Source organism: Eubalaena glacialis, chromosome 19, assembly GCF_028564815.1.
Source record: "Eubalaena glacialis isolate mEubGla1 chromosome 19, mEubGla1.1.hap2.+ XY, whole genome shotgun sequence".
Taxonomy (NCBI): domain Eukaryota; kingdom Metazoa; phylum Chordata; class Mammalia; order Artiodactyla; family Balaenidae; genus Eubalaena; species Eubalaena glacialis.
The window spans coordinates 2,524,128-2,984,233 of record NC_083734.1 but is presented as its reverse complement, the minus strand read 5'-3'; the positions used below and the strand labels follow the sequence as shown (position 1 = coordinate 2,984,233).

The 460,106-nt window shown below is 50.2% G+C and overlaps 12 protein-coding genes, 1 long non-coding RNA gene, 2 other non-coding genes and 3 pseudogenes across 35 annotated transcripts; 9 read left to right on the top strand and 9 right to left on the bottom strand.

Moving 5' to 3' along the window:
- Positions 1-5,648: 5,648 nt before the first annotated feature.
- Positions 5,649-6,290, top strand: LOC133080426 (pre-rRNA-processing protein TSR2 homolog; annotated as a pseudogene).
- Positions 6,291-13,595: 7,305 nt separating this feature from the next.
- ULK2 (unc-51 like autophagy activating kinase 2) lies at positions 13,596-79,327 on the top strand. Of its 4 annotated transcripts, XM_061174799.1 has the most exons (28): positions 13,596-13,784; positions 14,681-14,773; positions 15,923-15,964; positions 24,986-25,018; positions 25,311-25,347; positions 30,017-30,190; positions 31,048-31,121; positions 32,901-33,002; positions 34,309-34,367; positions 35,579-35,661; positions 37,191-37,238; positions 37,581-37,669; positions 43,286-43,457; positions 52,357-52,417; positions 57,598-57,735; positions 60,622-60,767; positions 62,463-62,543; positions 64,411-64,697; positions 65,580-65,767; positions 66,181-66,284; positions 69,428-69,577; positions 70,986-71,194; positions 72,745-72,923; positions 73,334-73,452; positions 73,790-73,947; positions 76,140-76,275; positions 77,118-77,206; positions 79,102-79,327. In XM_061174799.1, the coding sequence occupies exons 1-27, from the start codon at positions 13,695-13,697 to the stop codon at positions 77,174-77,176; spliced, it is 3,111 nt and encodes a 1,036-aa protein (XP_061030782.1). In that variant the 5' UTR covers positions 13,596-13,694; the 3' UTR covers positions 77,177-77,206; positions 79,102-79,327. The 4 variants fall into 4 exon arrangements, with proteins under 4 accessions (XP_061030782.1, XP_061030781.1, XP_061030783.1 ...); XM_061174798.1 differs by lacking the exon at positions 79,102-79,327 and having other exon boundaries at positions 77,118-78,503; XM_061174800.1 differs by lacking the exons at positions 62,463-62,543; positions 79,102-79,327 and having other exon boundaries at positions 77,118-78,503.
- A 1,160-nt stretch (positions 79,328-80,487) lies between these two features.
- Positions 80,488-109,457, top strand: ALDH3A1 (aldehyde dehydrogenase 3 family member A1). Of its 5 annotated transcripts, XM_061175591.1 has the most exons (22): positions 80,488-80,577; positions 80,692-80,815; positions 81,086-81,141; positions 81,752-81,919; positions 82,627-82,760; positions 82,866-83,110; positions 83,885-84,000; positions 86,994-87,128; positions 90,364-90,574; positions 90,841-90,989; positions 101,034-101,182; positions 103,214-103,325; positions 103,688-103,854; positions 105,138-105,369; positions 105,662-105,747; positions 105,990-106,198; positions 106,720-106,837; positions 107,345-107,486; positions 108,119-108,285; positions 108,698-108,797; positions 109,124-109,254; positions 109,331-109,457. In XM_061175591.1, the coding sequence occupies exons 13-22, from the start codon at positions 103,693-103,695 to the stop codon at positions 109,343-109,345; spliced, it is 1,362 nt and encodes a 453-aa protein (XP_061031574.1). In that variant the 5' UTR covers positions 80,488-80,577; positions 80,692-80,815; positions 81,086-81,141; positions 81,752-81,919; positions 82,627-82,760; positions 82,866-83,110; positions 83,885-84,000; positions 86,994-87,128; positions 90,364-90,574; positions 90,841-90,989; positions 101,034-101,182; positions 103,214-103,325; positions 103,688-103,692; the 3' UTR covers positions 109,346-109,457. The 5 variants fall into 5 exon arrangements, with proteins under 5 accessions (XP_061031574.1, XP_061031573.1, XP_061031575.1 ...); XM_061175590.1 differs by having other exon boundaries at positions 80,488-80,815; positions 101,034-101,230; XM_061175592.1 differs by lacking the exons at positions 80,488-80,577; positions 80,692-80,815; positions 81,086-81,141; positions 81,752-81,919 and having other exon boundaries at positions 82,743-82,760; positions 82,891-83,110.
- A 10,570-nt stretch (positions 109,458-120,027) lies between these two features.
- On the bottom strand, positions 120,028-123,473 carry LOC133080425 (uncharacterized). The gene is made up of 3 exons (XM_061176316.1): positions 123,223-123,473; positions 122,487-122,776; positions 120,028-122,042 (listed from the first exon to the last, which is right to left on the bottom strand). Exons 1-3 carry the CDS (start codon positions 123,471-123,473, stop codon positions 121,687-121,689), a joined length of 897 nt encoding a protein of 298 aa, XP_061032299.1. The 3' UTR covers positions 120,028-121,686.
- Positions 123,474-123,485: 12 nt separating this feature from the next.
- SLC47A2 (solute carrier family 47 member 2) lies at positions 123,486-147,507 on the top strand. 8 transcript variants are annotated; one of them, XM_061174601.1, is made up of 18 exons: positions 123,605-123,673; positions 124,014-124,149; positions 124,514-124,615; positions 124,838-124,906; positions 125,569-125,717; positions 126,387-126,429; positions 129,214-129,241; positions 129,414-129,511; positions 129,841-129,961; positions 130,828-130,941; positions 131,567-131,634; positions 132,503-132,611; positions 133,236-133,311; positions 133,598-133,667; positions 142,669-142,801; positions 142,872-142,966; positions 143,989-144,079; positions 144,893-147,507. In XM_061174601.1, the coding sequence occupies exons 3-18, from the start codon at positions 124,526-124,528 to the stop codon at positions 145,111-145,113; spliced, it is 1,575 nt and encodes a 524-aa protein (XP_061030584.1). In that variant the 5' UTR covers positions 123,605-123,673; positions 124,014-124,149; positions 124,514-124,525; the 3' UTR covers positions 145,114-147,507. The 8 variants fall into 8 exon arrangements, with proteins under 8 accessions (XP_061030579.1, XP_061030580.1, XP_061030582.1 ...); XM_061174596.1 differs by lacking the exon at positions 124,014-124,149 and having other exon boundaries at positions 123,486-123,673; XM_061174597.1 differs by lacking the exon at positions 124,014-124,149 and having other exon boundaries at positions 123,486-123,673; positions 129,197-129,241; positions 129,864-129,961.
- TRNAE-UUC (transfer RNA glutamic acid (anticodon UUC)) lies at positions 136,352-136,423 on the top strand. The gene has a single exon. It is a non-coding gene; the product is annotated as a tRNA-Glu (tRNA).
- A 1,327-nt stretch (positions 147,508-148,834) lies between the features above and the next one.
- On the bottom strand, positions 148,835-164,601 carry ALDH3A2 (aldehyde dehydrogenase 3 family member A2). 3 transcript variants are annotated; one of them, XM_061174606.1, is made up of 11 exons: positions 164,578-164,601; positions 163,787-163,947; positions 162,283-162,514; positions 161,421-161,506; positions 159,492-159,700; positions 158,301-158,418; positions 156,495-156,636; positions 154,381-154,547; positions 152,976-153,075; positions 151,754-151,989; positions 148,835-149,065 (listed from the first exon to the last, which is right to left on the bottom strand). In XM_061174606.1, exons 2-11 carry the CDS (start codon positions 163,937-163,939, stop codon positions 149,051-149,053), a joined length of 1,458 nt encoding a protein of 485 aa, XP_061030589.1. In that variant the 5' UTR covers positions 163,940-163,947; positions 164,578-164,601; the 3' UTR covers positions 148,835-149,050. The 3 variants fall into 3 exon arrangements, with proteins under 3 accessions (XP_061030589.1, XP_061030588.1, XP_061030587.1); XM_061174605.1 differs by having other exon boundaries at positions 164,552-164,582; XM_061174604.1 differs by lacking the exon at positions 164,578-164,601 and adding an exon at positions 164,066-164,141.
- A 5,467-nt stretch (positions 164,602-170,068) lies between these two features.
- LOC133080424 (multidrug and toxin extrusion protein 2-like) lies at positions 170,069-255,328 on the bottom strand. The gene is made up of 19 exons (XM_061176315.1): positions 255,319-255,328; positions 253,906-254,267; positions 253,539-253,751; positions 252,961-253,062; positions 247,969-248,037; positions 238,800-238,948; positions 238,002-238,044; positions 236,913-236,957; positions 233,999-234,096; positions 232,118-232,215; positions 225,337-225,450; positions 224,380-224,447; positions 217,925-218,033; positions 217,273-217,348; positions 209,111-209,180; positions 207,782-207,914; positions 197,696-197,790; positions 196,547-196,601; positions 170,069-170,288 (listed from the first exon to the last, which is right to left on the bottom strand). Exons 1-19 carry the CDS (start codon positions 255,326-255,328, stop codon positions 170,182-170,184), a joined length of 2,016 nt encoding a protein of 671 aa, XP_061032298.1. The 3' UTR covers positions 170,069-170,181.
- Positions 255,329-255,612: 284 nt separating this feature from the next.
- On the bottom strand, positions 255,613-260,327 carry LOC133080423 (multidrug and toxin extrusion protein 1-like; annotated as a pseudogene).
- An 8,773-nt stretch (positions 260,328-269,100) lies between these two features.
- On the top strand, positions 269,101-269,676 carry LOC133080421 (receptor-binding cancer antigen expressed on SiSo cells-like; annotated as a pseudogene).
- A 2,555-nt stretch (positions 269,677-272,231) lies between these two features.
- TRNAW-CCA (transfer RNA tryptophan (anticodon CCA)) lies at positions 272,232-272,303 on the bottom strand. Its single transcript has one exon. It is a non-coding gene; the product is annotated as a tRNA-Trp (tRNA).
- Positions 272,304-308,374: 36,071 nt separating this feature from the next.
- Positions 308,375-313,683, bottom strand: RNF112 (ring finger protein 112). The gene is made up of 14 exons (XM_061175520.1): positions 313,630-313,683; positions 313,441-313,481; positions 312,657-312,942; positions 312,328-312,534; positions 312,089-312,217; positions 311,828-311,932; positions 311,355-311,405; positions 311,032-311,088; positions 310,879-310,953; positions 310,655-310,772; positions 310,305-310,471; positions 310,176-310,229; positions 309,981-310,055; positions 308,375-309,850 (listed from the first exon to the last, which is right to left on the bottom strand). The coding sequence occupies exons 1-14, from the start codon at positions 313,681-313,683 to the stop codon at positions 309,380-309,382; spliced, it is 1,890 nt and encodes a 629-aa protein (XP_061031503.1). The 3' UTR covers positions 308,375-309,379.
- A 15,833-nt stretch (positions 313,684-329,516) lies between these two features.
- Positions 329,517-332,466, top strand: MFAP4 (microfibril associated protein 4). Of its 2 annotated transcripts, none has more exons than XM_061174726.1 (6): positions 329,517-329,621; positions 329,860-329,938; positions 330,154-330,308; positions 330,758-330,854; positions 330,932-331,114; positions 331,283-332,466. In XM_061174726.1, the coding sequence occupies exons 1-6, from the start codon at positions 329,616-329,618 to the stop codon at positions 331,489-331,491; spliced, it is 729 nt and encodes a 242-aa protein (XP_061030709.1). In that variant the 5' UTR covers positions 329,517-329,615; the 3' UTR covers positions 331,492-332,466. The 2 variants fall into 2 exon arrangements, with proteins under 2 accessions (XP_061030709.1, XP_061030708.1); XM_061174725.1 differs by having other exon boundaries at positions 331,261-332,466.
- Positions 332,467-332,561: 95 nt separating this feature from the next.
- Positions 332,562-337,274, bottom strand: MAPK7 (mitogen-activated protein kinase 7). Its single transcript, XM_061174724.1, has 6 exons — positions 336,628-337,274; positions 335,818-335,983; positions 334,100-335,178; positions 333,423-334,003; positions 332,927-333,060; positions 332,562-332,831 (listed from the first exon to the last, which is right to left on the bottom strand). Exons 1-6 carry the CDS (start codon positions 336,857-336,859, stop codon positions 332,678-332,680), a joined length of 2,346 nt encoding a protein of 781 aa, XP_061030707.1. The 5' UTR covers positions 336,860-337,274; the 3' UTR covers positions 332,562-332,677.
- An 18,150-nt stretch (positions 337,275-355,424) lies between these two features.
- Positions 355,425-365,525, top strand: B9D1 (B9 domain containing 1). Its single transcript, XM_061176453.1, has 7 exons — positions 355,425-355,565; positions 357,038-357,106; positions 358,535-358,646; positions 362,220-362,316; positions 363,129-363,191; positions 365,007-365,074; positions 365,287-365,525. The coding sequence occupies exons 1-7, from the start codon at positions 355,503-355,505 to the stop codon at positions 365,427-365,429; spliced, it is 615 nt and encodes a 204-aa protein (XP_061032436.1). The 5' UTR covers positions 355,425-355,502; the 3' UTR covers positions 365,430-365,525.
- A 989-nt stretch (positions 365,526-366,514) lies between these two features.
- On the bottom strand, positions 366,515-434,770 carry EPN2 (epsin 2). Of its 3 annotated transcripts, none has more exons than XM_061176450.1 (9): positions 434,684-434,770; positions 400,966-401,729; positions 385,818-385,930; positions 384,319-384,477; positions 383,335-383,509; positions 373,534-373,707; positions 373,178-373,264; positions 371,032-371,244; positions 366,515-369,179 (listed from the first exon to the last, which is right to left on the bottom strand). In XM_061176450.1, the coding sequence occupies exons 2-9, from the start codon at positions 401,558-401,560 to the stop codon at positions 368,881-368,883; spliced, it is 1,815 nt and encodes a 604-aa protein (XP_061032433.1). In that variant the 5' UTR covers positions 401,561-401,729; positions 434,684-434,770; the 3' UTR covers positions 366,515-368,880. The 3 variants fall into 3 exon arrangements, with proteins under 3 accessions (XP_061032433.1, XP_061032434.1, XP_061032435.1); XM_061176451.1 differs by having other exon boundaries at positions 384,319-384,411; XM_061176452.1 differs by lacking the exon at positions 373,178-373,264.
- LOC133080418 (peroxiredoxin-1-like) lies at positions 403,783-407,396 on the top strand. Its single transcript, XM_061176314.1, has 4 exons — positions 403,783-404,031; positions 404,165-404,359; positions 405,022-405,146; positions 406,781-407,396. Exons 1-4 carry the CDS (start codon positions 403,783-403,785, stop codon positions 407,394-407,396), a joined length of 1,185 nt encoding a protein of 394 aa, XP_061032297.1.
- Positions 434,771-445,746: 10,976 nt separating the features above from the next.
- On the bottom strand, positions 445,747-449,387 carry LOC133080089 (uncharacterized). 2 transcript variants are annotated; one of them, XR_009698395.1, is made up of 4 exons: positions 449,230-449,387; positions 447,414-447,512; positions 446,418-446,508; positions 445,747-446,086 (listed from the first exon to the last, which is right to left on the bottom strand). It is a non-coding gene; the product is annotated as an uncharacterized LOC133080089 (long non-coding RNA). The 2 variants fall into 2 exon arrangements; XR_009698393.1 differs by lacking the exon at positions 445,747-446,086 and having other exon boundaries at positions 446,345-446,508.
- Between the last annotated feature and the right edge of the window lie 10,719 nt (positions 449,388-460,106).

Sequence of the window (460,106 nt, the reverse complement as noted above, 5' to 3'; positions counted from 1 at the left end):
TTAAAAGAGACAAATCACAAAAGAACAAATCCAAATGGCCTACAGATATATGAAAAAAATGTGCATACTCCTTAGTTTCCAGGGAAAAACATATTAAAGAAAAATAAAACATCATTTTATTGCCCATAGACTGGGAAAATTAAAGAGGTAGAAATGGAACTGTGGCAGCACTTTAGGAAAGCAATCTGGAAAAATTCATTACATTTAAAAATCCATATACTTAGACCAAGCAATCCCACTCCTGGGAATCGATTCCAAGAAATAAAAGCACCAATACATAAAGGATTAATGTAATATAGCAGTGTTCATAGTGGCCAACACACACACACAAGGGAGCAGTGAATGTTCAACAACAGAGAATGAGTGACTATATTCTGGTGCATCCACACCATGGAATGTTATGTAACCATTAAAAAGGGTTAACCAGCTTTGCTCCAGTTAACTTAAAGGAATTCCATCAGTCAATACCTGAGAATAGCAAAATTCAGGAAAGTGTATCATAGGATCCCACGTTTGTCAAACTGCCATACAGGAGGGATGTTTTCCACATACATGTTTGTAAGCAGAGGTCTATATATATTTGTATATGACCGTCATTGCACGGGGAAAATCTGTAATAGGTTGCTGACATGGGTCTCATGGCAGGAGAGGAAGGGAGAGGTGAACGCAAATAAAAGGGAAATGAACAAGATAGGGAAGGAAAGCGGGGGGGTCCCAATAGCATAGCACCATTTATACTTTTCTGAAATCTAATACGTGAACACACAACTAAACTTTAACATAGTTAAAGTAGACACTCTACCAATATCCCTCTCACTCTCTAAAATTGTAAACAGCAAGAGAGCAAGAGACTATGAGTATCTCTGCCAAGACCGGATGTCCCTTGTATTTTCAAATTTGTCTACACTAATATGCTGTAGCTTTTGTTACAAGTAAAGATAATATTAGAGGGGGCGTCCCTGGTGGCACAGTGGTTAAGAATCCGCCTGCCAATGCAGGGGACACAGGTTCGAGCCCTGGTCTGGGAAGATCCCACATGCCATAGAGCAGCGAAGCCCATGCACCACAACTACTGAGCCCTCATGCCACAACTATTGAAGCCCACGCGCCTAGAGCCCGTGCTCCACAACAAAGAGAAGCCCCCCACTCGCCGCAACTAGAGAAAGCCCATGCGCAGCAACAAAGACCCAACGCAGCTAAAAATAAATAAATAAATGTATTTTTTTAAAAAAGGAAGTTTAAAGATAATATTAGAAACAAGAAAATCAGGGGAGGTTCCCTAATACCCACCAACTCCGTATCACGGCCTGTGTAGCTGTACCAAGTCCACCCTCCTCTCCCGTCTTGTCTCAGCCCTTCTCCCTGCTTTTTACCTCCCGCGTGTTCCCCGACAGCTCCCAAACCTCCCCCCCCCACCCCCCCGTCCAGGTGCTAAACAAACGCTTGTTGAATCAAGACCTGCTGTGTGCCCCCTTCACTCTCCCGGCTCCGCCTCCTTCATCTCCTGCCCACTGCCTGTACCAGCCGCCCCAGCTTAGTCACCGTAGCTGGACCTGCACGCTGGGAACCCTTCCTTCCTCACGTGCACCCGACTCACTTTCCTGATTCACCTGAAACACCGCAGCCTCACCTGACTGCAGATTCAAGGAGCTGCTTCTCGTGCAATCTAGTTCTGCTCTCAACAGATCGCCCGGCTTGTGGGAAGCCCCGGCCGGCGCAGGACAGCTAAATCGAGAGACAAGATGTATTCATTCAACAAATTGAGGCTTTACTGTGTGTCAGGCCCTTTTCTAGGCCTGGAGGCTAGAGTAATAAATCTTTACTTCCCAGTGGGGAACACAAATGGGGAACACAGGCGAGAAGGAGGTGAGGGGCCACACAGACGGAAGAGGGCTCCCGGCCGAGGGAACAGCAGAGGCAAAGGCCTTGATGGGAGACATGGGAGACATCCAGGAGGGACTGGAGAACCCCGGAGAGCCTTCCTGGAGGGGGCGTCTGAGCTGGGCCTTTGAGAGAGAACAGAGTCATGCCAGGCAGGATTAGGACAGCAGTGTGAAGGGGCGGGTGGGCTTGGGAAATGACTGGTCCATGGCACATCTGGAGCTGGTTTGTGGTGGGTAATGATGAGAAATAGGGACCTCCCTGGGGGTCCAGTGGTTAAGACTGCACAATCCCAATGCAGAGGGCATGGGTTTGATCCCTGGTCAGGGAACTAAGATCCCGCATGCCCCACGGCGCAGCCAATAAAATAAAACAGAATAGAATAAAATAAAATATAAAATAAACAAAGCAAGAATGGGTCAGGATCCAGGTTACCTAACTCAGGGTCTGGGGCTGCCACAGCCTCTGAGGGAACCCAGAGAACAAAACCACTACCCACGTCCCCAAATTAACGTCCACCGATCTTCAAATCACCATCTGTCCAACCGATTGCCAGGAAGCTGTGGTCCCTGAGGGCTGCTCCTCGTGGCTTCAGAGGTGAGGCAACTGGTCCTCCACCAGTGACACCAGCCCCAGAGGATGTCCCTGGGCTGTAGAATGCAGCTTATGACCTGCCAGGAGGAGGCTAAGACCATCCTATTACACTCACCAAATGGATAAAAAGACTGACACCACCAAGTACTGGTGAGAATGCAAAGCAACAAACTCATACTCAGCTGGTGAGTGCGAGTTGTCCAACCACCCTGGAGTCCACTTTATTACTGTCAGTGCTGAGATGTGCCCTGCGGCCCAGCGACTCCACTGCTGGGTGTGAACCAAACAGAAACGTACGCACATGGTCACCAGAGTCCACATACACCGGACACGGCCTGGGTGCTTATCAAGAGCAGAACGGAGAGGTAACTCGAGGCTTCTTCACATTGTGGGACCTTGAGTAGCAGCCAGAAGGAGCGGATGACTGCAGACGACAAATGGAATGATTCTCATGTCCGTAATGCCGAGGAAGGAAGCCAGACACAAACAGAACTCAATACACAACTGAGATAGTATTACTCTCTTGGGGTCAGTGACTAGGTGGGGCACGAGAGGGTCTCTAAGTGAATCCAGCCCACCCCAGCTGGTCAAGCCATGACCTGGGAGAGGCACCAGACATTCATTCCAGTTGGGCTGTGCTGGATAATCCAGGCCCACCTGAGCCTTTCCTGATGCGCCCCACCAGAACTCCTGACCCACAGAAGCCTCAACAATTGAAAAAAGCAAGCAAACGAAAAAAGGTCCTTGTTTGAAGTCACTACGTTTTTCAAGACAGCAGTTGATTATCGAAACAATTTTCATCCTTGAGGGGCTGCTGAGGACAGGGACCAAATCTTTGTTGTATTCAAAGTGATGTTAAGAACATTTAACAATATTTAATACAAACAATACTGTATGTTATTTTACAAATAAATAATTTTAATCATTCTTTTTTATTCTCTGAGTAAACTAAACAACGTATACCATTAAAGCCTCTTACCAACGCATGTAAGATGCAGCATGCATTACTTATTTCATTACTTTGATAATTCCTGAATAATTTAATATTTTGAAATTGTTGGGTGATTATTTCTCTGATGTGGCTGTCACTAGTTAGATGAGGGCTCGGTCTGAAACATGATTTAACAGGAGGGAACTACGGCAAGCTCTTCTTGAGACTTCCCCATGAAATTTGAAGTCATCAGGTGTTTCAGCATTCTTAATTTCAGAATAATTTCAGTATTCTTAATAAGTAGTGAATGTCTCTTGATATTAACTATGCTGTTCTTGGCTCCGAATCCTTCTTAATCCTTGTAATCATCTCAGAGATTTTAAAATATAGTCAACATCTTTATCATCAAGTATATATAAAATAAGTCATTAGTGTGTCTAATTAGTTGGCATAATTTTGTTAATTTTTGTTCATCTTCAATCCACGAGGCTAAAACATCATGTGGATGAGTTCCCATTTAATAAATGGAAAGATTTAAAAGTTTACTCTAATTTTCACTTTTGTCATTAGATAATAAGTTCATTATCATAGAATTAAACAATCTAAAATTCTCTCTTGGAATTGATACTTTGTTTTATTTCTGATAGTATGCCATATCTCTTTATTTCTCTTTCTTCCACTCACTTTTCAGAGTTTCCCTTACTTAGTTTTTTTTAAATAAATTTATTTATTTAATTTATTTATTTTTGGCTGCGTTGGGTCTTTGTTGCTGCGCGCGGGCTTTCTCTAGCTGCGGCGAGCGGGGGCTACTCTTTGTTGCGGTGCGCGGGCTTCTCACTGTGGTGGCTTCTCTTGTTGTGAAGCACGGGCTCTAGGCACGCGGGCTTCAGTAGTTGTGTCTTGCGGGCTCTAGAGTGCAGGCTCAGTAGCTGTGGTGCATGGGCTTAGTTGCTCCGCGGCATGTGGGATCTTCCTGGACCAGGGCTCGAACCCGTGTCCCCTGCATTGGCAGGCGGATTCTTAACCACTGCACCACCAGGGAAGCCCCCCTTACTTAGTTTTATGTGTTCAGTCACTTTTTATCATTGGCTCAATTAATCCAGCAGTTCTCAAACTTTTGTCTCAAGAGACGAGACCCCTGACATGTTTACTGTATTAAAAATTAAAACTAAGAAGTTAAAAATATGTTTATTGTTAGTTTATTTAAAAACACAATAATAAGCCCATTATAAATGAACACAAATAACATATTATTATGAAAAATAACTATATTTTCAAAAACAAATTTAGTGAGAAAATGATTCTGCATCATCAGTGCCAATATTGACACAATAAAAAAGACAATTCATATCTCTGTATTTTTATGAAAAGAGTTGTGAACTCACCGGAACCTCTGAAAGTGTCTCAAAAGATTTCAGGATACCACACTTTGAGGACCAGTGAAATGATCTACAAGCTTCAACAATATCTTGTAAAGATATTGCCTTTTCTATTATAACACATAATAGATAATGTATAATATCATTTATTAAATCCAAACTCTTAAAAATTTTCATTTATTTATTATTTATCTAGCCACTCCCATTTTACAATTTTTATTAAACTCTATAGAGCAGGATTGATAGAATTTTTAAACTGCTTTGTCATCCTAGGATAACAGGCTGCCTATCAAGTTTTAAGTCTTCATCCAAGTTCCATTATTTCAATCCCAGCTTTCAGATATTTTATTTCATTCTCCCTACTGTTTATTTGACATGTGCTAGTAAATATAAAATCTATGAAGGAAAGACTTAAAGCAAGTTAATTGATTTGGAAATTTGTTGCATCTTCCAGAGATGCAACAAATTTGCAAATTTGTTTCTATATTTGGCTGAAATGCTAGACGTTCTCTGTAGCATAACGCTGGGCACCGTCTGTACAAGATCCATTAAAATTTCCACATAAATATTTATGATTGAAACCATTTTTCTTGAGCACTGACCATCAATTTAATGTATGATTTTCGATGTTGTTCTACTAGCTCCACATAACCCGCAAGGCCCACTAAACGATCTTCCAAGTCTTCAGTTTTGCAGTTTAAGTACAGTACAGTCAGCCCTCTATATCCGCGAAAGCGCAGTTGGTTGAATCCGAGAATGCGGAATCCGCGGATGTGGAATCCGCGGATACGGAGTGCCCACTGAACTACCCATTTTATGTAATGACTTGAGCATCTGGGGATGGGTCCTGGAACCAATCCGCCATGGACACGGAGGGACAACTGTATTACTTGTTTGTGGGGCCTACAGCCAGATGGGGAAAATTCGTGAGCACTCTGGGAGCTAGTGACTGCACGGCGCTGGAAGCCTGGCGGGCCTTGCAGATCAGGGTGGAGAATGCCTTGGGGGCCCGCAGAGCCAGGGGAAGGCCACGTGGTGGGGGTGTGCAGTGGAGGAGTGCTTCTTCCGCAGTGAGCACGTCGGCGAATAAAAGGCTCACTGTTTGGACCTTTACGCACCAAAGTCGTGGACCCGGCAACTGACTTGGAGCTAGATGAGACAGAAAACTCCCTCGGGAGCTCACGACCCAAGGAGTGTGGTGTGGTTGTGGAGGATGGTGAGCCAGCCTCTGCAGACCAGTCCCACCACCTGCAGAGGGTGATGGGGCTGCTTGGAGGGAAGTGGGCTCCCCGTCTCCCAAAGGAAGTGCAGGGTCAGAGCCTCGGTGCATAGGCCCGCCAGAGAGACTGACCAGGATGAGGGTGATGTGGACCCCCAGCGGAGATGGAGTCACAGCTACAGGTGGGGTCTGCCCCCAGCCTGAACCCTCGGGTCCACACTCCCAGATTATTAAGGAAGAGGAGACGATGGAGGATGGCCGGCTCATTGTCCGGAGAGAAAAATGATGGGGCTGGAAATGGTTGGGGCCCTTGTTTGCTGGCTGTCTGAGACTCCTTCGTTGGAGTTTTCTGGAGGATTGTGGGCCTCTGGACTGGTTACCCCCCGGCACCCTTTCCCCATCCCCTGTCCAGCCTCCTCCAGGGGAGGAAGGGCCTGGTCTTGGGGTGGTGGGACCCCACTCACATCACCCCTTGGGCCTTAAGTTACTGAGTGATGAGGCCTGGTTTCCCAGCGCAGCCCTCTTGGGCGCAGTCAGTGTGATGGGGGAGGCATGGGGTGTGGGCGGGCCGGAGGGGGAGCTAACCCTGGCTGACGACAGTGGGCAGGTGGATTGTGAGGGGAGGGGACCAGCAGAGGACCAGTTCTCAGCGCCAGGGAACCAAACTCGGGCTGGGTTGGGCATGGTGACATGAGCATGCAAACAGAAGAGAGACGCAGTAGGTCCCCTACATTCGAAGGGGTTCTGTTCCGAGAGCACGTCTGTAAGTCCAATTTGTTCGTAAGTCCAACAAAGTTAGCCTAGGTACCTGACTAACACAATTGGCTATATGGTACTGTACTGTAATAGGTTTATAATACTTTTCACACAAGTATATTATGTCTGCTGAAATAAATATAGGTACTAGGGATCCAAAGAAATCATAAAGACCACACATAATATTGATCTCAGTTTTAACAAATGTGGTCACAGTGAAGTAATTGGATTAAAAAGATATCTGATTTTTATCTATCAATCCAATATCTATAATATCTAAAGTACATTCCTATTCAAAATTCTTCAGAGTGAAAATGGTTCTGATGAACCCAGAGGCAGGACAGGAATAAAGACGCAGATGTAGAGAATGGACTTGAGGACACAGGGAGGGGGAAGGGTAAGCTGGAACGAAGTGAGAGAGTAACATGGACGTATATACACTACCAAATGTAAAATAGATAGCTAGTGGGAAGCAGCTGCATAGCACAGGGAGATCAGCTCGGTGCTTTGTGATCACCTAGAGGGGTGGGATAGGGAGGGTGGGCGGGAGATGCAAGAGGGAGGGGACATGGGGATATAAGTATACATATAGCTGATTCACTTTGTTATACATCAGAAACTAACACAACAATGTAAAGCAATTATACTCCAATAAAGATGTTAAAAAAAAATTCTTCAGAGTGAAATTATTTTATGGGCTTTAAATATAATTTTTAAAGAAATATTTTATTCTAAGGTTGCATATTTTATTCTAAGTTCTGCACTAGTACCAAAGAAATGAACACTTCTATTTTTTACTAGTACTGTACTCTATACAGTACTGCACAGTAAAGTACACGAAAGCACAACCACTTGTAGAGGATGCATGCACGTGAAAATGTACACCAGACGTGAACTAACTTAATGTGATTGGACACACGAACACACGTTCGCATCTTTGAAAGTTGCAACTTTGAAAGTTCGTATGTAGGGGACTTACTGTAGTTGAAGATGCGAACCAAAGTAGCAGTGGAGCCCACCCACCTTCCAGCCCTGCTCCCATAAACACACACACACAGGGCAGCTCTCACCCCGCCCAGAACTCGGAACTTCCCAGGAACACACCCTTCCCGCAGCTTGGCCTCCAGCCCTGGATTCCCTCAGGAAGTCTAAAACCTTGGCTACGTGGTGAGCTTGCTGGACCTGGGTTTGTTTTCTGTCTCCTCCAACCTCCCTCCAAATCTTCATCCCATCCAAGTTCAGGGATGAGGCTTAAAACCTTAATAAATAGTATCTTATTGTTTAATCTGTGGCTGGACCTGTGAGCAGCCCTGGAATCAGCCTTCTGGGAGTTCAGCCGGGGGCCTGTTCCTGGGCCCATGCCAGCAGCCTGAGACGTGTGGTCAGACAGACAGACAGACAAACAGAGCACAGCGGTGCTCTGAACATTTCCAAGATAAACTGTATTTCTCTTTAAAAACAAAAAAACAAAACAAAGCAAAAATACTTGTCTGTGAAACAATAGACTTGTCGTTGATAATGATAGAAACTTTGCAGCCTGACTCATAAGTTTTCCAAAGCTGTAGTCTGTGGTTGCCTGGGAGATGTGCCACCCAGACTCCCCTGGGAGGAAGGACGTGCTGTCCAGCTGGGGAAGGACTGTCAGTCAGTCCCCAGTTGTCAGCTCCTCCAGGGCCTCAGCCCGAGAGCAGCCTGGCCACCCGGGGTCACGCCCTCCAGGGCAGCCCCAGCAGGTGATGGGTGAGCTGGGCTCTTTTGGCTCAACTCCAGAGCTTTCTGCTGGGGTGGCCCCGGCGTGGTCAAGCCTGCGTCAGGGTTCTCCCCATGCCAGTCACTGGTGTCCTTCCTGTCCCTCCTGTCACTGGTGTCAACCCCTAATGAGCATCTCCATGCCAACGCCAGCTCAGCATGTTTCCGCAGAGCCCAGCTGGGACAGCTGTTTTCTCATTTCAGTAGGTATGTGATTTACAAGAGGAAGCAAAGACCTAGGCTGCAATTACACATCGATGTTGATCTCATTCTTGTCTAAAGTTGTAGTAAATCCATCATGGTTGAAGACGTGTTATTCTTTTTAAACCACGAAGTAGATTCTGTTTAAGAAGTTTTTGAGGGAATTCCCTGGTGGTCCAGTGGTTAGGACTCCGTACTTTCACTGCCGAGGGCCTGGGTTTGATTCTTGGTTGGGGAACTAAGATCCTGCAAGCCACATGTCATGGCCAAAATAAAAGTTTGTGAATAAAATTGTTTCAAAGTTAAAATTTTTTCATTTCCTTTATTGTCACATCAATCAAGTATTTCCTTTAGGAGTTTTAATATTTCAGATGCTTTATTTGGACAACGGACTCATGATGTTTTCTGAAATTTATCCTTGTGATGTTTGAAAATATTCTTTATTCCAGCCATTAGCGTTAACAGAACATTATAGCCATTCCTGTGAAATATATGCTTAGCGTTTTAACTTTTAATAATTCAAGTTTTGAGCACTGTTTGGGTCTAACAGTTATAGCAATAGCAAATATAAGCTGCTCAAATTTTTGGTTGAAATAATCAAATTGTTTTTCATTTTAGAAATGAAAATTTTATATTGATTCTTGCACAATATAGAAAGATGCTCCTGGGAATTCCCTGGCAGTCCAGTGGTTAGGACTCCATACTTTCACTGCCTGGGGCCCGGGTTTGATCCCTGGTCAGGGAACCAAGATCCCACAAGCTATGTGGTGAGGCCAAAAAAAAAAAAAAAGAAAAGAAAAGAAGGATGCTCCTTGCTGTTGCCATGTTATCACAGTATCAGAAAATTCGTGGCTGGGACTTCCCTGGTGGTGCAGTGGTTACGAATCTGCCTGCCAGTGCAGAGGACACTGGTTCGAGCCCTGGTCTGGGAATATCCCACATGCCACGGAGCAACTGAGCCCGCGCGCCACAACTACTGAGCCTGCACTCTAGAGCCCGCGAGCCACAACTACTGAAGCCTGCGTGCCACAACTACTGAAGCCCACGCACCTAGAGCCCGTGCTCCGCAGCAAGAGAAGCCACCGCCATGAGAAGGCCGCGCACCGCAACGAAGAGTAGCCCCCGCTCGCCGCAACTAGAGAAAGCCCACACGCAGCAATGAAGACCCAATGCAGCCAAAAATAAATAAATTTATTTAAAAAAAAAGAAAATTCCTGGCTGAAGTCTATTTTTTATATCATTCCAGAAGATTTGTGTTTATGATTCAGAAGATTTGTGGTTATCTTTTCTAAAAGCTTTAAGAAATATATCCAAACTTTGTTGTCTCTTCACTTTATGTGCTTATTTCCATATTCTACTATAAAATCGTACACATATAAGCATCAAAGCTCTGCACACTAACAGTCCCAAGAATTTCAAAGCATCAGCAGTATGATCAAAGTAGAGACAATAGAACCAAAATAGAAGCAAACAGCAATGATGCGATTTGAAGAGAATAATTAACTGGTGATTCTCCTGATCTCAGAATGCCTGCCTGCCTGGGAGATGGGGCCATGAACACTTGTCACATTTACTTGTCACAGGAGGTCCTTTTACCATCACAGCATCCCGTGGCATTTGGCTGATCAACTAAGTTTATGTTAGAATTTTTATTAGTAAGTGATTTCACCTCTCACTGCGGTTACTATTACACAATTTACTAACTGAAACATTTCAATAGTTTGTCAACAGGCAGGTTTACACACACACACACACACATACACACACAGTTACTAGAACAAAGAACAATGAAAGTGAATCAGATTGGCAACTTTGCATGCTTTCAGAAGTAAAGTAAAAATCCCCCTTGCTTGCATTCCTGATTAAAGCCTAAATTTGACCCCCGGTCACCCTTCCTGAGTTACCCACCCAGCCCCTGCTTCTCCACCCTCCCTGCAGCACCCACAGCCTTGGACGGCTCGACCTGCCCCCCTCAACTCCAGTCCCTGGCTTGAGATGATTGCTCAGTGCACCTCTCCTAAGCAGGGCTGATCAGAATCGCTTCCTGAAGAATATGGGGTTGAGACTGCTGGCTGCTGGCTCTCTGCCCTTCTGCCCTGTCCACGGAGCTCTCAGGGGAAGGAACAAGGAAGCAGACGTCTCCTCTAGTCCCAGGCTCTGCTGGGAACCCGAGAGCCACACCTGTATCCTTATCTACATTCCTCTTTTATTTCTTTGCTTTATCACATTTGACGTTGGTTATGTGCTTATCGACATAGTCCTAACTAAACACTAACTAAACATCTCCTTAGCAAAGCTCTCCCACCCCACATGCCCCCCCCACTTCTCCTCGGTAGTGAGCCCTGAGGTCAGAAAGCCTTCTGTGCATGCTGCATACTTTATTTTTTAAAGCAATGGTGTGTTCCTGGGGCCCCTGTTTAGCCTGTGCATACGGGATGGGATGCAGGTCTGAATTAAGGGCTTCTAGCGGCTTCTTTAAAACATCTCCATAAGGTCCTACTGTGGGGATGTAATTTTAATGATATAAAATATAAACAGCTCAAAATTGTATATTGATTATTAGCTTCAATTAACTTCAATTCCTAGTGGATGCAACCTTGTGAACAGGGCTGAGTTATGAATGATGTCTCATGCACCGGCTCAGCTGACAGAGGATACATCTGTCCTCACCTGAACGGTGAGGTGACCAGCAGGAAAGTCGAAGCACTGCTCCCGGAGGGTGCTGAGGCCACACGAGGCACCTCAGCGACAGATCCTGAAACCAGCAGCTTCGGCACCTCAGGACGGCCTGGTCAGCTCGCCCTCTTCTCCCTGGGATGTTGGCTGTTGTCAGGTACTGCATGGGAAAGGCTGCCAGCCTTAGTCCAGGTGTGTTAGCCCTCCCCATTGCTTCCCTGCTGTCCAAAAATTTTATACCCATTGATTCTTCACAGAAAGTTTATAGGAAGTGAATTCTCCAGGCGACAGTTAGATAAACAGCTCTTACACAGGTGTAATGGTCCATCCCTAGAACTGCAAAGCTTGCATTCTGTTCACCTAAGCACCACCTGGGGACTGGACAGAGGAGGGAAGGGGGAGACCCCAGCACTGGGCCGGGGTCGGGGAAGGGTTGCCTATGGCCAGCTTTGATCTCACTTTACTTACCCAACACACACTGAAATAGTGCTTTGTAGAGCCAGGCAATCTTCCAAGCTCTTTCCACATTTCAGTCCTTCAATCCTCTTAACAACCCAATGCAGGCATATGTTGATGTTATATCTGCATTTTACAGATGAGGAAACCTAGGCAGGGGAGATGAAGTGGCTGGTCCAGGGTCCTACAGTCCGTAAGATATTTATCCCAGAGAACTACTTTTCAGTGAATTTTGGCACATTGAATCCTATATCCTATTTAAATACTCATGTTTAAAGAGAAAGGAAGATAGAGAATCTTTCAAAGAGGTAAGGAATCATCTCCACATGAATTTTTGTGTGTATGTGCAAACTTGCTTCATTTCCTCTTAATTTTTGAAAGCTGCAGACTTTCACAGGGTCTAACACGCACCTGGGCCCGATTTTGAAGTAGGGAGGGAATTAGGTAGGTGTGCAGAGTTGGGAGCATAAACCCAAGACCCCATATTTTAAGGGTTTCAGGAAGGGGCCAGTTCCTCTCCGGAGATTTCCTCCGCTGACTGCCTCAAGGTTGGAGGTTCTCAGGGTCCCTGTCTGGCCTTCAGAGGTCATTGTGCAGGGATGGGCCTGGGGTGGGAAATGTAGCTCTGGAGGTGAGGGATAACCTGAGGGCAAATACGTTAAACAAGTGAACATACAGTGCATGATAGGACCTGAGATTTCTGACATTCTCAAGCACGTGGTTTATAAAATGATTTCGTAAGACACCTCTTTGAGGGAAAGGTGACAAATAAGTTCCTTGTCGCTTGAACGTTAATAATCGGGTGGAAAAGAAAACTCCCTTATGTGATTTAAGGTAAGTCTGAGGTCACACCGGCAGGACACCGGAGGCGGGAAGCAAGCGTTCTCACTAGAGCCTTGAAAGAATGCAAAACTGAGTCTGCGAGCATTGGCAATTCTCGGGGAGGACGGTCCTGAGCTGTCATCAGCTTCTCACAGAAGCCAAGTGACCCCAAGAAGTGCAGGATCCCTGCCCTACACGACGTCGTGAGGGACCCTGAGCAGTAAACGCAGAAGGGTTGGGACTTGGCAACGTGACCCCTGGCTTTGGAGAGCGCGGGAAAGGGCGGGCTCTGGGAGATGCTTCTTTGCCCTCACCGCAGGCCCGGGGTCCACTCTGCACAGGGATGCCCCTGTCCCTCCCGCAGCCGGTGTTGGCGACCCGCTTCCCCGAAGCCCGCCTCCTAGCGGGTCCGGCCCACGGCGCGCAGGCTCGCGCGCTCCCTCCCGCCTCCATCAGCAGCTGGGCACTCATTTTCCCGGCGGAGGGAGCGCGCCTGCCGCGCCGAGCGCTGCGGCTAAGAAGATGCGCTGACGTCGCGGAGGGCCGGCAGTCGGCGCGGAGCGGCCGACGCGTGCGTGCGGGGCTGCTGCGGGGCAGGGCGGTAGGGTACTGGGCCGGGCCGGCGAAGGGCGGCGGCCGGCGCTGAGCAGTGCCCGCGGGGAGACCGAGGCGCCGACGGGCGGGGATGAGGGGCGCCGGGGCCCGCACCTTTCCCGGGGGCGCGCGCGGCCCCGGGGGCGCCCAGTGACGGAGGCGGCGGCGCCCCTGCCCGGCAGCGCCGAGCCCGCTTCGCCAGGGAGCCCGCGGCCGGCGGCGGCCGGCATGAGGAGCGGCCGGGGCCGGGCCAGGCCTCGCTGACCCCGGCCCCGCGCGGCGCCTCCCCGTTTCCGCCCGGCCTCTCGGCATGAGCGCCCGCTCGGGCCCGGGGCCTCGGCTGCCCCAGCTCGGCAGGCGGCGGGCGCGCTCGGGGCCGGCGGGCCCGCGGTGCTGATCGCTGCCCGCCCGCCCGCGCCGACCCCGGGGCGCGGCCATGGAGGTGGTGGGCGACTTCGAGTACAGCAAGCGGGACCTCGTGGGACACGGGGCCTTCGCCGTGGTCTTCCGGGGGCGGCACCGCCAGGTGAGCCCCGCCGGCCGGGCCGGGCGGGCGGCGGCGCCTGAGGCGCGGCCGCGGCGGGTGCGAGGGGGCGGCGGCGGCGGCGGCGGGGCCGGGCCGGCAGCGCACGGACCCTCCCCGGTGGCCGATAATTGCAGACCCAGCGGAAAACCGGCCGGCGGCCCGCAAGCCCGGGGCTTCCCCGACTCGGTGTCGCCTTTCCCCGCGCGGGGCCCCGACGGCCCCACCGGCCTCAGTCCTCGGGGCTGGGCGGGGCGCGGGGAGACCCGAATCGACCCGAAAGCGGGCTTAGCTTTTTTTTTTTTTTTTTTTTTAAAGCTTTTGCTGTTTCGCAAACAGGCTCCCAGCAGGTTTTAGGATCTAAAGAATTTGGAAAGGCACCTCGGGCGTGGAAATAATCCTAGAAGGCTTGGGCCAAGGGGCAGGTCCAAAGGGATGGCCTGGTTGCTTAGCCGATAGAGTAATAACTACTACTGACTTTATCATGAGAGTAACTTAAAACTCAAGGGGAAAAAAATAGCGAAAACACGTGTAATCCTACCTAGCTGTCAAATCCTGTTTTCAGTTAACTATACCACCTCCCAGGTTATCCTCCGTAACTTTTAAATAGTTGTAAATAAACTGTGTCCTTTTTTCACTTAATGCTTGTTACTACGTGGTCTTCATATTTATTTATTTTTACTGGCTATCTTGTAGGACATTAGCGTGCTACACCTTTAATTTATAAAATCATTTTCCTGTTAGAGATTCGGGTTCTTTTCTATTTTTCTTCTCAGTGCTGTTACATGAATTTGCTAAAAACATCTTTATGCTTATATATATATATATTTTTTTTTTTTTTGCTGTTGAATTGTTTCTGTGGAATAATTTCCAGGAGTAACAGTGTTTTTCCTTTCCAGAAAACTGATTGGGAGGTAGCTATTAAAAGTATTAATAAAAAGAACTTGTCAAAATCACAAATACTGCTTGGGAAGGAAATTAAAATTCTAAAGGTATGTTTCTTTATGTGGTATTTCATACTAGATTAAAACTTAAATGGATACAGGATGACATCCTTTGCAATTTTGGTAGTTGGCCCCAAGTTTGAAAATGTTCACCCGTTGCTCTCGTTTTTTGCACGCTCAGTTTTTTGAAACATTGAGTACTGGGAAGCTATTTTTAAGAATAGATGTTTGTGGTTCTTGGCCAGTGCTTAGAGGGATTAGATGAAAACTGCTTTTAGCTTCTCATCATTTCTTTCCCTTAGTTATTGCCTTATTGTTTGAGAAGAGGCAGGTCCCTCTTACACGTTATTTATCTCTTCTGCTGATTCCTTTCATGTTACAGTTAATTTTTTTTTCCTGGAGAAATGGGGGCAGTTGGAATCTTTCTTCCTTATAAATTGAACAAAGTTACTTTCCTTGGAAGTGGTCTTTTTATTTATTTATTTATTTAAAGTGGTCTTTTTAGATCACTCACAAGCACTGTTATCCAAGTGGGATGCTTTGAGGGAAAAAAAGAGTCTGTGGTCAAATAAGTGTGGAAAATGCTGTTTACTAAATACTTATTGGAGAGTGACAAAGCACTTGACTCATTAAAGAAAGTCGAAAAAAATGATACAATGAAGAGACCAATTTAGGTGTGTTTAACCCAGTGTTTCCCAAAGTAATATAAACATGGAACCTTCATCTAACATTCATCAGAACTACTATTCTCTGGACAGCTCTTTGGTAAGAATTATAGCTTGTTGAATTGTACTTCGTTTTCATTTAGGCAAATCGTGCCTTTTAAAAGCACTTTGGAATTTTATGCCTTTCTTGTTAGAAATTGTATATTAAATCTGAAAGACTAGCAGAAAGTATGTGGTCATACTAACTCTGACCTTTATTTTGTAAATGAGAGTACTCACCTTGTTAAGAGTCTAAAAAATTAGGACAGTAAAAAAAATATTTAGGCCCCAAGTAAAGTTCGATCAGGCACATTTGTTTTTATTCTTCAGTAGACTGAATTGTTCTAATCTAGTAACAGAAGTATGGTATACTAGAAGTAGTATAAATGGATGTATATGTGTGTGTATACTTAAATTAATTTTATTCGTGTGTTGAAATATTATAATTATTAGAATAAATACAAATATTTTGAATTCTCGATTTTCTTAACAGGAACTTCAGCATGAAAACATTGTAGCGCTCTATGATGTTCAGGTACCTTATTTTGGATTTTTAAAGAAATATTTGTATGTTAATAAAGAACTTAAATTTTTTTTCTGTTTCATACAAATGTAAGTGAATCTTAACAGAAATAGAAAATTGCCTTATTCTTGTTGAAAAGATATATAGCTTGAGCTGTGTGTTTATTAAGAATTTGTTTACAGTAACATAGGGCAGAAGGATAAAATAAATAATGGGCTGCATGACTAAACTTACTGACAGGTGATAATATACTATAGGAGTAGTGTTGTCTTAGGTCAAGTCCAGATCTAGCATCTCTGTGATAAATGTAGAAAGGACTATATTGAGCTATTAAAAAAATCAGGTAGAGCTTTTTTCTTATTGCAAAAGCAACATTTGCTAATGGTGGAGATATTAGGCAATATGTGGAATAAAAACAAGGAAACTCTGCATATTCATCTAGGTTTGTCTGGGATTATCGCCATGGCATACAGTAGAGTTGCATTATATGTGGAGGTGGGAAGGCTGGGTTCTGAAGTTACTTTCTTTTTTTTTTTCCTTTTAATAAATTTATTTATTTTATTTATTTTTATTTGTGGCTGTGTTGTGTCTCCGTTGCTGTGCTCGTGTTTTCTCTAGTTGCGGCGAGCAGGGGCTACTCTTCATCGTGGTGCGCGGGCTTCTCATTGTGGTGGCTTCTCTTGTTGTGGAGCACGGACTCTAGGTGTGTGGGCTTCAGTAGTTGTGGCATGTGGGCTCAGTTGCTCTACGGCATGTGGGATCTTCCCGGACCAGGGCTCGAACCCGTGTCCCCTGCACTGGCAGGTGGATTCCTAACCACTGCGCCACCAGGGAAGTCCTCAGAAGTTACCTTCTAAGGCAACATTTCTACATAGTCAAAATTACCCTTGGAAATCCTTTTAAAAAGGCCAACTTTGGAGAAAATTCCTGATTTTTGGGTGGAGCACCAGAGCAAGTAGTTGCCTTATATTTAGGGGCCATATTGTGTTTTATAAATCCCTGAATACTGGAATCACACGTGGCCAGTGGTATTCACCCGGTGGGAGCCCCAGGGGTCTGATACTGAGGAGCAGCGGACTGAGCTTTTCCCTCCCCTGTGATTCCGAAGCAGACCAGGGTACGTGATGGGTGTTATCTTGTTCTTTTGTTTTGCTTAGTCTGGACAGTGGAATTCCAGAAAGTCAATGAACGTGTTATGTGATGCTGCTGTGTATATTTCTAGCTGAAACCTATTCTGTCTACACTCGCGTTACTCAAATTCATTCGTCGCGTGAGGTTTGAGGGGCTACGGTGGCCAGGCGTTTGTAAGTGCAGGGAACAAAGGAGCAAAGCTGTGAGTAGAATGACGTCCTTGCTCTTAGTGTGGTTAGTTTTAGTGGACTGCTCTCTCTCTATGTCCTTTTAAAAATATATATAGTCGTTTTTCATGTAGTCATATCATACCACAGAGTATTTATTTAACTAAACCCACGTTATAAGATGTTAAGGTTTCTCCCATTGTAAAAAAAATGCTACGAGGAGAATACATACCTTCTGAAGATACCCAATTATTTCTTGTAAGTTGAATTTCTAGAATTGGAATTACTAGGACAAATAGCATGAACAGTTTTAAAGTTTTTGATGGCAGTGTGTGATTGTTCTCCAAAAATATTGCAGTTTAAACTCCACGCACAGAATATGTGCGTGCTGTGGGTATATTTTATTACCTATTTAAATGGGTGTAATTTATTCCTTCATTTGAGAAATTTCAAAGCAGCCTAGGAAGAAAGGGAGAAAAAGTTTAAAGTAAGAGGGATCTGATGTCACAATCCCTATTGAAATGTCAGTTCTCCTCAGAGCTGTTTGTGTAGTTGTCTTCGTCTCCGTAGATAGAGGGCACCAAGCGGTGCAAGTCAGCGCCTCGTACAAAAATTGTTGAATAATATTAACTCTTAATTTCCCATCTTTTGAGAAGTGCAGAAAACCCTGTCAATTTCAGAGTAGGTCTTGCTTTCAGGGTAGAGAGTGTAGTTGGATTTTTTCTCTCAGAATGAGAAATGTTTAAAGTACTGGTTTTGGCTGCAGAATGAGATAGATAGCATTAGGGAGAACGTGTACTCAGAAACCAGAATTATGGAACAATTGGGAGTGTCCAGGTGACTGCATGAAAATGTTTACTGTTTTGTGCATTGTGTACTCCTGGAACTAGTTTGTAAAAATAAACTTAAGAACTATTAGTCAAATGAATCTAGTCTTGAGCATTTGGCTGTCCAGTAAACAGAGTTTGGATTTGCTTCCTGGATTCCGACTGTTCATCAAGGGGTACAGGGTGTTTGCACCATTCTCACTGGCCATTGCTTGTGGAGGTCCACCTCAAGTTTGTGTGCACTTTGATGAATTGAGAGCTTTTGACATTGTTTGTAGTGATCAGGTTTCAGCTTGGATGACACTTAAAAAGAAACACATTTTCCCTAATTACAAAAGTAATATATGCCCACAGTTAAAATATTCCAACATTGTCAACACAATTAAATTGGAAAAGACATGGCACTTCCCAGAGATAACCACTGTTTGTTATATTTATTTTAGAGTTTTCTAAATAGTTATATGAATCTATAATCAAGTGGGAGGAGGCCGGGCTCCAGTGGGGGTGGGGAGAACAGGTCAGCTTCCCATGCAGATGCGGCCTCTGTGAGGAGCCGACAGGAGAGGGACGGGTGTGAGGACCTGGAAGAAGGGATGTGGTGGGAGTGCAGGCGGGAGGGAGGAGTAGCGCTGAGTGATGCAGGAGAGGGTGGAGGGGCCACATGGGGTGGATCTCTAGTCTGAGGACAGTGCAGAGCCATTTGGAGGGTGCTATCATGTCTGTTTTTCAGAAGATACATATCTTTGAGCATTCTGGGCATGAGATAAATATTGTCAGTTGGGAGTACTTCCCTGCATGAATGTCAGTGACCTGGATAAACATCCACCTCTTGGTAATTTTTAGTATAGTGAGAAAAGATGCATTTCATAGACGGTGCTGGCAAACTGAGACATCTGAGACAAAATAAAGTTGGATGTCTATTTTCATCATTTTCCAAAATAACTTTTAGATGAATTAAAGGCTTAAATATGTAATCTAAGAGCTAGAAAGGTATTTTAAATCAAGATAAACTCAGAAGCCATAAAAGTGGTAGGGACATACAAAAATTTTTAAAAATTATTTCATAGCAAATAATACTGTGAACAAGTTGACAGCCATAAAAAGGAACAAACTTGATACATGCCATAACATATGAATCTCAAACATTACGTTGAGAAAAAGAAGCCAGCTATATACAGCTACTGTGTGATTCTGTTTTTGTGAGTTTCAAGAGGAGAGGGGACTCAGGTAGGGTGATAGAAATCAGGGAAAGCAGATCAGAGGTTGCTACTTGGTATCAGGGATGGACAGAAAAGGGGCATGTGGGAACTTTCTGGTCTGATGGAAATGTTCTGTATTTTGACTGGAAGGGTAGTTACATGGGTGTATACATGTGTCACAAGTCTTTGACTGTACACTTACATCTATACCACAATAAAATGCAAAAACATGCAGTTGACGAATGGTAGTTTGAGAAAATATGTACAACCCAAAAGGTGACGGGCTGACACCTAAAACGCATAAAGCTTCTCACAAATTAAGGAAAAGACAACCCAAAGAGGAAGTGAGCAAAGGATACAAATTGCTGGTTCTCATAAGAGAAATTAAAATGGCTAAGAGGGGCTTCCCTGGTGGCGCAGTGGTTAAGAATCTGCCTGCCAATGCAAGACACATGGGTTCGAGCCCTGGCCCGGGAAGATCCCACATGCCGCAGAGCAACTAAGCCTGTGCGCCACAACTACTGAGCCTGAGCTCTAGAGCCTGCAAGCCACAACTACTGAGCCCACGTGCCACAACTACTGAAGCCTGCACGCCTAGAGCCCGTGCTCCGCAACAAGAGGAGCCACCGCAATGAGAAGCCTGTGCACCACAACAAAGAGTAGCCCCCACTCGCCGCAACTAGAGGAAGCCTGCACACAGCACCAAAGACCCAACACAGCCATAAATAAATAAATAAATAAATTTATTAAAAAAAAAAAAAAAGGCTAAGAAATGGATGATATTCATGAACAAGTAGGGAAATGTAAATTAAGGTAACAGATGTCACTTCTCAGCCTTCCTGTGGGCAAAATTAAAAAGTGCAGTAATTCTTACTGGTGGGATTGGGGGGAGGTGTAAGCTATTCTCCTGTGTCACTGGCACAGATGTGAACCGCTAGAATGTTTTGGGGATGCTGTCTGGCGACACCTTGCCCCCATGCCCTGAAGAAGAGTCCCGACACTGCGGTCAGAGCCCTCCCCCCCGTGGTGCAGGTAGGGCGTGTCCCTCCTCTGTGCGGACCCCATTCCTGTGAGTGAAAGCCCAACCCCGTTGCCCCTGGCTCTGGCTCCCCTGCTCTGTGCTTCGCTGCTGGTGTTCCGTCCACTCGGGCTTCCTTGTGGTTCCTGGAGCGCCGTGTCCCCTACAGGGAGACTGTATGCACAGGACGGTCTCCGTGTCTGCAGCCTGCACAGGCACGCCCCAGCCTCCTTTAGGTCCTGCGTCAAGCGCTGTGCTTTCAGGGACGCTTTCTTTAGCCACCTAAATAAAAGTGCAGTCCCTGTCCGGCGCGGTCTCCCCTCCTCCCAGGCACCTGTCACCTCTAATGCGCTCTGCGCTCTGCACGCGTGTTCCTTCCCTTTGTTGTCTTGCTCCTGACCCTCCTTGCTTAGAACTGAAGACTGGGGAGAACAGGGCGTTTAACTCTGTTGGCTTTCTGCTGTATCCTCAGGACCTGGAATAGTGTCTTGTATATAATAGGTAGTTAAAAAATCTTTCAGTGAGGAGAAATATCTGTCATCGTTAGAAATACACACCCTTTTACTAAGCAACCCAGATTCCTGGGCATCTCTCCCAGAGCCATAAAAGCTTGAGAATTAGGATATATGTCCAAGAACCAATATAGCTTTGCTTATAATGGCCCAAACTAGAAACAAGTGATGTCCCTTAGCAAGGGAATAGCTTAATAAATGGTGATATAGTCACACTATGACATATAACACACTTATGAAAAAGAGTTGTCTATATGTAGTTGACCTGGAGGGATTTCTTTGGTGTATTATTGAGTGAGGAAAGCAAGGTTCAGACATCTGTATATGATATCCCATTTTTTCAAAGTAAAGTATGTGTATGTTTAACGTATGATTGTATGAGTAGGAGAAAGATATGGAAGGATACATACCAGATGTAAATATTGGCTACTTAGAGAGGTGAAGATAATTAAGCAAAAAGGTGGAAATGAATTATATTAAAATTTTAAAAACCTAGCACGTACATGCTTCCTTTGGGTGTGAATATGTGTACAAGTATTATAGATGCATGAAAGCAAGACCACTAAGATATTAATAGCGCTTCTTTCAGATGGTGAGATTAAGGTGATTTTTTTAACTTTCTTCCTTCAGATTTTATGTATCTTAAGTTTTTGCAATAAGCACATACTTTTTTTTTATTATTTATGGTTGTGTTGGGTCTTCGTTTCTGTGTAGGGCTTTCTCTAGTTGCAGCAAGCAGGGGCCACTCTTCATCGCGGTGCGCAGGCCTCTCACTATCGCGGCCTCTCTTGTTGCGGAGCACGGGCTCCAGACGCGCAGGCTCAGCAATTGTGGCTCACGGGCCTAGTCGCTCCGCGGCATGTGGGATCTTCCCAGACCAGGGCTCGAACCCATGTCCCCTGCATTGGCAGGCAGATTCTCAACCACTGTGCCACCAGGGAAGCCCCCAGCACATACTTTTTTTAAAAATCAAGAAAAAAAGCAATTTTCTTCTTTTGGGGAAAGGGGAAAACCTACTTTTGCTTTCTTTCTTTCTGTAATCCTTGGGCAATCTTCTGATTATGAATTAGCATTCCAGGTATTTTTATGCCAGTTAGGGAGTATATATAGAGAGAGTATTAGACCTAATCATTATGGTTAGAGAAAGACATATTCTCCATTATAAATTAATAGGCATACGAGTTTCTTAAAGTATGTAAAACACTGGCTACTCTGTGGAGAGTGGGCACAGGCGGATATGGGGCCACCATGCTGCAGGTGTTTGGGTGGGTGAAGGCGCCAGTGGAAACGGGGAGGCCTGGACAGATTGATAGAATGTCTAGGAGGCCGGGTTGATAGGACTTGGGTACTGTAGGAGGTGAAGAAGAGGGAATCAGAGTTGGCAGCTCTTTGTCGTTTGTGTTGAAGTGGTTTTCCCAGCCCTCTGGTCTGCTCCCTGCCCCTTCCTTGGGTTCCATTAATTTGCTAGAGTGGCTCACAAATCTCAGAGAAAACTTACCAGATTACTGGTTTATTATAAAAGGATGTAACACAGGAACAGCCAGATGGAAGAGATGCTTAGGGCAAGGTATCCACCCTGAGTGGGCCACTCTCAGCAGATTTCATCATGTTCACCATCCTGGAAGCTCTTGGAAGCCGGTCCTTTTGGGTTTTTACAGAGGCTTCATTATAGAAGAGGAATTTCTGGATCATAGGCTATGCATAGGCCTAGCTTGTACTGCCAGCGTATTGGCTTACACTCCCACCACATTTTGACAGTTCGTCACGCCACATCCTTGCCAGCACTCAGCAGTGTTAGCCATTCAGGTGATGAGATGTCTTATTATGATTGTGATTAGCGTTTTCCTGATGATTCCTGATTTGAGTACCTTTTGTAAGTTTATTAATCATTTAAATATCTTTTTGAAATTCCTATAGAAGCTTGTTTTTCTATTGGGTTGTCTTTTTGTTATTAATTTGTTAGAGTTCTTTATATATTGTGGATATGAGTCGTTTGACAGATATGGGTGTTGTGAATGACTTACCCACTCTAACTTGCCTTTTTGCTATCTTAATCGTTTGTTTTGGTGAGTAGAAATTCTTAATTTTAATGTAGTCCAGTGTATTGTTTCTTCCTTTTGTATTTAGTGCTTTTGTGTCATATTTAAGAAAACTTTGCCTACCCTAGGGTCATGAGGATGTTCTTTGTTTTTCCCCAGAGTCTTTATTGTTTTATCTGGCACATTTAGCTCTATAATCTACCTGGAAATGATTTTGTATGTGGCGTGAGGTAGGGGTCACAATTAATTTACTTTTACAAAGGGGAGCCAGTTGATCTGTTGCTGAACCGACATCCTTCCCTTCTGTTCTGTCATCTCTGCATTGCGAGCTCACATGTGGGGGCCTGTTTCTAGACTCTTTTCTGTCCCCTTAGCCTTTACCTCACTGTCTTTTTCAGTATAGTTTTATGATATCTAGTATCATACTTGATATCTAGTAGTATAAATCCTCCGACTTTTATTTTTCTTTTTCTACATGATATTTAATTACTCTTGGCCTTTTGCATTTCCACATACATTTTGGAATCAACTTGTCAATTTCCACACATGCACAAAACCTCCTTCGATTTTGATTGGGACTGTACTGAAACTTAAGGAGAATTTCTGTGTGGAAAGGTTTTAAATTATAATTCAGTTTCTTTAACAGATACATACCTTTTCAAATTTTCTACTTCTTGTCAGTTTTAGTAAGTTGCGTTTTTCCTCAAATTGTTTTTCAGTGTATTCATTTCAGGCAAATTTTGGCATACTGGCATTGAGTTGTTCATAATGATATCCTTTTTTTCCCCTTCTTTTTAGAGAATGGGTTTTTTTTTTATCAAGTTAATAAGGACTTTGAGTAGGGAAATGATAAAATGAAATTCATTATGTTTAGTTTTGTTGGTGGAAGTTCTGGGGAGTAGTTGAGGAAGTGGATGTCTTAATATTAGAAGGGAGGATAAATATATATTCAGCTTTGGAAAACCCTTGGTGTGGTCTGGCTCACAGGTATGTTGGCCTCACTTCTCAGCCCTTCTGACCCTACAAGCATTTCTTAGTTCTTCCCTGGGCTCCAGTACCGTTTCAGTTTTGATTTGTCTATAGATGGCTTGATTGGTTTGGCTACAAAATGAACGTTTTCTTCTGCCTCCGTCGCTGACTCTTCCTGGCGCTTGCGGCTCCTCCTGCTCCAGGTTGCTCGGGTGCTTCACGTAAAGGACGGGCCTTTACGCAAGGGGGGTGTGGGAGAGAATGATTGAATCTATGGAGCTTTTCGTTGCTTCAAAGGGGGGCAAAAGAAGGTCTGCCCGAGAAGTCAAAGATGTTAAAGTATTTCTGTCTTATTTATTATTTATTGAATGAGTGAGTGAATGCTTTGGGAAACTAAGTGGTTATGTGTACCCCCAAAATTGTGAAAACCAAGACGGGAATGGGTCTTTGTCATATTGAGGGAACAGAAGTTCTTTGTGTCTCCTTAGCCTCCCCTTAGGAGTTCCTCGCTCTCTTTCCTCTGCAGTAGCTAGGGCATGGTGCTCTTACATGATTAAACACTGGTTTGAGATAAGATTTTTGTATTTTATACTTGAGAAGAAGAAAATTTTGTTGAAAGTTATGTTTAATGATTTCTCATGTGATAAAATGTCTTCCCTTTGCCAGCAATTCCCAAGTAATGTGATTGCCTTCAAATATACAGAAAAACCAGAAAAACAAAGAACTAAGCATCCTGGATCATGTATTCCAGAACTCAGATTGTGCATTTAGTGTTGCTAGGGAGGATTTATCAAGTCATTGCTCCAAATCGTAAACTTTTCAAAGTGGAAGTGCTTCCTTGAGGACCAGAGAATCCTTCCTTTTTTCCACAAGCGGTAAATTTACCATAACCATAACCAAAAGATGAATCTTTCTTCCAAAAGATGAATATTTCTTTAGTTCTTTCCGTGAATAGAATTGAACTTTTTGATGACTACATTAGCGTCATTGAAGCTGAGGTGCTATGTCATTGTTTTGGGGATTTTAAATTTCACTTACGAATGGATTTTGTGATTTCATTTTACTTGTTTAAAATGGACACATGTACTATTTTTATTAACTGTCATTATTTTTAAAATTTGTGCTTAATTTTTTCTCTAATCTAAACCATATTTAATATGTTTTCTTTCAGGAATTACCCAACTCTGTCTTTCTGGTGATGGAGGTAGGTAGTATACAGGTTTCTGTTTAATTTATTTCACATTTCTTTTGATTAATATGTACTTTAAAATTGATGGTAGGTTATTTGAAAATTTGGATTAATAAAGTTGATTCAGTGATTTAGATTCTATTTTATAAGGAATATAAAATTTTAAAATGTTGATTCTATAATTCTTATAATTTGTGTGAGACTAGATTTATATTATATACCAATGTAATTTTAATTAAAGTTAACTGATAATGAATTAAGCTTGAATCAGTGTCTTATTTTAATTACTTTTTCTTTTATATATCAGTATTGCAATGGTGGAGACCTGGCAGATTATTTGCAAGGTAACTTTTTTACTTTGTCAGTGTTCAGTGTAGTAATGTAGTCTGTTTAGTCTTCATTTACTTCTGAAATATGCTACCCCTGTTTTCTGTACTTGTATAGAAACATTCAGTAAATATTTGTGTATGTGTAATTGTGGTCACTTTGCTGACTGACTGTCGTTTGTTGTGGTTTTACTCCTAAACTTCGCTTGTGTATAAGTACTTGTTTATGTGTGCCTCTCTCGGACAGTTTGAGAGGTAGGGCGTCTCCCCAAGAGAGAAAAACCAACAGAATTTCTCTTCAAAAGACGCTAGTGGGCTGCTGTCAGTGAACCTTTAGTCCATTTCATTTACTTCACAGAAACAAAACAAAACAAACCATAATGGAAGAATGTATCCAAGAATGTGTTTATTAATGTGAATGTTGCTCGTAAATTTTAAAAAATGTTATAAGGGATTAAGTGTAACCTTGAAATTATTATGTGGCCCAGAGGTAAGATAGTTTGTGGCCCAGAGGTAAGATTTTAGTACTAGATGTTGCTAGTATCTAAAGTGTATTCATGTAGGACAATAAGTGCTCAAATCAAATTGTGTGCCTCAAAAGTGCTTTTTAAAACAACGTTAGATGAGGCCAGCACCTACTTGCTTGCCCCTTAAAGATACACGGGGAGTAGGCAAAAAGACAGGGAGAGGTTCGTCACTCAGCCTAGAAACAGGCCATGGCAGTTGATGGTAAAAAGACTAAGACATCAGTAAGTACACCCACAAAGGGTATGGACAGTTTACAGAAGAGAATCAACATATTTTAAATGTTCGAGTAAACGAGGAGTGCAATTAAAAATAAGATTTTAAAAATCTTTAAAATATAAAATATTGCTGAGATTTGGAAAGCCATGTAGAAATAATGGAAAGAACACAAGGATTACTCCTTCTAAATACAGCTGAAGCTCCTGTAGGCCCTTCTGTGATCCTACTCCGGTCCCTCCCGCTTAGAGACAGCCATTATCCTGAACTCAGGAGTTTAGTCCATGTGTGTTTTTGTTTTTGTATTTCCCTGAGGTTCTTTTTAAAGAAATTCTCAGTTTGATAAAAAGATTTTTCAAAATGTCATTTCCTAGTGGATACAGTGCAGAGACAGGCACTTTCTTCACTGCGGGGGGAGAGGAGTTGGAGCTAGAAGACACCTTGCCTTACCTTCTGGTCCGCCTCCGAATCTTGAACTCCTTGACTGCTTAGTGATGCTGATGAAAGCACCTTTCCCTGGGGTCAGGTTGAGGGGCACCTTAGCCGTTTAGAGCCCTCATTGGAGTATCAGTTTCCTTCTTTCACAGAAGTCCTGTTGGCTGACATAGGCGCTGTTGCTGCTGTAGCAGATTTGTTAGCTTCGACAGCACTTTTTTGTCTGCAGCACTCTGCATTGGATATTCCCGAGCAATGGTGTTAGAACAGGAGACCCAAGAGTAAAGAGCTTACCTGAATGCTGCAGTCAGGCAGGCAGGCTGGTTTGCAGTAATTCTGTTGTTCATATAACTTAATCACTATGCGATTTTGGTCATTATTTAACCTCTCCCTGGTCTCCAGCTGCCAATTGAAGAGACATGTAAACTAAATTTAGTCCTTAAGGAATTGTCTAGAGCTGTACTCTTCAATATGGTACCATGGACCACATGGGACTGTTGAGCTCTTGAAATGTGGCTAGTCTGAATTGAGAGATGTGCTGTGATGTAAAACACACGTTGGATTTTGAACACTTCATAGGAAAAAAGAATGATTATATCTTAAGTTTTTTATATTGATTATAGGTTGAAATGATAATATTTTGGAAGTATTAGATTAAATATATGTTATTCCACCAGTTTCTTTTCATGTTTGAAAATGTGGCTACTAGAAAATTTGAAGGTACGTATGTGACTCACATTATATTTCTGTTGGAGAGCACTGGTCTGGAAGATCTGGCGGTCAAAGGTCTGGCTGGTCTAATGCCACCAAATCACAAGACAGCTATTTAGTCCTTTTATTTGCTTTGATAAATAAAGTCCTTTTTCTATCAAAAGATAGAAAACAAATTCTATCAATTGCAAGTTTTAAATAAGACAAATTGTAGAGTAGTTGGTAAGTTGTACTTTAATTCTAGCAGATATCTTCAGTGTGGCAGCCACAGCTGAGCCTGCCCTGCTAGGGCGAACTGCTCAAGAGTTCATTCATCTGAGAGTTTTCATATTAGCTGTGCCTTTAAAATGTTAAGCTTTTAACGTGAGAATTTCAATTTATGGGATTGTGTTGAGAGTAGGCATCCTGTGTTCATAGAAATATGTGAATTTTTACTGTAGTTTGTGCCCAGAAGCAGCCTAAACTAGATTATTAATTTTTCCCCACAGGAACAGTGTTAGAATTTGGACTCTGAATCAAATAAACCCTGAGTCTATTCAGTAGTATGTCATGGGGCAATGATACAAGTTCTAAGCAGCCGTAGTCATTTAAAGTAGCAAAATTTTTCTAAGCCCTAGAATGAAAATGTAAATGAATGAAATGGAAGAAACTGTACCATCCATTTTATTTTTTATTTTATTTATTTATTTATAATACATTTTATTTATTTATTTTTGACTGCGTTGGGTCTTCGTTGCTGTGCGTGGGCTTTCTCTAGTTGCGGCGAGCGGGGGCTACTCTTCGTTGTGGTGCGCGGGCTTCTCATTGCGGTAGCTTCTCTTTTTGGGAGCATGGGCTCTAGGCGCGCGGGCTTCTGTAGTTGTGGCTCACGGGCTCTACCGGGCAGGCTCAGTAGTTGCGGCGCACGGGCTTAGTTGCTCCGCGGCATGTGAGATCTTCCCAGATCAGGGCTTGAACCTGTGTCCCCTGCATTGGCAGATGGATTCTTAACCACTGCGCCACCAGGGAAGCCCTACCGTCCATTTTAATTGTTTCAGTGTAATTTAAGTAAGACATTACAAAAATAAAGCTCTAGTTGATTTGATACTCCCACAGTCATTTATGTGTTGCCACCTGCAAAAAAGTAGATCTGGAAGAATATACTCCAGAGGTAAACAGTGTTCATTCATCTCCAGGATGGGACTAGCGAAGATTTCACTTTTTATATGTTTTAGTGTATTTGGATTTTTATTTTTTAATAGCATCAGGAAAAGAACTCCAAAGAATTTTAAAAAAGGGATAGGTTAAGAACTGCCCTCACAGAAAAAAAGTATTTGATAATTTTTTTAAAAAATAAATTTATTTATTTATTTTTGGCTGTGTTGAGTCTTTGTTGCTGCGCGGGCTTTCTCTAGTTGCGGCGAGCGGGGGCTACTCTTTGTTGCGGTGCACGGGCTTCTCATTGCTGTGGCTTCTCTTGTTGGGAGCACGGGCTCTAGGTGTGCGGGCTCAGTAGTTGTGGCTCACGGGCTCTAGAGCACAGGCTCAGTAGTTGTGGCGCACGGGCTTAGTTGCTCCATGGCATGTGGGATCTTTCCGGACCAGGGCTCGAACCCGTGTCCCCTGCATTGGCAGGCGGATTCTTAACCGCTGTGCCACCAGGGAAGCCCAATTTGATAATTTTTAAACTGTGGGGATTTAGTTTATTTGAAGATGTTAAGGACATAAACTGTCACTTAATGTGTCATTAAAATGATTTTTAAAGTAATATTTCACTTGTTCTGAGTGTTAATGTTATTTCTTTCTTAATCTTAAGTGCATATGGAAAGGTTATAAAGAACATATTCTAGAGTTGTATGGGCAGAAGTATGTTCACAAAGGCTTTAAAATGGGGCCATGGATATTAAATCCCTAATGTAGATTCAAGGAATGACTTTCAGACCCATTTTCATGAAGTATATATTTGTGTACTGCCCACATTTGAGTACTTATGTGCCAGGCCTTTTTCTAAAGTCTCTATTATTAAATATGCTGTCTTGCTTGATTGTTACAACAGCCTCGTGTGGTTAGTCTATTTTCAGCTGTTTATAGATGAGGATGGGCACAGAGGCGTCGTCTTCCAGGGTCACGCAGTAAGTGGAGGAGCTGGGATTTGAGCAAAGGCAGCCCGACTCCAAACCAAGCTCTGTTCCGTTACATGCTCCCGTGTGCACGTAGAAACACTGCCGTTTGCTGAAGAGTGACTACCCTCAGATCATTCCTACCCCCTCTTCATAGTACTGAAGACGTGGCTCCTTACGGGGGTCTTTAGTTAGGAGAGATGCTGCCGTGAGGCGGTGTGTTGACAGCAGGGAGATGAGAGGAGACAGGTGTAGGGCCGCAGACCCCGGCAGGCCCACGTGGAGGTGATGCCCAAGTCTCGCCAGCCAAGCAGTTCACCTGTTTTTAATTCGTGCTCAGGTAATGGTTGGAATTAAATATGGACATTTATCCCAGGTATTTGATATGAAGGGGACTTATTTTTGGCTTGTGGAGGAGACTGACATTGTTGAGCACCTCTTGTTATGCTCAGTCTTCCCAGTAAAAATGGGAAAGGAAAGCCAAAAAGGAACACCAGTGAAAATGAAAGATGCAAGTGTAAATCAGTTCTCTTTACAACAGATTGATTAAAAATTTTGAGATATCCGCTCTCTCTTCACAGACTTAAACTGTTAAGGTAAAAACAATGAGAAAATGCGAATTCCGGTTCCGTACTCCCTCAGTGTTCTCCTCAGAGTACGCAGGTGATACTTGAATGTTGATGGAGCGCCTTTTCTCCCAGCTAAAGGCACTCTCAGTGAAGACACCATCAGAGTCTTTCTGCATCAGATTGCAGCCGCCATGCGGGTCCTGCACAGCAAGGGGATCATCCACAGGGATCTCAAGCCCCAGAACATCCTGCTGTCCTATGCCAATCGTAGGAAGTCCACTGTCAGTGGTATTCGCATCAAAATAGGTACTTGGCTATGTATTGTCTCACGCAAAGAACATTTTTGGGACTTGGTATTTTTAGATAATTTTAGTTCAGCTTTGTTAGAATGATGGATTTTGTTGAGACACTTTAAAAATTTTTATTGAGTTCAGTGAGGTACATTTGGATATGGGAACCCTTTACATTATGGCAGCAGGTGCTAGACGGGGCCAAAGACCCCATGCTAGGAACTCTGAGTGCGACTCCCAGCAAGACATCCTGCTTCTCCTTATCACAGGGAAGCTAATGTATCATGGTTGCTGGCAGCAAATTAATAGCCCTGATTCTTTACAGCTTGTTGGATTTTAACGTAAGGGATCTGAGAGATCATTTAGTTCAGGCTTCTTACCTGGAAGGTTTTTTAGCACTCTCAAGATTATTTGAAGCAGTTTATAATGCTAGATTTTTTTTAAAGCTTTTCTCTTCGTTGGTGGAAAAATAATTATTTAGCAGTATTTTAAGAAATCTCTGATATTTTATGAGTTACATCTGGTATCTGGAGGAGGACAGAAACAGCTCCAATTCTATACCTGCTATTGATATTGGATGAGAGCTGTATTAATGAATCATGTATTATAATTAGCATTTTCTCTTGCAAAGTGTGGCACTTCCTTCTTGGTTACAAAACTGGCAGAGCAGTGACTTGTGCAGTTGGTGATGACTACTTCTTCTTAACTTGTTGAAAGTGAGGTAGCTCTTTTTTCTTTGTGGACAGTCTTATTCAATAAGCTTTAATTTCTCACAGTTCTTTTGTACCCTCTTGTATCTTTAAAGAATCATATGATCTGTGTTAACTGAGCAAAGGTATCATTTGATTTTCTCCTTTTTATTTTGTGAAATAGCGGATTTTGGTTTTGCTCGTTACCTACATAGTAACATGATGGCTGCAACGCTGTGTGGGTCTCCAATGTACATGGTGAGTGAGTGTTTGCATCCTTGTGTGTTTGCAGCACAGCAGCATAAGCATTGGAATTTAAGTATAATGCTTGTTTTCAAGTAAGATGTGATTTTATATATAGTCTGAGTTTTTATTATATTACAAATGTTAATTCTATTACTGATAATGATATAATGCAGACGTCTTTCACTTTAGTATAGCGGACTGTGAAAGTCTGTCATCTTTGCCCATTGGCATTTATTTTTTAACATGATTAGTTAGTTATTATGGTAGAAATCTCCTGTTAGATTAAATTGAAAACAAAAGTTGATGAAATGTGGTCATGCTATACATAATGTATAATTTTAGGAATACTTAAAAAAAACCTTTTGGGGTACCTCTTCAGCTGTAGGATGTAGTCATCTTTTGCATGTTGTCTCTTTAGACAGGATCCCTATATTGTAGAAGTGTTTTCCATCAGTGTCACACCTAACAGCTGAAAAAAATCTTAGTTTTCCTCTTTATCCTCTCCTGTGATTACTGTCAGGTCTAACAGGGTGAAGCTGTGAAACTTCTGAACTAATGTGAGGTGTTAAGCCTGGAAATACCTTAATTCTGGAACTTCAGAATCCTGTGAAGTAAATAAATGTACCTATTTCAGTTATAATTTAAAATGCGTTTATGTTCAATTAGGGTTTCTTCTAATGTAAAATCACTCTGAGCTAAGGGAACTAGTAATCAAAGTTCAAAAAAAATTTTTTGTATTAGACTTACTTTTTCTTGATCATAAGCTTACTGCTTATATAGTAAATGTTATAATTTAATATAATTAAATACTATTTTGCACTTCTTGAGTGTGAAACTAGTTCAGCCTTGAACTAATAGCCTTGAGGATAGACAGAGTGCTTGGGCTGATTATTAAAGGGAGGTGGCTCCATAAGAAATTTACTAGGGACAATAAATAAAAATGTTATGCCTGGAAAATAAAATTTCACTATCTTTTAAGTGTATTTGGCATTCCTATTTAATGCTATGCTTGCCTTGATTGATGGTATTTTTAAAAAGCAACATCTAATGAGAGGGTGGGAAAATAGCTGTGACAAAGCAGCAGAGAAAAAAAATTTTTATTTTTTTGGCTGCTCTGAGCGGCATGTGAGATCTTAGTTCCCTGACCAGGGATTGAACTCACGCCCCCTGCATTGGAAGTGCGGAGTGTTAACCACTGGACTGCCAGGGAAGCCCCAAGATAGTTTTCATTATTGTATTTTGCATAACAGATTTTCCATTATTTTAAAAGTTTTCAAATGACAGGAATAATATAGCAAACACTTGTGTACCTACCATCTGTATTTAACAAAGTTAACATTTTGTCATGTTTGCCTTGATCTTTTTTTAGAAAGAAATAAAGTATTTCAGAAACAGTTCTTGTGCCCTCCGTAGCCCTCCTTTTCCCATTTCCCACTCTCCTACTCTCCTACCCCAGAAGTAACCTCTATCCTGTAATTGGGGTATATTTTTCTTTGTTATTATTTTAATACTCTTTCTGTATTTTATGTGTCCATAATATTACATAGAAATGTTTGTTTCTGCAACTTGCTTCTTTTCATGCACCATTGTTTCTGAGATTTAGCAGTAAGCCTCAATGTAAGAATGTGGTTCTATATTCGTTGCAGTATCATTTGATTAGGGCAATATCACAATGTGTTGTTTTTATTTTTGTAGTTTTGTTAGGAGTGTGACCTTTTCCAGCTAATTAATCCATACATATTAATTATGTAAATGACCTCATGCATGTCTCTTGAATTGTTTTATCCCCAGGCTCCTGAGGTTATTATGTCTCAACATTATGATGCCAAGGCCGACCTGTGGAGCATAGGGACAGTGATATATCAGTGCCTCGTTGGAAAACCACCTTTTCAGGTACCTTGACTTTTTTTGGATGTGCTCAGTTTGGGGATCTTCTCATTTTGCAGTTGCCTTTGACTTATAAAATGGGGGATACAGTTGACCCTTGAACGATGTAGGGGTTAGGGGTGCTGACCCCTCGCAGTGGAAAATGTGCTATAACTTTACAGTCGGCCCCTTGTACTTGCCGTTCTGCATCCGTGGGTTCAACCAAATGCAGATCGTGTAGTACTGTAGTATGTATCGAAAAAAAGTCCCTGCACAGTTCAAACCCATGGTGTTCAAGGGTCACCTGTACTTTGAAAGCAGTATTTCTGGTTCCTCTGTGACTTATTTTGATTTTGTTAACAGGTGAAACTGCTGTAGTGAGCCAGAACATCTTTCGCTTTTTCCTTTTTTATCTGCCTTCCCTTGTAGTTGGACTGGGCCCGGGGCCGGTTAGGTTCTCCAGGCTCATAAAAGCTTGTGCGGCTTAGCGTAACAACCTGGTAGGAAATAGGTGTGAACAGTGATGTCAGCGCTTCCTGCTTAGCCTGGCTTTGGGGTCCTGGAATCCACGTGAGGGCTAGGGCAGGTCTGGGAAGATCACTGGAAACTGTCCCCAGCTCTCTATTCCTGTCACTGCTGGGTGAGAGGTAATTATTTAGGCTTTATGGAAGTTACTTTGAGTAGGTCTTCCTCTCCCTTAACATCCTGTCAAAAAGAGGCCTCCTAGGATATAATCACAATGATTCCTCTTGAGTCCATACTGCCCAGTTACAAAGAGGAGTTTTGAATCTGAAAACTGGAACAGAGGGAAATTATTTGCCCAACATGGTTTTAAAAGTCGGTGACACAGCCAGGTTGAACGCTTAATTTCCCAACCTAGTTTGGACGTAGAGACAGCGTCACTGATTCAGCAGCACTTACTATGAGGGTGCTGCGCGTTGCTGTGGCAGAAGAGTAGCAGTCATCTGAGGTCTCTTCCTTGAATCCCTCGAAGGTAAACTACACCCTGAACTTACACAGTAAAAATACACCTGTTGGGTAGGCCATGTAACCTCCAGAGTAGCGATTCTTTTCTAAGTTTCAGGCCTCTCTGAGAATCTGACCTCAGAAAAGGTACATTATTATGCCCAGATGTGCAGAATTCACATAAAATTTCAGAAGTTTTTTAAGTTCCTAGTGCCCGTCTATGGCTCCTTCAGCATTCCATGGCTTTCAAGTTCAGAGTCTCTCTTCTACAGCAGAATGTGAGCTTCGATCATATGATTTGGAATTTTTGCCCTTAGTTGTTTAGGAAATTAAACCGTTTTCTTCCCTTTTTTTTTTTTTTAAACAGGCTAATAGTCCTCAAGACCTAAGGATGCTTTATGAGAAAAACAGAAACTTAATGCCTAGGTATGTGTTTTGATTACACTGGGTTTTACCATTTGTCAGTACAGTGTTATCTATTTGAATTCTGTGTGTTTTATGTTTTTCCGTTATTGAATCTTTTTTCAATTAGCAGTAAGGAGAGCTTTCATTTTAACAGGAAATTAGAAAATTACTAGTGTATCATAGGTGCCTGTGTGCTGTACCATTTTCTTTCTTTTTAAAAATGTTAAGTTTATTTAAAAGAAAAACCTACAGAAGTTATATGTGTTCTTTGAGGGAAGGGAGATGCAAATAGATGGGCATAAAGTAGAAAATAGCTAGGCTTTCCCCTAGAAAATAGCTAGCTCTAAAATAGCTAGAGAGTCCCCTAGTTAGATGTAACGTATTTTGTTTAATCAGATCCCTGTTTTCATTTTTTTGGATACTACAAACAGGCTTTAGTGAGGAGAGATTGTGTGTGTGTGTGCGTGCGTGCATGTGTACACACATTTGTGCATTTCTTTAGGATGGACTCCTAGAAATGGAATTGTTGGGCTTAGAGACACTCTGTCCAGCTCGGCTGGCCCTGTTTGCACTGCTGAACAAGCAGTGCGCTCCTTTCCTGCGTTCTGCCAGCAGGGGTTGTTACCAGTCTGATGCCTCCCAAGCAGGGCCAATTAGCTCTTCATTTAACTTGCATTATTCTCTTTACTAGTGAGGTTGGCTTGCTATTTGTTTAACATCCTTTTGTAGTTTTTATTCTGTGAATTACATATTCCTATTACTCACTTTTTTTTTATTGCCTTGTCCTTTTTTTTTGGATTTCAGGAAGCTGTGTTATTTCTCACTTGTATTTATTTAAGCTCTGCCCTTTTGCAGACAGAATTGGAGGTGGCTGTTTGTCTAACAGAGAACTCTGTAGCAACTGTTAGTGCTAGGTCGACATTGTGTTAAAACTCAAGAGGGTCTGTGCTTGTGAAGTGCTTTGTTCTCGCAGATATTCCAACAACAGCAATAAGAAGCACAATGCAAGAATCTTCCCAAATTGATGCTGCTTTTCAAAGGCAGTTGCTTAGCGTTTGTTTGTTTGTTTGTTTTTTCCTTTAAGGGGTGAGGGTCTACCATGGTCCTCTTGGTATAAAATGTAGTGTTTGTGAAACTGCATATACATTTTCATTTACCGTAATGAAGGCGAAAGTCGTGTAGTTAATATATAAACTCACCACTTAGGTGGTTTTTTTTTCCTTTCCCTCAAGCATTCCCAGAGAAACATCACCTTATTTGGCTAATCTCCTTTTGGGTTTGCTTCAGAGAAACCAAAAAGATAGAATGGACTTTGGTAAGTAATATTTTCAAATTTTGTATGTATGCTAGTTTCTAATTTTATTTTTGTGTATTCCAAAAAGTTTTTTTTTAATTTATTTTTTATTGAACTATGGTTGATTTACAATGTTGTGTTAGTTTCTGGTGTACAGCAAAGTGATTCAGTTACACGTGTGTATACATTCTTTTCATATTCTTTTCCATTATGGTTTATCACAGGATGTTGAATATAGTTCCCTGTGCTATACAGTAGGACCTTGTTGTTCATCCATCCTCTATATACTAGCTTGCATCTGCTAATCCCAAACTCCCACTCCATCCCTACGCCCCTACCCCCCTTGGCAACCACATGAAAAGATTTTTTTAAAAGATGCTATAGATGTTTCAGAAGAAAATGAAAATCAGTTTTACTTTTCTTTCTATCTCTTTGTCTTTTTTCTTTCACGTATTTTGTAAATGTATGGAAGGTATATAAATAGTTAACATAATCGATAATTTAGAAACTATGATCCTATTTGTCGTTTCACTATTGGCTGACATTTCTCATGGTTACAGAGCAATCTCAGTTTAATTTCTCCGTCTGAAAGATAAAAGTATTTACCAAACTACATGACTAAAGTTTAATTCCAATTTTCACCAAACTTTAAGAAAAGATATAGTTAGACTATTTCATCTTTCCCCCCGTACAGAAACTGTTAGAGCTACTGTCTACTGAGAACATTTACTGGGACAGTGAACTGAGTGCTTCTGAGTGTGAGGTAGTTTAGACTAAACCTGACTTAAGCTCATTTCTGATTTTGTATTACCTGGTGAACCTCCGTGCTGGGCTGTGCCATTCTCCTTGTCTGCTCTGTGCTACGTAGTAACGTACAATTTGGAGACTTAATGATAAATGAGGTGGTCTTCGTGAGGTTTTAAAGAAATAACGAAATAAATTATACAAACAGGAAAAGAGTAAATTAATGAACTGCCATGTACTCACCTACTTATTTATCTTTATCTAATTAGCAGGCTTACTGTGTAGGTTTTATCCTTGGTGAATAGCTGAAGAAACTAAAAATCAAATTGATAGCTTTTTTAAAAATGTGAAACCAGCTGTAGGAATATTTCTTCTGGGATAGAAGAGTAGAGTTTATTATACAAATCAGCTGTCTCAGATTTCCCGCTAGGACAGTTAAGTTCACAGGGTGATCAGCGAGGGCCTGGTCACAGTTCTCCGTGCCCTGTCTGTTCGAGGACGGCACACGCTAGAGGACGCGTCTACTTCAGTCACCTCGGGGGCGCTGTGCTGCTAATGGCCACTCTGAGAATTAACACCATTATTTTAAAATTTTCATTCATTAAGAATTACTTATAATTTGATGGGTTTTATGGATGGTTTATAAAATAATGTGCTTTTACATTTAAAAGAAATGGAGTCTATGTAAAGAAGTTAATAATAATTATGTGTGATCTCAAGGATATTATGTTGACTACATTGACGAGGTTAACCTATCTGCAAAAATCAACATCAGTTTAATGGTTGCATTCTCATTTTCATTATAGAAGCATTTTTTAGCCATCCTTTTCTTGAGCAAGTTCCAGTAAAAAAATGTGAGTACCCACTTTTTACATTTCTACTTAAAGAGTGAATGCAAGCTTAAGGAAAAATTAGTATTTGGTATTACAAAATTAATTTTTTATGTGCTTCTCAAGATTTCATTGAGCTTTTCTTAAATATTTGTAGTTGTGTTTATTTAATTACAATTCTGTTTTTCCTTCCAAGTCCAAATTGAAAGAGTTTAGTAATTACTGCATTTTTGGTTTCACCCATGGGAGCTGTAATAAGTAGGTGAATGTAAATTTTTGGCCAACACAAAGCTGTAGTAGTTGTGACAGGTTTGCTAGTGGACAGCTCATGTAATCGCACTCCCTTCGTCGGTGTTTCTCCCCCAGCCTGCCCGGTCCCGGTGCCCGTGTACGCCGGCTCCGCCTCTGAAGGTCCCTGTAGCAGCTCTCCATCCTGTCGCTTCGCCTCTCCACCTGTAAGTCCTGGTTGTATGAAAGGTAACGTTAGAGCCTGTGTTACTGCATCTGCTCACAGAGCCTGCAGATACGTGTGGGTATTCTCTTTATGTGCGGAGTTTCCTAGCGCAGCTGAGGCCTGGGCAAAGAGCGCTGTTGTTGAGGCCCTCGGTCTGGACTCTGCCTTATCTGGCTGTGCACACTTCAGCAAGATGTGTCCCCTCTGACTGGTGGACACAGTACCCTCAGCCTTTCGTGACCAGTGAGGTGGGGAAGGATGTCACTGTGACACGTAGATAGGTAATTTGCATTTGTTTCATGAATGTCATAAACATCGGTCTGGACAGTTATCGTACATAGAACTTCCAGTGGTGGACGAGTGCCCTCTGAGCGGACTTCACTGCCTTAGACCCCGTAGTCATGGTGATGGGCCCTGTGAGCCGGCTCCACTGCAGCCTCTTCCCTCCCCAGGGCTGCCCGAGCCGTGTACCCCATGGCCATCTTCCCTGCGGTCTCAGTGCTTCTTCCTGACCCTGAGAACTTACGGCCACTTCTGGTCATTCCTTCCATCTGCTCTGCTCTCCCAGGTCTTGCCCGTCCGACTTCTGTGCTTTTCTAGACTTTCCCCCACGTCTCTCTTGCTGCCTGAGAGGGCTGTGACCTTGAGACTTTTCACAAGCCAAGGCCCAGGGGCCGTTGTGTCAGCCACTGCAGGTATTTTCCAGACTGGCCTGGCAGACATGCATTTCTTGAATTCTGCTGGCAGAAGGGTCGGGGAATCGCAGAGGGAGCTGGTTGGGTGATGAGCAGCTTGAGGCTTAAGAGTCTGGGGCTTGGGAGCTTCCACATCCCTGACTTGCCATATTACCTATGACAGGTGACTCAATCTCTCTGAGCCTGTTTGTCATAAGTAAAGTGAGTATAATTTACCCACTTCATGGATAAATGAGCAAAAGCACCTACTCCAGTGCCCGCACACAGTAATACTCAGGAAGTGGCAAGTGCTGTTAGTCTTATTTTCCAGGGAAACCCAGTACCCCACAGAGAAAGCAGATGCTGCAGCAGCCTGTTGCAAACGGATGAGTCCTAGGACTGGCAAAAAACCTTTCTGCACAGCCCTGCAGACTCAAACCAAACAGAAAAAGCAGATGGACTAATAAGACTTACATTACATTCCCATGAATTTAAAAAAACTAAGAGGGGAAAAAAGTGTTGTCTATTTCCAGTTTCAGTCTGGAATATAGGAAAACACTGGATTTGGAGCGACAGGGGAGAAATGCAGAGGAACTGCAGGGAAAGACCGAAGGCTCTGTTTGGAGCCGGGCAGGACGGGCCTCAGCGCTGGCCAGCCTGCTGCTTGCTCACTGTATCCTACAGGGCAGGTCAGTTCCCAGGCTGAGCTGAGCTTCCTTGTCTGTAACGTAGGTTACAGAGGCCTGGTTAACCTCTGGTTGAAGGGGGGTGGGTGGTAGTATGTAGTGAGTACTTGATAACTGTAGCTACCATGATGGAGCACGTATGTGATACAAGATGACACGTGGTGTGAAAAGCAGAGATGGTGCTGGAGAAGGACAGCAGGGGAGAACCTGAGTGTGGGGAAGCCTGGGGGGATGGTAGGACCCCAAGGGAGGAGAAAGAGAGGGGCCGCCAGGAGGGGTGCAGCTGGGAAGTGCTTTGACTGGACAGAGTGTGCTGGGCTTTTGTTGGATGAGGATGCTTTGAAAGGGAGCGCAAGACAGCAGCGCGTCTTGGGCTGCTGGGAAGAGCGGAACACGTGCTTGCAGGAGAAGGGGCGGGGGAGGGGAGACATACTTAGATGCTCAGAACTTTGGTGGAAAAACCTTTTTTAGAAGGCCTTTATGAGAAGCTAATGCTTGAAGTGAAAATAAGGAAATCTGGAAATAAGAGGAGAGCAGGAATAATATAATATAATGTAATGTAATGTAATTTCCAGTTAGTGAGATTAGAAAATGGGATGGTTTGATAGGCCTTGCTTTCAACATAGTCTGCAAAAGTGAGAGGACTTCCTGTAGGCACTGCCTTCCTTCCTAGGGCTGCAGCAGGCTCCTGTGCTGAGGGTGGATGCATGCAGGCATGCCCACGTAACATTCTCTTTTTTACCTTCTCACACAAATGTCCAGCCGCTACTTCCTTCCAGAGGAATCGTTGAAAGGTGAAAAAGAAAAACTCTGTAACAAAAAACTCAAATCACTCTTTTAGTTATGATATTGGCTATAGGCTAAATGCTATTTAGATAATATCTCTTGAATATCTATTGCTTTAATCACCTTTATTAAATGCCTACTTTATGTGAAGTTTTGGTTGATACCAGTGGAAGATATGACCAGGTCCCTTCATTGAGGAGCTTTTAGTTTAATTGTGTGGAGAAGAGTCAGGTAAAGCATCACTATAGAAGCATATGTATACACGCCTTTACTGCCTGTGGGAGTGTGGATGAGGGGCATGAAATCAGACTAAGAAGCCAGCAAAGATGCTCAGGAGAGGCACTGAGCTGAGTTTTTTGTTTTTGTTTTTGTTTATTTATTTATTTATTTTTGGCTGCGTTGGGTCTTCGTTGCTGCGCGCGGGCTTTCTCTAGTTGCGGCGAGCGGGGGCTACTCTTCGTTGTGTTGCGCAGGCGTCTCATTGCGGTGACTTCTCTTGTTGTGGAGCATGGGCTCTAGGCGGGCAGGCTTCAGTAGTTGTGGCTCGCGGGCTCTAGAGTGCGGGCTCAGTAGTTCTGGCGCACGGGCTTAGTTGCTCCGCGGCATGTGGGATCTTCCCGGACCAGGGCTTGAACCCGTGTCCCTTGCACTGGCAGGCGGATTCTCAACCACTGCGCCACCAAGGAAGCCCTTGAGCTGAGTTTTGAAGGAAGAGTAAGCACGGTGAATTTGTAGAAGAGTGGTGTTGTAAGCAGAGGAATCCCTGTGGAATGGTGATCCGCTGAAGGAATCTGTAGCCATCCTTGGCCACAACGTTTATTAGAATTAAGTGAAATGTAAGTTCAATTCCTTAGTCTCCCTGGCCACATTTCAAGTGCTCATAGCCACATGTAGCTGGTGGCCGCCACGCTGGATAGAACAGAACTTTCCCATCGTTGCAGGAAGCTCTGTTGGACAGGCTTCTCTGACGATTCAGTCTGTAGGGTGCAGAGAGCATTGGTGATGTGCTGAGGGGAAAGCAGAGCCAGAAGGGTAGGGAGAGGCTGTGTCTTGGCAGAATTTGGGCACCGAGCAGCGGAGGCCAGACTTTTTGTGGTGAGCCATTTGAGAGATTTTAAGTGGAGGCGTCATCTGATCCGCTGTGCTTTAGCGAATAAATTCCTCTGTACGCACGTGGAGGATTGGATCGGGGACACGGAGAGAAGACTCTCCACCAGATCAGAGAACAGCCTGTGACCATTGCAGACTTTTTGGTTTGGGTTTGGGTTTGCTTTGTTTTTATTGAGGATGAGGGCCTGAAGTAAGTCAGCAGTTGGAAAGGGGAAGACGAGGGGCCAGGAGGAGCAAGGTGAAGCGTTCGTGACGCTTGGAGATCGCTTGAACTGGGGACCTAAGGAAGAGGGTGATCTTGACGGGACCCAAGTGGGTGGACTTTGATGGAGCCACTCAGCGAGGGAGCACAGAGGCGAGGCGATGCGCTGGTGGTGTGCAGACGCGGGGGCAGGCGCGGAGGCAGCCTGGGAGAGGCAGGGCTGCAGTTGTCACTCTGGCAGTGGTAGCTGAGGCAGGAAGGTGAGAGTGACCCCCGGTGAGGCTACGAAGTGTGTGTGCGGAGTGGAGGCCCAGGGCGGCCCTGGGGAATCCCGCAAGCCACTCCTCTCCGTCAAGGGGCAAAGGAGACTAAGAAGTAGCGGGGAAAGCAAGAGAGTAGGGTCACTGAATGGAGGGGGTGGGTCAGGAGAAGAGCGGCCCACAGTGTCGGAGTCGCAGTGTCAGGTAACTTAAGGCATAGAGGAGCCTCCGGAGAATGCGGCCACAGGGGTCCCCGGTGGGCTTCATAAAGGCGGTTTTGGTGGAGGGTTGAAAGCAGGAAGTGGATTATGGTGGGTTAGGCGACACACAGGGGGTGAGGAATTGGGGTCAGTGAAGACTGAAGTTTGAAGAAACATTGTTAAGTGAAGAAGGGAGAGAAGATGGTAATTGAGAGGGTTGCATTGATTTGAGATGTGGAAAAATTAAACATGTTTGTGTGCAGAGGGGAAAAAAGCCAAAATAAAGGGAGAGGGTGAAAGTGTCAGGAGCAGAGGGGAGTGATCTGGGTCCTTGAGGAGGTGGGGAGAATTAGTGGAGAGATTAGCTTTGAACGCAAGAAGCATCTCTTCCACCCAAGTGGTTGTGGATGAAGGTGATTTTATAAATAGCAAAGGAAGAAATTGAGAGAGTTCCTGCCTGGAAAGAAATCGTGGAGTTAGATACTTGGGATCCAGCCCAGCTCAACTGCTCTTCAGTTGGCAGATTTCCTCATCTTCTGAGTTGTGTTTATTTATATATGAAATGGATTTCAGAACAGGGCCGAAGTTAGATCATACACGGAAAGCTCTTAGCAGTGCCCAGCCCGTGGTAGGTGCTCTGTAATGTTAGTCCCTCCATCTTCCTCTCTCTTATAACCTTGAAGCATAAGTGCTCTTCAAAAAGTGATAAGGAGAATTTATGTGTATGTCAAACACACACACACACACAAAGAAGTGATAAGGAGATTTGAGACTGATTTCATTGCTCCGTGACCTGCAAAGGAGCACCAGCAGTTTAAGACTGGGGTTTAAAGAGCATTTTGTAGTATTTTTCTTTTTCTTAAATAGAAACAAAGGTTAAACATGGTAATGGGGACCTAACACAATAAATTATGAAGTTCATTGTTTTAGGAAACTATTGTATGATGAAGACATTCAATTAGAGTTGTCACTAGTGTCCTTGAAGTGGGCAAGTGTCAAGAGATCTATAGCTACTTACGCCCACGTATCTTTAAATATCTTTATATGCTTTTCTTCCCTTCCTGTCCTGTCTCCCACAAATCAACTCCTTCCCCTGACAAAAAAGAACACAAAAGGAACACACCCACGCCTGTAAGGTTTTCTAAATCTCTCCTTCTGGAAGTGTAAATAATCTCTGTGCTTACATGCCCTTATCCTTACTGTTAACATGGTCTCTTGCTTTCCCTTTTATAATGTTTTCTTCATTGGAGATTTAAAACTGTGTGTGCAGGATGTCATTAATTTAAAGTCCCTGGACGTTTTGTTTTAGTCATTAAGTAAACAGGTATTGAGTATCTGCTTTGCTAGGCCATGCGCTGAAACGGGGATGTGGAGATGATAAAAACTCACCTCAACCATTTCAGGAGAGGCAGCGTGTACATGTGATAACTGGTATGATGGTTTTTTTGTTGTTGCTGGTTTTTTTTTGGTATGATGTATTTTTAAGTATCATTTTTGGAAAACATTTTAGAAGTCATTATGCAAAGACACTTTAAACTGTGCTTTTCTAAGGGAAAGATTTTCCAAAGAGATTTTTTAAAATCTTAAATGGAATTGAACTCTGTGCCACTTTCATGAAAAAAATATTCCTTAGTCTGATGGCTATTCTGACTTGCATTTTATTATGAGGCCACTTTTAATTTTATGTTGTTAATTTTAGTCCCTTCCAGATATGCAGCATATTCAGGAAGAAAACTTATCCTCCCCACCATTGGGTCCTCCCAACTATCTCCAGGTGTCCAAAGATTCTGCCAGTACTAGTAGCAAGAACTCTTCTTGTGACACGGATGACTTTGTTTTGGTTCCACACAGCACCTCGTCAGACCACTCATGTGAGAATCTTTTCTGCTTGTACACATTATATTTCTGAATTTACTAGACTAGCATTTTTTAACCTTCATATCACGCTCTCTCGTGTAGGACACCTTTTCAAATGGACATTTTATTTAGTTGATGGAATTCCCAGAACTATCTACCTACCTTCCTGTAATCTGCTCAGTCATCTTCTATAAGACAATAACCTTGGATTCTGAAGGTAGATGAAAACTTTGTAGGAAATGATCTCAAATTCTGTTTGTATCCAAACAGAAAGGAATAGAGAAGCCAATATAATGAGAGAAATTAAATTTAAGGAAAGGAATTAAAGGAAGACCTCTTTTGGAAAAAACCTGAGAGTCAAAGGGTCTTAAAAACAGTCTGCATGGTGCTTCAGGAGCTACTGGCCTGAGTTCAGGAATTAGCCTCATAAATTTACAGGAAGAATTTTTTATAAAGGAAGCAGAATCCAAGCTGACTAAATACAGTCAGGGTTCTGTGGAACAGTGAAGGGCACCAGAAAACCTACAAAAAGAGAAGTTAGACAAAACCATGAAAAAGGACGGAAACATGGTTTGGAAATTTGATTACTTTCAACAAGTGAATAGTACCCAGTTGACTGTGTGCACATGTAGAAAGTTGGAGACGTTTGTATCAAGAGGTCTCTAGTTGTTTGTCAAATACGTGTTTAGTAGCTGCTTACGTTCACCCCTGCGCTGGCTGTTGTGAAGGCTGTGGCCCTAGACCAAACATGCTTCGGGGCTGATTGGCTGGGGCAGGGGAAACACACGGCACATAAGGCAAGCGGCGGGCCCTGATCCGCGTGCTGAGAGCTGGGAGCTGCCTTTAAAACTCATCCTGTGTGGTGGTTTTTTTTCACTAAAAAGTTAATTAAAACTTTTAAAATTGTGAAATATTTCAAACAAAATAATACGGCAGATACTCAAATCATCCACCGCGCTAATTTTATTTATGTCAACATTTTGCCATATATGTTTTAGATGTCTTTTTAAAGGTATAAAATGCTGTAGGTACAGCCAGAGTACCTTGCATCATTCTTCTCTTGCCAGAGATAATTCTTCCTCTTGATTTGTAATTCTAATATGCCCCTGTATCCATAAAGAACATATAGTATTTTTATGATTTTAGTTTCAAGTAAATGTTATATAGAATATTGTTTTCTATAGTTTGCTTTTTTATTCATATTTTTGCTGTGTATCTAGATCTATATCTAGGTGTGTATCTAGTTCATTTTAATATATGATATTTATAGTGCAACTAAACCATAGTTTATCCATTTCCCTACTGATTATGACTTGGAACATTTCTTTTTACTGTTCAAAATGTGTTATAACAGATGTCCTTGTGCCAGAATTTCTTCCAGGTGGATGCTCTAGATATGTATAACTTCAACTCTATAAAATATTGGTATAAGCAAGTTGTAGCCACTAACACCTCCGCCATGCTGCCCCAACGTTATCATGGTGCCTTCTAAAGATTTTCATGGTTTTTTTTCATATTTAACTTTACCTGGAATTAATTTGTGTAGATGGAATAAGGGCTCTGTCAATTACCCTAGCATTATTTATTGAATATTCTGTCCTTTCTACACTGATATGCAATTCCAGACTTGTCATGTCAGGCTTATATAAAGGATTTGTTTCATTGTGTGTGCGTAAGATGGGGTGGAAGGTGATGGTGGGGAGCATCCTAGAATTCTGTGGAGTCACCCGGGCTATTCTTGGCCCCTTTCCCCCCCGCCATATAGTTCAATTTCAACTTGAAAATCCTACAAAAAACCATTTGGGGATTTTGACCAGCCTTGTGCTGGTCCTCTAAGGCCTGTTCAGGGCCTACAAAAAACCATTTGGGGATTTTGACCAGCCTTGTGCTGGTCCTCTAAGGCCTGTGCAGGGCCTACAAAAAATCATTTGGGGATTTTGACCAGCCTTGTGCTGGTCCTCTAAGGCCTGTGCAGGGCCTACAAAAAACCATTTGGGGATTTTGGTCAGCCTTGTGCTGGTCCTCTAAGGCCTGTGCAGGGCCTACAAAAAACCATTTGGGGATTTTGACTAGCCTTGTGCTGGTCCTCTAAGGCCTGTGCAGGGCCTACAAAAAACCATTTGGGGATTTTGACCAGCCTTGTGCTGGTCCTCTAAGGCCTGTGCAGGGCCTACAAAAAACCATTTGGGGATTTTGACCAGCCTTGTGCTGGTCCTCTAAGGCCTGTGCAGGGCCTACAAAAAACCATTTGGGGATTTTGACCAGCCTTGTGCTGGTCCTCTAAGGCCTGTGCGGGGCCTACAAAAAACCATTTGGGGATTTTGACCAGCCTTGTGCTGGTCCTCTAAGGCCTGTGCAGGGACGTGTGTGTGTTTGTTTCTCCACTTCCTTAGATTTCTTTAGTGTGTTTTGATGCATGTTTATACTTTTCTACATAAAGGACATTCACACCTTTTGTTTTATTCAAGTTACCTTTGGTTTTTTTTGTATTGTATAAATGTTGTCTTAAAAACATTTCTTTTTTTCCCAAACTGCTCCTGTCGAGGTCTTTTTATGCTGCCAAATCCCAGGGGTCATTTCTCAGTCCTCATCTTTTTGATGTGTCCACAGCATTTGTTACGGTTGACCACACCCTGCCATGTAATTAGTAAAAATTTGTTATTGTGAAGTATATCATACGTATAAGATAGTTTTTTAAAAGATTTAATTTTTCCTTTTTGGCCACGGCACGCGGCTTGCGGGATCTCATTTCCCCAACCAGGGACTGAACCTGGGCCACGGTAGTGAAAGCTTGGAATTCTAACCACTAGTCCCTCAGGGAGCTCGCCAAGATTTAATTTTTTAGGGCAGTTTTAGGTTATACAACAAAATTGAGAGAAAGGTACAGAGATTTCCCATATACCCTTATGTACCCCTTATTGCATAGCTTCCCCCATTGTCATCATCAGTCACCAGAGTGGTACATTTGTCACCAATGATGAACCGACATTGACACATCATAATCACCTAATGTCCACAGTTTACTTCAGAGTTCACTCTTGGTGGTGTACATTCTGTGGTTTGGACAAATGTATAATGACATGTTTCCACCATTGTTATTATACAGAGCATTTTCACTGCCTTAAGAATCCTCTGTGGTCTACCTACTTATTTCTCCCCACCTGACCCCTGGAAACCACTGATTTGTTTTTTTTTTTTTTGAAGGGGACTGCAGCTCCTGCATTGTGGGTGGGACTTGTGGCTCCTCTGTACAGCTCTCCCTCCCCCTTTCCTACTTTTTTTTAAATTGAAGTATAGTTAATTTACAATGTTGTGTTATTTTCAAGTGTACAGCAAAGTGATTCAGTTATACATATATGTATATATGTATTCTCTTTCAGATTATTTTCCATTATAGGTTATTACAAGATATTGAATAGAGTTCTCTGTGTTATACAGTATAGGTCCTTGTTGGTTATCTGCTTTATATACAGTAGTGTGTATATGTTAATCCCAAACTCCTAATTTATCCCTCCTTATCCCCTTTGCTAACCATAAGTTTGTTTTCTATGTCTGTGAGTCTATTTCTGTTTTGTACATAAGTTCATTTGTGTCATTTTTTTACATTCCACATATAAGTGATATATGGTATTTGTCTTTCTCTGTCTGACTTACTTCACTTAGTATGATAATCTCTAGATCCAGCCATGAAGCTGTAAATGTCATTTTTCATTCTTCTTTATGAGTAATTTCCATTGTGTATATGTACAACATCTTCTTTATCCATTCATCTGTTGATGGACCTTTAGGTTGTTTCCATGTCTTGGCCATTGTGAATAGTGCTGCTATGAACATACGGGTGCATGTTATCTTTTTGAATTAGAGTTTTCTCCAGATATATCCCCAGGAGTAGGATTGCTGGATCATATGACATCTCTATTTTTAGTTTTTTGAGGAACCTCCATACTATTCTCCATAGTGGCTGCACCAATTTACATTCCCACCAACAGTGTAGGAGGGTTCCCTTTTCTCCACCCCCTCTCCAGCATTTATTATTTGTAGACTTTTTGATGGTAGCCATTCAGACTGGTGTGAGGTGGTGTACCTCATTGTGGTTTTGATTTGCGTTTCTTTAATAATAAGCGATGTTGAGCATCTTTTCATATGCCTGTTGGCCATCTGTGTATCTTCTTTGAAATTTGTGTCTTTTAATTGTGCATTTAGACCACTGATGTTAAAAGTGATTATTGCTGTACCTGGATTAGTATCTACCATATTCATTACTGTTTTCTGTTGTTGTCCTTGATCTTTGTTCTTGTATTTGTCTTCCACTCTTTTTCTACCTTTTGTGGTTTTAATTGAGCATTTATTATGGTTCTATTTTCTTTCCTTTCTTAGCGTATCAATTATACCTCTTTTTTATTTTTTTTAGTGGTTGCCCTAGATTTGCAATATACATGTGTAACTAATCCAAGTCCACTTTCAAATATGCTATACCATTCATAAATAGTGTGGGTATCTTATAATATCAATAACAAAATAATCCTAATTCCTTCCTCCCATCCCTTGTATCACTGCTGTCATTAATTTCACTTATATATAAGCTACATAAGTATGTATGTGTATATACACATAAGATATGTAGGGAAGCATACATAACTGAGTACATTGTTGCTGTTGTTATTTTGAACATTGTTACCTGTAAACAGCTCATGGAGCTCAATATCAAAAAAACAAACAACCCAATTAAAATACGGGCGGAAGACCTAAACAGACATTTCACCAAAGAAGACATACAGGTGGCCAAGAGGCACGTGAAAAGATGCTCAACATCACTAATTATTAGAGAAACGCAAATCAAAACTACAATGAAGTATCACCTCACACCAGTCAGAATGGCCATCATCAAAAAAATCTATAAACAATAAATGCTGGAGAGGGTGTGGAGAAAAGGGAACCCTTTTGCACTGCTGGTGGGAATGTAAATTGATACAGCCACTATGGAGAACAGTATGGAGGTTCCTTAAAAAACTAAAAGTAGAACTACCATATGACCCAGCAACCCCACTACTGGGCATGTACCCTGATAAAACCATAATTCAAAAGGACACATGTACCCCAGTGTTCATTGTAGCACTATTTACAGTAGCCAGGACATGGAAACAACCTAAATGTCCAATGATAGGTGAATGGATAAAGAAGATGTGGTATGGTATATACAGTGGAATATTACTCAGCCATAAAAAGGAATGAAATTGGGTTATTTGTACAGATGTGGATGGACCTAGAGTCTGTCATACAGAGTGAAGTAAGCCAGAAAGAGAAAAACAAATATCGTATATTAACGCATATATGTGGAATCTAGAAAACTGGTACAGATGAACCTAGTTCCAGGGCAGGAATAGAGACGTAGACATAGAGGGTGGACATGTGGACACAGTGGGGAAGGGGAAGCTAGGACGAATTGGGAGCTTAGGTTTGACATAAATACACTATCATGTGTAAAATAGATAGCTAGTGAGAACCTGCTGTAAAGCACAGGGAGATCAGCTCGGTGCTCTGTGACGACCTAGATGGGTGGGATGTGGGGGGGTGGGAGGGAGGTCCAAGAGGGAGGGGATATGTCTACATATAGCTGACTCATTTCATTGTACAGCAGAAACTTAACAACATTGTAAAGCAATTTTACTCCAATTAAAAAATAATAATAAAAATAAAAGTTTTTATTTTACCTTCACTTATTCTTTCTTCAGTGTTCTTCCTTTCTTTATGTAGCTTCGGTTTTCTGATCCATATTATTTTCCTTCTCTCTAAAGAACTTCTTGCAAGGCAGATCTACTGGCAACAAATCCCCTCAATTTTTATTTGTCTGAGAGTCTTTATTTCTCCTTCATTTTGGAGGATAATTTTGCAGGGTACAGAATTCTAAGTTGGTGGTTTATTTCTCTCAACACCTTAAATATTTCCCTCCACTCTCTTTCTGCTTGCATGGTTTCTAAGGAGAAGTCTATGTAATTCTTATCGTTGTTCCTCTGTAGGTATGGTGTTCCTTTCCTCTGGCTTCTTTCAGGATATTTTCTTTATGTTTGATTTTCTGTAATTTGAAAATGACATGCTGAAGTGTAGTTGTTTGGGGCATTTACCCTGCTGGGTGTTTTCTGAGCTTCCTGGATCTGTGGCTTGGTGTCTGACATTAATTTGGGGAAATTCTCAGTCATTGTTTCAAATATTTCCTTCTGTTGCTCCTCTTTCTTCTCCTTCTGGAATCACCATTATGCATATGTTATACCTTTTATAGTTGTCCCACAGACTGTGGATATTCTGTTCTGTTTTTTGGGTGTTTTTTTTTTTAAGTCTTTGTTCTCTTTGTTTTTGGGTTTTCAAGGATTCTCTTGAAATAATACTCTTGCTCAGAGATTCTGTCCTCAGACATGTCCAGTCTACTAATAAGCACACCAAAGACATTCTTCATTAATGTTACAGTGTTTATCGCCAGCATTTCTTTTTGGATCTTTCTTAGGATTTCCATCTCTGCTTACCTTGCCCATCTGTTCTTGCATGCTGTCTGCTTTCCCCATTAGAGCCCTGAGCATATTAATCATACTTGTTTTAAATTCCCTGTCTGATAATTCCAACATCCCCACCATGTCTGGTTCTGATGCTTGCTCTGTCTCTTCAAAGTGTGTTTTTTTTTGCCTTTTGATATGCCTTGTAATTCTTTCTTTCTTTTTTTTTTAAAGAAATAAGATTCTTTTTTTTTTTAAGAAATTTATTTATTTTATTTGTTTTTATTTTTGGTGGCGTTGGGTCTCCGTTGCTGCGCACGGGCTTTCTCTAGTTACAGTGAGCGGGGGCTACTCTTCGTTGCGGTGCGTGGGCTTCTCATTGCGGTGGCTTCTCTTGCTGTGGAGCACGGGCTCTAGGCGTGGGGGCTTCAGTAGTTGCAGCACTTGGGCTCAGTAGTTGTGGCTCGCGAGCTCTAGAGCACGGACTCAGTAGTTGTGGCGCACAGGCTTAGTTGCTCCGTGGCATGTGGGATCTTCCCGGACCAGGGCTCGAACCCGTGTCCCCTGCATTGGCAGGCGGATTCTTAACCACTGCGCCACCAGGGAAGCCCTGTAATTCTTTCTTGATAGGCGCACATGATGTACCGGGTGAAAGGACCTGCTGTCAGTAGGCCTTTAGTGATGTGGTGGTGAGGAGTGGACAAGTCCTGTGATTGGGGCTCTGCCTTGAGTTGAGCCTGTGCCTCTGGGCAGTGAACTTCACAGGTGTTTCAGATTCTTCCTCTCTGCTCAGGTGGAACAGGAGGACTACAGGGGCCTGGAGTTGGGTGTTTCCCACCCACCCCCCCCAATTAAATTACTGAGTTTAAAGTCACTTGAAAGCATCCCCAGACTTCCCTGGTGGCGCAGTGGTTAAGAGCCCACCTGCCAGTGCAGGGGACATGGGTTCGATCCCTGGTCAAGGAAGATCCCACATGCCGTGGAGCAACTAAGCCTGTGCGCCACAACTACTGAAGCCCACGCACCTAGAGCCCATGCTCCACAACAGGAGAAGCCACCCCAATGAGAAGCCTGTGCACCGGCACGAAGAGTAGCCCCCGCTCGCCACAACTAGAGAAAGCCCACGCACAGCAACGGAGACCCAACCCAAACAAAATCAAAACCAAAAAATCCTCAATAAAGAACTTAAAAAAAAAAAAAAAAAAGAAAGCATTCATTCCCCTCTGGTGGTTATGCTACCAAGTTGATATATGATTAGGTTCCATCGCTTCATTTTATTTTTGATTTCTAGAGCTTGTTCTTTTCTTTTGACTTAATTTTGTTTCATAATGATGTATGATTCCAAACTCAAAGCTACAAAATGAAGAGGTGAACTCTTAGTGAACTCCAGCTTCCAACCCTGTCCCCTCTGCCCCGTTTCCTCCGTAGGAAACTATTGTCTTTAAAATCGACTCCTTCCTTGCCCCTCTCTTTATCCCCTTACCCTGATTCATTTTCCTTTTATCCATCTTATCACTGCCTGGTATTATTACCTTCTTTCACTACTAAAATGTAAGCTTCATGAGAGTAGCGACCAAAGTAAATGTATTTCTCAGTTCCATGTATGGCCATTCAAAAGGATATTTATGATTATTTTTTTCCTTTTTGAGTATTTTGAGGTTACCACAGTTTATTTTATTTTTAAAAATTTATATTATTTGGTCAACACTGCTATTTCACATCAACACACATGAATTATACCTTTGCAGCCATGTAAAGGTCACACAGGGCAGTATGATCTAGTGGGTATAGAGGTGACAGGCCCCTGTGTTCTGAGCTGTGCTCTATTCCCTTAGATGGATGATGTCTGAGCATGAAGATGGCCTGTGGCATCTGTGTCCAAGAGGCCCCAGTTTCATGACATCTTGTTCAGCTACCCGTGCAAGACACAGGAGAGTGTCACGCAGGAGTGTGGGTGCTCCAGCGTTAGAGTGAATTAGACTTCAGATACAGGCAGCTGTACTAGAATGTGACACACGTGTTCCTAAAAGTCACCACACCCTGCAAAGTAGTTCAGTAAAAACCACAGAGTTTATGGGCAAATTGGGATTAGGAGCACAACACTCAAAACCTTTGTCCGTGGCACATGAAAAGGAACATGATAAAAACAGCACAGATTTTGCACATGTTAAAAGGTGAAGAAATATGTATACACTGCAATAAGTATGACACTTTACCCTGAAAAGACCTGATGTTGGCAGCCTGTGAATTCAGCTGGGTGCAGTGTTCCATGCTCACCTGTTGTTACTCGTGGGCAGAATCACAACATAAGCAAATGGTAAATTTGTACTGTGATCAGATTGTTTCCTAATAGTCATGTTGGAACAATATACATTTTTTAAACAGGTGGTATAGCAGAACTCACTGTATTTTTCTCTTTTTCCTTTAGATGATATGCCGATGGGCACTGCTGGCAGACGTGCTTCTAATGAGTTCTTGGTGTGTGGAGGGTATGTTTGCATATATTTCACTAAACATTTTTTCATATTTTTTGTGTGTGTGAGTAAAGTTATAGAACTCTGTGTTCTTGATGTAAAATTTATTTTGTTTCACAATCTATTCTTTAAAAACTTTTTAAATTGTGTTAAAAAACATAAAATCTGCCATCTTAACCATTTTTCAGTTTGAGTTCAATAATAGCATTAAGTATATCCACAATGTTGTGGAACAGGTCTCCATATACTTATTATTTTTTTTAATATACATTTATTTATGTATTTATTTTTGGCTGTGTTGGGTCTTCATTGCTGCGCGCTGGCTTTCTTTAGTTGTGTCGAGCGGGGGCTTCTCATTGCGGTGGCTTCTCTTGTTCCAGAGCACAGTCTCTAGGTGCACGGGCTTCAGTAGTTGTGGCACGCGGGCTCAGTAGTTGCGGCTCGCAGGCTTTAGAGCACAGGCTCAGTAGTTGTGGTGCACGGGCTTAGTTGCTCCACAGCATGTGGGGTCTTCCCAAACCAGGGCTTGAACCCGTGTCCCCTGCATTTGCGGGCGGATTCTTAACCACTGCGCCACCAGGGAAGTCCCTCCATATACTTTTATATGGTTGTATATTATATTGTTATATTTAGCTCTTTAATCTATTTTTAGTTGATTTTTGTATACGGCATAAGATAAGGGTCCAGTTTCATTTTTTGCATGTGGATGTCTAGTTTTCCCAGCACCATTTGCTGAAGAGACTGTCCTTTCTCCATTGAGTGGTGCTGGCACCCTTGTCATAGATCATTTGTCCATGTATGCAAGTGTTTGTTTCTGGGCTCTCTATTCTGCTCTACTGGTCTATAGATCTGTCTTTATGCCAGTGCCACACTGTTTTGATTACTGTAGCTTTGTAATATGTTTTTTTTATTTTTGGCTGCATTGGGTCTTCCTTGCTGCACGTGGGCTTCCTCTAGTTGTGGCGAGCAGGGGCTACTCTTCGTTGCGGTGCACGGGCTTCTCATTGTGGTAGCCTCTCTTGTTGTGGAGCACGGGCTCTAGAGTGCAGGCTCAGTAGCTGTGGTGCATGGGCTTAGTTGCTCTGCAGCATGTGGGATCTTCCCGGACCAGGGCTTGAACCCGTGTCCCCTGCATTGGCAGGCGGATTCTTAACAACTGTGCCACCAGAGAAGTCCTGAAATATGTTTTTAAATAAAAAAGTATGAGACCTCCAGGAATTCCCTGGCGGTCCAATGGTTAGGTCTCAGTGCTTTCACTGCTGTGGGCCTGGGTTCAATCCCCAGTTGGGGAACTAAGATCCCACAAGCCGTGTGGTGCAGAAAAAAAAATAAATAAATAAAAAGAAGAAGTATGAGACTTCTAATGTTATTCTTCTTTTCCAAGATTATTTTGACTATTCAGGGTCCTTGCAGATTCCATATGAATTCTAGGATAGATTTTTAAATTTTTCTATTTATGCAAAAATTGCCATTGGGATTTTGATAGGGATTGCACTGATCCATATAAAACACTTTGGGTAGTACTATTGACATCTTAAATACTAAGTCATCCAATCTATGAATATGAGATGTCTTCTTTAATTTCTTTTAGCAGTGTTTTGTAGTTTTCAGCATACAAGTGTTTCGTCTCCTTGGTTAGACTTACTCCTCAGTATTTTATTCTTTTTGATACTATTGTCAGTGAGATTGTTTTCTTAATTTCCTTTTGGGATTGTTCATTTTTAGTAAATGGAAATACAGCTGATTTGTGGGTGTTGATTTTGTATCCTGCACCTTTGCTGAGTTTGCTAGCTCTAATGTGTTTTGGGGTTTTTTTGCATGTGAAATCTTTAGAGTTTTCTACATTTAAGGTCATGTTATCTGTGAACAGAGATCATTTTACTTCTTCCTTTCCAGTTTGAAAGTCTTTAATTTCTTTTTCTTGCCTAATTGCTCTGGCTGGGAATTCTACGTTGAATAGAAGTGTTGAGAGTGGCCATTCTTGTCTCATTACTGATCATAGAAGAAAGGCTTTCTGTCTTTCACCATTGAGTATGCTGTTAGCTGTGGGCTTTTCATATATGACCTTTATTGTATTGAGGTAATTTCCTTCTATTCCTATTTTATTTAGTGGTTTTATCATGAAAGGGTGTTGGATTTTGACAAATGCTCTTTCTGCATCAATTGCAATGATCATGTGGTTTTTGTCCGTGTTCTGTTAATGGTGGTATACTGTAAATCCCATTTGGTCATGGTGTTTGATCCTTTTAAGGTGCTGTTGAATTTGGTTTGCTAGTATCTTGTTGAGGATTTTCACATCAAATTTCATCAGGGATATTCTGTAGTTTTCTTGTAGTGTCTGTGTCTGGCTTTGGTACTAGGGTAATGCTGAACTCATGGAATGAGTTTGGGAGTGTTCCCTCCTCTTCAAATTTTTGGAAGAGTTTGGGTGTTTGTGTTAAGTCTTTAACTGTTCAATAGAATTCACCAGTGAAGCCATCTGGTCCTAGACTTTTCTTTGTTGGGAGGTTTTCAATTACTGATTCAGTCTCATTACTAGTAATGGGTCTGTTCACATTTTCTTTCTTCATGATCCAGTCTTGGTAGTTTGTGTATTTGTAGGATTTTTTCTGTATCTTCTAGGTTATCAGTTTGTTGGTAAGCAATTGTTCATAGTATTCTTTTAAAATCCTTTTTATTTCTGTGGCATTAGTTATGTCCCTTCTTTTCTTTCTGATTTTGAGTCTTTTCTCTTTTATCCTTAGCTAATCTTGCTAAGGGTTTGTCAATTTTGTTGATTTTATTTAAAAAAAATAAACCAACTCTTAGTTTCCTTGATTTTTTTCTATTGTTTTTCCATTTTCTCAATTTTCTTTACCTCTCCTCTAATCTTTATTATTTCCTTCCCTCAAGTGGAAGGCAACCAGAATCTTAGAAAAAGAGTTCTGAATAAATCAAGATGCACAATCTGTATATGTTCTGACATCTACCTGTTATTTCCTTCCTTCTGCTAGCTTTGAGTTTAGTTGTCTTCTTTTTCTAGTTCCTTGAGGGATAGAGTTAGATTGTTGATTTGAGACCTTTTCGAATGTGAGATACAAACTTCATCTTAGCACTACTTTCACTGTATCCCATAAGTTTTGGTACATTGTGTTTTCATTTTTCTTTTTCTCAGGTTATTTGCTGATTTTTTCCGAGATTTCTTCTTTGACCCATAGGTTGTTTAAGAGTTGTGTTGCTTAGTTTCTATGTATTTGTGGATTTTCTAGTTTTCCTTCTGCTGTTGATTTCTAGTTTCTATCCTTTGTGATTGATTGGAAAAGATACTTTGTATGATTTAAATTTGTTAAGATTTGTTTTGTGGCCTACCATGTGGTATGTCCTGGAGAATGTTTCCAGTGCATCAGAGAAAAATGTGTTCTGTCAGTGGGGGGAGTGTTCTGCAGCGTCTGTTAGGTCCTGTTGTCTGTGGTGTTGTTCAGGCGGTTGTTTCTTTATTGGTCTTCCATCTGGTTGTTCTATCCATGATTGAGGGTGTGGGTTCAGCCTGCGATTATTTTTGTAGAATTGTCTTTTCTCCCTTCAAGTCTGTTATGTATGTGCCTCATATATGTGGTAGTGCTGACGTTTGGTGCATGAATATTTATAATTGTTATGTCTTCATGGTTAATTGACCCTTTTATCATTAAATAATGTCCTTTTTTTGTTTCTTATAACAGCATCTGACTGAAAGTCTATTTTGTCTGATGTTAATGTAGCCACCCCTGCTCCCCTTTGGGAACCATTTGCATGGAATATCTCTTTCCATCCTTGCACTTCCAGCCTAATAGGGAAAGATTTATTACTGCCATTTTGTTACTTTTCTGTATGTCTTGTGGCTCTTTTGTCCCTCATTTCCTTTCTTACTACCTTTGTATTTTGTTGTTTTTTTCAGTACTGATATGCTTTGATTCTCTTCTCATTTCCTATTGTGTATATTCTGTAGGTATATTCTTTGAGGTTACCATTGAGATTATATAAAATAATTTAAAGTTATAGCAATCTATTTGAAACTGATAACAACTTCAATCACATATAAAAACTCTACTCCTATAGAGTATAAGAGTATACTGCCCCCCACCTTTATGTTACTGATGTCCCAGATTACATCTTTATTTAGTGTTTACCCACTAATATCTAGATTTATAATTTGGGGGTACTTTTGTCTCTTAGATTCTTTTTTTTTTTTTAATATTTATTTATTTATTCATTCATTCATGCATGCATGCTGCGCTGGGTCTTAGTTGAGACATGGGGGATCTAGTTCCCTGACCACGGATCCAGCCCAGGCCCCCTGCATTGGGAGCACAGAGTCTTAACAGCTGGACCACCCAGGAAGTCCTTAGATTTTCTTTTTATTTAAATATGAAATAATGGTTCCAAAAGTTCTAAAGTGACACTTTAGAAGATAATCATATTGTTTGTTTAGGTAACTAAATATATAATCTCTTTATCTCTGTAAGGTTGTAATTGGGCAAAAATGGGAGAGTTTGTGGCTTTTTTAGAATTACAGAAGGGCAAAAGAAGGAAATAACTCATCTTTCTTAAGGCCCAGTACTGTCCCTGATGTTTTAAGGTATGTTGTAAATTGAACTGAAAGTCATCTAAGGACGTGCTGTTTCTGAATTTACGAAAAGCAAGGAAAGAAACCAGCTACACTACAAAATGTGGACCTCAGATGGGTTATGTGCAGGGAGAGTCGCATAGTGTATTTTCAGTCTTCATCAAAGTCCAAGTTCCTTGGGAACGCTTACTGCACTCATAACTTTTGTAAACATTCCAGTCATCTCTACTCTTGAACTTCCTGTTCTTTTACCCAGCATATTTTCCTAGAAGTATTTTTCCTCTTGCATGAGGAGTGCATAGCAGCGTGTGAGCAGATGCAGCTGTGTGTTGCGGCCTGTGGCTCTTTCCTGTTGCTGCAGAGGGGCGTCTGTCCCCTTCTTCTTGCAGGTCTTCCTCCTCAGTATGCATGTGCAGCCCAGTAGACTTCTGTAAAGGACAAGTGTGGTTTTTTTGGCTTTATGTATATTTTCAAGATGATCATTTCTTATTCACATTCAGAAGTGATCATTTGGCTTCTTACAGAATTTCCTCTAAATACCACCAATGCGTCAGATGAAAGGAAAGCGGTCTCACTTGCATTTCTTTCCTTTTTCAATGAATGATGTCTGCAGGCAGTGTCAGCCCACTGTGTCCCCTCACAGCGCAGCCACCCCCATTCCCGTCCCAACTCAGATAAGGAACTACCAGCGCATAGAGCAGAACCTCTCCTCCACTGCCAGCTCTGGCACAAATCTGCATGGCTCTCCAAGGTAAGCTAGCAGTTGCTTCCTTTCCCAATTCTTCCTTTCTTTTAAAATTGTTGTTGTTGTGATTGAAAGATCTGTTAATTTCCATGGTTGACTTAGACTCTTACCTATGTGTATAATGGAGATGTACAAAATTGAATAATAATAAATTTCTTTGTAATGGGTCTATTTAAATGATATTTAAGCTTGGCTGGGTAATTAATATAGTATGAGATATATATATATATATATATATTTGTCCACAAGTATAATTATTTTTAAGAATTGAGGAAGAACTTGTTAAAAAATGAAATCTCACCAGTTTTAGCAGACTATGTATATATTATTTATTTCTCCCACATCCTAAAACCCCACTCAAGTAGAAAAGGAATGACAAAGGTATAAGTCCACAAAGACAAGTAAAACGAGAATAAGTATTGAGTGGGTGAGCTGCTTCCGACACATTTCTGGAAGTGAGAAAGAGAACAGCGGAGGGGTGCCTGCTGTCGCCACCGGGCAGGGTAAGTGTGTGAGCAGGTGGGGCTCAGGCAAAACAGGGCAGCCGGAGTCTTAGCTCTGGCGGGGTGGCCAGATGGAGGCGGACGGCTGAGAGCAGGAAAGCTGCATCTGGAGGAAAGCGCGTGAGTGCAAAGAGAGGAAAACTTACGTGAAGAACTAGTACCTTAGAGCTAGGTTAGAGACTGCGTCTGTAAGTAAGAACGAAATGCTACTGAAAACAAGCGAAGTAAAAGAGACCTCTTGGACATTACAAAATAGAATAACTGAACTAAACAAAAATAAATGTTGGAAGACAGAGTTGAGGAAATATTTGAAATAGATAATCAAATCAAGAAGATGGAAAGTGTGAATTAATAATACTCTTCAAGGATTAATTAGTTTAGGCATTCTAGAAAGAAAACTATAATAGCGAGGAAGAAAATTTCCAGGAAATAATTAAGAAAGTTTTTTCCAAAATTGGAGGAGACAAGATTTTAGATTAAAAGGACCCACCAAAGGAATAGCTCAGTGAATGGAAAAGGATCCTCACCGTCTTGTACGATGTAAATTAAGAAAACTTCTAGGAAGGGTATTTGGCAGTATCTGTGAAAATCAGTAATGCATATATCCTTTGACCCATCAGTCAGCTTCTGGTAACTTATTCTAAGATACATATTCCTTGCCTGTGTATAAAATCGTATGTATACAAAGTGGTTAATTGTTATAATAGCAAAGGATGAGCAATAAGCCCAGTGCCCACCAGTAAGGGACAGATTTATTCTGATCCATCTGTGACAGTGGAACACCTTCCAGAGAGAGTCAGGAAGCTCTCTGTGTGGTGAGGTAGGGCGGTTTCCAAGGTACATTATAAAATGAAAACAGCAAAGTGAATAACAGCGCACTAGCAGTGGTTCTCAAAGTGTGGTCTGCAGCTCCCTTTCAGAGGGTCCATGAGGTGGAGACTGTTTCCATGGTAATTCCAGGATACTGTTTGCTTTCTTCACTGCGCTGACACGTGCACTGTTGGTGTGAACACAGTGATGGGAAAGCTGCTGGTGCCTCAGGACACGTTACGGGAGTGGCTCCCGTTCTGCCGTTAGCCCTGGTCTCTTTACCTCCACACACTTGTAGTACCGAGGAGTGTCTTTAGTGAAACAGTGAAAGGTATTATCTCTCTTTGAAAATCTCGACCTTGAGTGGAAAGTAGGCATAAAGCACCTTTGCTGCACATCGGAGTAGCGGTCCTAAGGAAAAGCCCTTGTATGGTTGTTTTCATTGTGAGCTGAACTTTAGCCACTTTTTCATGGAACACCTGGTGCTTGAGAGGACAGCTGTGGCTGTGGTGTTGACAGCCATTTTGTCAAAAGTGAACTAAGTTGGTGGTGATATTTTGATATGAATGTGACTTTTTGATATTATATAATGCGTCAGCGTTTGGAATATCTGCATAACTCTGTCAACCAGTATTTTCCAAATGACCAAATTTTTTAAAAAGCATACACAGATATAAGATCCATTCCAAGTCCAAGATACTTTTGCCAGAGAATGGAGTTTAATGGAACAGAGTACAAATTTTACCGATGTGGTTTCAGATTCCACATTGCAGCTGATCTTAGAAATGACCACTTGCTGAGTTTGGGGTAGCATCAAAGAGGAGTGTCACAGTATCTGAAAGGCTACCAAAGTGCTTCTCCTATTTCCAGTTACAAATTTATAAGGCAGTATTTTCTTCATGTACTTCTCCCAAAATAACACGTATAACAGACTGAAAGTAGAAACAGTTATGAATACCCAACTGCCATCTCTTGAGCCAGACATTAGAGATTTGCAAAATGTAAAATAATGTCATGCTTCTCAATAATTTGTTTTGGAAAATATTTTTCATAATCTTGTGTCATAAGTTTATTATTTTTAATGAATTAATAATTACAAAAATTTCTCAGTTTTAACTTCTAGTACCATAAAAATCAATAGATATAATAAGTTGCATAAATAAAAACTCTCTGGTATCTTCAGTAACTTTAAGAATATAAAGGGGATCTAAGACCAAAAAAGTTGAAAATGATTGGTATGGAATCTATTACCTTTGTTAAAACAAGATGAAAATAAGATTATATATTCAGTTTGCTTGTATTTGAATTAAGGAACTCTGGAAGGATACATTAGAAACTAAAAATAATGGTAACCTTTTGAGCAGGATTGAGGAAGTGTTGGGAATTAGGTAGACGGATACAAGGATGGGAGGGAGACCTCACTCTGTATAATTTTATAGGTTTTATGTTTGTTGCATATGACTATGTTCCATATGTTTAAAAAATCGACTCCACAGCATATTAGGAAGTTTTAGGAAAAAAGAGAGAAATAAAGTCCTAGAACCTGCCGGTGAGGGAGTAATATTATTTTTCTCTTTAGATCTGCGGTGGTACGAAGGTCGAACACCAGCCCCATGGGCTTCCCCCGGCTGGGATCCTGCTCCCCGGCGCCGGCAGACGCAGTACAGGCGGTCGGACGAAGACTCTCCACGGGGTCTTCCAGGCCTTACTCACCTTCCCCTTCGGGTAAGGAGAATTTATAGCAGTTGTTTCCAACCTTTTTTCATTATGACCAATGCGACATGACACTCTCTTTAGGAACACTGGCTCACGATGGCAGTGAGTCCCAGCTGACTGGGAGCCATATCCCGCCCCTCCAACCCTACCCTGCTCTGATTCCCTCTTGAGAATCTCTGTATAAAGCCATTCAGACCGCTGTCGGAAACTGGGTAATATAAATGGATCTTGCGGATAAAAAGCATCTCCACTGGGTTTGGGCTCTAAACACAAACTCAGAAACCCTAGGTGAAAGTACATAAAATGCCTACCCTACTTGGCACTAGGAGTTAGGAGGATTAAAAGGCAGTAGAGTACGTGACAGCGCTGGGTTACGTCCACCAGAGGCCTTCCCGCTGCGGGGGGACCGGGGGGCAGCGCCACTGCGGATCGTCCCACCTCTCCTGGACACCGCGGGCAGCAACACGGGGAGCTCGAAAATAGCCGCCCGAGGCACGCAGGGAGGCCACAGAACAGCCAGTCCCAACCCAACAGGAAGACCTCGAACCACATTTTCAGGGGCTTAACTAAGAGAAAACGCTCCAGCTTCAGAACACACGCGAGAGAGGCCAGGGCAACGGAGATCCAGAGTCCATGAGCAGCGGCCCCCTAGCGGCGACGTGGCGGAGAACGGGAGCAGGGAGGGCCAGCGCGCACGCGCACGCGCGCACCCGAAGGGGGAGGCCCCACCCTCCGTCTCCGCCCCGGAGTAGGACTGGGAGGGAGGGAGGGGCGCGTCTCGGAAGCAGGCGGAGCGAGCGGGACCGAAGCCTCGCCCAGGAGCCGGGGTTCACAAAGCGAAAACCACAGTGATCATGTTTTTTAAAAGTTTATGTCACCACTTCCCCTGTGGCAGTGGTGTGGACACTACTTTTAGCTGAAAAATCTTCACGCAAAGTCTTGGCCCCTCCTCGCCCCCTCAGAGGCCCCCGGGCCCCCGGAGTTTGCGGACGAGGCCCCAACCCTTGCTCTCAGGGAGGCGGCCCTCCCTCGGGGTCGAGTCTCTGCCTGCTGCTCCGCCGCTGCTGGAGACACACGTCTCTCGTCTGCTTGAGCTTCCGGAAGCCTTTCCCGCCTCCTCCTCTTGTTAATTCGGGTTCGCAGTGGTAGATGCAAAGAAGGGGGCTGCAGAAATGTGCACGGAGCGCCTGGGCAGCCGCTGTGAGGGAGAGCGGGGAGGAAGCAGGGGCCGCAGGGCGCCCCTTCTGACCACCTTGTAGACCTGACGCCCGGAAGGAGAGGGCAGGAAAGGGGTGGGCAGGCGTCTCGACAGCCGGTGAGTTCTGAAGAGCGTCCCCAGGCACAAGCCACCCAGAATCCCCGTGACCCACGCAGTCGGGCTGGGCCAGCCCGGGGGCAACCTCGGCGGGAGGGGAGTGCGGCGGGTGGAGGGGCAGCAGCTGGGCCCCGGCAGCCCCACGCCCGAGACCCACGGCAAAGGTTTGCCTGGCTCTTGCCCAGTCTCTGCCCTCCGGGCGGGTCCTACGGTGCTTTGATCTATCTCAGGGTGCCCAGTACGCCGTCGCTTAGTACGTGTGAGCTGAACTACATCTTCGCTAGTTGAATGGTGTCAACTGTAATGTGCGATCTGTGCATGTGTCACCTTTTCCATGCTGTATTAGTTGTGAGCCATTTCTCCGTGCTTTACCCTTCCCTTCTTCACAGTTGGCACCATTCCTGAGCAGTTTAGTCAGTGCTGCTGTGGGCATCCTCAGGGCCAGGAATCCAGGAGCAGGAACTGGTCAGGTAGGAGATGGACTCGCAATGTTAATAGTTTAAATCCCGTCGTAAGTGAATTTGAGATATGTTTTTCCAGTCTTAACAAACCAACAGAATTTATGTGAAGTATTTTCTCTGCTCTCCTGTCTTTTATGCTAACGTGCTCTAGTGTATTATTGCCAGTTGGTTATCGCCTAGGTATAGGATTCTTTTATGAGACTAAGTCCTAGGAATTACACAACTTGGCTAAACTCCGGTTGTTGTCCCACAGATAATGAAAATCAATCTAGAAAATGAAATTTCATTACTTTGATTAATACTGGTTTTGATAAGAGCTACCAGCTAGCATCAGATAAAAAAGAACTATGGATGTTTATTTGCTTTATTATATAAAATATATATGCCTGAAAAGATCTGCGCAAATCACACTTTGATAAATCAGATTTTATTGTATGTGCATTTGAGGAGTTGGGCAGTTAAAGGAATGCTGTGTTACTTAGAAAAGCACTCTTGGGACGTCTCTGGTGGCGCAGTGGTTAAGAATCTGCCTGCCAATGCAGGGGACACGGGTTTGATCCCTGGTCCGGGGAAGATCCCACATGCCGCGGAGCAACTAAGCCCGTGCGCCGCAACTACTGAAGCCTGCACGACCAGAGCCCATGCTCCGCAACAAGAGAAGCCTGCACACCGCAACGAAGAGTAGCCCCCCATCTCCGCAGCTAGAGAAAGCTTGCGCGCAGCAACAAAGACCCAACGCAGCTGCAAAAAAAAAAAAAAGTTAATTAGAGGTTTTTTAAAGAAAAGAAAAGCACTCTTTTCTAGGTTTAGTGTTTCATATTTTGTGTTTCTTTAAAAATAAAGCTTGATTAACTTTCTCCGGATCATAACATTTTGTCACTGTTTATTCGTGTATGTGTACGTATATACACACATGTATGGCAGAACCCAGTTCTGAAAAACGAAATAGTAGATTTAGGATGAGATTAAGCTGTTAGTGGTCAGCAGCAGGAGCTCCTGTTTATTGCTATCTGTTTTGGGAAAGATGATGGTTATCAGCCACTAAGAAGGTTTGTGTGTCTTTAACGTTATTGGTGGTAGTTTGGCTTGCAAGAAGCTCCAAGGAATTTGTAACCGGAGCCACAGACTTAGTGAATGTTAAGTCAGCAACAGCAGGGTTTGTGAGGGGGGGAATTCCCTTGTTATAGCCAGCTGTTCATCATATCAAGACCCCATCACCCAGTGTCCCCTTAAGAGGCAAGAATATCTGTGGACAAGTGTTTTCTTTGTAGAGAAGATGGATACTTTAGGTTTTAAATGAATTTCGTGAAACTGACAAAAATAAATATGCACATGCTTGTTATTTTTAGACAAAATAAAATCCAGGAAAAGTATATTATCTTTCTAATTTTCTTTCCAACATTCTTTTTTGAATAAAGAGCTATTCTAGGTTAGCTTGAAAAGTTTCTTTTAGTTGCTATGTGAGAAAAGAGAATAATTACATTGATAATACACACATACGTATCAATATGAAGAGTGGAAATCATCTCGTTCCATGTAGATTTTTGTTTTCGTTGGCTTTACGCACTCTTTAGCTTTCTGTGGTGCTGACTAGACGTTACGTTAATTGAGTTGTGTGCCCGCTGTTGGTAAAACAGCCGACAGACCCGTGGTCACTAACCCCTGTCTCCTGGGAGTGCCAACGGCAGTGTGCCTGTCACTGTTTGTAAAGGATGCCAAAAAATGTCTCTTGCCAGGTAAACAACTTTTAGAATATCTCACGGGAAACAAGACATTCATTGGAACTCTCCTTGAAGAGGTGTCTTCTTAACTCGCCAGTTCCTGCCCTGCACTTCTTCTTCCCTTTGGGTTAACGCTGTCTCTGTGTCCTCGGCAGGCTCCCCCGTGCCGCAGCCTCCGTCGCCGCAGCCACTCTTGTTGGGTGCTAGACTGCAGAGCGCCTCCACCCTCACCGACATCTACCAGAACAAGCAGAAGCTCAGAAAGCAGCACTCGGACCCCGTGTGCCCGTCCCACGCCGGGGCTGGTTGCAGCTGCTCCCCCCAGCCCAGTCGGCCCAGCAGCCTCGGCACCTCTCCCACCAAGCACGCGGGGTCCTCCCCACGGAGTTCCGACTGGTTCTTCAAAACTCCATTACCAACAATCATTGGCTCTCCTACTAAGGTGTGTTTATTAAGCCCTTTTGTAGATGTTGTGACTTGGCTAAATTAACATTTGTTAACTGGGGCATTTTGTTTCGGATGGTCAGCTGAGGTCCAGCAACAGACCACAGGAGAAATTGAAATAGAGAAGTTGATTACTCACCAGTCCTGGAAGAAGCACCCAGATGCCACACGGGGAAGTCAAGTCAAAGTGCAGAGAGAGACAGGACCTGGGCACGTGCCTTTATTAGGGTCTGTGGGTGGAGTGCTCTGGGGTTCCCGGGCTAAGGCTGGATGGGTCAATCCAAACCAAAAGAGCAGGGTTCTGATAAGTTCCACGGGGGTCTTGTCTAAGGGGCACACAGCGGGAAGGCCCTGGGAGACGGGGGGAGATCACCAGGCCTGTCAGGGAAGTCGTATCCGGAACGTACATTTATTTGCGATTCTGTGGGCTGCTGTCTAGGGCGTGTGCTTGTACAAGGGGCTGGTGTCAATTTAAGGTCCCTGCAGGCCGCATAGCCAAGCACAGTGGATGTGGAAGCAGCAATATCATGGAGTAGCTTAACTCTCAGTAGTAGGTCATGAACTAGTATCATAAGTACTTTATAGACAGCATTCAGGAAGAGGATAGCTGCAATTTAATCAGCACCTGCCGTGTACCAGGCAAAGTGTAAGTCCTTTACTTGCTGAATGCTTTATATACACGTTCCCATTTAATGCTGAAAAAAGGAAACAGGCCTAGCGTGAATGAACTGTCAAGGTCACAGAGACTGGAAGCAGGAGAGCCGGGATTTGAATCCAAGACTGACAGAGTCTGGAGTCTCTGCTCCGGCCACTGTGCCACGAGCCTGACGGTTCTGAACATTCCTGCGTCATAGCAACCAGTTTACGTGTGTTCCCTTAGACCACGGCTCCTTTCAAAATCCCGAAAACGCAAGCGTCTTCCAACCTGCTAGCCTTGGCCACTCGCCGCGGGCCTTCTGAGGGGCAGTCGAAAGATGGGAGTGACCCACGGGGCTGCTCTCACTGTCTCTCAGTACAAGGAGGGGAGAGGCAGACGTCCGAGCAGCAGGTCAGGGCAGCGTTCGGCAGGTAAGAGACGCCGTTTTCTTCCAGCCCTGAACATGGGAACTGTAACAGTGCCTCCATTCCTGTCGTAAAGCAGCCAGACCCGATGAGGAGCTGGTTTATGCCGGTGGCTCGTGACACTGTACACGTGTAAGGCACTGCATACACTTAGAATCTCTGAAAGCCACAGCTGTTGCCTATACCTGTGGGAGTCCGGAGCTCCTCCTGAGCTTCCTGAGTAGTCTGTTTCTGCCTTTTTGTTTATTTTGGGTATTGAAGTTTATCTCTACCTTGAATTGTTCGGTCTCTATTTTTTGTCTCCTTGTTCTCTGACTTTCCTTTAACCCTTTTATGGCTTGGTTTAAATCACCCTTATTACTGATATGTCTGGATTTTTTAAAAGTATACATTTACATTATTATCATTCTTCTTTTTAGATCTGTCAGTACTGGGAAATTATCAGATCAACCGGTAAAAACACCTTTAGGTGGACATCAGGGCAGCACGGACAGTTTAAGTACAGAACGACCAATGGATATAGGTAAGAGAAGTCTGGTTTCTTTTCAGGCAGGTAATCTGTTTGTTAACTTTCCTATTGCTGCTGTAACAAATTACCACAAGCTTGGTAGCTTAAAAACAACACAGATGTATTATTTTACAGTTCCGGAGGGCAGAAGTCCACAATGGGTCTCACTAGGCTAAAATCGAGGTGTAGGCAGGGCTGGTTCCTTCTGCAGGCTCTCGGGGAGAGTGCACTTCCTGGCCTTTTGCAGCTTCTGGGGGCTGCCCTCATCCCTTGGCTTGTGGCCCCTTCGACCATGAAAGCCAGCAATGGCCAGTCTAGACTCAGACCTTCTGCCCCCTTAGTCTACACTTAAAGGACCCTTGTGATTACATTGGACCCACTGGATGATCTGGGTAATCTCTTTAAGTTCAGCTGATTAGCAGCCCTGGTTCCATCTGCAGCTTTAGTTCCCCTTTGCCATGTAACATAGCCTATTTACAAGTTTCAGGGGTCAGGACGTGGGCATCTTTGGCTTGGGCGTGGGGGTAATTACTCTGCCCATCTACTTCTGTTGACTGTTCACGAACCTGTTGACCAGATTTCTTCATCCAGTCCCTGTCATCTCATCTAATTTCTTAGGAGCCTGTCAAGACAGGGACTTGTTCAGTGTCTTGATGATCAGCAGCCCATGAGTTAGAAGTTAGATGCCGACCAAGATTGCTTTTTATCAGTAGGATAACAGTGGCCAAAGTTTCCTTACACATCTGTACTCTTGAGCATTTCTTATACAGCAAGCCCAACCTATAAAGAACCATAGGTCGCTGAGATCCCTGGCTTTTTCATAGTCGTTCCAGGGAACTTTATGTCCATGGACCCACATCTAGATTACTTTAGACTGCTTATCAAAAAATGAAAACAAAGGGCTGGCTCCAGACCCTAACCCAGACTTGTTTAATCAAGTTTTCTGGGAAAGGATTTTAGGAATCTGTGTCTTTAACAAGTTCCCCACGTGATTATTATGTCCACTTAAATTTGAGAGTCAGTATTGGAGCCTCTTTGTTCTTGTTTTCTCTGTAATTCTTTTACCGTCTCTCCCATGAGCCTCCAAAGGAGGGAATATCTAGACCAGCAAACACCCGAGTATGGTTTCTGTGCTGTAAGGCTTGATATTTCACTCCACCATCATCTTGCTGGCATGGTTTCTGAAGAGAAGTCTGGTGTAATTCTTACCCTCGTTCCTCTTATAAATGAGGTGCTTTTTTTCTTTGGCTTCTTTCAGGATTTTTTCTTTGATTCTCTGCTGTTTGAAGATGAAATGCACAGGTATAGATTTTTTGGCATTCTAACTGCTTGGTGTTCTTTAAGCTTCCTGGACTTGGAAGGTTTGGTTCTGCATTTATTTTGGAAATTTCTTGGTCATTACTACTTCACATATTTCTTCTGTTTCTTTCTCTTTCTCCTTTTGATATTCCTGTTGCACATATATTATATCTTTGTAGTTGTCCCACAGTTCTTGGATATTCTGGGATTTTTGTTGTTGTTGTTGTTGTTTTAATTCTTCTTTCTCTTTGCTTTTCAGTTTTGGAAGTTCCTATTGACATATCTTCAAGCTAACTGATTTTCTTCTCAACCATGTCCTGTCTGTTGATGAGCTCATCAAATACATTCTTCATTTCTGTGTCAGTGATTCTGACTTACAGCATTTCCTTTGAGTCTTTCTTAGAGTTGCCATCTCTTTTGCTCATTACATGTTGTTTATTTTTTCCATTAGAGTTCTTAGCATTGATCAAAGTTATTATAATTTCTGGTGTGATAAGTCCAATATGTATGCTATATCTGAGTCTGGTTCAGTGCTTGCTCTGTCTCTTCAGGCTGTTTTTACCTTTTAGCTTGCCTTTTAATTTTTTGTTGAAAGCCAGAAATGATATTACTGGACATAGAATTGAGTTAAATAGCGTGAGGGTTTTTTTTGTTTATCTGGCTAAGAGTTAGGCTGTGTTTAGTGTTTGCTGTAGCCATAGGTATCACGGTAAACTTTTCTCTGGTGTCTTTGTTTTTGTCTCCCCTGTTGTCTTTGAGTTTCCCTAGATACCCCTTCTTAAATGCCTAACACTATATTTTCTTCTAAGAAAATATAAGCTATAAAACAGCTTAGGGACTTCCCTGGTGGCGCAGTGGTTAAGAATCCGCCTGCCAATGCAGGGGACATGTGTTCGAGCCCTGGTTCTGGAAGATCCAACTTGCTGCGGAGCAACTAAGCCCGTGCGCCACAACTATTGAGCCTGCGCTCTAGAGCCCACAAGCCACAACTACTGAAGCCCGTGCACCTAGAGCCTGTGCTCCGCAACAAAGAGAAGCCACTGCAGTGAGAAGCCGGTACACCAGCCCCCGCTCGCCACAACTAGAGAAAGCCCGTGTGCAGCAGCGAAGACCCAGCACAGCCAAAAATAAATAAATAAATTTATAAGAAAAACGAAAACAAAAAAACAGCTTAGCTCTTAGTTTCTCCACATTCTCACCAACGTTTATTTGTGGTCTTTTCGATGATAACCATTCTGACAGGTGTGAGATGATGTCTCATTGGGGTTTTTATTTGCATTTGCCTGATGATTAGCGATGTTGAGCATCTTTTCATGTGCCTGTTGGCCATATGTATTTTTTGGAAAAATAACTATTCAGGTCTTCTGCCCATTTTTTAAAGCAGGTTGTTTCCCCACATTTTTATTCCCAGTTCTTGGTTTCCACCTTTTCACATTATCCTCAGGTGTGACGGCAATTCACGTAGAAGTAACTGAATTGTCGGCTTTGGCGAAAAGAAGATTCACAGCTGTGAAGAGATTACCATAAAATATTTTTAATGGAGATCTATATTGAATTTTCTGTTTTTAAGAGTAATAAATGTGGGGACTCCCCTGGTGGTACAGTGGTTAAGGATCCGCTTTCCATTGCAGGGGGCATGGGTTTGATCCCTGGTCGGGGAACTAAGATCCCACATGCTGCGTGGTGCGGCCAAAAATTAAAAATAAATAAATAAATAAAATATAGTAAATAGCAATTAAAAAAAAAAGAGTAATAAATGCTTATTGTAAAAAAAGAAAACAAAACTAATATAAAAGTAAAGGTGTCCCTATAAACCCACCCTCCGGTATGTGACACATTTGGTGAACTTTTTATTGCAGCCCCTGCAGGAGCCTGTGGTGTTGCACGGGCTCCTTCTGTGGGAACAGCAGCGAGTCCCAGGGCTGTGCTGTTCACGGTAGGGTCTCCTCCACACAGGGCCGCGACCCCCGCTTGTACCCATATAGTCCTTCGGACAAGAACCACCTCAGGTGAGGATTGTCTTAGTTCCGCCTTGGGCTCGTGTTTGGTGTGCGGATTCTGATAATGGCTTAATGGTGTGATGTAGTTTCTTTACCAATGACGTGGAGGTAACGATTTACTTTACCTTAAAGGGTTATGAAGAGTAGATGAGGGAACTTCCCTGGCAGTCCCGTGGTTAAGGCTCTGCGTTTTCACGGCAGGGGGCATGGGTTCGATACCTGGTCGGGGAACTAAGATCCCGCATGCCACTCTGTGCGGCCAAAAAAAAAAAAAGAGTAAATGAGACAATACTTGTGGGGAAAAAAAAACTTTGCAAAATAAAAGGTACTATGTTATATATTTGTAATAATATTTATATAATTTTATAAAATTATTACATAAATGTGACTTCTCCACAGTGAAGCAGCTATGCATATTGGTGCTTCCTAGCTTATATTGAAGGCTTATTTTAGTACATCCAGTAAATTTTTTGAAAATGATAGATTGTTGTTTATTTTTGTTTTTGTGGGTATTTTTAGAAACCTAGGTTTCACCTTTTTTTTGGTACTTTGAGTCCCAATCTTTGCACTTAATCCTATATCCTACTTTTAGATAGGCTGATAGATTGGTTTTATCAGCCATAGTCTATAAATAGGTAATTGGTACCAAAAATTAAGAAAGTATTTAGATTGGACTTGCGTTATCATTTGACATCATATATTATACCTTGTGTCCCTTAAGTTCTCTTATGCTAAATCAGTTACTAATCAAGATACCAGTAGATTAATAAGCAAAGGATATAAATAGATAATGAGAGTGGAAAAAGAGCTAATAATCTTGATTTTAGGATTATTAAGAGTATTAAATAATAAGAAAATACCACTTTAGAAAATAACTTTTTATACCTGTTAACTAAGCCAACATTTAAAAAATGTAATGTCCAATGTTGTTGAGGCTTAGTGAGATCTCTGCGCTCACTCACGGCTGCTTTAGAAAATAGCGTGGCAAGTCTTACAAAGAGCTATAAAAATATTTATAGTAATATTTGATCTGTGGTAATCCCATTCTATTTATAAGGCCACTTACAACAAAGTGGTCTTATAAAGTATTTATTACAAATAACTCAAAAGAAGGAAGGATTTCATTACAATGTTATTGGTGGCATTAAAAAAAATCAGAAATCGTATAAGTGCCTCCACATAAGCATTGGGGTATAATTTTAGTGAAGCGCACGCATCCGCTGAGCTTTATCACCATGAGGACTGTGGAGCAGCAGGGAGAAATGTGTATGCTAGAAATTTGTTTAAAACAGAATTTAAAAGTAGCTGTGCTGATTCTGTAAGGAATGAAGGTGAGCCTGGGAAGATAAAGCCTGTTCATGTGCTCAGGGAGGGGTCGGGGGCCTTCCTTTTAACGCTTCCTCGCCCGTCTCCGCAGGGGGTTCCAGCGGCTCCGGAGGCTCCCTGGGCTCCGCCGGGGGCCGCGTGTCTGGGGGCTCCCCGCCTGGGCCGTGCTCGGGGTCTCCCCCTCCGGGAGCAGAGGCAGCTCCCAGCCTGAGACACGCGCCGTGTGGTGCTTCACCCCCCAGCCTGGAGGGGCTCGTCGCCTTCGAAGCCCCTGAACTGCCCGAGGAGACGCTGATGGAGGTGGGAAGAGACCCTGTGACATGTCCCTTAAGGGTGCTCCGAGGAGAGTGTCGGTGATGGGAGGACAAAATCCCCCTTACCTTTCCTGTTTGGAACATTGCTCATATATTTTCAGAATAATGTTGACAGTGACACTCATTCATAACAAGCTTTGGTTGACAGGAAGTGACGCATACAGATTTTGTATTCTTAATTTCTCTATCTGAAGTTTATTTACTACTTATAGGACTTTTAAAACATAATCTTTTTCCTAAAACCATAACTTTATTCTCAAAGCTTGCTTTTCTTCATAAGATAAAAATGATACACTTAAACTTAGGTTTAAAAAAATAAATTAAGATGCCAAATCAGTCAGTAACGCTGAGGAGTAAAGCTGCCCGGCAGACTGGACAGCCGCGTGTGTGCACCAGTACCTTCCCTCCGCGGAGCCAGGTCTCCAGGGAGAAGCGCATCAGAACGGGAAGTGTGCTGAGCGCAAATGCGGAACAGGGGTGAAGATTACGATTCCAGCGCCTCTGCCAGCTAACTGCTCAGTGTCCACTCTAGGACGGCGTTCCACAGACTGCGTCTCCTCCAGGTCAACTAAAGAACAAATTCTCCTCCCGTATTTCTATTGTGTGTGAAGGAGAATTAAGTATTTCACATAGAAGTTATAAAGTACTGCATGCAGAATTTTAGTAGTGATTCTGTAGTAAGTTGTAATTTTGAAAATATGTATAATCTAAGATTGGAAAAGCAATCTTCAGAGCTTTTTCAATCTCCATCAAATTAGGCATAAATTATGTTCCAATATGTATTGGAACATATAGTCTGATATGCCGTCATAGAGCAGAGAGACTTTCAAAAGTTGATTGGTTTATTCTTCTATCCCTAGTACACTGATTCTCATCCCTTTTTAACCATAAAAGGAGAGTGAGAAACTTAGTCTTATTTGAGATTTCAGAATACACTTGTAGCTAAAAACAAATCTCAAAACAACATTAATTTTAGAGTACCCATTTTTAATGCGCTATTATGTCTATCTATACTCCACTCTTTAACTAACTGAAAAGATCACAAAATTTAGAGCCTTGATATTAGGAATCACTGTTAACTGAAGAGCCACCAGAAATTAAAATAAAGTGTCTCTGAAATTGTAAGTCAGTAGAATTCATTAAACTATCAAGAAGTGTGGTTTACTGCACAGAATATCCTTACATTCTTACATCTTGGTATCTATTTTGTCATGTTTCTGTCTCATGTATATTGATTTAATTGTTCTGTGTTTCATTTTTTTCCTGGTGCAAGTACAATGACCTCATATCTTTGAGGCTGGATTTTGTGGGTGCTCTCATACATCCATACACACAAACACACGACACACTCTTGTTTGGTTTCATTTGTGTTTATTTTTCTCACAGTTTTCTGGAATTTAAAACTTTCATTCTCCTTTGATCATTCTGACATTCATAAGTGTAGAAAACACTAGCAGTGGCCATAGTTTATGTGCAGAAATGAGTGTGCGCCTCTCCTTAACCTGCAAGTTTCTAAGACGATTGGCTTTGCCGCAGCGAGAGCACACAGACACCTTCCGCCACCTGAACGCAATGCTGTTGTTCACGGAGTGTGTGCTGGACCTGACGGCCGTGCGCGGGGGAGACCCGGGGCTCTGCGCGTCCGCGGTCTCCTTGTACCAGATCCAGGAGAGCGCGGTGGTGGACCAGATCAGCCAGCTGAGCAAAGACTGGGGGTAGGTGCCCCCTTGCCGTCCATCTCCAGAGGCTTCCTGCCCTCTGTAAACTGGTGTCCATGCTGGGGGCCGTGTCATCCACTGAAGGTCATGGGCGTCCCTTGAGTTATCTCCTTGTGCTCGATTTCACTGGGTGAGCCAAGACTTGGAGGTTCTGCAGCCTTGGTGTTTCCTTTCCTGTAAATCATGCTGTTAAGGTATTTGATGATAAAGAGATTGTATTTTTATCTGAGTGTGCCCATTGTATTCAAAGTACACACGTCTTTCTCCATGCCGGCCCTTCTCCCTTCAGGAGGTGTTCGTGCCCTAGAAGTGTCCAGGGGAATGATGTTCCCTTAGAGAGACTGTTGTGATGGGGCCCTGGCCTGTCGGTTCGCAGGCTGACGCTCTGCTTGCTGTCTCTGGTGCAGGCGGGTGGAGCAGCTGGTGTTATACATGAAGGCCGCACAGCTGCTGGCAGCCTCTCTGCATCTCGCCAAAGAGCAGATCAAGTCCGGGAAGCTGAGCCCGTCCACGGGTGTGAAACAAGGTACAAGTAGAGCGTGACGGGGCTGCTTTTCCCCTTACACTGGGAAGGGAAGTTTTTGGTGAGGGGTCACCGTGGTATTAAGCATTCTTAAATGGGAAAAGATGCTGGCTTTTCTGTTTTTGGGTTTTGCCATTTAACGGATACAGAGAGCAGTCAGAATTACTTTGTTCTCAGTCTTCTCTTCACTGAGAGAGAGAACATGTGGAAGAATGATTTCCAGTCACTTTTTTCAGTGATCATTTAGTGTCGCTTTCCATAAATCAGCAGGAAAGTTGCATGTCACCATGACTCTGTTTCTGGAGGAAAATTAAAATTCTCATTTCAATTTTTTTTCCAGTTGTCAAAAATCTGAATGAACGATATAAATTCTGCATCAGCATGTGCAAGAAACTTACAGAAAAGCTGAATCGCTTCTTCTCTGACAAACAGAGATTTATTGATGAAATCAACAGCGTAACAGCAGAGAAACTCATCTATAATTGTGCTGTAGAAATGGTAACCCTTTTTAAGGTGTAATATTGCATAGTAATACTACTTGTCTTTAAGAGCATCGTTTGTTTTTTGTTTTTTGTTTTTCTTGGCTGCGTTGGGTCTCCGTTGCTGCGCGCGGGCTTTCTCTAGTTGCAGCGAGCAGGGGACTGCTCTTCCTTGCGGTGCGCGGGCTTCTCATTGCGGTGGCTTCTCTTTGTTGCGGAGCACAGGCTCTAGAGCGCAGGCTCAGTAGTTGTGGCGCAGGGACTTAGGTGCTCCGCGGCACGTGGGATCTTCCTGGACCAGGGCTCGAACCCGTGTCCCCTGCATTGGCAGGCAGATTCTTAACCACTGCACCACCAGGGAAGTCCCCTAAGAGCATCTTTTGAAGTGCACACCTACTTGACATCATCCTTTTAAAAAGAGTTTATGCCCCACCACTCCCAAGTCTCAGGTACTGTGGTACCTCTTTCTGAAGGAGTGATTACACTTAATTAACATGCAACAAACATAAGTTATGTTGGTTACCTACCACATTTGGTAAAAGTTTACCATACCTCTTAAAAATTGCTAACATTAGGCATGATCTAATCTTCTTATAGTTTGCATCTAAAAGCTTTGACTGGATCTGTTTCTTCTATTTTCTACTATTTAAGAAATTTGGCTGATAAAACATTAGAAAAAATACTGCTCTTATTCCCCAATCTGCAGAAATTCACGTGCTCAGATTCCACAACTGACCTTACTTAAGTGTAGACACACAAAGTATAATCTACTTTTCCAACTGTCTGGTTATATTAGTGGAAATAATTTGTTTTTTGTATCTTGGGGGAAAAATTGCTCTGAAGGAAACATGAAATTAGGGACTGTCAAAGAAGTAATTAAGTGGGGAAAAATTTAATTACTGACCAACCTTATAGTTTTTACCATATTAACATAGTTGAGCTTCCTTCTCCCTCTCAAATTTGCGTACTTCGAATTGTACTGTTATATTACCCCCTTGGTCTTATTTTGAAAGCCATCATAATAAAAAGGCATATGAAAATAGTTTTGGAATATAAACTGTTGATGAGAATAATATACATTATATTGCCCTAAACTGTTGACATGAATAATATGCATTGTATCGTTTTGTACCGAATTAAGACTTCATAGGACAGATTTTCTTGTAGAAATTTGTGCCAGGAAAGACGTCCTCTCGTACGGAGTTACGGTGCTTCTGTCTCTTCTGATGATAGAGCCACGTGCCTCCAACAAGTCTCTCCTTGTGACCTGGCTGCTGAGCAAGCTTGGAGACACTCAACTTATATTTAGTTATTTCTCTCTCCTTCCTTTTCAGGGCTTGGATTGTCTGTATCCATTTTATTTATCGTATTGTATGTGGCTTTACTCTTTGAAAGAGACAGAGCATACTGACAAGTAAATTAGGATACTGGATTACTGACAGTCTGGGCAGTGAATGATTAAAGAGAAAATCAGGATGCTGTTGGGGAAACAAATGCTTATAACCCCGTGAATGACACTGTGCCCGTCTTTCTGGGGAGCCCTACCCACCTCTCCCCCTGCCCAGCTCGCTCCTGCTTCCTTATGGCTCTTCCTCAGCATCACTTCCTGGAGGCTCTCCCTAACCACCTCTTCCTCCCTAGTCGGGTTAGATGCCTCTCGCGTGTGTTCCGTACCGTCCGGGGCTTCCTCCTGTGATGCCATGTACCCCTTGGAGTTCACAGCCCACGCCTCCCTCTGGACTGGGAGCTCACCTTCATCGTATGCTCTGGGCCGACCCTCAGCAGGTGCCCAGTAAATACCTCTGAGTGAATGAATCCCACACACCAGAAAATTCTGTGACTAAAAGGAAAAGCTGATAAGTGGCTTTTAACATCATTTAATTATTTCATTGTAACAAGATCTACTTTAGTGAAATGCCAGGTTACTAGTGTGGAAGTGTATGTTTAAACTTTTTAGTGAAGTCATAGAAGAGCCAGTTTAGAAGTATAAATATTGTGAGTTATGAATCTCTGAGTTCAAGAAGGTTATGTTTGAATGCAGAGTAACTCTTTTGTCAAGAAGCTCTTTTATGTTGCTTACCCGATAGATTATATCATTTTGTCAAAACGTATTAATTTTAGACAGATTCCATTTAAAGCTGCATTGCCTGAATGGATTCGTATTTTCATGGGAAAGCTGAGAACCTTCTTGTTTTTGCTGACTGGTTCCAGGTTCAGGCTGCAGCCCTGGATGAGATGTTCCAGCAGACTGAAGATATTGTTTATCGCTATCATAAGGCGGCCCTTCTTTTGGAAGGCTTAACTAAGATTCTCCAGGACCCAGCAGATATTGAAAATGTACACAAATGTGAGTTGACTTAGAAAGTAGTGTGCGTGTTGGTTGCACTTGCATTGTCTCCTCCTGGTGCAGTAGACAGAGCATGGAGTTTGGAACCGTGCAGCTTGGGGGTTGCATCTTGGCTTCCCAACCTTGGGCAAGTCACTCACCCTTTCTGTGGTCTCTGTCTCTTCTTCTACAAGATGAGGAACAATGCCTGCCTTGCCGAGCTGTTGTGAGGATTAGAGAGGTTGCTTGTACAGAGCTGTTGGCTTTTGTCATTAGTCTTTAGATTTCTACACTGCATGACTGTATAGGTGGGTGTGTTTGTGTATGCAGGGAACTTTGCTTTTATCATTAAACAATAAGAAAGGCAACTGTTTCAATCCTCGTTGGCTTAGTGACCGAAGAGCCCTGTGAAAACCCTGTGTACTGCAGATTTGGTGTACAGAACGGAGTGGAGACCGGTAGGGTACCAGGATGGTGTTTCCACTTGTCAGATAAAAGACCAGTGATGTTTTTTGAGGAGGAGGAGGTGGACCTCTTGGAGGCGGAGGTGTGGTCATGCCACATTTTGAAGAGCCACGAGGGGCTGGCAGTTCTAAAATTGTTTGCAGTTGTGAGCGAACTAGCTGTTAAAACCTAAATGTTCTTCATTTGACGTCTAATCTAGCTTTTACCACTGTGCAGCACTAAGCTAAACAATTACCAGGCAGAAAGAAGAAAAAGTACTCAGAACTGTTAACTCTGGGGCAAAGATAGAACAGAGGTGAGGGTGTAGGTGGAGAGTGAGAGATTTTTTTCCATTGGTTCTTCTTTCCTTGCTTTTGAAAATATAAATGATTTTTATTATGAATTTATTTTATTTCTAGATAAATCTAGTATTGAAAGGAGATTGTCGGCCCTCTGCTACAGCACCTCGACCTCGTGAGCCGCAGCAGGCCTGCCGCCAGGACCAGTGGTGGGTGTGAGGCGATGCGTTGGGGAGCACAGCTTGGACCCTGTCGCCCCGCCCCCAGGAAACTGTAGGTTCCTGCACGGCGACCACCAAAGAGCAAGCAGTGGTTTCAGAAAGGAAAAACAACCCCAAAACTACCTGCCTTATCAGAGAAGTCACCCCTTCCCTTTTTCTTTGTAGACGCGGAAGCAAGAGTATTCCACTTGGCTTTCAGTTTGAACTTGGTAAATAAATGTACCTTAGAGCTGGAGTTGTCAGTACAGTTATTCTTAAGGATAATTAGGAATGAAACGATGAGTGGCTCTTCACGCCACTCACCAGAGCAAAGTGTGGGGTTCCACACGTTCACTGAGGCGAAAAAGTAAAAAGCCACGTCTCATCCAGGCAGTTTGATACTCGGGGTAAGTTTATCTGAGTCTGAGCACGCGTCCATAAACAGCTCAGGAAGAAATAGCTTAAGAAGGAATGAAAGACGTCTCTTGGAAGAAATTGTGAAATCTTCAATTTGATCTAATATGGACACATATTAATAATCTTCTAAAATCTTTCATATTGCACTAATTTATTAAAACAACTGTGTATTGGATTTTGCAATTTAAAACTAACTGAGGCACAATGGACTTGTTTAAAATATTTTACTTGATTATATACACGTACCCTTTCCAGAATTCACAGGCAATCTCTCGTGGACTTTTAAGTGGTAAAAACTTGTGTTGTGTGAACCTTTGCATTTTCTTAACCTATTCGTCTACACCTACAGGTTTTCTCAGTGACATTTTTAAGTTGCTGGTTGTCTGCTTCTGTTTGCATCTTTTGCTGTGCATGCAGAATGTGCATTCATGCCTATGACCTAGGTTTACTAAAGGCTAGGTTTATTGGGGCAGTATTAGAACAAGTGTCAATCCAGAGATACTCTCAAGAATTGTAATAGGGCCAAAACAAAGTTGGTGACTTAAAGGCTTACTAGTGATGTGGAATTTTACATGAAGTTAGTGAAAAATGAGGTTTGTTTTCTCTTAGGAAAATGGGCAGCTCTTTCCAGCCTGTGTGCATTTCCGTGTTAACCCTGACAGTTCACCAGATAGCTAGTCATGGAGAATGTGGGCCCTTAACATCCCTCTAGAAATGGTGCCTACGTTGTACATTATTTCGTTTCTCTTACTTACCTGCTTGAATACTTGAATAAACCATTCTCCAGTTTTAATCCTTTTAGATAATATAATCTGAACTCTGACAAATTGCACAGACGCTCTTTGGCATTAATCTAATTTAGTGTATTGATAAAAACAGAAACATGGTTTCTCTTTACTTTGACGAAGTAATGTAATTTTTACTTTATTTATCTATATGAAATTCCAGCAGTTAATTTGAACATTTATTTATATGATGTTTATATTTTTAGGTCTTTAATACAGTGTTTCTACCTCTTATTTGTAACTGCATGCATTATTCATGAAACTAGGTAAAACTCACTGAATTGTTGTGTAATAGCCTTTTTATTATTGCCTGTACAGATGTATATTAAGGTAAATAAAACTGACCAGGTGTTTCTAGGGTAAGGCTGGGTCCCTGTGATGTGGCTTGTCAGGCCAGGTCCTTCCTCAGTGAGTTTGGAGGCTTGGTGGTTAACACCCGTTGCCCTGCCCCAGGATTTCAGATGCTCGGTGACTGTCCTGCAGGCTGCCAGGAGCATGGGCTGCGTGGTGGGTTCCTGCCCTCCCTGCAGGGGTGGTAAGCACTGTCACTGGCGATACCCCATTTTGTATGATTTTTTCGAGTGTAAAGGGCGGTTTCTTGTATGTTCTCTCAGTTACCACCCGTGTCATCTCACTGATCCTCCGAGGGGGTGGGTACATTCCGGCCCCTCCTCCCCTCTCCCGTTTGTTTTTTAAACACAGGATGAAACAGGTTCACAGCGAGGAAGTGCTTGGTCTGCAGTCAGTACCTAGGGAAGTGGCCGGGCTGTGCTTTGTGACCTCCAAGTGCATTCTTCTTCTTCTTGTACGACCGAGGTCAGGTGGTAGGTGGTATGTGTGAGACCGTGAAGTCTGAACAGCAGAGAAGAACAAACTGTAAACTCGTGATTAATGGTTCTGATTATATTTCCATCATCAAGGCCAATCGTTTTAAGAGATTTTGCCTTGATTATAGCAATAATAAACAAATGCTTTATGTTTCCATGTGTATCTTTTGATTTTGTATCATCTCTTTTATAAAAAAGAAAGAAACCAGCCCACACATTCACGGGTTGACAGCGGTGCTCAGGCGAGCCGGAAGGTCGTGGGCGCACAGATGCGCGCGGGGCTGATCCGTGAGCGCGCCGAGTGGCCGTTCCTGCTGTGAGGACTCGCCTTAATGGCGCCTGCGCTGGGCCCGGGGGATGCTTCCCACACGCCCGTCTCCTCAAGGCGGGCGTCCTTCTGCCCCTCCTGGGGTCCAGCAGGGGAGCCCGGAGAGGGGGTTCCTGTTGGGGCCCGGTCGCCTTGGTCCCCACAGGGAATGGCAGGGGACTCGAGCTGGGCACCGTGGGTGTGAAGTCACTGACTTGGCTTCCTCCTGAGGTGACGGAGGAAGACTTGCCGCTCGCACCGAGCGCCTCCGGTCGCTTCTGTGGGCAGTGCCCGCTCCTGCGGGGGCAGAGCGCGGCTCTGTTGTTCCAGGGAGACCGCTGCCGCTCAGAGGGCTTGGTGTCTTCCCGCCGCTGACGGGCGCAGCCTAGGAGCGCCCGTGTCCACCGCTGCACCCGGGAGACAACGGACACTGGGTCCTGGGCCCTGCCCGAGGCGCCGCCTCGCCTGTCACAGCCCTGGCCGGAATGCTGTCTTTGGGAGAGGGGTCAAGGTGGCATCGTCCTCACCGGAATCAGAGGAAGTCCCATCAGAAGCGACCCGCCTGGGAAAGCACCGCACGGCGGGAAACGACAGTCGGTCCCTGAAGTCTCAGCTTCGGTGGACGAGGCGGAGCCAAACAGGTGAAGGGTCACAGCGGTCAGTGCCCGGACTGTTGTGGAGGAGGGAGCCGAGGCTGGGAGCCTGCCGACAGCTCGGGCCCACGCAGAGCAGGGCGCCTGGCAGAGCCCCCGGCTCCCCTTGCACAGAGGGCCTCGCTCGGCCGGTTGTGAACGTGCCGTCCTTTCTGAACAGCCTCCTGGCGTGGGTCTGAGCGGAGGCTGCTGCGGCGGTGGCCGAGCCCTGGGGCTTCCCCTCGCCCTCCTGCTCCCAGGCTGTCCCGTCTCAGGGTTTGCTCGCTGCAGGCTGTTCTCCGCTTCCTTGGGTGCAGCTGTCTTGGTCTCGGACTCCTGTGCAGAGCGGCGCGTCCTTGGGCGCTTTCCATCCCTAACCTCTCCACACCTGTCCGCGTCCGGCACGGAGCTGGTCAGTGGTGGTGAGAACGAAACGAGTTACTGGGCGTGAGGTGGTTTGAAGAGCCCCAGCCGTGGGCGGTGGGCAGCCTGCAGCTCCTCACTGTTAGGCTTGGTTTGGGGCGAGGCCCGGTTTCAGGCTCTGTATGGACACCTTCTGAAAGGACCAGCCCCACTGCCGCGGCCGAGCCCTGGGCACCTGCTTGCAGACGTCCTTTCCCTGTGGATTGATCTGACCCTTGTAGTTCAAGGTTTGTGGCAATCTAATATTTATTACTTCATTTGATCTTCGTACCAACCCTCATTGGCCTCGTTTCACAGATGGAGAAGGCAGACCTGGCAAGTAATTTCCAAAGAGAAAAAAGCCAGGGCTGGGGTTTGGCCAGCCAGGCTGCTGGGCGGGGCCTGGGCCCACGAGCTCCTCATCCCACACACGTGCCTGGAGCCCCGGCCCCTGCTCACCCCTCGGCCTTCCAGCCCCTCCTTTCTGCTGGTGCACTTTTATGCTTCCTGGTGCGCAGGTGTCTCCGGCTGGACTCCCCCTGCCAAGCGGCAGGCAGCAAGTTTTGAGAAGCAGGTGAGGTTAGCAGATCTGCCATCCCCTTGGGGGCTGGAGCAGGAGCCCAAGAGCAGAAGCTTTGAAACCACCCTCAGAACCCCCAGGGGAAGGGCTTCAGGGACACATGGACAAATGGGCACTTTGCAGGTTCCCTGCTTGTTTATTTGTACATGAGCCGCTGAGATAGGCCAGCAGGGATTCGGCCAGTCCTGGGTGGGAGGGGCCTCAACCCCAGGTTTGCCAAGGGGACCCTTGCAGGCCCTGGCGTCCTAAGACCAGCTCTTTCGCTGACGGCGGCATGTAGAGACCGTCTCCTAGGGACGTCTCGCCAGCGCCCTCCCCTCGGTCCCTCAACAGGAGGTGGCACGTGGAGCCCTGTCTTCGTCTAGAAGCACTGAGGCCCACCCAGCTGCCCCTTCCCCCACCTTCTGCCTTTGGGCCCCACCCCTGCTGCAGGGCGAGGTCGGGGGTGGGGTGGGGTGGGGGTGGGGAGATGGTGGGCCAGGCAGGGGCAGGTCACGGGCCTTTGCCCAGAGTCCCGTCTGGGCGACAACAGGACTTCTGCCTGGCACACTGAGCTGTGGCCAGAGGCTCTGATGGGGGCCCGACGGGCCTGCCTCTGTTCCAGCTGGAGGGTTCCTGTGAAGATGGTGGGTGAGCGGGCTGTGCGCTGAGAATGAACCACAGGGCGGGCGGCTGATCTGGGGATCCTCGCGAGGGCAAGGTGCCTGCCACGGAGGGGAGGGTCTGTGAGGTGATGAAGACGCATGTCGCCGCTGGTCCAGCGGGATAACAGGTTTTCCTTCCCTGTCGGGAGTGTCTGTCGTGGGGGGTGGTGATGCTGATGTTGTTTCACTGTGAGCTTGTTAATTTTGTAATTCTTTAACAAGGTGTTTTCGGTACAGGAAGAACTCTAAAGCTCAGGTCATCAACTAGGGAAGGTATTGGCAGTCAACACAACAGATGAGGGGAGTTAAGGTGGGGGAAATGCTAGGAGAAAGTAAGGAAATTCCCTCCCCCCCCCCGAGAGCCCTCCCCCCGCTCCCCTCCCCCCCTTCAGACTGAAGCCTTCTTGGAGGAGCAGAATAAAAAGCCCCTGGCACAGACGGGCCGAGGGTCCTCGTCTCTGGGCTCAGAATAGGGGGGGCGGATCTAAGCCCCGGGAGGTGGGTGCGGGGTGGTGAGCGAGGCTGAGGCGGGGGGCCCTTCTCCAGTCACAGGCCGGCTCCTTGTCACATCAGGATTTTGGAGACGCGAATCCTCCCACTGAGAATGTGCTAAAATAACAATTCTTAGACAAGTTGGTGCAGAGCACACATCGACATTTATTCAGTCGCCGTCAGAGGAGCCAGCATGTGACAAAAGCGTGTCAGTTCAGGAAGGATGTGAAACCTGGGGGGGATTCTCGGGAAACAGATGCCTGTTACGTAAGCAGCTTGTTTACTCGTGAGGATCCCAGCTTCCTTCCACACGGTCACGAACACATCATCTGTTCGTCTGTAGCGTCGTGTCAGAGGAAATCGGACAGGACATCCAGGGCACCACGCGGTGCCCACTTTCTCCGTTCAGGACCCTACGGCAGCGCCTTTGACAGCTGCTCGGCTCTGCTGTCGTGCCACAGAAAGTAGCCGGGGCCGGTACGATGCATCTGAAATTTGAGTTTCTTGTAGCTTTCACGTGTCACAAAATAGCCTTTTTTTTCCCAATCCACTTAAAATGTAAGAACCATTCTTAATCTCTAGGCTGTGGACCGGACCTGGCCTGCAGGCCATCGCGTGTGGCCCCGGCGCACAGATGAACCGCGGAAGAGCCAGGCATCGAGGCGCACGCGGCGGCGGACCCAGGCCACCAGGGACGCGTGCTCCTCGCCCTCCTGGGGTCAGCTAGCCCGGATGTGGACGGTGTCCCCGGGTCAACAGCGCCTCCCCAGCGACGGTTCTGCTCTTAGACATTTCATCAAACGGCTAGTAAACACACGGAATGTAAGGTCTGTACAATTCTTAGTTTTGGAACATTTTGGGGAGCATGTGTTTTTTCTGCTTCTTTGACAAACGAGGTACTTCTCACTCTTGCTGTGTGGCCCTGGGCAGGTCCCCTCGCCCTCCTGGGCCTCCAGTTTCCATCCATTGAAGATCAGAGTAGTACCTTCTCACACAATTCTTGTGGGGAAAATGCCCTTTGCACAGTGACGGGCACTTGAGGGCCTGAGGAAAACCTAAGCGCAGGAGCTCACAGGGTCCCCGGGTGCCCACTTGACCCTGACCCCCAGAAGCCCAGCTCCCTTCTGATGGGAGCAGGGAGATGAGTCCTACACCCACTTCCTCCAGGAAAACTGCCCCGAGGAGCCCCCCAGGCTCCTCCTGGGGCTGGTGAGACCAGCCTTTCCCTTGAGAGTGGGTGGGGCATCGGGCCCCAAAGGAGAGACAGAGGGACCCTGGGGGAAAGGCTGCCCTTGGTCTCCCTCTGACTTCTGGCCCCAGGGGCCTTAACGCTCTTGTGTTGAGGGTGGCCCTGGAGGGTCTTTCGTGGGCGAGAAGAGCCAGGCCTCCAGCCAACCAGGGTAGAGAAGGAAAAATCCCAAGTTTCTCTATGATTGGATTCAGGGTGAACACCTGGAACGCACGCAGGGAAGAGGGGTTTGGTGTGAGGCAGGGTCTAGGGAAGGCGTCTCCTCCTCTGTGAGATGTTTCCTAGGCCAGAAGCTGACGGATAAATTTCAAGAAACTGTAATGTTTGACTTCAGATTTGGTCTTTTCTCCAGCTTTGTTTGTTATTCAAAACTGTTAAGCACCTGCTGTGCTGGGGGTACAGCAGCGAGAGAGAGGCTTGGCTGCCCTCACGGGGTGTACACTTCAGACAAGACTGATGAACACACAGGTATGATGAATGCCGCAAAAGAGAGGTGGACGATGTTATTGCTTGTGGGGGGGGCTTGTGGCGGGGGTGACGGGACCAAAGTCGGGAAAAAATGAGTGGCCGCTGACCAGGGTAATGAAGGAGGGGAGGATGCTCTAAGAGCGGGACTAGCATGTGCAAAGGCCCTGTGGCCGGGGGAGCGTGCAACGACAGAGGCACCGAAGACACGGCAGTCATTCTCTGTCCCAGCACTGTTGGCTTTTTGCAGCGCAGTAACCAGTTTCTGAAATTACCCTGTTTATATTTTTACTTGTCACTCTACTCACCTCACTAAAATGTCAGCTCTCTCAAGCCAGGAATCTGTCTTGTTAATAGTGTCCCTAGCTCCTAGGACAGTGCCTGGCAAAGAGCAGGTGCTCAACAAATATTTGTGGAAAATGACAGTGACATTGATGATGGTGGTGGTGGTGATGATGGTGGTGGTCATGGTGATGGTGACAATGATGGTGGTGGTGGTCGTGGTGGTGATGGTGATGGCGGTGGTGATGGTGGTGGTGACAGTGATGATGGTGGTTACGTCCGCATTCCAGGCAGACACTGTGTGCAGTCCTGTGCCATTGCACTTCCAAGAATCTCACGTGTGTGAACTTGTGTGAACCTCGCAGCCACCTGTGAGAGACGGAAGTAACTTGCTGAATCTCACAGTGGTCACTGCCCGCGTCAGGCTTCATCTCAGGCAGGCTCTCCCGAGCCCATGCCCTGACGCACCGCCGCAAGATGCAGGTATAGCAAGGAATCTGCTTGCGCGCAGAGACTGTTTTACGCATGTCTGTGCATGTGTGAGCGCGTCCATCCCGTGATGGACACAGGCTCTCGGCACCAGCCCTGCCTGACCAAAGGTCGGCGTGTGGGGACAAAGTGAGCGGCGAGGAAGGCTGGGGGAGGCCCTCTAGCAGCCGTAAGAAGGTTCGAAGCAGAGGGGGTGGCCTGATTGAACTGGCGGGTTGGAGAAAAGATGGGAGGCGGCATAAATGGCTGCAGGGACACCCATTGAAACATAGAGGAGAAAATGCCTGCTTCCAAGAGGTAGGGAGGAGCGAAAACCCACATGACTTGGAGAGGAATAGGATGTAGGTGGATCAGGTAGGGTTCTCCGTTGCTAGACATCGTGTATGAGCTCACGTTTGCTGTGTAACAAAACCACTCCAAAGACAGTGGCTTAACACAGTGAACACGTATTATTTCTCATAATTCTGTGGTCCATTTGGGTGGCTCTGCTCTGGCTCAGCATGGCTGGTGCTCAGTGGCCTGAGGTGGCCTCACCCGTGCTTGTGGGTTTGCTTGACTTTCTGCCGTCGACTGCCGGCCCAGCCCTGTTCAGAGGACAAGCCCCAGGCGCTCAGCCCTCAGCCCTGTTCAGAGGACAAGCCCCAGGCGCTCAGCCCTCAGCCCTGTTCAGAGGACAAGCCCCAGGCGCTCAGCCCTCAGCCCTGTGGCGTCAGCTCTGCCAGTGTCCCGTGGACTGAGTCCAGGTTCAAGGTGGGGAAGCACGGCAACGACCTACCACGAAACCCTGTGCTCACAACTGGGGGGGGGGCCGGGGGGAGGAATCCCTGTGGCCATTTTTGCAGCCTGCCACGAATGGAAAGGACTCTGGCTGATTTAAGCAGAACGGAATTGGTGAAAAAATTACTATTTGTAAAAAGAATTTTGCGGTGGCCTGGGAACAAAATCAGAAATCAGGGCACAGGGCGTGCAGGATGGGTGTCGCTGCACTGCTGTGACCCTTGTGTCCGTGCTGCTCTGGGGATTTGATCCTGCAGAAACCCTGCCTGGTGTCAGAGAGGAGACCACACACACACACACACACACACACACACACACACACACACACACACACACACACACCCCGGATCACCTCGCTCCTCCTGGGTCACACGCAAGACCCCGTTTGCAAGACGGGCAGAGCTTGTGCACAGTCATTGCCTTTGCGTGGAGGGCAGAGGTCCAGGGTAAGGGTCTACGCAGACATGTGGGTGGTGGTGAAGGCTGTGCCGGGGTGCCGGGGCTGAGAAGGGAGACCGGGATATCAGACGTGCAGAGGTCTGGGGATGGCCCGAGCGGATGACCTCGAGAGTGGGGGCGCAGCGTTGCGTTTCATGCCAGTGGCCACCAGGGGGAGCGCCGAGCAAACCAGGTCGTGGAAGACTTGTCCAGTGGTGGACCAGCCTCTGTCCAGAGACCCCAGTGCTTGTGCCACGAGCCACAGCCAGCGGCCCTGGTGCCTGCCCTGCAGCAGCCCAGCCTCCAGGCTGGCCCCCACGTGGTCCGCAGCAGCCCGCATCCGGGGTGGCGTGGTCACCAGCGCAGCACCCGTCCTCCTGTGGGCTCCCCTTCCCCGTCTCATGTCCCCTGGGCTCGCACTCCCAGCGAGGTCCTGCCCAGGAGCCTTTATCTCGGCCCTGCCTTTTCGGGGCCCGAGGCCAAGACTGTGCTTCAGGCCCCTCCCCACCCCTACGCCGCAGATGGAGGGCCAAGGGCTGCTGGCACCAAGGAGCCTAGGGAGACTTTTATGTGTATCTTCTGACCGGGGGCCCTCGTGGATGGTGTCTGACACCTGAGAACCCAGGTGGCTAAGAGGTCGCACCTAACCAGCGGCTCTCAAACACTTTGCAGTGTTCGCAGAGGATGTGAGGGGGGGTGTCGAGGGGAGAGATGTGGGCTGGGGTCTTGGCCAGGCTGGTGTAAGGGGACCTTGGCAGAAAGCTGGAGACACCGTCAGAGGCTAAGGGCAAGGGGAGTGCACAGCCGTCTGCCTGAGGGGTGGAGTCTCCTACGTCCCGGGGGTGGAGGGGTCGGGGGCTCCCCCAAATCCACCCCTCGAGGGAAGGAGAGAACTCTGGACCCTGCTGTGTCGGAGGAACCCTCGCTCAGACCCGCAGGCAGGGAGGCTTCCCTACGCCTCGCCTGCCTCGCACTGAGAAGGGCCGACAACGTGCCGGTCTGTCTCCCAGGCCTGGCCCAGTGGAGCCCAGATGCTGGCTGCCCCGGACGGAGCACGGCTTCCCTGCCATGGGACCCACTCCTCTCTCAGCGTCCCGGGAAATGACAGGACCCGCTCCCAGTGGAAGGCCCTTCTTTTCATATTCGTAAGTACTTTGTGTTCATAGCAGAAACCTTTACAAAGGCAGATAAATAAAAAGAACAAACCTTGCATCATCCCAGAGATTATATTAACATTTTAATTCATCTGCCCACATGATTTCCCTGTGCAAACAAAATCTTTTATAAAAATCGAATTATAAGGACTTTCCTGGCAGTCCAGTGGTTAAGGCTCCGTGCTTCCACTGCTGGGGGCCTGGGTTTGATCCCTGGTCGGGGAACTAAGATCCCACATGCATGCTGCAACTAAGAGTTCATGTGCCGCGACTAAGAGTTCGCATGCCACAACGAAGGAACCCGCATGCCACAACTAAGGAGCCAGTGAGCTGCAACTAAGGAGCCCACATGCTACAACTAAGACCCGGCGCAACCAAATAAATAAATTAAAAAAAAAAAAGTGCTTCCTACACCTACTCAGGGTGATACTTTAAAAAAAAAAAAAGAATTATACAAAATATACTATTTTAAAACTTGTGTTCCTTATGTATGAATATATTATGAACATCTGCCCTTTTTACAGATCTGAAGCTATTTCTCGAATGGCTGCGCCTTCATTTGTTTAACCGGTCCTGACCTGTCAGGCCTGCGGGCTGCTCCAATCCTGTGCTATTCACCAGTGACGCCCCAGTGAGGCTGCTAGTACCTAATGGTTCCCTCACTTCTTTGGTTTCATAGATAAATTGCTCTGCTGAAGCTGTGCCTGAATCCATTGCCTCTCTCCCCCTCTGTTCGAGCCCGTGGCTTCCAGGATTCAATCCTGTTTTCCCTTCTTTGGCTCTCAGTTTCACCCCGCAGGGTAGCCCGTGTCTACGATGGGGCTCTGACCCAGCAACACTCCCATGACCACCGGACACTTAGCTTGGACGTCACACAGACACCTCGAAAGCTACATTTTTCTTCTTTTGGGCAGAGAAAATACTCTGTGCAATATGATAATGATAGATACAGCTCATGATACATCTGTCCAAACCCACAGAATATACAAGAGCAGGGGTGAGCCTCATGTAAACTCTGGGCTCTGGGTGGTGATGACGTGTCCACGCAGCTTCATCAGTGGTAACAGATGTACCGTCTGGTGGGGTGTTGATGGTGGGGAAGCTGTGCATGCGGGGGGGCAGGGCGTGCACAGGAACTCCCTGTGTCTTCCCCCCCAGTTTTGCTGTGCCTAAAACTGCTCTAAAAAATAGTCTTAACTTTAAACAATGAAATATATTAGGCATACAAAAATATACGAAAATACTTAACACCTGTGTTCCCTCCACCCAGCTTTAGAAATCACATACCTAGAAAGCCCCTGGTGCATTCTCCGCCCCCCCCATCTATTCCTCTCCCCGCCCCCAGAGGTCTCCCCCCCCATCTATTCCTCTCCCTGCCCCCAGAGGTCTCCCCCCCATCTATTCCTCTCCCCGCCCCCAGAGGTCTCCCCCCCCATCTATTCCTCTCCCTGCCCCCAGAGGTCTCCCCCCCATCTATTCCTCTCCCCGCCCCCAGAGGTCTCCCCCCCCATCTATTCCTGTCCCCACCCCCAGAGGTTACTGCTGTCCTGATGCTGCTTTATCATCCTCCTCCCATGTCTCTCAGCAAGTCCAGCCTTGCTCACTTAAAGCCGGAGCTGGTTCACACCTGGACAAGTGCTGGGGCCACTTCCCCTGACCCACCGCACAGGGCCTCCACCCAGCTCCCCGAGAGCCTCTGCCGTCCCTGTCCCTGCGGGGTGGGGTCTCTGTGAGGGCGAGGGTCGCCTCTGCCCTTTGTCCACCGTGGCTCCCACCCCAGTATCCGGGGCAGGGGGCTCAGTAGAGGGTGTCCATGCATTTGCTACATTACTGGGTCCATGTGGATGGGATTTTTTTTTTCAGTATTTATATTTTCTGATTAAAATAGAAAAAAAAGGGGGCGGAGGGTAAGGGCAACAGAAATTACACTGTGCTGATACAGAGACTTTAAATTCTAGTCAGAGTTAAGGTCCATATGAAAGGTCAACTGATGGTTCCAAGGAAATAACCACACGGAATCTGGTTGAGACATACATGAGTTGAGTCTCACTATTAGCCGCAATAACGTAGGAAAACGACTCTCAGCGAAACTGGAGTCCACACGTGTCAGGCACGGGTAGGGAAGAGTCTGGAGAAATGGGTTCTCTCCATGCCCCCGTGACAAAGAAGGCCCCTGGTTTGATGGGAAGAGTAGCTCTGGTTCCCAGATGGTGTCCACAGCTCAGAGCCGAGTTTAGCAGTGGAATTGAGTGGAGAACTTAGGCGCCCACACAACGTAAAATGTACCATCTTCATCATTTTTAAGTGTACACTTCAGTGTCATTAAGCACATTCACGTCGTTGTGCATCCGTCCCCACCATCATCTCCAGAACTTTCTCACCTTCCCAAACTGAAACTCTGTCCCCACTGAACCCTCACTCTCCACCCCTCCCCCAGCCCCTGGCACACCGCCCCCCCCATCCCACCTTCTGTCTCTGTGGATTGGATGACTCCAGGGACCTCATACAAGTGGAGTCATACAGTACTCGTCCTTCTGTGACTGGCTATTTCACTCAGCACAATGCCCTCCGTGTTCATCCTGTTGGAGCAGGTGTCAGGATTTCCTCCCCCACCTTATTTTTTAAAATTTATTTGTTTATTTATTTTTGGCCGCATTGGGTCTTTGTTGCTGCACGCGGGCTTTCTCTAGTTGCAGCAAGCGGGGGCTACTCGTTGCGGAGCACGGGCTCTAGGCGCGTGGGCTTCAGTAGTTGCAGCACTTGGGCTCAGTAGTTGTGGCACATGGGCTTAGTGGCTCCGCAGCATGTGGGATCTTCCCGGACCAGGGCTCGAACACGTGTCCCCTGCATTGGCAGGCGGATTCTTAACCACTGCGCCACCAGGGAAGTACGCCCCTTTTTTTTTTTTTTAACATTTTTTAAAAATTTATTTATTTGGTTGCACCGGCTTGCAGAAGGCGGGCTCCTTAGTTGCAGCTCTCAGGCTCCTTAGTTGCAGCTCACGGGCTCCTTAGTTGTGGCATGAGGACTTTTAGTTGAGGCATGCATGCAGGATCTAGTTCCCTGACCAGGGATCGAACCTCGGGCCCCCTGCATTGGGAGCGCTGAGTCTTATCCAATAGAACACCAGGGCAGTACCCAGGATTTCTTCCCTTTTTCAAGGCTGGATGATGCTTCGCTGTAGTTAGTTGTGCAGATGGTTTTGACCGGGCCGTGTTCCCTGTAGTGGCTCCACGATCCCAAGAGCGGCTGCCGACCCCTCCCCAGCATCACCAGGATGGACTCAGGGGAGACCGGCATGTGTGCCAGTGTGGGAATGGCCAGCTCTCCAGCCACCCGCCAGGGGCCCCAGGGCCTGAAACGCCCCCTCCCCTTGGGCTTCGTCTGTCCTTCCTTTGTGCGCTCTGGCCCTTCGCCCCGTGGAGACCTCGCTCCAGGTGAGGGAGAGAACTGCTTCCAGCATCTCTCTGCCATGGAGACAGGGAACTAGAAAGTGCAGCAATTGTAAGAGGCAAGGTCGTGCACCTGAGGGGGGCCTGTGGCCTTTTCCCTTCCCCCCCGACACTCCCCCAAAGGTGGAGTCCCCACCTCTCCAAGCCAACCGAGGGGAGCTCCAAGAGTCACCGAGAGAGACCGGGATGCCTGGGGAAGGGACATCTCCTCACCCAGGGGGCTTGCTGAGCTACCCTCTGTTTCATCCGAGATGATGGAGCTGGAAAAGAGAGAGAGAGACAGCCGGGCAGAGGGGGCCCCATTTGCACACAAGGATGTGTGAGTTTCCTCCAGCTGACTGCACTCCGAGGAAGCAGGCCTGTGGACCATCTCGCTGATATCAGGGGAGCTGCCAGCCAGGTGAGGGGACCCGAGGAAGGTGCCCTGGAGGGTGGGGCTGGAACTGAGGGTGCGGGGAAATCTCTCCTTTCCCGGGACCTCTGTGGTGGGCAGGAGCTGTGGGACCCCTGGGAGTCCCCAGAGGCCGTGTAAGCAGAAGGACGCTGCTCTGGTCCCTTCTCCTCCTGTCAGCCCCCGCGCCAGGGGGACGGAGCCTCGGGGGACGTGGCGGGATGAGACCTGTCCCCTTCCTGGGGCCACAGACTGGAGCTGAGCTGGCAGAGGCTCTGCACTGGGATCGAAGTGCTAACTTAGTCTGGACGGAGCTTTGGGCACCGGAAATTGACCAGGAAGTGATGGAGCCGCTCGGAATGTTTGAAAGATTTGAGGAGGCGCAGCTGGAAGCAGGAATTGAAAACACATTAAAAAGCCATTTCGGGGACTTCCCTGGCGGCAGAGCTTTCAGATGAGCAGGGAAAGGGAGGAACCGTGACTATCAGAGAGGAGAGAGCGACATGAAGAGTGGACACAAAGGTAATGGGAAGAATACGATGGAAGGTCTCAGTCCTAGTAAAATAGAGAGACTGTCAGAAGGGCGTCTAAGACAAACCCTCCCTCTGTCATTTACGAGAAATGCATGTAAAGCCGCAGGCTCAAGAAGGGCTGGAGGGAATTAGGTGTTCAGACGGGTGCAAACAAAAATAAGGCAGGACCACCCAAATTAACATCAGATAAGGTGGCCTTTAAGATCAAAACAGAGGAAGAAGAAAAGCAAAAATTATAAAGAGGATCAAACAGTCATAAACTTGTATGAACAAAGCAAAATGTGGTTAAACACACAAAGCGGAAGTATCAGAATTGTAAGGACAGCTGGATAATATACCCAGGAAAAATCAGTACATTTGATTCAATAGGGTGGAGATTCTTACATCTATGAACAGAAATAATACATCTCATTCATATGTCCCTGGAACGGCTACAGAAATTATCTATTTGACCACAAAGAAGGCCTGAACCAATAGAGAAAAGCAGAGAAGAAGGCCATATTTTTATCATAATCTGAGAAAACTGGCAGTAAATAATAAAGGTGTGACGAATATAATGTTAACTACTCTGATATTAGGAAACACACTTATAAAAAACACTTAAAGAGGCCATCAAGAGGGAAATTAAAAATTATTGGAAAGGGGTGAAAATAAGAATGTTACCTTCTCAAAACTCCAGGACACGGCAAAACCGTATTCAGTGGAAAATAAAGACAAAGGCCATCAGTATTAAAATAGGAAAACAAAAGTCAGAGGACCTACTTACCCAGTTTAAGTACAAAAAGAAAGTAGGAAGATGGAATTGATGAAGAAGAACAGAAATGAATCAGAAACCTATATTCACGCTTCTCTTAGAAGGTAAGTGCGGCCTGTTCTTTACAAACACCGATGAGCGGAAGAACCCGAGCTAACCCTGACTTGCACTTTCTTTGTGAAAGAAAAACGAGACACAGAAACACACAAGATTAAGGTTCAGAAAGGAGACAAAATGACAGGAGATTAAAGCGTTTTAAGGAAACTATTCAACACTACAGCAAAAATTCGAAAACCTGGAGGAAATGGGAAAGCCCAAGGGTGTGAGCCTTCGAAGGGGGATCAAGGAATCGATGCCAGGTGAGGCCTGGCTCTGTCACTTACCAGCTGTGTGACCTTAGGCCAATTACTTAGCCTCTCTGTGCTTCCATTTCCTATCTATAAAATGGACATAACAATAGTTCCTACCTCTTCGCAGTTGTGAGGATTAAATGAGCTCATATAGGGGACGTCCGCATTATTGATAAAATAGTCTCTTGATGGGCTCAGAGTAAATAATTAAATAATACAAATCTTACAAGAATGTCCCGAGAATTAGATGAACCATGTAGGACGGGAGAGAGAACTCTCCTCGTTCAGACTAAAACAGAAGAGTTCTCGCTGGCTATACTAAAACTCGTGTGTAGCAAAAGGTGCCATAAATCCAGTCCACGGACAAGTGACAGATCAACGACAGTACTAGTGACTCAGCAGCTGTAACAGCAAGAGCTCTTAAACGTTGACAAGGAAAACACAGAACAGAAGAGAAGTGGGGCGAAGGCCTGTGGCCGGCGCGGGTGTGACAACGCACCAGGCCGCCCGCCAGGGTCAGGGAATAGCCGAGAAGCGGCAAGAACGCAGGGCACTGGCTGCCTGACTGGACCAGGGCCCGGACAGCCTGCTGGCCTCCAGGGACCGCCTTGCGGAAAGCCATCGGGCAACACGCACGAAATCAAAAATGCCAACATTCTTGGGATTCTGTTACAAAGAAATAAAAACAGCCGTAAGTTCAAGGAGGCTTATGGAGCATCAGTCAAAAGCTGGAAGCCAGGTGGCTTCCCCTCCACAGGGAGCATTCTGGCCCTGTGCACATCAAACGTTGTTGATATTAATACTCAACAGCTGCGAGAGGGGACAGAGTGGATCCCGCGGTCCCCCTGCCTGGGGGACTTGTGCCCACCGCTGAGGCAGCGGGGGCATCAGAACCCGTGTCTGAGGAGACCCTGTTTTAAAAGCAGCGACAGCCCCCAGTGTGTCATGTACATCTAACTTTATCGGATGTTATATAAGCATCGGGAAAAACACAGGGGGTGCACACTGGAATTTTACGGGGTGCTGACAGAGGGAGAGGCAAGCCAGTTAAGTGTGAAAGGAAAGGGCGGCTCTCAGAACTAGTCATCACATTGCGCAGGTTCACGGAATTATATGTGTGATCACCGTGCAGAAATAAAATGGAGAGATGCTCGCCCTCTTTAGAGTAAATATCAGACTTGGTGTGCGATGGGGTGCACTCGTGTTTGTCAGGAATCTGGGTGCGGCTTCCCACGCTTGGAGGAGCAGGAGTGCCCGGCGGCCCGGGCCTGGCCCACAGCGGGTGGGGGCTCCGGGCAGGGTCAGGCCAGGCGCCCAGCTCACCGTGACTTGCACTTTGCCGGGCTGCGCAGCCCTGCCCCCTCCAGCCTCGGGCTGCCCTTTGTTCCAGCTCAGCCCTGGCTTCCTGGGTGCTTCCTGGGAGCCTGCACAGGGGAAGGTCAGGGTCGGGTGACAGTAGGGGACCTTTGCAGCATCCCTGGGGGAGCTTCCCTCTTGCTCCCCCTGACTTCCTGGGATGCACACCTGCAGCTTCTCCGACCCAAGTCTCTGCCCTCAGGGCGGATAGAGGGGAAGGGACCCCGGGGATCCTTCCTGCGTTTTCCCAGACATGCAGCCGGTCCACTCTCCTTGCTGCTCTCTGGGGAGAAGCTCTCTAAACAGTAGTTGAAATCCCAGTGTCCTCCAGTGGCTCAGCGCTGCAGCCAGGAACCCAGGATGGCGGCGGGGGGGACCCCGAGGTCAGAACTGCTGGGCGAAGCCGAGTCCAGCCTGCCCCACCCACGCGGTCCCCTCGCTCCAGCCAGGCCCCAGCAGCCAGCCCTCTAGGTCAGTGAGCCCCAGCCCTGTGCCTCATCCGGAAGTTTATACGGGGAGTTTAACATGGCGGGATCTCAGTGGGGAGGTGACACCCATGGTGCCAGGAGGGGGGCATCCACCAGGCGACAGCAGGGGAGCCGGTGCCGGATTGGGAAAGCAGTGGGGACGATGGGAGGAGGAAGGGCAGCCCGCCTGGAGGCTGAAGGGTTCCCGAGGCAAAGACCTAGTGACAGTATTACATTAGGAAAACGAGGTTAGCTTGGGTCAGTGATGCAGCTCACTGAAGCTTACCTCTTTCCGTGGATGATTTTGGAAGGAATTTCACTTTCCAAAGTCCTTTCACGCGTGTCGCCTCAGGGTCCCACACAACTGCTCGCGATTCTGGCACCAGTATTTTAACTGATGGGGAAATGGGGCCCCAGGAGGGTAAGCGTCTTTCCCGGGCCTCACAGCTGGGGACCCCTGAGCTAGCACTCGTTCACCCTGCGTGCTGCCTCCAGATGAGATTTTAAAATAAAAATCTTACTTTTGAATTGTTTTGGATTTACAGAAAAATTGCCAAGACAGTGCGGAGAGTTCCTGGGTCATCTGCACGTGGATCCCCTATTGCTGATATCTTGTTTGTTGTAGCTAGTGAACCGATGCTGGTGTGTTATTAACCGAAGCCCATGCTCTCTCCGGGTTTCTTTGGTTTGTGCCGAATGCCCCTTTTCTGTCCCTGGATCCCATCCAGAGACCACCTTCCATTTACTGTCCCGTCTCCTCAGGCTCCTCTGGGCTCAGACTTCCCTTGTTTTGGTGACCTTGATGGTTTTGAGGAGGGCTGGTCAGGTATTTTGTTGAATTTCCCTCCGTTTGGGCATGTCTGATGTTTATCTCATGGTTAGACTGGGGGTTTGGGTTTGGGGAAGCAGACCACAGAGTGGAAGCGCCGGGTTTTATCACGTGGTATCCAGGGGACATGGGGTCGCCATGACCTTGACCTTGAACACCCGCTGAGGTCGTGTTCATCCGCTTCTTCCGTGTAGATTTACTCCCCTGACCAGTCCACTCTGGCCTCTTTGGAAAGAAGTCACTACACGCATCCCGCACGTAAGAAAAGAGGGTTAGGCCCCACCTCCTCCTGGGGGCGTTATCTACGTAAATGATTTTCAGTTCTCTGTAGGGGAGATTCCACATTTTCCTAATGCATTTTCCTATTTTTTCAGAGTGAGGATACTGAATATAACATACATATTTTAATAGCTTCATTGAGATATCATTCAACACCATGTTATTCATTTTGGTGTACAACTCAATGATTTTCAGTTTTTTGTGCAAACATCCCCACAACCTAATCATGAACATGTTTGTCCCCCTAAAACAACCCTGTACCCGTTAGCAGTCAATCCTCGCCCTCTGCCCCCACCCCCTTTCTCAGCCCCAGGCAGCCCCTAACCTACTTTCTGTCTCTATAAATTTGCCTTTACTGGACGTTTCATATGAATGGAATCAATCGTACACTGCGTAGTCCTATGTGTCTGGAGCGTAATGTCCACGAGACTCATCCATGGTGAGGCATGTATCCAAACTTCATTTCTTTTTACGGCGTAATAATGTTCCATTGTACGGATACACCACGTTTTGTTTATCCATTCATCAGTTAATGGACATTTAGGTTGTTTCCACTTTTTGGCTCCTATGAATCATGCTGCTGTGAACATTCATGTACAAGTGTTTGTGTGGACACAGGTCTTCCTTTCTCTTGGGTGTAGACCCAGGAGTGGAATTGCTGGGTCATATGGTATCTCTATGTTTAACTCTTTGAGGAACTGCCTGTTTTCCAAAGTGGCTGCACCATTTTACATCCCCACCAGCAGCGTAGGAAGGTTCCAATTTCTCCACCTCCTCGCCAACACTTCTTATTGTCTGCCTTTTTTTTTTTTTTTTTTAATAGCCACGCTAGTGGCTGGGAAGTGGTTATCTCATTGTGGTTTCCTCTTTCATTTCTCTAATAACAAATGATGCCAAGCATCTTTTCATGTGTTTGTTGGCTGTTTGTATATCTTCTTTGGAAAAATGTCTGTTTGAATCCTTCACCCATTTTTAAATTGGGTTATTTGTCTAATATTGACAAACAATAAAAGTTGAGTTGTAACAGTTCTTTATATACTGTAAGTCCCTTATCAGATACATGATTTGCCAGTCTTTTCTCCCAGTCTGTGGGTTTTCTTTTCACTTTCTTTCTTTTTTTTTTTTTAACAATGGTTTCATGAGCAGTGATGGGGGACCTCTGTGTTTTTTTTTTTTTTTAATTTATTTATTTTTATTTATTTATGGCTGTGTTGGGTCTTCGTTTCTGTGCGAGGGCTTTCTCTAGTTGTGGCAAGCGGGGGCCACTCTTCATCGCGGTGTGCGGGCCTCTCACTATCGCGGCCTCTCTTGTTGCGGAGCACAGGCTCCAGACGCGCAGGCTCAGTAATTGTGGCTCACGGGCCCAGTTGCTCCGCGGCATGTGGGATCTTCCCAGACCAGGGCTCGAACCCGTGTCCCCTGCATTAGCAGGCAGATTCTCAACCACTGCGTCACCAGGGAAGCCCTCTCTTCACTTTCTTGCTGGTATAATTTGTAGCACAAACGCTTTGACATTTTTTTTTTAATTAATTAATTTATTTATTTTTGGCTCTGTTGGGTCTTTGTTGCTACACGTGGGCTTTCTCTAGTTGTGGCGAGCAGGGGCTACTCTTTGTTGCAGGTCGAGGGCTTCTCATTGCGGTGGCTTCTCTTATTGAGGAGCATGGGCTCTATGTGCTCGGGCTTCGGTAGTTGTGGCTCGCGGGCTGTAGAGCGCAGGCTCAGTAGTTGTGGCTCACGGGCTTAGTTGCTCCGCGGCATGTGGGATCTTCCCAGACCAGGGCTCGAACCCGTGTCCCCTGCATTGGCAGGCGGATTCTTAACCACTGTGCCACCAGGGAAGCCCACGCTTTGACTTTGATGTAGTCCAATTAGCTATTTTTTTCTTTTGTCACTTGTGCTTTTGGTCTTGTTATCTAAGAAACCATTGCCTGACCCAAGGATATGAAGATTTACTCCTATGTTTTCTTGTAGAAGTTTTATAGTTTTAGCGCTTACATTTAGGTCGATGATCCATTTTGAGTTAATTTTTGCGTATGGTGTGAGGTAACGGGCCACGTTCATCTTTTTGCATGTGGATATTCCATCATCCCAGTGCCTTTTGTTGGAAAGACTGTTCTTTTTCCTCACTGAATTGTCTTGGCAGCCTTGTCAAAAGTCAATTGGCCACATGTGTAAGGGTTTGTTTCTGGACTCTGAGCTCTATTCCATTGACCTGCTTGTCTGTTTTATGCCAGTGTCTTGATCTCTGCAGCGTTGTTATAGTTTTGAAATTGAATCCTCCAGCTTTGTTCTTCTTTTTCAAGATTGTTTTGGCTCTTCTTGGTCCCTTGCAGTTACATACGAATTTTAAGATCAGCTTTTCTACTCCTGAGGAAAAAAAAAAAAAAAAAAAAAAAAAAGCCAGCTGGGATTTTAACAGGAATTGCATTGAATCTGTAAATCAATTTGGAGAGTGCTGTCACCTTAACAGTATTATGTCTTTCAATCCACAAACTTGTGATTTCTTTCCATTTATTTAGATCTTTAAGTTTTCTCGACGACGTGTTGCAATTTTCAGTGTATAAGTCTTACACTTGTTTTGTTAGATTTACTTCTTCTTTCTGATGCTGCTGTAAATGGAATTGATCCTTTCAGTCGGCATCTTCCTCGCTGTTCTTCACAGCTGTTCCTCCCCATCATCCTTCCTCTTTCCATCTATTCCCTTAGCCTGAGGAACCAGATCCCCAGGTTGGTTGGAACCGTCTGTGTAATGATAATCAGAACGTTCAGAGGGAGGGCAGGAGGGCACCCCCGTGAGGAACGGGCATGGACTACGTCACTTCCTGTTGGGGTTGCTTTGGCTGCATCGCCCCCCGTGAGGAACGGGCATGGACTACGTCACTTCCTGTTGGGGTTGCTTTGGCTGCATCTCCCCCCGTGAGGAACGGGCATGGACTACGTCACTTCCTGTTGGGGTTGCTTTGGCTGCATCTCACTTCCGGGGAGACGGCTTGCATTCGGTGAGTGAGCCTGGGCTTTGGTGGGTTCAAGGGCTTCTTCTGCCACCTGTGAGCAGTGAGAGCCTGGACCAACGTTCTTACGAGTCTCTGGTCCCCCTTATATAAAATGGGGAGGATAACACCCTCCCTGTGGAATTGTCACCAAAGGCCCCATGCGTTCGGTTACGGCACAAGTGACTGCTGCCTGAGTGCTGGCTGTGATGACCACAGGCAGCCCCAGATCTGTGATGCGCCCCTGCAATAATGCCTCACGTCACACCTGCTGTCATCTGATGACTTCACGTTTGCCACTACGAACTTTTTATTCGTTCCTTAGAACAATTTCTCATAAGGTTTTATGCCATCACCCTAGCTCCTTGGCCACTTGAAACATGTAAACTGAATTCTGTGCCACAGGCCAATATAAAATCTCTCTCATATTCACATCATTACCAACAATCTTCCCAGCTTTATATAGTTACAAAATATAATTTTATAAATCCATATATATGTCTGTAACATGTAGCAGATATTAAACAATAAATAATATGATTTTCTTATAGCAATTTCTTAAAGGAATAAAAACACAGATCAAAGGGAACTCCTCCCAGTAAACTGTTATCAGTAACTGGTGAGTCACTGGTTCTCCAACTTCACCTGGAGGCATCAGAATCACCTGGAGGACTTGTTACACCACCAATGGCTGGGCCTCATCCCTGAGTTTCCGATTTTGTCCAGCAGGTGGAGGCTGGGAATATGCATCTCCAACAGGTTCAATTACATTTTTATTTTTTCTTTTATTTTTTTAACTTTTTATTTTATATCGGAGTATAGTTGATTAACAATGTTGGGACTTCCCTGGTGGTCCAGTGGTTAAGACTCCGCGTTTCCAATGCAGGGGGAGCGGGTTCCATCCCTGGTTGGGGAAGTGGGTTCCATCCCTGGTTGGGGAAGTAAGATCCCACGTGCCGCGCAGCACGGCCAAAAAATAATAATAATAAAATAAAATCACAACGGAAAAGAATTGTTCATTAAAATAAAGTTTCCAAATATTAAAAAACAAACAAAAAAACCCAATGTTGTGATAGTTTCAGGTGTATAGCAATGAGATTCAGTCATATATATACATGTACCTATTCTTTTTCAAATTCTTTTCCCATTAATTACGTTTTTAATAGCACCTTAATAACTGCGAAGACACGCGACTTTGTCTCCTGCCTCTGTGCCTTTGCTTTTGCTGTTCCAAGCCTAAATACCTTCCATTCAGCTCAGACTCCATTTCCCTCCCTCGGGACTCTCATCTGAGGCCCTGTAGCATCTTGTGCGTATTCCAGCCACTATAGGGTTCATATTATTTTGAAACTTTCTGTTTATTCCGTCATTCATTTATTGAGCACCTACTATGTGCCAGACAGTGTTCTGGGTGCTGAGGATACAGCAGTGAACAAAGCAAATTCTAGTGGGAGGGTGGCAGGTGACAAACAAAATAAGTAGACAAATAGCATCTCAGAGGGTGATACATGGTCTGGAGAAAAATGACGTGGAGGAAGAGGAGGAAGCGTGATGATGAGGGAGGTGAGCAGAGCCACGTGGGTGGTGGGTGGCTGTACGGGAGGGGCATTCCAGGGGGAGGGAGGGGGGAGGGAAGAGCACCTCTTCAGGGGCCTGTAGGGAAGCAAGGCTGGTGGGTGAGGGTGGCAGGAAGTGCCCGGTGGGAGGAAGCCCAGAGTCCAGGTAGCAGGGGCGGTGTGAGAAGTGGCCAGATGTGTCTTCCACACCGGCCTCCATCCCCACTGAGCAGACGCCCAGCAAACATCTGTTATCCCAGAGTCCTCTCTGCCCAAGCATCTCTGGCTCCGTGGGTGACCGACCACACCGGGGAGGTTCCTGGCAGTCGGTACTGGTCCGTGGCCCCCTTCTCTGCTGTTCAACAAGTGGGCAGACCCACGTATTGCTGGGGCCTCGTGTAGAAAGCCCCGGCCTGCGATTCCCCAGGCTTAGAGATCTCACCTTGATGGGGCGTCTTCGGGGAGCTGCGTGCACGCTCACTGTGACCGTACCTCCCCCGCCCTTATGTAATCAGGGAGGTCGGGAGGACAGCAGCTGGCAATTGCACTTGGAAAATCTGGAAGCAGTCAGGTCAGGTTGAATCAATCAGCAGCCCCACGCCCCAGGCAAACACAGGGGCTCCTTTGGAAGATTGGATCCGGCCCTGCCCAAGCCTCCACAGACACATTCTTGCATTTCTGATCAGAACAAAAGCAGACAACCCCAGGCCTAATCCCCCAAACTGGGAGCAGAGGGCCGGATTACTACACCCCACGTTTGAAAACTGTTTTGTTCTTGTTATGCAAACTTCCTGGGCAGGGACTCCAAGGGCCCAGGGGGCGGGGAGAAGGGTCCTTAAATGCATCCTCTCTAGGCTGATGCCCATTCCTGGAGCTCCAGCCCCAGGAGAGCCTGTGTCGAAGGTAACTCTCTTCCCCGTTCTCTTCTCCTCCTAGAAATCTCGAGCTGCAGCCTGGCCAGGAGCGGGTCCACCTCTGTGGCTGGTCCTCCCCACACCCAGGAGCATCTTCTGAGAATCCGCGGCTGGCTGCCCCAAGGGCCCGAAGCTCACGTCTGGCAGCTCTACCACCCCTGCCACAGGGAGGTAGAGGCCCCGGGGACCCTTGGAGCAGGGGGACCCAGGGGACGGTGGGTGAGAAGCCTTGATTCAGTCACCCAGAGGCAGCAGAGCCCTGTAGTTAAAGGCACGAGCGGCATGAGATAGAGACAGAAGCGGGTTCAAATCCTGACTTTGCTACTTGCTAAGTGGGAGACCAAAGACAGAGCATTTATTGCACGTCTATTGGCCTCACTTTCCTATCTGTAAAATGGACTCGTAACGGCTCCTTCTTGGTGGGCACTCCTACAGAGCGAGGATTTTTGTGAGGATCAAAGTGGATGATGACACCTGGGAACAAAGTGGCACAGGTGCAGCAGGCGGGATGCAGGGGTGTGGGAAGAAGGATGGGCCCTGGGGGACTAATTCCAGCTGCTCCCACTGGGGCGTCAAGCGCAACGTTAGCTACTTTCCGGCGCCATTAATCTTTGTAATGACTGTGAAGCGACGCTGCTACTAACACTGCCCACAAAGGAAGCTCCTTCCCAGAGACCACGTGGTTCTGAGTGCTGAGCTGGGGGCCAGCCCTCCCGGTCTCCCTCCCACCAGCTCTTCTGCCCTGAGCCGCCAGGCCTTGGTGGCCGATGGCCAGAGGCTGCTGCCCTGGTTTGCCCACGCAAGGCTGGGGAGGGAAGCAGGACCTTCCTGCCGGGCTGTGTGGCTGGGGTCACGGTCAGCAGGGTGGCCTGGCCCATGGCAGGCTGGGCCGAGGGATCCCAGAGGGCTCCCTCCGATTTCCCGTCGGACCTAGGGAGGGGGCCGTGGCATCCCAGGCTTGGGGCACCCTGGATGCCAGCAGGGCCCTCCTCTCCGTGCCGAAAGCCAGGGTGGGGGTCAGTGCTGCGGAGAGGGGAGGTGATGGGAGGAATCAGAAGCCACTTGCTGGAATTCAAGCAGGATTTCATATATATACATATACACACATACATACATATACATCTATAAATGGCTTTCCATTTTGCAAAAAATTTATATATACCATGTATGATAATATATACACATATACCATATGTATTATATATACCATATCTACATATATGTATATCTACAAATATGTAGATATGGTATTTTATTTTTTTGCCAAATGGAAATAGCCTTATTGTGGGTTTTTTCTGATGTCAGAGGTTACACCGTGTCTGAAAGTGGGTGGAAACCTCTTGGAGGACAGGAAGAATTGCTGGGGGAGAAGGGAGGAGGAACACTTACTTTTCTCTGTGTCCCTTTTGTATCTTTTACATTTTCTACCATGAGCGTGTGTTACCTGTTCAAAAAGTGAACAAACATTTTTTAAAAATGCAAGTTCACTGCAAAAAAGTGAAGCCCTCCAGAAGATGAAAATGAAGATTACCTCTAATCCACCCCCAACCCCCATCCCCCCCCGCAGTCACCACGCCGGGGCTGGGGGGGGGGCGCCCCTCTGGGCTCTCACGTGAACAGGCACGCACACGCCTGGGGTATCTGTTGTTCTGGAACCTGTTTTGTTTCTTATCCCTCATGCCCGGGACACATCTGGTACAGAGAGCGCCCTTATAAAGGTGCTGGAACACTTGTCCATCTCTGTCCTAATTACTGCACGATCACCTGGCACATGGGTGCAGCAGACGTCTTTGAAATTGCCTCCTGCTGATGGACATTTAGGATGTTTCCAGTATCTCTCTGTTATGTATAAACCTGATGAACTTTCTTGTTCATGAATGTTTAGGAATGCTCTCATTTCTATGAGCTCCTGAATGTGGACCTACTACGTCACAGAGAAATAGATTTTAAAGGTTTTTGCTGGGCGTAGCCAAATGCCTCTCAGCAGAGCCATCCCACTTCGCCAGCATGGTCTCCTGTACGGGTAGCTTTTTTGTGGAAATCTGAAGCTCTGTGAGTCGGTCTGTCTCACAGGTGTTACAGGCACACACGGGTTTAAACACCAAGCCTGGTTCTGTCTGGGAAGCCGCCAGTGCTTTTGAGAATGACGGCTCAGCCAGAAAGGTGGTGCGGGAATCCTGATGCTAGGTTTTCTTTAATTAGCGTGGGTGTGGAAGCACGACCCGTGTCCTTTAATCTGATCTGGAGAGTGCCCTGGTTGGGTGTGCAGAGCACTTGGAGTGATTGCCTGGAGAGTCACCAGCTCTGCACGAAGGTAGAGATGGGCATGGGGCCTGAGAGATGCCAGGAAGGGCCTGCCCCCAGCACCCTGCCAAGAACCCACCATCAGCAGCTGTAGACACCCTTAGGACCGCAGGTCACTGCTGCCTGGTCCTCACCGTGGGGGTCTGTCATCTGCTCAGGGAGGGAGAGTACGCTGATGGCCAGAAGAGTCCAAGACAACAGGGTTAGGGAGCTGAGAAGGCAAAAGGAGGCCATTTCCCGGTGCTCCCAGGGAGATCTTCTTCCTATAAAATTATCAGTGCGGGTGGGTGCTGCCCTGGGGACCCCGGGTCCCAGTGGGCGGCCGGGGAGCGCGCGCCCTCCTCCCCGCTCCAAGGAGCTCTCTGTCCTCAGGAACCATGAGCACAGTCAGCGAGGTGGTGGAGCGGGCCAGAGCCGCCTTCAACGCGGGCAAGACGCGCCCGCTCCAGTGCCGCGTCCAGCAGCTGGAGGGGCTGCGGCGCCTGATCCGCGAGCGCGAGAAGGACCTTGTGGGCGCGCTGGCCGCTGACCTCCGCAAGGTGCGCCCCGACCGGCCGCGGGCCAGGCTCTGCGCCCGGCTCTTTACACTTAGCCCCCAAAACACTCCGGGCGCCTCAGGACCCTTTTACGGAGGGGAAAGCTCAGCCGCTGAGATGGGGCGCGCCGGCTTCTCCTTGCGTCCTGAGGCGTCCCAGGTCCCATGCGCCCGGTCCGCCATCCCCCCTCCTGGCTTCACGCCCTTCTCCACCCAGCCCAGCACACGAGGCCACCCCTTTCCGGCCTCCTCTTTCCTTCAGCTCTCAGCCCCGTGCCGACCGGGTTCCCCACACCAGGGAACAGCCCAGCCTGGCTGCGCGGAGGGCAGCCTGCTCTGCTGGGCGTCCTCCCTCCCTCCCCATCCTCTCCTCCCCCTGGGCAAAATCAGACCCCCCCGAATTCTCAGCCCCTCCCCCTCGCTGCCCCCAAGTCACTTGGGCCTGCTTCCACCCTTCCGTCCGCCTGGCCTTGGAGCCCATCCCCCTACCGTTTCCTGGCTTTTTGCCGCTGTATTTTTTTTTTTTTTAATCTCTCAAGATTTCTCATTTTACAGCAAAAAACAAAGGCAAGAACACCCAGTGCTGACCTCACGACTTCTGTCTTGCTCTGCACAGCCAAAGTTCACAGAAGGCTGTGTATCCGACTTTGCACCCCTCTCTCGGGAGCCCCCCACACTGGCTTCCTCCGCTGGCTGAGGGTCTCCTGGATTTTCTCCTGACTCTCTTTGGTGGCCTCTTTCCTGAAGCCACTTCATCAGGGTGGTGTTCTTAGGGCTCCGTCCTGGCTTCAAGTCTCGTTTTCATTTTTAAGCCTTCCCGGACACCCCTCGGTTCAGTTCCCCTCGACTCACTAGTGACCCTCAAATCACTACTCAGGTCTGAGGTGCCCTCGGACACCTCATACTTGATGTGTCCAACCTGTCTGGGCCCCCTGAACTGGCAGATAGGGGCCCTCACAGACCCACCACCCAAAGGCTAATCCTCAGCTCCGCCCCCTTGTGCCTTCTTGCTTGGCCCGCTGGGCTGGGGAGCCCACGGTGAATGGCCCACTTCACGTGGGCAGCAGAACAAGCCAGGCTGTGTGCAATGGGCCCACCTGGAGCATGAGGTCCAGTCATGTTCCCATTTTGCAGATTGGGAGACTGGGGTCAGGAAGGTCATTCAGGGTCACAAAGCTGGGAAGCAGCGAGCCAGGACCACCGCCAGCCCTGGGGCCTCTGCTCGGAGCCCCGCTGCGTGGCCCTCACCCTGGGGCCGGCGAGCCTCACGGAGCCCTCTCGCTGTAGAATGAATGGACCGCCTACTACGAGGAGATCGTGTACGTCCTGGAGGAGATCGACTACACGATCAAGAAACTCCCTGAGTGGGCTGCGGACGAGCCCGTGGAGAAGACCCCCCAGACCCAGCAGGATGAGTCCTACATCCACTCAGAGCCCCTGGGTGTGGTCCTCATCATCGGCACCTGGAACTACCCCTTCAGCCTCACCATCCAGCCCATGGTGGGCGCCATTGCTGCAGGTACCGTGGGCCCCGTTCTGGGTCGGGGAGCCAGGAGGGATCCCTCTTCTCCACTGCAGAGGAGGGCCTGGGGTGGGGGGCTCAGGCCTGTGCGAAGAGGTGGCCTGGGGTCAGGGAGCCATTGGAGGGTCCGGCTCTCACAGGAGGCTGCGGGGACCAGGCTTCCCGGTGCCCAGGCCCAGCCAGGCTCAGATGTCCACACAGCCTCACCGCCCACCATGCGCCCTTGGTCCCTGGGAGGGCAGAGCAGGGGGGTGGCCCCAGCGTGGCCCTGATTCCGTGTGCTCTGCAGGGAACGCGGTGGTCCTCAAGCCGTCGGAGTTGAGTGAGAACACAGCGAGCCTGCTGGCCACCATCCTCCCCCAGTACCTGGACAAGGTGACAGACTCTCCAGGGCACACGGAGAACTGGGGCGGGGCCGTGTCTTTAGGGGTTGAGAAATAGTGAATTCTTGCAGCCAGGGCCCAAGCCACGGGTGGGGTGAGGACAGCTGGCCACTCCCATTGGGGTGACTGGAGCCCCTGAGCCGGGAGAGGGGGTCCACTTGGTGGTGACTGCCCGGCCACGTGGGGAGGGGGCTGTGGTCCTTTCTGAGCTTCGCTTCTGTCCTCTCTCGGAAGGATCTGTACCCGGTGATCAGTGGGGGTGTCCCCGAAACCACGGAGGTGCTCAAGGAGAGATTCGACCACATCCTGTACACCGGGAGCACCGGGGTGGGCAAGATCGTCATGACGGCCGCGGCCAAGCACCTGACCCCCGTCACGCTGGGGCTGGGGGGCAAAAACCCCTGCTACGTGGACAAGGGCTGCGACCTGGACGTCGCCTGCAGGTGGGGGGGGGGCTCGGCTTAGCTGCCCCCCAGGCAGGCGGCCGGCAGTTCACTCTGAGTGACGCTGACGCGGTCCCTGCCCTCAGGGCGCCTGCGGTCCTGGCCGGAGCTGGGGGTGGAGGTACCACGCTCGCAGAAGAGGTGCGGGAAGAGCTTCCCGCAGAGGAGGGGTCCAGCCAGAGCCCTGCCCACCCTCGTGTCCCGCACACGTAGCCTTCTGGGGTGTGGGACCCTGAGCACAGTGACATCTGGCCGTGCAGGGCTCAAGGCTGTGAAAAGAAGGCGATAAAGGCCGCCCACCCCAGACACCCCCCGCCAGTCAGTGATGAGGTCACTGCAGGCCCTGTGAGCACGTCCAGGGTCATGGGATCTAGAAGCCAGTGGGGTGCTAAGGGGCCCCCCTGGCGGACAGCTCACAGCTCAGCCCCGCGTGCCCTGACCCTGGGCTAACTGAGCCAGAGGCCTGTTCCCGGGGAGCCCCCCGGGCTGGCGATACGTCATCTAACCTGGGGTTTTCACAGACGCATTGCCTGGGGGAAGTTCATGAACAGCGGCCAGGTCTGCGTGGCCCCCGATTACATCCTGTGTGACCCCTCCATCCAGAACCAAATCGTGGAGAAGCTCACAAAGTCCCTGAAAGTGAGTGTTGGCCCCGTGGGTGGGTGACAGGCTGCCAGGTGGTGAGATGGACGTGGACTTGAGAAAAGACTGGATTATTTTTTTCTGATCATGAAAATAATCCACACTCACTGTCGATAATTTGGAAAAGATTAAAAAGCATAAAGAAGGGGAAAAAGCTCCACCCAGAATCCCACCACCTAAAGCCAGTCGCTGCTGACTTGGTGTGTTCCCTCCATTCTCCTTGCTGTAGACGCACGCGTTTGGTCCCAGTGTGATGTCCAGACGCTGTGCGTGTATCTCTTTCAAACAACAGAGCTGTCTTGCAGCACTTCATGTGCCAGGGAAGTCATGGGGCCCCCAGGGTGTGGCAGCTCCGTGGTTCTCGGTGTCGCTGTGCCATCGACTGTCGCTGTGCCATCCACCAGGCGGTGCCCACGTGTGCTCCCAGGTTGGGGTCACCAGTGACCTCACAGCCTGTGGCCGCGATGAGGTTCCACATCCTCACCTGGAGGCTCTCCTCCACAGGAGTTCTACGGGGAGGATGCCAAGAAGTCCCGCGACTACGGGAGAATCATCAACTCCCTGCACTTCCAGAGGGTGATGGGCCTGATGGAGGGCCAGAAGGTCGCCTACGGGGGCACCGGGGACGCGGCCACCCGGTACATAGGTGCGTGCGCTGCCGTTCAGGAGAGCACCGCCTGCCCGCCTGTGCTGCCAGGGGCCCCGCGAGCGGGCGGCGGGTGGGCACACACCCCTGAAGAGCAGACGCAGCCCCATGGTGTGTGTCTGTCACTTTCACCAGTGGCCCCGGGTTGGCTCTGGGCCTCTCGGTGGGCAGGGGCTGGGCACAGCCCCTGGGAGGCCCCTCTCCAGCCCAGAAGCCCCTCCCCTCAAGGCCTAGAGGAGGCTTCACCTCCTCTGCATCCCGGCAGCTTCAGCAGAGGCCACAGGAGCCCCAGGTGTGCCGAGCGGGAGGGGCCCGCCGTGCCTGGGCTGGAGGGTCAGCAGATGGGACTCCACTTGGTCCCCAAGTTGCCAGGAGGCTGAAGAGCTCCAGCAGGGCTCACGGGGCCAGCGGGGCACAGGGCCCGCCCCCTAAAGTGTGGAGCCCGGGCTCCCCCCATATAGGTGAATCCAGGGTTCTCTCCGTGGTCCGCCGGGATGGAGCCTGGCAGGAGGAGGCCCCATGCCTGCCCCCCACTAAGCCTTGCTGGCCTTGTCGGTAAAGGGCTGGGGAGAAACCAGACGCCTGGGCTGGGGTCTCTGTGCTGGCTGATGCCGGCCTCTTCCCTGCTCCAGCCCCCACCATCCTCGTGGATGTGGACCCCCAGTCCCCGGTGATGCAGGAGGAGGTCTTCGGGCCCATAATGCCCATCGTATGCGTGCACAGCCTGGAGGAAGCCATCCAGTTTATCAGCCAGCGCGAGAAGCCCCTGGCCCTCTACGTGTTCTCCCTAAATGACAAGGTGAGCCGGGGGGCCCTCCTCCAGGGTCCTGGGGCCCCGGGCGCGCCGCTCCTGCAAACGGGATCCAGGGGTTCACAGACCTGGGAGCAAATCCCAGCCTCACCGCTCACCGCAAGCCGCTTAACCTTCCTGAGCCCCTTTCTTCTCAGCTCTGAAATCAGGACAGAGTGTTGAATGAGAAGATGAGCCCCTCGGTGCGGCGCACGCCGCCCTGGGAACTGCTGCTCTTACCATCTCCCCACAAAACTATGTGGGGGGAGTGGGGAACCCAGACTGGGGCTCGGGGCGGGGAGCGGCCCGGGCCAGGGCTCTGCCTTCACCAGCTGCGCGTCCTGGCGGCTCCAGGACGCCCCAGGCAGCAGGGAGGGGCTGGGTGTCCCGGGCGGCAGGCTGAGCCCCGGGACTATTGCAGGTGATTAAGAAGATGATCGCGGAGACTTCTAGTGGCGGGGTGACGGCCAACGACGTCATCGTCCACGTCACCGTGCCCTCGCTGCCCTACGGGGGCGTGGGTGAGTCTGGGGCCGAGCTCACGGCCCGCTGCCCCCTGCGGGTGTCCCCCCCACCCTTGGGCTGGGCCTCAGACTCCCACTGACCTCTCCCTCTGCTGGCATATCCATCAGCCACATTCATCCTTGAGACCCCAGAGGGTCCCAGAGGTCACCTGGGGCCTGAGAGAGGCCGCACGGGCCAGAGGTCACAGAGCCACCTAGTGGCGGGGCTGGGATGAGACTCTTCCTGGCCACACCCCGGGGATCGGGGCCCCCGGCGGCTTGGAGAAGGGGCGCAGGGGGGGTGTCGGGGCCTCGGGGCCACGCTGAGCCGGCTCCTCCCGCAGGGGGCAGCGGCATGGGGTCCTACCATGGCAGGAAGAGCTTCGAGACCTTCTCCCACCGCCGCTCTTGCCTGGTGAGACCTCTGCTGAACGAGGAGGCCTTCAGAGCCAGATACCCACCGAGCCCGGCCAAGGTGAGAGGTGGGGCGGCAGTGCGGGGAGCCGCTGGGCCCTGGGCAAGGGCCTCACCACTCCTCGTGTCCCCCACAGATGCCCCGTCACTGAAGCGCCGCCCTGGCCTCGCTGTGCTGCGCCCTTGGACGGCTGCTCCTGGCACCCCTCTTGCTCCGAGGGCATCCTCGCCTCCCTCGCTAGAGTAGAGACCAATAAAGTTTCCCAGCAGCCCAGGAACGTGTGTGCGTGCGTGTCTCTGCAGCCCTGCTCCCCACCCTCTCTGGTTCCCCCCATTCCCCTCCACTCCCCGGAGCCTCACTTTAGCCCCAGGGCCCCTGGGCTTGGGGACGTCAGCTCCATTTCAGGTGTGTCCAGCGGAGGGGTGACCATGGAGGCCAAGGCGGGGGTCCCTGGTGAGACCCGTGGTGGGTGGTCAACACGACCCGCTGGGTGACTCCAGAGTGATGGTCCTGGGGCCAGAGGATGGGGAGCCAGGGGCAGCCCCAGGAGCCTCAGTGCCGGCAGCATCTGGGCCCCGGGGTCTGGCCTGAGGGGCCTGAGGAGCCAGGACAGGGTCCAGCGAGGACCACGGGAAGCAGGGCGCGGGTCAGAGCAGGAGCCAAGAATCAGGCCAGCGGGTGGGCGGGGCAGCTGGGGAAGACTGGCCGGGGCTGGCCGCTGGCTGTTACCTTAAGCTGTTACCTGTGCCTCATCCCCTCCAGGAGAAGGGAAGGGGGACCGGGCAGAGGGTGAAAGGTTCTGTGTCACTGGATGTCTACTGTGCATGCATACCTGCTCCTTATTTTGCAAACATCAAATAACTGAATAGTAACAAAACCAAAATCTTCTCCAGACCTGCTGCCCCTGCAGTTACTACCTCATTTCCCTGCCCTCCTTCCTCCTGCCCACCCGTCTGGCCGAGCCCGTCCGTCACCTGCTCTCTGCCGAAACCACTCCCGTCCATCCGGGCCCACCGTCGTGGCCGCAGCCTCCCCAGGCCCTGCCCGGCCACCCCTCTTTCCAACACCCTCCCCCTCAACTCTGGGGTCCTGGGACCCCACACTTCTGTTCTCCCACCTCCCCGGATTCTCCTCCCGCATTAAAGTCTCTGGCCCTGGCCCTGAGCTCCTGACGGTTTAAGCTGTATTAACAGCAAAGACCACATCCTGCTCAAAGGTGTGCCCTGGGCTGGGTTGGGGGAGGGAGTCTCGCCGGACCGCCCCCTCCCCTCCACCCCTACCCACCAGCAGCCCTGCGCGCCGTCGTCGGCAGATGAGGAAACCAGGCTAGGGAAGCAGTGTCGCCTGGGCTCGCTGCGCCACTCACCGGGGCCGCGTCTCTGGAGCATCTGCTCCTTCCTGACACCACGGAAGTGTCACCTGCAGTGGCGTTTGAGGGTCTCCTCAAAACCCTTGCTTGAGGAGGTGTCGAGAGAGCTGGAAACGCTCAGCCTGGGGAGAAGACGGCTCAGGGTTTCCAAACACCTGATCTGCCTTGTTCCAGAGGGAAGATTAGCACCTTCAGGAAAAATCACTATCATCTCTCTTTTTCTTTCCTCCTCCTTTTCTTCCCACTTACTATCTTTATAACAAGACAGAACGATCTAAGCCGTTTTATTGTGATGTCCCAGACCTGACCCGTTCTGGACTAATCCTATTTCCAAACTAGATTTAACTCAAAAGAAAACAATGGAAAAACCCCTTGATCTTGCCTCCACCTGGTGAGCCCATCTACTGTTTTCTCTTTCTACTGTTTTTTCCTGGACTAAGGAATGGGCTGAAAAAATATTTGCACAACTGATTCATTCTTTCCAAACAACTGCCATTGTCCAAAACGTAAATGACCGAGAACCATCCCAACTCGCGGCTCACCAGCGAGAGCAGGTGACATTCCGGGTGGCTCCTCACAACCCCCGTCACGCTGGACGGAGGGCACAGAGGGCACCCGTGACTTCCCGATGTGACTTCCCGATTCTCAGCCGGATAGCCACAACCTTAGCAAAGCATCCTTTGTTTCCATTGTGTGGTGCTTCTAGTGTTTAGATTCTCAGACATAAAACACGCAAACCGTCTGTCGTGGTCACAGTCTCTTCTTCTGTTGTTGTTACAGAACAGAAGGGAAGATTTCCCCCACTCGTTTGTTCGTTCAGCAAATATTTTTTGAGTGGACTGTCCCGGGTGCTGTGACAGGGTGATAGGGTCTGTGCTTTCGAGGAGCCACGTTCAATTGGGGTGACTTAGGAAAGGCTGGGTGCTGCTGCAGCAATGGGCTGACCCCAGGACAGCTGTGGGTAACCCGACAGGAGATTGGCCGGGCTCTGCTCCTCGAAGCCCCCTGCTAATGGAGGACCCCCCGGCTCAGGGCAGGCCTTGGGGGTTCAATGAGGCAGGGGAGGGGGAGGCGGAGGGTCGCCCACGGGTCGCCGCGCTCACATCCCGTCTTGTACCCCACCCCTGCCAGCTGAAAGGGTGCTGGGAACCGCAGAGGACCGTCGCCATCGGGCAGCAATACGGACACAGACGCTAAACACGGGAATAAACAGACGGAAAAAGTACCGGGCAGGAGGGCAGTGCCGCTCTGATGATGGAGGATCTGCCCGCAGTGAGAGAGGCCCACTCGAGGAACTGACTGAGGGAAGGTAGGCCACGCTCCCCTTGTCACGGCCCCCGAGAGCTACCCCAACCCGCAGTGACTCCTGTCCCCCCCCATCCCAGCCTCCCCGCTCCCTGCACCCCACCGCCCGGACTCCACCCGCAGCCTCTGGCCAAGGTTGAACAGCGGAGAAATGTACCATCTCCCACTCCGGAGGGAGGGCGGGTGCCAGGGGAGGACCGGGCCTGGCTCTGCTCCTGACGTTCTCTTGGCCCTGCCTCTCCCGTGGGCCAGCATCACCCTCGGGCAACAGCAGGATGGCCCTTCTGTGACTCTCCTCCTTTCCCCGAATGTCTCCGGAGTCACCCTGATGGCTTGGAGTGACTGCGCTGTGGACCTTGGTGAGGGTAGCAGGTGCCTCGTGGTCTGTGCCAACTCCATCCCCTCCCCCCTCCATAACAGTATCCCCATTTCGTTCAGATACTCGCCTCTAAGAAAGGTCACTTTGTCCCCAGCTCAGAGAGAAATCTCAAATAGTCTAAACCAATCGTTCCTCAACCCTGGTGGCATGCTGGAATATTATAATAATTTTAGGAACTTCTAAAAAGATACTAATGCCTAGGATCCTGAGCTTTAAAAACAAGTTTTATATAGACTTTATTTTTTAGAGCAGTTTTAGGTTCACAGCAAAACTGAACAGAAAGTACAGAGATTCCTCCCATATGCCCCCTGCTCCCACCCACGCACGGCCCCGCCCACCAGCAGCGACCCGCACCAGAGTGGCGGGCTTGTTACAGTCGATGGGCCTACATTGACATGTCGTTAGCAAGGGTCCTGAGTTAGTCTACGTTCCGGGGTGGAAACTGAGCATTAATATATACATTATATATATATATGTTTTTTAAGTTCTCTAAGTGATTCTAATATTCTGCCAGGGTTGAGCACCCCTGGCAGAAGCCAGTACTGAAGTGTGCTTTCCCAGCCAGTGACTAGGTGAGGATGGGCACGCCCCCCAGTTGTGAGCGGTAGGGTATGAGGGGAGGTCTGCTGGGGGTGGATTCGGGGAGAGGTTCCTCCCTGATGAAAACAGAAGCAGCAGAAGGGATGAGTCCTCTTCTTAGAAGTTGGTGTGTCTGGATGTGACACCTGGAATAGTGCAGCCATCTGTGACCATGAGGACAGCCTCCTTGAGGCTGAGTAGACCTGCTAAGAATGGGGGCGCAGAAAGATGGAAGCAACTTGACCCTGCCCTGTCTTTGGAGTCTTTGTTATACGTGATGATAAGATGTCCTTTAAAAAAAAAACATTTGAAGTGTGTTTTCAGTTATTTACATTTGAAAGCATCTTATCGGATGCAAGGAATCAACCACTCTGTCTGGGACAGACTCTCCCCTCCTCCCCTCCCCTGGCTGGAGTCCATCTCTCCTCCTCTTCCTCTTGGTCTCTCCTTGTCCCGGCGTCTTCCCAGCAGGGCTGCTTGTTCTCCTACCTGAGACTCCTGCTCGTGCTTTCTGGCAAGTCCTTCCTCCTGGGCTCCCCTCCCTGGCCCTGAAGCAACTGCCAGCCGGGCCTCCTGATTCTGAAGCCCCAAGCACACCGGCTCCTCCCTCCGGCCACTGCTGACCCCGTGTCCTGTGCTCCGAACCAACAGGAGAGACAGGACTTGCCCCATATCTGCTCTGGGACTGTGTCAGCCAGGTTGAGAACAGGACACGGACTCCACTGCAGGTGTTTTCAACAGAGAGAGATTAAATAAAGGGAATCAGGGGGAACTCCCTGGCGGTCCAGTGGTTAGGGCTCAGTGCTTTCACTGCCGAGGGTGTGGGGGTTCAATCCCTGGTCGGGGAAATAAGATCTCACAAGCGGCGTGGCACGGCCAGATAGATGATAGATAAAGGGAATTAGGTCTCTACAAAAACACAGGAAGGGCTGGAGGAGCAGCCGCTGGGCAAGGCCTCCAGGAACGGCTCCCAGGACGCACGGGAAGGACACTCCTGCAGAGTTACTCCTCCACCTGGGGAATGAGACCCACCTCTGAACTCACTGCCATGGGCTGGGAGGTGGCACTGCCACCATAACCGCTCTTGACCCCAACCACGGTGGTGATGGGACACATGACGGCTGCAGCAGAAACCCCCAGGCGTCCATGCCCTTGCTTACCAAGCCAAGTTGCCAACCTTGTATGTAAGGACAGAACTGAATTCCCACTGAGAGCCCTGGCTGCAAGACAGTCTGGGAAAGGTGGTTTTCAGCAACACAGAAAGCTGCCGGCAGGAAGGGTAATGGATGCTGAGGGCCAGCTGACCTACGCCTTCCTGATCGCCAAGTGGTTCTAATTTCAATGCTTACGTCCTGGGGTTAGTGTGAGGATGCAATGAGGTAACGCAGGGGAAGCACTTGGCACGGAGCTGTACCAGGGCCTGGTTAATGCCCGTCACCGCTGCTGAGGCCTCCTCCTGCTGCCTCTGTGGTCCTCCACGCCTCGCTCTGAAATGGACTCGGAGGTCACTCCTCAGTGGAGAGTTTTCGCTTTAGGAAGTTTAGAGCAAATGGTCTTGAGAGGGTGGCCCAGCAATGGCCAGGGCTGACCAAGGCCCTCCTCAGCACCAGCCTCCCCGGACGTGCTGCCCCCGGGGCTCCCACCGGCCCCTCGGCCACGCCAGCAACCGTTGACTTTCCAGCCAGGAGTGTTATACAAGCTGCATATTTATTTTGTTTCTAAGAAATTTTGAAAATACCAAGCAGGTGTGGCCTAAGCGGCTTAATTCCTAAAGGCAACAGAGATGGTTCGTGCAGGCGAGGTGGCCACAGGCAAAGCCGCTGCCCAGGCTCAGAGCCAGGCCCGGCAGGACAGGCAGCTCTGGTGGCCACCCAGTCAGCCCGCTCCTTCCCGGGAGACCCAGGATGGGAGCACCTCGGGAAAGCCGCGTGCCCTCGGGGGCAGGTCCAACGACTCTCACCGCGGGGCCGAGCCCGCGGCCTCGGTGCCCCGCCTGGGACTGAAGTTCTCTGCTGGGAGGGCAGCCTCCACCTGCCAGGTACTCACTCCAGGCTGCTGTCAACTCCGACGACTGGCTGCAGCGTTTTAGCAAAGCAGGAGGGTAGAGGGCTGGGTGGGGAGGGAGGACGGGGGTCGGTGAGAAGTTGTTCTCACCTCTCTGGTTTGACCCAAGCTTTTACGTCGAAAGATGGGGAGAAAACTCATGCCTTCTGTTCCCTCACATGACAACGAGACCCTGCAGGTGCCAAGCTTTCCCAACGACTGCCTTGCCGCCCGGGGAATGCTGCCCGGGCCTGGTGCCAGGGCGCCGCATTCACAGAACATCTTTCCTTTGAGCCAGAGCCAGACGTGAGCTCACGAGTACTCGTGTGACCTTCCGGGAAATAAATGTTCATGCTGGCAGCTGTTTTGCTGGAGAAAGACGACAGCTTTCTGTTCCCCGAAGCCTGTCTGCCTGGTAGGTGTTTACAGGGTCAGGGGCTGGTAGAAACTGGAATGACCCGTCCTCTCTCTCGGGAAGGCAGAGGGAGAGAGGAGAGAAGACCAAGCCCGACTAGATACCCTGGCGGGAGGAGCATTTCAACGCCGAATTCTTCTTCAGAGAACAGGCCAACAGTTCCTAGACAGACAGAGAAAAGTTTTCTTCCTCTTTCTGCTCCAAACCTGTGCTCAGTGTGATACAGCCTGGAGAGGCAGTTGCATAGCACCCATACCATGTCTCCTCTACCCAACGCCCATGGCAGACATTGCGAGTTGATCCCAGAACTCGTCTACTGAACTGTCTTGAGTTTCACAGCACAGCAGTGCAAGGTAACATCCACGCAGAGCTGGCAGGCTGGAGGAAAACTCTTGCCATCCCAGATGGAGCAGAAAGAAAGTGTACTTTGAGATGACACAGACCCAGCCTCATATTCTGGCCCCGCCACTTTATTTGGGCAAGCTCTGTATTTCCCTGAGCTTTGGTTCTCTCATTTGTAAATTGGAGATAAGCATATCTACCTGAAAAGGTTGGGACAAGATCAAATGTGATGATGTGTCTAATGCTGCTGGTCCAATTAGCACATAATCGAGAGACACCTCTACACACCCTCCTAAACTCAACACACATTCTGCAGGAAATCTCTACAGATGAAAATGCCGTGAGCCAAGCTCATTTTTCTCTTGAATCCTTTTCTCCTCCTCCTCCTTCTCTTTCTCCTCCTTCTTCAAAAAGATTTGTTATGCAACAAAATCTGTTATGCAGATTATTTAACCTACTTAAGAAAAGAATCTCAAGGATTTGTGCAGTGTTCATTGACCTAAAGGTAAGTTCTGGGCCTCTAATAAGTTAGTCTCATCTGGTCCATACCTTTAGAACATCAGGAATCAAGGACCAGAGTTTAAGGAAGAAAGAAAGAAAAAAGACTCTAACGTCTATTAAATGCCTACGATGTTCCAGGCACTTCCATATATGTTAGCTCATTTACTTCTTGTGTCAGTACTTTCTGTGAGGTTTAAAAAAAATTTTTTTTTAAATTTTGAATTGTGGTAGGGACTTCCCTGGTGGTCCAGTGGTAGAGAATCCACCTCACAATGCAGGGGACGTGGGTTAGATCCCTCGTCAGGGAACTAAGACCCCACATAGTGTGGGCAACTAAGTCCACGCGCCACAACTACTGAGCTCACACGCCTCAACTAGAGCCCACGTGCCACAAACTACAGAGCTCATGCACTGTGGAGCCCGCGCGCCACAACTAGAGAGAGAAGCCCGTGGGCCGCGACGAGGATCCCGCATGCCGCAGCTAAGACCCGATGCAGCCAAAAATAAATAAAATAATAAAAAATAATAAATCTTAAAAAAATTTTTTTCAATTGTGGTAAAATACACATAACCTAAAATTAAACATCTTAAACATTTCAGAGTGTATATAGCTCAGTGGTGTTAAGTATATTCACACAGTCATGCAACCAATCCCCAGAACTCTTTTCATCTTGCAAAACTGAAACTCTATACTCATTAAACAATAACCTCCTCTCCCCCAGCCCTTGGCAACCGCCATTCTACTTTCTGTCTCTATGAATTTGGCGACTCCAGGGACCTCATATGATACCTCATCAGTGTGTGTCTTTTGGTGACTGGCTGATTTCACTTAGAATGATGTCCTCAATGTTCATACTGTTGATGTGTTGTGTGGCATCTGTCAGGATTTCCTTCCTTTTTAAGGATGAATAATAGTCCACTGAATGAATAGATCACATTTTGTTTATCCCTCAATGGACACTCGGATTGCCTTCACTTTCTGGTTGGCTGTTTGTGATTGGTTGTCCTTAGGCTGTGACCTCCTGGCGTTGAGGCATTTACAGGCTTAGGTGCTGGTTTGCTTACATAGGCCTCCTTGTTTATTTAACTTAACGCTCCCCTGAGCAAACAGTTGGGTTCAACAAACCGCCTCATGAAAGGGGTGCAGGTGTGACAGAAGGTGGGGGAGGGGTGTCCTCTTGCCTCCCAGGCTGGCTAGGATCTGATGGGTCAGGGAGGGGCTTGCTCGGTGGTCTGGGAGCATCCTTGACCCTTCATGCTAGGAGGTCTGTCTCCCTAGCAAGACCACGTGAAGGACAGTAAGTAAGGCAGGGGTTTGCTCAGTGGGGTCACTATGAAGACAGGAAGCTGGGGTGGGGAGAGAGCGGCAGGTGCAGGGGTCAGGAGGTTGCAAGGAACCGACCTCCACTCACATCATCTCCAGTAAAACGTGAGGCTGGAACGATGGGGCATCATCTCGTAGGAAAAGGAACAGCCAGGCCACAAAGGGACCGGACATGGAAAAGACATTGAAAAAACCAAATGAGTGAATGAATGAATGAATGAATGAACGAAACGGTGGCCCCCTCCCCAGCGGGGCACAGGGTCTCCCATCTCTGCCCCTCACTGGGGCTGCCCTTCTCGTCTCCTCCCACATGTATGCCTCCACTGCTCCAGGCCCCCAGCACCCCGTTCAGTGCAGTATTCCCTCCAGCCTTGCCGGAGCCTGGCCGAGTCTGCGCAGAGCTGCGCCTCCAGCCCCTCCTTCTCTCGGACCCAGCTCCACGCCCACCCCCGAAGTCCGGGGAGAGAATCTGATTGGCCCAGCCTTGCCTTAGCCGCCAATAAACTGTGGCGGAGAGGTGGTCACGTGGCACGTGGACCCGCCCCTGCCGGGCATGGTGGGCGGGGTCCACAGGGCCTGGTGCGCCGCGTGCACCACGTGCTAGCTTGCCTGCCGCGTGACCGGCTTCGCCCCTCGGGGCGCCCGGGCCTCGGTAATCCGCGCCGGCTGCGCGCAAGGCTGGTCTGAATTAAGGCTCATTTTAGATCGAGGCGGTTGTTCCCACGTGAGCCGCCTAAAGCTCGGGCTCGGCTTCCTGTTTGCGCTCCGGCGTGGATCCCGTGCTGGCCCTCGAGGCGGTGCGCGGGCTCGGCCTGCCTTGACCTCAGTAAAGCCCTTCGTTTGAGGCCAGCTGCTCCGTGCCTGCTGACAACAGTGGCCTGGGCTCGGGGTTCGTGCTGGGGAGGGCTCCCTGCGGCTGGGCGCCCAAGCCCTCACCGTGGCTCCCTGGATGGCATCTGCGGGAGCCGGACAGATGACGGCTGTCAAGGCTGAGGCGTCCCCGAGGGCTCCCCCGGCAGGTAAGCAGCTGCCCCCTGACTGTGCGCTCCCCCAGCATAAGCCTTCCTGGGCGCTGGGCTCTCCCAGCCCACCAGGTGCTTTCCAAACCCTCCAGTTCGGGATGGGGGTTGGCCAGGGTTTGGGGGGCGGGCGAGCCGTAGCAGGTCACTGAGCCCTGACAGCCCCGGCAGTTTCTGGAAGGGTCATCTCAGGGACAACTAGGGCCAGTGGGGAGAAGCAACAGTAGGCCGGGTTCAGGAGGCCCCTGCCACATGGGACAGGCCTAGGAAAGGTGGCCTCGGGACTTGCATCTATTGATTTAAGAAGTAATGGTGAGCTTGACGCCTCCCAAGGCCTTCATCTTTGCCAAGGAATTAGTTGGGGGTGGGCTAGGGCAGCAATGTGCTGGGAAGGTGGGCAGAGGTGTCAGGCCAGTGGTTCTCAGCCCAGGCTGCACTCGGGGAAGTTACCTGGGTGGGTCTAAGAATGCCCGGCAGAGGAATTCCCTGGTGCTAAAAATCAAGAGCATGATTATCCTCGGTGGGAATAGTGACTGAACACGACGCCAGGGGCCTTAGAGGAGGCTAGTGAAGTAAAAATCTGTTTCTTGAGCTGGCTGCTGGTTACTCAGGTGCATTTAATTTATGAAAACTCGTGGAGCTGTTCACTTATTATATGTGTGCTGTTCTGTATGAATGTTATACTTCAATAAGAAGTTAAAGAAAAAAGGAAAAGAAATTGCTGCCTGGGCCTTAATTAATTTAGAACATCTGTGGTGGGACCCGGGTAGTGATATTTTTTTAAAAAGCTTCCAAGGTGATTTTTTTTTTTTTTTTTTTGGCCATGCCACGCAGCATGTGAGACCTTAGTTCGAACCCGTGACCTCTGCATTGGAAGCACAGAGTCTTAACCGCTGGACCAGCAGGAAAGCCCCTAGGTGATTCTAAAATTCAGTCAAGGGTTAGAACTGCTGGTTTAACCCCGAATTTGGTATTCCCATCCCCTGGAGATGAGCTTAAGCATGGGTGTGTGTGATACTAGAGGAAGTTAGTTGGGGAACTTCTGGGAAAGTTATCTTGCTCCCAAAAGTGGCCTGAGACAGAGATTTGAATATGGATGTTGTCACAGGTGGGGGTGAGGGGAAGGGAATGAGATGCTCGGGGCTGCTGCAGCCATTTTGTAGTCATGAAGGAGAGCCAGGGGAGCACAGCTGAGCCGAGTGATCCGTAAACACTATGGATCTGATTTCCTGTACCAGTACAATACACAAAGCCTACATTTTCTAATTTGTTCCATCACCTGGATCTTGATCCTGCCCCTACCTACGATGCTTTTTTTTTTGGAGGGCGTACCTCCCACAGTGCTACACACTGCGGTCCCTCTTCCAACTCCTGCCCAGCACTCCCCTCGTGAGGGTGTCTTTGGATGGATGGGCTGAGAACACAACCTAGGCTGCCTCATAGCAGCACCCCTGGGGCAGGAAGGCTGCCCAGACCTCTGGTTGTCACAGGCTTTGGGTATCTGAGTAATGAAGGTTTCCCTCCCCTTTTTCTAGACTGTTTTAGAATGTAGGTTTTATTATTATTCAGGGATGGCAGGGCCAATAGATCAGGAGACGACTACTCACAGTTCCCAAGAGGTGGGGCATGACATACAGGCCACTGGGGGAAGCACCAGGATCAGTCAGGAGGGGAAACGTGCGCAAGAGCCTTTCTCGTACTTTCTGGGGAGTAAACGGCTGAGGCAGGGCAAACAGGCTTCAGATCGGCTCGTTTGAATAACCTCAGCCGGCTCTGAGGCCTACGACTGTGCCGAGGTGTCTGGTACCTGCTCTGGGGTGGTTAAGGCAGCTGGATGGTGGCCCAGAACCCTGAGGGACATGGTGGCTGGTTTGCTGTGAAAGGTGCAGAGTTGTTTGCTCTTGTTTGCAGGCAGAGTTGTTCGTATCTCTAGGAATGAGCTGGCCCTGGAGGGGTAGTCCCTTCAGGGTCAGCAAGGCCCTCCATGTCTTTTCATGGCTTGATAGCCCGTTTCTTTTTAGAGCTGAATAGTATTCATTTTCATTCTTGTAAACTTCTCCCCGGCTGGAAATGCCCCCGTATCTTTTGGGCTTTGGGAGCCCTTGAACTTGGCAGATCCCCCATGAGGACCTCCAGTCACTGTTGAGGCTTGGCCATCCCCAACCCTTGCCCACCTTGACGTCCCACCAGGACCTGAGCCCAGGCGTTTCTGTGGGGAAGGTGCCTAGTGAAGTCTGGCTGGAGGAGGGAGGGGTGAGGGATGGAGGAAACAGGTGTTGGGCGGAGGTAGAGAGGGAAGCGGTTGCCAGATCTGGGGGGGTTGGGGGCTCAGGGGTGGCCTTGGGCGTTTTGCAGATGTTGGTCCTGCCCAGCTGTCCTTTCCCCTGATGATGTATGGGGAGCTGAGGGACCAGGCCAGAGTCTCTCACTCCGCAGTGGAGAGCTGGGTGTTTGGCAGTCACAGGGCAGGGAGGAGGGGTCAGAGAGGAACATTGGCCCCCTGGGCTGGGGGTGCAGGGCTCAGGGCAGCCAAAGGGCAGATGCAACGCCTTTGGGCCTGGTGAAGTGTAACCAAGTGAGGAAGGTTTGCAGGCGCCCGACCCCAGCTGTGCCTGGCAGGTCCCTGGACCGTCAGTTACCTGAGGGCAGGGCCCACAGGCCAGGCCTACCCCCAGGGGGACTCGACCTCTTGGTGCTGCAGGAGTTGCAGCCGGAGACGGCGTCCTCCTTGGATGGCTCTGTGCTGGCATTTGCTGCAGCGGGTCTGTGGCAACAGGGGAGCCCGAGGTCCGCCCCACACCCCCGAGGTTGCTAGGCCACCCAATTTGTCCAGGCCAGTGGCTTCTGTTCCGGTTCCACACGTGCTTCCTTACTGAGTCACTGAGCCCTTCGGGGCACGCTCCAGTGCCTCGTGGCACAATGAGGCTGCCGGGCACCGGAACCAGCTCCAGGGGAGGCTCCCTCTCCTTGGTTGGAAGCCTCCCCGACCCCAGTGTGTGTTGGGGGCTTGCAGTGACTCTCCACCCCCACCATTCCCAGGACCTGGTAGCTTTGGGCCCTTCTTCCCTGCGAGGGTCCTGGGCAGGCCTGAGCCCCTCACCACTCTGCCCTCGTTCAGGGTCGGGGCGTGGGGAGGGGGACGGGAGGGGAGAGGTTGGAGATGGGACAGAGGAGGGGGGCGGGTCCCAGAAGCTGCAGGGTCTCCAGCTCCTCCCGTCAGGAGGTGGACGCCGCTTCCTCTTGTGAGCGTGGGCCAGCCCCGCGGTTAGCGATGGCCAACAGGCAGAGGTGACCTGTGAAACTTCCCAGCTGGGTGTTGACATGGATGTGGCTTCCTCTTGCACTCCTGGAATGTTCCCTCGTCGGGCCAGCTCCACGCCATGAGATGCCAGGCCGCCCAGAGAGGTCCCGTGAAGGAAGACGGGGCCCCAGCGGAGTGCCCGCTGACCACAGGCATCCACGGTGGACCGTTCCACCCAGGCGAGCCTCGGGGCAGCAGCGGACACATAGACACAGGTGCAGTGAAAGCACTACCCAGCGGATCCCAGCAGCCCACGTGATACAAGTGGTGGCTGATTTAAGACACTTAAGTTGTGGGTATACAGGTGATACCATTTTTTTATCTGTTCAGCATCCCATCCTTTGGGGGAGCCAACCTGGCCCCCTCCAGGTGGTCCCCAGCCCCCCTCCTTCCCACCCTTTCCCCTCTGTTGCCATCACAGGTTGGCTCTGCCCCAGTCTTCCAGAATCTGCCTCTGGGGCTGAAGGTGTTTGGAGCTTAATCATCTCATGGGCTTGCCCTTAAAAACCCAGATTTTCTCATTCTAGCTCAGCTTCCTTCTAGATCACATGCCAACACTGGCCCCTCTCCCCCCTCCTCCCCCCTCCCTCCACACCATCTCAAGTTAGTTTCTCCTGTTTCCACTAAGGAACCACGAATGACACAAACGTTGGCAGGAGGGAGGAGATGGGAGGCCGCTGTGCCCTGGGCCAGGGGCTTGGGGACAAGTTCTCACCTGAGAAAGGAGAGGTCCCTGAGGTCCCAGGGTCCGTGGCCCTGTCGCCGAGAGCTGAACTGCTGATCATGTCCAGTGGGGGGTCTGCACGGCTGCCCCTGACAGCGGTGGGCCGTGGAGAGGGGCTCGCTGACCCCGCAGTTCTCACCCGGCTGCGGGGTGATGCGCGGGGCTGGTTGGCTGCTCTGCTCTGAGACTCTGTGCCGGCGCCCCTGGGCTGCAATCCTGGAAAACTGATCTGGGGGCAGAGGCCGCAGGCGCTGCACGAGACACTGGTGAACTTGCAGTCACTGCAACGAGAGGGGGGCGTTCGCTGGAAAAGGCTGGAAGCGGTGGTTTGAAAGTCGACACCTGGGGGGCCTGGGAAGCCCCCAACCCAGAGGGAGCAGTTCCGCCGCTGGTGGAAGGTCGGGAATTCCCACGGCCCTGCCTTGCTCCCAGTAGACTCCGGGCAGCCATCCCGAGAGCAGCCTGGGGACAAAGAGCTTCCGCAGAGGGAAATGGAAGAAGTCGTGGGTTTCCGTCGTCATTTGTGAGACAAGGACCTGCCCTCCAGACGATGAGCTGACACTGACCTGCTTAGTACCCCCCGGGGGGCACCCGGCAAACCCTGACCTCACCTGGTGCCCTGCAGGCCGGTCCACTGAATGCCCTCCGTCTGGGGGACAGAGAGCAGTTGGCCCCTCGTTAGAACTGGCCCTGGGCGCCCCCTCCACCTCACCCCCCCTGCCGGAACCTGGCTCTGCCGCCCGGGAGTGCGAGTCTGCCTCTCTTCCTCTGGGCCTGGGAGTCCTCAGGGCCCCCCAGGCCTGCCCATGCCTGTTCCTCCTGGGCCTTGCTGCTGACCCCCGGGGAGGGGTCAGCCCGGTGACTCTGGGGACCCAGGGCTCGGTCCTGTCTGGGGCCAGTGGGCCAGGCAGCACGTGGGCCGGGGGGCAGGGCCGGTCCCTTGGGTGGCGACGGCCCCTCCTCCCAGCCCTTACTCATTAGCCAGGTTGCACGGTGCCCCGGCCGGCCGGGCGAGGCTGGCTGCGCGGGTGCTCCAGCCTGCAGCGGGGCTCGGAATGGACGGCCCCCAGGACATGGTGCCCCCGGGCCGAGGGAGCCGCTGCCCTGCCCTCCGCAGGCTGGTCCCCGTCGGCTTTGGGGCCGAGGCGAGGACGCTCTTTGTCCTTTCTGGACCCCTGGTAAGGAGGCGGCGGTGGGGTGGAGGGCCGCCATCCAGGCATGACGCGAGGGCCGGCAGGGGCTGCTCACGACCTTGCCCAGAAACTGCCCCTGATGACTGTGTCCAGGTGGCCCCAGGGGCTGCTGCCCAGAGCCTGGCAGGGCCTGACCCCCTCAGCAGTGGGCAGCCCCCCTCCTCCCGCCCCCGTCAGAAGAGGCAGGCGTGTCCTCCTTCGGGAACCCACGGGAAGGCTGGGCCGAAAGCTGAGAGGGCGGTGAGGTCCCCTGCTGCGGGAAGCTGGGGGTCCCCTCTGGGCGTTTGCAGGAGAAGAGCTGCCTCTGCCTGTTTTATTTCCAAAGGGAAGATGGCTTAGATGCATTTTTTCCTGACCGTAAAGACTAATAAATATGTGCTCGCTGTAAGAGTTTCAGACAACACGAAAAGTGAGAAGAAACTTCTTTCTAATCGCAGCCCCTGGACAGAGCCGTTCCTAAGGTTTTGGTGTCTTTAACCCCGCTCCTCTGTTTGTGCGTGGCCTGACGAGCTGGTGACAGTAGCATCGCCAGCGGTACCCTCTCCAGCCCCTGTGCGGGGTGCTGCTTGGCGGGGAGACCAGGGCTCAGGGGTTAACGCAGTTGCGCAGCGGGGGACCCGGGCCTCCCGTCACCCAGTCTGGCTGCTGCAGCAGCCTCGCCCCATGCTCGCTCCCCCGCTCTGGGTGACTTGCCCTGTGGCCTCGAGGGGCTTTTGCGGGTCTTTGCTCGGCCTCGCAGGGCCTGGAGAGCCTCTCGCGTGGGGCTGGGCTGTGAGGGGCCAGCAGGACTGAGGGGGGCCCTTGACCGTGGCCGCCGTCCTCCAGTTCCTCTTCCAGATGCTGAACTTCATGACCTACGTCGTGAGCACGGTGTTCTGCGGGCACCTGGGCAAGGTGGAGCTGGCGGCAGTGACCCTCTCGGTGGCTGTGAGTACAGCCAGCGCCGCAGGGACCTTCTCCCCGGGGCTCCGGGGCGCAGAGACAGCCTCAGGGCACAGCTGGACCTCAGGGCCTCGCCCAAGGCACACCACACTGCGCAGGCAGGGCCCGGCCAGGATGGGTCACCGGCTGCTGGGCAACCCCCCAGGCGCAGGGTCCCCCCTCGGGCTCCGCCTGACAGGCTGCGCTCTCTCCTGTGTGTGCCTCCAGTTTGTCAATGTCTGCGGAGTTTCCATTGGATTCGGCTTGTCCTCGGCCTGTGACACCTTAATGTCCCAGGTAGGTGGGCCTCCGAGAGCCGGGCAGGGGCAGAGCCAGTCCCTCAGCTGCTGCAGAAACGGTGGGGCTGGGGGCCCACCTGAGGCCCCTTAATGTCCCCTGGATCTGGGAGCTCGTCAGGCCCTGGGCGGGGGCAGCTGTCCCTGGCACACCCACCCCCAAGGGCCACGTGCTGCAGGGACCAGACCCTCCCCTTGAAAAGAGCCCGGGCAGCCGGGCGAGAGAGCCCTGGAGGGAAAGACAGTCCCCTGACCTCGAGTGCGAGGGCCCACGGACGGGGCCTCCTGCTCTCGGGGGCCCACAGCCCAGCGGGGCTCAGCTCCGGGGGTCCCGGGCTCACGGTGGGCCTGGCTGCCACTCACCCCCAGGGAGAGTGGGCAGGTGCTCTCGCGCGGGGGGGCGGGGGGCGATGCCTCCCCCATCGGGAGCTGTTGGCGAGCCGGGCACCATGGGCGGGCGGAGGCTGGAGCTCAGCAAACAGCTCCTGCTGTCCCTCTGTGAGCAGGCCGAGCCCCCGCCGGGGCCGCCCCGGGCGCGATGGAGGGCTGCCCCGCCCCGCCCTGCCAGGCGCCTGCGGTGCCAGCCCGCCGCCCAGCCCTGGCAGGGCCCCCGGGGCAGAGGGCAGGTGCGCGGGGCGTGGGCGCTGACCCGCTGTGTTTCAGAGCTTCGGCAGCCGCGACAGGAAGCACGTGGGAGTCATCCTGCAGCGGGGCGCGCTGGCGCTGCTGCTGTGTTGCCTTCCCTGCTGGGCGCTCTTCCTCAACACCCAGCCCATCCTGCTGCTCTGCAGGCAGGACCCGGCCGTGTCCAGGTACCCCGGGCGGGGGGGCCCCTGGCGAAGCCCACCCCCGGGCCCCGCGCTTCTCTGGGTCCCGAGGCGTCGCGAGCGCGGCCCCCGTGGGGACGTTGCGAGGTTGGTTTGGAGCTTCTCCCGCGCAGCGTGCTGCTCCAGCCGTGGCCAGCAGGGGGCAGACCAACGGCCAGTTTTAACTGAGGAGGAAAAGATAGGATTTGCGTGGCGTTTGCGTTTGTGTCCCAGTGTGTGGTTGGAGCCTCAGAGATGCTTTTGAAGAAGTGAAGGGTGCACCACCCTAAATTCCAAACAGTGGAAACAGGACTGAGCCCAATTTCTGATGAATTACACGCTCTGTTATTAATTTTAGATTTGCTCCCTCATGGGAACACCTTGCTCGTTTAATATTATGCGCGCTTAATTTGGTTATTTCTTGATGTGACAGAACCTTTTTTCCCCCTTACAAACCACACGTCACCCCGAATTCAAGTTCCCCAGCCCTGAGACCCTGTGGTTGGGTCCTTGGGCCCCTCCTCCTGCGCCTTCCTAGCATGTGGTGGCAGCCTCCCCCGACCGCTGAGGTCCCGCTTGACTTGGGAGTCTTGTCTCTGGGGTAAAGCCTGCTGAAGCCTCTCCTCACACCCGGGGGCGCAGGCTGCTCAGCTCAGAGCCCTGGTTCTCCCGCAGGCTGGCCCAGGAGTACGTGCATGCTTACATCCCAGCGCTCCCGGTAAGTCCTCTGCTGAACTTGGGAGGCTGGGCCCATGCTCCCCGAGATTCTGGCTTTCTGCCTGTCTCCCCGTCAGCTGGGGAGGCCATCGGCCCTCACGCTGGCGGCCGAAGGGGCCAGAGAAAAGTTTTCATTTTGGTTGGTGCAGATTGAACTTTTAAAAAGTAGAATGGGGTCTTCCCTGGCAGTCCAGGGGTTAAGACCCCGAACTTCCGTTGCAGGGGGCACAGGTTCAATCCCTGGTCGGGCACTGCAATCCCACATGCCGCGCAGCGCGGTCAAAAGAAAAGTTATTACAATATTATTTTTTTTAAAAAGTAGCACAACATGTTTTTCTGATTAGAAAACCGTTTATGGGAGAAATTCTGGAAAGCCTGGGGAAGAAAAATTTCAAATCTGTAATCCCACCACTCAGAGAGAACACAGGTTAATCCTTCTCTCCAGGATTATTTCTCTTCGTGGGCATGTGTGTTCAAACATACAGACCCATGCGCAGTGTGAAACGGGGCCAATGTGTGTATGTTGTATTATAACCTGTTTTTTCTCTTTCAAATAAATATGTCATTAGTCTCTTGATAGGATTAAATAGCCTTCCACCATATCCATTTCAAAGGCGATGTAGTATCCTCTAGTGCCGTAATTTATTAACCAGTTCCTACATGTTAGGTATTTAGGTTGTTTGCAATAGTCACTACTATAAATTAGATTGTGATAAACATTCTTATAGAAAAATCTTCGTGAACATCTGGAATGATTTCCTTAAGATGCGTTATTGGAATTAGAGTTGCTCTGTCAATGGCTTTTGATGCCGGTTTGTACCAGTTCTACCCCCAAGAGCAATATTCTCATCAGCACAGAGTATTATTAAAATTTTTTTTCCAATTAGAAATAAGTTATTTTAACACGCATTTTATTGCTAACGAAGGTGAGCGTTTTTTCATGTATTTGTTGATCATTTGTTTTCCTTCTGTGAATTGTCCGTATCCTGTGCTTATTTTAGTGGGTTCATCTTTTTTTAATTATTTTAACTCTTGTTAAATAATTTCTTAACCCTTTGACATGTCACAAACATTTTTCAGTTTTTCACTTGCCTTCTAATTTTTGATACTTTTGACTTAGAGTTTTTAATGCATATGTAACAGTCCCATAAATCCCATCCTTTATGACGTCTGTCTTTGGGCTTAAAAACAATGAACCCATTGCAAGATTATAGAAGCATTTGCCTGTATTTCCTCTGAACCCTTTCATGGTTTCTGTCATTACATTTAAGACTGTAATCTAACAAACTTTTTCTAAGACTCATTGAATATTCTCTCTTTTCTCTGTTAATTTATTAAATACTAAATAAGCAGTCCATCCACTCCGATCAGTTTCTGAGATTGAGCCCCGCCCAGTGGTCTGTGTGTCCACCCCCAACCCATTGCTACACTGTTTGATTTGCTGTGGTTCAGTGCACGCGGTACCAGGTGGCAGTGCTGTTTCGGGGGAGTCCATCTTCCCATCTCCGGCCCCCCCTATCCTCCTCGGCACACCAGCACTGGGGACAGAGCTCTTAAGGAGGGGGCTGGGAAGGGGGCGGGTCGGGGTGAATGCATGCGGGGTGCCCATAGGGGACGCCAGGCCTGGCAGGGAGCCCCAGCCTCACCCTCCTCCCGTCTGGAAGGCCAGTGCCATGACCTCTTTGGGGCCTGGCCAGCTCCACATTTCTTCTGTATCGTGGAAACCACCTGAAAAGTCTGGTTTTTCTCCTCCAAGCCTTTGGCTCTTCAGACCAAGTGAAGGTATCTTGTCAAACAGGGCCATTGGGGCTGTGTCAGGGGGAAACATCACGTTATCACTGTGGCAGCAACTTTATCAAATAAACAAAGTCCCTCCTGTACAATGGTGCTGCAGAGTTTAACTACCAATAAAATAAGAATCATAATGACTCTTAATGTTTACATGATGCTTACCTAACTCTTGGAGCACTTAAATGTGCCAAATACTGTTTTGTAAACACTTTGCAACATTAACTTTGTATATGAATGTATGTATAAATATTAAGGATTCACACGCATGTTATTGTCCCCTTTATAGGTGAGGAAACTGAGGCACAGAGAGGTTAAGTAACTTGCCCAAGGCCACACAGCTCACAAGAGGCAGAGCCAGTGTCTGAACCCAGCTCCTCGCTCTTGCTGACTGTGCAGTGCTGAAGAGAGGCGGAGGGCTGAGGAGAGGGTGCGCAGGGGGTGCAGGCCCCGGGCCAGGCCTTGACAGAGGACAGAAAGGACAGGGCGGTGCCCCCGACACACACACTGACGCACAGGCCCTCTCTGTCCTCGGCAGACAGGGAAAGGCCCACCACCCCTGTGGGGTCTCTAACCTGCTCTGCAGAGGCTGCTGGTGCCACACCCCTGGGTGCCCCCGCCCCCTCAGTCCAAGGCCCCCCCCCTCCAGATCCTTGTCTCTGGCGGCTCGAGCCAGGCCCAGGGTGTCCCGACCTGTGGGTTTGGGCTCTGGTGGCCCTTCTGTGAGCAGGCCTGGGTCTCCTTCCTCAGCGGGTGGAAGGCCTGGCCGGCAGCCAGGAGCCCTGCGGCTCTCAGGCCACCTCCCTGCTGGTCCCAGGCCGGGGGCTGGAGCGCAGGTCAGCACACAGCCCATCTCTGGGGTCCCAGAGGTACCGTGGTGAAGCAGTTGCCCCAACTCATCTAAGAAGTGTCTGTTAGTGTTCGTCTGGTGGTGTTTTGGTAGTTGTTGCTTACTTCGTGTGTGTGTTTATTTTATACAGGCAAATTTTCTTTACAGCCTGCTGGCCAAATATCTGCAAAATCAGGTACGGGTCCCTGGCTGGAGCTGCCCCCAGCCCCACCCTGTTCCAGTGGGCAGGGGTGCCCGGGGTCCCCTCTGTGCTTTGCCCCGTCCTGATCGCCACACGGGGGCCCTCGAGGAGCTGCGTGTCCCCAGCCTCCGTCCACTCCCCTCAGTCCCACCCTTACCTACTTCAGGGCATCATGTGGCCCCAAGTCCTCAGCGGCGTCGTGGGCAACTGCGTCAACGGGCTGGCCAACTACATCCTGGTTTCCGTGCTGGGCCTGGGGGTCAGGTGAGTGCAGGGGCCTGGTCGGGAGCCCTGCCCATGGAGTGCCACCCCTGACCGGGCAGGCCAGTCCCCGTCACGGGAGGGACTGCGGAGGCTGCCCGTGCATTCCAGCATCCAGGGGTCGTGGGGAACTGGGGGCTGCTGTTCCCTCGGGTTCTGGGGACCCGCCGCCAAGGAGACGGGGCGAGGAGCTGCTGCCCACCCCTGCCTGGCCTGCCCGAAGAGGCCCAGAGTGGGTCCCTCCCGGGTGGGGCCCATCCTGGGATGGGGGTGCCGGCAGAGCCAGGCCCGTGGCCCTCCCCGCCCAGGGCCGGACTTAGCCGTGGCCCCAGCCCTGCCCTCCCTGCTCTGTCAGGGGCTCGGCCTGTGCCAACACGGTCTCCCAGTTCACGCAGGCCGTCTTCCTGCTGCTCTGCATCGTGAAGAAGAAGCTGCACCTGGACACGTGGGCAGGTGTGAGGGCCGCCCTTCCTGGGGGCTGAGCGGGCAGGTGGCAGGCGGGGTCCCAGCTGCAGCCCGTTGCAGGAGGCCTGGCCCGGGCCCGCCCGCACGTCCCTCAGGGCCCCCTCCCCGCCGCCCCCAGAGGTCCGGGCTTCCCCATCCAGTGTGTCATGGGGCAGGGCCCTGCTGCGGACAGGCCCAGGGAGCTTTCTGCCGGCTCCCTGGTCTCGGGCTGGAGACTGGAGGAGCAGCACGGGTGGCCGGCAGCGGCGGTGCCCACGTTGCTCGGTGAAGCTTCACGACACCTCGTTAGCCCCGTTTATTTACGTGGAGGAAGCTGGTGCAGAGAGGGCTTGTCATTTGCCCCAAAGGCCAGAGGTGGTACGTGGTGGAGCCTGGACCGAACCCGTTCCCAGGCCTCAGGTTCTGAGCTCTTAGCCCCTGAGACCCAGCCACGCGGCCAGTGAGCTCCTCTCCCAGCTGCTTCAGGAGCAGCTCTCGGGCCTAGTCCCTCGTGGCTGCACAGCCCCGTCTGCCTCGAGAAACCGTTTGGCACCCTGGTGTCGTGCAGTCCTCCCAGCAACACTTCCGGGGAGGAGGAGATAAGGACTAAAATTTTCATAGGAGGGAACAGGGTCCAGAAAGGGCGGGGCGGTTACCCGGGGCCCTCTGGTGTCACAGGCTCGCAGCCCGAAGCGCCAGGGGCGTGGCCGGGCATCCTCCTCCCCCTCCAGCCCCCTCCAGCCCCCTCCAGCCCCCTCCGGCGCTGGGGCCGCTGGCCAGCCCCCCGCAAGACGCCAGGTGCCCGGGCCGAAGGCAGTGGGCGGGGCGGGGCCGCAGGGTGGACCGCGGCTCAGCTGGCGGGCCTCTGCTCCTAGGCTGGTCCAGCCAGTGCCTGCAGGGCTGGGGCCCCTTCTTCCGCCTGGCCGTGCCCAGCATGCTCATGACTTGCATTGAGTGGTGGGCCTACGAGATCGGGAGCTTCCTCATGGGTATGTGGACAGCAGGGTGTGGGGAGCCGTGTGGGCCGCCCCCCAGCTCAGGACCCCCTCCCCCGGATGGGCGGTCCCCCAGCCCGGCCGGTCTCCCCACCGGGCTGTGAGCTCCCGGCGCTGCCCAGCGTAGGCCTGGCACTGAGTGGATGCCCGGGCGTGGTGGTCAGTCAGCGAGGGAGTGAGGTTGAACTGGTGTGTGAGTAGTTGTGGGCAGCACCTGGCACGTCGTTGCTCACCAGCAGACTCAGTCCAAACAGCCAGGGCTGGGGTGGCCCCGAGAGGCCTTCCAGGCCACCCCTGACCCAATTACAGACGAGAACACTGACCCCGAGAGTTAGATGGTCCAGAGTCACCCGGCAGGGCTGAGAACCGAACTCTGGCTTCCTGCCCCTGGTCCAGTTTTTCCCTTCCTCATCACACCTCGTACACAGAGGAGAGACCTTGACCCTGTAACACCTGGGCAGGGGTCTCCTGGAGGGCTGGAGCCCAAGCGGGAGCGTTCTTTGCTGTATCTGCCCTTGGAAACCACTGGCCCCTTGGCCCCCGAGCGAGGGGCTTGCTGTCAGCCCAGGGCTGTGGGCTGGCCGGCCGGGCACTCACCGTGTCCCCCGCCACCCCCCAGGCCTGCTCAGCGTGCTCGACCTCTCTGCCCAGGCCATCATCTACGAGGTGGCCACTGTCGTCTACATGGTGAGGCTCGATGGGGGCGCCTTTGCCATGCCCTGCCCCCGGCCCAGCCCCCTGATGGCCTGGGGGTGTCAGAGGAGGGGGGGCTGTCCCCTCAAAGGCTGTCTCTGTCTCCCGAGGGACCCTCTGGATCTCCTGCACCCACCAGGCCCCAGGCCCTGCCAGACACACGTGGCCCACGGCTGCTCCGCTGAATTCACGATGTGGCAATTGTTTTGAATTAATTAGCACCATTTAAAATTGGGAGATTTCACATCACAATCTAGATATTTGCGTTTTCTTGAAAAATGGGACATGCCGTTTAGCAGTGAGCCCACGTTCCTGCACACCCCAGCTGGTGGGCGCTGGGGGACAGTGGCCCTCGTGAGGGCATTTCCTCGCGTCCACCGTGGTCCCTGCAGCTCCTTCCTCTCCCCCGGACACGTGGGTTGTCCCGTGTCACTCGTGTAGCATCTGCCAGCCTCCTGGGGCATGCAGTCTGTGACCCTAGCTTTAATCAAGGGAGTTGCAAAAATCTACATGCACTAAACTAATTTATAAGGTGATTCTTGTTGTTATGGATGGCTTCCGCTGAATCTTTTCTTCTTACAGGGAACTTTTCTAACATAGTTAAGACCACATCCACCTCTTTAACACGCGTTTACTCGTGAGTTTCCGGCAGCGCGTTGATTTTGGTTGCCTGTGATGTCTGATGGCGCGGCCCGGTGGGTTTGGCTGGTCCTGGGTAGCCCACCCCACCTCCCAGGTCTCGGCCTGTCGCCAGCAGCCTCGCGGGCCCCGCCCCCCTGGGACACATCCTGCCTTCCTTCCTCTCGGCCCTCAGGGCAGGAGGGGGGCTCTAACCACCACACCTTCTTTTCTCTGATCCCAGATTCCCATGGGGCTCAGCATTGCAGTCTGTTTCCGAGTGGGGACGGCCCTGGGAGCCGCAGACACCGTGCAAGCCAAGCGATCTGCCGTCTCAGGCACCCTCTGCACGGGTGGGTGGGGTCGGGGCCTAGGCCGGGGAGGGCCTGGGAGCCAACAGTTCACCTTCCAAACCTGTCATACCTGCCACGTGGCCTAGAGCAGCCCCTCTGACGAGCAGCAAGCCTGCTGTGCCCCTTCCGCTCCTTCCCTGCCGCTGGGGTTCTGGGCTGTCAGTTTCCATCACTTAGTGGGACTCTGGGAAAGCCGGTCCTCCTTCGAGCCTGCCCTGCTGCGTTTCCAGGAGCTTGGGACCTGCCCATCCCAGCCCTCAGCGTGGCCCCGTCTGTATCCATCCTGCCTTTGTTTTCTGCAGCCACCAGGCTCAGATCAGCTCCTTGTGGAGAGCAGTGGCTCTCAGGCTTCAGCCCTGGGGGTGGGTAGGGGTGTGTGTGTGAAAACACAGAACCCCACCTGCCAGAGTTTCTGACTCCGTAGGTCAGAGGTGAGGGTCTGAGAATATGCATTCTCTAACCAGCTACCAGTGATGCTGCTGCGGCCGGTGCAGGGACCCCACTTTGAGAACCACAGGAGGAAGGGCATTTCACATGTGGTGCCCTCCTTACCAGACCACAAACGAGGGTCTTAGTCCCAATGAACGTGGGTGGAAGCTGGGCTGTGCCTTTGGTCTCTTACAGTTGGCACCTCGCTGGTCGTGGGCACCGTGTTGAGCCTCCTGAGGAATAAGCTGGGCCACATCTTTAGCAATGACGAGTAGGTAATCAGTTCTCTCACTCACTTCTGGGGATGCCAGGTGCTCCCCAGCTGGTGCCCAGAGACGCCCCCTCTACCGCTCACCTGTCGGTAGACCGGGCACCAACCGAAGGGCAGGGCAAAGTTTGGGGGCTCCTCGGGGGGTTAAAACGTGTGTCCCCCAGACACAGGGAAACTCAGAGACAGGAGCATCAGTTACGTTGGCATGGGGCAGGGGCGGAATAGAAGGGACACGAAGGGCACCCCAAGGATGCGCTCGTGACTTACCGCTCCCGTTCTCCTGCAGGGAAGTGGTCGCCCTGGTCAGCAAGGTCCTGCCGCTTTACATCGTCTTCCACCTGTTTGAGGCAGTCTGTGTGAGTCCTGCTCTGAACCCCCCCACGTTCACGCACCCTCCCCGAGGCCGGTCAGGGCCGATTCGCTGAGAGGGCTGACCGGAGAAGAAGTGCCCGAAGTGTCTGCTCGTGTTGGTTCTGTCATTCAAAATAACGAGCCCCCTTCTGCTGTGCAATTCCAACACGCCAGAGATGCACGCAGATGAGCAAAATACTGAACACTGGCCCCAGTGTAAACTCACTAATCCGTTCCTTCCTCATTCCCCAGAGCGGGGGCCAGGAGCAGTCGCGCCAGTGGCCAGAGCAAAGGGACACTTCTGAGGAGTGGGTCAGCCCAGAGTACAGCGGGCCTGACTTTCTGCTCCTTTGATCGCTAAAGGGCAGGTCCCATTTAGTGCAGGTTTGAATTATGTGAACTTTCAAAAGCATGGCATAAAGAAAGAAAGCACTAAAGTCTCATTTGATAAGCAGAATTTGAAATTCTGGGTCTTCTACTTCACATCTCGGGTCACGTGAATCTTCCAGGAAGGCATCCCGAGCGTAAAATCCACATCTCTTCATGGAGCGAGTGCTTAGCTAGCGGCACAGAACACTGGGGCAAACACCTGCACGAGAATTATTATCAACTCTTATGGAAAATAAATAACCTTGGGAGAAACTATTCGTGGAGGAATTTTCCAGAAGCCCCAGTGCTCTCTGCCCAGTTCCCTGTATGTTCCAGGACTGGCCTTTGAATTTAACTGGGCAGATACCTGGAGCACATTTCTGACCTCAGCAGGACCGCTTGCTCTGGGCTGGTTTTCGTCATCAAATCCATAGCTTTTACCGCAGAACATTAAGAGAAACCATCTTATGGATTCTGTTATTGCTTTTGTCATGGGCTAGTGTTAAGGACACTGTTATTACTTTTTCTCTAGCTCCAAGGTGAGGCCACAGCTGAGAGATTCCTCCTGCAGTGTAAGGTCGGGGAGAGCTCTGGCTTCTAAATGTTCTGAAGGCAGCACCTCTCCGTTCAGTTTGCCCACCAGGGAACCTGAGGCAGATGTACAGTTAGCAATTGCAAGGGACCTTAGAGCTTGTGTATCTGCATCTATCATCTTTCCCCCTGGCTAGATCTATATCATTCTGTTTTTTTTTTTTTAATTAATTAATTTATTTTTATTTTTGGCTGCGTTGGGTCTTCGTTGCTGTGCGTGGGCTTTCTCTAGTTGTGGCGAGCGGGGGCTACTCTTTGTTGCGGTGCGTGGGCTTCTCATGGCGGTGGCTTCTCTTGTTGCGGAGCACGGGCTCTAGGTGCATGGGCTTCAGTAGTTGTGGCACGTAGGCTCAGTAGGTGTGGCACGTGGGCTCAGTAGTTGTGGCGCACGGGCATAGTTGCTCCGTGGCATGTGGGATCTTCCCGGACCAGGGCTTGAACCTGTGTACCCTGCATTGGCAGGTGGATTCCTAACCACTGCGCCACCAGGGAAGACCCAATCTATACCATTCTTAATTTATGTGTTCCATGGACCTAATCTTTATTTTATATTTTTTATAACTTTCTTGAGTTATAATTTACATACCATAAATTCATGCATTTTAAGTACATAAGTCAATCCTTTAAAATAAATTTATACTTGTGCAGCCAACACTGCAGTCCAGTTTTAGAATATTTTTATCACCCCCAGAAAATTCCTGGGGCCTGTTTTGAAGTCACTCCCTGCTCCCATGGCCAGCCCTAGGCAATCCACTGACTTGCTTTCTGTCTGTGTGAACTTGCCTTTTCTGAATATTTCATAGACATGGAATCATACAGTATGTAGTCTTTCGTGTCTGGTTTCATTCACTTAGTGAAATGTTTTTGAGGTTTGTCCATGTTGTAGCATTTTTCAGGACTTCATTTCTTTTCTGTGGCCGAATGATGGTCCATTGTGTGGCTGTAACATGTTTTGTCTACCCATTCATCAGGTGAACATTTAGGTTGTTTTCAGTGTTGGCTGTTGTGACTAAGGCTGCTGGGAACGTTCACATACAAGTCATCATGTAGACGTATGTTTTTGCTCCTCTTGGTAGAGTCCTAGGATTTGAATTGTTAGGTTGAAGCGTAAGTTTATTTTTAACTTTCTAAGAAACAATTAAGCTGTTTTCCAAAGCAGCTGTACCATTTTACATTCCCCCCAGCAATATATGAGGATTCCAGTTCCTCCCCCTTCCTTGCCAATTCTTGGTATTGTTTGTCTTAAAACTTTAAAAACAGATTTTATTTTTAAGACCAGTTTTGGGTTTACAGAAAAATTGAGAAAATACAGCGAGTTCCCATAAACCCCTCTCTCTCCTCCTTTCCCCTTTTATTTACATCCGGTATTAGTGCAGGACATTTATTTAGTTGATGAAAGAATATTGATACATTATAATTAATTAAGTCCATAGTTCTCCATAGGGTTCATTGCTGGCATTGTACTTTCTATGGATTTTGACAAAGGTATAATGACATGGACCGACCATTATAGAATCATACGAGATACAAACTACTGTATATAAAATAGATAAACAACCAGGTTCTACTGTATAGCACAGGGAACTGTATTCAATATCCTGTAATAAACCATAGTGGAAAAGAATATATATATATATATATATAAATGAATCACTTTGCTGTACAGCAGAAACTAACACAACATTGTAAATCAACTATACCTCAATTAAAAAAAAAGAATCATGGGAGTTCCCTGGTGGTCTAGTGGTTAGGATTCGGCACTTTCACTGCCGTGGCCCGGGTTCAATCCCTGGCCAGGGAACTGAGATCCCACAAGCAGTGTGGTAGGGCCAAAAAAAAAGGAATCATATGCATAATTTCACTGCCATAAAACCCCTTTCTGCTCCCCCTGTTCATTCCTCCCCTTCTCCCGCTGTCCCCCTCCCTCACCCGCTGGCCATCACTGATCTTTTTACTGTCTCTAGTTTTGCCTTCTCCAGTGTCTTATAGCTGGAGTTAAACAACACGTAGCCTTTTCAGATTGGCTTCTTTCATTTAGTCATGTGCACGTAAGGTGCCTCCACTGGGTCTTTTCATGGCCTGACAGCTCGTTTCTTTTTAGCACTGATGCTTCACTGCCTGGACGGACCACATTAAAGGGCATTGTGGTTGCTTCCAAGTTTGGCCAATTATGAATAAAGCTGTGAACATTATTGTGCAGGTTTTTGTGTGGACATAGTTTTCAACTCTTTCTGCAAATACCTGGCTGCATGATGGCTAAATAGCATGGTAATATTATGTTTAGCTTTGTAAGAAATTGCCCAACTGCCTTCCAGAGTGGCTGCACCATTTTGCATTCCCATCAGCAGTCAACGAGAATTCCTGTTGCTCTGCATCCTCGCCAGGATTTGGTGTCGTCAGTGTTTTGATTCTAGTCATTCTAACAGGTGTGTAGCGGTGTCTCATTGCTGCTTTAATTTGTAACTTCCGACTGACACGTAATGTGGAGCATCTTTTCATACGCTTATTTGCCACCAGTATGTCTTCTTTGGTGAGGTGTCTGTTCAGAGCCCATTTTAAAATTGGCTTGTTTTCTTATTGTTGTGTTTTAAGAGCTTTTGTATAGTTTGTTTTTAATTTTAATTTTTATTGGAGTATAGTCGATTTACAATGTTGTGTTAGTTTCAGGTGTACAGCAAAGTGATTCAGTTATACACATATACATTTTAAAATGTATTCTTTTCCATGATGGTTTATCTCAGGATATTGAATATAGGGCCCTGTGCTCTACAGTAGGACCTTGTTGTTTATCCATCCTACATATAATAGTTTGCATCTACCAACCCCAAACTCCCAGTCCATCCCTCCCACACCCCCCTCCCTCAATAATTCTTTATATGTTCTACACATAAGTCCTTTATCAGGTATATGATTTGCAAGCCCAGTCTGTGGCCTGACTTTCATTTTCTTATTTATTTATTTATTTATTTTTAAAAAATAACTTTTATTTTTATTTTTGGCTGCATTGGGTCTTCGTTGCTGAGCGCGGGCTTTCTCTAGTTGCGGCGAGCGGGGGCTACTCTTCATTGTGGTGCGTGGGCTTCTCATTGTGGTGGCTTCTCTTGTGGAGCACGGGCTCTAGGTGCGTGGGCTTCAGTAGTTGTGGCACGTGGGCTCAGTAGTTGTGGCGCACGGGCTTAGTTGCTCCGCGGCATGTGGGATCCTCCCAGACCAGGGCTCAAACCCGTGTCCCCTGCATTGGCAGCTAGACTTTTAACCACTGCGCCACCAGGGAAGCCCTGCACTTTTAATGTAGTCCAGTTTTTCGTTTTCTTTTCTTTGATGGTTCACGCTTTTGCTGTCATGTATAAGAAATCTTTGCCTAACCCAAGGTCACAAAGATTTTCTCTTATGAATTCTTCTAGACATTTTATAGTTTTAGGTCCTACACTTACGTTTATGATTCATTTTGAGCCCATTTTTGTGTTTGGTACGAGGTAAGGGTCTAAGTTTATTTTTTTGTGTGTGGATATTCAACAGTCCCAACACCATTCTTGGTGTGTGAAAGAAAGGCTATTCCCTCCCCAGTGAATTATCTTGGCACTTTGGTCAAAAATCAATTGATTGTAAATGTAGCGATTTATTTATAGATTCATAATTCTGTTTCATTAATTTATATGCCCATCCTGTGCCAATACTACACTGTCTTAATTACTGTAGCTTTATAGTGAGCTTTGAAATAAGTTAGTATAAATCTTCTAACCTTGTTCTCTCTTTTTAATTGCTTTTGTTCTTCTAGATCCTTTGCATTTCCATATGTATTTTAGAACCAGCTTGTTAATTTCTACTAAAAAGCCTGCTGGGATTTTGAAAGGAATTGTGTTGACTCTACAGAGCAATTTTGGGAGAATTGTCATCTTAATAGTATTGTTAAAACGAACATGGAATGTCTCTCCGACTAGTTAGATTTTCTTTAATTTACCTCAGCAATGTGCTGTAGTCTTCAGTGGTCAAATCTTGCACTACTTTTGTTAAATTTATTCCCCAATATTTTGTTCTTTTTGATGGTATTATGAATGGAACTCTTTTCTTAATTTCATTTTTAGGTTGTTCATTGCTAGTTTATAGAAAGATAATTCATCTTTGTTTATTGATCTTTTATCCTGTGACCTTGTTAAACTCATTCTAGTAGTTTTTGGTGTGTGGAGTCCTTAAGATTTTCTACATATAGGATCATGTCATCTGTGAATAAAGAGTTTTACTTCTCCTTTTCCATCTGGCTAGAACCTCCAGTACGATGTTGAGTGGAAGTGGCAATAGGATACACCTGTGCCTTGTTCTCGGTGTTAAAGGGAAAGTATTCAGCCTTTCAGCATGAAATATGTTATCTGTAAAATTTTTATAAATGCCCCTTATTGAGGCTGAGGAAGAGCTGTTCTCCTGCTTTGAAACACTTTCTCATGAATGCGTGCTGGATTTTGTAGAATGCTTTTTATGTATCTACTGAGATAATCATCTGGTTTTGTCCTTTATTAATATGGTGTAATTACATTAACTGATTTTCAGATGTTTTACCTTGCATTCCTGGGATAAAACCCTCCCGATCGTGGCGTATATCTTTTCTAATATATGTCACTGAATTTGGTTTCCTAGTATTTTGTTAAAGATTTTGTGTCTACATTCATGAGAGATATTGGTCTGTGATTTTTATCTTTTCCTTGTGATATCTTGATCTGGCTTTGGTATCAGCATATCATTGGCCTCCTGGAATGATTTTGAAAGTGTTCTCTCCTCATATCTATACATTTTGAGTTTGTGAAGGATTGGCATTACTTCTTCTTTAAACAGGTGATAGAATTCACCAGTGAAGCCATCTGGGCTTTTGTCTGGCTTTTGTCAGAAGATTTTTAACTAATTTAATTTATTTACTTGTTATAGGTCTATTTACTTTCTATTTCTTTTTTTAAAAAACTTATTTATTTTATTAATTTATTTTTGGCTGCGTTGGGTCTTCGTTGCTGCGCGTGGGCTTTCTCTAGTTGCGGTGAGCGGGGGCTACTCTTCGTTGCGGTGCCTGGGCTTCTCACTGCAGTGGCTTCTCTTGCCGTGGAGCACGGGCTCTAGGCGCGCGGGCTTCAGAAGTTGTGGCACGTGGGCTCAGTAGTTGTGGCTTGCAGGCTGTAGAGCGCAGGCTCAGTAGTTGTGGTGCACGGGCTTAGTTGCTCCGCGGCATGTGGGATCTTCCCGGACCGGGGCTCGAACCCATATCCCCTGCATCGGCAGGTGGATTCTTAACCACTGTGCCACCAGGGAAGTCCCTCACTTTCTATTTCTTGTTAAGTTTGTTTTAATAATGTGTGTCTTTCTAGGAATTTATTCACTTCAACTAAATTGTCTAAATCTTTGGCATGAAGTTGCTCATAATATTCCCTTACAATCCTTTTCTTTAGGGAAAGTAGTAATGTTTCTCCTTTCATTCCTAATTTTGGTAATTTGTGTCTTCACTTTCCTGTTTTCTTGGTCTTATTTTACCAAGATCAAATCCTTAGTAAGTGTTCATCAGTTTTGTGAATCCTATCAAAGAACCAGAATTTTGGTTTCATTGATTTTTCTCTGCTGTTTTCTGTTGACTATTTCAGTGAATTCCACTTTAATTCGTATTATGCTCATCCTTCTGCTTTATTCAGGCATAGTTTGCTTTTCTTTACTGGTCTCCTAGGGTGGAATATTAGGCTACTGATTTGAGACCTTTCTTTTCTAATATGGCCGTTTAAAGCTATACATTTCCCTCTAAGTATTGCTTTAACTGCATTTCATAAATTTTGATATATTGTATTTTTTTCATTCAAAATATTTTAAAATTTCTCTTGTGATTTATTTTTTGACCCATGGGTTGAGAAGTGTATTGTTTAATTTCCAAATATTTGGGGGTATTTCCAGAATTCTTTCCAGTAGACATCTCTAATTTAATTCTGTTGTGGTCAAAGAACATCTTTTGTATTAATCCAGTTTTTCTAAACATACTGCGAGTGCCAAGTCATAACCACTAGACCACCAGGGATCTAGATGTACTGAGGCCTGCTTGGTGATGTACCATGGGTCCATCCCAGAGAGCAGCCTTTCCCCAAGGACTGCTGTTCTGTTTAGTCTTGCCTGTGATCCTGTCTCCTCCCCAAACTGCAGCTGCTGTCTCTGCTCAGTTTTGTATTTTGTTTTTCTCGTTTTTATTGTTAAGCTTAGCTTCCTAGGGGTCACCCCTCTGTCTGCATAGCTCAGTGTTCAGCCAGTTACTGTTTGGAGGGGATGCTGAGGCACGTCTGACCGCTGGTAGGGCTTCCGTTCTCTGCTGAAGGAGCCGAGTATGGGCCGGGGCCCACGCAGAGTTCAGGCTGTTTTCAAGTCTGCCCCAGCTTTTGCTTTCTTCTGGGTCCTCTCGTGTCTCTTCTGTGCATGTGCACAGGCTCCGCTGTCCAGGGTGTGTGGGAGGCTTGGGCCTGCTACAGCCTCTGCTACATGCATGCTCAGCCTCTGGCCCACTTGGGACAGAGAACTTACCAAGCATCCCCTGCCCCAGCTGTTTCGTCTCATTGGAGCTCCCTGTAAAATCGCTTGTCCACCGGTCCACTGCTTCTCCCTAACAGGCCCACAGCCTCAGGCTAGCGGGCCCACTGAAACTGTCTCTGTAATTCACAGTGCTCTAAAGGGCTTCTCAGCCTTGGCACTGACATTCTAGGACAGATAATTCTTTGTTGTAGGGGGGCTGCCCTGGGCATCGTAGGATGTTTAGCAGCATCCTGTCCTCAGCCCGCTAGATGCCAGTGCACCCCCCACCCCGAGTTGTGACAACCAAAACCAGCTCCAGACATTGCCACATGGCCCCTGGAGGGCAAAACCACCCCCCAGACTGAGAAATACTGGTCCAGAGCACATCAATCGTAATTTGGCAGAAGTCTTTTTTTAACAAAAAGGATCATCTTTTATGTCATGATACATATTGAGAAACATGTGTGCCATATTTTAAAGTTGAAGAGGCACACGTCTCCTACCCCCAACGCATTTACCTCTTTGCTCAAATGTGGGAAAGCAAACCACACAATACTCCCCATCCCTCATCTTAACAAAATAAAAGTAACCGAACATCTGTTGATCAATAGTGCTGACAGGGCATGCGCGGAGCCTGTAGTTCTTTAGCTCATTAGGTCTGGGATTGAGCTGGGAGGATGAGACAAGTGAAGAGGTTGTGCTTTCTATAGACAGGTCTCACGAGAGCGTCATCATGGGGCAGCAGCGGGAAAGGCTGCCTCTTCCATATGGAACAAGACACCTTCACCTGCTGGTGCAGAAGGCAGGATAATGCCCCAAAGGCATCCACATCCTGATCCCCGGACCTGTGGGCGTCACGTGGCAAAAGGGATCTTTGCAGATGTGATTAAGCCGAGGGTCTTGAGGTGGGGAGACTGTCCTGGATTATCCAGGTGGCCCAGTGTTTTCAGAGGTCCTTAGAAGTGAGAGAGGGAGAAGCAGAGGTCAGAGCGATGCCTTTGCTGTCTGGGGCCTGCGGGCAGGAATGCAGGTGCCTCTAGAAGCTGGAAAAGGCAATGAAGCAGATTCTCCCCGGGGCCTCGAGAAGGAACCAGCTCCACCTTTAGCACAATGGGACCATTTCGGCCTTCTAATCTCAGGAACTGTAAAATAATCCACGTGTCTTGTTTTAAGCCACTGTTTGTGGTAACTTGGTGCAGCAGCAACAAGAGACCTACACACAGTCCGGATGAGGCGAGCTCAGTTTCCCAAGCCGGTGGGTAGTCCGTCACCAACTTCGCCTTCCCTCTCCAGGGAGGCAGTCAAGGTGTCGACCCGGGCTCTGGAGTTGTGTCGAAATGCAGCGGCTTCTGCATGACCCCGCGCAGGTCCCCGCTGGGAAGGAAGGGGGACAAGGGCCCATCCAGGTCCCGTGCTGTGGACTTAGACGAGGCCAGGCCCCGTAGATTCCTGCGGAAGCTCCCGCTGCTGAGACCCCCGTCAGCCTCCGCGTCACCAACCCCGGCCCCCTCTGCCTCCCCGCAGTGTCTCTACGGTGGGGTCCTGAGAGGGACCGGCAGGCAGGCCTTCGGGGCGGTCGTGAACGCCGTCGCCTACTACGTCGTCGGCCTCCCGCTGGGCGCCGTGCTGACCTTCGTGGTCGGGCTGGGGATCACGGGTACGTGGAGTGGGGGGAGGCGGGGGCCCCGGGCGGCCATCAGACGCTCCCACTGCCCCGTGTCCTGCAGGCCTCTGGCTGGGCATGCTGGCCTGTGTCTTCCTGGCCGCCGCGGCCTTCGTCACCTCCACCGCCTGGATGGATTGGAAGCGGGCCGCGGAGGAGGTGAGTGCTGCTCCCCCGAAACGCCAGGGGGCGCCCTGTGCTAGGACTGCGGGCGTCATAGAGACGGTGCGGCGCCAGCGGCGCCCCATGCAGGTACCGCAGGAAACCACACCAGACGCACAAAGGAAACCTCAGCCGCCCGACTGCCGAAGGCCAAACTAAAGCAAACGGCTCAGTCAGACTCGTCTGAACGTGGGTGAGCCCCGAGGGCGCTGTGACCTTGGAGGAGGTGACGACAGCGCCGTGTCACCATCCTCTCGGAAGAACTGAAACCGGGGGGACCGTCACTTGCTCGTCAGAGGCGTTAAAGCCACAGCTTAGGCTGCGGGCTGAGCATGGAGGGGGTGTTCTCAGACCGAATCCCCGCGGAGTGTGGGTTTGCCTTCGTGTGTGGATCCAGTGCTCCTGACGTCTGAGACGACGGATTAACACAGCCCTAACACACCACCGCTGTAAAGTCCCCCAGAAGGGTGAACACGGGCAGACCTCGCTGTGCCGCGCTTTGTAGATGCTGTGGTTTCTACAGGTTGAAGGTCTGGAGCGAGCCCACATTGAGCAAGTCTATCGGCGCCATTTGCCCAACAGCATTTCTCACTTCATGTCTCCCTCACATTTTGCTAATTCTCATCATATGTCAAACCTCCTCATTATCTCCCTCATGGGGAGGTGTGGTCACTGATCTCTGATGTCACTATTGCAAAAAGCTGATGGCCTGCTGAAGGCTCAGGTGATGGTTAGTATTTTTTAGCAAAGAGGCACTCTTTAGCTGCGGCAGGGACAAGGCTTTTTTAGACATGATGGTATTGTGTGCTCAACAGACTCCAGTATCGTGCAAACATCGCTTTTATATGCACCGGGAAACCAGAAAACCCCGTGAGTGGCTTTGTTGTGACATCCGCTTTATTGCAGTGGTCTGGAGCCTCCGAGGTGTGCCTGTGTGTGACCATGTCCTGCTCGGCCTGCAGGGCACAGCTGAGGCCGGGGTGGACAGCAGGCCAACCGGACGACTCCGTCTCCTTCAGGTGCAGAAACGCGTGGGGCTGCCGCCCCAGGCCGCTGAGAGCACAGCCCCCAGCCTCAGACCCGGGCCCGAGAGAGCGGTCATATCTTCAGGTAACGCTGCCCCGCGTGCTCGGGTGACCGGGAACTACGCGAGCCCCAGCTGCCTTTCTTCCTCAGCGTGACAGTGACGTCCGTCCTAACGACAGGAGAGTGACACTAACATCCACTACCTAAGAGGCCCCGGGAAGCAGGCCCCGTCCCTCCCCAGCCTGGGGGGCAGTGAGCCTCGGTTCCATGCAGATGAGGGAGCGGGTTGAGCGCTTAGGTCTCTGCCCCGTCATCCTGCAACTGCAAAGGCAGGGGATGAGGTCGGAGCACGGACCGTTGGACCCTAGAGCGTGTTGTCAGCACTCACCTCAAACGCAGGGTGGGAGGCCTGCAGGCGTGGGTTGGGCAGGTCAGCCTGGCTCGACTCAGCAGCGTGCGGGCACTTCCCGCCGACCCCCCGAACCCCACGAGGTGGCCGCTCTGCTGCCCCGGGGCGGGCGCTGGTTATCACGGCCCAAAGCCCCAGCTATCCCAGTGCTCGTGCCTCGTCCTGCGGTGGGGAACCAGCTGCAGACTCTATGGGCTTCACTTGTCACCAGGGAACGTGCAAAGGCAGCTCGACTAAGCGTTTCATACGTGCCCTGAGGTCACTGGTGAAGGTTAGGCATCACACAGGCTCAGACCGGCACACACGTCTGATCTCATCTCATCTTAGCGACAGCCTTTCCTGCGCATCCCACGTAGTTCCCTTCTCTGGTCGTGCCGTAGAGAAAAGGCGGGCGTCTCCTGCTGTGAGGCACAGGCGTCGATCGTGCACCTCCAGGCACCCCCCCGCCGCCCCCCTCATGCTAAACTGGCCCCTGTTTGCCTCTGCAGTGGCTACGGGCAGCTACCCTGGCGTGACCCTGACAATGTACTCAAGGCCCGAGGCCCATCTGGACCTCTTCGGGACTCCGGAAGCAGCCCAACCCCTGCCAGCTCCCCTTGGCAGGCTGTCGGCCAAACAGCTGGCCATCCGCCGAGGGGCTGCTCTGGGGGCAGCGATGGGCACGCTGGTAGTGGGGCTTGTCATCAGGTTCCTGACTGCCAGGCCCTAGCAAGAAAGGAAGCAGAGAGTGGCTGCCCCACCCCACATCCTCAAAAATAGACCTTCAGCCGGTGCCTCGTGTGACGTAACGGGTCTGAATTGCGGTTAACTGCTCTTTAGAAGACCTCAGCTGACCGGAAGACGAGGCTCCAGGGGTTGCTACCATTATTCAATAACGTAAATGGCTTCAAATTGGAGATTTCAAATCAAAACAAAATGGCAAATGCCACTGTTACATTAAGAAGTGCATATTTCTAGGCTGAGTCTGCTGCCCAAGTCTGTACACAAAGCCTTTGTGAAGCTCTGGAAAGGGGGCTAGCGGGCCCCGTGCAGCAGCCCACCTCGCGGAGACCCCCATCTGCGTCCTGCCCACGCACCCTCCGCAGATCCAGTCGCCGTGAGGCCCCGACCAGGGCCAGGCTGGTCACCTTTCCTTCGGTCCTCTTGTGGCATCAGCATTTTCACGTATCACAGACCTTGAGAAACACCTTTCATACAGTAGCGATAAGATATAAACAAGGGCAGCGAGGCCCAGATCGTTGGGCCACGTAGCCTCAGGGTGGAATCTGATGCTGATCTGAATTCTAGGATGCTTTTGAGGCCTGGGACTGGTGACCATTTCTGGGCTCCAGGCCACACACCGCCACCCAGTGGGGGCAGCCTGGCCTCTGTCATCATCAGTCCCTTCAGCATCAGTAGCTATAAACACACCCACAGACAAATGGATTTATTGATCAAGGTCAATAGCAAAAAAGGATGCAGAGTGCAAGCCCTGGTTCTGAAGAGTCAGCACGCCGTGGATCCTGCTCCAGGCCCTCTGCCCACAGAAGGCAGAAGCCTGCACCCCCATCTGTGACATGAAGACAGCTTCTGCACCCAAACACAACGACCAGGTACAGAACACAGAAAAGTCACGTCACGTGTCCTAAGGTTGAGAGGTATTGAGGAAAAAGGACTCCATGCTCAAGTAAGTTTGGGAAACAACACACACCGGCACTTCAAAGGTTCCGTAGGCCTGGGATCTTTAAGATGCTTGTGTGCTTTACAAACCCCTTCTAGGCAGGATCGGCAGTGGGACCAGTTTTTGTGTAAAATCTTATGGGATTGGTGTCTCGTGAATGTGCTTACAGAAATACTTGTTTTGGGTCAGCAGATGGGGAAGGAGGATAGAGTTGGAAAAAAAACCCTATTTACTCTATAGATTATTTTAAAAAACAACCCACAAATGACAAAGTAAAACTTGAGAAAAATCTTCTTGGCTGAGAATTTAAAATGAGAAATAATCAGTTAAAGAAAGCTGACCAACACCTCCTTTGATAGATAAAGGCAAAAAAAATGGATTTATAGTTGGAGAAAACTTGTGGTCAAAGAATTGTCTCCGACAGGGGATATCTGGAAACTAAGAACATTATTACAATTCATGCCAATTTTACCAAATATAATGTATTTATTCTAAAGCAGAATATACTAGTAGACAAGCCAATACTTTTGCTTAATTAGAATGTTTAATATTTGCAAACAAATCAACGGATAAAGGATTAATCTCCAAAATATATAAACAGCTCATGCAACTCAATCTTAAAAAAAAACAAACAACCCAATCAAAAAATGGGCAGAAGACCTAAATAGACATTTCTCCAAAGAAGACATACAGATGGCCAAGAGGCTCAACATCACTAATTATTAGAAAAATGCAAATCAAAACTATAATTAGGTATCACCTCACACCGGTCAGAATGGCCATCATCAAAAAAAATCTACAAACAATAAATGCTGGAGAGAGAGTGGAGAAAAGGGAACCCTCTTGCACTGTTGGTGGGAATGTAAATTGATACAGCCACTATGGAGAACAGTATGGAGGTTCCTTAAAAAACTAAAAATAGAACTACCATATGACCCAGAAATCCCACTCCTGGGCATATACCCAGAGAAAAAACCACAATTCAAAAAGACACATGCACTCCAGTGTTCATTGCAGCACTATTTACTATAGCCAGGTCACGGAAGCAACCTAAATGCCCATCAACAGATCAATGGATAAAGAAGACGTGGTATATATATATACGATGGAATATTAGCCATAAAAAGGAACAAGATTGGGTCATTTGTAGAGACGTGGATGGACTTAGAGACTGTCATTCAGAGTGAAGTAAGTGAGAAAGAGAAAAACAAATGTCGTATATTAACGCATGTATGTGGAATCTAGAAAAATGGTACAGATGAACCGGTTTGCAGGGCAGAAATAGAGACACAGATGTAGGGAACAAACGTATGGACAGCAAGGGGGCAAAGTGGCAGGGGGTGGTGGTGGTGGTGGGATGAACTGGGAGATTGGGATTGACATGTACACACTGATGTGTATAAAATGGATGACTAATAAGAACCTGCTGTATATTAAAAAAGTGTAAGGTACGATATACCAAATGAAAATTCCGTACTGAAATTCTGTCTGAGCTATTTTATGATTGATTATTCTGATAGTGGCTTAAGCAGCTGTTTCCTAGACTAGCCTAGTGATTGACTCTCGCCACCTCATCCTGTGATGTAGATGTAACGTACTACAGAGAGCCTAACGGAGCAATTCACTCAGTGGTGGATCACACGTTCCTAGGGTGAGTTACACTCCCTCACTGGCCACCCCCCATCCCCCCCCCGCCCCAAGGGCTCTCCTTCAGACTTCCCATCTGGCTGAAGTGCCCCAGGTGGGGTCCTGGCCGCGCTCGGGGTGGGGGAGGGTCTTCCGTCCCCTTTGGCGGGGCAGCTGCTGTGGCTCAGGGTCCTCCTCCAGACGCCCCCCCTCCACCAGCCCCCGAGGCTCTCAGGGCTGCAGAGCCGTGAATGCCCAAGGCCTCCTGTCCAGGACAGGAAATGTTCCCCACGTTAAGTTCTGTGGACCCAATCTATTCAGAAAGGCATCTCTCTCACGTTCAAAAAAGGGAAATTTACTTGCCTTGTGCTACAGAAATAAGAAACTTAGATTTGTCCCTGAAGAGCCACTAACTTGCAACTTGAAGGTCCTATTATGCGAGGATAAGTATCGTTATGAGTACTTTCAGGACAGCAGTAAAAAATGCCAGGTGGGTTTTGTAAGACGCAGAGCTCTACAACTCCTGCACCCTACGAATGACAGCTGATACTTGCATGAAAGTGGCGACTGTCTTCCGGGAAGCCCTAGGATTTACAAGATGCTCTGAGTCAGTGACATCAGTCACAAAACCATGTGTGGACGGCCCCACAGACCCACAAACCAAGCACGAGACAGGACAGAGAAGAGAAAGGAGGGCCGACTCCCAGAGGTCAGGCTTTCAAGTCCCAACAGACGAGGGACAGGGACACCCCCACCCCAGTTCTAGTGCCTCGAACCCCAAGGGGGCTGCGAGACCTCGCCTCAGCTCTCTGGACTGAGACCTGGAAACCTGGGTGGGGCTGGGCTCTGGAAGGCCACAGGGTGATGCCCCAGGTGGTAGGGGCGGGGTGTCCCATGTCCCGTGAGCAGCAGAGTCACTGAGCAGGTTCTGGGAACTCAGGTTCACCCAGCACGCTCTCCCCTCCCCCAGCACGCTCTCCCCTCCCCCAGCACGCTCTCCCCCCCCAGCACGCTCTCCCCCCCAGCACGCTCTCCCCTCCCCCAGCACGCTCTCCCCTCCCCAGCATGCTCTCCCCCCCAGCACGCTCTCCCCCCCCCAGCACGCTCTCCCCTCCCCCAGCCCAGAGCTCTAGGGATGGGGGTTCTCTGAGTGTCTCACTACTGGGCGAGAGAGCGCTGGGCTTTGGCTGAAACAGCGAGTTTTATTAATGGTGAGTGGCAATGACTTTTAGGTTCGGTGATGGTGCATTTGCATATTGTCTTACAATTTTTGGTAGGATTTAAAAATTATTGGTTCATTAACTATTTGGTAGAAGAATAAATTCAGGAGAGCGGATGAGGAGGCGGCACGGATCACTCTTCAGCAGTATCCAGCCTGGGGGAGGAGAGAGGAATCCGGGTTACCCGCTGGTTTACAATGCCCCCACCAGCCCTGGAACATGGGCCCGGGATCGGGACCCTGACACGTGCCGTCTGTCCTAAGAACCATGTCAACAAGGCCCACAGATCCCTAAGGAGTCTAAGTGTGGCTGGGCTGAGGATGACAGGTCATGCCCTCCCCCCAAAACGACAACAACAAGACAGGCGGTGTTGGAGGTGGTACTCTGTCCAATGTCAAGTAGACGAGGGCAGAGACAGGAGGTGAAAGCACTCATTTCCCGTCCTGGCTAAGGAGGGCGCTGACTGTCCACATGAACTCTCAAAACTGGTGAACAATTTTGCTTCTCCAATTCCAGAGCAGTAGTGAATTTCGTCAGTACCCACGGAGGCTTAAAGAAGCACGGCCACAGCCTCAGAGTTCAAACGTTGGATTTAATTTTCAAAGGCCCGATGACATCGTTCAATTTTAACCTTTTATTTTCCTCAACTTTTACAAACCCCTCAATGCTTTCCATAGCTTATGTTAAGCTTTATTGGAACTTTACTTTGTGTAAAATGCACAGAGAAAATTCCCCCACTCTGAGGTTCTGACATGTTCCCTTTAGACTGACAGTTTTGCAGCTTTCAGTTTCCCATTATAAAATGTTCCAAATCCATTCTAATTCTAGTAAAGTGAATTACTAAAATCATATCCAAGCACGTAACAAAATAACTACTAAGTGCAAAAAGCAATTTCAGAAAAATGTTTGCAATTACCACCAGTAGATTCCTCAAGTAAATGGACAATTTAGGCTCAAAGTCATTTGTTTAAAAGGTGATTTGATAAGAAGCGGGTAAAAGCACAGAGAGAAGAGTAGAGAAGCAGCAAAGAGGGAAAAAACCCCAAATCTTTACCCAATCTCACGCGGAATCCAAAACAACGGGGACAACGAACGCATCGGCTCCCAGTAAGGAGAGCAGAGAGGTGGGGCTGGAAGCGGCCTGGACCTCCGGGTGCCCATGCCCTCGCTCTGTGGGCTCAGAAGAGGCCTCGGCCGAAGCCATAATTAAGTCGATCCCAGAGCCCGGGATCAAAGCCATATTTTCTTGTTCCCAGCTGAATAAACGTTTTTATACACTGCTGCTTCTCTAGACCCTACCAGAGAAAGGCTTGTCTGCCAAACCCTTTTGGGAACTCTGGGCGGGCCACCTGGCCTGCCCTAGCCTGTGGGGCACGGGGCATTGCACCTGGGGGAGCCCTCCTGGGAATACGGGGCACAGTCAGCCTGCACCTCCAAATTTTTCATGAGGCTAAGAAACTCCATCCCGACCAAGAAGATGCCTGTCAGGCTGGGGACCCACGTCTCGGGAAAAAAGATAGGCAGATAGTGACCAGAGACCCAAGCGCACCTCCGACCTCAGGAAGAAGCAGAAGAAAAAAACCAGAAAGTTCTACACCCCACAATATGTTTTGATTCACTAAGTCTGCTACATGAATTCTCAAGTCGAACTTTAAAAAAAAAAACGAAACAACTCAAAACCAAAATAAATAGTGACTTGGAGCTTTTTATAAGATTATTCTCAAATTCTGAAACAAAGGATGGTGACCATGAGTGGGTCAGCGGGCACGTCCTCTGGGACAGCCGAGTGCGTGAGACCATCCTTTTCTGGAAGTAATGACTGCTTCACCCAGACCCAGCTAAGCCACGACCTCTAATCTGGAGAGTCCAGCAAGCCGACCTCACCCTTGAAAACCTGTGGCCAAGTTAAGTTTTCACCCTCTGACGCTTTAGGCCAAGGTCCAGAATGTCTGGAGACATTCTTTTTCTGATAACGCCTAAGCCTCCAAGTGTAGAAAAACAAAACGACTGGAAGAGAACACTCCCCATGCTGGCCCACTTCACAGAAAGGAAAGAAACAGCCCAAACTCCTCTCAACAGACAGGGCTGGGTTCTGGCGTTCCTGGCTCACAGGACGGCACAATCTGTGAACTGCCAGAAAAATCAACAGGGCCTTTCTCCTCAGCACAGCCTGGTATTTCCGAGGAAACCCAAGCGATCTCAGACGTGACCGGTATCTCCAGTTCCACCAAAGCTGTGACGCCATAAGGTGAGCCGACCCCCTTTCAACATTTAAACAAAAATACAGATAGGAACACAGCTGTTTCCATTAAATGCTTGAATCTGGCTTCGCCCCAAGGATACGGACCGTCCTTGGACGCTGGCTGTCATGAGGGTCTCTTAGCAAGTCCACGCCCGGAACGGCCAGTCGCCAGAGAGAAACACTACAGGCCAGCTCCCCCAGCACAGCTGCTTCCCCACCAGCCCCGTCCCCGGCACGCTCTCCTCCACCTCCACACACGCCGGGTTCCTGCACAGCCAGGAACCAAACTGACGCTGAGGCACCAACAGCAAGAAGATCAGAGGGCTAGGCGGCTCGACGGGGCTTTAAACTCAGGCCAGAGGCCGCCACGCGCCCCCTGTAGGGACTGAGGCCTGTGGGCTGGACGGTCCCTGCCGCCGGAGCACAGAGGCAGCCAGGGAGGCCCAGAAAAGCAGGGGGGCCCGGCAGCCGGAAGCTCCCTGACCTTAGAGTCCTAGCCTCTGGAAGTGAATAGGAGAGAGCTGATTTAAAGATCGGAGGTGCTCCCGAGACGCAAGAGGTGCGCCTGGAGCCGTCGGGCGCCCGAGTGCCGGGGACTCACCTTCATGAGCGCCGCCACCACGACGCCCAGCAGGGTCAGCAGCAGGAGCCCGAGTTTCCCTTTGTTGAGCCGTTTCAGGAGGAACAGTTTCGCCCAGTCTACCTTCGACTGGCTGTTGGGAGGATACCGGAGTTTGTTTGCACCTTCTCGCTTCAGGCTTTTTAACAAACAGGGACGTTGATGCGAAAAAGTATCGAAACTGTGTTTTCCGTGATACGCTCCCATCCCACTGGACCCTGAAATAAAGGAACAGACGAGATGGGCTCCGCTGTGGGTGACGGCGCTCCTTCCGTGCACACGGCGCCCCGGCTGCACCCCTCCACCAGCGCACGTGGCTCGTTCCAGGACGTCCTCCCGGCGCCCCCTGCACGGCGGAGCCCTGGCACAGGACACTCTCCAAGAGCAGGGCAGAGACCGGCAGCTCCCGGGGTGCTGGCTGTCACTATGCCAGGGACCAAGCTCATTGTCACCGGACCCCACCTCCGGAGAGGGAGAGGGGGCTGGGCAGGGCCCGAGCGGGACTCCAAGCGGCCCGCTCCGAGAGCCGTGTGTGCCCGTTCCCACCGTCGCACGTGGCTGAGCCACTGCTCCCTCAGGCTCCTGGAAGGTGACCAAGGCCAGGACAGCGGGGTCACGCGGCTGGGCGGTAACAGGCCTCTCAGACCTGTGCTCCGGGACCGCGCTCCCGTCTCTGCTAGGTCACGTGAGCCGGGCAGACACGCGTGTGGCACAAGGCACCCGGCACGCAGCTTACTGGGGCCGGGCCGCTGGGGCATCACTTAGGCGACAGCTGAAGCTGCAGGGAGACTCTGTGATGTGTATCAAGAGACATGCATTTTAAGGAAAAAAATCTAAACGACAAGCCAAAATATTAACAGTGTTTATGCCTCAGAGGTTACTACATTTTCCCTTGTAACTTTCTATAGTGTTTTGTTTGGTTTTGCCTCTTTATCCCAAAAAAGCAAAGGGACGTTCAAGCACTTGGCTGCTGTCTGCTCCTGGCGCTGTGAGCCTGTCATGTGCTACCTCGTTCGATAAAGGACAGAGGGCATTTATCAGTTCAACTGAGACCTGATTTTTGGCCCAAGAAATGCCCTGAATCTGGGAGAAGATCCATAAACCAGTGAAGCAACGCAAGGAACAGTCATTACAGACTGGGGATGGAGAGGCGGACCCCAGGCAGCGGCTTGCGGGGGCATTGACCGGGGTGGGGGGGCCTCACCCACGCCTCCGAAGGGCAGGGAGCTGAGCATGAAGTGCATGATGACGTCGTTGCCCGTGACGCCCCCGCTGGACGTCCTGTCGATCATCCGCTTGATGAGCTGAGGGCGAGAAGGAACAGAGGCGCCGGGTCAGCCGCCCCTCGAGGCTGGGGGCAGTGAGCGAGACCCGGACGGCCTGAAGACTTGGGCCCCCACGCCCGGGCACACCCCAGTGCTGGACCCCCGGGACCACGGCCAGGGCCTTCCTTACCAGGGATGGTTCAGGCTATATTCCAGGTTTTAAAAATTGTTAATATTTCTCTACCTTTGCTTTAAAGGATAGCATGTGATTAACAGGTATCATTCCGTTTCTATGAAATGTAAAAAACATTTAAGATTTCAGAGGTAGCATCCTGTTTTTGAAGGAAATCGCTGGTTGGCCCAGGACCTGAATGGGCACGATGACACTTGACTGGTAAATGTCGCCTCCCCTGGCTGCTGGCCCACCAAGTCCTCTGTAGCAAAGGTCACTGCTGACCGTGGGACCGAGCCTGACCCGCCGCCCTGCGCCTGGGCCGCAGACCGCGGCTTCCACCCCGTCCACCACTGCCTGTGGTCATTTCAACCGTCAGACCGCTGTGTGCCACTAACCCGTTCCTAGCCGAGCCCCGCACGTCCGGTCTCCCTGGACGGTCTGTAGAGATCGGTACCGCGCCAGCACCGCCAGCACCGCCAGCTCTAGAAGCTGCCTCGAGACTCCCTGCGTGGCCCCGGCAGAGGCTCTGCAGAAAACACCTGCTGTGGGAGCTCCTCGACCTCAGCTGGCTGCACCCTCCCTTCCGAGTTTTCCCCTTTTTTCAGAGGCTCCTGGCCTACTGGCCCACCTTGAGGCCACTGTCCCTTAGCAGCGGCTGGTCACCTCGAGGCGCATACGGATGGGCTGCGTGCAGGGCGGCAGCGGGGCTGCTGGGCCTGGGGTGGCGTGTGATCTGCCGGCCCGGCTGGGACGGCAACACCACTCCAACCACAAAGCCACGTGGCTGGAGAAAGCCAAGTCCGAGGCTTCCCAAACACCTCCCTCAGCAGCGCCAGAGACACTGCCCTGCGGGCCGCGGACGCCGTGTGGGTGAGAGCCGGGGCTCTACCACAGGACGCCCTACGGGTCAGCAGCAGACGCGCTTCTGATGCTGGCGCTCAGACGTCTCCCAGTGACGTGGCAGGTGTCTGTGAGTCACCAGGCTTGTGACACTCGCCCCGAAGACTCAGCTCTGACCCCGGGGAGTAAGGGAAGGGTCACAGTGATAACCGCAGGGCCTCATTACCCAGGACTGGGGGACTCTGGCATCACAAGAAATAATCAGCATTTGCTTTACAGCAGAGAAGGAGCATGGCTCCTGAGAGCGAGCTGCATGCTGGGAAGTTTACCTTAGTGTTACGAGAAAACACGTAGAAAGCCAGGGGCTTTTCGCGTTCATTTATGAATTGTATGGCTTCATCGGCATTCTTCACAGGCACTATTGGAAGAATTGGTCCAAAAATTTCTTCTTGCATCACCTTGGTTTCAGGATCCACATCAGTGAGTATCGTTGGGGCTGAAAAATGAAAACGCTCAAGCAGAAGACAGAAATGCCAAACTCTCACCTCACGTCTGGCTCACTGGGTCACCCACCCATCCCTTCCCCACTCCCGCCCAGGTGTCATCTACTGAGACAAGTCCCAAGTACGTGGGTGAACCGTGCAAATATTACATCTCCACGCGTGTGCATCAGGGATCCTTGTGCAAACCCAGGGGGAGATACAGGCTTAAGTAAACCCTATGCATGTTTAACCCTGTTCAGCACCACATTCCTACGTCTTTCTGTGGACAGGCCTTCCTGGGAGCACAGAGGGCCCCTCGCTGGATCAAACCAGTACAGCTTCTTAATTGAAGTGCGTTCCTGCCTGTGATCTCTTTGATCTTGATTACAACTGCGTCAGGTTCAGAAAACGTAATGAAATGGTGGGATTCCCTAAGCCTTAGCTCAGCGTTCCATCCACTCTGGGGAAAGACACAGACAGGAGGACGACACGGATCTTGAAGAGCTTTGTGGGGTGTCCAGTGTCCACACCAAGAAGTCCCCAAGCCGCAGTGCTCGGGGAGACCCTGCGGACGGGCTGGAGGGTCGACTACAGGAGAAGACACCTGACGGAACAAGCGTGGTCTCTCCTCCACCCACGGTTACGACCAGGTTGTCCTGGAGGCATGGCACAGGACAGCTCTCTCCAGCACGCCCGGGGGTACAGAAGCCACTGCCTCAGATCCGCCGCCTGCGGCTTCCCTGGGCCAGAGAGGTGTCCATCCCCCTCTGCAGAGCCACGCGCTTAGGTGAGGTGACCCTGACCAGGTCGGGGGAAGCTCCTAACCAGTCTGAGCTAATCACGGCCGACCTTCCCTCTCACCACTGATGGGCGTAGAGGCAGGCAGTCAACGTGCTGGGCCGGCAGGACCCAAAGACGAACCCCCGGGGCTCTGGGGGTGTTACTGAGCCACTGAACTAACAGGCCGAGAGCATACTTTCCTCCGTACTGTTTAAGTCCTTTAAGTTCTGCTTTTGAAAAGCTGGGGTTTTTGGTGATGATGAGAGGAGACAGGTAAAAAGATTTGCGGAGCAGCTTTTTCGCCAACTTCATGTGTGTTTTTTTTTTTTTTAATAAGTTTATTTATTTATTTATTTTTGGCTGCGTTGGGTCTTCGTTGCTGTGCGCGGGCTTTCTCTAGTTGCGGCGAGCGGGGGCTACTCTTCGTTGCGGTGCGCGGGCTTCTCATGGCGGTGGCTTCTCTTGTTGCAGAGCACGGACTCTAGGCGCGCAGGCTTCAGTAGTTGTGGTGCGCAGGATTCAGTAGTTGTGGCTCGCGGGCTCTAGAGCGCAGGCTCAGTAGTTGTGGCGCATGGGCTTAGTTGCTCCGCGGCATGTGGGATCTTCCCGGAACAGGGCTCGAACCCGCGTCCCCTGCCTTGGCAGGATTCTTAACCACTGCGCCACCAGGGAAGTCCCCATGCGTGATTCTTCTCTCATCTTAGGTGTTATTTTAGATAAGTGTGTTTAAAATTCAAAAGTGATATATACTCGTGGCAAAAAACAAAGAACACAACAAGAAAGTAAATAACGAGGTCAAGCATGATAGGTGAAAACATTCTTTCTGGAACAGTACTGCTGTCGGCTAGCTGTGCAATTGTGGCTGAGCTATTTCCTTCTCTGGGCTGTTCTCCCAGCCATAAGCTGGAAATAATTAGAGTCTGGTTCTGCTTCTCAAGGTTGCCAGGAAGAAAAAATTAGATAAAATACGTGTGTAAATACAAACAACGAAATAGAGTTACTCAACGTATACATATATAAAATCATTTTTAACTCGCTTGTAACAAAGCAGTATACCAGAAAGCAGTATTTAATAGCTTATTAAACACTCTATACCTAATAGTTTATTCAGTGTCGGTAAAGAGTGTCAATAAAAACTGTTAAGTTGCCCCTCCCTACAGGACGAGATGAGTCTCCATTACCTATGTAGCGTGTGGCCTCATCGGTCTCCCCACCAAAAGCTATCTTTTGTCCTTCAAGCAAACTTCGTATCCTCTTAAAATGACGAAGATTGATGATCCTTTCATAGTCGGGGGATTCTTTTATATTTTCTCCATAAAATTCCTGTTTAAAACAGTAGTATCTAGTTGTCACCAAAGACCCATATTTTAATTTCTTTAATAATTATAAAATTCACCATGGCCCCAAATCTGGTTTTGAATCCTCACAGAATCCAACCCCCCAGCCCCCAAGTCCTTTAACAGTAGTTAAGACTAAGCTCTTTGGCAGGTCAAGGACAGAAGTTAAAGCACGCACACAAGTCTCCCATTTTCCACGGTTTCGGGGGTTGGCATGGGTCCCTTCTGGGGGTGGACACAGAGGGGGGGTCTCGCCCCGTGTCAGGGCCACACGTGCGCTTGCCTATCAGCTCTGGCTGCTTGTCCTGCGAGGAGCCGGGTGGTGGTGGCAGAGGCCCTGTGACCTGCAAAGCCTGAAACAGTGATCGCGTGTGTTTTTCCCCTTTTGCAGAAAGGGTTTGCTGAGCTTTGCGCTATTTCCTCGTGTTAGGTCTTCTCTGGACTGGAACTTCCACCAGTCACAGACAGCCGTGAAACCACTCGAAAGATCAGAACACAGTTCTGGCAAATCAACCAGAGCAAGAGAGCCTCAGAAGCCGAGCAGTCAGCCCCGCGGGAGCCCTCCATCTACTCTCCAGCGGGAATGAGCACGGGCCAGCCCCCGCACCCGCCTCGAACCCGGGCGGTAGGACGCTCCCGGGCGGCTTGTTGCAATGCATGTTCTCGGGCCCCAACGCCGGAGCCACAAGAGTGGTTTTCAGTGCTGGCCACACCTCAGAATCACCTGGAGACCCAGCCCAGCTGAACCACAGTCTTCGCAGGGGGAGGAATGGAAGCTTTCCTTAAACGGCTCCTGGTGAACCTCAGTGGAGAGCCACGGTGACGAGAGAATACACGCCTCCTGGAATCCCAGTTCCTCACCACACTCACCCGAGCACGTCCCCTGCAACCCCAGTGTCTTCCCAGCGTCGGGCCAAGCTCCCCTTTCACGCTCTCCTTGTCCGGCCCCATCGCGGTCCCGCCACTAACGTCCAACTTCCACGTCACCTTGCTGCTCACCTACGTCACTCCTGGGTGTTCCGGAGCCTTCCTTTCGGGGCTCGGTCAGCACCCGGCGAGTGAACAACGGTTGTTTCAATAATTTCTCCACCCAGGGGGCTCCCACCGCCGAACTGTCACAGCTTCACCCCTTCCTTTCTTCCCGTCCTACGTTCCTTCTGGCTCAGCTCAGGACACCACCGTGTAGCCTTCCTTGGTCCCCTCGCTAGAGATCGCCATTGGAAACGCCCTCAAAGACTGATGGCCGCGTCAAGAGTGCACGCTCCTCGAAACTGCTGGCCTCTAAACCGCCGGCACAGCCGAGAACCGAGAACCTTGACCGCCACAGCCGCGGCGAGAGGGCCTTGGCCACACCGGGCCTCGCAACGTTCTCCCCAAACCACACTAGAGCTACTGAGCTTTTTTCTTTAAGGCCCGTTCTACACCTAACCAGTTGTGCCATCAACAGATCGACTAGACAGTGTCAGCGTGTGTAGCACCAATCTCACCCTGCTACCACGTTCTACGAGAGCACTTTTCATTAGCCAGGAAATTAGTTCAGTCACGTGCTCCTGGAATGCTCCTGGGCTGGGGGGCGATGCCCCCTGCAAACAGCTGATTTCACTCCGTATCCCAATGAGACCTGTGGACCCAGAGGTGGGAAACACGAACCTTCACAGCCTCCTTCACCTTCTGCACGATCAGGTCCTGGAGGGACGGCTCGCAGAGCACGTAGTCGGGGGCGATGCAGGTCTGGCCGCAGTTCATGTACTTGCCCCAGGTGATGCGTCTGGGAAAAGCACCAGCAGCCAGAGTTCAGTCCCCACGCACCTCTCACACACTTCGGCGCTGTCTGAATGTTTTTCAGCTAGCTGTCAAGATTACTAGTACATAAACGTATTTGGTAATCTTGATTTAAAAAAAAAGTTTTGAAAACTCATCTCTAAATCAGTTGGTTGGAACTGAGAACGCATTTTCAATTGGCGTAGAATATTCTACAAAGCAGGGAAAGCCTCATGCCAATTCATGAGAAACAGTACTTTATACGCAGGGAAGCCACTGCCTGCGGCAGGAAAGGAGAAAAACAGCCTCCTGACACCCTCCTCCTCCTCCCACCCCGGCCAAGAGGACATCTGGGAGGACAGGGGTTCCACAGACACCACGGCTCCTGCTGTGGCTTCGTCCTGCTGCACGATGCCAGGTACCAGCAGGACCAGAAGCCCTCCCTGATCTGGGACGCTGCGCCCGGGCTGGGACGGAAACCCACGAACCGGGGTCCCCTGTTCCAGCAAGTAGACGTCTACTTACAGAGTCAACCTGGAGCCCGGCCAACGCCCCCCGCTCCCCTCGTCTGAAGGGAGGGAGAGCCACGCCATGCCAGCACAGTCAGCTGTGGGTTTGGGCACTTCCTGTTAGCTGAACTGATTTAGCGGAGACAACCCGAAACCTTGCATCTTCTAGTTCTCAGATGCAAGATGCTATTATTCTCAGTTACAAGATGAGAATTATTGGTTTTATCAATAAAGGAACTCAGTTAAGAGATCAGCATAATGCCCTTTCTTTGGAAATTTAAAGATTTTATTAGGCACACAGGATCCTTGGCATTATCTACTTCCTGGATCAGCTATCAGAACAGTAAAACTTCTCGCCAGGTCTATTATCTAGAGAACAGAAATAGCTTTTCCTCATCCTGAGGGCCACCGTGTGATGTCACAACCTCGTGTTCATCTCCTCCGGTTGTGGCACCAAGGCGTGGTTTGTGAAAGAGTCCTGGTCCCTGTGAGGACATGGACCAGCAATGCCCAGCGAGGAGGCACAGAGGGCGTGCCAGCCTGCCGGGGGAGTCCAGATAACCAGTCTCACCTGCAGGCGACGTCCAGGTCACAGTCTTTGTCAACGTAACACGGACTCTTCCCTCCCAGTTCAAGGGTCACCGGGGTCAGATGCTTGGCGGCGGCTTCCATGACAACTTTTCCAACAGTGGTGTTTCCCGTATAGAGAATATGGTCAAATCGCTGCTTCAGAAGCTCCGTGGTTTCCTCAATGCCGCCATTAACAACCGCGTACAGGTCCTTCAAGAAGGAAAAACACTTGCATCACCGAAGGAATCCTATCGTCTGATGTAAACACATAACATTCAGTGAAACCAGGAAAAGGTGGAGACTGGCCCCGGGAAACCACAAGACGGGGGCTGGGCGAGGGGAGGGCTGTGGGAACGTGGCCGCTGTCGGTGACCACAGGGCAGGCCCCAGGTGCGTCCACCCGGACGTCCTCTCTGCACTCGGCTCAGCGTGGGGCTCAGGCCGTGGGGGAAACCGAGTGACTGCTGCCCGAATGTGTGCAATGGCCGGCAGGGGAGCGTTTCCAGGGGCAGGTCCGGGTGCCCCTGTGCCCCATCATCCACTAGCTCGTGTGCCCGCTGGCGGCCGCCCGATGCCTCCGAGCCTCAGCCTCCTCTTGTGATGGGGGGACGTCACGGGGCTTTGCACTGAAGCCTCGTGTGCACCGGGCGACCGTCTGCAGCTGTCGCACGAGAGAGGGTAGTAACGGTGTGAAGAGCAGCGGTGGGACACCAAGCACGAGCCGGCTGGTGGACCTCGCGTTGCCCCTCCATCTCTACTCACAGCTCAACGGCCCGACAGGTGTTGCAAGCTTTAGCTTGCCTCCTCCTGAATCCACAGAGCCTGTGTGGTTGGTCCCCAACAAGCCGAGTGAGGCAGGGCCGGAATGACGACCCCCGTCCGGGCAGAGGGAGACAGTGAAGCGTCTGCCCCACCACCCTGCCTTCACCGCCCTTCTGCACTGGGTACCCCAGGCCCTGGGACAACACTGCTCCGTGGCCGCCGTGGCCGCCGTGGCAGGGAATGAGCCAACACGGGGAGCACGGCTCCTCCAAGGGCCGGAGTTGGCCTGTAGGCTGCTGTCAGAAAACGCGGCCGACTCCACGTGTGATGCTGCAGAGCTGCGTCTCCCGGGCGCGCACGGAGGACTCCTCCACGCAGAGCTAACGGCCCCAGTTCACGTGGCGTCACAGTCTCCTCCACGGGGGCACCAGACCTCTGCTTCAGAGATCGTCTTTTCTCCACAGCTTCCCATACTCTTCTTTTTAAAGATTTTTTTTTTTGATGTGGACCATTTACAAAGTCTGTGTTGAATTTGTTATAATATTGCTTCTGTTTTTTGTTTTGGTTTTTTGACCGCGAGGCACGCGGGATCCCAGCTCCCCGACCAGGGATCGGACCCGAACCTCCGCCCCTGCATTGGAAGGCGAAGAGCCTTAACCACTGGACCGCCAGGGAAGTCCCAGCTTCCGATACTCTTAAATGCCAGTACTGTAACCTGAGTGAGGGTCCACACTCTGGGTCAGGAGGCCTTTTTCTTCCTGTAGTTTTCAGGCCACAAACATGCCCGTTTAAATGTAGACGTGTGCTCACGTAACCAGCCCGGTACCAGTCCCTCATTAAATAACTCACTAAATGGATACACCTGAAATCATGTCAGATCAAAGGTTAATTCGAAATGCCAAATGGCAGCAGTGGCTTTGTTAATAGCAGGGGTGCCGATAAAGCCACGGGCCTGACCAAACTGTGTAACTACAATAGCTGAACTATTCCACAGTGTTTTGGAACTTAACTTCTCTTGTTAAGCCAGACGTGGGAGGCTGAGGGAAAATGAGTGTGGAGGCCTGACCACCCATGACGCAAGCCAGCACGAGGAGCAGAGTGGGTTCCCCACGACAGACAGATGTGCCAGACAGACAGACATGCCAGAGAGGGGGCAAGGCCCTCTTACCTGGTCTAAGTACTGAGGGAGGAGCTTAGCCAAGACCTTGGCTGTATTTTCACTTATTTCAGAAGGCTTGATAATCACAGCATTTCCTAAACAAAGCAAAAAGCAGGACAGCGTTGTCTAGTACTTGAGTGACTCTAACATCCACGAGACGGGGCTCCTGTGGGGAGCACAGGCTAAGGGTTCATTCCTCTGGTTATTTCTGGCTCTGCGTTCTGCCTTCCTAACCACAAGCGTGAGTGTTTGTCCCACTGCCTCTTTCCCAAAGGCTAACTCCTCAGTGCTCACCACGTAGGTCCTTGACGAGAGGCCCCAGCCAGGCTCCCCCAGGCCTCCGGCCTTCTCTCACTGTTCTCACTCCCACCCTTGCATTTTCCTTTTGCCCTGGGATTATTGCACAAACAAGCTTTGCCAACATAAAGCTGTTGGTCTGCATCCTGGTTAACTGGGAAATGAATCCCCTGGCATTTGCTGTAGACCCAAGCGAGCATTACTCCCAGAGCCCTTATTTGAATGAAGAAAGGAGTCAGACAGAATCAACTGGTTCATCCAAAGCCAGAGGTGGCGACTGAAACCACACGACGATATGGACGTCTGACTCCAAACCCGGGCCTGTGGACTCGCGCATGCCTCTGCACCCTCACAGGTTCATTCTCCGGGGCTCCAAAAAGCAGTCACCCCACAAATCTCTGGAGCCCACCGAACAAGTAATAATAACGTTTATGAATTCTCAATGCACTGCTGGTATAAACCAAGACAAGCCACCACAGCAAATGCATTTCACTAACCACTACCCTTAATGTACAACCAGTTTCAGAGAACACGCCTCTCAAAGACAGCATAAAGACGGAAGCTGACACCAGACCTGCAGCGATGGCTCCTATCAGAGGCTGGATGGTGAGGACAAAGGGGTAGTTCCAAGCTCCGATAATCAGCACGACTCCCAGGGGCTCTGGCTGGACGTAGGCCTCGTCCAGCATGGTGAGCAGGTTCTTCTGAGCTGGTTTAGCAGCAGCCCATTCAGGAAGCTTCTCCAGCACGAGATCAATTTCCCCAAGCACGGTGATGACTTCTTGACTGTATGCGTTGAATTCACTCTGTTACAAGAGGGTCACAGTTAACCTTTGTGGGTAGGACACACTTGGCCCTGAATGTCAGAAGCATCGGGCCAGGGAATTCCCTGACAGTCCAGTAGTTAGGGCTCTGTGCTTCCACTGCAGGGGACACGGGTTTGATCCCTGGTCAGGGAACTAAGCCGTACGGGCAAGGCAAAAAAAAAAAAAAAGCATCAGGACAGGCACACCTGTCAGACTAGCTGGTTTGCCATGCAGATTCCTGTGTGTCCTCCAAGCCCACAGTAAGGACTTGCTAATTCCCTTCTTAATATATTCAATCCCTTTAAATCCTTCTTTACTGATCCAAGCCATTTAAAGTCAGGCTTAAACGTTAACTCTTTCACGAAGACTTCCCTAATTAATAATGGTGTGCCTTGATCACACTTTATAAACCATAGTCATTATGCTTTCCCCTATATCAACATTTCAGCTTTAATACGCTGGCTTAAAACTATAGTCCCACTTTATCTCTGCCTGCTTTGTTTCCCAAAGAAACTTAAAGCCCTCAAGGGCAAGGAATTTATTGTACTTCTTTAGTAATCCTATGTACACCCTCAGAAATGCTTGTAGAGTGAACGAATCAGACTTTTTTGGTACCTTACTTAAATCCACCTTGACTATTTGTCATCAGCTCCTCTCCACCAGAAGTGCTACACAGGAAGTTTTAGAGTTCCTGTTGTTACTACTGATGTAACAATGTAACTGATGTACTACCCCTCAAAATAATCTTCCAGGGGGAGGGGCCGAAGGAGCCCGGCAAAGCCAGAGCAAGGCCTTGTTACCCCTAAAATGAAGAGAAAAATTAAAAACAAAATGGTAACAACAGTGTTATAAAACGTAGGGGACTATTTTTAAACCCGAAACACTCCCCCAAGACCTTGCTACTCAAAGCGTGGTTCCAAAACAGGGCAGCTTGGTACATCACCTGGGAGCTTCTTACAAAAACTCGGGCTCTCAGACCCCCTCCCTCCAGACCCAGTGAAGCATCGTTTGCATCGTAACAAGGTCCCCGGGTGACTCGCGGGTGCACAGATCTGACACCTAACATCATCGAGGGAAATCTGAGCGCAACGACGACAAGCAAAACCCTGTGTCTGCATAAGAAACCGCAAAGTTAAGACAAGAACCCGACTCGGAGGAAGAGGCCTGCAATACACGAAGCGGACGAAATGACCCAAATCCAGGGGAAGGGAAAGGGCCACAGCTGCCCGCGGAAAAGGGGCAGGCCGTGCAGCGCAGGTCCCGGGGGCGCACCTTGCTCAGGTCGGCGGCGATGGCCGCCAGGATGTCCCTCTCGCGCTCCTGCACCATCGCGCGCAGGGCCTCGAGCTGCCGCCGCCGGAACGTCAGGGGGCGCGAGCGGCCGGACCCGAACGCCGCGCGAACCCGCTGGACCTCGCGCTCCATGGCCAATCCTGCGGGGACAGAGGAGATCGGGCGCCGTGGGGGGTGAGCGGGCCGGACGCGGGGCCGCCGGGCGGTGCCTCTCCATCCCCGCCCCCCCGTCCCCGGGCCCAGCGACCCCGGCCGCACCTCCGTCCCGCCAGCGCGCTCGCTCAGCTGCCGCTAACTGCCCGGCCACCGCCCTGCGAGCCCGGGTCGACCCCGAGCCGCGCGCCGATTGGCCGGCGTGGCCCACGTGACCTCCGCAGGCCGGACGCCGCGCGGGCCCCGCCCCCAGGAGTCGGCAGGCGAGTGGGTGAGGACGGCGGGGCGGGAGGCTGGGCTGGACCGGGCTGGGGTCGGGGCCCGCGGTCACGACCCCGCCGACCGGGCCCCGCGCCCAGCGGCTCAGGAGGCGTCGCCCTTCCGCCGCGGCGCCCCTCGGCCCGCCCGGCCCGCTCCCTTCCAGGTCGGAGCCGCGGGGACTCGGCGCCCAGGTGCGTGCCCCTCAGCAGCCCCGCCCCCACGCCCTCCTTTACCCTTTACCAGCCGCTCTCCGGGACCCCCCCCAGGTCCCTGCCCCCTCCCTCCCTAGAGGGGCAGCTAGCTCGGACCCCCCTCCTGCGCCCATGTTACAATGCCCGCGGCAGCTGGGTTCTCGCCTCGCTCTCCTCTGCACCTGCGGAGATTGCAGGAAGTCCTTCTGGCTTGTACCTGATTTGACTTGGGCTTTATCAGCTTGTCACGTGGTTGTTTATCTCGTGCATCTGCTTTCACCACTCAGGGAAAGAATGCGTTATCCAGAAGTGAAGGACTCCGCTTTGAAGGTGGGGACGTCTGTCCCCTTCCTGGGACGCCGATGCTGACGCTCCCTCGAAGGTGAGCTTCCCTCCCAGACGCCAGGGTCGTGCTGGCTCGCTCTCTCTTTTGAAACCTTGAAGGAATGTATCGTGTCGTCCTGTTTGATGTGTGTTCTTTGTCCTGATAAGATATAAAACTGTGTTGAAAACCATGCTTCGCCAGAGCGCTTTTCTCCTTGGTGGAGACTGCACTCCTGGGCTACAGTCCTCAGTTTGGCCAGAAAAAAAAAACCCTTTTAGTCTTATGGTAAGTTGTTTATTGATTACTTGGCCTCCACACTCAGCAGTCATTGCCATCTTCTGGAGAGACAGTGTGTTTGCTTGTTCGCCATCACCCTGTATTCTTCTGGTTTTCCTTTTCCCTCTCTGACCAAGTCCTCTGGGTTTTTCCTTGCTGGACCTTTCTCCCCTTCCAGGCCTCCTGACGTGTTCAGGTGCCCGAGGGCTCAGTCCTTGGACCTCTTCTCTTTCCACAGTGACAACCTCGTCTAATCCCGTGCATGGTGGTCAGAGAAGATTTTAAATCCCATCTGGTCCCACCCTTTCCTCTGAACTCCAGCCGGTATGTTCAACTCTATCCGCCTCATACTGAGATCCATAATAGGCATCTTAAAGGTAGCTGTATGTAGAACTGTTGGTTTCTCTTCATCCACGAGACAAATACAATGCACGCCTCCACCGGTGTTCTCAGTCTCAGTAAGTGGTACCATCCTTCATCCCATGTACTCAGGCCAAAGTCCTTAGGATCATTCTGACTCTTCTCTTTGGTCCTAGTTTCAAAACATAATAAAAATACCAGTGGTTTTCCAGTTGAAGGACAACTGGTCGTGTATGTATTTGTCAATTAAAAGAAATAATAGTATGTCATTTTAACAGGATGGTTACAAACTCTCAGAAAGTTTTGGAGACTATTTTTACAACACTGGTCATAGAAGGAGAAATATGTCATAGTTGCTGAGGTTGTTTGAGTTTTCTCTATTATATTTGTTATGGACGTGGAAAAAAATCTATGAAAATTATCGTATCAGAGTAACTCACATTGGAACATAGTTTCTTTCTTTATAGAATAAAATACATACTATTAATTAAAAAAAATACCAGTGGTTGAAGAAAAAAAATACCATAAAAGAAATACCAGTGGTTGAATTCAACCACCTTTGCCCTAGTTCAAGCCATAATCATTTTCACCAGCACTTTATGTAGCATCCTACTGGGTGTCCTGCTTCTACTGTGCACTCGGTGAAGGTTATTTATCTGTCGTTTCTCAGTCCTCCACTTGCCCTCTGGGTGTTCAGACACCCAGAGTGTGTGAACGATTTTCCCGGGTTCTCCTGCCGGCTGGCTTCCAGTGAGTTCCACTAGCAGGAGGCGTGAGCAGGAATCAGAAGGTGGAGGAGGAGAGCAGCTTTCTGCTTCTGGGCTCAGCACTGTGGCAGCTGCTGGGTGTTTCTGTAGTGGAAGAGGAGCTGGGATGATTCCTTCCTTGGTCAAGGTGGCCCCTCTCTAGGAGATACAGGGTGACAGTGACAGCATCTCCAGGCGGCACCGGCACCGGTGCTGGTGCAGCTCCCCTGGGTTCCTTCCAGCCAGGGGAGTTTTCAGCAGCTTCTCATCTGTGGTGTCACCGCATGCGTCCTTCTGGCCTCTCTTAACTCTTCAGATCCCCTCCGCCTGCAGTAACTGGGGTGGGTTCTCTTTTCACGGCTGGATCCTGACTGATACGCTTTGCTGCGGCCGTTCTCCACCCAGCTGTCAGTGATCCTTTCACAAGACCCTTGACCCTGTTACTTCCCTGCTCGAAGCTTTCCAGTGGCTTCCTGTGACATGTAGAACAAAATCCAAAATGCCCGACTAGCCGTACGTGTCCTGGCCTGCAGCCTCCTCTCCAGCCTCAGTCTGTATGATTCTCCCATTTAGCGGAGTGCTTGTCTTGCTGTCCACAGAACGGGAAGCACACGTCCACTTCGGGGCTTTTGCACTCTGCGCTTTCCTCGGCCTGGAGTGCTCAGCTGAGTTAATTCCATCTCTGCTTAAATGTAACCTCCTTAAAGAAGCCTTCACTGACCACCATGTCTGAAATACCAGGCTCTGCCACTCTGTCCCTTACCCATTTGTTTGTGTCTGTCTTTCGTGTGCAACGTAGTGTCAGTACCAAGCAAAGAATCTGGTCGGTTTTAGGTACTCTGTAAATATTTATTGAACAAAGGAATGGTACAGTCTCAAGTACTCCAGCCTCCCTGTCTTGCACTGTCCACGTTTGTGGCTTTCTCAATAGCCAAAATAGTTTGAGAGTTATTTAAAGAGATTCTTGGTGAAGGAAGGAAGGTGGCATGACCATCAAACTCTCCTTCACCTTCTTCCTTGCCTTCTTTTGGCCAAAAAAATGAAGTCCACATGGAGATACCATGGTGATCCTGCTGGTAAAGGGGAGGTTGCTGGTGAGCAGGCCTTTTACTTTACCGGGAAAAGCTGTAGCTTCCAGCGCATCCCGGTGTCTAAGCCAACTTCATACCCGAGCGGTGCCTGTGCACAGTAGGCCCACGGTCTAAGGTCAGTGCAGGATTCTCCCGCTGTCCCAGAGGAGAGCATTCCCATGAACCCATCCCTAAGCCAAATGGAGTGAAGCCAAGTAAATTACAGACGCTGTATGCTATTTTCACTCGTCACCTCCTTCTCTCCTAAAAGTGAAAATCCCCTTTGGATTTCTTTCTATTAGCAAACACAGGTGCTAATGTAGGTCTTTAGTAAAAGCACAGTGGTGTAAAGCAGACTTGCAAAAAGTGGGGGAAACCTGTTTCTGGAACCGTGTGGCAAAGTTTAAACTGGCCCACAGTTCACTGAGTAACCATTTTCAACACTGAGCTAATACATGTTATGTACGGGACTAGGTAAACTGACATATGACTCAGGCCACAATTTTTTAAAATGTAAATAATGAACAGAATTCCAACGTGAAAATAGGCAATCTAAGGCATGATATCAAAATATCATCTAAGGCAAGTTAATCTCTGAGCAGCAAAGGGCTGTTTCTCCTGCTGAGGATTAGACAGGAGGACCTTAAGAAGAATCTGTCGTGGTTCTAATGGCAGCATCACCAGGAGTTTGACTCTTGGCCAACTCTTGAACATTTTTTTTTATTAACTGGAGAAATCAATTGATGGCATTTTTTGGGGCATATTTTAAAACCACATCCAAATTGTTTTTTTGTGTGTGTGATTTTTTAAATTGAAGTAGAGTTGATTTACAGTGTTGTGTTAATTTTTGTTGTACAGCAAAGTGATTAAGTTATACATATATATATACTTTTTTTTTTTTTTGCCGCACGGCTTGTGGGATCTTAGTTCCCCAACCAGGGATTGAACCTGGGCCCTCAGCAGTGAAAGCACAGAGTCCTAACCACTGGACTGCCAGGGAATTCTCTATATACATTCTTCTTTTTTTTTTTTTTTAATTCTTTTCCATTATGGTTTATCATAGAATACTGAATATAGTTCCCTGTGCTGTACAGTAGGACCTTGTTGTTTATCCATCCTATAGATAATAGTTTGCATCTGCTAATCCCAGACTCCCACTCCATCCCTCCCCCAGCCCCCTCCCCCTTGGCAACCACCAGTGTGTTCTCTATGTCTGTGAGTCCGTTTCTGTTTCGTAGATAAGTTCATTTGTGTCATATTTTAGATTCCACATATAAGTGATATCATATAATATTTGTCTTTCTCTCTGACTTACTTCACTTAATATGATAACCTCTAGTTGCATCCGTGTTGCTGCAAATGGCATTATTTCATTCTTTCTTATGGCTGAGTAGTATTCCATTGTGTATATATATACTACATCTTCTTTATCCATTCATCTGCTGATGGACATTTACATTGTTTCTGTGTCTCAGCTATCGTGAATAGTGCTGCTATGAACATAGCCGTGCATGTATCTTTCTGAATTAGAGTTTTGTCTGGGTATATGCCCAGGAGTGGGATTGCTGGATCATATGGTAGTATATTTTCTGAGGAACCGCCATACTGTTTCATATGTTTATGACTATTTGCATATATTTCCATGGCAGGAAAAAACAGATTTTATGAAAGATGTTAAGACAGTAAACTGAATTGGAGCCTCAGGCTGCCTTGGATACCTGCCCTAAACCACCATGCTCTTCTTTAGCAAATACTTGCCCGCTAGAGCTGTTTGTGTCCACAGATGAGTATTAGTCAGAAAAGAACAAACCCAGTGCCCATGCATAGATGCTACACACATGTGTACACACATACACCTCTAAGGAAGAGGAGATAAAACCTTATATGAAATAATGAACATCCAGATGGATAATTCTCGCAATTTCTTGAGAGACCGAAACATAATCTTTGAAGGAAAAGAAAAAGCCCAAAGAAATGCTTTAAAAGATTAAAGAATAGATGAGAAAACAATAAGGAGAGGACAAACAAGTAATTAAAACTTAGGAAAGAAATGGAAAAGAAAAAGAACACTTGAACAGAAATGAAGACCACTTTAGAAACAACCAAAGGTAGAATAAAGCAGAGATACAAAAGGGGAAGTTTGACAAAATCACGTAAAATGAACTGGAGACAAATATCGCGTGATTCCACTTATGCAAGGTACCCAGCCACATGCATAGAGACAGAAACAGAATGGTGGTTACTAACGTCTGGAGGGTAGTGGGCTCATGGGTGCACAGTTTCCATTTGGAATGATGATAAATTTCTGTCCATGGATAGTGGTGAATGCATGTAATGCCACTGAATTATACATTTTAAAATGCTTAAAAGGGTAAATTTATGTTATGTACATTTTACCACATTAAAAAAAAATGAAATGGGAGAGAAAAATATGTAAAAGTGATTCACAAAAGATGAAAGATTGTCCAGCATGATGAAGGCCATACATAAAGAACTGACGGCTAATGTAACACTCAGTGCTGAGACAGAAGGTTTTCCCCCGGACCAAGAATAAGACGAGGATGTCTGCTTTCGCTCTTTCTATCCAATATGGTATTGGAAGTTGGAGACAGAGTAGTTAGGCAAGAAAAAGAATTAAAAAGGGTCCATTTCGGAAAGGAAGAAATAAAATTCTCTTTATTATCTCGGTCCAAGACTTGGAGGCCATCTGTGTTTTCATAAAATAGGTGCTTTCCTGGCAGTCTCAGCTTCTATGTTCAAATATCTGATGAACATTTGAGAAATGCTAGCTCCTGCTCAGGCATGCTTTTGTCATTTTCCTTGTAAAGAGTATCCCTTGACATTGTATCCTTTTGTTGCCATTGGATGCCTTCTCTTTCATTGCATAATCTAAAAGTTGGTTGTATGTAGGGAGCTGTTAATGATTGTGAATTTTCTATCTTGTTACAATTCTGAGTTCCTCTTGCTGTTTGCAGTAGTTTTCAGATGATTCTCATGGATTTTCCAAGGATACAATCATATTGTCTACAAATAATCTTATAATTTTATATTCTCCATTCCAGATGTTATTCCACTGATTTCTTTTTCTGGCCTGAACACCTGTAGTAGAACAATAAATTGTCATGGTATTAGTGGAAATGCTTGTCTTGTTTAGGACCTCAGAGATAGTGCTTCTAACGTTTCTCTACCAAACAGCATGTTGGATTTGGGGCTGACATACGCACTGTTGACGCCAATAATCAATAAACAATCTGTATTAAAGAACAGAAGAGAGTTTTATTTGAGGCAAGATGAGGACTATAGACTGGGAGACACAGATTCAAGAAGCTGTTCTTGTTTTCTGCCAGACTACAAAACGGGGGAGGCTTATAAAGGCAAAAACCACAAAGCTGCGTAAGCTGTTTGTCAAGAGTTAGTATTGGAGCTGGCAAGAAGTAAGGGTGCTTGTTGAGCAGGGATTGGCTGGGGTTGAAATGGTGGCATAGTTACAAGGGGAGACCTTGATATCATAAGGTTGCAAGTGCTGGCAGAGATTATTTTGAGAACGGCTGTTGGTGTCCTTGAGTCTGATACAGTGCAGAAAATTCAAGTTCTCGATGATGCAGGAACGTGTCTGAAACCACATCCACAAAGGCCACCCAGCTCCATGCCTGAACCACAGTTACTCCGTCTTGATTTTTAAATGGTCTTAAATACATCATCAAAGCATACACAAAGACACACATAAATAAGTTTATGTGTGCATCTTTTTTAAAACAATGTTCAGGAGGTATCCATGGAGTCTGCTTTATTGAATGTTTCCAACAAGCATGGTTGAGGATTTTGTCAGATGGCCTTTTAGTGCCTATAGAGATGATTCTATCATTGTTCTCCTGAGATCGATTATGATGATAAGTGATACCACTTGGTTTCCTCATATAGAACAGTCCTGATTGTTTTGTGCTATTGTTATTCCAGTGAGCTGCTGGACTCTGCTAATATTTTATTCAAGAATTTTGCAATGATAGTTATGAGGAAGATTGGTCTGTAGCTTTATCGTGTATGTAATCTTTCCAAGGGTTGATATTAATAGCATTAATGTTACATTCATAACATAAAGAGAATTGAAATTATTTCCTGTTTGGATGCCCTGAAACAATCTACATAGTATAGGAATGATCTGTATAATGAAGGTTTGGCTAAATTCTATGAAACTGTCATGCTGGGTGTTTTGGAGGACTTTGTTACAGCTTTTACAACTTCTCCTCTGAAATCAGTTTGTTTAGACTTTATATCTTTTGCGGGGGGGGGGTCAACTATGGCAAATTATACATATTTTCAGAAATCTATCCATTTTATCAAGATTCTAAATGTATAGAATTGTGCAAAACAGTCTGTCATGTGCTTTTGGGGTAAGTTGTTGTATGTGTGTTCTGCATCTATATCCACATCTGCAGTTTCTCTGGATTTCCACAGTAACGATGAGTTGTATTTTCTGCAGAAAATAGTCTGATTCGAGGACTGACCGAATGCTGTAGTATGTATTCAAGTAGCTCCTTTTGTTCTGTGTCAACCAGTACATTTTTACCGTGTAAACAATTTTGAATCTGTCCCCATTGCTCTGTGAAATTTTAATCCTGCAGCTGTCGTGACAGCCTTCTGTGTCCACACAAACAGAGGTGCTTAGTTTCTTATCCTGACTTTTTGGAAATGTTGTCATGTGATGGCTTAATGAGTAACTGTCCTCAGTGTCATGTCTCTTTTGATGACCAGTTCAGGCTGGGAGCCTGTGGGGTATTTGATCAGGGTCAAGCAGGATTTCGTCCTTCTCTGTTTGGGACACAGAGCTGCCAAGTATTTATTACGGTCTCATCCCTGCCAAGCACCGTCGTCGACACCACGGAAATACCGTTTAACCAAATAGCCAGAGCCTCTGCCTTATGAGCTGCTGGGGTTTCACAATTCAGCTTTACTTTAAAAAAGCAAAAAACATAAACACCTCTACTCTAGTAGACGCTAAGCTCTTTAGAATAAGAACACGTCCGATTTCCCTCTTTGTCCATAAAAGTGCTTCTCGCTATTGGACTGATTTAGCAGGTGCTCAGATTTGTTAAATAACACTTTTAAACTATTAATTATACATTAACAACATGGAAATCTTGTGAAAATACATAAAAAATATAATGATGAAAATTAAAATTACCTCTAGTTCACTCCTCAAATATAAAACCTGAGGTATTTCAATGTATTTTATTCCAGCCTTTTAAAATTATTTTTCTCCCAGTATTTTTTCTGTTATTCACAAAAGTGGGGTTATACTGAATATGTAATTTCCCCCGGTCCCATGTTAAAGACATGGTTTTTAGTAATTCTCTAGTATTTCCTTGTATCGTTTATTTAATGCTTCCCTAATAGTGGACATTTAAATTGCTCCCCTTTTATTTTTTAATTGAAGTATTGCTGATTTACAATGTGTTAATTTCTGCTGTAGAGCAAAGTGACTCAGTTTTATATATATATACATTCTTTTTTATGTTCTTTTCCATTATGGTTTATTCTAGGATATTGAATACAGTTCCCTGTGCTATACAGTAGGACCTTGTTGTTTATCCATTCTATGTGTAATAGCTTGCATCTACTAACCCCAAACTCCCAGTCCGTGCCTCCCCCCCCCCCCGCCCCCTCAGCCCCGGCAACCACAAGTCTGTTCTCTGTGTCTATGAGTCTGTTTCTATTTCGTAGATAAGTTCATTTGTGTCATATTTTAGATTCCACATATAAGTGATGTCATATGGTATTTGTCTTTCTCTTTCTGACTGACTTCACTTAGTATGATAATCTCTAGGTCCATCTATGTAGCTGCAAATGGCATTATTTCATTCTTTCTTATGGCTGAGTAGTATTCCATTGTGTATAGGTACCACATCTTTATCCATTCCTCTGTTGATGGACATTTAGGTTGTTTCCATGTCTTGGCTGTTGTGAACAGTGGTGCTGTGAACATTGGGGTGCCTGTATCTTTTTGAATTATAGTTTTGTCTGGGTATATGCCCAGGAGTGGGATTGCTGGATCATGTAGCAACTCTATTTTTAGTTTTTTGAGGAATCTCCTTACTGTTTTCCATAGTAGCTGCACCAACTTACGTTCCCACAAACAGCGTAGGAGGGTTCCCTTTTCTCCACACCTTCTCCAGCATTTGTTATTTGTAGACGTTTTAATGATGGCCATTCTGACCAGTGTGAGGTGGTACCTCACTGTAGTTTTGATTTGCATTTCTCTAATAATTAGCGATGTTGTAAGTTGTTCCTCTTTTAAATAACTTTGTGACGAGCATCCCAGGTATATGAATTATTGACATTCCTGAGTGTCTCCTTAGGATGGATTCCTAGGAATGGAATCAGTCCATCAAAGGGTGTAAACTGTCCATCCACATGCTTCTCAACTCGAGAGGTTATTCCAGTGAAATGGCCAGGAGTCCACAGGAGGCCCAGCCTCAGTGACCCCTTGCCAACGTGGGGCCCCAGACATGTGAACAGGTTAGCAGACTAATTCCCAGTTTATACTGGGTTCCAACTCAAGCCTAGACAGCTGGCTTTGTAGTGTAGTTATTCATATGTGAATGGGTATTTTATATCCACTTTGTTATGCAATGATATTTAAGTGGTTTAAATAGTTTCTTCTCATAAGGAGATAGGCATTGTTTATAATGTTTCTCAGTCATCTCTTGTACACAGCAATTGGAGAGATGGTTCTCAAAGTGGGCTTCTAGAAACATCAGGCCTCACAGGTACATGCACACACCCATCTAAAGCCTTCCAGTGGGTTCCCACTAGAGTTGGAATCAAACCTGGTCAGTGGTAAGTTTGAGTCTGATCCTGGTCCATAATTATCTAAAATTTTAGCGTAAGCTGCAGTTTACGCTGTGGATACGGTAGTTATGGGAGAATGTTAATGATGCCGGGAGGGGGCATTGCAGAAAATCTGAATGGGATACTTGTTTCCCACCCACAGGTCTCTGGTCCGGATTGATGGTCTGTGTCTTCTTTCAAACCCTCTTCTACTTGGTGTACACCTGGAGGATAAACTGGAACAGAGTGGCAGAGCAGGTAACAGATGGCGGGTCCTCTTAGAGATGGGGCCCTGTTGATCCCAGGGCAGGTTAGGAATCTTGCAGGGTGAAAATGGTAAGAAATCCATTGGCAGCATGACGCACTTTGATTAGTGAAATGCATCCAACGTGAGAGCTGGGGGCAAAAGGAAATCCTGTGTCAGCACGTTTTCCTCTTAATGTGGAGTTAATTTAGTAGCTACTGAGCAGGGCTCAGCCAGAAAAAAAGAGAATTCGCTTAGAAACTATTTTGCTGTTTTGGTGCGGTAGTCTTAGAAAAGCAGTAGTGTTTCCTGTTTTTCCTGATCTGTTGTCTAGTTTTAGGCGTCTTAAAAAGGATCTTTTGGTCCATGGTTTCCTAAGAAACGCAAAATGCTAAGTGCCTGTGATCAGGGAAGTTCTTGGGGGCAGAACCTGTCCTGCGGGTTGAGGACCAGGATCCTGACCCTCTGGGCATCTCTGTGTTGAAGTGTGAGCCCTGCTGACTGTGTCAGGGTTTGAGAGGAGATGGGTGGGAGGCCGGCTGAGGGAAGGTGTCCTGGACAAAGAGCCGTGAGGAGGAGCTGAGGTGTGCAGACCGCCACCAGCATCTGGACCACCCTCGAGGGTTCGCAGCCCTTCTGCCTTTCCTTACGGTGACGTATCATGTCCTTCCTCCCTTCAGTGTGATTGCTGGAGGGAATGAAGTGTACAGGATGTTCAGTTGGACCATAAACTATCCCTTGGGTGATTGTACCATTTATCTTTAGACTTTATTCCTTTTATCGGGATTTAGGAGCAGTAAAGGGCACAGTGCAAAAAATATGTCAAGTTTGCAACTATAGCAGCAAGTAGTTTTCCATTATGGAATATCATTAGCTGTTGCTGTACTTCTAACGTAAATTTTAATAAGAGTTTTCAAATACCATAACTAAAACAGAAGAATTGTCACCAGGCTACAAACTGGAAATGATAATTTTATACCATTTATGAAGCGTGTTAACTAACCTTGTCATGGTTTTCTGTCAATTGTGTGTGGATAAATATTAGTGATGTTTTCTAAGTTATTTGGAAGATCTGCAGTATCTTATTGGAGATCAGAAAAGGAGCTACAATTTTATGTAAACATTTCTCCCGGATGTTAACTCCATCATGGGTTTTCAATGTATGAATCTGATTATCCCTTTTGTAGGTTTCTTACTCTTTCTCATATGGAATATTTCTTCTTCCATGGAAGCAGGTCACTTTCCTATAAAATATTAATTGCTGATCTAGTTTTGTTTGTATTTCCCTCTCAATGGATTTAATCCTGTCAATGAGTTTATAGTAAGGGCCTTTTCAAGCTCTACCACTGGTAATGTCGCATCAGCTTTTTCTTTTTCTCAATTTTTATTGTGGTAAAATACAACATAAAATTGACTATCTTAACCATTTTTAGTGTACAGTTCAGTGTACTGAATATGTTCATAATGTTGTACCATCATCCCACCATCCATCCCCATAATGTTTTCATCTTGTAAATCTGAAACTCTCTGCCCACCAAACAATAGCTGTCCATTTCCCCTCCTCCCAAGCCCTGGAGATCACAATTCTACTTTCTCTCCTTATGAGTTTTACTGCGCCAAGTACCTCACATAAGTGGAGTCATATAGTATTTGTGTTTTTGTGACATTATTTTACTTAGCATAATATCCTCAAGGTTCATCCACGTTGTAGCATGTGCCAGAACTTCTTTCCTTTTTAAGGCTCAATAATATTCCACCATATGTATGTACCACATCTTGCTTATCTGTTCATCTGTTGCTAGAAACTTGGGTTGCTTTCACATTTTAGCTGTTGTGAATAATGCTGCTGCGAACATGAGTGTACTACAGAGATCTGAGTCTGTGCTTCCACTTCTTTTCACTATACGCCCAGAAGTGGAATTGGTGGGTCATCTGGTAATCTATTTTTAAATTTTTGAGGAACCGCTATACTGTTTCCCATAGTGGGTGCACCATTTTACATTCCAACCAACATTGCACAGGAGACCAATTTTCCACATCCTCGTCCACACTTGTTATTTTCTGGTTTTTGTCCTGTTTTGTTTAATAATAGCCATGCTAATTAATGGGCGTGAGGTAGTATCTCATTGTAGTTTTGATCTCCATTTCCTTAATGATCTGTTATGTTTAGCATATTTTCATGTACTTTTTGGCCATTTAAATGTATTCCTTGGAGACATATCTATTCAAGTTTTTTTTTTTAATTAATTAATTTATTTGTTTTTATTTTTGGCTGTGTTGGGTCTTCGTTGCTGTGCACGGGCTTTCTCTAGTTGTGGTGCGCGGGGACTACTCTTTGTTGCAGTGCGCGGACTTCTCATTGTCATGGCTTCTCTTGTTGCAGAGCACAGGCTCTAGGCGCATGGGCTTCAGTAGTTGTGGCATGCTGACTCAGTAGTTGTGGCTCGCGGGCTCTAGAGCGCAGGCTCAGTAGTTGTGGCACATGGGCTTAGTTGCTCTGCGGCATGTGGGATCTTCCCGGGCCAGGGCTCGAACCCGTGTCCCCTGCATTGGCAGGAGGATTCTTAACCACTGTGCCACCAGGGAAGCCCTCATTCAAGTTTTTTTGCACATTTTTTAATCAGGTTGGTTTTGTTTTTGTTGTTGTTGTTGAGTTTTTGGAGTTCTTTATATATTCTGGACATTAGTACCTTATCAGATAAATGATTTATAAATATTTTCTCCCATTCTGTGAGTTGCCTTTTTACTCTTTGATATTGTCTTTTAATTTTTTTAATATATATTTATTTATTTATTTTTGGCTGCGTTGGGTCTTCGTTGCTGCACGCAGGCTTTCTCTAGTTGTGGCGAGCGGGGGCTACTCTTCCTTGCAGTGTGCGGGCTTCTCATTGTGGTGGCTTCTCTTGTTGTGGAGCACGGGCTCCAGGCGCATGGGCTTCAGTGGTTGTGGCACACGGGCTCAGTTGTTGTGGTGCACGGGCTTAGTTGCTCCGCAGCATGTGAGATCTTCCCGGACCAGGATCCGAACCTGTGTCCCTGCACTGGCAGGCGGATTCTTAACCACTGCGCCACCAGGGAAGCCCTGATATTGTCTTTTGATAAACAAGTTTTTAATTTTCATGGTCTAATTTGTCTATTTCTTCTTTTATTGCGTGTACCTTTGGTGTCATATCCAAGCAATCATTCCCAACTCCAGTGCTGTGGAGATTTTGCCTTATGTTTTCTTCCGAGAGTTTTATAGTTTTAGGTCTTACATTTAAGCTTAATCCACTTTGAGTTAGTTTTTTTTTTTTTTTTTTTTTTTAAATATTTATTTATTTATTTGGTTGCACCGGGTCTTAGTTGTGGCAAGCGGGCTCCTTAGTTGCAGCTTACAGGCTCCTTAGTTGCAGCAGGTGGGCTTCTTAGTTGCAGCTCCAGGGCTCCTTAGTTGTGGCATGCAAACTCTTAGTTGCGGCATGCATGTGGGATCTAGTTTCCTGACCAGGGATCGAACCCAGGCCCCCAGCATTGGGAGCGCAGAGTCTTAGCCACTGCGCCACCAGGGGAGTCCCTGAGCTAATTTTTGTATGTGGTGTTAGGTAAGGATCCGATTTCATTCTTTTGCATGTGGATATCCAGTTTTCCCAGAAACATTTGTTAAAAAGACTGTCCTTTCCCCACTGAATGATCTTAGCATCCTTATCAAAAATCATTTGACCATATATGCAAGGGTTTATTTATTCAAGGGCCCTCTGTTCTATTCCATTGGTCTATATGTCTGTCTTTATGCCAGTATCACACCATTTTGATTACTGTAGCTTTGCAGTAAGTTTTAAGCCCAGAAAGTGTGGTTCTCCAGCTTTTTTCTTCTTTCTCAAGATTTTTTTGGCTATTCCAGGTCCCTTGAGATTCCATGTGAATTGTAAGATGGATTTTTCTATTTCTGCAAATAATGTCATTAAGATTTTTATAGGGATTGGCATTGAATCTGTGGACTGGTTTAGGTAGTATTGCCATCTTAACAATGAAAAGGCATCCAATCCTTGAACATGAGGTGTAATTCCATTTATTTATGTCTTTAATTTCTTTCTGCAATATTTTGAAATTTCCATTGTACTAGTTTTTTACCTCCTTGGTTAAGTTAATTTTTAAGTTATTTTATTCCTTTTGATGCTATTGTAAATGGGATTGTTTCATAATTTCCTTTTCAGATTGTTCATTGTTAGTGTATAGAACAGAAATCAAACTGTGTCTTGTCTGTGTTGACATTGTATTCTGTGACAGTACTGAATTCATTTATTAGCTCTAACAGTTTCTTTGTGGAATTGTTAGGGTTTTCTATACATAAGATCATATTATCTTTGAACAGAGATAATTCTTCCTTTCCAATTTGTATACCTTTCATTCCTTTTTCTTCCCTAATTGCTCTGGCTAGAATTTCCAGTACTTATGTTGAATAGAAGTGGCAAAAGTGGGCATCCGTGCCTTGTTCCTGAACTTAGAGGAAAAGCTTTCAGTCTTTCACTGTTGAGTATTATGTTCGCTGTGGGTTTTTCATATATGGCTTTCATTACATTGAGGTACTTTCCTTCTATTCCTATTTTGTTAAGTGTTTTTATCATGAAAGGGTGTTGCGTTTTTGTCAAATGCTTTTTTTGCATCAATTGAGATGATCCTGAGGTTTTTTCCCTTCATTTTATATTTATATTAATCCATTAATCCATTTTCCTATGTTGAATCATCCAGCAATAAATCCCACTTGGTCATGGTATATAAGCCTTTTATATGCTGCTGAATTTGATTTGCTAGTATATTGGAGATTTTGTCATCAGTGTTCACAGGGGATATTGGTCTGTAGTTTTCTTCTCTATAGTGTCTTTGTCTGGCTTTGGTATCAGGGTAATGCTGGTTTCATAGAATGAATTGGGAAGTCTTCCTTCCTCACTTTTTGGGAAAAGTCTGTAAATATTGGTTCCTCTTTAAATGTTTGGTAGAATTCACCAGTGAAGCCATTAAGTTCAGGACTGTTTTTGTCAGGAGATTTTTTATTACAGATTCAGTCTTCTTACTAGTTACAGATCTATTCAGAATTTCTGTTTCTTCATGATTTAGTCTTGATAGGTTTTGTGTTTCTAGGAATTTGTCCATTTCTAATAGGTTATAGACTTTATTACCATAGTTGTTCATAGTATTCTCTTATAATGTTTTAGTTCTGTAAAATTGGTAGTAATGCCCCCATTTTCATTTCTGCTTTCAGTTATGTGAGTCTCTGTTTTTTCTTAGTCCATCTGACTAAAAATTTGTCAATTTTGTGGCTCTTTGCAAAGAACCAATTTTGGTTTTATTAATTTTCTCTATTTTATTTTATTATATTTTTACTTATTTAATTCTTTTAGTTTATTTAATTCATTGTTTTACTATATTTTATTATAGCCATTCTAGTGGGTGTGAAATGTGGTTTTAATTTGTACCTTTACTTCATGCAAATTAATCTTGAGCATATTTTCATAAGTTTGTTGGCTATCTATATACCTTTTTTTGTCTGTTCAAGTCCTTTATTTTGTAATTGAGTCGTTTCTCTTTTTGCTGTTGAGTTGTGAAAGCTTTTAATATATTCTGGACTCTTATTAGATGTATGGTTTGCAAATATTTTCTTCCATCCTGTAGATTGTCTTTTCACTTTTTGATAGTGCCCTCTGTTGCACAAACTTCTAAAAAAATTTAGATAAAACTGACATATAAAATTATATTAGTTTCAGGTGTACAACATGATGATTCGATGTTTGTATATGTTGTGAAATGATCACCACAATGTCTAGTAACATACATCACCATACATAGTTACAAGAATTTTTTTCTTGTGATGAAAACTTTTAAGATTTTCTCTCTTAGCACGTTTCCAATAGACGGCACAGTGTTATTAACTCTAGTTTCCATGCTGTGCATCACATCCCTGTGACTTGTTTATTTCTTTGGTATTGAGTTGTTGCACAAAAGTTTTTAATTTTGATGAAATCCACCTTATCTATTTTTGTTGTTGCTGTTGTGCTTTTGGTCCATTTCCAAACTGTCAAAAAAATTAAGTGGTGTTGGAATATAGAAATATTATGGAAGAAATAAAAAACTAAGTAGAAGACTTTGAGTTTTCAGTCTGACATGTAAGTAGCCCAGAAATCATCATACATGTAGGGGAGGCAAAATTTTACCTTTCCCCTCTTAGGGTTTTTCAGCTGGACCTGAGAATTAAACTGACATTAAGACAGATTCCCAGGAGAAAAGCATACACATTTATGTAAGTTTTATGTGACACAGGAGCCCTCGTAAGGAAGTGAAGACACAAAAATGTGGCAGAATCTACATGCTTTTATAGTGGCCTGTAGCATGTAAAGAGTGGCAGCTGTGGGAGAGTAACTGAGCCATGTGTAGAGGCTAAAGGAAGGTAAGAATTATTTTAACAAGGTCTGTTTGTGTAGAATTCTCTCAGCTCTGACTCCCCAGCAAAGAAGTTTCTCTTCTCCTGGTACAGGGATGATGGCATCTTTCACATGGGAGTTTTTATGTCCTCTTTTCAAAAAGAGAGCAGAGATTAAAATGCTCTTCTAACCGCCTTTCTAACAACAACAACAAAAATCTGCCATTTTTTCAAGTGCCTTTAGTTCAAAATAATTCTTATGCTAAAGTGGCACATTTGGGGGTGGCATATTCTGCCACCCTTCATTCCTCTCCACTCCCACTTTGAAACTTCCACAAGAAGTCTCACAGCCCAGAAGCTAAAGTACCTTGTTTCATAGCTCACCGAACTAGTGTCTTAGTCTTGAGAATAAGTCAGTGCAGTTAAACTCTTCTGTCTGTTTCGAGAGGCAGTGGTGCAGGGGGGTGTCCATGTCCATCTAAGTTAGGTCTCTATGTGGTGTGAGCAGTCAGGCATTTATGAGAGGAGTTTCTGAGGAAACAAAAGAAAAACAAAGATTCATAGTTGGAAACCTAGTTTCTGAGTCCGGCAGTTGTAATTTGGTGAATTTCCTGGTTTGCAGTTTGAATGTCTCTGTTTATGGAATTGAGTGTTCCCATGAATTTTCTTAGTGGCCTGCAGAACAGCAGGCATGAAGGTTGTCCATATGTGATCTGTTTTGGTGGTTTCTCTGAAGTTTATATCATGTCATCCAGCTTTAGCTTATAGTGTTTCAGGAAAAGGATAGTTTTAATTCTTAGTGATTCCAAGTTAGAATGGTGGGACAAAACTTGCTATTGTTAGTTTGAGCAGTTGTAACTAGATACTGGAGGAAACTAGAATAATTCAGGATCCAGTCCAGTTTACAGGTAGATAACAAAACCTCAAAGAAAATGAATAGGGCCATATCTAATAACCACAGGGGTGTCTGATAGTTTTCCATTGAAACATAATTTTCTCTTTATAGTTACCCTATTTTTCTCAAATGCCATTATAGTAAGACTATTTGTTTGTAAAATAAGTTTAGTCTTATCCTGGCCTGATTATTTGTATAAACACAGCAACAATAGTGGTTTATCATATAGGTCCTTTTCAAGTCACCTTTGTTGGAACTTTTAATAAGGAATTCTAGAGTGGACCTTTAAAAGTCTTTCAAGTCTAGGAAGCCAAGCCAAGAATTTGCCATCAGACTTCCCCTGCAGTACCTATAGATTTGGGTGAATTCCACTCTTCTTGAGGTCCCCAAGTGTATCTTAAGGTTCCTGGGCCAGCTGGAAAATGACCATCCTTACTCAAGTGTAAGTAAGGTACCAGGCCAGTGTTTCAAGGCCCTTCATAAGCATTGGCTCCATAAAGTCAACATCAGTTCCTTAAATCTGTCTGATCACATCTGATTCTATGTACATGTAGGTCAAATAGGATGATCCAGACAAAGCCTCAGTAATAAACCAGTGTTTCCAATTTTGTGCTGTTATAGGGAGAACAGATTCTTATCGAACCTATGCAAATAAGTATTTTGCCATGAAAATGAGAAACTAAGAGTATCTGAATTCTGCAAGGATCAGGTAGAGAGAAAAGATACATGTTTTAATTTTTATTTTAAAAAGTATAATCTATTAAATTGTGGTAAATTATAGATAGCTTAAGAGAAAGAGAAAAGGTTTCCTTAAATCTGGAAAACAAAACATTAAAGAACCAAGAATGCTTCAAACAAAAAGTGCAAAAATTATAATCATCTGCATCAGTTCATTTCAGTCACATGTAATTAAGTCTTGTCTTGCTATATCTTGGGTTAGCAGTTTTATGAATCAATTTCTTCATTAGAGTTCTAAAAATTCTTACCCAGTTCAGTAGTATGATCTTAAAGTTGTCAAAAACCTGTATTCTGGAGTACTTGTCAGGGCCCTTTCCATGAATCTCCTTGAAGATGAAGCATTTTTTTCCCTGTAATTGATTGTAAATGCTTTCAGAGAAGAATCAAAGGTAAAACAATAAAACTGTGAAAGACAAAAGACGTAAAAATAGCCATGGTGAAAGATTTGGTGAGATTTGACGATTAAAAAAAAAGATGCAGTTGACAAGGAAATTTGATTATTTCTGTGACATAGAGAATTTTAAAATAATAATTGGAATTATGACTGATTATATAGACAGTAAGGACATTGTCAAATTGATAGTTGAACTTCATTAAAGTTTTAAATTTCTGCTCTGCAAAAAACACTGTTAATAGAATGAAAAGATAAGATAGGGACTAGGAAAAAATCTCTAAAAAACATATCTGAAAAAGGACTGGTATCCAAAATGTACAATAAAAAGAACACTTTATTTTTTTTTCCTGTATTAAATCTTTTTTTTTTTAAATAGATCTTCATTGGAGTATAATTACTTCACAGTACTGTGTTAGTTTCTGTTGCACAACAAAGCGAATCAGCCATATGCATACACATGTCCCCATGTCCCCTCCCTCTTGAGCCTCCCTCCCATCCTCCTTATCCCACCCTTCCAGGTCATAGCAAAGCACAGAGCTGATCTCCCTGTGCTGTGCTGCTGCTTCCCACCAGCTGTTTTACATTCGGTAGCGTATGTATATCGATGCTACTCTCACTTTGCCCCAGCTTCACCCTCCCACCCCATGACCTCAAGTCTATTTTCTATGTCTGTCTCTTTATTCCTGCCCTGCTACTAGGTCCATCAGTACCATTTTTTTTTTCTTAGATTCCATATATATGTGTTAGCATTTGTTTTTCTCTTTCTGACTTACTTCACTCTGTATGACATACTCTAGGTCCATCCACCTCACTACAAATAACTCAATTTCGTTTCTTTTTGTGGCTGAGTAATATTCCATTCTGTATATGTGCCACGTCTTCTTTATCCATTCATCTGTCGATGGACATTTAGGTTGGTTCCATGTCCTAGCTATTGTAAATAGTGCTGCAATGAACATTGTGGTACATGACTCTTTTTGAATTACGGTTTTCTCAGGGTATATGCCCAGTAGTGGGATTGCTGGGTCATATGGTAGTTCTATTTTTAGTTTTTTAAGGAATCTCCATACTGTTTTCCATAGTGGTTTTATCAATTTACATTCCCACCAACAGTGCAGGAGGGTTCCCTTTTCACCACACCCTAGAATTCCAGCTCTTATTGTTTCTATATTTTTTGATAATGGCCATTCTGACTGGCGTGAGGTGATACCTCATTGTAGTTTTGATTTGCATTTCTCTAATAATTAGTGATGTTGAGCATCTTTTCATGTGCCTCTTGGCCATCTGTATGTCTTCCTTGGTGAAATGTCTATTTAGGTCTTCCGCCCATTTTTTAACTGGATTGTTTGGTTTTTTTGATATTGAGCTCCATGAGCTGTTTGTATATTTTAGAGATTAATCCTTTGTTATTTCATTTGCAAATATTTTCACCCATTCTGAGGGTTGTCTTTTTGTATTGTTTATGGTTTCCTTTGCTGTGCAAAAGCTTTGAAGTTTAATTAAGTCCCATTTGTTTATTTTTGTTTTTATTTCTGTTACTCTAGGAGGTGGGTCAAAAAAGATCTTGCTGTGGTTTATGTCAGAGAGTATTTTTCCTATGTTTTCCTCTAAGAGTTTTATAGTGTCTGGTCTTACATTTAAGTCTTTAATCCATTTGGAGTTTATTTTTGTGTATGGTGTTAGGGAGTGTTCTAATTTTATTCTTTTACATGTAGCTGTCCAGTTTTCCCAGCACCACTTATTGAAGAGGCTGTCTTTTCTCCATTGTATGTTCTTGCCTCCTTTGTCATAAATTAGGTGCCCATATGTGTGTGGGTTTATCTCTGGGCACTGTATCTTGTACCATTGATCTATATTTCTGATTTTTTGCCAGTACCATACTGTCTTGATTACTGTAGCTTTGTGGTATAGTTTGAAGTCGGGGAGCCTGTTTCCTCCAACTCCGTTTTTCTTTCTCAAGATTGCCTTGGCTATTCGGGGTGTTTTGTGTTTCCATACGAATTGTAAAATTTTTTGTTCTAAATCTCTGAAGAATGACATCGGTAGTTTGATAGGGATTGCGTTGAATCTGTAGATTGCTTTGGGTAGTATAGTAATTTTCACAATATTGATTCTTCCAATCCAAGAACATGGTATATTTCTCCATCTGTTTATGTCATCTTTTATTTCTATCATCAGTGTTTTATAGTTTTCTGAGTACAAGTCTTTCACCTCCTTAGGCAGGTTTATTCCTAGGTATTTTATTCTTTTTGTTGCAGTGGTAAATGGGAGTGTTTCCTTAATTTCTCTTTCTGATTTTTCATTGTTGGTGTATAGGAATGCCAGAGATTTCTGTGCATTAATTTTGTATCCTGCAACCTTACCAAGTTCATTGATTAGTTCTAGTAGTTTTCTGGTGGCATCTTTAGGATTTTCTATATGTAGTATCATGTCATCAGCAAACAGTGACAGTTTTACTTCTTCTTTTCCGATTTGTATTCCTTTTATTTCTTTTTCTTCTCTGATTGCCGTGGCTAGGACTTCCAAAACTATGTTGAATAAGAGTGGCAAGAGTGGACATCCTTGTCTTGTTCCTGATCTTAGTGGAAATGCTTTCAGTTTTTCACCACTGAGTGTGATCCTTGCTGTGGGTTTGTCATATACGGCCTTTATTATGTTGAGGTAGGTTCCTTCCATGCCCATTTTCTAGAGAGTTTTTATCATAAATGGGTGTTGAATTTTGTCAGAAGCTTTTTCTGCATCTATTGAGATGATCATATGGTTTTTATTCCTTAATTTGTTAATGTGTATCACATTGATTGATTTGCATATACTGAAGATTCCTTGCATCCCTGGGATAAATCCCACTTGATCATGGTGTATGATCCTTTTAATGTGCTGTTGGATTCTGTTTGCTAGTATTTTGTTCAGGATTTTTGCATCTATGTTCATCAGTGATATTGGTCTATAATTTTCTTTTTTTGTGATATGTTTTTCTGGTTTTGGTATCAGGGTGATGGTGGCTTCATAGAATGAGTTTGGGGTTTCTCCCTCTGCAATGTTTTGGAAGAGTTTGAGAAGGATAGGTGTTAGCTCTTCTCTAAATGTTTGCTAGAATTCGCCTGTGAAGCCATCTGGTTCTGGACTTTTGGTTGTTGGAAGATTTTAAATTACGGTTTCAATTTCATTATTTGTGATAGGTCTGTTTATATTTTCTAGTTCTTCCTGGTTCAGTCTTGGAAAATTGTACCTTTCTAAGAATTTGTCCATTTCTTCATGGTTGTCCATTTTATTGGCATATAGTTGTTTGTAGTAGTCTCTTATAATCCTTTGTATTTCTGCAGTGTCAGTTGTGATTTCTCCTTTTGCATTTCTAATTTTATTGATTTGCATCCTCTCCCTTTTTTTCTTGATGAGTCTGGCTAAGGGTTTATCAATTTTGTTTATCTTCTCAAAGAACCAGCTTTTAGTTTTATTGATCTTTGCTATTGTTTTCTTAGTTTCTACTTCATTTATTTCTGTTCTGATCTTTATGATTTCTTTCCTTCTACTGACTTTGGGTTTTCTTTGTTCTTGTTTCTTTAGTTGTTTTAAGTGTAGGGTTAGATTGTTTATTTGAGATTGTTCTTGTTTCTTGACGTGAGATTGTATTGCTATAAACTTCCCTCTTAGAACTGTTTTTGCTGCATCCCATAGGTTTTGGGTTGTCGTGTTTTCATTGTTTCTATGTATTTTTTTATTTCTTCTTTGATTTCTTCAGTGATCTCTTGGTTATTTAGTAGCGCATTGTTTAACCTCCATGTATTTGTGTTTTTTACAGTTTTTTTTTCCGGTAATTGATTTCCAATCTCATGGCATCGTGGTCAGAAAAGATACTTGATACGATTTCAATTTTCTTAAATTTTCCGAGGCTTGATTTGTGACTCAAAATGTGATCTACCCTGGAGAATGTTCCATGTGCACTTGAGAAGAAAGTGTATTCTGCCACTTTTGGGTGGAATGTTCTATAAATATCAATTAGGTCTATCTGGTCTATTGTGTCATTTAAAGCTTGTGTTTCCTTATTTATTTTCTGTTTGGATGATCTGTCCATTGGTGTAAGCGGGGTGTTAAAGTCCCCTACTTTTATTGTGTTACTGTCAATTTCTCCTTTCATGGTTGTTAGCACTTGTCTTACGTATTAAGGTGCTCCTATGTTGGGTGCATAAACATTTGTAACTGTTATATCTTCTTCTTGGATTGATCATTCTGTAGTGTCCCTCCTTATCTTTTGTAACAGTCTTTATTTTAAAGTCTATTTTTTCTGATACGAGTATTGCTACTTCAGCTTTCTTTTGATTTCCATTTGCATGGAATATCTTTTTCTATCCCTTCACTTTCAGTCTGTATGTGTCCCTAGGTCTGAAGTGAGTCTTTTGTAGACAGCATATATATGGGTCTTGTTTTTGTATCCATTCAGCCAGTCTGTGTCTTTTGGTTGGGGCATTTAATCCATTTACATTCAAAGTTATTAATGATATGTATGTTCCTATTACCATTTTCTTAATTGTTTTGGGTTTGTTTTTGTGGGTCTTTTTCTTCTCTTGTGTTTCCTGCTTAGAGAAGTTTCTTTAGCATTTGTTGTAAAGCTGGTTTGGTGGTGCTGAATTCTCTTAGCCTTTGCTTGTCTGAAAAGCTTTTGACTTCTCCATCAAATATGAATGAGATCCTTGCAGGGTAGAGTAATCTTGGTTGTAGGTTTTTCTCTTTCATCACTTTAAGTATGTCCTGCCATTCCCTTCTGGCCTGCAGAGTTTCCACTGAAAAATCAGCTGATAACCTTATGGGGATTCCTTTGTATGTTATTTTTTGGTTTTCCCTTGCTGCTTTTAATATTTTTTCTTTGAATTTCATTTTTGTTAGTTTGATTAATATGTGTCTTGGTGTGTTTTTCCTAGGGTTTATCCTGTATGGGACTCTCTGTGCTTCCTGGAGTTGAGTGACTATTTCCTTTCCCACGTTAGGGAAGTTTTCAACTATAATCTCTTCAAATATTTTCTCAGACCCTTTCTTTTTCTCTTCTTCTTCTGAGACCCCTATACTTCAAATGTTGGTGCATTTATTGTTGTCCCAGAGGTCTCTGAGATTGTCTTCCTTTCATTCTTTTTTCTTTATTCTGTTCCTCGGCAGGTATTTCCACCATTGTGTCTTCAGCTCACTTATTCGTTCTTCTGCCTCATTCTGTTATTGATTCTTTCTAGTGTATTTTTCATTTCAGTTATTATGTTGTTCATCTCTGTTTGTTTGTTCTTTAGTTCTTCTAGATCTTTGTTAAACATTTCTTGTATTTTCTCAATCCATGCCTCCATTCTATTTCTGAGATATTGGATCATCTTTACTATCATTACTCTGAATTCTTTTTCAGGGAGATTGCCTATTTCCTCTTCATTTATTTGGTTTTGTAGGTTTTTACCTTGCTCCTTCATCTGTGACATACTTTTTTGCCATCTCATTTTTTTTTTTTTTTATGAGTGGAATTGTTTTCCTCTTACTGATTGTTTGGCCTGAGGTTTCCAACTCTGGGGTTTGTAGTCTAGTGGGTAGAGCTGGGTCTTGGTGCTGAGATGAGGAACTCCATGAGACCTCACTCCAAAAAATATTCCCGGGGGTCTGAGGTTCTCTGTTAGTCCAGTGGTTCGGACTCGGAGCTTTGGCCCGACCCCAGGCTCGTGAACCAAAATCCTGCAAGCTGCCTGGGGTGGCAAAAAAAAAAAAAAAACAATAACAAAGTAAAAAATAAAATTAGACTAGGAAACTAATAGATATGTTAGGGAGAATATAAAAGTAAAAATATAGATGAGTCAACAACCAGGAGGTACAACAGTACCACAATAGTAAAAAAAGAGGAGCAGGGAAAAAAAGAGGGGGGGAAAGGCCTTGGCTATGGAGAGCAGGGCCTAAGCAAGGGCGTGGTTTGGGCAGTGGGCGGGGCCAATGCTCAGGACCCACGGGGCTGGAAAAGGCCCTGGGGGCTGTGGGGAGTGGGGCTTAGGCTCAAGGAACAGAAGAGGCCCAGGCGTGCCCTGCACCCCTGGTCTCAGAGGTCAGGGGACCTCACCTGGGAGCCCAGCAGGCTTCCTGGGCTTGAGTGGGCGGGGCAGATGCCCTTCTTTCCTCTCCTGCTCCTCCGGTCTGGGAGGGCCCCTCCTGACTGCCTCTCCTGATCTCCCCGGCCTCAGGGGCTCCGATCCTGTCTGGCCTCCGCTTCTCCTCCCCCCTCAGTCCCGCTACGTCCTACCAGTTCGCCTTGGGGTTCCTCTGTCTCCTTGGGGGTCAGAGTCCCCCACCAGCAGCTGGCAGGTGCTCTAGATGTGGGGAGACGCCAACTCTGCATCTTCCCACACCGCCATCTTGACTCCGCCCAGAAAGAACACTTTAAATTCAATAATATGAAAACAACGCAATTAAAACATGGGCAAAAGATCTGAATAGTCACCTTATCAAAGAGTATAGATGGCAAATAAGCATATGAAAAGATGCTCAACACCGTAAGTCATCAGGGAATTGCAGATTAAAACAACGAGATACCACTCTATACCTATTAGAATCTAATCTACCTATTAGATTTTACCTATGGCCAAAATCTGGAACGCTGACAACACCCAATGCTTGCAGAGATGTGGAACAACAGGAACGCTCATACATTGTTGGTAGGAGCCCAAAATGGTACAGCCACTTCGGGAGAGTTTGACAGTTTCTTACAAAGGTAAGCATAGGCTTACAATATTGTCCAGTGTTCATGGTGCACTTATTTACCCAAATGAGTTGAAAACTTACATTTACACGTAAACCTTGGACACAAATGTTAATAGCAGCTTATTTCTTTTTTTTTTTTTTTAATTTATTTTTGGCTGTGCTCAGTCCCAGTTGCGGCACACGGGATCTTAGTTGCAGCATGTGGACTTCTTGGTTGTGGCATGCAGACTTCCTAGTTGCAGCACGCGAACTCTTAGTTGTGGCATGCATGCGGGATCTAGTTCCCTGACCAGGGATTGAACCTGGGCCCCCTGCATTGGGAGTGTGGAGTCTTACCCACTGGACCACCAGGGAAGTCCCTAGCAACTTTATTCTTTTTTTAAAAAATTTATTTTATTTATTTTTGGCTGCATTGGGTTTTCGTTGCTGCGCACGGGCTTTCTCTAGCTGCAGCGAGTGGGGGCTACTCTTCTTTGCGGTGCGCGGGCTTCTCATTGAGGTGGCTTCTCTTGTTGCAGAGCATGGGCTCTAGGTGTGCGGGCTTCAGTAGTTGTGGCATGCGGGCTCAGTAGTTGTGTCTCGTGAGCTCTAGAGTGCAGGCTCAGTAGTTGTGGTGCACGGGCTTAGTTGCTCCGAGGCACGTGGGATCTTCCCGGACCAGGGCTCGAACCCATGTCCCCTGCATTGGCAGGCAGATTCTTAACCACTGTGCCACCAGGGAAGCCCTAAAAAAATTTTTTTTTAATTTTTTAAAAACCAGAGTGGTTCTACAAGTTAACAGTCTCGCTAGTAGTGTATACGAGTCCCTGTTATTTCACATCCTTGATGACACTTGATATGGCTTTTTTTTTTTAGTATAGTTGATTTACAATGTTGTGTTAGTTTCAGATGTATAGCGAAGTGATTCAGTTTTATATATATATATGTACATTATAACTGATAATTTTCATTATAGGTCATTACAATATATTGAGTATAGTTCCCTGTGCTATAGTAGGTCCTTGTTGATTATCTACTTTATATATAGTAGTGTGTATCTGTTAATCCCAAATTCGTAATTTATCCCTGTCCCCCTTTCCCCTTTGGTAACCGTTTGTTTTCTATGTCTGTGAGTCTATTTGTTTTGTAAATAAGTTCATTTATCATTTTTTTTAGATTCCACATATGAGTGATATCACATGGTATTTGTCTTTCTCTAACTTCACTTAGTATGATAATCTCTAGGTCCATCCATGTTGCTGCCAATGGCATTATTTCATTCTTTTTTATGGCTGATATTCCATTGTATATATGTACCACATTCTCTTTATCCATTCATCTGTCGATGGACATTTAGGTTGCTTCCATGTCTTGGCTATTGTGAATAGTGCCATTATGAACATTGGGGTGCACGTGTCTTTTCAAATTAGAGTTTTCGTCTTTTCCGGATATATGCCCAGGAGTGGGATTGCTGGGTCATAAGGAACTCTTGATATTGCTTTAATTTTTAATGTTTGGGAATCTGGTGGCTGCCTAATTGTTTGCTTTTCCTGATTGTAAAAGTAATGCATAATTTTTTTCCAGTAAAAAAATTATCAGAGAACTATAGACAAGTAAAAACTATGTGTAATCCCATCACTCTGAAGTATCCTCTGCTAATATGCTGTATACTTTCAGACTTTTTTCTTATATGTACTCATGGTTTGGTTCCCAAACTCTGGGCCAAGGTGCTATGGGGATAGCAGTGAATCCACAGGCACATTTCAGAGTATTTTAAAATTTCAAGGGAAACAGAATGAGGCTTAATGCCTGTTATACACCATGCAAGCTATCAGCTGAAGGCATTTTACAGCTCTAACATTAGAACGCATCATGTATTTTTTTAATGATGTCGTTGTATCTTTGCAAAACTTATCTCAGCAGTTGCTGTGATAAAACGTTGTGTGAAAGTCAGCGTGAAAAAGGCAATGAGGGTAGCAGCGTCCAACCTGACCTCAGGGCCTGAGAAGTTGTTCAGTGCCCAGCAGGTGCAGGCGTCCACTTAAGAATGAGACAAAAAAAGACTATTATTTTTTTCCATTTATGTGTATTATTTTTTAAATAGCTACTAAATTGTTAGGCTATGAGTAATTATCAACTTAACTAATTAATGAATAGGTATTTCTTTTGGCCACAGGGTGCCATGAAAAACATATTGCTAAGGCACTAACAAACGGTGCCATTAACAAGGAAAGTTTGGGAACCTCTCTGTCATACACGCTTTTAAAAAGAGTCTGAGATCACACTGTGACAGTCTGGCTTTCAGAGTGTCCAGGGACCTTCTCCAGGCTGTGGGCCCCTGCTGGGGGTCAGCGGAGGTAGAGGTGTCTGGTGGGGTCCTTGTCTCTGCTGCCCTGAAAAGTTCTTGAATACTTCATGGCCTTAGTGCGTGAAGGGGCCAGTTCTTTGTAAAGAAATAACTTACTGTTGTTTTGTAAAAATGACGTTAGTCATTAGTTTTAAAAATTTAAGTAATACAGAATTATACAAAGCAAAGAGGAATAAAATAATTCCAGATTCCTCCTCTCAGAAATAACACTGCTTACTGGGGACATTTGGTGGATGTCATTCCAGATCTCTCTCATACTTACACGTGAGGATAGAAAGTAAATAAGCTGATAACAATGGGATTATCTATAGTACTATTTTTTAATGCAATTAAATTTACTCTTAAATTCAATGAAAGACTAAAATGAAACTGAATTGCTGAATTTCAAGTGAGGTTTACTAATGAGACAGTATTTAATTAAAATAGCTCTTAGTGTAAAAAAGAGTTATTTAAAAAAAGTTGAAGCTTGTTTAGACCCCAGCTTTCAACCTTCCATAGGATTTACTGATATGAAAACATAAAAATTAGGGAATTTATGCTTTATCCCACCTCTGCATTCCCTGCCTCCTGATTTTTTAAAAAACATTATTTTTACATTTACATTCTGTTCTATGATCACAACTCACGTTCTTAAGCCTTACTTCCTTATTTCCATATTGCCGGTCCTTCTACCAAAGAGTCCAATTCCTGAATTATTTTGATTGCAAGCAGTTTTTTGTTTTTTTTTAATAGCCAGGGGTGCTATATCTGCTGAGTTGTTACATGCTTGAGGATATTTATGTGTTTGTTGGCTTTATTCAGCATCTGAGGGACAGATGGTCCTGGGTCACATTTTTCTTGCTTCTAGCGGACATTGCTGTAGTGTCCGCTAGAAATTAATGCAGCTATATAGAAGAAATTGTGAAACCACCTGATTTTTTTTTCTGCTTTGTAGGTGATTTGCTCTTTCTTCCTAAAGATCTAGACATTACTTGTCATCAGAGAACAGAATTGTCATCAGGCTCTATCTTAGTATTAATTTTTGTTTGTTTTTTAGGTACAGAGTACCCATTAAAGTGTCAGACTTACTTGTTTGAATACTTCTTCTGTTCTGTTCCTTTTTCCAAGAACAGCAGTACATATTGATATATTAGCATTAATTTTTCTGCCTTTCATCCTTTCTATTGTACTACAATATATATAGCATAAAAGTTGTCATTTTCGTAATTTTTAAGTGTAGATTTCATTGGCATTAAGTACATTCAAAATGTTGTTGTCACCACTGTCCATTTCCAGATCTTTTTCATCATCCCAAACAGAAACCCTGTACCCATTAAATAATAACTCCCCATTTCCCCCTCCCCCAATCCCTGGTAACTCTTATTCTGTCTCTGTGAATTTCCCTACTCTAGGTACCTCATGTAAGTGGAATCCTACTATTTTTGTCCTCTTGTATCTGGCTTATTTCACTTAGCATAATGTTCTCAAGATTCATCCATGTTGTAACATGTGTCAGAATTTCATTCTTTTCATAGCTGAATAATATTCCTTTGTATACATATAAATCCATTCATTTGTGATGGACACGGGTTGTTTCCATCACCTATCGTGAGTAATGCTGTGGTGAACACTGGTGTACAAGTATCTGTTCGAGTCCCTGCTTTTAATTCTTTTGGGTATAACCTAGTAGTGGAACTGCTGGATAATATGGTATTTCTACGTTTAAGTTTCTGAGGAACCGCCAAACTGTTTTTCACAGTAGCTTGCATCACTTTACATTCTTACCAGCAATGCACAAGAGTTCCATATTTCTCCACATCCTTACCAACACTTATTTAAAAATATTTTACTTTGTGATTATAGGCATCATAATAGGTGTGAGGTGCTATCTCATTGTGGTTTTAATGTGCATTTCCTAAATGGCTAATGATGTTGGGCATATTTTCTTGTGCTTATTGGCTATTTGTGGCTGGCCTGGGGACCCCACTTGTGGCTGGCATCTGAAGGGCAGTCTTTTTGGAGATGTGGTTCTTTAACTTGTGGGATCTGATGTTGACTCCAGTTAGTGTCAGACTTGAGCTGAGCTGTAAACACCCAGTTGGTGTCAGATCAGTCCTTCCTTCAAATTCCCCGGCTTTCTTCTGCCTGCTCCAATCTGCCGCAGAACCCCTGCAGTGACATTTTCATTTCAGGTTTCGTATTATTCAGCTCCAGGATTTCTGTTTGGTTCCTGTACTTTCTTTGTTGGCATTCTCTCTTTGTTGAGAGATCACGCTCCTAGTTCCCTTTACTTCTTTGTCTCTTGTCTGGGCATATTTATTTGGGGATAGTCTCTATTAATCTTTTCTTCCTGGTAAATGGCCATACATTCTTGATTCTTTGCATGCATAGTAATTTTGTATTGAAAACTGGGCATTTTGAATATTATAATTTCATTAAACAGTTTTTGGCTGTCTTGAATAATGCTGCTAGGAACATTCATGTAGAAGTTTCTCTGTGGACATGTTTTCAGTTCTTTGGGTATATACCCAGGAGTACAGTTGCTGAGTCACATGGTAACTCTATGTTTCACTTTTTGCGGAACTGTGAAATTGTTTTCCATAGTGGCGGCACCATCTTACATTCCTACCAGCAATGTATGAGGGTTCCAGTTTCTCCCCATCTACGCCAGTGCTGTATCTGTGTTTATTACAGCCACTTAGTGCACGTGTAGTGGTATCTCCTTGGGGTTTTCTTTTGCATTTGTCTAATGGCTAAGATGTTAAGCATCTTTTCATGTGTTTGTTTATTGGCAATTTGTACATCATCTTTAGAGAAATGTCAATGCAGATCATGTGCCCATTTTAAGAACAGACTGTTTTGTAGAGAAGTTTCAGGTTTAGGGTTTAATGCTAATAACGTGACTCATGGGGGGCGCCTATGTAGCTTCAGGAGGGCAGCTGGTCATCAGAAAGACCACCTGAGCACCATCACCTCTGTACTTTACCCTGTGCATCTCTTCCATGTGGCTCTTCCTGAGTTGTATCCTTTATAACAAACCAGTAATCCTATGTGAAGTGTTTTCCTGAGTCCCTGTAAGCAGTTATTTAGTTTTAAATTTCTTCTATTTTCATATTCCAACAGTACTTAATTTTTTTTCTGACAATGAATGTGGCAGTGGATTTTTAGATATGACAACAAAAATGAAAGCAACAGAAAAAATAGATAAATTGGGCTTCATCAAAATTAATAACTTTTTGTTCAAAGAGCAGACACTATTGAGAAAGTGAAAATATGGGCTACAGAATTGGGGGTGGAGAATACTGCAAACCACACCCATCTGATAAGGACCCAGCATCCAGAGTGTATTAAAAACTCTTACAACTCAGCAACAAACAACTCAATGTAAACATGGGCACATTTCTCCAGAAAAGATAGATACACAGATGGCCAGTAAACCTATGCAATGATGATTGACGTCATTAGTAATGTGCATTAGAACTGCAAACTAAAATGACAGTGAGACACTTCACACCAAGATGGTATAATAGTTTTTTAAAAAATTAAATTATTAATTTAATAGTGTTCCAGGGGAACACTGCTCTCCAGGTCATCGGGTGGGCTTTGTGTTGGGGAAGCTCCAATGTCTGTCAGTCATTTTTTTTAGGATTTCCTATTTGGATTGGTCAAATTCCCTTGAAAAGGCTCTAAAAATCTCCATCGAGAGGTGCATCCATACCTGCTGGCATCTGGGAGCTGAGCAGCAGGAGAGAACACAGGTTTATTTTTTAATTAATACAAAAGTTTAACAAAAACTTCTTAAAAGGCAATAAGCTACAAGTTATGATTTAGGTAGAAATAGTCCGAGCACACATTTTAAAGTGTTTATTTTATAAAAGCTCACACGGCACTACCTGGGACCGGACTAGACAGCACTTCGTACAAACTCACCGACAAGACTGAACACGTAACAGAGAAGCACAAAGACAGCGTGACCAGCAGTTAATGTTAGAGGACCTGCTTTCCTGGAAGACGAAAGATATTGAATATACGACGGCATAAAGAACACTTACAGCCGGGAAAACCAGATTTGCAGATTTAAAAACCATGACAGAGTTAACGTTTGGGAGAAAAGTTCACTTAAAATTATAACTCTTTTCTTCATCTTCAGTAAGCAGTAAGATCGTGCAAACCTCTCAGAATAACTAAGCACACATCTCAACTAAGTGGTATCCTTTCCACATTTAGTTGAGAGTGTAACCACTGTCCCAGTGACCAGGTCACTTCCCACGCTTCCCGTGTGGCATGTCGTTGTCACTGCTAGTTTGTGGGCTGGGGTGATTCAGTTTCAGCCACAGTCAGTGAAAACTTATTACAATTCCTGCTACCAGGACAGCGAAAGCTAAAACTACAGCCGCCCCGCGATACAAAATCAGCTGGGTCCCCGTCAAGACCTCCCCAATGGTGGCCACCCCACACGAACTGTTCTCCTCTACCAGCTGCATGGCCTGGCTCTCAGGTCGGATGACATCAGGTAGAATCACCCCATTGGCTACCTCTTTCTCTAGGACGGACAGATCTGTTTGCAGAGAACAGTGAGATATTTCCTTACGTGCTAGTCTGAGTAAAGGGCATTCCTGAAGGTGACACGAGCCTACGTTGTAAATGGTTTGTTACATGTGGGGTTATTAAGCACGTTCCAGAGGGGAACCCAGAGTTGGCCTCCCAGTGAGAAGGCAGAGACGAGCTACACTGCACAAGGGAGCAGGAGCTCATGCACCGAGTTCCAGGCGTGAGAACCAGAAATAAAGGACATTGGAGAACGTCCCCCGTAAACTCACTTACCTGTTGCAGTGGGCACAGCCTCTTTCGTCCCTCTCAGCCCGGCTCGAACCTGTGCCTAAACAAAGCGTCACAGAGGTAAAGCAAGTGCAGTCAAGCGAGGCCAGTTCACTGCTGTTAAACTGTGGTTAAGCTCCCTCGGAAACTACGCTAGAAGTGACAGCATCGAGCGGCGGTCTTCCTTGGTCCTGCAAATGCCAGTGACAGTAGAACATGACACTAGAAACCACTATTCTTCGCCCCCATATCAGCTCACAAAAATGAGCTGATAAGTGCAACTTATTAATATTGGGAGCTGATAAGTGCAACTGTTTGGACCTGTTGCCATAGTTGCAAACATAACATATTTTTTGCACTGTGGCCTTGACTGCTCCTAAATCCCGATAAAAGGAATAAAGTCTAAAGATAAATGGTACAATCACCTAAGGGATAGTTTATGGTCCAACTGAACATCCTGTACACTTCATTCCCTCCAGCAATCACACTGAAGGGAGGAAGGACATGATACGTCACCGTAAGGAAAGGCAGAAGGGCTGCAAACCCTCAAGGGTGGTCCAGACGCAGACGGTGGCGGTCTGCACACCTCAGCTCCTCCTCACGGCTCTTTGTCCAGGACACCTTCCCTCAGCCGGCCTCCCACCCATCTCCTCTCAAACCCTGACGCAGTCAGCAGGGCTCACACTTCAACACAGAGATGCCCAGAGGGTCAGGATCCCGTCCTCAACCCACAGGACAGGTTCTGCCCCCAAGAACTTCCCTGATCACAGGCACTTAGCATTTTGCATTTCTTAGGAAACCATGGACCAAAAGATCCTTTTTAAGATGCCTAAAACTAGACAACAGATCAGGAAAAACAGGAAACACTACTGCTTTTCTAAGACTACCGCACCAAAACAGCAAAATAGTTTCTAAGCGAATTCTCTTTTTTTCTGGCTGAGCCCTGCTCAGTAGCTACTAAATTAACTCCACATTAAGAGGAAACCGTGCTGACACAGGATTTCCTTTTGCCCCCAGCTCTCATGTTGGATGCATTTCACTAATCAAAGTGCGTCATGCTGCCAATGGATTTCTTACCATTTTCACCCTGCAAGATTCCTTACCTGCCCTGGGATCAACAGGGCCCCATCTCTTAGAGGACCCGCCATCTGTTACCTGCTCTGCCACTCTGTTCCAGTTTATCCTCCAGATGTACACCAAGTAGAAGAGGGTTTGAAAGAAGACACAGACCATCAATCCGGACCAGAGACCTGTGGGTGGGAAACAAGTATCCCATTCGGATTTTCTGCAATGCCCCCTCCCGGCATCATTAACATTCTCCCGTAACTACCGTATCCACAGCGTAAGCTGCAGCTTACACTAAAATTTTAGATAATTATGGACCAGGATCAGACTCACCACTGACCAGGTTTGACTCCAACTCTAGTGGGAACCCACTGGAAGGCTTTAGGTGGGTGTGTGCATGTACCTGTGAGGCCTGATGTTTCTAGAAGCCCACTTTGAGAACCATCTCTCCAATTGCTGTGTACAAGAGATGACTGAGAAACATTATAAACAATGCCTATCTCCTTATGAGAAGAAACTATTTAAACCACTTAAATATCATTGCATAACAAAGTAGATATAAAATACCCATTCACATATGAATAACTGCACTACAAAGCCAGCTGTCTAGGCTTGAGTTGGAACCCAGTATAAACTGCGAATTAGTCTGCTAACCTGTTCACATGTCTGGGGCCCCACGTTGGCAAGGGGTCACTGAGGCTGGGCCTCCCGTGGACTCCTGCCATTTCACTGGAATAACCTCTCGAGTTGAGAAGCATGTGGATGGACAGTTTATACCCTTTGATGGACTGATTCCATTCCTAGGAATCCATCCTAAGGAGACACTCAGGAATGTCAATAATTCATATACCTGGGATGCTCGTCACAAAGTTATTTAAAAGAGGAACAACTTACAACATCGCTAATTATTAGAGGAATGCAAATCAAAACTACAGTGAGGTACCACCTCACACTGGTCAGAATGGCCATGATTAAAACGTCTACAAATAACAAATGCTGGAGAAGGTGTGGAGAAAAGGGAACCCTCCTACGCTGTTTGTGGGAACGTAAGTTGGTGCAGCTACTATGGAAAACAGTAAGGAGATTCCTTAAAAAACTAAAAATAGAGTTGCTACATGATCCAGCAATCCCACTCCTGGGCATATACCCAGACAAAACTATAATTCAAGAAGATACATACACCCCAATGTTCATAGCACCACTGTTCACAACAGCCAAGACATGGAAACAACCTAAATGTCCATCAACAGAGGAATGGATAAAGATGTGGTACCTATACACAATGGAATACTACTCAGCCATAAGAAAGAATGAAATAATGCCATTTGCAGCTACATAGATGGACCTAGAGATTATCATACTAAGTAAAGTCAGTCAGAAAGAGAAAGACAGATACTATATGATATCACTTATATGTGGAATCTAAATATGACACAAATGAACTCATCTATGAAATAGAAACAGACTCATAGACACAGAGAACAGACTTGTGGTTGCCGGGGCTGGGGGGGCGTGGAGGGGGGGAGGCACGGACTGGGAGTTTGGGGTTAGTAGATGCAAACTATTACACATAGAATGGATAAACAACAAGGTCCTACTGTATAGCACAGGGAACTGTATTCAATATCCTAGAATAAACCATAATGGAAAAGAACATAAAAAAGAATGTATATATATGTATAAAACTGAGACACTTTGCTCTACAGCAGAAATTAACACAACATTGTAAATCAGCAATACTTCAATTTAAAAAATAAAAGGGGAGCAATTCAAATGTCCACTATTAGGGAAGCATTAAATAAACGATACAAGGAAATACTAGAGAATTAATAAAAACCATGTCTTTAACATGGGACCGGGGGAAATTACATATTCAGTACAACCCCACTTTTGTGAATAACAGAAAAAATACTGGGAGAAAAATAATTTTAAAAGGCTGGAATAAAATACATTGAAATACCTCAGGTTTTATATTTGAGGAGTGAACTAGAGGTAATTTTAATTTTCATCATATTTTTTATGTATTTTCACAAGATTTCCATGTTGTTAATGTATAATTAATAGTTTAAAAGTGTTATTTAACAAATCTGAGCACCTGCTAAATCAGTCCAATAGCGAGAAGCACTTTTATGGACAAAGAGGGAAATCGGACGTGTTCTTATTCTAAAGAGCTTAGCGTCTACTAGAGTAGAGGTGTTTATGTTTTTTGCTTTTTTAAAGTAAAGCTGAATTGTGAAACCCCAGCAGCTCATAAGGCAGAGGCTCTGGCTATTTGGTTAAACGGTATTTCCGTGGTGTCGACGACGGTGCTTGCTAGGGATGAGACCGTAATAAATACTTGGCAGTTCTGTGTCCCAAACAGAAGGATGAAATCCTTCTTGACCCTGATCAAATACCCCACAGGCTCCCAGCCTGAACTAGTCATCAAAAGAGACATGACATTGAGGACAGTTACTCATTAAGCCATCACATGACAACATTTCCAAAAAGTCAGGATAAGAAACTAAGCACCTCTGTTTGTGTGGACACAGAAGGCTCTCACGACAGCTGCAGGATTAAAATTTCACAGAGCAATGGGGACAGATTCAAAATTGTTTACACGGTAAAAATGTACTGGTTGACACAGAACAAAAGGAGCTACTTGAATACATACTACAGCATTCGGTCAGTCCTCGAATCAGACTATTTTCTGCAGAAAATACAACTCATCGTTACTGAGGAAATCCAGAGAAATTGCAGATGTGGATATAGATGCAGAACACACATACAACAACTTACCCCAAAAGCACATGACAGATTGTTTTGCACAATTCTATACATTTAGAATCTTGATAAAATGGATAGATTTCTGAAAATATGTATAATTTGCCAACGTTGACCCCCCCTCCAAAAAGATATAAAGTCTAAACAAACTGATTTTCAGAGAAGAAATTGTGAAAGCTGCAATAAACTCCTCCAAAATGCCCGGCATGACAGTTTCATAGAATTTAGCCAAACCTTTATAATAATAATATTCCTATACTATGTAAATTGTTCCAGGGAATACAAAAAGGGAGCATTTTTAATTTTCCTTATATAGTAAGTGTATATTAATACTGTTAATGTCATAACTTTACAAAGATTACACAAAGAAATGAAACTACTGACCAATCTTACAACTATCATTGCAAAATTCTTAAATACAATATTAGTAGACTCCAGCAGCTCACTAAAAGAGTAGCACATAATAATCAGGATTGTTCAATATGAAGAAAGCAAATAATATGATTTATCATCATAAGAGATCTAAGGATAAAATTTATAGGATCATCTCCCCAGGCACTAAAAACTTAATTTTTAATTAAAAGTATTAATGGGATTGTTTCTATATACTAACAGCTGTATTGCACTTCTGTATACTAACAACGAACTATCAGCAAGAGAAATTAAGGCAACAATCCCATTTACCATTGCATCAAAGAGAAATACCTAGGAATAAACCTACAGGTAAAAGACCTATACTCAGCAAACTATAAGACACTGATGAAAGAAACTGAAGACAACACAAATAGATGGAAAGATATACTGTGTTCTTGGACTGGAATAATTAATATTGTTAAATGACCATCTTACCCAACACAATATATAGATTCAATGCAATCCCTGTCAAAATACCAATGGTATTTTTCACAGAACTAGAACAAATAACTTTAAAATATGTATGGAAACACAAAAGAATAGCCAAAACAATCTTGAGAAAGAAGAACAGAGCTGGAGGAATCACATTCCCTGACTTCAAACTACACTGCAAAGCTACAGTAATCAAAACAGTACCATACTGGCACAAAAACAGACACATAGCTCAATGGAAGAGAACAGAGAGCCCAGAAGTAAACCCACACACTTACTGTCAATTAATCTATGACAAAGAGGCAAGAATATACAATGGAGAAGAGACAGTCTCTTCAATAAATGGTGCTGGGAGAACTGGACAGCTACATGTAAAAGAATGAAATTAGAACATTCTCTAACATCATATACAAAAATAAACTCAAAATGGATTAAAGACCTAAATGTAAGACCAGATATCATGAAACTCCTAGAGGAAAACATAGGCAGAACACTGTTTGACATAAATCGTAGCAATTTTTTTTGATCCATCTCCTAAAACAAAGGAAATAAAAGCAAAAATAAACAAATGGTGCCTGATAAAACTTAAAATCTTTTGCACAGCAAAGGAAAATCTTTTGCACATCAACAAAAAGTAAAGAAAACCTACTGAATGGGAGAAAATATTTGTATATGATCAATACAGGGTTAACATCCAACATATATAAATAGCTCATACAACTCAACATCAAAAAAACCACCTGATTAAAAAATGGGCAGAACTGAATAGAAACTTTTCCAAAGAGGACATGCAGATGGCCAACAGGCACATGAAAATATGCTCAATGTCACTAATCATCAGTGAAATAGAAATCAAAACCACAACGAGGTATCATCTCACACCTGTCAGAATGGCCATCACCAAAAAGAAGACAAATAACAAGTGTTGGCGAGGATGTGGAGAAAAGGGAACCCTCGTGCACTGTTGGTGGGAATGTAAATCGGTGCAGCCACTATGGAGAACAGTATGGAGGTTCCTCAGAAAACTAAAAATAGAACTATCATATGATCCAGCGATTCCACTCCTGGGTATATATTCGAAAAAACCAAAAACATTATTTCAATAAGATACATGCACCCCAATGTTCATAGCAGCATTATTTACAATTGCCAAGATATGGAAGCACCTAAGTGTTTATCAACAGATGAATAGATAAAGAAGATTATGGTAGATTAAGTATTCCATCAGAGATCAGCCATAAAAAAGAATGAAATTTTTCCATCTGCAGCAACATGGATAGACTTGGAGGGCATTATGCTAAGTGAAATAAGTCAGAGAAAGACAAATACTGTATGATCTCACTTATATGTTGAATCTAAAAAAAATACAACTAACTAGTGAATTTAACAAAACAGAAGCAGACTCACAGATACAGAGAACAAACTAGTGGTTACCAGTGGGGAGAGAGAAGCAGGGAGGGGCAAGATAGAGGTAGCCGATTAAGAGGTACAAACTATTATGTATAAATTAAGCCACAAGGATATATTGTACAACACAGGCAATATAGCAAATATTTTATAATAACTATAAATGCAGTATAATCTTTAAAAATTGTGACTCACTATACTGTACACCTGTAACATATAATATTATACATCAACTATACCTCAGGTAAAAAAAATTTAAATTAAGAAATAAAAATTTAGGACTTCCCTGGTGGCACAGTGGTTAAGAATCCACCTGCTAATGCAGGGGACACGGGTTCAAGCCCTGGTCCAGGAAGATCCCACATGCCACAGAGCAACTAAGCCCGTGCACCACAACTACTGAGCCTGCGCTCTAGAGCCTGCGAGCCACAACTACTGAGCCCATGTGCTGCAGCTACTGAAGCCCGTGCGGCCTAGAGCCCGTGCTCTGCAACAAGAGAAGCCACTGCACTGCAACCAAGAATAGCCCCCACTCTCCACAACTAGAGAAAGCCCGCGTGCAGCAACGAAGAGCCAACACAGCCAAAAATTTAAAAATAAGTAAGTTTAAAAAAAAAAGAAAAATTTAAAAAGTACTAGAGGAGAATAAAGAAAAAATGTTAAAATCCTATTGTAGCAGTTCTTGCCAGAACAACAAGAAAAAGGCAAAAACACTAGAAAGGAAGGAGTAAAACTTTCTATTTACATGACATGCAATTACATTTGACAAAACGCTCAACCATTTTTGTTGGGAACTTTCAGTAAAGCAGACTCCATGGATACTTCCTGAACGTGATTTAAGAAGAAATGCACAGGGGCTTCCCTGGTGGCGCAGTGGTTAAGAATTCGCCTGCCAATGCAGAGGACATGAGTTTGAGCCCTGGTCCGGGAAGAGCCCACATGCCGTGGAGCAACTAAGCCCATGCGCCACAACTACTGAGCCTGCGCTCTAGAGCCCGTGTCCCATAACTACTGAGCCTGCGTGCCACAACTACTGAAGCCCATGCACCTAGAGCCCATGCTCTGCAACGAGAAGCCACCAAAATGAGAAGCCCGCGCACCACAATGAGTAGTCCCCGCTCGCCACAACTAGAGAAAGCCTGCACACAGCAACAAAGACCCAACGCAGCCAAAAATAAATTAATTAATTTTAAAAAAAGACATGCACACACGTTTGTTAATGTATGTGTGTTTACATTGTGTGTATATGTGTATGTCAGCCCCAAATCCAGCATGCTATTTAGTACAGAAACATCAGAAGCACAATCTCTGAAGTCCTGAACAAGACAAGCGTTTCCACTATTACCACAATTTATTATTCTATTAGAGGCTTTAGGCAGGAAAAAGAAATCAGTGGTGTAACATCTGATAAGGAGAATATAAAACTATTTGTACACGATATGATTGTATGCCTGGAAATCCTGTGAGAATCAACTGAATACTACTCAAATAAGAGGCATTCAGAATTTTAACAAGCTACAAAATTCACAGACAGTAATTAACAGCCCTCAAATATACAAGCAACAACCACTTAGATTACAGGATGGAAGGGAAGGCCTCGTCTACAATGGCCACAAAAGGATAAAATGGGGATAACCTTAACAAGAAATGGGCAAAAGCTTTACAAGGGGGGCTTCCCTGGTGGCACCGTGGTTGAGAATCTGCCTGCCAATGCAGGGGACACGGGTTCGTGCCCCTGTCGGGGATGATCCCACATGCCACGGAGCAGCTAGGCCCGTGAGCCACAACTACTGAGCCTGCGCGTCTGGAGCCTGTGCTCCGCAACGGGCGAGGCTGCGACAGTGAGAGGCCCACGCACCGCAATGAAGAGTGGCCCCCACTCGCCGCAACTGGAGAAAGCCCTTGCACAGAAATGAAGACCCAACACAACCAAAAATAAATAACTAAATTAATTAATTAATTATTTAAAAAAAAGCTTTACAAGGAAAATGATAAAAACTATACTGAGCAGAGGCTAACATTTCCAAAATGTTCGTCCAGTATTGGAAAATAAAAGCTGAGGGTGGGACTTCCCTGGTGGTCCAGGGGTTAAGACTCCACACTCCCAATGTAGGGGGCCTGGGTTCGATCCCTGGTCAGGGAACTAGATCCCACATGCTGCAACTAAAGAGCCCGCATGCCGCCAAGAAGACACAGTGCAACCAAATAAATAATAAATATATATTTTTTAAAAAGCTGAGGGTGTCAGAGGAGCACCCATTTTATAAGAACACAGATGGCCTCCAGGCCGTAGACCACCGGGCAGGTGGATTTCAGAGTTGGCTCCCGAGTCTTTTGGCAACAGTGCGTTTATTCTCTGCAGACAGAGGTCTACTGGTCCTATCTTGAGATGCAACCCAGGAGGGAAGAATTTCCCTGAGGAAGAAACAAGGTGTCTGGAAAACAGAATCTGCCTCAAATACGTCCCCTCACTGCCCCCCAGCAACAGGAAACTGGATGCTGAGCGGGACCCCCTTAATGAGCGTAACAGAGAGCACCTGAGTGGGTGCAGAGTTTGCTGGAGATGATGAACGCTCAGATAAACGCCACAGCCATCACACACTCTCAACTCCTCTCCCCTGAAAGTGCGATAAACCCCACTTTCTACAAGACGAGAGAGGTTACAGAGGCGGAGCTGGTGAGACTTGGTAGCGTGACTGGGGCCGGGCTCTGGGGCCGGGCCCACAGACCAGGGGACTGAACCAGGAAGGGGCCAGGAACCAGAGGTAATGGTGTGACCGCCCAGGAACACCTGGGCAGCCAGGAGCTCAGGCTCCAAGTCAGGCCCTGAGATGACAGCTGAGAGCCCTGGGCCTTCCAGGGAGGAGAGTGGGGACAGGTCAGCAAGAGGACCCTCGGGCAAGGCCTACATCCCAAGAGCGTAAGATGGAAAGGGTGCCAAGGGACAGAGAGGAATAAAACCCCGGAGCCTGGGGTGAGCTCACAACCAACAGGGATCTGGCCTGTTGATCTTTACATCCCCAGATTCCAGCACCACCCAGGGCCAGCACATACAGGTGCTCAGTGAAATCTTTGGGATGAATGAGGGAATCATAAACCTCAGAGAGAGAGGCATCGCAGTAAAAGAGAGGCTCTGGGGGCATCTGGGTTCAAATCCTGTCTCGTCACCTACTGTCTGTGGGACACATTACTTCACCTGTTCAGGCTTTAGCTTCTCCAAGTGTAAAACGGAGCTAACAGGAGATCACATCTGATGTCCTCATAAATTTGAGCGACATAATTTACATAAACGGTTAGCATATTTCTGCAAAAGCCCTTCATGGAAATTCTCTCACATCCTGTAAACTATAGCTTTACATTGTTTTTTAATTAAAAATAAAACTACTGCTCTGTAATGACCTATATGGGAATAGTGGATATATGTATATGTATAACTGATTCACTTTGCTGTACACCTGAAACCAACACAACATTGTAAATCAAATATACTCCAATAAAAACTAATTTAAAAAAATAAATAAAAGTACTGCAGGAGAATACAGAAAAATGTTAAAACCCTATTGTAGAACAATAAGGCAAGAAAAAGAACTAAAAGGCACTGAAATTGGAAAAGGAGTAAAACTATTTCTATTTATATATGACGTGACCCTGTATATAGAAAATTCTAAAGAATTCATACACACAAAAATACTAGTGCTAATCAATGAATTCAGCAAACTTATAAGATCAACACACAAAAATCAGCTGTGTTTTAATACACCAGCAAAGAACAATCTGAAAAGGAAATGAAGAAAATAATTCCATTTACAGTAGCATCCAAGAGAATCAAATATCTAGGAATAAATTTAACCAAGGAAGTCAAAGACTTGTACGAAAACTACAAAACACTGATGCAAGAAATTAAAGACCCAAATAAATGGAAAGACGTTCTGTGTTCATGGATTGGAAGACTTAATATTTTTAAGATGGCAGTATTCTCTCCAAAGCAGTCTAACAGATTCAATGCCGTCCTGATAAAAAATTCCAACAGCCTTTTTTACAAAAATGGAAAAGCTGATCCTCATAGTCATATGGAACTGGAAAGGGCCCTAAATGGGCAAAACGAAAAAACTGGAAAAGAACAAACTTGGAACACTTCACTTTCTAATTTCAGAACTTACTGCACAGGAATCTAAAATACACAAAGGAACAAAATGAACATCATCTACGAAACAGAAACAGACTCGCAGACATAGAGAACAGACTTGTGGTTCCCGGGGTGTGGGGGGGAGGGGGAATTGGGAGTTTGCGGTTAGCAGATGTAAGCTTTTATATATAGGATGGATAAAAAAGGCCCTACTGTATAGCACAGGGAACTGTATTCAGTATCCTGTGATAAACCATAATGGAAAAGAATATGAAAAAGAATGTCTATATGTGTATAACTGAGTCACTGCTGTGCAGCAGGAATTAACACAACATTGTAAATCAACTATACTTCAATAAAAATTTTTAAAAACTTGTATAAAATAGATAACTAATAAGAACCTGCTGTATAAAAAAATAAATTAAATTAAATTAAAAAAACAAACAAACAAAAACTTACTGCACAGCTACAGTAATCCAAACAGTGCGGTACTGGTGTGAGCTGGACATAGAGACCAATGAAGCAGAACAGAGTCCAGAAATAAACCCACACGTCTCTGGTCCACTGATTTTCGACAAGGGTGCCAAGACCATTCAACAGAGAAAAAATCGTTTTTCAACAAATTGTGGTCACCTCGTCTAGGTGATTCTAGTCATGTCTCAGGACTAAACTAATGCATTACGACCTCAGGGAACTGTTCCAAGCCATCATAGGGGATCACAGCTTTCACAGTACCTAACCCAAATGGAATAATTGTGTAATTACTTAATCTTGGTCTCATCCTGAGGGCAGGGTCATGTTTATTTCCTTCAAGTCAACATTTCCAGTGTTTTTGTATACTGAATACACAAATTGTTTTCATATACCAAATATACAAATTGTATTTTCTATATACAAAATAACTCTGTAGGGAGAAAATCATTTTTCCTATTCCACAGGGGTCACTTTCCAGAGAACTGCTTTGTATCTCAAGCAGTTTATCTTAACAGGACAAGTGAGATTTGAGGTAAGTCACCAAGGAATCAGACACATACCTATTATCCCATGATTAGCAGCAAACATCAGAGATGCTCCAAGGGGAAAACCAAAAACATAATAACCAATGGCATTCAGGAAAGCACCCATATTTTGTTTTCCTGCACCTCTCAGGACTCCACCAGAGGTGCCCTGAAGAGAGGAAAACCAAAACCAGTGTTGCAGTCATTCAGGTGTCATCATCACATCAGGTCAGAACACAACCTGGTATTTCACAGCTCTGAATACAGTCACATACCCTATCTCGAGACAGGGACCACACCTTATGTAAGAGGTAAAGGAGAACATTTGCTTCTAAAGTTATGTTAAGGGACTTCCCTGGTGGCGCAGTGGATACGACTCTGCGCTCCCAATGCAGGGGACCTGGGTTCGATCCCTGGTCATGGAACTAGATCCCACATGCATGCCGCAACTAAGAGTTCTTATTCCGCAACTAAGGAGCCCACATGCCGCAACTAAGGAGCCCACATGCTGCAACTAAGGAGCCCGCAGGCCACAACTAAGGAGCCTTCAAGCTGCAACTAAGACCCCACACAACCAAATAAATAATTTTTTTTTAAAGTTACGTTAACAACAACTACAGCAGCTTTCATCCAGAAACCCACCAAGTAACAGCATTTAAATCTCTATTTAAAAATAGTTCATAAAAGCATAGTTTTAAATAATGTAGAGGTTTCATTGATGGAAGTCTCAGCAGAAACTAGTCTGATATCATGGCTGAAAAATATTAATCCAGTTAGGCTTCAAAAATGCCCAGAGCCAGAGGGGTGATGACCGTCTTGCTCTCTGTCACATTCTTGCCACGGCCAGTGTCCAGTCATGGGCACCACATCTTCAGAGTGAGTGTGACACAGTAGAAGGAATCCCGTGGGAAGAAAAGCAAGATGGCAAATGGACCCAGAAATCATGTCATGAGGACTAATTGCTGAAACCAGGAAGAAGCCTCAAGGGATGATTCCAGGGTTTAGCAGAAGGGTCTTCAAGTACCTGTAAACCTAGAGAAGGTCAGCCGGGAGAAGGACCTTCTAGAGGTCAGAATGGACTCCAAGGTAGCACGGCCCGCCTTGGAGGTGTCGCCACGTGGCCAGCAGTCACACAGAGCATCCAGCCCCAGATGAGGTAGGGGAGGCTGGCTAACTCAGGCCTCTCCCACCTGAGATGCTACACTCTCAATTAACCTGTCTGTCCCGCAAGTGGCTGCGACTGCTCGAAGCAAGAGCTCCCTCTTTTCAGAAATGTAACCATGGGCATTCAACTCAAAACTAGACACACAAAACAAAATCGTGCTGCATATGGTACACAGAGGTAAGATCACTGCAAATACTCACCGCAAGTGCATCAAACAGATGAAAGGGAGCAGAAATGGGCATCACTTGGCTCACAAGGGACATGACGTCTCTGTTGGAGGAAAAGAAAGAGTCAGTGACCCAAAACTCACAGTTAAGTGTAGCACTAATCACCTGCTGGCCGGACAAACCTGCCAGAGTGACCAACCAGTCAACTCAGTCCACATACTACTTTCCTATTTGATAAAATGAGGACACGATAAAACCTCACTAACTTCAATGTCACCAGTTAGAATTTAGGTCGAAAGGGACGTGGGCTAGGCTGCCACGACAGAGCATAATTCTTAAAGTTTTGTTGATGAGTATAAAAATGTGAGGGTTGGTTACAGATGAATTGGTTTACAGGGCAGAAATAGACACAGATGTAGAGAACAAACGTATGGACACCAAGGGCGGAAAGTGGCGGGGTGGGGGGTGGTGTGATGAACTGGGAGTTTGGGATAGACATGTATACACTGATATGTATAAAACAGATAACTAATAAGAACCTGCTGTGTAAACAAATAAAATTCAAAAATTCAACAACAACAACAAAAAGGGTTGGGAAGAAAAAGCAGCAGGTTTCAGCCTGTGAAGGGTAATCTTCCCCTGTGGCTGGGAGTCTTCCTCAAAAATGCAGCTGGAGGCCAGTGTTCAAGGCAGAGAAAACATCTGCCTCCTCGGGGATGCCCTGAGCTCTGGCAGCTGTGCTGGAAGGTCTGTCTGGCGAGGGCCTCGCGTGGGGCTCGGGGGCCTCGCGTGGGGCTCGGGGGCCCTGGAGAACAACTCAGCAGAGTGGCGGTGACCGCAGGCCTACACCATGGAGCCAGTGTGGATGCAAAACACACAACAGACGGCGGTGCTCCCCCCCAGAGCTCCGGCCTCCCTCCCCTCAGCCTGTGGGGAAGACCGTTAGCCAGCAGGTGCCACCAACTCAGGCAGAGCCCGCAGGCAACCCGCTCACCAGAGCAGCGACCTCCTCCACGGAGCAGACCCAGGACGGCAGCGTCGGCTAACCCTGCACCGTCTCTACTGGTCAAAGTGACAACGTAGTCCTTCCTTCACAAGTATAAACATTAAACCAACATGCACCAAACACTGAAGAAAATCAACAGCACAAAAAAAAAGACCAAAATGAGCAGGCAGAAGAGCTGACGCAAAAGGAAACAAAAAGAATGCAAAGAGCAAGAGAGAAACTTTTAAAAATTATAATTCCTATTCTTAGAAATATTCATAAACAGTAGGCATTTAAGGAAAAAGAGCAACTGGGAAAAGTAACTGGAAATGAAAAATATGAACGCTAAAATACAGCATTCCACTTAAAGACTGGATGATGAAATGGACATGGCTAGAAACTAATGGTAAATCTGAGGAAATACCCGAAAACACAGATAACCACAGAAAAGACACATGTCAAATTAATCCATAAATTCTATCATTTATCTAAATTTCCTAGAGCTAAAGAAAAATCCACTGCTTGAGACTGAAAGCCTACAAAGTGCCAGGCAGAATAAAAGATTCACCTGCACCTAAGCACAGCCAAGGACAGAAAGAATATCTGAAAGGGACTTCCCTGGTGGCACAGCAGTTGAGAGTCCACCTGCCAATGCAGGGGACACGGGTTCGAGCCCTGGTCCAGGAAGACCCCACATGCTGCAGAGCAACTGGGCCCATGTGCCACAACTACTGAGCCTGCAACCACAACTACTGAGCCCACGTGCCACAACTACTGAAGCCCGCGTGCCTAGAGCCCATGCTCCGCAACAAGAGAAGCCACCGCAATGAGAAGCCCGCGCACCGCAACGAAGAGTAGCCCCCACTCGCCACAGCCAGAGAAAGCCCACGCGCAGCAACGAAGACCCAACGTAGCCAAAAATAAATTTATAGAAAAAAAAAAGAATATCTGAAAGATTTCCAGAAAAATAAAATTTCTGGGACTGACGGAAAGGCAGGCCCATTGTCTTAACCCCTCTGGGCTGAAGTGCCTTCCCAGGCAGTGCCTGCTGAGTAATTTAAGGAGACATAAACTTTTAAGAAACTCTTCTTTGGGAATTCCCCGGGGGTCCAGTCGTTAGGACTTGGTGCTTTCACTGCTGTGGCCCGGATTCAATCGCTGGTTGGGGAACTAAGATCTGCAAGCTGTGTGGCCAAAAAAAAAAAAAAAATGAAGAAAGGAAAAAAAAAAAACTCTGTTGGGCCATTGGCTGACTGTGGAGATAGCAGACACCACACATGACAAGGAACACAGTCTCTGTAAAAACTGGTTTAGAAAAGTCACCAAACGAATGGGAGAACTGCAGACCAGCAATGACAAAAAGCAAAAACAGCACTGCCTGGGGAGGGAGGAGAGCCTGGTTTCCAGAGTTATCACAGTACAATATTAAAGACGTCCAGTTCTTAACAAAAATTTACAAAGCATACAGAGAAACAGGAAAATAGGGAAAAGGAGATTGTCACAACTGGCAAATATTGTCAGAGTTGACTTTTTCAGAACTATGGAAATTAACCAAAGGCTTGCAGTTACTTGGGGAGCCCATATTCAAGAAAAGTGGCTGAATCTTGGTAATGATAGCTCTGCGGTGTCATCCCTGCTCCCAGCTCAGCAGTAACCTTAAAGTAACAGCCCACACATACTTCCAAGGCTGGAGGAGGAAGGGTGGGTCGAACTCTTTTTAAGTTTCATTCCCAAATTATAGTTACTAATTCACAAAAGGCCAACTGTCTGGTGGCTCCTTAGAAGACCCCCCAAAAGGCTGTCTTTATTTCATCTGGCTCCAACTGCCCAGTGCTAAAGTTGACCTTTAGGAGATTGTTTGTCAAAAATATTTACAGGCGGGACTTCCCTGGTGGTGCAGTGGTTAAGAATCCGCCTGCCAATGCAGGGGACACGGGTTCGAGCCCCGGTCTGGGAAGATCCCACATGCCGCGGAGCAGCCAAGCCCGTGCGCCACAACTACTGAGCCTGCATGCCACAACTACTGAAGCCTGCATGCCTAGAGCCCGTGCTCCACAACAAGAGAAGCCACCGCAATGAGAAGCCCACATACCACAACAAAGACCCAACGCAGCCAAAAATAAATAAATAAATAAATAAATTTATTAAAAAAAAAAATTTACAGGCAAATGTTCTAGTTGCTGCTTCCTGAGGCAGTGAAAACAGGGTAAACAACAGCTTGGCAGGAAAGGCTGGGGATGAGGGGTGTATCAGGGCTCACTCTGGAAGCTCTGACATGTTACTGGGGATCTAGAAGGCCACACACCTGCCCAGGGCTGCACAGAGGCTCAAGAAAGACCAGGAAGGGCCTAAGCTCTCACCTGGGGCTGAACTTGAGACTCTGCATGAACAGGAAGTGAAAGTTAAGGCCAAGCTGTAAACTGCCTGGCTGGGTGTTGAAGGTGAACCTGACGCAGGTAGAGAGCCCGTCAGCAAAGACTGGGAGATGTTTGGGATGCAGACTGTCCAATCATTAGCTGACCTCTAAGCTAATGCAGCAGAGACTTCAGTGGCCACACTCAACAAAGAATACAGACCTTTACCGAAATAGTTCATAGAAGTCACTAAGCAAACAAGAGCATCGACAACAAGAACCCAGGGGAGGGGGTGAATATGATTTCCAGAATTGCCACATTATAATATTTTAAAATGTCTAGTTTTCACATAGAGAACAGACATGTGGTGGCCGTGGGGGAGGGGTGGAGTGGGAGTGTGGGTTTCGCAGAGGCAAACTAGTATATATAGGATGGATAAAAAACGAGGTCCTACTGTAGAGCACAGGGACCTATAGTCAAATTTTGTAATAACCTATAAGGGAAAAGAATCTGAAAAAGAATATATATATATATATATATATATATATATATATATAACTGAATCATTTTGCTGTACAGCAGAAATTAACACAACATTGTAAATCAACTAGACTTCCATTAAAAAAAAAACCCCAAAATATCAAAAAATGTCTAGTTTTCAACAAAAAATTGAGTCATGTAAAGAAACAAAGTATGGTCCATATACAGGGTGAAAAAATGAATAAATAAAAATTGTCTCTGAGGAAGCACAGACTTTGGACTCGCTAAAATAGACTTTTAAATCATCTATTTCAAATATATTCAAAGAGTTAAGGAAAACCATGTCTAAAGAACTAAAGGAAAGTATGAGAATGATGCCTCACCAAATAGATACTATCAATAAAGAGACAGAAATTATAAAAAATAAAAACCGCGGAGTTGAAAAATCCAAAAAATAAAATGAGAAATTCACTAGAGGGCCTCAACAGCAGACTTGAGCTGGCAGAAGGAAGAATCAGTGAACCCTAAGGTAAGCAAGTTGAGATTATTTAGACTAAGGAACAGAAAGAAAAAGGAATGAAGAAAAATGAAGACCTGTTGGAACACCATCAAATATACCAACACACACATAATGGGAGTGCCAGAGGTGAGAGAGAAAGACAGAAAACATATTTGAAGAAAGAATGGCTGAAAACTTCCCAAATTTGATAAAAGACATGAATCCAAGAGACTCAACAAACTCCAAACAGGATAAACTCAAGGGGGAGGCAAGTCATTTGCTGAGAGTGATGGCTGAGGGTGGTACAGAGGGGTCAGTGGTTTGAGGAGAGTGGAGAAGGTCTAGTATGGATTGCAGTGATGGACAGTGAGATGGCCAAAGAAAAACAAGATGGACAATGCTGAGGGTCGAACTGTGGTCATAAGTTTCTAGTGGAACCAACATGCCCTCTTCCGTGACTTTTCCAAAAGTGATGTGCTACTGACACAGACAGTGTGCACCTGGGTTCCTCCAGGCTGGGGTTCTGCCACACAGGAGGGCCAAAGGGATTCAGGAGTTCCTCAAACAATGAGCCATGGCACCTGTGCTACATAAGGGAAGGCGTAAAGGCAGGAATGTCATGATGGATTGAGAAAGAGTACAGGACCAGAGGAGTCCACAGACTGGAGAGCCCAAGCAGCTGAAGAATCCTCTTAAGTAGACATGGCTGTTGGAAGCGTTGGGAGTTGTGGCCAACTGAGGACCGGAGCTGGAACGGTTGCGTAATGACAAAGCCCCAAGCATGACCACGGGAGAGTGTGCCTGTGGAGAGCAGAGGTTACCGGGGTGAGGACTGGGGCACTGGACAGCTCATCCACGTGGATACTGAGTTCAGCCGGGATGCTGCTAGGGTCTGGAGGGCGAGAACACTATAATGAAGATGCCAGAGTTTTAGGCAAAAGAGGAGGAAATGGAGATATACAAGCATGTATCACATGTACAGATGCCGGAAGCTGAAAAGGGTAGGAAATACTGTCACTGACAGAATTAGGAACCCAAAATGTCAAGATGAGTCAAAAAATAAGAAGACGAATGGGTACAAAAGCAGGATCTGCATTTGGGTTCAAGACGATAACCAGAGGAGGGCAGAATGTGGGTGCTAGGGCTGGTCAGGGGCACGCTGGCAGTCAGCTCCACAGACAGAGTGTGGTTCAGCCACCAAAAACCTAATGCTTCACCAGAAGGCCATCAGGTAGAATGAGGTACGATGGACATAGTTCTGCTCTAAGTGGAGCTAAGAGCACTGCCTTCAGGTTTGTATGAATTCAGGACAGTGGAGGCTCAAAATCACATTCCATGGGAAATGTGTGAAGGAATCTCAGACGGTTACCATGGAGAAGAGAGCATGAGAGATGCCTTCAAATATCTGCAGGCTGTAACTCAGAAATGGATTTAGATTCCTACAAGCACAAGAACCAGAATAAGTGGGTGAAAATTATGGGTACATTTCAGCTCAAAATAAGGAAGGTGTCCTGGGACTTCCCTGGTGGCCCAGTGGTTAAGAAACCACCTGCCAATGCAGGGGACGGGTTCAAGCCCTGGTCCGGGAAGATCCCACATGCTGTGGAGCAACTAAGCCCATGTGCCACAACTACTGAGCCCACACTCTAGAGCCCACGAGCCGCAACTACTGAGCCCGCGAGCCACAACTACTGAAGCCTGCGCACCTAGAGCCCGTGCTCTGCAACAAGAGAAGCCACTGCAATGAGAAGCCCACGCACTGCAACAAAGAGTAGCCCCCACTCACCGCAACTAGAAAACGCCCGCGCACAGTAACAAAGACCCAACACAGCCAAAAATAAATTAATTAATTAATTTTTTTTTTTTTTTTTTTAAAAAGGAAGGTGTCCTGAGAATCAAAGCTGCCTTCAGAGGTAGCAAGATCCTCACCACTGAGGTTATGAAAGTGTAAGTTGGACAACCTGGCAAGGATGTTTTGGAGGAATCCTGATGTAAGATGAGTGATTACATCAAATAGCCTTTTAGATCTCTCTAATTCTAAGATCTTATCAAATTTAGAAAGATTTGCCATTATTTCTTCAAGTCTTTTTCCTGTCCCCTCTCCTCTGTTTTGAGAACTCTAGTTACAGCCATTTTAGGCCAATCACAGCTCACTGATGTTCATATTTTTCCAGTCTTTTTTCTCACTGTGTTTCATTTAGGATATGTACTATTGCTCTATCTTCAAGTTCACTGATCTTTTCTTCTACACTATCTAATCTGCTGTTACTCTCATCCAATATATTTTCATTTCAGACATTTTCTTTTAGCTCTATAAGTTCAATTTGTTGTTTTTTAAAAAAAATCTTTGATGTCTTACCTTAGCATGCTCATGTTTTCCTCTATCTTCTTGAAAATACAAAACAGTTATTAAAATTTTTAATATCCCTGTGTACTAATTCTATCATATGTTTCATTTCTGGGTTGGTTTCAACTGATTGATGTTTCTATGGATTTTAATTTCTTGCTCCTTTGTATGCCTGGTAATTTTTAATTAGATGCAGACATTGTGAATTTTAGTTTGTTGAATACTGAATGTTCTTGTAATAATTTAAGTACTCTTGAGCTGTAATACAGTTAAATTTCTTGGAAACAATTTGATCCTTTCAAAGTCTGCTTTTAAGCTTTGTTAGGTGGGACCAGAGCAGCCTTCATTCTAGGGCTAATTTTCCTTCTACTGAGGCAAGGTCCTTCTGAGAACTCCACCAGCCATCCATGCATTACGAGGTTTTGTTCATTCCGCGTGGTGGGAACACAAACTCTTCCTGACCCTTTATGAACTTCAAGAATTGTTCTGCCTGCTCCTTTCAGGTGTTCCTTCCTGCCCCTCACCCCACTCCCCTGGCCTCAGGTAGGACCCTTACACGCACAATCGGCTCAGCAGTCGGCTGAAGACTTGAGGGAGAGCTTCCATAGATCTCCAAAGCGCTCTCTGGGCGCTCTCCCTGCTCTGGGACTCTGCCTGGGAACTCGCCACACAGCCTCCCCGCTCCCAACTCCATTTCCCCAACCCAAGGAGATGGGGGGCTTTGCCAGGGCCCCCATCTGCACTTTGTCCTGGAAACTCCCTCACAGTAAGCTGGGGCAATCACGGGGTTCTCCTCAGGGATTTATCTGGGCTGCCTGTGGTCCAATGTCTGAAAGCCATTTTTTAAAATACAGATTTTGTCTGGTTTTTTAGTTGTTTAAGGCAGGAGGGTAAATCTAGTTCCTGTGCCTCCATCTGACCACCTCCTTAGCCCTAAGATTTTACAAGAATATATTTAAGCACTGGTCTAAAAGCAGTAGGGTTGGGTGAAACTAGAAGAGCACACTTAAAAGTAATAAAACCGAATTTCTCCATAAGCATAATCTGAGGCAACTGGTGCAAATTACTGAAGCTTTTTCATAAGGATTTGGTTTATTCAAGACACTTTATTGCATCTAAATAATTATGCAAACACATCATTACAGAAAATGCAGTAAAATTCAACCTAAGATTGGGTCAGTGGTTTATGCAAACACTGCCCAGATGATTCAGGCATGCTTGCTGCCAGCGTGCCCTGGAGGTGCCTTTCTGGGGATGAGGTTTTTCCATGTGCTTTTTCTGTGTTATCTCTGAGCAAAAACACACTGAGCCCAAGAGAAAGCCCACTTGCGTTTGATAAGTGAACTGGGTATTGGAGGGGTGGAGGGGGTTTCCATGGGCTTCCTTCATTCAAACCTGTTCAAATTCACTCCCAGCTGCACTACAGATTTTCCTATGGAGTAAAACACTACTCACCTCTCAGAGTCAGAAAACTATAGTGAAGAAAGAAAGCATAAAACTAAAAATGTTCTCCTAGAAGATGGTACATACTTGTCACTGGTAAATGCATAGGCAACCACGTCCTTTAAAGCGGCAAGTAAGATACCCGTTACAAGTGCACAAACACCTGGAAAATACAGAAGAAACAACAGGAAATGAAAATCCTCCCGAGTGTGATAAATCCTCGTACTGACTTCTCATGAGATATCTGTGTCAATGATTTAAGAAATGTAATAATTTAAAGTGTTTCTTCTTACTGTCTAGGAAAAGAGCACCTAAGGTCAGATGATTCTAACTTCGTCTTCTAAGGGAGACTGATAGAAAAGATGTTCAATAAGATGACAACACAATCAGAATCTTCTCTAACTGCTCAGATTCCAGAACATTCAAACTGCCCAAGGGTCAGTGATCCAAGGAACCTGGAGAGCTGGGCACACAGATTCTGGTCAGAAATAAGCCTGCACATGATAACAACTGCCTTTGAAATGATTCTTGTTAGTACCAAGTGGAACAGTATTCAGTTGGTACCTAATAACAGAAAATCATATTTAGGAGCTTTATTTAACTGAGTAAACAGGAGTCAGCATAAAGAAGAAAGATTTCAGTTGAGTTTACACATGTAAGTCAATTCCTAGAGAAATTATGATATATATTCCTAAACTTAGATACAGCTGCGGCCAGCAAGCAGCAGTGCCACACTCACCTGCACACAGGAGGACGGTGGCACAGGAGTGTCGTGCCTGCTGGGCATCCCCTGCCCCCAGGGCACCGCCCACCCAGACGCTGGCTGCCACGCCAAGGCCTAGAGGCACCTAGAAATGAATGATCACAAAATCACAAGGAGGAGTCAGAGGGTCTGAAAATCAGAGTATCAGTGCACTAGAGTCTACCTGCACGGAAACCCGGGACAGAGTCAGAGCTCTGGGTTCTAGACCCAGTTCCAGTACGTCCTTGCCGTGTGACTGGAAACAAGTGGCTTGGCCTCGCCCACTGTTACAGATGTGTAACAGCTGCCCTGACTGCTGCCCCCATCAGAGGCATCAGAGTAGAACCTCTTAAAGATGCTGGATTTGAGGGCAAAGCACCTCCCTTATTAGCTAAACATACACTATCAAGAGTCTATTCAACTTTGCTACATTCTACAAGATTAATGAACTATAAATATATAAATCATTTGTAAAAATGAAATGAATCATGTGAAAAAAGCACTTAGAACAAAGCCTGGCACACTGTAGGAATTCCACAAAAGCTGATGAAATCTGACTCCACCATACGTTATGTGTCCAACATTCCTATGTCTAATTACCCATTAAATCGAACAATGGCCCTTCATAGTAGATGCCCAAACTTTATTTTAATTACTGGTTATGGAAATCTGAAGCTATAAGCTTGCTTGCTTCTTAAATAGACCATTATTCAACCTGCAGGGTCAAGTCGGTTGCTCTCCTGTGATGACAGTGCTGCCCTCAGGGGCTGTTTGTGAAACACGGGTTGTGTAGTAACCTGATTTTAGTTCTCAGGTCTGCTTTTAGTAATTTATATGTCAGCTTTAACTTCTTATTCCTACTTGAAGCAGCATCCTCCTGAAAGCCGTCTAATTTGTTGCTGTTTGAGAACCAGCCTAAGTGAAGTTGATAAAAAATATGTATTAAAAATTGTTAAGATTAAGAACTTGAAAAACAATGGACCTGACTATATAAAAATTTACAAGACTTGTGGGCTCAAAGTATACATATTGGCTTCAGCTCAAGATGAATGGCCAGGTCACATGCTTAACACCCCCCCCTTCCTTCCCCACATGCCACTAAAATGTCAGTAAAGATGCTTAACAGAGAAGAAACTCATTAACAACTCTGAGACTAAGCGAGCTGATGAGCTTCTGGAAGAGGGAAAGGACAACAGGAAGCCAAAGTCCAGATGAGAAAGAGGAAAAGGCTACATCCCACTCGCTCCTCCCACGGGGGCCCCAGGAGGCAATGATGAGCAGTCCTGGGGACTCACGACAGGGTCACAGACAGCACGGCCAGACCCCACTGCCGACGGGCCCTCCCTCTCAGACTCACTGCACAGCAACTGGTGGCATGAGTGCCTCAGAGCCAAGCCCTTCTCGTCTTGGGGGATGGGAGGTGGGGTGGGACAGTGGGGGAGGTCAGGACTGTGCTCCCTGCTCCCCACCCATAAGCCCTTAAGTGAGGATGTCATGTGACAGATCCCGCCTCTGTACTGAACCACCTGTTGATCCTTCCCACGCAGGGGAAAGGTCTGCTGGAGAAAAATCCACAAACAACAGGACACAAAAGCCATGTCAGCCATTTAGTTTATAAATCAGTGCATTTTCCTTTTCTTGCCTAATTGCACAGGCTCGAATCGCCAATAAAATGTTCATTATAATTGTTGAATATTCAGATTCGTGTCTTACTTCAGTTATCTAATGGTCTCTGTCTCTCATCAAAGGTCTCTGAATACGGCATCCCCGCCAGTCTCTATCCTCTCCCTGTGGAATTCCTACTAGATATAAGATATATAATGGGTCTACATCTTTCACATGTTCCAGTTCTACTTTTTCTCACTTGTATTTACTGTGGCAAAATACACGCAATGTGAAATTTACCGTGTTAGCCATTTCTTCCCTTCTTATTCCAGTAATTACTATGTGGTGTATTTTTTTAACCGTTATAACCATTTTAAAGTACGCACTTCAGTGGTATTAAATATGTTCATAATGCTATGCAACCATCACCACCATCATCTCCAGAACTCTTTTCATCTCCTAAAGCTGAAACCCTGGGCCCATTAAACAATAAATCCTCATTCCCCCCTCCCCCAGACCCTGGCAACCACCCTTCTACTCTGTCTCTATTATTTTGGCTAGCCTAAGTACCACATATGAGTGGACTTGTACCGTATTTGTCTTTTTATGTATGGCTTATTTAGCATAATGTCCTCAAGGTTCATCCACACTGTTCCATGTGTCAGAATCTCCTTCCTTTTTTTAAAATAATGATAACCCCATTGTATGTATATATCACATTTTGTTTAACCGTTCATCTGTGGAAGGACATTCGGGTTGCTTCCACCTTTTGGCTCTTGTGAATAAGGCTGCTGTGAACATGAGTGTGAAAATATCTCTTTGAGATCCTCCTTTCAACTCTTTTGGGTATACATCCAAAAGTGGAATTGCCGGGTCATATGGTGATTCTATTTTTAATTTTTTAGGAACTACCATTTTTCTGTTTTCCCATGGCAGCTGCATCATTTTACATTCCAACCAACACTGCATAAGGGTTCCAATATTTCCACACCCTCGCCAACACTTATTTTCTGTTTCTTTTCTTTTTTCTATTTTATTTTTCTCGAGAGTAGCCATTCTAATGGGTGTGAGGAGGTATCTCAATGTAGTTTTGATTTGCATTTCCTAATGATCAGTGATACTGAGCATCTTCTTCATGTGCTTATTGGCCATTTGTATATCTTCCTTGGAGATAATATCTATTCAAGTCCTTTGCTCATTTTAACATCAGGATGTTTTGGTTTTTGTTATTGAGTTTTAAGAGTTGTCTATATATTCTGATTAGTAATCTTTATCACATAGGTGATTTGCAAGTATTTTCTCCCATTCCATGGGTTGCCTTTTTACTCTGTTGATACTGTCTTTTGATGCACAAAATTATAAAATTTTTATAAAGTCCAATTGTCTATTTTTTCTTTTGTTGCCTATGCCTTTGCTGTCATATCCAAGAAATCATTGCCAAATCCAATGTTGTGAAGCTTTTCCCTTATGTATACACTTCTAAGAGTTTTATTGTTTTAAGTCTTAGATCCACTTTGAGTTGATTTTTGCACATGGTGTTAGGTAAGGTCCAACTTCATTCTTTTGCATGTGGATATCCAGTTTTCCCAGGAACATTTGTTTTTGTCAAAAATCACTTGACAAGGGCTTCCCTGGTGGCGCAGTGGTTGAGAATCCGCCTGCCAATGCAGGGGACAGGGGTTCGAGCCCTGGTCTGGGAAGATCCCACATGCCACGGAGCAACTGAGCCCGTGAGCCACAACTACTGAGCCTGCGCGTCTGGAGCCTGTGCTCCGCAACAAGAGAGGCCGCGATAGTGAGAGGCCCGCGCACCGCAATGAAGAGTGGCCCCCGCTTGCCACAACTAGAGAAAGCCCTCGCACAGAAACGAAGACCCAACACAGCCATAAATAAATAAATAAAAATTAAACTTTAAAAAAAAAGAGAGCAGCTACTTTAAAAAAAAAAAAAAAAAATCACTTGACAATATATGTGAGGGTTTACTTCTGGGCTCTCTATTCTATTTCATTGGTCTGCATATCTAATTCCATCTATTTACATGCCTTTGTTTTATTATGGGAATTTCCACAGATCTATCTTCAAGTTCATTATTTGATTTTTCAGTTTTAACTAATCTGTGAAGTATTAAATTTCTGTGGCTATATTTTCAATTTTTTTAAATCCTACTGGGTTCTTTTCCAAATATCATTCTTCAGGTTTCAATTTCTTCTTTTATGTTGAATGATTTTGAACATACGACTTTTCTATTCTCTGATTATTATACCATCATCTCAAATTCCAAACTCTAACTTTCCTGTTTACTGTATCTGTTAACTCTTGCTCTCGGTGGATTATTTCTCTGTATTTTATCATTTTTATTTTAAGTTCACCACTAAGGGGACTTGTTTTTTTTCCATAAAAATAATGAACACTTATTGCTTCACAGGCTCTAACAGAGGGAAGCCTGGGACAAGAAACATAAACTAGAATGGTGGTTGCCAGAGGCTGAGGGCAGGAGGAACGGGAATTATTCAATGGGCAGAGTTTCAGTTTTGCAGGAGGAAAAAGTTCTGGAGATTGGTTGTACAACAATCAAAATATGCTTAACGCTACTGAATTGGGCAGTTAAAATGGTAGTTAAGATGGTAGACTTTACATTATGTGTATTTTACCACAATTAAAAATAAAAATTAATAAAAAAATGAAGCCTGTGATAGAACAGGTAGAAAAACAGAAGATCTGAAGATAAGGTAGAATTGGCAGATAGCTTCGGTTTACTGCACACCTATAAACAAGCTCCACGGGACTTCCCTGGTGGCCCAGTGGTTAAGAATCCGCCTTCCGATGCAGGGGAGTTGGGTTTGATCCCTCGTTGGGAACTAAGATCCCAAATGGTGTGGGGCAAGTAAGCCCACTTGCTGTAACTACAGAGCCCACGTACTCTGGAGCCCACATGCCACAACTAGAGAGCTCGCGTGCTGCAACTACTGAGCCCATGCGCTCTAGAGCCTGCACACCACAACTAGAGAGAAGCCCGTGTGCAGCAATGAAGAGCCCGCATGCTGCAATTAAGACCCAACACAGCCAAATAAATAAATAAATAAAAATATTAAAAACAAACTCCAGGGCCACCATTTAAAAACAGAAGCAAGGACTTCCCTAGTGGCACAGTGGTTAAGAATCTGCCTGCCAATGCAGGGACACGGGTTCGAGCCCTGGTCCGGGAAGATCCCACATGCCACCGAGCAACTAAGCCCATGCGCCACAACCACTGAAGCCGGCACGCCTAGAGCTCATGCTCCGCAACAAGAGAAGCCACCACAATGAGAAGCCCGCACACCAAAACGAAGACCCAATGCAGCCAAAGATAAATTAATTAATTTTAAAAAATAAAAAAATAAAAAATAAATAAAAACAGAAGCAAAACCAAACCGTGCCTTGATGGAATCTTTCCCCCATCAACAGCCAATCCTCTAGACAGAACTAACTCCCAGCAGCCTCTGCTTCTTCACCCCCGAGAAGGTCAGTGCCCACATCTGGCTCCTGCTCTTCATCACTCCAAAACGTCTCCGATGACCCTACATCCAAGGGACCCTTCCCACCCTCTACCCGGCTTCTTCCACGACCTGTTCTCGGGGTCGCCCCCCTTCCACACCTGCCCGGGCCTGGCTCTTGGTGGGGGGTCTCCTTCTGCTGCTGACTTCTGTGTCTTGGGGTTTGCCCTTAGACACCCTCCCTGCTCACTCCTACACAACCACATCAATCCCCACTAAGTCCTTCTTTCACTTTTAAGACTAAAAAAAATATGTAAACAGAAACAACAATGGCCCCTCATCCTACTGCCCAGATGGCATCTGTTTTTCAAAAACAAGGAACAAAGGGCCTATATGTGCAGAACCGGAATATTCAGAAAGCCTCAGAAGGTAAAAGGCATGACCCCACGCAGTTGTTCAAGCCCGAAACCCTGGAGGCATTTGTGATTCTTCCCATGCGTTGCCGAGCCTCCCACATCCAAACCCTGGTCCTGTCACTTGCGCTCTGCCCGACGGCATCACTAACTCAGCCTCTCTGCCCCTCCTCCACCACCAGCCGCCGTCCACTTGCTCCCCTCAACGATTCCAACAGCCTCCTTCCCGCCTCCCATCCCACACCTGTCCTCCAAGCCAGCTTCCACACAGCGGCAAGAAGCTTCTCTCCTTGCGAACCCCTCAACCGGGCTCGTGTCAGGTCCCTGAACATGCAAGGGCTCTCCTGCATCCCTGCATCTCAGGGCCTGTGTGGTCAGCCCTGACCGTGGGCTTCCCGGGCTGGCACCTTCTCACCCTTCAAGTCTCCGCTTACACAGCCACTCAGGAGGACCGTTCCTAACCACCTATCTAAAAAGGTGTCTGTCTCTGTTTTCATACATCCTAGACTTTTTTTTGTTGTTTGCTTCTTTTATGGTGCATATTATATGTCTATATGATGCTCTTATTCATCTGTTTGCTTGCTTATCTCCACGCCAGCCCACCAGCCACGAGACGGGGACCGTCTGCACCTTATGCCCCACCGTATCCCAGCACCAGGTTATTTGCAGTAAACTCCGTTATCTCCAATAGACATGCCAGGCACTGTGCTAAGTATTTTATATAAGCTTTGTCTTAATTTTCACCTGCCAAGTAGGTATTATTTTTTCCCACTGTGTATATGAGGAAAGTAAAGCTCAGAAAGGTTACGTAATAAGCCCAGCATCACACAGCTGGGAAGCAGCACGGCCAGGACCCACACCCAGCGGTGTGTCTGGCTCCAAAATCCACGCTTGCTTCTCCAGCTGCGCTCCCCCCTCGTACTGTCTAACTCTCCAAGTGGACAGCACGGCATCGCCTTACCATGTAGGCCGCAGAAGCCAGTACGTAAATGACGGCCTGGGCTCCAAGCTCTGTCACGCTCATCAATCCTGAAATGTTCAAAAAGTGGAGTAAAGTGAACATTTTCCTTATGAAGCTAGAACCTAATGTAATTTAAGAGAAGCCAAGATTGCCCCCAGAAGCATAATCCAATGGCAGAATTCACTATCTGTGCCAAGGAGAACCCCATTCAGGAAGCATCCAAGAACTTCAGCAGCTAAGATGGGATACAGGCTCATTCCAGAAGCCCCCATTTCACCAGGGAACAAAACACGGGGCTTACGTAGAAAACCATGCGGTGCGCCGGGGTGCAGGTCATCCTTCAGGGAGACGGGGGGCCACAGTGTGGAGGGAAAGACAGAGGGCAGTGGAACTCCATGAGAAGGGATGGGACTATTAACGCATTCCAGTGTCCACAGAAACTTTCAGATCAAGTATTATTACCCTCTGTCTTTGCTGTTTTCTCTATTCCTTCACTAGCAGTGGATGGCTAAGGTGAATGCCCGTGACCAAAACTGTTCTAGGTCAGAAAGAAACCCAGAGCGAGGCTAAAACAGAGCAAAATCAGTCACTCTGTAAATGCCCTAGGATCTTGGCACAATGCCTAGCAAAAGTCGGCTGAGCCACAGGATGGCCAAAGAGTCCTGAGACCTAGACTCGGGCTTTGTTCTCCTGCTCCGTGACCTTGGCAGGTCGCTCCATGACCTTAGCAAACGTCCCTTTCAGAGCTACAAAATGAAAGGCAGTGGGGGAGCACAAAGCCTCACCCAGCTTGAATAGTGTGCTTATGGTTGGATGAGGAGTGAAACCTGTACTGAAATCTTCCATAAGGGCCTGATGAAAGCAAGAGGAAGGAGAAGCAAACCTGGGTCTCCTGAAAAGCTCTGTAGACATGACTAACCAGGCTGTTGACAGGCTTCCACTGAACTGCTGACCAACCTGCAAGGCAGGTTCCGACTTCAAAGGTCCAGCACTCAATGCACACCGTGAACGTGCTGGGGATGGCCAGCTGGGTGAAGGAGCCCCACTCCTGGAAACAGGCCCTGGTCCAACCTGGAGGACAGGGAAGAACACAGCATTTACTTTTCCACAGTCTGATACCAACAATCCTATCTCACACGCGTGCCTCCACCAAAAGCTCAGAGACTGGGAGGAACCAGTGTTCACCGGAAAAATAATATATTTTAAAGAGGTCAACAAGCCCAGAGTTTGAGATGGTGGGAACAGAGCTGACAAAATGTAGTGAAACTGAAGTCTGTATATGCCCTATGACCCACACGTTTCACTCCCATTATACACAGCAGAGAAACTTGTGCAGAGTCCCATAAGAAACCACATAGGTATCCCTGTGGCCAGTGCGCTTGTGGGATGATGGGGGCATCAAGGATACAATCACTAGGGAGCTAGAAAAGTAAAATATGATGGATGGATATTACAGAGAAAAGCGGAACACTGGGCGTACACATGGCAGTATGATTAGATCTGAACTCCACTGTGCTCACAAGCAACTAAAGTAAAACTAGATAAACTGAACTACATCAAAATTGAAAATTTCTGGGCATTAAAGGACACAATCAACAGAGTGAAAGGGCAACACACAGAACAGGAGAAAATACTAGTAAATATTCTATCTGAAAAGGATATCTGGATATCATAATATCCAGAATATAGAAAGAATTCCTACAGTTCAACAGCAACAACAATTTAAAAATGGGCAAAGCCTGGTGGCACAGTGGTTAAGAATCCGCCTGCCAATGCAGGGGACATGGTTCGAGCCCTGGTCTGGGAAGTTCCCACATGCCGCAGAGCAACTAAGCCTGTGTACCACAACTACTGAGCCTGCGCTCTAGAGCCCACGAGCCACAACTACTGAGCCCGCGTGCCACAACTACTGAGCCTGTGCACTTACAGCCCACACTCCACAACGAGAGAAACCACCATAATGAGAAGCCCCCGCACCACAACGAAGAGTAGCCCCCGCTCTCCGCAACTAGACAGCCCACGCACAGCAACGAAGACCCAACACAGCCAAAAAATAAATTAAAAAACAAACAAACGAACAAAAAAATATGGGCAAAGGACTTGAGCAGACATTTCTCCAAAGAGGATACACAAATAGCCAACTGGCACATTTTTTTAAAATGCTCAACATCACTAATCATTAGGAAAATGCAAATCAAAAAAAACACAATAAGATATCATCTCACACCCATCAGTTGGCTGCTTTAAAACAACAAACAAATAGAAAATAACAAGTGTTGGTGAGGATGTGGATAAACTGGAAGCCTTGTGCACTGCTGGTGGGAATGTAAAATGATGCAGCCACTATGGGAAAACAGTATGGTGGTTCCTCAAAAAATTAAAAATAGAACTACCGTATGGTCCAGCAAAATCATTTCTGGATATATATATGTATAAAAGAATTGAAAGCAGGATCTCAAAGAGATATTTGTATACCCACGTTCATAGCAGTATTATTCACAATAGCCAAAAGGTAGAAGCAACCCAAATGTCCATTCACAGATGAATAAATAAGCAAAATGTGGTCTATACATACAATGGAATATTATCCAAACTTAAAAAAGGAAGGAAATTCTAACACATGCTACAAAATGGATGAACCTTGAGGTCATTATGCTAACACATAAGACAAAAAGGCACAAAAGACAAATACTGTATAATTTTACATATGTGAGATATCAAGAGTAGTCAAACTCACAGAATCAGAAAGGAAGACAGTGGTTGCCAGGGGCTGGGGGAAAGGAGCATGGAGAATTGTTAAATGGATACTGACATATAGGGAGAAACTGACAACAATACAGTAGTAGTAGTAACACCCCTACTGACATTTTCTGTCAATGGACAGAAAATCAATGTGGTCTTAAATGACACAATACACCAGTTGGACTTAACAGATATCTACAGGACGTTACAACCAAAAACAGCAGAATACACATTCTTTTCAAGTGCACATGGGACATTCTGCAGGACAGATCACATGCTGAGCCACAAAATAAGTCTCAACAAATGTAAGAGGACAGAAATTATATCAAGCATTTTTTCCAACAACAACAGTATGAAACTGGAAAACAACTTAGAAAGAAAAATGGGAAAAGAACAAACACATGGAGACTGAAAAACATGCTACTAAGAAACCAATGGGTCAATTAAGAAATCAAAGAGGAAATCAGAAAATAACTTGATACAAATGAAAATGGAAACACAACACTGCAAAAATCTATGGTATACAGCACAAGCAGAGGGAAGTTTATAGCCATACAGGCCTTCCTCAAGAAACAAGAAAAATCTCGAATAAACAACCTAACCTCCCACCTAAAAGAATTAGAAAAAGAAAAACAAAGCCCAAAGTCAGCAGAAGAAAGGAAATAAAGATCAGAGAGGAAATAAATGAAAGAGAGATTAAAAAAAAAAACACAATAGAAAAGATCAGTGAAACCCAGAGCTGGTTTTTTGAAAAGATAAACAAAACTGATAAACCTTTAGCCAGGCTCACCAAGAAGAAAAGAGAGAGGACCCAAATAAAAAAAATAAGATATTTGCAAACCATATATATGATAAGGGATTAATATCCAATATATACAAAGAACTCATACAACTCAACATCAAAAAACAAACAATCCTGGACTAATTTTCTTGTCAACTGCATTATTATGAACTTTCATCAAATCTTTAACCGTGGTCATTTTTAAGTCTTTTGTCATTTATAGACAGTTCTGGGTGTACTCTGATGCTTTTGTAAATATGTTCCTATAAAAGGGTTTCATCTTCAGGAAATTCATGGAAAAGACTCTGACAAGTACAGGTTTCTGGTACCTGACTGTACTGCTGAACTGAATGAATAAGCATTTTCAGAACTCTAATGAAAAACTGATGAGCTCATAAAAGTGCTAACAAAAGATCAAGATGAAAAATAAATTAATTACATGGGACTGAGTGAACTGATGAGGATGAGTATAATTTTTGTGACTTTCTGTTCGAATTTAAAAAAAGAAAAAATCCCACAAGGACTCAGAGGCAAAGAATATACAAATCAATTTTCACTGCAAAGTAAAGGAGCTGTTACAGTGGAGGATTACTGGACTCAATGTCAATATTATGACATAGTATGAGTGTGTTTCATGTTTGGTAATTGCAATCATTGTTGCTTTTGTTGTGGTCATCCATGTACAATGCTTGGTGTCAGTCTATTTATCTCTTGTAAAAATAAAATACAGTGTGTGTGGGGGGAAAAAAAAAAAAAAAAAAAAAGAGGTAATGTGGAAAAGCCAAAGCAAGCAGAGGGATTTAAAACCAGCTGGAATACAGCCGGGAAAGAAGTTAACACCCCTAGGCTTTCCATGAACTTTTCTACCATGAATCCTAAGCCAAAGGAACTTTCATGATCAGAAATTATTTGGAAACCTGGTTTCAAACTCACTGGAAAGATGATACAAGAAATGCCTAACAGGGAAGGTTTTACTTAGATTAATTGATTAATTAATGACCACATAACAACTCAAGCTTACTTTGTGCATGTAAAGGTATGAGTAATACCCAAAACCACAAACTCAGGAGTAATAAAAGACCTTAGGTTGAAAGCTCTAAAAAAAAAAAAAAAAAAAAAAGAATCCGCCTGCCAACGCAGGGGACACGGGTTCGAGCCCTGGTCCAGGAAGATCCCACATGCCGCGGAGCAACTAAGCCCGTGCGCCACAACTACTGAGCCTGTGCTCTGGAGCCCGCAAGCCACAACTACTGAGCCCGCGTGCCTAGAGCCCGTGCTCCGCAACAAGCGAAGCCACTGCAATGAGAAGCCCATGCACCACAACGAAGAGTAGCCCCCGCTCACCACAAATAGAGAAAGCCCGTGTGCAGCAATGAAGACCCAACGCAGCCAAAAATAAATAATAATTTTTTTTAATTAAAAAAAAATCCGATTAAAAAATAGGCAGAAGACTTGAATAGACATTTTCCCAAAGACATACAGATGGCCAACAGGCACATGAAAAGATGCTCAACATCACTAATCATCAAGAGAAATGCAGATTAAAACTGCAATGAGATATCACTTCACACAGGTCAGAATGGCCATCATCAAAAAAGACCACAGATAACAAATGCTGGCAAGGATGTGGAGAAAAGGGAACCCTCTTGCACTGTTGGTGAAAATGTAAATTGGTGCAGCCACTATGGAGAACAGTATGGAGGTTCCTCAAAATACTGAAACTAGAACTACCATATGATCCAGCAATCCCACTCCTGGGTATATATCCAAAAAATAAGGAAAAGACTAATTCAAAAAGATATATGCACCCCAATGTTCAAAGCAGCACTATTCACAATAGCCAAGACATGGAAACAACCTAAATGTCCATTGGCAGAGGAATGGATAAAGAAGATGTGGTACGTATGTACAATGGAATATTACTTGGCCATAAAAAAATGAAATAATGCCATTTGCAGCAACATGGATGGACCTGGAGGGTATTATGCTTAATGAAATAAGTGAGACAGAGAAAGACAAATACTGTATGGTATCACTTATATGTCTAAAAAATAAACTAGTGAATATAATGAAACAGAAATAGACTCACAGATACAGAGAACAAACTAGGGGTTATCAGTAGGGAGAGGGAAGGGGAAGGGGCAAAATAAAGGTAGGGGATTAAGGGTACAAACTATTGTGTATAAAATAAATAAGCAGGGCTTCCCTGGTGGCACAGTGGTTGAGAATCTGCCTGCCAATGCAGGGGACATGGGTTCGAGCCCTTGTCTGGGAGGATCCCACGTGCCACGGAGCAGCTGGGCCCGTGAGCCACAACTACGGAGCCTGCGCGTCTGGAGCCTGTGCTCCGCAGCAGGAGAGGCCGCGATGGTGGGGGGCCCGCGCACCGCAACTAGAGAAAGCCCTCGCACAGAAACGAAGACCTAACACAGCCAAAAATAAATATAAAAATGAATTAATTAATTTAAAAAAAAATAAAAATAAAAATAAAATAAATAAATAAGCTACCAGGATATATTGTACAGCACAGGGAATATAGCCAATATTTTATAATAACTATAAATGGAGTATAATCTATAAAATTTTTCTATCACTATATTGTACACCTGAAACTAATGTAATATCAAAAATTCACTATACCTAAATTTTAAAGAGTAATGAAAAGAATTTTACTTGTTGCTTTCCATCAAGACTGGAAAGGAGGGGCTTCCCTGGTGGCGCAGTGGTTAAGAATCTGCCTGCCAATGCAGGGGACACGGGTTCGAGCCCTGGTCCGGGAAGATCCCACATGCCACGGAGCAACTAAGCCCATGCGCCACAACTACTGAGCCTGTGCTCTAGAGCCCGTGAGCCACAACTGCCAAGCCCGCGTGCTGCAACTACTGAAGCCTGCGTGCCTACAGCCCATGCTCCACAACAAGAGAAGCCACCGCAAGGAGAAGCCCACGCACTGCAACAAAGAGTAGCCCCCACTCGCCGCAACTAGAGAAAGCCCGCGCGCAGCAACAAAAACCCAACGCAGCCAAAAATAAAATAAAATAAATAAATTTTTAAAAAACCACACACAAAAAAGAATTCTTTAAAAAAAAAAAAAAAGACTGGAAAGGAACAAGTAAAATTCTCTCTTCACACATGACACCATCCTATACCTACCCAAAAAATCCACAAGAAAGCTCCTAGAAAGAACAGATCACTTCAGCAAAGTGTCAGGTACAAGATCAACAGAAAGGGACAGAAAGTAGATTAGAGGTTACCCAGGGCTGGGCAGAGGGAAAATGGGAAGTTACTGCTTAATGGGTAGAGTTTCTATTTGGAGAGATAAAAATGTTTTAGAAATGGATGGTGGTGATGCTTGCATAACACTGTGAATGTACGTAAGGGCACTAAATTGTACATTTAAAAATGGTTAAGGGCTTCCCTGGTGGTGCAGTGGTTGAGAGTCTGCCTGCTAATGCAGGGGACACGGGTTTGAGCCCTGGTCTGGGAAGATCCCACATGCCGTGGAGCAACTAGGCCCGTGAGCCACAACTACTGAGCCTGCGCGTCTGGAGCCTGTGCTCCGCAACAAGAGAGGCCACGATAGTGAGAGGCCCGCGCACCGCGATGAAGAGTGGCCCCCGCTCACCGCAACTAGAGAAAAGCCCTCGGACAGAAACGAAGACCCAACACAGCCAAAAATAAATAAATAAAAGGGGAAAAAAAGGTTAAAATGTCAAATTTTACATTACATATACTTTACAATTCAAAAAATAGAAAACAAAAACAGATTTTACTAAATTTACAAATGGATGTTAAGATGCTTAAGGGAATTTAGCTAAGTTGACAGTGGTGCTGATTGTTTAAGAGTTCCATCTGTTCACGTGATTTGATAAGACATTAATCAAACTTCACTTTAACAGAGCAGAGTGATTTGCAAGAAACAGCTAGGATTTTGTATTTGCAATTTTAACTCATTTAATATTAATTCTTACAAACCAGTAGGCTTCTATGAACAAAAGCTGCCTCACGTTGAATTTGAATTTCACGTTGAATTTCACGTTGAAATTCTCACGTTGAACCTGTAACTTTTATATTTTCAGTAACTTAAATATTTTATAAAATTTTTAAATTTCCCAAAAGATAAAAACAAAAAAACTCTGAGGAAAAAAAAATTCAGAGACCAGAATCACATCTTTCTGAACAATAAATAACATAAGAAATCAATGTCCTCATTACCTCCCCAGGTGTTGACGTGGAATTTTTTCCACCACACGTACAGGAAGAGAAGAGCAGACAGGCAGAACTGGGAAGTGGTGTCCGCCCAGGCAGATCCTCTGAAGGAGAAAAAGCTATCATCACCTGGAGTACATTCCTCCCAAATATAAGCTTTTGCTCTCACAGTTATTAGATGAGCCCAGAGCTCCTGGACTACCTTCTTTTTAAACACTGAATCCACTTATAATAGACTTGTTTTCTTTTCATCAAGACTGAATTTTTGCGGAAGAACCCAATGTTACTAGAAAAGCAAAAGGACATAAAGACTTATCACCCTTCCTTGTTCTGATAGCCTTAAATAAACCATCAAATAAATTCTTAAACATACTTAGTTCAAAGGCTATGGCAGGGACTTCCCTGGTGGTCCAGTGGGTAAGACTACGTGCTCCCAATGCAGGGGGCCTGGATTCGATCCCTGGTCGGGGAACTAGATCCCACATGCATGCCGCAACTAAGACCCGGCGCAGCAAAGATTAAAAAAAAAAAAAGGCTATGGCAAACAGCTACTGTGTTCAACAACTGGTCTAAGGTCATAGTAGTTTTATTTCCCAGGATTATAATAAATTTGTTTTGTCTTGGGAAATAACCTGAGAGCATCGTCAATGGATGACATTTTATCCCCACAGATAGAATGTGCCCTGTTCTGGCACAGACACCTAGGAACTCTGCATTCTCTTCTATTTTTTCATTTCACTCTCCTGACCAGTTCTCACATTTTATCATTTCTTAATCCATTCCTGTGTTTTTCTCCTCTTACCCACCTATTCCCAAACTGCCCTCTGTATATCTGTTTAAAAAAACCTTCTAAAAGACAGTCTCTGAGGTTCATCTTCAGAGAAGCCTGCTGAGATGCTTATGTGGGTCAATGTCACCGCTTCTCAAACTTGGCCCCTGACTCTTCATTCCCCCACGGCCAAAGCCTCTTTCGGTTTTCTGGAAGGTGTTACAAATGTTTTTTCATTGATTGGTCTGTGTTCCAACTCTGCACAATCCTTCAATTAACGGCTTTTGTATATATTTTTTACTGCAACCGACAGTAAGAATTAAATTTCCGTCACTATCCAGTACCCACATGCCATAGAAGCAAACGTCTCATGAAAAACACCCCCAGGCCACCTTCTATTTTCTATTCTATTTCATCTTATTTCATTCATAATATATTTAACTTTTCAAAGTGCTGGTCATGACCCACGAAACCAGTTTTCATTTATAAAGAAACACACTGCCCTAGGGAATTCCCTGGCGGTCCAGTGGTTAGGACTGTGCACTTTCACTGCAGCGGCCCAGGTTCAGTCCCTGGTGGGGGAACTAAGATCCCGCAAACTGTGCAGCACAGCCGAAAAAAAGAAAGAACACACTGCCCTAAACCACCTCAAAACTGCCGGGGCCCGGTCCACGAGTGCTGGTGAGATCACGCCAGCCACACGGAGGAAGCAGGCTCTGGGGGCCTCAAGCGAGGGGGGGACCAGCACATGGCACCCGCCCAGGGAGGTCTTACTCTGTGTGACCCCTGCCTGCTCGAGCTTCTTTGAGACGGAATCTGGCTCCATTCCTTACAATCCAGGGACAACGGGAAAATCCCTACAGGCCTCTGCCCACCTCCTGCCTTTGCTGGGGTCACCCCTCCCTGTCTGCCCAGGCTCGGGGTCACCCTCTTCCGGGCGGGTGTCAGCTCCCCGCTCTCCCCAGACTAAGCCCCACTGTTCCTCCCTCCCGGGTTCCAGGGCACCTACCGCCTATGAACACAGCTTGGCATTCCCCACCGGGCTGCCCCCTCCCCTGCATCCCAGCCGGCACACAGCAGGCACTCAGTACATGGGGGATGGAGGGGTCACTGCTCACATGACTCCGAAGTGCAGGGCGTACAGCAGGAGAGCATTCGTGCCCACGTTGAGGTCGTTCGCTGCAATGCCGGTAACCACTTGAGGCATGATGATGCCCTAAGAGCCCCAAGCAAACAGGGAACGTGAGCACTTCCAACAGCCAGTCAGTTGGGTGGTGAGAGAGAGCAGGAGACATATACATTGGTCTCTGTTCCCTCGGTTCCCAGCACAGAGCTCCTAAAACCCTTGCCGTTCCCTCAGTGCTGAGCGCACCAGGAGCATCTCTTACTCTAATATTTGGTCTTTGACCCCGCCTCTGACACAGAGCTCCTGAACGCCTTATGAATTCCTTAGTTACAAGAGCACCAGGAGTATCTTTGGTTCTAATGAGGCGACCCAGGATGGGCTCCTGATGGGGGCCGGTCACCATGATTTTCAGGCTCCCCACCCCCACTCTCCAGAGAGGGGGGACCGGCTGGAAATGGAGCTAATGAATGATCGTGCCCTTGTGAGGACACCTCCGTAAAGTCCCAACAGCGCGGGCTTCGGGGAGCTTCCAGGCGGGTGAACACGGGCACAAGCCCCTCCCCATACCCTGCCCCACGCACCTCTTCCACCCGGATGTCCACCTGGATCCTTTATCATGCCGTTTTATAATAAACCGGTGAACAGTAAGAGACAGTGTTCCCGAGTTCTGTGAGGAGTTCTAGCAAATTAATCGAACCCAAGAGGAGGTCGTGGGAACCTCTGATTTATAGCCAACTGGTCAGCACAGGTGACAACCTGGACTTGCAGTGAGCCTCTGGGGGGGTCAGGGGAGCAGGCACGTGGGACTGAGCCCTTAACCCCTGGGATCTGACGCCATCTCCAGGTACACAGTGTCAGGGTGAAATTGTACGACACCCAGCTGGTGCCCTGGATTGCTTGGTGTGGGGAAAAAAACCCCACGTCTGATGTCACTTCTGAGCGTGGTAGTCGTGTGAGAGTGAAGGGCAAACGCAGGAGGAAGACTGAAGTTTTCCTGAACAGGTGATGAAATGAACATTCAGAGTTAAACAGGCGACAATTTTAAATGACAGCAAAGTAACCCAAGACCAACAACGGCAGGAGTCGGGACCACGGGGCGTCTCCCCCTCTGGTGCCGCCTGAGCCAGACCCACCCGGTGGGTAACTGCCTCTGCGTGACGACAGCATCACAGAGAGAAAAGAGAGGGGACAACCACGCCAAGAGCCAGCCAGTCCCAGCGTGAGGTCTATAAGGAAAGACCACCTGCGAGGCGCCAGGATTGAGGCTGGGGGGCACACGAGGTCACCTCATCCAGGGTACCCAGCGATGCCCGTGGCGGAGCAGGGCTGCGGCGAACACTCATCCCTTTGTTCTTACTTTACTCACTTCGTTTGTATCTGCTGCCCACACGACACTGGTACTTTCTTTAAGTAAGACTTCTGCATTTTCCCCCTGCATTTAAACGGCTGACCACTGTCAAAGTGCAATGGCTTCGTGGACAAACGGTGACACGCAGGCATTGGGGGCTGAGTTCGGTGGGCTGGGGTGCCTCTCCACTCTGCCCGCACCCACCCTGCCCTGTGCTGCACGAGACCCCGGGGGGCCCTGCACACGGCTGCGATGGTGGCCGTGGGACACTGGGTCCTCCTCCCCTAAAACAGGCGCCAGAGTCAGTCTGAGGCCGGTGCAAAGGCAGAAACCAGGTGGCCTAGAGGATGTGACGGGGCCGGGCATCTCTCTAGGGCGGGGCACATCCATCCACAAGACTCCACCCAGCCAGAGCTCGGGGTAGAACCTCAGGGAAAAAACTGTCCATTACTTTTATGGAAAATTCCCTAAGATATTTTTACCGGGGGCTCGGGGTGGGTGGGCGGCGGCCCAGTTGGCAGCGTGGCACTCTGGCCGGTCCCGCAGGGCCAGAAAGCGGGCTGTGGACATGCAGGTGGTGACAGTGCTCAGCCTGGAGCTTGGACCAAAGCCCGCTCCCCTGGGGACCTCAGTGCAACAAGGCCTCTGCTGGAGCCTCAGTGCATCTCTGTCTAAGCACAGTCAGGGTCGGGGCACAGAGCAAGGAAGGGGGGTGGTTTAAGGATGGGCGAGATGGACGCACGACGGGCTGCAGGTGCGGCCCGGATGGAGAGGGTGCAGCCCGGTGGGGGACGGGTCCCAGGTGGCCCCCACAACGAGGAGCCACACGTTTGATTCGGTCTGGCTCCCGAGTCTCACTGAGCCTGGGGAAAGGGGCGGTGTGAGCTGGGACGGCCCAGAGCCTCGGACCTCCAGCCCACTCCACCTTGCAGCCCGCCTTCCACCGTAACCCTCAGGCCTAGCCCAGCACTGGGCTGTCATGTTAGAAAGAGAAATACTCGAAGCAGATCCTTAAGGCAGAATAGTTTGCAGAAAAAAATCTAGCTCTGAATCCCAACTCAGAACCTACCCTCTTCTTCAGCCCTAACTCTCCTCTTCTGTAAAGCTGGGTAAAATAATTACTTTCTTGCAAGATTGCGAGAAATGACTCTCAGCACGCTGTTGGGTGTGTCTGCCTAAAACCCAAACTGGGGAAAGCTAGGGAAAAGCCCGCCCCAGAAATACAGACTTTTAAATATCGAAAACTTTAGATCAGACTTTGGAGCCAGACTGAGTTCAAATCCCAGCTCCTTGGCTTACAATCTGTATGACCTCGGGCAAGTCACATCATCTATGTACCTTAGTTTTCTTATCTAAAAATGGAAAAGATAGAGCCTACTCACATTGTTATTAGAATTAAGTTAATATATTTATAAGGCATTTAGAACAGTATCTGGCACAGAGTAAACAGACAAATTATTGTTAATAAACAGAATAGAAATACCACGTTGAATTAGGGAAAAAAATATTTACTACACATTCCCAGTATTATGGAGTAAAAATATTAAAAAATCTGTACCTGACTTTGTAAATATTTTGCCTGCAGCTGGAACAGGAATGTGGCCTGTAAGATAAAATAGAAAAACAGCTCTCGTTGATTAAAAAAAAAGTCTCATTCCCACAGTTTACGTCGGTTCTGGTTTTTAGTAAGATATTTAATCTTGTTATGTGACCTCAAATTCAGAGACTCAGACCCACACTAACCAAATGCTAGGATAATCAAATGCTAACTATTTGGATCTTCCCAGAGCGGACTGCGTGAGGACAAAAGTGAATTCTAACCAGCTCAAGAGAAGCCACTCGCTGCCCTGACATCTGAATGGCTCCAAGGGTGACAGCTGGCGAGGGTGACAGCTGGCGGTCCTTCCCCAAATCCAGGCGGAACCCAGGAAGCATCCTGATTAATTTGGAATCAAAAGTAACCCTAACCTAGAGACCATCATACAGAGTGAAGTCAGTCAGAAAGAGAAAAACAAATACCGTATATTAATGCATATATGTGGAATCTAGAAAAATGGTACAGGTGATCTTATTTGCAAAACAGAAATAGAGACACAGACGTAGAGAACAAACATATGGACACCAAGAGGGGAAAGTGGAGGAGGGGGTGGGATGACTTGGGAAGTTGGGATTGTCATATATACACTGTTGATATAAAATAGTGTATGAAATAGATAACTATTGAGAACCTACTGTATAGCTCAGGGAACTCGACTCAGTGCTTTTTGGTGACCTAAACGGGAAGGAAATCCAAAAAAAAGGGGACATATGTATACATATGGCTGATTCGCTTTGCTGTACAATAGAAACTAACACAACATTGTAAAGCAACTATACTCCAATAAAAATTAATTTAAAAAAAAGTAACCCTAGAATAAAGAAGGAAATGTCTTCCCCTTATCAGCGTTTATATTTAATTTAAGCTCTTGGACATCAAAGTGGCACAAGCTCTGAGGATCAGTGGGGTGGGGGCGACAGGTCCAAGAAATTTTCAACTTTTGCATGAATAGCACTTTGATAAAATAAACAAACAAAAGGAGAGGAGGCCCGCGTCCACGTCCACGAGCTGCTTCGTGTACGGAAACACAAGTATGTTGTTGACACTCACCGGAAGAGAAGGGATTAAAATCATCACATAGATCTGGGCTCTCCTGAAACAGACAACAAAAAGAGCCTCCAGTTAATATTAAAACAATTGCTGGTCATGCTGTCTTCAAGCTGAATCCACAGAGTATTTTCTAAAAATTACAACTAAAAATAATTTATATGGGAGAAAGTTAATAACACTTGTAAGTAACTGTTTCCTTGCAACGTAAGTCGACATCACATCAGGCCTGCTAAATGTCTGCTTACTCAGGGGAGCTGGACTTGACATTTTTCAGGTCATCCCAGGCAGAAAAGCTGGAAGGAACACAGCCAAATGAACTGAAAGTTGGGCAAAATTCGGAAGCCTCTTGGAAGAGCCAGGACTGCAGCTGTACCTCACAAGGAAGCACGACCAACAGTCTCCAGAAAGCACAGCCCCCCTGCATCCGGCATCCCCAACATCACTGGGGAGCCTGCTAGAACTGAGGGTTAACAATCCCGACTCTAAAAACAAGCGGGAGGCGACCGCGTTGCCCTCTCTGCTACCGCATCGGGGAAAGACACTCTGTGCGTGTGCAAAACGCCAAATGGAGAAACTCCGCGAAGAGCAGGCGGGGCCATGTCTCCCGGAGGGCAGGGTCCCCCTGCATCCGCATCAGGGGGGTCCCCACCAGCCCAGGGTCCCGCAGGCCAGAGTCACAGCTTCCACCTTCCACAGGGTTCAATTCCAGGTGACTGACTGAAAATGTCAGCACAGGCAAGATAACCAGCCAGCCACTGACCGTGACCCTGGGGTTGTGACGCTAGAGATACGGCTGACCTGGAGACCTCGGGGTCTTGCTTCAGCAGCAGGAGGAGGCGCTTGGTGTTGAGGAAGAGGGCCCAGCGCGGGAAGCAGCACAGCATCGGGATGAGGATGCTTCTCTGAAGGACGATCCCCACACGTTCTAGGTTCTTGGCTCCAAAGGACTCGGGAACACAAATACAGTGATGGAGAACGCAGCGCCTGGGCCGCCTGCCCCGCGAACAGACCCCCACCGGAAGCGCCCTGCCCGCCACCAGCAGCCCTGCCGGGTGCTTCCTGCCATATGCTCCCACCCCAGCCGCTGAGCTGGTTGCCCGGGACGACTGGTCCCCTGCTCCAGGGAACCGGGCAGGAAAGAGCTGAGCTTAAAAGGTGTGAGAAGAACTGGGCACATGTTAGAGCCTTCCGGATTCATTCAGCAGATACTTCTAGAACACCTACTATGGGCCAGACAGCCGTGAGGCCTGGGAACTAACTCAGCAGGGAGCAAAGTCCCTGCTCTCATAGAAAAAAATCAATCCGGGAAGGGGAAGAGGATGGAGTGTTGGGGGCAGCGGTGAGCACGGCTCTTGACCTGGTGATGGGGGGGCCTCACCCGGGGGCTGATGGCAAGAGAATGAGCGGGAGCGGCCTGGGGGTGCTGCAGGGCTGGAACAGAGTGGGGGAGGGGAGGGAGAAGGAGGGAGGGGGGAGGGGAGGGGAGAGGGGAGGGGAGGGGGAGGGGGTCACTGGACAGCTCCAAGCAGAGGAACCCCACGAGCGGCAGAGGGACAGGTGGGAGGCCGGGGCACAGAGAGCGGGCAGGTGGACAGGCCACTCCCCAGTGCCCCAGCCCAGGCCTCCTCTCTTCTGCAAGTAACGGAATGACTGTCTCTTTCTTCAACCAAAAGCGTCCGACCTCAACACACATTAAAAGAGACAATGGGACTAAATTAAACACTCAATAACAGAAGAATGGAAATACCAGTGACATATTACAGAATATTATGCAAATACTAAATGGGAAAGTATACACCGACTTCACTGAAACAGAACATTCTCCAAACACTGTTGAAGGGGAGGGATAAAAAAAAAACCATATGCAAATTCTAGAATTGTGTGGGTGTATAAATGTACACAGATTGACATATTTGTAGGATATTCACCAAAAAGTTAATAGAGGTAACTGGGGGATGGGCGGGGGTAAATCTTAGTGATTTTTTTCCACTTTTTAAAATACTTTTCTAGATAACCTAAAATTTATATATGTGTTTGGCCTTTATAATCTTTTTAAAAAGCTATTTAAAATTTGGGATTAACCAAGATGGCGAAGTAGAAGGACGTGCTCTCACTCCGTCTTGCGAGAGCACCAGAATCACAACTAACTGCTGGACAATCATCGACAGGAAGACACTGGAACTTACCAAAAAAGATACCCCACATCCAAAGACAAAGGAGAAGCCACAATGAGACGGCAGGAGGGGTGCAATCAGAGTAAAATCAAATCCCATAACTGCTGGGTGGGTGACTCACAGACTGGCGAGCACTTATACCACAGAAGTCCACCCACTGGAGTGAAGGTTCTGAGCCCCGTCAGGCTTCCCAACCTGGGGGTCCGGCAATGGGAGGAGGAATTCATAGAGAATCAGACTTTGAAGCCTAGTGGGAATTGACTGCAGGACTTCGACAGGACTGGGGGAAACAGAGACCCCACTCTTGGAGGGCGTACACACAAAATAGTGTGCGCATCAGGACCCAGGGGAAGGAGCAGTGACCCCATGGGAGACTGAACCAGACCTACCTGCTAGTGTTGGAAGGTCTCCTGCAGAGGTGGGGGGTGGCTCTGTTTCACTGTGGGGACAAGGACACTGGCAGCAGAAGTTCTGGGAAGTACTCCTTGGCATGAGCCCTCCCAGAGTCTGTCATTAGCCCCACCAAAGAGCCCAGGTAGGCTCCAGGGTTGGGTTGCCTCAGGCAAAACAACCAACAGGGAGGGAACCCAGCCCCACCCATCAACAGTCAAGTGGATTAAAGTTTTACTGAGCTCTGACCACCACAGCAACAGTCAGCTCTACCCATCACCAGAGCCTCCCATCAAGCCTCTTAGATAGCCTCAAACACCAGAGGGCAGACAGCAGAAGCAAGAAAAACTACAATCCTGCAGCCTGTGGAACAAAAACCACATTCACAGAAAGATAGGCAAGATGAAAAGGCAGACGGCTACATACCAGATGAAGGAACAAGATAAAACCCCAGAAAAACAACTAAATGAAGTGGAGATAGGCAACCTTCCAGAAAAAGAATTCAGAATAATGATAGTGAAGATGATCCAGGACCTCGGAATAAGAATGGAGGCAAAGAACAAGAAGATGCAAGAAATGTTTAACAAAGACCTAGAAGAATTAAAGAACAAACAAACAGAGATGAACAATACAATAACTGAAATGAAAACTACACTAGAAGGAATCAATAGCAGAATAACTGAGGCAGAAGAACGGATAAGTGACCTGGAAGACAGAATGGTGGAATTCACTGCTGCGGAACAGAATAAAGAAAAAAGAATGAAAAGAAACGAAGACAGCCTAAGAGACCTCTGGGACAACATTAAACACAACAACATTCGCATTATAGGGGTCCCAGAAGGAAAAGACAGAGAGAAAGGACCCGAGAAAATATTTGAAGAGATTATAGTCGAAAACTTCCCTAACATGGGAAAGGAAATAGCCACCCAAGTCCAGGAAGCACAGAGAGTCCCATACAAGATAAACCCAAGGAGAAACACACTGAGACACCTAGTAATCAAATTGGCAAAAATTAAAGACAAAGAAAAATTATTGAAAGCAGCAAGGGAAAAACGACAAATAACATACAAGGGAATTCCCATAAAGTTAACAGCTGATTTCTCAGCAGAAACTCTACAAGCCAGAAGGGAGTGGCATGATATACTTAAAGTGATGTAAGGGAAGAACCTACAACCAAGATTACTCTACCCAGCAAGGATCTCATTTAGATTTGAAGGAGAAATCAAAAGCTTTACAGACAAGCAAAAGCTAAGAGAATTCAGCTCCACCAAACCAGCTCTACAACAAATGCTAAAGGAACTTCTCTAAGTGGGAAACACAAGAGAAGAAAAGGACCTACAAAAACAAACCCAAAACAATTAAGAAAATGGTCATAGGAACATACATATCGATAATTACCTTAAATTACCTTAAATAATTACCTTAAACATGAATGGATTAAATGCTCCAACCAAAAGACACAGGCTTGCTGAATGGATACAAAAACAAGACCCATATATATGCTGTCTACAAGAGACCCACTTCAGACCTAGGGACACATACAGACTGCAAGTGAGGGGATGGAAAAAGATATTCCATACAAATGGAAATCAAAAGAAAGCTGGAGTAGCTATACTCATATCAGATAAAATAGACTTTAAAATAAAGAATGTTACAAGAGACAAGGAGGGACACTACATAATGATCAAAGGATCAATCCAAGAAGATATAACAATTATAAATATATATGCACCCAACATAGGAGCACCTCAATACATAAGGCAACTGCTAACAGCTATAAAAGAGGAAATCGACAGTAACACAATAATAGTGGGGGACTTTAACACCTCACTTACACCAATGGACAGATCATCCAAAATGAAAATAAATAAGGAAACGGAAGCTTTAAATGACACAACAGACCAGATAGATTTAATTGATATTTATAGGACATTCCATCCAAAAACAGCAGATTACACTTTCTTCTCAAGTGCTCACGGAACATTCTCCAGGACAGATCACATCTTGGATCACAAATCAAGCCTCAGTAAATTTAAGAAAATTGAAATCATATCAAGCATCTTTTCTGACCACAACGCTATGAGATTAGAAATCAATTACAGGGAAAAAAACGTAAAAAACACAAACACATGGAGGCTAAACAATACGTTACTAAATAACCAAGAGATCACTGAAGAAATCAAAGAGGAAATCAAAAAATACCTAGAGACAAATTACAATGAAAACACGACTATCCAAAACCTATGGGATGCAGCAAAAGCAGTTCTAAGAGGGAAGTTTATAGCTATACAAGCCTACCTCAAGAAACAAGAAACATCTCAAGTAAACAATCTAACCTTACACCTAAAGGAACTAGAGAAAGAAGAACAAACAAAACCCAAAGTTAGCAGAAGGAAAGAAATCATAAAGATCAGAGCAGAAATAAGTGAAATAGAAACAAAGAAAACAATAGCAAAAAACAATAAAACTAAAAGCTGGTTCTTTGAGAAGATAAACAAAATTGATAAGCCATTAGCCAGACTCATCAAGAAAAAGAGGGAGAGGACTCAAATCAATAAAATTAGAAATGAAAAAGGAGAAGTTATGACAGGCACCACAGAAATACAAAGCATCCTAAGAGACTACTACAAGCAACTCTATGCCAATAAAATGGACAACCTGGAAGAAATGGACAAATTCTTAGAAAGGTATAACCTTCCAAGACTGAACCAGGAAGAAATAGAAAATATGAACAGACCAATCACAAGTAATGAAATTGAAACTGTGATTAAAAATCTTCCAACAAACAAAAGTCCAGGACCAGATGGCTTCACAGGTGAATTCTATCAAACATTTAGAGAAGAGCTGACACCCATCCTTCTCAAACTCTTCCAAAAAATTGCAGAGGAAGGAACACTCCCAAACTCATTCTATGAGGCCACCATCACCCTGATACCAAAACCAGACAAAGATACTACAAAAAAAGAAAATTACAGACCAATATCACTGATGAATATAGATGCAAAAATCCTCAACAAAATACTAGCAAACAGAATCCAACAACACATTAAAAGGATCATACACCACGATCAAGTGAGATTCATCCCAGGGATGCAAGGATTCTTCAATATATGCAAATCAATCAATGTGATACACCATATTAACAAATTGAAGAATAAAAACCATATGATCATCTCAATAGATGCAGAAAAAGCTTTTGACAAAATTCAACACCCATTTATGATAAAAACTCTCCAGAAAGTGGGCATAGAGGGAACCTACCTCAACATAATAAAGGCCATATACAACAAACCCACAGCAAACATCATTCTCAATGGTGAAAAACTAAAAGCATTTCCTCTAAGATCAGGAACAAGACAAGGATGTCCACTCTCACCACTATTATTCAACATAGTTTTGGAAGTCCTAGCCATGGTAATCAGAGAAGAAAAAGAAATAAAAGGAATACAAATTAGAAAAGAAGAAGTAAAACTGTCACTGTTTGCAGATGACATGATACTATACATAGAGAATCCTAAAAATGCCACCAGAATACTAGAGCTAATCAATGAATTCCGTAAAGTTGCAGGATACAAAATTAATGCACAGAAATCTCTTGCATTCCTATACACTAATGATGAAAAATCTGAAAGAGAAATTATGGAAACACTCCCATTTACCATTGCAACAAAAAGAATAAAATACCTAGGAATAAACCTACCTAGGGAAACAAAAGACCTGTATGCAGAAAACTATAAGACACTGATGGAAGAAATCAAAGATGACACAAAGAGATGGAGAGATATACCATGTTCTTGGATTGGAAGAATCAATATTGTGAAAATGACTATACTACCCAAAGCAATCTACAGATTCAATGCAATCCCTATCAAATTACCAATGGCATTTTTTACGGAACTAGAACAAATCATCTTAAAATTTGTATGGAGACACAAAAGACCCCGAATAGACAAAGCAGTCTTGAGGGAAAAAAACGGAGCTGGAGGAATCAGACTCCCTGACTTCAGACTATACTACAAAGCTACAGTAATCAAGACAATATGGTATTGGCACAAAAACAGAAACATAGATCAATGGAACAAGATAGAAAGCCCAGAGATAAACCCACGCACCTATGGTCAACTAATCTATGACAAAGAAGGCAAAGATATACAATGGAGAAAAGACAGTCTCTTCAATAAGTGGTGCTGGGAAAACTGGACAGCTACATGTAAAAGAACGAAATTAGAACACTCCCTAACACCATACACAAAAATAAACTCAAAATGGATTCGAGACCTAAATGTAAGACTGGACACTATAAAACTCTTAGAGGAAAACATAGGAAGAAAACTCTTTGACATAAATCACAGCAACATCTTTTTTGATCCACCTCCTAGAGTAATGGAAATAAAAACAAAAATAAACAAATGGGACCTAATGAAACTTCAAAGCTTTTGCACAGCTAAGGAAACCATAAACAAGACGAAAAGACAACCCTCAGAATGGGAGAAAATATTTGCAAACGAATCAATGGACAAAGGATTAATCTCCAAAATATATAAACAGCTCATGAAGCTCAATATTAAAGAAACAAACAACCCAATCCAAAAATGGGCAGAAGACCTAAATAGACATTTCTCCAAAGAAGACATACAGATGGCCAAGAAGCACATGAAAAGATGCTCAACATCACTAATTATTAGAGAAATGCAAATCAAAACTACAATGAGGTATCACCTCACACCAGTTAGAATAGGCATCATCAGAAAATCTACAAACAACAAATGCTGGAGAGGGTGTGGAGAAAAGGGAACCCTCTTGCACTGTTGGTGGGAATGTAAATTGATACAGCTACTATGGAGAACAATATGGAGGTTCCTTAAAAAACGAAAAATAGATTTACCATATGATCCAGCAATCCCACTACTGGGCATATATCCAGAGAAAACCATAATTCAAAAAGACACATGCACCCCAATGTTCATTGCAGCACTATTTACAATAGCCAGGTCATGGAAGCAACCTAAATGCCCATCGACAGATGAATGGATAAAGAAGTTGTGGTACATATATACAATGGAATATTACTCAGCCATAAAAAGGAACGAAATTGAGTCATTTGTTGAGACGTGGATGGATCTAGAGACTGTCATACAGAGTGAAGTAAGTCAGAAAGAGAAAAACAAATATCGTATATTAACACATGTATGTGGAACCTAGAAAAATGGTACAGATGAGCCGGTTTGCAGGGCACAAGTTGAGACACAGACGTAGAGAACAGACATATGGACACCAAGGGGGGAAAACTGTGGTGGGGTGGGGATGGTGGTGTGCTGAATTGGGCGATTGGGATTGACATGTATACACTGATGTGTATAAAACTGATGACTAATAAGAACCTGCAGTATAAAAAAACAAACAAAACAACTAATACTAAAGTTTCTTTGGGTTATTTGTACGGAAATATGTTAATATAAATGTTTCAGACATTACATGAAATTTCTAAAAATCTTATATGTTCTGGTATAATGTTATAAGTCATAATTCTAGTTTTTACTTTAAAATGTATACCTCAGAAATAAAAATAAATAAATAAATAAAATAAAATTTGGGAAACAATGTGCCACTAATGGAAGTACATTTAATAATAGAGAAAGATGTCCATTATATATTGATAAGTGGGGAAATAAATTAAGATACAGCCTTTTTGTTAAAAAATATATATATATGAATAAAAATGACTGAAATGTTGAAATGGTGCAAAAAAAAAAAAAAAGGGACCCAAAAAACTCTTTTGAAATAAAATTTCATATCCTATATCACGCCAATCCAGAGTTAGCTTTGGCCTAAATTACATTAAGTCCTTCAGAGTCATGTTCAGCTTAGCCTGGAAAAATGATCTCAGGAAACCCTCATGCATTACCTGATGGGAGCCGAGGGCAACAGCTCAGGAGATACTACATTCGCTCAGCACTGCTCCTTCCTTGGCATGTAACCCTGTCCTCACTCTCCCAGGCTTTGGGTTTAAAGGTAGGACTCATCCATCATATACCACCCCGCTCCAGCCATTCATTCATCCATCCGACCATCCACCCACCCACCCACCCACTCATTCATCCACTCATGCATCATATACCCACCCACCCATTCATCCATCCATCCATCATCCATCCACCCTCCTATCCACACTCCATCCATCCATCCATCAATCATACATCCAACCCATTCATTCATCTACACACTCATTCGTCATACAGCCACTCATCCATCCATCCATCCATCCACCCATCTCTGCCTCCTTCTCTCTCTCCTTCTCACCCATTCAACAAATTTCCAAGGTACCACTATATAGCAAGCACAATGCTGAACCATAGGGCTTCAGAGACTGAAAGGGACACAGCCTTTCTCCCTAAGGAGCTCAGAGTCTAGAAGGAAAACCACTATGGTTATAGATCAGGTGGGTGAGATAAGAGACAGAGCCAGGAGTAAAAGGCCTTGACTGGCATCTGTCTCTGCGCTGGTGATGCCTGCACACCAGCCCAGAGCTCCCAATCCCGAGACAAGCAGTAAGGATGGAGAGAAACGAGCAGAGTCAAGAAACACTACGAGTCAAAGTCAATAGCAATCAACAGTTCTGCTAACGTGTGGAGATGGGGGAGGAAGCAGACAGCTTCTGGCTTGAGTAGCGGGTGGTGTATTCCTGAGAGAGGGAACTCTACAGGGGAACACTGGTGAGCTTAATCCTGGATGAGCTGGGTCTGAGGACAGAATGGAGCCTGGCCCTCCGGGAAGAGATGTGGGCAGGAGATGGCGATGTGAGTCTTCACCACCGCTGGCGGCGGGGGAGACAGCAGCCGGGGGAGGATGTACCACAGTGGGAGGCAGGTGAGGGCAGGGGGCTCCAAGGGGCAGGAAGAAGAAGAACAGACACCACAGACTGAGAAGGAGCCACCAGAGAGGTGGCTGGACCACCGGCAGGATCTGCAACCATGGCAACCAGGGAGTGGTGGAGAGCGGCGGTGGCTGAGCGGGTTGAGGACCAGGATGGGGGGTGGGGGGATGCACAGGAACGGAATCAGTGATGGGTGCTGAGTCCAGGGCGGTGTCCAGACAGGGACCACAAGGGACACCTTCAAGCAGCTTGGTTTGAAGGAGAGGAGAGACAGAGGGGCAGTGGATGAAGGAGGATGGTTTTAGGGTGGGAGGGATCAGCCAGGACAGAAAAAGGAAAACAGCCCTAAGCAGATGGATGCAGAGGACAGGATTAGCGAAGCCAGCTCCACTTCATTCACAGCCATCAGCAGCGGGGTATCTGACAAACAACAGGCCGCAAAACCACAGCCTGTCCTCAGTCCCCTAGATTGGTTCTAAAACGAAAGATAATTGACAAAGAAAGGTCTGTGGGGCAGGGTGGTCCTCACCTGAGACATGAGAGCGTCACAAGCGGAGGCAAAGCCAGTTCCAACGGAAATCCCAGCGACAGTCACAACCTGCAAGGAACAGCAGACCAGGTGTGGCAAGCATCCGGGGACCAGGCGGGAGCAGCTGGTGATCTGTGTCTCAGATCACATGGTGTCCACATCTGTCCTTGTCGACTGTCACACAGGACGTACAGTCTAACTAAAGGATCACAGTCACCTGCGTCAACCAGGGGCGCCAACAACCTAGTTTTTCCTAAACCCACGGTGCATTACAACTTCTGTATTTAATAAAAGCAATGTTGTGGTTAACACCTGACGGTGATACCCCTGATCTACGGTGTGCATTTAATGATAATAACAGCAAACCTGGACTGAGCACGTGCTACGTGCAGGGTCGTCCCAAGCCCTTCACACACACAGTGCTACGATCACTACTCCCATTTTATGGGTCATCTGAGTCACAGCAAGTTTACATCGCTCAGATGGTGACCCGAGGCTGGGCAGCCTGGCCCCAGGCTCTGGTCCTCCAGTGAGAAATGGCACTACTTTTGTGTCAGCCTCTCACCCAGACCCCACCCAGTGCCCCCGACAACCAAGGGCACAAGCAGTAACCTGTAGGTAAGGGTCAGAGCCCAGCAGAGTTGGGTGGGGGGAGCTGAAGACCCTCGTTTCCATCCTGGGCTCACGTTTAGCAGTGACGGCAGCCCCAGGATGACCTTGGCTGAGCAAGACCACCGACTCCAGCCCCCAGGAGGCGGTGACAGGCCACCCTCAGAGCAGGAGGGGCACCCACCCCAAGACGCCCTCTGCTCTGCAGACGCCACCCAGGACAGCGTCAGGGCAAAAGCCCCAGAACACCTCGGCGTTCCAGGAAGAGAGAAAGATGAAGCATGCCAATTTCTCAAGAGTTTTGTATTGAAAAACAACGTCACACGTGAGCCTTTTTTCGGTAAACGGATGCACTTTGGTGTCATTCTTCCTCTACAACTTCAAGTCCATCTGGGTCAAGTTACTATTCAGAGACGGCTTTGGTTAAAGTCAACGAGCTTTTACCAACCCAGCCCTGATGTCACACTTCCCCTCGCAGCAGCCAGTGTGACAAAAGATGCACAGGAACTGCTACTGTATCTCTCAGAGCACGTTATCCGGGACACGGGCTTCCACATCTTGGTGTCCACCTTATGAAACTACAAGAGAAACTCCCTATGACTTAGCATCAAGAAAAGCTGCTCTTCCCTGAGAGATGGCTCAGGAACACTTGGGGGAACCACATGGGTGGGGAGTTCAGAGCAGATCTGCAGCCCCTCAGATGCCAGTCACCACCACCCCACCTTGCGTCTTCTTCCATCCGCGTGTCTTGGACCCGACTCTATCTGCCTTGAAAGTATTTTTATAAACCAACTCAAATGCTTTGTGGAACAAGGTGGGTATATAGAAATGTTCTTTTCTTTTAAAACCAAACACTTTTGTAAACCCTCTCATACTATATCCAGAGTTTTTTCACAAGGTAAAAAAATTTCTAACTGGGCCTGGCTTTCATAAATAGAGTTTTCTTGAAATGAGTCTATTGTCTCCCTAGCAATTTGTTACAATTTAACAGCTGATTAAAAGCAAAAGTCTGGCCACCCACTGCCCGGGAAGACAGGCACAGACCCCCTTATCTAAGACCTTATCCACACAAACACCTGACTGGAACATACCCACCTTCCCACATGCCCTTTTCAAGCCTGTCTGTATAATTTTTGGTTTGTATTTACTGTATTATTATATTTTTTCTTGTTAGTCACACACCAAATCTGTTTGTTTTTATTGAAATATAGTTGATTTACAATGTTGTGTTGGTTTCAGGTGTACAGCAAGTGATTCCGTTTTATATATGTGTATATGTATCTATTCTTTTTAGATTCTGTTCCATGATGGTTTATCACAGGATATTGAGTATAGTCCCCGGGTGTATTCCTATTTTATTTTTACTTCAAAAACTAGGAACTCTTTCATTACCCTCTTATCATTGAGTGCTTTAGGGGAAAAACAGAAAGAGGAAAGAATCACCAAAAAACACATATAAAATCTTAATTCCCCTCCCAAGATAGGTTTCAAAATAGTTTTGGTGAAATAAATGAAAAAACAGGCACCGTGGGATTCTACATGCATACACAATCATCATGCTTTAAACCCTCACCATGTTACAGATGGGAAAACATAAAGGCATAGAGCTGAGAAGAAAAACATACATTCAGGGGACGCCTGGGTGAGAGCCGGCTCGCTCGGGTCTCCGAAGTTACGCATTTCTGAGACGTCTGCTGGGGCCGCATCTCTGCTGGTACCAGGCTCAGCAAAAGTTAACAGGAGCTGGCCGATCACAAGAAAGCAGGCAGAGACAGACCAGCACAGCGCGGAGGAGGGGGCTCTGGGCTGCCCGGGAGTCCTCAGGGACAGTTTTGTGCAGGTGACGCTGCCCTGTCTAGGCAGACACAGCCGGACCTCACACGCAGGTAACAGAAAGCAGTGGACACCACAAGCAGGGGGCTGAGATGCCCGGAGGTCAGAAGCCGGGAGGGGCGCGACTCTGGCTGCAGAATGGGGGAGGGCAGGATGCAGTCAGGGCGGGAGGAGGGGAGGCCGTGCGGCTGGCAGGAGGGATGAAGGCCGAGCTGGGAGAGTGTAGCAGCAAACAGAAAAAAAGTGATTTTAAGAAATGTGGGAAATTCAGGCAGCAGGGCTTGCTGACTGATGCAGATGGGGGGCCGTGTACGGTGCTCCCAGGGCAGGATGGTCACCAACAAACAGAGGAGGAGGGGGAAGAGGAGAAGCACCAACTCCCGGAAGGGGAACCAGGAGGACGGACAGGTGCGAGGAGTTCCCAGGAGGGAGGTGGGGGGAGGCGGCCAGGTGAGGGCGAGTCTCTGGAGATTGGGGGCGGGGCGGGGGGGGGTCACTGGCTACTTTCGGAAGAGTAGGTTAAATGGAACAGTGGGGAAATAGAGGCCAGTTTGCAATGGGGAGAAAAGGAAAATGAAGACGCAGTGTAGACGTTCTGGCAAAGAGCGTAAGTGGATAGAGGCCAGAGAGGGGGCTACACAAGGAGAGACTTGGATACTTTATCGTAATTCAGTAGCACTAGTGAAAGGGAAGGGGCTGGAGGAGAAAGGATGGTTCTGAGCCCAGGTAGAAGGCTGGTCTCAAAGAAAAGAGTGATGAGAGACTTCCCTGGTGGCACAGTGGTTAAGAATCCGCCTGCCAATGCAGGGGACATGGGTTCGAGCCCTGGTCCAGGAAGATCCCACAGGCCGCGGAGCAGCTAAGCCCATGAGCCACAACTACTGAGCCCGTGTGCCACAACTACTGAACCCGTTCGCCTAGAGCCCATGCTCCGCAACAAGCCACCGCAATGAGAAGCCCGCGCACTGCAACGAAGAGTAGCCCCCACTCGCCGCAACTAGAGAAGGCCTGCGCGCAGCAACGAAGACCCAATCCATGCAGCCAAAAATAAATAAATAAATTTATTTATTTTTTAAAAAAAAGAGAGAGAAGAGTGATGGGGATCCAGGTGGCAGGGCTGAAGGAAGCGGGGGCGGTGGGGCGGGTCAGGCACTGACTGGCCCTGGATTCTGGGAGGGGACCAAGCGGGGGCTGCAGAGCAAGCGAGGATGGAGGGATCCCAGCATGGGAAACCCCCTTGAGGGCAGAGGCCAGGCAGCACAGGTGTGAGGCCTTGACAGGGCTCCAGGGATAAAGGGTGGTGAGCGGAAGTGTAAAGTTTAAAGCTTCTGCTGTGGGTGCACGCGGAGGGCTGGAAATGTGCAGGGCATGGGGCCCGATGTGCATTTGGGGATCCTGGAAGCCAGCGAGATGGAGGGAGGTGGACCCACACACCCAAAGAGACAAGCACTCAGGTTGTCAGTGAACACAGGAGAGGCCACCTACAGATCAACAAGGAAAAGTACAGGATGGTGTACCAGATAGGTTGTCCAAAACTGGGCGCTGAGAAAGGAGAGTCTGCATGCAAAAGAATGAAACTGGACCCCTATCTCACACCATACACAAAATCAACTCAAAATGGGTGAAAGACTTGAACATAAGACCTGAAACCATAAAACTCCTGAAAGAAAACTTAGGCGGTAAGCTCCTTTAACAAGTCTTGGGCATGATTTTTTGGATCTGACACCAAAATTAAAGGCAAGAAAAGCAAAAATAAATGGGACTACATGAAACTAAAAAGCTTCTGCACAGCAAAGGAAATCATCAACAAAATGAAAAGGCAACCTACCAAACGGGTTCACCCAATAATAGACCTGTAAATAAAATGTCTGATTCCACATACCAAGGTAGTCTCAACCATAAGGAAAACTTCTGTGGCCCCGCCATGATCTTAGGGCTCTACCCACCTGGGTGGGAACAGGAGGGGCATTTTCTGAGACTGGGAAAGACCATCTGCCATTACCAGCAGAAGCTTTTCACCTTCTTTGAAAGCATGGATGAAACGCAGGAGAGAGGCAGCTTTCCACTACATCACCAACAAAAATGCAGGGACTTCAAAGCGGGTGTAATTTCAATCCATGGTGGAAGGGAGACACTTTATTACAAGGCTGAAATAGCTCCACCTTAATGAACTGTGTCATTCAAACTAACAGCAGTCAACCTAGTTCTAGATACGTTATCTGGTTTAACTTCATAATAGAAAAAAAAAATTTTAAAAAGCAGTTCTTTTAGTTCTACCAGCAGAATTTGCCTCATTGCTACGAATTCTTTGCAGTACCTGGTCCCCAGACCAATTAGAGGTCGGTCACCATGGGATGGTTTGAGTACACAGAACACCTTTTCTAAGTAGTTGACACAATCTCCTTCCAAATCTAACGATAGGGTAATGGAACCCCCGGGTCAAGCTCGGACCCTGTGAAGGTGCAGGTGTCAGGCATCACACAATTCAAATTCCAGGCTTTTCCAAGTCGTCAGCCCCCTCCAAAAAAAGAAAGGAATGTAAAAACCTACCGAGACAGCAAGCGTAACCGCATCCAGCTCGACCTTGCCCAGGTGTCCGCAGAATACGGAGCTGACGAGGCTGATGAGAAAGGTCAGCAGCTGCGCGAGGAACTGCGGGGGGGGGGGGAGGAAAGCGGAGGACAGCGCGTTACACCGACCCTCCCGCCCGGACCGCGGGGGACGGGGGGGACCGCGGGGAGAGGGTCCACGGGATGAGGGACCGCGGGGGACGGGGGGTGACCGCGGGGAGAGGGACCACGGGATGAGGGACCGCGGGGGACGGGGGGTGACCGCGGGGAGAGGGACCACGGGATGAGGGACCGCGGGGGACGGGGGGTGACCGCGGGGAGAGGGACCACGGGATGAGGGACCGCGGGGGACGGGGGGTGACCGCGGGGAGAGGGACCACGGGATGAGGGACCGCGGGGGACGGGGGGGACCGCGGGGAGAGGGACCACGGGATGAGGGACCGCGGGGGACGGGGGGGACCGCGGGGAGAGGGTCCACGAGATGAGGGACCGCGGGGGACGGGGGGTGACCGCGGGGAGAGGGACCGCGGGGTGGGCGGCGCGGGGCCGCGCACTCACCACTGGGCCCGCGAGCGCCTCCAGCTCCGCCGTCTCGCGCCCCACGTCGGGCGGCAGCGCGCCCCGCAGAGGCCGCAGGCATTCGCGCCAGCCGAGGGTCCCGGGCCGCTGGGCGCCGTCGCGGGCGGACGAGGGGCTCTCGGCGGCGGGCGGCGCAGGGGCTGCGGGGGTCTCCACGGCGTCGCGGGAGGAGCTCGGCGGCAGGCGCGCCAGCTGCGGGAGCGCGCGCGAGGCGGCGGGGGGCGGTGGGCCAGATAGCGTGGGGGTGGGTAGGCGGGGCGGCGGGCGGTGGCGGGATTGGGGGTGGGGAGGCCCCGCCCCGCCCCGCCCCGCCCCGCCCGCCCCGCCCGCCCTGCCCGCCCCCTACCGCCGCCGCCCGCCCCCTACCGCCGCCGCCTTCCGTGGCCCGCGGGACTCGGGGGAGGGGCGGGCTTGGTTGGGGGCGCGGAAGGGTCAGGTGGGAACAGGGCAGGGGGGGCCGAGTTAGCCTTCGCTGGTTTCCGGGTGATGTCTCCCCCCCCCCCCAGGCTGGGTCAAAGAATTTACTCCCCGGGGGGTTGCGCTCCCTGCCGCCCGAAATTTGCAGCGGGTACGACGAGCCCCCGTGCCCGGTGGGGAGGTGACGAAGAACTCGGGGTGCCCGGTGGGGAGGGAACGAAAAGCCGGGACGGGGGCTTTGCTGGGGCCCCACCGCGAGGGCCACCTTGGGTGCAGCCTTCGTCTTGGTCCCTGGAAGGTGACCCTCCACTTAACTGACCCAAGAGGAATGAAGCGCTGAGGGTGGAGATGCCTTAAGGGAGTACCTCCACCTCTCCCCGCCGAAATCTGCCCTGGGGTGTTTTTCACTCAAAGGAGCTACCTTTTCTCATTTTGTCCATTATCTGTTCGCCACGCCTAGCTGTTTGTATCCACCCCAGAACGCAGCGTACTTAGTAGGTAGTGAGGCTTGCTAAGCGTGGAGCTAGCCCGGCAAGGCGGCATCCAAGAATGACCCCTTAATCCAAGGCCGCTGTTGACTCGCCCTCCCACCCGCTAAGAGGAGTTAGCAGTGATTGGATTTTCACAGCTCCAAAGACTTTCCCAGTGATTGCCAAGGCCAAGGAGAAGGGCGCATTCATTCAAACCTCATCTTTTTGAGATGGGGCCGCACAAAACCTTCCGGATATACCGCGTCTCTGCCACTAAAAGCCTGCGCCTTTTTTAAGACGAGGACAGGCCCAAACAAGACGAATAGGGCCTGCCCAGGACCCCATCCTCCCCTCTCCTAGAACACTCTTTTCATTTTTGCTGCCTTCCAACTTTATCAACTCTTCCTTCTATCAGAATAGGAAAGGGTCTGATTTTTCCCTCCAGTTTGCCTGGATTAGCTCTTCGAAGCCTGTATTTCTCTCTGTGGGATGCCCACCACTCAAAAACAAAGTGCTGGTCCTTCATCCCTCCCTGCGCCTGCCAACATGTCAATCCAAACCCATGTTAAGACAGGCCCTTGACAGGAAGCATGCTAATTGATGCCACCTGACTCCTTTCTTCTTCGTAATCTGTCTTCTCCCCTTTTAGTTTCTTAAGCATGTCTACCACCCTTGGTACCAAATGAATATTAACAAGTGTCGTTTCCCGCTGAATAATAATCTAAGGGAAGATACACTGTAAATACATGAGGGAAGATACATTGTCAAATGTATTTTAAATAATTCACATAGTAAGAATCCTTAAGTCCTTGGTATATGGGTTTGTGTCTAAAAAAAAAAACAGTAAGCAGAAGAAATATACAAAGCCATACCTCGATGCATCCGGTACACAGTGGTCTTCGATTGAAATGGTGGTGGATGTAATCTTCCAGACGTTGTTTTGGACTAGCACATACTTTTTACCTTCCTTCCTTTTCTTCATCAGAAAATATATCTTGGAACTCTCAGTTCTTGACCTCCATGGGCACAGCTGAATAACGTTAACTGAAAACGAACTGCCACCTTTAGGCCAATGAATTTTTGTTGGTAAGGTCAGAAGCATCCCTTGGCTTACTCTCTCTCTCCCTCTCTCCCTCTCTCCCTCTCTCTCTCTCTGTCTCACCACATCACTGAATTCGGACATAGACTCTCACTAAAATCCCCACCAGCAAGATGACAATGACCCCGAAGAGCAGAAGCCCTCACCGCAGCGCCAGCTGTCTCCCAGACAATTTCCACGCGGCCCTTGGATGAACCTCAAGACGCTCTTACTGGCATGTCTGCTGATCCGACTGAATCTCCTCTTTTTTTTCAACATCTCTTATCCACATTCCTCCATGGTTTTCAGGGCCTGCTGGAGATGAAAAGGAACTCAGTGCCTTAAAAGGGTGTTTTTCTTCTATATAAAAGGAGATGAGGGCTTCCCTGGTGGCGCAGTGGTTGAGAATCTGCCTGCCAATGCAGGGGACACGGGTTCGAGCCCTGGTCTGGGAAGATCCCACATGCCGCGGAGCAACTAGACCCGTGAGCCACAACTACTGAGCCTGCACGTCTGGAGCCTGTGCTCCGCAACAAGAGAGGCCGCGACAGTGAGAGGCCCGCGCACCGCGATGAAGAATGGCCCCCGCTTGCCGCAACTGGAGAAAGCCCTCGCACAGAAACGAAGACCCAACACAGCTAAAAATAAATAAATAAATAAAATTAAAAAAAAAAAAAGGAGATGCATGTATGCACTACTAGCTGGGAGAATGGTAATTCAAGAAGCAGTTGCTACCATGGAGAATAAAGGAAATCCTATGTCAGGTGCTGTCCACTCACCCACAGACACGGACTGGATCCAGCTGCGGTCAGCTGGGGTCCTCAGGGGCTCTGCCCCACCAAGTAACGCAACAAATAAGGTAGCTCTTTAGGTTAAGAGGCTTCGGGGAAATGTTCAAGGGGCCAGCACTCATCGAATTAGCATCTCAGAAAGAGAATAAGGCCAGTGGAGGAGAAAGATGACCTAAGAGATGATTTAAGGCCGATCACAGCACTGGGGAGAGATGCGAGTCTTCCCATCAGAGGGCCTGCTAAGTACCAGGCAGAATAGTGACCCAGACCTAGATTTAGTCTCAGGATGCCTCAGAAGAGTAACAATAAGGAAAATACTCTAAATGCTTGCATCAGTACTGAATTGATCACCTGCAGCTTTTAATGATCTGTAGCAGTGTGTCCATGTCTGCAATTAAAGCAAACAAATTTCGGGGGCTTCCCTGGTGGCGCAGTGGTTGGGAATCCGCCTGCCAGTGCAGGGGACACGGGTTCGAGCCCTGGCCCAGGAAGATCCCACATGCGGCAGAGCAACTAAGCCCGTGCGCCACAACTACTGAGCCTGGGCTCTAGAGCTCATGTGCCACAACTACTGAGCCCGCATGCCACACTACTGAAGCCCATGCGCCTAGAGCCCGTGCTCCACAACAAGAGGAGCCACCGCAATGAGAAGCCCGCGCACCGCAACGAAGAGTAGCCCCCGCTCGCCGCAACTAGAGAAAGCCTGCGTGCAGCAACAAAGACCCAACGCAGCCAAAAATAAAAACTAAAAAAAAAAAGCAAACAGACTTCAACTGTTTACCTGAAATTGGGTGTTCCTTATCATTTGTTTCTGAGACATTATTGCCCTATTTAAGTGGGAGCTCAGCGCAGCAAATCTCGTTGTGAACACCTAGACAGGCCCGTCCCAAGAGCGGGGGCAGCTGTGTCATACCTGGGCAAAGTGGGTCCTGGGAGAGAGCCGCAGTCCTGTCCTGGGCCACATTTCGTTTCAAACTGGCAGGTACCTGAGCCTAGAAAACGAGACAAAGTCAATCCACAGGCTTCACCACAGTACTAATCAAACACTTGCTTAATTCCCCAGTGAAGCCATTTTCTTTAACTGACGTGTAACATGGGAGCCTCTCTAGTGGGGTCAGTGGGTGGGGAAGGTTGGATGGAAAAAAGATGAGGGCAAGTCGGGGACCGGGATCCTGTAGAATTCTCCCTTCCTCGTCCTTCACTTCTTTTCTCCATCCCCTATTTAACACCCTACACTGACCCTAGGAAGTTTACAGACAAAGATGCCCACAGGTATCTTAATGAAACACTGGGAGATCATAAAAACAGGATAAATATCAGGATAAATTTGATGACATTCCACCTTTCTCTCCAGTTCTAAAGCTTGTCCTGAAATTGGCTTTTCAAGAACAGAGGCGGAAGTTTAGCATAGGACCCAGGGAAGAAGAGAGCCCCTGTTTTTCTATCTGATGAATAAACAAAGGGGAACAGATAAAGCCAGGGTCACCGACCCTTCACATCTGAATTAAGTCCAGTTAAAACAATGACACATAGTCAATATTTTGTATAAGGGAAAAGAATCTGAAAAAGAATATACACACACACACACACCATATATATATATATATGGGTGTGTGTGTGTGTGTGTATATATATATATATATGTATAACTAAATCACTGTGCTCTACACCTGAAACTAACACAGCATTGTAAATCAACTCTAATAAAATAAAATAAAACAACAATGACAAAAAATAGCATTTATAATAAAAGAGAAAAGAACCTTCCAAAATAAGGGAGAGAGAGGTAAAACTGGTTGTGTGTGTTTTCCAGGAGAGGAGAGCAACGAGTATAGTTACCTGCTGACAGGCTTTTCTCCAATTTAGCCGGGCAATAAAGCCTAGAAAACACACAGCCTGAGAGACAGCACAGATGATGATCCCTAACCACAGACCTGGACGTGGAAATATTTAATAGAGGTTAATTCAGTGGAACACCAGCCGCCCTGGGGTGTATGTTTCTCCTAAGTACTGCTGAGAATCTGCTTTCATGGCTGAGGTGGAGCCCATGGTGAGCCAGAAACCTCCACCCTGCTCTCCCTGTTAGTTTCCAGAAGGTTCCAGGAAGCCCAGAAACCCCTAAGGCCACCTTCCAGGTTTCTGGATCTCAGAACAAACATTCAGAGGCTATTTTTGGCCATAACATTTGGCTTTAAGAAAACTGCCCATTATAAGGAAATACTCAAGGACAAACTACTGATACTTGCTAACAGTACTTCCAAACTACTATGCCCCGTTCTCCTCACCAAAGGGGACTGCAGATGTTGGGAGTCCCCTGGTGGTCCAGGGGACTCGGCAGTCTTTCACTGCCGAGGGCCTGGGTTCAAACCCTGGTCGGGGAACTAAGGTCCCACGAGCCGCATGGCACGTCCCCCCACCCCGCAAAAATGCACGTGTCGCCAGCCCTGTAAAGGACTGATGCTCCCTGCCTCGGAGCTTCGTGCAAGACCTGACTTGCTCTGACTTCAGTAGCTCCCAGGGCAGGATTATCCCCAGAGAGGCGACTACACAGAAAGAGTGGCTGAGTGGGAGTGGAGGATGGGAGAAGCCTCGCTGGTCTCAAAATACCATACAGACTCTGCCCCATTAACCCACACAGGACCCAGAGGGAGACCCCAGGTGGCGAGAGTTCTTTTGGCCAAGAGTGAACCCACAGCAGAATCTGAAACTCCAAGCTGGGAGAGCCTGAACATGCACGTGGACCGTGGCCACGGTGCTCAGACTATGTACAAAAATAGAACTCTGACCCTCAATCTAAAGCAACCTGCCCAGAAAGCCAACCCCTTATCTGTAATAAACAGCCCAGAAGCCAGCCTATGTCAGACTCGGGAGAGGCCAGATCCCTATCTCTAGGGATAATCCAAGAAGATAAATAATAACTTCTGCAATAACTGACCCCAAAATGTCCAAGCCTCCATCAGTAACTGACAGCTTCCCTAATTTCTGTCCCTGTTTCCAACTCAGGACCAGCCAGAGAAAGGCAGACATGGTCCCTGACCAAGCACACAGGACGCCCCACTTCCGGTCAGCCGGCCTCCAGCCCCCCCAGGCCAGCAGCCTCCAGCAGGGCAGCGCTGAGCCTCACCTCTGTCCCACCGTGAATCCTTCCTTCTCCTCAACCCGCCTTGGTGTCCCTGCCAGATTCAAGTGCTGGTGGCTGACACCCACCCCCCCCACACACACATACAGCTGGGCATGAAGAGCCTTTGCTGGTCCCCTTTGGTTGGTCTGCATTTACGTTCACACCTTCTAGTTCCTTCCTCCACACCAGCCAAACTCAGTTGGAAGCCAAAGGGCAAGGGTCACAGTGACCGGTGCACAGAGGCATCACATGGGAGGGTCATACATTGGGTCAGGCACAGAAGGGGCTGTAAACATCGACGTCACAAATGGGCGACCCAGGAGAGATGTCACGTTAGGACAGGGTCAGGGACAACGGGTCACACCTGTGACATATGGAAGTGACCCACAGGGTCATGCAGGGGCCTCTAGAGGAGCCCTCATCTACTCCACCTGTCCCCACACAAGCCACCGCCAGGGGCCTCCCATCCCAGAGCCTAGACAGGGATGTCAGAGGTTTTGTTCTAGAAACGTCTTCTCTGCCTGTGCCCCTCAGGTGCCCGGGACCCTCAGTCCCTGAGGCTTTTTACTGTCTGCACTTCCCGCCTGCCCAACACCCTGTCATTAAAAACTGTCCACGCCCAAATGTCCTTGGGAAGGTCTTCCTGTGTCCTACAGCATCCACCCGTGTGAATAACTTTTTTTGGTTGAGATAATATATTCACTTTGTGGCAAAAAATCAAAACATCATAAAAATGCATGTGAAGCATTTGGTTCCCACCTTTGCCCTCTCTGACCTTATTCCTTCTAACTAGTTGTTGGTGTCTTTTATAAAAACTATCAGTTTCTGTACATTACTTTCGTATTTCACCATCTCACTGATGTTTTTTGCTTTCAGTAATTTTTCAGCCATTTTAGGTCCTTCAGTTATGCAATCACATCTTCTGTAAATAATGACAGTAGTTTTATCTGCTCCTTCGCAATGTTTATACTTTGTTTTTTAAATTGTCTAAGTGTACGCTTTTGTCTTTCACCTAGGAAGTAACTTAGAACTGTTTTCTTTTTTCTTTTTTTTTTTTTTCTGGCTGAGCCACGCTGCTTGTGGAATCTTAGTTCCCCGAACCAGGGGCCACTGGCAGTGACAGTACCGAGTCCTAACTACTGGACCACCAGGGAACTCCCAGAAGTGTTTTCAAATATCCTAATTTTGATAAGCTTTTTCTGACTGATTTCTAGCTTAATCGTAATTTGCTCAGAGAAAGCGACCTGAGTAATACATATGGTTTGAAATTTGTTGAGATTTAGTTTATATTCTAGAAGGTGATCACGTTTTTATAAAATGTTCCATGTGGGGATTCCCTGGTGGCGCAGTGGTTGAGAATCTGCCTGCCAATGCAGGGGACACGGGTTCGAGCCCTGGTCTGGGAAGATCCCACATGCTGCGGAGCGACTGGGCCCGTGAGCCACAACTACTGAGCCTGCACGTCTGGAGCCTGTGCTCCGCAACAAGAGAGGCAGCGACAGTGAGAGGCCCGTGCACCGCGATGAAGAGTGGCCCCCACTTGCTGCAACTAGAGAAAGCCCTCGCACAGAAACGAAGACCCAACACAGCCATAAATAAATAAATAAAAAATTTAAAAAAAAAAGTTCCATGCGACTCAAGAACGCTGCTCTCTAATTATTGTACGCAGTTTTCTCTGTGTCCATTTGATCAACATTGTTAATTTTATTATTCAAATCTTTATACCTTTTGAATTTTTGAATTTTATTTTATTTTTTTATACAGCAGGTTCTTATTAGTTATCTATTTTATACATATTAGTGTATACATGTCAATCCCAATCTCCCAATTCATCCCACCACCACACCACCCCCCTGCCACTTTCCCCGCTTGGTGTCCATACGTTTGTTCTCTACACCTGTGTCTATATTTCTGCCCTGCAAACAGGTTCATCTGTACCATTTTTCTAGGTTCCACATTTATGCATTAATGTATGATATTTGTTTTTCTCTTTCTGACTTTCTTCACTCTGTATGACAGTCTCTAGATCCATCCACGTCTCTACAAATGACCCAATTTCATTCACTTTTATGGCTGAGTAATATTCCATCGTATATATGTACCATATCTTCTTTATCCATTCGTCTGTTGATGGGCATTTAGGTTGCTTCCATGACCTGGCTATTGCAAATAGAGCTGCAATGAACATTGGGGTGCGTGTGTCTTTTTGAATTATGGTTTTCTTTGGGTATATGCCCAGTAGTGGGATTGCTGGGTCATATGGTAGTTTTATTTTTAGTTTTTTAAGGAACCTCCATACTGTTCTCCATAGTGGCTGTATCAATTTACATTCCCACCAACAGTGCAAGAGGGTTCCCTTTTCTCCACACCCTCTCCAGCATTTGTTGTTTGTAGACTTTCTGATAATGCCCATTCTAACTGGTGTGAGGTGATACCTCACTGTAGTTTTGATTTGCATTTCTCTAATAACTAGTGATGTTGAGCAGATTTTCATGTCCTTCTTGGCCATCTGTATGTCTTCTTTGGAGAAATGTCTATTTAGGTCTTCTGCCCATTTTTTGATTGGGTTGTTTGTTTTTTTAATATTGAGCTTCATGAGCTGTTTATATATTTTGGAGATTAATCCTTTGCCCGTTGATTTGTTTGCAAATATTTTCTCCCATTCTGAGGGTTGACTTTTCGTCTTGATTGTAGTTTTCTTTGCTTTGAAAAAGCTTTTAAGTTTCATTAGGTCCCATTTGTTTATTTTTGTTTTTATTTCCATTACTTTAGGAGGTGGATCAAAAAAGATCTTGCTGTGATTTATGTCAAAGAGTGTTCTTCCTTTGTTTTCCTCTAAGAATTTTATAGTGTCTGGTCTTACATTTAAGTCTTTAATCCATTTTGAGTTTATTTTTGTGTATAATGTTAGGGAGTGTTCTAATTTCATTCTTTTACATGTAGCTGTCCAGTATTCCCAGCACCACTTACTGAAGAGACTGTCTTTTCTCCATTGTATATTCTTGCCTCCTCTGTCATAGATTAGTTGACCATAGGTGCATGGGTTTACCTCTGGGCTTTCTATCCTGTTCCACTGATCTATATTTCTGTTTTTGTGCCAGTACCATACTGTCTTGATTACTGTAGCTTTGTAGGATAGTCTGAAGTCAGGGAGTCTGATTCCTCCAGCTCCGTTTTTTTCCCTCAAGACTGCCTTGGCTATTCGGGGTCTTCTGTGTCTCCATACAAATTTTAAGATTTTTTGTTCTAGGTCTGTAAAAAATGCCACTGGTAATTTGATAGGGATTGCATTGAATCTGTAGATTGCTTTGGGTAGTATAGTCATTTTCACAATATTGATTCTTCCAATCCAAGAACATGGTATATCTCTCCATCTGTTTGTGTCATCTTTGATTTCTTTCATCAGGGTCTTATAGTTTTCTGAGTACAGGTCTTTTACCTCCTTAGGTAGGTTTATTCCTAGGTATTTTATTCTTTTTGTTGCAATGGTGAATGGGATTGTTTCCTTAATTTCTCTTTCTGATCTTTCATTGTTAGTGTATAGGAATGCAAGAGATTTCTGTGCATTAATTTTCTATCCTGCAACCTTACCAAATTAATTGATTAGCTCTAGTAGTTTTCTGGTGGCATCTTAAGGATTCTCTATGTATAGTATCATGTCATCTGCAAACAGTGACAGTTTTACTTCTTCTTTTCCAATTTGTATTCCTTTTATTTCTTTTTCTTCTCTGATTACCATGGCTAGGACTTCCAAAACTATGTTGAATAATAGTGGTGAGAGTGGACATCCTTGTCTTGTTCCTGATCTTAGAGGAAATGCTTTCAGTTTTTCACCATTGAGAATGATGTTTGCTGTGGGTTTGTCATACATGGCCTTTATTATGTTGAGGTAAGTTCCCTCTATGCCCACTTTCTGGGGAGTTTTTATCATAAATCGGTGTTGAATTTTGTCAAAAGCTTTTTCTGCATCTATTGAGATGATCATATGGTTTTTATTCTTCAATTTGTTAATATGTTGTATCACATTGATTGATTTGAATATATTGAAGAATCCTTGCATCCCTGGGATGAATCTCACTTGATCATGGTGTATGATCCTTTTAACGTGTTGTTGGATTCTGTTTGCTAGTATTTTGTTGAGGATTTTTGCATCTATCTTCATCCGGGATATTGGTCTGTAATTTTCTTTTTTGGTAGTATATTTGTCTGTTTTGGTATCAAGGTGATGGTGGCCTCATGGAATGAGTTTGGGAGTGTTCCTTCCTCTGCAATTTTTTGGAAGAGCTTGAGGAGGATGGGTGTTAGCTCTTTGCTAAATGTTTGATAGAATTCACCTGTGAAGCCATCTGGTCCTGGACTTTTGTTTGGTGGAAGATTTTTAATCACAGTTTCAATTTCATTACTTGTGATTGGTCTGTTCATATTTTCTATTTCTTCCTGGTTCAGTCTTGGAAGGTTACACCTTTCTAAGAATTTGTCCATTTCTTCCAGGTTGTCCATTTTATTGGCATAGAGTTGCTTGTAGTAGTCTCTTATGATGCTTTGTATTTCTGCGGTATCCGTTGTAACTTCTCCTTTTTCATCTCTAATTTTATTGATTTGAATCCTCTCCCTCTTTTTCTTGATGAGACTGGCTAAAGGTTTATCAACTTTGTTTATCTTCTCAAAGAACCAGCTTTTAGTTTTACTGATCTTTGCTACTGTTTTCTTTGTTTCTATTTCATTTATTTCTGCTCTGATCTTTATGATTTCTTTCCTTCTGCTAACTTTGGGTTTTGTTTGTTCTTCTTTCTCTAGTTCCTTTAGGTGTAAGGTTAGATTGTTTACTTGAGATGTTTCTTGTTTCTTGAGGTAGGCTTGTATTGCTATAAACTTCCCTCTTAGAACTGTATCCCATAGGTTTTGGATAGTCGTGTTTTCATTGTAATTTGTCTCTAGGTATTTTTTGATTTCCTCTTTGATTTCTTCAGTGATCTCCTGGTTATTTAGTAATGAATTGTTTAGCCTCCATGTGTTTGTGTTTTTTACGTTTTTTTCCCTGTAATTGATTTCTAATCTCATAGCATTGTGATCGGAAAAAATGCTTGATATGATTTCAATTTTCTTAAATTTACCGAGGCTTGATTTGTGACTCAAGATGTGATCTATCCCGGAGAATGTTCCATGTGCACTGGAGAAGAAAGTGTAATCTGCTGGTTTTGGATGGAACGTTCTATAAATATCAATTATATCTATCTGGTCTATGGTGTCATTTAAAGCTTGTGTCTCATTAATTTTCTGTCTGATGATCTGTCCATTGGTGTAAGTGAGGTGTTTATGTCTCACACTATTATTGTGTTACTGTCGATTTCCTCATTTATAGCTGTTAGCTGTTGCCTTATGTATTGAGGTGCTCCTACGTTGGGTGCATATATATTTATAATTGTTATATCTTCTTGGATTGATCCCTTGATCATTAGGTAGTGTCCTTCCTTGTCTCTTGTAACATTCTTTATTTTAAAGTCTATTTTATCTGATATGAGTATTGCTACTCCAGCTTTCTTTTGATTTCCATTTGCATGCAATATCTTTTTCCATCCTCTCACTTTGTCTGTATGTGTCCTAGGTCTGAAGTGGGTCTCTTGCAGACAGCATATATATGGGTCTTGTTTTTGTATCCATTCAGCGAGCCTGTGTCTTTTGGTTGGAGCATTTAATCCATTCACGTTTAAGGTAATTATCGATATGTATGTTCCTATGACCATTTTCTTAATTGTTTTGGGTTTGTTTTTGTAGGTCCTTTTCTTCTCTTGTGTTTCCCACTTAGAGAAGTTCCTTTAGCATTTGTTGTAGAGCTGGTTTGGTGGAGCTGAATTCTCTTAGCTTTAGCTTGTCTGTAAAGCTTTTGATTTCTGCATCAAATCTGAATGAGATCCTTGTCAGGTAGAGTAATCTTGGTTGTAGGTTCTTCCCTTTCATCACTTTAAATATATCATGCCACTCCCTTCTGGCTTGTAGAGTTTCTTCTGAGAAATCAGCTGTTAACCTTATGGGAGTTCCCTTGTATGTTATTTGTTGTTTTTCCCTTGTTGCTTTCAATAATTTTTCTTTGTCTTTAATTTTTATCAGTTTGATTACTATGCGTTTCGGCATGTTTCTCCTTGGGTTTATCCTGCCTGGAACTCTCTGCACTTCCTGGACTTGGGTCGCTATTTCCTTTCCCATATTAGGGAAGTTTTCAACTATAATCTCTTCAGATATTTTCTCGGGTCCTTTCTCTCTCTCTTCTCCTTCTGGACCCCTATAATGTGAATGTTGTTGGGTTTAATGTTGTCCCAGAGGTCTCTTAGGCTGTCTTCATTTCTTTTCATTCTTTTTTCTTTATTCTGTTCCGCAGCAGTGAATTCCATCATTCTGTCTTCCAGGTCACTTATCCGTTCTTCTGCCTCAGTTATTCTGCTATTGATTCCTTCTAGTGTATTTTTCATTTCAGTTATTGTATTGTTCATCTCTGTTTTTTAATTCTTCTAGGTGTTTGTTCTTTAATTCTTCTAGGTCTTTGTTAAACTTTTCTTGCATCTTCTTGATCTTTGCCTCCATTCTTTTTCCGAGGTCCTGGATCATCTTCACTATCATTGTTCTGAATTCTTTTTCTGCAAGGTTGCCTATCTCCACTTCATTTAGTTGTTTTACTGGGGTTTTATCTTGTTCCTTCATCTGGTACAAAGTCTTCTGCCTTTTCATTTTGTCTATCTGTGAATGTTGTTTTCCTTTCACAGGCTGCAGAATTGTAGTTCTTCTTACTTCTGCTGTCTGCCCTCTGGTGGATGAGGCTATCTAAGAGGCTTCTGCAAGCTTCCTGATGGGAGGCGGTGGTGGTGGGTAGAGCTGGGTGTTGCTCTGGTGGGCAGAGCTCAGTAAAACTTTAATCTGCTTGTCTGCTGATTCGTGGGGCTGGGTTCCCTCCCTGTTGGTTGTTTGGCCTGAGGCAACCCAGCACTGGAGTCTACCCGGCTCTTTGGTGGGGCTAATGGCGGACTCTGGGAGGGCTCACGCCAAGGAGTACTTCCCAGAACTTCTGCTGCCAGTGTCCTTGTCCCCACGGTGAGCCACAGCCACCCCCGCCTCTGCAGGAGACCCCCCACACCAGCAGGTAGGTCTGGTTCAGTCTCCCCTGTGGTCACTGCTCCTTCCCCTGAGTACTGATGCGCACACTACTTTGTGTGTGTCCTCCAAGATTGGAGTCTCTGTTTCCCCCAGTCCTGTCAAAGTCCTGCAGTCAAATCCCACTAGCCTTCAAAGTCTGATTCTCTAGGAATTCCTCCTCTCCTGTTGCCGGACCCCCAGGTTGGGAAGCCTGACGTGGGGCTCAGAACCTTCACTCCAGTGGGTGGACTTCTGTGGTATAATTGTTCTCCAGTTTGTGGTCACCCACCCAGCGGTTATGGGATTTGATTTTATTGTGACTGTTCCCCTCCTACCGTCTCATTGTGGCTTCTCCTTTGTCTTTGGATGTGGGGTATCTTTTTTGGTGAGTTCCAATGTCTTCCTGTCAATGATTGTCCAGCAGTTCGTTGTGATTCTGGTGCTCTCGCAAGACGGAGTGAGGGCACGTCCTTCTACTCCGCCATCTTGAACCAATCTCCCCAAATCTTTATATCTTTAACCAACATTTTGTCTGCGCCACCAGGGAAGCCCCGCTATTGTTTCTTTATGGTCTCAGTTTTTAGCTCTACCCAGTGTTTTTCATTTTCTTTGCTCCTAGTCCTTGCCTCCCAGACCTTTGTCTTGGGTCATTTTCCTTCTTCCTGAAGTACATCCTTCACATAGTCCTTCAGGGAGGGATGCTGGTGGTTTCATTTACTTGAAAATATCTCTGTTCTTGAAAGATAATTTCCCAAGTATATAATTGTAGGTTGGCAGTTACTTTCTTTCAGTAGTTTGGAATTATTAGTGCACTTTTCCTGGCTTCCATTGTCACTGCTGAGAACTCTGCTTCAGTCTAAGTGTTAGTTATTTTTTTTAAAATAATCTTTTTTTCCCCCTCTGGTCGTTTTTAAAATCCTTACTTTCTCTATTGTGCATTTCTTTATGTGGTATATAGGTATTCTCTCTTAATTTATTTTCTTTTAAAATATATTATGAGGGCTTCCCTGGTGGCGCAGTGGTTAAGAATTGGCCTGCCAACGCAGGGGACACGGGTTCGAGCCCTGGGAAGATCCCACATGCTGCGGAGCAACTAAGCCCACGCACCACAACTACTGAGCCTGCGCTCTAGAGCCCACGAGCCACAACTACTGAAGCCCGCGCACCTAGAGCCCGTGCTCCGCAACAAGAGAAGCCACCGCAATGAGAAGCCCGTGCACCACAACGAAGAGTAGCCCCCATTCGCCGCAACTAGAGAAAAGCCTGTGCGCAGCAATGAAGACCCAACGCAGCCAAAAAATAAATAAATAAAATAATAATTAAAAAAAAAGAAAGCAAGCCTAGGTTTGAAAAAATAAAATAAAAAATATTATGAGCGCATTTTGCCTGGGACTTTATATGCTAAAACTAGGTGGACCGTTTTTTTTGTTTTTTAAATTGGAGTATAGTTTCTGTACAATGTTGTGTTAGTTTCTACTGTAGAGCATAGTGAATCAGCTAGACGGATACATATATTCCCTCTTTTTTGGATTTCCTTCCCATTTAGGTCACCACAGAGCACTGAGTAGAGTTCCCTGCACTATACAGTAGTTTCTCATTAGTTATCTATTTTATACATAGTATCAATAGTGTAATATGTTGGGACTTCCCTGGTGGCGCACTGGTTAAGAATCCATCTGCAAATGCAGGGGACAAGGGTTCAAGCCCTGGTCCGGGAAGATCCCACATGCCGTGGAGGAACTGGGCCCGTGAGCCACAACTACTGAACCCACATGCCTAGAGCCCGCTCACCACAACTGGAGAAAGCCCGCATGAAGCAACGAAGACAAAACCCAGTCAAAAATAAAGAAATTAAATTAAATTAATTGAAAAACAATAGTGTATATATGTCAATCCCCATCTCCCAATTCGTCCCCCGCCCCCCAGAAGGCCTGTTTTGAGGATGTATTTTTTTCAGAGAGAATTTACTTCTGCCAGCATGCTGGGGGTCCTACTGACTGGGGAATTATCCATTAACTTCTTGACTTGGAGATTTTGGACTATGCCTGTAGAGTGAACGCCGAGCTGAAACTTATGTTTCATAAAGTTAGATCTCGTGAACTTCTAACCAGATTTAATAAATATTAATGTCTTGGCTACTTTCATTAAAAAAATTTTTTAAAGTAGAATCTGCTTCCGTCCCCTCTTCCTCCTCATTCCCTGGATGGGAACCATCCTCCCAGATCTGGTGTGTATAATTCCGATCCACAGTCCGACATGGATACATATTAAGCATGTAACCATTAACATGTATAGTATGTGTTTACATTCTTTGTGTGTTTAAAGTTTTTGTGCAGAGGGGGAGGGGCAGGCCTTGCTCCTTCCCAGGCAGATTTTTCCAAAATCCAAATCCCAGCCCACTAGGCACCCACTTGGAGCAATTGAGAGCGTTTCACCAAACACCGTGCATATGGCATCAGACTGTGTAACCTGAAAAACGCTCCTGTGATTTTTCGCATCTGTACAGTGGGTATGATTTTTTTTTCTCATCAGTCAATTTCAGGTTTTGATTCCCACCATGGCTATCACACGGTTTCGGTTATTTAAAGTTTGTACCTGCCTAGCAACAGTATTCTCATTCCTAAAGAGATTAATATGCAGATCTGGCAGAGGACAGAAATTAAGTGGAGACCAAATAACTTTCCCAGCTACAGTTGATTATTCATCAGTTGCTAAACAGACAGCCGTCAAAGAGTGGACTTCTTGAGATGCAGATGAACCCACAAGTGTAAAGATTAAAGGAGGGAATAGGAATGTGGCAACACAACAAAATGCTTTAGAAAAACTGGAACCTATTTTAAGGACATGACACCAACTATAAGGAGAAATCAGAAAATCATGATTAAGAAGAGAGAACCATTAAATTTTGGCATCCCAGATGGTAGCACAGGTTTCTCTAATACACTAGCAGCTACACAAGATATGCCTTTTATTCACCAATCTCCTGAATTAGGTGACATGGATACCTGGCAGGAAAATACCAATGCACAGGAAGAAGACGATGCGGCAAGCCCAAGAAGTTCTGAGGCAGCAGAACAACAAAGGAAGAAAACGGAAAAGGAAGCACAGCGGCTAATGAAGAAGGAACAAAACGAAACTGGTGTGAAACTTTCATAACAAATGTTCTTCAGATGTCATGGTGCCAGTGGGAAAAATATGAGCTCCATAACCCAAGCAACATTTGCATGGAGCTAAGAGTATTTTCAGAATACAGATAACACTGCTTGACTTTAATGCATTCATCAGGCCATCCAGGACACCAGGAATCTCTCAAAGTCCCTTGAACTCTTAGTGACTGAGATTCAAAGAACAAAAAAGACTTATGAGACAATATTTCCTTCAACATGTTCCAACTGTAAGACAATTGTTTGCTGTAGAGAAATTATTACAAATGGCATATATCAGTACCTTTTCAAGCTGGTGTTTCTACCTTAATAAATGGGTGTAAATAATTTTATGGTGGGAAACAACTCTCCTGGCTATAATGCTTTCCTTCAATGTGCATAATGATAAAATGAATTCTTTTAAATATTCTTTTGTTTCCATGGTTACCTGACCTAAATCCGACAAACCTGCAGGGCTTTAACTTCTCATTTTTGTTGTCAGAAGCTGGTGTTGGCATACATTTCCTCTAACTTGAACTGGCATTGTTCATGTTTGATACAACATTAAGGAATTTGGTAATTTTGGTTTTCAAGAAAATGACATTAAATGCAATAATTTTATTTATCACAAAAAAATAAAGTTTTTGTGTAACTTGCTTTTTTTCAGAGAAAAAAAATTTTATTTTATTTAGTAATTCGTTTTCTGCTGTTGTTTTTAATTTATGAGAATTTTAAAAGAAAATAAATACAATAGTGCTGCATACATTTGATATTCTATTAAAATTTTAAAAATCATGTTAATTTTTTGTTTCATGCACAGCTCATGTACTCAAACCTGACGGTAATAACATACAGAAATTTCACTGACAATACGCAATAAAAATTATTCAAAGTGGCATAGCAAATCATTTTTGAGAATCCCCTTCACCGTATTTTCTAGCAACCTCTGTAAGATTAGCTCCTGTAACCAGATCATTCTGTGTCTGTCTTTCCGTGTTCCTTTCTCCTCTGAAGGCAAGGGGAATTGAACAACTGTGGGGGAAGAGTGGATCCTGGGGGTTTTACTCTTTTTGCAGGAACCCAGAAGAGTCTTTTTACATCGTTATTCACAAAACTAGCGGCTGCTGCCTTTGGACCTAATCCCTCAATTCTTCCAACCAGATGTATGTGCTCACCCAGGACTCCCATGCTCCCTGCACACTCACCGTCTCCTTCAAGGAACCCCTTGACATGTTTTTCCTTTCCACGTGTGACTTCCCTGAATGCACAGGTGTGCTCATGGCCTGTGCTTGCCCAGCTTCAAGACGGAAGAGCGAGCCCGGAGTCAGCAACAGAGACATCCATGGTTCAGTGGATAGGGGAGCTTACACGTCTGAAGCAAAGCCCTGGAGCGACACCCCACGGTGGGCTGCAAACTGCAGGCAGGACACGGTGGTAGCCTTCGCTCCCAAGGGGAAGGGGAGCGGGCCCTTTACAGGGGGAATTACATCAGGTTGCCTCATTAGTTACCAGGGAAACCAGTGGATGGGCAGGCCCCTCACCGCCCCTATGGTAAGCTGTCACCAGCTGGGTCCTGCGCATAGCGGTAGGTGAAACAGGCCCTGGCCGGGCAGGGGAACGTGCAGACGGCAAGAGAACAGCCATCTTGCGTGGCCTGGCCATACAGCTCCCGAGACCCCTGATTTTCTGCAGGCCCCCTCAGCAGATCCGCTCCTAGTTTGCAGCCACAGATACTAACACCGGAGGCTTAAGGGTTTCCTGTTATTTAAGATTCCAAACGCTTTCTTCTTCTTGGCTGGCTCTTCTGCCCACGTAGGAACAGGGCCGGTCCTGGTCTCCGGGGACAGCCGCGCAAGACCGCGCAGGAGCGGGCTCGCCGCCCGAGTGGGTGCGACCACCGTCAGGGGCGAGGACGTGGAGCGCCTGCGGGGAAGCCCGGCTCTCCCCTCCCAGGGCATCTCGGGGCCGCGGGGCTGCGCAGAGCTCGGCCGTCGCTCCGAGGCCCCCGGAGGCTGCTGTCCCCGCGGCGGGTGTGGACGCCCCCCGCGTGTGCGAGGCCGCGCCCAGGGCCCGGGGGAGCACAAGCAGCCCCCGCCGCCGTCCACCCCCCCCGTGCGGGTTCCACCTGCGGCCAGACCTGCAGACGCGAACGTGCAGCCGCGTCCACGTGCGGCCGAGCCCGCGGGGCGGTCAGATGAGGGCCACCTGCGGGGTCACGTGCAGAAGGCGCGGCGCCTCCCGGGGCGGGGGCTCCACCTCCCGCAGGGACACCCTCCGGGGACGAAGTCACCCGGGGCTGCGGGGTGGGGTAGGGGAGACGGGCGGGGCGGGCGGGGTCGCTCCGAGGCCCGACGCACCGCCCCTGCCGGTCCCGTGAGGAGCTGCCCTATGTTCCCGCTGGGAAGAAAAAGAGTGGGTTTTCCGAGCACCTGGGAGGATAATTCACCTCCGTGAGACCAAATCCCTCGCGTGGGGCCGCCACTCCGCTCCTCACGCGCCCCTGCACTTGGGAGGAAAAAAGCTGACTTGACCCCGACGTGACTTGAACACGCAACCTTCTGATCTGGAGTCAGACGCGCTACCATTGCGCCACGAGGTCACAATAAGCGTGAGCGTCCGCGTCATTAAAGGCCTCGCTGAGGCGGCGCCGTCGCGCGGCCCCGGAGACGCAGGCGCTTTCCCCGCGCCGCCCGCCCCCCCTCGGAGGAGGAGCCGGCCGCCACGCGCCTGCGCGACCGGGGGAGGGGCGCCGCGAGCGAGTGCGGGGCGTGGCCGAGGCCGGGGCCCGGCTCCTTCCAGAGACCCCCAAAAAAGAAAGAGGGGTGGGCATCTCCCATCGCCGGGAAACTAAGGACTTAATAAACGAGCTTGATAAACGCAAGGACTTTACTATTTTTTTTCACTTTGCAAATCAGCTCATTGCATTTGTCAATTTTTAAAAACTGAAGTATAGTTGATTTACAATTATTATATTTAAACTATAAAAATAAACATTGTCTTTGAGGAAAGCCAGAACAGCGCCTGGAAGAAAATTAGAATCTTTGACCATCCACCATCCAGACATAATCACTGCTAATACTTCCATGTGCGGTATTTCTTTTTGCAGATTTTTACCGGCTACATCCACATCCCAAATATGTTACTGGACTTTCAGCTGACAGCACACATCCGGAAAAGAAGCCATGAATTTTCACAAAGTGCCAATACTTGTGTATCCGGCGCCCAAATCGAGAAAGACATTAGCACCCGCCCCTTCCAGTCGCTTCAAATCCAATTCTGAGATGAGATAATATTGTACCTAACATTTTGTTAATATTATCACTTGTCACTGTATTGTCCACATATTTTAGTTGATATGTTTTCTAGCATAATGTTAAAGGGCTCACTGTCTACCTCATGGGAGTCCTAAGACCCTGCTTTTGGACAGTACTTTTTCCTTTTTATTAAATAAGAAAGATAAAACTATTAAATAAGGGAGTAAATATGCTTTTAAGTAAAAAAGCTACTAAGTAAGAAAGAGCGCTATCCTGATCTGCTTAAGAACGAGAAGCCATCAATTAATTCAATAAATACAACACCCTCAGGGCCTGGTGTTCTTTAGAGGAGGATAGATGGAGCCGCCCCGCCTTTGCCGGAGGAAGGGAAACCGTCTGATGCTCGCCGTGAACTTGGGGTTGGGGGCAGCTGAGACCGCCAGAGCATCTACTGTCTAATAGGAAAGGAGGCGCGTCTGTTCGTGTTTGTGGCCACGTGTGACACTAGAGGCATTTGGGATTGACCCCAGGGCTGTTAGAGAAGCAGAGGCCAGGAGGCTCTATCCCTGTGCTCCTAAGGGAAGAGCCAGCCAGCTCACAGCATGACTGCTGATGCCGTGTCCGGATTCCACGTAGCCAGAGACCAGAGTCACCTCCTTATTGCTTTTGGTGGCCCAGGGGTGACGTGGACCCTGACGGGGGGAGGAATGGGGGGACCAAGGGAGTGGAGGCAGTGAATGAGGTGGAGTCCCCAGCTTTGGATTCACCTTCAGGCTGATCACACACTCCTTTCCCTTCTCCCCCCCAAGCCCTCCAGCCTTGGCCGCACAGCAAAGTCACTGTGAGGGAGAGCCAGTGCCCTTCCCACGGAGGCCAAGGGCCCAGAATCTACTGGAAGGAATGCCTCACCCACAAGGAAAGACCAGAGACGCTCTTGAAATCCTGCTCAGAATTTTGGATACACACGTCCCGGCCCCTCTTCTCCTGGGATGTAGAAGCAAAACCTATGTTGAATCGTGCTGTGGCTGCACCCCTACAGGACAGTGTGGTGACGCAAATGGACAAAGGGATTAAAGAGGTTGGTGCAGGTAGTGTACAGGGACCCCTCTGAAAAGTGAGAGCCCTGCCTGCCAGGACAGACCAGAGTGCAGCAGTGCAGTGGTCATGCAGTTGTGCAGGGTCACGTCGTCTTTTTTTTTTTTGCTTTTTGGTTTCTTTTTTGGCCGCGCAGCATCGAACCCGTGCCCCGGGCGTTGGGGGCATGGAGTCTTTACCACTGGCCCGCCAGGGAAGCCCCAATTTTTGTTTTTCAAAATACTGCATTTTAAAAATTTATCCTAACTGCTGAGGTTTTTGGTGTCCCTACCCGCCGGAGAATGCCTTACTCGCCTCACCCCAGTTCCGGCCTTGCTGCTCACCAAAATTCTGCTGATGCCCAGAAATCGCAAAGAACTGCTTCCTTATTTTAGGACTAAACTCTATTACACCAAAAAACAAAAACAAAACAACCCCCCCCCAAAAAAAACCCCACAAACAAAAAAAACACCTTCTGTAAAATATGGAAATTTTTTTAAAATAAATTTATTTATTTTACTTATTTATTTTTGGCTGCGTTGGGTCTTCGTTGCTGCGCGCGGGCTTTCTCTAGTTGTGGCGAGCGGGGGCTACTCTTCATTGCGGTGCGCGGGCTTCTCATTGTGGTGGCTTTTCTTGCTGTGGAGCACGGGCTCTAGGCACGTGGGCTTCTGTAGTTGTGGCGCGTGGGCTTCAATAGTTGTGGCTCGCGGGCTGTAGAGCGCAGGCTCAGTAGTTGTGGCGCACGGGCTCAGTTGCTCCGCGGCATGTGGGATCTTCCCGGACCAGGGCTCGAACCTGTGTCCCCTGCATTGGCAGGCAGATTCTTAACCACTACGCCACCAGGGGAGTCCCATAAATCACTTTTATGACAAAACAGTCAATGTCCAGTTAATACAAAAAAAGGATGAGTGCCAACACTGGCAAAGAGTGTGGGGAAACAGATATTCTCACTCAGGACTGGAAAAGAATATAAACTGGAACTAGCTGTTTGGATCGTAATGCGGCAAATGTTTTAAAAATGCTTCTGTCCAAGCATTTCCTCTTCTAGAGAATAGGTACTAAAACAGTTAGGGCTAGAGGCAAAGATGTACCTTCAAGACCGTTCGCATCAAAGCTGTGCTTGTAACAGTGAAGCCCAGGAGCCAACTGGACTGTTCCATTTTACAAGCTCAGTCTGGATTTCCAAGTGAGGGAACAGGGGAGCTGGCCTTGGCAAGTGCTTGCATTGATGAGCTACCCGAATAAAGGGATGTCGTCCTCAGACTCTAGGAGTAATTGCTGTGGAGCAAGGATGCAGGGATGCAACATTTAAATTTTTCATTACAAATACTGGAAGCCAACGTTGCGTAACCCGGAGCCCCAGGCCGAGGACAGGACTCCTCCAAGCTGTGGCCTCCTGATTAATTGACAAGAAAGGCCAGTCACAGCCTGTGACGGGAGATGGAAGCCCCTGGCCGCCGCACAGAGGGAAAAAACTGCGGATTTGGGGAGAATGGAAGAAGTTTTCACATATTGAGGTGGGGGGGAAGTCATTCTGGTTATACACGAGCTAACTCGAATTATATGCTAACCAAACAGCCTGTGTGTGCTGTCCAACATATAGTGCACATCTGCTGTAAAGAAAAGGGTGCACTGACCAGAAGTAAAGAATGTCCATGTTAAAAATAAAGATGAAATGCCTCCCTTTCTGGGACGCCAGTGCTGGTTTCTCCTTTGATGGTAAGACTCCCTTCACAGGTGCCAAGGCCACCCTGAACCCGCTTTGTATTTGCTGGTCCGTTTTTTTTGAAACCTTGAAGGAATGTGTCCCTGACTTGTTTGATGTTGTTCGTTCTGACAAGATATAAAACTGCGCTGAAAACCATGCTTCTCTGTAGCAGATCCTCAGAGCTACCGAGAGCCTGTCTCCCGGGCTACAGTCCTCAGTTTGGCTCAAATAAAACTCTTCTCCATTCCCATTATAGTTTGGTTATTGATTATTTGTGTTGACAGGGAGTCCGTGAACTTCAGGCATTTAGATTTTCGGGTTTTTTGGGTTTTTAAAATATTTTTTTATTTATTTGGCTGCACTGGGTCTTAGCTGCGGCATGTGGGATCTAGCTCCCTGACCAGGGATCAAACCTGGGCCCCCTGCGTTGGGAGCGCGGAGTCTTAGCCACTGGACCACCAGGGAAGTCCCGATGATTTTGTTTTATGCCAGGTTTTCCTCCTTTGCTATCTGCCTCGGAAACCTTGATTAGGAAAGAAACCCTCCCTTAAGATGGGAAAATCCAAGAGGATTACAGTTGGAAAGTCTGCACCTCCCTGCCTGTCCTTCCCCTTTTAAAGTTTCTGTGACCCTATTAGGTTTTGGTTTTGCTGAGGACATAGTTCAGTATAAACCCGAGTAAGTTTGGCTGGGCTCGAATGTCTTCAATGATCTAATGAAAAGGTTGCCACACTTGTTCGTGGTCAGAAGAGACTGGGGCAGCGTGGATGCCCTTTACCTTGGAGAAATGGAGAGCCAGAAGCAGCAAGTTCTGTCTGCAGGGTATCGGCTGTGGGTGTAGCTAGCGAGAGACAAGGGTCCTGTCTAGCTAGTCCCCATGTGACAATAAATGTGACTTTCTCAACTTTGCCCCATGTGACAATGTTGGCTGAACTCATCTCTGGAGATGTTTTTCAGCCTAGAGATCTTGACTCGGCATTTTACTAAACCCAAAAGCCCTGCTTACTGTCACCCGCCAGATGCCACTGATGGCAACTGGGGGCTACGCACAGAGAGGCCTTGATGGCAGACAGGACCCTGTAATTCCATCAACAGTCAGAGGAAGACGATGCCATCTTTTGGGGACTAAAACAGCTGCCTTCCAACATGGAAGAACTAAAAAAGGGAGAGCCTTGTCCCTATTCATCAGAATTTAAATATGGGCTTAAACTGCCTTAGACAAGAAAGGATTACTGTGGAAGAGTCCCTCTACCAAGCAGGTGGCAAGCATACCAGCTCCGTCCTCGCCGCCTACTAACTCTGTGCCACTGGACAGGTCACCTGACGTTTCTTTGCCCTAGAGTCCTCAATTCTGTGATATAACCGATCTCAAAGGGCTGTTGGGAAGGATAAGCCAGGGAATGCTCTGGAAATGGGTTCCAGAGAACACAATGTTTCATTTCCTAATTCTTAGCATGTCTACTAGGCTTCCGTGGACATGTCAGAATTTAGGACTTCGGAGTTCTCAGGGCTGCCCGGGACTGTGGGGCAAGATGTGATTTAACCTAATTCTAGGCTCTCTCTAAGCGCGAGTAGTAACTAAGCCTGCTGTCAATACTTACAGCGGAGTCACATAAGCCAGAAGATGGCTATGGCACAACTCCCTTTTCCACTTTACCTTCTTCTGTTGTTTCCCCCTCTCCTCTCTCTCGAATATGTACTGTTCTTCTCTGATTAGGCTTTAATGGAGTCCAACCAAATCACCCTAATTGCATCCCTAGAATAGCCAGTGTGATCTTGTACTATCTGATGGATGTGTAAATTGGGGAATCATCACCACAAAATGACTCATAAACCTACAAGTGGCCTGGAAACTCAGATCTTTGCAATTTTATCACTTTTATGAGGACCTACTATGCCCCTGGCACCGTGGCAGGTATTTTATGTGTTACTTCATTTAATCTTCACAACCAATACGCTCTTGAATTCTTCATTGAACTTTGCCTTCTTTGATGGTTGAATGGTCAGGCCCCATAAATGGCTGCTCTCTTGCTCTCTGTACGTCCCCTGCCCGACCCGGCCCTGCCTCACCCCTACCTTATGCGCGTGATTGCCTCCCCATCTTAATCTGAAAGTTTAATCAGTAACTATCTGCGTGATCAGCCTGACCCCCAGCTAATGATTGTTCTAGCCCTCGGACTGGAGCGGCTCCAGTGTGTTCAGTCGTCACCAGGAAACATCGACCCTCACGATGGTTGCTAACCCAGAGCTGTGCGGGACCTGTTCCTTCAAGCAGCTCCCCCATTGACCAAGGGGTGCTTCTGACCTCATGCTCCCTAAAACCGAGAGCTCTCCCTCCCCACAGTGAAGATTGCTGCCATGTCCTGCCTGCCCTGTGCTGTACACAGTGGGGCGTCACTCCAGGACCTTTGCCTCTGCCGTGTAAGATTCCCCGTCCAACAAACGGATGCCTCTGTGGCTGTCTCCTGGCTCTTTCTTCCGTCTCGCCGCTGGGCAGTTACAAGGACTGCAGGACTGAGGTGTGCAGCCCAACAATGGTCTTTATTCATTTTTCTCCATTCTTTCTCACGTGAAAGAACTCCCTCGGAAGAGCCTTGTGCTATTTTTTAACTTTCCCAAAGAGATATTTCTGCTTCGGGCTTCCATTCATATTTTGATAGTATAAGGACTCTGCCATTTTTACAGAGATATTTTCGAATGTTTAATCTGTTGTTCAGTCTGTTGATATCTTCTCTTCCTGAAGGGAAGTGTTCCTAAGAATAAATAGGAATTACTATAGGCTCCCAAACTCTTCTAGAAAGTCTGGCCGAGGACTGAGGTCCCCATCTCCCTCAGGACAACCACCAGCCAACCAATCCTGGGGTTCCTCGGGAAAGAACTGCACTCTCCACGCCTTTGAGAGCTGGGGGCTAAGCCCTACTTTGAGCTTCTGACATTTCTTATCCAGGAGGACATCCTGTCTGCACCTGTCAAAACTTTTAGACACTCCCAAGACCTAGTTCCTGGTTCTCTTCTTCAGTTTTCCTCTACAGGGCGGGACCCTTCTTTTAATTCCTACACTCTCAACTCAAGTTTCTTTTATGGATGTTTCCAGAGGTTCAGTGAGGTCCAGACTAAATCTGTTCCAAGGCTCCAGAGCTGTCCCGCTGTTCCGTTTGTGCCTACGCCTCCCGTCCTTCCCAGGGCAGTTCTGCTCCGGGCCGCGCCCCCCGCCTGGCTCCCCGGACCCGCAAGGACGGGGCCGGGAGGGAGGCAAGAGCAGGTGCGAAGGCAAGGGTGGGCCTGAGAGACTCGACTGCCGGAGGCAGCGGCCCGGGCCTGGACGGGCGGTGGGCGAGGGCTGGCCTCAGCTCTGGGACCCGGGACACCTGGGCGCAGGTAGGACGCACCTGCGTGACTAGCACAGCCTCAGGTGCACGAGCTCGGCTTTTAGCCCCGCCCCGCGCCCGGCCGACCAATCCCGCTGCGGCTCCACGTGCGTCACAATGGGGCGTCAGTGACGTCGAGCAGCACCACGTGACTCATCCCGGAAGTCCTCCCAGCCTGCCTTTCGCCCTCCTTTCTGCATCCCGAGGACTCTCTGTCTCTGTCCCGTCCGGTGATGTCACCAGTTTATTGTTAAACTTATCGTTGAGTGTATCGAGGCCTATTGCCCCTGAGGCCGCAGATGAGCTGACTTAGGAGGAAAGCTGCGAGGGGAATCTGAGAGCGCAAGAAATGCGGTGCTGTGCCTCAAGGTCCACTCTTACTTGCTGAGCATGGATTTTGTGAGCTCTTGAACGTGGCTCATGTTGGCCCCTAGTGGGGAGTGAACACTGTCCCCGCCGAGTGAGCAATGAAGGCCGGATGAGAGTCGCAAATGTTGCCCCCAAGGCCCTAATCCTCTCCGTGTTCCCAAAGCGAAGTCCAGGAAGGGGTCTGTGTGAGGTGGGCAACAGGTGCAAGTGGTCACGGAAACGTTTCCTGACGCCCCCTGACTGACCCGCCGCTCCTTCCCGCCACAATCCATCTAAAGGCACTGAGCTGGAGGACTTCCTGCCCACATCCGGAAAGCGTGATCGAGGGGCTTTGGAGCTGGGCTGCCTGGGCTGGAGTCCCCACCTGTCACTGGCTCTCGTGGGTCGAGGGTGTGTCTTACTAAACTCCCTCGCTCTCACCGTCTACGTATAAAGAGGAGCCTCACTCAGGGCTACTGGGAGGTTAGCGTAAGAACCAATAAAGCACTCCGAACATACCTGTGCTCTGTCAGCTTTTTTATGATCTACTGCAATATTTCAAACAGCCCTGGGTTCACGACTTTGTGCCAAATGACAGCCCTTCTCCCTTGATTCATCTTGTCAACGTCTTCATTCAGAGGTGCCATTGGCGGGACTCGTTCACGTTTGCCCATCTTCCTCTTTTTAGAGGTGACAGGGCAGATGTACTCACTCGAACAGCTGCTGCTGAGAGCGGTGGGCTCAGACTGAGGACTTCCTGTGGGAAGCAGGCAAATGAGAACAGATCTGGGAACTTGAAGATGAATGACAAAAACGTGCAGTTAGAGCGGAGGTCACAGGAGTGTGAGGGCCAGTAACGCATGGTGGACGATTCAGAACCACCACTGCAGGCCTCCCTCGGTCCGTGTCCATCCACTCCTGGGTTTGGACCATGAACTCTAAGGCACCAAGATCATCTGTTGGCGTCCCCCTTTTACTGGGCCTCTCTCAATGAAGACAAAGTAAAATGCCTCTCTCCAAGTCTGTGATTTTCAAATGGTTTCCATTTAGAGGTCTTTCATGGGTTTGGGAAAGTGAGGGACTGGATCAACCGCTCAGGCTGGCCCCATTTTCTTAGATCCTCCATCGTTTCTGTTTGTTTGTTCTTCTGCCACGCTTCACGGCTTGTGCGATTTTTTAAAAATAAATTTATTTATTTTATTTATGGCTGCGTTGGGTCTTCGTTGCTGCGCGCGGGCTTTTCTCTAGTTGCGGCGAGCAGGGGCTACTCTTCATTGCGGTGCGCGGGCTTCTCATTGCGGTGGCTTCTCTTGTTGCAGAGCATGGGCTCTAGGTGCCCGGGCTTCGGTAGTTGTGGCGCACGGGCTTAGTTGCTCTGCGGCATGTGGGATCTTCCATGACCAGGAATCAAACCCATGTCCCCTGCATTGGCAGGCGGATTCTTAACCACTGCACCACCAGGGAAGCCCAGCTTGTGGGATCTTAATTCCCCAAACATGACCACGAGGGAAGTCTCAGTTTCCCTGTGGTTTTATATCTGCAGCCTAGGGGTGGGGGAGTTGAAGAAAGCCCTTTAAAGGAGAGAAACTGGAGGCTATATCACAAGCTCCAACTTTACAGGAAGGGGCTTGCAGCGTCATAATTTCTGCATTTGACTGAAGGGCTTGGTTCTGGTGGTTATGAAGACTTAGAAGCCCCAAGGCCTGCAGTCAGCAAGCTGGAGACCCAGGACAAACAGTGGCATAGATCCAGTCTGAGTCCAAAGGCCTGAAACCCACGAGAGCAATGGTGTAACTCCAGTCCGAGTTCCAGTCTGAGTGCTGGAGAAGACCAACGTCCCATCTCAAAGGCAGTCAGCGAGAGCATGTTCTCCCTCATTCCACCTTTGTGTTCTATTCAGGCCTCTAACAGATTGGGTGAGACCCACCCACAGTGGGGAGGGCAAGCTGCTTTACTCACTTACCAATTCAAATTATAATCTCATCCAAAAACGCTCATGCAGACACACCCCAAATAGTATTTGACTAAGTATCTGGGTACCCCGTGGCCCAGGCAAATTGATACGTAAAATTAAGCATCATAGGACTTCCCTGGTGGCGCAGTGGTTAAGAATCCACCTGCCAATGGAGGGGACACGGGTTCGAGCCCTGGTCCAGGAAGATCCCACATGCCGCGGAGCAACTAAGCCCGTGCCCACGAGCCACAACTACTGAGCCCACGCACCTAGAGCCCATGCTCCGCAACAAGAGAAGCCACCGCAATGAGAAGCCCGCGCACCGCAACGAAGAGTAGCCCCTGCTTGCCGCAACTAGAGAAAGCCAGCACACAGCAACGAAGACCCAATGCAGCCAAAAAATAAATAAATAAAATAAATAAATTTATTTAAAAAAAAAAAAAGTTACACCTCTGAGAGGGAAGCTAGATCTTATATTAGATTCCTATGGCTGCTGTAACAAAGAGCCACAAACTGGGTATCTCAAAGCACCAGAAATTTATTCTCTCCCAGTCCTGGAGGCCAGCAGTCCAAAGTCAAGGTGGCAGCAGGGTTGGTCCTCTCTGGAGGCGCTGATGGAGCATCTGTTCCATGCCTCTTTCCCGGCTTCCGGGGTTGCTAGCAATCCTTGCCTTGTAGCCACATCCCTCCCATCTCTGCCTCCATCTTCATGAGACATCCTCAGTTCTGCATCTCTTTCTCGAATCTCCCCCTCCTTTCTCTTATGAGGACATCAGTCAATGAATGCAATTACGACCTACCTTAAATCCAGGATGATCTCATTTGAGATCGTTAACTGGATTATGTCTGCAAAGATCCTATTATTTCCAAATAAGGTGACAACTGAGGTTCATGGTGGGCATGTCTTTTTGGGTGACACTATTCAACCCCTTACAGACCCATCTCTTGCTTGCAGATGGCCTGGGTCTCTGACTGCCATCCTGCTACAGACTAAGACTTCGACTTTGGGCATATTCCGTAGCCTTCCTGATCTTTAGTTTCCTCACTAGTTGAAGGAGGTATGGTCTTTGTCTGGTCTGCCTCACTCATTCAGCCTTTCATTCAATGCATTTGTGTTGAGCACCTTTTAGACTCTGGCCTCTATACGTCTTGACACCTCATGTGATCTTTTGGGTAAAGAACAGAGTAATCAAGGTGATGCCAGCAAGATAGCAGGATAGGAAGTCTCAGCCCTCATCCCCAACAGATACATCAAAGTAACACTAGAAATACCAAAAGATCTTTAGGAGAACTCCAGAAACCAGCTAAGAAGTTGCAGTACCCCAGGCAAATACAAAGCCAAGAACAGCCACATTGAAAAGTGTAAGAAGAGCCATTTCACTTTATCTGTGATTGCCACCCCCACCACACACACCAGGCCAGCACAGCTTGTACCTGGGGTGTGGGGTGGGGTGTGGGAAGAGAACATGAGATGTGCGTCATCATTCCAGCTTTCAGAGGGCTGCCCAAGGCACTGGTTTCTGTCTCTCCTGACTTGAGGGCTAACAGAACCAATGCAGTTTTGATGTCTGGAGGCTGCCAAAAGCAAGGAGGAGTGAGGGCAGCTTTCGGCAGCACCAGAGGGCCTGTGGTACTGCAGACAGAGGCCAGGGCAGCTTGGTGTGATCAGAAGATGCCCAACTTCGTAGCTTCTCCCCCAGGAGGGAGAGAGAAGGGCAGAGCATGAGTACAGCATTCTGGCTTTTTGGAGGTGTGCCTGAGGACTGGTATCTATCTCGCCTGCTTTGGGGAGCTGACAGGCAGCTGGCATGCTTCAGATGCCTGGGGGCTGCTGAGAACAGAGGAGAGCCGGGGAACATGCAGTACCTTAGACAGGCACCAGAGGGATCAAGGGACTTCATGCTCCTTAAAAAGAACCAGGCAAACCTAATTGGGAAGTTATGTGCACAAGCCCAGAGAACTTGCACCTACCCCGCTCCCATCAAAAGATTTCAGAGGCCCGAGAATATCTAGCTGGGCTAATTGGTGAGGGTATCCCTCTGTATAAAGCCTGGGAGAGGTGACCTTTTTCAAAGCATAAAACTCAGCAAATAATCACAAGGCACGTGAACAAACAAGGAAAGATGTCCCAATCAAAGGAACAAAATTAATGTCCAGAAACCAAACCAAAAAAAAAAAAAAAAGGAGATCTCTGAATTACCTGTCAAATAAGTCAAAATAATTGTGTTAAAGAAGCTCAATGATCTACAAGAGAACACAGATAGACAACTAAACAAAATCAGGAAAATGATGCATGAACAAAATGAGAATATCAACAAAGATAGAAACTATTAAAAAAGAACCAAATTGAACTGAAGAATACAATAACTGAATTTAAAAATTCAGTAGAGGGGTTCAATAGCCAACTCGATCAAGCGAAGGAAAGAATCAGAAAACTCAGAGACAAGTCATTTGAAGTTACAAAACAAAGAAAGAATGAAGAAAAGTGAAGAAAGACTAAGGAACTTATAGGATACCTTCAAGGTGACAACATAGACATTATGAGAGTTCCAGAAGGAGAAGACAGATAGAGAGAAAGGAACAGAAAGCTTACTTGAGGATACAATGGTCCAACTCTGAGGAAGGAAATGAACATCCAAATTTAAGATGTTCAAAGAACTCCAAACAAGATAAATGCAAAGAAGCCTACACTGAGACACATTTTAATCAAACTGTCAAAAGTAAAAGAGAGAATCTTGAAAGCAGCAAGAGAAAAGTGACCTGGCATATTCAAGGGAGCTCCCATTAGATTATCAGCAGATTTCTCAGCAGAAATATTACAGGCCAGAAGGGAGTGGATTGACATATTCACAGTAATGAGAGAAAAAAACCCCTGCCAACCAAGAATACTATAACTGACACAACTATCTCTCAAAAATGAAGGAGAGGGACTTCCCCGGTGGTCCAGTGGTAAAGAATCCACCTTCCAATGCAGGGGACGTGGGTTTGATCCCTGGTCAGGGAACTAAGATCCCACATGCCATGGGGCAACTAAGCCCGCATGCCACAACTACTGAGCTAGTGCGCCTCAACTAGAGAGAGAAAACCCGCACGCCACAACTACAGAGCCCATGTGCCCTGGAACTAGAGAGAGAAAACCAGCACACCACAACTAGAGAGAAGCCCGTGTGCCACAACGAAGAGCCCACACCACAACAAGAAATATCCCACATGCCTCAATGAAGATCCCACATGCTGCCACTAAGACCCAACACAGCCAAAAAATAAAGTTTTTTAAAAATGAAGGAGAAATAAGGACCTTCCCAGGTAAACAAAAGCTGAGGTTGTTCATCACCCCTAGACCTACTGTATAAGAATTGCTAAAGGGAGTCCCTCAAGTTGAAATGAATGATGCTAGAGAGGAACATGAAAGCATATGAAAATATGAAGCTCTCTGGTAAAGGCAAATACATAGACAAATAAGGAATCCTGCAATACTGTAATGGTGATACATAAATCACTTTTTTTTTTAGATAAATAAATTTATTTATTTATTTATTTATTTATTTATTTTTGGCTGCATTGGGTCTTCGTTGCTGTGCACGGGCTTTCTCTAGTTGTGGCGAGTGGGGGCTACTCTTCATTGCTGTGCACGAGCTTCTTGTTGTGGTGGCTTCTCTTGTTGCAGAGCACAGGCTCTAGGCGTGCGGGCTTCAGTAGTTGTGGCACGCAGGCTCACTAGTTGTGGCTTGCGGGCTCCAGAGCACAGGCTCAGTAGTTGTGGTGCACAGGCTTTGTTGCTCTGCAGCAGGTGGCATCTTCCCAGACCAGGGCTTGAACCCGTGTCCCCTGCATTGGCAGGCGGATTCTTAACCACTGCGCCACCAGGGAAGTCCCATAAATCACTTTAAATGCTGGTATAGGATTTTAAAAAGTATACAGATTATCAAGATTATGGTGATATTAGTAGGTCAAAAGGTAAGGAGGATGTAAGGCTAGGTACCTTCTTTTTTAGTTTGTTATTTAACTTTTTATTTTATTCTAGCCATCTTAGACCTGTTTTATGGCCCAGCATATGGTCTACCCTGGGGAATGTTCCATGGGCATTTGAGAAGAATGTGTATTCTGCTGTTGTTTGGTGGAGTGTTCCATAGCTGTCTGTTGGGTCTAACTGGTTTATGGTGATGTTCATTTTAATCTCCAGTGATTAATATTGAATTGTCTGTTTCTCCCCTCATTTCTGTCAAAATTTGCAACACATTTTGATGCTGTTATTAAGTACAAGAATGTTTAAAATTGTTATGGCTTCTGATGGATTGACCCTTTTGTCATTATAAAATGTCCCTTCATATCTCAAGTAACATTGTTTATTTTAAAGTTTATTTGGTCTGATATTATAATAGCCATTCAAGCCTATTTGTGGGTACTGTTTGCATGATACATCTTTTTCCACCTTTCTACTTTCAATCTGTTTGTATCTTTAAAGTGTATCTCCTGTAGACAGCATAGAGTTGGATCTTTTTTTTTTAAATCCAGTGCAACAATCTTTGCCTAATTTTTGGATTGTTTAATCCATTTATATTTTATATTACTATTAATATACTTGGATTTTCCTCTGACATTTGCTTTTTGTTTGTATCTATGTGTCTCATGTCTTTTGTGTTCCTCTATTTCTCCTTAATTGCTTTCTTTTGCATTACGTGGATATTTTCTAATATAGTATTTTAATTTATTTAATGATTTTTTTCACTATATATTTTTTAGTTATTTCCTTAGTGGTTACCATGTACATCCTTTTTCTTAAAAAAAATTTATTCATTCATTCATTCATTCATTTATTCATTCATTTATTTTGGCTGCACTGGGTCTTAGTTGCGGCATGCAGACTTCTTAGTTGTGGCATGTAGACTCTTAGTTGTGGCTGCTTTCAAAACTGTTTCCCTGTCTTTGGCTTTCAACATTTTTACTACTATGTATCTGTACGTAGTACAATCTCTATGGACCTTATCCTTAACTTCACAAATTCTTTCTTCTGCCAATTAAAATCCACTGCCAAGCTCCCCTAATTTTTTATTTCAGCTATTGTCCCTTCAATTCCAGAATATCCATTTGATTCTTTTTTAAAGTCAATTCTATCTCTTTGTTTTTAATCTCTGTTGAATGCATCATTGTCATCATGCCTTCCTTTATTCCTTGATGGTATTTATAATGGCTGCTTTGAAGGCTTTGTCTGTTAAAAGCAACATCTGGTCTCATTCGCTGTCAGTTTCCGTGCCTGCTTTCCTTTTTTGTTTTTTTTCCTGGTGAATGGGTGATACTTTCCAGTTTATTTGCATGTCTCATAATTCTTCTAGTGGACCCTGAACATTTTGGATGATACATGATAGCAACTCTGGGTACTGGTCCTCCTCCTGGGCTTGTTATTGTTATTAGCTCTTTTTGTTTCTTGACTGGCTGGATTATTTTAGTGGAGTCTATTTCCATCTCTGCGGTGTTGAGCCTGTAAGGTTTCTGGGGCACAGCCTTGGATGTGCATGCTGTCGCCTTGGAATGACACTGGTTTTGTCAGGGCTCTCTTTGACTGTCTCTTTCCCTGAGTACACCCAGCTGTTAAACCCCACTAATTGCGTGCTGATTCCTCTACTGTTTTCAAAAATACCCAGGGGGCATAACTTGCTCCATAGCCTGAACCCATCAAGCCCCCACTCCTTTGAATGGATATTTGCAGAGGTCAGTGTTTGAGATCTGTTCTCATCCCAGGTGGTCTCCTCCCAGCTGTCTCCCTTCCTGGTTTGGGGGTAAACCAGCCAGCCTACAGTTAGCTTATGTGTCCAGTAATCCCACCAGTCTCCTTCCAACTGCCTTTCACCACATCCTCCACTGCTGAGAGCCCTCTTAGGATTGAACTTCTCCACACTCTACTGCAGATGAAGTCAGTTCCTCTGGGAAGAGATGAGGGTTTATCTGCTTGATGGCCTGACTCTCCCCGCAGGCAAAATCTCTGAGCCAGGGTCTGGAGCTGAGGGTGAGGACAATGGCCCACTTTTTCTGAGTGATATCACCCCAGGAGGAGCTGGGCACTCAGTAGAGGGGAAGGGCAGTTGACTCAGGTCTTCTTGGCTTGTCTCTCCAAAGGTGGAAGTACCGCCTTCCCGACTCAGACAAGGGCAATCAGGGCCTCGGTGCTCTTGGTGGCACTGATCCCAAGGTAGGGCTCCTGTCCCACCAGTGGAACCTGGGGAAGAAGGGACCCCCCACCTCTTGGCCACATTTGTGCAGAATGTAGCTTCCACAGCAGGTAGCTGAGGACAGGACGGAGAAATGCTGAAGCCCTTTCCTTGCTGGGAAGATAGACCTTCCGGTGGGAGCTGGGGTGGGAGGGAGCCCTGAGCTGAGAGCAGGGAGGAAGTGTATTCTGTTTCAAACACCACCAACTTCGGGACTTCCCTGGTGGCACAGTGGTTAAGACTCCGCACTCCCAGTGCGGGGGGGGCCCGTGTTTGATCCCTGGTCAGGGAACTAGATCCCACATGCCACAACTAAGTAGCCTGTGTGCCGCAATTAAGGAGCCCGCCTGCCACAACTAAGACCCAGTGCAACCAAATAAATAAATAAATAAATATTTTTAAAAACCCCAAAAACCCACTACCAACTCCTGGCATGCTTGTTGAGCTCTAATAGATTTTCTTGAATATTTCTTAGTTTTCTCTATGCCCCTAAACTATTGTGGAGACTTTATTATTATTATTATTATTATTACTACTACTACTACTACTATTGGCTGCACCACATGGCTTGCAGGATCTTAGTTCCCTGACCAGGGATTGAACCCAGGCCACAGCAGTGAAAGCGCCGAGTCCTAACCACTGGACCACCAGGGAATTCCCATCTAGAGACTTTAAATGGTTGTGCTTTTATAATTTTCACCAGTTTCACTGGCAAGTGGGTCCACATTGTCCCTCACACTGTCATATCTTTCACCTCACTCTTCTCGTACATTTTCTCCTTTTGGTGGGGAGGGAGGAAGGGATGATATTTTATACTGTGTACCTCTTGCTCTCATAACCCTGCACAAGTATCACTCCTGGGTATTTGTGACAGTTACCCACACACTGGCAGTAGGGACAATCTGAGCACTGTGATCCTGGAAAACAGGGATCTGTATAAATTTTAGGGTCAGATTTTCCATTTTTGCGCAACAATGCTGATGGGGTTTTGAGAGAGACTGTCTTGAATCAATAAGTCACCAGGGAAGAATGTCATCTTAACAATATTAAGCCTTCTGGTCCATGAACACAGGATGTCTTTCCATTTATTTAGATCTTTAATTGCTCTCAGCGATGTTTGTACTTTTTAAAGTATGACTATTACACTTCCTTGGTTAAATTTACTCCCAAGCATTTCATTCTTTTGGTTGCTATTTTAAGTACAATTGTCCTCTTAATTTCCCTTTTGGGTTACTCACTGTTATCGTATAGCAATATAACTAATTTTTGTGTGTTGATCTTGTACTGTGCACTTTGTTGTATGTTTTTAGTGTAGTGATATTGTTGAAACACCAATAAAAATAGAACTAGGTGCACTGTTACTGTGGTTATGCTATAGCTGTGAGATGCTGGGATGTGCAGGTAGTACTTTTTTTTTTTAAATAAATTTATTTATTTTATTTATTTTTGGCTGTGTTAGGTCTTCACTGCTGCATGTGGGCTTTCTCTAGTTGCAGCAAGCAGGGGCTACTCTTTGTTGAGGTGTGTGGGCTTCTCATGGTGGTGGCTTCTCTTGTTGCTCTAGGCGCGTGGGCTTCAGTAGCTGTGGAGCGCAGGCTCAGTAGTTGTGGCACACGGGCTTCGTTGCTCCATGGCATGTGGGGTCTTCCCAGACCAGGGATCAAGCCTGTGTCCCCTGCATTGGCAGGTGGATTCTTAACCACTGCGCCACCAGGGAAGTCCCGCAGGCAATACTTTGATTAGTGACCTTTGTAGAAAACTCTTTGACAGTGTGAGGGGCATGAAAGGCTCAGTAGGGTGATCTTTTGAAACCCTTTATCCGTGTACAGTGCACATACTGCTTTCCTTCCTGATGTATGTCGTTAGGATATCTCTGAAGCGCTGTGGTCAGCAGGGCACAGTACATGTACTATTCACTTAGTGTCAGATGTTGAAGCTTGTGTTTAACAGAGACATGAGTGTGAATGACTCTGCATGGTGGTATCTCTGAGAATTCCGTATTTATCAGCTGGTGGTGCAGTTACTCCTTCAGTGCAAGATGTGTCTGTGACACCCTGTGATTAGCAACATGTGCTGTGTGTACTGCTTTCCTTAGTGACGTGTGTTGAGACTCGTGTTTAACTGAACTGGGTGCGTGACTGATCCTGTAGAGCTGTCTCTGTCTATCACTGAGTCAGTCACTCTGTGGTGCAAACACTCTTTTCTGTAGTGACGTGAGCTGAGACTGTGTCACCGAGTATGTGGTTCAGGTAGCTTGTTATTCTGTGATCCACGTTTGAACACTGTGTTTAACAAGCTGGTTGGTAAGTATATGACGATACTGGAGTAGAAGTGTGTGGTTCAAGTGCTTCATTCTTACGGGATACACGTTTGAACTATGATTGAATTGAGACAAGTGGATAAGTGAAGAAGTACGATGCTATGTGTGGAATGCTGTGTCACGGGTGTGGCTCACATGTTCCATTCTTCAGCGATATAAATTTAATCACTGTTTAACAGAATGAAGCATGTGAATGAATGAATATAGTGTTATGTCTTCGAAAATTTGTGTTTAGAAGTGTGTGGTTCACATATTTCATTTGATACATGCCTAGATTCCTTGTTAGCTGAACTAGGTGCCTTTGTAAATGAGCACAGCATTATCCCTGTGAAACATTGTGGGAAAGGGTGTAGTTCATTACTCTTAAGTGATACACATTAAAACACTGTTTTAAAGGCTTACATGTGTGAGCAAAATGGCAGATTAGGAAGCTGCTAGCCCTAGCAATATTCAGTGTGATTATCAGTCATTTCTCAGCAGTGTTCTTGGAGGCCAGAAGGCAGTGAGATGACAAATTCCAAGTACTGGGGGAAAAAGCTGTCATCTGAGAATTCTATACCCAGCAAAACTGTCCTTCAAAGATGTGGGAGATTGCTTAACACTATTGAGCTGTATGCTTAGAATGGTTAAGATGGTAAATTTTACCACAACTGAAATTTTTAAAAATTAAAATTAAAAAAGTGAGGGAGAAATTAAAACATTCCCAGATAAACGAAAGCTGAAGCACTTCATTAGAACTAGACCTGCCCTACAAGAAATGGGAAAGGAAGCCCTTCAAGTTGAAGTGAAAGGACACTCACAATAACTTGAAGCTGTACAAAAATATAAAGACCTGATTGCTCTATTGTTTTCCACAATGCTCTGAGGCATAAACTGTTCTACAAACAAATCCAATCAAACTTTGGGTCCATTGAAGGAATCATTTCTGATGTCAGTGTTTGACCCATATGCCAGGAAAAAGCAGGCAAGAAAAACTGCTTGTTAGAGTGACAAGATGTTAGATTTAACTGAAAAAGGCTTTAAAGTAGTCATTATAAATAAGTTCACAGAATAGAGGAAACCATAATTAAAGAAGTAAAGGAATGTATGATGAAAATGTTGCACCAAATAGAAAATATCAATAAAGAGATAGAAATTACTTTAAAACAACTAAATGGGAGATTCTACAATAACTGAAAAAAAATTCGCTAGAGGAGCTCAACAATATATTCAAACTGGGATAAGAAAGAATTAGTGACTTCAAAGAGAAGAGAAATTATGCAAGCCAAAAAACAGAGAGAAAAAATAATGAAGAAAACTGAACAAAACCTCAAAGAATTTCAAAATAATATTAAATGTAATGGTAGTACCAGAAGGAGAGTTGAGAGAGAAAGGAGCAGACAAAAATATTTGAAGAAATAGTGGTTGAAAACTTCCAAAATTTATTGAAAAACAATAAACTTTATATCCAGGAAGCTCAAAGAAGTAAAGGAAGATATGAAGACAGTGTCTCATAAAATAGAGAATAATAATAAAGACATAGAAAATATATATGGAAATTTAAAAAGTACAATGAAAAAAATAAAAATTTTGTTAAAGGGGCTTAACAGTAGATATGGACTGTCATAAGAAAGAATCAGCAAATTTGAAGATAGATCAATAGAGTTCATGCAACTGAAGAACAGAGAGAAAAGAGAGTGGATAAAAATGAACAGAGTTCCTGAAAAATATGGGATACACTTAAGTGTACCAACATACATGTAGTAGAAGTGCCAGAGGAGAGGAGAAAGAGAAAGAAACAGAAAAAATAATGACTGAAAACTTCCCTAATTTGCTGAAAAACATTAATCTACACATCCAGTAAGCTGAAAGAACTCCAAACAGGATAAATACAATGAGATCCACACCCAGACATATCATAGTAAAAATACTGAAAGACCAAGAGAAAATCTTGAAAACAGCCAGAGAAAAATGACTCATCACATACAAGGGAACCCTAATATGACATTTCATCAGACACAGTGGAGGCCAGAGGCAGTGAGATGACAGTTTCAAAGTGTTGAAAGGAAAAAAAATATTGTCAACCAAGAATCTTATTATCTAGCAAAAGTATCTTTCAAGAAGGAAGATAAAATAAAGATATTCTCAGAAGAGTTAAAAATGAATCATTGCTAATAGACCCACCTTTAAAACACACCTTAAAGACACACTGGTTTTCAGGCTGAAAGCAACGAAACCCAGATAGAAATTCATACACACACACACACACACACACACACAGAGGACACATACACATATAAACAGAAAGGAAGAGAGAGAAAATGTGTACAGATAGTTTGTAATTATAAAAATTGATATAAATGCATATTTCATCTTCTTTCTTAACTGATTTACAAAGTAATTTTAAAATCAATGACCTAAATATAAGAGCCAAAATCATAAAACTCTTAGAAGAAAACACAGGGTAAATCTTCATGACATTGGATTTGGCAATGGGTTTTTATATATAACACCAAAAGCACAAACAACAAAAGAAAAATAGACAAATTGGACTCCATAAGAATTCAAAACTTCTGTGCATCAAAGGACATCATTAAGAAAGTAAAAGGACAACCTACAGATGAGAGAATATATTTGCAAATCATATATCTGATAAAGGTCTAGTATCCAGAGTATATTAAGAACTCTGACAACTCAACAACAAAAATACAAATAATCCAATTTAAAAAGGGGAGAGGGTTAAATCAACATTTCTCTGAAGAAGATATACAAATGGCCAATAAGCCCATGAAAAGATGCTCAAGATCATTAGTCATTAGGGAAATGCAAACCAAAACCACAATGAAATACCACTTCACACCCATTAGGATGGCTATTATTAACAAACAAACCAGAAAATAACAAGTGTTGGTAAGGATGTGGAAAAACTGAAAACCTTATGCACTGACAGTGGGAATATAGAATACTGCAGCCACTGTGATGTTTCTTCAAAATAGTAAATATAAAATTAACATATGTCCCAGAAATTCCATTTTTGAGTATATACTCAAAAGAATTGAAAGCAGACACTCAAACAGGTATCTGTATACATACGTTCACAGCAGCATTATTCACAATAGTCAAAAGGTGGAAATAATCCATGTCATCAACAGACGAACGGACAAATAAAACATGGTATGTACACAAAATGGAATATTATTTGGCCATAAAAAGGAATTAAATTCTGATACTTTACAACCTGGGTGAACCTTGAATACCCTAGGTCAAGAAATAAGCCAGTCCAAAAGGACAAATACCATATGATTCCACCTACATGGGGTATCTCGAGTCACTGAAGTTGTAGAGACAGAAAGTAGAATGGTGGCTGCCAGAGCCTGGGGAGAGGGGGACGGGGAATTAGTGTTTCATGGGGACAGAGTTTCAGTTTGGGAAGATCAAAAAGTTCTGGAGATGATGATGGTGGTGATGGTTGCACAACAATATAAATGTACTTAATGCCACAGAACTGTACACTGAAAAACAGTTAAAATGGTAAACTTTATGCTACGTATATCTTATCACAATAACTAATAAATTAATTTGTTTAACTGAAATAAAATTGTAAATGGTGTGGGATGAATTAAAACTTGCAGTCCATCACCGGATCATGGGTGAAGGTTATGGGGTTCTCCCCTCTCTTCTGCAAAGGGGAGAATGGGCTAGAGACAGGGTTCAGTCCCAAGAATAAGGTGGGGTCTGACCACCTGTTCCTTTACAAACAATTGTGCCCTTGTGGAATTAGGAAATCATCTGTAGCTCCCAGAAGGGGCTGATCCTATAGACATTAAAGCTCATGGTAATCCTTTCATCCAGGGGAGGCTGGCCGATTTCCCCAGTGAGGGAGAGCCGGGGGCTAGCCTGCGGGCCCCGTGCCACACCTGGCGGGAGAGCCTGCCCTGAGCTAACGTGGCCCACCTGGGTGGCCCGGAGAGCCGCAGTGGTGGCTGTGGACTTGGGGGCCTGCCCGGAGTGGAGCTGTGTGTGAGCCGTCCAGGGCTGTGGCCAGCACGGCCTGCCCTTCCCCACTGCCTGGCCCACGTTGCCAGCTGCCCAGCTCTGCTCAGTCCACACCGGGGGAGAGGTATGTGGACCACGGGCGCCGGGCCGGCTGAGTGCGGACAGTAGCCTTCCTGGCCCGCCATGGTCCTCTTACGGGGCCTGAATTAGTTTGGTGTCCTGGGAAGACTGGCAAGTCTTGAGCTGTGGTTGGAATAATTTAGGACAGGGACAGGTAAGGGCCGTAACAGTCACCAGCTATTATCTTTTGTTATTTTGGGGCCTCTTCTCGTTATTGCTCAACAAGCCCCCTTTGAGATAGAACTTTCCTGTGTTTTGCATACGGGGAAACCAAGGCACAGAGAATGGCAGTGAATGGACAGGGGAGCATAGCAGGTAAGTGGCAGAGGGGAACCCTGGCCGCACCTGCTCCACAGGCCTGGCACTTGTGGGCACATCCACAGCCCGCTGCCCTTCAGCCAGTGCGCCAGGAACATACGTGTAAGTGACCACGTTGGCATTTCACTGGCTGGAGGGAAGGAAGATGCAGACAGTGGGCAGCAGGGGAGGGCTGGTGGGAGGGTGGGAGGAAGAACCTGTTACAGGACTGGGCATCAGGCAGGTGGTTTGGTGCAGCATCTAAGGAAGCCTGGCTTTGCTCTGGCTGGAGTGCTCCCAGGAAGCAGGGACAGTTCTACGATTGGGTGCTTTGTGGGTGACCTCATTTATGTCTTTTCTTAGACAAAACTATGAAGCAGGCTTGTCTTGTTTCATTTCATCCTGGTCTCTGAGTAACCACAGTAACCTCTGAGGTTGATTGTCTGTGAGGGCTTTTATGTCCTGCAGAACAAAACGGCCTGGCTGTGAGCCTCAGACAGCTTGTGATCATACTGAGATCTAGCTATAAGTGTCAGATCAGTTCCAGATGTCAGGGGCTGCTTTTTTTCTCTCTCGGTTCCTCTTTTGGCCAGACGGGTGACATCAGGCAGCAGGACATTAATTCATGATGTCCAGATTTTTACCCTTGTCAAGATTCTGCTGATTAAGATCAGAAGCATGTGTATTACACATACTCTCTGGTTGATTTAAGGTTAATCTCTTTTTTCTTTCTGTTGTAGGATGCATTGTTGAAACATCTAATGTGACAATGGCTGTGCAGTAGCATTTAAAACTCTGGACACACATGTATCACAGCAAAGGAAAGCACTGACAAAACGAAAAGACAACCTACTGAATGGGAGAAAATATTTGCAAATGATGCGACAGACCAGGGGTTAATCTCCAAAATTTACAAACAGCTCACACAACTCAATATTGAAAAAACAAACAACCCAATTAAAAAAATGGACAGAAGACCTAAATACACATCTCTCCAAAGAAGATACACAGGTGGCCAACAGGCACATGAAAAGATGCTCAACATCACTAATTATTAGAGAAATGCAAATCAAAACTACAATGAGGTGTCACCTCACACCGGTCAGAATGGCCATCATTAAAAAGTCTACAAATAACGAATGCTGGAGGGGGTATGGAGAAAAGGGAACCCTCTTGCACTGTTGGTGGGAATGTAAATTGTGCAGCCACTATGGAGAACAGTATGGAGGTTCCTTAAAAAACTAAAAATAGAGCTACCATATGATCCAGCAATCCCATCCCTGAGTATACAACTGGAAGAGACAAAAACTCTAATCTGAAAAGATACATGCACCCCCAATGTTCATAGCAGCACTATTTACAATAGCCAATACATGGAAACAACCCAAGTGCCCATTAACAGATGACTGGCTTAAGAAGATGTGGTATGTATGTGTGTGTATATATATATATATATATACACACACACACACACAATGGAATACTAGTCATAAAAAAGAATGAAATATTTCCATTTGCAGCAACATGGATGGACCTAGAGAATACTATACTTAGTGAAGTCAGAGAAAGACAAAAGCTATTTGATATCACTTATATGTGGAATCTAAAAAATAATACAAATGAATCTATATACAAAACAGAAACTGACTCACAGACATAGAAAACAAACTTATGATTACCAAAGGTGGGGGGAGGGATAAATTAGGATTATGAGAATAACAAACTACTATACATAAAATCAATAAGCAACAAGGATTTACTGTATAGCACAGGGAACTCTATTTAGTATCTTGTAATAACCTATAATTGAAAATAATCTGAAAAATATATATATATAACTGAATCACTTTGCTATAAACCTGAAACTAACACAATATTGTAAATCAACTATATTCCAGTTGGAAAAAAAATCTCTGGACAGGACATGTAAACCAACAGTAAAATAGGCAATTAACACAAACAAAATGACTTTTAATGCTTCCTATAGGTCTCAAAGCCAATAGGGCCCAGAATTTAGTTGGGTTTGCTTTAGACAGTCAGGTCCATTTCCTTCCAGGTTCGTCACACACTGTTCTGTCTGCCCTGTTGTACTTATGTACGCATCACAAGCGGCATTTGCTACAGCAGGCTAAGGGCAAATCAAAGGCTATCCCATCGTCCGCGACTGCTTTAGCGAATGCATTTAGATTAGTCTGTTGGTTCTTCAGAACACATGTGGCATCATTTATGACTTTCGTGAAGGTTAGAGAAAAGTCTGAACCACTTTTTCTAGTTGTTTTATTCCCTTCGTGGGAATTGTATTCTGTGGAGTATGCATGAAAGGGGAATCAATTATCCCTTCTGGAAGTTTTTTTTAAATGACTTGTATAAATTTTGTTTTAGAAGCTTCCAGATATTCGTTTTAGGACATATGATTGACTGGAGGGGTGGTGGTTTTAAGTGTCTGGATACCTCTAACAATTACTCAGAATACACAGGATAAGTTAGAATATCCACATGAGATATAACATCCCAGCAGAGCCTGGATTATATTGGGAGTATAAACAGCATTTATTATAATAGGAGTGAGTCCATTGGACTTGTGTGTTTTTAGATTTATGGTTTTCAGGCTTCACTGATACCAATATGGTATTTCAAATTGATCTTTGGCTTAGTGCCTCTGAGATTTTTCACCCAGCAATCTGATCTGGAACTTGTAGACTGAACAATTATTGGCACTCACTCAGGGTGAGAAGAATTCCAGCACGGAAAAACCTTGTAATATATGAGGCTGAATACTGTCTTCCCTGAAAGACTGTTGCATTTTTTCTGGAACACAGTTAAGCTACTAGGGATCAGTTTGATCCTTTTAAGCTATTTGTTCACAGAAAACTCCACACTCTTTAAAGGAATTAAACAACATCTTGGACCCAAAGACATAAAAGTTACAGTGTCAAGCATCCAACTAAAAATCAATAGGCATGACTAAAAAAGGAAGGGAATTCGGAAATGGGCTACAACATGGATGAACCTTGAAAACATTATGCCCCATGAAATAAGCCAGTTACAAAAGGACAAATACTGGGCTTCCCTGGTGGCGCAGTGGTTAAGAATCCACCTGCCAATGCAGGGGACACGGGTTCGAGCCCTGGTCCGGGAAGATCCCACATGCCACGGAGCAACTAAGCCTGTGTGCCACAACTACTGAGCCTGTGCTCTAGAGCCCGCGAGCCGCAACTACTGAGCCCATGTGCTGCAACTGCTGGGCCCGCGTGCCTAGAGCCCGTGCTCCGCAACAATAGAAGCCACCGCAATGAGAAGCCCGCGCACCGCAACAAAGAGTAGCCCCTGCTCGCTGCAACTAGAGAAAGCCTGCGCACAGCAACGAAGACTCAACACAGCCAAAAAATAAATGAATAAAATTTAAAAATAAAAAATAAAAATTGTCCCAGTTGCGGCCCACAGGCTCTAGAGCGCAGGCTCAGTAGTTGTGGCACACGGGCTTAGTTGCTCCGCAGCATGTGGGGTCTTCCTGGACCAGGGCTCGAACCCGTGTCCCCTGCATTGGCAGGCGGACTCTTACACACTGTGCCACCAGGGAAGTCCCAAGGGACAATTTTTAAAAGGATCCTCATGCTGTCACACTCCCACACTTCCATAGTCAGCAGGGGAGGTAAAATTTGAGAGTGAGGTTTGGCCACCGTGGAGATTTGCACCAGGCCTTAGCGAGGCAAGTGAATTCGCTATTCTGCTCACCCCTGTTGCCCATCCCTAACTCTGCAATATTTATTTATTTATTTATTTATTCATTCATTCATTCATGCACGCATGTGTACACACATGCATGCTGGGTCTTAGTTGCGGCACGCGGGATCGAGTTCCCCAACAAGGGATCGAACCCGGGCCCCCTGCATTGGGAGCACAGAGTCTTAACCGCTGGACCACCAGGGAAGTCCCTCTGCAACTTTTCTGACTTGATTCTGTCGTCTGCAAACTTTTTCTTTGCTGCAGTGGACCTGTGTGTTTCTTTTTTCTTTTTTTCCTGTCCCTCTGAGTCCAAATTTTCATTTGCTTTTACCTGAGAAGGAGTCCAGTGTTTATAGCAAAACACTGGACTCAGGAGTTTTTCAGGACTCCTACTATTTTGTCTCACCTTTCACAACAAATCTTAGGGAAATCTGTCCTGCCGGAGGGACCTAAAACTATTCAAGTGTAGATGATTTGCTGGCAGCCTCAGAAACTAAAGAGTAATGCAAAGACTTCAGTTTGCTACGTTCCCTCCCCGGGCAGAGAGAGAAGGATTCTCAGACTGAGATCAGATACTCAGGGCAGTCAGGGCAGTCACCGTGGAAGGCCACAGAGGGTTAGCATCTAGGAGTTGGTCAACTTTGCAGATGAAATGACCTATGACAGAAAACGCAACTTAGATAATTTGGGGACTAGTAGGATGTTTTCCATGGCGGATTCCAGCGTTTACAAGAACAGGCGAAACGCTCTGATGGAGCAACTGACTGATAATAGTCTAGACCCTCTGATTCCATTCCTAGAATCTGAAGAAGCTTCTGAACGACTGAAGTTGGCTGGAGGCTCTCCCCAGCTGTGAGGATTCCCAATTTTTTTTTTCTTAATTAATTAATTAATTTATTTATTTATGGCTGTGTTGGGTCACCGTTTCTGCGCGAGGGCTCTCTCCAGTTGCGGCAAGCGGGGGCCACTCTTCATCGCGGTGCGCGGGCCTCTCACTATCGCGGCCTCTCTTGTCGCGGAGCACAGGCTCCAGACACGCAGGCTCAGTAGTTGTGGCTCACGGGCCCAGCTGCTCCGCGGCATGTGGGATCTTCCCAGACCAGGGCTCGAACCCGTGTCCCCCGCATTGGCAGGCAGACTCCCAACCACTGCGCCACCAGGGAAGCCCCAGGATTCCCAGTTTTGAACAAACATTCTGCGTGATCTGCCATGAAGACAAAGGCGGCGCTACCAGCAGAATTTAAGTCCGAAATCGGCATCAGACTCCAGGCCCACAGCCTGCTTCCCGGTGCTTCGGGGTTTGTCCTCAGAGCTGTGGTGGCAGTAGACACATGGGTTGAAAGGGCTCAAGCCCTCTTTGGGTCATTGGACTTATCTGCATGTCCCACGTGCCCCGACAGCCCTCTTTCAAGTGCATGACACCCAGCACTGCAGGCGTGCCGTCCACTAGCTGTGGAAGAGCATTATTATCCAGCCCCGATGCTCTCTAACCAGACCCTGGTCAGCAGCCAGGCAGGCGACACAATGGCAACCGAGGAAGATGATAGGCCTCGTCTGACTCACCTGACGATGCTGTTCCAAGTTCAGAGTTGATCACGTCCCCAGCTGGGTCAGGTGTCGGGATGCAAATGGCTGAGTTAAGACTTCTGTGACGTGGTGGGTGGCCAGCAACTCTCAGAAGCTTAGGTTTTGCCTGGAATTAAATCAGCACAAGCCGAGTTAACTACTAGCAGTCACTGGGGCCACCATTCTCAATTCAAGACTTAAAGCAGGGGAGCTTCCCTGGTGGCGCAGTGGGTAAGACTCTGCGCTCCCAATGCAGGGGGCCCGGGTTCGATCCCTGGTCAGGGAACTAGATCCCACATGCATGCCGCAACTAAGAGTTCGCATGCCACAGCTAATGAGCCCTGGAGCCGCAACTAAGGAGGCTACGTGCTGCAACTAAGGAGCCGGCGAGCCATAACTAAGGAGCCCGCCTGCCGCAACTAAGACCCAGTGCAACCAAATAAATAATAATAAAAATAAATATTAAAAAAAAGACTTAAAGCAAATCTACAGACAGTAAATATCTGTAAACATCTGCTTAGGGCCTGTTTTGCAACAGGGAAAATCTGGGAAAACAGGGCATTCTCGACCGTGGTGGGAACTAAAATATCTCACAGGAAATTAAGCACTGAGTTGTTCGGGGCTTCACAGCTCATGTATCAGCAGATGTGGCAGCATCCACGTGAGGCTGACGACGGTTTCTAGGGGAAGCTGTTTGGCTGACGCAGTTGCAGAAGCCCCTGCTGAATCGTGGACGTTCCCCCTTGTAATTCAAGAGGTAACTGCTGTTCATTTTCAAAAATACGCTTCATGAAAGGAAATGGACGAATGCGTTGAGAAAGGGGCCAAAATAAAAGTGACCAAACTCTGGTTATCAGCCAACAAAACAACTGCTGTGCCACACCTCCCATCTGCCTGGTGAGATGTGTCATCACAGGATCACGTGAGTCCGTCGTCCGAGAGGGACTTGACAGGCCCCACGCTCTTACCAAACAGATGACAGCGTCCGCCACATACCAGAGACGTGCTGCTTGTCAGGCTGCTGCCAGGAAAGCACAGGACGTTTCCTGGACCGGCTTCGTCAGGCAGTGGATTCCGTAGAATCAAGGCCTGTGGAAGGTGAGAGGTTTCGTCGCGTGGTTTGCAGGATGTCCAGCTGGCCTGACGTCCACCGTCGTTCATGAATCGTGCTGCGTACGCCCTGTCCCCTTGACCCTCCAAGGTGGAGCAGATGAGCCCAACTCTGGAAGCTTCGTCCTGCCTTCTCCCGGGTGGGACCGGCCTGGAGCGTCCTTCCCAGCAGCACCACTGCCCCCTCTGAACTTACAAACTGGAGTTTGGCGGGCCTGTGACCTTGGATCTGAGACCATATCCCGTGGGCACGGGCTCTTGTGCCGGCTCCTCTCATAACCAGGTCCAACGCCAAAAAGAGCTGCTTTCCCTGAAAACCCTGAGACCTCAGGTCGCAGGACCTGGAGGGACCGGCCAGAGGAAGTTTCACATGCACTCGGGCGCTGTCACCCCGGGAGGGACCCTTTCACGTGCCCTGACCTGGCTCCCCACAGGAGAGAAAAACCCAGCTGGATCCATGCTTCCGAGGTGAAGGAGGTTCCCACAAGGAGTGGACTCAAGTTTCCTTGAATGACCGACATTGTTCTGAACTCAACAGAGAAGAGCTTTTCCAGGGGAGTTATCACGGCAGGGAGCCCCACCGTCCTGTTCACAGCAGCGATGCCTCAGCTGCTCCAAGACTCTCAATTCACCGGCCACAAACGTGTTGCCACACTGCCGTTTCTCTCTGTTGCAGTGATGGTCTCCTCGGTTTTCCCAAATATATAGACATGGTCTGGGCGCAGAAGTCCAACAATCCAATTATCCGCAAAGCAAAGTTGGGACCCTCTTTGTGAGTAATTTGTGATAATACTAAAGTGAAAGTAACTAACATGCATCTTGCTACTCTTGAAGAAAAACACACTCATGGCCCTTGGTAAAGAACCACAAGGCCGACTGTCCTCCAGGGGACATCGAGGTAGGGGTAGGAGTCTTGCAGCGGAGGTGAGATTGGGCTCAACTCCAAACACAGCAAGGAAAAGTGGGAGCAGGGTGGAGGCGGTCAGTGGACAGAAAATTATTAAGAGGAAACACCAGGGAACAGGGGGGATCCTGGCTGAACCAAGCTCACTGGATTCTTGCTGAAGGCTGGCCGGGGTGATGGGACATCGCCTGGGGGGTGCGGGGAGGAACCTGATCAGATATCCGGGGTGATCAGATACCAAGAGAGGGGATTCCGGCTAAACTGACTTATGCTAAAACTGGACGACGCAGAGAGGAACACGGAAGCCGAAAAGTCAGGGCCTGGTTGAGAAGAGTTCAGAGGATCCTGGGTTTGGTCAAGGAGAGGATCCTTGTCAACACTCAGACCCCAAATGTGATGCCCAGTGTCTGAGGCTAAGAGCCTTTATAAGTGGAATTGTGTCCCTCCTGGGCCTGCCCTCTATGGAATCTGTTTATTAAGGGGTCTGTTTGGGGCCATCCAAGGACAAAAAGAGACCTGTTAGAGCCAATCCTTGGAGGAATAGGACAGGCAAGTTCTAGCTGATGCTTTTTATTTTTTTTTTTGGCTGCACCATGCGGCTTGCAGGATATTAATTCCCTGACCAGGGATTGAACCTGTACCCTCGGCAGTGAGAGCACCAGGTCCTAACCACTGGACCGCCAGGCAAGTCCCTAGCTGATGCTTTTTTGATGTTAATACTTTGACTAGTAAACTTAGTGCTTGGAGGCAATTACGAAAACATATAAACACAATTGAAATGGAAATGGGGGAAATGTGGAATTGGACTGTTGGGAATAATTTAAGGCTGGAACAAAAACACCCCACAAGGTCTCAGAGGCCTCTCAGCAATAAGGTAGCTGAGCTTTAGTACCACGCAGCTCCGAGACACCATCGCTAGCTCAGCTGACACACCCACTGCAATCATACAACTATTGATCTCCACGGATGTGGAAAATGGCCTCTAGGGGGGTTTGTCCTCGACACTTAGAGCCTCCAGAGCCATGAAAGCTGAATCTGAACCTCCCAAGGGCACCTCACAAGGTGCTTTTTTTAATATATAATTTTAAAAAATTAATTAATTTTTGGCTACGTTGGGTCTTTGTTGCTGCGCGCGGGCTTTCTTTATTTGCGGTGAGCGGGGGCTACTCTTCATTGCAGTGCGCGGGCTTCTCATTTTGGTGGCTTCCCTTGTTGCAGAAAACGGGCTCTAGGCACACGGGCTTCAGTAGGTGTGGCGTGTGGGCTCAGTAGTTGTGGCTCGCGGGCTCTAGAGCACAGCCTCAGTAGTTGTGGCGCACGGGCTTAGTTGCTCTGCAGCATGTGGGATCTTCCTGGACCAGGGCTCGAACCCATGTTCCCTGCATTGGCAGGCAGATTCTTAACCACTGCGCCACCAGGGAAGCCCTCACAAGGTGCTTTGATACTAGATAACAGCCATGGGTGCCTTTGCCTTTTGTGTCTGGGAAATATTATTTAGGATGGTAGAACAACTACTGAAGGGCCTAAGTTATCAGGTAAGTGTGAGGCTACTTGTGTGATTGGAGGGAACTCAGGACAAATGCGTTGGGTCTTACAAGAAAAACTCTTAGAACGTTTGATTATTGGGCCCTGAGGGATATTCTATCCCTCAGGCTAAGACTGGCTGAGTCTTTGTGAGCAACAAAATGATACTCCAATAGTTCATCATGTGAAAGTGCAAGCAACAAAGTGAACACAGTTTGTAAAATTAATGTATGGCAGAAGGGGAATTTTTGCACGTTGCTTGTCAGTGGGGTTTGGGACACACTGCCCCAAAATTTGATGCCTTGGCATGCTGATTTTTTTTTTTTTTTTTTTTTTTTTGGCTGTGCCATGTGGCTTATGGGATCTTAGTTCCCCAACAAAGGATTGAACCTGCGCCCCCTGAAGTGGCAGCTCGGAGTCCTAACCACTGGACCGCCAGGGAAGTCCCTGAATATTTTAAGCTGAAGGAATTTGAGAAATGGGAGGTTCAGGAAGAACTTTCTGACCTTCCCCTGAAACCAGTCATAAAACTGTCATGTGAGAGGTGACCCCCTCCCATACCCGGAGGAAAGAAGCATCTCTATCTCCAAGGATGGAGGGAAGAGGGAAGAAAACTGCACGGACAGGCCTTGCCAAGTTCCCCCGTTCACTCCACGTAGCTCATACCCTTCCTGTTCTAGAACATTTCCACACGACTTCCCACTTGTCATCAAGCCCAGCATGAAAACGTGCAGGTGAAACCACCTCTTCAGGCCTTCATTTCCTTACCAAGGCTCCCATGTCACAGACAACTTACATTAAATAAATCTGTGTGCTTTTCTCTTGTTAATCTGGCTTTTGTTACATGGGCCCCAGCTGAGAATTTAGAAGAGCATGTTAAAAAACAAAATTCAGCTGAGTACATTTCAAAGATCTTACTGGCTCTGTTCAATGATTCATGAATCCGGCAGCATCCCACCTAGCACACAGAGAGGCGCTCCAAGGAGCTGTACAAAGTGAAAGGCTTTTACAGGCAGAAGGAGTGGGAACAGGAAGTTATACTCCGCAAAAAAAGGGGGTTGGTTACTGCAAGGTCACTTCCCTTTAGGGGATGCCTGGGTCCACCAGGCAAGGTGACCTCACTGGTGCTGATCAGGGGATTCCTGATTCCCTGGTTTAAGATCCTATTTCTGGGAGAGGCTGAAACTGTAATTAAGTGAAGTCTGGTGACGTGGGGCTCAGCATCAGTGACTCCATTTTGGGGACCGTTGTCTTTGACATTGGTATGCATTTAAAGATTTCTCCCCACATCACGATTGTACTGAATTTTCTAATTCATCCCATTGTATTCTGATAATTCTTTACTATAGAATCACTGAATATTTCAATGGCTGCAAAATACTAAGAGAAAGGTAGAAACAGCAATGGAGATCATTAGAAATTGTAGTGTTACTGTTACCGACCCAGGTCCTTGGACTCTTTTTAATCAGTAGGCTAATTTTTTAAAGTCCTACTAAGTATCCCAAGGCTGGAGTCTCAGGCAACATGGACTGTGTGTGTATTTCAAGGCTTAAGTGCTTGACCTGTGCCCGGCAGAGATTCACAGACGCGGCTGGACAGACAAAACCACGTAAAACATAGATCCTTTAAAATTCACTTTAAAATTCAACATGTACCAACGACAGAAACTTAAAGACTCAGACAAGAAACAAAGCAATGGTGTCACCACGAGGTGGCCTCCTGCCAGCTGGAGTTGGGAACAGAGAACAGAAAAGTACCGGGGGGAGGGGGGGAGCTGTGAAAAAGGTGACCTAACAGGAAGTCTCCAAGATGAAACGGACGGAGTGTAGGTGTGAGGACCAAGGGCGAGGGAAAGAGGAGGGACAGAAAACACTGAAAAAGAGAAAGAGAGACAGAGGTTGCCGTTTCAACCCGCCCCTGCGGGTGTCTATTCAGGCACCAGTCAACCTGCAGCCAGAAACGGCCAAGCACCCCGTCCACTGCCCCCGGGGGTGCTCGAGCCCAGAAACCAGCCGGTTGTACATCTCCCACCTGTTTGTCACCTGTCAAGGTGACTGCTGCCAGCCAGCGGGAGCAGGTCTCACAGCTGAGAGGAGGGATGCTGTAGCTGCCCAACATCCGCTCCCTCGGAAGGAGAGGACAGAAGGAGGAGAGGGCAGAGAGAAGTAGAGAGATCAGGAGAGGGAAAGGACCAAGGGGAGGCGGAAGCGATGCCTGAGTAAGGGTGCTGAGACCCTCGGGGTGACGAAGGCAGACTTACCAAACGCGGAGAAGCTGAAGCAAGAGGTCTAGGCCGCTGCTCATCACCCGCAGGGAAGCTGCGTTTGGTGGTCCCGGAGGGGCCTACATCCTCTCCTGGGGGGGCTGTAAAAGGCCCCAAGGACTTCCCGCCAGAGTCATCACAAAGTATAATACTGACCCGGGTCCTTGGACTCTTAAATCAATAGAAATTGATAAGCGGCCAGACGAGGAACTCAGACAAGGCTTTACTGGCGTTTCTGCTGCAGCAGGAGGGAGCTAGAACAAGTAACAGGTGCTGCTCCCTAGGTGGGCGGGCTGGTCCCTTAAATGGGGTGGGGTGGGGGCGGGCTGGTGGGAGGGGCCGGAGGGGCAGCTCAGGTGGGCTGCCCACCCCCTTGCTGGTGCCGTGTGCAGGGTGCATGCGCAGTTCCCTGCTTTTGCTCCCGGCACCTCAGCACTGGCAGTTGGTTTGTGGCCTTTTTGTATCTTATTGCTCAGAATTGCCCCCAGCTGAGCATGCACACAGTTATTTTTAGTCCGGTGTAGATTCTCTGTATCCGCTGCTCGAGGAGACCTTTATCCAGGTGCAAGCTCTCCAGTAGAGTCCCAGGTCCCAGCCTATCACACTACTATAAAATAGCAACAAGGGCTTCCTTGGTGGTGCAGTGGTCAGGAATCTGCCTGCCAATGCAGGGGACACGGGTTCAAGCCCTGGTCCGGGGAGATCCCACGTGCCACGGAGCAACTAAGCCCGTGCGTCACAACTACTGAGCCTGCGCTCTAGAGCCCGTGAGCCACAACTACTGAAGCCCATGCGCCTAGAGCCCGTGCTCTGCAACAAGAGAAGCCACCACAATGAGAGGCCCGCGCACCGCAATGAAGAGTAGCCCCTGCTCGACGCAACTAGAGAAAGCCCACACACAGCGAAAAAGACCCAACGCAGCCAAAAACAAACAAACAAACAAATAAATAAATAAATAAATTTATAAAATAAAATAGCAACAAAAGGGAAAATCGTGAGGGTAAGTAAAAATAAGATTGAATTTTCCCTTGTTATTAAAAGGAAAGAGATTTTTCTCCCCCCTCCTTTTTCCTAGGACTTTTCCTAGAGAAAACTATTTGTAAATTCTCCCTCTGTCAGGGGCTGCTGTAACAAAATCCACAGATGGGGCAGCTTGTAAACAACAACATTTATTTCTCATGGTTCAGAAGGTTGGAAGTCCAAGATTATGGGGCCAGCAGACGCACTGTAGTGGCTGGTGAGGGCCCACTTTCTGGTGCATAGCCGGCTGGGTCCTCACACGTGGAAGAGGGTAGTGGGCTCTGTGGGGTCTCTAATCTCTAACAAGGGCACTAATCCCATACACAAGGGCTGCACCCTCAAGACCTAATTACCTCCCAAAGGTCCCACCCCCTAGTCCCATCACATTGGGCACTAGGATTTTGACATATGAACTGGGGCATGGGGTGGGGGGGGAAGGGGGCAGGGGTGATACACTTCAGCCCATGGCGGGGCTAAGGATGCAGCTTCCCTTGCGTCGTGTCACTGACATTTTCAGTGCCACGGAGGCCTCAGAAGCAGGAACCGCAGGCTAAGTCACCAGATCTCTAACCCGGACCTTGGAGTCGGTGACCTTCGCCAGAGAGGAGAGCCACCAGCCGGGCTGCAAGGCCTCGGCACAGTCACCTGGGCTCTCGTGAACTACAGAACCAGTGTCGGAAGCATCAGGTTTGGGACCCAGAGGCCTGTTCTCGGGATCTGGGAGGCTGTGGGGTGACGGCTCACCTGAGCAAGGAATTTGGCATCAGAGACCGTGTGTTCAAGTCCCGGCTCACCCCTGACTAGTTTTTTTCAATGGAGACACATCATTTCTCTGAGCTTCTGTTAAAAACGGGTACTCGATGTGCTGCACGGGGTGGTTTCCAGGCTTTAGGGAGATGCTGTTTGGGAAGATGCTTTGAGAGCTATAAGGCACAAGACAAATACTACTTAATATGGCTCCTCTGGCCTCTGCAGAGCACTCGCCCGCCGGGCCAGTCTCCCCTTCTGTCCAAAGAGCAGGGGAAGCAGCGCACTGCAGTCCCTTCCAGCGCTGGCAGTGGGGGTGGGGTGCGGGCTCTAGCTAGACAGCACCCTCCCTCCCTGACTCCTCTGAGGCTCCGCCACATTCCTGAGCCTGCCAGCCCCAAAGTCTGGGAGCTTCTATAGCTCATGTGTCCGCCAGATGGCAACGGAACAACCCAGAGAGATGCTTCCAGAAAACGTTTCTTGACAAACACACAAAGTCTGGGCCCTGTCCCCACCTCTAACCCCAACCCCAGAAGTTCAACAGTCACCCTCAGTCCTCCGTCTCCACCCCACCCATCCCCAGCCTGGCTTTGGGATTTCTCTGCATCGTTATTTTGTCCCCAGCTTGCGGGCTGCAGCTTCTACTGCTGACCCGTGTGTCCCAGACCACGTCCTTCTGCCTCTGTCTCCTGACACTGCTTCCCAGAGCTGGACCTGGAGGGGAGCGTCTCAATTTCAGCACAACTGACCCTGCGGGGGACACCATCTGGGGGATCAGGAGTTCGAGGCTCCCCTTCTGCCATCAGCCAGCTGGGGAGCATCAGCTGAGACTTCCCCTCCCTGGGTTTGCATCTGTAATGCTGAGATGGCGACCTGGGGTCGGGGCAGAGCCGCAGGTGCTTGCCCGGCGGCTAGCCCGTGGGAGTGGTCCGGGCCCCTCCTGCTTCCGGCTCCCCAGCCACCCCCCATCAACCTCCACCCTCTCCTTCTGCTGGGACAGATGCCAGGTGGCAACCTCTCACGGGGTCAGCTAAGGCAGGAGAGACCAGGGGAGCAGGACCCCAAGTCCTCGTGGACAAGCCTGTGCAGATGGCCGTGCCCTCAGCCTCTGGCCTGAGCCCTCCTGCGCTTGGATCCCACATCTCTGGAATTTCGGTCCCTCTTCCTGTCCACAGGTCCCTGTCACGGAGCGCCTTGGCTCACCGCCCGTCCCCAAAGCCCTGGGTAGGCTGATTCAGGAGATGTTTCAATAATTGACTGGGAAGCTGACACTCACGCACACACATTTTATTTTTCGTATGATGCGCCTATTAATCGTTTGCAGTTTAACAGCCTAGAAGCCTTCCTTGGGGGGCTTTCCTATCCTCCTGGGGGCTGCATCCAGGTCTCCTGCTAACGTGGATGGAGGTGTCTCCCCTAGGCTGAGGGGGGCGAGAATGTCCCACGGATGTGTCCCCCCGGGACTTTCATAGAATCTGCTATGAGGGCTGTCGATGTAGCTCAGAATGCAGCTACAGGTGTTTTTCTTTGGCTTTTGACCCGTTGCTGGGATGGCATTCCACAAAGAACGTGGGCACTGACCAGGCTGGACAAAGGGCACAACCACGAGGGACACGTAAGGGAACCCCATTCACGGTGCACATGTGGGCTCCCCGGGGCTGCGGGAGAAGGGGGTGGCCCCCGTCCTGCTGGGGTAGCTTTGGAAAGAGGCTCCACTCGGGGGGTTAGGCCACCGTGCACCACCCGGACTCTTTGGCTTTGCCCGGTGGCCCCTCCTGTTCCTTCCCCAGCCTCTTATCAGGGCTCCCAATCTTGAACACCTAGGTCACCCGTCCTGGGGCTGCTCCCGTCTCTGAAGGGGGGACTTCCAGAATGGCGCCCGCTCAGCCCCCCTACCGTCCCGGGAAATAAGCCAGGGCGGGGAGGGTAGGCCCCGATCTTGGCGGGAGACCCTGGGGCCCAGTTTATCTGGGAGGAGAGGCAGGTTAGCAGTCGTCTGCAACAGAAACGCCCCGGACCGTTCAGGCTCACACTCTGCTGCCGGCCCTGAGGCCTCCTCGATTCTCGGTCACCACCCGGATGGGGCGTTCAACCAGGGTGGTGTGGCACACAGGGGCCCTTGGAACAGCGGCCCCCATCCCTCCCCTCCCCCCGGCAGCTCTCCTTCCCTGGAGCATCTGGCGGGCGGTCACTCCTCCTGCAGCAGGGGCTCCCGGTCCCCCTCCTGCACTCCCTCGTCCTCCTCCTTCTCCATGCAGCCCACCGTGGCCGCCAACCCGGCACCCACGCCTCCCCCGACCACGGCCGCCCCTGTGGCCCCCACCGCAGCTCCTGCGGCCACCATCCCAGCTTCTGCGGCCAGCGCCGCGGCGGCCATGCCGGCGCCCACCACGCCCCCCGCCAGGCCCATGAGCCCCGCGCCCACGGCGCCGCCCACAGCGGCCAGGTGGCCGCAGAAGCGCACGGTGTAGGAGTCCATGAAGGCCTTGGCCTCGGCCTGCAGCTCGGCCTCCAGGGCCTCTAAGGTCTGCTCCCTCCCCGTGCATAGCAAGGCCGCCCCGTGCCGAGCCAGGAGCGCGTCCTTTTGGGCCGACAGGAGGTTCCGCATGGTGTCTGGCAGCACCCGGAGCGCAGAGAATATGCGCTTGGTGGCCACGTCCTGTGATGGACGAGAAAGAAGGGGCCCTGACCTGGAGCCCAGGTGCCTCCCACCGGACGCTGGCCGCCCCCTGCCCAAAGACCGGCCCCTCTTCTGCAGGACGCCTGGCCTGCTGGGGCCCGAGGCTCACCTGCTGCCGCAAGTACTCCTCAAACTCCTTCTTGGCAGCTTCCACCGTCCGAAGGTCGTGCAGCTGGGCAGCCATCTGTCCACAGCAAAACCCGGCTGCCTCCCTCCTTTCCCCCGCTGGGCGCCGCCGGGTCCCCCGCTCCATCTCGGGGCGCCCGGCTCGCCTCCCACCCGCGTCCTCCCCGTAGCCCCATACCTCATCCGGAGAGGCGCACCCAGGCCCCGTCCTGCCCATCCAGCCCGAGAGGTTCTGCGGAGACAGCATCGGGGGGTCAGGGGGCGCGGGGGCCAGCGGGTCTCCTGGGGCTCCGGGGAGCTTTCACACCTTGATTTCCTGAGCCAGCTGCTGCCCCGTGAGCAGGCGTCTGTCCCACCGGGCTGCGGGGCGCCCCTCGCTCCAGTAGCCCTGGCAGCGGCTCTTGGCGTGCAGGGGGGCCGCGCTCAGCACATCGGCCACGTAGGCGCGGAGGTGGCCAGCATCATCATCTGTGTCTGAGGAAGAGAGTCCTCATGCAGAGGTGCCTGGTAAGCAGGACCGGCTTCAGGAGGAGAAAGGGGTGTCGGGAGAGAAGGAGGAGAGGAGGAGGAGGAGGAAGAGGGGGAGGAGAAGGAGGAGGAGAGGAAGAGGGGGAGGAGGAGGGCAGGCTGGGGAGGCTTTGCTCCTGGGACACTCACCTCCCGGGCTTCCGTGGCCTTTGCTCGCCCACCGCCTCCTGGGAGCTGGCAGGAGGCAGCAGCGGGCTCGCCTTCCTTGGAGCAGCCCCTGAACCTTGGGGTATTTGCCAGACGACTTCTAGAGAGGAGTGGGGATGCGCTCTGAGCGGGCTCGCTGACAGGACCCCTCCCCGGCTAACTGACCTTCTGCCCCGTCTACACCCCCGCCCCATCCCCTCCCTCACCTTGATGATGTCGCCTACATGCCCCTGCCCCGCCTTGCTGGGGTGGGATGAGTCACGAACTAAGAGATCCAGGTGCTGGAAGAGAAGGGGTGCTGATAGCAGCAGCCGGGGTGTCGGAGTCTGGGGTGACGAGTCCAGAAACGGGCATCTCACCTGGATTGGCACCATCCCGTAATGCCTGCCCATCACCTCGGCCACGTGGACAAACATCTGGGGACGGGGCACAGGGGTCATGGCTGGGCCACTCCAAGGGCTGTGCCTCCCCTCCCCCTGGGCCACTGGAGGACACCCTCCCGGCTCCTGGCCCCAGGACCCTCCTACCTCTCCCCGACCAGGCATGTCCTGGTTTACCCTCTGCCCCCAGCCCCCCAGTCCTGCTCCAGGTCACAAAATCCTGGGCCAGAGCTGAAAGGCACCGCTGGCCTCACGGTCAGGGCAGGGACAGGGTGCAGCCCCAAGAGCAGCTGTCTCCTCACCTCCAGATATTCCAGGTCTGTATCCTTCAGCTCCTGGAAGGCCGTGAGGATCTGGAACCAAGGAGAACAAGGTGGAAGAGGGTCTGTGAAGGCAAAGAGACACTGGGAAGACCCCGGTGAGGAAGGAGCCCCAGGCAGACCGTGGGGCTCAGGTGCGAGCGACCAGCCCGGGGGTCCCCCCGCAGCCTGCAGGGCAGGGCTGGCCTGGCCGCGAGGGGTGGAGGGCAGGCAGGGGAACGGTCCACAGACCTTCAGCTGCCCCAGGGATCTCCGACCCACCTTTAGGACCTTCACACTGACTGGGGGCACCCCCTTGCAGGGACACCCCCAGAACCTGCGGGGACCCCAGACACAGGAGCCTCCGGGATAAAGGGGACGGTCCCCGGGGCTTGGAGGGCCAGACCGGGCTGGGATGGCCCTGGTGTGGGTGGCGAGAGAGGAGCAGGGCAGGCAGAGGGGCTGGGGGGCCTCACCTGGTAGGAGCTCAGCATGGAGGTAAGGGCGCAAAGCCGGGTCCTCGTTTCCCTGCTCAGTTCAGGGCTCATGGCGTCCCCCGTGTCCACCAGGAACACGGCCACCTGTGTGGAGGCAGGGGTGCACACTGAGGGGTCAGCCTGCTGCGCCCCCCAGGTGTCTCTGCCCACCCCATCTTCTCGTCCCGGCCCCCAGAGCTTTCCTGCCCGATTCCCTTCTCCGTGAGCCGGTCTGGACTCCTCTGCCCCTTCCCCCCTCACCTTCCTCCCCTCCTTCCCCAGCAGGAAGGGATGGCTCCACATCCAGAGGCCCCTGGTGAGGCTGTTGGCTCCCCACCGGAAGCCCTGCCCGGAGCCCCCTCCCCTCGGCCAGCCGCCCTCGCCGGGCTCCTGTGGGGCAGAGAAGCAGAGCATCCATTGGCCCATCTGGCCCCCTCCCCTCCCCAAGCCAGGCTGGGTCCCTGCCCCTGGCCCAGCCCCTGGCCCAGCCCCGCCCTCACCAGGCCGGGCAGGCCCTGAAGCAGGTGGTTTAGGAGGAAGGTCTTCCCTGAGTACCGCTCTCCCAGGACAGCAAGGAGGCAGACGGGGGTGTCCCTGGCCAGCGGGTGCTTCAGGCAGCGGTTGATGGCCCCCATCCTCAGGATGAGGCCCCCGGAGGCGTTGACACGCACCAGCAGCAGCGGCTCGGCCCTCACCGCGCAGGTCTCCTGGGCCCGGAGACAGGGCTCCCTGAGCACCCAGGCTGGGGAGCATCCACCCCGAGCTCCGCCTCCCTCCCGGACACCCCAGTGTGAGGTCAAAGCCCCCGGTGGGGACGAGGCCTGCGCACCTGCAGCGCGGTGGGCAGCGGCCTCCGCGGCAGGAGCCTCATCCTCTCCCCCAGGCCCCGGAGGCCCTTCTTCTGCTTGCAGGTCTTGCGGCACTCGGGGCAGCAGGGCGGCCCGCAGCCGGGGACACGGTGGGTGCTGAAGCACCGCGGGCAGAAGTCGTGGCCGCAGTCCAGAGAGATGGGCTCGCGCGGCCTCTCCAGGCAGATGGAGCAGGCGGGCGGCTCCCGGGGCGCCACAGGCCGGGACCCCAGCCCCAGCTCCAACTTGGGGAACGGTGCGTGGGACCTGGGGGCGGTGTGCGGGGCGCGGGGACCCCAGAGCAGCAGTCAGAGGGAGCCTGAGACGGGGAAGCCTGGATGGAGCCGTCGTGGGCAAGTTCCCGCCCGGGTCTGCCCCGTTTCTAACGGTCCAGGAGGGAAGGATGGGGTGAACAGACAAGATGGTGCACCCTGCCCGGAGCCTGGCACAGACGCCCACGGAAATCCTCCCCCATGGCCTCCTGCTGCGAGGGGAGGGGTCCCTCCAGGGGCCACTGACCTTTCCAGACCCCAAGGGGATCCCTTCTACTACCTCCCTCGGGCAGCGGGGACCATAAGGAGAGGCCTCCCGTGGGGCTGCAGGTGGCTCTTGGAAGATTCCAGCTCTGAGCTGGCATCTGCCTCGCTGCAGCACCCACCTGATTTTCCCGTCCCTCCCTCCACAGCCTGGCAGCCCCAACCTCGCGCTGCCTCCCCTGGGGCAGGCCTCCAGGCCCCAGTCCCGCCGCCAGGCCCTGCCACTTACCAACTGTTCCTGCTGTTGCCCATGAAGCTCTGTTTTCTCTCCTTGGGGAGAAATTGGGGAGAAAAAAAATCCCAAAAATGTTATTTAGAAGGGAATCCAGACTTCTATCTTCATCCTGGATTCCAGGTGCCCCCATCCTCCCTCTGCAGACCCAGTCCCCACCCCCAGGTCTCAGGACCAAAGACTCACCTGTTTGCCAAGCCGGTGACAAAAGGAAATGACTGACAAGGCAGACCTCGGCATGGGAGGCTGGCGTGGGGAGAGGGTCCGGGAGAGGGTCCGGGAGCAGGGAGGACACCCAGGAGACCTTTGGCGGCGCTGAGGATGGCTTCCCTCCTGGAAGGGCTGGCGGAGCTGTGGCCAGTGGAGGCTGGGGGGGGGTCTCCCCAGAGGACACAAGTCGGCAGGGCTGGAAAATGGATGTGACAGTCGGCAGAGAGGAGGCTGCCTCTGGACTCACCCCAGGGGGAGGAGACAGGACTGCGGGAACCAGGGCTCCGGAGGGAGGGACGGAGCCGGGCCCAGAATCCCTGGCAGAGGCTGGGATGCAGGCAAGCCGGGGTGGTGAGTCGCCATGGAGACGGGAGGGAAAGATAAGGACAGGGAGGGGGAGGGTGGATGGGGAGGAAGCCACATGGGTGCGCGGTAGACACGGGACTAGGCTGGCACTGCCCCTGCTGGCCCAGCGGGGTTCTTCCGGGGCCACTGGGCAGGGGGTGCAGAAGGCAGGGCTGTGGGAACGGGGAGAGAGCATGACCTGTGCTGACCTAGAGCCACGATGGCCTCCTTCCTCCCATGGATGGTCTCTGTACTGGGCACCTGCCAAGTGCGGGGCCCGTGATGCCACCCCATTGCCTGTGGCCTGCACGTCCCTCCCTCAGGTTGTCCCAGCTGCAGCTTTCCTCAGCACCCTGGGCTGTTCTGACGTCGGCTGCGTGTCCCCTGGTGTCTTCCTCCTCCAGTGACTTTCACCCTCCTTCAAGCTTGTGACAGTTACCCCTGGCCCTTCTAACTGCCTCTCACCCGGGCTCCTCCCATCCACCCCCCAGTTCGCTGCCAGCCCAGACCCCTGGGCACAGCCGACCCCTTGCTGCTCAAACACCTGCCATGGCTCCCTACTCCCATCGGATCGAAAGCCGAAGTTCCTGGTCCGCATCCGAGGGCCTGAACCTTCCTCGGCAGCCCTCCCTCCCCCACCTCCACACCTTTGCCCAGTGCCTGCAGTGGGGCCCTCATCCCTCCTGAGACCCTCGCAGGCCCAGCTCAGGGGCCGCCCCTCCCGCCTGGACGTGATCTCACCCTCAGGTGGCCTGTGGCTTGTGGACCTGACCTGTGACGGGCTCTGGAGCCGGGCTGATCCGGCTCAACTCCCAGCTGACCCCTGCGAGCCAGGGCCCCAGGTGCTGCCTTTCACTTCTCTGAGCTCTGAGGGGTCACGAATACATATGGAAAGCCACTTGCCGGGGGTTAAGAGTTATTCTTAAACCAGGATGCAGGGGGGTGGGGTGGGACTCCTACCCTGGAGGCGGTCAGGCGAGACCACCCTCAGCAGGCGGGGATGCCCCTGCAGCCCAGGCTGGGCCTTGCTTCCCGGGGACCGGAGGGCCTCTTAATCAAAGCAGAGACTCGAGCCCTCGAGGGGTTGAGAGCAAAGCCTCACTGGGCGGGGTTCAGGGCCGTGTCCACTGCTCTCCTTCGAGGCCAAGTGGGTTTCCTCGGTCACGCGGCCCCACATCCCTGGCAGACAGATGCGGGGAGAGAGCCTGGGCGCCTGACTCACGTGCACTCCGACCCCTGCCCTGTCCCAGCGTGAGACCCGGGAAGGGACCGTCCTCTGGGAGCCTCCGTTTTCTCATCGCCAGGCAGAGATGTGGTAAAGCAGACGGGCACCCAGCCTTCCCACAGCAACACTCCCTGGGCACCTGGCCCTCAGGGCACGTGTCCCACTGTGGGACAGGCCCCTGGTGGCCTGGCTCCAGCCCCTGACCTCCTGACCTCTGTTCCAGCTTCTGGGCTGGGAGGAGGGGGCTGCGGTGGAGCCAAAAATCCAGTCTCCAGACGGGGACCCTGTTTGGGGTGACTCTGGGTCCCCGGATGCAGGCAGGAGCTGCTTCACCGACCCCGGTGCACACGCACGCACACATATACATGCACACACACATACACATGCACGCACACCGTCACACGTGCCCTTCACGTCAATTCACACACACGCACACGGTCGGCACGCTCCCCCTCACCTGCACCGCGCACACGTGCCTTCACTGCCCTCCCTCGCCTGTGGACCCCAAACAATCATGCACACACGTGGACACGCCACACTTAGACTCACAACTGCACGCGAACCTCCGCACACATGCATATGCTCACTCATGAATGCTTACACAAACACATTCGCGTGTGCACCAAGGCCTTCACGCTCGTGCACACTTACACTCGAGCTCACAGGGACACACACACCCTCTTACCCACAGGCACACGAACTCACCCTCAACCTCACAACCTATGAGGAGGTACCGTTTCACTCTCATTTTACAGATGACGAAACTGAGGCCAGAGAGGTTAAGTCTCTTTCCAAGGTCATACAGCTGTGAGTGACGGTGCTGGAATCCCGACCCAGGCCATCAGTCCCCCCACCCAGCCACCCAGCCACCCCTGTACCCATCCGTCTTCTCATCCATCAGCCTCCAGCGTGTCTGCCCATCCAGTCACCCGTCCTTACGCTTCTCCATCCAGAGGACAGGTATTTACTGAGCACGTTACACCCGGCAGGACGCTGGCCCTGAGTACAGGCTGGTGAACACCTGGGGTGCCTCCAGTCGAGCAGGGGAGGAAGAAGGGTCTCTAGACGACTCCTGAGTGATAACGCTCTCTGCCGAGGGCTGTGGAGAGAGGCGGCTGTGAGCACAGAGCCAAGGCAGGGCACTTGGATCTGGACACGTGGGGAGGCTGGGCCTGAAGGATGAACAGGAGTGGCAGGCAAAGGTGTGGCGGGTGGGAGGACAACGTTTCTGGCAGGGGGACCGGAGAGGTGAAGGAGGGGAGGCCAGGGGGGCGGGGCACGTGGGCCCCCCGCCTGCAGTCTCAACCCCCAGTCCCTGCCCCACAGCGCTCTCTCACTGGGCCCAGGAGGCCACCGTCCTGTCGAGCCACAGGCCTCTGGGTGCTGTCAGGTGTGCTGAGCCCCAGACTTAGCTGCCTTCATGCCCAGGACCCTCCACCCCTGCTCTCACCCAGGCCTCACCAAGGCGCGCCTGTGCCAGGCCACCTCGTGTGAGCATCAGAGACCCAGTCGGGCCGCTGTCGGGGGAAGGAGGAGCGGGTCCCGGAGCCGTGGGATGACAGAGCTGGAGGGAGGTACCCTGTTTGGCTGCCATCTTCTAGCTTCGAATAAAGACCAAGTTGAAGCCAAGCATGGTGTGGAATTCCTGCTTTTGTGGAGAGAAAACAAGGTTCCTAGTTTCTGGATGGTCCCTCCCAGGGCCACCAGTCCCCTCCCATCAAGGTGGCCCCCGCCCTGCCCTGAGACAGCCGCTGGGATTGAAAGGCCCCCTCCACACCCCACCTCCCACCGCTGGCCATGGTTACACGTGGTGTGTAGTTTCCACCTCTGTGTTCAGAGCCGGTGGGGGGCAGTCAGCAGAGCGGCGCCCAGGCCAGCCCTGAACCCTAGGCTGGGCAGGACACAGTCCAGGCGCTGGCAAGGCCAGGCCCACTGTGGCTGCCCAGGACCCTGACCCTGACCCTGGCTCCACTCCCTCTCCTGCCAGCTGCCAGGGACTTCCCATCGCAGCAGGAAAGTCCCGAGTCCCTAGCCTCCCGTTCGGAGCCCCCAGCATCAGTTCATCCCCGGCTTCCTGAAATAATTTTCATAATAGAACAACCATCCGACACCTGCTTAGCAATTTAGGGTCACGATGTCTTGCCAAGAGCTGCCTTCACTGATTCCCACAGCACAGAGACAGCCCTGGCATCTTGAGCTGGGAAACAGGCTTGGGCGCGGGGCGACCGTCCAACTGGGTGAGGCCCCAAGTCTGGGCCTCACCCAGACTTGGGGCCACTGAGGCTCAGTCTTGCAGGATGGGTGGGAGTTAACCCCCTTCGTGAAAGGTGCTGGGTGAGGGTGGGTGTTCCAGGCACGGGGAGCAGCCTGTGCAGAGGCCGGGCTGGGGTCAGTGCTGGGGGGTAGGGCAGGGTCCTGGGACCGAGGTGGCGGTCAGCAGAGCACAGACATAGGAGGGACATGGGGCAGATTTCAGACTTTCCTTGCATGACAATGGGAACTGTAAACGATTCTAAGCAGGAGGTGTGTGAGCAGATTTGTGTTCCAGAACCATCGCTTTGCCCACACAGACAGACTGGAGGAGACGTGGTTGCTCGGGGCGGCACTTAACTAGGCCTGCAACCCGTCCCCGAGGGACAGCCGTCCAGAGCATCGCTGAGTTTTGCTGTAACAGACAGCAGTCAGAGTCACACGGCCTCCTCACACAGAAGCGTCCACGGCCTGGGGCGGCCCAATGACATGTGCTGAAGGTCAGGAAAGGAGTAGAGAAGCCAAAATTCCAACACGGGGGACAGGAAGGCGGGCTGCAGGGGCAGGACACACAAGACGGGGGCACTCATTGATGTGGTGACAGCAGGTGACAGCGGTGAAGCTGGAAGCCCCCCCAGCGCCTTTCTGAGGTTCGCACCAGTGGGTGGGCAGTCCTTGGTGGCTGGCGGCCAACCAGCCCTCACGCACCATCTCCCCCCAAACCCGAGCCCAGACCTGGCTCCTGGCCCTGCCCCCCGTGCCACCCCGTTCAGACTCCCAGCCGCCCACCAGGTCTGGAGCATCCAGGCAATGGGCCAGGACGCTGAGGGACAAGGCCACCTGGCCCCTGAGGAGCAGATGCCCCACCAGACTCCGCCCAGCTGGAGCCGGCCCCCCAGACCCCGCCAAGGTGAGAGGCAGCACCTCGCAGCTGCACAGCCAGCCAGACTGAATGGGGCCGGGGCCCCTGCGGTCCAGGCCTCTGTATCCAGACCTCTACTGGCCAGGTGGCCTAGACCAAGGCCACCCCCCAGATGGGCCGGACCAGCTGGAGGGCCCTGGACAGCACCCAGGCCTCGGCTCAAACACCAACCCTGCCCAGCTCGCCGGGCCCGGTCACCCCCCTCACTCAAGCTCAGTGTCCCGTGCGGGGTTATTGCGGAGAGCCCGGCATGCAGCTGGTGCTCAATAAATGCCAGCTGCTGATGAGCCGTGGAGGCGAGCCTGGGCTCACCTCACTGTGCCTGCGTCTCCCCAGGCGCCTGCCCCCTGCCTGGGCTCTCAGGCCTCCCTCCTGGGGCCTGACCCCTCCTCTGTGAACTAAAAAGCCGAGAGATTCCTGCAGAAGCAGAACCTTCCGGGGTACGTAGGTCATGAGGACGATGCCCCACAGATAAAGTACTGTTTCAGCAGTTTATCGCTGATAAGAATGATCGCACATATTTACTGGGCCCCTAAAATATGCTGAGTCCTTTAAACAACAGACTCTCCAGTTCTCCCCGATTTCCTCTAAAGGTGGAGACATTGCTCCACTTTACAGATGAGGAAACTGAGGCTACCCAGGTGCTCATAGCCACGCCCGCCTTCTGCTGGCCTCCCTCCCTGACTCTCTTTCTCTCTCACACACGCAACGTTCCTCCTTCCTCTCTCAACCCCTCCCTGGGCAGAAGCAGCAGCCAGGAGCTCAGCAATCCACCACGTAGCCTGTTTGCTGACAAAATGAGTGTGGAGTGAGATTAGGTAACAGGGAACGACCAGCTGACCCTGAGGTCAGGAAGGAGGGTGTCCAAAGGCTGGAGTTTGCTTCTGCTTTCTGACAATGACTCTGGCAGCAGAAAGAGCAGGAGTCCCCACCCAGATCGGAGCAGCTAGTCCAGGCTGCTCGGTCCCAGTGGCCATCCTGCTGCCAGAGGCGCGGAGGTGGTCAGCTGAGAGGCCTGAGCAGGCTTGGGAGCCGCCCATGGAGCTCGGGCCAGCCCTGCCCATCCACAGAGGCCACCAGGGACAGACCAGGGCCTGAGAGCCTCAGCCACCCCTCCCTCCCCCACCTCTCACATACCCACCCTCCACCCCCAGCCAGGCCGGTTTTGGGGTTTTTTTAATCTATCTATCTATCTATTTATTTATTTTTGGCTGCGTCGGGTCTTCGTTGCTGCGCGTGGGCTTTAGCTGGGGGGAACATAAAACGCTGTAGCCACTCTGGAGAACAGTCTGGCAGTTTCTTAAAAAACTAAACATGCAACTACCTTATGACCCAGCCATTGCACTCCTGGGCGTTTTCCCCAGAGAAATGCTCCCACAAAATGTTCACACAAAAACCTGTACATGAATGTTTATAACAGCTTTATAAACAAAGTTTATGGCAAAACACTGGAAACCACCCAGCTGTCCTTCAACAGGTACATGATTAAACAAAGCAGCAGGTCCAAATGGAGAGCACAGCTCGGCAATAAAGGGGAAGGAACTACTGACACACACAGTGACCTGGATGAATCTCCAGAGAATCATGTTTGATGAAAAAAGCCAAGCCCGAAAGGTTAGATGTTGTATGATTCCATTTATATGACAGTCCTGAAGTGACAAAATTACAGAAATGGAGACCAACTGGTGGTTGCTGGGAGGGTTAAGGAGGGGGTAGGGGTGGAGGGAAGTGAGTGTGGCCATCATGGGGCCACAGGATGGACCCTGCTGTCCTGGAAACGTCCTGCATCTGACTGCATCCATGTCGTTATCCGGGTTGTGATACTGAAGGACAATTTTACAAGATGTTCCCATTGGGGGAAACTGGGTACAAGATACCTGGGCTCTCTCTGTATCAGTTTGTACAACTGTATGTGAATCTACCATTATCTCAGGATTAAAAGTCTAAGTTAAAAATAAAAGTAAATAACTATCTAAATGAAGGGTGTCCCTTCCTGCTTAAAATTGGACACCGGCTTTCTGTTGCCCGTAGGGTAGTCTAATGCTCCCTCCCCACATGGCCTGCTCACCACCTCGAGTTCCCCTCCCCCAGCCCTCCCCTCCTCCAGCCCCTCGCTCACTCCTCCCAAGCTCGGGGCCACCTTGCCCGAATCTCAACCACGGCAAGCGGCCCAGAGAGGCCCCTCAGCTGACCACGCTCCCTCCGCCGTCCAGCCGCCCCTTCTCATCCTCAGGGCTCTGCTTAGACCCCCGGCCCCCTGCGTGGCCCTCCCGGGGGAGCGGTCCCCTTGCTTGCCCAGCACGCGGCCCCTCAGGGGCCACACGCTGGGCCTGCACGGAAGGCTGCCGCTGCATGTGTTGGTGGCACCCCAGGACGGTCCCACGAAAGAGCCCCTGTCTGCCGAGGCGCCCTGACTCAGTGTGGTCACCAAGCCCAGAGGGCCACCAGCCCAGCCCCCAGGCAACACAAACCTAGGGGGAGTGGGGCTTTGTCCACGAACGTCCACAATGGGCCAGGCTGGAAACGACCCAAATGCCCACCACGGGACAGTGGGTAAGCCAAGGCGGGGGGGTGGGGGGAGGCCCGCACGCAGTGAGACCCCAGGGAGCACAGCTCAGACGTGAGGGTCCCCGTGGTCTCCAAGGAGCACACAGAGCTTCATCTCTGCGGTCACATCCACGGTCACGTCCACTGACTCTGACCAGGTTAGAAAGGAAAACTGACATCCAAAAATGTGTATTTGGGACTTCCCTGGCGGCGCAGTGGTTAAGACTCCGCGCTCCCAACACAAGAGGCCCGGGTTCGATCCCTGGTCCGAGAACTAGATCCCACATGCATGCCACAACTAAGGAGCCCGCCTGCCGCAACTAAGATCCGACACAACCAAATAAAATAAATAAATAAATAAATAAATAAATAAAATAAAATAGTATCCTTACTACAAGACAAAATTTTTAAAAAAAACACAAAAACATGTATTCATCAATTCGCTTAAAATAACAATAACAAATCATCATGTGCTTACATAAATAACATATTTCCATAAAAATAACCATATTTCCCAACACAGAAAAACAGTGAGAAGGACGGTGCCAGCTCGCCTGTCTGCGAGTCTCTGCACCCTGGCTGCACTGGAGCGGCCGGGCTCTCGCGTCTTGTTCTTCGTTCAGTCTTGAGAAGTCTCATGTCGCAGGCTCTGCAAACTCTATCCCACTCCCCGGAAAACCAGGGCAGAGAGTGCAGATAACACACTAGCATTTTTACTGCAAAAATCCTTCCGATCTCTCAGACACCCTGAAGGGGCCTGGGAGACCCTCAGGGACCCGAGATGACACTCTCGAGAACCACTACATAGAACTAGAAAACAACAACAACAAGCTATTGTGTTGAGCGAAAAACCAGACGCCGAAGAATCTGTGCTGAATTATGACATTCATAGGAGGTTTGGGAACAAGCAAAACCACTGCAAGATGAGAGCAGTCAGAATAGTGTCTCCCTCGGGCTGGGGAGGGGGACGCACAAACGGGACCTTCTGGGGGCTGGAAACCTTCTGTCTCCGGACCTGGGGGCGGTGACACAGCGGTTCACCCAGGTTAAGACTTGGTCGAGCTGCACCCCTGCCCACATGATCGCTAAGCTCAATAAAAAGAAAAACTGTAACAGCGGGCTGATACGCCTTGGACTCGGCTTCAGTTTCATTAGAAATGCCAGGACGTGCCCACCCTTCAGTTTGTAAGGATCAGAGACCACCTGTGGGGGTCCCAGTCCCCAAGGGCATGCCCACTACCCATTAGAGCCAAGATCACCCTGGTGCAGCCAGGGCAGACCTGGGAGGTCATGGGACACCCACTGGCAAGGCCACCGCTGGACCAGGGAGACCGGGGGCCCGGGTGACACAGCCCTTCCCCACCCCTCCTGGCCCCACTCTGCTGGGTGCTGGGCAGGGCACCTGCCCTGCGCTCTCACCGGGTCTGGATCGGGCAGGGGCATGACAACCAGCTGGGGATTTTCTTCCCCCAGTGAGTCTGTCTTTTGACTCAAGACCAGCTCTCTTTGTAGGAAAAAAGAAGAACGGGCTCTTATTTCTGCCTCAGGCAGGAAGCAGACTTGGTGTAACCACGGAAAGACAATTAGGAACTGGGCCTTGGAATTCTCCAGGGCCCTCCCTTCCCACTGTTTACTATTACACAAGCCAAAGTCCGTCCTGCATCCACACTCCTCTGACCCTCTCCTGCGTCCCCACTTGTCCTCTCTGCCTGGCCGGCCAGCTGGCGCCCGTCCGGCCAGCTGGCGCCCGTCCCTCAAATGCAGCTGCACACTCCCACCCCAGGGCCTTTGCACGTGCTGCCTCTTTCACTCAGACTGCTCTTCACTCGAATATCCTCACCGTTCCCTCCCTCTGCCCCACCCCCACCCCGCGGTCGGCGCTCCAATTGGCCCCTCTCCCCAGCATCTGTCAGTGAGTCTCTATCGGGGCCCACCCATCTCGTGTCTATAGATAGCCTCGGGGGCAGAGCTGAAGACTCGTGTCTGAGCCCACATGGCTCCAGAAGCCTGAAATGTTTCGTGTCTGGTCGTTTACAGAACAAAGCTGCCGACCCAGCCTTAGTCCCTCCTGGCCTCTCACTGAGCCCTCCCGGCCCCAACTTCCCTGCCTTCAATCACCTTCAATCACCAGTTCAAGTGCGTCTTGTTTTCCCTCATTACGTTCGTCCCCACCCAGCAGGCTGCCAGGCGACCCCTGCGTCCTGCTTGTCGTCTTGTGCGTCCCCTCCCCGACGTGGGCAGGTGGTCCACCGGGTCTGCTCCTGGGTGCATCCCGGTCACCCCGGGGTGGAAGTGCGCCAGGCACTGGAGACGGATGCCGAGAGCGCGGGTGTCCATTTCCGTCCCCCTAAACTTCCCGCATCGTGAGCGCCGGGAAGGGGCACACTTCCGCGTGGTGACTGGCGTGGAGCAGGCGCCCCGGAAACACTGAGGGATGTGTGTGTGTGTGTGTGTCTGTGCTTGTTCAGAACTGACAGTGGTGACGAGGACCCTTGCTAGACAGAATTCTGTGCCCATCGGTCCTTCCCGTCGGGAGGAATGACACATGGGACAAGAGTCCGGGATTCCAACCCCACGCTCCTCCACTCTGCAGTTTTTACTAAATCATCTCCAGGAAGGAGTGTGAAGTGCAGGGTGCTTCCAGAAAGCAACACCACCCTTGTTCCAGCCTGCCGGCCTCCCCATGCTATGTGCAGACCCCCTGCACCTGCCCTGCCTCTGCCCCCGCCATCGCCCCCCAGCGGCACCCCCTCCAGGGTGCTGGGTCCCAGAACCCAGGATTCTTCCCTCCAGCGGGGGCCAGCACCTGGGCAGACAGCTGCTCCCGCCCCAGCATCAGCACCTCAAGGTGGCTGCCTGGCTGCTGGGGGGGGGGGGTGGGGGCGGGGGATGAATCAGTGGAGCGCGGAGGACCTCTAGGGCAGGAAAACTATTCTAGACGATGCTTCGATGGTGGATACGCGTCATTATACGTTCATCTAAGCCCACAGAGTGTACAGCACCAGGAGTGAACCCTCACGTCAACTATGGACTCTGGGTGAGGATGACGAGGTGTGGGTGCAGGTCCCGTCTGGTGGGGTCGTTGCTGGGGGGCCGTGTGCGTGTCAGGGCGGGGGTACGCAGGAAACCCCTGTGCCTTCCTCTTGGTTTTGCTGTGACCCTAAAAGTACTCTAAAAAACAAAGTCTGGTATTTTTAAAGGAGCAATTGTTGAACTGTGTGCTTACAGCGCATGGATTTTACGACCTGTAAATTATACCCCTGCAACCGAGCAGGAAGGACCCTATGGGGCCTTCGCAGGAAAGACCGTCCCAGACCATGACCTCTGCCTGCCTCTTGTTTGCAGAAAAACTTTAGCCTCCTGGGCTTTCCCTGAATTCCGAAGAATAAATTTAATCAGAGAAGTGAGAAAATGCAGAAACAAAGGAAAAAAGTCAAGCAAGACGAAATAATAATAGTTTAGCCATAAAACAAAGTCAAGGACCTTTAGTTCCTCCTCAAGGGCAATAGATAACATCCTGAGCCATATCCTTGAGCTGTTCTGCAGATACTGAAACCCCCCACCAGGTGGAAGAAGTTAACTGCATGCTGACCACCAACACGTAGACCCCAGACAGGTTGGAACCTGGAGGTTGACTGAGATTCCGGAAACATCACCCTGTTATCTCACCACCAACCAATCAGAAGAATGTCCAAGAGCTGATCACACACCCCTCGACCCCCTCCCTCACTCTGTCTTTATAAACCCTCCCTGAAAGCCCAGAGGGAGTTCGGGTTCTCCTTGTGGCCCTGAAGTTAACGCTGCACTTTCCTTCACCACAACCTCATGTCAGCAGGTCGGCTTTAACACTCGTGGGCGAGCACGCCTGAGTTTGGTTCAGTACCACCCCCATAAATCATTTTTAGAATTAAAAACGCAGATGGAAAATGTCAGAGAAAAGATAAGAACAAGTAAGGATCCATTCAGGAGGCCCAGTATCAACTAATAAAATAATCGGGAAGAGAACAGAGAAGACGGAGGGGAAGGAAATAGGAATGAAGAGGTGACAGAGAAAAACTTTCCCAGGAGGAGGACACAAGCCTCCCCACGTGGAAGGGCCACCAAGTGGCCACACGGCAAAACAGGAGGAACCACCGGACTCCTCCGACATCAGGGTGGGCACTGCTGCTCTCCAAAAAGAGCCTTCAAGCACCCTTTTCCCCCGAAGATGTGCACCCATTCATTCGATTACGTCAAAACCAAAACCCCAAAACCTCCATCTGTGTTTCCTTCCCAGCACGCAGCGTCCACACAATTCACACATTGAAATGAAGCCACGCTCCTAAGTTACGTGAGCCCCAGACACCCCAACCCCAAGGGCCTCCGGGTCCACCTCGAAGGTCTGAGCCCAGCACCAATCCGCCCCCCCGCCCCCCATGCGGCTTCTCTCGGCCACATTCTGAGCTCCGTCCACTGAACTTGCCCCAAACCAGAACAAGGTGGGGGGGGGGACGACACCAAATCCCTCCTAATTTCCCCCCTTTCAAGAAGGAAAACACGAGAGGGAAGGAGCCCACACCCCGGATGGCCCCCATCAGTCAGGACCCATGCTGGCGACACCTCTCCCGCGTGGCCCCCTCCCCGCCCCCCTGCCCACCACACACCTGTCATCACGGCACCTTCTCAAGTTCTCCCCTCTGGCTCCAGGACGGCTGAGGTTGTGTGTCTGTTCACCGCTGCCTGCACGGGGGTATGGGCTGGCCTGTGTCCCCCCGAAAGTCACCTGCTGAAGCCGACCCCAGGGCGGGCCTGATGCAGTCTGACCTGACGCCCCAAGGGACACCACACCCTCGTCCTGCGGTAACCACCAGGGCCCTGCCCCTTCCCGCGGCCTCTGGGGAGGGGCCCGGGGCCGGCAGCTCAGCCAGACCCCTCCTTCCTTCCGACAGGCAGCCCCGGCTCCCTCGGGGCGGCTCCTTCTGCCTGGGTTGGAGGACATACCCTCTGCTGCGGGAGACGCGGGCGTCTCGTTCTCAGCTGTGGTCTGAGACACTCCACAGGCTGCTGGGCTTTCAGGACAAAACCAAAGACCTTGTGTCAACCAAGGTCCTGGCTGGAAACAAAGGCAGACTCAGCTGTTTCGCAGAGCATTTCATGAAGGGACGGTCACCTGGATGTGGGCCTTAAGGAAACCAGCATGGGGGGCGTTGAGGCGCCCGGGGCCCTCCTGGGCTGCAGGGATAAGGGGAGGAGATGGGTTGTCAGGCCCAGTGAGGCGGTTACGGGGGGAGCTGTCCCTGGGGGTGCGGAGGGAGCACAGCAACGAGCAGACTGCGGTCCTGGGCAGGACAGGGCCTGGGGGGGACACCCGAACCCCTCTCCCCCCACGTCCTGCCAGGGCCTCCCACTGGCCGAATCCTGCTGGAAGCTGGGGCCACAGGAACAGTGGTGCCCTGGGGACAGAGCAGGATGGAGAAAGGTGGAGCAGAGAGGCGAACGCCAAGGGGGTGGGCAAGAGACCCATGCAAGGCCCATGGGATGGGAGCCCTCACCTCCTGGAACCAGCTCTGCAGCAGACGGGCCTGTCCAGCGGGCAGCAGCGTCCTGACAGACCGTCCCCTCCGTGCCCACCACTCCGCAGCCTCGGAGCCCCCTCACTGCCACCCACCCCCGCTCAGGCAGCCGCCTCCCCCGACAACGCCGGTCAGAGAAGCCCCTCACCTACCGCAGGGGCGTCTTCCTCAGACACCTAACAATGGGCAGAGCAAACCAGGCGCCAGGAGGGCCGAGACCCAAGCTCAGGGCTTGCGGCCCAAGCGGAGCCAATATGACTCAGCACCTCACCTGCAAAGTCACGGCCAACCAGCCTGGGACCCGGGACCAGACGCCTCCGGGTGACCCGCACCCCAAGAACGGAGTCCCCCTGCCCCTGCTCGAGTTAGCCCCTCCCAAAGTGGAGCCCAGGGCCGTGCATTAGATCAGCTAAACCAACCAACTGCACCCTCATTCCAGGCAGGGGGACCCCCAGACATGGGAAGAAATTTCCATGCTGGGCAGCCAATAAACGTGCCCACTGATACGGGCCCCTTTCAGTGCGTCCAAGGGTTTCCCTCAGACACTGTCTTCAGAGGGAGGACTGACTCACGGTACCTGTGGCCAAATTTCTTTCCCTGAAGAGTTAAACCAAGCCTCAACCACACCCAGCAAGCACAGTGCCTGCTTTGCACACCCACATACATTAAGTTTTTAAGAAAAAACTAATAGGCAAAATATGACTGATACTACATCGTTGCTTAATTCTTTCTCTTTCCTTTTTTGTTTTTGGTTTGTGTTCTTTCGGTTTTGGCGGGGGAGGGGTTCCTATGTTTATTAGTTGTACTCAGCAGAAGTCTTTGATACTTGACTTAGGACATGTTTTATTATTTGTTTTGATGACTGATTTTTCATTATTTTCCTTTCTGTAGCCTGTGCTAAAATTAGCTGGCATTTGCTGAAAAGAGAGATGTTTTAGGATTAGATTCAGCTGTGTGTAACAGGAAAGAACCAAAGAGGCCTAAACTAGATAGAAGTTTCTTTCTCTGCCACATAAAAGAGGGCTAGAGAAGGGCAGTCCAGAGCTGGCTTTGGACCTGCTCCACGAATCCTCCCTGATCACCTCCCACCACCTCCTGAAGGGGCCTCCTCCTCACTGTCCAAGGTGGCAGCTGGAGCACCAGCCATCATGCCCAGGAACAGGACAGAGGGCTGGAAGAAGAGGGAATAGCTGCTGCCTTTGCACCACATCTGTTTGCATCTTCTTGGCCAAAATTCAGACATGTGGCCTCACCAAGGGAAGCTGGACAATCAGGCCAGCTAAGAATCAGGACCTCACTACTCAGGACTAAGGGTAGAATGGCTATCGAGAGGAAGGCTACCATCTCTTCCACAGACAAGGATAAAAATCACACTTAAGGCAATCCGTTCATGGAAGAACAATCACTACATTTATGATGATGACAGCACATATTTACTGAACAGTTACCAACTGTGGGCCCTGTGCTAGGCACCTGATGCCCAATCCTCACACAGGCCTCTGAAGGACAGACCATGACCACACTTGTTCTACAGAGGGGCAAACCGAGGCACAGAGAGGCTAGGTGACTTGTCCGAGGTCACCCAGCTAACAGGTGGCACAACTTGGATCTGAATGCAGGCAGCTGGCTCCAGATCCCCCAGGACACGCACCTACGAAGAGACAACTCTCACCAGCACTTACAGAACCGGGGCCAGCGGGGCACACCCAAGGGGCCGCGGACTCAGGAGTGAGGCGGGGGCCCGGGGCCAGAGCTGCTCTCTCACTCTGAGCCTCTGCACATCTCATCCACTCTACAAACGCTCGTCCCCAACACGCGTGACGTGTGCGATGAACTGTCTGGTGCCTGTGTTTGCGGCTCCGTGGGCAGCCAGCACGCGGCAGCTGCTCCGAAGACACCTGACCTGTGAGCGGACGCAGGCTCCACACGGGGTCGAGACGCAGCCCCTGCCCTCCGGCGCTCAAGGCCAAGTAAGGAGATGGCAGGCGGCCCCGCGGGGAACAGAGCCGGCTCAGGCGGGGCCTCCATGCGACAAGCGGCTCAGGCGGGGCCTCCATGCGACAAGCCTGGTGTGGCCCGGCTGTACTTTGTGAGTCACGAGCAGTGAGGGGTAAGGCCCTCGAGGTAGGCCTCAGCCACACTTCACATTCCTCTCAATTCCAAGGTGAGAAGTGTAGGCTCAGCCCTGAGGCCACAGGGAGGCTCGAAGCAGGGGGTGGCAGAGCGGCCCCCAGGGGAGACTGTCCTGGCAGCCTATGCTGAGGACTCTGCCAGACTGGGGCAGGGAAAGGGTGGCTGGAGGCTGAGGGGGCCGGACAGGAGGAGGTGGTCTTTCAGGGCTGAGGAAACTGGCTGAGAGGGGCCGAGGGGAGACTGAGGTGGGATGGGAGCCGAGTGAAGGCATTTGGAAGAAGGGGCTGTGGCACGGGGAAGAAAAACAAAGGAGGCCTCTGGGGGAGGGGGAAGGAGGGGGCCTGAGGGGTGCTGGACGGGGCCCTGGCTCAGGCTGGCGGAGAGCACTTGGATGCCTGCAGGCTGTGCTCACGGCTCAGCAATGTCCCGGGCCTGCCAGGAGAGTCTGGCCGCTGCCCCTGCCCCCCAGCCCCAGCCCCGGGTCCCACATCAGGAGCTCTGGAGCTGCCCCCCACCCCACCTTCCGCTCCCCCAGAATGGGCCTCCTCTCCCCAGAACCCAGACATACCCCCCCAACCTCAGCCTTTCCCCAGCGACGACGGCTAATGAAACCCAGGCCAGGGAAAGAGAGGGAGAAAATAAACAGACGTGGGCAGGGGGGCCGTCGGGAGGCGGGGCAGGGGCTGGGGGTGCCGGGCGGGGGGAGTCCTGGGCCGGTCTGAGCCCTGGGGCGTGGACTTCCGCCCGCTTTGCCCCGCAGGCCTAATGAGGCCCAGGTGGTCCCTTGGCCGGGGCCCACCTCCCGGCGCCACTGACAGTGTAAGTGGATGCTGGTTCCGTGCCGGGGGAGGGGGAGAGGGGGCTCTGCAGCCACAGGGGCGGGGCCGGAGCGGCTGGCCGGGGGCCCAGCACATAACTCTGGGCCGGCGCAGTCTGGGGCGCAGTCTGGGGCAGCAGACACCCAGCCGCTCGGAGCCCAGCTGGCAGCATGAAGGTACCGGGCCGGGGCGGGGGCCTCAGGGCCACAGGGGACTGAGCCCACCCTGCAGACAGGGCCCTCGCCAGGCGGGGGGCTGTGAAGGGACGGGGCGCCCACGAGCCTGCCCCAGGGGAGGTGTGGAGGCAGAGGCGCAGACCAGGGGCTCCTGGCAGGGCTGGTTCGTCTGAGGGGCAAATGCAGAGGGGGCGGGGGCTCTGGGGCTGGGCGGGTGACCCTGTTCTCCTGTCGCCAGGCCCTTCTGGCTCTGCCGCTACTGCTGCTTCTCTGCACTGGCCCCTGCGTCTCCCAGGTCTTGGGGATCCGGGGAGATGGTAAGCTGCCGCACTCCCACGGCCCACAGGCTGGGCGAGGGGGCTGTCCCGAGCATCGCAGGTGGGAGTCGGGCCCCAGGGCTGAGCCTGTAAGAGGGGGCAGGTGGGCCAGACGGTACGCGCCCCCAGCTCGGGGAGGGAGGTGAAGGGGGGGCCGGGGGGGGGGCGGAGGTGGCTGGTGTGCCTCAGGCCCCTTCTCCTCACCCCGCCCCCAGCTCTGGAGAGGTCGTGCCTACAGCAGCCCCTGGACTGCGACGACATCTACACCCAGGGCTACCAGGAGGACGGCGTGTACCTCATCTACCCCTCGGGCCCCAGCGTGCCTGTGCCCGTCTTCTGTGACATGACCACCGAGGGTGGAAAGTGGACGGTGAGTGGAGGGGGGGGGCGCGGAGGCCAAGCCGCACGGCTGTGAGCCTGTGACTTCGTCTCTAAAGCAGGGACGATACCGCACAGTTTGTGAGCCTCTGCCACCACAGACTCCTAGATGCTTAAGGTAGGTTAGTGCCTGCAATCCTCACAGCAATCCTGGGAGCAGGGTTAGAAATGAGGAACCAAAACCCAGAGAGGTGCAGTAACTTGCCCAAGGTCACACAGCCGGCGCCGGACTCAAGCCCAGGCGCCTCAATTCTAGAACGCCCCCTTCACCTCATCCTGCTCTCGGCAGCTGCTCCCCGAGGGGCCCAGTGCCGGCACGCGCCTCATCTCGGCCCCCGGCTCGGTCCTCTCACGAGCCGCCTCAGCCTCACAGGGTCCGTGCCCGGGTGAGGCCCCAGCCCCCGGCCCCTCGAGCGTCCAGGCCCATCCTCTCTGCTCCAGGTTTTCCAGAAGAGATTCAACGGCTCAGTGAGCTTCTTCCGGGGCTGGAACGACTACAAGCTGGGCTTTGGCCGCGCCGATGGGGAGTACTGGCTGGGTAAGGTGGGGCCCGGCAGGCTGGGCGCCCCCAGAGCCAGGTCCCCGCTGACTGGCACGCCCCCCGCCCCCTCCCAGGGCTGCAGAACCTGCACCTCCTGACACTGAAGCAGAAGTATGAGCTGCGGGTGGACCTGGAGGACTTCGAGAACAACACGGCCTTCGCCAAGTACGCCGACTTCTCCATCTCGCCCCACGCAGTCAGCGCCGAGGAGGACGGCTACAGCCTCCACGTGGCGGGCTTCGAGGACGGCGGGGCAGGTACCCGCTCCCGCCAGCCGCGGAGGGGCCGGGGGGAGGCCGGGCTGCCCCCGCGCCCAGGCGGCCCCGCGAGCTGCGGACGCACAGCTACCCCGCGTCTGGCTCGGGAGAGGCCCCGTCCCCAGGCTGCCCCTCCCCTCCGCCAGGCGACTCCCTGTCCTACCACAGCGGCCAGAAGTTCTCCACCTTCGACCGGGACCAGGACCTCTTCGTGCAGAACTGCGCGGCCCTCTCGTCGGGCGCCTTCTGGTTCCGCAGCTGCCACTTCGCCAACCTCAACGGCTTCTACCTCGGCGGCTCCCACCTCTCCTACGCCAACGGCATCAACTGGGCCCAGTGGAAGGGCTTCTACTACTCCCTCAAGCGCACCGAGATGAAGATCCGCCGGGCCTGAGGCGCAGGCCCGCCTCGCGGCCCCGCCCCCCGCTCTGCCGCCCCGCGGCCCCGCCCCCTCGCGGCCCCGCCCCCCGCTCTGCCGCCCCGCCCCCCTCAGCGCCCGCCTCTCCCGGGGGCCCTGTGGCTCCAGCCCTGTGGCTCCAGCCCAACCTCACACCCTCGACGCCCACCTCTCGGCCGGGCCTCCGCTCCCCTCCACCGGCTACACGCCGGCGGCCTCCCAGACCTCCGGAAGGCACCGCCACCCGGCCTGGACTCGGACCCCGTCCGGAAGGCTGCGGGCCGGTGTCCCACCTTAGCCGGCTTCCCGACTGCGGCCTCCGCCAGGGCCCCGCGCCGGGAGGCCGGCGGCGCAGTCAGACCCACTCACGGCACACGCCAGGCCACCCGCGTGTGGCCGCCACCGCCACGCCCTAGCAGTCCCGCCAGCCAGCAGAGAAGCTCCCATCCTTCACCTCCCTCCCAGCGGCGAGCACCACGGGCCCCAGCCCCGTCTCACTCTCACGCTCAGCTTCCCCCGCCTGCCCGTCCCAGGCACCCGAAGCTCGACACCCAAACCGTATCTCACCCCGGCTACCGCAAGCCACACTAGAACAGCCGCAGCCAAGGTAGGCACAGATTGTGAGGTCCCCCCACCCGCCCCGGGGGTGCGTCTGACCATGCGAGGTGGCAGAGGGCAACCTCTGTGGGGCTGGGAGCAAGTGGGGAGTGGAGGTCTTAATAAACCTCAGGACCTGAATGAACTGGCCTTGGCTGTTGTGCACGCAGATGCGTTAGCTTGGCCCCCAAGCGCTGGTTCCCCGACTGATGGCACCCTGCCCTCAACTCCAGAAACACGCCCTGGAGACAGGCACTAAAGGGAACCTTATATTTCACAGGCTTCGTTTCGATGGCAAAAAAAATTGTGTAATAATAATAATGTAATAATAATAATAATAAAAATACAATACTGAAAAGTATCGCTCGGGGGGGTAGGGGTTGCCCCTCCTGCCGTGGCTCGTGCTGGCTCAGGTGGCCGCTTAAGGCCGCAGGGTGGGTCTGAGATGAACCTGCAGAATAATCCGAGCTGAGCTTCCCCTGTCAGGCCCGGGGCTCCAGCCCTCGGGCACGGTCCTGCGGATCTTGGAGCTGGGTCTGCCCCTGGCAGCAAGGCACAGACTGCGGGCCTCAGGGCTCCTGGAGGTCAGGCAGGTCAGCCAGCAGCATGGGGGAGTCCATCTGGATCTCACGCTGCAGGGACTCGATGTCGGCAGGGTTTATGCCATGGCCCTCGAGCCAGTCGGCGAGCAGGGAGGCTGAGAGCGAGGCTGAGTCGGCCTGGCTGAGGGTGGCAAGGGAGAGAGTGGGGTGAGGGGCTCCTCCTGTGCTGGGAGCCCCTAGCCACAGCCCATTCCGGAGTCCCGGCCCAGCTCTTACCCGTCCTGTGGCCCGTCAGCCACGCCCATGTCGAAAGACTGGTTTAGGAATTCCTCCAGGTCAAAGCCAACGCCATAGCCCGCTCCACTGCCCTTTGGGGTGCCGGAGAACACGGGGGGCAAGGGGTCCTCCACCTGCAGGGGATGATGGCAGCTTACAACGCGGGAACCACCCAGAGCCAACTGAGGTCTGCAGGGCACCCCACCCTGACACTGCCCTCACGTGGGCCTGGACACCTGTGGTGACACGGCCCTCGCGTGGGCCTGGACACCAGCCTCAACAAACACTGAGTGCGGGCGGGGGTCTCCAACGACCGGCTCGTCAGCGCTACGCTCCTGCGAGCGAGCAGGCAGGCTAGGAGAGCTCGAGCCCCGTCTGCCGCTCCGCTCCATGGGACCAGAACACACCACAGCCTCTCCTGCCCCCAACGACCTCCCAGGCCCACCTCCCCTGGGCTCAGATCCAGGCATCCCCACAGCCGGGCCTCTCCCCTCACCTGCGACTTGGACAGCTGCTGGGTCACCAGGGTGACGTCGGGTGATTCGGAGGTGGAGGGCTGAGGGGCCCCCCCGGGGTCTGGAGGGGGTGGGCCAGAGGGGAAGTAAGGCAGAACGCTCAGGGCACTGGGGCCAGGCAGCCCAGGGGGTGGCCCCAGCGACTGGGGGGCCAGGAGGCCGGAGGAAGCAGCAGTCTGGGGTGCAGCAGGCGCAGGCCCAGCAGGCGGGCAGGCAGGCTGCGGCGGGGGGCCCGCGGGCTGGGCTGCAGGGCCCGCCGGCGGGCTGCGGGGCCGGGCTGCGGGGGGCGTGGGCGCGGGGGCCGGGGGCCGGGCCATGCGAGTCCAGCGCTCCAGCAGGCTGCGGTCGTTGTCGCTGAGCACCAGCCCGGCCAGGGGGTCGGCAGAGGGGCCCCCGGAGGCCCCGGCCCCCCGCTCCTTGCGCTCCCGCTCCTGCCGCCGCTTCTCCCGCTCCTTGGCTCGCTCCTGCCGTCGCCGCCGCTTCTCCTCCCGCTCCCGCTGGCGCTCCTGGGCTGTCACCGGCTTCCGAGGCTCGGGAGCTTCCAGGGGGGCGCTGGGGCCATCTGCGGAGAAGACGGGAGGGTGAAGGTAAGAGCCTGTCCAGGCCTGGGGCCCCTCTGCCTCTTGCTCCCCAGCCAGCCGCGGCCTCTGCCAGGCACCTCGGAGCCGGCTCCGCAAGGACTTGAGCAGGGCGGCCTTGAGGGCAGCCTTGGTGTTGTCTGAGATGGCTCCCTCCCTCTTTGGAGGGGCTGGTTCACTGGCCGGCGGGGGCGGCTGCAGGGTCAGATCGATGGTGTCGGGCGCAGGGCCGGGGCATGGCAGTGGGGCCGGCGGAGGGGACTCCATGGCACAGTCCCCGCTGGGAGCCCAGGGACTGGGCATCTCAACATCGGGGCAGCTGGGCTCACTGGCCACAGGCTGTAGGGAAGGCTGGAAGCGGATCTGCTGGCGGATGCCCTCGCGCCGTGCGTGGAAGTCTTCGATCTCGGCCACGATGGCCTCCTTAATGCGTTCCCGTGTGAGGGCTTCACGGTCAAAGGCAAAGTCAAAGGGCGGGGCGCAGTCAGGCTCATCATCGGGGTCGTGGTACTTGGCCAGGAAGGGGTGGCGAAGGGCGGCAGCTGCTGAGATGCGGGCACTGGGCTCAAAACGCAGCATGCGCCCCAGCAGGGAGAGGGCCTGGCGGTCGGCACCCGGGTACACCGTCTCCCAGGGCACAGGCTGGCGTGGCGGCAGGCTCTGGATGTAGGCCCGCACCCTCTCAGCCCCCACGGCCTGAATCACGGCCGGCGACGGGGTACCCAGCACCATCATGATCAGCTGCAGCTGGTGCACATAGTTTTTGCCTGGGAAGAGCTGGCGGCGGGCCAGCATCTCCCCAAAGATGCAGCCCACGGACCACAGGTCGATAGCCTGCGTGTACTCGTGCAGCGAGAGCATGAGTTCGGGGGCACGGTACCAGCGCGTGGCCACGTACTCGGTCATGAAGTACTGGTGCTCGGCGGGCGAGGTGCACAAGCCTCGGGCCATGCCAAAGTCCCCGATCTTGAGCTCGCAGTTCTCATTCACCAGCAGGTTGGAGGGCTTGAGGTCGCGGTGGATGACCTGAGCCGAGTGCATGTACTTGAGGCCCCGCAGCAGCTGGTACAGGAAGTAGCGCACGTGCTCCAGCGTCAACGGCTGCGAGGAGTGGATGATCTGGTGCAGGTCACTCTCCATCAGGTCCAGAACCACATAGCTGAGGGGCAGGGGAGACAGGCAAGGGCTGTCTTGCCCACCCTCCAGCCCCATCCTCACCACGCCCTCCCGCTCCAGACAGGTCATGGCCTCTCAGACTCTGTACAGGCCACCCACAGGGTATGAAAATTCTAGATTCTCTACAACTTGTCCATTAACTTAAGTGAAGTGAAATCGCTTTTCTCTCCAGATCTAGTTTCACCATCAGAGCAAAGGTCGGGTTGGACTAAACCAGGCTGGCCAACATGTTTAGTTCGGGAGCCCTCTCCATCGTTTGGTAGTGGCTGCTTGAAAGACTATGATGAAAACTGTAAAGGCTTCTCCATTTTCTGTAGGACAGTGTTCTGTGATTGACTAGTGATGTCTGCTATGGGAATAGAAAGGTACAGATATAGAATGAACGTCCTACGTTTGCCAAGCTACATACTGAGGTCCTATAAAATTGTTACTTCTACACTTTTCTTGAGGAATCACATGTATCCCTGGCAAAGCCCTAAGGGAGCACTGATCCTGGAATCGCAGGAATTTTCCCAGCCTGCCCTCCATTAGATTCAGCTACCCTTCTAGAACTTCAGCAATATGGCCCCAGCCTTCAGAAAAGGTCCCTGCTCTGCCTCCCTCTTCCATCCCTGCTCCTTACACAGATTTGAACTCGCCATAGGGCACAGTGGGCCTCAGGATGTCCTTGATGGCAATGATGTTGTCGTGCTTGAAGTGTTTGAGGATCTTCAGCTCCCTGAGGGTCCGCTTGGCATTGGTCACCACGTCAAAAGCGTTAGGGATCTTCTTAATGGCCACCTGCTGGCCTGGGGAACAGGGGAAAAGCAGATAGCCACAAGGTACCTTGGTTAGCTGCAGAGTAGCAAAAGGCCCCTTTCAATACCTCCCTTTGCGGATGCAAGTGACAACAGCTACCACTTACAGAGCACCTACTTTGTGCCAGGCTCTGTGCTAAGCATAGTACATACGTTATCAGATTTCCCCGTCACCTCCTTCCTGAGGCAGGTACTCATAGCTCAAAGTTAGAGATGTGGAGGCCTGGGCTCAGCAGCTTGCTGGGCGTTGCACAGCTAGTTAGTGGTAGACTCTAGGCTCTCACACCTGTGCTCACTCTACCTCCCTACACTCTGCATCTCAGACCTCATCCATCCCACCACCAACCCCGAGCGCCAGTCTCTGGCTCCAGAACACACTCTGGAGAACCTCCATTCGGGTCTAACCCGGACTGTCACCTAAGGAAGAAGTAGGCTGATGCGCTGGCAAAGCCACCAGAATTTCAGAGACCCGAGCCCAATACAGAGGCCGGCCCCCAGAGGCACCCAACCCATGCTTGCTGACTTGACCCAGAATTCACATCCCAGCGGCCCCGCTGGCTGCTTGGGACGGGGCGGGTCTCAGCCCCCGGGAACCGGTTTCCACATGTGCGAGCAAGGCCGGGCGGGTCGCTCACCGGTGAGGCGGCGGCGCGCGGAGGACACCACCCCGTAGGCCCCGTTGCCGATGGTCTCGATGATCTCGTACTCGTCCCCCACGTCAAAGGTCACGTCGAAGGAGCGCGCCTTCAGCAGGGCCAGGTTCTTGGCCGCCACGGAGGCGGCGGGGCCGGTGGGTTCCGCCTTCCCCGGCCCGGGGGGCTCTCCGGAACCGTCCTCGCCGTCGTCCTTCTTCAGGGGCTCAGCCATGGCGTCTGCGTGGGGACGCGGGCGAGGAGGGGCCCGGCCCCGGACTCAGGGGGCCCCCCGGAGCCTCCAGGCCCGCAGGCCGAGCGGCGCACGCAGCCCGCGTCCCGCACCCGCGGGAGCCCGGAGCTCAGGCCCGCGCGGGACGCGGGGTCGGCGGTGGGGGAGGTGCAGCGAGGCGCGGTCCAGGAAGAAAGCGAGGGGCGGGGCGCCCGCTCTCCTCGGTCCGCACTCAGCGGATGGCGCCTCACCCCGACGCCGTCCGGGACCTCGAAGGTCCCGGCTCCCCGGCGTCGCCGGCTTTCAGTCCCCGGGTCGGGGTTGGGGGTGGGACCCGAAGACCCGCTCGCTCACTGGGTCGGGCGGCCGCCACCACCACCACCTCAGCAGCGCGCTGTCTCCCGCCCCGCCCCCCAAGACCACGCCTCCGCAGGCTCTGGCCAACCCCTGGACGGTCTCCGCGGAGGTGCCCACCCCTTCCACTTGCTGCATCCAATCCGCGTCCACCGGCCAAGGAAGCCGCGCCTCCACCCGCGCCCGCGCCGCTGACCAGTCTCCCGGCGGGAGCCGCCCAACCAGCGCTCGGCTTTCGCAGGGGCTCTGCGGCCTGGTGCCCTCCTCGGACGCATGCGCGCTGGCAGCCCCGGGCGCCGCGAGACAGGAAAGCACCGCCCCTGCGCGCGCGCATCCACTCCGATCCGCCAGGTCTCCACCGGTCTGTTGCTACTGGTCCGGGGAGATTGGAGGGTTGAGGTGACTAGATGTTACCTTGGCGGCCGCATCACGCAGTCCCCCTCCTTCAGCCCCCTCTTCCCTTATCAGCCCCTATCGCCCCGGGGATTGCGCCCCCCATTTTCCCGATGGGCCCCGGGAGCCCGGCGCTGGGAAAGCGTCATCCCAGGTAGACGGTGATCCGTCACATCCAACCACAGAGATCCCGGTCCTCCGGGTTATAGAGCGTCGGCCCGAAGCCAGCCTCCACTGACTTCCGTTGGCTGGTCCTCTGCTTTCAGCTTCCGGCGTCGCCGGGCCTCGGCTCGCGGTTTCCCGGTCTCGGGCGCGACGCCTCCGTGGGGCGGCTCCGTCCAGCGACTCCCGCGCCTTGCCTGCGGGGCAGCGGGCGGGGCCGCGGGGTCAGCTACGCCCGCTCGCTGGAGGCCGCGTGTCCACCAGTGTCGGGGGAGGAAGGGTCCGGGGTCGGGGAGGCCAGGAGTTAGGCCTGAGCGCCTCGGCGAGGGTGCATCCCTTCCGTCCCAACTGGTGGCGGAAGAGTAGATCCAGACCAGAAAGGAATTTTGTTTACATTCCCCACTGTTGTGGTTGTTCATTTTTTACTAAAACATACATAAAGTTCCACATAAGTGTATCAATCAGTTTTCACAAACCTAACACCTCAGTGTATAGAATTCAAATGGAGAAAACCAGAAAAACAGAACGTTGCCAGCCCTTCAGAAGCCCCTTCTGTTTTCTTGTGGTGACAGTTTCTTTCTGTTAACTCTTCCATACTTTGTGGGGTTTTTTGCACTGAATTTTAAGAGGTTCACTAGGATCCATACATTAAGATGGAAAAGTAGAGACTGCGTTCTTAAAAACACGACATAAGGAAAAACGTCTAGGAGTATAAGGTCAGCCCCAGAACAAATAGATACCTCGTATTTAGACATGGAAAAATCACATGGGCCTCCTGAGTTAGTTGAACTATACATTTGTTTCTGATTTTCCTGACAGCACAGCAAAAAGCCAAATTCTCTCTTACGTGATTAGCCTTGAACATTAATAAACTACATTCATGGGAAGTGGACCTTTTCTGCCCTGAGTTCTGAAAATATTTCCGCGATGGCCTTTCCTTAGGTGACAGTATACAGCCTTCCCTAACTCTGAAATGTGTGCAGGATAAGTTCTGCGGTGCCCGTCAGTGAAGAGAGGGCGTAAAACAGCAAGGACCCATAAATGCATCTTCTCAGGGAACCTGATGGCCAGCTCTTTGATGGTCCCATCTGCTGTGGGAATAAAGCATAAAATAGCAGAAGAGACCCATAAATTGCAAATCCTTTAAATACTTCTCTATAAATATTCCAGCTAGGATCGGTATACAAGTTACAGACATTTCAACTTCCTTGGCAAAAACTCCCTGATTCTCAATTACTTTTGAATACACCATGAGCTGCTTTACTCCTGCCCCTACCAGGCCCTGACTCCGTCCTGGAATAGTCATCAATTATCTAACATTCTTCAGCCTTGCCTTATGACCTTGCTGCATTTGACACAACTGACTACTTCAAGAAAAAGTTGTTTCACATGGCTCAAAACTCAAATCTTAATTAAAAAGTTCAAGTGAAAAATCTTGGTCTCATGCCAGGTGGCGGATTTTATAGTTTCCTACTGGAAGTAAGAAAAAACAATATAAATTCAACACAAGCAAATACTAATACACACTATTACCCACCTCCCCTTTACTCTACAAAAAGGTAACAAATTCTTTACAATTTTCCTGCAGATCATGCAGTATCAAAAACCAGAGGGACCTCTCATTCTTTTTTTGTTATAACAGCGTTTTTGAGATATAATTTACATACTATAAAACATTTACAGTGTACAATTCAGTACATGAATTCAGTTCGTTCACAGAGTTGTGCAACCATCACCACTGCCTAATTTTAGAACATTTTCATCACCCCAAAAAGAAAGCCATTAGTCACTCCTCATTTCCCCTCACCAGCCCCTGGCAACCACTAATCTGTATGGATTTGCCTATTCTGGACGTTTCCGATCAATGGAATCATACACTGTGTGACCTTTTGTGCCTGACTTCCTTCTCTCAGAATAATGTTTTCCGGGTTCATCCTTGTGGCATGTGTCAGAACTTCATTCTTTCTTAAGGCTGAATATATTACACTGTATAGATAGACCACATTTTGTTTATCCCATCATCAGTTGATGGACATTTGGGTTGTTTCCACTTTTTGGCTATTGTGAATAATGGTGCTCTGGACATTCACTCACGGACGAGGTTTGTGTGGACCTAGGCTTTCCGGTCTCTTGGGTACAGACCTAAGGGTGGGATTGCTGGGTCATATGGTAAACTTTTTAAACTTTTTGAGGAGCTGCCAAACTGTTTACTTCAGTGGCTGCACCACTTTACAATCTCACCAGTATATTTTTTTTTTTAGTTTTTTAAAAAATTTTTATTATTTTTAAAAATTTATTTATTTTTGGCTGTGTTGGGTCTTCGTTCCTTCACACGGGCTTTCTCTTGTTGCGTGAGAGGGGGCTACTCTTGGTTGTGGTGCGCGAGCTTCTCCTTGCAGTGGCCTCTCTTGTTGCGGAGCACGGGCTCCAGGTGCGCGGGCTTCAGTAGTTGTGGCACAAGGGCTTCAGTAGTTGTGGCTCGCGGGCTCTAGAGTGCAGGCTCAGTAGTTGTGGCGCACGGGCTTAGTTGCTCCGCCGCACGTGGGATCTTCCCAGACCAGGGCTCGAACCCGTGTTCCCGGCATTGGCAGGCAGATTCTTTTTTTTTTTTTTTTTTTTTAAACATCTTTATTGAAGTATAATTGCTTTACAATGGTGTGCTAGCTTCTGCTTTACAACAAAGTGAATCAGTTACACATATACATATGTTGCCATATCTCTTCCCTCTTGCATCTCCCTCCCTCCCACCCTCCCTATCCCACCCCTCTAGGTGGTCACAAAGCACCGAGCTGATCTCCCTGTGCTATGCGGCTGCTTCCCACTAGTTATCTATTTTACATTTGGTAGTGTATATATGTCCATGCCACTCTCTCACCCTGTCACATCTCACCCCTCCCCCTCCCCATATCCTCAAGTCCATTCTCTAGTAGGTCTGTGTCTTTATTCCCATCTTGCCACTAGGTTCTTCATGACCTCTTTTTTTTTTTTTTTTTTTTTTTTCCCTTAGATTCCATATATATGTGTTAGCATACTGTATTTGTTTTTCTCTTTCTGACTTACTTCACTCTGTATGACAGACTCTAACTCCATCCACCTCATTACAAACACCTCCATTTCATTTCTTTTTATGGCTGAGTAATATTCCATTGTATATATGTGGGCAGGCGGATTCTTAACCACTGTGCCACCAGGGAAGCTCTCACCAGTATATTTGAGGGTTCCAATTGCTCCACATCCTCACCAACACTTGTTATTTTCCTTTTTTTTTTTCTTTTTTAAATTGTAGTCATCCTGGTGGGTGTGAAGTGGTATGTCGTTGTGGCTTTGATCTGCATTACTCTCATGACTAATGATGTTGAACATCTTTTCATGTGCTTATTGGCCATTTTTCTTCTTTGGGGAAATGTCTGTTCAGTGTCTATTCAGTTCCTTTTCTGTTTTGAATTGTGTGATTTTCCTTTTTATTGTTGAGTTGCAGAGTTCTTTATATAGTCTGGATATAAGTTCCTTATTAGACGTATGATTTACATATTTATTCCCATTCTGTGGGTTGTCTTATCAGTTTCTTGGTGGTATCATTCGAGGCACAAAAGTTTTTAATTGCAATTAACTCTGATTTATCTATTTTGCCTTTTGTCACTTGTGCTTTTGATGTCATGCCTAAGAAACCATCTCATTTTTTTTTTTTTTAAGTTTTTCATTTTTTATTTTTACTCATTTATTTTTTTGGTGGTCACATCGCGCAGCTTGCGGTATCTTAGTTCTTGGACCAGGTACCAAACCCAGGCCCTCAGCAGTGAAAGCACGGAGACCTAACCACTGGACCGCTAGGAAATTCCCATCTCATTCTTTTTTACAGCTGCATAGTACCACTTTACAGATATAATCTATTTAACCAAGACCCTATAGGTGGACACTTTTTGCTATTGCAAACGATGTAGCGCTAAAGTATCTTGAACACATCGTTTCGTGCGCTGTGAGTCTAAGCCACCCAGAAGCGGGCGTGTGCCAAGTTGAAGAGCGCTGCACTCGTGACTCTAACAGGGTGTCAAATCCCTGTCCTTACAGATTGTATCACTTTAGGCTCCCACCAGCAGTGTGAGAGGAGGAGTCACACGGTGCCATTCATCACGTGCTTGTACCAGCGTAGAAACACCTTAGTAAAAGCAGGGAAATGAAAGAGGCCCAGGGGACATGTCTCCAAAAGAAGGGGGAGGGGAGGGCAGGGGAGAAGGGGGAGGGGAGGGGAAGGAGGGGGAGGGGAGGGAGCAGGGAGGAGGAGGAGAAGCAGCAACTAAGCTGTGGGAATGAAGAGGGTCTCGTGACACAGACCACCGCTCAGCCCTCCTGGCCGTGCCTCCTGCCTGGCCACATGCGCATCCAAGTTCACCATTCCTGGTTTAGGCCACTGGGAGCCTCCGAAGAGGTTTGAGTAGAACGCCCTTCAGAATTGCCTTCCTGAGAAATATTTCTGGCGAACTGCGTGGAAGGCATACTTGAGAAGAGGCTGGAGAAAAGGAGATTATTATGCCGTCCAGGTGACAGCCCTGACGGGGCTCTGGACCAAGCAGTGGCAGTGGATCCCTGAAGACGGATGTGGAGGGAGGTGAGAGCAGGAAGCGTGGGTTGTGTCAGAGCTTCTGGGGAGACAATGGGGGTGTCACCAAGATCCAGACCCCTGAGCTGCATGGTGGATGCGGGTGAGGCCGTTCAGCTACGTCCAAGCACCTGGTGAGCCCCGTCTCTGATCCCAGCCCCGGAGGCCCTCCTGGGCTGCAGAGCCTTAACCCTCGTCATGTTGGGGGTATCAGGGAGCCCCGGATGGTGGACTCCTTCCAACAACCTCCAGGGACCCCCCCCCCTTTGTCGATAGTCCCAGCAAAGGTTCGGGGTGGCCTCTCATTGGACAGGCTAGTGGGGGGCGTGGGAGGAAGCATGCTGATTGGCCAGACCTGAGTCACCTGTCCACCTCTGGAAGGGGGAGCGGCCGAGGGCCATTTTCCCAAAGGAAACCTGGGCTTTAAGGAAGGACGGATGGATGCCAGTAGGAATGAGATGTGCCCCACTCATCTGCACCCCTCTGCCGCCAGATGAAGTGCAGGGGAAGTTTGAGGAGCAGAGAGCGGGGTCTCCGTCCAGGAAGCTGCTATCCCGACATGACTACCTCCCCTCCAACCCCAAAGCCCCTTAGTTTTCAGAAGACACACTTTGGAATCAGGAACACCTGAGTTTGAATCCTACTCTGCCACATCGCAGCCAAGGCATTCTTTACTGTGTATTTCTGTGTCACAACCAGGGACATGTGGTCCCGGCCCCTCTCTCACCAGGGAGACCAACCCTCACCCGGCAGTGGCTGCCCCTGTGGTCGGCGCTGAGGAGGGGATGCTCAGGCACCGGGGGTGAGGAGAGGACCCTTGCTCAGGTGGGGAAGTCACAGAGGGACATCCAGGTTGGGACCAGCCCGGTGAAAGGACCAGGAGGAGGGAGGAGGGGAGGGTTAAGCAGAGGCAGCAGCAGGTGTGAGTGAGCTCGGCACACATCTAGGGACAGAGAGACCCGCGTGGAGGTGGCAGGGGGAGGGGCACACAGAGACGGGCCGGAGAGGTGGGCAGAGGACCACTGTGCGGGATCCCTGGGGCCCTGACCTCAGTGTCCCTGTCTGCAAAGTGGGGATGTTCAGACCTCCCTGGTTGGGTTGTTTTCTGGGTTTGAGAAATGACAGCCCAGCCAGGAGAGCCCCAGGCATGGGCCTGGCCCTCTGGAGGTGCTGGACCAGCCGTGGTCACTCAGGCGGACACCCCCAGGCCCAGGGGCATTCGAGCCGCGTCTTGGGTGTGTAAACAGTTCTACCCTCACCTTCTTCCAGAGGGAGCCACTGTCCCTGTTAACAGCTGAGAAATGGGCTCAGCAGGGGAGGGGGTGAGTGACCTAGGGCCACGTGCAGGGTGGGGGTGAGTGACCTAGGGCCACGTGCAGGGTGGGGGTGAGTGACCTAGGGCCACGTGCAGGGTGGGGGTGTGCAGGGAGGGGACTGCCTCCACCTCTGGGACTCCCGGTACCCAGCTCCACTCTCCCCGCACAGACACGCCTCTGTGGCTAAGGCTGCCAGCCTTGAGTCACCCGGTGAGCGGCTGGGGCCCCCGGGGAGGAAGCCCGCGAAGCTCACACCCCTGTCTGCAGAGGCCAAGGCAGCTGCGCCAGGACCCACTGGTCAGCCTGCGGCCCCTTCCCCCTTCTCCTTCCCCACTTCCCTCAGCTGGCCCTCCTGCTCCTGCTCCTAGCAGAGGGGGTGGCCTGCGGGCCCTGTGGACAGAACACCCTTCCTAAGAAGAGTGCCAGCTTAATGGATGAACCTGCAAAGGACGCTGCCTGCTCTCCATGGGGCCCTCAGCACCAGTGGGAACGGTTGGTGAGGGGAGTTTGGGGGCCAGAACTCCTTCCGTGAGCCCTCAGGACCCACCACAGAGGTAATGACTGAGTTAAGACCCCCTCGGCTGGTGACTTCAGAAAGCCTCAGTCTCCCCTTCTGCGTAGTGAGGGTCGTGATTAAAAGAACATGAAGAGCTGGTCTAAATCACAACTGGTTCCCGGCCTGCTGTTAACCATGTAAACGGCAGAGGCTGGGGGCAGGCAGGACTCTGGGCAGGCTGGAGGGAGGGCCCCCAGTCGGGGGACAGGGCAAGCCAGGGCAGCTGGTTCTCCCAGCCTTCAATCTGAGACGATCAGTTAAGATTGCATCAGGCTGCAAATAACAGGAAACGACCAACCATGGCCTAAACACATGAAGATTTGTTTTTCTTTCATCACAAGAAATCCAAAGGACTTTGTTGACCTCAGTTTAGTGGCTCAATAATGCCTCAGAGACTGAGGCTCCACCCTTCCGATTGGCTGTCATCCTCATGACATTTTGCCTCTCTTAACTCATGGCTGCAAAATGGCTGCTGCACTCCAGCCATCACATTCATGCTCCAGGCAGGATAAAGGATGAAGGGAGAAGGATATGGCACTACATCTGTCCCCTGTCATCACAAGAGCAAACACCTTCCTGGTAGCCCTCAGCAGATGTGCACTTACATCTCCTTAGACACAACTGCGTCACATGGCCACCCCTACCTGCAAGGGAGGCTCAGAAATCAAGTGCTTAGATAGGCACATTGCTGCCCCCCAAATCAGGGCTTGTTAGAAGTGGAGAACAGATATTGAGTAGGTAGCTCACAGGTGGAAGGGGCAAAGCCACATCTACTGATCAAGAGGGCAGGTGGGAGGTGCCCTAGTGCCCAAGACCAAGATAGGACTCTTCTCGGGGACACTGGAGGCTGGGAGGCTGGATTCCCTCACTCAGGGTCCACGGTCTCCCAGTACAGACCACCCTCATCTCTCCCGGCCCTGGGGGCTCCACGCTCCTGCCCAAAGGTGGCGGGTGCCAAGGCCCCCCTTGGCCCAGAGCCTGTATTGCAGTTGATGAGCAGTGCGGCAGGGGTGGGGGTGAGGCAGGTGCTGGGCGGCAGCTTCAGCTGCCCCTCCCATCTCCACCAGTGCTGCCGAGCCCTCCGGGCCACACAGTCACACTGTGACACGCACACGCTGGCACAGTCACGGCACAGTGCTCATGTGTACACGCGGTCCACTTAGGTTGCCGGATCACAGACACACTCATGCCCACCCAGGACGCACAGAATACGGGGCACCACTGTGCACACACATTCACACACAGGGATGCACACGCAACAGCGTTCACGTACGCACAGATCTGCACACGCGGGCATGCATGGACACACCCAGATACACGGCCCACTGGGACGTACGCTCTGGGCACACGCACACTCGCTCCTCCCTCCCTCCCTCCGTGCGCATGCCGGGCCTGTTCTGCCTCAGCGCCCAGAGCAGCCAGGCCAGCTCTGTCCCCACAGGTTGTAGGGGAAAGAGGAGGGAACGTTTCTGCCTGAACGTGCCCGCCCCTTGGGAGAGCTGAGCCTGGGGGGCTGCCGTGAGGGGAGCCAGGACGGGCAGGGAGGGGGCTGCTGCGGGGGCCCGGCGGCAAGGCCGGTGGCCGGAGGGCAGGGCAGACCTGCCCACAGGACGCGGAGCCGGGCAGGGGTCGGTGCCGTGGCTCAGTCCCCCGAGGCGGGGGACACTCCCCAAGGCCAGCCTGTGGGTGCGTGGAGGGGACAGCAGGAAGCCTGCATGCGTGGGCCGACCTCAGGGCCCGGTGGCTCTGCCTTGGGCCGTTTGCGGCTCCTCAGCACCCTCTCCTCAGCCCTGCTTCCACCACCTGCACACCCAGGCTGACCAGGACCCTGGGGGCGGGTCCACGCTCTGTCCCAGCACCTGTGGCTGCGCCGTCAGGGTGCCGTCCTCGTGGTCCCGAGGGCCCAGTGGCTGGGCAAACGCTGGACGGCCTTGCCCCTCCCCGAGCATTCCCGAGGCCTGCGCTGGGCCTGCCTGGGTGGGAGGGTGGAGCCAGGTCTGTTCTCTGTCCTCCGTGAGCGGGGATGACTGTCACCAGGATGCCACCCTCACCGCACACGCCTCTCCTGGCCCCTCCTTCTGGTGGCTTGGCCCAGGGCCCTCTCCTCAACCAGAACTCCTCCCCAAGCTCTGCACCGAGCACTGTCAACCCTGCCCCAGCCTGGCCCTCCCTCCCTCTCCTGAGCACCCATCCAACACCTGGTGCTCCCCAAACATCTCCAGGGGATGCCCCACAAGCCCCCAAGACCTGTGACCACTACCACGTTCACCAATGCCCCACCCAGGCCCCCCATCCCACCCTCACGCTGATCGACCACTTGCACAGCAGCCCAGAGTCCAAAACCTGTCACTCACCCCACCTCACTGAGCACCTACTCTGTGCCAGACAGTATCCTGGGTGCTGGGGAGTTGGCAGTGAACACGACAGGTGCGAATCTCCCCCCCTGAGGAATGTGGATTTGGGCTGGGAGAGAGCAACAAAGCCACTCAATTACACAGTGTCTCAGGTGACAGGCCCCAGGCATGGACTTGGGAAGTGCTGACGGTGGGAGGAGGTGGTGATTTTACATGGATGGTCAGGGAAGGCCAGTGGAGATGGTGACATTGGAGCAAGGACTTGAAGGGGGAGAGGGAACGAGCCCTGTGGAGATCGGGCAGCGGGAACAGCATTCTGGGCAGAAGGAACAGCAAGTGCAAAGGCCCTGAGGCAGGGTGTGCCTGGCCTGTTTGAGAATCAGCGAGGAAGCTGCAGCTGGAGCAGCCTGAGTAGGGGCGACAGGGTAGGAGAAGCACCGTTTTCCCTGCTAACTGCCTGGTCCCCGCCGCCATCATTTCTCGCCAGGAGCCTTGCTGTCATCTCCGAGTCACTCTCCCCTTGGTCTCCTCTCGCTCCTGTAACCGATTCCCTGCACAGCAGCCACGGTGATCTTTTGAGAAACACAGATAGGTTGTGTCCCAACGTCCCCGTCTCGTGGGATAAGGCCCTGCTCATGGAGAGTGCGGGGCAGATGGAGGAGGTGGCCGTCTAGAAGGGACCAGCTGCCCTGAGGCCGAGTGCAGGGCGTGGCGGCAGCCCCAGCTGTCTGGTTCCTGTGAGGTCATCCCCTGCATTCATCTGCCTGATTTCCTCTCTCAGATCTGCTGGAAAAGCCCCGCGGAAACAGCTGACAGTTGTGTGCAGGCCCAGGGACGGCTGGGGTGTGGGCTGGTGGGGAGGGAGTGGTCAGGATCACCGCAGGAGGAAGGAATGGTCCTCGGCGAACCTCTCAGAAGCAGCTGTGGCCCTCCACCTCCTCCGGCCTGGCACCTATGGGTGGGCTGCACATGAAACACAGGATGCCCAGCTGTGTTTGAATTTCAGATACACGAATGGTTCTTTAGTTGTGGATGTCCAGTATTTTCATTTGCTAAATCTGGCAGCACCGGCCTCCCAGCTTCCCTGGTCCCAAGTCTCAGCCCCACATGGTGGCCTGAGAGCCCAGTTAAAACCCCAGTCGCTTCACATCCCCCCTCGGCTCGAAACCCTCCAGGACTCTGAGGCCCTGAGTGATCTGGGCCCAGGGCACTCTCAACCCATCTCCTACCCCAGCGCTGTGCTGGGAAAGTGCTCCCTGAAAAAAAAAATGTCAATAAAACGTAAAGCACTGAAAGCCCTAATTTTAGCATTTGCCAATTTCTGTGGCTGATTTCAAGCCCCCAGCACATCGCTGGGGGCAGAGTTGCACAGGTGTCTCTGGTGTGTCAGCACGAGGCTGTGCAAGCAGGTGGCAGTCCACCTCTCTGTTCCTCAAGCACATTCTGCCCAGGGCCTGTGCATTTACTGTGCTCTCACCATGCTGTGGAAATGCCTACCCCACATCCGTGCATGCTTCTTTCAGGACTTTGCTCAGAGATGCTTCCTTGTGCATCTACCATCTACCATAACCCTCCCCCATCACTCTCCAGCCCTTTTCTCTGCTTTATTTTTTTCTTCATAGCACTTACCACTGTCCCAAATTATCACAAACACGCTTACTTGTGTCCCCACCAGAAAGTCAAGTGCACTAGGGCAAGGGCTGTGCCTGTCTTGTCTTCCACTTTACTCCAAGCACCTAGCCCAGGGCCTGGTACACAGTAGGTGCTCAATAAATACCTGTTGAGCGAGCGATAACTCTTGGCTCAGCGAGCTTGGTTCCCATGACCTTGGTGCTCATTTTGATGCTTGGTTGGAGCAATTCAATCCGCCCCCAGCGTCCCATCGGAGGTGTTCCTTCCTTCTGCCCCGACCCCCTCATGGCCACAACCCCCCACAGGAGGCGGCTGGACGCAGACAGATTCCAGCCCAGCTCCACTCCCGATCTTAAGCCTCCCTCAGCCTTGGTGAGGCTCTCTCCATCTCTGAGCCTCGTGGTTTTGTCCCCTGTGAGGGAGCATTTAACTTCCACCTCCTGAGCTACTGTGGGGACCATAGTGGCTGAATGGATGGGAAAGCACTTCGCAACCTACAGCCCCTAAAATTCAGGAACCCCCATCCACCCCACTATTTCTCAGAGGGGAAGAAATTTTGTAGTTATTAGAAACATCCCAGAACTATCACAAGTCCTTACAATCAGCTACACATGATGTAAAAGCATAACTCACTCAGCAACAGCATTTTTAAAAATCACCCATTTTCATCAAGTAGAAAACTGAGGAAGTGACTTTAACAATGCCATCTCCTCTTCTCGACCGCCACGTGGAGACACTTACGTGGCTCTGTCTCATCTGGGACACTTTTTAAAAAAATCATCCTTCCATTGTCCCTTTCCCACCCTTGGGGACTTCAATCCATTTAAAAATGATGTCATTCTAAATGCTCCTAGCTCTCAGCTGTTACTCTTCCTAGGGAGCCTCTTTTACCATCCCCTGGACCCCCTTCTCCCTTCCCTCAACCACCTGTCTCTCTCCTGGGCGCATGGGAAGGAGTGATGTCCCAGAGGAAAGAACCATCTGTCCAGGACCACAGAGAGTGGCCGGCACGTGCCACCCCGTCCCTTGAGCCCGTCAGGCCACGCCTCTGCCCCCGTGAGACCCAAAGATGAGGGATCAGATACCAACGCCACAAATGGGCTTTCTTTGCCCTACATGACGTCATCTAAAAATTCACCCAACATGACAAAATTAGGAGATCTCGAGAAAACAGAGATTTCCCAGCTGTGGACCCCAACGCCTACAACAAGGGCTGGCACCTGCTGGTGGGTGTGGCTTCCGGCCCATCAGCAGGCATCTGTGAGCAGGGCTGGGCATATGTTTTGATCAACTGGGCATCTGATCAGATTGGTGGAGGCCTGTGCCATGTGAGTTATTCAGTATTGTGAATGCCACCTCACCCTCACCAACTGCCTGGGACTAAGTGCGCCTCATTATCCCCTGGATTATCTCCATGCCTGAACTCTTTCAGCACAGGAGGAAAACAAAAGCTAGATGTGGAGATGCGCTTGTTGAGATCAACAGAAGCAGGCATGGTTCTTCGTGGGAGTGAAGAACGGGCAGCTCAGCGCCTATTCTAACTGCGTCTCCCCTTCCTACCTTACCTGAGCTCAAGCTCCCAGACTCCCTTGCGGCTAGAAGAGGCCCTGAGACCCAGTTCTCGCTCCTGGGGTGTGTAGGAGGTCCCGTCCTACGCCAAGTCTTGCTGGGGATCCACGGCTTCTCCCCCTGCTCCACCTAGAACATAGCCCTGTACCTGGAGCTGAATCAGCGGTCTTGTTGTGAGGACAAAATCCACATGCTAGGCAGGTGGGGCAGGAAGATGGGGAGAACCCGGGTCCCTGGTGATGCGGCCAAGCCAGCGTCAGTTCTGGGCTGTCTTGATGTTTGAGACAAATGAGCCTTATGTATTTAAGCCCTAATTGGCTTTTCCCCGTCACACGCAGCCTGTCATGCCACGTGCCCAACATGTAAACTCCTGGCAAGCTTCACTTATCTGCCTGGCTTTGGCTGACATTGAGTTTATATCCAATGGATTGAAAATGAACGGTTTTTAAAGACCTACAGTACTTTCCAGAATTTGGCCAACGATTCAACTTGCCTGTCTCCAAGCAAGCTGGACTCCGACCGCATTACTGCCTTCACCGTGGAGACCATTGCTCCCATTTGCTGAGCCCTGTGAGGTCGAGGTCTTATGATCCCCAGTTTCCTGTAAGCTGAGACCCAGAGAAGTTGAGCCATCAGCCCAAAGTCACACAGCTAGCGGGGGGCAGAGCTTAGATTGGAACCCAGCTCCCCCTGCTGGTTAACCCTTGGAATAAGCTGCCCCGGGCACTTCCCCCTTGAACTTCAGGGTAAAGGGAGCAAGCCGGCTCCTGGGGCTGATTTGGAGAGGCCAGGGATTCCCCCAGCCCTTCAAGTGACTCAGTGGGAAAAGGACAGTCCAGGCCATGCCCTCATCTTCCTAGTGAGACACTGGGGCCCGGAGAGAGGCAATGACCTGCCTGGGACCACACTGCAAGTCGGGGACAGGCTGGAGACAGAGACACCCTGCCTTGGGCAGCTGCCCCGACCCAGACCGGGTGATTCTGTTGTGCTGCTAGAAGCTGGGGTCCCCTCCTGCCCGACTCTAGAGCCTCCCTCTGGCTGGAACCTGAGGGCTCAGCCCTGGCCCACAAGGTCCCAGCACCAACACCCCCCAGAGTCCTCTGCTCACTTGTTCACTCACTCACACAGTCATTCGACAAGCACTTACTGAGTGGGCGCTCGGGGAGTTGAGTGTGGTCCAGGAGACCCGGTCAGGCCACAGCCCCTCCATGGTGGAGAATGCCCCTGCCCAACGAGGGCTTGTCTGGAGGACAGGATGGTCATCTGGAGCTCGAAGCTCAACAGGAAGGTCAGGCAGAAAGGGTGGAAGGAACAGCACGTGCAAAGACGCCGTGATACACTGAATTATGCCCTTAAAAGGGGTTGGTTTGAAGTTCTGTGAATTCTACCTCAATACAAAGGAGGCACTCATAACTTTAAAGAAGCTGGGACTTACCTTGTGGTGCAGTGGTTAAGAATCCGCCTGCTAATGCAGGGAACACGGGTTCGAGCCCTGGTCCGGGAAGACCCCACATGCCGCGAAGCAACTAAGCCCGTGCACCACAACTACTGAGCCTGCACTCTAGAGCCTGCGAACCACAACTACTGAGCCTGCGCTCTAGAGCCCACGAGCCACAACTACTGAGCCCACGTGCCGCAACTACTGAAGCCCGCGCGCCTAGAGCCCATGCTCCGCAACAAGAGAAGCCACCACAATGAGAAGCCCGCGCACCGCAACCAAGAGTAGCCCCCACTCGCTGCAACTAGAGAAAGCCTGTGCGCAGCAACGCAGACCCAACGCAGCCACAAATAAATAAATTTATAGAAAAATAAATAAATAAAGAAGGTGGTGTATGTGTGCGGGCATCCAGTACCGCAAGGCTGAGGGGTGTGGGAGGCAGGCAGCGGCGGGGGGGCCAGAGGGACCCGACAGCCCACAGAGGACCTGGACTTTGTCCCCAGTGACATTCAGCTGTGGGCCTGGCCTGTGCCCCCTTCTGCACAGAGCTGACAGGCGCCCTCCACTGAGAGCTGTGAGGTGGGCTGGGAAGGAAGACCTACGAGGGCTGTGAGAGGAAGGGACCCCGGTTCAGATCGCAGCCCTGCCGCTACTCCCCGCGATCCTGGGAAGCCCGGCCTCCCCCCTGGAGGAGAAGCGGCGCTGCTCTCCCCGAGTCGCTATGACGTGGGTGCTGCAGAGCTTCGTGGGGTGTTCGGTGGGGGAGGGGGAGGATGACCGTGGGTGCCGGCGGCGGCGCCGCTGGCCTCTGCTTCTCACCTGAGACGGGGGCAGGGCGGGGCTAGGGGTTCCCCGGGGCCACAGGGGCCAAGGGCTGTCAGCAGCGCACCCTGGGGCAGGCCCTGCCGCGCTTCCTCTTCCCCAGGCCAGCTCCCCTTTGCCCCGACGTGGGCCTCAGGGCGGTGGTGGGGAGGGGCTGCTGCAGAGGTTAAATGTCCTGGGCTGACAGGGAGCTGCGGGCAGGGCGGGAGCTGTTGCAGGGGGGACACCCACCCCTCAAGGGCCGAGAGTCCAGACTTGGGTTCAAGTAACGGGAAGCTGTGCAGGACAGAGATGGTGACAGGTGGCAGGGGGGCCTGCGCGAGGGTGGAACCAAGCTAACAGAGCAGGGTGCTAGGAGCCCAGCTGCCTTAGTCAGTAGCCAGCTAACTCTGTCTTTAGAGAAATGCAAACAGAGCTGGGTACACACCTATAGTGAGTTTCTGGGCAGGGCAAGGGAGGAAACCTCCCCCCAGGCAGATTGTGATCAAGGGATCAAGGGATGGGGAGAGGAGATCACGATCAGTGGGGCACAGAGAGCAGACGTCAGCGCTCTGGGACCCAGAGCTCAGCTGTGACGCCTCATTCCCAGGGTGCAGGGCCCAGGCTGGCAAACGCCACAACAGGGAGGGCCCAGCCAGGTGGCCTTGGCAGGCCGGCATCTTTCTGAACAGCTGGTACCTCTGCGAGGGGGCCCTCATCTCCCAAGAGTGGGCACTCACAGGTGCCAACTGCTTTGGCGGGTGGGTGCAGCGGCCAGGGAGGGTGATGGAGAGGGGCCCCAGGAGGGGGCGCCCAGCCTCTTCACCCCCCGCTTTCCACAGCTGCCCCAGTCCCACTTCAGCATGACCCTGGGCCCAGACTGACTGGCGCTGGACACTTGTGAGAGCAAGTCCAGTGTGGAGGAGATGCTGCTGTCCCCAGGAGGGCCCAGGGCCTCCAGGTCTGGGGGCCTGGTTCTGGCCCAGCTGGCAAGCCCACCATCTCTCAGCAGTGCTGTTCAGCCCGTCCCTCTGGCTACCCGGTCCTGGTGTTTTTTCCAGTGGCAGCCCTGTTGGGCGCAGGGGTTTGAGCCTGTCTTCGGTAAGGACGGGAGCGGACGCCTGAGATGGTTGAGGGTGGGCTGGGCAGACAGCTGGGATGGAGCTGGGGCCCTGCAGAGGCGGAAATCCCCAGAGCCCCTGAGCCCCGAGCACAGCCCAGCTCTGGCCTGCTGCTGGCTGCCACGTGGACACGGGCCTCGGGACAGAGGGTGGCACTGGCGCCTGTTACGCCCGGGTCAGCTTCCAGACCCACCCAGCGTGGAGGGCAGCCCTGGGCACTCTCCTCGCCCCCTCCCTTGGGCCGCAGTGTGTCCCCAGTTTCAGTGGGCGTGGCCCTGAGGAGACTGTGAGAGTCCAACGGATGACGGAGCTGCACTGAGGGGGACCTGGGGGTCCACTAAGAGAGGACGGGGAGGACTGGACGCCCAGGAGGGCGGTAAGTTTTGTGGCCGGACTGGTGCCAACCTGCTGAGGGCCCCCTCCCGCCCCACCTCGCAGACCCCTACATCCTGCCCCCAGAGCTGTGCAGCACCCCGCTGAGGCTGCTGCATGCCAGCACCTGCCGAGACACCTTCCGCCTCCAGTCTGACTGTCCTGACCCAAAGGCCAGCCTGCCCAAGGGCGCCCAGTGGGCCAGACCCCACGCCAGCCCACCCCACCTGGTGGTGCGGGTTCCAGCCTGGCCCTGCACAGGCCCCGAGAGGTGCCCCACCCGTCCCCACGGTCCCTCCTAAGGCCACTAGGCCTGGTCACCTCCCACACTCCCGGGGGACCACTGATCTGTACCCCGATGGCCATCCCAGAGACCCCTCCCCCTGGGGAGACTCCCCCTTTAGGTTCTGTGCGGACGTGGGGCAGCCTTGGACATGGCCAGGTTTGCGGTTATAGGGGGCCCCTGGTTATTTGATAATAGAAAGCATTTTGTTGAAAACTGTCTTTTGTGTAATACTGAGCCACAAGGAGGAAAGAGCTGGGCGAGAGTGGTATCATCTGTGAAGACGCATTGTAAGTGGGAGGGTGTGAGGAGTGGGGGAAGCGATATGGCCAAGGCCTGGTGGAGGCCAACTCCCACCTGAGCCGGCCTCCCGAGCCTCAGCCTCTCTTGCCAGAGGTGTGAACACTGGCTGCCCAAGCCCCCTCCCCTGTCAAGTATCTTTGCTCACCTGAGGGGGGTGGGGGGACGGTCGGTGGGCCCAGGCTGGCTGTGACCCCTCCTTCCCTCTCCCGCACAGGTGTCCCGTGGGACCACCCTGGTCTGCTCCCAGGCTGGCAGCTGGCTGCTGCAGGGTGTGATGACCTGGGGGCCCTGCTGGGTGCTCAGCCGCCCTGAAGTCTTCACACCTGTCCATCCCTTCATTTTCTGGATCCGGGATAAGGTCTCCAACGCCACCTTTGACACCCCGGCCAAGAGGCACCCTTGGCGCTGGGCCAGGACCAGGCAAGGAAGCAGTGAGGGTCGCGAGCCCGCGGAGTCCTGGGTTTGAATCCCGGCTCAGCTCCTTACCAGCTGCTGTGACTGTGTCCCAGTCACCTCGCCTCTGAATCTGCTTCCTCTTTTGTGCACCGGAGACGTACTCAATTATTCCTCCACTCCACAGGCTGCCACCAGTGCTCATTTGTACCAGGCAAGCGGGACACGGGGTGGGCGCGGCCCCTGTGCTCATGGCGTCTGGGGGTCGGGAGAGGCGAGCATTGGCCGGAGCTGTGACAGTAATAAATGTGCAAATGCGAACCGTGCTGAGAGCTGAGAGCAGGCGGACGACCCGCTCCGGTGGCCAGGCAGTGACGTCCTGAGGCCAGTGTCCTGGCGGGGCCGCGCTCGGGCTCGCCCCTCCGCGACTGGGGGTGCTCGGGCGGCCGGGGGCGGCCCCTCCGCAGCCTGTTTCCCGCCTCACGCGGAGGAGCGCCGGCGCGGGTTTAAGGATTCTCCAGGTCCCTCCCAGGTTTGTCTAATAAACTTTTGGGAGGCGAGGGTCTCAGAAGGCCCGAGGGAGCATCCGTTGACCCCACGCAGGCAGCTGCTGGCCCCACGCGGACTCTCGGAACCGGGGCCGGACCCCGATTGTCGGGGGCCTCGCTCTTGAGCCCCACGCGCGGTGGTCGTCGCCTCCGGCTCAGGACCTCCCACGGGCCTGGCGGGGCCGGGTCTGAGTGGACACACACTTCCCGCGGGGTAACCGGATCCAGGGATGTGCTGGGTCCCACACCACCAGACACACTCTAGCCGCGGATTTCGCCCAGACGGTCCCCGCGAAGCCCCGCCTCCCGCCGCGCCGCCCCGCCTACGCCTGCGTGCCGCCGCACGCATGCGCTCGCTTTCCCGAAGATCCCGCTTCCCAGAAACTTGTCCCGCGCGCCACGCCGTCCGTCTCCAGGGCAACCCGGCTCCTCCTAGCAACCGCGCAGCCCTGCTATGGCGGCCGCGGGTCCCAGTGTCTTCCTGCTCATGGTCAACGGGCAGGTGGAGAGCGCCCAGGTGAGCGGCCGTGGACCCCGCGGGGCCGCACCCGTCCCCCCAGGGCCGAGCCTCGCGGGAGGGAGCCAGCGTGTGAGAGGCTTGGCGCGAGGTCGCGCGAACCCTACGCCCCATGTGCGGTGTGGAAACAAGCCTGGAGGGTTGAGCGAGGCCGAGGCCACAGTCGGCCGAGCCCGCGTGGAGTCACGGGCAGGGGCCTCCACCCCACGCGACCCGCGCGGGTCCGTGCGCAGCGAGGCACCGCGCCCGCGACTCTCAGGCCCTCGGGCGCGGGTTGGAAGGGAGGTGATCTGCTTGATCTGATGCAGCGATGGTGGCGGCTGCCCCGGCCGGGGGGGCGAGGGCGGTGTCTGTTGGACGGAAGGGGACGCTACCCTCCAGTCCCCAGCACATCCTAAGAACCGTTTGTTATTTCTGTGTATAAGGCATAGTATATGCCAGATGCCAGACTCCATGCCCAGCCCCGCTCAGTCAATCCTCACAACAACCTGTGAAGTAGGTATTACTGGCACCCTCATTTTACAGATGGGAAAACTTGCCAAAAAGCAGTGGCAGAACTGGAATTTGAAACCTGGTCTGATGTCAGAGCTTTGCTAGACTTTCCCTTCCAGGCTGTTTTTAAAAGATTATGAGTATATTGTGAGGACTAACTGAGATGGTTTAGGTAAAGCTCTGCCGGGGCCTGACTCTTAGTGGGCATCTCCCGCCTTCCTGTTTCATCAGGAACGCTGCCCCAGTCTCCCACTCTGTCCACCTCCCCCTTGACCTAGTGCCCAAGACCCGCGTCCCCTCCTCTGCTCTATCCCATCAGGGGCCTCAGCTGGGCCGGGTCGCATGTGTCTGTGCTCTCAGCAGCCATCTCATCCCCTCTTCTTCCCCCTCTGCTCGGGGCCCCTCCTCTCGCAGGCCAAGCATATGCTGCTCTGTGTCCTAATAGCACCCTGCCTTCTCAGACCTTTCACTTCAGCACCATTTCCTTAGAGCTGCTCCTGTGCCTGCCCCTGTGCCGGGTGCTGGGGACACAGAAAGCTCGCACACCTGTCCCTTGCTCACAGTCTAATGGGGTTGAGAGAAATAAACAGTCAGTGCTGTGATGGAGGGAAGCACCAGGGGCTGCGGGAGCTAGGAAGTGGCCCCAAGATGGCCCGGAAGTTAGGGCAGGCTCCCTGAAGGATCAGTTTTGAAGGGTGAGCAGGAAAAGTCCAGGTGAAGGAATGGGAAGGGTATGTCATACAGAAGGCAGAGCCTGAGCAAAGGCCCGGGGGCAGTAGCGGCCCTGGACTCGCCCACATCTTGGGCCCCAGACCCTCCGCTGAACTCCACGTCCACACCCCCTGCTGTCTCTTAGCCCCCGCCCCCCCCCCCACCAGGTGCCTCATGTGTGGAGTTACTGGTGGCCGCACCTGCCTGGCCAGCAGTCAGTCTCAGCGTGAGCCCCTGTGGGCAGAAGCTGTGTGTGCTTATTTCCACAGTTTCCTGAGTATGACGATCTCTACTGCAAGTACTGTTTCGTGTACGGCCAGGACTGGGCCCCCACGGCGGTAAGCTGGGCCCTTTGGCCTCCCAGACTCACAGCCTTCGTGACTGGGGGGGTCTCTGAAGGCTCCATCACACCCTTTCCCCTCCCAGTTCAGAACCAGCTGAGAGGTGGACACTGAGTTCAGGGGGGACCCGCATGCGAGTTTGTTCCCGGTGAAGCCGGGGCAGAGAATGCAGCGCCGCAGTGCTCCCTGACCCTCCCCCGAGGCCGTGCTCGCTCGCGCGCCCTGTCCTGGGAGCTGGCGCGTGGCAGCAAGTAGGGATGTTTGGGCAGCGCGGGTGGGCAGACCCCAGAGAGCCGGCCTGGAGGTGGCCGAGCTGCAGACACCCTGGGCTGGCCCCTTCACTGCTCTGCTGGTCTCCTCGGCCTGTGGGGACTCTGGAACCCTCCTTCCAAGACTCCCCGAGGAATGGTCTGTCTCCAGGAGAGGGACGATGACGTCCCTTCAGCCCGCACCACGTTACCGCCTGCGGGGCGCTGGGGTGACCCTCACGGCCGCTCTGAGCCTGGTCCCTCCTCTGTGCAGCTGAGACCATAGTGCTGTCCTCCAGGCGCCCGCTAAGCGATAACTGCCGAGTCTCCTGGTGATGGGGATGCAGTGGTGAATGAAGCCAGTCAAGCCCCGGTCTTGCTGGGTGCACGTTCTTTAGGGGGAGACAGACACGGGGTAGTAAACACTCCAGGCTGTTGGCTGGTGACACGCTGGGGGAAAGCAGAGGCAAGAAGGGGAGGGATGAGAGGCCAGAAAAGGCCTCATGGAGACGGTAGCTGAGCACAGAGCTGAAGGAGGCGAGGGGACAAGCCGCGTGGAAGGCTGTGGAAAGAACTAGGCAGGCAGAAGGTGGGGAGCGTGCAAAGGCCCTGAGGCGGGGGGTGTGCCTGGCATGTTTGACCTGGGAGGCGGGGGGCCAGTGAAATGGGGACAGAGAAGGGACCACATCACAGCCAGCCGAGCCACTGGTGACTTGACAGGAACACTTTGGTAGAGTGGGGGCCAGAGGTCAGATTGGGGTGGGTTCAGGGATGCAAAGTGAGAAGGAATTGGAGCTGGTGAGTGTCGACATGTCTTTTAAGAAGCTTGGCTGGGAACAAAGGGTGGGGGGGGCGTAGGGCCAAGGAGCGTTGCTTTGTGACCAAGAAAGTGACACACACACGCGTGCTGATGGTGACAGGGGAGAGGGCAACACCGTCCCCTCAGTGAGGCTGAGGCGCAGGTGGAACTCGGGCACCGGGGGAGGGCTGGGGCCTCGAGGTTTCAGGCCCTCATGGATGAAAACCCTCAAAGACCTGGGAGCCCCTCCATTACGTCTCAGGTCCCTTCGTTTGGCAGCAGATGGTGAAGGAAACAGCTCTCCCAGCTGCTGCCCAGAGAGGGGAGGGGCGTGGTAGCCTGGAACTGGGACACTGGCCATCACTGTTGTCCTCGCAGGGGCTGGAGGAAGGCATCTCACAGATCACATCCAAGAGCCAGGATGCGCGGCGTGCGCTGGTGTGGAACTTCCCCATCGACGTCACCTTTAAGAGCACCAACCCCTACGGCTGTGAGTCCACAGGCCTCGTCCTGCCCCCATGTCCACACATGGACCTTCCCTGCCCGTCCCCTGGGCCCTCGACCAGCCTTGTCATGTGCTCTCAGCCACCTGGCTGTTTCCCCCTCCTCCCCGCCCCCTTCCTGCTCATCTGTGTGCACTTGACCTTTCTGAGGTTCTGACGGAGCCGGTGAGGCCCGGCCTAAAGCCTTGGGTAGCGCCTGCCTGCGAAGGCCAGAGCCTGGCTCAGCAGTCTGGCCAGGAGGCCTGCCCTGACAGCTCTCCCCTGTCCATCACAGCTGTGCTTCGGCCAGACCCGAGCGCCCTGCTCCTCCTCCAAGTCCCTGCCCTTCTCTCTGCCCGGGGTACCTGGCCCTCATCCTACCTCTGGCCTTCCCAAAGCCCTCCTTGCCTGCAGTGTTTGCATTGTTTGCTTTCTACCTTACCTGGCAGTTATCAGTCACTCTCACTTAGTAAGCGCCAACTGTGTGCAAAGCCTGGGGTTCGCTCCACAGGGGCCGTGAATACTGTCCCTAGGTGGGCTTGGCCAGGCTTTGTAACCCTATCTGGTAGGTAGATTCTTCTCCACTTCTAGAAAACTGAGACTCAAAAAAGTGACATCATTTGCCTTCAGCTTTACACTGAGTAGCTGAGCATGGATTTTATTTCAGGTCCGTCTGATTTCACGGTCCAGGCCTTACGCTGCGTGTGGCGGGGGCTCAGGCTCACCGGGCGCAGCGGGTCTGGAGCAGAGGCTTCCTGGCTGTCCCCTTGGGTGGGGACTGCACTCCTGTTGTCATCGTCCATGAGAAACTTCCACAGGCTTCCTGGAACAGGGCACTAGGTAAAGGACTGATCTCCTCCTGCTGAGGACAGCTAGGAAAGGTGAATAAAGTATTAAAAAGCAAAACCAGAAAAACTACTTGAAGGCATCAGACAGGTAGCAAAGTAGTGGCGCTTTAGCAGGCCAAGACCCACGAAAAAAGCAGAGCTCCAGAGACACCCCCAGCCACAGCTCCCCTGGGAGTATTTGCTGATTCCAGCAGAGGTGATCGAGATGCTGATCGAGACTTCTGTCAGCCGCTCTGGGCTGGGGACCCAGGAGCCAGGAAGATCCTGCCACCTCAGAGCTCTGAGAGAACAGCCCGCCCTGGCCTGCGGCCCGGCTGCCCTCATCCCCGCCCTGGACGTGGTGCCAAACATCCACAAACTGCATCTAACAGGACACCAGAAGGGTGATCTATCGTGAGCAAGGAGGGTTTAATCCAGAAATAAGAAGTTCGTGCAACATCTAAAATCAACCAGTGAGACTCACTACGTTAAAAAGAAAGTTGCCATCATACCCATCGATGAAGAAGATGTGATAAAATTCAACAGGCATTCATGACAAACCTGTAGCAAACCAGGAGTAGAGGAAAACTTCCTTAATCTGATAAAGGCTATCCACAAAAACTTACAGCAGACATCACTTATTTTAGTGAGATGTTGAAAGATTTCTCTCTCAGATCAGGATGCTTGTTATGACCACCAACATTGTACAATTCAAAGGTATAAGAATTAGAATCATGTCACCTGTCATTATTCACAGGTGACATGATTATGTAGCATTTCCAAAATAACCTACAGTAAATTATTAATAAGGGGGCATGACTGCCAAATATAAGATCAGTATACAAAAATCAGTTGCAGGCTTCCCTGGTGGCGCAGTGGTTAAGAATCTGCCTGCCAATGCGGGGGACACAGGTTCAATCCCCGGTCCGAGAAGATCCCACATGCCGCAGAGCAGCTAAGCCCGTGCACCATAACTACTGAGCCTGCGCTCTAGAGCCTGCGAACACAACGACTGAGCCCGCCTGCTGCAACTACTGAAGCCCGCACACCTAGAGCCCGTGCTCCGCAACAAGAGAAGCCCGCGTGCAACAACGAAGACCCAATGCAGCCAAAAATAAATAAATAAGTAAATAAATTTATTTAAAAAATCAGTTGCTTTCTGTATAAAAATAATGTGTTTTCTATTCTGTATAAAAAGTAGAAATCGATATTTTAAAAATAAATTCTTTACAGTATTATCAAATATAACCTGTTCTACCAGGTATCAAGCTGTTATTATAAGGCACAATCACAAGAGCAGTTTTGGCACCAGGACAGACAGATCTGTAGGGAGCCCAGGGCAGAACTGAACATGTGCAGTTGATTTATGACAAAGGAGCAGAGCAGGAGGGGAAGGGAGTCTTGAGAAGTGGTCCTGGGGCAGTTGGATACAAGCAGGAAGAAAAGTGCAGCCTGATCCCTGCTTTGTATCAGGCACACAAAGTCCATCCCAGATGGATACACGCACGGAAATGTGAACAGCAGGATGATACAGCTTCAGGAAGATTCCACGGAGGCGGGAACCGCGGCATCAGGGTGAGGACTCCTCACAGGAGCAGATCCGCGGGTTCCACTGTTAAAATTTAGGGCTTTTATTCATCCAAAGACATCATTAAGGGTGAAAAACCAAGCCATGGAATCCACACACACACTACAAATCAGTGAGGAAAAGACCATCCAGTTGAAAACTGGGCAAGAGGCTTGAGCAAGGCACCGCACAAAAGAGGACGTCCGAGTGACCAAGAAACAGTACGAGGTCTCAACTTTATTTTAGGAAGAACAATTACAATTAGGAAAATGCAAATCAAAGCTAAAGTGAGCGGCCATGATTCAGGACCAGAACAGCCCAGTTAGGAAGCTTGAGGACGCCAGGCTCTGGTGCGGTGCCGAGCATCAGCTAGGGACGGGAATGAGGTGGGCGTGTGGGTGCGGTGCCCCCAGGGAAGCAGCTCGAGGGAATGCGCGGCCCTGGGCAGACACGGGAGCGCGTGTGACGAGAGGTCGCGCCGTCCCAAGAAGGAGACACAGCCCGGGCGTCCATGGGCTCCAGACAGGACCGAGTTCTCCTGCCCTGGAGACGTGACTCGGTTTGGATGCGTCTCATAAAGACTGAATCCACGAAGCTGGATGCAGGAATCTACGTACCATACGATTCCACTCATACAAAGTTCACAACATGGGCAGAACCAAAGGACCACGTGTGGGATGCATTCTTTGGCAGTGAAACCTTACGGAAAAGGAGTGATGACCTTTGAGACGGTGACGGGGAGGGAACAGACGTCCCCCAGCACCGGGGAGCACTTCCTCTGCGTCAGGCCCGAGCCCGGGCGTCTGGAGGACGAGGAAACTGAGGCCTGTCCGGTGGCTGCGGGTCCGAGCAGGGCAGGCCGGCTCTGGGCCTCCCCGCCTCCCGAGGATGTATCCCAGTGGAGCTGCCAACAGGGGGCAGTGGGAACTGGCAGCACTCGAGAGGAAGGGAGTGCGGGGCCTCCCTGAGCCACACGCAGACACCCCCGGTCACAGCCGGGTCCCTGTGCACTCCCTGGGCCTGTCCAGTGGCAGGATCAGGGCAGCACGGGGCCCAGCCAGCAGGCTCCGCTCCCCCACCTCCCTGCAGGCCCACACCTGGGGGCTCCCGGGCCCATTTCCCTGCTCTCCACCCTGCACCTCCCCTGGGCTTGCCTGCGGGCTGACCCCTGCCTTGTCCTTCACAAGGGCCGCAGATCGTGCTTAGCGTATATGGGCCGGACGTGTTCGGGAACGACGTGGTCCGAGGCTACGGGGCGGTGCACGTGCCCTTCTCACCCGGACGGTAGGTCCTCCCTCCGACCTGGTCCCTCGCCGGGCCACGCTGGCTCGGGACCCGGGCACTCTCCGCGAGGCTCTCCCCGGGGTCCCCGGGGCGGGGGCGTGGCCCACACCTGGGAGGGGGTGTCCTGGGGCATCGAGAGGGGCGGGTCCAGCCAGAGGTCCCGAGCAGCTGGGGTCGGAGTTCAGACACTCATTCCCTCGCTGCTGGCCTGAGGACACAGATGTGTCAGACACGTGTGACCACGGGACCCTGCCCTCGGCAGCCCCCCGAGTAGTGGGCACAGATGGAGAGACGCAGCTCTCTCTCGTCAAGCATGGTGACAGGGTATAGACACGGTGTTCCAGGAACGGGGTGCGTGGCCAGGGTCAGCCGACCCTAAGCGGCGAGGACTCCATCAGAGCAGGTGGAGGGAGGAGGCCCAGCGGGCGAACCTCTGAGGGGTGTTGAGACGGGAAGTGCAAGGCGCGAGGGGAGGGCGGAGGGGGGACGGGTGACCACAGCCGGGTGCGGTCCAGGGGACTGTCAGGGGCTTCCTGGAGGATGCCAGCGCGTTCGGGTATTTGGAGAAGGACAAGGGCCCTGTGAGGGGCACAGCTGAGCCAGGGTTGGTGTTTGTAGCCCTCGGCATCCTCCCGACCCTTCAAAGGAAACAAGGCTCTCAGAGGACTCAGCCCTGGGCACGGGGCTCCGGCTCTGACTTGGCACTGCCTGACCTCTGGGCACTCCTGCTTGCCGCCCCTCGCTGGAGGCTCAGAAGGCACCGCCACTTTTCCGTGACTCAGCACAGCTGTCTGTGAAAACATTTGTTTCAGGCACAAAAAGACCATCCCCATGTTTGTCCCAGAATCTGTGTCTAAACTGCAAAAGTTTACCAGGTGAGTCTCTTGCACATCCATCCCCCCAGCCACTCCTGGCCTCAGTGGTCGGGTGGAGGGCTGTCATGTCCCTCGCTGCCATGTCGTGCTGGATGCCTTCACACGAGGGCCCTCTGCCAGGAGGTGACAGCTGAGCAGGGACTAGAGCGGAGGGCGGGGCCGGTGGGGCTCGGGGCGCAGGGAGCAACACGGTCTCGAGGAGGTGGTGACCTTGGTGGGGCAGCCGGCGGGGCCCGGACACGGGCCTGCAGGGAGACCAAGCCCGAGGCTTCTGGCCCCTTCCCTCATCCGAGTAGGAGCTGGAGGGCTGGCTGGGCCTGGCTGACCGACTCGGGTTGGGTCAGCTCAGCTCCCGGGTGGTGGGCCAGGCCGAGGGGAACGTGTAGCACCGCCTGGGCCCCCTGGCCGGCACCCTGCTCGGGGGAGGACGCTTCCTGGGCTCTGAGGCGCCTGCCTGCTGCCCTTGGGAGCCCTCCAGAAGCCACCGTGATGGGAAGGGCCAGCGTCGGCTGGAGGTGACACCACCACCCCGGTGTCCACGCTGCTCCACGCCCCACAGGGGGAGGCCTGCGGGCCCCCGTGTGAGGTCTCCCTGGGGAAGGGGGTCCTTGCTGGGAAAGCCGTCTCCCGCCCTTCAGAGGGGCTCTCGCCTGGGCCAGGCCGTGTGTGCTTGGGTTACGGAGATGGGGTAAGGCAGCTGGATGGACAGTCGTCCCAGTTGAGGGGTCCATGTTCCAGCAGCCTCTCCTCTCGTCCCCTCTGCTGGGCCTCCGCCTCCGGAGTCCTTCCTCGGCCTGCTGGCTGCCCGCTCCCCTGCGGCCACTTCCTCTGGCCGCTGCAACCAGTTACCACGGACTTGGTGGCTTAAAACCACAGCAATTAACTTTCTCACAGTGGGACCTAGTCTCTTTGGGGCCATCACGCAGAGCCTCCAATCCACTCTTCACACGGCAGAAGGGTTCCCTGAGACACGGCTGCACAAGCGCCTCGGGCACATCTCCGCCTCAAGGCGCCTGCAGGGCCCCTGCGGCAGCGTCCAGGCTGGCGGGGTGGAGCCGGCCCTTGGGGGCTGCTTCCCGGGCTGGTCCTCAGCGCAGCCTGGGGGCAGGTGCCGCGTAGCCCTGCTCCTCCGATGGGGAAACCGAGGTGCAGGGAGGTGGCAAGGCTCCCCCCGCTGCCCCCCTCCCGCCCCCCTGCCCTCCCCGCCCCCCTGTGCCCCCTCCCACCCCCCTCCCTGCCCCCTGAGCCCCTCGCTGGCTCACTGCGTGTCCGTGGCCTGCTCTGAGGCGCGGAGAACCCTCTGCCTGGGTGGGAAGCTCAGACGTCAAGAGGTTAATGCTTTATGGCCTGGAGCCCCATGGGGTAGGGGCCATTATCACGTCCCCATTAAGGTGAGAACACCAGCGCTCAGAAAAAGAAGTGACATCCTGGGTCCTGCTCTGTTAAGAGGACAGTGGAGAGCCCAGATCTGGCCCCTCTGCCCACCCCAAGGCTGGTTGTTGGGCTCTGGGATGGGGCCCTCCTTCCCCAGGAGGATGGGAGGATCACACTGTCCCAGGGCCCCCCATTCCCCACCTCGGCTGCTGTCACCTTTCTGGGATTTCTGTCTGGGTTCAGGCTGTGCACCCTCCCAGCCCCAGATCTCCCTCCGCTTTCATCTGCAGTGAATCCCAGCTGTGGAGGACTCGATGGGAAAGCCTGGCGTCCGGCCTAGGAGGAGGGTGGTGTGGGGAAGGGCTGGAGGGGACAGCCCACGCCTAGTTCCCGCGGGACCCCAGGCGGGCCCTTGCTCAGCCGGGTCTCCTATCTTCCCAGCTGGTTCATGGGACGGCGGCCCGAGTACACAGACCCCAAGGTGGTGGCTCAGGGGGAAGGCCGGGAAGGTAAAGCTTGACCCCCTATCCCCGGGGCAGGTGGGACCAGGTGGGCCCCCCGCAGTCAGATGGCTGGATGCCAGGGACCCGCCAGCACACAGATGTGGGGGCAGGGCCCAGCCTGGAGGGGTGGCCACGTCCATCCGTCCCCTTGTCCCCACCGCAGCCCCTTCTCCCGGTGAGGGGCGCGGGCCCAGCTAACGCTGCCCTTCTGTCCTCAGTGACCCGCGTCCGCTCCCAGGGCTTCGTCACTCTCCTCTTCAACGTGGTGACCAAGGACATGAGGAAGCTGGGCTATGACACCGGGCCTCCGGACACACAGGGGGTCTCGGGGCCCAGCACGCCCCAGGGCCTCCCCCGGTGAAGGCATCGGCCCCCTGGGACGGCCCAGCGACCCACCTGCCTGACCTGCCTCGGGGGTGGCGGGTGTTTGTGTAATAAAGTGTCACCTTTTCACAGAGCCCAGGCTGGGGCAGCTCCTCTCCCCGCAGCAACTCCCCTGGGAGCGGGCCCCGGGGCCGGCGCGGGCCTTGGTGGCACCGCCCGGGGTGGAAGCTGCACCAGGACAGAAGCCAGCAGCTGAGCTTTGGCTCAGCCTGACCCCGGCTCACGGCTGGCGGCCCTCACACCCCGACACGCTCGGCTCTAAAACCAGCGTGTTGTTCACCAAACAGGCGAGCCAGGCAGAACCTCCCTTGGATGGAGAGGCCCGCGGCAGCCCAGACGACGGGCTGCAAGCCTCCCCGAGGTGGGCAGCGTCACGGCGGGAGAGCCCCGCCTGCCCTCGGCCCCGCTGGGCCACCTGACCCCCACCGGCAGCTTCGGGGAGCCCTCTGGCCAGAACACAGGGCTCGCTCAGCGTCCTCCCCTCAGCAGGATGTGAGGGGAGCCCCGCAGCCTGAAGAGCCCACCTTAGCCACCACCCACTGCCCGGCTGTCACGGGGACCTGCCTTTGTCCCAGTTCCCCCATAAACTCAGGGCCCCCAGCTCACCGCGCGCTCTGGAACCGTCCGCCAACCCCCAGTATCCTGACCCTCTTTACGTGGAACCTTCCCTCCCCCTCTGGCCCCTCTGCTCCGCAGGAGCATCTCCCGCGTCCCCGTCCCAGCTCCCTCGACGCCCCGGCCGTCAGACCACACCGCCTGTCTTTTTGTCCAGCGGCCCCGGCACGTCACCCACCACACGGACAGCCCTCCCCGAGACGTGGTCTCTTCCTCAGCCCCCTCCCTCTCCCTTGTAATGATCTTGGCCTGTGCCCCCGGCAGCCCCCAGCCCCCTCCTTCCCCTACGCTCAGGCTCACACAGGCACCGAGACCGGGTCGGTGGCATTGTGAACCGCAGGCCAAGCTGGACTCCAGGCAGGAACCGGCTCCCAAGCGCGCCTCTCCCGATGCCTCGGGATTGATAAGGGTGGGGGCGGGGGAAGGACACAGCCAGAAACCGCATCGTGATACAAATGATAAATTATATTTATACAGTAAATAAGTATCAACAGTCAACACAAGTTCCAAACCAGCCACCCGCCCCTGGGACTGAGAAAACGGCTGGGCAACACCCCTACCACGGTGCCCGGCAGGAGGGAGCTTGATGGCACGTGTCCCACACGCGTGGCAGCACCAGTGGCTTCATGATCAGTGCAACGGGCAACATGGATGAGGTGCCTGGGGGTGGGCCTGAGCTGGGAGCTGGCGTGGGAGTCTGCCTGGGCCTGGGTGGCCCACTGGCTGTAACATCGGGGCCTTAAAGTCCCATCGGCAAGGGCTCCTCACTCACGAGAAATCACTGACCCCAGTAGCGTGGTCCTGTGCCCCGTGAGGGGGTCGGCCCCTACCTCCCCGGGGGAGCACCTTGCCCCGAGCCCCGCCCTGCCCCACCCTCCTCCAGGCTGCTGAGAGAGGCCGGACGGGCCTTCGTGGGTGACTCTGGAGCCCATGGTCCAGCCCCAGGTCTCAGGGGCTGGGCAGGAGCTCTGGGCCGGAGGTAGCCCCAGGGAGGAGCACGGGTGAGCTCTTCTACGTGGCAACAGGAGTGGCCTGAGCAGGCAGTTCTGAGTCAGCCTCCCGTGCCCAGCGCTAAGGGTCAGAGCTCCCGGAACCAGAGAGGGGTGGAGGGGCCCCATCCTCCCAGGAGAGACCCCCAGCTGTCAGCTGCCCTTGGTGCTAGAGGTGAGACGTCCGCCACGTAGAGTGAGACTGAGGTGCCCGCCAGGCCGGCTGACCAGACAGACACAGGACTCGGGGGAAACGGCCCTTCCCTGGGGAGAAGCAAGTCTCTTCTGGTCTTTAATTTGTGACTTACCTAATACTTTTTTATAGTGGTGGGTGGGACGAGGAAAGCAGGGGAGAGGGAGGTAAGATTAGTGCACGTTCGCTAAAAATCTCTTCTGGGTGAGAATGATTTTTCTTCCTCTGCCAAGTAAGAGATGATTACTTCTACATTGCAACGGGTGTCTGGAGGGCAGGTGCGTAGGTCGGGGCCAGCCCTGGGCCCTCACTCACCCTGTCAGCCTGGGCTGCCCCCGACATGCGCCCCCCCCCCCACTGTCCCCACCTCTACCCTGAGTGTGGAGTAAGATAGAGGGGGTCACAGACACAGGGTTCCAGAAGTCTCCTCCATCCCACGTTCCCACTGTAAACGAAGTCTTGTTAACTGTGCATGCCTTCAGTCACAAAAAGGAGTTAGCTGATAAAACCTGGTGAGTCACATTCATATGTTAGATTTTTGTCTTTAACTTTCTTCACGTTGGTTCATCAGTAAGAAAAATAGCCTCTCTCTTAGGATCTAGCCAAAAAGGCTGAAAGTCAATCAGTTTGGTAATCCACCAAAAAAAGGAGTTAAAGGAAAAGGCAACTGGAGGCTACGATTTTTTGTTACTGTTGTAGTTTCTTTTTTTTTTCTTTTAAATAAACATCATCTTTTATGCATAATCAAATTCCCGTATGTTTTCCTATAAAGAATTTGCTTTAGTTTTTCCATAAGGCATTTTTTTTTCTCTTCCTAGTTAAATTTTCTTACAGAGTTAAAACCATAAATAAGAGGATTTACACCACTAACATGACACTGCCAGTATCTTAATTCAGCCAGACCTGGTAAATTCTATCAAAACTAGACAGTTAAATAAGAACGACGTTATAAAAATATTAGCCAAAAAAGACTATTCGATAATTCTGCAAACTCAAATATGAAACTGTACTAAACAAAATCTGTGCAAACGTGTACAAGCATGGAGCACGTGGCAGGGTTACGCTCAGGTTAGTTTAAAGCTTGCTCTAGTGGATTTAATTCAAGAGTTGTTCCACGGTGGTGGCGTTTACTTTGAACTCACACACGAGTCAAAGAAAAGTAAAATATGCACAACCGCGTCCCCCAAAGGTCAGTGTCTGAGGGAGCCAGCACTCCATCCCATCCACGCCTGGGGGGTCGCCAGGGCTGGGGGTGGGCGCCAGGTCCCGGGCAGGGGGACTCCCAGAGGCCCGGGGCTGAGGCTGGGCCAGGACGGAGCACTGCCGCCTCCCCATCCAAGGCCCCCGAGGGCCGGCGGATCTCCACGGTGGCTGGGCCCGCACTGCGAGGAGGTGGGGGGGGCGGCGGCCAGGCTGGGTCAGGGGCCTTCCCTCCCGACACAGGCTCGGGGACCCACGTGCCGCGTGACGACGCCTCAGTAAGCCCGCCACCTCTCGACCCTCAGGCTGAGGCCAGGACCGCAAAGACACCCTCTGCACACCCACCCCGCTCTCAGACCCCATTCCACAGGCGAGAGCCCCTGCCCGGCGTCCTCGGCATGGATGCTCTGCGGCGGGTCCCGGCGCGGGCACTAGAGGAGGAACGGGTTGGTTGTGCCGGTGGCCTGAGCTGCCGACGGGGGGATGCCCAGGCTGCCCACCATGTTCATCGCGGCGGGGCCCAGCGGCGGCAGGGAGGAGCCACCAGCCCCCAGAGCTGGGTGGGAGGCTGCGGACGTCATGGAGGCCACAGCCACGGGCTCCACAGCCGGGCCGGGCCCGAAGGACGCGCTGCTCCCCAGAACCGGGCTCCCCCGCAGCTGGTTCAGCGTCAGCGGCTGCGGCTGGTTCACCTGGAAGGGGTTGACCGGGGCTGAGGCCGCGGCAGCACCTGGGGAGAGAGCGGGCGGGGCGGCCGCGGTCAGAGCAGCAGCGTCCCCGGGCCTGGACGACCACAGCACAGCAGCCACTGGGGCAGCCCGCCCGCCCCTCTGGGCCCAGTGCTGGGACGAGGAGACTCAGCCGTGAGGAGCCCAGCGAGGGGCCAGGCTCGTGGGGCCCAGCTCCTCCTCCTGGCTGGCACCCCGGGCGCCCTCCCTCGTTCTCTCAGCCAGCCAGCCAGCCGAGCTCTGCGACCACAGGTGCGGGGAGAGAGGGGAGCCATGGGAGAGGCGGGAAGCGCAGGGCGGCCCGCACCTGGGGTCCCTGGCATAATAAAGGCTCTGAGAAGTCCTGCAGTCTAGAAGCAGATGCAGCTCCATCCTGCCCAGTGTTTCCCAAATTTCTCTCATACCAGAAAGCCTTTCCCCGCGTTCAGCAGAAACATCTACTGATACCCTGGTCAAAAACCACGGGCACTGCTGGCACTGAGTCTCCAACTTGGCCCAGCCCCTGCTCACAAAGGCTGCCAGGAGGGCACCCCCAGGCCACCAGAGGAGATGCCGCCTGTTCCCCATGAGGGCACCCCAGCGCTCTTGCATCGGTCGCTCCTCGTAGCCTAGGAAGGGGGCTGTGCAGATCAGAGCACCCCGGCTAGAGATGAGCAGACCAGACTACAGAGCAGGGCCAGGAAGGGGCAGAGCCAGGAGGATGGCCCTGGAGGGCCGGGGGGCTGCCGGAACCTCCTGCGTCTTGGCTGCAGCCCCCAGGCCCTGACCGGCCCCCCACGGCCTGGCAGTGGAGCTCCTGCGGGGGCCCTCAGGGCAGACCCCCGGCTGTCGGCCAGCTCTGCCCTGGAGCCACCCCCGCTGGGGCAACCCCATTCCTCACCCACCTCAGGAGCGCACGGCTGGGCAGGACCCAGGCACAGCACACACCCCGCTTCTGCCAGAGGGTCCCGACCTCGGCCTGCCAAGTCCTCAGGCCTGAGGCCAAACACCTTGAACGTGACCTGTTCCTGCCCTTGGGGAGCCCAAGGCCTTTCTGGGAAAACTCTGGGGAAGGGCGGGGGCTTCCTCAAGGAAGAGGGTTGCCTGGACTGAGAACCGAAGGGTGGGTCCGCATCCCCACCCCCGGAGGAGAGGAGGGAGGTGTCCCGGCAGAGGGAACAGGACGTGTAGCGGGGGACAGCGTGAGCCGCGCACGCAGCTGAGGGTCTGAGCACACGGGGCGCCGGGGTGGGCGGGGGCACGGGGCACGGGGGCCCTGGCCACTCACTCGAGGGCCGGGGCTTGTCCTGCAGCCCACGTGGAGCTCCCGAGGGTGGAGAGCCCACCAGCAGGGAGGAGGGGCTTGGGGGCAAGGGTGAGTTCCAGCCCCAGATAAGGCAGAATCCAGCAGCAGGGGCGAAGTGAGGGTTCTTGGGGTCCCTGGAGCACGGCCCAGCAGAGGGCCCAGTTACCCTCAACCCGAAAAGGGGGCTGCTGGGCAGCAAACCCAGGCTCCTCCTCCTCAGCCCCAGCACTATCCGCCTCCAGCTGACCTAAAACTGGCGCTCGCTAGAGGGTCTCCCTGGCTGGGGTACCAAGTCAGGGGCAGCTTCTGCTCAGCGGTCTCAACTCAGAGGACAGGGTCCGTTTTCCAGCCCCCCACGAGTCCCGGAGAGGCGCAAGTGCTGGTTCAGGACGCCGGGCGCTCCGCTACTGCTCAGCCGGGGCCAGCACGCCCGAGCCTGGTCCCCGCCTGTGGTCCCCGAGGGAAGAGTCCCCCGCAGAGGTGGAGGGGAGGTCAGCGCCCACAGGCCTGCCCCAGAGCCGCTCTCAGGAAGGGCAGACGGCCAGAGGAAGGCCGGGAAGCAAGCATACCTGGTGCCAGGAAGGGGTTGAGGGACTGTGCCGGCGGGGCTGGCCTGGTCACCAGCGAGTCCAGGTTCACCAGGGCCGCGTTGGGGCCCAGGAAGGACTCGGGGGTTTTCCGGGTGCCGCTGGGCTTGCTTGAGGCCACGGTCGGGGGCTGGGACTCAAAGGGGTCGGGGCTGGTAGTTCCACTGTTCTGGGCCGGCGGAGAGGCCGCCTTGGCTGCAAGACAAGGACACACACGGGCTGGTGAGCCTGGAGGGCTCATCCAACCCCGAAGCATCCAGAGCAAACCCCGATGTCCCCGGACGCCGACTCGCCGGGGACGCGCGCGGCTGCCCAAGGAATGGGGCGTTCGTTGCAGTGCTGTTTCCAACAGCCCCAACCTGGAGCCACGGTCAGCCACAGGGCAGGGCACGTACAACCAGACCTGAGTCCAGGGACAGAAGGCACGATGAGGGAGGAGCAGGGACAGAACAGTGCAGCACAATCTCCACAAATATGAAGATGGCATTTTGGGTTGGTGGCTACACGTGAGTAGTTCACATTTTTTTAAATGTTTTCATTTTCTAAATTTTCTACAGTGAACATGAATTGCTTGACAGTAAGAAGAAAACAAATGACTTTTAAAAATTCAGCCAACAGAGGGTGTGCTGAGGCAGGCCGGCGGGAATGTGGTTGCTCTGCTAGGGTGTGAGATGGTGATGGGGACACGGGTCCCGAAGAACCGGCGATTCTGCACTCAGCAGCCCCACGCCCAGGAACCCAGCCTCAGGAAATAATGCAAAGTGTGAGCAGGGGTTTAAGCGCAGAGATGTTCACGACAGCATTATTTACTTTAGCACAACTTGAAATCAACCTAAAATGCCCTCCCCAAAATTAACGATTAAATATTGGGTTGGCCAAAAAGTTCAGGTTTTTCTGTAACATCTTACGGAACCCAGTAACTTGTTGCTGAGCCCTACAAAGAGATACTACAAAGCTATTTCTAAAGAATTTGTAATGTTGCAAGAAGATGTTCTCAATCCACTTTTCCACAAAAGTGGTGGGGGCAGGATTCGACTCTCTCCGGCAAGTACGAGCTCAACAACAAAGGCTGTCCGTAAGAGCTCAGAAAAAGTGCTGGGAGGGAGCACACTGGCCACGTGTAGATGGAAGAAATACAGATGATTTTCATTGTCTTCCATAAACTTTCCCACACTTTCTACAATGGGAACACCTCCAGAATTGGGGTAAATACTTCACAGGCCCAGGGAAGGGTACTTAGGCTTCTCCCTGAGGGATGGGGAGCAGGCAAGGACAGTTAGGCTGTACTTTGGCCTGTGGAAGAGACACACGGAATCTTGTTGCTTTTTAATGTGGCAAAAGAAACCCCGGGAAGCAGCAGCTCTAAGTTGCTTCTGGGCCCCTGGAGCTGAGAGGGCCCCGGGGGGGTGGTGAGGGGTGCCAGGCTGCTCCTACCTTAGGCCAGCCCAGCCTGGCCTGCTGGGGGAGGCGGCAGTGGGAAACTGGGAGCAGGGAAGCCGGGAGAGGAGAGAGAAAGGAGAAAAGCTGCTCAGTGTGGCTGGGAGGGGTGGCCCCGAGGAAGGCAGGCGCCACCTGGCTCTGTCCCCTGCCCCACAGGTCTGTGTGAAGAGGGCATCCAGCCCCCTCCCTCTGCCCCCCGGGGCCCAGTCTCTCTCCCCCCACCCGATCCTGACCCCTCCCAGCCCAGGGGCACTCGGGGAGGAGCAGGGTCTTCTGCAGAGCGTGTGCGTGCGTGCGTGCGTCGGAGATGCCTGCCCACACAGAGAGCCGGGTGGTCTGGAAAAGGGGGCGCCTTTGGGGAGCCGGGAAGGGGAAGGCGGGTGGAGACGGGGCAGGGCCGCGCTGGGCCGGCCGGGGAGCCAGGGCAGTGGGCTTCCGCCAGCGGCCACAGGGCCCAGGGCGTGAGGAGGAACAGAGGTGGCTGGAGGAGAGGAGAGGGTGACAGAAAGCTCGAGGGCATTCCTGCCGCCGCCGCCCCGTGAACCCCTGAGTCAGACCCCCGGCTCCCAGGTAAGACACGTGCACATGCGTGGAGACGCCAGGTCCCTGACTATGACGCCCGCAGCGACAGGGCTGGTCAGGGGCACAGGACGGCACAGAAACCACCGCCACCACCGCCGCTACGTACCTGTTCTTTCTGAAGTTCGGAGGTTGTCAAATTCAGAAAAGTCATCTTTAATTGTACCATTCAAATTACTGAAGAGATCAAAAGCCCCTGGGGAGAGAGTGGCAGTGACTGTGCGGTGTCTCCACTTCTCTGCCTTGTGCTTCCCCATCGGGGGGACCAGAGGTGGGCTGGCGTCCGTAGCCCTCACGGGGGAGAACTCGGAGAGTCGGGGGGCAGTGGGGGTGTGGGGTCCCTGGGTGGGCAAGGAGGGCACCGGGAGGGGCCTCCCCACGCAGAGCAGGGCGCTCGGCTGCCCCTGCCCCGCCTCCCCCTCCCCAAACCAAAGCCGAGGGGCCGGGGGTGGGGGGGGTGCTCACCAGAGGGGGACGCGGGCTTGTCGGCGGACGCTGTGGCCCAGGGGTCAGCGGCTTTCTCGGCACTGGGGGCTGGCTGCTGCGGGGCGGCCCAGGGGTCGGAGCCCTTGGGGACGGAGTGTGTGCCGGCTCCGGTGGGCACCCCCCATGGGTCGACAGAGGTGGCTGGCTTGGCACCTGTGGGAAGGCGGGGTCGGCTCAGAGATGCTCCCAGAAAGGGCTGGGCAGCCGGGGTGAGAGGGAGAGGACCTGCGGCCACAGGAGCACCCTGGGGGGAGCGCCCGGGGAAGGGAGCGCGGAGCCCCCGCGGCCTCCGCCTCGGCAGAGCTTGCCCGGCAGCGTCCTCCCTGCCTGCACGCAGCAGACACGCGGTGCGTAATGAAGAGGCAGCAAACAAACACCTGTGCGCTAACACATCCACCCCTAAAGGATGGGACAGACTCCAATGCCCGGGCCTGTGCCGGGTGGGGAGTGGGTCGTGCATGCACCCCTGCATCCGTCCGTGTGCACAGAGCACCCACCCACCCGCTCCCCCTGCGGAGCACCTCAGACGAGCACTACGTGGCCCCCGCGCCCCACCCCAATCGTCCACACCTCCCTCCACGAGCTCCCGTTTCGCCACGGAGGGGGCGAGGGGGCGAGCGATGCCGGGCCCCTGAGCCATGTGCTACCAGACGCACCGTCGGCGTGCTCTCGGGGGCGGCTGTGTTCACGCAGAGGTTTATCCAGGAGACTGAGCTGCGTTGGTGTGCAGCTGAGACGTGCTGTTTACTGCTACTACTTCATCCTGTGACAGAAGGCACGGCTGGTGTAGCTGTCGCTGTGCTGCACACGCGGCCCTTCACCGCAGACACGGGCATCCGCTCGCTCCTTCCCAGGCCCCTCACGCCTCCTCTCCCACCAGGGGCCTGGTCCCGTCTCTACCCGCCTCCCTTGGGTTTTTGTTTTCATTGATTTGACGGGTTCCTTCCACGTCTGGGTGCTGATTCCCTTCCTTGAGTTACAAACACCTTCTCCTAACTTGTGGCCTTTCCCTTCACTCTCCTCATGGAATCTTTTGATGAACAGAGAAGTTCTCGCTTGGATGGAGTAGAACGCAGCAGGATTTTCCTCTAATTTGTGCTTTTCGGGACATGCGGGAGCTCCCCCTCCACACGCCCTCGCATGTGGCCTGGATAATACTTTTCACTTTATCCTTTATTTCCATAAGGGATTTATACAACTTTAGGGACCGGCATATTTTTAAAACTTCAGTTTCTAGTTACTTATTACCAAGCAGAGAAACAATTTAATTTCGTATACTAATTTTTGTATTCAGCAATCTTGCTAAACTCTTAATTCTAATCATTGAAATTCATCCTATTTATTCTTTTTTAACATCTTTATTGGAGTATAATTGCTTTACATTGTTGTGTTAGTTGCATCCTATTTATTCTTACAGTAATTCTAATAACTCTTAATTCCAATCACCTCATTTGCAGAAACTCTTTGGGAGTCTATGTACACAGTCACATCCCTTGAAAACGATGACAGCTTAGTTCTTCCAAGTCCCTCATTTTCCCGTCTCGCTGTGTTGGCCGGGACCACCCGTCCCAACGCAGAGCAGGGGAACGGACTGCGTCCACATCTTGCTCTTAAACATTTACCATTAAATGGCACCATTTACCATAATAGGCTTTTTTCCTTTCAGAAGCTCTTTATCAGGTTCTGGAAGTTCCCCCTTATTCCAAGTTTGCTAAGACTTCTGCAATAAAGAGCTGGTGAATTTTGTCAACCTGTTTCTGCCTCTACTAGGATGATCACATGATTTTTCTCTTTGGGCCTGTTAATATGGTACATTAATACATTTCCTAGTGATTTGGTCCTTGCAAACAATGTTTTTCATGATGTACTGTATCATTTTTATATTTTTCTCGTTCTGGTTTTGCAGTTGCTTCTTTGCTTAGGGTTTTTGCACCTATATTCCTAAGTGGGCCTGGCCCGACATGTTTGTTCTCAAACTGTGCATCTTCTGTCTGGTTTTGGTGTTAAGGTTATGCTAGCCCATAAAATGAGTAATAATACTCCCTTTTCCCACCCCCTGAAGGAGTTTGTATAAAGTGGAGTTGTTTCTTTCTTTTTTGTTTTTAATACTTATTTACTTATTTTGGCTGCGCCGGGTCTTAGTTACGGCACGTGGGATCTTCGTTGCAGCACGCCGGATCTTTTAGTTGCGGCATGCGGGATCTAGTCCCCTGACCAGGGATCAAAGCCGGGCCCCCTGCATTGGGAGTGCAGAGTCTTAACCGCTGGACCACCAGGGAAGTCCCCGGAGTTGTTTCTTGAATGGTGTGAGAACTTCCAGCAAAGCCCTCTGGGTGATTTAGGAGGTGAGAGGGAGGTGAGCGACTTACTCGGTTCCTTTAATGATTATAGGACTACCCCTATTTACAGGTGTCCTACTGTTCTTCCTCCAGCTTTGCTGAGTCCTCTTTTTTAGTTTATCCATTTTATCTAAGTTCTCAGCTCTGTCAGCACAGAGTTGATCAAACACCTCTTACTCTATGTGGAATCTCGGCAGGACCTGCACCTACACTGTTTGGCCTTTTCTCTTTATTGTTCAGAACTACTCTTGCCAGAGATTTCTCTGTTTTATTACTCTTTTCAATGACCAACCTCTGTGTTTGTGGATATTATTCTGTCTGTGTTCTAACTTGCCAGCTTCTGTCCTCCTCACTGTTCCGTCCCTTCCACTTGACTTGGGGGTGACACCATCCGAGCCTCAGCACCTCAACAATCTTGCCCCTTTCTTCTGGACTAATGCAAACATTTAAAGCTCTAAATTTTCCTCTTACTATCACTTCCATTGTCCTATGTATTCTGATATGAAAATATCTACATTATTATTTGGTTCTATATATTTCTGTCACTGTAATTTCTTATTTGACTCAAGAATGTAGAAGTGTTTTTAAAATGTCAGGTGTATGGAGTTTTCTACTTATCTTTTTGCTACCGACTTTAAACTTGAGTGTACTGTGGTCAGAAGGTGCGTTCTATGTGATCCAATTTTCTGACGCGGCAGAGGCTTTTTGCCTAGCACGCAATCGATGCTTTGCATCTCGCGTGTGACTGGAAAGAACACGTGTTCTCCAGTTGCTGAGACAACACCTTCACAGGCTTATGAATCACGCTGCTCCAGGTTTCTTATGTTCTTATTACTTTAAACATCTTGTCCCGCCTGGTTTTGTATTCCTGATATTCTCCATTCCTTCCTGAGATCTGAGTTTCCGTCCGGTTGTCTCCCCTGTCAGCTGGAAGAGCTTCCCTTGGCAGTTTTTGTGGGGCTGGAAATGGGACCCTTTCACCTTCATTCCTGAAGGATACCTTTACCGGATGCAGGATTCCGGTGGGTGAGGGTTTCGGTGGTTTCTCTGTCTCACCGTCGTTCTCAGGAGAAGGATGTCCTCCCGGTGGGCCCTGAGGACGTCATCCCACCGCCCCGACGTTCTCGTCACTGCTGGGACTCGGCCGCCGGCCTGACTGCCGTTCTTCTCTGCTCCCGGGGCGTCATCTCTGATGTCCTCTCCCTTTGCTGTTCCCAGTCTCCTGACTGCACGTCTGGGTGTGGGTTTCTCTGATTACCCTGTGTAGGGCTCACTGGGCTCCCCAGCTCTGAGAGGAAGCCCCTTGCCACAATTCTTGAAAGCCCTCCGTCACCATCTTTTCAAACATTACTTTCCCGGAACTGCAAAAAGCTGTGTCCGCATTCTGCCTGCGCGCGCCCGCAACTTCTCCGGAGCACTCTCCAGAAAGCTCCGTGGCTACTCGTTTACCAGGAGTCTCCCTGAACAGCGAGCTCCTGGGGGCACCAGGCGGGGTGAGACGACCGGGCACTGCTCCCTGACCCCCGTGGACTCAGCGCCCGGGGCCCGGCCGTGAAAGGGGCTCCTTGGCTTTGAAGAAGACGCAGCGCCGCCGGCCGGCCCCCCCAGGCTTGCCACGGCGACCACGACGGACGAGCCGGGACAGCCTCCCACCTGCAAGCTTCATTCCCGCCAGCCCCTGGAGACTCATGCCCGTCACCCACTGGCGGCCGGCCAGCTCTGGTGAGGACCTGGGGCTTCTCCAGCCGCTGCCCCCAAGCCCACAACCCTCGTGAGGCTTCCAGAAGCTCCTCCGACCTTTCACTCCCGTCCGCCCAGCGTCTCACGCAGAACCACCTCCCCCGGGACTGACCCCACTCTCCCGGGCCCACTTCGGCCAGCGGGACACCTGGTCCCGGCTGGAGTCACACAGCCGGGGTGCGCCCTTGCTCTGCCCCCAGCACAGCACCTCGGGGGCCTTGGTTTCCCGTCTCAACTGGAGGGAGCTGCCAGGGTGGACGCTGCATCAGGGAGGGCGCCGGACTGCAGGTTAGAAGAGCTGGGACGCGTCTGCAGAGCTGCCGAGACGCAACGGAGAGGACGCAGGATGGGGAGGTCGCAGAGGACCCGGACCCGGTGCCAGGCTGCTTCCGGCTCCCATGGGACCTCGACTTCGCCCGCTCAGCAGCGCCCACGAGGACTGAGGGCTCACGGTTCACGCCCCGGCGCGCCCGTGCCCAGGGGCTCGGACTGGCAGCCCTGCACTCCTCCCCCGCGCCTGGCCGCTGGGCAGACGAGCAGCCGTGTCCTCTCCCGCTCGCCCCCATCAGGAGACGCTCCCCGGTCACCTTCCAGCACCCGCCTCCTCTTCTCTGGAGGGATCCCCTTACCTTCCTCGGGAGAACTGTCCCCTCACCACTCCCTAGTCCCGGTCTGAGTGGGCGGACCCTGCGCTGGAACAGGGGAGGGTCTTCACCAGCCCACCCCCCAGTCCCAGCTCCCCACTCCTGCATCCCAGAGAGGTCCATGAGGTCCAGGGAGATCCTCTCCATCCCCGGGCTGTGAGCACCCAGACCCGCCAGCCAGGCCTTGAGCTTCTGAGGCCAAAGGGAGAGGGGAGGGGCCCACTGGGTGGGGGCAGAGCAGGGGGCCTGGGTCTTGGTGACGCCGGCTCAGCCACTGGGTCGAGCTGGCCTGAGGGCAGAGCTACCCGTCTCCACTGGGTACAACATGGCGTCCTGCCCATCAGACGGCCTCCGTGGCCCGCTCGGGGGCACGGTCCCCACCCTGCAGCCCCCTCACCCTCTCTTCACGCAGCCCAGAGCCCCGCACAGGCACCTGCTCACAGGGGCTGCGCTCACGCCGCTCTCCCGGGCCTCAGAGAGGACCTGACACACGAAGGTGCTGGCAACTGATGGGGCCTGAAGGACCCACAGAGTCCTAGGGCTGCGGGGGCCCTGCGGTCACCCCGACTCCCGCCATGGGCACCGACACTGGAGAGCACTCTGGAAGGTTCCGGGTAAATGTCTGATTCAGGTGTAGAAACACACAGCTAGAGCCGCCCCGACTCTGCGCAGCCCACGCAGAGAGTCTGCAAACGCCTTTGATTCAGAGGGATTCACTCACCATGCAGCTCAGGGGGCACCAGGCCAGCGGTTCTCAGCTGTGGCCCTTGGGAATCCCCTGGGGGTGTGAGTAGACTACTGACCCCCACACACACAGATGCCAGGGAGGGCCTGGGCATTCGCATTTTTAAAGGCTCCCCGAGCGGCTAGGATGGGCAGCAGGTGCGGGAGAACCACCCAGCTCCTGGGCCGCTCGGATCACAGGCTGGATGGACAGAAGGACGTCTGGTAGGGCCGGACCCTGCCACAGACAGGCGGTCCTCGGCACCACCTCGCTCCTCTGAGCATCATTTGGCCCGCACGGCCCAGGCCCAGGCCCTGCCCTGCAAGAGAAACACGGCCCCGGCGACTGTACCTAGCATGCGGGTCACGGGCAGCCAGCGACCACAGGGAAGGAGGGGTCCTGAGGACAGGGTGACCCCGTCTCCCCGAGCAGGACACCCGAGCCGTGTTTTCAAGCACAGCCAGGCGTTCACTAACCAAACAGCAGGACACAGCATCACGTGAGGAGCCGGCATTTAAGGGGGTCCAGGCTGCCCTGCCAGGCAGAGGCCGTCTTGGAACTCCTTGGCCTCCCACCGCCCCGGGCCTCGGGCACTGCCCTCCTGACCGCACGTGGGACACGATGGACCCCGCTGTGCTCCGCCCACCACAGCCCCGGCAGGCCCGGCCGGGCCACACACCCGACAAATAGGCGCTTGTTGAGTGACGAGAGGAGGGGAGGCTAGGACCGAGGGCCCATTCACAGGGAGCGTGCCCGGCTCCCCCCGTCTGGCTCCCCCCGAGCAGTCTCCATGGGACAGGGAAGCAGTCACATGGCGGGTCATGGAGTGAACCGGGGCGGGGGCTGAGCCGGCCAAGGCCGTCGGAATCACAGGCCGTGAGCCCTGCTGTCCCAGGTGGCTGCTTTGTGTCTGGCAGGTGCAGGAAGTGCCCTGCTGACCTGGCAGGCGCCACTCTCCCTCCTCCCAGCCCCCAGCATTTCCTCCCGAGGCCCCTTGGCACAAGCTGGTAAAGGCAGGGCTCGCTACCAAGGGCGGCTTTCACAACAGCGCCTCTTTCATCCAGAGGGCGCATCCAACAGTGCTGGGGAAGAGACTCTGATCTTTCTAGCTGTTTCGGGGTGGTGGGGTGGTCCCCAAACACGCACTGGCAGATTCTACCACAGACTAAGCAGTAAACCCGACACCGTGCCTCACTCCGGAGCGGCGTCTCGGAAGAAGGAAGCAAGTTCACGGCCACCACGGTCCAGTGAACTTGGGAGCGGGGCTGAGGTCGCGTCCTGCAGCGCTGCTGAGGGCAGAGCGCTAGCACTGCCCACGGGAGCCGACGTCTAGAGCTTCGACTGACGCCTGGAAAGGCTCCCCGTGTACAGAAGAAACAAATGCCTACACGTACCCAAGATGTGACCCCAACCACGTGAAAACACACGGGCCCAGGGGACGCAGGAAGCAGACAAGCTAACATTTTAACACCAGTTCTCGCTCCCTGTTGCAGTCTGAGGGGACTTTTCCTGGACATGAGTGGCCACAGAAGGCCTTAGCGGCAGTCCAGGATGGCGTGACGACTCCAGGACTGGGGGCCGTGAGCACTGAGCCTGCCCCTCGCTTGCTGTGTGACCTCAGAGGAACGAACAGCCTCTCTGGGCTTTGATGCTCTGTTTTCCCCAAATCACTGGTAAAAATGCCAAGTGCACCAGAACCAAGGAGACGGCCCTGGGTTGGGCAAGTAGCAAAAGATGGCAAAGTGGCAGTCCATGAACGAACCACACGTGGCCACTGCAGGTGCATTTTGATTAGCTCCAACCATGTTCTTAATTTTTAAAATTCATCGTCAACATTTAAAAATTTGATTTCAAAATTTCAGGTTTCAACCTTCTCTTACTGCTCAATGGTTATACAAAATGTGTTATGTCTATAAAATGGAATATTATTCAGCCATTAAAAAGGAATGAAGTAGGGACGTGTGCTATCACGTGGACGAACTCTGAAAACATGTTAATTGGGAGTCACACGGGCCACGTGTCGTATGATCCCGTGACATAGGAAACGCCGGGACAGGCAACTCCAGAGACAGGAAGCAGACTGTTGGTGGGGGAGGGGCAACAGGGAGTGACTGCCTAATGGGAAGGGGTTTCCTTCTGGGGTGATGGAAAGTCCTGGGATCAGTACTGATAACCGCACGCTATCGTGAAGGGCTAAGAACCACTGAACTGTCCACTTGAAAATGGGTAAGATGGTGAATTTTATGTCACGTAAGTTTTATCTTGATTAAAAAAAATTTAGAAGAGCAGAACCACGTGGGCAGAATTCCCACGTGATGTTCAGCTGCCTCTGGGCACCAGCCGCCTCTCCCCAGCTGTTGGCTTCCGCTGCCTGCAGGTGTGAGAACCCCAACCACTGGAGGCGGTCCTGCCCCACCCGCAGGAGACCCCCCAGCTCCCCGCGACGGTCAGGTGCCTGGTCAGTCAGGAAACCCAGCTCCAGGGCCCAGCCCTGTCCACCAGCCAATGGGAGGGCTGGGCAAACGTGCTGGTTGAAAAAATATGTATTCCCTCCCTCCTGACCAGGTAATACCCCTGGTAAATAAGTCAAACAGTTAAAGAAAAAAAAAGGTAGAGAGGGAAAAGTCTGTCTCTCTCCCACCACTGCGATCCCCAAACCCCTCCCAAAAGCAGCCACCGACTGGACTCAGTGCTCCTCAAGCTCGCTGGCCTCACCCAGCTCCTGGAGGGACCACGCTCTCCCCCTGGCACTGAGGAGGCCGCCCGTCTGCTTACTGACCCCATATGACTTAGAAAGGGATGGAGAGTCTCTCCTGAAGAACACCCCACCCGTAACTTTACACAAGAACTGTTTTCAGATTTAAAGAAAAGTCCGAGCCGCTGCCTGGAAGGGCCTGTGTCCCCATGGGCAGAGCCGAGGGGCGTTTCCAGCAGACCTGCCTCGTGTGGCCACGCGTGCTCCCGGGGGGGCACGGCACACAGGCGGGGCTGCTGTGGCCTCCAGTGAGCGACAGCTCTGGGGCACTGGCCTGGGTCTGCCCCAAGGCACAGAGGGCTCCCACCAAAGCGGGTGTGGGGCTCTGCCCAGCCCTGAGGCCAACAGCATCCCCCAAGGACAAGTCCAGGGACGCCCGCCTGGCCCTCCCCTTCCCCACCCCCACCCCTGCTGCCTGTTTCACACCGGCAGGGCCCGAGCCCTGGACCCACTACAGCACCGCACGGCCTCACGCCTGTCACGAGCCGAGCCTTCTGCGGGAACACCCAGGTCTCCTCGGGGCCCGGCCACTCCTGCTCCTCCTTGAAGCCTCCTCCAAGACGCACGCCTCACGCCCGCTGGACTCCTGCCCCAGGATGGACGCAAAGACGGCCCCCGGGGACCTGCCCACATAGCACTGCTACTAGGCTGGCGGCCTGACTCGCCCACACCTGCCAGGGCCTGGAGGGCAGGGCCATTACCTGCTCCTGTCTGGGTCCCCGCAAGGCAGGACAGAGCCTGGCATTCGGTGCACTTTGGCAAACGTCCAGGGAACCGAGCCGAATACAAAAGATGGTTCTGGTTTGGGGAAACAGAGGCCCCAAGAGACACGAGCAAACTGGCACAAAATATACATTCGAGGTTGCAAGACAGAAAGCCCACGGATCAGCCATGGGCAGCAGGGTTGATGGAGCACCCGGGGGGCCTCCCAGAGCGGCAGGCTGGGTGGGAAACCATCCCAAAGCCTGCAGGCCAAGCCCTGTGCCCAGCGATCCGGAAGCCCATGTGCCCAAGATCTCAGCCCAAATTAAACAGAGGGCGCCACACTCCTGTCTGAATCACCTATCACAAGTTCACCTTACATTTGGCATTAAACAACTTTAAAATATCCATTTAGCCTCGTAAACCGATTTGCTATTGCTTAAATGACAGGTAAGAAGTATTACAGTAAACGTGTCCCCTTTTCATTAGCGATCATTTAAGCACGCTGTAATTTCTGGCTAATTACAGCACGGTGATTTAGATGTTTCATGCTGTGTATTACAGTTTCTTAACCTGGGGTGCAATTCTGAGGCTGAGAGAGTTGACGCGTGTCCCAGAGGAGGGACAAGCCCTCTCCGAGGCGTGTGGGCAGCGGAGAAGAAATCTCCCAAAGCAGAAAACCACTCACAACAGGACGAAGCGGAGCCCTGAACCGCAGTCCTCGGGGGGCGCTGCGGGGGGCTGCGGAGGTCTGGACACCCACCCCCACCACCCAGACCCACTCCCACCGCTGCCAGGTGAGAGGGAGCCGCACGCCCTGCAGCCGCTCCCCCGTCCAGCAGGCGGGCAGGGGAGACGTATGAGGGAGGTCTTTACCGAACGACGGCCAGGGGTCCGAAGTCCTGCCGGGGGCTGCCGGAGCACCCCAGGGGTTGGTCTGGCTGGCTGAAGCGGAAGGGCCCCAGGGCTCCGCCTTCGGGGCAGCAGGGCCCGCACTGGGCAGGGCGTCCATCAGGTCCAACAGCGTGGTCTGCTGCGGGTGGGAGCCATGCTGTTGAGACGAGGACCGAAGAAAGAGGACAGGTTTACCCTGCTGCCCTTGTGGCCAATGTCCGCCCGTGCCCCTCCCAGTGCAGAGGGCTTCTGGGGGGCCCAGAACACCCGGGAATGCGCCGCCCCACATCACCGCTTCCCAGTAAGGACCAGGCTCCACCCACACCGGCTATTTGCCGCGTGCCAAGTGCCCGCCGTCTGTCGACAGGTCCTCGGGGCTTCCCAGGAGAACAGGGGTTTTGTCTCCCTCCGAGATGCGGTCCCCCGGCCCGCCCGGCCCCCCAGCTGCCCGCATCATCCAGGGCTCTCTCCCAAGGGCCGCCTCACCCTCCTGCTCCCACAGCCAGCCCGGCTGCCCTCAGGGACCCCGCAGCACTGGAGCAGGGAGGCCACTGGAGCCCGAGCCCTGGCCCTGCGGGAGGGTCTGTCTCCCGACGGGATGACGAGGTTGTCAGGGGCAGAGCCACATCCAGTTCACCTTTAGGTCCCGGGTAGGAAGCCCGGCACAGAGTAAGGAGGACGCCGGCTTACCCTGGGCCAGGAAACTGTCCCAAAGCACTTGATGCTTAGCAGCTTACAGAGCAGCGGCCGGAGCTGCACGGGGTGGGGGTCGGGGGGACGTCACCGTGCTCAGCTGCCGGGGGACGGAACTGAGGCGGGGTCAGGGGAGGGCCCAGCCCCTCGGGCGGATGTGTGTGTCACCCGCCCTCTCCTCACTGCCGCTGGCTGTGACAGCCGCTGGGGGTTGGGCTCAGGAGGGTCTCACACACTGACTTGCCCCCGACGCCCGGCCCGTGAAGCACTCACCTCTTTTTTTTTTGGAACTTTAACTGTGTCTCTGCGGCTTTCTTCCAAGGCCATCTGCAACCTGAGGTCATCTCCCCGCCTGAGGCGCTCTTCCTGTAGAGGACAATGGACCCTGAAGCTGGTGGTCACGGCAACAGCATCGCCACGAGCCAGGTCCTCCTGGCCAGAGCCGGAAACCAAAGCCATATCGCACGTCACTTCAAAGGAGGGTCCGGGGACGAGGTGCACATCGAGCCTCTCCCACCCCAAGGTGCGCCCGGGGGGGGGGGCCCCCACCCGGCTGGGGGAAGGGAAATACTTGTAAAATACTTTTTCGCAAAATAAAAATGACTTCAAAATTCTTTCTAATTATAGAAGCAATATGTCTCCTTATAAAACACAAACAACCCAGAAAGGGATTAGAAAGAAGACAGAAATCACAGGTCATTCCACCCTGCCCCCACTGTGTGTGCTTCCAGAAAATGAGTGCGTGTTTATATTTTATGATTTCTAACAGAAATGATTCGTTATACTTAATTTATATTTATTCAAGGCACAGTCAGCATATATAAAAAGACTGGGCCGACCTAGCCTTTTTATACAATATAATGATTAAATATAAGTAAACACACTCACTGCGCCTTCTTTACCATAAGACAGGACCGAGGAACTACAAGGGGCTGGCCCATCCATCTGCCCCATTTTCCCCGTGAGTGCCCTGCACCTCCCGTCGATGGCAGGCCGCACGTCCTGAGTGGACAGAGGGGCCCTGCCAGGAGCTGGCCGCTACATGGACCTCTGGGATATTCCAGTCACCGCGGGACCCACACCCGCCTCTTCCATCCGACCCCCCACTGTCCCTCAACAGCATTGCCAAGCGGGAGGGGCCACGGGCCTCGCTGCACTCCTTCGCCTTTTTTAACCAAAGGGCAGCAAGTCCGGCCTGAAAGCGGCAGCCAAGGGCCGACCCCTTTGAAGGCTGCTCCTTTCCCTTCTTCTCCATCTTTTTTGTAAAAACCTGTTTTTTTTTAAATTTTATTATTTATTTATTCATTCATTCATTTATTCGGATGCTCTGCGCAGCATGCATGTGGGATCTACTTCCCTGACCAGGGATCAAACCCGGGCCCCCTGCACGGGGAGCGCAGAGTCCTAACCACTGGACCATCAGGGAAGACCCTCTCCTTCTCCATCTTAACGTAGCGTGTGCTTATAAAAGAAAAACTGCACACATGCCCATCTCTGAATGTCAGACTCTCATCTCCTGGGCATTTCCTCCCAGCCTCTGTCTCATCCTTTTCTGGGTCCAGATGCTCTCGACCCACCGTGCAGACCGTGGTCCGCACTCGGCGCTGAGGGGCTGTGGACACTTGGCTTGAAGCCTGGCCAAGCGCGCGGGAGCGCTTCCGGGAAGCACCTCTGACCGACGCGTAGCCAGGACCAACTAGCGAGAGCCCTTCCTCCGTGTGAGTGTGCCCGGGCCCCTCCCCACGGGGGCGCGCATCCCTGCTGGCACCCACCTGCTCGGCCACCTCTCTGCTCATGGCCAGCGCCAGCTGCAGCTGCAGCTCCTCTTCCCCGCTCGTTTGCGGCCGCGCCTGCTCCAGCTCTGAGGACACCCGTGGGGAGGTGGCTGCGGGGGAGGCAAAGTCAGCGTGAAGGACCAGCACTCCCTGGCCAGCCGCCCGCTCCCATCTCGCACCCACAGGGCCACCCTGGCCGGGAGAGGGGGCTCTGCGAATACGCTGCGGGCACAGCCAAGGAACCTCACAACTACGCCAGCCACGCAGCGCTCGCCAGGACAAACACCCTGGGCGGCCAGTTCGGGCCTCTCGGGGGTCAGAGCCTGTCTCCACTGCACGGCTTCAAAGAGGGGGGCTGAGTTTTTACAACATCGAGAGCACAGTTCTTGAAAAGCTGGGTCAAAGATCATTCAAAGAAGTACAAGGCCTGCGTGGACTAAGGGCTCCTCTCAAGAACCGCCCCCGCATGTGTAAGAATCTCACTGTATCTCCCAGTCCTAAGGACATGGAAAATGAAGACCAAACATTTCTGCAGTAACCGTGAAAATTTTTGTTTTTTAAGTAAAACTGCACGTTGACTTGAAAAAAAAAAACATACCTAGCCATTGTTCGCTTAAGTACTCAGCTAGTTTAAACATTTGAAGCAGCACCTGCTTTGATGAAGCAGTTCTGATGAAGGGATGAGATGTGAATTCCCAGCTGATTCCCAAAGAAAGGGGTCTTCGCACAACCCCACTGTGGGCAGACTGGGCCCCCCACGCGGAAAACGCCGGGCTTTCGCACCATCACGCTTCCTGCGTCGGGGAGCCTGGGTGCCTGCAGAAACCAGACGTGAAGCTTCGGGAACAGCAGCCCAAGAGCGCGCCACCCCTGCCCGCCGCCCCCCAGGAGAGGAATTCTCAGCGCGAGGCCTGCCACCCGGAGAGGTGTGGAGCCACCGCCTTGGATGCCTCTGCCCTGTCCTCCCTCTGGGCCTCTGTGCGAGCCGCTCCTCCCCAGTTCTCCAGCTCGGCTTCCCTGGCCGGTCCTCTGGGGCCGGCCTCCCGCCAGGGCTGGGTCAGCACTCCCGCTCTCCCAGCACCCCTATTCTGTAGTTTGGTGGGTCACGTCAGAAGGTGCTCCTAGGGACGGGCCCAGGCTCGTCTTCCCACCATCACGCCCACCCGCCAAGTCTGACCAAGCAGCTGGCAAACACCCACCGCGTGGATAAATGGACAGATGGATGGACAGGCAGATGGAGGGTCCCACTGCACGGCCGAGGGGTAGTTGTTAAAGATGCTCTGACTGTATAGTCGTCTGCCCCCTTCTTCCATTACATCCCTTCCAGCAAACCCAGCCCCTAGCACTCACGCAAATGCTGCCTCTGCCTACGTCTCCAACCTAAGCTTGCCTCTTAGGATCTGCCTCTTTGGGAGAAAGTAAATGGTGGGGAATGATGTCTGATACTGAGGTTTCTAGATGGCTGGGCTCTGGCTACAGTGAGTAAAACGGGAGAAGAGGCGAGATGCAGTTAGGGTCCTGGAAAAACCCACAGAAGAACGGGCGAGGCTGCAGGGGCAGTGCAGGGTCGGGGCTGTAACTGGCATCACTCTGTCCTACAGTTTAGGAAAGACACGTAAAACACACGGCAGTGAGACTTCATCTGGCACAATCATGTGGCCTGAAGCACGGTGTGCTCACTGTGATTTACTGTCAACCAAGAGAAACATTAAAAAAAAAAAAAAAAAAAGCCAGCAACCAATTGCCTCATGTCTACTCTAAGCTAGTGAACAGGTCGAACAGCAAAATGCTGCAGTTATCCAAAAAACACAAACATATTTTTCTAAATAAAATCAAGTCAAATCCCAGCCTAGTGCATCGCCCCAATTATATTTTCCAAAGCATTTCTTTAGAAATAAAGCTACATGGTAACCGAATGTCCTCAAATCTACCTTAATAATTTGATTTCTTAACAATATACCAAAAAAACAAAAGCGCATTTTTGGTTGGTTTGTTTCCAAACTTCACCTCTGCCCGTCACAGGCGGCAGCTCTGGCCTCCTCGTGCTCTAGAAGCAACATCACCACCCAGACTGGTGGGAACAAAGGAAGCTGGCCAGTCGTGGCGGACAGTGTGGGCGGACTCCTGTGACGCACATGGCTCTTCCGTCCAGGTCACAGCCACTCAGGCCACCCGTTCCCAGCCTCCTTCCTGGTAAGAGTCTCTGAGGCTGCTTCACAAAACCCTCAGCTTAGAGCAAGCACAGCACATCCGACACCCTTCATTTACTCCCAAATGGAAACCAGGAGTGAAGAAAGGGGAAGACCTCAGACCCCATCCCACACCCCAAAAAGCCCCCTGAACAGAGAGCCCCATCTTGGCAGGGAAAGCTGAACCTGGCCTAACCTGGCGGGACCGGGAGGAATGGGCCGGGCTCTGCGCAGGGCCTGCCGGAGACCTGAGGCCTTCCTGTCCTCCGAGCCTCTCAGCACAGCTGCGAGGCCAGCCCAGCTTCAAATGCAAACGTGCACGTCTGCACCCCACAACTGACGCTGCTGGAATAACGTGTGGCCGGCACACACGGAAATAGCTCACCACATCAGTATGGAAATTAGACAAAGGGTATTCCCCTAAACGCTGTGGTTTTCATAAGAGGAGGCACGGCTCTCGGTCACGCAGATGGAAGAATTCACAGCCACCAGCCCAGAGCATCTCAGCTGAGCTGCACACGGCGGTCTCAGCTGCGAGGGAGGCGTCCGGCGGAGACGTTCCTGCCTTAGTGACAGCATCTCGTCCCCACAAAGGGCCTCTTGTGCCCGAGGACAGAGGTGGTGGTGAGATGGGCCTGAATGGGCCCTTCTGACCCCCGGAGCCTGGCCCTCGCCCCACTCTGACGATCTGAGGGTCTGAGGGTCCACAACTCACGGGGTCAGTGGAAGAAGCGGGGGTTCAAGGGGCCGGCCGCTCTCGGGTCTCAGGCTGCTTTCTGACCCAGCACCCTCTCGAGGGAAGACCGGCACTGTGCGCACAAGCAAAACCACTCACAAGCAAGCGTGTCACCACCCTTCTCCTGCAGCTGAGACGGGCCCGCGGCGAGGAGCACAAAGCCTTCACCTGTCGGGGGCCCCCCGTTCACCCTGTCCAGTCCGCTACCCTGGCTGAGAAAGCTCGGGGCAGGGGAGGCTGAACAGGGAGCCTACACACGCCCAACAGTTCCCGCAAAATACAGGCTAAGAGGAGAACCAGAAACACGGCTGGCGTCTCCTGCAGGGCCTCCCGACCTCAACTTCCTCGCCTGCTCCAGGGACCAGCCGACCCACACCGGTCCCCAAACGCGCCCCTAAAGCAAAGGCGCTTCAGATGGGCACGGTCGGGGAATTTCGAAAGAAGAAAGCAAAGCAGTCAAGGTAATAAAAAAACAGGAAATTGCTTCTTCTCACTGGCTACGTTTTGCAGTGTTCCTAGAAAGCACGTAAGCGGTGTCCGCGGTCACGGACGCCGAGTGAAGGGCACAGACTCTGCAGACCCAGCTGGCCCAGGGGCGGCTCTGCACGGGGACTTCTCGTAAAGCCCTAGCACGCAGGCTGTCTCCGGGTACACGAGGCACGTCTGACAACTTGGCAAGAATGCAAGGTCGCCAGGCAGCGGGGCTCCAAGAACACCCCATCTGGGTCCAAACACTGCCGCCACCCTAACAACCCCGTGCCCGCCAGCTGACGGGGATGCCAGGGCTCCCGTCCCACCCCACCCTATAGCAGCAGGGGGACCGCACACGAATGGCCACCTCTCTGGGCTTCTGCTTCCACGTCTATGAAGTGTGTGGGGGGGGAGGGAGGGGTCAGGAGGACCCGAGGCACAGCGGCCCCCCAACCTGGGGGCCAGGCCTTGTCCAGGTCACTGCTCTCCACTCTGCCCACGGCCACCAGACGCCCCCCTCCATCTCCCACGGCAGAAACCAGGGACTGGTACCCGCTCTGGCCCCGGGCCTCCATGGGCAGAGGACTGCGGCTCTGGCGGCCGGGGCCTCCGCCCTCCTCTTTCTGCCGGTCTCTGAAGGAGGGGCTGGGGAGCCGGCACTGAGCCCAGGGCCAGCTTCTGCCCCCCAGTGACCAGCTCCCCGGTCCAGCTAAGTTCCTTCCTCGTTACTGAACTGCAGCGAAGTGCTTACTGGGTCTTCCTCAATGTGGCGACAACTCCCTGTGTTCCACCAGCCGTTTCCTGAGTCACCGATGACCCTCGGCCACGAAGGACACTCCCAGGCAGAGCCGAGCCTTTTAAGCCCGTTCCCCAGGGAGACCCTCCAGGGCCCTCCCTCTCCCAGCTCACAGGCAGTAGAGGAAAGACTGCTTCTGGTCAAGCAAGGCAAATTAGGAGAAAATAAGCTCAGATCACCCCAGGTAACACTGAAAGAGAAAAAACCATAAATACATTGTGGAAAAGCAAAAGAGCTGCAAGATGTGAAGAGCCGAAAGTACCACCACAGCCAGGTGACCTTCAGGACGAGAGGGGGGTGTGACTTCATAACGGAGGGTGGGCCGTGGCCCAGCCCTGCCCGTCGCCACCACCTGGCGGCCCCAGCGAAACCCCCAACTTGACTGCAGTGCAGACCCCCCATCTGATTTCAGTTCACAGAGGTACCGGGCGAGGACTGAGGCAGCAGGTGGGCGAACCCAGACCTCGGGCCGCTCTCTCTGCAAGACGGCCGGCCCAGCGTCTCAGCACAGGGTCGCGAGCACAGCAAGACTGCAGGGACGGGACCTCCGAGCGACCGTGCTGCTGGTGGTCTCGGTGTAGACAGTCGGCTCTAAGTCGCTGTCAGGACAGTGGGCAGACAGGCACGCGGGCTGGGGCGAGACGGGCCCGACGGCTGCTGTGCACTCTGCCAGGTACGATGACAGCCTGTCCTCACCGCCACGTTGATGGGGGAAGGGGAGATGCCAGAGCCTGTTTTAAATACTTCAGCGTAAAAGGAAGTGAGGGCCACCCCTCTTTTCCTGCCCCCACTCCTCTCCCAGAGGAAACAGCTGTTGACATTTTCTTGCGATTTCACCCAGAAAACATAAACACGTGCTCTTTCCTGGCACGCACCCACGGGGCCCGTCTACTCACTGCTGTGCATGGGCCCCACCCAGGCTGGTGTTTCGGCCCCGGGAGAGGGGGCGTCTGCGAGCATGGGCCCAGATCCAGGCCCTGCGGCTACTCAACCCTCCACCTCGGCCTCGGCAAGACATCCTCCACACCCGGGCTTCCTCACCTGCAGGACGGAGACAGAGTCCCCACCGCCTCGGGCTGTCGTGAGGATCAGACCAGTTCCTGTGGGAGCGCCTGGCACGTGACAGGTGTACCACACCTGGCGCCTCGCCGGACCCTCAGTCCAGGCAGGGTCCCGCCCCCCAACGTCCCGAAGGCCAGGGCTGAGGCCCGGAAGTGAGGTGGCTCGCCAAGGTGCCCCAGCCACAAGGGACGAAGGCTGACCTAAGGCCTTGCCCTGCATCATCAGTCCCTCCCACAGAGGAGGGAACCGGGGCCCAGAGAGGTCACAGGGCCACTCACAGCAGGAGAACTCAGAGCCAGTCTCAGAGCCCATGCCATGCCCTCCCAGAGCCCTGAGGTGCTCTGAGCGCTCAGTCCTTGACACTCGCACATGCCACGCCTGGCGCTTCTCCAGGCCCGAGGCCAGTCCCTGCTCTCCTGCAGCTTGTGTCCCAGTGAGGGGGACAAGACACACACACACGCACACACACAGGGGAGGTGGGCTGGGGTGGGGAGAGCCTGCCCTGTGCTCAGGTCTGACAGAGACACTGCAGAGGGGCCTGGGCGGCAGCAAGGACACCAGGCAGAAAGCAGGTAGGGGCTTCGCCTGGGTGCAGGGGGTGAGGCTGGCATAGGCAGAGCGCCCAGAGGGCCATGACGGAAGGGCCCTGGCGGTTCCGGGGGCTCTCGGAGGGCCTTCAGGAGGGTGCAAGCCAAGCAGCGATGCCACCTGACCGGTCCAGGGAGGATGGTGGGAGCTTGGGCCAGGATGGCGGCTGTGAAGAAGGTGAGAAGCGGCTGGTTTCTGGATGGGCTTAACTGAGATGCTATTACACCTGGCAACGTTCCTGGACCATCCGGCCCGAGGTCACAAGAGAACATCTGGGGCCCGGCCTGGCCTGGACGATGCCGACCCTCGGCAGCCCAACCTCACCCTCCCAGCACGAGTGGCCTGTGCTGCTGCCCAAGCGGAGATTCAGCCCACGGAGAGCGTTCCCCTGACCGGGGGCTGGGGCACAGCTGGGCCCCAAAGCTGTGAAGCCCTGACCCCCGGGTTCGGAACGAGAGCTTATTTGGAAACAGGCCTGCTGCAGATTCATTTGTTAACGGTTAAGCTGAGGTCACACTGGAGCCGGTGGGCCCGACATCCAACGTGACAGGTGTCCTTACAAGCAGAGAAGAGACACAGGGGTGGACACAAGGTGGGGGGGCAGCAGCCGAGGCCATGGGACACCAAGGAGGGCCACCACCAGCAGAAGCAGAGAAGCCACAAGGCAGGACGCTCCCCTGCGGGTTTCAGAGGGAACAGCCCTGCGGACACCCTGATTTGGGGCTTCCGGCCCCCAAAGCTGACACGACCCACTTCTAGCGCTGAAGCCCCGGTGGGCGGCTCCCAGGTCAGGGCCTCTCCCAGCGTCAAGTCTCAGGCCCCGCCTCCCTGCACACACGACTCCACTCCCCAGGGCGGCTCACCAGCCCCTCCCCCGCACCTGGCACCTGCTCCGCTGGTCGCAGAGGGCCCTAGAGTCCTCCAGGTCCTTCCTGCCTTCAGACCACACTCCCCCTCCCACCGCCCCCGCCCCACCCTCAGGGAGGAAAGAGAGCCTGGGTCTCCCCGTGAAGGGGCCCCAGCTCGCCCTCCCCAGCGGGACGCTCTGTGGGCAGGGGTTCTTCTTGGACACCTAGACCAGGGCAGGTGCTCTGGGGCCCCCGAGGCCTGCGTCCACAGCCCACAGAATGGGGACCTATGCCTTCTACACCCCAGACCCGCCTGTGGCCAGGAACCTCCCCACCCTGGCTTGTTCCAGGTTCATTTTCTAGTTTAGTTTCCAGCGAGCACAAAGCTGCGACTCCCAAGGGCACAGCTCACACACGCGTCACCACCACCCTGAGATACGGGTGCTGCCACCGCAGCCCACGGACGCGGAAGCCGAAGCCCAGGGAGGAAGGAGCCAGCGTGGGAGACAGTGGGGACGGACGGGGCGGACGGAGCAGAGACAAAAGCTGCCCTGTCATCTGCTGGCAGGACTCAAGGCCCATCCTCTGCCTGAGAGAAAAGAGCGAGTCTGTGCTGCTCTCTCTGGGCTGCAGGTGAAACCCTCTCCGTTACGAGATCACCAGCTGGCGAGGTGGGGAAGGGAGGGCTTGTCCAAAACAGGAAGGGATTGTTTCTCCTCGCCCTTTTCCCGGGGGTCCCCATGGTTCCTGGTGCTCTGTCTACACCCATGGGAAAGTTGACCTTCGGGGGAGCACTGGGGCGAGGGCTGCACCCACAACTCCCCAGGCAGGCGCTCGGGACGGAGGAGAGGGCCTAGGACACCAGAACTTCAACAAAGACGTAATTTCTCTCTTTCTTAATTCAATCATAAATAAACTGAGGTTAAATGCCTACATCAGTTTCTTAGGGTAATACAGACAGGAAACTCACTTTTAAAATGAGTGTTTTGACGGAAATTTCCATCTATTAAACTAGAAATGATCTTTCAAAAAATTTCAGTACCCATTTTGGGCTCAGGGGCTATCAACTGAGCACGGTCAGCCCCCCGGCTGGCGGCACTGCACCTGGGCCTGGTCCGATGGGGAAACATTTGCCAATTTCAAGAGACAGAATGATGTCCATACATTTTTCCCACTACTCTCACTTCTGGGAACTCTACATTGAAGACAATGAAGAATCCTCAGAAAAACAGGCTTTCTGCCCAAAGACGCTTACCACGTGGTTATTTACGCTGTGAGAACCTGGAAACAACTGTGACTGGGGTGGGAATGGTGAGCGACTCCTTTGAGGAGCGGCTCCCTCAGGCACAGCAGCGTGTGCAGTGCCCACATTAGCACAGGGGACACCCAAGAGCCCAGAAAGAGCACTGCCCCGTCCCCACCGTGTGGACGTCTAACCTACCCAAACTTTAACCTTTAAAGCCACACGGAAAATGCACGCAGGAAGTGAGGCGAGAAAAATCAGGGACTGCAGTATTTCTCCTGGGAATCTGGTGGTAAGGAGTCGGCTAAGGGGTGACCTCTGGGCCACGCACCCCGTCCCACTGCACGCAGGGTTAGAACAGCCCCGGACCTGCCTGCCCGGCCCCCTCGGAGCACTACACGTGTCGCACCGTGAAGGCGTCCGCCTCTCCCGAACCGGAAGCCCGCGGAGCGCCCGGCCTCAGCTGCCGACGGTGAGCCCCCTCCGCCCAGCGCCGGCCCTGGCGCCCTCGGGCTTATGAAGTGAGCGAATGAATGCACTCACCTTCTGAGAAATGTGCTTTGAAAAGGTCACGTGGGTATGAACGACACGTGTGTAACACTTTTCTACTGTCTGCACAGTATGAAACATGAGATTCCTCCTGCTCTCATGGAACACACTTCAGACCTGTGATCCAGATCTGTCCACACAGCTGCCTCCGGGGATGTGGGTCTTGATCTGGCCTTCGCTTCCTCTTCAGAGTAAGAAGCCCCTGGCTTTGCCCGCAGACAGACGGCCGTGACAAAGCCGAACCACCCCCCATTCCCACAGGCCAGCAGCTGGGGGGTGACGGCATCATGATACAGAAAGCAGGGACGCAAAGTTGCATTTACAACACATCTGCAGCCCTAGAAAAGAAAATGCTTAGAAAAAATGTCCAGAAGGACATACACCCACATGGGAACAACAGCTGTCTGTGTGACAAGATTACGGAGTGTGTCCGTCTTCTTTTTGCATTTTCTACACCATCGGGAATGGACAGGCATTACCTTTATAATGAAGAATCTAGCAGTTTCTTATTTGCCGCCCAAGCTGCGCTTACAAGTTAGACCTGGAGAAGTGGGCCACGGGGGCACTGGCCCGACGGGCTGGTCACCACACCGCCAGCTGGACCACGCTCCCCACCAGCAGGCCACGGGAGGAGGCTCATCCCACTGCAACAGCCATTTCGAGCTGCTGAAAGTCGGCGAGTCGCCTGCTGACCGTGACTCTCTGAAAGGGCGTGGCCGCCGGTGGTCAGCAGAAGGGACGGGAGGAAGGGCTCGCACTGACCAGGGCCGGAGCCCCCTGGGAGCTTCGGCGCCACGCTGCCCGTGCCCGCCCCGAGGCTCTGACCTGTCAGATGTGTGCCGGGGCTCTGGGACACCTCGGGAGATTTAAAAGCTCCCGAGCAGTCAGCTGGAGCCAGTGGCTTAGGGAACAGAGAAAGGGCAGCTGGCAAAATCGGGAACAGCATTTTATTACCAAACAAAATCTAACAACTAGGAATTACACTGCTCTAAACTCAAAGTCTCAAGATACAGTACAACATTTCCACATTTCTGGAAAAGCCCACAAAGTGTATTCGCAAAAGGCTAACAGGGGCAGACACCAATGGAGATAAGCACGTCACATCAAAACACCACCAAGAAAAAGAGAATTCAGGTCGATTTAGCATTCGTTCGTTCACTGCTTACTGAGCACCTCGTGGGTCAGGCACTCGGCACTGAGCACAGGCTCCTGCTCCGTCAGCGCAAGGAGACAGAAGATAAAAGAGAAAACTACTCTGAAGACAAACACAGAATACGTGATATACAGAGATTATCCATAAATTACGTGGTCTACTTTCCAACACAAAGAAAAATTATTCTTAGACCTTCCCTCATTTTTATTTATACTATAATTTTAAATGCCCCCTTCCTTCAAGCTGGCCATTGGAATCTGGCCACCAAGCAGCCATGAATCAGACATGGCCCTGCTGTGTAACTCTTACTGAGCCTGACTCAACCCCCCCTTTGCTTTTTTCACATCCACTACTGACAGTCTATAAAACGACAGTTTGTGTACCTACACTTTTACAAAGGATGCTTTAAAGACAAAGGGACAGCTGTAGCTATTGCAGCCACACATTCCGTCTCCCCTGGCACATGGCAACATCAATCGCCTAACTGACAACCCGCATCAGCAGCTCTGACAGCTGTTTCAACCTCACCCTCTCTGACAACCAGAGGGCCCCGTGGAGTAACCAGTGTTACACGAGGTGGACCACACAATCGTAAAACTGCCAGGGCTCTGGGTTCAGATCCTGGCCTGACTGCTACGACCGAGTGGATCTGGGGGAGCGAGTCCACCTCAGTGTCCTCGCCAACGACCCCCGCCCCGCCGCCTCCTACAGGAAGTGAACGGGGACCGCCAGCCTCCGGCTGTTGCAGGCACTGCAGCCCCGAGCAGCCCAGCCACGCGGAGGCCTCGCCACGGCACATTCAGGCCCCGCTGGGGGCCCAAGCCCAAGAGGCAAGAACGAACACCTTTGACATTTGCCGCCTGGACAGACGTGTCACTAAAACTGCCACCTCCCAGGGTCTGCTGGCACTACCAACCAGCCTCTTGATTCGATTTCCCACCTGAAGACGTGACAGTCAGCGCCGGCCTGTGCCGGACACTCGCTGCCACCGAAGATCAGGGCTCCCGCGACGTGCAGAACACACCGGCTCCGGCGAGACGGGCTCCCGAGTGAGTCCCGTCTCCCGCCAAATTCCTCGCCCAACCCCTTTGGGAGCAATCAGCCGACATGGGGCCCAAAGCCAGGTGGAAGGCCCCGGAGGTCTGGGCACACTCCCCGCCAGCTGGCTGGCCCTGCCTTCCCGATACCGGGGACCACTGGCTGGCAGCCACCACCTCTCAGCCCTGGGCGCACCCACCCCGTTGCTTTAAAGTGTGCCCAGGCCTCCTCAGCCCCATCAGGTCCAGCACCGTCATCTCTCACCTGGGGAAAGGCAGGGGTCTCCCACCAGCCTCCCTGGGCCCGCCTGGCCCCCCACACAGCCAGAGGGTCCTTGTGAGCCTTCTCACCCTTCAGCAGGATCCAATCCCTCCTCGGTTCCAAACCCTCCCCTGCTCCCAGCTAACTGAGTAAAAGCCAAAGGGCTTTCGATGACCCGGAGGCCCTCCATCCATCTACCAACGTGTGGCCGCTCCCCGTCCCTCGGGCCCAGCCTTGCCCACTGCTCCAGCCCTCCGCCCTCCACCTGCCTGGGATGCCCTTCCAGACCTTCCACAGCCCAGCCCTCCTCCTTCAGTCCAGGCTTGTTGTGGCCTTCCCAGCACTCGGACCACCCTCCCCACTCCTCACACGCTGAGCTGTGTTGGGTTTGGGGTTTCCAGAGCATTCATGGTGCAGCGTGCAGTACAATGCCGACCATTTACTGTCTCTCTCCCTGTTAGTGGGATGGGGGCACACGACAGAGGCACACGGTGGGAGCTCAAAACGCCCCTTGCTGAGGGAACGAGGGACTGGGGGTGCCCAAGGCCGGCAGCAGCACGGCTAACCCGGCAGGGGGACCTGTCTGTGCGTCCAGGGCTCTGCGCCGGACCCTGCGGGGACCCCTGGGACGGACGGGCGCTCTCCGCGAGCCGGGATCAGGGCGTCATTTCTAAGAGGGGGGTGGGTAACAGCAAGGAAAGCAATCTGAAAGCGGGCACTGAACTGCAGCCATGCGCTGCAGAGGAAGGAAAGAACTCTGCAGCTGTGTGCGGGAGACCGGAAGGAGTGAGGAGACCCGGAGAGGAGCCGACGGGCGCAGCTCACGACAGGAAGCCCTCCTCAAACACGATCACGGTGGGCAGAGCAGCAGCCAAGAGTCGGCACCGCGCCCACCAGGCCTCCCCTGCAGGGCCTGGGGTCCGACTTGGGCCCCTCACGAAAGTCTGCCCTGAATCACAGCCTGCACTTCACGAGACCAGTTTCCGACAGCCAGGTCAGTGGGACTCCTCGTGCTGGATTCCAAGCCAGTGTGTTCAAAGCAGACCCACCGTGTGCCCACGTCAAGCTCACTCCTTATGCGTGGCACTCAGGTGAGGGCTCAGCAAGGAGTCACGGGACAGCCCCGGCAGCCCCGCAATGGGGAGGGTGTGAGATACGGAGAGGAAAGCACTCAAAAGGGTGACACCGCGTAGCACGTGTTTGTCTAAAACTCATCCAGGGTTTGAGAAACTGTCTAAAAACAAACTCGCTCACCCATTTTACCCTTAGTTTCTCCAGAGCTGAAGGAAAAGAGAACTCCATGTGGGCTGCGGGCGGAGCAACTTGCCAGAAGTGCGTATGCGAGGGCGCCGAGTGGGGGGACCCACGGGCCCAGGCGCGGGGCGGCCCGGGCCTGGGCTTCACGTGCAAGCGTCCCAGGAGAGCTGGGGGCCAGGGGGACACAAACAGACCCCCCCAGTTACTCAACGGGTAGGCCCCGGGGGCACTGGGAACCTGCAGGCGCACCAGCGGGCCTTCCGGGGGGAGCCTGTGAAACACGTCTCCCGACACTGCAAAGCTGGTCCTCCCTGCGGAGTCCAGTACAGACGGTGAGGGGAGCACAGGCGCGAAGGAAACATCCCAGAGCTCAACAAGGCGATCACACGGGCACCTGGGGGGGGGGCCGGCGATGTGTGTGAGGCACGATGAGCGGAACCGTTTCCAGGTCGTCGGGAAGCGGCACAGAGGCGCTTCGCTGGCGCTCCTTCCAGTAAGAGCAGAAGGGAAGGGAAGACGTTCTTCTCTGGGGCGGGGCCCCTGGGGACTGAAGGCAGATCAGACTGAGAGCACTTCCTCGTGGGCAACCCTGAGAACTGTTTTCAGTTTAGCCTGCCCCAGCTGGAGGCTGTCCAGGACACACCATTCATCAATCCAAAGAGAAGCCTCATTTTCGTTACCCATTGAGTTAGGGACCTTCACACACCGTGACCTAGAATCGCAGCACAGCTAACTCTGTTCCCCACGGTCACGGGGATCTCAGGAAGGACGGCAGTTCGCCGAGAAGCAAAAGCCATCCCATTTTGTCCTCCACCCGGCACGTGTCCCTGCACTGCAGAGATGGCTCCCGGCCACCGGTGCCGAGGCCCGGGTGTGCCTGGCGGGGCGAGGCTGGAACCACACACCGCGGCCAGGCGGCCCGGTCTTCCCCACGCCCGGGTCTGCGGCCAGCATGACCCCCCTCCAGTTCCTCAGGGAGCGGGATGCAGGGAGCGCCCAGCGGTCCCCCAGGCCTTAGGTGCACAGCGGCCCCCGAGGCCCTGGCAGGAGTGCGGGGCCGGGCTCTGGGGAGAGGGGAGGACACGGGGCCTCGAGAGGCGGGGAGCGACGGCGAGCGCACACAGCCGCAGGCCAGGCCACCGGGCCCAAGCCGGGCAGGGCTGGGCCCGGGCGCCAGCGCAGCAGGAGGGCAGCCCCGGGACGGGCGGGCAGGGCAGGAAGGGCGGGCGCTGGCTCAGCAGCAGCGGCTCCTTGCTCTGACCCAGCGGGGCCCCTGTGCGGTGCTGGGGACACAGCAAGGCCTCCGGTGCTGTGGGGCAGGGACACACACACACAGTGAGTGACAGGCTGTTAGAGGGACAGGCAGCGGCAGAGGCCGGGCCCCGCGAATGGACCCTGAACGTGCAGCTCGAGCTCAGGGTCTCAGGGGATGAGCCGGGACCACAGCAGCGCCGGGCAGGGTGGGTGAGGCCAAGGCCGGCAGGACCGGACCCGAGGCCCCACCCACTCCTCCCTGCCCCGGAACACCCTCGGACCGATGGACGGGCCGCCGCCTCACCTAGACGACAATGACCGCAAAAGGCAGGCCAGAGGAGCAGCCCCCAGCGCCCAGACGTGGCCACTCCCCCAAGAGGAGGCCAGGGGCCCGGGACTCAGCCCACCTGCAGGGGCCTTTCTCGGGTGGAGAAGGGCTCCCTGAGGGAAACACACAACTTCGCTTCTTAAGGGCAATCTTCCTTTTATGGTGCAACCTAGCGCAGGGGCAGCCCCTAGAGCCCCTGGGGTGCAGGTTCCATTTCTTTCAAGGGGTTTCACGAAGGTCACAGACTTTGCCTAAGCAGAGCCGTTCAGCTAAGTGGGAAAACGACAGAACCTGCAAGTGGGACAAGAAACGCGGATCTCTCTGAGCTCGACAATCCCTGAGAATTCTCAGAGGCGGGCAGTCTGACCTTACTATGCAAATCTCCTATTTGCCACTTCTCAAAATGCTACTGAAACCTGCTGCACTAAGCAAGGTCGACAGCGGTTTGTCAAACTGCAAACAACTGCCTTAGAAAATAAAAAAGTTTTATGCTGACAGTGTCACTTATTCCAAAAACAAAGGGTACGGTGACCTGCACTTCTGTTTTCACAGCTGGAAGAGACAGTTTCTGCATCCCCCAGCCCGCAGGCCGCCAGGACCCCCGCCTCGCCACCAAACTGCGAAAGCAGAGAGGCGCCATTCCAGGGACCACGTCGGCGAATGACAAGGATGCCAACGTGGCTCCCGGACCAGCTTCCGTCAGGCCCTGAACCCCACTTCTATTTTCTGAAGTCTCTTCCAAACGCTGGGCAAAGACCCAGAGTCATCGACATGCAAAACGAGAAAACAGAGCAGCCCCAGCCAGCACGGACCCAGCCGTGCGACCGAACCACTCTGGACCACAGGTGGGGAAGGCCTCGCCCATGCTGGCTACGGCAGAGGTTTCTGCCCTCTCCCTCCACAAGTGAGGCAGACACACGCCATCTCACCCCAAGATGCTCAAGCAGAACAGACACTGAGCCAGTCAGGAGACCCACAGCCCAGTCATTAGAAAGACACTGCATATGAGATTCTGCAAAGAAAGCAGATTATCCAGAACAGCGAACCCCCATTGCCAGGCAGCAGGAGCAGGCCAGGCCCTTCGCTGCAGACCTGCCCCAGGAGGAAGCAGGCGACTCGGCCTCCACACCCGCCTTCCCCCGCCCCGGGCCAGCCCTGCCCACGCATCCAGAGTCAGACCCCAGAGCAGCAGAGGGTCTCAGGACCCCCGAGCCAGAGCGGCCCGGGGGCCAAAAGCGCCTCCATAAAGGGACCATAACTACAGGCGGACTGAGGGCGCTGCCGTCGGCTGCCGGCAGCGAGAACGCAGCGAGCACGGAGGGGCCGCGAGCTCTGGCTCAGCCCCGGTGCCCAGCGCTCGGCCACTACTCACAGCCGTGGTAGGAGGCCGGCGACCCCCCGGCCTTGCCGTGCTCCTGCTCCGAATAGCTGGTGGAGAGGTTGGGCTGGCTGGAGCCCCGGCCGAAGGTGAGCTGGCTGCTGCCCATGCCGGTGGCCACCTGGGCCATGCGCTCCTTGGTCTTGAGCGCCTGGGCCCGCTCGGCCTTCAGTCGCTCCTCGTCCTTCAGCAGGGCCACCAGCTGCTTGGCCTTCTCGCGCACGTTGACGCCCTGGTCCTTGCCGTCGCGGTCGACGTACTGGAAGTCCTTCAGGGTCTGGATGGCGAAGATGTTCTCGCGGCACTGCTGGGCCACGCGCTCCGAGCCCGTCTTGATGAGGTAGTCGAGCAGCGTCAGCGCCTTGTACACGTGCCGCCAGTTCTTGCCGTGGTCGTTGAGCCGCCTCCACACCATGCTCATGATCTCCGAGAAGGCCACCACGTTGTAGGTCAGGTCCGCGACCTCCGTCATCAGGGAGCTGGACGGGCCCCACGGGTCGTTGGAGGTGGCTTCCCGGACTTTTATTTCGGCTTCCGAGTAATTGTTCACGATGTTTTTCATCTGCCGTCTGATAGAAGAAGTCGTCATCTTTACTTTCTCTGTGACAAATGTAAAGCCCTTCAAAGAGAGAAGCTTCCCTGTCCCAGGCAGGTTCGCACCCCGTGAAGGTTCAGTCTCCGTAATGGGTCTGGAGCAGGGTCCCTGATGGTCATTTCCTCTGTTGGAGCCTCAGGTCCGAGAAGCCGGAAGCCATGACCTAGAGAAAGAAGACAAACGTTACTGTGCACGAGCCCCCCACCCCCGGGACGGCAAGCATTTTGCAAACAGCAGGCACTGGTCAGCCGGGGCAGTGAGTGGACGTCCTCCAGCCCCCAAGGACAAAAGAGATGCTATCTTCCCTTCAAAACTAAAATAAGATCAACATTACAAGTTAAAAACGAATAAAGTTTGGGACTTCCCTGGTGGCGCAGTGGTTAAGAATCCACCTGCCAATGCAGGGGACACGGCTTTGAGCCCTGGTCCGGGAAGATCCCACATGCTGCGGAGCAACTGAGCCCGTGAGCCACAACTACTGAGCCTGCGCTCTAGAGCCCACGAGCCACAACTACTGAGCCCGTGAGCCACAACTACTGAAGCCTGCACACCTCAATGAAGAGTAGCCCCTGCTCGCCGCAACTAGAGAAAGCCCACATGCAACGAAGACCCAACGCAGCAAAAATAAATAAATTTACAAAATGGTTAACTTTAAAAAAAAAAAAAAAAGGAATAAAGTTTAAACTCAAGTTTAAGCCTCTGGAAGGAAAGCAGTAACACTGTAACTACTGTTCTATTTTCAAAACACTTCCACTGGATCGGCTCTGCTGCGATTGTGTTTTTTTAATAAATTTATTTATTTATTTTATTTTACTTATTTTTGGCTGCGTTGGGTCTTCGTTGCCGCGTGGGCTTTCTCTAGTTGTGGAGAGGGCGGGCTACTCTTCGTTGCAGTGCGTGGGCTTCTCATTGCGGTGGCTTCTCAGGAAAGTCCCCGATTGTATTTTGATTGTATTTTTCTTTCACCGCCGGGCAAAAGCCAGCTAGAACAATCTAACGCTTGTCTACACCGGCTTGGGCACCACGCTTCTAACTGCGGGGGATTCTCCATGACCACTTCTTCTGACTTCTTATAAAGGCTCCCAACTCCCCTTCTAGAGCAGGGCTCGGGCCCTCCACTGGGCTTTCAAAAGCCTCCGGCATCTGGCCCGAGCTGTGCAGTACAACCTTACAAATAATCTGGTTCTACCCCAATTTCCTCACTTCACAGAGGAGAAAACTGAGGGTTACACATGAACAGGTCCACCCAGCCCTTCGCCACAAACACATCTCTCCAGGGAAGAAACTTCTGCAGAGCTGGAGTGAGGGCCACGCCTCTGACCACGGGCTCTGGTCCAGAGTGTGGGGATCCCACCTGGCTTGGTCACCAGTGAGCACCCAGCACTGTACCTGACGTGGATAATAAACACTGCTGATAGATTTATGAAACAGATTAGAAACAGTGTCCCTTCCCTCAGGAAGGCGCAGTCTGGCAGGGGACAGAGGATGCAAATCCAGAACAACTCAGCTGGCTGCTGGGGGCCACAAAGGCAGGCACGGAAAGCACTTTCTGCAGAAATAACCTTCAGGGAGGTCTTCAAAGGGGGAGACTTCTGGGAGGCGGAAGGGGAGTGGCTGCTAGGTGATTCCTCTCCTGGAGAAGGAGGAGACAGCCCAGAGCCCACAGGGGCCGCCAAGGACAGAACAGTGCAGCCGGGCCCGGGGACAAAGCCAGCAGCTGCCCCACACTCCACCCCACCCCAGCCGCCTCTGGGCCTCTGGCCTGGGAAGGAGTCGGGTGGCCTCGGGCCCAGCTGTCCACAAAAAGCCTTCCAGGTAAGGATCATTCCGGCCCTGGTGCAGACGGGGAGCCCGGGCCCCCAGGGAGGACCCGCCGCCTCGCCGCGGCCCCTACGCTGGGCTGCTCCTGCCAGAGGGACGACGGACGGCCCCCACCGGCCCCATCCACAGCCTCAGAAGTGAGGGAACAGAGTGTCAGGAGGGGAAGCCGCAGGAAACGCCCACTCCGCACAGGGGGCCAGCAGACGGGAGAGCACAGAAACCCACCCTAGTGACAGTCGCACACGTGCCCCTCAGCAGGCCAGGAAGGCTACTTCCTTCTGAAGCCACAGAGCACACGGGCTTCCGCGTGGGTGGGCACAGCCTGCCCCCTCACTGACCGACCGGCTCTCACAAGCCCTCTACCGTGTGTCCCAGGACCAGGGCCAGGCGCTCTGATGGGGACCTGCGTGCGTGATGTGACCAGGCTGGCCGTCCACGCCGGCGAGAGAGGACGGGCCTCCAAGGGGAAGGGCTCCGACGTCCCAGGGCCAACGCTCGCCAGCGTCACCAGTCACACCCGAGGTCCCCAGGGCCCGCGCCCACCCGGCACTTTGTCTATCACCCACTGGGGGCTCGGCAGGCACGAGCGCCCTGCTCCTCGGAGAAGCAGGTGGGCTGGAGGGACCCCGGCCACCTTCCTCCAGGTCAGGAGGCACTCCGAGGAAGCACGAGAGCAACGGTCCTGGGAAACAGGCCTCAAATGGTTAAAGATGTAATGAAAAGAAACCACTTCCTGGGGGAGAGATGCTGCGTCGGGCTCTGCCGCCCGTCCTCTAGGCCGGTGCCCTCCCGGGGGAGGCCGCGAGGCCCGGCCAGGGCACCCCCCGAGCCTCCCAGGCCTTTGGTGGCAGAGAAAAGGCAGCCATTCTCGCGAGCGAGGGCGGGGTGCCTCCGCCCTCCCGGACCCAGGCTGGGAAAGGAACCCGGACAGCTGAGAAAGAAGGGCTACGGCCCAACTTGCAAGGACACCTGGTAGCAGTCTCTCTGAAATACTTCGGCTTTGAGAGGGGAAAAGCTAATGAAATACTTGTTACCGTCAGAGAAAGCACAGGAATGTACCGCGAGCACGTGCTGTTTTCCTAAAGCTACAGAAAGGGCGAGATGGGGGTAAGCAACTCCTGAAGGGGAAGAGGCCCCAAAGGTGCCTCCGAGGAACCACCCTCAGGGCCCACCTGCTCTGCGCCTGCCTCACCTGAGACTGCAGGTGAGTCTCTGGCGCTGTGAGGGGCCTCCTGGGCCCTCAACGGAGGAGGCGGGCACTGTGGGTCCATCCCACTCGCCCCGCAGACCTCAGACCTCGTTTTCCCATTTTAAAACCTCCCCCCTCAACCCCAGGATTGACTGTAAACGCCCAGACATCTTCCTGCCAGCAAACGCCCGCCGGGGCTCCCCTCAAAGCCCCGACACTCCCCAAGTGCACACCCAGACCTGAGTTCTGGTCTGTTCTCGCTCTTTTCTGAATAGCTTGCAGGCTCCACTGTCCAAACCTTCCTCCTCGATTCGCCTTCCGTTTCCAGCTTGCTGAGCCTGCACAGCAGCAAGCAGGGGCCAAGGATGGAGCCGGAGCAGGACAGGACACTGCCTGAACCCGTGGGCCCACCTGTGCCCGAAGCCCCTCACCCTGCACTTCACAGCTGCAGGAGCCCCCGCGGCCACGTGTCACCTGCAGCCTGTGCGCTCCGTCCTGGGCAACAGCCGAAGAGCGCGCTCAGAGCCTCCAGGACAGGCGCGGGGACCCCAACCAGGCCCCCAGCCACAGGTGACCCGCAGCCCAGGCCGACCGCGGAGCTGCATCCCTTAGTCCTCGACACGCAGGCATCCCAGCCGAACTCCGGGATCATCACTCTTTTTCGAGAGCAGCTTGTAATGATGACCATAAAGTAACCGCTGGATCACATTTGCTGAGGACAGGCTAGGGCAGAAAAATTCTGGCATATCTGAAAACACAACCAGAATTCGACCGACAGTGGAGACTAGAAATAGACGGAATAAAACAGCAAATAGAACAAAACTAAAAAAAACAAACAAAAAATTCCAAGGCTGGAGTGATGCCCCTGGGGGCAAGAAGAATTCCATAAAAACATGCTCCGAGGGCCTGCAGAGCTGGGTGGGGAAATTCCTTCCAAATCTAGAGTCTCCGACCCCGACCGTGGGAGGGAGAAGCTCCCCGTGGTCCCGCAGCCCAGGTGGGTCCCTGGTCAAAGCCCACGTGTGCCTCGGCTATCGTGCTTCTGTGATGGGGCATGGCTGGCCAGGCACGGAGAAGATGCAGTTGGTCGGGGTTTCCACCAAACCCCCACGGAGATTTTGGGGGCTTTTCAGGGATCAGGGATCATTATCAGGGACCAGGACCAGCTATGAGGGAAAGGCGGCAAACGCCTCTCGCCTCCCCAAACCTAACAGTCACAGGCCAGGCCAGTCACAAGCAGTAGATCCCACTGAACGAATGTACTCCAGACGGCAGCTCACACTATCTGCATCTGGCAGCCTCCTGCGACTTTCCCAAGGCAGGTGACAGCCTTCACACCCACGGGGTGGGGGGAGCAGAGGGCCAGCCAGAAAAGGAAATGTCCTCCTCACTCACTGAACATGGCATCCATATCCCAACGACTCCTTGTTGGGTAGAGAAATCAAATTTTATATCTCTATCCCAAAAGTGGGCTTAAAGAAAACTTTGCATTCATATACTGAAAGAATTGCAAAAACGGAGACTTAACTTCTAGATGATAAAGCAGGTACAGTGAAACCGCCCACACAGGAAGAGCCCCGGGGTGCCAGTTAACTGGCTGTAGTGGGGTCTGACGGCACTGCCCACATGCTGGATGACCCCTGCCCCCTCTAACCACCCCCTCAAAGAGCCACCTGGGGGCTTCTCCCAAGACATGACAGTCGTGGAACAAGCACAGGAAAATTCAATGTCAGACATCCTCCTATGACTTTACCTGTTCTTGATTTTTCTAAAAGTAGAAATCAGTACTGAAAACACACATGAGGAATTTCGTTTTTCTTTACCAATGTGGCCAATCATTCAGTCTCTGGGAAGAGCAGCCCTGGGTGCAGATTACACAGGTGTTGAAATGTGGTCATTTTAAAAGATGATGTGAAGCAAGGACCGGGGTCGGGAGACACGGTTCTGGGCATCCGACAGCGCAGTCACTTAGGAAAGGGGGCGTGACAAGCTGCACCTCCCTCCCAGGGTCGAGGATCAAACATCCTGACGGCTGGGCCAAGTGGATGCACAAACGTGCCACAGACGACAAAGAACTCCGTAACGCTCCCTCACCTCTGCCACTCCTCAGAGCAGTTTTGCAAATGACCAACCACGGACAGCATTCTTAAAAAACCCGGCCAGCGTGTCTCCTTCCTGACTGTCCTCTGTGGTTTGTCTGTGAGAACTGCTGAGAGCAATAAGTCTTCAGGAAATGCCAAAATCGGGCACCGTGCCCCCCAGTTCAAAGCAACTGCTGTAATGCCAGATGGTCAGTTCAAAGATACCAGCCTATCTGACTACAAAGGAAAATATGTTGTGTTCTTCTTTTACCCTCTTGACTTCACCTTTGTGTGCCCCACGGAGATCACTGCTTTCAGTGATGGGGCAGAGGAACTTAAGAAACTCAACTGCCAAGTGATTGGTGCTTCTGTGGATTCTCACTTCTGTCACCTGGCATGGATCAACACACCCAAGAAACAAGGAGGACTGGGACCCAAGAACATTCCGTTGATATCAGACCCCAAGTGCACCATTGCTCAGGACCATGGGGTCTTAAAGGCCAATGAAGGCATCTCATTCAGGGGCCTTTTTATTATTGATGATAAAGGTATCCTTCGACAGATCACCATAAATGACCTTCCTGTTGGCCATTCTGTGGATGAGACGCTGCGACTAGTTCAGGCCTTCCAGTCTACTGACAAACATGGGCAAGTGTGCCCAGCTGGCTGGAATCCTGGCAGCGATACCATCAAGCCTGATGTCCAGAAGAGCCAAGAATGTTTCTCTAAGCAGAAGTGAGCGCTGGGCCATTTTAGGGCCAGGCTGCAGTAGGGGGCCATGAGAACAAAACCTCTTCTGTACTACTGTCATGCTTCAAACACAAGACCTTACACTCAGCCCAGATGTGCTGTGGGACAGGACAGGCCTTTCCTGCAGGGGTTGGGGAGGCCAGCCTTGCTTCCTCTGGAGGGAATGGCCTGAGCAGTATTATGGGGCAGGCAAACTGATGTATCTAGTAGTAGGGTATCACTTTTGGTCTTTTGTAGTTTTATTAAACTTGAGCCGAGGAGAAAAATAAATAAATAAACCCGGCCAGAAAGCCGTCAGCATGGAGCGGTAGGGCGTACAGAAGCAGGAGCCGGGCGCGCGGGGACCAGGCCAGGCCCAGCCTCCCGCTCCTCAAGTGACGGGGCAGGCCGGACCGGACGACCTGCCCAAGCCTCCCGTCCCCAGGCCCTTTCCGACATGTGGCTCAATTCCCTGCCGTCTCCGTGGTGTCACGGGCAGCCCCTGCCCCAGGTCAGCCACAGAGAGGCTGGAATTCCGGCAAGAAGCCTAGCGGTGGATGTTTCTTTGGCCTGTGCGGCTTCCCGGGGGCCGTGGAGTATGAAGAGCGGCCCTCGCAACGCGGCCCCCCTCCAAGGAAGGCAGCTGGCACACGTGTGAGCCCCGGGCCAGACTCTCCATTCTAACATGCTGTGACTCTGCTACCAGAAATACCCACTAATGGTAGGTGGCAATGCCACCCAGAGACTGGGGGGGGGGCAACCGATGGCTTCATACCCACCCCACCGGGCAGGCCCAGCGATGGATTACAGTTTGATCAGTAGAATTTTCCAGCTTGAGACATTTGGGAAAAAAAAAGAGCTACATGGGAAAATTTAGAATTCCCATGATTTCATGCTTAATTTAGACCTGGCTGGTCACTGTGGTGGCGCTAAGTGCTGAGCTGTCGCCATGTCCTGAGGAGCCTGCGGGAGAGCGGAAGCCAAAGCGGGGGTTGTGGACCCCGCAGCCAGAATCCCACAGACCCGGTTTCAGGCTCAGCAGCGACTTGACACTGTTCTCAAAAGGAGCTCAAGATGCTCGCCCAGAGGAAGCCCGCGTGCGGGTAAGGAACGGGTGCCTGCATGCTGTGTAAGTGCAAACCAAGGCCGTGAGAAGAAAGGGCAGTTGCTCACCTCGGCCCTTAAACCAGCAGGGCCGGGAGGTCACATCCAACTCTCCCCACGCGGCCGTGCAGGAAGGGGGCTCCCACGGCTTCAGGGAGTGACGGCTGATGTCCACGGGGCCTCAGAGGCCCAGCCCAGGCCGCGCGGGGGGTGCACCAGAGCCCCAGAGACCAGAAGACGGGTGCACTGGGAAGGTGAGCTCTTCGTGTGCCACCCACATGCTGCGCCCTCTTCCCCGGCACGTCCCTGGTCCCTGGAACGACCTGCCTGCACCTGCTGTCTCCTCCGCCTGCCACCTCCCGGCACTGCCGCTACACCGGCTCTTTCTTGTCAGCTTAGACCTCGCCTCCTCGGGACCACACGTCACTCTCCCAAGTCACCACTTTCCACGTGCGGCAGAGCCCCTCTCTCTGTTGGACAGCTTCCTGCTTATGCCCCGTTTGTCTGCTCCCCCCGCGAGCGCCGGGCCCTGCCCCTCGTCACCGCTGTGTCCTCGGCGCCGAGGACAGAGCCCGACGCCGGGAGCGCTCTGACCCCGGGAGCGCTCTGACGTGTGCTGAGTGAATGAACACAGAGGGAAAGAAAGGAAAACAGCACCCCCGCCCCCCCTACTCAGACACCGGGGTTCACACCTCGGGCCAGTCTCCCACTCAGTCTCCCTCGGGATCTCTGTCACTTGGGGCAGAACAGCTGCTCCGCTCACCAAACACGTAAAACCAAACTACGTGGTTAAAAGCTCACGACGCCAGACCCGAGGACAGGGATGGACAAACCTGCACCGAGCACACCCCGAGGGGAGTGGAGGCCCCGAAGCCCCGCCAGCCTGGGCTCAGGAGCAGCAGCCTGGGCAGCGTGCGAGGCGAGGACGGACGCCTCCTGTCTAGCCACAGGGACCTACACCCTGCCTTTCCAGCGGTGACCGGAGGCCAGGGGACACAGCGAGGACGGCCGCTGCTCAGCGCTGCGTGACAGGGGTCCAGACACCTGCTTGTTCCCGGCTGTGCCAAGGTGAGTGTGTCTCTGAGGGTGTTTCTCAGCAGCCCCCCGAGGACAGCCTGGAGACAACGTCCACGGCAGGGGGACGAGCCTACAGAAGCACCAAGGGCCCAGGGAGAACGCGCTGGGCAGAAGGTGCCTGACCACACGCACAACCTTTAAACACGGGCGCCGGCTCCAGCTCTTCTCCTGTGTGGCTGGCATTTCCAAGCAAGGTCTCAGATGTGCTAACTCTCTGATACTAGTAAGAGAACAGGCTTAGAATAGAAACTGAAAATAGAAGAGGCTCTCTAAACAGAAACTGGAGAATCCTGACTGAGCCCTGACTGTATGCCAGGCGTATCCACTCACTGAACCGTGTAAGAATTCTACGGGGAGTAATTCTTCTTCTTACCCTCATTTCATGGGCGAGGAAGTCGAGGCACAGAGAGGTAAGTAATTGGCCTAAGCTACAGGCCAGCAAGTGGTAGGACCAGGATTTGATCCCAGACCTCTGGCTTCTGGTCCCACCCTCTTAATCTCTATTCTTATTCTGTTTAGCTTCAGACAAATCCAATGCTCAAAGTCATAAGAACAATGAATTTTTCCTCACCGAATCCGGAAGCCTAGAAGGGCCCCTCCTGTCTAGGTGCTGAAGAGGCCAAAAGATGGCAGAGAAGCAACTGTTTTCCTACCCCCTGTTCAGCCGGCCACAGGACATCCTGTCCAGCTCACCAAACCAAGCTGGCAGGAGCAAAGATGCTACAACTGGAAGGGGCCCAGCCCCACCCGCGTGCGGACGCGAGTTCTGAGCGGTGTGGCGCTGTCGCGGGATCGGACCCTGGCGTTCCCAGCTCCTTCCAGGGCAGCCCACAAAGAAGGGGGCCTTTAACGCTCTCCCGAGAAAGCTTCACCCTGGGACATGTCAGGTCCCACAGACGGCAACACGACGAAATCCGGCACGGTGGGAGCCTCAGGTACCAGAGACTCCAAAATGATTTAAAAATTAGCCCTCCTGGAGGACTTCCCTGGTGGCACAGTGGTTAAGAATCCGCCTGCCAATGCACGGGTCACGGGTTCGAGTCCTGGTGCGGGAGGATCCCACATGCGGCGGAGCAACTAAGCCCGTGCGCCACAACTACTGAGCCCACACGCCACAACTACTGAAGCCCGCATGCCTAGAGCCCATGCTCAGCAAGAAACAGAAGCCACCGCAATGAGAAGCCCGCGCCCCTCAACGAAGAGTAGCCCCCGCTCACCCCAACTAGAGAAAGCCCGCGCGCAGCAACGAAGACCCAATGCAGCCAAAAATAAATAAATAAGTAAATTTATTTTTTTAAAAATTAGCCCTTCAGAACTCACACCCTTAAGAAACGGTACCTCTTTGGCTATAACCGTGTCTTCTGCTAAATCAGCCACACGGGCTGTAACAACCCAAGAACGCTGATTATTCCTTTAAAACAGCCGTCATCTGAAATACCACCAGGAAAAACCGGGTCTCGGTGATGAAAGGTAAGCTTCCTCTTTTGGTTCAGAATAAAAGTGCAACTTCCCTCCTTCCCCTCTGCTGGAGACCTGCCCAGGGTGTTACTCTGCAACACTCACTGGGCTCTCAAATGTCACGGTTGGCCCAGAAAAGGCGCACCCGCCTGAAGCTCTTCCTGCCGCTCCTCTGTCCTCTTAAGTGTTTGTGACATGCTGTTGGGCATATACAAAAGCAGAAGCGCCAACCACATGTGGGGCACAGACGAGGCACCCCTGTCACCCAGGCCCCTTCCCCCTCCCAGCAAACAGCTCGGGTTCTGAGTTCCTCTATCCCCTGCTTTTTAAAAAAGAAAATGATCTTACCACACATGTTGTACCACTTCCACAACCTGCTCCGGCGTCGATACTACGTCTCTGAGACTTGTCCACACGTGTGGCTGCGTGTCTGGGTGGCTCATCCGTGTCCCTGCCGTACGGCAGCTGCCTGTGCTCACGTGTAAGTCTCCCCACTCCCTCTCCTGTCCGTGGACACCTAGACCGAGTTCACCTTTTCGCCATCGTGAACAGTGCTGGTGTGTGCACATGTGTCCCCTGGGACTCGTGTACCAAGTGTTCTAGACCACGTTCCTGGGAGCAGAACTACTCCACAGGGTGTACAAGTGTCCTCTGAACTGTATTTTAAAAATACTTTTGCTCTTATAACATCATTTCATCATCACAGCGCAAAGAGAGATGAACGGTTTAGCTGATACTAGATTCAACAAGTACTTTTCACACACTCGGTGCTTAAAGAACGGTGCTCACGGGGAAACAAACATACGACGCGGCTCCTCGTCTGGGCTGGGACATCCACGCAACCAAGGCAGAGCCGTGGGAGGATGGGGGGACGGCAGGGCACGAGGGAGGCGGTGACGAGGCGTGGGGACGTCTGCGGGCCTCACTCGGCACGCTAAGGAATCTGGACCTGCCGACCTCGGTCACTCACCTTCCAGATTTTTGCCAAATCCTCCAAGTAACAGTAATAATGGTTAACACTCAACAGGGCGTCTCCAATGTGCCAGGTGCTGTCTTAGGAATTCTCTCCTTCATTCTTATTGTAAACTGCACTATTGTTTGCTTAATATTTTTCTTTAAATCAATTTTTTTTTTTTTTTTTTTTTTTTTTTGGTCATGCCTTACAGCTTGTGGGATCTTAGCTCGCGGACCAGGGATCGAACCCAGGCCCTCGGCAGTGAAAGTGCTGGGTCCTAACCACTGGACCGCCAGGGAAGTCCCTAAATCAATTTACTTTTATTTTTAATTTTTTTTTCCCTATCCCATAGTCTTTTTGTTTTTAACATCTTTATTGGAGTATAATTGCTTTACAATGGTTAGTTTCCGCTTTACAACAAAGTGAATCAGTTATACATATACATATGTTCCCATATCTCTTCCCTCTTGTATCTCCCTCCCTCCCACCCTCCCTATCCCACCCCTCTAGGTGGTCACAAAGCACTGAGCTGATCTCCCTGTGCTATGCGGCTGCTTCCCACTAGCTATCTATTTTACGTTTGGTAGTGTATATATGTCCATGCCACTCTCTCACTTTGTCACAGCTTACCCTTCCCCCTCCCCATATCCTCAAGTCCATTCTCTAGTAGGTCTGTGTCTTTATTCCCGTCTTACCACTAGGTTCTTCATGACTTTTTTTTTTTTTCCCTTAGATTCCATATATATGTGTTAGCATACTGTATTTGTTTTTCTCTTTCTGGACTTACTTCACTCTGTATGACAGACTCTAACTCCATCCACCTCACTACAAATAACTCAATTTCGTTTCTTTTTATGGTTGAGTAATATTCCATTGTATATATGTGCCACATCTTCAATTTACTTTTAAACTCAAATACCTGCATTAAGTAATAACGTACATGAAATCAGGTATCACTGTTACGGCATTTGGGGGAGGGGTTGTTTTTCTATTGTTTTGTTTTTATATTTCTATTTGTTTTTATAGAGATAAAATTCACCATTTTAAAGTGTACAATTCACACTCAATTTAGCACCCTCACTGTGTTGGATAACCGTGGCCGTGGTGGGCGTTCTCATCCCTCCAAGGAGACCCTGCATGTCGGCAGTCACCACCCACTCCTCCTTTCCCCCAGCCCCCGGCAGGCAACCAGCAGCCTGCTTTCTGTCTCTGTGGATTCACCTATTCTGGACATTTCACATACATGAAATCACACAGTATGTGGCCTTTGTGTCTGGCTCCTTTCACTTAGCATATTTTAAAGGTTCATTTACACTGCACTATCTATCAGTACTTCATTCTTTTTTATGGAGGAGTAATTTTCCATCGTATGGATAGACCACATTTTATTTACCCACTTGTCAGCTGGAGCGCACCTGGGTTGTTTCCATTTCCTGGCCGTTATGCATAACGCTGCTGTGAACTTTGCGTACAAGTTTTTGTGTGGACACGTATGTTCAGTTCTCCCAGGCAGATACCAAGGAGCAGGGCTGCTGGGTCACGTGGCAGCTCTCTGTTTAACTTTCTGAGGAACCGCCAAAGGCACCATGGCATTTTGTAGATAAAAAACTATTAAGATGAGTAACGTTCAACTGCTACCACTTAAAATTATTTTAAGATACACTGCTGCAGTCAAAGCTACTGGAGTGGGTTTGCGTGTCGGGGGCAGAGAGGTGGCGCCGCCGAGGCGGGGCTTCTGCAGTCCCGATGGAGCCGCGGCAGGCAGACTGCGGGGTGGGGGCGGCAGGAAGCATGCGGAGCCCACACCAGAGGCCGGCGGGAATGGCAGGGACACAGAGGCACCTTTAACAGGATGTCAAGGTACGGAGGGTGAGCCGGTTTCAGGAGAAGGAAAGAGGCAGAACAAGTAGTTTTATTTCAGGCGAACGTAGCTGGAGGTACTGGCAGGACAGGCATGGAGGATGGAGACGGCCAAGGGGCAGCTGGTGCGGAGGGCTGGGAGGGGCGCTGGAGGAGCCCAGGAGAGCAGGGATGAGGGCACAAGTCAGAGGAGGCGAGTGGCCATCAGTGAAGTCCAAGAAGGGCCAGGAGCGGGGCAGAGACACAGGAGAACCATCCAGCGCAGGGGAGGCGAGAGCTGAGGGTCTCAGGGAGCGATGCTAACTGACAGGGATGCAGGGAGTCCAGAGGATGTGGCGCGAAGCCAGCCTCAGGCTGGGAGAGCCGCACGCGTCCTGTTACGCCGACCAACAGCTCAGACACCCTTGTGTGGGAGCGCACGGCCCGCCCAGGCCTGCTGCATGGAGGCCCAGGCCCCCGTGGCACGACACTGAGCCCATCGCCACCACCTCCCCCTCCCTGAGCGCCCCCCGCCTGCCGCGGCCGGCTTCCGGCCCTCCCCCGCCTCTCCCTCCTTCCTCCCCCGACCTCTGGACTGCGGGCTCTCAGGGGACAGAGGCCCCGACTGTCTGCACACTGGGCTGCCTCACAGGGCCTGGCACGGAGCCGGGCACACATCTGCTGCGGGAAGGAACGACTCGATCCCACCTGCTCACACGCCGCCCCCGATCTCGGCGGCTCTCCCCACCCTCACCTGACGCCCAAGTCCAGGACCCACAGACGTCTTGCGGAGCAGGACACACGGCCTACGATACTGCTGCGGTTTAAAAACAACAGCCGGTCGGAGTGGAAAGATGGCTGGCCCCAGCGTCACGGGTGGTCACCTCCTCCGGGAAGCGCAGTGGCAGCCTTCGAGGCCCCACAGATGCCGACCTGAAAGAGCCGCGTGGACGGAGGTGGAGCCCTCCGCCCCTCCTACGGGGTCCGCAGCGCGCCTCTGCCGGACCCTCCTCGGCCCCGCGGTCCCCCGCCACACCCTCCAGGAGAGGCCGAGGTCGGGCAAGGCGGGCGCCGAGTCCGTTTCACACTAAGTGAACACGCAGGAACAAACTGCGGTTTCCACAACGTGTGATTTTTTTCAAATTCTTAAAAGATTAGAAGTACGCTGCTAAATGTCAAAACACAAAAGCCAGAAAGAAATTAAAGTTGTTATTTTCCTTTTGGTTTTATCTCCATTAGCCAAATGCTTTTGTTCAAACAATGTTTACATTGCCTTTGTGCTACTTTGTTTAGAAAAATAATAATAAAGGAGTGCGCTTCCAGCACGGACGAGGGCGCATACGCAGGTCTGTCCAGAAAACACTGGATTTTATGGGAGAGCTGTCTACTTGCCCCAGAATACTCACTGGCCACCAGCCTCCTCCTCCCTCAGCCAGCCCGGCGTCACCAGGGGGAGGGCAGGGCGGTCCTTCGGCACATCCGTGCTTCCCAGGGAAGATGGACCAAGACCCGGGGAGGCCAGGCCCGTTCACTCCGTGACCGCAGGCTCCACTGCTGCTGGCCAAACTCACCAAGGTGACAGCTGCCTTTCGTAACAGCCCACTGTGTGCCACATCCCGCAAAGGAGGCATTTTACAGGCGAGAAGAGAGGGTGGGTGAGCTCTGCACTCCCCTGCTGAGCCCCAGCTCCTGCCGGGAAAGCTCAGGGAGCCCGGTCCTCAGCCCCGGAGCCCAGCGTTCCTTCCATGAGGCTGCCCTTGTCCTCTCCAAGACCACCACACACTTCTAAGCTGCTCCTTGGAAGACTCAAGGTCTCTCCACCAACCAGCTTTCAAGGCGGACCCATCAGAGGCAGGTAATTCTCACCCTGGAGCTCCACCTTGCTAGTGACCCCTCCAGACAGGATCCTTCCCCCGGGCCCCCGGATGCCCGCTTCCCCTCTCTGCAGTCATTAGTTCTGTGCACCGAACATTTCTAGTCTGCGGCTTCCAGGGCCTGGGACAGAACTGCGTTCCCCAACCCCCCCTTGGGTCAGCCACGGCCCTGGCCAGTACAATGTGGCAGAAGTGACGTGTGTCGCTTTGTGTCCAGCACTTTAGAGGCCAGTGTGCAGTTCTCCACGTTCCTTCCCCAGCATGGGGGTGGTGCAGGCCCGTGTCTCTACCCAAGAGAAAGGACACGGTGCCCACGGAGCTCACAGCAGCATCGCTCGTAACAGCCAGAAAGTGGAAAGAGCTTCCCTTCAACAGATGAATGGGTAAATAGAATAATAAAACGTGGTATATCCATACAGCGGAACAGCATTCAGCCTGAACGCGTAAGGAGGTGCAGGCACCTGCTTCCACACAGTGAACTGTGAAAACACGCCGAGGGAAGCACACACGCAAGGCCACAAACTGCTCCATTTCTACGAGTCGTCCAGAACAGGCAAGTCCAGAGACAGAAAGCAGACCGACAGTGGCCAGAGGCTGGGGGACGAGGGGGAAAGGGGTGACTGCTTAATGGGTACGGGGTTTCTTTTGGGGGTGATGAAATATTCTAAAGTAAGATTACACGGATGGTTGCACAACGCTAAATATACTAAAAGCTTTTCAACTATATATTTCAAATGAGTGAACCTTATTGTGTGGTACATAAATCACGTATCTCTAAAGCTGTGAATAACAACCAAAAAAAAAAAAACAATGGCCTTCCATCAGCCTGCTCCACAAATGATGATGGTGACCACACACCCTGGACACGCAGCCTCCGCTGCCAGAGGGCCACTGTTACCAAAGGAGGGGCTGGCCGTTGTCACAGCCCACACCCACACAGATGCAAACACATCCACACCACTGTATGCTCATGCAGAAAACCTGTCTGCGGCCAGTTAACTTAAAGTCCTGGAAGGAAGCCAAGGTCACAGTTCTGTCCCAATAGGACCATACTCCATCCCAAGGCCACAGTCTGAATCTTTAAGAGGAGATGGGGGGAGGGGTACTTAAAAGAATCTGGCTAGATTAGAATAATTCCTAGCCTGAAAAAATATTTACATGGACTTCCCTGGTGGTCCAGTGGTAAAGAACCCGCGCACCACAACTACAGAGCCCACGTGCCCTGGAGCCTGTGTGCCACAACTAGAGAAGAGAAAAACCTGCACGCCACAGCTAGAGAGAAGCCCAAGTGCCCCAACAAAGAGCCCGCGCACCGCAATGAAAGACCCTGCATGCCGCAACTAAGACCCAACGCAGCCAAAAACAAACAAATAAATAAATAATAAAATTTAAAAAAATATTTACAGCCCATTACACAAGGAACCAACCTTCCAAAAATATAAAGAACTCACAGAAATTGAGAAGCAAGCAACCAATAACTCAAGAGAAAAATGGGAAAAGAACTGTCCACCAAAAAATGTAAGTGGTCCCTAAGCATATGAAATGATCAGCTCACATTTCAGAAAAATGCAAATTAAAGCTACATCAAGGGCTTCCCTGGCGGCGCAGTGGTTAAGAATCCACCTGCCAATGCAGGGGACACAGGTTCCAGCCCTGGTCCGGGAAGATCCCACATGCCGCGGAGCAACTAAGCTCATGTGCCACAACTACTGAGCCTGCGCTCTAGAGCCTGCAAGCCACAACTACTGAGCCCACGGGCCACAACTACTGAAGCCCGCGTGCCTAGAGCCCGTGCTCCACAACAAGAGAAACCACCGCAATGAGAAGCCCGCGCACCGCAACGAAGACCCAATGCAGCCAAAAATAAATAAATAAAAATAAATCAATTAAAAAAAAAAAAAAAAAAAAACTACATTGAGATACTCTTTACACCCGTCAGGTTGGCAAAAATCCAAATGTTTGACTCTACCTTCTGTGGGTGAGGCCGAGGGGCAACGGGCTGGTGGGAGGGCAGGGCGCAATAACTCCCGCGGACGGCTTTGGCAAAACCTATCAAAATGACAACTGTGTATTACCCTCGGACCCAGCACTGTCCCTGGGGAATGCTACCTGCAAATCCACCTGCTTACATGGGGAAGGACACGTAGGTAAGACTGATCCTCTCAGGAATGTTATGAAACAGCACGTGGGGAACAGCCGGAAGCTGCCGTATAGGGGATGGGATTTTAAACAGTACAGGAGGAGAGCATCGGGGCACTATGCTCACAGAGAGGACGTGGCTCTCCACGTAGCGACATGGAAAGTCTCTAGGCTACTCTGCAAGTAAACAGGCAAGGGGCAGAATGTGTACAGGGTGCTACAAAGGGAGAAATAAGAATATAAATTTGCTTCTGCTTTATTTGCATAAAAAACACTGGAAGGCTATTCAGATACTAAAAGGGGTTGCTATTAGGGAGAAGGGGGTGGGGCAGGGGAGGTCAGAGGTAAAGGGTAGGATTGCTCAGAATGTATCTTAACACCTTCTCAGTTCAGAACTATGTGGATGTATCGCCCATTCAAAAGCACAAATATTTAAGAAAAATAAGTCCCATCCTCATTTGGCCAACAGGTCCCTTGGCCAGCGCTGGGACAGCACCAGCGTAGGCATCAGCCCGGGCTGCGTCCTCCCCCGTGAGCTGTCAGCCCTCCACCGCCAGCCGGGGCAGCTGGAGGCCACACAGGCTCGCGTCTCTCCCTTCCCACCCTCAGCGTCCACAAGCCCACCCGACCCGCTCCCCCCCGTCTGGCTGGTTGGAGTGGTCCTTCTCCCCACTCTCCCCAGCGTGGCCCAGTCTGGCCTCACCCACCACCAGGTGCGGCACCTGTGTCCTCCGCACCTGCCACCTGCCGGGCGCCGCCAGATGCAGTCCCTGGCTGCAAAGTGCTCGCGTGGACACAGATGGATGGTGCCCTGGGCAGAAGCCTCCGGGCCAGGCAGGGGCGGCGTGCGGGCAGAGCCCGCTCCCAGCAGGACAGCTCTGACCACAGCCCGCAAGCACAGCGAGGGACACTCGGGGTCGGCCCTGGAGACCAGCGACAGAACCGCACCCTCCCACAGGGCCCTCCCTCGGCCTCAGTGAAACTGAGAGAGACACAGAGCTGCGGGGAGAAGGAGAGGCCCTCAGAGGATGGCAGCACGCATCAGGGAACTTCCTCTGAAGTGACCTGATGCTCAGAAGACGCCGAATCAGCGGGTGCCGTGCTCCTTCCACATCACCTCCTGCGAGGAGAGACACCTTAGGGTGACCAGTTCCAGATTACATCCTATCAGCGGGTGCCGTGCTCCTTCCACATCGCCTCCTGCGAGGAGAGACACCTTAGGGTGACCAGTTCCAGATTACATCCTATCAGCGGGTGCCGTGCTCCCTCCACATCACCTCCTGCGAGGAGAGACACCTTAGGGTGACCAGTTCCAGATTACGTCCTATCAGCGGGTGCCGTGCTCCTTCCACATCGCCTCCTGCGAGGAGAGACACCTTAGGGTGACCAGTTCCAGATTACGTCCTATGAGCCGCACGGGGCAGTTTTTCTTCTTTTAAATCTCATTTCTGAGAGCTTGATTCAGAAGCAGTGTGCTAAAGAAGCGTTTTTTCTTTTAAAGAAGACAGTATTTGTTTCCCTCTTCCTAGTTTGAAACCAATTTTCTTTTTCTTCCCTTGCAGCGGCCTTTAAATTTCTACTGCAAGGATTTCTTCACCATCCACCGGCAGGCAGAGCAACGCAGCACTCAAATCGACGCGCACCTCCGTGTGACAAGCGCGCCAGGCCGCCCCCCGCCCGGCGCTGCGCTGGCCCTCACGCGGCAGGCCCGCCGCCCTCCCGGGACGGGCGGCCTCGGGGGCAGGCTGACATCTCCTTCCTGCGGTGACTCTGTGACCAGCTAGGCGGGCAGGGAAGTGGGGACCTCTCCCCAGTGCGGCAGAGCTGCTCACGGGGTCTCTGGCTGGGCACCAGCTGCGTCCACGCCACGGGCCCCAGAGGGAACTCACTCGGCACTGACTTGTCCTGGGCCACCCTGAAGTGACCCGTGGACACACAGCCTGCACTGGAACAGAGGGAGGCGGTGAGCCTCGGGCGAACACGTTCCTGAGGAACTGGCCTGTTTTCTCGCCTGGAGACTCCCGAAAGGAGATGCATGAGGAGGTTCATTCAGAAACGCCAGAACGACGGCGGCCCGGAAGTTGCTCTCAAAGACACAGCACCCGGCATTCGGGCCCTGGGAGGCCCTGGAAGGCCCTGGAGGTCACACAGTCCCACTCTCTGATCTACATCATAAAGGGGAACCTGGGCCCAGAGAGCAGCAGGTGACTGCCCAGGGGGGGCCGAAACGCTGGTGTTGGGCTCCTTTGTCCAGCCCTGAAGTCCTCCTCCCCACCAGGCCACCCCGCCTACACGCCCCATCCCTCCCTCCCTCCCTCCCCGTCAGGGTGCCCTCCTCCCCGCAACATCCGACTGCTGAACAAGCCCCTCATTCCCCACAGCCTCTCCCTCCCGCCCTCCAGACCCCACCACCCACAGCAAGGGAGGAGGGGACAAACCACAGGGGGCAGCTGGCCTCTTCCCAGCGTGGCCATTTGAGGGTAAGCTCTGTGCCACTCCGTGATGGTCACACAGGCCACAGAGACCCCTGGGCACTAAACAAACAGCGGCTCAGAGAAAATAAACCAAAATATTAATAGCGATCACAGTGACAAGGCTAGTTCTAGTTTGGTCCTTCCTACTTATACGAACTTTCCAAATTTTCTTCCATGACCATTAAAACAGGCGTCCTAAACATTCCCCCTGAGACTTGGTACAGAAGAGACACCCCGCTTGGAAATCCTATATTGCATCATCTATTTTGGTAGAGCTCGCTTTAGTCTTTGGAAACTATTGATAATCAGATGGTAAAAAGGAAAAAAAGTTAGCAAGATTTTTGTTCAAAGTTAAAAGAACTAAATGAAAAAAACCTGGGTTTTTTTGGAGGGTGGGGGAAGAAATAATAAAAGGTTTGGTTTGGTTTGTTTAAAGAAACATTTGTTTCTCTTCCTTCAAATGTTAAAACCTACTTAACATCTTGCAGTCAGGTTAGATAGTGATTTCTAGTGCTACTTACTTTATTCTTTTCTTCTGCCAATAAAGTATATTTTTTAAATCAAGAAAGAAAGCATTTTCTTTCATAGTTTCTTGTTTCTCTTTAAAGCAGGGAGAGGGCGCCTCTAACGCACAGGTGGAATCAGATTAGTTGCGAACACCATGTTTCAAGTGCTCTCCTTATACACTGGGTCTTTTCTAGAACTACATTCTATAGCAAATGGTGTTAAGCATGACTGGGTCCCATGCACGGGCTTGTGTCCTGAACGGCCCGTAGACGTTGTCGCAAAGCCGTGCTCCCACCAGGCAGGCCCAAGGCCCTCAGAGCAAGATCTCCAGTCGCTCATCCCCAGCCCGTCCAGGAGTTGAGGCTTCTGCAGTGCTGGCCAAGGAGAGCTTTCCCACTGGTTCCACTGGCAAGACAACGACACAATCCACTTGACTCGGCTTCTCTGAGCTCAGACCACCACCTCTGGGTTGGCTCTCCTCCCCGACTCCATCCTTTTTGTCTATTTATCCTGCCTTGTTGCTAAAAAGATGTGAAACGGACAACAGCGGTGGCCCCCAAGCCCAGCCACATGCTTGAATCTCTGCGGAGCTTTGGAAACACACTTATGCTCAGGGCCCATCCAGCACAGTTAAAACAGAAGGCGGTGGGGATCCAGCATTTGAGAATTACTGGCTGAGAGAAAGCCAGGAAACATAGTGAAAAGCGAGTAAATGAAGAAACCCAGGCAATAGGGAAATAGAAGGGGAGGAAAACAAAGCTGGGCCAGAAGGCAAGGTTAGAACCCAAAGTGCAGACCACACCAGAGCTGGGACAAATGACTGGCTCTGAGCTGAGCTTCCTGGTGGCCAAAGCAAAAATGATTCACACTGCCCACAAGATAGAAAGAAACCAGATTCACAGGAGAAGCTTCTCCTTGTCCTGGGACCTGAGATGAACACCTCCCTCACGTCCTCCAAAAGCAGACACACAGCATGACGCAGATGAAGGCGTGCTCCCAACACCAGGACCAGAACCACCTATGAAGTGGCCAAGGGTCCCTCTGCACCCAACACAGCAGCCCTTGACCCACACTCAGCAGCTGGGCTGCCCACTGACTCCTCGCCGGAAATAACCTCCTACCAGGAATCAGCGCCCACATATACACCATGCTACCGAATCACTGCATTGTCCAGCCGACCGCCAGGTATGTAACCAGCCATCCTGAGCTCAGCACGTGGTCACGAAGACGCAAGGGCACCGACTCTGACCATCTCACTGAGGAACACAAGGAAAGGCGCCGAGCCCCGTGACAGTGGCTCTCGTGAGAACACCCAGTCTGACCCTGTCACTCGGGGGCAAGTCCCACGCCTGCCCAGCACTCCCCCCACCGCCGTGCTCAGAGAGGCCACCGTCCACCCCCAGACCCGCGGCTGTGGCCACTCAGGTCGGGAGGGGCAGGGCCAGTCCTCGGACGGCAGCCTGCTGAGCGGGCCTCGAGGCCACCGGAAGCAGAAGACGGCCACGCGGGCCTGGGCGCCCCGAGCACGACGCTGCGTGCGGTGCATTTCCCCGATCCGTGTGTCACGCTCAAGCAGTGAGTGCCTTTAAACGTGTGTGTTAAAATCAGCGGAGTCAAGAGTAAGTCACCCTCCTGCCCCCTCATAGATGACATTTTCTTTCTGATCCACACACCACATCACCACATTTCAAATTAAGTACTGACAAGTTAAAGCAGCAACTATTCACCACTGCCAAAGGTGGAAACAAACCAAGTGTCCATCGACAGATGAACGGATAAACAAATCGTGGTCTACCCACACGATGGAATATCATCCAGCCATAAAAAGGCATGAAGCCACTGACACTGGACCACAGGGGTGACCCTGGAAGACACGACGCTGAGTGAAAAGAAGCCAGACGCAGAGGGCCACGTGCTGCGTGGCTCCAAATATGTGAACCGTCCAGCACAGGCAAGTCCACGGGTGCCGGGTGGGGGAGGGGAGGGAGAGGGAGTGACTGCTGATGGGCACAGGTTTCCTTGGGGTGACGGAAAACTCAGGAACTAGATGGTGGGGATGACTGCACAACACGGAGAATGTGCCTAATGCCACTGAGTTTTTACACTTTAAAATGGTTACCGTAGTAAATTTTATGTTATATGTATTTTGCAAAAAAAAAAAAAAAACTAAAATAGCAAAATTCTCATTGTTTTGCCTCAACAGAAGTGCTAATAAAATTCAACCCACATCAAGATTTTGTATAAAGATGATGGTTATTCTACAACTGAAAAAAACGGCTTCAAACTCACAGAGTAGCGACATCAGAACTACGATCGCTGGTGGTCAGTCCTCACTGAAGAGCAAGCGGCCAAGGAGTCCACGTCTGTGAGCGATGCACACTGAGGCACTTACCAATGAAGTCAAGTCTGGGATTTGCTCTGAAATAATCTGGGGGCGGTGGAGAGGGGGAAGAGCCTAGATCAAAACAGTCAAAGCTGAGTGATGGGGGTTCACTGAACTATTCTATTTTTATAAGTTGGAAATCCTCCGTAACAATAAGTCTTGCTTTGTTTTCAAGCAAGTTTCCAAAGATCTCTGACCTGCTGGATCATATTCTGTGTAGACAAAAGAACTAGATGCCCCTAAGCTGTCAAACCCCAGGGGCTCAACCCGGCACCCTGCACCTGGGCCCCACAGCACGGGGTCACCCGGGGGCAGGCCTGGCCACAAGAGGCCACACAAAGGGCTCCCCGAAAACAACCAGAGCCCCAGGTCAGACCACCAGGCAGCAGCACACGAAGTTGTCCGTTCTGGTCCCTCACACTGCCACCCAACATGCCATCTGGGCCTCCGAAATGCCGGCCCCAATTCAGCTGTCAGCTGGGGTCCAGGCGACGCCTGCAAACACGGGGAGCTTTCACTGAAATGCCTTTGCCAGAGCCCCAGCACCTCGCAGCACTGCGGACGGAGGTCGCCTCCAGGCCAGGGCCCGAGCAGGAAGCTGCCAGACCTCCCTCCCGAGACGCAGGAGGAGGCTGATACTTGTCTCTCCTTCTCCCCCTTCTAGAACTAGGTCTGCAGGGGAGGCAAGGCAGGTATCTCCCTCCACCTCATCCCCCATCGTATTCCCAGTGTCCAGGAAAGCACGGGGCACACAGCAGATGTTCAACTAAATGCTGCTGGGTCGTCCTGACTCGATGGATACGGCTCTGAAGGTGCACTGCAAAGACTTGCTTTTCACAAACGCCAATGCAAGAGATAGGATGGAAGGCACCAGGATGTACCAGCGTTGGGCGCCAGAAAAGCAGGGGACAGGAGACGAGGAGTTATGGTACAAACAATACCACCTAAAATAGCACCAGAGATGCTCTGGAATGTAGAGCCTGGGGGGGCCGGGCATGGAGAGGAGGGAGGGGGCTGTGCCGGGCAGAGGAGGGGGCGGGACAGGGTCTGGAGGTGGGGGAGGGGAGTCTCGCGGGGACAAGGAAGAGGACACGGCAGAGAGAGGTAGGAAGCTCCACCACCCTGGGCACGGGCCTGCCATGACGGGACTCTGTGGGAGGACTTGGGTCCCCAGAGCAGGGCCCAGGCAACGAAGGGAGACGAGTGGGCACCACGGGAGGGGTGGGGGCTGCAAAGAGCTGGCGCACGCAACCCCATCCAGAGATGGCGCCGACCCTGGCACTGACCCAGTGTTGCCAGGCAACAGTGCAGGCCCCCGGCTGCCAAGTGTTCTGATTTGCCAATGAAGCCGCAAGTCTGGACTGCTATGCAAGATCTCCTGATTTTCACGTTAGCATCTGGGGTAGACAGAATAATGGCCTCCCAAAGATGCCCAATCCTGAACCCAGTTACATGGCAAAGGGGAGTGAGTTACAGGAGCAGATGCGATTAAGGTTTCTAATCAGCTGACCTTAAAACAGGGGGAGGATCCTGTATGATCCGGGGGCTCAGTGTAACCACAAGGGACCTTAAAGTACAAGTGGGAGGCAGAAGAGCCCATGTCAGAGTGACGCGCTGTGAGAGGGACAGGACTGGCTGCTGCTGGCTTTGAAGAGAGAAGGGACCACGAGGCACAGACGGTGGACGACCTCGGGAGCTGGAAAAGGCAGGGGAACAGGGCTCCCCTAGAGCCTCCAGAAGCAGCTAGCCCTGCCTACACCGTGACTTTAGCCCCCTAAGAGCCGTGTGGACTTCTGACGCATAGAATCGTGTTGCTTTAAGCCACTGCGTGTGTGGTAGTTTGTTACAGCAGCCATAGGAAACCAATACAGCAACCAAGTTTAATTTTTAACAAGAGGCACAGTACGACCCAGACAGAAATCATTGGTGGGCTGGATCGGGCCCAGGGACCACTTTTGCCGAGTGCACACTGGGAGGGCTGAGGGCCGGGCCATCCCTGGGTACCCAGCACCAAGCCTGACACACAGCAGCCTCTCACACGCACCCCAAGGTACAGCCGGGGTCCCTCACCTTGACAATCTGGTCACAAAGGTCTCCAGGGACTTCTGGAAAACAGAGCTGCTTGGCTGTCAGGAGGCCTTTCCCCAGGGGACCGGCTCACCACAGCGTTGAGGGCGCTGCCTCGGTCGCCCCCCCCCCCAACCCTGGGACCTGAGGAACCAGCCTCCAGGACAGGTGGGGTGGCTGAGAACCCTCTCCAACCCCACCTGCTGTGGCAAAAGAAAGGAGTGTGGACATTCCGGGTCCCCAGCCCGCCCCGGCACCACAGCAATGACATCACCTTCGCTTGTCTCAAACCACAGAGGACCTCTTCTCACAGGAGCCTTTTCAGCTCCCCAGGCGCGGACAGAGCCGAGCTGCTCTGAGCACCCAGGGCCCGGCCGGCCGCTCACTGCCAAGACTGTGTGAGAAGCACGGCGGGCTCCCAGCCCACTCCCGCTGCCTGGGGCCCTCTGTCCCCCAGAACTCCCACTCTTCTTTCAAGACTCTACTTATGTACCATTTCCTCTCTGACACCCAGGTGCATTCTCAGCGTCTGACACCACTTTCTAACCGTCTCTGTCTCGGGGCTGACACTACTTGTCCCATGTCAGGAGCCACTCTCTGCAGACCATCAGCTACATGAAGGCAGGAACTTTTTTTTTTTAATTGAAGTATAGTTGATTTACAATATCGTGTTAGTTTCAGGTGGACAGCACAGTGATTCAGTTATATGTGTGTGTGTGTGTGTGTGTATGTACTTTTTCAGATTATTTTCCCTTATAGGTTATTACAAAATATTGAGTATAGTTCCCTGTGCTGCAAAGTAGGTCCTTGTTGGTTATTTATTTTATATTTAGTCGTGTGTATATGTTAATCCCAAACTCCTAATTTATCCCTCCCAGGAACCTACATCGTGTATGTATTCCCAACCTACAGTGCAGAACATATATGTGTTCAATAAACATTGAATAAAGACTGAATGAACTGGACTGTAAACTATTCTTTTCTGGAAACACCATAAATGATGATATTGTGGTATGTGTTAAATACACCAGGTAAAACCTCACTTCTGATCTTTAATCAATAAAGTGAATCTACCTAAATTAGGAGTCCTAAATTACAACTATCTTTACTGTAGTTACTTTAAAGAAATGTAGTCTTATATTTTACAAGTAGTGTCTGTTGCAGTCATTACAATCAGGGGTGCAGGAAGGAACCTGGCTCCCAGGCTGGACCGGGCAGCTAAGGACCTGCTCCACAGACGTGGCTAAGAGGCAGCCTGAGGGAGGTCACCAGACTGGTGGGCCACAGTCTCTTCTCCTGCCCTTACCTCGTTGACACTCTGCTAACCCAGCCCCGCCTTCCCAAGGTGGCTCAAAGGCAAACCTCGGCAGGCGGCCCGCTGGTCACCCCGCCCATCCTCCTCTGGCACATTCCACCTAACCTGCCCCCACCCCTCCCCTCCCCTCCCCTCCCCAGCAGCTCGACAGTAGCTCAGGGCCCCAGCACCCCACACCTCATGACTGCAAAGGCCTCCTGCTCTCTCTGGCTCCAGCCTCCTCCCACCTCCTAATCCCTGACACTCCCAGAAGCTCCCTGAGCACACAGTTCAGCCTCTCAGCCCACACAAAGCATCAGAATCAGCTGAAGCACTTCTAAAACACGACTGGCTCCCACTCCACGGTCTGGGGTGGGGCCCCATCACAGGCATTTTGAGAAAGTTTTCCCGGCCATGCGATCTGCAGGTGCAGCCAAGGATACGATACGAACCGCAGGCTTGAAGGGCGTCGCGTCCACCTTCCCAGCCGGCAGGGAGGCCCCGAGGTCCTTGCCTCCCCCACTCGCTCTGACGCACACCCTGGGGCTGGCTCCGGGGCTGGGGCCCATCCAGCCCCAGGAAGCCAGCCTGGTCAGGCCCTCACCCACGGGAGCTATGCCACGCGGCAGGCCCCGCCAGAGGCCCCCTCACTCGGGTCCCTACTGCCGCCGCACCCCCCAGGCCCAGGGCCGCGGCCTCGTCACAGCCAGTGGCCGCCCGGCCACCTCGGTGCTCGCTGCTCTCAGCAGGCACTGGCCCAGCAGAGCTGCTTCTGAAGCCTGCACCGCCCCCCCCGCCCCCCCCCAGGCACCCACCCACGCCCGCGCCCTCTGCCTTCTTCTCCCGGACGCGGCTCCCTGTCCTGCCAGGTCCAGCTTCAATCCTACCTTCTCCCTGACTCTTCCAGACTTTTCTCCATTCCTGATTTCCTGACCAAGAATCAAAATCACAACTCAACAAACCACCAGCTTCTGTCTCACTAACGTTAACTGTCTTCTCAGTTAGACTGAGTTCCTGGTGGCGAGAGCCATGGCACCTCACGAACACCCAGCCCTCTGACCCTAGAGACTACGTGCCGCATACCCCCAAGGCTGACGCTGATCTCAAATATCAGCCCTATTGTCAAGGAACTGCCCTTGATTTGATGCCCATACTTCTACATCGACCGACTGCCTCTCATAAAGTGGCCCCAAAATTATTTCTCTGACCATCCATTTCCCAAATTTTTGGATCCAAAGTACACTCGTTATACCCCATGACAGCTCTGGGTATCAAACGGGCACTCAGGGAGGACATACTTTCAAATAAAAATGTGATTTCTCAGCCCGTCAGTATTCCTTTATTGCCATGACTTTGGGGGAGGGGGACACAGAGAAGGGGACAGACTCTGGATAGCAACTCTTCGCTCTCATGATTTAGTCACCTCAGAGTCTTAAAGAGCTTACAGAACAACAAATTCGAGGCCAAACCTCCTGGGCCTCCCAAGAGCGCAGGGCAGGTACTGACACATAGCTCTCTATCACCCCTTGACTTGGGAGCTGCAGGCAATTTTCAAACCTTGGGAAAGTGATCACACCCCAGCCTCCTCACCCATGGTACGACCAGAAAAATGACCCATTTGCTGTAAGTCATGCATTAACTGCCTGCTGAGGAAGGAGATACTTCATATTTTTACTTATACATAACGTTTTAAAACTATCGAGTTCTTCAGCATGAATTTGATCACATTTTAACAACAGCATTACCAGTCCATTTTTTAGTCCTAAATTCCCATGTGTCACGTTTACAGAACAAATGTGCAGAGCTTCATGATTACAAAGTAAAAAGAAAGAGCCCCTTCTCTCAAAGAGCAATTTGGGCAATGATTTTAACACAGCTTTGCAAACACAGAAACCCTTACCAGCCACAAAGACTTCCTCCCGCAAGCCCAGCTGGGGCTCCCCCAGGGCCGTGCTCTACACACCCAGGCAGCTTCGGGTCTTAGAACTGACTTCTGCAGCCCTGGGCAGGGAGGGGAGGGGTTGCCATAGAAACAGCTTCCTGAGCTCCAAACTCAGGCAGGCATGGGACTGAATTCAGGTCCTGCCGGACACTGGGTGGGTGCACGTGAACAAGCCCGACCCCTCCGAGCCCCAGCTCTGCTCCCCTGCGAAATGCCTGCAGGGTTGCCGTGAGCGTACAGTGAGGTAGTGGGAGCACCTGACACGGCTGCGGGCCGAGGCCATGGAAATAGTGTGGTTTCCAATCTGACACTGGTGGCGGCAAATACCAGCTGGGGCGCTGACTGGCTGTGTGGCCTGAGGCAGGCTGCTGAACCTCTCTGAGACTTAGTTTTTGCACAGGCAAAAAGAGCAGTGGTGACAGGCCTTGGAGGATCACAATGAAAATTAAATTAACTACTGGGCATAAAAGGAGTCGCACAGGGCCTGGCACAAAGGAGACACTCAAAGACCATCAGGGCTCACACACACCCACGTGTTTGGTTTTGATGGACTAGCTGATAATTACCTACTGGAGGAAAATAATTTTTTTTCCAAACTCTAAACACCAAAGAATATGAAATCACTCAGAATTGTTGGAGGGAGGAGTGACTTCCATTAACACCAGTGGCCGCCCCAGTGGCCCTGTGGGAGTCTGCTCCATGCCCAACGCCACACCCCCTGCCCTTTCCCAACTGCATTTCTAGAGGGCCTTGACAGTGAACATCTCGCTTGATGTGTGGGAATGAAGAACCGGCTTTTCAAACAGGATCCTGGATTTACTGCCTCTTTGAAAGGCACTGACATCTTAAGTTCCCTTCATGAAGGAAAACATCCCAACTAACCCAGAGGGTCACCACGCCTGTGACCACAGCCCAATTACAATCACATAAGAACAAGTGAAAACATCGCTTTGAGAAACCAAATTCCCTTTGCAAGGGTCATGCCATCATCTGAGCGATATACAGAAGCACCTGGGGGGCAGAACAAGTGAAAACATCGCTTTGAGAGAACCAAATTCCCTTCCCAAGGGTCACGCCATCATCTGAGCGATATACAGAAGCACCTGGCGGGCAGAACAAGTGAAAACATCGCTTTGAGAGAACCAAATTCCCTTCCCAAGGGTCATGCCATCATCTGAGCGATATACAGAAGCACCTGGCGGGCAGAACAAGTGAAAACAGCTTTGAGAGAACCAAATTCCCTTCCCAAGGGTCATGCCGTCATCTGAGCGATATACAGAAGCACCTGGCGGGCAGAACAAGTGAAAACATTGCTTTGAGAAACCAAATTCCCTTCCCAAGGGTCATGCCATCATCTGAGCGATATACAGAAGCACCTGGCGGGCAGAACAAGTGAAAACATCGCTTTGAGAGAACCAAATTCCCTTCCCAAGGGTCATGCCGTCATCTGAGCGATATACAGAAGCACCTGGGGGGCAGAAGGGAGCCGCTGTTGGTGAGCCTCCTGCACAGCCGGCCCTCGCAAGCTCCCCACACGCCTTCTCACTCTGTCCTCTGGGCCTCGGTTCCCAAATCTGGCCCCGGAACCAGCAGCATCAGTAACACCCGGTAACTGGCTGAAAATGCCTATTTTCGGGCCTCACTCCAGACCCACTGAATCAGAAACTCTGGGGGAGGGGCCAGCGCTCTGAGCAATGCCGATGCGCACCAGCATCTGAGAAAGACCATTAGTCTATCTGCAAAGTGGTTATTATTGGCCCTCTTTAGAGACAAGGAAACCAAAGCTCAGTGATTAAAGTGCCCGAAGCCACCCAGCCAGGAGGCCAATTTGTGCCCACATCTGATTCCAAAGCTACTTGTCACATGGCCTTTGTAGCCAAACTATCTGAACCATTTGGTGTCCTCAGCTACAGAGCCACCGAGATGTGACGATAACACTTCCTTAAGAGGGGAGGGTGGGAGTGAGAGGCGGGACGAAGCTTGTGCTCAGAAGTGATGAATTATAGATGCTTTTAAATCCACATCACACATCAGCCCTGGATGGTGAGCCACCCCGCACGGCGAGCCTGCTTCTCCCTGCTCCACTTGTTAGCTGGGTGCCATGAAGAGGACACAGGGGTCCCTCCACTGACCTCTGTGCCCCAATTCCTACCACTGCTTTGACCAGAGAGAGCAAGAAGCTACCCTCTCTGTCTCTAGAGGGCTGGGGCATTCCGCCCAGACCAGGACCAACAGGAAGGCACAAAGCAGCTCCAGCACCTGGGTGGGCCGGGGCTGAGTCACCAGAAGGAATCCCATGCACTTGCAGGGGGTATTATAACGGTGCCACAGATCTGCTTCAAAGGAGCCAGGCCAATTTTTAAAACCAAACCCTAAATTTTGCCTCGATCAAGCAGTCCATGAAACTCTTGATATTCGAACCTCAGTACCTTCACAGATCCTAAAGTTAGGAAAAAGACAGACATCGCCTCATTCACAACTCCCAACCTTCTAAATAAACTTGATGACTTTCAGATCACAAGTTTATCCTACAATTTAAATGAGTACTCATCATCACTGCTTTCTGCAGTGGCTGGTGGAGTAGCAGGGACCCAGGTTTGGTAATCACACAGACCTGAGTGTAACTCCTGGCTGGGTCAGTTCCTCAAAGGTTACTTAACCTCTCTGGACCTCAGTTTTTCCATTCATGGATGGGTTACAATCCCTGTGTTACATATGGATGTAAATACAAAATGAAATTATGTTCAACAGCAACAACAAAGTCTGCTCAAACAGCTTTGTATTTCAAGACATCAAAAACCTGGAAGATAGGTGTGGTCAAACAGCCCGTGGACAGATGCTACTCAACACACCCTCTCAGCTTCACAGACACTTCACTGTGTTTCTTTTTCTAAGTTTCTATTTTTAGACACCTTGAACAAGCTAACTAAGACCAAAGAAAATTCCATTGACAAACTTATCGGAAAGCTTGTCAATTTTCAAAAACTCAACAGATGGGGATAAACAGTCATTTCACAATGCATCTGACAAAAGCAAAACCTGCTCTCTCCCACCTCAGCAATCTTAATCAGGTCACCCCACGGTACTCCGCCCTCCTCCAACTCACAGCTGGGCTTAGAGAGAGTCTCTTCACCCCAGTACTCAGTTTCTCAGATGAGGTAACAGGTATCATAATATCTGGGGATCCAACAGACCTGTGTGAATCCCAGCCCCATCACCTATTGGCTGTGTGAACTTGAGGACAGGACTTATGCTCCTGGGCCTCGGTTTCCTCACCTGTATAAGGGAGATAATACCCACGTGACTGACATAGGACTGCTGGACCAACAGCAGCAGTTTATGCAAGAGCAAGACAGAACAATGGAGCCTGCAGCAGGGATGGGTAAGCGTGTTCCCTGCCCGCCCCCAGGACTCCTTACACACCTCACATCTTCAGCGAGTGCCTGCCATGCACCAGAGACTGAGCTGGTGCTGGGGAAGGAAAGGCAGGGTGATCACCGGCCTCAAAGACGTCACAGTGTCACAAGAGCCCCAGATACACAGACAGCGTGCTAAGTGCTCCAAAAGAATGCCTGGGGTGGTGAGGCTCAGGGAGCAGAGCTGGAGGGGCCCAGACGCTGGCGGAGCTGGCTGGCGAAGGCTGGACAGAAGATCTGTTTAAACAGAGTGCTTGAGTGGAAAGCCCAGCAGACAAATGGGGGAGTAGGACTAGATAATTCCTCATATCCTCCCCGACTTCACTCCCCCAAATCCAAGCCCTTTGATTTCTCCAAGGCTCGGGGTCAACAGGTCCTCATGCCATAAAATGTCAACAACCACATTCATCCACGCCCCACCAATCCAACAGGAAGGTTCTGGGGAACAGTGAGAACAGCTCTCAGAAAGCTTTGAAAACTTTAACACTCTTCACAAGAGTATGACAATGGGGACTTCCCTGGGGGCGCAGTGGTTGAGAATCCACCTGCCAATGCAGGGGACACGGCTTCGAGCCCTGGTCTGGGAAGATCCCACATGCCGCGGAGCAACTAAGCCCGTGAGCCACAACTACTGAGCCTGCGCTCTAGAGCTCACGAGACACAACTACTGAGCCCGCATGCCACAGCTACTGAAGCCAGCATGCCTAGAGCCCGTGCTCTGCAACAAGAGAAGCCACCGCCATGAGAAGCCCGCGCACCGCAACAAAGAGTAGCCCCCACTCGCCGCAACTACAGAAAGCCCACGCGCAGCAACGAACACCCAATGCAGCCAAAGATAAATTAAAAAAAAAAACTCAAGAAGCAAATAAGCTTTAAAAATGTAAAATAAGGGGGCTTCCATGGTGGCGCAGTGGTTGAGAATCTGCCTGCTAATGCAGGGGACACGGGTTCGAGCCCTGGTCTGGGAAGATCCCACATGCCGCGGAGCAACTAGGCCCGTAAGCCACAGCTACTGAGCCTGCGCGTCTGGAGCCTGTGCTTCACAACAAGAGAGGCCACGATAGTGAAAGGCCCGCGCACCGCGATGAAGTGGCCCCCGCTTGCCACAACTAGAGAAAGCCCTCGCATAGAAACGAAGACCCAACACAGCCAAAAAAATAAAATAAATAAATAAATAAGTCAGGAGCTCTTAAAAAAAAAAAAGTAAAATAAAAATACAGATATTAAAAAAAATACAGATAAATATGAGAAGATCCTGGCAACTTCTCCGACACAATCACCTGTCCCAAACACAATCGCTGGAACAAGTACCATTCAGAAACCTGCAGGCCCTTTGGATGTTCATTTAAATAAGATGAAAACTTAATTATCAGTGCAAATTCAATCACTGCTGTGTGGGATTGGGTATATGATTGGTCAGCACCTACCATCCATATCTAGAGCTACAAGAGACACAAGTTTTCTGCCAAATCTTCATTATCCTACATAACTGGGGGAGGGCATGGACAATTAAAAACTAAAATTCACCTTTTCAATCATTTTAACCTCCTGTTCCAATCCCTTCTTTCACAGGGCATTTCCTGGAGGTGGAAAGGAAGAACTCACACTTCTCATCTTTTCCTGTCCATTTTCTTACGTGAACGTGGAAAAGAGGAAGGGGATAACCCTCAACATCTCTCTAAAAAAAATCCTGAAACATCCCGGAGAGAGCCCTGGAACCCAAGCATCGAGTTCTGGTACTGACACTGTATCGGTGCGTGACCTTGGGCCAATCCCTCTGGGCCTCAGTTTCCCCCATCTGAACCCTCACGATGGTTAAGCCCCATCCTCCTTCCAGCACAGACTCAGATGCGTCCGCAGGTCAGCAAAACAGTGAAGGGCCCCAGACGGAGCCCGTGGGCGGAGGAATGGGTTTCCACAGGCCCCTGCCGGGGTTTCTGGGGGAGCGAGCTGCACCTCCCCCGCCCCCCCGCCAAGCCACCGGACCAACTCCGGTCGCAAACAAAAACCTGTTGGCACGGACTCCTCTAGGAAGGGCCGGCCTCTCCCAAGGCGCTGGGCTCCTGGGGAGCCGCCCCACGGGGAGAGAGAGGAAGGGTCTCCTGGAAGACGAGGCCCCGCGCACCCAGTCACCCACCCGACCAGGCCGGCAGAATCGCCGGGCGGGGTCTCTGCCATCCCACGCGGAACAAAAGGCAGCTGGAGCCTGGCTCTGCCGCCCCCGTCCCCGCTGGGCTGTGGGGCGGGGGCGGGGGCGGGGAGGGAGAACCTGGTCCCTGGGGAAGGGAGGGGACCCGCGGCAGCCCAGAGAGGGACGGCCGGCATCCTGGACGGGGGATCCCTCCCCCGACTCCCGGAGGGAAGGGCCGCCTGGCCCGGGGAGGGGAGCAAAGTGCCCCGGGGAGGAGGCGCGGGGTTGTTCTAGGCTTAAAGGTAGACGGTGAGGCCTGGAGGGGCTCCCGGATCTCGGGTGGGAGGAGGGGGAGCCCCAGGCTCCGAGGATATGAAAGGAAGAGCTCCCCGCGGGGAAATGGGGGGGGGGGTCCCTGCAGCGGAACGAGGGATCCAGACGGGGAGGGGGCCGTGCTCCACCTCGTGGGGCGGGTAAGAAGGGGTCCCGCCTGAGGTGGCGACCCGGCTGGGACTGCGGGGGTGCATGCTCTGGGGGACGGCTGGTGGGGCAGCGCTCTGGGGGCGTCCGCCCGGGAAGGGGCAGGGTCCGCGCCCTGGGCCCGCTCCGGCCCCCAAGCCCCGTGGCCCCAGCTCACCTGCGCTCCTCCGGGCCGACCCGGATGCGCGGCTGCGGCCGCCACTAGCGTTGGGGAGGCGGGAGCGACGGGAGCCAGCGGAACCGCCGCCGCTTCTAGCTCCGTTTGACACCCACACACCAGCCAACATGGCGGCCGGGAGGGGGCGCGCCGACTGCGTGCGCGCGCCCGCCGGCCCCGCCCCTCCGCCAGCCCAGGCCCCGCCCCGCGCGCCCGAGGCCCCTCCGCTCCGCCCAGCCCAGACCCCGCCGAGGCCCCGCCCCATGTTCCCGAGGCCCCGCCCCTCCGTCCAGCCCAGGCCACGCAAGGTCCCGCCCCGCGCCCGCTGGCATCCCACCCCGGCCCAGCCCGCCCAGACCCCTCGTTTCCCGACCCCAGGGCCTCCACCCGGGTACCCACGACCCCACGCAGACTACCCAGCCCTCCCACCGCGCCCCACAGCCTACGCCCCAATACTCTATAAATAACCCCCAAACCCCACACACGCGTCCCAACGACCCCAAACCACCACACAAACCCTGGCAAATTCATACCTGAACCCACGCACACGGCAAACTTCACTCAGACCCCACAAATCTCCCCACGCCTCAGGCACGTCCCACAGCTCCACACATCCTCTCCACCCCCCACACATGCACAGAGCACCCAGCCTGAGCTAAAACACGCTTCCCCTTGCAGTGTGCACTTGTAGACATCACCAGGTCCAGGAGGTGGAGCTGGACGAGCGGGGGCTGCTGGGGCGCTGGGTGCTGGGGTAAGTGTGTTCCCTTTGTGAAAATTCACTGATGTACACTTTAGATGTGTCACTTTAACGTACGTGTTCTACTTCAATAAAACACACTCAAAAATTATTCTGAGGATGGTACACAGGCTTTGCTAGACTGCTAAAGGGGTTGTGGCACTAAAAAGGTGGGGCTCTGGGGTCACCATCCTCCCGTGAGGGGCTTATAGACCCCCTGATCAGGCTTACCCCTTCACAGGGCCTTGGGCTCTCACACAGGATCCACCTGTTCCCTTTGGTTCAACCAGTGCCCACGAGACATCTACTACGTCCCGAGCACCATGCTGGAGGAGGGGCAGACACTGGAGAGGTGCCCAGGACCTCACAGCTGCCCAACCTGCTCCAGTCAGGGTGGGGTCAGCAGAGACCCCCCTCACAGCAGGGTCTGGGGACAGATCAGGGCTTGCTAGGTTGGCAGACAGCACCATCCCTGTGGCCTGTGTTCCAAGGAGGCCCTGTTTCAGGGAGGCTGTTTCCAGAAGTCCCACTCTGCCCTCACTTACAAAGACACCTAAGGCAAGTCACTGCACTTCTCTAAGCCTCGTGTTCCTGCTCCCTGTGAGGGAGCCAGATGCAGGAAGGCATCCTCTGTTCTCCAAGCTGGGATCTAGACTTCCCTTCTCTGGCAACAAGATAAGAGGGAGAGAAGATGGGGGGAAGGACAGAGGAAAGGGGAGGGGAGAGGAGAGACAGAGAGAGACACTCACACATGTGCAAACCCATGGCTATTATTCCTTTGAAAAGTCCAATGCTGGCAGTTGTAAAGGCTAGAAACCCCTTCCTGCAGTCTGCTGCCCCATCCCAGTGCTCGGTGCCCCTTCTCCACCAGGACAGTGAATTAAGCCCTACGTGCCTGCCTTGAGGCAGGAACCTGAGCTCCCCATTTTGAACTTGGTCCACCCCCATCCTGGAGAAGCCCCTCTACCAGTCCAACCCTCCTTGTGAGCCCCAGCTCTCTGCTAGAACTTCCTGGGTCTGCAGGAGAGCAGAATTTTCCTGAAATCACGGCCCCTGCCCTCAAAGAGTTTGCAGCTCCAGATGAACTTATGCCAACATGTAGTGGGTGCCTGGTGCAGGCTTGAGTGCTTTCCATAGATTGTGCAAACCAGTGCTGCCGCTAGAACTTCCTGGGATGATGGAAGTGTTGTCCAGCTGCACCGTCCACATGTAAGCACTTGAAATGTGGCCAGTGCACCCAAGGAGCTGCTTTTTTAAGACCTTATTTAACTTTAATTGATGAATTTAAATAGCCACATGTGGCTAGATGGTGCCACATGGAACAGCACTGGCCCCAAACCTCACCATAACCCCTCAAGGTGAGTCTTCTTACTGTTCGCATTTTACAGGAAGAAACTGAGGTTTGGAGAGATGCTGGGCTGGGTCACCCAGGCAGAGCCCAATCCCTTCCCCACCCAGCTTGCAAGTCTGTGCGGCCACAGAGATAAGATGTGGGTTTAGGAACGAGAACTGGTTACAGATAAAGAGATGATGAGCCAACCACAGCCCAGGAAGTGAGTTGGAGAGCAATTCAGGGGATCGAGCCAGGCTGGGGAGTAGGGGAGGGCCTCCTGAGGCCGGAAGACCATCTCCCGCGTGCAAGGTCAGAGGGGACATTCCTGCATTCCTCGAAGACATTTCTCCTTCCTGCACCCCCTTTGAAGCCTATCGCCCTCTTGCACTTCCCTCTCTCGATTCATCCCCATGAGGAGCCCTTGAGGCCAGCAGCACTATTCCCATTTTACAGATGAGGAAACAGAGGCAGGACACAGCAGTGCTGGGATTCAAACCCAGGTTCTGCCGAATCCACAGCATGTAAGCTGTCTTGCAGAGGAGGATGCAGGATAAGCCATATGCTTTGTCCAAGGCCAAAGCTGTCCCAGGGCACAGGCTGAAGCAGGCACGCTCATCTGCCCTTCCTAGGGTTTGGAGGTTGGTTTCAGATGCCTGATGAGGCACAGTGATGGGGGCTGGTCAGGGTGGTGTGTTTCAGAAGCGGAAAAAGATGGCTGTGCAGACGGGGATGTCTCTGGGGTTGGGGAAGGAGGGCTTCAAGGAGGAGGCACTACGGGCAGAGAGAGACGGCATGCTGTGAAGACAGCATGCACCTTCTCCTAGTGAAGATGCAGCGGGTCTCAGGGATCGTCCACCAAGGTTTGAACTCTAGATTCAAAACCATTTGTCCAGCAGGAAGAGCCTATGCTGGGAGCCCCTCAACAGCTAACTCCCTGTCCGCCAGTTCGTTGCTTGACCTTGGCCTGTCACTGCTCCCTCCAGCCCTCAGGTTCCCCATCTGTGAAGAGTAATAATCCCTCCCACCTTGAGGGATTGCATTAAAGTTCATAATGAAAAAGCAGGGTAGGAAATGCTTTGGAAACTGTAGATGGGCGTTAGCAGTGGTTCTTATTAAGATACAGAGATAAAGCTATCCTGGTCCCTCCAGGCGCTGGAAGTCTAAAAGAGCAGAGGAGTCATGAACACAAACTGAAACTAAAACACTAAAGTCACATAGGAAATCATAAGAGAAAGGGCTGTGAGAGCTGAAAAGGAAACTTTCTTCTCTCTTGCAGAGAAGGAGTGATCAACGCAGACTTCCTGAAGTAGAGGTACTGGAGCTAGGAAATAGTAATAATAATAACAATAACACCAAAGCAGCAAGCACTGTGCAAATGCTTTGCATGGATTATCTCATTTCCTGTTCATAACAACCCTGAGTTTTAGACCATCGTTATCCTTAATTTACAGTTGAGGCTCAGAGACATTCAGCGATTTGCCCATAATCACACAGCTAAAAAGTGGCAATGCTAGAAAAGTCAGGCCTGATTCGAAAGCCAAACTCTTGAGAGGAATTTGAGTAGACTGAAGGGAGAGATCCCCTCTCCCCTCCAGCTCCAGGTACATTATCAAGGCCAAGCCAATCAGAGCATCTCTCCTGGTCATAGTGATTGATTCAGCAATGGGCACATGACTTAAGATGGGCCAGTGAGACTCAAGCCCTGGACTTCCACAGAAACCACTGAAAAAGAGGAGGCTGTTCTCCACCGCCCCCCCCCCGCCATCGCCCCCACCCCCGTCAGGTTGCTGAACTAGTGTGATGTAAGCCTGGAGCAGCTTCCCACTGGGAGAGCCAGGCTGAGAATGAAGCCAACACAGAGGGGGTGAGGGAGGAGAGAAAAGACAGATTTCTGCTGACATTGTTTGAACACCTTGAACCAGCCATGCCTGAAGTTTTAACCCCGGACTTTTTAGCACATAAGCCAATACATCAGTTACAACTATTTCAAAAGAAAACCCAGCTCAAGCTGGCTTAAATGATAATTGGATTTAATTGGCTCATTTAACTAAAATCTCCAGCTTCAGGTGATCAAGGTTCTGGCTCCATTTCTTTGACATATACCTCCTAGGCATGTCATAATTTTCCTGGGCTGGTGTCTTGACTGGCTGTAAATTGGCTGTAGCAGATCCATGCCTCACATCCGTAGCCAGGGTAAGACAGTGTCTCTCTCTCCAAACCAGGAAACTAATACCTGAGCCTTGCTCTGATTGGAAGAACTTGGGTCACCTGCCCATCCCTGAGCCAACTGTAGGGAGTTCGATGAGGAATCAGGGTGATTGGCTTAGGCCCATCAGGGCTCCCCCCTGGAGGTGGGGGGGCAGTTACGGGAGGGGAACACACACTGGGGAGGTGGACAGCACGACCACCACTCGGCTGAATTCTCTTTTCTCCCTCAGCCAGTTGACTTGGTACCCAGATTCCTGACAATAACAGTCATCAACCCCATTTCCAAAGAGTTTTCATTTAAGTTTTTGATGGCTCCAGGCTTTTTTTTTTTTTTTTTGGCTATGCCACACGTGGCATGTGGGATCTTAGTTCCCCGACCAGGAATCGAACCTGCGCCCCCTGCATTGGAAGCGCGGAGTCTTAACCACTGGACCACCAAGGAAGTCCCTCCAGGCTTTTATATTTGCAGCATTTACTGATAATTCTGTTGAGATTTGCATAACACCTTTCTTCCAAACCTCTCATCATGCCTCAAAAACAAGTTCCTATGACCTTCCTCAGATTTCCTCCCAAGGGCATGAAGTGTAACAATAAAAAACAGCATCAGCTTAATATATAGTTTTCAATCTATGACCCAACATTTGTGGTTTTTATTGGCCATTACTCTTCAGGCTTTTTCCCCTATAGTGGTGAACACTGCAAACAAGACAGGCTTTTTTTTTTTTTTTTGGCCACGCTCCGCAGTATGCGGGATCCTAGCTCCCCAACCAGGGATCGAACCTGCACCCCCTGCATTGGAAGCGCAGAGTCTTAACCACTGGACGGCCAGGGAAGTCCAAGACAGGCCATTTTTTTTGGTTGGGGCGGGGGGCGTGCTGCCTTGGGACTTCATTGCTGCCCTGGGTCTTCATTGCTGCCCTTGGGCTTTCTCTAGTTGCGGTGAGCGGAGGCTACTCTTGGTTGCGGTGCGCGGGCTTCTCATTGCGGTGGCTTCTCTTGTTGCGGAGCACGGGGTCTAGGCGCGCGGGCTTCAGTAGTTGGGGCACGCGGGCTCAGCAGTTGTGGCGTGCGGGCTCTAGAGCACAGGCTCAGTAGTTGTGGCGCACGGGCTTAGCTGTTCCGCGGCATGTGGGATCTTCCCGGACCGGGGCCCGAACCCGTGTCCCCTGCGTTGGCAGGTGGATTCTTAACCACTGCGCCACCAGGGAAGTCCCAACAGACCATTTTAAATTGTCTTCTTGAATCTACACGGACTGAAACATCTTACACGCATTATTTCAGTAAACAGTCACCACTGCCCTGTGAGATAGGTAGGCACTCTTGTTATCACCATTTTACAGAAGAAAAAAGTGAGGCACAGAGAGGGGAAAAATAGCTGCTGGCCCAGCTGAGGAGCGGCAGGGCTGAGATTTTCACCCAAGTCCAAGGGAGTCAGGGACTGGCATCTCCTACAGAGCACGCCTTCCTTGGAAATGTGCACGATATCTTTCTGCCAGAGACTGGCTGAGTGCCCTGAAGAGGCCACAGCACTTCTCTGGCCTCAGAAAGGTGCTGTTTTTCCTTCCTCAGAAAATTCCTGGATGAGTTGGATGCCCTCCACCTTCATAAAGCTTTCAGCTTGGGTCAAGAGTTGAAACATAATCACCCAAAGCTATAACTCAAAGACATCTGCCCAGCCAGCAGCATTTGAGCTGGGACTTTAAGGGTGGCTAATTATTAGTTATGCAGAGAGCGAGGAGAGCAACCCTGGCAGGGGGCAGGCTGAGCAAAAGACCAGGAGGCAGGAAATCATGGACCAGTGGTGCCATTTAGCTGGACCACAGGATGCATAGAAGAAAGAAGCAGGGGGTGAGTCAGGAGAGAATGGCTGGAAGGAGCCTGGTCTCGTGTATTTCTGCTGACTCTGCAGCTGCTGAGCCAAGCCTTCTCCATTAGCAGTCAGGGGCAGGCATATCCCTGGCTGGCCAATGAGAATTCGCATCTCCATGGCCATAGTCATTGGTTCAGGGCTGGGCATGTGACCCAAGCCCAGCCAATAAGAGCCATCCCCAGGATTTTAGCTAAAACCATCAGAAAAGTGGCCCTCTCTGCTTCTGAGATTGTGGGCACCAGGAACCATAAAAGCTGGAGCTGCAAGGAGCCCTCTTTGTCACCTCACAGACACAATTCTTAATTGTTCAGACCAGTTCAGACCAGCCCAGAAAAAAGTCAGAGCTGTTGAGTCAGGCTGGCGTCATCCTAGCTTTCTTAAAGGCCATCTCCACTGTTGCCTCAAGCAAAGTTTTCTTTTGACAGAAACCTCAAAGTCTTTCATTCCTTTTTCTCTTCTTTCACTTATTCTCACCCTCTCTTCCTTCTCTCCTTCCTTCCTTCCTTTCTCTTTCTTTTCACATCTCTTTTTCTCTTTCTTCATTATTATTATTTTTTATTTAATAAACATCTTTTAAAATAATCCTTAAAAAAATGCATGCACACATTCTACAGATACCTGGCCAGTACTTTTCAAAACTGCCAAGGTTGTGAAACACAAGAAAGACTAAGAAGACAGACTTGAGGAGACTAAGAACACAGGACAACTCAATGCAATGTGGTGCCCAATCATACCTGCTTCACAGTACTGAGATGATGGACAGAAAGCATTTAGTCCAGGGCCACATGCAGAGTGGGTCCTCATACACTCAGGCTCAGGACTCAGCATTGTTGGAAGAATGTTAAGAGGGCTGGCCTTGGCTCTGGAAGGGGCCCTGGGCCAGGGCTGATGGAGTGGAGTGTCAGGATCTACCAGTCTATCCAGAGACCTGGGAACACATCTCCAGACTGGTTCTCCCTTCACCCTCTCCTCCGACTCACCTCTGCTCATTCACGCAACTGTCCTTTTCTGAGCTCCTCCTAGTGAAGCTGGGACTGGAGCTGAAGTAGGCTTGTGCCAGGGCTGCCAGGCTGTGGAGAGGCTGACACAGACACAGCAGTTAAAAGGCCAGGACAGAGGGGTCCCAAAAAAGAGGGCAGGAGGCCAGTGACTCCAAAGGGTGAGACAATGCAAATGTAGGGGCCATTTAGACCAGAAAAAGGCCAAAAAAAAAAAAAAAAAAAAAAATTCTCCCAATCCTTTTCTTTCTTCTGCTTCTTTCTCTCCTTCCTTATTTTCTTCCTCCCCTCCTTTCCTCCCTCCCTCCCTCCCTTCTTTCCTTCCTTCCACTTTTTTCTTTAATTTCTTATAAGAAAAAAAAAAGGTGGGTACATAAAGCAACTTTGTTATCAATTTTTGTAAATGTGCGTGTCTAAGAGGTACTGAGCGGAAAGATGAGAATAAAATTGCATCTTCACTCTCCTCAACTGAGCGGCCGGTTGTGAGCCGCCCACACACCCAGATAAGGGCAGGAGGGACACCAGCCTGGGCCCTCCCGGGCCTCTCCCTCTCCCCATCGCTGGTCTCTCTGCTTCCCTGTGCTCCCCACTGGGTGGGTGAGGATACTGAGCTCCAGGGTGGGGGAGGGGCTGCCCTCTCCAGGCTCCTCTGTGGGCACGGCTCCCCCGATCCTGCACTGCAGCCCCACCCATCACCCCGGGGTTCCCCAGATGGCCTGCATATGCTGGCCTCTGAGCATCCGTGTGTGCTGTTCCCTCTGCCTGGAGCCCCCTCTCCACCTTTCGGGATCCTTCTAGAAGTCAGCCTGGCTGAGTGCCCATAGGCTTTTAGGATCCAGTGGTCATCCTGCCCTGGGAGCCTTCCTGGATGCCACGGGCATCCTGGCACCTGCCTCCTGGATGGTGACGGTGTAGGTTCTGCACCCCGTGGTCCTGCAGCTTCTTGGAGAGGGGGAGCTGGGACTGGCCTTCCTTACCTGTGTCTCCTCCCCCTGCACGGTTCTGGCATAATTACGCTCACACGGAGCATAATGTCTGAGTATGTTTGTTGAGAGTAAACGATGGAAGACAGGCCGTCCCTGGGGGAAGGCACTCCGCAAGCCCGGGGGTATCCGACTGTGGTCAGGGGGTGGGGGGCGCTTGTAGCCGCACCCGGCACCCCACACAAAGAGCAGTTTTGGGAGCCAGGGTCCTGCCGCTGCTCTGTGCTGGTGACCCCAGACCACAGCAGCACACAGGGACCCTCAGAGCCTCAGCTTCCTCACCGCAATTCGGGGGCGGGGCCGCTGTGCCTTGCTGGCAGGGCTGCTGGGGAGACGGAATAGCGGCACCCGTCCCAAACCCTCCAAGGACTTTGCACCACACTTAGAATCAAATCCACAGCCCCGCCCCACCGCGGCTAGAAGGCCTGCCCACCCTGCCCCTGCCCCGTTCTCCCCTCACTGTTCCAGGAATGCCCTTCCCCACACATCCGGACGCCCCGTGCCCCATCCCCTCCAGTCCGTCTCCCCAGCGGGCTTCCCCGACCACTAAAATGGGGCCCCCTCCTCCCCCCCAACCCCGAAGCCCGCTTACCCTACACGCCTGCCCACGTTCCTGCAGACTTGAGTCACAGCCTGCCCTGTCCACGGGGGGACTCCAGGGCTGTCTGAATCAGCCTGGCCTGGATTCCAGTCCCAACACCACCCCTCACCAGCTGTGAGACTCCGGGCGACCTCCAAATCCACCCTGCGCGTCTCCCATCTGCGAAGTGAGGTGTGAAGCACCTGCCTGGCAGGGTGACTGCAAGGATGGAGCAGGTCTGGGAGGTCACCTTCTCCGGGCAGGATCACTGAACACAGTAGGTGTGACACCCACATGGACATCACCACGGCGGGCCCCTCTCCTAAGCACTTCCCTATTATCTCCTTTAACCTTCACACCAATCCAATTGGAAGTCACCCTCATGATCACATTTCACCAATGAGGAAACTGAGGCACAGGAAGGCGAAGTGACACAGGTAAGAGGTGGCAGCCTGGGGCTTGGAACCCAGAGTCTGTGCCCTTACCCACTCCCTCCACAAATGGGGGCTGTAAATAGCACTTAGAGTCTGTCCTGTGTGCATGGGAACTGTGCTCAGGGCAAGAGCTCAATCACGTTTGAAGACTCACTACCAAATGTCTGCATTTGGCGCCCCAGAAGCCCAGCTAGAACAAGGATTCAAATGGAAGTTGTTTGTTTGGATGTGACCCCAGGAATCACCTTTAGGGGTGTGGGGAAATGAGACAGGGAAGGGGAGGAGCCCACAGCTGTGGGTGCCTGACACAGCCCTCTGCTGTGTGGTCCTGGACCAGCCACCATCCCTCTCTGAACCCGTTTCCTCTTCTATAAAGGAGGCCTCAGCTACCCAGGAGATAAAGAGTGGGAGGTCTCCCGGGACTGAGAAGGGTCCCGGCTGGGCTCCCAGCCGCAGTCCGAGCTCCAGGAAACAGAGGGTGCCCCAGCGAGGGCTCTGTGTGGGCGCAAAAGCCACAGGAGGGCAGGCGCAGCGCCCGGGCTGTTACCACAGGGGCTGCAGAGAAACCACATCACAGCCACCACAGCCTCCACCATCCCACAGCGACTTCCGCTGCTGCCTCTCTCAGGTAGCGTCCCCTCCCGACAGTTAGCTGTCCCCTCCCGGCAGTTAGCTGTCCCCTCCATCAGCACCTGCCCCAGGTGGCCCGGCAGCCTTACCAAGGGAGGCTGGCCACTGTTCCGGAGGCTGTGCAGCTGCAGGCCCGCTTTAAAAAGTTACGGACACTCCTGTGGTTGAGCTCACGTCCCTGCGTTCCAGCACTTGTGACCTCGGGCCAGTCACTTCCCTGCCCTCATCCTCAGCGGCCTCCTGATCTGGTCCACTGTCCGGCAGCCGAGCCTCCTGCATCCTCTTGACTTTCAGCCTTTGCACTTGCTGTTTCCTCGTCAGTCGTGCAATGCCCTTGAGGGGCGGGGGGGTAAGCCCCCACTGGCCACCCTCCTCAGACTATCACGGCACCTTTCGCCTCCCCTCACCTACCCTCTCTCAGTAGCTCTGAGCCCAGGTTGTGAGGTAGTGCTTATCCCTTCGCAGCCTCCTCTGACTCCCCCACTGCAAAGCCCGTGAGAGCACAAACTTATCTTGCCTCCTGCCAGACCTCAGGGCCTAGCACAGGGACTGGCATACAGCAAGTGCTTAATAAATGCTTGTCGAGTAAGTGAATTACTGTCTGAAACACTTGTCCTTGGTCAATGGCTTGGTCTTCCAGGACCAGACTTAAATGTCACCTTCTCCAGGCAGCCTTCCCTGATTGCTTCCCTGATTCCTCTTCTAGGTTTTCAGAATCCCCCGAACCTTTTTCCAGATCACAGTCGCCTAGCCTGTCAGGCGTCTGCCGCCCAGTTACCAGGACCCCAGACCGCCCCCCACCCCCCCTTCTCCAAACGAGGAAGAGAGAGCTCAAGGGAGAGGAGGGAGGAGGCGCAGACTGTGTAGGAGGTGGCGCGGGTGGCCAGGCACTGCCCAGGGCAGAGAAGTGAGCAAAGCCCTCGGCCGGAAGGAGGTGGGGGAGGGGCGGGGAGGTCGGTGGTGGCGTCAGGCCCCGGACAGCGTTGGGGCGGGTGGTGCTGGTATTTCCTGAGGCTGCCCGGAAATGCCTGGGGCCGACCTGGGGCCCCAAGAGGGGGCGGCCGGAGAGGTCCACACCCTCCCTCCACGCCCCGCCGGGCTTAGGTCACTGCGAGCCTTGCGAGCCTTCCGAGCAGCCGAGCAGCCGCGGGCATGTTGCGGGCGTGTTGTTCTGTGCCCGTCACAGACGAGGAAACTGAAGCCCAGAGGCCCGGGCTGCTCCCTCCAGGCACCGCCACCCCCCCACGCCCCGTCAGGGCTGCGTCAGCCCCAGCCCCTTCATCCCACCAGCGGGGAGGGACCAGACATGGAGGTGGAAGGGGCGGTGGTTGCCTGGCTGACCCCTGGCCTGCTGGGCCAGCAGAGGCCAGCTCCTCGCGCTGGTACATCTCCGCCCCCACCGGGACCACAGAACGGCAGGCTCCCGGCGCGCCCCATTTCACACGGAGACTGAGGCCCCAAGAGGGACAGGTGGAGGAGCCAGAGTCCATCCTGGGCTGGACAGCTTCTACCTGAGTTCAAATCTCCTGCCGCACCTCCTGTAGCCGTAGGGCTGGACAGGCTGCTTTGCTTCTCTGAGCAGCAGTTCCCTCCCCTGTGGTGGGGATATAGCCAGGCCTGGCTCAGGACTGCAGTGAGAAATAAGTTGATCTGTGTAAATCACTGTGTAGAGCACATAGTGTGTTTTCAACAAATGCTGGTTATTATCATAGAAACATGATCAGGCCTCCCCCACCTCCAAACAAAAAGCCTCTCCCCTTGACCTTTACCCTCCACAGACTCCTGCCTAGCCTCTCCTTTTCCCATGTCTTCTGAGCTCTATCAAATACACATCTTCTATAAAGTTAAGCATGTGTTTGACTACAAAAAATAGAAAACAGATCAGAGTGGCTCAAATAGGAGTGCATTTTCCCCCATCCCAATGAGCTTGGAGATCAGCTATGGCTGGCATTGCTTTACCAGGCCAGTGATGTCAGGGTTCACAACTCTGCAATTTCTTGGCTTTTCCCTCTTGTTTGCAAGATGGCTGCTACTGCACCTGGTGTTGCATCTGCATTCACATTTAAGACAGGAAGGAAGAGGAATGGTTAAGTTTAGGGTGAATTGAAAGCATTTGTCCCTTTTATCATGAAGAGAAATAATTTACCAGAACCTACCCCTACCCCCCCACCCCACCGACTCCTTAGATCTAATCAGCCAGAACTGTGTCACATGACCACTCCTAACTGCAAGGGAGACTGGGAAAGTGAGTTACTTCTCCTCTCCAGTCTCTTAAGTGGAAGGCAGCAGGGGAGGGGGGGCTGGGGATGGCAGATAGATAGGTCAGTCAGCCGATGTGGCTGCCACACTTTCCCTCCATCTCCCTCTAGCTCGGCCACTCCCTAGGCCGTGCTCTCCTAGTCACCCTGACCGTCTTCCTCATCCAGTGGCCACCCCATTTCCATTTCTCTTTGGAAATCGGAAGCTCTGACAACTCTGGGTCTGCCTGCACTTCTGCAGGGCAGCAATCCGCTGATGCTGAGCAGGGCTGCCCCGTTAGGTAGGACATGACTGTTCACCTCAGTCTCCACCACTCCCTAATGTCTCACATGTATTCATATTTCTTGTCTAGCTCTTGTTGGTGTTGGAATTTGCATCCTTGAATTAATGTATTCATTTTCCCCTCCCTGACCTTATTTCAGGGAAATAACACACAAAAACATCCTTTTAGGTATTTCATAGGTGTGCAGCAAAAAGTTTCCTTTCCACCACAGACCCCAGGCACCCAGTTCCTCTCCTTAGGGATAAATAATCAATACCTTGTTTAAAACTTTAGAGATATTTTATACACATACAGGCAAATCTACCTATATTTCCCATCCCCCAACCCCTTTTTCGCTCAAATGTGAGCATATACTACACACTGTTCTGCACTTGGTTTCCCCCCAATTTACAATATCTAACAATATCACTTACACATCACTTCCTAGGACTTCCCTGGTGGTCCAGTGGTTAAGACCCTGTGCTTCCACTGCAGTGGGCACAGGTTTGATCCCTGGTCGGGGAACTAAGATCCTACATGCCAAGCAGCAGGGCCAAAAAAAAAGAAAAAAGAGAGATCACTTCCTATCCACACACAGACACCCTCTTCATTCCTTTTTCTGGCTGCAGAGCAAGTCCCCCTCCCCCTTCTTTGAGCCTCTGTTTCTTCCTTCATAGAGGGGGTCTGATAAATAATGCCAACCCCAGAGGACCAGTGGGAGAATTCAGAAACATTGGTTTATGATGTCTCTGAGTCTGGGAGACCAGGTTTATTGCCCACCCTGCTGAATGTGAGGTGAGAGTTTCCAGAACCAGGAGAGTCAAAGGCACCCAAGGGGAGCCCATGGAAAACCAGCAGTCAAGTGCTTTATGTGTATTGTTTTATCTAATCCTCACAGCAATCTTCTAAAGGAGGTGCTATGATCATCTCCATTCTACAGAAGGGGAAACTGAGGCACAGAGCAGCTAGGTGACTTGCCTGGAATCACACAGCACAGAGTGGTACAGTTAGGATTTTAACCCACAGCTGCCCTTCCAGTGCCAGCACCAGGCAGCTGGGCACCATCCCCTGACCCAGGGCTGACCGCCCACATCCAGATGAGCAGTCCCCAGGCTGAAGGGGGCCCTCCAGGTCACTCTGCCTGGGGGGAGACGTCTGGAGCCACATTTGTCTCTGTGCTCAGAGCAGGCGAGATTCAGGGTCTCTTTATCCGTGGTATGGGGCTGGGTCACTCAAGTGACCTTAGGGACCCAGAGGCTCTGGAGCCAGACTGCTCCATCCCAGCTGCGTGTCTTTGGACAAGTCACCTCCCTCTCAGAGTCTCAGTTTTTTCATCTGTAAAAGGGGACCAAAAATTGCTCTTCAGTCATGGTATTGTTGGGGGATAACTTATCTAATAAATATATACATCACTTAGGAAAGTTCCTGGAATATAGAAACATCAAAAAAAAAGTTATTATTATCATTGACAACACTGTCCCTGGAAGCTCTTGCAGCAGAAAGTGGGAGGGTCACCCAAGGAGCCAATCCTTCCTGCTGGCCTTGGACCCAGGACCTGGAAGGGGCTTCAGGCCACCCCCTGACACACCGTTCTAAGGGGATCAGACTCAGGCCTAGGGAGAGACAGCCTCGGTGAGGCAGGCCCGGTACCGGTACCGGTACTGTAGGCGCCCCCCTGCCGGGCCCCCAGGCCCCCTCCTGCCTGGCCCCCTGCCACCCCTCCCCCATCTCTCCAGGCTCTCAGGATGAGGTCACCTCAGCTTCTCCCCCAGTGACCACAGACCTTCCAGACGTGCAGGCAGCCCCTTGACCTCTGACCTGCAGGGACTCCAGGCTCTGACCTCAGGCTGTGACCGAGCAACAGTTCTGCCCTCATCCCCCCTCCATGCGGAGCAGGGGAGGGGGCGCTGTGTGGGCCCTGGGGACGCTCCCTGGCAGGAGGTGGACCCCATTGTCCAGACCTTCCCCGGTGGGGGGAGCTGGGGCCTGAGGGGGTGCCAGCAGGGGGCTCCCCCCGTGGGAGCACCCATGCCCCCATGTCCACCAGCACCCGACAGGCTAAGCGCTGCGCCTCCCCCCGTGCCTCCACCCCTTGGGGCCTGAGCGCGCATCAGCTCCGGGGGCCACTCCTGCCGTCCGCCCAGATCTCCGCACTCCGCCAGCTGCGCGCTTCCCCAGTCTCGGGGGGACCTCCCGGGCCTTCCCGCCCCTCCACCGGCTCCACCGGCCCTGCTCCAGCCCGCCGCTCACTCATTTTGCAGGACAGTTAAAAAGTCACCTCCTGGGAAGCCTGCCCTCATCCTGCTTCCCTCCTCAGGCTGGTAAAGCTCTTCCTGCTCCGGGAAGCCCGCTCCGGCCGGATCTCCCCGCCCCACCCGGTGCGGACCTTCTGGCCCTTTTCTGCGGGGTCAGCCCTCCAGCCCCGGGCGCCCTCTGGCGGCGACTCTCAGATCGCAGCGCCCTCCGCCCGCCGGGGACGCAGCCTCGGCACCTCGGGGTGCCGGTGCTGAGCTGGGCCCTGGGATTCGGCAGATCCGGGGATGATCAAAGTCACCGCCTCAGGACGCAGACAGGGCCTAACGACAGTCAAGCCGCACAGGGTGCGCTCTAAAGAAAGGAGGGGGACCGAACGTGGCCGAGGAGGGGCTTCGGGCGGGGCATGCTGGGGGCGGCCTCAGAGGGAGGGGAGGACAGCGGTGTCCCCGCCTCGGGCTGTCGTGGACGGCAGTGTGTACCACACGCGTCCCTCACCGCCTGCAGCCTCTCTCCTCCCAGTTCTCCGGGCTCCTCGGCTGGTTCCTCCTCCTCTTGCTGGTCTGTTCATGTCGGGGCGCCCCTGGCGCACCCAGGGCCTTTTCTCTGTCTACCCTAACTCCCCGGGGTGACCTCAATCCAGAGGCTCTAAGCACCAGCTATGCCCTGACAGTTCCTAAAATATCATCCTCGGACCTGGCCTCTACCCTGGATTCCAGGCTCACGCATCCAACACCCCCGCATCTGGAAACAAGCTCCCGTCTTTCCGCCCACCAGCTGCTCCATCTCTAAGACCTCTGTCCTGCCCGTGGCTCAGGGCAAGAACTCTCTCTCTCTCATTCCCTGCGTCGGGTCCACCAGCGAATCCCATTGGCTACCAGTAGAGGGTACCTGGAATCTGACCCTGGCCCCCTCCCCGTGCCCCCAACGCCGGTCACCTGGACTACACAGTGCCCTCCTCACCTGCCTCCTGTCCTCCACCCGTGACCCCAGTCTGATCGCCACCCCTAAGTCGGACCTCATCCCTCCGCCTCTCAGGACCCTGTCTGGGCTCCCAGCTCACTTGGAGTCTTACTGTGGTCAGTGAACCACCCTCAGGGCAGGGCCAGGTTTTGTGCGGCCTGAAGGTTCTGTAATATAGGAGGCCCTCTCTAAGAAAAAGAACACAACCTTACAAATACAAAACGAGGGAACCTGGGAGGAAGGGGGAGTCAGAGTGGCAGGGAGTGGTCTTAACCAGTTGTGATGAAGATAGCTTCCTTGTCTGGTACAGGCTCTTCGGAAAACAGAATCTGCATTGTGAGGAGTGAGGAGGGTGGTCACCCCGGGGACATGCTGGCAGAAGCAGGAGGCGGGCAGGGAGCTGGGCCTCTGTGGACACCCCTCGAGCCCCTCGATTCTGACGTGGGCCCTTTCCTGTAGGCATATGCTACTTCTGTAGAAACGTTTCCTAAGAGGATAAAATGAATTAAATACAGGAAATTAACGAAATATTATCAAAGGAAACATATTACATCTCCAACCTGGGTTTCTTGCAAAATGTTTAAATTGCCTTTTTTAATGGTTTGCTATGAACTACACGGAGCTCCAGGAAAGGCACTTGCACATTTTACAAAAGCTGTGACCACGTGAGCTCATTGCAAGGTCCCTGCCAGTGCCTTGGACTCCTGGGCAGCTGAGGGGACTGCAGCTTAAGCCCTGTTAGCTTCTCGGTGAATTTGCCCCCGTCCCGCTGCCTGTCGCCTCCTGGCTTCATCCCCCACCCCTCACCCAGCTCCTGCCACACTGGCCTCCTCGCTGCTCCTCAAACCCCCGGCACGCTCCCACCTCAGGGCCTTTGCACCTGCTCTTCCCTTTGCCTGGAATGCTCCTCCCCCAGGTCTTCCTGTGGCTCCCTCGCCTCCTTCAGGTTTCTGCTCAAGTATCACCTCTTCAGTGAGGCCTTCCCTCACCACCTTATCTAAGGTGATACCCTTCCCCTCTCCTACTCACCTCCCCACGACCCTGCCCTCTGAGATGGAAGCAGTGCAGGTGATCAAATGAGGGCCTCCTGGGAGGCCACCGAGCCTGGGGCAGGAGCCGCACTGGGACCTGAGACTGGGAAGTGGTGATTACGAGGACGAGGTGTTCAAGGCATAAGGAACCGCAGTGAAAAGCCGCAGGGGACTGAGGTTCTGCAAGCCTCAGTTTCTCCATCTGTAAAATCAACTTAGTGACACCTCAGAGGCATGTTGGTGAGAAAATACATCTTGAGCATGTATGCAGTAAGTGCTCAATAAATGTTAGCTGTGATTGTTACATTCCGTTTGCTTCCCTCCGCTGTGAGAGAAACTGTGAGTGAATAATTATAGCTATTGTGATAGTTAACCCTGGTTGAGCTCTACTGTCTCAGTTTGGGTCTCCTAAAACAGACCCTGAGACAAGAATTTGGGAGCAAGGAGTTTCTTTGGAGGTGACCCTGGGGAGCCCCTGCAGGGAGATGGGAAGTGAGATGGGGGTGGGAGGAGAGCAAAGGAGCAGGTCCTGCTGCAGGCAGCTGCTCCTCAGAGCCACGGGGGGCTCAGGGGACGAGTAGAGCTCACCCCAGAGTCATCCGCCAGGGGCTGGGAAAGGTGGCATTTGTCCTTGTCGGATGACGTTTGCTGCTTTGCCCTTCACCTTGGCTGAGTGTTCTCTGGCAGCCAGAGAAAGCCCTCAGGTGCTCGAGGTGTAGGGTTGCTGACTGCAGCAAATAAAAATACAAGCTTCCCAGTTAAATTTGAACTACAGATTAACAATGAATGGTTTTTAGTATAAGTATTTCCCATGCAATATTTGAGACATACTAAAGAAGGGCTCATTGTTTATCTGAAAATCAAATTTATCTGGTGTCCTGGGTTTTAGCTGGCAACCTTTTGAGGTGGGAAGCCAAGGGCTTGTACAGGAAATTCGTGGCTGGCTTGGCACTAGCGGGGCTGTTAGCTGGAGACTCAGTTCTCCACGTGGATCTTCCCATTACTGCGCTTCCTCACAACATGGCAGCTCATTCCAAGCAATAGGAATCAGAAGGTTCTGGTTCTCTGGATGTCTGGACTCAGAAGTCCCAGAACATTACTTCTGGTGCGTTCTACTGGTCTGGGCCAGCCCCGATTCAAGGGGTGGGGAAATAGGCTTCACCTCTTGATGTGGGAATGACGGGTGTCTACAGGAAGGGGAGACATTGGTGGTGGCCATCATGGGGATAGTCAACTGCAGTGGGAAAGCATTTCCTTCTTTCCGTCTGTTGATTACGTCCAGGTGAATTCTCTGCACGGTGTTAGGGCAATTCAAATTTTTCCAGTTATGGGTTGTGACCCCTTAGCGAGTTGTAAAATCAATGTACCAAATCCAAACCTGTCAGTGTTAAAATATTCTTTTAATTTGCAGTTTCTGAACATGCACAAAAATAGAAAGTATGAGCCCCCTGTACCATCACTCAGCTTCAATCTCCACCAACATTTTTTACACATGTGCATCTACCTGCCTTTGAACATTTTTTAAAAATAAAATAAAGTGGGGTGAGATAAAGTTTGGGATTAACATATACACACTACTATATATAAAATAGATAACCAACAAGGACCTTCTGTATAGCACAGGGAACTATACTCAGTATCTTGTAATAATCTATAATGGAAAATAATCTGAAAAAGAACATACATATATATATATATATATATATATATATATATATATATATATATATATATATATAAAACTGAATCACTTTGCAGTATACCTGAAACTAACACAACATTGTAAATCAACTATATTTCATTTTTTGTTTGTTTGTTTTTAGATTTTTTTGATGTGGACCATTTTTAAAGTCTTTATTGAATTTGCTACAATATTGCTTCTGTTTTGTGTTTTGGTTTTTTGGCTGCAAGGCGTGTGGGATCCTAGCTCCCCGACCAGGGATCAAACCCGCACCCCTTGCACTGGAAGGCGAAGTCTTAACCACTGGACCGCCAGGGACGTCCCTACTTCAAGTTTAAAAAAAGAGGGAAAAAATAAAATAAAGTAGATTGAATAAAATAGAATAGAAAATATCTGAAAAATAAGGGTATTATTTTGCGAAATTGTTGTTTCATTTTTATGTATCTCCTTATGTATGTCGGAATGTTAAAATGTGTTTGAAAAAACGCTTTTCTGTTACTTAGTTAATATCCGATTTGAGCAAAGAGCGGGCCGTGCACGGTTTTTGTGAGAAACAGTATCCAACAGCATTTCATAACATTGTCTTGGTTTTATCGTAGTTTCCTTGTTATTACGTGTAAAGCGACACTAATTTTCCACTTAAGAGTATCGATGTGCAAGTTCCCCCTTTCAATACATTTACTGACATTTTAAAAGACGTCCTCAAAAAAAAGTCATCTGTTCATGGAACCGTTTTCAGTTTTATTAAGTAGTATTAATTCAGGGAGGTGGGGTGCAAGTCCGAGAGTTGCACGAATGACGTGAGGGAAAGGCCGCCGGCCCTGGCCTGGCCCAGGCCCCAGCCTGGACCCCCCGCCCCGGTGGCTCGGCCCCCGTGGGACCCCAGACCCCGCCTCACTTCTCAGACAGGAAGGCGGCCTGCAGTTCCGAGCGACGCCGCGGGAGGGCAGACGCGGCCGCCGACCGAGGGATGCGGGCAGAGAAGCTGCGGCGCCCGGACACCCGGGTTTGATCCCCGGTTCCTCCGCTACACAGGCTGCTCCTTAATCCGTCCCCAGGTAAAACGGGTTCCTGTAAAGGTTAAATACCGTGACTATAACATATAGTTTCTGAACCCGTTTTCCCCCCAACTTCATCTCAGATCGGAACTGTGGACCTCCCGCAAGAGCTGGGGGAGGCCATTTAATGAGCTGGAAGAATTTAAGAAATTTTTATTTAGCTGGTGTGTGTTACGGAGAGCGTGGGAGCAGAGGAACGACGTGATTAAACAATGCAGAAAAAAGAAAAGAGAGAAAGAAAAAGAAAAAAAGAAGAAACTGCACTTAAAGAAAGCTACCTATAATCCTATTTCTCATCAATAAGCATAAGGATATTGGTATAAAGCTTTGTGGTCTTTTAAATTTTTTAAACTGCAAACACACATACACAAATATAAATATATGAATATTTGCCCACAAACTCAGGGGTGCAAGAAATGTCACATTAGTTCATTAAAATTTTTTCTTTACTTTAAATAATGACTTGTTTTTATAAAAGTAATACACGCTCAACAGAAAGAAATCCAAGCAATTTAGAAAGTACAAAGAAAATAAGCAGTAGGACATCATCACATGTGGGACTGTATAGTTCATGAGTATGTTACAGAATTCTCCCTACCCAGCTTCACTCACTTCTACAGGATGAATGAATAGACGGACAGATGTGATTATTAAGACTGGGGTCATGATCCATTTTTTTTTTTTTTTTTTTTTGGGCGCACCACCGTATGTGGAACTTCCCCCACCAGGGATCCAGCCCGTGCCCCAGGCAGTGGAAGCGCACAGTCGTAACCACTGGACCGCCAGGGAAGTCCTGTGTGTGTAGTTTTAAATTAATTGATAGATTGGGGGTGGCGGTCTTAGGTTTATAGAAAAATTTAACAGAAAGTACAGAGAATTCTCATATATCCCCTCACACCCCCCTCCCCTATTTTCCTATTAAAATTTTGCATTACAGTGTGGTGCATTTGTTGCAATTGATGAGCCAATATTGATATGTAATTATTAAATAAAGTTCATAGTTTACATTAGGGTTCACTTTTTGTGTTGTACTTTCTGTGGATTTTGACAAATGTATAATGACATGTATTCACCATTATAATACCATGTGGATTAGTTTCACTGCCCCCAAAACCCCTGTGTTCCATGTATTCATCCCTCCCTCCCTTGAACCCCTGTCAACAACTGATCTTTTTCTGATACCTTTTCTGTAATGTCATATAATTGGAACCATACAATCATCTAGATTTTCTCCTATGATATCAGCCTATGCTGCTCTTAAAATAAAAACCTTAAAATTAATTTTATTGCAATTTAGAATATGAAGAAGAACAGTGAAACTGAATAAATTCTGGATTTGCGATAAATTTTTTTAACCATAAGAAATGTGAGTTAAAAATGAAAATAAAATGAGAAGGGGGAGGGAGGGGAGGAGAGGAGAAAGGAAAGAGAAAAAAAGTGAGTTCCTTAAAAAGAATCCCTGTATGGTTAAGATAGAGTTTATCAAAGTCATTAACACATTGGAGTGTTTGTGTTTTTTTTAACCATATATTTGAAATTTAAATATGAGTGTCTCTCTGCAAGAAAAGGTAAGGTGACTGGATTTTTTTTTTACAATGAACCCTGGCAACTTCTGTTGCTCTCACTTCGTTAACATATATAACATATTCACATTCTATTCTGCAGCCCTGAATCTCCCAGTTTTGTTTTAGTTCTATGTTACAAGAGATTCAGTACTCACCTTCAGTCCTTTTCTCACGGCTTTTCTGTTTCTGAGTTCTTTATTTCAATTCCTCATAGGTTGGTCAGATTTTATTACTGAGTAGTTTTTTCAAGAAGGTCCAAATGGTGCAGGATCTACTGAGAGTAGCAGTCAGGGTCTAATCAGGAGACTGGACACCACAGTTTAAACAGAAATCTGGAGAATGAATTATTAACTATGATCAAAGAGTCATATAAGGGGAGACTGTATGATACCCTAGTGCTGAGGGAGGGTACCCCAGGAAGGACAGACTTGGAAGGGGTTCAGACCTCCTGTGTTCTGGGTCTGGGGGGAGGCGCCCTGTGTTCTGGGTCTGGGGGAGGGGCCCTGTGTTCTAGGTCTGGGGGAGGGGCCCTGTGTTCTGGGTCTGGGGGGAAGAGCTCTAAATTCTGGGCAGGACAGTCTGGAGTGGAGAGTTAACTCACAGAGCTGGGAGGAGACTGAAAGGAGGGAGTGGTTTTGGTTCAAATACCACAGACTCACTTTTCTTATCAAATTTTCGTAACTGTTCTTGAACAGATGTTTCTTCATTTCTGTTTACCCTTTGGGCCATTTCCAGAAACTTTGAATATTTTTTTAGTTTTTTTCTACTTTTCACCAGTTTCATGGGGAGCAAGTCGGTGGCACTCTGGAGCTTGTCTTGTCAGTGCTGGTCTCTGCAGGCAGAGGTTCTGGCACGTGTTGTTTCTGGGCACGGTTACGTGCACAAATCCTAACCTTAGCTGGGTTCAGGACAAGGCTCAGGAGCAGTTCTCGAATGAACAGGTTTTCTCTCCATTCTCCTGGTAAACCATCGCCCCCCGCCCCCCCGCCGCAGGATGGAGCCCAGGGAGGTCCCTCGGGTGTTTCAGTCAGTGTCTGATAACAAAAGCCCCCACCAAGCCTCCCTGGAGCATCCGAGGGTCTGGTCCAGTCTCATAACTACTGAGCCCCAACTTCACTGGACTGCAGTCCCCCGAGCCGCCACCCCAGCTCTGGGCCTGGAATGGGAGGGGGCGGTCAGTTCCTGCCCTCTGTCCTCGTGGCCTGGTCTCAAGCTTCCATTTCTGACTCACCCCGGACCAGCGCGAGGGAGGCGGGGTGTGTTTGCTGCGGCTGCTGTGACGGGTCACCACAAGCTTCAGTGGCTTCGCAACACAAGATTATTCTCTACCTTTCTGGAGGCCAGAAGCCCCGGCTCCGCATCCCTGGGCCCAGGAGAAGGCGTGGGCAGGGCTGGCTCCTCCTGGAGCCCCGGGGCAGAGACCCTTCCCTGCCTTTTCAGCCTCCTGAGCTGCACTCCTTGCAGCCCTCGGCTCCCGGCCCGTCCTGTGTCTCCCAGCCGGCAGCCGGGCATCCTGCTTCGGCCACGGAAACTGCTGCTTTTGCCTGCCTCTCACGGGGCACTTGAGATCACGTTTCGGGCCCACCTGGGTAACCCGGGCCCACCTCCCCATCTCGAGATCCTCAGCGTAATCGCGTCTGCGAAGTGCCTTTGTCATCCGCGGGAACGCTCGCAGGCCCAGGGGTCTGGCCCTGCGGGTCTTTGGGCCGTAATCAGCCTGCCACAGGGGGTTTGGGCCTAAGGACTGAGATAGTCTTATGTGGCCGGTCCCACCATGGCCTGGCGTGGCCAGTGGCTAACAATGACTTCTCCTCCTGGGGGCGGCTTTTGAGGGGCCTCCCATGGAGACCCAGCTGCAGCCCGTGATGGGGCTCCATGCTCTCCCAGCTGCCAGCTCTGCCACCCCCTCATTCTAGGCCCCAGCATCCACCCTCAGTTGGGGTGCCAAACCCACCAGCGGTCCTCCCAGTCAAGCCCCACTTGCAGGGTCCTGGGTGGTCTTGGGGAGTTGGGCGCACATGCCCTCCTACCGAGATTTGCTGCTCACCGCCCACCCCGGCCCCGCGGCTCTCCTGACCCCCCGCAGCGGCTCTGGGCCACGTTGCACAGGGATTCTGGTGCAGGCCAGCTCAGCTCTGCTGCCTACTAGCCGCAGCCCCTAGGGAGAGCTACTCACCTTCTTGTACCTGACTCGGCACAGAATAAGTACTTTGAAAAACAGAAAATGAGCCAGTCCCCAGGCCCTCAGGCCCCAGAGGACACACACGCAGCTTCAGAAGGGGAGCCCTCCCCCCTCTTACCTCCAGGCACCTCAGATTTGGGGCGGGGTGGATCCCCCCCCCCCCTCACTGCACCATTCTGAGGCTTTGAAACCTCAGCTAAAACAGAGCCGGAAAGAAGCGCCTTCTAACATCCTGTCGTCCTGGGGTCTGGGCTGACAGAGCAGGGGGTGCTGGGGGAGAGGTGAGGATGGGCCCTGGGCTGAGCCTTGGCTGCTGCCGCCCCCGCCCCCGGCCCTCGGGGGGCTCCAGGAAGGTCACGGCTTCTGCAGTCTTCCCCTTATTTTCCCTCAACTTGTTTTTTTTTGTTTTAACTAAACCTTTAATTTTGAGATCTCTGTAGGGTCATATCTATCTTACCAACTTTGTACATGGAAAACTTTCAAACCCTAAGAAAAGCTGTGAGAATGGCACGACATCCACATACCCCTCACCTGCATTCACCAGTTCATATCTGATGGAGTTCATGGTTTTTAATCTACTAATCTAAAATCATCCATAGCTATATAGATACACATAGAGATAAACACAGAAATATGGACTCACTCTGTCCACTAGGAGATAGGAGATATATTTATTACTATTATTTTTTAATTGGAGTATAGTTGCTTTACAATATTGTGTTAGTTTATACTGTACAGCAAAGTGAGTCAGCTATACGTATACATATAGCCCCTCTTTTTTGGATTTTCTTCTCATTTAGGTCACCACAGAGCACTGAGTAGAGTTCCCTGTGCTGTACAGTAGGTTCTCATTAGTTATCTATTTTATACATAGCATCAATAGTATATACACATCCATCCCAACTCCCAATTCATCCCACCCACCCCTTTCCCCCTTGGTATCCATACGTTTGTTCTCTACGTCTGTGTCTCTATTTCCGCTTTGTAAATAAGATCGTCTATACCAATTTTTTCAGATTCCACATATATGCATTAATATATGTTATTTGTTTTTCTCTTTCTGACTGACTTCACTCTGTATGACAGTCTTTAGGTCCATCCATGTCTCTACAAATGACCCAATTTCGTTCCTGTTTATGGCCGAGTATACAGGAAATATATTTCTAAAAATACAAATACATATATATATAATGAGTTTATACATATATAATGAATTTGTGTGTATATATATATATATATAGTGAATTTGTGATATATATATAATGAATTTGTGTATATATATATATAAAATGAATGTGTGTGTATATATATATATATATATATATATATATATATAAAATTTTATTTTATTTATTTTTTTCCTGCCTCTGTCTGCGGAGAGGGCCTGGAAACAATGACACCTCCGTACTGAGGAGCACACCCAACACCAGCTCAGTCCTGGCTTCTAAACACCATCCCCCACTGAAAATACCATCTTCCACCCCTCAGAGACGCCTGGTGCCAGGGCTGCGGCAGAAGTCCTGGAAGAGCGTGAATGTACCATCAGAGAGATGGGAAGAGCTCAGAGAATGGTGGGGATGTATCAAAAGGACAAGGGGACATCTCGAAGGGGGGTCCCACTGGCCAAATCCGGGACAATGTAAGCATCAAAATTAAATAATAACAGTAATAGATCATAATCCATTGACTAAAATCTGAAAGCATGATGTAACCCTATTGATATAAATGAAGGAAGAAAAACTCTTTTTTTTACAGAAAAAACCCAATCTGACTTCACGCTGATTCATCCAATTCCCGTCCAACAACACAGGGCTCTTCCTCGCCTTCCTCTTCCAGGTCCAGGTCTCCCTCCTTCCCTGGAGAGAACCCTGGTTCCAAACAGCTTTGCTGTATTTAGTCGTTTATGGTGTTTCCCACGATACTCACACACCTGTCCCAGAATTACCACACTGATTCCACTGCCCATAGCAAACCTAAGCAAAGGTCAAGATTATTTGCAGTCCTTGTTGACCTTAGGATTGCCATCCCGCTGAAGGTGCCCGGTGTTTAAATCAGAAGAGGCACCTTCTGAACTGGGCTTTGATGGATGAATAGGAGTCTCCTGGGAAGAAAGCACCAGGCAGAGGGCCTCGCATGTGGAAAGGCTGGAGGACGAAATGGACATGTGGGTTGTCCCTCGGCTGTGGCTGGAGCCCGTGTTTGTTCAGACGGTAGGGGAGTAGCAAAGGATGAGTCTGGAGAGCTGGGGGTGGGGGTAGCGGCTTGGAAGGTCCCTGGTTGTCAGGCAAGGAGCTTGGGGTCGATGCAGCAGGCAGTGGGAAGTCACAGGAGGCATCGGAGCTTAGAAACTGTGGAGGAGACATCGGTAAATGAGGGGGGGTGGCTGGGACCGCA

Bases quoted from the DNA above. Each gene is read 5' to 3' on its own strand.
- ULK2 (XM_061174799.1), top strand. From the start codon at position 13,695: ATGGAGGTGGTGGGCGACTTCGAGTACAGCAAGCGGGACCTCGTGGGA. The intron at 30,191-31,047 runs GTACTTGGCTAT...TTTGTGAAATAG, and splicing joins TGGTATTCGCATCAAAATAG to CGGATTTTGGTTTTGCTCGT. The intron at 62,544-64,410 runs GTAGGAGATGGA...TGTCCTCGGCAG, and splicing joins CAGGAGCAGGAACTGGTCAG to GCTCCCCCGTGCCGCAGCCT.
- ALDH3A1 (XM_061175591.1), top strand. From the start codon at position 103,693: ATGAGCACAGTCAGCGAGGTGGTGGAGCGGGCCAGAGCCGCCTTCAAC. The intron at 107,487-108,118 runs GTGCGTGCGCTG...TCCCTGCTCCAG, and splicing joins CGCGGCCACCCGGTACATAG to CCCCCACCATCCTCGTGGAT. The intron at 108,798-109,123 runs GTGAGTCTGGGG...CTCCTCCCGCAG, and splicing joins GCTGCCCTACGGGGGCGTGG to GGGGCAGCGGCATGGGGTCC.
- LOC133080425 (XM_061176316.1), bottom strand. From the start codon at position 123,473: ATGAGTAAGGGCTGGGAGGAGGGGCCGTCGCCACCCAAGGGACCGGCC. The intron at 122,777-123,222 runs GTTCCGGCAGGG...CTCTCGTTGCAG, and splicing joins CTCCCGGGCGGCAGAGCCAG to TGACTGCAAGTTCACCAGTG. The intron at 122,043-122,486 runs GTGAGAACTTGT...GTCTTAAATCAG, and splicing joins AGGGACCTCTCCTTTCTCAG to CCACCACTTGTATCACGTGG.
- SLC47A2 (XM_061174596.1), top strand. From the start codon at position 123,551: ATGGACGGCCCCCAGGACATGGTGCCCCCGGGCCGAGGGAGCCGCTGC. The intron at 129,512-129,840 runs GTGAGTGCAGGG...CCGTGGCCCCAG, and splicing joins GTGCTGGGCCTGGGGGTCAG to CCCTGCCCTCCCTGCTCTGT. The intron at 142,802-142,871 runs GTACGTGGAGTG...CGTGTCCTGCAG, and splicing joins GGTCGGGCTGGGGATCACGG to GCCTCTGGCTGGGCATGCTG.
- ALDH3A2 (XM_061174606.1), bottom strand. From the start codon at position 163,939: ATGGAGCGCGAGGTCCAGCGGGTTCGCGCGGCGTTCGGGTCCGGCCGC. The intron at 158,419-159,491 runs GTGAGACTGGTT...TGCTTTTCCCAG, and splicing joins GACCTGGACGTCGCCTGCAG to ACGCATCACCTGGGGCAAGT. The intron at 151,990-152,975 runs GTGAGGCCCCCC...CCTTTATTTCAG, and splicing joins CCTGCCCTTCGGAGGCGTGG to GGTCCAGTGGGATGGGAGCG.
- LOC133080424 (XM_061176315.1), bottom strand. The intron at 238,949-247,968 runs GTGAGGACCACC...TGTGTTCCCGAG, and splicing joins GTGACGCTCTCATGTCTCAG to TCCTTTGGAGCCAAGAACCT. The intron at 236,958-238,001 runs GTGAGTGTCAAC...TTTATCTTACAG, and splicing joins TTTTAATCCCTTCTCTTCCG to GCCACATTCCTGTTCCAGCT.
- RNF112 (XM_061175520.1), bottom strand. From the start codon at position 313,683: ATGCCGAGGTCTGCCTTGTCAGTCATTTCCTTTTGTCACCGGCTTGGC. The intron at 312,218-312,327 runs GTGAGGGCGGGG...TCTGCCCCACAG, and splicing joins TTCAGGGCCTGCCCGGCCTG to GAGCCCGGCGAGGGCGGCTG. The intron at 310,056-310,175 runs GTATGGGGCTAC...TGCTGTGGACAG, and splicing joins GGTGCGCCTCTCCGGATGAG to ATGGCTGCCCAGCTGCACGA.
- MFAP4 (XM_061174725.1), top strand. The intron at 329,939-330,153 runs GTAAGCTGCCGC...CCCCGCCCCCAG, and splicing joins CTTGGGGATCCGGGGAGATG to CTCTGGAGAGGTCGTGCCTA. The intron at 330,855-330,931 runs GTAAGGTGGGGC...GCCCCCTCCCAG, and splicing joins CGATGGGGAGTACTGGCTGG to GGCTGCAGAACCTGCACCTC.
- MAPK7 (XM_061174724.1), bottom strand. From the start codon at position 336,859: ATGGCTGAGCCCCTGAAGAAGGACGACGGCGAGGACGGTTCCGGAGAG. The intron at 334,004-334,099 runs GTGCCTGGCAGA...TCTTCTCCGCAG, and splicing joins CTTGCGGAGCCGGCTCCGAG to ATGGCCCCAGCGCCCCCCTG. The intron at 332,832-332,926 runs GTAAGAGCTGGG...TGCCACCCTCAG, and splicing joins GCTGACGGGCCACAGGACGG to CCAGGCCGACTCAGCCTCGC.
- B9D1 (XM_061176453.1), top strand. From the start codon at position 355,503: ATGGCGGCCGCGGGTCCCAGTGTCTTCCTGCTCATGGTCAACGGGCAG. The intron at 357,107-358,534 runs GTAAGCTGGGCC...TTGTCCTCGCAG, and splicing joins AGGACTGGGCCCCCACGGCG to GGGCTGGAGGAAGGCATCTC. The intron at 358,647-362,219 runs GTGAGTCCACAG...GTCCTTCACAAG, and splicing joins GAGCACCAACCCCTACGGCT to GGCCGCAGATCGTGCTTAGC.
- EPN2 (XM_061176450.1), bottom strand. From the start codon at position 401,560: ATGACGACTTCTTCTATCAGACGGCAGATGAAAAACATCGTGAACAAT. The intron at 384,478-385,817 runs GTGGGTGCCAGC...GGCTCTGGCCAG, and splicing joins GCAGAGAGGTGGCCGAGCAG to GAGGACCTGGCTCGTGGCGA. The intron at 383,510-384,318 runs GTGAGTGCTTCA...TCGTCTCAACAG, and splicing joins AAGTTCCAAAAAAAAAAGAG to CATGGCTCCCACCCGCAGCA.
- LOC133080418 (XM_061176314.1), top strand. From the start codon at position 403,783: ATGGGGACCTGCGTGCGTGATGTGACCAGGCTGGCCGTCCACGCCGGC. The intron at 404,360-405,021 runs GTAGCAGTCTCT...TGCACTTCACAG, and splicing joins CCAACTTGCAAGGACACCTG to CTGCAGGAGCCCCCGCGGCC. The intron at 405,147-406,780 runs GTGACCCGCAGC...TTTGTCTGTGAG, and splicing joins AACCAGGCCCCCAGCCACAG to AACTGCTGAGAGCAATAAGT.